A 463,814-nucleotide genomic window follows, 5' to 3' on the forward strand; every position below is an offset into this window, starting at 1 on the left:
ATCTAGAGATTTTAACCGGAAGTATTGGATATGACCGCCATCCTGTTCCTGACTTGGGCAGCCACATCGGACTTGCAGGCTCTTGGAGGTCGCATCCTGTCCTTCCCCCGGCAGGTAGAGTGACTACAAGTCCCGGGATGCACAGCGTTCGGAGTCGGGCAGGGGCCGGGCGGACCTCGACGGTGACGTCACCGTCCCGGGGCGGGCCAGGGGAGGGCGGGGCGGAGGGGCGGGGCGGATGGGCGGGTCGCAAGGCGGCAGAGAGCGCTGGTGCTGATGCAGGATGGCTGAGCGCGCAGGAGCCCGGGAGGTCTGAGCCCGGCGAGTCTCGCTCCCTGCGCATCGCCTCCTCCGCCCGCCGCGTGGTCGCGGGCAGGTGGGCCGGGGGGCGCTGGGCAGGGGCGGGGCAGGGCCAGGGCAGGCCGGTCTGCAACCGGAGGGGCCGGAGCGGAGAGGCTGCCCACCTTCCCGGGCTCGGAGCGGCCGGGGCTGCCCAGCCGGCCGGGCTCGCGATGACCTGCTGAGAATCATCGTCGGAGGCTGCAGGAGGCGGCCTAGCTGTGGGCGGTGCGGCTCGCGGCCTCCTCCCTCGTCGTTCCCGGCCCCGACCCCCCACCCATCCCCGCGCCCCCTCCCTACCGCCGGCCGAGATGGCGGATCCAGCCGAATGCAGCATCAAAGTGATGTGCCGGTTCCGGCCCCTCAACGAAGCGGAGATCCTCCGCGGAGACAAATTCATCCCCAAATTTAAAGGCGATGAGACCGTGGTGATCGGGGTAAGTGGCTGGGGCGTCTGCCTCCCCTACTGCTCCGCGCCGCAGCTCGGCGCCCCGATGCCCCAGACGCAGTGGAGGTGTTGAGGCCGCCCCCTCGGACATTCCCGCGGGGTTGGCCTCTCGGGTGGACCTGACCAGAGACCCCTCGCCCCCCGCCCTATGGTTCCCTCCCGGGCGGGTGGAGAGGCGGCCGGGGGCGGCTGGCCGGGCGGGGGTGGCGGGGGTGGGGGTGGGGGGCGAGGACGGGCTCGGCGCCGCCATTGTTCGCAGGGTGGGGGCCCGGGTGGGCCCATTGTTCCCCACGCTCGCCTCGCCTCGTGGGTAGTGTGTTCGGGTGACCCTCAGACCGCGTGCCCAGGCCCCCTTTAAAGTGTGAGCTCTGCAACCCGCAAATGCTTCTGGGCATCAATCAATTCGATTTACCAAACGCCTTGCCTCTTCTTACGATCTTAACAAAAAAGAAAAAAAAAGGTACAGGAAAATTTCTAGCCGCGTCTCGGAGCTCCCGCGGCAGTGTAGACGCGGCTCCCCGCGGTGTTTCACCTTGCTCCACGCGCGGAAGGCGGAGGGTTGGGGGAGTACTGGTGGCCTCGGTGTCCCCTGGAGGCCTGGTGTGTCTCCCGCTTCCTCTCACGCTTGGCTGCCCTGGATGGGGAGTCCCGACTTGATCCCTCCCCTCTGGGCTGACCTCCCTCCCATGTCTGCAGACCCTTTGGATGCGCCTCACTCTAGGTGGAGAGGAGGCTGTGTCCACATCTGTGGGGCGAGGGGGCTCAGAGCTCAGCCAGATAGACCTCTGTGCCAAGAGCAGAAGTTACTTCGTGCGGCTTGGACCTCCCCCCGCCCCCTCGTCTATCTCCCTTCCCCACCTTTTCTCCCCGACCCCCTCCCCCTACTTAGCTCCCTCTCTGGAGCTGGGGCTGCTGGTGGGGGGAGGGAACACCAGTGAATTTTAGTTCTTAAAGGAATCTGTCAGATGAAATAAACCAGCCCGGTCCCCCGCCCGTTCCCCGCCCGCTGTCCGTAGCGTGTGTGGCTGATGGTACCCCCTTTGTATGCGAGCCGCGTGGGGAGGGACCGAGTTAATGGTAGCCTCGCGGTCCCCGCTGACACGTTCCTGGCAGTCTGCTCCAGGCTGCTGATGCAGCCTTCCTGTCCCCAGCATTGATTAAGTGATGTCATCCTGATCACTGAGCATGCTCCGACGAACCCCCTCCTCCCCTTCCCCCAGTGGCTGGTGTATTTAGGTCAAGTGATTGACAGGTGACAATTTACCAAGGGTATTGCAGGAGTCCGCCTGGCCTTTCTCAAACACTTGAGGCCGACGTTTTCCAGCCCGGGCGGTCCCCAGCATCTTTGCCAAGGTTGTCTGCCGCAGTCCCTGCGAAAGGCCCTGGGGACCAGCAGGTGCCAGCTGTACCCGTAAGGCGGGAGCTCTCCACGCTAAAGGAGCCTAGGCAAGGCTCTGGCCTCAGAGCTTTAACCTGTACCTCGCTTTAAAAGGTTGCTCCCGTTAACGACCTCTTCTCCCCTCCCCATTTTCACAGTCATCAGGAAAGTCTGACCTCCAAACGCTGTGGATGGGTGATCATTCTGCGAGCTGACCTATGAGGGCGGGAAAGCGGGGTTTTCTCTCTGTTTAGTGTTAAACTTACAGAGAAGATATAAGCTACGATTATTGATGAGGAAGGAAATTCTGCAGTTAATGGCAGATGAGTGTTAGTGACATATACATGGGCAGTACCTGGGGCAGATAGTGACTTACTTGGTTTACAGCTGTCAGTCAGGATCTGCCTACAGCCTGATCTGCTACTTTCTGAGCCAGACTGGTTTAGATAGAGTGGGAGTTACTGGGGACATTTAGTCCCTGCCCCTTGACTTGTAACAATTTTTAAACAAATAATTGTGCAGTACTGGAACATGTTCTGGCGACCCTATTTTTTTCCCAGAGGTTTTGAAGAGCCTGAAGAAGTTTTTCTTTTCCCCTCTTCCCTCCTTCCCCATCCCCTTTCCCCTCTCCCCTCTCCCTTCTTCTATCTTCCTCTTCTCCCAGAACCAATGAAGTGAAGTAATAAATCGTCTTCCTTGACCTGTATGCAAGGCAGAGATCCTTAATTTTAGAATTATCTTTCTTTAATATTATGATGTTGTTGAGTATATATTTCCTTATCTAAATATACATATATTAGTGGCTAAATAAAACCAAGTCACCATATTAAATAAGAAGCTTAAATAAAAATCGTGGATGTGAATATACACATTGCTTTTCAAGTATAAATTAATTTTTGCTCATCCTACTATAATCCTTTAATACAACAGTTTTCAGTTTTTCTAAGGTAAACTTTTTATTGAAATGAAGCATTCGTATAGAAAAGTGTTATCATAAGTATACAGCTTGATGACTTTTCATAAAGTAAATGCTCCCTGTAACCACCTCACAGACTAGGAAACAGACATTTCAGGACCTCAGAAATCCCCCTTGTGGCCCTTCCAGTCCCTAACTCCCCCTGCCTCGGGGTAACCACGATTCTGACTTCTGATGCTATTAGTTTTGTTTGTTTCTTTTTAACTGTATATTCTGTAAAACCATAGAGTATGTTCTCTTTTGTGTGTGGTTTCTTGGGATTAAGTGTTATGCTTGTCAAATTCATCCTCATTGTTTTGTAGTATTCCATGATATGAATATTCTATAATTTGTCTGACTGTTGATGGATATTTGGATAGTTTCCAGTTTGGGGCTAATATGGCTAGTGCTGCTATGAACGTTCGTTTACGTATCTTTTGGTGAGTGCATGTACAGAATAGAATACTGCCAGATACTAAAGGGTGTTGGGAGTTGGGTTGGCATGTGCTAGGATCCTTCCCGTTCCTAAGTGATAATGCGGCACTAAAGGAAATGAGGGTTCTGGCAGTCTGTATCATGCCATATACAATGAGTAGAATGGTCCCAAGTCAATTCAATTGGAACCGACTGACATGGCTCAGTTGCAGGTGAAAACTATCTGAGATGTACACAACCTTCCTTAGTTCTAGGGGCACAGGCTGGGGATGACCAAACAAGCCCAGATCATCCAGAAATATGTCACCTTCAAACAGAGACAAGTAAATAATTAATTTTGGTGGCGTTATCTGTTAGTCCAAATGCAGAATCCTAGAAATTCTTTGTGTTTTTGAAACTGGGGTCACTTTTTCCCTTAAAGTTCTGTTTGTTATGGAGATACATTCCAAGAAAGAGACTTGACAAGTGGAGTTTCTAGATTTCTTTTTTATGAAAATGTCCTGTCTGGGAGAAATGTTCTCCATCACTCCTGCAGTTTTTCAGCTTTGTGCAAAGCTATCTTTCCCTGACTACACCAGCCACAATCTCTCCCCACTTTGAACTCCTATAGCATTTGTTCTGCGTATGATCTCCTAAGTTTTTAGCCTTGGATTATTATTAGCTTTGGTCATATGTCTAATGACATTGTAAGTCATGTTTAGAGACAAGAGCGATGCATGTTTTGCTCCTTTATACTTCCCAAGGCTTTGTCCATAGAAGGCACTTAGTAAATATTTATTGATCTCTTTGTGAATTCTGGAAATCTTTACTTTGGTATATTTAACATAGTTTATAGCGTTTTTATTGGCTGTAGGCTGTGGGGAGTAGTTAAAAAATACTTTTAAAGATAAGTGCTGTTTCTCTGAGTGGGCCTGGTAAGATAGTGTATATAATACTTAAAATGATATAAGAAAATTGGGAAAGAACTGCATTCAGCTTTGGCAAAAATTAGAAGAGTTAGAGATACTGATGGTGAGCTAGAAGTGGAGGGTGGGGGTGGGTAAGTGATTAGAAAAGAGGCTCCCTCCCATAACACATTAATTTTTCAGCAAAAATATTGGATTTACAGCATTTCTCAGAGTACTCCATTAATTGCTAAAAATCCTGGTGAGTCATCCATTACTTTGGGCTCTGCCTATTGGTTTTGAAGCAACTGTATTGATGGAAGCTCTCTGACTTGGTGTGTTCTCAGTAAAGTTCTTTGAAATGGACTTTCACACTTCACTTTCCTCTTACTGGGCTTTTCTCTTGTTTGCAGTCCTGAGAAAGCAGGTGTTGTTAAAGATGAGTACTTCCTCCTGAGGGAACATAAGTTATGGCCTAAGAGCCAGAGCAAAACATCAGCCACAAACCCTGAGCTGGAAAGTGGCCCCAGTCTTCAGAAGCTTAGATTCTTTCTTGGCAGTGGATGGATGGGGAAGAGGCCTGGACGGAGACCAAATCCAAGCCTGAGTTAGGATTTTAGAGATTAAGTGAAGAAATATGGCTACACCTTAAAACTTTTCCTTTTTCCACAGTAATGGTCTTCCAAAGCAATAACATTAAAACAATTTTTTTTTTTCAAATTTACACGCAGTAATACCACTTTTTTTTCTTTGAGACTGAGTCTTGCTCTGTCACCCAGGCTGGAGTGCAGTGGTATGATCCTGGCTCATTGCAACCTCTGCCTCCTGGGTTCAAGCAATTCTCCTGCCTCAGCCTCCCAAGTAGCTGGGACTACAGGCACGTGCCACCACACTCAGCTAATTTTTGTATTTTTAGTAGAGATGGGTTTCACCATGTTGGCCAGGCTGGTCTTGAACTCCTGACTTTGAGTGATCCACCTGCCTCAGCCTCCCAAAGTGCTGGGATTATAGGCATGAGCCACTCTGCCCAGCCAGTAATACCACTTTTTTTGGTGTATACTTCTATGCTTTGGGCAAATACATAGAGATTTGTAACTATCTTGTTTTAATTCGTTTTTTGTTGCTGCTGTAACAAGTTACTATAAACATAAAAGGCTTGAAACAACACGTTTATTTTATGTCACAGTTTTTATAGGTCAGAAATCCAGCAGATGGGCTAGGTGGGCTGATGTTTAGAGTCTTATAAAGCTACAATGAAGATATTAGCAGTGCTATGTTTTTTTCTGGAGGGTCTAGGGAAGGATCCATTTCTTTGCTCACCAGATTGGTGGCAGATTTGTTTCCTGTGGTTGTAGGCCTGAGCACCCATCTCCTTGCTAACTGTAGTTGGGGGCTGTTCTCAGCTTCTAGAGGCCACTCTCAGGTCATAGCTACTTGCTCCCCTTCCTCCATCTTCAAAGCCAGCAATGGCGGTTCAAGGTCCTCTCTTTCAGGCATGCATGTCTCTGACTCTTCTTCTTCCTTCCTTGAGCTCCCCACCCCATTATCTGAGATAATCTTCCTCCTTTAAGGTTATCTGATGAGCAACCTTCATTGTATCTGAAATTGCATTTGTAAAGTTCCATTTACCATGTAACACTAATATATTCACAAGTTCCAGGGATTAGGGTATGGATGTCTTTTGGGGCCATTATTCTGCCTACCACACACCACCATTATCAAGATTCAAAACAGTTTTATCACTCCAAAAAATAAATAAAATAAAAGCCCGTATGCTTCTCTTGCAACAACTTATCTGTCTTCCTGTCTGTAATTTTATAGATTTTACAGATTGTATAATTTTACAGATTGTCATAAAATGGAATTATACATTAAGTATCTTTTTCAGTCTTGGTTCTTTCAGTTAAAAATTCTTTGAGATTTATTTATGTATGTGTATCATTAATTCATCTCTTTGTTTGCTTAGTTGTATTCCATAGTTTATTTATCTATTCAGTTGTTGAAGGATATTTGGATTACTTCCAGTTTGGTATGATTATGAATAAAGCTGCTATAAACATTTGCATATAGGTTCTGTGTGAGTATACATTTTTATTTCTCTTGGGTAAATATACAGGAATGGGATTGCTGGGCTGTAAAGTAACCATATGGTTAACTCTATAAGAAACTGCCAAACTGTTTTCTAAAGTGGTTGTACCATTTTGCATTTCCATCTAAAAGCAGTAACATTTTAAACCAAAGTAAGTTGATTTAGTCACTTTGTCTAAGTGCATTCTAATCTAGTGGTGTCAGGATGTATCCGTTCTTCATTCCTCTGTGCCCCAAATTCAGAGATGTTTATATCACCTGAAATGGGTTAGTGGTTTCCTTCACATGTACCCTGTGAAATCATGGACTGAGTGAACATCATAGAGAGCTATAATCTGGCATATGTCACTGAGGCCACTCACTATTCACAGTGGGCACACAGGCAGTGAATGGGGTGGATAGAGGTAGCAGGAAGAGTGAGATAAAACCAAGTATAGATTCACTAGCTCAAAAAAACTCGTTTTTTTAATTTTTTTTATTCAAGTTGCTTAGCTTTCCTGGGCATGAGTTTTCTTGTATTGAAAGTGCATATAATAATTACTTATCTCATAGGGTCATCTGGACAAAATGAAATGAAGTGCTGAGACAGTGTCTGGCACAGAGGGAATGCTCAATAGGTGCTGATTACCTCCTATGTCTCCTATTCCCTTGGTGACCTTCCTCATGTCAACTTAGCTTTGCCTCCACAAATTAGTGCCCTCTTCTGGCTATCCCCTGAAAACCCTTCTTGCATTCCCATTTCTTAGGCATTTGTTCACCCCATTCTCCTGGTTGGAATACCCACTGTTTTCATCTTATTTCTCGTATTTCTAACTATCCTCAAAAGCAAAGCTCGTGTTTCCTTTAGCTCTAAACTATGTTAGCTGTTCCTTTGTGATCATGCATAAGATGTTTGTGTGTGTGTGTGCGTGTGTATATCTTCCCACGTAGCTTTTTCTTTTTCTTTTTTTTATTTAAAATTTTGTCTCCTTTACTGTAGTTGTGTAGTTGCTTAGTAAATGTATCTTGACTGAAGGTTTTCCCCCCATTTCCCTGCCTGAAATCAAGACTCCATAAATGTCAGTTTCTGCATTTCCGTAAATAACTTGCGTATCACTGGAGGCTTCCCTCTGCCCTCACCTGTGCTTGTCTGGCCCCATTCCACTATTAATGATGTTTTCTGTTCTCAGCTCTTCTTCCCATTCACAGTTGGAAACCTCCCCCCACCTTTGATTTCCCTTTAGTCCTTACCTCATGTTTCCCACCTGTGTCTACTTATTTAAAAAAGCAAAAACAAACTGCCTACTCTCTAGTGGTTTCTCTTGAGTTAAAAAAAAATAAGCCCTTGACAGATCCAGTCCCACCTTACTTTCCCCCAGGTTTTTTTTCATAAAGTTCTAATTTTGTGGCTGAGAAAGTTCTCCGCGTAACCCATTTGCTGCACGTCAACCAAGTTCCTTTTAGTAGGAATTGAGTCATTGAGTTTGAGATTGTTTGTAAATATCAGAGAACTCGGGAGAAAACTATTTTAGATTCATCATAGTGTCTTCACAGCACCGAACCTGGATAGCCAGGATGAACTCTGAGCTCTGAGCTCTGCCGCTTCTTAGCTGTGATAACTTGGGCAAATTCCTAAACCACGCTGCGTTCCAGTTTTCTCACCTGTAGAATAGAGATAACAACACTCTCCACTGTCTAGGGCCATTGTGTGCTGAGCCCAGTGGCTAGTCCATGGCAGGCATCCAGATAAGGCCCAGTAGTGCTTAGTTCTCTGCACTGTTGTCTGGCTGATTAATCCTGGGAAGGTGCAGACCCTTCAGAGGTTTCCCTGTGCCCTCAGGTTGGAAACACCAGATGCTTCAGTAGGGGCATTCCAGGCCCTCCATACTGCAGGCCTGCGTACTCTCTAGCCTTACCCCTCACCCCATATTTTATCTGTGCTTTTGTTCCCCCTCAAGAAGATTAGGCTGCTCAATGCCCATCCCTTTTCCCTCAGCTGCTCACATCAACCCACATGCCTGGGGTAACTATCCTCAAAGCTTACCTGCATGGCCTGTGAGTTTGGAAGGGCATCCATTCGCCTTTAGACTCTCAGCCCACAATACCTCCTCTGACACTTTTTCTAATCAGCCACTCTCTCCCCCTCCTGCCAGCCAGGTGGAAGCAGCCCCTTCCCCCTAAGCATCACTGTACTTTGCCCTTCCCCAGTAGTGCATTTCATTTATTTGTAAATCTGTCCTTTCCTCCAATTAGGCTGAAAACCTTGAGGGCAGGAAATTGTGTCCCATTTATTTTCATCTCCAAGGCCTGGAACAGAGTAGTTGCTCAGTATGAGACATCTTTTGAAAAAAATGAAAGGGTGCTGACCCTCCTTGGCTGTCAGAGTTTGGGGTTATTTGCTTGGATTGTCACTTTGACCTCTGTCCAGCTCTGGCAATTTGTCTTTCCTCCTTTAGACATCTTTATGGTTTTGTTATCATTGTCTTAAAATAAATAGCTTCTTTTTGTATATGTGGGGGTCCCAATATGTTGCCTGCTCAGTGAAGACAATTTAGACCATGCAAAAAATCATAAAGAAGGTAAAAGTTACATTTAGGCCAGGCGTGGTGGCTCACGCCTGTAATCCCAGCACTTTGGGGGGCTGAGGCGGGAAGATCACGAGGTCAGGAGATCAAGACCATCCTGGCTAACACAGTGAAACCCTGTCTCTACTAAAAATACAAAAAATTAGCTGGGCGTGGTGGCGGGCACCTGTAGTCCCAGCTACTTGGGAGGCTGAGGCAGGAGAATGGTGTGAACCCGGGAGGTGGAACTTGCAGTGAGCCGAGATCGCACCACTGCACTCCAGCCTGGGCGACAGACAGAGTGAGACTCTGTCTCAAAAGAAAAAAAAAAAAAAAAAAAAATTACATTTAATTTTACTAACCAGAAAACACGACAATTAACATTTTATTGTATATTCCAGTTCTTTTCTATTCTTACAACACACTTTGTTTTAAAACAAAGATATTTTATAAAATCTATTTTAAAACTCTGTTTTACTTAATAGTATAGTATATTAAACTGGATGCTGATGTCTGAAGTCTAATGCACTATACTTTTTCAGCATTTTAAAAGTTGCATATAATTTCATTATATGCCTAATCAATACTTTATTTCCTACTGATGGACCTTTGGGTTTTTCTATTTCTTTGTTTTTTTTTTTTTCCTATTATAAACAAAGGCATGATATAAACAGTAGTCCACATACCTCCTTGTGGACTTGCCCAATTATTTTGTTAGAATACATTCCTAGAATTCAGATTACTGGGTAGAAGTATATACAAAATGATTTTAAGACACCCAGCACAGTTTCTGAGAGGGAGCAATTTAGAAATAGCAAATTATCTATAGTCTCACTTCTCTGCTAACCCCATGGAACTGCTGCCAGTTTATCTCATAAGGCATCCCTTCATATTCGAGCTAAATTAAATTCTTACCGAGGGTATGTGCTTTGTCATGCACTGTTAACCCCCAGATCTGGAACATGGCAATGCCTTCAGACTTTTAATGTAAACCATAGGATTTTGTAGGCTGTCTCTTGTCAGTTTCAATATCCTAAAGGATGTTGTTTGTTGGAGGTGATCAAAAGCTAAATCTCTCTCTGGAGGCAGACAGAGACAGAGGTCAAGATTCTAGTCTTAGAGAAAAACAGGATGGATATACCTTTTCTTCTTGGCGCTCACATTGAATGGCCTGTGATATCTTCCGGGCAATGGTAAGCTAAGAAAGGAAAACATCCAGCCCCCTTAGAGAAGCCTTAGACAGAATTGCTTTTTCTCTCCCCTCTTGATTCTTAGGTACTCTTTTAGAAAACTTACTATATAAAATTTCAAACATACACCAAAGTAGAAAGAATAACAAAATGTATCAACCAGTTTTAACCATGATCAGCAAATGGCCAATCTTATCTTTTGTATACTCTCCTAACCTTTCTCCCCAACCTCACTAGACTGCTTTAAAGCGAATTCTTAACATCTCATATCTTTTGATCCACAAACTTCAATATGTATCTCTTTATTTTTAACATAACCACAATAACACTATCACATGTAAAATATTAACAGTAATTCCTTACTATCAAATACCCAGGCAGTTCTACTTTTCTTATTGCAGTTGGTTTGTTCAAATCAGAAGGCTAGGTACTGTTGATTTCCAGCGAGAAGAAAGAAATGCTCATACATGTTGACCTTGAAACAAAAGGAGCTTTTTGCCGTGATAGACTTGTCTAGTGTAGAGTCAGGTGTGGCGGTAGAAGCACGCACGGGGCCATCAGGGCTAACCAAGATTCCCAGCCTATCCCCCCCTCACAATGGTCATGTCCCAATTTATTTTTATTTTTAATTTTTTTGGAGACGGAGTCTTGCTCTGTCTCCCAGGCTGGACTGCAATGGCACAATCTTGGCTCACTGCAACCTCTGCCTCCCAGGTTCAAGCAATTCTCCTGTCTCAGCCTCCCTAGTAGCTGGGATTACAGGCGCGTGCCATCATGCTTGGCTAATTTTTGGTATTTTAGCAGAGACGGGGTTTCGTCACGTTCCCCGGGCTGGTCTCAAACTCCTGAGCTCAAGCAGTCCACCCGCCTCGGCCTCCCAAAGTGCTAGGATTACAGGAGTAAGCCACCGTGCTCAGCCCGGTCATGTCCCGATTATCCTTTGTAATCCACCAGTGCCAGTGTGTCAGGGTCACCTGGAAAGCTATTTAAAGAGCTTCCCGCTCTATGGCCTTCTCCCTGCTGCTGCTTCACCTTGTCTTAGCTTGTGTAAGCGTCAGGGAAACAGGGAAATGCGTCTCATTTGTCTTCAGTACTCTCTCTTATTAGATTGCCATCAACTACATTCGGAGCAATCCTCTTAAGTGTGTCTAGGTGTATTGCATATTAGCTTTTCCGCCAGTGCATACCCATCCTTGATGTGAACTGAACGCTGGAAAATACGTCCACAGGGCTGAAGAGAAAGCATATATGTGAGAGCAGAATTCAGCACCACACAGTACTTTAAGGAAAAAGGTTTGTAGTTCTCTTTATGTTTCATATTCCTCTTCTCATTAAAGAAAAACTTTTGAAGGGAGATGGAGTTGGAGGAAAAGTGCACATAAAAAACAAACCCTGGTGATTTATGCTTTTAGCATCTTTGGCTGCAGGGTATGTTCTTAAGAGCTGCAGATCACTAATATTATTTTAGAAGTATTTTATTTGAAGGTGTTGGTTACACAATTCTGTATTGACACATGGCGGGGACTCTTCCATTGTCAGGCTTACTCTTTTAGTGGTCTCTCCCATTTCCAGGTCTTATTTTGCCTTATGAGGAAAGGCCAAGCAGTCGGCTTCAATTCTATGAGGAGGTTATATCATAGTTTTTCTCTGAGCGACCTGTCTGGCACCTCACTCCTAAGAGAGTATTGATTTTCACCTGGGAATCTGGGCACATAACAACTGCATCCATATTAGAAACTTTCCATAGTCATGGGGGAAGGGACTTCTGTTCCCCTTTCACAGCCACCTCTTGCCCCATAGACAGGGACAAATGCCAATCTGGTCAGTATCCAGACCTCTCCCAGTTCTGGTTCCTGGTGGGCAGGATCCCGAGTGGGGCTGTCAGTTCCTTCTGGCATCTGCCCTCTGTGACAGGCTGACCACTGTAGGGTCTGGTTTCCTGGGATGGCTGCCAGGGCCGACTTTTCTCTCTCCTCTCTAAATGCTGCTGAGGGGATAAGTTCAGCTGGCTCCACAGATTCAGGCCCAGCTGGGCTGGTCTTAAGGTTTAGAATAGGTTAGGCTGCAGGATGTTGGGTGTGGAGGTAAGGAAATGGGAAGACTCCACATAAGCCTCCTCACCTGGGACTTTGGCCAGGTTCCGTATTGGGATGACAGGTGTGGGTGCCCTACTTAGGTGGTGCTTGGATACCTGGAGTATCACTATTCTTGTGTAGATCAGACTTGCCCACCCAGCAGGGAAGAGGGGGCTGTTAGGGGAGGCTTCTGGCACTGGGTCCCTGGTACTAATGTCATCATGATAGCATCAAATCCTTCTAACTACTAATTGTTTGTTTATATGATATTTGTTGTAAAGTAGACTTTAGAAGGGAAGGAAGTGATTAGCTCTTCCAGAATAATTAATTACTTCACTAAAAACCACAACCTGCTAATTGTCTGCTCAAACAAGTGAGAGAAAAAATACCCAGACTCCCCTAGGATATATCCTGGAGTAACAGCACTTGCTTGCTCATGTGTTTGTTAAAATTTTCTTAATAAATATGGCTCTTGGTAAAGACTGGCTTGAGGATCTATTTGAAACAATATTTTCTGGTCTAGACAATTATCCAAAAGGGTTTGAAAGGGAGAAATTATACACCTGTTTGATAGCTACTTCCTTAGTAACATTGCACTGTCCAAATGGTAGCTGCACGTGACTACTGGGCACCTGTAACGTAGGTAGTCAAATTGGATGAGCAGTAGGTATAAAATAGCCGTCAAATTCCAAAGGCTTAGTACACAAAAAGTAAAATATTTTACTAATATTTAAAAATATTCATTACATGTTGAAATGATAATATTTTGGATATGTTAGGTTAAGTAAGTTACTAAAAATGAATTTCACCTCTTTCTTTGTACTTCTTTTAATGAAGCTGCTAGAAAATTTAAAATTACATGTGTGGTTCACATTTGTGGTTGGCATTGTATTTCTCTTGGACAGCACGGCTCTAACATTTAGATGCGACATTCTGATTTTTTTTTTTTTGCCTTTATTTCAGTTTCACGTTGATATATGGAGAGTCTACTGTGTGCTAAGCTCAGTACTAAGCATCATGGATTTACTATGATAAGTAAGACGAGATCCCTGCTATCAATAACCTAAGTCCAGTTGGGGGAAAGCAAATTAAAAAAAATCGCTTGGTATCAGTGCCCAAAGGCAAATGGAAAGAAGACATGGATGGAGCTAGAGAAAGCACATTCGATTCTGTTCAGGGAAACCTCAGGCAGAGGGACAATTTGATTCTTACTTTGAAGCCGGGGTAGGAATCTGCTTAGAAAATGTAATTTTTTAAAAAATTCAACTTCCATTTTCGATGGAGGGGGTACATGTGCAGGTTTGTTACTTGGGTATCTTGCACCCAGGCAGGGACCATAGTACCCAGTAGGTAGTTTTTCACCCTACGCCCCCTTCCCGCCCTCCCCGCGCTAGTAGTCCGCTTCGGTTACTTTGCACTTCTCCGTAGCTGCTTTACATGTTTGCATTTTGAATGTTGTTGAGGAAAGATGCGAGAAAGAATGTGTGCTGGAGGCTGGCCCCTCCCCACCCCTATCACTACCCCTTCCCCCGCAGCAAGGGCTGCGACCCCGTGGGTCCCCGCTGAGCACCGTAGCAATTAAGTACGTGCAAGCCGTTTGCGACAGCGGGTTTGAGATGCGTTCGTAGTGGGTGACATTGAGAACTCCCAGAGGCGACACGGGCTCCTGGTCTCTGAGAGGTGGCATGCTGCCTGCCGCCTGGTGCCTGGCTCCCCCGGAAGGGGCCCCCAGTCGCCAGCCCGGGGAAGGCGCTCCAGGCTCGCGGCTCCTCGGGGGTCGCCTCTGCCGGCGGCCTGTTTCCAATTTCCAGGCGAGGAGCGACGCGGTGATGCAAATCTGCCACTTACCTTCTGTCACCATTCTGTCGCTAACGCTAGGAATGATGAAACCCCCTGTTCTGGAAATGCATTTCCCTTTAGCACCAGCGCCTTCTAATGAGGTCCCACCGCCCAGCGGGACAAAAGCGCCCATTAGGGGGCCCTGTGGTGGGAGGCGGCCACTCCGCTTGGCGCTGTGAGGGAAACCAAGGAAACCGCCTTTGTCGCTCACAGGTGCCTCTTTTTGTCCTGGCCTCTGCTTGTAGAAGAGGTCGACTTGCAGGTGAAGGCCACACAGCTCTTTGGAGAAGGAGTCTGATTCTGTGCTGAAAAATCTCTCTTCCCACCCCCCACTCAGGTCTCTGTGGTCTGGGTTGGTACAGAATTGATTTTTTTCCTCCTTTGTAAACGGCAAAAACGCTATGATGGTAACATGAAAGCAAGCAACAAACGTAGCCCTAATCTCCCCACCCTACATCTTCCATTTTATTTTTTCTGTCCTCCTTTCTTCTCTTGGTTGGTGCTTAATAATAATAAAAAAAAGTATATCCAACTATTGATACACAGTTCTGCCTTTTTTTCCTTTTTACCTAAATATATTCCATAAACATTTTCCATGTTGTGTAATATCTTCATGTTTCTACTTTTCAGTGATAGCTTAAATGTCCATTGGGCTGATAGATCACAGTTTGCTAACGCATCTCATTGTTGTTCATTGGGATCTCCACTTTCCCTTACTCTAGGTGATGGGCTAATGAGCATCTGCATGCACAGAGCTGTGTTCTTTTGTTGAATTATTATTTCTGGAGGATAAATTCTCCACAAGCCGATTTCCTGGAACCAATGCTGTGAACATTTTAATTTGATCCTATGAAATATTATCCTATTGCTTTCCATTCAGGGTCTACTAATTCCTACAACCATCAGAAATGTATGAGTGGCCCATCTGGTGGTTAATTCATTTTTGAAATAGAGGAAATGAATCATTTGAAAAGATTTGGAGAGCAATGGTCTGGGATTCATGTATCTTAGACATTTTTTCCCTGTCTTTTCCTCTGATATAAATGAATTGTAAACTAATTGTATAACTATTTAGCAAACTATTTTAACTTGGAATATTGTTGCCAGTCAGCACTCGGGGGCCAGACTGGTGGGAGGGGAGTCTCCTGTGCTATATAGAGGGAAGAAGGACTTGGAGGGGTTGCTGTACCCCACTCCCCAACATCCATCAATTGGCAGAGAAATTGGTTGGAGGTGGTGATTTCCACTTGGGGCTAACTCAGGGCTCTTCTCACATGTTCACAGCTGTAATTATTTCTGCTATTGCATTGGATGAGCTTCAGACCTTTGGTATCCCAATAGCAGCACCCATGGGGATCCGTTTCACTTAGATGATCTGGCACTGTGTTTGACTGCTTCTGGTAGGAATCCATCCTTCTGGGAGGTGTGGTGACACCACTTACAAGGCATTACTTCATGCTTTGATGGTATGGTTATGGATACTCAGGGATTCGCATGTCTTTAGTTCTGGAAGAGCTCAGCCACCAGGCACATCATCCTCTGGGCATCACTGGCAAGCCCAGGGCCGGGACAGGAGAACCTGAGTAAGGTAAACAAAAGGAAAAGAAATATAAGGAGGAAATTAGGGTGGAAAAAGAGAGAAAGGGAATGCTGTGGGCCCCCTTTCTGGGTGCGTTTTTTTATCTTACTTTAGAAGACATGACATGTTTCCTTTTCTACAAAGTTTATTTTGAGTACAAAATGCTGTTCTTTATTGCATAGGTTTAGTCACTCAAATACAGAGGTCCTTTTTGGTGCCTTAACTATCACGTTGAGTACTGTTTACTGAAGAAAGTAATTGGTTTGTGAAAAATTTACCTATACTGCTGTTATACATATTTATAACCTATAAATAATAACTTTTAAAAATGTTTAAATAGAGACACTTTTTGTATACAACTTAAAGAACACGCAAGGCATAAACAGAAAAGGAAAGATGGAATAACAGTTTCTACAGGGGAGAGAAGGTATTCAAGATGATCACTGTTCCAGCCTGGGAAACATAGCAAGACCCTGCCTCTACAGAATATTTTTAAAAATTAGCCAGGTATGGTTGTGCGTACCTGTAGTGCCAGCTACTTGGGAGGCTGAAGCAGGAGGATCACGTGAGCCCAGGAGTTGGAGGCTGCAGTTAGCTATAATTGCACCACTGCACTCCAGCCTGGGCAACAGAGCAAGACCCTGACTCTAAACAAAAAAAAGAGCAATGATCACTGTGTGTGAAAGGACAAGGAAACATGTGAGCCACTTTCGAGAGGCCTGAGTATAGAGGAGACAGTAAGGTGGCTAGAAAGGAGGGGATTGGAGGTGGAGGGGCTTGAAAGCGGGCTAGAGGAATTGAAATTTGATTTAGTTGAGTTGGTATTCCACTGTATCCTATAGCTGGATCAGAAATACTCCTATGAGACATTTCTCCTTAAATGTTGTGTCTTTTGACCTCAAATAACCCTTTTCAGGTTCCCATGAGGACGGGTACTGTTGAAGTTTGCATTTCACAGTTTTATGGCTGGTAGCCCAAATGAGTTTCAACTGTTACGTGTTCTTGACTTAGCATCCAAAAGGATAAATATATGAATATCTTATTTATTTAATTAATTAATAGTTGGAGGACGACATTGTTCTGGCTACAATTTTGCATTGGATTGGACCTGCAGGACAGTTTAAAATAAAATCGGTGATACTTAGAATCCTTATCTTGTTCTTGATCTTAAAACAAGGTTTGCTTTGTGTTTTTAGTAGATATTTATTGTCAAGGTAAGAAAGTACAGTCTATACCTAGCTTGTTTTGTTTTTAATCATAAATGGGTCCTGAAGACCTTGACTGGCTCTTGCTTGGATTCCAGTAGTCTTGGAATACAATACCCTGTTTCCTTTCTACTCTTTGGTCTCTTTTGAACACTGTTGCTAAACTCTTCTTTCCGAAGTGCCACTCAGATTATGCCAATTCTCTGCTCAAAAGCATGTAAGGCTTCTCCTTTGCTCACTAAAATAAGTTTGAACTCCCCAACTTGGTTTCTGTGATTCAGCAAACCCCTGCACACTATGTTCCCTTTAGCCTTTTGCCTTGATCACTCTGCTTCGCTTCAGGACTCTGCCTTTCTCAAACCTAACTATCCACTGTGTCCTAAACTCAGTCTGCACGTTCACTCGTCCAAGCCTTTGTTGATTAGGTTCCCTCTTCCTGGAGTGCCATTCCCGTCTATCTGTGGCTCTAAATTTGTTCTCACCCTAGAAACTCACAGTGAGGTATTTCCATTTCTCTTTAGTCCCTTCCTTCTTGGAATTATCCCACTTGGAGTGTGAGCTCCTCTCAGGTCAGGGTTTGCTTGATTTATTTTCATATTCTCAACACATTCCGAATGGGTACGCATAATACATGATGGAATGAATGAATGGACGAATATTTCTTGTGGCACTTACATTCTCATTTTCATGATTATTTTTAGTCTCATTACCTCCCTACCTCCCATTATTGCTTCCACCTGACGACTAAAGAGGCTGCTTACATATTGCTTTTGTGCAATTCGCTGTATTTGGACCAAACTGCAAATGGAGGCATTTCTTAGGGGAGCGCAGTTCATTTATCTTACCTTCAAGCAACTCACTGTTTAGTAGAGGAGACGGATAGAAGAGCACACACACCCCCCCCACCACACACACCCCCCCACACACACACCCTCCACCACACACACCCCCCACCACACACACATACACACACTGGGAATACAGTACCACTGATGAGTGATTGAATCGTACTAAAGGATTATGGAGCATGAAACACCTTTAAGGGTTGGGCAAAGTTTTGCAGTGGTTTCATAGTAGTTTGCAAAGTGGTTTCATTTTCCACAGAATGAAAATAGTTTTGTATTGAATATCCAAACTCCATTATCTTCTATTTAGTTATCCAGTTGGCAGTGCCAAAAGGAAAGAAATTAGAGTGAATCTCTAAGTACAGAAAATGATGGCCTTGAAATGATTTCTCCTTCTACCAAAATGTGGAAGCCACATGTACAAAACACCTTTCTCTTTTTGCAACTTGCTAGTCATAAAATTATTTTAATGTGAACTAAAAGCTGGCATCATAAAGAAAGAAAGGTCCGAGAAATTCTACATTGAGGACATTAATATAAATGGACCACACTTAAAATTCTATTGATAGTCCTCAGCTCTGAAAGGGAAATGTCTGTAATTTACCTAAATTGCCTCGAAATGAAAAGAAATAAGAGTCCTTCTTCCTTGGATGTCTGTTTCCTGGTGTTTTCCTTATAACCAGGCTCTAACCAGTGATTGAATTATTATTACAACCCTGTAGCGATTATTTTCATTTCAAAAGAGGGCAGGTTAATTTCAGCCGAAGTTTACATTTCAAATGTTTAGTGCCATATATATATAGGGTGGGAGGGAAGATTAAATGAAGTATAAAAGTAATCACAAGTATTTAGTAGTTTCTTTTTACTTTTTTTCTTCACTTTTCTTTCATTTTTATTCCAAATATTATATACACATTTTAGGTTGATTTTTTAAAACTTCAGGAAGTTAAGATTTGGAAAGTAGAAATGCTTCTTATCCCATCTCCCCTCCCCAAGAATAAGTATGAACTGATGGGTGTTATTCTAACACCTTACTTTAATAAATTCTATTCTAAAATGCTTAATATGTATAAAACAAAAAAATTATGAGATGCTCCAATGAAATTAACACCCATGAGGCCACCTTCCGCTTAACATCACTTTACCAATACGCAACCCTCCCTTCATCTCAGCTGCTAACACCCTCACTCTGAAACAAGCACTCCCTGGAATTTTGCTTTTTTTGAGATGGAGTCTCTGCCCAGGCTGGAGTGCAATGGAGTAATCTCAGCTCATTGCAACCTCCACCTCCCGGGTTCAAGCGATTCTCATGCCTCAGCCTCCTGAATAGCTGGGATTACAGGTGTGTACCACCATGCCCGGCTAATTTTTGTATTTTTAGTAGAAATGGGGTTTCACCATGTTGGCCAGGCTGGTCTTGAACTCCTGACCTCAAGTGATCCGCCTGCCTCAGCCTCCCGAAGTCCTGGGATTACAGGTGTGAGCCACCATGCCCGGCCCTACTTTTATCATTCTTTATGGTTTTATGGCAAACATTTTTTTGGCCCTAGATGATAGATTGCTTACTTTTTTTTGATCTTGAATCTCCAAAACATTTATAAAAATACTGTATATATTTTTCTGTGACTTCCTCTTTTCTCTTAACATTTGCGTTTCAAATGGATGATCACAAAACATAGCCTATGAAACTCTATTCAATATAACTAGTGTATTAGTTTGCTTGAACTGTCAAAACAAAATACTACAGAGTGGCTTAAGCAACAGAAATTCATTTTCTCAAAGTTCCGGAAGTTGAAAGTCCAAGATCGAGGTGCCAAGGTTGGTTTCTGGTGAGGGCTATCTTCCTGGCATGTAGATGGCTACCTTCTCACCATGCATGTCCTCACATGCCTGCTTTTCTGTGCGACACATACACACACACACACACACACACACACACAGATCTGGTGTCTCTTCCTGTTCTTATAAGGACATATGAATCCTATTGAGTCAGAGCCCTTATCACCTCATTTAACCTTAATTACGCCCCCCTACCCCGCCAAGGCCCTATCCCCAAATACAGTCACACTAGGTGTTACGAATTTTGCTAACCTCTAATGTGGGGCTTCAACAGTTAAATTTTGGGGTGGACCCAGTTCTGTCTGAAACGAGTATTATATACTAAAGCCATTATATACTGCAAGGGGGTTGAGAGATGTGAAAACTCAGACCCATCCTCTGAAGCCAGGAAACCCGTCCTCAGCCCATGAAGGGTTTCCTGGCTTTTTCCAAACAACAAAGTTTAGATTCCCTAGAAAAGCGCTCTCGGCAAGCCGTCCCAGAGAGTGGCTTGTGTGAGCAGTGAACAACACATATCTGAGCTGAGCCTGCAAACAGTGGAGTAGAGGGGCCATGTCAGCGGCATGCCAGCTTTTCCCAGGGAGGCATAGACATTATTGGACCTTGAAGCCTGAGTATTGGAAGATACTTGGATATCCAGCTGCTTCTTTCACAATGGGGTGGATGGCTACATAAAAGGAATTCTACAGCAATCAGACCATTTCATGGACTGCCTCCCCTTTGGAGCATCATGATGCTATTGTGTCTCCTGTTTTATTCAGTGAGAAAAGAGAATCCCAGGCAAATGTTTTGGTAAGGGATTGAGAGTGTGCTGGAACAGAGAATAAAAGGGAGGTATTCTCTTAGCATCATTATGCCTTGTTGGAACTGTCTGGGACAAAAGACAATAGAAACCTAAGAAGTTAAAAATTAGCCTTTCAGAACTGAGTTTTTGGTAACTATCATCATGCGAAAGGCAAGCCTATTCTAGAATTCTGTGATGAGAATATTTTTAGTAGAGCTGCAGTTTTCCACTTTTTTTCACTATGAGATCATGATTCATTTCTCTTTTCTTTCTTTCTCTCTCTCTCCTTCCTTCCTTCCTTCCTTCCTTCCTTCCTTCCTTCCTTCCTTCCTTCCTTCCTTCCTTCCTTCCTTCCCACTCTGTCGCCCAGGCTGGAGTGCAATGGTGCGATCTCTGGGCTCACTGCAGCCTCCACTTCCCAGGTTCAGGCAATTCTCCTGCCTCGGCCTCCTGAATAGCTGGGATTACAGGCCCCCACCACTACATCCAGCTACTTTTTGTATCTTTAGTAGAGATGGGATTTCACCATGTTGGCCAGGCTGGTCTCGAACTCCTGACCTCAGGTGATCTGCCCGTCTTGGCCTCCCAAAGTGCTAGGATTACAGGTGTGAGCCACTGCACCCGGCCAAGATCATGATTCATTTTAACAAGAAATATAAATATATTGCACCTGAGCACACAGACACACATCTGAAATAATAGTTTTATGAAATGACACTGTTAATATATGTGATATTCTCTAATATTTTCTATTCTACTCTATCTCATTTTATTTTTTAAAATGCTGCTTATGATCTAATAAGTTTAATTCATGAACCAGCACATAGTAGACTAAGGTTTCTTGAACTTTTGGGAGTTATTATAGCTTCCTTTCAAAAATTGAATTTTCCTAGCACATTTAAGAGGCTGAAGGACATCAGAATCTTATTTTTCCGCATTCTCTAGTCCTGCTCAGCTCAGTGCTCCACCTCACAGGTATTGTAAAGGTATGTGATATTTATTAATGCAGCAAATATTTTTGAGTCCCAGCTCTGGTCCAAACACTATGCTAGGCACTAGTGAAATACATTTTCCAGATCAGTGGCATGTTTGTTAAGTGTGTATAGAATGCATTTAAAAATCATCCTGTGAGTCAGGTGATGTGGCTCACACCTGTAAGTGCTTTGAGAGGCCAAGGCAGGTGGATCACTTGCAGTCAGGAGTTTGAGACCAGCCTGGCCAACATGGTGAAACCCTGTCTCTACTAAAAATACAAAAATTAGCTGGTTGTAGTGGTGTGCACCTGTGGTCCCCATTACTCATGAGGCTGAGGCATAAGAATCACTTGAACGTGGGAGGCGGAGGTTACAGTGAGCTGAGATCATGCCACTGCACTCCAACTTGGGTGAGAGAGTGAGACTCAGTCTTAAAAAATAAAAAAATAAAATAAAAACATATATATATATAATCCTATGTGCTCCAGGGAGAGGTGTTGCTGGCTAGCAGAGAAAGCTCAGGGTTTGAGTAAGTGGAGAGGAATTGAGCCCTGATTTGCACCCTGTGCCTTCCTCCCATCAAAGACTGGCTCTGAGGCCTTCTGCATGTAGACCACTGTGGGAAGTTCTGTCTCTTTCCTAGCCCTCCTTTCCTGCCAAATGTCCTGTCTAGTCCACGTAGGAATGGAGACCTTCAGGCACCTAGGGAGTGGAGAGTCCTAGATTGAGAAGCTCTCTCCAGTCTGAAAAGGCCAAAGTTGCCAGTTCCCTACAGTAGAATAGGCAGGCTCATGTTGAATGTTACCACCAAACCAGTCATTAAATGTAGAGGCCACAGAGCCCTGAACTGAGTATCTCATGAGACAATTCTCATTTCCTCTGTAGTAGGCAGAATAATGGCCCTGAAAGATTTCCACTTCTTAATCCCAGAACCTCAATATGTTATGTTTCATGACCAGTGGGAATTAAGGTTGCAGATGGAGTTATGGTTGTTAACCATTTGACCTTCAAATAAAGATTGCCCAATGCAATCACAGGGATTCTTAAATGGGGAAGAAGGAAGCAGAAAAGTTGAAACCAAACTGATGGCCTCATGAGACTTGACAGGCCGATGGAGAGGGGTTGTGTAAGGGAATACAGGCGGCCGCTAGAAGCTGGCAAAGGCAGGAAAATGGAATCTCCCCTAGGGCCTCCAGGAAGAAAGCAGCGCTGCAGGCCCCTTGACATCAGCCCAGTGAGACTCGAGTTGGACCTCTGATATCCAGAACTGAAAGATAATAAATTTTTGTTGTCTTAAGCCACTAAATTTCTGTTAATTTTTTATAGCAGCAAAAGGAAACGCCACCCTACTACATAGTATCATTTAATTTTTTTACAAAGCAAACACAAGTTTTTACCAGAAGTGAATATAAGAAAAACAGTAATATTTTGAAGTGTTTATGTTCACATTAATAACCAAACATCTAGTATTCAAAGAAAATTTTATATGAAATGGAGACGTTATGTATACAATCTCTGCTAAAATAAGAATTGTATTAGGTGCTTACTATATAGAATATTAATTAAATAGTATTTTTTTCAGAATTCAGGTTTATTAGCCTATATAGTTCTTTTGCCATAGAACATCTTTTAATCTTTTTTTTAAAGCATCAGTGACAAAGCATATAAAGCCATATCCTACTGTTTCCTTTTAATGTTATTTTTGTTTCAAGACTACTTGCTGCTTTATTGTTAAATACCATTGGCAATGGCAGTTTTTGGATTAACAAAAATGGAACAGGTGAAGTAAAGCAAATTAAAGAGATTTATTTTATTCTCTTAAATGAGAACATCTAGATGTGCTTATGCTTGGCATAAGAAAACAGCTGGGGCCAGGCGTGGTGGCTCATGCCTGTAATCCCAGCACTTTGGGAGGCCGACGACGGCGAATCACCTAAGGTCAGGAGTTCAAGTCCAGCCTGGCCAACATGGTGAAACCCCATCTCTGCTAAAAATACAAAAAATCAGCTGGGTGTGGTGGTGGGCACCTGTAACCCCAGTCTCTTGGGAGGCTGAGGCAGGAGAATCGCTTGAATCCAGAAGGCGGAGGTTGCAGTGAGCCAAGGTCGTGCCACTGAACTTCAGCCCAGGCAACAAGAGTGGAACTCCATCTCAAAAAAACAAAAACAAAAACAAAAAAATCAAAAAAAAATTGGATAATTAATACTCCTCACTTACCAACAGACTCCTTAAAAATGGTTGCAATAGATTTCCTCAGCCAAGTCATGGGTATTTCTTCCTCTGAATTCCATGAAGTTGGGCTTTCCCTTCTCATATTTCTGTGTACGTCTTCCGCGTTCACAGCTGAATGCAGGGTATGCCTGGGCATTAAGGCAGCAGAATGATTTCAGATCTCATGGAAAACAAGTGGGATAACGGCCACTTCATTCTGCCCAACTTTAAGCTCGGCTCGAACCAATGCAGAGACAATTAAGGTTGGTAGCTGCCCCAGAATCGGGCTGCTCGGTCAGCTTTTTGGAACCGTTTTTCTATTCTTCAGGTACCTTGCTTGATTGTTCCTTGGAAAGCTATTCTGCTGATTTTGTGATTTTTTTTTTTCCCATTTGCCTTCTATGTGGCTCGATTTTCAGTATTCCCCAAACACTGTGGGGAATACTTTTGCCCGTGCTTTCTGTTTCTCAGACCTTGAAGCAGATGGTTTTCCTGATAATTTATCTCCCCCTTCATCCTTAAACACATATCATTGTGGACTCTCTTTGTCCAGTAACCCACATTGCCTCACCATTTTCTATTTAAAGCTTACAGTCCAGTGATCTAGTCATGTGGGGAATGCCTATCTGTGATGGTTTTATGCTAAGCCCAAGAAAGGCCTCTGATTTGTTTTCAAAACCTTGGAAATCAAGTCTTAAAACATTCCTCATTTTTTCCTTCCCTGAGCGCAGACAGTCAGCTGACACAGGGGCCTCTCCCTGCCTGCCAACAGAACCCTGGGAATGGCTGTTTCTCATCCCACGCTACCCTCGTTTGCCTCTTTACAATCTTCCTGCCTCCTCTCTGACAGTTACTTTAATTGTAAAATGAAGTTCGCATTTAGTCACTCCCATAGCAACATTGGTCAGAGATTGACACCTTTATTCTCTAATTACAAACTGCCTTTGGGAAAGGGTTTAGCAAATATTTAATCGGTGCTTTGTACTAGGGATGCATTGGGGACAAAGAAATGGAGCTTGGACTTACATACCAGAGGAAGAAAGAGAAAATTTCAGAAGTGATTATGGTTCAGTGTTGGAGGGCAAGTGTAGGGGTGGGGCCACAAGGAGGGTACTTGGTCTAGAAGCGGGCAGGTAGGGTGGGGCAGGGACCTGTGTTGGTGGATTCTCCACAGAGAATAGCTCATGAACATTCATTGCTGCTCTCTAACAGGAACAGATATCTTAATATCATTATAAAATGCAAAAAACCCTAACCCCTACATTGCATTACAGTGACAGAAATAAAAATGGTAGTTGCTGAGATGGGGTTGACCAGAAAGGAACATGATACAAGTGCCCTATTTAGTCTTAAGTGGTTATTGCGAGGTGTTGCCAGGGCATCTAATTGTCAAAATCATCTAGTGGAATACTTCATATCTATACATCATTGTATGTAAATGAAAAATAAAGCAATATGAGAAAGCTTTCCATGTACTGATACATGGAAAAGTCTTCAAGATACATTAAGTGGAAGAAGCAAGGTGGAGGCAGGTATATATAACCTGCCACCTTTTATGGCACAAAGGGGAACAATTAGGGATGTATGGTTGACTGCTTCTGTGTGCACAAAGAAAGAACTCTGGAGAGAGTGGTGAGGCACCAGCAGCAGTGGTGGGGCTGAGAGGTGGTGAGCAGCTGGCAGCTGCAGGAATAGAGGGCAGGGATGTGAGGGAGACGTTTCACTTTTATACCTTATAGCTTTAAAAAATCCTTTATAGTTTTTGGTGTTTGAACTATATGAACATATTTCTCATTCAAGAAAAAGAAAAAAGAAAGCAACATGGAAACCGAACTAAGGAGGTTTTAAATTGAGATATAAGATGCTTTCAATTATTCCTGATGACAGACTATTTATCAATTTAATATTTTTAAGCAACTTCCTCCCATCAGTGCTCTGGGAACCAGCTGAGCAGATGTGGTGCACCCATGTCGGATACTCCAGTGGCAGGCTCCTGTCACTGTCGCACTTGGTCCCTCCATCCCTCCCAGCCTTCCTAGCTCCTTGCTCCTGGAAACCTCCCCCCGTCAATCTCTGACATTTCAGAGGAAGTACTGTTTGTCACCTCTTAAGGAATCTGGAGGATGGCCTATGTGAGATAGGGTGTCAGTTACAGCCTCTTCTTAAAGAGTCGATAGCCCCTGCAGAGGCCAGAACACTGGAACAAATGTAAGGAAGGTATGGTTTTTAAAGAAGATTTTTGACTTGAATTAAACAGGATTGGTTACTTCTTGCCCCTCCCAAGGGTGGACTGTGCATGGAAGAGACCTTTCCACCGGGTTTGCTGCTCTTTCTCGCACTGTGAGTTGGGGTTCTAACAGTCAGGTTTGGTCCATGACAAAACGGAAATCCTTTCTTTTCTTTCCCCTCATGTTAATGCCTCCTTTCTGTGCAGCGGCTGCGCAACCAGCACCTTTTGTGGTCAAATTAGCCAGCAGAAGTGCCATTCGTATTCCTGGATTCTCTCTTCTGTGGTTCCATTTCTTTGAGTCCTGGGTTCTCCCTGTAAATGGCTCAATAGGGGGAAAGGCAGACAGCTTCTTCGTGCCAGGAACATTTTTTTTTTTTTTTTTGAGATGGTGTGTTGCTCTGTTGCCCAGGCTGGAGTGCAGTGGTGCGATCTTGAGTCATTGCAATCTCTGCCTCCCAGGTTCAAGTGATTCTCCTTTCTCAGCCTCCCAAGTAGCTGGGATTACAGGCACACGCCACCACGCCCAGCTAATTTTTGTATTTTTAGAAGAGATGGGGTTTCACCATGTTGGCCAGGCTGGTCTCAAACTCCTGACCTCAAGTGATCCACCTGCCTCAGCCTTGCAAAGTGCTGGGATTACAGGCATGAGCCACCGCCCTCAGCCCAGGAACATCTGTAATAAGTACTTTACCATCTCTGTTGCTTCACATCTCTTCTTTCGAATGAGGATGCTGCTAGTTTTTCTTATGGGAGTCCAAGGAAAATGAGAATATTTTGTAGTGCTTGTGTATTCCGGCAAAGAGCATTTCACATTGGTTATGTTTTATAGCTTGGACCCTTTAAACCTTTTCCCTGCAACACACACAAGATGTATTATGTATTATATTCCTAGCTGTTTTAAATTCAAATGCCTAATCAAGAGAAGCTAAGTAAAATAATTCTCGGCCCCTGCTGAGTTTTAGTCCTGTGCCTCATTCTCTGCTTGCCTGCTTACTCCTCTAATTCCTAAATTCAACAGTTATGCACAGGCAGTGGCTTCATGGAGCACTGGGTTGAGAGGGATTGTAAGGCTGTACTCGGGCTCTGCAGACAAGTGTGCTGTGGCTGAAGAGTGATGTCTGCTTGGGGTTCAAGAAAGATGGGTAGCCTCGGTCTAGGTATTTGCCAAGGCTGCTTTGATAGTCCTACCCTAGATTTCATTGTATTCCATACACCTAGTGCTGTTTACTAAGTGTATGCTCCATAAATAATTGCTCATGTTGCTTTTAAAAACTTTGTCCTTCTGGAAGCGTGATTATCTGTCCTGTTAAATAAACAGGTCTGTGCACAAGAGCATGGCTACTGGCACTGAAGCTCATTCCAGCAGAATGTAAGTCTCATGCTGCAAGGCACTCCGGTCTGTTTCCCGTGCCCTTCTCCCTCCTTGAAAGAACCTCAGCTAAACGTCTTTGCTTTATAGTTTTAGCTCCATGTGGCAGACGTTGGAGACACCCTTTAACTGCTCCTTAGCAGATGTGAACACACCCTTACTGCTGTTTTTAGTGGCCCTGATGAGAACCTGGAAGTATTTCCAAGGCCCGTCATGCAGATGTGGCTCACTGTCTGAAGTGGTAGTATCTGTGGCTAGATGCAGTGATCGAATGCCACGTGCCCAGGTACTGTTTCAAGTGTTTTACACATATTGCTATTTCGTCCTCACAAAATTTTATGAGAGAGCTACTGCAGTATTATTATCATCCTGACCTAAGCTCAGAGAGGTTAGATAACTTGCCCAAGGTCACATAGCTACTAAATTGTGAAGGCAAGTTTTTAGCTTAATCGGTCTGAATTTAACCTGTTTAACCAGTGAAGTGCCTTGAGCACTTAACTAGAAGACAGAGCCCTGTATGTTCTGGGGAAGTTATGTTTTTCCCCTGTTTTCCCATCTATAAAATGAAGATTTGGGCAGGATGGTTTAGATTCCTCTGAGCCCTATCTTATTTGATTCTAAGTTACGTATCAAAGGTATGTATCTTTCAGCCACTCTACTGCTCCTGCCATGAAATGTGATGAATAATGTATGTATGTGCTGGAGGCATACAGATCGAAGTGAAGACTTGAACCTTCTTAGCACACACCAGAATTATAGCTTGTCAAGGGCAAGAGATTTATTCTCCCAAACAATTAGAGGACACCAGTAATTATGTTTAATTACATGTTGAATGGTTTTCCTGTTGTATCAACCCCATTGTCTTAATTGTGCTTAAGAGCAGCAGGCTATTATTTTGAGGTTTGTGAGGTTTAAAATTGCTGTGTGTCTCAGCATTGGGGGAGCAAAAGCATTAAGAGCACAGGCTCTGGAATCAGATGATCTTGCTGCAAATCCTGGATCTGCCACTTACAAGAGATCCTTGGCAAGTTCCTTAACTTCTCTAATGGTTCCTCATACTGGGAATAATAATGGCATCGATCTCACGAGGGTATTGTGAAGATTGAACAGCACATATATGAGGTGCGTGGTGCTGCATTTGGTATGTAAACCTTTCAGATGTTGGCTATCGTATTATTTATTATTATAGATTAGGTGTTGATGGTGGGCAGTCTCTGATACGTTCCAGGCTCCAACCCTGATGGATAGAGCCATCTGGGGTAGATCTGGGCTCCGGCTTGGATGGATTGCTGCTGTTTTGTACTACTTTTGACATTTAGGGTGTTTGTTGTCTATCTTGTTTCTAGTTTATGTCTGTAATCTCATTTTCTAAAAGCATGTGGAAAGTAGCTAAGAAATATGGCAACCATTGAAGAAGTTACTATCTTAAGTCCCCTGAAGAGAGTCACAGAGGAAGGAGAACTAACTCTAGTATTTAGTAGGAAAATTATCTGTGTAGTTGATAATTTTAGGCAGTACACAGCAGACATGGCCTTAGATAACATTGAATCAGGTAGTGGAAAGTTATTTTCATTTTATTCCTCTTTCAGCCCTTCTGAATCTATCGAAGAGAAAGCCTCAGTTTAGTGCTAGTGTTTAATCTCTAATACTTTGGAATTTCCTCTTAATTGAAGGAAAGAACAGGTCCTAGTCTTGGAGTCCTTGACACGCAGTGTTTCTAGCTAGAGCTCATTCATACTGCTTTGTTTTCATTGTATCTCTTTTTATTGCCTTCTGTTTATAGCATGTAATACTGATTTTTCACTTGCAATAGTAATACAAAAGTTTCATTGAAAGTATATTTAAGGAAAAATAAGCTAATTTAAAGAAAAATATTAAATTAAAGGTAGAGTGGATGGTACATGGTTATGACAAAAATTGTGATGATGCCACCCAAATCCCTGAGTTAGGACACATTGGTGTAAGAGGAAAAAAGGACAAAAACTTAATGCTAGGAAAGGCCAATGTTGAAAAAGAAGAGAAATTAAAGAAGTTGGAAGAACACCAAAAAAATGCAGAGTTGGGGGAGAAATCATTGCAGAAGTGGGAGGGGCAGATGCTTGGAGAGGGTGATAAAGGGATGGCAGAGGAGAGGCATTGGTTTGCTGAGGGAACAGCTGTGGGGGCCTTTGCTGCTTCCCATTTAGCAAAAAGACTGGCATGATGAGGAGTGAGAGGAAGGATGCTGGGAGTGTGTGCTACTTATTTCCAAAAAGCTTCATGTGTGGTGATAGCACAGTGAGTTGAGGTAGAAGCAAGGTGGCTGGCAGGTTTTTTGTTTTTAAGGATAGCACACATGTGGTCATGCTTTTAGCTAATGGAGTAAGCATGCGAGAAGGGAAGGATGGAGCCAGGGTCAAGGAGTGGGAGGATGGCATATTAGTCCGTTTTCACACTGCTGAAAAAGACATACCCGAGACTGGGTAATTTATAAAGAAAAAGTGGTTTAATGGACTCACAGTTCCACATGGCTGGGGAGGCCTCACAATCATGGTGGAAGGTGAAAGGCATGTCTTACATGATGGCAGACCAAAAAAGAGAGCTATGCAGGCAAACTCCTCTTTGTAAACCCATCAGATCTCATGAGACTTATTCACTGCCATGAGAACAGCACGGGAAAGACCCACCCCATGATTCAGTTACCTCCCACAGGGTCCCCCCATGACATGTGGGAATTATGGGAGCTACAATTCAAGATGAGGTTTGGGTGGGGCCACAGCCAAACCGTATCGGATGGGTTTACCTAGGAGGGAGGGCAGAGAGAGTGAGACTCCCTTGGGGCCAGAGGGAAAAAGGGGAGGCGGAGGAAAGGGAAGGGAAGCCGCCTCTTCTCTTGCCAGTAAATTCAGCAAGTACATTTTAGCCAATTTGTGATGTCTAAATAATTCAGCAGAAAAAGAGGGTGAAGCACAAGTATGAGTGCCTTGAGGGAACCAGGCTGTGAAAGTGGAGACCGAGGAATCTCAGGAAATACTGACTCATTGATCATAAGGAAGTCCCACGGGAGGGAGATGCCACAGTTGGCATCTAAGTAACTGATGTGCTTTACCGGAGGAAAGGCTTGGAGCTCAGGGCCTGACAGTGCTGGAAAACTGAGAAGGAGGACACAGAGGCTACACCTGTAATCACGGCTAAGGCAGGAGTATTGCTTGAGCCCAGGAGTTTGAGAGCAGCCTGGGCAACATAGTGAGAACCCCATCTCTAAAAATAAAATAAAATAAAAATAATTAAGTCAGGCATGCTGGTGCATGTCTGTAATCCCAGCACTTTGGGAGGCTGAGGTGGGAGGATCGCTTGAGCTCAGGAGCTCGAGACCAGCCTGGGCAACATGGTGAAACCCTGTCTCTACAAAAAATACAAAAATTACCTGGATGTGGTGGTGCATGCCTGTAGTTCCTGCTCCTCAGCAGGGCTGAGGTGGGAGGATCGCTTGAGCTCAGGAGCTCGAGACCAGCCTGGGCAACATGGTGAAACCCTGTCTCTACAAAAAATACAAAAATTACCTGGATGTGGTGGTGCATGCCTGTAGTTCCTGCTCCTCAGCAGGGCTGAGGTGGGAGGATTGCTTGAGCCCAGGGGGTTGAAGCTGCAGAGAGCTGACATCACACCACTACACTCCAGCCTGTGCGACAGAGTGAGACCCTACCTCAAAATAAATAAATAAATACATAAATAAATAAAAATTAAAATAATTAGCTGGGTGTGGTGGCATGTGTCTGTAGTCCTAGCTACTCAGGATGCTGAGGTGGAAGGATCACTTGAGTCCAGAAGTTTGAGACTGCAGTGAACTGTGATCATTCCACTGCACTCCATCCTGGGCGACAGAGCAAGAATCCTGTCTCTAAAAAAAGAAAAGAAAGAAAAAGAAAAAACTGAAAAGGAAAATGAAGGTGGCAGCTGCTTTTCAGACCTAATCCAAGGGATTGATCCAATGTTACCTGTTTTGGTCCCTCTGCTGCTGTCCTGTGAAGCTTCTTTAATTAAGAAAACACTGTAGAGCGAGCCGTCCCCTAACAGTGGCTGACTGGCCATGTCGGGGGAAGTGAAGCCACCTCCATCTGTGTCAAAAGGACCACCTCCTCGAGGATATGGCCTGTGAAGGACAGCCTACAGTTGCTTCAACTCTCCATTGTGAAGGACACAGACTCCAGACGCAGTGGCATTAATGCACCCAGGTGTGGATTTATGGCCATGGAAAGGGCCCAGCTCACTGCATGACCAGCTGCAAGCTTTGCGCATTAACCTAGGAGGCTGAGGTCTCTTCTGATCTAGCTCCCTGTACCCATATGTCCCTTCGGTTTTATTCCTGGGTATATTGGATCATGGAGCATGTGGGAGCAGAGCCATTTGCAACAAATCTAATCTAGGAAGAAAAGGGAAGTCATTTTCAGTGTATGGCTCCAAGCCTAGTGCTTCCTGACCTCAAATCCAGCCTGTGGGCATCAGGGGAAGAGTGGGAAGGAGGAGGTGAGGAGAGAGCATGTCTGAGTAGCTGACGTGGAGTCAGCCTTTGTGGCCAAGGTGGCCCTGAAGGAGGAAGGTGAGGGGCAGGGAGAAGAGAGTACCTACGTGTCCCTGACTCCTGCCTGACTCTGTGGCTCAGGGGCAGTCAAAGTGGTTAGCGACCCGGACATACCTCGACTGGGGCTGCCCAGCAGGCCGTCTAGAGTAAAAGCAATTCCCAGTCATTGGGGTCATCTGGAGATCTATGTTAGAGTCTCCAGACTGGGAGTCCCTGCTGTAGTCCTCTGGCTGTTCCTGTCTCAAATCTGTCCAGCCACTCAGTTGCTTTTGCCACTATTTACCTGAAAAATTTTGGCTAGCCTGGATTTTCTTTTATTTCAGCATTGCCCACAAACACTGATGTGGAATTAATCTGGAAAAGGCATCCTACTCTTTACCAGAGTTGAAAGTAGATCTTTTCAGCTCATATGATTACTTTTAGAAGCACTGTCAACATACATTTTCCAAAGAAATGCATCAGAGACAGACTAAGTAGGTGAGTCCTGCCTCCTTCCCAGCAAGATCCCATAGTCTGCACATTCTTTATCTCTGTCTTCATCTGCCAGGCTGAGGGTGAAGGCCTTTTCTTCTATCATCAGGGATGATGGAGAACAGCTGTCTCCATTTATTTAAAAAATATCCCGAATATGCTTTAATTAATCACCCTCAAAGATTCCTCTCCTCCAGACAAAATAAACCCAGGCTCATCCACTCTGTTTGTTATTTCTAACCCTCTGGTCACCTTAAAGGCCCACCCTTACCTTAGTGTAATAGGAGAGGGGTTATGGACATGGGCTCTTGTTCTATCCCACACTTACTGGGTGGCCTTGTGCAAGTCATGTGGCCACTCTAGCCTGTTTCTCCAGTATTACCTATACCACAGGGTTATCTGAGGATTCAGTGAGACAGTTTCTCTAGCATGCTCCCCATTGTACCTGCTTTTAGCAGCCAGTAAATAGTCTCTGTTACTCTCATTCCCCACTTTGTGCTTAGAATCAGTCATAACTGTTTAGTGAGGTACTGATTAGCACTGCTAATATTCTGAATGCTTGCTTAAAATGGAAAAGGTTACTTTGTATGAGACTTTGCATTTTTTAAAGCTGATTCTTTGTTTTTTAATTAGACATCACTTTTACAGAATAAGAAGATGGAATGAATCTGTGATGTTATCTACATGATGAGGCCAGTATGGCACAAAAGCAGTGAAGTCCCTGAAAATACCAGCCAAATTTCACCAGAGCATATATTATAGAGCTTTAAAGTACCTAGAAGAGAAAAACTGCTTCCTTCCCTGTTTCTTTGCCTCCCCTATTAGACCCTGAACCCTTAGTGCTTGGGCACTGTGTCCTTTCCAGTATTGGCTTCCTAGAATCTCACAGATTGCCTGACACAGGAAGCATTAATAATTATATGTTAAATAAATAAAGGTATTTTCATGTAGAGATTTTTTTTTTTTAAAGTAGGAGAGACTGAAGTCAAAGGGTAGAACTCAGAGTAGTTTTAGGAGTGCGTGTGATCAACTCACGGTCACTCCAGCCGCTGTGAAGTTTGCCCTTGACACAGTGACGTCTCTTTGGATTTCATAGGTGGGGTGCTTGAAGGAGGTTGGGCATTGGAGTGAGGCAGACCTGGGCTTGACTATGGATCTGCCATTTGCCAGTTGAATGACACTGGAGAATTGACATGTTCTCCCTGTCATAGGGGTGGAGAATTGGATAGCACCAATTTCATGGGATTTTTGTGGGGATGAAATGTTGACATGAAACACCCTTGAGTTCTCTCTCTGCCTTGATTTCTGGATTATTTGGACGGCTCCACACTTAGCATGCTCAAACTTGGTGGTCGAAGGAGGAGAGGCAACCTCTGAAGAGTGTTTTGGGAATAAAAGTGAATGGTCCTTCCTGGTCTGCTCAGCATTGATGTTGGGCTGGCTTCAGTGAGTGATATGTGGCCTGTGACTCAACATGGAGGCCAGTGAATCAGACTCATGGACATTTGCAAGAGCTTATTGTATGGATCTTTGTCATCCACGTTTGTTCCATGGACCCACCTCCCAACTCTACTCCAAACCCACCCTATACTTTCCATCTTCATTGCCCACTCCTTCCAGGCTGTCCTATGCCTTTCTCAACTTCTACAATGGCCTCCTCACTGGTGTTCACATTTGTCCTACTTCAGCGTTGCCTCCCAGGCACCACATCTTCACAGAGCAGCCAAAACAGAAACCAGATCAGGCCATTCCTTTGCTTCAAGGTACGTTACAGATGTATGTGCTATAGGGCTTTGCAGCACTGGGCTCTGCCTGGCTCGTCCCTCATCATCTCATCATACCATTCTGCTCCTTGCTCTCTTCAAATACATCAGCCCACTTTTCAACAGACCATGTGCTTCCCAGCTCAAGGTTTCACGCTTTTGGTCACCTCTGCCTGCAGTGCCCTGCCCCTGCTCTTCCCGCAGCTGGCAAGTCTCCAGGCTTCTGCTCTGAGGTCACATCCTCAGAGCCATCCTCCCTGACCCGCATATCACAACACTCAGAGGAGTCATCTTTGTTTTGATTGGTTGTTTATTGCTTGTCTCTCTCCACTCCCTCAGAATGAAAGCTTCATAAAGACAAGGAACCTTGTGTCTCATCCCTGCTGGGTTCCCAGTGTTTTAGAACAGTACCTGGCACATGGAGGATTCTCAGTCAGTGTCTGTTGAATAAAGCAGTAAGAAGAGAAACCCTAAATCTGTAAAACTGTAAGAAAGATGTTTAGTTGTGTGGGGCAGAGGGCTGATTATGCCAGTGTTCATGAGGATGTGGTAATTAATGCTGAGCAGAGTCTGAAAGAGAGTTCTCAGCACTATGGCTATAAAAAGGAAAATGATGTTTCTCTGCTCACAAGAGATGGGAATCACCTCTGTTGCAGAAATGTTAGATTTTGGTGGGTCTAGGTGAGTTGGATATCTGTGGTCAAGAGTCTTTAATGGTGAGAAATCCTGAGCTCTGAAATCAGACCCTCCTGCCTCTCCTACTTACGGCTGTATGACTATTATGTGTTGTCTCTGAACTCTGATTTCTCCATCTGTAAAATGGGTATAATAATGCTAACGTTGGAGCACTGCTGTGGAGATTCACGGTAGTCTGCCTGGCACTTGGACCTGCTCAATAAGTGGCAGCTTTAATTTTGGAGTAAAATTTTTAAAATGCTATTAATTCAAAATGTGACATCAAAAATCCAATTTAATTAAACAGCTATTAATTTAAGCACTCTTAATACTTAGCATAAATGCTGCAGGGAATCCAAAGATGGGTAAGATAGAAAACATGTCCTTAAATAACTAAAAATCTATAAAAGGGTAAGGTAAGTCATAATGTTAATAACGTACATGCAATTTGTAATTTGCAATTTGTAAAGTAATTTTATATGCCTTTTATTATTTGTTCTCACAACTGCCATATGAAGCCAATGTAATATGGGCTTTGTGACCCTCTACAAGCCATGGACATCTCTGAACCTGACCTTGTCACTTGCAAAATGAAGAGTGGCAATTACATTAAAGAATAGTTGTCAGCAATCTATGTTATGCCCCAGGTAAAACATAGGGTCTAGCATACGAAAGTCAGTCGAATATATTAGTCCTCTTTCACCCCAGTCTCTAACTCTGGATCCTGCATTCTTTCCATGACATGGTGCTTCCAGAGGAATGGGTAGTGTTTTGACAGATAACACAGTCAAATCATTTAGATGGCATTCTGGTTAGAGGGAATCGTCAGAGCAGTGAAGTCCAGTAGGGAAGGACGTTCCTTTGGGGATTGGTAGGTCCACTGTTGTGGAAGGTGTCTCACTAGGGGGATCATATAGCACAGGGCATCCTAGAAGCTCTTTTAGTTGCCGGGCCAGAGGTAGATGGATTTGGCAAAGGATGTAGAGCACAATGGAGAAAAGAAAGACATGTGGGCCACCTAGAAGGCCCTTGCACAAGTCTAGGCAAAAAGTAGTAAGAATAGTTGAGACACAAAGTGAGATAGATCAAAGAAATGAATGACCACTCTGTGGCAACTGACTGGGTGACAGTCGTGAGGGACAACTGTGGGAGAGATGGCTCTGAGCTTTTTATCCTGGATGTTTGGGTCTCAGAGTTCAGGATGGACTTTGTTCATCTTCTGCGTACAGCATGTGGCTAAAACTACAGGAATGTTTGTGCCTTTCCATGCAAGACAGTATGGAAACGGAAGGTGCAAGACAGAAGAGAAGAGGCCCAGCGAGAGATCTGGAGACATTCTTACATTTGGAATTGGCAGGAATGAGAAAAATAAAAATTGGCAATGACAGAGAAAAATAAGGGGTCAAAGAGGAAGGAAGCTGAGCCAGAGCACGCAGCATCCAAGGGGACAGTAGAGCAGAGTGTCCACAAGGCTGGGCTGGTGCACGATTCTACACTTGTGAATGTTGAGGATATTGCAGACTATCAAAGTGTCTTAGAATTGAAGATTAAGAGGCCATGAAGCCGTTTAAGAAGGCAGATGAATGAGAGCAAAAATTAGGTGGCTGGATGTGATGGGAGGGATAAGGAAGTAGAGGCATGAGAAGACCAACCTTCTAAATAGTTTGATAGAGAAAGGGGCTAGAGCTGGGGCAGTAGTTTGAGGGAGGACAAAGCGAAAACTGAAGAGAATAAGAAAACATAAGCATGCTTTACGTTAAAAGAAAAGAGCCTGTGAAGCGGGAGATTTTGGGAGGAAACCTTGGATGAATACAGGGCTCCCTTCTTAAGGGAGAGGGTGCCAATAAGTGGCCCTTCAGTACCTGAGCCTGGGTGTATATTAAACAATTATTACCCTAGATTGCTGGGCAAAAGCTGCTTGGGATAGTAGGTTTAAACTTTTATTTGCTGGTCCATCCTAGGCTGGTCGTGAAGGAAATGACATTTGCCTCTGGTGCCATCTCCCTCATCACACTGTTTTTCCCTGCTTGGCTTGGGAAATCCTTCCCTTCCTCCTGCCCCTCCCTCTTTTCTCCCCATCCCCACTTCACTGCTTAGAAATGAACAATTGGTTTATCTTGGTTCTATTAACTAACGAATCTGATAAGCTAATTGCTGCTCCTGGCAGAAGACTAGAGGGCTATTTTTGATAAATTAGCTTTCTGGAATCATAGTCTCCTTTTAAAAGTTATTGAATCCATTACTGGTTCAAATGGTGGAACTTCAAGTCAGGAAGTGGGGCAGGGGGTGGCAGAAGGAAGTATTGGGTGAGTTTGTTCTTCAAATTCCACATGTGTGTGGCCACCTGGCTCTTCCAATAGCTAAGCGTTGAAAAATATGGTGTCCCGTCCTCCAACTAAAATTAGAAATCTTTTAAAAGATGCAATGCTTGTGTGTCAACTACACTTAAAACCACTTTTTAAAGATTTTTGGCTTATAAAATTGTAGCTGAATTCAACAACAAAAAATTTTTAAAGAAAAAATTCTGTGTGTGTATATATGTTGTAGTCAGGGTCTTGCTTTGTGGCCCAGGCCTTACCACAGTGGCATGATCATAGCTCACTGAAGCCTCAAATTCTTGGGCTCACATGATCCTCTCACCACAGCCTGCTGACTAGCTGGGACTAACAGGTGTGCACCACTGCAACTGGCTAATTTTAAAAAATGTTTTGTAGAGATGGGGTCTTGCTATGTTGCCTAGGCTGGTCTCAAACTCCTGGCATCAAATGATCTTCCCACTATGGGCTCTCAAAGTGCTGGGATTACAGGTGTGAGCTACTGCGCCTGGCCTGTATATATATTTTAGTGCTTCAAGTACTTCATCTGCCAATTGGGCCACCCACCATTGCTACTGTGGGTCAAATGTCCCTTCTCCTGTGTGACTACTGAGATGATGTGCCCTGGGATGCATGAGCCTTGTATAGCCCAAGTTCCAGATGGTCCATTTAGGTGTAGTTGACTATTAAAGACCTATTTGGAGTTTGCATCCAGCAGCTCTCATTTATAGTGCTAGTGCACTATGATTGAATGGGAGTGGCATGTTAAATACCCATTGTGATATAGGCATCCTGAACTTAATGACTACTGCTGGTTTTGGTTAATGTAATTATACTCTTTTGTGGGACATTTTCCTTGTAATTTATGGGAGTTATTTTATCCATAATAGGTAGAAGCAAGCCATTGCACTCTAGGTTATATTGCATCATGTTCGAAACCCAAATGTGTGGAATTCTTAGAAAATCTATAGTTGAGGGAACAGTTACAAGATGCAATATGGTGTTATGGGTAGAAGGCTTGGCTGGGAACCAGAAATTCTGGATCCCAGTCTCAGCTCAAAGTTTTGCCTTCCACATGGCCATGGGAAGTTATTCTCCATTCCCAGAAAGTGAAGTTGATATTCTTGTCTCACCCCCAAAATCATGAGGAACAAATGGAACTGAGGGGCCTTAACTTATTATAAAATAAAATTGCTGCTCAATACATGGGATAATTATAATTATGTAAGCTGTTTCTGAAGAGTGAAAAAAAGTTAACAAATGTTCATTCTATTGGCAGTAAATATTTGCAGTGTTTTTCTGAAGCCTCTGTGTGCAACATACTTAGCCAAGTGAAGGCCTAGGGAAAAGCTTTTGTTTTTGATTTTTTAACTAAAGGGAAGAGAACTTTACATGTGTCACCACATGTTCCCGTGTTGGCAGCGCCATCATGAGACTCAGTGTAACTGGGAGAGGTTTGTCGAGCGGCTGTTTGACCTTGGTTGGTACTGCAGTATGCCAGGAAGCCCCACCAGGGTGGTGTGCCCCAGAGAGAAAGCTCAGTGCTATCGTTGTTATCTTCCATTTGGCACAAGAGATCCTCCATTCTACCTTCTGTGAAATGGCTTTTTCACCTCCCATCCAGTGAAGGTTTTTCTTTTCTTTTCTTTTCTTTTCTTTTCTTTTCTTTTCTTTTCTTTTCTTTTCAGACTTGACTTGGCAGAAAACTAGATCTGCTGAAATAACCACGGCAGCAATTTCTGCTCCTTCCTCTGAGTGCAGAGAAGACGGAGCTCTCCCCTGTTTACAGCTTACCTTCTCTCATGCTATAGGTCAAGGCGGAAAGCATTCTGATGGGAAAATCACAGCATTCCTTACTGCTCATTACTGTGATAGCTTGTTAGAGCCAGAACTCTTCAATCTTTCACTTTACAGAGAGGAAGAGGCTTAGAAAATATGGGTAAATTGATCAAGATCTCAAAGCAGCTGAGGGGCCAGTTTCTGGACTAGAACCAGTTGCCTGACTTTTCCTCCTACCCCCTGTAGGTAAGGGTACGCAGCACTCAAAGGCAAAAGAGCTTGGGGATGGGAGAGAAAGGAGTTCATTGTATTTTGATCTGAAATGAAAATCACATACACATAAGAATCTTATTTTTGAGGCACAGGTTCCATTATTCTCTGTAACAGAAGTAACACTTCTGTCTTCATTATGCCTGTTAGCCAGGCAATGATTCTGAATTTCTTCATTATCGCTCGGGCAGTTTGCCTTCTCAGAATGTTCTTTCGTAGCTGTCTGTGATCCTGACAGTGCCTGTGTGTCCACACAGTGGGAATTTTGGCAGAAAGGAAAGAATTCTAGCCTGGTTTCCTGCAGGAAGGCTTACAAGATTCATTCTTGTGTGTTGCCTTTGTTCATTCTTAATACGTGAAGTGGTTGGCATTGCCTTGGCAACTCCATTAGAAGCCAGTGGCTGCTTTGTGGACATTTGTTTCATTGCAGATTCTCCTGGGAGCAGCCTTGGCTTTGGCCGGAACTGGCACCAGCTGCTTTCCTTGGGGCATGGAGCCACTGTGGGGAGGGGGAGGGCAATGTCCAGGGGCAGCTCTGGATTAACATTTATACCCCACTGACAGTGTCACCCCCCTGTAGACTGGGCAGGCAGTGGAGTGGTGAGGAGAATGGGGAGCTGGAGTAGAGGCTTCTGCTGGCTGGAGACATCAGCATGGCCTTAGGGTCTCCCTGTGAGGCTGCCATTGCAAATGAGTAGACCCTGGAGAGGGTATAACGGTGATGGGAAAGAGCTGGTGGTCACTGCCAGGTATGGGATGTTTTGCCCCAATGTGCAAAGTGGGGTTTTTCCTGCCTTGGCAATTTGCAGGTCAGCTTCAGATAAATGGGAAGGTAGGTAATGGGGTAAAGAGGTAAAGGAGTATAGAAAGACAGAGTGACTTCAGGACTGCTAAAATATTGGTGGAAGTAAGAATGGTGGGAAATAAGTGAAGTTTCTGACACACTGGAGAAATACAGTGTGCATCTCCTGTATTGCACACCATTTGAGGGTGGCACCCTCCTCTAGCATCCCTGGGGCCCATCTGGCAGGTATTAGTCATCATTATGATCAACAGACATCTATTGAGCACCTGCCCTGCACCATTAAGGTGCTCTGCTAGGCCAGGGTCTTCAAGAACCTTTGATGCTTCTAGAATTGTGTCAGTAAGGAACTGATAATTTCCTGGGTGGATGTGGCCCTGTGGGACCATTGCTTGGTAAGTGACCAGCAACCACCCTTTTATGAAGAAAAAGGTGTACCCCCTTTCCAGGATAGTGTACCAAAGCCTCAGCTTGTTGGATTTTAGTAAGGATTTGAATTTCCACTCAATCTGTTGGCTGAGCACCAACCAAATGTGATGGCTTCATATTTGACAGTGACTCCACCAGTCCAGATATCTTAAGACCTACTGAACGAAAAACCCTTTGAGAGCAAAAGGTCTTGAATTTTGCCTTACTTGGGGCTCCCCCAGAAGCAGACCCTGAGGCAAGGATGGAAGTGCAGGTTTCCTTGGGAGATGATCCTAGGAAACACTGTTGAAGAGTGAAGCTAGGCAGGGAAGTGAAGGACCCACATAGAGTGCGCCATCAAGTGAGTTCCCACTAGGGGTAACAGGAGCCTCATCCCACTAGGGAAGTCTGCATGCTGGTTTGGAATACATGCCTCAGGGTCACCCCTGCACTACCACCCCTGGGCATGGGAGCTAAAGTATTGACCTCCCCAACTCTTTTTTTTTGTGAGAGGGAATCTCGCTCTGTCGCCCAGGCTGGAGTGCAGTGGTGCGATCTCCGCTCACTGCAAGCTCTGCCTCCCGGGTTCACGCCATTCTCCTGCCTCAGCCTCCCGAGTAGCTGGGACTACAGGCGCCCGCCACCACGCCCGGCTAATTTTTTTGTATTTTCAGTAGAGACGTGGTTTCACTGTGTTAGCCAGGATGGTTTTGATCTCCTGACCTCGTGATCCACCCGCCTCGGCCTCCTAAAGTGCTGGGATTACAGGCGTGAGCCACCGTGCTTGGCTAAGCCCCCCAACTCTTAATAGCCGTTGACTAAGAACTGCTGGGGTTGGTACCCACAAGGTCCTTTCGGCCTGTTGAGGGTGACCAAGAGGGCTCCAGCAGCCAGAAAAGCCTTCAGGCAGAGAGATGCAGGAGCTGACCGTGGAAGGTTAGACTAGCCGGTCAGAGAGATGCAGGAACTGACTGAGGGAGGTTAGACTAGCCTACATGGAAGCGGTGGAGATTGAGAGGTTAGTCAGGCTCCTCACAGCATCTGCTGCAGGTCTGTCATTGGTATTTTCACAGAAGTTTCCAGAGGCTCCAAAGCTGTAACAGTAAAGCCGGTGAGTGTACAAGCACCTGTACCAGACATGGCTCCTCGCCTTTCGTGAATAGACTTTATGATTGAACATTGAAATTTTGTTTATTTTTAAAGAGTGCAGAGGATGGCCTTGAAACAGGGTAAATTTTGCTGGGGCTCCTGGAAATTAAATGGCCCCTATGCTTTGTGGAGCTGAGCTCAGGAGTCACAGGCCTGGGGGCCTGGAGGGGCCCAAGATGTGATTCCGCACTTAGGTGTTGAGAGGGTAGTAGGATGCCAAGTTCCTGAGCTGGTACATTGTGAATGATCGTCACTTTTTCATTTCACTTCATTTAGGGGATAACTGCTTGATAAGTTTAGTGTAATACAAATGCCTGATGTAGGTTGGTCACCAACTTTTTTTTTTTTTTTTTAACAGAATGACACCAACCACATCTTGAGCAACAACTCTTTGTTCATTGGACTAATTAATTTTGTATTTGAAAATAATTTAGAATTAATTGGGAGGAGAGCAGGGGAAAAAAAGAACCAGAAATTCAGGCTTATTGTTTCTTTGATGTTTGGAGAGAGCAAGTGATTTTAAAGTAGAACTTCTAGAGCACTGGATAGGGAGGCAGGAGGTCTGGATGCGAGGCACACATCTGCTGCCTACCTGGCTGGCTGCATGCACGCCATCTACCCTCTCCTGATCTCACTTTATTTATAAAACATGATGATAGGTTGAAATGACCTGGAAAGACCTTTTGGCTCTGAAAAATTGTAGAATTTTAAAAATAACTTCAACTTTCCATAGCAAGCCTTGCATCTGTCTTTCCCTAGCCTCTGATTGGCCTTCGCCCATTTTTAATTCCTTCTGTTGAAAGGAATGCTTGCCATTGCATGCCCTCTGCTTTTTTTCCCCTACACAATCTTGCCTTCTTCCCAGATCTTCAGTTTTTCTTTCCTCAATGGTTTCATGTCAGCAGTACCTTCATGGTTAACACTTTCCTGACTGCCGTAGGCTGCAGTAGGGATCTCTGTCTTTTGTTATCTCATACTCACTTTGCTTCAGTCTCTTAGCATGTTTTGGATGTCTCCTGCTTTTCTGGCAAATCCGAAGCTTTTTAGGAAAACAATACTCCGTAAAGGAAGAACACTTGAAGTAAGGGCCTGGCAGTTATTTCCCCTAAGTGATAGAGCAGATAATATGGCTTGGCCTTAGTTTTCCAGTTTGTGAAATGGGGATAATAATACCTAGCTCATAGAGTTCTTTTTTTTTTTTTTTTTTTTTTTTTTTTTTGAGACAGAGTCTCGCTTTGTCCCCCAGGCTGGAGTGCAGTGGCCAGATCTCAGCTCACTGCAAGCTCCGCCTCTCGGGTTTAAGCCATTCTCCTGCCTCAGCCTCCCGAGTAGCTGGGACTACAGGAACCTGCCACCTTGCCCGGCTAGTTTTTTGTATTTTTTTAGTAGAGACGGGGTTTCACCGGCTCATAGAGTTCTTATGAGAATTAAATGGGCTAGAGTATAAAAGGGCGTGGGTCATCGTGGTTGGTGATGGTGTTGGTGACAGTGTTAAGGTGGCAGCACGGGCTGAAAGAACTTGTCATTTCTGTACTTTCAGGAATGAAGTCATATAAGTGCTTGGAACACAGAGTTAATTATTGTTCTCCATAATCAGTTCCTCTTCTGAATACAGTACTCCTCAGCGTCAGGAGGTAATTCCAGAGAGTGAGTTTAAATCTCTCTGTGGAAATTTTAGCCTTTGTTTGTTCTTTCTTGATAAAGAGAGAAGAAAAACCATTCAAATCATTGGCAACCCTATGCCACAACTCGTCGTCAGTCTTAGAGCTTGTTATTGGATTACTTCTTAATGATCTCTTCTTGGGGATAATTAATTTCACTTTCCTTAACATCCCTCCTGGTGCCCATCTTCGAAACGTTTATGTGAGTCTTTTGTTTTCTGTTGTCTCCCAGAGTAATATTCCTTCCAGGCTGGGAAATAGTTGTTGGGTAATGGGTCAAATGTATTAATAGGCAGGCCATATGGTTCCCAGACACCTTGCACTCAACAACTTGATAGAGTTCTGGTGGTATGATTTTTTAAAATTTTAACTATAAAAGTATAAGAACCATCTGCTGTTATTTTTTTGTATGTGATCCTGGTAAGTTATTAATTTTAGTTATACTGCACCTATGTAATTAGCACTGTTCCACATGCAGGCTTCAAGGCAAAGCTTGTATACTTTATTTTCAGTAGTAATGTGTGTGGAATGTGTATGTCTCATCCAGATTCCCTTCATAAATTGAAGCAGGTTTCCCTACATGGGGTTAGGACTTGGGATTTATATGGCTTCTGTTTTAGCTGGTAAAATGCTATAATTGTAGTGGTTAATTAGATTGATTGATAATTAGTCACATACTAACTACTATGGAGCAAACTAAATAGGGTAATGTAATAGAGAGTGATGCCTGGGTGGGTATGGGGCTCCTAGGATCATGAAAGCCTTCAGGGAAGGAGAAATTTGAATTGAGTTCTAAAGAGTAGTGATAATGAGACAGGTAAATGAGTATCTGCAGTGGGATAATTATAAGGGAAAGGAAGAGTTAAGAGCAAAGGCTCTGAACTGGGGAATAAGCATCATACAGAGAAAAGTTCATGGGGCCACAATGTAGTGAGACAGAGGATAATGCAGGCAGCTGAGGGCAAAGAGGGTCTACTCTAAGAATAATAGGAGGCTGTGGAAGGAATTAGGCAAGGAATTGGTATCTGATTTACAGTTTTAGGAAGCTCATTTTAGCTGCTAAGTGGAAATTTGATAGTTAGGAGCAAGAATTAAGGAAGGGAGATCAGTCAGGAGGTGATAGCTGTTGTGTAGAAGAGACTGATGGAGAAATGATGGACTAAGTGTCTGTGGTATAGATGGTGAGAAGTGATAGGGTTTGGGATATAGTTTGGGACAGTCATATTGAATGGTTCTTAGTTTTCAGTCTGAATAACTAGGTGATTGGTGTTATAGTTCTTACTCAGATACAGAGGGCTTGATGGCTATTTTTTGGTTGGTTAAGTTTGAGATGGCTCATGGACACCCAAATGGAAGTGTCTAGAGGACATCTGAATCTGGATGTTAGAAGAGAGATGAAGGCTGAAATATTGATTTAAATTACATGAAACTCAAAAGTGTAGACAGAAAGGAGGCAGAGGTCTGGGTCTTGAATACACTACCATTTAGAAGTTTGAAAGAAACCCCAACAAAGGACATTGATGGAGGTAGCCAGAGAGGTTGGAGAGAACCATGTGCTGCATAGACACCTGGAAAGGAATCGTGTCTCCAGAAGGAGTGACTGGTGACCTCATCATTAGGTTTCAAGTGTTAGTACCCAGAACCCGCATTAAATGTCATTTGAAAAGTGTATTCTGTAGCTGTAAACTCAGTGATGACTAGAGCAAGTTGGGCCCAGTGCATGCCTGGAGAAACCTTTAGCCATGGTAGAATAAAAAATGGACAATCTTACCTCCTTGGGGGCTATGGGGCAAGAGTCTTTGTTCAAGTCTCAATCAGGATTTGTGAGATTTTCATACCATTACTAAAGCAGCAAAGAGTAATTAGTGGTTTTTTAAAATGGCAATTATATAGACAGCTGGTACAGCTATGCCACAAGTCAGTTCTTTGAAAATATTCAATAACTAAATTCTGATCAATATCTTCCAGACTTTAAGGTTGACCTAAAATAAAAACCTATAACTAACCCAGTGCAAGACAGGACACATAAGAATATTTACATTTTTAACTACATAACGTGTTAATCCTGACAAGATAGGTCTCGTAACAAATCACTTTCTAAATTTTATCTTTTCTTAGTATCAATCACAATGACTTGAAGGCAACTTCTGTTTGGTAGTTAACTTTAGGTTATGAAGAATCGCTGTATTATGTTTGTCATTTGATAAATTACATTATTTAAATGAGGAATAGAGATTTCTTGATCTCTACTTCTCTTAAAGTGAAAACATAATGCATTCTAATAAACATTTTAAACAGAAGGGCAAAACTGAAGAGTCCTTTTTTTTTTTCGTACCATGTGCTACAATTTAATAGGTCATTTTGTCTGCTGTATTAAATGTATTTTCTCTAAAACCCAGAGCAGGATCAAGCTGTAAACAAGATGCTTTATTTTGGTGATTCTCATTGTTTGGATAAATAGTGGATTTGCTTTAAATTAAGCAAAGCTACATTTTTATTCCAGAAAGTTCAATTGATAACAAATACCCAGGCAAACTCTGCAAATATTTATTCTTACCTTTTAACTTACTGACATTTAGTAGAATTTTACAAATAGATAAAGCTTAATAATCATGTAGTAAGCTGATAGTTGGCAATACACTATGGTGAGGAATAGTGTATTGGTTATTCAACCAAATCCTTGATTCACTAACTGAAGGAAACTTACTGCAAACAAAACGTCAGAAAATGTTCTCTTTCTATAACTTTAGCAGAATGACTCTGGTTCTGCTGCTTTGCATCAAAACAAAATTTTATGTAATTGAAAATTCTCCATTTCTCTAAGACCAAGTGGAAGTAGCTCATTTACCTGGTTGGCGCTATCCAGTTTTCAAAGACTAAAGCTTAAGGGCTAGGAATTTACCTCCAGTACAGCTCTACCCAAGTAATAAATGAGTAGAACATTCAGCCATTCTGACAGCTGTGTACTTACTTTGTGTGAAGGTTATAGGATGTAACAAGCCTTGCTCTTGGATCCCTCATGAGCAATTATCTTTTTGAGGAGTCCTACTGTCCTTGGGTGGTTCCTGGTGTCCAGAGCCACATGTAGGAGGGGCACAGGGGGAGAAAAGGAGGCTCTTGGCTCTCCTCTCTCCTCCCTTCTCATCTTCTGCCCTCCCCTCTGCTATGTGGTGAACATGAAGAGGAAGGGCCTCCTGAGTGAGTCCGGCTGTGGAAGAGGGTGAGCATGGTTGCCCCCTGCCTGGGTGGTGGTGGTAGAGAAGAGGTGCCTTCAGGATGGGTTCTTCTAGGGAAGGGGCTGTGTCTGTCCCACACACCACTTCCACAGCACTCAGCACTGTGCCTGGCACCTAAATGCCCAGTAACTCCTTATTGAACATGGAGTGATTAGGCGTCAGGGCTCATATAGTGCACAGTGGAGTTTCTTCTCTTCCCCTCTACTAGTTATTTCCTTGAAACACATACATTTGAGCATCAAACCAAATCCCAAGACCCCACACCTGGGGAAATCTCTTGATTTACTGTACAGAAGGGCCCTCTTTGTCTTGGAAGCCTCAACTCAGTTAAAGCATCACTTATGCATGAGAAAGAAAACACAATAATTCTTTTGGACACAAAGCAATAGTAGCTTTCTAATAAGAGGAGCTCCTTAAATCTGTTTGTCCCATCTTCCCATTGACTAACATTTAAGCACATCACCTTGGCTAACTGTGCGCTGCATGAACTGGCTCCTGATTTGCTTGCCCTCCAATTCCTTGAACACACCAGGCCCTTTGCTGTCTGCTGGGCTCCTGCCTGGGATGTGCTTCTGCAGTTCTTCAGGAGCCTCCATCTTCCTGATTCTGTGAAGATACACTTAAGTGGTCCTTCTTCACCAGGCTTTCCTTGCCCTCTCTAGCATTCCCTCTGTCCTGCCATTTTAAACCTAGGCATTTTGCATTTTCCTCTGTGTTTGCTTTCTTGCTTATTAGCTATCTGCTCAACTTAATTAAATGATTCACAAGAGCAGGATTGTTTTGTGTGGTTTTTTTTTTTTTTTTTTTTTTTTTTTTTCAGCGTCTAGCCCAGTGCCAGGCTCTGTGTAAGTGCTCAGTAAATACTTGGTCGAATGAATGAATAAGTCTCAGCCTACCCTTCATTTAAAAAGTGGTTAAATTTAAATTTTTTAAAATCTCAGATTCTCAACATACAGTGCACATACACGCAATGCATGTGTGGTATATGCTATAAAAATTCCCTACTCTTGGTAATGAACTGCCTTAAAGAATAGGGTTGGTGATTTAGTGCCTATGGCCTAGCTACTAATGTCAGCGCTTTTTTATTCCTAAACGTCTAATGTGTTTTTTTCCCACCCTTTTCTTTCCTTTGTCTTTCTTTTTTAGCAAGGGAAGCCATATGTCTTCGACAGAGTGCTACCTCCCAACACAAGCCAAGAGCAGGTTTACAATGCATGTGCGAAGCAAATTGTCAAAGGTAAGTGCTATTTCTTTATTTCCTCCTGGGCCATTCAGAGTAATTGAAAACATTAAGTGATATTTGCAGCCTAGGAATCAATGTGCCTTGACTGTAAGCAGAGGCCTGCTAATTGGAAACACTGAATTCTATAGCCTCGGTTCTAGCCCTGATTTGCTATGATGTCAGGCAAATTATTTAATCTCTCTATTTCCCCTTTTCAAGGACATTTATTTATTTCTTTTGCCACCTTTTCTATTTTGTCACCCAAAAGTTTAAAGGAAGGTAAGCTGTATTCACACTATTTCTGTAACAATTTTAAAACACTGCTGCAGGTATGAAACCTCCTTTTTCCTTTGAAGGAGAAAATATATATTCCTGATGCTTCAGTTGTACATCTTTGGTTGATTTACTCTGTGCATCTGTCTCCCTTTTACTAATGTCTCTCAGCAAGAAGACTTAAATATGGAAAATTTTTGCCATTTAGAAATTTTCTACAGTGTCATAAAATCACATTACCATGTTGGTTATCGAGCCTGGTCTTGCTATTCAGCATTCCTTAATGATGCTTTCTCCTAACCCATTTTCAACCATCCCACCCAGATCCTGACATTTGTTCCTCCAAACAGGTAGCCTCAAGCCTACATTTACGTCTTAGAGATCAGTCCTTTTCTCTAGGACTGGCATTGGCCCTGGAGGATTCATGTCAAAATAGCAGCAGGGAGATGAAGCAATTTACACATTGCTCTACCTTGTCCTTTCAAATCAGGGGCAGGTTGAAGCTTGCATTGGCAGGCTTGCCATCTGGACAGAGCTGGGGGGCATCTCCTGCTACTTTGCTTTTCATCATCAAATCCTTGCCCTCAAATGTGAATGCTATGGCAATTGTGCTTTCAAATGTCTTGATGCTGCCCCCTTTATAGGCAGCTCTGGATTTAAAAAGCAAGAAGTAAAAACAAAACCAAAATAACCTACCATGTCACTTTGGATCTGCTTGTTTTTAGAAGCTGACTAACCTAAGTATTTGAAATTCATGAAAATCAGCTCTCGGTACATCTGTTCGATTAATTCTGACCCTGGACACCTGTGTGGGAGATGCATGTCAGCATGTAATGTTCCTTGCTGAGGTGGATGGTTATTCACATTCTTGCTGCAGACATCAATTAATTTTGAAGGTCTTCACAGTGAGATTTTTATAGAAACCCAATGAGAAAAAAATATGCCTGAATTTGAGCTCTTTCTGAATTAATAGTATGGACCTATATCGGGTGGTAATTTTCGTCGTCTCTCTACTTTTACTCTTCTGCTTCTCTTTCTATCTAAACATGTTTTCTGTGTTTTCGCAGTATGTCTTTCTTGGTTTGCTCCTACTCAGCCCTGCTCCCTATTATTGGACTCATTCATATATTTTTTATTAAAGTAAGATTAATCACATATGTGCCAGAATTTCTTTTTCTCTCCCCCTTCATTACCACAAACAAATAGTATTTACCACATGCTGTGGTAAACGTGAGGGCCATTTAAATACATCCTGTCCTCTGTAAGCTGACATAATTAGAAATGGATGCACCCTGTTAAAAAAAAAATCCTGTGATTAACAAACTATAGTAATACTCTTTGAGTCCTTATTCACAAAAGAAGTTTGGGCCTCTTTCAATGTTCGGATTTCTCTACAGTATGAAATGTCAGAAACGGGCAGGTCTTGTAAAGATGCGGCCTAACTCTGGATAATTTGAGACCCAGTATATAGTGAGCTATAAAGAAAACCATCTAGTAGAATAAAATCAGGCCCTGACATGATATGACAAAAAGACATTTCTAGGGTATCATAAATATATATGATCATACATACATGCCTTATTCTCCTTTAAAAAGGAATTGATGAAGGTCTGATTGAACTTTCACAAATATCCACTGAGGCTAATGTGAGAAGTGGCCATGTATTTCAGAATCAGTAAGCTAAAGCATAGAGATACAAGAAAGAACTCCTTGGAATAGATGACCAGGTACAGCTGAGGTATCTCTTGCCACGAGGAACCCTATTTAAATCAAGATTGGGAGGTAGTGCTGTGGAGCCCTTTTTTCCTAGAGGCCAATAATTAAATCGGATGGCTTCCTTAGGGTACCACAGTCCCCTTGATTCCTGATAATGGGTGGACTGAGGAGCATTCCTTTCAAGTCCATCTAAACTCTTAATGATTTGGAGCATCTGGGAGGCTCCATTTAACTTGATGGCTTTATTCTCTCTCTGGTTTTTCATTCCCTACCACTTCACTGGGTTAAAAAAATACTTTAAATGTTTGTAGAGCCCTGGCATCTCTCATGCTCCCATCTTTGGTGTTTGTTTTTCAAAATGTTGCTTGAAAACGCATGTAGAATTCTCCTCCATTTCTTCTCAAAGAGGTTGTAGGTTTGTGACTACCAGCACAGTAAATGGGAAGGCTCCTTTGGACACCTAGGAGTCAAACACCATGGTAACTGGATGCTATTATCGAAGTACTATAACTATGTCCCAGCCTACAGGAGCCACACCAATTATTTGCCTTCTAAATTAACTAGATACGGATGATCCAGATGCTAGAGAAGGGGATTTCTTGCTTTCCAGTTCTGGTTCCTTTAAAATTCATTCATTCAGTTGTTTCTTTTAATCATTCATTTGTGTAAGTTGTATTTAGTACTCACCACGGGGTAAGCACTGCTGGGACTGGAGTCGCCATGCTATGTAAGACTGTCTGCAAGGAGCTTTGGGTACAGGGAAAGAGACAGATGTGTACATAATCATCACACACATAGGCATTATGTACTTTAGAAAGGGTGTATGCAAAATGCCACGGGAACACGGAATAATGTCACTTGTATTGATTTTGGTCGGGAGAGGGAGTGGAGAATTAAAGAAGGTTTCTCTGAAAGGTTGGGTCCTGAGGACTATAGAATATAGCAGGGTTGTACAAGCAGAGGGGATTGCAAAAGTAAAAGCATAAAGACACAAATTCTGCTTGGGCAACTTGGAGTGGCAGAGGGTGCAGAGCGGCATTATGGGAGATGAGGCTGGGAAAGTTAGGCTGGAGCAATTTGATGGAAATGGATGGACTTTATCCTGCAGACAATGTGGACCCAATGAAGAATGTTAAACTTAGGATGATATTACCAGATCTGTTTTGTTATTATCTTACATATGACTCTGAAGAAGAAAAAATATTTTTAGCTGTGACTTATCAGGCACTGTCTATATACTTGACATATGTTGTCGCATTTTAAATCAACAACTTTCTGAAGGGAGTTGCATTTTAAATCAACAACTTTCTGAAGGGTGAGCATTATTTTCCTCATTGTACAGAAGAGGAATTTGAGGCTCAGAGAAGTGAAGTAACTTGGCCAGGTTGGTTGGGGGGCCATGGACTGGGACTCAAGCCTGGGCTTGTCGGACTGATTGACTGATGTTCTTCTGCACTCCCCTGCCTCCCTTCCTGGTGAGCACACAGCGAGCATTTGGTGACAATTATTTTATGAGCGGTCCCTGTTCTGTCAGGCCATATGGACTATTAACTAAGCATTGCAAAAGACAGGGCTGGGAATGGTGTGGGAGGAGGGTAGAGAAGAGGGGACAGGGATGGTGGCTCCCACACCTTGTGGTGGCCCTGGTGATCTGCCAGTGATGAGGCATGTTTCCATTCTGAAGACGCAGCATGCCCTTGCCTGGGCACAGTGATTAGCCTTTAGTCTGGCCAGCCGGCACGCAGGCTGGCCTCGGGTGGTCAGCAGGACCGCCTCTTCATCCTCTGGTTGTGGCCTGAGTGGTTTGGTGACTGGTGAGGATGGCCTGTCAGCCACTATCACCAGAAACCCTACAGGCCCCCATTTCCCCTGGAGAGTCAGTAGGAAGCCCCATGCCTCCTTAGGACTACTGATGGGTAGATATGATCAAATCCTCCCCCAATTCTAATCTGGAAATGGCATTAACTCTTTTGCTTTAGCAAGACCTGGATTCAGAACTGGGCAAATGGGAGGCAAGGAGCATTTTAAGTATCTACTGCTATCCTTCCTCCCCTGGGAGATGAGAAGGCTCTGGGCACCTGCGGCGGAAGCTCCTTCTGGGGTTCATGCAGCTGCGGGATGGAAGAGTGCTGTGGCCTGAGGTGCGGCGGGCTGTGCTGTACCAGTGGAGGTCACATCACACCAGGCACCAACACAAAGAAACGTTCTGTCTGCGGAGCGTGGCTGAAATGTGGAAACAGTCATTGTTTCTGCAGAGACTCTAAAACAAATGCACTCCGTGGGCCCAGGAGCGGGCAGTGGACGTGATGAAAGTGCCTTTTGTGGGCGCTTCTGTGGGAATCGGGTCGGGGGCGGCGTGGCCCCCGCAGTGCAGAGCGTGTCCTGGCCTTTCCCGCTGCGGCTCCCCCACTGCCTGTGGTCGCGGTGGCCATAGAAACGCGCTGGGCTCCTGCTCCACTTCCCCTCTGTGCCTCCCCTCACCAGCAAATCAAAACACAGACTGAGCAAACAAACAATAAACAGAAAACAAGCCCCGAAAACCTGGAGTTTCGAAGAAAATAGAGAACACCGGCTTCAAAGAGCCTTTTCGTTTAAATTACCTTCTAGTGCAGCGCGGAGCCGATAGAGGGCGACGTCGGCTCCCTTCAACCTTGAGCGCTGGAGCGAGGTTCTGCAGCAGTGAATGAGCTGTAACCTGATTGTAAATACTTTCAGGGCCGAGTGGAGTTTGTTCTAGTGGGGTTTTACGTGTTCTTCTTTTCTTACAAAAAAAGAAGGGGAAAAAAAATTGTGCTCGGTGACGAAACGGCAGCAAGAAACAGATTCTCCAAGTACAGTCTCGCAGGCTTCTCAGCTCCTTAATCCAAAACAAGTGAAGCCACAGACGAGCTTCTGTTACAGTGATGGACTCAGGGGCGTGCATGAGACCTGGGAGGCCTCTGGTGTGGCCTAATTCAGGAGGAAGCTGAGCTCTGAGCTGAGTTTCCTTGGTGTGGCGGATTGCTCGGTACCACCTCCCCGGGGCCTCCTGCGTGGGAACATCGGCACTTGCAGGGTGGCCAGCAGAGGTCAGGATGGCTGGACCCCTGGCCCTGGCAACTTCGGTGCTGTTCTAACACCTGGGCCAGTGGGTTCCAGAGTGTTTCACACACAGAGGCTTAAGACAAGGAAAGCCCTTTCAGGGGTGTGTGTGTGTGTGTGTGTGTGTGTGTGTGTGTGTAGGGGGATGGTTAATTTATAAAAAATGGTAATTTTGAATAAATGGAAACTGTAATATTGTGATGTAGCCAGCATTCCAATAGGCTGGAGTTGTTCGTGTTATGAATATGGCATTTTTAAAGTTTAACCTAAGGGTGGGACCTTGTTCCTTTGGGTCCCTCAAAGCATATCATATTCATGTTGATGTGGAGGTGCTCTGTCTGCTCTGGCCTGAGGAATCTTTTCTTTGAGTAGTTTGGCATTTTTGTGGAAACTGAAGCTTGAACCTCCAAACCTTACACTGACTACTTCAAGTTTTTGCTTCCCACTGTTACCAGGGGAACCATTAGCCGAAGTCTGATACCTGTGAACGTTCTCTGTCTCTCTCTCTCTCCTCTCTCTCTCTCTCTCCCTCCTCTCTCTCTCCGTCCCTCCTCTCCCCCAACCCCCAGTATAGCTTGATACAAACTCTTGAGGGCTACTAGAATTAAAAAAAAAAAAAAAAAAAAAACCCTGACACTTAATTTTCCTGTTCTTAGATTCCTAAAATAAAATATTGCTTTTCGTTCTTATCCCAGTTCACACTTCAACAACCTCAGATCGGTCAAATGTGTATCAAAATTGTTTTTAAAAACATAACAAATCAGAATTATATAAATTCAAAAAAGCAAACCCATCTAAGCAAAACAGAAACAAACCAGGATCATAAAATTCAGAGGACCCCCTCTACCATGCCCCCAAAAGAAAAACTCTATTTATAGAGCCTGAAGTAAGCCTAGCTTGGTTTTTTACATGACCCCGAGTAGGACACCTCGGTGTGGGCCCTTCTCCCTGCCTCTGCACCTTGTGCAAATGAAGACCTCCTCCCCTTATGCTGAATGGAGGATCAAGGATATTAATGATGCATTGTTCCTCTTCCAGTGATATTTGTGAGGATGAAGGAGGAAAGCAGGAGGGAAATGAGTGCTAAATATATTTTAATCACCTCTGCTGCTTTGAAAGAATTCCCACAGATAATCTTCAGCTCTTCAGCAAAAAGCAGCCTCCACCCTCGAGCCTCCCCTTGTCTCTGTGTGATGTGGCACCGACCTGCAGTGTGGAAGGCTTTGCACAGTGCTCTCATTGTGTAATGAAAAGACGTTTCCTGATGCTGATGGGCCTGGGCTGGCTTGTTAGCACTGTCAGTGCAAACACAGAGACATTAAATTTAAGTGAGGGCCCGGCTAGTTTCTGGGTTGATTGGATTGTCACCGTGAGGCTCTGTTTATAGAGTGGGGCCCTTTTCCTCCCCTGCCTCTGGACTCAAGGAGCTCTGGTAGAGCTTTCAGGAGAAACCTCCCCAAGGAGCTAGCCTGGGCCAGCGTTTAAACTGAGGAAAGAAATTCTATTCTTCATCTCACTCCAGAAACTTAGGGCATAAGAATAGTGTTTTCTTTTTCCCCCAACTAATCTCAATAGATCGACTTCTAGAAGACAACTCAAATATCCTTCTACTAAAAAAAAGTTTTGTGCTCGATGTCTCTGTCTTGATTTTGATGTCATTGGGAGAACGTGTGTCTGCCTCCTTCTTCATTAATATATTCTGTGAAGTATGAGTCCGTTTCTTTCTATTTGTAGAACAACAGAGGCCTGCATTTCTGCTCTTATCTCATAATTCTACTTAAAATTCACAAGGAGTTAAAATATATCATTTGTATGAAAAATGAGATGGGCCATTTGGAAAATGTAATTTTAAAATATGCAACCTACACCAGCATATGATCAAAGTAATGAGTTAATTTTAATTTCTTTTTCTTGTTCACAGATGTCCTTGAAGGTTATAACGGGACGATTTTTGCGTATGGGCAGACTTCATCAGGAAAAACCCACACCATGGAGGTAAGATTACAATGTCTAATGCGAATCTCTGAGATGACTGAATGCAACTGACGTTTCCAGCAAAACTTGAGGTGCATGTGGCTTTCTTTACTGGGAAATAGAGACGGTTATGTTTGGCCAATTAATTATGTCTTTGAGAAGTTTTAAAATAGCAGTGAAAAATAAAGTCTCAGGAATTCAGTATTTTTAAAAGGCCTTTATTGATAACTTTGTGATGGTAAGAATACATTCTATTTGGAACCAATCATTGATTAGCTAAGCAGTAGTGTGAACATCATTCTGGACTTCAGCCTCAATCTAACTGGGAAAGCCTATTGGGAAAATCATTTACCTTGATGAAGGCCCCCGGGGAGGTACATCTCTTAGAATAAATGAAAAATCAGAGATTTTAAAAAGTTGGCTTATGAGCCACATTCAGCCCACAGACGTATTTTTGTTTGGCCTGCCCATTATGTATATTTTTTAAATTGTAAGCAATGTTAAAAATTGGATGATTTCACACCATTCAAATTTTCCATCTTAGGTTGAATATTCTGAAGATCTGGCAGCACTGGGTGAATTTCACCATAATATAAAATTCAGGCTTCTCTGTTCACTTCATTGTCCTGTTCACCTTTTTGTTAACATTTCTAGTGCAGGGAATAGCTGCTGTCACCTAGGAGAAGTTTGGTAAAATATCTGTTAGTATTTGTGAAAATGGTGCCTGTGGTCCTGGCCCTGGCCACCCCACGTATATGGGGCGGGACTCTCCATTGTACTCACACCCAGCCCACTTCATGCACACTGGGGTGAAGATGAACTTATATTCGGCATCCTTCCTTATTAACTTACATACCTGCTCCCTGAAGGCACTTCAGGGTATGACCCCAGCTCCATTTGTTGGCTGTGGAACTTTGTGGCTTCAGTTTGTTTTGCAAACAAGGCAGGTCTGCAGGCAAAATTGAACCCCTTTGCCTCCTCTTTTCCTTTTTTTTAAATCACCAAATCCTATAGGGCCTTCAGGGCCTGATAATTCTTCTAAAGGTGAGACCCACCTGACAGGTGAGGAGAGGTGGTAAGCGTGGTTATTATAAGAAACTGCACAGAGGAAGTTTGGGGAATTCAGCAGCAGGGTAAGATGAATCCTTAATCCTTCCAGCTTAGGGTTTTTCATTTACGATGCCCTCCTGGGAATAGCACTGAGACGGCTGCTGCAGAATCGGTTTAACTTATGAATCATTCCTATTGAAGAGGAGATTTCAAAGGCACGAGGCTAAACTCCTCAGGGCTCTGATGTTCTGCTCATACTGATTTCAAGTGTGGGTACAGTGCCGGGGATCTCATTTCTGTGGTGTTGACTCTCTTTCACCCGTTTTGCTGAAGACAAAGTGGTTCAGAGACTGCACAGATTAAAGGAAGCATGAGGTTTATTTATCACTTCTTTCTGACTAAGCAGGTCTTTCCCTTGACACCTGAGTGGCCTCAGCCCGTCTCCTCCTCTCACACTCTACTGCAGAACGTCTTGGAAACACTGGCCCTGGTATCCCCATGCTCCTGCCCCGACCCCTCGCCTTTCCCTCTCTTACTGGGCCCCCGACTCTTGACCTTGAGACTATACAAAAGTTACAGTTCTACATTTCCTGGGTCCCACCTAGTCCAGTAGCTGTGGACAAAAACTTCCTCATAGGTCAGATGGCACTTGAAAGAGAGATATGGTGTCTAGTGAGGAATTCAATCAGTCCGGAGGTTTTCGTTTTGTTTTTATATTACCAAACTGTATATAATACCAAACAAAAACAAACAAACAAAAGCAACCCGCGTTATTTAAAATCCCCCCAAATCTCTTGGAATGCTTACAAGAGTGACCTTTTAAGCTTTGGGATTAGAAAATATAAGGTATTTGCTAAATGCCAGAAATTTAAACCGTAAGACATCAAGAGAGAGAATGCTCCCCAGTGTAACATCTTATTTCAGGAGAAGAGATGGATATAGGGTGATGGCAAAGAGCTATGCCCTGCCTTTAAACCTAATATGGGAGGCCAGGCGTGGTAGCTTATGCCTGTAATCCCAGCATGTAGGTCAGGAGTTTGAGACTAGCCTGGCTAACATGGTGAAACCCCATCCCTACTAAAAATACAAAAAAAATTAGTCAGGCGTGGTGGCGCACATTTTGTAGTCCCAGCTACCTGGGAGACTGAGGCAGGAGAATCGTTTGAACTAGGGAGGCAAAGGTTGCAGTGAGCCAAGATTACAGCACTGCACTCCAGCCTGAGTGACAGAGCAAGACTCCGTCTTAAGAAATAAATAGATAAAAATAAATAAATAAAATAAAAATCCAAAAAACAAAAACTCGTATAAGAGATATTTTGCTAAACTAGAGGCTCTCAAGCCGTCCGTGTCTTACAGTGTAAACTCCACAATGCCTGCCCAGCGAACACTCATGGGGGACCTGAAAGGAACTGGGTTCCGGACAGGTTTCGCCTCTGGTTGCCTAAATTCTGTCACCTCTTCATCTTTGTCAGTTTTAAAAGGTCGATTGTAATGAGTTGCTTTTCTTTATTGTGACTTTTGCAGATCACATACTTGTGCCTACAGTTAGAAATAGTTGATGTAGATGGGAGTTTTTTCCTAGTGCCACCCACCCCCTCACTTAATCGAGTTCTTTCTGTAGGGTAATTATAGATTGGAGCAAAGGTAAGGGATATTTTCAGAGGAAGACAGAGGGAAGGAGGAGCCTCAAGCTGAAGTCATAGATACTGCAGGAGACCAAGAAATCCAGGATCCTGGAATGCGATTAAGTCAAAAGAGCCCTATACAGGGTCTGCATTCTCTGAAAGGAGGATTTTATGTATTCAAATTACACATTGTGATCTTCCAAAGGCTTTCGGAAGGGGATGTTAACTCCCTGAGTGTCCCTGAGTGGACAGAGCAGTCACATGTTAAAGCTGTTTTTCACTTTAATCCCCCTGGTTTTGGTCTGACCTCCAGTGGTGACTCTATTACCTTGTATTGAGGGGAACAAACAGATAAGCCTACATAAAATTGGAAAGATTAGCTTCTCAAGATGGAGCACTTAAGGTAGGTTTTCAGTAAATATATGACTCACTGGATGGTGTTAATGCTAAGCTTGGTGGACACCAACACACAGAAGGTCCTGGGCTTGTGTTGCCTATACCCAGGGTTGGCGCTGGGGAGGACACAGGGGGTTCCAGCTCCAGCTGAGGAAAAGGGGACGGACTGTTCTTTTTGTTCAGTGTGTGATGCTGGGAAGGGCTTCTCTTGGCCCCATGCCCTACTTTGTGATCCTTTTCTGCACACTGATATAGATGGACGGAGATGCTTTGTGTTTTTTCTTTCTGCCCAAAGAGATGCTTGGAGGTCATCTGAATGGTACAGGCTTCCCGGCCGCCCCGCCAAGCCTGCCAAGTGATTTCGAACAAGGCTATCTGAACGCACAGTGCTCATGTACTGACGGGCTGACATCTTAAGTGTTTCAGGAAACTCTTGCCCTGCTTGGGAGGTCAAGGAGGCAACTGGGGTTGGAACAAAGAGAGTCTTGTTCAGTGGCTGGTGGCCTGGGTCCTGTTTCTTCTTTCACATGTGCTCCTAAAAGATCACATTCCATGGGAAAAGTTTGTGGATAAAATTATACAGGATGCAGTTATAAAGATCTTTCTCCTATGTGCTTTCCGGAGGAAACAAGGTGGTGAAGCAGCGGATTTCTTTGCTCCCCAAGTTCATCTTTGATCCTTCAGCTACAATACACTTTCACTGTTCTTTCTTAGTTCCTGTACCTTGTTCTCCCACTCACCTTCTCTGCCCACATCCTCTCTGCCCATTCCTAAACTTACTCATTCTTCAAGATTTGGTGTCCCTCAAGGAAGCCATCCCATATTACCCATTTATTACTGGAAATCTGGGACATTTCTAGTCTCTGAATTTCTATAGCTCTCAGCTGTTTTCCCACTTCTTACTGCCCGAAGCAACTGTGCATTGTGGGTCTGGACTGCACATCTCATCTGCAAGGGTCAGTGTAGAAGCAGTGAAGACCTCTAAGGAGCACCTGTCATACACACATACACAGACACACCACACACCACACACCACATTGCACCCCCCACATATATCATACACACACACAGACATATGCACACCACACACATATATACACAGACATACCATACACCACATACCGTACACCCCCCACATACATTGTACACACACACAGACATATGCACACCACACACATATATACACAGACACACCATACACCACATACCATACACCCCCACATACATTGTACACACACAGACATATGCACACCACACACATATATACACAAACACACCATACAACACATATCATACATCCCCACATACACTGTACACACACAGACATACGCACACCACACACATATATACACAGACACACCATACACCACATATCATACATCCCCCACATACATTGTACACACACACAGACATACGCACACCACACACATATATACACAGACACGCCATACACCACATATCATACATCCCCCACATACACTGTACACACACACAGACATATGCACACCACACACATATATACACAAACACACCATACACCACATATCATACATCCCCCACATACATTGTACACACACACAGACATACGCACACCACACACATATATACACAGACACATCACACACAGACATATTACACACCACATACCACACCCCACATACATTGTACACATACACAGACATATGCACACCACATACATATACACAGACACATCACACACAGATGCACCACACACCATACCTCCCACATACATCACACACACACACACATACACACACAGACACACCATATACCACATACCCCCCACATACAGGATACACACACAGACATATGCACACCACACACATATACACAGACACACCACATGCATAATATACACACAGACACACCACACACCATATACCACACTGCTTAAATACATCATACACACAAACATATACACATCACACATATACCTACACAGACACACCACACACCACATACCACACACCCCCCACATACATCATACACATACAGACATATACATACCACAGACATACCTCACACCACACAAGACCCTCACATGCATCATAAACACACACAGACGTATATATCACACACATACAGACACACCACACAACACATACTGCACATGCCCCCATACATCATACACACGCAGACATATACACATCACACACTTGCACACACAGACATCACATACCACCCCTCCACATACATCATAGATATACACACAGGTATATGCACACCACACACAAACACAGCACACACTACACACTGTATACCACATGTGACCCCTACATACATCATAAACATACAGAGAGGTACACCTCACACACCTACATATGGACATGCATATGTCACACTATATACCACACCCCCATCATACACACACAGACATACACACATACAGACATACCATATACCCCACACCACACATCGTATAGCATACCCCCCACATACACACACACACAGACACCACATACAGACGCTCCCACATATACATGCACACATACCGACAGACCCCACATATATACACATACAACACACACACATACCCCCATATACACACACACACACACACACACACACCGCATACATCATACAGACACAGACACCACATATCACACATATACAATACACACACACCACAGAATGCCACACGCCACAAGCACTCCCACACTCGCCACACTTCCTACATTCACGCTATAGCACATGCCTGCACACATTCCCTACATCCATCTCACACACATATATGCCCCACATCACACATACATGTTAATACTCCACGTACATCACACGCCCCTACACATGCAGACATAACCCTCACACCCTACACTTGTATCACACACAGACATACACCACACACACATCACACATCCATATGCTCCCCTAACACGACACACACACACAGACACACACACACACACACAGGCACGCTCCACATGCCCTACATCCTCCCCTGCATACGCACACCTGCAGATTGTTTCGGCAGGCCTAGTTTACTGCACACAAAGCCCTTACCGCTCTTGAGCATCTGAGCTGGATCAAGCAGGCCAGCTGCTAGGCCTGCAGTGGATTTGGGTATGCGTCTGTTCCTGTGGGGATGGGAGGCATTATTATGAGAACACTCACTTTTCTTACATTGATTTTAGGGTGAGGACTTCAGAGAGACACAAAGTAGAGAGTGTCCTAGATTCATCTCTGGTTCTGCCTTGGTTCTTGCCCTGACAAAGGCAAACAAAGGGATGTCAGCACTTGTATAAGCCAGGAATCAATGGGGAGATAAATCCATTGAAAGGGAAAGCATATAGGAAAATAGATGTGAGTCAATTATAAATGATTTTTGGATTATCAGTCGTTCTTCTCTGGCTGTGGGCTACTGAGGAGAAGCTAAAGGATTATCATCAATTATTAAAAAGCTCTGGAGGGCTTGGGTAGGGGAGGTCTTTTGATTGGCTGAGTGGAGTCATGACATTTGACAATACGGAAATGATGTTCTCACCATAGGTATTGTTCCTGCCAGTGATCTCCATGCTTCAGAGCATGTGGGGGCCCATTGTCTAATTTGTTACATGTTTATGATGGAATATACAGTTTAAAAGTTATCAAGATCTGAGATTGTCAGTCTGTCATTTGGCACTGTTTTCTTTCCGAAGATATGTATTAATTGTCAGAGATAGAAATGTGTTTCAGACTCTTCAGGTGAAATAAACTCCAACAACTTGTTCGTGAGAACCTCCTATGAGCTGAGTGATATAATACGAACATTTATTTGAGCCCGTCCCATGTCACTAAGCACTTTATATATCCTATTTAACTTAAATTATACAATAATGCTATGTAATAAATACTAAATTTTATAAGCAATGGGGAGAAATATACATGCACTGGCCATCCCTATCTTTAGGAAGTATGCAGTCAAACTAAAAAACAATATCAATACATCAAACTATTTAGATTCTTAATAGATAAGGGCATTCCAGAGGAGTACCCATTTTTCCAGATGAGACAGCTTTGCTGGAAGCCAGACTGCCGGATGAGGTGGCTCATGCCTGTAATCCCAGCACTCTGGGAAGCCAAGGTGGGCAGACACTTTGAGCTCAGGAGTTGGACACCAGCCTTGGTAACATGGCAAAACCTTGTCTCTACAAAAAATACAAAAAATTAGCCGGGTGTGGTGGTGCACACCTGTAGTTCCAGCTACTAGGGAAGCTGAGGTTGGAGGATCACTTGAGCCTGAGAAGTGGAGGTTGCAGTCAGCGCTTCAGCCTGGGCAACAGAGTGAGACCTTGTCTAAAGAAAAAAAAAATCTGGAAAATTCTCTGGGTGTACGGTTGGCACTGATCACTTTAAACCTGCAGACCGTGTGTTTGTTCACTGATGGGTTGTTGAACTCATATGAGAACTTAAATGCTTATTTGATGGTGGGCTTAGGCAAAGGCTCTCTGGAGCTTGTGTGTTGCTTTAAATGCTTCTGGAAGTCTTCATTAGGAGTTGCTGTCAGATCCTATGGCATCTTTTCTAAAATCTTCAGAGGTGGCAAATTCTGGACCTTAGAAGTGGATTTGGTAATATCCAAATAGCAGGATAATTTACCTGTCCCCATCCCCTTAAGTAAAATGAGTAAAGTAGAAAAGGGGGGAAAGAAGAATATAAGACTATCTTAAACGTGGATTTAGGTGTTAGAAACAGCTAAAACTTATTTAGAACAATTCAGCCTGGGGACTACAGATTTTTAAAAGAAATTTATGAAGTGTATTTTCTTGATTGATCTGTTAAATGATACTGAAAGTGTTGCCAGAATAAGGTTCTTAGAAATTTTGAAAAATTTTGGAAATCAGTTCTAAAGGTTATTTCATTAAAGGACATTACCTTACTTGGACCTGGAGGCTCAAGTCAGTTTGTAAATACTCAAAACCCAAACCCATATATTCTCATTCCTTCTCCTGCTCCCTTTCCCTTCTCCTCCTCACCCCACACTAGCCACATAGACACTGATTTGCTGCCTTGAGTGGCCGCTGGAGGCAATACTGTGGGCCTCAGAATTTAACAGCACAAGTGCTCCCCTGCTGGATAAACAGATGAACACATTGAGTTTTTCCACCAACTTCTGGTCTGTTGGCAAGTCAGGTAGATGCCCAAGGGAGCCGGCAGGCACACGTGGGTGCTTCCTGCTCCACCAGGTTCTGTCTAAGGAACCCAGCAATGGTTCCTCCTCTCTCTCCTGTGTCTCCCAGCACCCTTTAACGGCCTGTGTTTGTATTTTCACCCACTAGGGGAAGCTGCACGACCCCCAGCTCATGGGGATCATCCCACGAATTGCTCATGATATCTTTGACCATATCTACTCCATGGATGAGAACCTGGAATTTCACATAAAGGTATGTATTACTGATTGGTCAAGAGAAGACACTGGGCCCCAGATAACGTTTCTTATCCCTCCTCCTTTCAAATAGATATAAAAGATGATCTTACTAATTTAAATTACATTCTTGTGGTAAGCAGAGCCCTCTTCCTTACTGACCTAGGCTAACAGGTATCTGGAGGGTTTGCTTGAAATATCCAGATAATGAAAGCAAAAGCCTTCTTTAGCAGGAAATCATCTTGATTGTTGCCCGAATTCTACCCTTTATCCTCTGGATCTCCGTGGATATGACTGAAATGTGTTTGTGTGTGGGTTAGGGCAGCATTTCTCAAAGTGTGTTCTGTGGAACACAGTGCCTCGTATTATTAATGGTGGGCTTGCAGGGAAAGGGGCTATAAGGCCAAATGAGCTGGGAAAGTGCTTCCTTGAACAGTGTTAAATTTATCACAAGTTTCAACGTGCTCTGCAAAGGGGACGTGTATTAGATTACATTTCCCAGCTTATTTGAATATAGACACATTTCTCCCCCTAAGAGTATCACAGACTTGTGTTTTGAGCAGAGCGTCACAGAGCAGAAGTCTGAGAAATGTTGGGAAGAGGAATTCTCCTCCTTTTTATCTTCCTCTTTGTATTTTGTTTTTGTTTTAAACCAGAACTTGTTATGGACTTCAATTTACATTAAAAGAGAGATTTCTACTCTCTTACTGAGGCTGTTTAATAATAAAATGTGTTATTAGGATATATTCATTGGAACACCTCTTTTGCAAGTGACTGAAAGGCACTTGTTTAAGCAAATTAGAGGATATTGTTATAAGAGACAGAATCTGACAGTAGGCATTTTGTGGAGGATGAAGTGTGGAGGGCAGGAAATCTAAGCCCTGTTTTTCTTTTTTCTTTTTAAACTTTTTTTTTTTTTTTTTTTTTTGAGACGGAGTCTCGCTCTGTCGCCCAGGCTGGAGTGCAGTGGCGCTATCTCGGCTCACTGCAAGCCAGGATGGTCTCGATCTCCTGACCTCGTGATCCGCCCGTCTCGGCCTCCCAAAGTGCTGGGATTACATTCTTTTTAAACTTTTTAAACAATTGAGATATTGTTCACATAACGCAAAATTCACCCTTTAAAAGTGTATAGATTGATGGTTTTTAATATATTCCCAACAGCGTACAATGATGATCCTTATCTAATTCTTGAGCATGTCATCACCTCCAAAAGAAACCCCAAATCCGTTACAGTCCCTGCTTTTCTGCCCTCTTGCTTGACTTCTTTCTCTTGTTCTGGAGCATCTTCTCTCTTTTTGGTGGGAGAAGGGGTTGGCAACATGGCAGCTGCTGCTCCAGCATTCCCTTATTTCCAACCCCAAATTCCCTTGCGAAGGGACTCATTGGCCCAGCCTACATAGGCTCCCCCCTGCCTGATGAGCTGTGTCCAGGATGCACATGCTGTCTGGGGGCCCCCACTGTGGCTGGGGAGGGTGAAGGGGCAGTTCTAAGAAGACTTGCTAAGCAGATCTGCTAAGAGATTTCCCTTCAGGCTGGGATCTTAGTGCACCAGGCCCATCTGTTCAGAGATGAGGAAATGGAAGTTTAAAGATGCATGGTTAGTTAGGCCGGGCGCGGTGACTCACACCTGTAATCCCAGCACTTTGGGAGGTTGAGGCGAGTGGATCGCCTGAGGTCAGGAGTTTGAGACCAGCCTGGCCAACATGGTGAAACCCTGTCTCAACTAAAAAAAGAAAAAAAAAAAATTAGCCAGGCATGGTGGTGTGTGCCTATAATCCCAGCTACTCAGGAGGCTGAGGCACGAGAATCACTTGAACCCAGGAGGCAGAGGTTGCTGTGAGCTGAGATCGCTCCACTGCACTCTAGCTTGGGTGACAGAGAGAGACTCTGTCTGAAAAAAAAAAAAGACGCGGAGTTAGAAGGCCCAACTTAAACAGCAAGTTATTGATAAAGCTAAGAATTGACCCTAGGTCTGACCTAGGTCTAGGCATATGTGATACCTTTTCAATTGTATGAAACTTCTCCCCTTACTACTATATACCTTTCGTAAATGACATAAAAAGAAGGCAACAACTGTTTGCCCAACTCTAAATTACATCTAGCAAATCACTTTTCCTTAGGAGTCCTTTTGTTGGCTAAAGCCTGCTTCTCCTTCTTGCCAAGATTCTTTATATCTAAGGATACAGAAGCTTGTTGCTTTGATGGGATCAAGATTTAGAAGCTTAGTGCTTCTTTAGGGCTGTTTGCATTTAAATAGCTTAAACTACTGCAGGGTTCTTATGTGATAATCCTGGAATAAGATGTTAAACCAATTACTGCCCTCAAAATAGGGTCTTGTGTTAGAATCTTATTAAGATAAAAACAGCCCTAGCATGAAGTTGGGGGAGGAGAGGAATAACACTCTTAGTCTCTAGGGCTGAATTTTATAGTCCAGATTTCTGTGTAGCATTTGTAGTTATGCTTACTTGTTTTATAAATAATAATTATAAGTGGGCAAATTAGTTGCTGACTACTTCGTATTTTGAACTGAGTAGTGAGAGGCTAAATCAAGAAAAAGAGGACTGATTAAGGCAATATTGAAAATCTGCTCCTTAAAATGAGTCCCACAGACGTTTTAAACTTTATTTCCGAACATGCTATTTCTTAATGCCAAACAATGCCTGTTTATTTTTCTTCCGCCTGGTCTCACAAAATATTTGAAATGACAAAACAACAAAATTGCCACCCTCACACACATACCAAAAGCAGAAATTAATAAAATCAGAATCCTGTTTCTACTTACGTTAAATGTGAATATGATTCTAATTGCCAGACTTGCCAGTATCTAGTTTGTGACTTTTTAAAGACATAATTAATTTTCTCTGTAATCGATGGAAATAAGGCCACATGTTTAAGATCTCAAAAATAATAGACAATGGATTGAAAATCAGACAAATCTGAAATAAATAGAATGCACTGAACTAGAATTGAGTTGGCTGCAGGAAGGGCTGGGTTAGAGATATGCAGGATTGGAGGCCAAACAGACCCATAAGGATTTGGGGAGTGTGGCAGCATGAGAGATTAGACAAAGCTGTAGATGTGAGTCTTTGAAATGTCACATAGATGTGTCCGTGAGAGATGGGCCTCAGACTCACGGGGGAGTCTGACAGGTGTTCAAGCAGGCAGATGTTGCTAGGGATACAGGCAGCCAGGAGAGATGCCCAGCAGCGGATTCCAGGGCTCAAGCTAGGACCCCACATCTCAGAGTAACTGGAATGGTTCCAGTCGGGTGGTTCCAGACCGAGGCACATTAAAAATAATGGATCAGGGCTGAGTTGGAACTGGGAGCAGTGCTGGGTTAGAGTCTCCGCTTCCCCATGACTGGTCCAGAGCTGGGATGTAAGGATGAGGTTTCACCTGAGTAGTCACATCCCAGCTTTACAGCTTTACAACTGTTTTCCTTTCTGCCCACTCCCTTGTTTAGATTTCAAAAGAACTTATGAACATAGGGCAGATAAGTTTATTGGGTAGGCAGAAAGCAAATGTAAACAGAGTACAGAATCCTGGAGGGGGATTTTTGACATCGTAAAGCCCTATGGCTTCATGTGACAGATGGGACAATTGAGGCATAGGGTCTTGGTATGTGTAAATTGAGTCCCTAAGACCTCATATTTAGTTAAAGCAGGTCTCAGACATCAGCCAGCATAAGAATCGCCTGGGGAATTGAGAACCAGATTCCTAGGTCCTGTTCTCTGGGATTTGGATTCAGCAGGACTGCAGTAGGGTTCAGGGTTCTGCAGTTCAAACAGGTTCTCAGGCGATGCTGATGAAGGTGGTGCTGCAGCTGAGCCTTGAGACTAATGGGAAGGCCTCCTTTTCTTCTCACAGTCTAACCACCTTTTTTCAAGTCCCATTTTGTTCAGATCTTTCCTGGATGCACCAGAGCTGGCCACCGTTACCAGCTCTTGCCCAGTTACCTTTCTGAGCTCTTGTAGTTCTAAAAACACTGCCCTTGTCCTCTCCCGGCTTCTTGCATGTGAACATTTGGACTAAGTCCCTGCTCCTTCATGATACTGTCAGTATCATGCAATAAGGTGAGGCCTACTGATTGTTTTCTAAGCTTGCTTGGTGCTTGTCTAACATAAAGTCTAGAGTCCTCCTGTAAGTGTCTAGCACACGATGTTAAGAACACCTGAATGACAACCAAAGGGAGCTGTGATGTGTGGGGATGGAGAATGGTCCACACTTAGGGAAGCGTAGAGCTAGCAGGAAGCAGGGGAATCCCAGTAGAGCTGGCCAGATTCTGAGTCTTCACTTTGAACCCCTCTTCTTACTCTTCTTAGCCATGCATGATAAAAGCTTTCATAAGTACTAATAATGGTATTTTTGAAATACACTGTGGCATGTCTATTCCCAACTCAATTTGTTTTTAACTAGGTTTCCTATTTTGAGATCTACTTGGACAAAATAAGGGACTTACTTGATGGTAAGTAACCTCAGTGCTTGTCCTTTATTTGTTCTGTAACAAAAGTCCGGGGAGGTTGAAATGGTTTATCACACTTCTGCTTAAGGAATTAATGAAAAGTTATAGAGATACTCTGTTGCCCTCAGGGTATATGTTCATTCTCAGCCAAGGCTTAAACTTGCGTATTGCAAAGAGATTAGATTTGCCTGTCCTTTGTAACAAACTTCCATTTTTCCTCCAATATAGAGTCTTTAACTTTTATTTTCTTCTTTGCATGCTGTCATTCTCATCTCTGTAGTATCCAAGACCAACTTGGCCGTTCATGAAGATAAAAACAGAGTCCCGTATGTAAAGGTATGAGGAAGATTTGATTGGTGATGCCATTAATTTCTCTGCAGTCTCTGTCATAATAATTATTACATAAGATGCACAGAATATTATCTGTAAAGAGCATATAGGCATTTAATCAGGCTCCTTAAATTTAATATTCATCTGGTTTTAAAAGCTGACATTTATTTTCTTCAATTGTATCTTTCCTTTACGACATTATTATTTAACATTATTCACATTTAAAGAGGCTTTGGTATTGAGTGCAATTGTTTTTACTTTGCAGTTTGAAACGCCTATTATGGCATTATCTGTGGAACATCAAAGTATCTATTATTGGCGGCCATCGTGGTAAATAAATAAAGATAGAAGGCAAAGCAAAACTTCATCCATTTCTTCTCTCATTGATTTTCTTCTTTGATTTTCTGTCTTCTTAAAGTGTTGCTGTTGAGTATGAATATGTACTCAGAAACCTAGGAAAACTTGACAATTCTTTTTTTGGTTTACTTCTGTACCTCCTAGGGCTTGCTCAGACTTCTCTTTAATGTAGAATTCAAGCCCTGGGCAAGGAGGAGAAGTTGTTAGATCGATATTTCAGCTTTTCTATTTATCTGCACCTCTAGAAGATAAACAGGAAAATGTTCCAGCCTTTCAAAATATCGTTGCTTTTCAACTCTTTTAATGTTGAACCTGAACTGATTCTCTTCCAGGGGTGCACTGAGCGGTTTGTGTCGAGCCCTGAGGAAGTCATGGATGTAATAGATGAAGGCAAAGCAAACCGACACGTGGCTGTGACAAGTAAGCATGGTGGGGGTGTTTCCTCCCCTGTAGCTTGGGAGACAGATGTCTGCCTACTAACCGAGGGAGGTGGGGAATGAGGCACAAATGAAAGAATGCATGGGAAGGTGGTTAGAGAGCAGTGCTCGGACACACACGCTAGGGTATGTGTGCTATGAGTGTGTCTAGGCAGTCATGGGAAAGGGTGCCGTCTGCTGTCCACAGGGCTCTGAGGTCTTGGAGATGTTGGATGAGACTTACTGGACCCTGATAACAGCCTAAGCCTGAACGTTAGGAAAATTAAACAACCAGCCAACCAAAGGGAGGGAAAGAGTAAACTCCTCAGTTTGTTTATTTGAATCATGTTATTGTTCAGGTTAAAAAAAATTCCAAGACAACAAATTCTATAATACGTTGCAGTCACACACGTGGAAATAAACCATGTTAGATTTCTGCCCTCTGTAAACAAGAAAAAGAAAGGGAAGAAGGAAGTCAGAAAGCAGAGCCTGGAGCTTTAGGGAAAGCCTTCCGACGTGTTACTAGCAGACACATTCAAATCGGCTCATTGACTCTGCAGTTCCTTCCTCAGTATATTCATTGCGTCTCAGGGAAGCAGTGCAAATGGGATTCGGGCAGCAGAGGGTCCGTGAAAAATGAGAGTTGTCTATGCTATTAAGAGGGATGTGGACAAATGAGAGTGAGGTCACATAAACAGAAGCTGAGAGAACTAAGGGTTTATAGCTTGCGTGAGGGAAAAAATCTAGAGGAGGGTGTGTGGACGATATAATATATCTTACCGTGTTGAAGGTGCTGACACTAAGAAAGAGGGTCAGCTTGTTCTGTTCCATCTCAATGCTTAGAATACCCATGATTGTTGGAGCTCTAGGGTGGCAGATTTCGACCCCTATGAGGAGAACTCTCCAACCATTATAGCTGCCCCAAGTGCAGCCTGCTACCTAGTGAGGTAGTGAGTTCACTGTTATGTTGTAAAAGAGATTCAGGCATTGGTTGGCTGACTGGTCTAGACTCTTTAAGTGTCTTCTACCCAAGACTCTCTGATTCTGTGGTCCAGAACTGTAATTCTCAACATTTTCGCTATCTGAGCAATGTATCAGATGATATTCATATATATAGCAACTTTCATAGGTGAGCCTGGACCTGGATACAGTGTTGTTCAAACTCCACTTCTTTTTCTCTTGCTTAAAACCCACACACACACACAAAAGAATGTAAGACAGATATTCTTACAGTAGTAGCATCTCTCATTTACGTTATTCACTCTGTTTCTGAAGCTGTTTTTAGTTACAAATTATTTATGGCATATCCGATAATGCATTTTGGTGCCTTGGTTTGGAACTGCTAGTCTAAAAAAAAATTGCTATTATTCTTACCATTCTGGTAAGGTTTTTCTTTTATTATTGCAATAAAATATACTTAACATGAAATTTGCCATCTTAACCATTTTAAAGTATGCATTTATGTGACATTAAGTACCTTCACATTGTGTGCAACGGCACCACCTTCCATCTCTAGAACTTTTTTTATCTTCTCCAACCAAAACTCTGAACTCATTAAACACCAACTCTTTATTCTCCTCTTGCTCAGTGTACTTTGTCTCTATGAATTTGACTGCTCTAGGTACCTCATATAAGTGGAATCATAAAGTGTTTGTCCTTCTGTGACTTACTTCACTTAGCATAATGTCTTCAAGTTTCATCCACGTGCTAGCAAATGTCCTTCCTTTTTAAGGCTGAATAATATTCCATTGTATGTATATACAACATTTAAAAAATTCATTTAACCATTAATGGACACTTGGGTAGCTTCTACATTTTGGCGATTGTGAATAATGCTGTTATGAAGAAAGGTGTGCAAACATCTATTTGAGTCCTTGATTTCAATTCTTTTGAGTATATAAGCAGAAGTGGAATTTCTGGATCTTATGGTAATTCTACTTTCAGTTTCTTGAGGAACCGCTCCTATTTGCTATTATTACTATTTTCTACAGCAGCTGTACCATTGTCTATTCCTAACAGCAGAACACCAGAGTTTTCATTTCTCTACATCCTTGCCAACTTGTTATTGTTACTATTTTTTATAATAGCCATCTAAATGGTGTGAAGTACTGTTTCATTGTGGTTTTGATTTGCATTTCTCTAATGATTAGTGATGTTGAGCATCTTTTCATGTGCTTATAGGCCATTTGTATATCTTCTTTGAGGGATGTCTATTCAAGGTCTGTATTTATTTTTTAATCAGGTTGATTTGTTGTTGTTGACTTGTAGGGAGTTCTCTATGTATTCTGGACATCAATCCCTTATTAGATATACGATTTATAAAATTTTCTTCTATTCCATGGATTGCTTTTTTACACTATTGATAGTGTCTTTTGATAGGTAAAAGTTTTTAATTTTGATGAAGTGTCTATTTTTATTTTGTTGCTTGTTCTTTGGGTGTCATATCCAGGAAATTATTGACAAGTCCAATGTCATGAAGCTTTTCTCCTGTGTTTTAGTCTAAGAGTTTTATAGTTTTAGTTTTTATTTGTAGGTATTTGATCCTTTTGGAGTAAATTTTTGCATGTACTCTAAGGTAAGGGCCCAACATTAATATATTTTTTGCATGTAGATATCCAACACTATTTGTTGAAAAGACTGTTCTTTCCACATGAAATGGTCTTGACACTCTTGTTGAAAATCATTTGACCATATATGTGAGGATTTATTTCTGGGCCCTTTATTCTGTTCCATTGATTTATATGTCTGTCTTTATGTCAATACCACACTGTTTTGATTACTGTAACTTTGTGGTAACTTTTATTTTTTATTTTTCCATAGGTTATTGGGGTACAGGTAGTATTTGGTTACATGAGTAAGTTCTTTAGCGCTGATTTGTGAGGTTTTGATACACCTATCACCTCAGCTGTATGCAATGCACCCTATTTGTTGTCTTTTATCCCTCGCCCTACTCCCACCCTTCCCCTCAAGTCCCCAAAGTCCATTATATTGTTGAAGTGTGAGACCTTCAACTCTGTTCTTATTTTTCAAGATTGTTTAGGCTATTTGGGGTCCCTTGAGATTTCATATGAATTTTAGGATGGATTTTTGTACTTCTGCGAAATATGTCATTGAAATTTTGATAGAGATTGCACTGAATTTGTAGATTGCTTTGGGTTATACTGACAGCCTAATGATATTAAGTCTTCTAATCAATCCATTTATTTGTGTCTTCTTTCATATCTTTCAGTCACATTTTGTAGTTTCCAGTGTACAAGTCTTTCTCTTCTCTGGTTAAGTTTATTCCTAAGTAGTTTATTCTTTTTTTTTTTTTTTTTTTTGCTATTATAAATAAGGTTGTTTTCTTAATTTTTTGGGTTGTTCATTGTTAGTACATAGAAATGCAACTGATTTTTTACATGTTGATTTCGTATCCTACAACTTTGCTGAAGTAACTGTTAGTTTGGACAGTTTTTTAAAAATGAATCTTTAGAGCTTTTTACATATAATCTGGTAAGATGGTTTTGAGAACTGATTGCTGATGAAGGCTGAATAGGATGGTCGCTGGGGTCTCTGTCTGCTTGGCAGACAAAGACGAGGTTTTGCAAGCATTTTCATTTCCAGTACCCCATCCTAGTGAAGCATATTTAATTTTTGAAACATTCTTTGCAGTTAGCATAGGTTATAGAAGTGTATGTCTTAATCCTTCCTTAGGAAAGTCTTAATCCTTCCTTAAGAAAGCTTATGATATTACTGATAAGGCAAGGCTTATGCACATGACTAAGATAGCCTACATCATGTATTAATCATGTTAAAGTCTGAGGAATTTAAAGTGAGGCAGGGGAGGAAGTAGTGAATTCTTCAAGGGGAAAGTCATGCTATAGTAGGAATTTAGAGGATGGGGCTTCAGGTAGAGCTAGAAAATCTGATATCTTAGACTGTCGACTAAGATTTTTAGATTAATTTCTTTGCTCCTTGAAGACATTTAAAATCTTGTCTTTCTAGAATGAGCATTGTTTTTCAGAAGAAACAGGGGTCTCAGATAATTTTTAAAAGTGGCTGGACTTACTTCAATGAAATGGAGCTACTAGGCATGACTTGTTATGCTTTTCAGATGAGAGGTTTGCTACCTAAACCTACATGTTCTTTGTAGAGCAGTAAACTATTTTCCTTTTCAGACATGAATGAACACAGCTCTAGAAGTCACAGTATCTTCCTGATAAATATTAAACAAGAGAATGTAGAGACTGAAAAAAAACTCAGTGGGAAACTTTATTTGGTTGATTTGGCTGGGAGCGAAAAGGTAATTGGTTCTTTATTTGTATTATCTATAATTTTCCCCTTTTATTTGCTTCACTGTGCAATGGTATAATTTTTATGCTCTTCTATTTTCCTGCTTTAAAGCACTTTTAAAGGTTCTGAGGCTCTGCCAAGGTGTTATTACATTTAACCCTTTTTCCCTGCTTTCTTTTCTGGTCCTGAGGTCTCTTATTGGTGTCGCAGGCAGGTACTTTGCATGCCAACTCTGATTTATCCCTGATGGGCCCTTATGATGATGTTAGGCAAGAGTTGGTTTGACTTAGCCTGTGGCAGAGGCAGCTGCACACATGTGGGAGGGATATTAACTTCTAAGAAAAGAATAAATCCCATGTTGTACCTGACTCTAATAGGCCAGGAACGAGCTTTGCCATTGGAATGTGGCAGTCCTGCCTCTGCAGGTTTGTTTTGCTGATAGAAGGTCTGGAACCTGGGGCACTCCCCGCATTCCCTGGTTCTCCCAGCAGTAGGCATGGGCTGACGGTATCCCATGTGGGAGTCCTTGGCTGTCTCATGCAGCGCGGCCTGTAATCAGCCTTAGCTGCAAGCCTTTACTGTTCTCTGGTTTTATCTAGACTCTCTTTTGTTGTCTACACCCTGACCCATGCCCTCCCAGGCCCTGGCTGGGGCTGTACTCCAGAGCAATAGGCTTCCCAGAATCTCCAGTCTCACTTCCATAGCACCAAAGACTTCTGCTGCCAAGCCCTGTCTCGAGGCACTGATCTCCCTTGAGCAACATCACAGAGCAAGGCCACGTGCACAATGCCCTCTGGCCTCCATCATCACTGACATCATGCTGATTGTCCCCATGAAGGCCAGCCTTGAAGCTTGGTCAGTCTCCCTAACTGTATGATTGATCACTACTTATTGCACTACACCACTGAGTTCCCATATGCCAAGTTATGGCGACTTACATCCAAGTAAGTAATGGTTACTTGGATTGTCCTCTAGTATGCATTTGTAAAACCGTGAGCGGAAAGTCATCTGTGTATTTCTAGTTGGGAATCTAAAATTTTACTAGTATGGGCTTGTAACTTTAGTTAAACAGATGTGCAACAGAATGGAAATAATGGAGCATTGTTGTTTATTTAGAGCCTAAATACACCTGAAAACTGCTTAATACTGGCAGACTGGAGTGGAGGCTTGCCTCTGCACAGTGTCAGTGGTTATTGCTAATGATATTTATGAGGTGTTTGAAATCATGTCCTTCACATAGTTTCTTTTGCTCACACACACCTGTTTTCCTTTGCCCTAGATGTGTCCATATGACTGTGTCAGTGTGATCTTGTAGAAGAGAACTCTGGGCTTTAGTTCCCATCTCTCCTGAATGGCGTTCTTCCCTTAGGTTGGCAGTCTGATATTTCTGGGGCTCAGTTTCCTGTCTGTCAAAGGAGGGTGATAGATGATACCTGCCTTGTATATTTCATGGAGTTAAGATGCTCAAATAAGAAAGCATCTTAAAATAACACTGCTTAAAATAACATAGACTGTTACTGTTTGTGACCCGTCAGCTACATGATTTCTCTATGTGTAAGTAGGGGAGCCACACAAACAATTCCAAGGGAGTTGAGAATCTATTCTATTTTTGAAATAAACCTCCCCCTGGACATGAATTCATTTCTGTCATCAGGAGTTTCTCCTTTATATGAGATTGGAATTTGCGTAGTTGAACATTGCTTCCTTGCTTCCTTTCTTGAGAGAGCAGCTGCTGCCCCTGCATCATTTGTCCAGTCAGCAGAGACATGAATCATGTTGAGTTCCCTTTTTTTCTAGCATCTGTAGACTGCCCTCTACCTAGAGCAAATGCTGTCAAGATGAAATTACCAGCAATAACACAGCAAAGGAGAAACTGCGTGGTCCCCCTGGCTGCAGAGGAAAAAAAGACAAATTTACAATGCAATATACATTTGACTTTTCATTTCTCTCCCAAGTTTTTTGCTTTTTGGATATTTTTCATTTTTTCCTTGTTGTGAGAATAAGTAGGGAAGGAACAGAGTCTGGATAACTAACCCTACCACATCTAGTCATCTGCCTGAACTTGGAGCTTGTAACTTACATTTTTCCAATATGCCCATTCATTGTGGCTCAGGACAACATTTTCTCTTCATGCTTCCCTCTGGGCTCCCTTCGGCATGGGGACTGCGGCTCAGTCTCCCAGGGCCCGAGCTACCCATGGTGACAGCACTTCTGGAGCCTGGTTTCCCTGGATGGATGGTTGGCCCCTGGGGAAGCATCTGCAGCTCCACCACTTGAGGTATTTCAGCTATTCCACTAAAACCCAATTGAGAGGAAAATGATGGCAGGAGAGACCAAATCCCCAGCCTCATACGCGAAGGATGGTTTTTATCACTGTGGGTCTTCTCTACTTTTATTTTTCCTTGCTTTCCAGGAGGCTGTCCCCCTTTGCCCTTGTGTGAATTTGAAATTTCTACTTTGTGCTTCCGCTGTCCTGTGCTGCTCACTGCTTTCTTTTCTCTCTGGTAGGTCAGCAAAACTGGTGCCGAGGGAGCTGTTCTCGATGAAGCTAAAAATATCAATAAGTCTTTGTCTGCTCTTGGAAATGTGATCTCTGCTTTGGCAGAAGGGACAGTAAGTGATCCTGCCCCCGTCTATTAAATAATATTATGAGAAACCACCTTTTGGGTCCTCGTAGTCCCTTTGCCACACACCGGAGACTGGTTTGTTTTTCTGTTTGGAAAAGGACAGAGGGAATCCTGGCTGTGGATGCCTGCTCCCTGGGAGTTCCCATCTACTGAAAAGTATGAATGATGATGCTAATTTCCTATGACATAGGTCAAAGAATGGGCATTTTAAACTTGGGCAAGATCCAAAGACCCGGCCACAAATTCTTGTTTTACTCAATTTCTAAGCTCAGTGTCTTCATCCCTGACTTGCTTGCCTCTGGTTTTCTCAGAATGGGCTGTCAAAACCAATACTTATTCTTTTCCTTAATAGAAAACACATGTGCCATACCGGGACAGCAAGATGACTCGGATTCTTCAGGACTCTTTGGGTGGGAACTGCAGAACCACCATCGTCATTTGCTGTTCTCCTTCTGTCTTCAATGAGGCTGAGACCAAGTCCACACTGATGTTTGGACAGAGGTATGTGTGGTCTCTCAGGACCCATCCTCTGAGCTAGGTCTTGGGTCTTAAGAGTGAGTGGCAAGGCCAGGCGCAATGACTCACGTCTATAATCCCAGCACTTTGGGAGGCCAAGGCTGGTCTCAAACTCCAAGGTCAGCAGTTTGAGACCAGCCTGGCCCACACGGTGAAACCCTGTCTCTACTAAAAATGCAAAAATTAGCTGGGTGTGGTGGCATGTACCTGTAGTCCCAGCTACTCAGGAGGCTGAGTCAGGAGAATTGCTTAAACTCAAGAGGTGGAGGTTGCAGTGAGCCAAGATCATACCACTGCACTCCAGCCTGGGCGACAGAGCAAGACTGTCTCAAAAAAAGAAAAAAATAATAGTGAGTGGCAAGGGGCTATTGTCAGAGAATCATAAAGTAAGGGACAAACAGCCTTTTACTCAATTACATCTAGCAGGTGATACGTAAACTTGAGGCATCACTTATTGAGGCCAAAGCAATAATTGTATTTTAAAATAATGGGCAAGAACATGCCAGTCAAAGGTATGGTGTTTAAAACAAAACAAAGCAAAACAGCTAAACTTATTTCAGATGTGAATTGGAAATGCGTTGGGGTGTTACTTTTGTTCTTCATGGCACTGGAGTCTACTTTTTAGGTTCATATTATTTCAAGTTTATAAATCTCAAGATTGATAACTGCCTTTAGCTCCGGTATTTGGGATCCATTGCACAGTTGCTGATAAAACACCCAGAAAATTATGTGAATGCAGAATAGAGGTATAAAAAGCAACGAAGGGGAAGGAATCTTTACCAGCACTGGAGGTAGGAGGTCTGGACTGTATGCTGAGAAGAGACGTAGATGACAGCTTCCTACCTTTAAAAATACCCACATGAGACTTCCTAGATCCCTGGGAGGTGTCCATAGGTGGGCAGCAGGTGTGACTCCATAATCGTAAAGCAAGAGTTACATGTGTGGTTTGGTTCATATCTTCCTTTTTTTCTTGTCACTTTCTTTTTTACCTACCCCCTCCCACTGTCCAAGGCCTGACCTCCTTCAGGCATGTTTCCTCAGTTCCAGTGTTTAGGTTCTATCCTTCAGCCCTCGTGCCTCAGTGTTCATTCCCAGAGTGCTTGGGGTGCTGTGGATCGGGCGATCTGAACATCTTCAGTGCTCAGTGAGCTGAGCTTAGGGCTGAGGTTGGATGTGGATTCTGCTGCCATCGGTTCATTTAATTCTGAACAATCATGTGATCTTTAGACAAGTCACCAGTGCTCTGTGGGCTTTAACTAGCTCATTTGTGAATGGATGCACAGAGCACTTCCCTGCCTCCTCCCTGGGAGTGTGTGTTGTGTGGTTATGCCTAAGGAATAGTTTAAGATGAGAGAAAGGACAGATGGGGGTGGGCATTCTGTCTGGGAAATTGTTATGGCTTGTTTAAACTGCATTAAGCCCCAGTCATTTCCTGAGCCCTCAACAGAACATAGAATTATGCAGCCATGGCACCTGTGGGATGTCTAAATAAATAATAATTATATTGAAATGTTGTAGAGCTAATATATCTTTTATACTGGATTTGGGTCCTTTACTTCCTCCCAAATTGCTTCCTTGATTAGTTAAATGCTTAGGCCAAGGGGGTTGCAGTAGGATAACACCTACGTTCCTCAAGGGTCTCAGAAACCCACAAACCAGCATCTGCTTATGGAAAACAAGATCGCACCCTGCCCAGTGTCTTAAACTTGAGCTTTAACAATTTCCTCTGAAGACATGTTTGAGCAAACCAGCTCTAAATGCATTTATAAAGGAAACATCGCTTCAAAAAAAATCCTTACCAGCAAAGCAAAAATATTCTGGCTCTTTTCAAGCCACAGTCACCGTGGGGCATTGGCTATCTTTGCAAGGCCCAGTCACCTTGGGGCATTGCTGTTATCAGGAGGTATTTGCAGCGTCTACAGGAAGCATTTTGAATATCAGTTAGTGTCTAATATATGTCAGGTGTGTCAAAATTATAGCACTTCTGACAGCAATTATCTCACCTTTGTACAGAGTATGAAATCAAGGCTTAGGTGCAAAGCCATTGGATACCATACCTGAGACCACACAGCCAGTAAGTGACTAAACATGTAGGATGTCCTAGGATGCATAGTCTGAGCACAGCCCTTTGGTTCAGTAAGCTCAGTGTTGAAGCTAATTCTGCTGTTGACCCATTCTCTTGTTTACCTCTCCCCTCTAAGCCTCAGTCTTCTCTCTTATAGAGAGAGAGATATAATAATGCCTATTTCAAGAATATTGGGAGGATTATATAGTTGCTTCAGTTTTAACCTAGCACAAGGGCTGGCATGAGTCCAGGTAAAAAAAGTTCATGACCGATGGCCAGCTATCGGTGATTGCAAGTTCTGCTTTTCTTTCGTCTTAAATAATCTCACAGTATTCAGCCTTGAAAAGGTCATAGTAGTAGATGGGACTAGACTGAATGTAATGCACTGTAACGGACAGCACTGTCATATAAGGGAGAGGATTAAATAAAGTAGAATTAGAATTACATTTTGGGAATGAACAAATAAAAAATACTGCAGATAATTTGGGCTTCCAGGAATTAAAAAGTAATGTAAATTATGTTTTCAAATGAAATAGGTCGGTCTACATTCTTTTATCAGAGTCATCTAGATTCTGCTCTCTGTGACAGCAGGGACTGAGTTTGTCACAGACATTAGTTTCTCATCAATGACTCTGCACAACTAGTTCACAGTAGGTGGTCAATAAATAAATGTTTATCAAATGAATGAACAGATGAATCTAAAGCTTATTGTGTAAGCTTATCTAAAGCTTATTTGTGTTGGAAAGTTAAGGCAGTTGCTGAACTTTGATGCCATTACATCCAGAAGTTTGGTTGGGTTTGGATCTGGTTTGCTTTCCAATCTATTATTGGAAATGTGTGAGGTTTCGTTCCTTTCCCTTTATCCCCAAGTTAGTTAATGGATTATTTAAGGATGCTGAACTACAGGGCCAATACCTGCTGTATTGTTAAATATACTCATTGAACCCAATTATACAGCAGACACAAGACTGAACATCAGATTAGACATGGTATGTGGTAGCTAATGAGATTAAACACTTTGAACTCAGAAAAGACTGCCGGGCACATCCTAAATTCATTGTAATGAGTGTTCATTATATTCTTACTGCAGAGGTGGGCAAACCTTAGGGCAGCATGAGGTTCCTCAGTGATTCCTTTGTGGTTCTTTCAAGGACGTGAAGCGAGTACACGTTTGTTGTTCTGCTTGACTGTACTGATGCTCTGAATAACACAATATAGTATTTGTTTCGAAGCAGTTAAATCTGCAGATCCCTGAAAGCACTCTACCAAGAGTCCTGCTAGCATTCTTCAGGATTATAGGTTAGATACTGGAATTTAAAGGGAAAAATTTACCATGTCTATTTCTATTTTTTTTTAAATTATACTTTTAAGTTCTGGGATACATGGGCAGAACGTACAGGTTTGTTACATAGGAATACACGTACCATGGTGATTTGCTGCACCCATCAACAAGTCACCTACATTAGGTATTTCCCTGAATGCTATCCCTCCCCTAGACCCCCACCCCCCGACAAGCCCCAGTGTTTGATGTTCCCCTCCCTGTGTCCATGTGTTCTCATTGTTCAACTCCGACTTATGAGTGAGAACATGCAGTGTTTGGTTTTCTGTTCCTGTGTTAGTTTGCTGAGAATGATGGTTTCCAGCATTCTGGTTCTTCCGTTCAGTCGGGGTTGTTTCCTTTGGTTTCCTGAATGCCCAGCATCGTGCCATTAAAGAAGTAAGTGCTGTCTCCTGCATTCTCAAAGAGCTTTTAATCTAGTTGAGGATGCAGCACGTGAATTCCCAGGCAGTAGAAAGTCAAAAAGCCAGACTCAAATTAGAGCACTTTTATTGATTTTTTCTTCTGGCTTCCAGAATTCTATTTTGTAGTCTTTAATTACTCTTCTAAACTACTTTTACAGCACTATTTGAAAAAGATATTTATGTTTTAGAAGTGTGAACTCAAATCCCCCGATTGTGTTGGAAGCCAATTTTAATGTACCTTGATTTGGGGTGGTAATGAAGGGAAAGAGGCCCTCTGAGGGGACAGACCAATGTGGTTAGGAAGACCTGAATCAGCACATCTTTGGCACCAGGATTTTTGATTGATCCAGCATGAATAATTCAAAGGCTTTATTTGTATGTTGAATGTGGAAGGAGAATTGATATCTTAGGGAAAGTAATATTCTTTCTTCTTTTCCTGATGTGCGCTTAAAAAAGTCATGTCATCATTTTAATTGTGTCATCTGCCAGTTTAGTGGTAGCTAGATTAGGCAGAGCCTGAATAGTGTGCATATGAAATGTACGTCACCAGAACATGAGAACATGTTACCTGTGAGAGTAGAACGAGCATTTTGGCCAAGGCAGATACTTGACTACACTTTGACATGAAAGAAAAAAAGGCTTAAATCATTCCTGTTGGGGGAGCTACTGCTGAAACACCAATAGGGTTAATTTTTGCTCTTGGAGGGAAGAAATACTGTGGGTGACATACATTTAACTAGATGCCCAGTCCTTATCCATGTCATTTCTGAATGTTTCTCAGGTGACTAGAACTTTTTAAAGGCACAAGATTTTAATTTCTCCTTCCCACCCTCCTTCCTTCCCTCACCAGAAGCCGGGAAGGTGCTTTGGAGCAGTGGTCCTTTCAGAAGAAGGCTTGGTGTTATAGATGAGAACTAGGTCTCAGAGTAAATTAGAAGGTTAGTTTTGGATTAGTTTTATGTGTCAACTTGGCTAGGCCGTAGTGCCCAGTTACTTAATCAAATGCAAATCGAGGCATTGCTGTGAAGGTACTTTGTAGATGTGCTTAGCACTTACAATCAGTTGACTTTAAGCAAAGCAGGTTACCCTCAATAATAAGGGCGAGCATCATCCACTCAGTTGAAGGCCTTAAGAGCTAAAATGCAGGTTTCACGGAGAAGACAAAATTGTGCTTCAAGATGGTAACATTAACTCCAGCCACAGTTTCCAGCTGTCAGCCTCCCCTATGGCTTTCAAACTTGCCAGCCCCCGCAGTCATGGGAGTCAATTTCTTAAGTAAATAAAAGAGTGAGATATATAATATATATGTATGTATATATAATAAGATCTTATGTATACAATAGGATATATAATATGTTATCTATATTTATCTATCACCTGTCTCTATCTTCTATTGGTTCTGTTTCTCTGGAGAGCTCTGACTGATAGTGAAGAATGCTATACTTTCTATCCTCTCCTGCTTCCACAGTGGGAAAATCTCTGTTTCTCTCTCACACACACCATTCACGGTGCAGAATCACACATGACAGATTTATTCTATGAGCTGAAGGTGTGAGATTGTCTAGAGCTCCTTATTCAAATGCCAGCACTATCCTGAACACCTGGTGAGAGAAGGAGGATGCTGAAACAAAACATATGAAGGTACCAAGAACAAACATCTTTGTGGTTATTCCAGGGAAGCCAAAGTAATTAGAAGAAACGCCAATGGTAGGCACTCCTCATGTCTTTTAGAACTGACTGTGGCCAGGAAATATGAGTATAGGAAACCATTAGGGAAGCAGGTGGGGATGAGACTCATCAGAATGCAGTGGTTCTAGGTCTTTTCCCCATTCAAGGAGGGCTTTGTTCAAGTGCCAACTTATGAGGATGCCTTCAGTGTCATCACGTATGGGTGTTTAACCTCGGTGGTGAAGATGGGTACCATGAGCAGTCTTGGAAGCTGGCCATGTGCTTCTGAACATGTAAACTGCAAATTCAGTGATGGAAAGATTGAGTGGTGCTGGGAAGGAAATAACAGAATGCTCGAGAATGGGGAGGTAGTTTCCTCTTTCCATTCTTTAGTAGAATATATCTAAGAGAATCTTTTCTGACTTAACTGTCTCTGTAGCAGTATCTAGATGGAAGATGTACTGTGGCCACTGCTCTTTGCCTGCTGGGTTTGGTCTGCCTTTTCTAAGGGTGGTTAACATTCGTAAGCTTTGAGGTCTTTAAAAAATTTGGTCCTAATTCCCTCCCTGTGGGGAGAAGAGATTTTATACCCAGGGCACGCCTAGATCATATATCATTAAAGTAGTGCTTGACTTGCTGAAGCAAGCCAAAACAAGGAAAAGATGTAAAACAGATACCCTGATAATGGCATACTCACAATTTGACTCAGTTTTAAAAGCAGGTCTTGCTGTTAGGGTATAAATTTAGGACTGAATTAAAATTCTTTCCCAGAGTAGCCTTTGGATTCTTTCTCAGAGTAGCCTTTAGGATTTTGCTCAGCGCCTGCTATGGTTGTAACTGGTGGAATAGACATTGGTATCTGTGTACACAGTGGGGGCTCTGATTGAAAACCCTGAGAGTTTTTAGAAATGAAGAACCCACTTTTGTATTTCTTTGTGAATGATCAGGTCACTTTGGATTAATCAAATAGTATCACAGTCAGTTTGACCTTTAAAGGGATGAGTGAGCAGTCAGTAAGTGGCTAGAATAAGGCTTCTGTGGGTCATTGGCTTGTTTCTCTATATCAAAGAGATAATGTCCCAGAACTATAAGGCTGGTTGGTATCACAATTGCTGTATAGCTTCTGCTAGACAAAAATCACAAAACCTGCCTTAAGAGCACTTCTTAATTTCTGCTGTCTTCTTGATTTTGTGTCTCCCTGTAAGCTCCTACCTGAAATTCTTTTTGAAACAAAGCTGAGCAATAAATGCACACGTGTAGGCCTGTGCTCCAGCTCCGGATCATGTTCACCGGCAGCCTCACGCCCTAGATCCAAACCACAAGACAGCAGAACACTGTGTAACCACATCGATGGCAGTTTCTTTTTCTTTTTTTACCTCTGAAATCAGTTAAAGCTAATTAAGGAAAAATGAATTTTGAATGTCCAAACAGAAAGAAGCTAGTGATCATTAGGCTCCTTCATTCTCTAAATTTGCCAAAGTTAATGGTAAAAAGAAAAAGAAATTGTAGACATTCTATATCCTTTTACTCTTACTCTCTTGAGGGAATGAGGGACTGAGACCCTCTTTATTTCACTTTGCAAGATTGTTTTTGACATCCTAGATAGGAGAATATTTGTTCTATTAAAAAAAAACACACACGCAATAAGCCTCGGGGCACAAAAATTCAGTATCTCTCTTAGTAACTCTAGTTTATTCTGCATCTGGAAATTCTTGTGTCTGACTTGATTTCTTTCTACATCAGTTTATTTTTCTTAACTCAATTTTTATTGAATATGATATAGTAAAATGCATAAACTTAAGTGTATGACTGATTTTTTTTTTACAAATATGTATGCACATGTGACCACCACCCAGCATCTTGGAATCCTCTCTCTTGGACCCTCTCAGTCAACACCGAACTCTCAAGGGTAATTGTCACCCTAACTTCCATCAACATAGATTAGTATTGCCTGTCTTCGAACTATATAAAAGTGAAATCATGCAGTACTGTTTTGTATCTGGCTTCTTTCATGCAGCGTTTTATGTGTGAACTTCATCTACATTGTTAGGTGTAGTAGCAGTTTATTTTTCACAGTTATATAGTATTCTGTTGTATTAATATGGCTTATATGTATCCATTCTACTGTTGATGGATATTTGGATTATTTTCATTTTGGGGTGATTATAAATAAAGTTACTATGACATTGGTTGTCATGCCTTTGGGTGAATATATGTCCTCATTTCTGTTAGGTGGGAGCGGGTCATAAGGTGTGAAATATTCTACTTTAGTAGATACTACTAAAGATTTTTCCAGAACGACAGTAATAATTCACAGTCTCTCCAGCAGCAGTTGACTGTTACAGTCATTGCTCATTCTCAGCAACTGTTGGCATTATCGGTTTCAAATTTTTTAGCCATTCTGTTGGGTGTGTTAAGGTATCTCATTGTAGTTTTAATTTAGCCATTATTAGGCTAATAATGTTAAACACCTTTTTAGGAGGTGTTTTATTGGCACTTCTTTTATAAAGTGCCTGTTGCAAGTCTTTGCCCAGTTTTTTCTTATTGATTTAAAAGAGTTATTTTGGGTAAGTCCTTTGTCAGGTATATGTATTTTATATATCTTCTCCCACCTTGTAACTTGCCTTTTAACTCTCTTAATTGTGGCTTCTAATGAAGACAGGTTTTTAATTTTAATGAAGTCACATTTATTTTTTCTTTTATGTTTTATTTAAGAAATCTTTGGCCAGGCACGGTGGCTCATGCCTGCAATCCCAGCGCTTTGGGAGGCTGAGGCAGGTGGATCACCTGAGGTCAGAAGTTTGGGACCATCCTGGCCAACATGGCAAAACCCCATCACTACTAAAAATACAAAAATTAGCCAGGCATGGTGGCATGCATCTGTAATCCCAGCTACTTTGGAGGCTGAGACAGGAGAATCGCTTGAACCCGGGAGGCAGAGATTGCAGTGAGCCGAGATCGTGCCACTGCACTCCAACCTGGGCAACAGAGTGAGACTCTGTCTCAAAAAATAAATAAATAAATAAATAAATTTTTAAAAAAACTTTGCCTACACCAAGGTCTTGAAGATACTGTCCTATATTTTCTCTAGAAGCTTTATTGTTTTACTTTTCACATTTATGTCTGGGATCTCTCTGGAACAGAATTTTTTACATGGTATTGGGGGTGGGGGATAAAGTTCCGCTTCCCCTCAGTACCCAGTATTGAAAGGACTGCCCTTTCCACTCTTCTTTATGGGCACTTTTGTCATAAGTCAGATGACTGTCCTCTGAGTGCCTGTTTCTGGACAGTTTATTCTGTTTTTATTCCAATGTTTCTGACAATTTGATCAGTTTTACTTTATAAGAAAGTGTTGGTATTCAATCCTCTGACTTTGATCTTCAGAACTGACCTTGCTATTCTTGTTTTTGTTTTTCATTTCTATTATAAATTTCAGAGTCAGCTAGCCAATTTGTATAACACATACAGAAGCCCCTTAGGGTTTTCTTGGGGGAAGGTGGGGATTACTTAATTCTCTAGAACAATTTTAGGAGAATTAACATCTTTCTCAGTGTAAGCTGATTTTTTCATATTCTACCTTTAGTGGATGTAAAAGCCCCGCTTGCCCCATTTGGGCTGAATGAAGTCTCGGGCTCCAGCGTGAGCCACGGATTCCCACTGTTATTTGAGTTCCAAAGGGAAGTTGGGTTGCGAATCTTTTTTTTTTTTTTTTTTTTTTTTTTTTTTTTTGAGACAGAGTCTCGCTCTGTCGCCCAGGCTGGAGTGCAGTGGCCGGATCTCGGCTCACTGCAAGCTCCGCCTCCCGGGTTCACGCCATTCTCCTGCCTCAGCCTCCCGAGTAGCTGGGACTACAGGCGCCCGCCACCTCGCCCGGCTAGTTTTTTTGGTAGTTTTTTAGTAGAGACGGGGTTTCACCGTGTTAGCCAGGATAGTCTCGATCTCCTGAGCTCGTGATCCGCCCGTCTCGGCCTCCCAAAGTGCTGGGATTACAGGCTTGAGCCACCGCGCCCGGCCTGGGTTGCGCATCTTTAGCGACTCCTCTGGATCTTTTCTGTGCCATCTCTGCCCTGCTCTGTGACTTAGGAGGGTGACTGGTTTGGGCTCATGCAATGGGCTCCTTTTCCTCTGGCTTCCAGTTATGTTAAGGCAGGCAATCAGAAGGAGAGAAGAGCGTGAGGTTCAGGTATTTATTTCCTGGCTTCCTCCCTGCCAGATCATTTTGGGTTAGCTGTGTCCCTACCAATGGCGGTTACAATTCATACCTACCAGGCAATCTTTTCCTTCTAGCCTTCTCTCTCTGGCTCCCCTTCAGCTTAAGGGTAGTAATGGCTCCCCCAAACCTAATGTGGGTACCACATTAACCCTCGTTATTTCCCAACACCTTTCCAAACCTTTGTTAAGCACTCTCCAAATCATGCAGTTCACGCAGGTCATCTGTTTCCTGCCAGGACCCTGATTACTACAGAAGTGGCGATTTTCTAGGCAATATTAAAAGGTACTTTGAGAATGAGGACCAGTTACACCAATGGTGATAACCTTGCTGAGTCTGCTTACAAAATGTGTCTCTGGCTAAACCTGCCTGAGTACAGCATAGAGGCTTTAGCTTTCTCTTTCTGGTATCGTGTTAAAGTATCAAGGGACTCTTTATGATTTAAAAAGTAAGATTAGTAGCCTTGAAGTGTGCCCTTAAGTGTCCATAAGCATTTTAGCCATGAGTTATTTTTCACTTTTTGCCTTACTAAGTTGATAATAGATGCTTGTGGTGTTTGTGCTTGCATCTGAGAAATATCCACAGCACTGCCTGAGGATGTCAGTAGGAGAGGTGAGAGTGTCAAACAGGAACAGACTTTATGACTTTAAAGTAATAATAAAATTGCTGCTATTTGAAAAATTAGGCTCGAAGCACTTCTAGGGACCTCAGCCTCAAGCTGCAGTGAACAAGAGAGAGTTATTCTAATTCTTAAATGGAGTCTTACATTGAAGTTGTTGAACTCCTCTTTTGACAGTTGGGTTATTTAGTTGTCTGCTTTAGCAATGAATTTTTGGAATGACATCTGTAGTGCTGGTGAGGACTGCTGAATTTCTTGCACTGAAATAGAAATCAGGATGTCATTTGCTGACAACGGTAATTAACCCGAATCACAAATCAGATTGTGCTGGCAAATATGACGGTGTAATAACTGCTAGAGGTTCAAAATGAAAAAGTCAATAGCAAATAAAACAGGATATCACATAGTTTTTAATGAAGCTTTAGCTTCTTAAAAAGCGAGCCTAAGTGGAGTTCCCTTTTCAATTGGACAAGGCTACTTAGGTGTTCGTTTCTGTGCATGCCGAGGTGAGTTGTGGCTTTTGTTTTTGGTATCACCTGGTGCAGCTACTGATTTGCTGTCTACAGTAGCCCCTTTGGTTTACTCTCCAGGTAGCATCCCTGTGGCATCACAACCCCCCAGGCCATGTGCCCCAGGAGACCGCATCATCTCCTGTACTAGAAGTGGCAAAATGGTGGCCATTAGGCATGTTTGTTTGTCCCACATATTACTTTTATAAATAGTTTAAAACTGGGAGACACAAATTAAAGAAAAAACAGTTTCTGATTTTTCTTGGAAAATGGGATGATCTGAATACTGTGGGGCCTCCTCACCACATGGTGATGATGGGCTGTGATGGGGGGGTGGGGCGCATGCTCAGCAGGGAGCCATGGTGTCACCTGGCTGCAGGACCCACCTGACCTACGAGGCATGTGTTGATGTGTTAAATACATCAGGGGTGGTTCTGGGTACCACAGGTGAGGAAGAGAAATAATTGATTCTATTATTTCTGTCTGTGTATCATTGGTATAAGAAACTCCAAGCTCCAAGAGGCCAGAGACCTTGTCCATCTGTCTTGGTATACCCCAAATTCATAAATGTTAATTGAACTGAAAAGAACCTCAACTTAGGAAGGTAAATCTGGTGATGGTATTCAGGGGGCTTAAAGGAGGGTACTGAACATTTGAAAAAGACTATAACCATAAGGATGGCTAAGGACACAGACTAAGACAGTAGCAGAGGGAAGAGGGAAAGAGGAAATCCTGAGACAATTCAAATAAACGTTCATTAGATTTAGAGACCGGTAGGATGTGAAGGAGAAAAGGAAAGGATGATCTTGAAGCCTCAAGGGGTAGTGGTGCCATTAGTCCAGTTAGGAGGATGGTTGGTGAAAGCCACAGGATCCTTTCTGCTTCCCTATCTCCAGTCTTTTGACATGAGGAATCTCGGGCTTAATCATACTGATTTAGCTAATGCTAATAATGAGCTGAATTGTCCCCTTATGTTTTTAATCCCAGAGCTAAGACCATCAAGAATACAGTCTCTGTGAACCTAGAACTGACAGCAGAAGAATGGAAGAAGAAATATGAAAAAGAAAAAGAGAAAAACAAGACTTTGAAGAATGTTATCCAGCATCTGGAGATGGAGCTGAACAGGTGGAGGAATGGTAAGGAAAAGTAAAGAGGAAGAGTGAGGCATGAGTGTGTGCTTTTTATTTTTATTTTTTTTTGAGACGGAGTCTTGCTGTGTCACTCAGGCTGGAGTGCAGTGGTGTGATCTCGGCTCACTGCAACCTCTGCCTCCAGGATTCAAACCATTCTCCTACCTCAGCCTCCCGAGTAGCTGGGATTACAGGCACGAACCACCACACCCGGCTAATTTTTGTAATTTTTTTTTTTTTAGTACAGATGAGGTTTTACCATGTTAGTCAGGCTGGTCTTGAACTCCTGACCTCAAGTGATCCACCCACCTCGGCCTCCCAAAGTGCTGGGATTATAGACGTGAGCCAACATGCGTGGCCGAGTATGTGCTTTCTTCTTCTTGTGACTGTTGGCATCCTGGGAGGCACTTGGGAAAGCTGGGACAATGGTACAGCTTGATTCCTCCTGGCAACAACCTGTATGAACAAGCAGAGATTTTCTTAGTCCCTAACACAGGCACCATCCCCATCCCATCACTTGGCTAGCATGCATTGTTAGTGTGGACCAGTGATTATCTGCAAGACTGCCTTAATCTGCTTCCAGTGAGATGCCCTCTATCCAATATTGTAATAACTTGCTGGTACCCCTATTTGTAGGTTAGAGGAAAGTGCCTGAGACTTAGTGGCTCAGACTGCTTTTGACTTAAATGAAAAATGTCATTCTCTCCTATGTGAGTTTTATCACTGGTTTGGGGTTAAAAGTCTACCTCTGGCAAATACTTGCATTTTTTGACCGAACTCATCTTCATGCCAGAAATATAGGGCTCTTGAAGGAGCCCTGTGCTAAAATGGAGTCTTAAAGGCTTGGTTCGTGACTCGTTTTCCTTCTTCCCCAAAACATTCTCTTTGGTTTGTTCTACAGGGAGAAAATATCTCAGAGAGCTGACATGCAGTGGGTGGGTGGGTTGTGGGTGAGGTGTTAAGAGGGGTTTCCAGATCTAAGTGCAGACAGATTATTTTAGTGATTTTAGCATTGTGACGTAGGTTAGAAGGTAGAAGGCTTTTTAATTTTTTTTTTCTTTTTAACTAAAATAAGGCAGGTTGGTGTGTGTGTAGGGGAATGGCGGATAGTTGGAAGTGGTTCTTCAGGTCCTCTGCTGCTGTACTCAGTACTTTAGGTGCTGCAGCAGTGCCTTAGCTTTGGGTAAGTGTAGGAGCCCGGGGGCTGTTGGGCAGGATCTGGAGGTAACACTGACTGTTGGTAACTGCAGCAGATTGTCTTGTGATTACATGTTTGCCACTGCTTTTTGCTAGTAAGGGTGAGGTGTCAATGAGCTATTGTTTAATAGAAAAACAATTACGTGGCAAACGAGAATTCAAGACAGGTTTCAAAAATGACCTAGTAGCCTAAATAACATGATTCTTTTACTTTTGAAAGATTTTCTAGCAGCACACGTGTTTGGAAAGCTGCTAGAATAATTGAATAATTCAGCACCTGAGGCTGGTGGATGATTCCTTGCAATTTGGCAGGAATGGGAGAGTCGGGAGCAGTAGTTGGCAAGGTGGGGAGTAGCCATATGAAGTTTTATTTCGGGAATCCTCCAGGTCAGTTCTCTGTTGGGTGACCAGGACATTTAGTAAAGGCTTTTGGTAAAGGATTGGAGGTGCTGGCTTTAGAAACATTACAGGGTGGACAATGAACCTTTTTTCTCCCATCCTTTTCCATCTCTTGCCGAACTTTAACCTTGAAGTTCTCTATCCCTCATCAAATGCCATCCTCTGGGATCTGCCCACTGCCCTGTTTGCCTGACTCACCGTCATGCCTAGCATCTTTTGGGCACTCAGTCCTGTTTTTGGCCTCTTTACTTAACCGTCAATCTTCAAACACCTTGCAAATCTCCTTAGAAATGTACTGTTTTCTCCCAGCTCTTTGGGAGGCCAAGGCGGGCAGATCAACTAGGTCGGGAGTTTGAGACCAACCTGGCCAACATGGAGAAACCCTGTCTCTACTAAAAAATACAAAATTAGCCAGGCATGGTGGCAGATGCCTGTAATCCCAGCTACTTGGGAGGCTGAGGCAGGAAAATCGCTTGAACCCCAAAGGCGGAGGTTGCAGTGAGCCGAGATCATGCCATTGTACTCCAGCCTGGGCAAAAAGAGCAAAACTCCATCTCAAAAGAAAAAAAAGAAATGTGCTGTTTTTGGTGCCCTCTTGGATGAGATCCTACACGAGCCCTTAAGTTACATAATTTGGGAAAAATAATGTATGATGATATACTCTGGCACAGAGTAGACCTCCAATAAATGTATGTATAGCAAACATATGCTTAATGCAGGTGCTGGAGATTAAAGGGTGGGCAGTCAGATGTGGTCTCTGCCCTCAGGACGGTCTGAGCTGGGAGGGAGGTAAATGCCAGTCCTCACCAATAAATGTATGATGGTCGTCCATGCTGCATACCAAGAACGGAAAGCACAGGTGTCAAGAGTTATACAACAGGGCGCCCTGACCTTGACTGAGAAGCCAGTGAAGAACGGTTCCTTGAGTATGCAATATGGAGATTAGTATCTGAGAGAAGCAGCAGTTAGCCGGGCAAAATAGGGGACATGAGGTGAGGTGGGGGCTCCGAGAATGGAGGACATAGGCCAGCAGGGAGCAGTGGCCTGAGATGGGCTGGAGGAATAGGCGGAGCTCTCCCGTGTTCAGGATTTTGGTCAAGGGTGTTAAGCTGCAGGTCATACCTTCGAATTTTTGAAGATCCATCGGCTGTATTGGAGAGTGGACTGCAGGTCAGAGAGGAGAGCTGGGAGCTGGGGTGGTCTTCCAGGGATGAGGTGATGGTATTGAAGTGAGAGGGCAGTAGGAAGGGAGAGAAATGGATGAACCTGGGAGGTATTTAGGAGGAGAAATTAGCTGGGTGTGGTGAGGAGTTGGCTATGGGAGAGGGACGTTTCAATAACAGCGGTGAGTTTTCCGGCTTGCCGAGTTGGATGGAGGGTGAGACCATTCCCTAAGACTGGGGATGCTGGAGGAGAACCAGGGGTGAGGGAGGAGCGAGTTTTGGGTTCCCGTGAAACATTCAGGGGAACATTATTCAGATAAGAAGTTAGGTCTGAGGGTCTGGAGCTCAGAGGATCTGCTTGAGTTGGAGTCATCAATCTTTTGGTAGTAATTGAAGGCATAGGTAGGCGTGAGGGCCCTTTGGACTACAGAGAAAGAAGAGAAGACAGAGAGAGTCTGAGAGGCTCCCAACACCCCCATTGCCACGTCATCAATGGTTGTGATGGGAGAAGGGAATTGGAGGGATTCCACAGAGCTCTCCTTTCCTCCCCAGCTAACATTTGTATTTAAAGGTGATTTTTCTGGGGGCAAAATTCTTAAATGTAGAGAACTGACTCTAGTGATGTAAGTTTCAGGCGAGAAGGAGAGTAGTGAGGGGCAGTGAGGAGGTGGGGAGAGGTCCTTTGTCCCATGGAGGGGGCAGATCTACCTCAAAGAGTAACTCTGCAACAGACCAGGCCAGGCTTTTCGTTATGTTCTGAGTCTGGGCATTTAGTCCTCAAGTAGCCAATATGACCATGAATGACAGGCCCAAAAATGTCCCCAAGTGGATCAGTCTCTGGTAAAGCTGCGATCTGAACAGAGTGGGCCTGACTCTAAAGTTCATTCTCTTTCTATTGTCTGCACAGCCTGCTCATCAAGCTGATTTGTGTGCAGGGCCAAGTAGATGGGTGTAATAAATATCATGCCAAAAAAAAAAAGGGGGGCACTGGAAGCCCTTCCATAGTGTCCCCACATGTCCTAATTCTTCAGAGCAGAAGATAATGAGGGCATGGCTGGTGTGTGTAAACGTGAGAGCTGGGCTTTTGAGATGTGGAGTAAAAAAGCATCAGTGCCCTTCACTAAAACCAGAGCAGCAGGATATTGCCAACTTTCCTTTGAAACTCAACACACACATTGGTTCTAAACTTGTAGGAGGTGGCTACTTAGTTCCCCTCAACATTTCCTGGGTATTGATATTTCCACATTGCGGTCTCAACGAGTTAAAGAGGCCTTGTCAATAGTGTGCACTCTCCCCGGGAGAAAGATTTCTTTCTTTGCATGGTATTTATAATTTAAGACTTTGGCTGCTATACTTCAGCTGCTGGAGAGCAAGGAAGGAGTGTGTGTAGCCGAGTGTGTGTGCATGTGTGTGTGTGTGCATGTGCATGCGCATGCTTGTGCTTTTTCCTACTTGCTGTTATATAGAATGAAGTAGCAATACAAAGGAGTAGGAAATCAACTACAGATCAGGTGCAGGCAGATAATGGAGATAAGTGAAAATAGATAAGTTTGATGCAGTTGGCAGTGATGGTACTGTGCCACAGGACAGGGCATGCCCTGCCCTAAATCATTCAAAATTGGTGAAATACTACATTGTCTATTACATGCCTAGGGGTTGGTCTCACCCTCCCCCACACCTCCACCTGTACCAATTTTCAACCCTTTGTAGCTCGATGGGTGCTATAGATTGAATGTTTTGTGTCTACCCAAATTCATATGTTGAAATCTTAACCCCTAAGGTGGTGATAGTAGGAGGTGGGGCCTCTAGGAGGTGATAGGGTTCTGAGGATGGACCCTCAATAATGGGATTAGTGTCCTGTGAGTTCTGAGAGAGCTTCCTTCCCTCTGGTCTCCACTATGTAAGACTATAATGAGATGCCATCTGCAAACCCAGAAGAGGGCCCTCACCAGGAGGGCCCAACCATGCTGGCACTCTGATCTTGGACTTCTAGCCTCCAGAACTGTAAGAAATAAATTCTGTATAAGCCACCCAGTCTATGGTACTTTTCTTATAGCAGCTGCAGCTAAGACAGGGGCCACTTCAGAATGTAGGCCGAGCAGTTTTCTCCTCTGGGCACTGTTGAACCTTGATTCTCAGAAGAAGGCCTGTGACTCATATCACATACACTACACTAAGCTTTAATTCCTTTCTGACATTACCATGGAGGCAGGATAACTCCGGGCTTGTGCATGGGGCTAAGGAGAGCCACCCACTGGCCTGGTTCCGTTCCCCAGGGTGCTAGTTAGGATCCTTGGGTTGCAAGCGACAGGAATTGATACTGCCTGGCTAAAGCCAAAAGAGAATGCGTTAGAAGGACACGAATGATTCGCAGACTCCAAAGGATAGCGGAGGCAACAGGCTGCTTCAGGGATGCAGGCAGCAGGCAGCAGAGACAGGCAGGTCTCTTAAGTGGCCGCACCTGGAATTAACGCTTTTTCCCTTCTCTATGTGATTATGTTGGAGAAGCAGAGGCCCAGGATAGAAGTGGGAATACTGTGCTTGCTGGTGTGCCTTGGCTGGGGAAGAGCAGGGCACTTTGATCAATTGTCTGATGAAGACTGCACACAGTTGAGGGGGCTAATTCCTTAAAAGGAAGTTGAGCTGCTATTTTGTAAGAATGGGTGTCGAGTGGCTGAAAAGCAACAAATGTTCACTACAATCTACTAGTGACATCTTGTGGGCCGTAATCAATGGCTGGTCTTTCTTCGAATCTGGAGGCTCTGTTGGCTCTTTAGCCTCACAGAGATTCGTTCAGCCTGCTTGCTTAAGGAACAGATAGATGGAGTGGGGCAGTTGCCAGAAAATGGAATTTTTTTTGAAAGCTCTATTGCTTTGTTGCTCATATGTGCGGAAAAGACTCGAACAATCCTATATATGGAGATAGAGTTAGATAGTTGGATTCAGAGTGAATTACAGCTCCAACTCATGTTAACCTCCTCCCAATCCATCAAGAAAACTCTTGACAGGAGGACGGGGAGGGAGGGGTGAAGGCTGCGTGCACAGCTCCCTGTTGCTGCCAGGTCAGTCTTCACACGTGCTCTCTTCTGATACTTTGAATTTTACACTTGAAAAATAATTTTTTACAGGGATTTAAGTCAGAAAAAGGAGGACCTGAAAATCCAGGTGTCAGGAGAACAGGGAAATGACTGGCAAATTGGTGTATCTGCAGATTCACTTCTCTTGTATAATTGCCTGTAAGATTAAAAAACAGTGGATGTAGATTTACCTTATCTGCTGAAGTCATGTGAAGAAATAATTTCATCACAGACTGAGGAAGTGTGGAAAAATCGGCAGTCTCTAACGCAGATTTGTTCATCCAGCTCAAAACCCATGAGGCCAGCAGGCATGGTTCAGTAACTAGCTAAATCTGTAGCCTCTAGTCTGATTTGGGGCTTTGTGGAACTTTGGGACTGCCACAATTGGAACACAGTTTGCTTTTTTAGCATTAAATTTTCGAAGATGCTGGCCCCCTTCTCAGATCCATGATTATAATGGACTCTCAGAAATTAACATTTCATTGGAAAGATCTAATTTACTAGGCCCTCTGCTTGCTTTTGAGAACACAACCAAACCCTGTAATAGAAATACCTTAGTCTGTCCACTAAGAGAATGTTGTGGCCTGTTCAGGAGGTCATGAATGTAAGGAGGATGCAGAGTCCCAGGTGACCAGTTTATTAGAAAATCGCTCTGGGAGGCATTAGAGGATGTTTTAAGCTGCTTACAGTATTTTTAGGAATGAGGGTGAAAGATGCTATTTGCATGCAAAATAATCTCATCAAGGAATTTTTTTTTTTTTAACATCACATTTATATAATGACATCTTGTAGCCAGCTGCTCTCACCCATCTGGCAACTTAAAGATTTCCTTTTAGTTTCTTTGATATAGAAATTACCTACCATTAGGTCTGCCACTGGGCCTATTTAATTGGTATTAAAAGAAAGCATCTCGTTTGCCAGATCTGCTGTGGTTTCTGGCGGAAGCTGTGAGTGACCAGCAAATCTGCTCCAGAGTTACTGAGAGAATGCAATTACCTTTCTGTGTTCTCCTGAGGCTTTAGGAACTCAACTTATGAAAAGGATAACTAGCTTGTTGCTATTTCATGTGTGAAATTTTAATGAATTACTGGCAGTCTAATGGTTTTCTTTCTTTTAAAAAAACCCCAAAAACCTATTTTAGAAATTTTAATAGCCCTAATGAGAATTTTTGATTAGTGTGTCATTCTCATCTGTTGCCGTTGATGGATTTCTGTTTTTTGTAGAGATGTTATTTACGCCCTCTGGGAGTTTTTATTTTATAATTAGAATGCTCTGTAAGCCTTACAGGTATGCTTCAGTGAATGCTCCTATGTAAACACAAATCTTTTTAGTCCTTAAAGGTAATTATATCTGACAATGGCAAATGCCAGGATGCTTATTTAAAGAAGGGGAAGGTTTCCAGTGTGTGTGTGGGGGGAGGCCTTTCAGATGCTTTACAATATTATGAGCTCTTTTCCTATAGACAGCAGGTATAAGCCTCAGGGGCTAAACTAAGAGAAATCTGCTTTTAATGCAAAGAGGGAGACTAAAAATAGATGCTAATCTTCCTTTGGTGGTCTTTTTCTCCTTCTCCCACCATCAGAGTTCAGGGCATTATTTCTCTACAGTCTGTTTGCTGCTGTCTTCCTTGTTCGAATCAGTTATTCCATAATCACCATGTGGGGGCTTCTCCAGGGACTCGGTCCACTGCAGTGCAGGGAATATTCTCCATTAGCGTGGTGAGATTGCCATGGAGACAGATAAGCTGGTGTCAGGTCTTGCCTAGTGTTGGGGATTTACAGTCCCCGGACGTGTTTGTGAGCCGGACAGTGTAGTTACCAGGACGCTTCTGGAAGTCATTTTCTCAGCCCTTTGAAGGGCAGTGGTGTTGGAAAACCGGCTCTTGGCTCCTCTCTGGGCAGGAGATGTGCTGCTTTAGTTACTGCGTGTTGTGGCTTTGTTCTTCTCCGTTGAAATGGCTGCTGTAAAAAATAATCCTGACGGCCTGACCTTTAGAATATAAACTGAAAAGAACTGGTTGTTTAGATGTAGCTTTGTAGGAGACATGTTAATGCTTTGATTGAGAGAATTGTTCAAGAGAAACCACAAAGTCTGCTGTAGGTTTCAAATACTGTTTTAATAATAATAAAAATAAACCTGAAAGGGACTTGCATGGCTATACCATGTTTTATTTTTGGAACTGAGCTCCAGCCACAAAGTTATTGTGAAGATCTCAGAAACACAAATCACAGAATAAGTAAAAATAGTAATTTATGTGCCAAGCCTACAAAGTTGCAAATTTGTCAGGGAGAGGAGGGGATAAGAGATGGACTTTAAACAATATTGCCTTTTGTGCTTTTTACATATGCTATCTTCATTTATCTTTAGAACAACCCTGTGATAAAGGCATTGTTATTTCCTCTCCTTTACAGAAAGTAAACCAAGAGAGGAAGCAGGAGATGGGCTTGTGATTAATGAGACCTGTTTAAAGGTACAATGTGGCTTTAGCGTCCTGCCATAGCACTGGAGATGACGGAGTCTCTTGACTACTTTCACAGTGCCTTGTAGCAGCATTGGCTAGCTTGCTGGATTTCTGCCATCTGGAACAACCCTTCCACTTGGTGATGCTGTAATTCCTTAATGGGAGAAGAGGGCAGCTTTAGGGGTAGTCAGGCCTGTGACTTTGGTTAGAACAGGTCACTTGCTGCTAAAGTTATAGAAGTCTATCCCCAGCCCCTGCCCACTCAGCTGAATCAAAACACACACTGGGCAGCTCCTTAGCTCACCCTAGCCTCATGATACCGTTGCCTCTTTGGCCATTTGAAACCAAAGAACACAGGGAATATGTCTCTTCCAGATGTTTTTGTATCTTACCTCTTTACTTGGAGTGAGTTGGCCTGTGGATAATGTGACCATGTTCTGGTTGGTGTTTGGTCTAGTATAGCTAAGAATTTCATCTTTGTCATGCCTAAGCTGGAAGATTAAATTCATACTGTATTGGATTGCCCTGTTCCCAAATTTTAGAAGCTAGAGCTAAAAAATTAGAGATACTGTCACAATCCAAGAAGAGGAAGGATATTTACCAAAGTGTTAGTGGTGAATTTCTCTGGGGAAGGAACAGAATTAGAAGGGAGGGGTGAAGGAGGACTTTCAAGTTTTAGTTGTATATTCCACATTGCTTGAGTTGTTTATGTTAAGAATGTATCCTGAATTATTTGTGTGGTTAGAATATCTATCTATCTATCTATCTATCTATCTATCTATCTATCTATCTCCGTCTATCTATCTATCTCTATCTAATATGTTTAAGAAAAAAAAAAAAAACCACGATACTGCTTTTATAGCCCATGGATTTAGCAGACTGTAGAGAATATAGATCCTTTAATTGGATGAAATCCAGTCTGCACACTAAGGTTGTTGATGGATATTTTAAGCCAGGAATTGGAACTGAATGAAATATTGATTTGGTTCAGGTTCAGTTCAAAGGCTACTCTGATATTCTGGTTTTGTTTCAGGTCAATAATTTTAGAAAAAAGGCTTAAGTATAGCACAGTCTTGTTGGAAAAGGAAAAAGGGTTGGCTCAATTTTATATTCAGCAAAGTAATAGTTTATTCTACGTTTTGCTTCAAGTTGCTGCTTCAAATGGAACTGTGATACAAAAGTGAAAACATTGGGTGTTAATTTTACTTGACATGGAGGCCCCATGTCGTATTTTGTGGTTATTCAGTGAGATAATGGAGTCATAAGCAGCAGAACTAAACTATGACAGTGTTTTGTTTATATTGAGATAAATGTGTACAGCGTTCAGGTGGGTTCCTTGAAGCATGATATATATTGTTAATGAAGCCACAGATTGAGATCTCAGTTACTCTATTATTTATTTATTTATTTATTTATTTTTTGAGACAAGGTCTCGCTCTTGGTGCCCAGGCTGGAGTGCAATGGCACTATCGCGGCTCACTGCAACCTTCGCCTCTCAGGTTCAAGCGATTCTTGTTCCTCAGCCTCCCAAATAGCTAGGATTACAGGTGTGCACCACCGCGCCCAGCTAATTTTTGTATTTTTGTACGAATACTGAATTTTCTATTTTTACTAGAGATGGTATTTCGCCATGTTGGCCAGGCTGATCTTGAATTCTGGCCTCAAGTTTTCTGCCCGTCTTGGCCTGAGCCACTGTGCCCTGCCTTCTGTCATTTATTTTTGAAAAACTCTCTGACTCAACGCAGTTTTCCTGGGGAATTTTCACAAAATGGATTTTGTGGGCTGAGAACTGGGGTGAGGCTTGGAATACTGCAGACACTCTGACTACTGACTGCAGCAAGATGATGGTAAACATTGTGATGGAAAAGTATGTTGGGTTTGGTTTTGCTTTCCAGGAAGATATTTGGGAGACTCAGTGGGGCCAGTAGTTTTCTTAGAATCCTTTTTATGCACTTTATGTCTTTGATGTTCTTGTTGGAGATAGCCACTGGCCAGCTTGTGAGCTGTACCTTTTCCATCAGTTTGATTGTCAAATTTGGCAATTCTTCCTTCGAAGGCCCCAACAAATGCTACTCTGCAGACTGAGAAGTCGTAGGTAGGATCTCTGCAAGATAGTCTAGATTGGCTGCATTTCTTTCCTAAGACTACCTGATATCACAGTAGATTATTCTATTTGAACTTTCCAGCAGAGCCAATTAATTCTGGCTTCTGGGGGAGACAGTGGTATTGAAATGTGAGCTTTTGCAGTGCTAGTCTTGGATCCAGGGCTACCCTGTCTTCTGACCTCAGATTCAGAGATTCTTGAATTCAGAGGATTTGAGCCTTACAGTGTTCTATCGAACAATGCCAGTGTGTTTCTTTACTTGGCTGTTTCCATTAATGAAACAGTGACATAATTAATTCATAATTAGGATGCCTTAGAGGTCTGTTTCCTTTTTAATCAATCACTAGAGAGAATATGACTCTAGTAAAGCCCCAGGATATTCCTCAACTAAAGCAAAATGAATGTAAAGAATTCAGGCATCTCTGCATGTTGGAGTAGCTTGGAACCGGTTTACTTCAGGGATGCATCTTGAGAGGGGAGATTTTACACAGTTCTCTTTTTCCTTAGACTTGTTTTAGCCAATTCACTAAGACCTTTCTTATCAAATAGAAAGAACACAAACTGTAACCACACAACAACCCTTTATTGTGTCCTCTGTGTATTTTTCACCAGGACTGGTTATTTTTAGTACTCTTCCTGGAGGGTTTCATACTCAATTTCTTTAATCCCCAACTCTGCTCGGCTATGTTTTGCAGGAGAAGCTGTGCCTGAGGATGAACAGATCAGTGCCAAGGACCAGAAGAACCTGGAGCCTTGTGATAACACCCCCATCATAGACAATATTGCTCCTGTTGTTGCTGGCATCTCTACAGAGGAGAAAGAGAAGTATGATGAAGAGATCTCCAGTCTCTACAGACAACTGGATGACAAGGTCTGTGGCCAGAGATTTATAGTTCTTACTCCGCTACAAAGATGAAAGAGGGCGGTCCCAGCTCCCCGTGGAGCTGATGTAGGGCTACAGCCCGATCTTTATGTCTGGTTTTCTAATACCTACCCTAGCACTTTAATGGTGCAGACTCAGGGAGCTTGATTCATGTGGATTGGAAATGTTAAAGGGAACTTGACTGAAAGAGCAGTGTGTTGGCCTAGACAGACAGGCAGTTGTTACTTAGAGTCTTGTCTTCTAGAGATTGGACTGGGCTGATTACTGCATGAAAGGCGGGGTGTGTGAGTGTCTGTGATCTTTAAGTCTCCTTTCCTTTCTTCTCTTCACCTCTTGGAAACTCCAGCAGTAGCCTCAGCTAGGGGCAAGGGTGGTGACTCCCAAAATTCAAGCATGTACTTTAATCATATAGCTATAAGGCTCTGGGATGAGAAACAGATAGTAGTGTGGTCTGATGGCTTTACCTAATTGGTGAAGCTCTTTTCACGGGTATATTCTTGAATGAAGTAGTTTGAACATGCTAATTAGGGATGTCCAATTTTATGACAAGCTTTTGGGACTCAAATAGTCATGTAAATGCACAAGTTGGCATAGAGGAAAAGAGGCGTTGGAGAACACTGGGAGAACCAATTAAAGGTTGGGTTAGGAATCCCAGAGGCATAAGAATTAAATTGATGTTTTATATGATCTTGGCATGTTGCCCTTGGAATATTCTAAATCCTTTCAGTTCACTTCATTTCATCAAGGTTGCTGATATTTTTAGTCTAATTTAATCTTTTCTATTGTGGTTCATCTCAGAGTGCTTAGGGACACCTCTGGCTTGTGTGAAACAGCTTTGTTATGTTAACATTGCCATTAATCTTACAGGCCTCTCTCTTTGGGGTAAAGCTCAGAGTCTGGTATAACCTTTGCAAGCCGAATGTGACTGGTTGCCTTAAGGAAGGTAGTTCTGCTTGTTTATGATTCCAAGAGCTTGCACTATAACCACAGCGTTATTCTGGGGTCATCCTACCCTTCTGAAAACACATTTAATAAAATATTCACACCCATGAGATGGGTTACTTGCCCTTTAGGCTCCAAGCATACCGTTATCTTCCATTTCTGTCTATGTATTTTATGCAGAGCTTCAAACAAAGAGAAAAAATAGATCAATAGTAAGTTAACAGTATATGCAATTTCTTGATTTCTCCAAGGAATTGCTATTGTTTAAACAGTAAAGAACATTAGACCATATGCATTTTTTTCTCATTTTAGAACCGATGGGCTCATTTTTAGTAATCGCAGAGAATCCTGGGTGAGAGGGTGAGAAGCTGTTTCTGTGCTCAGTTCTCTATGAATAGACGCCTGCATGGCGGAATCGGGATCATTTACCTCGGCAGCACAAGGAACTTTCATTGATCTGAGAGAGACTTTAGAGTCTCAAATCCAGCATACAAAATGTAGTGATTAGGACAGAGAGATGAAAATGCCATGTCCAAGGCATTCAGTTGGTAGCTGAAGAACTGGCTTGACAGTCTCTGTCTCCTGATGGTCAGCCTAGGCCATTTCGTTATGTCATTTTCCTACAGCATGTGCTTTGAAAATTCTGTAAGACCCACTGTTCGAGGCTAGTATTTGTGGTCCACCGCACAATGATGCTGAGAGATATGGGAGAGGACTGAGCCTAAAAACCTCAGCCTTAGGGGGCACCAGAGCTAATGGTTTGCCCTCAGTGACCCTTCCCATAGACTGCCTGATTATGTCTCACCAGCTGTCATTCTTAGGGGTCCTCCTCTGAAATGTTCTAGGAGGCACTTCCATGCTTCTGTTGACGTAGGTGGTTTGACACTTGAAGAATACATGAGGTGGGATATGGCCCCTTCTTAGTTTACTGAAAGGTAGAACAGGAGGTATTTAGGTCTGGGTGAGGCACTAGCCCAGGGTAGTTATGTGACTTACCCAAGGGTATGTCACACACAGGCAGCAGAGCTAGGATGAGGTTATATAAATCTTCTGACTCCCACCCAGTGCTCTTCCCATTTCACCCTCAGCCCTTTAAATGAGGACCTGGTCCACCTCAGTGAATCTGTTTAGGGTGTGGAGGGAGAAAGACCACACGGTTTCCTCCCAGCTGCCCCTTCTGTCCCTCCGTGCTGCCCCACCAGGGCACCAAGCACAGGTACTCTCCCGAGGCCATGCTGTGTGATGGGCAAGCATGCGCTGTGGAGTCAGACCTATGACAATGGCACTGAGACCCGGGCAGACTTGTGACGATAATGCTGAGTCCTGGCTGATGCCTGGCCCTGCTGAAGGTGCTTTTCTCATCTGTATCGTGGGACTCATATCTGTTACTTCGAAAGGTTGTGGTGAGGGTTAAAAGTTTCCGGTACATTGCACGTGCCCAGTAAATATTAGTTTCCTTCTTTCTCCTGGGCTGGACTGGGCTCTGCTTACTTCTGTGTGTGGTGTGGAAGGGGTGAGGTGCCAAGGGGGCCACCAGCAGAGACACATTGTGAACAAGTTGGCTCTGGCACTCCCTGTCTCTTAGTCCCTGTCCCTCTACACTACTGCTCTGCTCTTGGAGATCCTGACATGAACCAAGCTTAAACAGAAATGAAAGTTGATTATTTTTATGCAGATTACCATTGCAACAAAAACATCTTCATAATTAAAGGTGACCAGTGACCTGTTGACAACCGGGGTTGACCAGTTTCTCATTTATAAGGGTGTGCATGTTATTTTGTTTTATTTATCATTATTATTATTATTTGAGATGGAGTCTCGCTCTGTTGCCCAGGCTGGAGTCCAGTGGCACGATCTTGGTGCACTGCAACCTCCACCTCCCAGGTTCCAGCGATTCTCCTGCCTCAGCCTCCTGAGTAGCTGGGTCTACAGGCGCACAGCAGCACACCCAGCTAATTTTTGTATTTTTAGTAGAGATGGGGCTTCACCATGTTGGCCAGGGTGGTCTTGATTTCCTGACCTCATGATCCAGCTGCCTTGGCCTCCCAAAGTGCTGGGATTACAGCCCTGAGCCACCATGCCCGGCGCATTATTTCTTAATTTTTGAGATGGGGTCTGTTCTGTTGCACAGGCTAGAGTGCAGTGGTGAAATCACAGCTCACTGCAGCTTCAACTTTCCGGGCTCAAGCCATCCACCTGCCTCAACCTCCTGAGTAGCTGGGACTACAGGCACATACCACCACACTCAGCTAATTTTTTTTTTTTTTGTATGTTTTGTAGAGACAGGGATTTGCCATGTTGCTCAGGTTGGTCTCGGACTCCTGGGCTCAAGTGATCAAGCTGCCTTGGCCTCCGAAAGTGCTGGGATTATAGGCGTGAGCCACTGTACCTGGCCTCATGTTATTTCATGTATAAGAAAATTCAAGTATAAAATACTTTCTGAAAAGTACTTTAAAATCTGTTATCCATGGACTAGATCTTTAGAGCCGGCATCAGAGTGAGCATGCTTATGCATGTTCTAAGAGATGCAGTTGAATGTGTAGATATAAGCACAGCTTATTATTCTGGAAGTTTTGAAAGACTTTAAAAAAAAAAATCACAGTGGATCTCATTAATTCCTTAGGTAAGTTGCCTTAATAAAGGGTAAATGTAGTTTGGGAAATGTCTGTGATACAAGTGATTCACATCTTCTGTAATATCATCCTTGTTCTTCATCCTTCCCGGGTGGGGCCAGGGGCCCTTGGTTTTTCACTGTACCTTAAAAATCACTGCATCCCAGCTTGTCACCTGTTGGGAGGAAGCCTGCATCTTCAGGCTTTGAAATGAGCACAGTGTAAGGACAGAGTTTACTCCATTTCTCTCCTTTCATGGTTTATATCACTTGTAGTGCTTGTCCATTTGTCCCAGGAGAAGAGATGGTGGCTCTCCAATGGTAAACTCTTTGAATCCTTTATGCTAAGTTGTTTAATATTTAAGTGCTCAGGAACATAAACACAAAATCGGTCCTGGTAACTGACATGCTACATTTATAAAGTAGAAGAGAAAATATATCTACAGAATAGTCTTCTAGTTGTAGAAGTGCCAGTTTTTGGAGGTTTCATTCTGATATAATTTCCCTAACTCACCTGCCAGAAATATGATTCGTGCAGGAAAATAGAACCGTTAAAGAAACATTGGTGTAAAGAGTTCAGTAGAAACAGGATCTCTCTGAGCAGAAAAGCGAAGCCAAATGATATTCTACATAAAGGACAAGGAGATTCAAATCCTTTATGGCTGATTTTAGAATTTTCTTTCTCCATGGAAAGCATTAGTTTGTGACATTAAATTAACATGATTCAAATGTATGCATAGATACCGCCAAACAGGCTGGGGACTATCCCGTGGAACATTGAGGTTCTGTGACCCAGGCCCTTAAGTGTGGGTTGGATTTCATCTGTGGAAAAGGCAAAAGGCACAGTACAGGGTGCGTTTTTTTGGGCTGCTGATGAAAACACCTAGGCAGGACCTGGCACGAAGAAGTGCCCAAGGATGCTCAATTGAATCTGACGCTGTCTGTTGTTTAGACCCTCGAAGCCAGGTTGTTATCTTCCCAGGCTGTTTTAAATTTTATTTGAAGTCGTGAAAATAATGCAGGGGAGACTGTGTTTTTTATGTAGTTAGCCGTCATCTGTCTGCTGCTTAGCCTGCACTGGGGGTGGACCGAGTCTAAGGGGAGGTGGGGAGAGGTAGGCAGCAAATACCCTTGCTTTTGTGGCAGCAACACCTAGTGGCAGAAAATGAGAGAGAGAAGAGAGAATTTGCCTTTCCCACTTCAGTGGCAGCCGAGAAAGTAAGCATGAATGCTTCTGCCCCTCAGCTGCCCTGAGGTTTTTTTTGTTTTTTGGTTTTTTCGTTTGTTTGTTTGTTTTTAAATTGTTAAGAAAATTAACTTCCAGTCGAGAGGGAGGTCTTCCAGTGCCAAATCTCCAGTTCATGTTTCTCCGGTCTGAGAGGTTTGAAGTGGAAACGTTGGCTCTCCCTACCGATCCGGTGGTAGCACTCCTGCTTACTGATGTGTTTGACAAGACTTGGGACAATAATATATGATAGTGCAGCTAGATAGAAATTCACTCCTTTATTTTTTGAATTAGGAATTTCACTCTTAACATCTTTGAATTAGAAGGGATATCTCTAACGTCCCTTTCAGTTCCCAAACTCTAGATCTCTGATTTCTCAATGAGCAGGAATTGAGTTGAATGTGCAGGATATTACATTTCCAGAATATTCAGCTGTTTCATCTGCTGAGAAAGGTGGGTGAAGAGGTATTTTAAGTGAATGAGATCTCGGAACCTGCCTGCTTTCTGTGCGGCAACGCCACACCATTCCTTCCTTCTTATTAGCAAGCTTATGGTAGTCGCCTGTCATTGGGAGACTGGGATATCAAAAATGACATAACTAACAAAAAAAACCAAACATGATGTTTCGTTTCAGGATGATGAAATTAACCAGCAGAGCCAGCTGGCTGAAAAGCTGAAGCAACAGATGTTGGATCAGGACGAGGTAAAGAATGCAATATATTTTTTTTCCACAAAGTTCTTCTATTACTCTTTGTTGTTGATGTTTATTCAGGAATTTAATTGGCAAAGAAGCTTTTCATAATCACAGAATCATGTGGAAATTTCTTGGTAGATTTCCCTTCACTGCCTCTTACAAGCTGATTATCACTGAATTTAGAAAATACATGTCTGACTTTCAAAAACCCCTGATGTTTTGAGATTGAGTAGCCAGTGGCTACACTTCGTCCTGGAAGGGCAGAGACCTTTGGTTGGGTGATCAGGCAAGGATGATCCTTTCTTATTTTTATTTGTTTTGAGACAGGGTCTCTCTGTTGTCCAGGCTGGAATGCAGTGGTGCAATCATGGCTCACTGCAACCTCCAGGGCTCAAGTGATCTTCCCGCGTAAGACTCTCAAGTAGCTAAGACTGCAAGAGTGTGCCACCATACCTAGCTAGTTTTTTAATATTTTAAGACAGAGTTTCTCTGTGTTGCTAAGGGTGATCTTGAACTCCTGGTCTCAAGCATGCCTCCTGCCTTGGCTCCCAAAGCACTGGGATTACAGGTGTGAGCCACCACACCTGGCCTTGGGCAAGGATGATTCTGCCTCCAAATACCCAGCAATACTGTGTCCTGTTGTTTGAGTCCTACTTCAGTTTTGCAATCAGCTGGCTCAGATCTTTGATATACACCATGTTCTCCTGCTGTCCTGTAGGGATACACAAACAAAAACAAAAATAGAAGGTAGAGGAGGGGAAGGCAAAGAGAACGGGGCCCGAGTACTGCGCCAGCATGTATTTAATACACTAAAAAGGAGGCAAATTGTTTTCAGTCTCTCCCCAAAGGCATTCAGTTCTTCAGTAAGTGTTTTTATTACACTGTGTTTCGCCAAGTATTTTACAAACAAGAACCTAAGCAAAGGATAGCCAGCCAACCTATCAAACATGCACAATTAATAATTCCCTTGCTGAGGACCGTTTAAGTGTTGTTCTCTTTTGTGCTTTAAGCTGCTTTCTGCTTCGTTGCTGAAATGCTATGGATTGAATCCCACTGTGCAATGACAGCAGGTGCCTGGGTTCCTGTCCTCAGTCCCAGGCCTCTGTAGGCATAAAGGACTCTGTAACCATTTCCTTCCTCTTTGTTCCTCTTCATCTCTTTAGGGCAATGATTACCTCCCCTGCCCAAACACTTCCCTTGATAGAGAGACAAGCTACACTTTTATAATCAGGTGAACCATATTTCCTTATTCTCTCTCTCTTAGCTATAGTCGAGGCCTTCCATTTGCTTGAGTTTCCTGCCCTCTACCTCCCATTCTACTCCAGTCTCCCCAACATTGGCACAGCTGCTTGAGATAAACTTTCCTTCTTGTTACTGTTAAAACTCCTTAACATTTTTATTTTTCTATACTATCAAGGCAGTATCTGTTCAATAAAGGAAAACCAATATAGGAACAAAGATAGTGAGAGCATCGGCAAGCCCAGATATTTGCTTTTAACTAATGATAATGTTTGGGGTACATCCTTCTATATCTTCATGATGGTTGTTAAAAAAAGGTGACCGATCACTCTTGTACACTGTTATAGTTGATTGTGAAGTCAACCTGTTTACAATGTGAAATCCTGATAACATGTAAAAACTATGTAAGTGTTATTCGTTGTCATTTCCTTGGAAATGACTCAGATCTTTTGTTTGTTTGTTTGTTTATTTATTATTTAGATGAAGTCTCACTCTGTTGCCCGGGCTGGAGTGCAGTGGCATGATCTCGGCTCCCTACAACCTCTGCCTCCCGGGTTCAAGCGATTCTCCTGCCTCAGCCTCCCGAATAGCTGGGATTATAGGTGTGCACTACCACACCCAGCTATTTTTTTTTTGTATTTTTAGTAGAGATGGGATTTTGCCATGTTGGCCAGGCTGTTCTTGAACTCCTGACCTCAGGTGATCCACCTGCCTTGGCTTCTCAAAGTGCTGAGATTACAGGCATGAGCCACTGCGCCTGGCCCCATCCTTTGCTTAAAATATGGAATAGCTATAAAATGCAGTGATTTTTGATGTGTGATTCATTCTTTGAGTTAAGGGTATACAGCTGTAAACTAACAACAACAACAACAACAAAAACAACATATGAAAAACAACATACAAAACAAAACACATGCGCACAAAGCAGATTTTTGCAATAAGAGCATATCTGCCTTTTTCTTTTATTTTTTTATTGTCTGGACCATACAGTGGGGTTTCCCATCATCCTGAACTTTTCCAACTTGTTTTCTTATATCTGGTTTTTAAATTACTTACTTTTGGATACAGCACAGAACATAAACATTTGAACATTAGATTCACAAGTTCCATGCCATCTCATTTTCCCAGCTTTTAGCTTCCACAAGAAGAGATTATGAGAAGATACAGGAGGAACTGACACGTCTCCAGATTGAAAATGAGGCAGCCAAGGATGAGGTGAAAGAAGTTCTCCAGGCCCTGGAGGAGCTGGCTGTCAATTATGACCAGAAATCACAGGAAGTGGAGGATAAGACCAGGGCCAATGAGCAGCTGACAGATGAGCTGGCCCAGAAAACGGTTGGAGCATTTGTGTCTAGGGGGTGGGACTTCCTTGGCTGCCATTCCTGTACTCATATTGATATTCATTGACAGACATGGTATAAGGAGGCAGTAGCTGAATAGTTATTCAGTGTTAGATGCATTCCCTGAGGTCCCTCCAACAATTGAAATACTTCATGCAAGTGACTTTTGTTCACTCATCCTGGAACTGCACATCATGACTGTTTTATATCCAGAGAGTTGATAACATTAGTGGGGATGCTTTGTGGGAATAGTCACAAGAGTGCAGACTTTGGAGCCAGAAAAATCTTAGTTACAAGTCTGACTTCATAACTCTTAGACCTTAGCTGAGACAGTTAAGCTTCGTGAGTATTCATTCCCTTATCTGTAAAAATGGTGATGATAACATGCTGCTTGCATGGTGTGAGGATTAGTGACAGTCTATGTAAAGCACTTAGTGCACATCTGTGCATATGCTACAGTATCAATACATACATCTCAAAGCATTGCTACTGGCAAGAGTGCGGTCCCGTGGAAGATATGGACTTCACTCTTCTTGCTTATACCCTCCTGAATGAATTCCATTCCCTCCAGTCAGCTTCTTGTCCTGGCTGTTACCTTCAGGAGCCTGGAACTAAGCTGCCCTTGTTTGTTTGTTTGCTGTTCTGTTTTAAGCCAGTGCTTCAGCCTGCACATTCCCTTATTTCCAGATTCTCCAAATGAAAGACGCCATAGGTTCTGCAGTGAGCTAGCGGTAGCAGGAGCAGTGAGTGTTTGGCATGGCGGGGTGGAATATGTCCTTTTCTACCTGGAAAATGGGTGGTGGAGAAGCTGACTGGCTCTAACCTGCTGTCCTTAGTACCTCTGCCCAGTGGCCTGGTGTCCTGGGCTTGTGCCCAGCCTGCTTTGTGGAAAGCATCCAGTTTAAAAAGAAGTAGCAGATGGCGCAGGAGAATGCTGATCTGCCGACTGTGAGGCTGACAGGAAATGCTCCTCACGGCATACATTCAGCTGCATGGAGGAAGACTTTTCTAGCAGCTTCCCAAGATGGGGACTACTGCCTCTGAGGATTTTAAAAACAAGATGACATAAGCAGTTGGCAATACCAAACAAAATAAAACAAACTCATTCCGAAGTGGCTTAGGAAAGGGGGCGACTTAGATTTCCTCTGCTTAGTGTTTTCTATCGGATTATTTTAATTAGTCCTTCATATTACTTGCTTCTTAAAACAATGAAACATTTTTCATAATACAGTTTTTAATTTGTCATGAAACCAAAGTATTACTAGATTGGTGTAGAAGGCTATTAAAATTATACAGATTGTTTAAAAATGCTGTAGCTGCATATGGGAGAATTTTATAAATAGATAACCGTTTTCCTGATGTTGAATGTTAGTTAAGAATACATACCTTTTGGCAAGATACATGAAGGATGAAAAAGAGAAGAGTTTATTAAAGTTTGACAAGAAAATAGAGCTTCTGCTATATAATGAGAAACCAACTATTTGTTGGTTTTTAATAAGTAACCTATTGTTGGTTTGTAATAAGTAACCTAATTTTGAAAAAAGATGAGTGTTTTTAATTCAGCTTCACTCTGAAAATTTGAAGACTTTTTTTTTTGAAGTTGTTTTCTAAACTTATTAAACTACCTCTTGGCCATCTATTCTAGACCCATCTGTCTTTATCAATTTAGGTGGGAATATGGAGGTGGCCCAGGGAGCAGGTTTGTTTAGGAGTGGAGGTGGGGACCCTTGCAGGTAAGTTTAGACCCTGAAATGAAACAGATAGGACTAACATAGAATATCTGGTAAGTAGGAAGATGCAATTACATGTTATAAACTTAAGGACTTCTTTTTTGGCTTTTACTTATTTTTAATAACTTATTTCCCTGACTTGGAATTGTCATCTGATATGTAGACATATAATGTATCAGGCCATGTGATATAACTTGTTGATAAAGAGTTCATCTTCTTATCCAAGAATGCAGTGCTATGCGAGAGTTTGCCTTAAAAGAATTCTTAGGTTGAAGTCATGTAAGTCATGTCAAAGAACTCCATTCTACATGATGGTGTTATGTGTAATGTGGAGTGTATGAAATTGATGGGCAACTCTTTGAATCTGTTGTTGAAATTTGTTTTTCAGACTACATTAACAACCACGCAGAGAGAGCTGAGCCAGCTACAAGAGCTTAGCAACCACCAGAAGAAAAGGGCAACTGAGATTCTGAATTTGCTGTTGAAAGATCTGGGGGAGATTGGTGGAATTATTGGCACCAATGATGTGAAAACTGTAAGCCAGCCCTTCGTTTATCTTCTCTACCTGCTCCTATCAAGTTAGCAGGGTCTGTGCTTGACTCTTTTAAGCATTCAATGCTTAGCACTGTGCTTCGCATCTGCCATGTGCTGGTTAATGTTTGAATGAATGAAAAAAGGGCTAATTGAATGACTGAGTGAATTGTTTGTTGGGGTGAGGAGGAGGAGAAAAAAAATGATCTTTCAGGTCTAGGCAATGTCTTCAAATCTTGGTTGGCTTTGTGTAAATTGGTTTATTTCTCAAACTTATTTCCTAATGTTGCAGAAGTTTGGAATTAAATCGCTTAAGCAACAGTTCTAGTCTCAGAATTGTGTTTTTCCTTTTCTAAAAGAACCCAGTGGAGTGAAAATTCTCCAACAAGTTGACGTGAAAGTATTAGGATTCTAACAGTGGCTTAAGCAATAAAATCATATTTAATTATTCACAATATGAGAAGTCTAAAATCTTGCTACTCAGGGTATGATCTTCCTCGCCTAGGAGCTTATTGGAACTACAGCCTCTCAGGCCCCACTCAGACCTATTGAATCAAAATCTGCACTTTAACAAGATTCTCCAGGTGATTCTTTATGCTTATTAAAGTTTGAGAACCAAATTTTGGTTTGGTGCCATGGCTCAACGATGTCAAATTCTCAGGCTTTTTCTCTATTTCCTTTCTCCTGTCCTCAGCCTGTTTCCTTTTCATAATCCAGATGATTGTGCCTCATGGTAGCAAAATAGCTGCTGTAGTACCGATCATCACATCCTCACTCAACCACATCCAAGGCTTAATCCAGGAGGGAAATGTATCCCAGAAGTCCCCAGGAGACATATCCTTACACTTCATTGGCCAGAATTGGATCACATGACCACTCCACATTTCTGGGAAAGCAAAGGGGAATAGGATTACTATAATTGGCATAAATCAATCATCCAATCATGATGAATCCCTTGGGGTTGTACACATTGTTGTTCTTGTTTTTTGTTTTTTGTTTTTTTGTTTTTTGTTTTTTTTTTTTTAAGACAGTGTTTTGCTTTTGTCGCCCAGGCTGGAGTGCAGTGGCACAATCTCAGCTCACTGCAACCTCTGCCTCCTGGGTTCAAGCAATTCTCATGCCTCAGTCTGCTGAGTAGCTGGGATTACAGGCATGTGCCACCAGGCCCTGCTAATTTTTGTATTATTATTATTTTTTTAAGTAGAGGCGGGGTTTCTCCATGTTGGCCAGGCTGGTCTCAAATTCCTGGCCTCAAGTGTTTTGCTCGCCTCTGCCTCCCAAAGTGCTGGGAATACAGGCGTGAGCCACCACATCTGGCCATTGGTGCTGTTGACAGCAAGAAAGTCAGAGATGTGGGGATAATAGGGGTGGTATAAAGCTGTCCAGAAGCTAGGAATAGAAGGAAGAGATAGAATTAAAAATGGTATCAGCCAAGAACAGGTAACAATTTGCTGGAATATAGAAAGGCCAATTGTTGTCATTAACCAAAAAAAAGGATAGAGACATTTTTAAAACAAAACAAAGCTTTATGGAGGCATAATTTACATAAAGCTGCACATATTTAAAGTATGCAGTCTGAGAAATTTTGACATATGTGTACAGTCATGAAACCATCAGCACCATTAAGATAATGAATGTGTCCATCTCTCCCAAAAGTATGTGGGGGAGGTTTCTGGTCTCTCTATTTTGTTTCATGGATCAAATCTTTCTGCCAATACCACAATGTTTTGATCACCATAGCTTTATAATAATATAGCCTGTTATACAAAGGAGTCATTGACGAATATATGTTGATTTTGTTGAGCTGGGGAATGGTATTACATTGCTTACCTTACATGTCACAATTTCCTGAAACCAAATTCTTTGAATTTAGCCATTTTGTCTTTAAAAGGCTGAACTCTACATCAGTCTGCTTAGTGGGAACACTCAAGTTGTGAGTTGGGATTGTTAAATACTGGAAAATGCTCCCAAGATCAGGCTTCTTTTGTAGACTATTTCTGGGAAATGTTGAAAGCCCTTTTTGGATGGCGTAACAGGTCTCAGCTTAGAGTACATGACCTCTCATAAACGTAACCATTCTTTCATGGAACATTCATTGTAACCGATTATTTCATAAATCCTTGTGAATGAATCTAATTCTAGCACAGACTTCTCAGATACGATAGAGTTAATCTTATTAAGCTTCAGTTTGGTGATTTTGTATTTGAAGATTTAATTTTTTGAACCATACATTGGTGTTGAGCAATAAAATTTGATGTGAGGTGATTAAGTGGCCTCAAAATATGAAGGTGGAGTTGATTTATGGGAAGTTGATGCTTGCTGCTGATAACGATAAAGGAAGAAGGTATTTTTATGCTAAGTTCTAAAATAGAGCTGATGAAAATGCTAATGAAATCAGGAGTGTCTGGGTGCTTCAGTATTGAAAAAAGAGTCTTTACTTTTGGGACTCTGAAGTATGATTGAGATTGAGATTATTTTTAAATAATCAATTGCATGTTTTTGAGATTATTTTTGGATTCCAGACATTGGATGTCCTAGTTAATTTCATTGATAGCCCTCATTTATATCATTCTTGTTTTTTTCGTATAATTATGAGTTCATCATTAGGGTGATGAGAGCCAATGGAGTAGTATGACTTTGGGTGAGTCACTGTGCTTCTTTGGGCTTCATTTTTCTAATTTATAAAATGACAAGATAAGCTCAGACAATATCGAAGATTGTCATCTCAGAAATTACATGACTTCTGCACATTTGTTTTAGATTTATCCTTATAGGTACAGGTACTTTTCTTATTGGTCATAACTGTGAATTGACATGGTAATTCTTTTGATATAGGAGAATGAACAGATCAAGGAAATTTTCTTCACTGGTTTTGTATTTTTGTTCCTAAAATGCCATTTAATTTTCACAAGGTCCTTCCTGGTAGGACTCTGGGATGGGGGGAAAATGTGGCCCTTGGAGCCTTCCCCAGTCCATAGTTCTAGAATATGACAGCTCTGAACAGCCAGAAAACAGAAAAACCCATATATCCTCAGCTCAATCATGTCTTGAAACATTTCCAGAGTCCAGTCATTTTGTCTCATCAACAAAACAAGATGAGTCCAGCGTATAACAAGATGAGCCCAGTGATAGCTTTATCCGAGTTTATGAGTGAGCCTTCTCTTCCTTTCATGTACTGGTGGCACTGAACTGTCAAGAGAAGTATGATGAGGTCCATACATTTGGAAAGGAGAGCTTTATTTTTCATAAAGGGTTGCAGGCTGCAGGATGACCATTCTTACAGGTTGGGAAGTGTAACCTCTGGCCAGAAGCCAGAAATAAGCACTTTGAGGGTGGAAAGAATAAGAAAGGGATTTATGTTTTTCACAGGGTGGCCAAATATACTTATTCAACAGATTACAGGAGGAGTTATGAAGATTCATGAAGGAGTGGCATGTGCATGTATAGTAGGAAAACATGTATGCAACATGGGTCCATGTTCACTTTGGTTTAGAGACTTAACATTTAAATGTATTATAATTAGGCCCTATACATCAAAGGGTAAAGCAGAGGACATGAAGGCTCTCTGTGTGCAGCCTTAGTAGCCTGCCCAGAACCAGAACCGCTTCGTGGTTGGTGGTCTCTTGTTGGGGAAGGAACACTGGTTGGTGGTTGTGTTGAAATTGCAAAAGAGAAGGGCAGGGGCAGGCCGTGGTTGATATCAGCAGTGAAGCAGTGGAGTGAATATTTCAAAAGGGCTGGCTTCTGTTTAAACCTTGGGGAAGAAGGCCTACTGCCGATTGGCGAGGGAGGGGGTGTGACCAGGCGTTTCCAATTTCACAATCTGTCATGGCCTGGAACTCGGTATTTAACATTCCTCTGGGGTCTCCTTGGCCACGAGGGGGTGTGTTCAGTCATTTGGGGGTTTAGGATTTTATTTTTATTTCTTGGGGCCTACCTTACCTCACTACCTTCAAAGGAATCTAGCCAGAAACTGAATAGAAAGTTGAGGTAGAGTAAATGAACTGAATTGGACTCACTGCCTAATTTTCATTTGGCCCACACTGACTTGTAGGCCTTTAGATGTGAACATGCACCTTACTTACCTTGGGTGTGGTCTAGGAATGGCAGTAGTTCATCATCTTGCACAGCCACTCCATGCTTGAGAGACGGGGTAGGGAGGTGGAGAGGTGGGGGCGACTCCCTGTATAGGCAGGTAGAAGCAGCAGGCCACATCTTCCAAACATTTCATGACGGTGCGGTCTTTTCTCCTGGGTTGGTCATTGATACTGGATCCCATGGTCTAGTATGTACCTCTGGGGCATTATCAGACTCTGGGACAGTTATAAATAACATTTCAGCACAAACTGATTATTTTTTTTTTTGAAATAACAGTGTCCTAAAATTACTGGAAACCTTTGAACATGAAACCACTAAATATATGAACTCTGTAGTGGTAAGAAACCTCACAGTTAAAAACCATTTGTTAGGGGTATTGTTTTTATCCATCAGGCACAAACTCAAAATCTCCTTTTAGATCTCCAAGGACAAGAACTGGCTTCAGAAGTTATAGCTCTGGTTTGGAAGAAGAAATGTCTAGCTCTCATTTTGGAGGAAGCCCATCTTTATACATATCTATATTTTTACTCTTCCTCAATTTACATGGGATCTGGGCATAAAAGACAAAGTGTCCTACTTTAACAGACCTGGAAAAGAAGAGGGATTCATTCTCTTCCCAGGGTGCCAGAGCTGCTGGCTTAGCAGCGTTTTCCTACCAGGAGCTGGTATAGGCTGTGAATTCCATGTGGAAGAGATGGATTTTACCTTATCTCTCTGCAGAAACTGGACAAGATGTAAGATACACCTGGTCAGGCTCAGAAAGGTGTTTCTCATCCCTCACCTACACTGGACTAAAGACAATGGCAGAACACACTGAACTTGAAGATTGCATGCTTTGGAATAGAAAAGGAATGTACTGAGGAAGGGTGTTGGTAGGCAGATCTTTGGCAGTCGGAAGTAAAATGGGTTTAACAAGGACCTCCATGAAGGTAGAGTCAGAAATAGATACTTGTCAATTTTCTTGCTGTTGACATACATTCTGCAGTATTATTGACACTGGAGTCACTTGACGTGTACTATCGTTGAATTTTTTTTTAAATTTTTAATTTTGATTTCAATAGATTTTTGGAGGACAGGTGGTGTTTGGTTACATGGATAAGTTCTTTAGTGGTGATTTCTGAGATTTTGGTGCACCCATCACCTAAGCAGTGTACACTGTACCCAATATGTACTCTTTTATCCCTCACCCCACTTCCCACCCTTTCCTCCATGTCCCCAAAGTCCGTTGTATCATTCTTATGCCTTTGTGTCCTCATAGCTAGCTTTCACTTATAAGTGAGAATATATGATGTTTGGTTTCCCGCTCTTGAGTTATTAATACTTCACTTAGAATAATGGTCTCCAATTCCACCTAGGTTGCTGCGAATGCCACTATTTCGTTCCTTTTTATGGCTGAGTAGTATTCCATGATTTTATATGTGTATATATATATATACACATACACACACACACCCCCACATTTTCTTTATCTACTCGTTACTGATGGGCATTTGGGCTGGTTCCATATTTTTGAAATTGCGAATTGTGCTGCCATGAACATGCATGTCTTTTTCATATAATGACATCTTTTCCTCTGGGTAGATACCCAGTAGTAGGATTGCTGGATCGAGTGGCAGATCTACTTTTAGTTCTTTAAAGAATCTCCACATTGTTTTCCATAGTGGTTGTACTAGTTTACATTCCCACCAGCAGTGTAAAAGCATTCCCTTTTCATCACATCCATGCCAACATCTATTATTTTTTAATTTTTTTGATTATGGCCAGTCTTGCAGAAGCAAGGTGGTTTCACATTGTGGTTTTGATTTGCATTTCACTGATAATTAATGATGTTGAGCCTTTTCCATATGTTTGTTGGCCATTTATATTGTTGTTGAATTCTTATGGTAAGGTTGATGCCAAATTACAGGAACTCAGCAGTGTCTAGTGTACTTCATATTTGCTACCAAATTTCAAGGCTGATGCCTGATTCCATTTTTTTAGCCCTTAAATGTTTATTGAACAGATAGTTATATGATGAGTGAATGACAGCAATAACGACATAAGTGGGCACTCGGGAGTGTACTGTGGAACATCAAAAAACCATGGTTGGAGTCATTGTATTTCAACCAATGGAAGCCTCTGTTTCTGCGCCGGATTCTGGACGAGGTTCTTTGTTTTCTCTTAAGGTGCTAGGCTGCCCTCTGGTGGCTAAACAAAATATGCACACAGTTACTTGTTCATTTGGTCAATTGCTCTTAAAGACCCTGTTTGCATTGAGCCAATGGGTTTCTATCCCAAGTATCTTGCTTCAACTTTTGTTTCCAGTAGAGCTTTGAAACTTAGAAACCAAATATAGATCATGCAGGAATTCTGGCTGTCAGAATCTTCTCTTCTAAGGTGGATTTAGACTGTTGTTCTCAGAGGATCTTAAATAATGAGCTAGATTACTGTCTGCTTGAAAGGAGCAGGTGTGAAAAGGCAAAGGAAAATAGACTAGTAGTAGTAATGAAAAGTTATGCTGAGAAACCTTCATCAAGAAGCCCTTTGGTAATTCATAGTACATTCTTATTCATTCGATTTTCTATTTAATTGAGGACTAAACATGGAAACACCTTTTTATTTCGATCCTTGTTTATAGAAACATATTCAAGGCATTATACTACTTCTCTACCTGAATAAGCACACTATGGAGAACATTAATGAAGTTTTGATTTGAGTTTTTATAGGAATTCAGCATCACCTTTAGGAGCATTAGGTCTTGCTGCTGTTACAGAGATATAAGGTGTAAGACATTGAATGGAATACCTTTTTGAAGTTATCTCCTTTTAAAAATCTTCAGTGTTTCTTCTTATGCTGTCATCTCTCTAAAAATTGATGGTAATGAAAAACCTAATTAATTGAGGATTATATTTAGTAGGGGGTTTCAACTGAAAGTTTGACCTGAGGTTTAGGAGAACGTGGGGTTGAATGTTTAGTACTTTCCGCTTGTCCTTTAATTGGGATTCTGAACCAGAAATCCATGGACACCTTGGGGATCTAGGGGCAGGTTTCAGGGGAGTCCGTGAACCTACAGAAATTGTGGGCAACATTTGAGTGTGTCCCCTCCTGTGCTCAGTTGGCAGATGTGAATGGAGTCATTGAGGAGGAGTTTACCATGGCCCGCCTGTACATCAGCAAGATGAAGTCAGAGGTCAAGTCCCTGGTGAACCGCAGCAAACAACTCGAGAGTGCCCAGATGGACTCCAACAGGAAGATGAACGCCAGCGAGCGGGAACTGGCAGCCTGCCAGCTGCTCATCTCCCAGGTGGGCCCTTCCCTTCCCCCTCATTGTCTTGAGATCTGCTGCCTCCATGCCCTTGCTGGTGCTGATGGTGCGCCATAGGCTTAGTTGATGGACTTTGCTTTGTGTAAGCTTGGCCTCCCCAGGCGATGGCAGCCCAGGTCTCTTCTTAGAGCTACATTTTGTTGTGAGAAATACATGACTTCTGATGAGTCGTTTCCCATAGATGGATGGCTAGCTAGCTAATGAATGTAAAAGATTGGGTGGAATCTCTAAAATTCCTATGAGTAAGGCAATATTCCCTCATCTTTTAATCTCTACCATAGGTCCACTTTAATATGGAAAAACAAACTACTACTAGTAGTAGTAGTAGCAAGTGGCATTTTATTGAGCTTTTACTATGTACCATATACCGTGCTAAGTACTTCACATGCATTTTCTCACTTAATCTTAAAAAAATCCTGGTAGGCAGGTTTTATTATTATTCCTCTGTTTCAGACAGGCAGCTGAGATTTAGATTAAATATATGTCCGAACACCTACAGCCAGTGAATGACAGAGCTGGGCTACTCAAAAAATGTGTGTGAACCCAAAGCCCATGTCTTCAGGGGCTGTTCAAGTCCCAGGGCACATTTCACTTGCCTATCGAGTAAGGCTGCTCTTCTTCCTATTGGAGTGGCATTTTCAGTTTAGTAAAGTAGCCTCAGAAAACAGCAACCCAGTTTCTGGGCTACCACTGATATCGGAGCTTGGTATTTGGGTCTGGCGTTTCCAGGAGGGGTCTAATTGTACACTACTTACTGCCTTATGCGAGGCATTAAAATAGGCTGTCATTTGGAGGAAACAGGAAACGGATACCAACATGGATTGGTGTGTCAAATAATACTGAGGCAGACAAAAGCATACTTTGTTCTGGTGTGCTTTTAACCATAATAATGTGTAATCACAGAAACATCTCCAACCTCTCTGTCTAAAATGAATCCACAAGGTTCCATTTTATAACCAACATAATAAGCAGAAATGTATTGAAAAGATTATTCCGCGCTAATGTGTGATAGTAAAATCGATATATTCATACATTGTTGAGAAAAGTATAATTTGGTCAGTCCTTTTGGAAAGCACTGTGGAAATCAGAAACCATAAAAATGTAAGTATAATTTAGTCCAGTAATTTCACTGACAGTATTTTTCATTGTTAATGAAAATGAAAAAAAATTTATTTCATATGGTATTCTCATTTCCTGATTAAAAATATTAAAAGCTTTTATGCAAGGTATTGAAGACAATGTTATTTTGGATTATAATAAAATAAATTGCCCAAATATCCACTGATAGACTAATAAGATAAAGTTACATGGAATAATATTATACAGCTCTTATAAAAAATGTAAAAACCTAGCCATTGGGAAAGTCTAATTATATAAAGTTACGTGAAAATGAAAATGCTGAGTTAGATTTATGTTGTGCTTTGCATTCCTGCAGATAAGACCAGGAATATCAGGGGGAAATAGTCGATACATTGGTTTATGGTTTACACCACTTTTTCTGGATTTGCTTTAGAATTTTATTTTTTATAATTATATAGTTATTACCTATGAAAAGTGAAAATAAAAACGATGTACATAAGGGAACAGTGCACCCCATATGTGATTTCTAGGTCATCTATGATACCAACAGCATGTGCTTTGACCAGCCTGCTTCTAACATTTGGGGGCCAAGGCAAGGGTACTAATAGAGACCCCATGGCCTGCAGCCCACCCTCTTCTCTTTCAGGCTGGACATACCAACTCCATGTCCAAGTCCCTTTTGCACCCGGTGTGAACTGATGGAACTGTTAGATGCCAGCTGCCATTTGTGTAAATGGGTGAGGAAGAGGTAGTGCCAGCCCTGGCCTTCAGACCTGGAGTAGGAAGTTTCTAGGTCCCCAGTACTCTGAGTGTGGTCTAGAGGAGACATAGGTTCAGGTGGACATGCTCCCTTGGCCTGTGAACTCTTTGCTTAGTGGAGTAGGGTGCAGCCAGAGGAGGGCCCAGTGGGGTACTCTGAATCGTCCAGGTCTCAGACTGACACTGACTTTGCTGTATGAGATCAGAGTCAAGAACATTAGGATGTGTTGAGTTTAAAGAGTACCTGTTCTAAAGTTCTCTTTCTACAACAGCAACAAACACAGGTTCCATTAGGTGGTGGTTTACACTCTGCTACAATTCATACATTGCAAAGATTCGACCATTATTTCCTGAAGTTCAAAAGTAACAGAAACCATGGCTCTTTATTTTCTGATGTGATCTAAGGAACCTGGCAGTCTTTCCAGCTGAAATGCTATCTTCTGTGTTTACGTTCATCCTCGTCACCAAAAACTGTGCTTATAAGATGACTGCTCCAACGGAGTTGTGTTTTCTGGAGAAGTGATTTCATTAGATTAGAGCTCAGTCTCCAGGGTCTCCTGCCTAAAGCTGAGCTCCCTAGATCAGGAGAGGGAAGTGTTCTGTACACATTTTCCATCTGCCTAGAAGTTACCACTGTCCCTGTTCAGCCAACAAGCTCTCATTCATTCATTCATTCATTCATTCATTTCACTAGTATTTATTAAGCACCTACCCTCAGGGAGCTAACAACTAAAAAAGACAAGACAAATGATGTAGACATTAGGTGCTGTAAGAAAGTGTTGGGGCCTGAGTGATAAGGAGCTAGCCAGGGCAGTGTGTGTGTGTGTGTGTGGTGTGTGGTGTGTGGTGGGTGGTGATGGTGGGGAGGGAAAGCTTCCAGGGAGAGGAAAATGCAAAGGTCCTGAGATGGGAATTGGTGTGTCTGAAGGACAGAAAAAGGAACCTAATATTTGAATGGTGAAGATGGAATCCAGAGGTGCGTGTTCAATGAATGAGGCCTTCAGCCCCGCACTTTTCCCAGCCTGTTTCTCTCGTGCACGCTTTTCTCTGAGGAGCGAAACCCGCTTGGCCTTCGGCATCTCACGTTAAGTGGATGGTGAGGAGGGGCCTGCCATGAGTGGTGTCTGTGGGGAATGAAGCCAAGAAGCACAGGGAGAAGCAGAGGTCTGTCTTGGTGTGATTCTGAACACCAAGGCAAGGGTGAAATGGGCACCATTTGGTAGTGGCACTCAGAAAAGGGACTCAGGAACCCCTCCTGTCTCTCATTTTCCCACCAGTCAATTCCAGGCCAGCCTGGATGATCACCTGCTAGTCATTCACTCTTCCTTTTTGCTTGTTTAAAGCACGAAGCCAAGATCAAGTCTCTGACAGACTACATGCAGAACATGGAACAGAAGAGGAGGCAGCTAGAAGAGTCCCAGGACTCGCTCAGCGAAGAGCTGGCTAAGCTCCGAGCCCAGGGTAAATATTTGACTAACGCGCAGGTGTCAAACACCTGGCCTAAGGCAGACGGCCTCTGGTTGACTGGAATCATGATGTTTAGTTTTGCTTAGTTGAAGTATTTCTAGGTCTGCTGCAAACAATAGCATAACTGGAAAAAAGGGAGAGATTTCTATTTCTTTTTTTCTTTCTTTTTTTTTTGAGACAAGAGTCTCTCTCTGTTGCCCAGGCTGGAGTGCAGTCTGCGATCTCAGCTCACTGCAACCTCCACCTCCCAGGTTCCAGCGATTCTCCTGCCTCAGCCTCCTGAGTAGCTGGGACTACAGGTGTGCATCACCACACCCAGATAATTTTTGTCTTTTTTAGTAGAGATAGGGTTTCACCATATTGGCCAGGCTGGTCTCCAACTCCTGACCTCATGATCCGACTGCCTCAGCCTCCCAAAAATACAGACATGAGCCACCGCGCCCAGCTTAAAAGGAGAGATTTCTAAGAGACCGTTCCCACCCTGAATCTGCTCATCTTCCCATTTCCCCACAGTCCACCCAGTTATCCAAATCAGAATCCCTCACTCCCCACCTCCTGACTCTAGTTGGTCACCAGAGCCTGTTCATTCCACCTGCCAGAGGCCTCTCTGGTTCACTGTCCAGGTTAACTAAGGACTGTGGCTATATCCATCTACCCATGCCCACCCTCAGTCTGCTCTGGGCCAGCCACTGTGTGGCATCCCAAGGGATGATCCTAAAATTCACATTCTCTCTCTGTCCAAACCGACACTTCTAACCCCTCCATGGCATCCCGTTGCTCTTAATATAAAGTTTGAACTGCCGTGGCTTCGCTGGCACCTCCTTGAACAAGCTCTTCCCTTTGCCAGCCAGCCTTGTGATCTCCTGAGCTTAGGGAAGTGCGTCACACATAGGAAGCATTTCATAAATATGAATGAATAGAAGCTGAGATTCAAGAGAAGGGACTAGAAATGCAGAAACTAGAACAGGATTAAGAATGTATGTGCCATGTAATGTGAAACTAGAACATATATATTATGAGTTGCAATGAAAATTGTTACAATTCTTTCAGAAAGCCATTTGAAAATACATACTAATAATTATAACATTTTTCATACCTTTTGATCATCACATCTCAGATATTCATTGCAGAATTTTAGATCAGCAAAAAAGAGGAAGCCATCTAAGTGTCTAATAGCTAACACACTATGGTGTGTTATTTAATAGAACTTTTTTTTCACATGAAATACGTGAAGGTGTGCTACAATGTTTATGATGCAATGTTAGGTGAAAATCACAATATATCATTGTATCTTTACTATGGTTATAACTATTAAAAATGAATGAATGCGGCTGGGCATGGTGGCTCACGCCTGTAATCCCAGCGCTTTGCAAAGCCGAGGTGGGCAGATCATGAGGTCAGAAGTGGAGACCAGCCTGGCCAACATAGTGAAAACCCGTCTCTACTAAAAATACAAAAATTAGCTGGGCATGGTGGCAGACGCCTGTAATCCCAGCTACTCGGGAGGCTGAGGAAGGAGAATCGCTTGAATCCGGGAGCCGGAGGTTGTAGTGAGCTGAGATCATGCCACTGCACTCCAGCCTGGGTGACAGAACAAGACTCCGTCTAGGGGAAAAAAAAAAAAAAAAGAATGGATGCTTGCGTTCCTAGGAATTCATATTTAAGATAAAAGTGGTTGTGATAGGGTAGTTGGGATGGTGATGCTGTTATCAATTTTTATATCCTTTATTGTTGTTGTACAGTTTGCTCAGTAAATACATTTTGTGTCAGATGCCAAGGCAGATTTAAAAAGAAAGAACATACCCACTCTCTGCTCTAACCTCGTAACATGTTCTTTGTGTGGTAACACGTGCATGTTAGTAGGTGCACCATCAAAAACTGCACATGGAAAATCATGTTTCTCTCTTACATTCAGTGGTTTCTGCAGTGGGGCCACTGAGTTGAAATAAAATAGAGGCAAGAAAACCTGAAGTGGAACAGACCAGAGAGAAATAATGAATTGAATGTCACTGTCGTAAAGCACTCTGCTCCCTGGCACCCCAGCTCCACAGCTGGGGCTGCCCATTGCACCTGGCATTCAGGGAGCGCCAGCGACCAAGCATATGCTGAGACAGGAGTGCCACACTGCAGCCCTGCCCCAAACGTGGGGCCTTCTGATTTAATCTCAAAAGTGTTATGCTATCTTTCCACTTCCCATGTTCCCATCCTTAGAGTATGTTTTCCTGCCCCAGATTCTTGGAGAATAAATGCCTACACATGGGAGGTAAAGTAGGTCTTCCTGGAACTCCCATCATGGCATGGGTCCACAGGCCACCTAACAGTCACAGAGGGCTTTATCATCTGCAAGGCCCATTTATGCACATGACCTCGTGCTGATCACAGAGACCAGGTGGGAAACAAGCCCTCCCAGGTGTGCGGTGACATAAAGCCAGAGTGCAGTCCTAGGAGGACCGCCCCCCGCGAGCATTGTCCCCTACAGTTGCTGCGCTTCCCTGTGGAAGGAATGCCGCAGGAGGGGGCCGCCTTGGCTTTAGCCAGCAGTCCTTGCCTGTTGCTTTATGCCGTGGTTGTAACTGCTGATATAAGCTGATGTTTCACTCGGTTGCCATTTTTCTTGCTTTTTATTTTATTTTTTTTTTTATTTTTGATTTTGGGTGTAAGTCCCACCGGTTAAATCTTAAATCATCATTTAAAATTCAAAACAGAAAAAATGCACGAAGTCAGCTTCCAGGATAAGGAGAAGGAACATCTGACGCGGTTGCAGGATGCTGAGGAAATGAAGGTGCGTGTGACCGCCCCTTCCATTAAGCCCAGTGTGCATTTGATGCATTTGGATTGGAAATGCTTGTTCTAGGAAAATCTGTCACCTTCAGATCTGTGTATGGCAAGGGAGAGGGGAGAGGAGCTGCTGGGCACTCAGAGTCCATCTCAGAGTGTGGTCTGGCTTAGAAATGAGCAAGTCCCGAAACCCCAAGATGTCTGTAGAGAATGGTTAAGTTGTGTTAATACCTTTGTCTTCCCCATTCCTGATGAAGAGGGATAGGGTAGCACCCCCAATCACTGCATGAGCTCTTTTGTCGGAGTTAACTTCTAAGGATTTCTTCCTCCAACCTTTATGAAGAACACACCAAATTTGAGTTTCTATCTCAAACACAGAGATTTTTCTTTTGGTCACATTTTAAAGAGTAAAGGAAAATTGATTGGGGAGTAAGACTTTTAGGTGAATAAAATGAGACAGGAGAAGATGTAGGATTTTGATTAGTTGTAGGCAAACTATGAGCCTCACTGAGTCAAAGTCCACAGTTAAAGTGATGTCCACGGCATGCCCCTACTCCAGCCAGCAGAATAAAATCATGCCTTGTGGGAGTCCCTTTCCTGTCTTCAGAGTGTTTTGGCAGAAAGGTCTCCTTTGGACATCATCATAAATCTGTACAGCGGGCAGGGCAGGGGCTTTTATCTTAATTTTACAGGTGAGGGAGTGCAGCTCACACAGGTTACAGGTTTGTCTGAGGTTACTTGAATAGGGAGAGGTTGGTGCCCTCTGACTGACCTGGCTGGAGAAGCTCAGGGTGGACTGGAGAAGCTCAGGCTGGGCTGTAGAAGGTCAAGGGAACACTTTTAGTTGGTGGACTAATTGGCTCCTAAGGCCCACTTGGTTTTATAACAGATCTTGGGTTTTGTTACCCAATAAAGCAAGGCCGGGTCCTGGGCGCACAAGAGTCAGAAATGCCCCCAGTTTTGGGATCTGACATCTGAGGGACACAGGGGAGGAGGCAGGTCCAGATCCAGGGCTTGTCACAGAGTGGGCTGAGTGCCAAAGAGTGGATGACATGTTTCTCTTGGCCTGGGATGCAGAAGGCGCTGGAGCAGCAGATGGAGAGCCACCGGGAAGCTCACCAGAAGCAGCTGTCTAGACTCCGAGATGAAATTGAGGAGAAGCAGAAAATCATTGATGAGATTCGGGAGTGAGTTGGCCCAGGACTCCAGGGGTGTGGGGGTGGTCATGCCTCGGTCCTCTTGGGGAAGCCCGGAAGGATGTGGCTCTTAGCCAAGCGCCCTGCTCACCTTGCCCTGTGGGCACTGCCCTGGTGACACAGCAGGCTGGGCGGGCTGCTTCCAAGGTCTGTTCTCCCATCTGGAGCTGAGCCTCCTGGAACCCTGGCGTGGCAGGTGGCAGGCGGGCCCAGCTGCCTTTCCCAGTCCCCGAGGGCCAGGGTCACATAGGTGATTCCGTGGATGGACACATGCCCCAGTAGATGGGGGGAGCATCTGTAATGAAAGCACCAAAGAAAAGAAAAAAAAAAGAAAAAAGAAAAAAAACTTGGTCCTGACTGCACAGTTCTAGTAGGTTAATAAACACTCGAGAGAAGACAGCACCACTGCCTCCCCTTCTCCCCCTACACATACACACTCACTGTGCCACCCAGCCACCTGGTTCCATGTGCTCACTTCTTAGGACCCCACACTGTCATGTGTCTGCACAGGCAGAGGTGCCAGCGACCTGTGGCACTGCCACCAGGATGGCATCATTGCAGTTTCTCTCTGGTGACACCCCCTCATGCTGTGCTCCTGCCTTGTCACAGCCTCTGACATGCCCTCTGCTCCTTCAGAATGATGTTTTCAAATGCTCTGCATAAAAGACTTGGGATTACAAAGAAAACCAATTATATTGAAATGCTGATCTCCCCACCCCCACCCCACCCGGGGTCTACACTGTTCTCTTCCCTCCCACTTTCTGTAGATGAAGAAACAGATTTCTATATGGGAAGCAAGGTGAAATGATTTACTTAAGGTCACATTGCTAAATAGGAATCAGATTGGAGTTAGACTTTAATTCTCCAGACTACTGATCCAAGTCCCTTTTCAATGTGTGTGAGCCGCTTGAAAGGTACATTTGCATTTTAAAAGAGAAGAATGGTAACCCAGGCAAAAGTCTAAATGGTGTGACCCAGACTCGGTGCCCAGTCCCTGAAGGAAGGCACTTAGACTCCTCCCTCTTTTTCTCCTCCCGGGCCACCCCCTGCTGTTGCCATGTGCTTTCCCTTTCAGGGATATCTCACGTTTATTATTCTGATTAATCACCCTCACATATTCACCTGGAAGGGAGGGGGAGGTGGGAGGGAAGGAAGGTGAGAAAGAGGGCGGGTTGGTGAGTGAGTTAGGAGGTGGGGAAGCTTCCTCCGTCTCTGCCCTTCAAATGGACTCTGGGCTTTCCTTCTGGTGGTGCATAGCTGTTCCTTTACAGGCGCTTAGGCGTGGCTCTAGGAAAGGTTTTATGAGTCCTAGGCTGATGTAAATGTTGACCAAACACCCTCAACCAGATGGCAAGTTTCTGTTTGCAGCAGAGCCCAGGCTGTCTTTTCTTCATAATTTCTCTCTCCGTGCCCACTCCTTGAGGGCAGAAACTGCCCCGGTATCTGTGAGGCATTTGGACTTGGGAGATGTTTTTAGAACGTCAGACCAGAAAGGAGGGAAGGTGGAAATGGCCAAATCAGGTTCCCCGAGGGAGCGCATGCCGTCGGAGGGGCTGAGGAAGCAGAGTTCTTCTTACATGGGCTCTGTGTTTTAAAATATCAGCCCTTCTCCCATCTCATTATTTTTCCCCTGAAGCTCTTGCCCAAGCAAACTATAAATACATCCTCAAAGCCTTATGTTTCATGACTCTTAGATGCACCCCAGAAATTAGTTTTCACTTGGGCAGGGAGGAAGCTGTGAGGTTGTTCTCTGATCCCTCCAAATCCTGCAGAATTACTGCCTTTATTGTACAGAACTAATAGGGTTGGAACAGAACCACGGTTTTAGCCGGATGACTCAGAATTTCAGACTGATGTGGAATATATTGCTTTTTCCTCTCAATTTCAGTTTGAATCAGAAACTGCAACTGGAACAGGAGAAGCTCAGTTCTGATTATAACAAGCTGAAAATAGAGGACCAAGAGAGAGAAATGAAGCTGGAAAAGCTCTTGTGAGTGCACTCTAAATATTTCCCCTATTTTCTCTCATCCCCATGATATTCTGGTTAGATTGGGCTAATTTAAAAACAGACAATGGCTATTTGTGTGCTTGTTGTTGGTTTTGTTTGATTTATCTGTGGATGCAAATAGTATCTGCTGAAATCTCTGAGTCCCCTATGGTGGTCTATGGTTCCTTTTTGTTTTTCAGATTGCTCAACGATAAAAGGGAACAAGCCAGAGAAGACCTCAAAGGGCTGGAGGAGACAGTGGTATGTCAAGATATTTCCCGATTTATGTTCGTCTCCAAGACCAGATTTGTTTGTGATTTGTCGGATTGTTTATTTCAAAATTTTATCCATGCACACCTTTCTGTGTAATGTTTTAGATAAGACATTCTACGGAAAAGTAGGATTTGTAGAATTGAGTCCTCAACTCTTCACAGAATCAGTCAACCAATCCACCTATCCTGAGAGCAGTAACCTGGAGCCCCTGAGTGAGGATTAAGCTGAATTGCAACTTAGCAATTTTACAGCCCTGTACTCTGTGACATACTTCCACTCAACATTCAACAGATATTTATTGAGCATCTCCTAACGGCTGGCATTCTTCAAGGTGCCTGAATATATCCATAAACAACAGAGATAAGATCTCTGTCCTTATGAAGCTTACCTTTAGCTGCGAGAGATGATAAACAGTAAGGAAACAAATCTTGCACTCTATCAGATGGCTATAGAATGTGCAGAGGTTGTTGACTGGGGGAGGCTCCATGAGGAGGTGACCTTTGAGCAGGGACTCGAAGAAGGAGAAGAAGTGAGCCATAGAGATATGTGGGGGAGAGCATTCCTGGCAGAGGCAACAGCTCATGCCAAGGCCCTGAGATAAGCCCAGGACTCTCATGTTGGGGGCCAGCAGGGAGGTTTGTGTAGCTGCAGCTGAGGGAAGGACAGGGATATAAGGTGAGCACAGAGAGGTAAAGGCCACAGTGATGCAGGCCAGGTAAAACTTTGAGACCTGCAGGGCTTTGGGTGGAGGAGTGATGGGCCCAGCTTCCCTTTGGAAGGGCTCGTTATTTGAAACCCTGGTTGGTTTTCTCTGTCCTGTGTCTGGGTTTGTTGGCATCATCTCCTCTGGTCGGCTTCCATTTCAGCTGCTCTGTGGGATAGCTGCCTGGCTCCATGCCCCACAGCCTGCGCTTCAAGACAGACCATTCTAACATAGCCTCTCCATTTGGTGAAAACACGTTCAGGCATTTCACATGATTCAACGACAGGGAGAAACTGTTGGTTAGATACAGTCATCCATTTTGGCTCCGTTCATGGGTCATGTGGATCTGTGTGGGACTGATCCATCTCCAAGGACCTGGTGACCCCACATTGGTGGCACCTGTTTGCTTGGGTCTGGCCCCGAGATTGTGCTCTGGCCCCTGGACTTATAGTATTTGTTGCACCTCAAAGCCAGGGAGCGGAAATGAGGGCACCAGCCATTGGAGACGGAAGATGCCTGTGTCCAAAGGGAGCCGGGCATTTGGAGCATGGAGGAGGAGCCTGTGAAGGGGGCTGCTGCTGGGGAACCTGAAACGAAGCCACACAATTGCTTCATCTACATCTGTTTTACCAGAGAAGTGATAATCCTAATTATAGATAATTATAGAAATTCAGAAAAATATTGAACATTAAAATTTCACTGTATTTCTACCAGCCAGAGATCAGTGATATCAATGAAATATTTTGGGATCTTCTCTTCCTTTACACCCGTGAGCTCTCAGGCACTCTCACCTCACTGTCCCTAGCCATCCACGCCCTCTTTCGGTCTCACTGACATCTACAACTCAAGCACACGAGCACATCATCACACACTCACACCGGGGCTCACAAGTCCCTTGCAGTCAGCTGCTCACTGTCATGTTCTCATGCCTCTGCTCAGCCACACTCACTCCTGCATGCTCCTCCATACACAAGTACTTACAACACACACTCTTGTTACACACAGGACATGCGCACTTGCATGCACACACACAGCTTGCATTCTCACTAATGATTGTCCACACTTTCTCATTCGCACATTCACACAATCTCGTGCAGTTGCTCACCCTCACTCCCCTTGCTTGCCTTCACTCACACCCACACCCATGTTCACACTCCCTTGTACACTTTGCACAGATGCTGTCTCAGGACACTCCCCCTCACATGCACGCAGGCGCGTTCACACATGTCACCCTCATGCACTCTTTCAGTCACAACCACCTCCGCTGACACGCACACTCATTTCCATGCTCACGGACTCACATGCTTTCTTCTCTCATACGCTCAGGAGTGTGATATTTAAAGAATGGTTTCATCAGCTCTTTTGCCTTTTTTGAAGTTCGAGTGGTCTTTTGCGTCTTTTGAATGACGTATTTTCCTCACTAGCTCCTCTGTCTCCCTGCTCGTCCTCTCTCCCTCCCACGCTGGGCGCGGTTCCACGCGCTCCCTCCCAGGCTGCTCCCCACTCGCACCCTCGCCCAGCCCGTGCACGCGGACAGACCCACTGGCTTCATGGCACCCACATTCTCTCCCTCACTCTCACTTACCACCCACACGCATCGCATGCACGCTTTTAAAATCCAAGATTGGAGCCCTGCAGTGTATGCCGTTTTAGACTCGGATGTTTTCACTCAGCCTTGGAATTCTCCCTGAGCCGTAAATGTTCTTCAGAAATAGACGCGCTGTCCTTGGCTGACTGTTCTGCCGCTCTCCTCAGCGCAGGGCCTGTTCTGCCTCCTGGAGTGTTTGGGTGGGGTGAGTGGGACATGGAGCCTGCTGACCAGGGGGTGAATGCCCGGGAAGCCCGCTGCAGGGCACAGTGGTGGAAAAGGCCGACTGGCCGTCGGGGCATCCCTGGCCCCGGGCAGCTGACTGGCTGGAACAGGACACTGTCTGGGCTTTGGGGTGGGAGCTCTCCTCTGGGTGCGTTGATGAGACTTATATTCCCTCCTTGCTGGTCCCACCCTTGCTGTCCACTGTGACAGGAAGCTGAGCCTTGAGCTTTGGCATGGAGGGTAGCAACCTGTGAAGAGGGACATGTGTGGGGAGGTGGAGGGGTGATAATGAACGTGATAGAGGAAGGAACACTGCCACAGGAGGCCGAATGATAGTTGCCTGAGCACAATGTGTGTAAATAAAAGGGACAAGTGATTTTAAATGATTTATACCCTTCCCAAACTGTTTATTGTTCAATATCCCTAAAAACAAACAAAAATGAGAGAAAGTTCCCAACCTCAGGACTCTATATTTAGTATTTACACCCTAGGAGAATCCTGGCCCTTGGACAAAGCACTGTTCTCATTCCGTCCTCTGTTCCCATTCCCTTTTGGTGTGGTGGTGGTTTTATGAAAAATGTAAACTGTGATTACAGTTCAATCAGTAATGAAACCACTGATGGGAGAGAGAGTGCATGCAGGGTGGGCGCAGGTGTTAAGGAGCAGGGTATCCAGGCTGCGCTCCCTCTGGCAGGGCCTGGGACAATGTGTAACATAGAGAGTACTGCACCCCTGCCCCTGGGCTGAAAGGCGGCACAGCCTCAGACAGGTCCTGTGTGCACATTATTCATAATCACAGATCCATTTGGTTTCCTGCAGAAAGTAATTTACCTCATCTGAGGACATAATTGACTTCAGGTGCTTCTTATTTCAACACAGAATTGGACCCAGTAATAAGACCTTAAATTAACAGAGAACTTTTACTGCAAGAAACTTAGTGTTTGTATAGCTTTATAGTATGTTTTTTTCCTTTTAGATGTGAGCGTGTGTGAGTTGCGTCCCTTGAAATTCTGTGTTAAAGTAGGTCAATTTAGACAAATAAAGTTTGCATGCAGAATTTAGCTCTCTCCTCTTCCTCTATAGGAAAATATTTTACAAGGAACTAATCACATCTCCTATAGTAAACACATGGAGACTTGAACAGACAGAAACATTTGATCTTCTGATCTTGTTAACAAAGATCACCAGATCTGGCTCAGGCTCTTGTCTCAGCAATCTAATTCCTAAGGTTTCATTTGTAGAAAGTAATCCAAAATGAAGGGGAAAAATGTCCCCAAGATTACAGTGAAAGTTTTAACAACAACAATAAAAGGAAGCAATACAAGCCTAATGAAGAAATGGCTTTTATGATATGAAATATGCATCAATAAATTCATACTAGTCACGTTTATTGGGCACTGAATATGTACCAGAAAATGTTCTCAGAACATTATAAGGTTCATCTCATTTAATCTTGACAGCAATGATGAGGCAACTACTGTTTTTATTGTCATGTTAGCAATAAGAAAACGGAGGCACAGAAAGGTTAGATAACTTGCCCAGGGCCACCCAGGAGGAAAGTCCACGAAATGCCTCATCCATAAGCTCAGTGATGTAAAGCAAACAAGTGTGTGGACTTGCGCCTGAAGCAGGTGTGGAGACGTGAAAAATGTGAATCAGTTACGGTGAGATATTGTGGCTAACTTTTCACTTAAGCTTGTTGGTATTACATTGTAACATTTATGTAATAAAAAGAAAAAAGAAAAAAGGAATTCATCCTGATACAACGTAGCCCAGTAGGAATTTTTGTGAGGAAACCTTTTGAATTTTTGTGGGTGAGGAAATGTGTGGTTCCACTGTGAACAGATGAGCAGGCTTTGTTCTAGTTTACAATTTGTGGTTTGGGTTCTCAGGCTCTGCACCTCAAGGTGCTCCAGTAACGACACTAGGTCCAGCAGTGGGCATGGTCAGGGTGGGGGTGTCACAGGGAAGGGGGGCGCACCAGCGGCATCCATGGCTGGCTCGGGAAGTGTCTCGGGGAATGATCTGGTGCCAAATGTGCCATAAATTCAGTGAATTGCTACATTTAAGTGACCTTTAAAAATCTTCTCTTCCAGTCTAGAGAGTTGCAGACACTGCACAACCTTCGGAAACTCTTTGTCCAGGATCTGACCACCCGAGTTAAAAAAGTGAGTTCTCTTTTGTCTGAATGGGACTGAGAAGAAAATCAAAGATGGCAGAGAAGAATCATTTTCAGTTGAAATACCACTTGCTTAAGTCGGAGCTGGTTATGCTTAAAAATTAATTACTTCACACCAGAGAATGTTATTAAAAGAATGTGCTGGAGGCAAAAAATACTTGGTAACATTTTCCCATCTGATTTTTCCTTCTTAGTAAAAGGAAGTCAGAATGCTTTCCCTGGCCTTCATTTCAAATCAACACATATTTTTCTGGCCCCCACTGTGTGAGGGCGACTGCTCTTGACACAGAAACATTTAGAGTAGTCGCTTCAGAAAGCATTGCCCGGAAGCCTGGAGAGGCTGGACCGAGAGAGCCTCTTATTTGTTTGTTAAGAGGCCATTAGGGGCTAGGTTAGAGTTTATGAAGCACGTCAACATCCAGTATTTATTTGCTTTTCCCAGCAACCATGTAAGTGGTGCTTAGTGTTCCTGTTTTTGCGAATGTGGAGATAGGCTCAGATGTTAAATAACTTACCCATATTGCACTGGTGGGAAGAGCCAGAGATGGATCTGGAACCCAGGCCTCCGGGGTCTCTGGATCTGAGCTTCTTCTGTCCTCTTGCTACACCAGCAATCTGGAGACACTCTGTAATGGTGACTCACCCAAACAGCTTGCAGAGGTTTAAGGAAGGAGTAAGAGGTGAAGGCAGCAAGAGGGCTACTCTTTCAAAGTGTTTAAAAGTGATGGACGACACAATGGGCCATGTGTAGAGGGATGGTAGGATTGAAGGAAGGTCTGTTTAAGAAAAGTGTGTGCATGTATGTGTGAATGTGTGTGCATATTTGAATGTGTGAATGTGTGTCAGTGTGAAGGAGCCAAGGGAAAGAGGTCAAATGCCTTATAAAGATAGAGTCGGGTCTGAGAGGGAGAGGATTAATAGTGTAGATGGATGTATTAGCTAGTCTTGGTAAGGAGAAGGGACACACATTCCTAAAGGGGAGGAGTGGAGAAGTCAAGTTGGAAGGATTGGCAGGGAAATACATGAGGGTGGAAAGAAGCCACATTTGATGATTTGGGTCTTCTTGGTTTATGTGTAGGCTCAGTCCTTGGTGGGGAAATAGGGAAAAGAATGGGAAGCCCAAGGAGACTAGACATGGTTCAGGCAGCCGAGGTGGCCGACTATGGAAAAGTAGGATTGCTGAGCAGTGGTGTTGGTGTTGAGTCAGAAGCATGTGGCCCCTGGCAGCATGATTTAAGTGAGTTTAGAATCCTGGAAATTAAAATAAAGAAGGCAGAAAATGATGGGCAATTTCAAGGCATGCATGGCAATGGCTAGGCAATTAGGTAGTTAGTAAGCACGGTCCAAAATACAAATGACCATGGGGGCCTGGACCTGGCAGGAGAGTGAAGCCAGAGCAAAGGTGATGGACAGGGAGACTAGACGGGGAGGGCATCTGGCCAGAGGTTATGACATGGACTGAAAAGGTTCAGTCCGAGGAAGGAGGTGGAAGCCATGACCATACATGGGAGGCTCTGGTCCTAGGGAGGGTTAGGAGCTTGAGATCAGACTTCCGGATTTAATGATAAAAAACTCTCTAGGAAAGCCCTGCTTTTAGACCAGTGGTTTTCTGTGGGTGGTTTTCTGGCCATCAGCCTCAGCATCACCTAGGAAACTGTTTAGATATGCAAATTCTCATACCTGACCCCAGATCCACTGAATCAGAGACTAGGGTTGAAGTGTGGCAATCTAAGTCTCAACAAACCCTCCCCTCGGGAGCCAGGTGCTAAGGCTCAACTTTGGGGAGCTCAGTTTTAGACTGAAGAGCTGCAGGTGTGAGATGCTCATGTAACCATTACCTTTCAGAAAAAGGATGATGATCTCTTCTATAATCAGACCGAGCAAACCTGCTTTTCCACCTTGGAACACCAGGATGTGTTTGCACCTGTACTTTCCAATTTATCTGTGCCACTTGGCTTGCCAGGAGTGCAGCGTTTTGCCAATTTCAAGATTTGATAAATTTCAAGAATTTACCCAGCACCCAGATGCTATGATTAATTTGAGCTTGATTCGTTAATGAATTTTATAGATTTGGAAGCTGAAGGGACAAGCAGAGGCCATTAAGACTTCCCAGTGGGACCACAGACATTTGCTTACAAGTTTGGTGACTTGTTATCCCATCATGATGGCTGAAGTCAAATTTAGGTCCTGGGTTTATGTTTTCACAGTTGTTGTTTCTTAACGAATTTTGGAATGCTTTCTTTTGAAAAGAAGTCTCTATTTACTACACGCAAGGGAGACATATATTTTACTGAAGATAAATCATCTGTAACTTTCAAAAGCAGATTTTGAAGTGTTTTGTTTTGTTTTGTTTTGTTTTAGCTCCCTAAAAAATAGCTCCTCCTTAAATCACTTTTCATACTAATAAGGGAAATTAATTGGGGGATTTGTTGAGTCTAAACTTTTAGAACCTCTCTCTATTTTCACTTTCAGAATACTCTTTGGTGGGAATGGGGATTCTTTTTTTCTATCCACATTATCCTGGGGTGGAGGGTGGGTGGATGACAGCCCGTCCTGCTGACCCCCTGGTGTCAATGCAGAGTGTGGAGTTGGACAGCGATGATGGAGGCGGCAGTGCTGCCCAGAAGCAGAAAATTTCCTTCTTGGAGAATAACCTGGAGCAGCTCACCAAGGTTCACAAGCAGGTAGGAGAGTTCTGCCCACTCTCCTCTGCTTCCCTCCTCTCTCCCGAAAGAAGCCCCACCAGGTTTGGCCATGGTGTGCGGAGAAGGCACTGAGATTGAAGGTAAAAGAACTGTACTCCATCAGAGGACAAGAGGGCTGGAAAGGTCCTTACAAATCCTTTAGTTCTCAGTGACTTCCCATATATATAAAGGACTTTCTTTTCTCAAAGCCAAATATAAAGCATTGGGTTTGAGCTCTCTGGGGTTGGAGAGGGAAGTGTTCAGAGGCCTGTCTTTTCATCCTGCCTCCACCCCTGACTTTGGACACCAACTAGCCTCCGTGTCTCCCATAACACCTCTGAGGTACCTCTGTGGACCTGAAAGCTCCACAGAATGCAAAGTGGACCCCACTGAGCTGGTTCAAGTCCTTTATTTTTACAGATGGGGAAACAGACTGGTGCCTTGCTTCATTGCACCGTGAGAGGACCAGGACTGGAACCAGCACCCTCTCTGCTCAGCTGCCCATTCCTAGCGATCTCAGATGCTCACTCGGGTGCCTGCGATGCGCTGGCATTTGTCTAGAGTGACAGAGAGTGATAACTGTGTCCAAACTCACCAGTGATTTCAGCAGGTCATTTGTCTTGGATACTTTCTTTTTAAATGTTGGTGTGTGCATGGCTGTTTTCCCTCCTTAGGAATTGGGATGTGATGGAAACGTCCCAAGTTTTTGGACCACATGGCCAAGGAGATGTCATTTCTCTTTGACTTGTGAAGACTTTTTCAATATTACTGATGATGGCGTTTTTTCCCCAGAGGGAGGATAATAGATTCTAGAGAGTTGAAGCCACTCAAATTGTCGATGAGAAATACAAAAGCAGGAACTGCCAGGGAGCTTGAAATAGGGCTCTGAGATACATGTTTTACAATTTATTTTTATTTTTATTTATTTATTTTTTGAGCTGGAATCTTGCTCTGTTGCCCAGGCTGGAGTGCAATAGTGCGATCTCTGCTCAGTGCAACCTCTGCCTCCTGAGTTCGAGCGATTCTTCTGCCTCAGTCTCCCGAGTAGCTGGGATTACAGGTGTGCGCCACCATGCCTGGCTAATTTTTTGTATTTTTAGTAGACCCAAGGTTTCACCATGTTAGTCAGGCTGGTCTTGAACCCCTGACCTTGTGATCTACCCATCTCAGCCTCCCAAAGTGCTGGAATTTCAGGCGTGAGCCACTGCACCCAGCTGAGATGCATTATTTTATTCATGGATTGAATGAGCATTTGTTAAAAACGTACTCTCTGCCAGGCACTAGAGCTGGTGCTAGGAGAACAAAGCAGGAGATTCAGCAGTAGCTCACTTTGGTGTAGCACTTTCTGATTTTCAAAACTCCCTCTGTCCACCTGGATCCCCTATTATGTAGTACACTTGTGTTATCGATGAGAAACTTGAGACTTGTGGTGGTCAAATGACTTACGCCAAGTCACATGGCCAGGACATAAAGAGCTGGCCCTTGAACCCACTCCTACCTAGGGCTGGCCTGTTGCTTCTTCAGTCAGCAAAAAGGCGCAGTCTCTTCCTCTTAGCCTCTGGATGTGTTGCAAAGCTGGGTCCAAACCCCATGCCAGTGTAAACAGCGGGTTCTGCATGGAAGGAGGCCCTCTGAGAGCTCAGGAACATGCTTGTTTTTCACTGAGTCCTTTTGAACCGGCTTGAAGTGTCTCAGCTTTCTCATGCTAATTTACTATTCTCATAAAGTGGTTGATTTTCTCACACAATTCCCCTTTCCTCTACACACACCCAAACAAAAGAGGAGGTAAATCTTGCCTCAGATCGAAAGTTTCTTGTGGTGGGAAATAGTTTTTAATTGTATCCCCACCCCACCATTCCTTGCACCCCGTGAATCACGTGTTCACCGGAGTCCACAGTCTGGGTTTTCCTTTCCTTTCTGTGGTTGTGCGGAGTGCGAAGGACGACCTAGCGGGGGTCGCCTGTTCAGCAGCAGGGGCTGCTTCTGGCTGCTCTGGTTTGCACAGTGCAGCCTGCCTGGTAGTAACTCCCCTCCTTTATCCTCCTGCCCCAGCTGGTCCGGGACAACGCAGACCTGCGTTGTGAACTGCCCAAGCTGGAGAAGCGGCTGCGTGCCACGGCGGAGCGCGTCAAGGCGCTGGAGAGCGCGCTGAAGGAGGCCAAGGAGAACGCCATGCGGGACCGCAAGCGCTACCAGCAGGAGGTGGATCGCATCAAGGAGGCCGTGCGGGCCAAGAACATGGCCAGAAGGGCCCATTCAGCCCAGATCGGTACGTGTGTGCACCGTGGCGCCCGGGGTTTGAGAAGCTACTGCGGCCTCCCAGCTAAGATTTGCTAAAAAGGTGAAGACAGCGCCAGCCCACTCTGGAACATCTGAAAGACTGGGATGGAGCCCACAGGCGGCAGCCCTCCCTGCACCCTATGCTCACCCTGGGGGAATGGGAATGTCAGGCGCCCCCGTTATCCTATTCTGAGATACTCCGGCATCCATCGTGGTCTCAGAACTTCTGAGCTGGGCAGAGAGAAGCCAGCCAAGGCCGTAGGCCCAGGTCTTGGGCTATAAATGGGTACACTCTTAGAAATACTGAAATAGGAGGATATTTCTCTGCAAGGTGTGAAGGGCCCCTGTGTTCTGCACCCTGTGGGACCATGAAGGAGCCCGTATGTAGCCAGAGCCCCAGGGAAAGCCTCCAAGTGCAGGTTTGGAAATACCCCGGGAAGAGCCAGGCTGGCATCCGTGACAGGGTGTGGCTACAGGCTGGCACAGAACCTGGGAAGGTCTGGAGTCTCAGCCCCTTCAAGACCTGTATAGATTTGGGCATTTTGCCCATGTAGGAAATGAGGGTGTAGCCAGAGTCCTAGTTCCCAGGATAGAGCCATAGGGATAAAAACAATTTAGGGATATTCTCTAAACAGCTGCTTCTCCTTTTTTTTTTTTTTTTTTTTTAAATTGAAACATCTCCAATAACATGTAATTTATTTCCCATCAGATATTGCTGTGTAGATGTATTGTAAACCAGCAGCTTCATGTTTCTAGTTTTAAACCATACCTTAGATTAGTGGTTCATTGCATGTGTAGGATTTCATACCCTTTGAGAATCTATTAAAAGCTATGGACGCTCTCCCCAGAAAACAGCATCACAGGCAGAATTCTGCATCCAATTTCAGGGGCTACACAGATGCCCTTGAAAGTCATGGGGAACCTATGATCCATTTCAGATAAAACTGAAAATCTTTTTTTCTAACTTTTCTTGGCCCAAATTAGAAATGAGCTAATTGATATTTAAGTTCTTTCTGTCCCCTAAATATGTGGATGCCTTGGATTTGCTAACTATACTGATCGTTTTCCCATTTTCAGAGAGATCTGGTGGTTGATAAGAATAGTACTGTTGATAAGAATTGTGACTTTTAGTTGTCACAGGTGACCTGTAGGTATCAGGATTGTTGTTAAGCCTTTTCTAAATGTCTGTTCTCTCTTCTTTCTGTTGGTTGGATACAGCCAAGCCCATCCGCCCCGGACACTACCCGGCCTCATCTCCAACGGCCGTCCATGCCATTCGAGGGGGAGGAGGCAGCTCTTCAAACGCCACTCACTACCAGAAATAAATACAAAGTGAGTCCCATGTCAAGGGTGGTTTCTCTATCTGGAGGCAGAGGGTTCTTGCCTTTCTAAAACCCCTGCCTGGCAGTGGACCTTCAGTAGAGAGGAGTTCGGCTGTATTCCAGCACACGCCCTGGGGGTTCCAGGTAAACAGAGACCCGACCTACCCTCACTCAGTCTAGAGCCCTGGGGTCTTCTAGCTGAGGCTGCCTGAGGCCCCTGGGACCTGGAGCCAGGCCGGGCCTAATCCCCTCCAGGGGTAGGTGTAGTGAGTGATTCAGCTGAGCTTTGTTTTTTTTTGCCTGTGGGACTCACCTCTGTAGTTGGCATCCCGTAGGGCATTACCCGTTTGTCAACTGCTTTTACCCAGAGTAGACAGAAGTTGGGGGTTGCTTTAAGTCTCAGGAACAGAATATAAAGAAAGAGCCTGATAATAGAAGTGATGTTTTTATGTTTAGTATCTGAACTCAACAAATGGGGATTTTAAGAAGATACCTAGGTGGGTCCAGGGCGCTTTTTTCTTTGAGATGGTGGTCTGCAAGCTTCTCTGCCCACAACCCACATGCCCAACACTTCTCTCCCAGCAAAAAGAAAAGGAACGAGTGATATACTTTACAGAAGCGAAGAAGCAGAGAGCGAAAACTGTCATCCTGTGTGATGGAAACGGAGAAAAGAGGTTACTAGTTGGGCGGGCAGAAAGACTGCTAGGTGACCAGAAAACTTCATTTAGAAAAACTCTGACTTTGAACATGCAGATGGGAAGAGGTGGCTCTGAACATTGTCCTTGGACTCTAAGCCCTTGCTAGGGTAGCTGGCTCCCAAGGCAGGCAAGCATGTAAGGTGTGAAGCCTGGACCCCTCCTCATCCAGTCCTTTCTGCATCAAGGCAAGAAGGCGAGCAGGAGGGGCTGGAGCCATCACTCAGGGTCCTGTCATGGCCCAGGCTTAGGCTAAAACTTCCAAGGGAAATGCTTTGGTGGCTGTCCCCACACAACTTTCACTTGTGCTGCCGCAGGCAGTGCCAAGGAGCAGGCCAGGGGCTGGTCAGAGTAGTGGGAACAGGAGGGAAGGCGGAGGCAGCCCACGGGTGGGCAGTGTGCCTGCCATCATCTGCCGTCTTCTAGACAGGAAAATGGGAAATGGTCTTGGCAGTGGGCCACCCCATTCCTATCTAATCTCTGCTTCCTATCAGAAATGGAATGAAACTGGAAGTTAGAAAGTTGCTTTTGACTACATGTTGTCAGTATCGAGGCTGATACCTGAAGTGAACTCTGAGATCCAGCTGGGCAGCTTAGAACAGAAAAGCCTGAAGCAGTGGTCCTGGAACTTTGGTGGATGTGAGCATCCTTGAGCACCCAGAGGCCCAGGCTCCTTAGAGGAGGGAGGGCCTGGGTTTTGTTTGTCTTTTTAACCAAGTACTCCAGGTGATTCTGATACTCATCGAAGTTTGAAAACTCTCCATGGTTTATATAGGATGGCAGTTTACTTCTGTCTTATGTAAAGGAAATTGGAAGGTGGTACGTCTGTAAAGAATCTCCACAGTGATAACAGAAATCTAGCCTCTTAACTAGGTTAAGCAAGTGCCTGCCTCCCAAACTCAAGGCCAGCTCAAGGTCACCAAATGACTTCAGTTTCAGCCATCATGCCTACATTCCAAGTTTAGCAACCAGAGAGGAAGCAGAGACGAGGCAAAAACAGCCATCCTAAATGAATCTCCTTTAAGTAGCCTTCCTGAAGCCCCATGCAATGCTGATGCCTCCCTTTCCCTGGGCAGCACTGGGCCATGTGGCCACATCTAGCTGGAAAAGGTAGTCTTTTAGCTGGGCACATCACTGCCCCAAAGAAAGGTAATGCTCTTTGAGCAAGGACAGGGAGAGTGGATGTTGGGGTGGGCAGCTGACACACTGTGCCTTATGGACCACCTAATATGCCGCAGCACTGGCCTAGATGCACTACAGGCATCACCTCATTTGATGAAAGCACAGAGACATGTGTATGTGTGTTTCCCAGCAAGACCTTACTAAATATACTGGTCCAGGGATTCTGGGGCCCAGAGATTATGCAGTGGGACAGTCACCTTCTTCATGGGTTCCAACAAAGGTCTGCCAGTCCCATATTTTATGTAGGCTCCAAACAATCAAATGCTGGCCATTCATCACCAGTGTAGCCTCTTCTCATACAGAAGAGTGAAAATCAGTAGGTCTGGGGAGACTTTCAAGACTGTTGGAGTGACAGAACCACCCTCACCCATTATGGCTTTTTTTTTTTTTTTAATTTTACTTAAGTTCTGGGATACATGTGCTGAATGTCCAGGTTTGTCACATAGGTATACACGTGCCATGATGGTTTGCTGCACCCATCAACCCATCATCATCTTTTTGAGATGGAGTTTTGCTCTTGTCGCCCAGGCTGGAGTGCAATGGCATGATCTCGGCTCGTTGCAACTTCTGCCTCCTGGGTTCAAATGCTTCTTCTGCCTTAGCCTCCCGAGTAGCTGGGATTACAGGCATGTGCTACCACGCCCGGCTAGTTTTTGTATTTTTAGTAGAGACAGGGTTTCACCATGTTGGCCAGGCTGGTCTTGAACTCCTGACCTCAAGTGACTCCCCGCACCTCAGCTTCTCAAAGTGCTGGGATTCCAGGCGTGAGCCACTGCACCCAGCTGGCAATTTGTTTCTTTACTCAAAGTTTTAAAAGTGGTTTTGATGGATTTATCTGAATTCAGAGCCTCCTTAACACACCTTCTCCACATAGCTTCTGTAACTAGGTGCTTCTTTCATCAGGTCACAAAATAAACAGGCCCCCTCTTACAGCTCTCAGGATGGCAGTGTAGCTGAGGGGACTGGCATTGGACAAGGGACCTGGGTTCAGGTGTCAGGTCTTCTACTTCCTTCAAGTTACTTAACCTCAGAATCTGTTTCCTCGTCTATGAAATGGGGAAAATCTTTTATTTTGGTCATTGGCATTGACAGAAGGCTTAAATGAGGTCATGCTTCTAAGCACATAACAATTGCTCAATAAAAATGTTAGTTGCTAGTATAGATGAGCACTGCAGAACATCGTAGTTGATACATGTTGGTTTATAGTGTCCTTTAATTCATATAGTTGTTACTAAATGGTTTTTAGTTCCTCTATAGCAGTAAATCCTAGCCACTGGGTAGGGAAGGCTTATTTCGAACTGAGTATCCTAGTTGTTGCTATGAGCTGATATAAGGGCTTTTAAAGATAATATTGGCTGGGCATGGTGGATCATGCCTGTAATCCCAGCACTTTGGGAAGCTGAGGTGGGCAGATCACTTGAGGTCAGGAGTTCAAGACCAGTCTGGCCAACATGGTGAAATCCCTTCCCTACTAAAAATAGAAAAATTAGCTTGGCGTGTACATGCACACCTGTAACCCTAGCTATCTGGGAGATTGAAGTGGAGAATCGCTCGAACCCAGGAGGTGGAGGTTGCAGTGAGCCAAGATCATGCCACTGCACTCCAGCCTAGGTGACAGAGTGAGAGCCTATCTTATTTGTGTGTGTGTGTGTGTGTGTGTGTGTGTGTATAAAATTTACTTATCTACAAGCTATGACTATTTTTAAGAAATGACTGGGCATTTGTCAGTGGAGATTAAAAAGGGGTAGTAATCAACAGATTCAGGAATTGCAAATGAAAAGTAAAGAAATGCTAAATCATTTTTTGAAAAATAATTGGAAATATGGAATTCATTGCTTAGATGAGAGCAAAGCCTTTTTGAGACAGTCTTTCCTGACCTTTGGGATTTTCATTCTGAAGTGTCTCTTCCCTGGGTAGAAATTATCTCAATTGTGTCTTCCCAGCCCTCCTGTGGAGTCAGAGCACATATTCTTACAGCTGGATATCTTTGGAATTTCCTTCTGCTTCATTTCAGGGTTCAAGAATTATAGCCATAATGAGTATTTTGGTTTATCCTCAAGGTTTCAAAGCCAATGAAGATGCCAATGTACAAAAATCAAAAGAACCCAGGATAATGCTGGCTTTGATCTTATCTGGTTCAGATCCACAGGGGGCTGCCACAGGAGGAGATGATCTTTTTCAAACGCTAGAGCTACCTATGGGGCAGTGGAGTGCAACCATGTGACATCGGGCAGGTTGCTTGATTTCTGTCAGCTTCAGTTTTTCTCACCAGCCAAGGGGGTTCAGGCATCGAGAGCCTAGCTCTGGACTTGGTTTCACAGTGAATGAGACAAGAAGGCTCTCTTCTTGTGCAGTGATATGCTTGTTAGGGGAAAATGGACAGAAAATAAACAAGGTAACTTCAAGTAGTGGTAAGTGCTAGAAGAAAACAGAAACAGGCTAATGGAATAGGAACACTGTTTTAGAAGAGGGGGTGACATTTAAGTTGAGACTGAGTGATGAAAAATGCCAGGCACACAGCAACCTGGGAGAGAGTGGTTTGATGATCGCTCAAAGGTAGGAATGAATGAGGGTTATTCGAGGAACGAGGAACGTTAGCAAGGCTGATAAGGCGGTACAAGGCTGATAAGGTGGTACAAGGCTGATAAGGTGGTAGCTCCTGATCTGGGAGAACCCATCTTCATTAGAGTGGATGGGGAGGGAGTTGGGCCCAAGTAAATGAAGGTGTTGAGACTGGGGGCAAGTTAGATTGTGACCTAGTGCGAGGGGTCACCAGGGCTGTGGGCATGGGAGCAGTGGGAGCTGGTTCATGATTAGACAGGCCACTCTGGGCTGGACCCTGGAGAAGGGGTAGGAATGGGGCGACAGTAAGCACTGGGGGTTGTCTAGGGGGTACCCTAGGTGGCCATGGGGAGGGGTCCGGTACCAGACCCAGGTGGTGGCAGCAGGGGAGAAGTGGCTCGAGTCAGTGCCTGCTTAGAGCTGATTCAGCTGTCAGGCTTACTGATGAGCATTGAGAGCAAGAGGACGAGGAAGGAAGGGAATCAAGGTAGTTCCTAGATTTTTGTGGGCCCCAGCAATTAGGAGACATTGGTCCCTTTTTAACCATGCCAGGGGAAATCGGGGGATGAGCAGGTTTTGTGGGAAAGCTTGGTTTCCATCATGTTGCTTATGCGCTGCCTCTCAGACATCCAGCTGAGCCCACCACCCAAGTGGGTGTGTGGAACAGGTGGCTGGATCTGTGGGTCTGGAGCATAGCAGAGAGGCTGGGGCGAGGCCAGGGCTGGAGACTTGTGACCTGTAGATTGTGTTTATGGCCACGGGTCTGAAGGAGGCAACCTAGAGAAAAGGTGGGCCCAGCAGAGAGGAGAGCTGAGGGGTGAGTTGGACCAGGCCCAGGCACTGGCAAATGGGAAGGTCAGAGAAAGGAGGTGGCACCAGCCGAGGGGCCTGAGGAGCATGTGGGGGCACAGAGGTCAAGTGAAGACCTTGACCCTAGAAGGAAGGTGGTCAGCTCCGAGCTTGAGTAAGATGACAACAGAGACTGGGTGGTTGAAGAAGGCCAGATGGCGGTGACCTTAGCATGGACTAGAGAGAGCAGATGAGGAAGGAGAGCCAGCAGCTGAACCCACTTTGGGGGTTTTATTTGAAGGAGATCAGAGAAATGGAGCGACGTGGAGTTAAGGTGGGGCTGTGTTGCTTTTCTGTCATGAGATGGGAGATATTACAGCATAGCTGTGTGCGATGGTGATGGTATAGCCGAGCCGGGCAGAGGAGGAAGCACAGATGCGGGTGGGTGGTAGATGGGGTGCACTGGGAGGCAAGATCCAGCTCACCTTAGTTAGAACTTGTTTTCTCGTGCAGGCAAGAAGCCAGATGATTAGTGAGAAAGAGGGAGGAAGCAGGGTCTCGCTCTTGAGACCAGAGATGGTGTAAAATCGACCTCTCAGGCAGTGCTGAGTCCTTCTTTGCAGCCCCATACTTAATGCAGACACCTGATTAAACGTCTGCCCAGCTCCCTGGTTCTGAGGGCCCTGGAGATCCACTTCCTTTCCAGGCAGTGCTTTGGCAAGCCAGGGGACTTGTTCAAATGTCTCCACCAGATGGCGCCAGTGGGGCATTGCTGAATCCTCAGATGTTTTCTGAAAGACTGAAGGCAGAATGGTCTTTTTTCTTGGTTGTCGTATATTTAGACCATTTTATCTCAAACTTGAGTAGTAAATAGAGTACTTTAAAAGGAATACAATTCTCACAGATCCCCAGAGTTGATTTAAATTATTATATTATAATACTTAAGTATTTGCATATTATAAACAAAAACAAATTTGGAAATTAAATTGAAATAAAACCACAAATAAAAAATCCGAACCACAAAACCCACTTCACATAATTTAATGAAAGAAGGGCTTTTTCTGAAAATAAAGAGCTAAGTGCAATGCAACCCCGGAGTGCGTTGCTTCTTGTAGAGTTTGGGATGCCTGTTTTTTGTGTGTCGTGGTGTGTCTCAATTCTTTCACTTCTGTACTCCCAGCACTCTGAGAGGCTGAGGCTGGAGGATGGCTTGAGCTCAGGAGTTTGAGACCAGCCTGGGCAACTTAGCGAGACCTTGTCTCTACTAAAAATAAAAACATTAGCCAGGTGTGGTGGTGCATGCCTGTAGCTCCAGCGACTTGGAAGGCTGAGCTGGGAGGATCATTTCAGCTGGAGAGTTCGAGGCTGCAGTGAGCTGTGATCATGCCACCACACTCTAGCCTGGGTGACAGAGCGAGAGCCTGGGTGACAGAGCGAGATCCTGCCTCAAAAAGAATAAACAAATAAAACAAATACATGAAGATTAGCCTAGTGCCTGGCACTGAATGAGCACTCTGTGGTGCTCATCTGTGTTGTCCTCATCACCTGATCCCGTCTCCTCATGCTACATCCCAAAGAGGCGGGATGCGCTGTCAAGATCCCACACCTACGAGTGGTAGATCCTGGGCTAAGAGCAATGATCTTCCCTGCAACAGTTCTCAAAGTTCTTGGCCTTAGGACCTTTACTCTTCTTAAAAAGGATCAATGGACTGGGTATGTGGCTCATGCCTACAATTCCAGCACTTTGGGAGGCCAAGGCAGGAGGATCACTTGAGGCCAGGAGTTTGAAACCAGCCTTGGTGAGACTCTGTCTCTACAAAAAATAAATAAAATAAAATAAAATAAAAATTAGCTAGGTATGGTGGCATACACCTGTAGTCCCAACTGCTTTGGAGGCTGAGGTGGGAGATTGATTGAGCCCAGTAATTTGGGGCTGTGATGAGCCATGTTTGTGCCACTGCACTCCAGTCTGGGTGACAGAATGACAATCTTTCTCAAAAAAAGAACCAACAAAAAAGGATCAATGAATTTATATATATTGATATGTATCATACTGGAAATTAAAGCAAAAAAATTAGAATACTGTCAGATTCATTTAAAAAATAGTAATAAGCCCATACATGTTACCATGGAAATGTGATTTGTAATGAAAATAACTGTTTTCAAAACAAAAAATAGCCCAATGGCATTGTTTTACATTTTGCAAATCTCTTTGACACCTGGCTATCTCATAGATGGCAGCTGGATTCCCCCCAGCTGTTTTTGCATTCTGTCTGTTACAGTGTGCTGTTTTGGTTGAAGTGTATAAAGCGAATCCCCCCTTGTCACACCAGACAAGATTCTTGGCCATTGGACAGCTAAGAAAACTGTGGAATGGGGAAGTTGGGATCATAGTGCCCATATCACAGGCTTGTCTGGGATTGAATGAGAGAATGTGAAAGAAGAGAGAAAAACTTCTTAGGAGAGTACCTGGCAAAAATTAGGCCCCTGTGCATGTTAGCTAATGTTAAAGTGGTCATGGGGACAGACCTGAAAAGGCCAGATGAGGTGGAACTGCAGAGAGAGAGGACAGAAATAACTGTAGGTGGATGCTGCTGAGGCAGAGGACTTTGAAACTAGCATTCTCAACCCAAAAGGAAGGAATTGTGGAGCATCTGGAGGCAAGAATTCCTGATTCCGTCTACCGCACAGGAGGCTCCAACACTTCGATACTCCTCAGCTTCATGGTTCTCAGAGTCATAAATTCAGAGCAACTAAAATTATTCCTCCATAGCAGATTGTACCAACGCTCCAATGAGATAAATCCACTTCTATTCAGCAGTGATAAGTAGAGTAAAATTGGTAATTCTTATAATGTGGGGATTGAATTATAAAAAGGCAAAAGAAAAACTAAAATTATGTACTGTTTGGATTAAGCTTAAATCCACTGCAAGCAATTGCAAAAGCCCAAGTTGGGGGTGAAAACGGTCTCTAAATACTTCTTGCAAAACCCTTTTGTAATTAACTTCCTTCATTAGCCTTCCCCACCCCTTCTAAAGAAAGGTGATTTTATTTCCTCCTAAATCTGGTCACACGTTGCCCCTTTGAATTACCATCTCCAGTTTGGCAGAGCGCCAGTTTGGCAGTCCTAGAGCAGGTCAGTTGGTCCAGTCCCCTGCCTCTAAGTGAGTGACTGGCTACTTGGAAGAGAGTCAACAGGACTGGGTTTTAAAGATTCTCCAGATTCCCCAGTCTCTCTGGGATTAGAACAGTCAGAAATGCTGTATCTCATTTACCTTTGAAATTTATATCTATTTTCTCCCATGAATTTATCTAAGGAGATGAAGATCCCGATAGTGGGAAGGATGGATGGGAGCATCCTACTGGAATCCTTGTTTCTTGGGCCTGCTGGAAAGACTTCTCAGCAGACAGGCCTGTAGAGATCCTTAACTGGGGATGAAGAGGAACGCTGCATCCTAGTAAAGAAAGGACCCTTTATTGGCAGAGTTCCTGTGCTTTTCCCTTCAGCAACCTGTCACAATCTCAGTTCTCCTCCCTCACGCTCCTTGAGGTGACTAAACTAAGCAGGTAGGGCCTCCTTTGTGGCCCCGCATTTCTTCCAAACTATCAGCCAAAACCTGCTGAATCTTGCCCAGCGGGGATCGGGGGTTTTGACTGAAGGGCCTTCCAGGGGGAAATCATGTCACTTCATGGTCTGCTGGAGTTACTGAGGCCGCCCCATTGCATTTGTGTCTAGTGCTTGCTGTGTCAACACAGTTTGGCTGCAAACATTGCGTCAGGTCATAATCCCACAATCCAAGGTATGTGCCGGCACCTCCCTGCCTCCAGGCACGCAGGACAGCCATCTCATCCGAGCAAGGGGATCTCATCTGACCAGGGCGATGGCGTGCATGGAGAAACGACCTGGGAGAAAGTGAAATGGCAATTTCAGTGGTGGCATTCAGGCAGCACTCCTATTGGTTTTCAGCTCAAAATGGATTTTAAATAACAACTATGACCGTGCTTTTAGGTTTTTCACTTCTAATACTGACAATAAGCCCAAAATTTCACCAGAAAGGCCATGTTCTTCCCAAAGACATCTTACTCTCTGTGACTTCTAAAAATGACAGGAATATCACCCTCTAGGGTTGTTTAAGCCCTTCTTAGTTTTGTAGCTTTGCCGTTGTGGGAGATTATACCAAATGAGTTCTCTGAATATTTTTTCTTGTCAGTGAAGAGGTGGTTTTGTTTTTGTTTTTGTTTTCATTTTTTTGAGACTGAGTCTCACTCTGTTGCCCAGACTGGAGTGCAGTGGCATGATCTCGGCTCACTGCAACCTCTGCCTCTGAGGTTCAAATGATTCTCCTGCCTCAGCCTCCCAAGTAGCTGGGACTACATGTACATGCCACCATGCCGCACTAATTTTTGTATTTTTAGTAGAGTTGGGGTTTCACCGTGTTGGCTGGGCTGGTTTTGAACTCCTGACTTCAAGTGATCCACGTGCTGTGGCCTCCCAAACCAAAGTGCTGGGATTATAGGCATGAGCCACTGCACTTGACCAAGAGGTGGTATTTTTAAAAAGAATGTGTGTGGTTTTTTTTTTTCTACTCAGTTTCTGTTCTGTATTTCGTCTCCCTTTTTCTCGCTTTGCTTTTTTTCTACTTTTATAACCCCTTTCTAGACAGAGAATTTTTCTATTTATATGTAACTTACATCCTGTTGGTTTATACAAAATATGTGAGGTTGTTTACAATATTATAACATATAAATCAGGAGAGTGAAGAAAAAAAAAAGAGCATGGTAGCGGGAATCTGAGATATTACCACAGTTGGGTACCAAATGTTGATATAAGCCTTCTAGAGGCAAAACAGAAAGTATGTGTCAGGTTACGGAGGGCTTTTTCTTTCTTTTTTTTTTTTTAATCAAAAGAGAATTTGGGCTTTTCTTAGTGGCGGTTGTATTTCCAGTACCAGGTAATTCCATGTTTTCCTCAAGGATAAGGCTCTACCTCCCTCTTTTGTCATCCCTGTCCCCATCCCCTAGAGTACCATAAGCTCTGCACAAAACCCATAGCAGGGTCTCAGAGCTAGGGCCTCCAGCTGGTGACAGGAAGCAGAGCCTTTCAGTGTCTTCTGAAAGTTGAGTTTACTGGTGTTGGGTACAGGCTGACAGAGGCCACTCAGGCTGGTCTAGACGTTCATCCTGGAGATGTGCCCAGCACCAGCCGAACCTCTGGTGGGAAGTGGAATAAAATGGAAGGGGGTGGTCTTTTGGAGAATCTTATTATCCGATGGAGACGAAGCATATCTTTGGGAACTGGGAACCTCTTTCTACAGAAAGCCTGGGTTAGGGCCCTGTTGCACCTGCTTGCTATCCTAAGTGCAGGCAAATGAGAAATGTTTTAATTCCCCCTTAGGAATGAGAAAATACATTATGTTACTTTGAATATCCATAGCCTCAACAGATACTAATTTATGGAAGAGAACGTTGAGACTGTCAGGACTAAATACTTAAAGCAAAATCAGGAAATAGGAGGTTGTGCTGTTATGTGCTGCTATCCACATGTCTTTTGAGCTCTCAAAATGTGGCTAAGTCCAAATTGAGATGGGCTGAAAGTGTAAAATATACACCAGATTGCAAACACTATTGTGTGGAAAAAAAAAATCTCAGTAGTAATATTGTAATGTAAACGATCTCAATATGTATTACCAATTACATGTTGAAATGATACTATTTTGAATATATTAGGCTATATAAAATATATTACAATTAATCTTACCTATGTCTTTTCACTTTTTAATGTAGCCACTAGAAAATTTAAAATTAAATATGTGGCTTGGCCAGGCACGGTGGCACACCCCTGTAATCCCAGCTACTTGGGAGGCTAAGGCAGAAGAATCACTTGAACCCGAGAGGCAGAGGTTGCAGTGAGCCAATATTGCGCCACCGCACTCCAGCCTGGGTGACAAGAGTGAAACTCCGTCTCACAAACAAACAAACAGAAAATATGTGACTTATGTTATATTTGTATCTGACAGCTCTGGTCTAAACATCTAGAATTAAACAAAACTTTTTTGAGAAGTAAATTTCTACTGTGTTCTCTAATTCCTATGTTTTCTCTTTGGTTCTCTTTCAACAGATATGACTCCACATAGCATGTCAAGGACTACATTAATCACCAATTCCTTTATTTTTTTCCCCCCTACAGTTTCCATTTTTTTTTTTTATACTTGCTTACTCCAGCCATCTGCAGTATACCAGTTTCAGGTCTTTTGAGCTGTGTAGAGTTTCTGTGTGTACAGATGTGTGCTCGGACTTTTCTCTTTTTGAGAAATCTGAAGGAGATGGTTGCAGAAGATCCACTTACTACTCAGAACCATTGCCGCTGACTCGGCCTCCGGGGTGTTGGGTGGTTTCTGGGTGGTTCCTGGAGCCTCCTCTGGGCAGTGCACTGTCCCATCTGTACGCCCTAATGTGCCATTCCCTGGAGGGGAACAACCAAGTACCGTGGAGGTGGGAGACCATGCTCTGCCTCAACTGTCTGGTTTCCTGTAAAATAAACACATTATTTTATATTTTTAGGGAACAAAAAGTGCTGCTCTAGGGTTCAAAGTTTTCATTCTGAACACTTTTCCGAAACAAATTACCCCGAAGACACATTTTGAATATCCTGGTCACATCTTTGGATCTGTAAAATATACCTTTTAGTAATGGCACCTGTTAAAATGCAAAGCAAATTTCTTTGGGGCAGAAAAACAATCTGACAGTAGCAGTGTAGAAATTGTTCATTCAGATACATCTGTGTCAATGCAAAAAGTCATAAAATTCACCTCCGAGCTGCTTGCTTTTCAACCTGCAGCAACTAGTCTCGGCTGGCCGGTTTGAACGTCATTCTTTCAGAAGTGCTGAAAATGCTGCAAAGTTTTAAGTGGAAATGTGGCTGCCCCTCTCCTCACTTCTTCCTCCCTGATCGTTCTGGAGCTGGCATTGGGAACGGCTGCTTTCTCTAACCATTTTCAGCTTGAGTGGGTATTGCTGAAGAAATCCAGCATCATTCCAGCAGTTGAAAAAGGAAGCCTTGGGGAGAAAGTACTTGACACAATTTTGTTCTTTGTGCTTGTATATGAATAAGTTGCCATGAATAAGTTATTATTTCAACCCATCATTGCCGACTGTTTATATGAGTTCTTTGGCACCAAATAGGTTTCATCTTCTTAGGCACAATTAGAAAAAATCCATGTAGATGGATATTTTACATCTAGTTATTGCTCTATCCAAATACATGAATCTAAAGCTGAATCAACCCTTGCTTCCAGTTGTACTTATTAAGAAGATCAATTTCCAAGTAGTAAAGTTTTCAGGGAAACTGACAAAGATTCCGTTAAATTGGCCTTGTGTGCTGCTATTTGTTTTGACAAATTTGGGGGTAAGTCAATGACAACCAAACCAATCTCGGTGAAAGCTCCTATCCTATCGTGTTGTGTGCCCAAGATGAGGAGCTGGCACTGTGCCCTGAAGCTTTCACCACTGTAATGAAATATATGCTAGGGGAGATTTCGGGCTTTTCTCATGACTGTGTGAGTCGAAGGTAGTTCAACTGTGTGTGTGTGTGTGTGTGTGTGTGTGTGTGTAGAGTGCTAAGAACTGTGCATTGACATCCAAACATTTCTTGTATAAAATTTCCCGAGCAAAGCAAACCTGCTTTGACTTAATTTATTTGTTAAATGTTGCACTTTGTTTATGTATGTTTTGTTTTTGGGGGGGAATAAGGAGAGGGAGGAGGACAAACTATTGAAGTATTTATTTCGTGAAGATGGCAATTTTGCATTTGTTTAAATTTTTTTCATTCTTTAATTTTGTTATCAGTGCCAGCCCAATATACCTGCTCCATCATTATTTGCAGTCTGATAAAAGGGTCCTTGTGGGGCAGGTTTTGCAAAGTTTATCAGGTAATAACATATGCCACATAACCTTGTTAATATGTTTGCTTCTGATTTGGGCAGCTAAAACATTGGTGTTTGGGATAATTGCCAATTATTAATTGTCATTACCACTACTCTCCATTACTTTTTGTTTGGAAATTGAACAAAGGTCAGTAATGGTGTTTGGCTCTTGTTAATATCCATCATAAAATAGATTGTTTTAGATTCTCTCCAGAGTGATTTTTCCCTGGGTACCCCCTTTCTAGTTCTAAAGAATTGCTTGGCACTTTCATGTTTCAAAGGGAAACATTCACTTGTAGTTCCATTTTGCTTGATCTCTACAAGGGACTGACAACATTCGCTTTACTTTTATTCACAGAGAAAGTTGGCTTTGATGTCTCTTAAAGATAATTCTGCTAGTTGCTGATCAGCCAGTCAGTTCACCTAGCTTCAATCTTTATAGGACTTCTAATCTAATTTTCCTATACTGTGACTAAAAGGAAGGCAAATTATTGGAATGGATTATTCAAATGGATCCTTAAATATTGTTATGTATAGTAAGCCAGTTATTATATCAGGACCATGTTCTCTGTAGGCCACTTTCTAAAAAAGCCACATATGTGCAATTTTCAGGTTTTTAGACTATTGCTCCCTGTACTTTAAGTGTAAAAACCACACTTCTGAACAACTAAGCTCGTGATTATGATTTTGGTTATATGCAGCTTTTGACAAGTGTGTATTGTGTCTTTTTCTCCTCTATGAATAATTTTATATTTCATGCTACTTCTTCAAAGTTTACTCTTTGATGCTCTAAGAGAACAGCCAGATGGTTTATACGAATAATCTTTATCTGCAGGATGGTGGATTGGTAAATTAGGAGAATGTTGTTTGAGATATCAAGATTTATGGTTGGAAACTAAAATACGTAATGCCAAATGTGTTTTTGTCAATTACTAGAGAATTCTGTGCAAACATATCATCTCTTCAAATGCTGCACACTTCACTTTTGTTAAACAGCAGGTAGTAGATAGAAAAATAACAGTTTCACATTAAGACTTTTAAAGGAAATAGAACCATGTGATTAAGAAATCAGAATTTATAGATACACTGGGATAAATGAAGAAATAAAAAGGTTTGCCTAGAATGTAGCATCTAGTGACTTTTTTAAAGCCCTAAAGTTTACATAAAGAAGCTCTAGTTCCTATAGAAATAACTGAAAGCAAATAAAAGTTCTTAACAATCCCCTCTTTTGAAGTGCATTTTTTAAAGCAGGGCAGGAGACATTTGGACTCTAGCTATATGACATATTGGGAAAGGCCGAGGGTGGAGGGAAGATTTCACTTCATTGTCTAGTCCAGAATCTTGAGTAAGCTAAAGAAACCATCGTAATCTAAAATTGCTTCATTTAACACTAACAATTTAGACTTTTTAAACCAAGCATTGAATAATGGCTGGATAACTGCCAAAGGAAGCGCCGCTCCATGAAGTCTGCTTACTTATTTAAAAATTGTGTATCAATTTTAAATACTGTTCATTGTGTGCAGATATAAGGGGAATAGGGCATTCTGTAGAATTATCCATGTCTAGTTTGTAAAGTGCGTCCTGTGTACTGCAGATGTGTGTTCTCTGGGCTTTATGTATCTGTACAGTAGCTTTCACATTTAAAAAATTGTGGACAAACTTGTCTGGGGGGTTTGAGGGGAGAATGGTGGTTTATATCAATAATGATGCTGTACTATAGTCCATGTAACAAAAGATCTGGAAGTCACCCTCCTTTGGCCCGCGGAAAATTTTGGTAATCTTCTAGGTTCTAAAATGAAGATGTATGGGTACTCTGGCAGACTGCATGTTGTATAATTTGAAAAATACTAGAAGTGGAAAATAAAATTCAATTAAACTTTGACTGGTCTGTTTCTGCTTATTTGAGTCATCCTGAAGATATGGTCATTGGAGATGTCAGTGCCTGGGTGAGGATAAGCCATTTTCTGGCCTCAAAAGAGTTCACTTCAAGTAAGCAGGTGCCCCAATATGCAGCATAAGCAAAGTCAACCTTGACCATTTTTGCTTTTACTTTGCTTAAATATCCGCTCTAAACTTTTTTTTTTCATTTCAGAACTAAGAAAACTTGATGTTTGTCACTTCAGTTCTGAAAAGATAGCAACTGATGTAAAAAAAAAAAGTCTTACTAGCTTTTTTTTTTTTTTTTTTTTTTTTTTTGAGACGGAGTCTCGTTCTGTCGCCCAGGCTGGAGTACAGTGGCGCGATCTCGGCTCACTGCAAGCTCTGCCTCCCAGGCCCACACCATTCTCCTGCCTCAGCCTCCCGAGTAGCTGGGACCACAGGTGCCCGCCACTGTGCCCGGCTAATTTTTTGTATTTTTAGTAGAGACGGGGTTTCACCGTGTTAACCAGGATGATCTCGATCTCCTGACCTTCTGATCCACCCGCCTCAGCCTCCCAAAGTGCTGGGATTACAGGCGTGAGCCACCGCGCCCGGCCTTACTAGCTTTTTTAAAAGTAGGAATGACTGAAAGCTCAGCAGAGCAGTGTATTCACTGAATATCTGAATCTCTTCTTGCTTGAGAAGGGCATTAATTCTCCACCAAATGAATTGGAGCCCTATTTGCATATGTTGAAAGATTATCAGCATCTTTTGAGGATTTGGGGTGTTTATATTCCTGTTTAACCTACTGATTCTTAGTGTTAATGTACAGGTCTGAGATCTTGTGAGAGGACACTGGAGCATGAATCCTTTGGAGGCTAACCAGTGCCAGGACACAGGATAATTTTTTTTTCTGCTATCATAACAAGGAGACTTCCCTACCTTGGGTCACTAGAATCGTGTGACCATGCATGACATTGTGTATGTAAAGCATCCTCATTCTTGTGCTTGGTTTGATTAACGGTGCATGAGAGCCAGACAGTAAACCTCTTTCCCTTAATTGATTAAAAATGGAAAGGATACATGTCAAGTGAACGTGTAATTAAGGGCACTGCAAATGGTGTGCTTTTATGCTGTCTTGCCCATCTTTTTCGAAATTGTTATTCTCCCAAGAACTCTGAAGAAGTTTCCAGATACCAGATTGTTAAAAGTGACTTATGTAGTAAACTTCAAACGTGGCAGTTGAATATTCAGCTGATGCCTGTGTGTTATAGATGGGAAAGCAGTTCTCTGAAAGAACCAGATTACAAAGCAAATTTCAGTATCAATGGGAAATGACTCCCACAGATCCCAGAACACAGCGGCTCTGCGATGCAATCGGACTGCATTGATACCAGTGTTCTCTTGGTTCCTGCAAGCCTTTCTTGAGGTTTCTTGTTTCACCAAGCTCTGAACTGGCCTCTGGCTTTGCCTCAGAAGCACAGAGCTGGAGTATCTGTGGGAGAAAGTGGAACTGGAGCAATAATCTGCAAAGGCAATTACTGGTGATGTGTGTATTGGCAGGTTTCATTCTAGCATTTGTGACAGGTCGTGTCTTGTTATTTGTCTTGTGTACATAATACACTGAACAGAGGTAGGAGTCACCTCTTGGATGACACATTAGTTGAAAATGTGGGTTTACTTGACAAAAGGCATCCCAAGCCATGGAGTTTTCACTTTCCTTTTGGTGTTTGGTGGTTCTTTGTCCAATTTGCAAAGAAAACACCAATCTCTCTTGTGGTTAGTTGGGTTCAAAATAATGAAAAAAAAAATCCCATAGGCAACCACTGTTGGTGGTCTTTCTGCCTCCAGTACCCTGGATGGCAAAGGCTGGGATTCTCCACCTGCTTTGCTTCAAGAGCAGTTTGTTCTGGACTTCCAGGAGGCCCTCTTTGCCGTCGAGCAACTTTCAAACCTTCACCCTTCCCCATGCCCAGATCGCAAATGATTATCATACTGTAGCTGTTCAAGATTTACCTACAACAATATTTTATTCCTTCAGAATGTACATGAAATTAAGAGAAATTGACAAACTTGTTCTGGATGAAACGAAACAGCATCAGAATCTCGTAATGCTCAGAAAGCTACAATAAGCAGTCAATTATTTCCAGGGCACTATTCTGGCTGTGTGCCAGATACTGTTTTAAGTGCTTTACAGGTATTAATCCATCTAATCCTCCTAATAACCCCATGAGGAATGCACCATTATCTCTCCTTTACAGGTAAGGAAACAGGCGCAGAGAGGTTAAGTAGCTTGCCCAAAGGTCTCACAGCTGACAACAGGAGGCTCCAGGACTGAAACCCACACAGTCTGGTTCTAAGGTTCATGTTCTCAACAGGTAGTAATACTGCCTCTCTGAATAGTAATTGGGATATACATATATGTATGTGTGTGTGTGTGCCTCTCTCACTCACTCTGTCTCTATAGTGATAAGCAGCAGCCAACCTCAAAAACCCTTTTGTAAAGAATTTATACAAAGCTTTATGCCTTTGCAACTTTTCTGTTCTCTCCTTTCATTGGAATCTGAGACCTCATTGTTATTTGAATTACTTTAAGCAATCAAATGCATCTAGGAAAGAAACAATAATGCAGGAGGATGCCTCATAGCAAGGGTGCCTGATGACACTGAACTCTACAGGAAGGCTGCATTTCAGGAGTGCCCTTGTCAGAATCTTTGTCATACCTAACATACTTAGAAGAAGTGTAGCCATTACTCTGTCAGTTTTCAAATTGTGTGTCATAAGAATTTAACTTATCATCCATGTGGATTTATTTTTCTTTAAGGTACTAATTCTTTCTGTCTGCATTAAAACATGTATAACCTATATTCTTCTGCTTCTTCAGTAAAAAGCTCTCAGTACTCTCTTGCCCCACCTGAAACGGCTCTCAGGAAAGGGTTGAGGGGCACTGGATGGGTTTCCTGTCATTCCCAGGGATGTGTGAGGCCTCAGACGAGGCTGTCCCTTACCTCACCTCTGGCCCCATCATGATGACTAATAGGATCTCGTTTCAGAGCTCTAGGTTTTAGAAAAAAGAAACATGCCAATCATACCATACATGCATGTGCAAGTGCAACCACAGAAGGCTGAAAACAGTGGGGTTCCCTTACGAGCTCCTCCCTTTACCTGTGCTTCTCTTGTCTGAGGGTATTCTGATGGGCTACTGGGGAGCAAGGCTGGTGGCAGATGTATCTAGGTGACACGATGCTGACTCCGTCAGCCAGCGTCCACCTGGCTGCCTGCCTGCAGACGGCAACCTCCAGCCCAGTGTCCTTGCTGCCTCCAGCCCAGTGTCCTTGCTGCCCTGCAGCACCTTTCTGGGACCTACATGGAACAGCAAAATACCTCTGGAGTACTGGTTGGCAGGCGGTAGTACTGCTGAGTAACTCCACATGGAAAGAATGATGTATGCAGGAGCTGGATCCGACTCTCAACTTCCCATCCACCAGCTGGGGGGTTGTGGTCAGTGGTTTAACTATGCAGAGTCTCAGTGAGCTCATCTCCATACCTGAATTTAGCTCACGATGCTCCATTCTTCACAGTGCCTTTCGGGGATCAGAGGAGAAACTGTAGGAAGACATTTTACAACAGTGCTACTCAAAATAAGGGATTGTTATTGTCAAAAACTTCCTAGGAGAAAGTATGTTCATCTTGGACCCCAGCTATTGCCTTCTACCTGGCATCACCAATATTTAGAGTAGAAGAGGAGAGAATATGCGGAGACATTGGGAATTGTCTGATTCTACCCAGTGACATCAAATCTCTTTGTAGCTCTCCATGTAGGGTTCTTTCTTTTCCCACGGTCTTGGTCAGCCGGGGCTGCTATAACAAAATGCCATAGACTGGGAGGCGTATAAACAACACACAGCTAGTTTTCACAGTTCTGGAGACTGGAAGTCCAAGTTCAGGGTGCCAGCCAACACAGTCAAGTTCTGGTGAAGACTTCTTCCTGGTTGCAGATTCCTGACTTCTTGCTGTGTCCACACATGGTGGAAGGGAGGAGAAAGTTCTCTGGGGTCCCTTTTATAAGGGCACTGGACTCATTCATGACTAGTGACTACTAAACTCACCGTGATGACCTAATCACCCCAAAGGGCTCTACCAGCTAATATTGGATTAGGATTCCAGCATATTAATTTTGGGGAGACACAAACATCCAGTTCATTGTACCCACTTCACCCTCTTTCCTCTTGGGGGAAAACACACTCTTAGGGTATTTCATGAGTAGAGAATATGACCTACCCTCTGAAGTGTGGTGTAGGGAATAGGGTTTCAGGCTAGTTTCCACGCTTTATGCCTTGTGGCTTTTCACACCAGAGGGCTCAGGTAAGTGCCCTTCACTCAATGTCCTGGCGCTGGATCATGAATCAAGTCCATTCAGTTTCCCATACATGGAGGCAGAAGCCCAGTAATCACGGTTAATGCTGAGAGCCAAAATCCTGGCAGAATATTTGTAGGAGCTTAACAAGTTCCCCAAAGGGAGATTAGAGATGCTCAAGGAGTCACTTAGCCAAACCAGCACACAAAAGCACACTCGGCTTCTGCCAGCATCTGGAAACAAGGTGTCTGCTTCCCTTCCATAACCCAGGTATTGGAAAGTTCCTGTCCCAGCACACACAGCAGAGGCAGGAACCCACTGTTCAGTACAAGATGACTGTCCACATGCGGGCCTGCTGCTCCTAAACACCAGATGACTGTGATAAGGGCTTCTGCTTTAAATGCTTTGTCTCCAGACTGTCATAAACCCATGAGAACATCAGAATCCAAAGAGTTGAAGTCACGTGTCCAAGACTATTTTGTTAGTTTTGACTGCAGAGCTCAGGTTCCGTCTCTTACAGTCCTCTGCTTGTCCATCTCAGTGATACGGGTTGGAAGCTGCTATAGAATCCCGCCCCCAATCTTCCCTATGAGTTGTTGTCAACAAATAGTGCTTTCCAAATAGCTTTCCCTTTCCTATATTGAACAAATAAATTGGAAAGTTCTTAAAGAAATAAAGAGTATACCACCAGGACTTTGAAGAGAGGACTGTGAGGGACATTGGGTATCATCTGGTTCCACCCAGTGAGGTCAAATGACTTACCTTGCACCTTGCACACCGTCAGGAGAGAGCCCAAGCCCAGCGCACCACCCACCTCCTCACAGGGCTCACGCTGCTGGACCAAGCCTGAGCAGGCAAAGACCAAAGCTAGTCACAAGAATGGCACTAGCAATGCACCTTCCTGACTCCATTAGCCGAAGTATTGACATTAGTTGTGTGGAAATGTTTTGCTACAGTCATCTGTTGAGTGAGTATTGTGTGGCAGGAACTTCGGCAGTGTAGACTGGAGTTCCAGTAGCTCCAACCCTTTCTTTATCAACCAAGTGCCTCAAACAAGTTGTCTAACCTCTCTCAGTATCGCGCCCGGCTCACAGTGCATTCTGGAATGGCTAGTCCTTCATATGCATTCTGGAATCTCTTCCAAGGAATGAGTGAGGGTGGCACTGTTATTCACCCCAAATACAGATGAAAAAACTGAGGTGTGGAGATGTTAAGTGAGTGGCCCAACATCACAAATCAAGGTAGAGGTGGAGCTGGCTCCAGAGTCCACATTCTTAACCAAGAGGCTGAGCTCTCCTGGGGTCACATGGCTGCTGAGGAGTGCAGAGGGACTGGGTTCACATCCTGCCTCACTTCCTGAGCTGAGTTTACTCCCAAATCTAAGCTGCTTCGTATGGAAGCAGCTGAAATCTTCATGTGATGAACTGAAAAAGCCTTTTGTAAAAACGTTAGTGTTCATTCATTATTTCAATAAATATTTGAGCACCTATCTTATACCAAGGATTGTTTTCAGAGCTGGAGAGAGAAGTGAATAAGACAAGATAGAGTCTTCATTTCCTTAGAAGCAAATTATAAACAAACGAACAACACTTTCTAAAATGACTTAGTATATTCAAGTGCTATGAAAAGAATAAACCAGGGTGCTGTGATGGCAAGTAACTCCAGTCTAGTTTTGACTGGGTGGTCAGGGAAGGCCTTAGTGAGTGAGGGAGGCAGCCATGCAGAGACTGGGAGACAGTTGCAAACAGATGAACAGGAGCTGCAAAGTTCCTCAGGAAGGATTGTGCTTGGTGTTTTAGTGGTAATAGAACTCTGGTTTTACACAGATAATGTTCTCCACACTGGCATTTCTTTCCCTCATTTACCTATCAAAAGGACAATGAAGGCTGGGTACAGTGGCTCACACCTATAATCCCAGCACTTTGGGAGGCCAAGGCGGTAGGATCATGTGAGGTCAGGAGTTCGAGACCAGTCTGGCCAACATGGTGAAACTTCGTCTCTACTGAAAACACACAAAAACAATTAGTTGGGCATGGTGGCACACGCCTGTAATCCCAGCTACTTGGGAGGTTGAGGCAGGAGAATCGCTTGAACCCTAGAGGTGGAGGTTGCAGTGAGCTGAGATCGCACCATAGCATTCCAGCCTGGGCAACAGAGTGAGACTCTTTCTCAAAAAAAAAAAAAAAAATGAGTATGTTTGTGTTGCCTTCAGAAGTAAGAAGCAAACTGGAATAATCAACTTCTTCTTTCCTGGAAATACAACGCCAAAGGCATTTGCGCATTTTTGTGGCTAGCAATGTTGTGGGCAGACCCATATATTTGTAGCCCACGCTTCAGTGCCTGCTCTGAAACCCAGGTAAAAGAGGACAATTTCATCCTGGCTGATGTGTTTTAACCAGCCAGGCAAATTCACATGGATCCACAGGCCCCGAGAGTGTAAAAAATAATACTGAGGGATACATATGGAGAAGCTGATTTGCTGCCCAACCTCAGGGTCAAGCATAGGTCTGAGCGGGCCACCTGTATCTTTCTAGAGTCGTCTTGTCAGCGAAATGGAGCTGCTGCTACCTGCTACCTTGGAAAAGCTGCTTGCTGGCCTCGTACGTGAGAGGTATGCCCAACTCACTTCGGGGAGGTTATTTCAACTTTTTGCTACATCAGGACTCTGCTACTGGTGAACATCAAAAACCCAAAGAAACACACACATCCTTGCCTGCCCTTGGTAAGCCTGGAGAGAATTTCACTGGTCAATAAGAGATGATTCTGAATTTTGTCTGATTATTCTGGAGCTGACATTTTTGGGCGTCATATTTAACATGGTCATTTTTGAAGCATAACTTTGATAACCACTCTTGCCGAGGCAGCTGCCTGCCCTGTTCTTGCTTCAGATTCAGTTCCTGCTGAGATCTGCATGGAAAGAAGTATTTCCCACTGTGGGGCTCACACAACTAAATGGCACCACTGAAATCCCCTGTCAAGTCCCCTGGTTGGTGTCTAATTAGTGTGTGGCTTTAGGAAGCGGGACAACACGTTTACATTTTTGCAGGCTATTACCTGAATGTGATCGCTGAATAGCCTCTGCTGTTCAAATAGTAATGCTGCATACAATGAGAAATGTGTGTGTGTGTGTGTGTGTGTGTGTGTAGGAGGACACACCCCTGCTCACTAGCAGAAGTGACATATCTGCAATCCTGTGTCAAGAGGGGGATCTAGGCTTCCTTAAGATTTAAGCAGTGAACACAGAGGTGGCTGCATTGGTTTGTTTTGTTTTTTTTCTGGGGGGTGGGGGGCAGGAATGGAGTCTTGCTCTGTGGCCCAGGCTGGAGTGCAGTGGTGCGATCTCAATTCACTGCAACGTCTGCCTCCTGGGTTCAAGCGCTTCTCCTGCCTCAGTCTCCTGCGTAGCTGGGATTACAGGCACCTGCCACTATGCCCTGCTAATTTTTGTATTTTTAGTAGAGATGGGTTTTTGCCATGTTGCCCAGGCTGGTCTCAAACCCCTGACCTCAAGTGATCTGCCTGTCTCGGCCTCCCAAAGTGCTGGGGTTACAGGTGTGAGCCACTGTGCCTGGCCGGCCGTACTTCTTCTTGTCCTCCTACGAGAAGCCCGATTTTGTTTTCGGAGTGCTCCTTGTGTGAACTGGGGTTGTGGGAAGGAGTGACATTTCCCCTCCTTTGTTCAGGTGAGGTGAAGACTTGACTCAGAGGTGAGGGAGACCCTTGACTGACGTGGGGTGGGAACTGTTTCGAGCTGTCCTCATCTCTGGGCCTGCTTCCTGACCTGTGAAATGAGAAGGTTGGGTGGGATCAGTTTCCCAAGCTTGCCAGTAGTGAGTAGCCCCTGGAGCGCTCATTCAAAACCCGCTCTGCTCTCCCAAATGAGAATGTTTAGGAATGAACTCTGTCATGAGCAGACATCCAAGTGATCCTCCCCTTCAAGGATATTTGGAAATGGTGGTCTGAGCAGTCTCTAACAGATCTTCCAACTCCAAAACTCCTGTCTCGGCTATGTCTGGAATGCAGTGACTCCTAACTATTCCTGAGACCCAAATGGCTTTGCAAGTCTAACGACAGCTGTGGATGCTCTGTTTAGTAAAAATGTATACAGACACAGAATATCAAATTCAGTTGCAGGGTCTGTGGCTCTTGATTAAGAATTCCTACTCTAAGGTTAACCCTTGAAAGAGAATGTAAGCATTCACTTGAGCCAGGCATGAAGCAGCTGCTCACTAAAGGGCAGTTATTATGCTATTTCTGTCTCTCAGCTTTTCTATGAAATTCTAGCATTATTATCTCATTGTATAGATGAGGACACTGAGGCATAGTGAGATTAGCATGCATTGTTAGTTGTGGCTGAATTTAAACTCAGTCTGATTCCAGAGCCAGTGTGAACTTAAAATCTGGGCTACCTGATAAAGTGGTTATCAGTTTTGCCTACTTGAATTCATGGCACTTTCTGCTCCTAATATTTCTGGCCACTTCCCTATACTTCCTTATAGTAGTCATAATTAACTGAGCAGCTACTATGTGCCAGGAATGCTACACACATTGTCTCATTGAAAAAAGTCCTCAGAAAACGATATACAGTTTTTTTTGTTTTTTGTTTTTTTGAGACGGAATTTCACTGTTGTTGTCCAGGCTGGAGTGCAATGGCACAATCTCGGCTCACTGCAACTTCCGTCTCCTGGGTTCAAGCGATTCTCGTGCCTCAGCCTCCCGAGTAGCTGGGATTACAGGTGCCCATCACCATGCCTGGCTAGATATACATTATTAATGTACATGTTGAGTCCTAAGTAAAAACAGGAAAAATTAGGAAGGTAAATGTATCCTAAGACTCAGAAGTTTTTTGGATTGTTGTTTCTTTGGATAATTTATATTTCATTATACTATCAGAGAACTAGAGATAGAGCAGAAACTGAAGATTTTCTAGTTCAAATATCATTCTCCTAGAGACCAGTAGAGAATAGCAATAAATAGTTATTTGCAAGGATTAGTTAATTCATTCTAGAGTCTTACGAAGTCTATCAATGGTTTTGTCCCTATTTCCAGCATTTTAATGTTGATCAGATGTGGGCTGGCTCTCTTTGCACTGCTAGGCAGAGCTACTGTTCACTGAGCAGGTGCTTTGTGCTGGCACTGTGCTCGAGCACTTTACATGGATTATTTCACTTCAGATACCCCTTTTAAGGAAAAAACTTCAAGCAGAGATCTTGTCTGATTTCATGGCTGCACATTTTCCAAGTAGGAGAAATACACAATTGAGGAACACGCCCAACGCTGCTCAGCAAGCCCAGGAGGTGGGGAGGGAGAGATCACACGCAAGCAAGCACTGGGACAGAACCTGTACCCTCCTGATGATTCTTAGGCCTGTCTGGGTGGCATCACTTGGCAGACTGGCCCAGCCAAGATCACACGCACAGCAGGAGGATCCTCAATCACAGGGGATCACATGCTCTACTGACTGAAACCAACACATAAAAAGGTCTAGGCCCATTTCACGTGAGACCCAGAGGGGCTCCTTTGCTCAGCCCTACCTGCTGGTGCAAGTGGCTGTCCCAAAGCGCAGGCCCCACCACAGCCCCACCCTGGGACACCAGACTCCCTGCCTCCATAGAGGGAGTGGCAACAGGTAGGGCACACCTAGGTAGGGCATCCCATATAACTTTTTCTAGGTTGGCCTTGCCCAGTGTGACGTAGCCAGCCAGGCAACACCAGATCTGAAATACCCATCTGTGCAGAACCCACTGAAGGGGTTGGGTGTCTAGACCTTAAGAGTGTTAGGCTTGTTGTCAGTGGAGGGGTGGAGCAGGCTTCTTGGCCCTGACCTCACCTTAATAGAGATCCTCCCATTTTGGCCTCGGAGGTTTAATACATAGTCACAGAAGTGTACTGAAATAGTCATAAGAAGGAACGTTCTCCATATAACTTTAACGTTGTACAGTGCTTTCTGAGTGAAATGAATTTTTTCACGGAATGGATTTTTTTAACGAGTCTTGAAATTAACATGTGAGTAGCAGCATGATACATTACCTCGTGTGTGTGTGTGTGAAGGCCATTTATTAAATGGAACACCTAAAAATACCATTGTTTTTGTTTTTGCAGTTGTCAACGGCCTCAATAAATGCAAGCTGGCTCAGGTGATGCTTGACCTGAGAGGTCTGGAAAGACAGATTAGAAGTCTCAGCAAAGGACCAAACCCAGACCCCGCTTCTGCAGAAGTTCTGTACCCAGGTTTCCCCACTGCAGGCATAACCAGCAGCCCCTGAAAGGCCCCAGAGCAGCCCACTGTCTTCAGAAATGCAGGCCCAGGATCAGCTCTGCTACCAGCCGTGGGATCTTGAGTCAGTGGCCCATACTTTGAGCTGTGTTTCCACAGTGCAAGCCTGGCTGGACAGTGTTATTTCAGAGTTCTCCTGTCTGTGGCATCTTCAGAAGTTAAAGATTTGCTTGACCACTATAAGGTGCCCTGGGAGTGTAGACCTCCCACAACCCAGCTGCCTGGCTGGCAGTAGGTGGGCAGTAAGCAGTAGAGAGAGGACAGGTGGCCTGGAAGCTGACAGCTTGCCTCTGGATTCTCCCTAGTAAGCTTGGAATGACGCTGGAGCAGCTCTGGGCCGAGGGGACCAGCCTAAGGCTGGACGCAAAAGACTGGGCGCCACCTAGTCTGCTCATCAGGTATTAAGTGCCCTGAGTTTTCAAAGCTCCGGTAATTCAGTAGTGGACAAGTAAGGTTCCTGCCTCTCCTGGGGCTTCCCGTCCAGGGGTGGGGAGGACGTCACTATATGAAATTATCTTATTTATAGCTTAATGTCATTATTTAAAGGGGGGACATTAAATAATAATGTCATTATTTAAAGTCCCACCCTGACTTGTTGATGGTTAGGCTTCCTCCAGGATGCCTTACTTGCTGACACCATCACAGAAGCCAAGATTAGGCCTTGCCACTTGAGGGGTGGGCAAGGTGGGGACGGGGTTGGATGGAATGGTCAAAAAAGGTCTTTCAGAGTTTTTCCAATCCTGAACTAACTCACCTGCACCCTTGGCCCAATCATTTTCACTCCCGAGGGTCTGCAATCTTCGTTTCTACATTCTAGGAAGAAAGGGGTTGGACCCTCCCTCTTTAAGCTGGGTGGGGTCCGAATCCCGTGCTTCTTTCACTTCCTGAGCGGGGCTGGCTGGGTGGGAACAGGCTCCTCGCTGCCTCCCAAGCGCTGGCCACTACCACACGGCCGCCCGTCCGGGCCTCCCTTCAACCTCGTGGCAGAGCCCTGCGGTTTCCTAGCGGAGCCGGGCCCGGGACTGCTCCCTCGCGGGCGGGGCTCACCTGTCCCGGCCCGGCCCCCTCCCGCGCCCCAGGTGGCTCAGGGCGGGGAGGAGCCGCGCCCCGCCCCGCGCGGCCGCAGCCAACGCCGGCCCCAGGCGGGCTCGCTGGGAGCCGGTACCGGGAGCCGGGCGAGGGCGCCGAAAGGCCCGGCGGGCGCGGGCGGCGAGGTGAGCGGGGCCAGCGCAGCAGGCGGGGGCGGTGGTGGGTTCCGGACGGCTCACCCCGAGCCGGAGCGAGTGTGGGGCCGCGCGACTGCGGCGGGAGATGCGCTGCGCCCCTGCCGGGCGCGCCGGGGCAGCCGGGAGCTCGCGGGGCCGCGGCGCAGTGGCGGCGTCGGGGTCTCGTCGCTGCCTCGGGGCTAGCAGCTGCCAGCATCTGGACGGGGCGGGAGCAGAGGGCCGGGGCAAGGCTGGAGCGGTGTGGGTCTGTAATCGTCCAGAGCCTTGTGGGGCCAGAGACTTCGGCAGAGCCGAGAGGGGAGGAGAGACTGGGGGCCAAACTGCTGGAGAGAGCGCGGAGCTGGGGCTGGGGTTCAAGGCCGATCGTGGGGCCAAGAGCGAGCGAGCGAGCGAGCTCCAGTGTTTTCCTCTGCGCGCTTCACGCGGGGCCAGCGCGGGTGCTGCCGCTTCCCCTGCCCCGGCTCTTTACTTTTGTTGTTGAATAACCAACCTTACACATTGGTTAGTTACCTGGGGCTTCTCAAAAGCTGGGTCTGGAGGCTGCTGTGACTCCAGGGGGCTTGTGTTGTCAGGCTTCAGGTCTGTATGCCCTGCGGCGTTTGCGGGGAGCTGGTGGGTGGAGGGGTACTGTCCACCTCCCAAAGCCTGGGGATCAGGAGTGGGAAAGTGGGAAAAGTCTAGAATGCTATTTAAATTCCAGTAACTAGCTATATGACCTTGAGCAAGTTACTTAACTGCTCTGAGCCTCAGTTCCCTCAAAGTAAAATAGGTATTATTAATATTATAATCATGACAACAGCCTTAGGTTATATGATGTTCATGGAGTACATAGCATACTGCTTGATTTTTTCCCCTTTGTATTGATGTGGTGGTGTGTGTGTTGTGGGGTGGGGGCATTCTTTCCTTCCCTGACTTGTTCATGGTTAGGCTTCCTCCAGGATGCCTTACTTGAACTGACACTATCCCAGAGGTCAAGATTAGGGCTGCCAGTGCACAGGCCCTGCAGATGGAGGGGGTGTTGTCAGACTGCCCTCATCATTACCCGTCGTATTTGTCAGAATTGTTTTCTTTGGGTTGGGTTTTGGTCACTTGAAAATTGCCTTATACTATGTGGAAACTGATGGGGTCACATAAATGAAAAGGTCGAGGATTTTAGCTTAAAGCTATAGCTAGTTCCAGAGGCTCATATAAGGTTCCAGGGCTAGTTCTCTCTTGTGTATCTCTTAGCTGTTTTTCTCTCTGTGTTGACTGGTTCTTAGTATGGACTATAAATAGGACTTGCACCTTCAGGCTTATCTGCTCCTTCAGAGAGAGAGACAGAGACAGAGAGTGAGAGAGAGAATCCCATCTTCTCTATCCATATAGCAGCCTCTCTGTCTCTCTCTCTCTCTCTGTTTTTTTCTTTTGAGATGGAGTCTCACTTTGTCACCCAGGCTGGAGTGCAGTGGCATGATCTCGGCTCACTGCATGCAACCTCTACCTCCCAGGTCCAAGCGATTATCCTGCCTTAGCCTCCTAAGTAGCTGGAATTATAGGCGTGGGCCACCACGCTGGGCTAATTTTTGTATTTTTAGTAGAGATGGGGTTTCACCATGTTGGCCAGACTGGTCTCGAACTCCTGACCTCAAGTGATCTGCCCGTGTTGGCCTCCCAGAGTGCTGGGATTACAGGCATGAGCCACTGCACGGCCCCTTATAACAATCTTATTGACATACTGGACCAAAGCAGAGCCAAGCCATCTCAGCAGACAGGAAGAGGTTCCCACAACAGGAATGGGCACATGACCCACTGTGATTGATAGACTGGCCCACCTCAGCTGCAAGGGATGTCGGTAGGGGGCGCAATTCCCAATGAGAAGTCTGACAAAATAGGACATGCTCATTGTACTCTCTCTGTCTTTGCTCACCAGCATCTAAAGGTAGTCTGCAGTAGAATGTAGACACCCTGGGGGCCATATTCCGTCAGTCAAGTCTTTAATGCATGGAAGGCATCCTGTGTGTCCCTCCTTTCATTCATTTTTTATTCATTCATTCGACATTTAATAAATGCTCAATATATGCCAGGGCCTCTGCCAAGGGCGAAAATGCGTGCTTTTGAGAAGCTCACAGTCTAGTTGGAAAGACAGATATGTAGATAACATCGTCGAGGACTCATCTGTCTGGGGACATAGTGAAGACTCCCCAAAGAAACTGTAGCTGAGCTTTGAATTGAAGATGAGAAGGACAGGTCTAGGAGAAAAAGTTGAGAGATTTTCTAGGCCATGTGGTAGGATTCTGGAGGGACACTTTTTGTTGTAACATTATTTAGGTTACTCTACTGTCTTGCTTAGAACATCTGAAGGTAGGTCGTTCAAAGTGGCCACAGCTCTTGGGTGGCTTCTAGAAAATTATCTTGGTTTTCCAGGGTGACTAGAGCTCCATCATGCCTTCACATGACAACATCCAAAGCAGAAACAAGAAGGTCAGGGATTGCTGCTTAGTCTTTCCGTAGATAACAAAGAACAAATTTTCCCCGAAGTACCCTGTGTCACTGGCCAAAGTGGTCTCATGCTTACCCTGAAACCAGTCATTGGCAAAGGAGAAGAGGGGCCTATGATTGCTTTGCCCAAGCTATTTTCTGGAGCTGTAGGAGGGGCTCACCTACTCTGAGCATCCATGCCCCATGTCTGAACACAATCAGAATTCTGTTAGCAAGGAGGACAGTGAGACTGCCTGTTGGGCTGTTTATGTGGGCAACCAACTGTGTCTCTCAGAGGCGGGGACAGGTGATGCAAGGTCTGGCATAGATGGGTAATCAGAAGTCCAATACCATGGGAGACGCCTAGGGTGTGGCTGAGGGGAGGAAAGGAGCTGAGGTTGGAAAAGTAAGTAAAGACAGGACTACCCTGTATTAGATTCTGTGGATGTTACTAAGAAGCATAGTAAATCTTGGTCCTATTCCTCTACGAGCTTACACTTGAAACCTGGAAAAGCTTTTCTGTGTTTTCCATACTCCCAATAGTAATAGCATCAGTGGCTCACTTTATGGTGGTAATTCTCAAGGGGTGGATTGGGGTGGAGGAGTTTCAGAGGAGTTTCAAACTCTTTGTAGTTTGAAAAGCCTCACAGATGATTTTTCTGGGCTACCCACTGCCTACCTTCCCTGGTAACTCCCCATCCCTCTGTTGAGAACACTTACTTGCTCTAAATCATGTCTTTGTTTCAGTGTTGCTGTCTTCAAACTAACAGGCTGGGACTTGGTGAAGATGCAATTACTGGTAGATCCTGGACTAGAAAACAATTCTCCTGATGCTAAGTCCAATGAGTGATAGCTTTGATAGTTGCATTTAGTAGGAAACCAGCCTCTACCATGAACTGCTTTGAAATCATTTATCCTATTTTCATCTGAAACATGAAGTGGGTGCTGCACTTTGTTTCTGTTTTATATGGTAGACATTGGTGGACATTGGTGCTGGACTTTTGGAATTAGATTGGGCAACCAGGAATGCCGCTTTTCATCCTCAATATCTAGTTAGCAAAGAAATTGGCAAAAAGACATGGTCAGTAATCCTGGAAGAAAGCAGAAGTGGAGGGCAGCATATTTTCCTATTTTCAGCAACAATACTGCCATGGGCTGGCCAGGATCACTGGAAGAATGTGAGGGAATGAGGTAGAGAGAAATGCCTTGGGCAGTCATTCATTTCACAAATATTTATTGAGCATCTACTGTGTGCCAGACACTGTTCTAGGTGCTGGGGATTGGCGCTTACAGTCTACTGGAAGGAGACATTTATTTATGTTTTGTCTAATAAGTCAGGCAGTGAGAAGTACTGTAATAAAAAATAAAATAGATCCAGACAAGAGTGCAGTCATTAGAAACAAACTGGATATAGTGCTGGAAATCATGGCTTATTCTCTCTTGTTTCCAGCAGAGCAGTATGGTCTAAGCAGGTAGGGTTTTGGGCAAAAAGGACAGGTGTTCACTTGGAAAAAGAGAGTTACATATTAAATAACTCAATTTTATAGGATTTCTTTCATGCAGAATTTCTTTGGTTGTTTGTTACACCTCACAATGTTCCTAAATATGATTTATAATGACTTTCAAAAACATGGTACCAGGTCATGAGAAATAAATGAAGAAATATGAGCAAAGGGAAAATAAGGGTCATTTCTTTCATCATTATGTTCCAGAATTGTTTAGTTTTGGTAGCAGGGAAAGGAGAAAATATGGTGATTACAAATGTGGTGATTCATGCTAAGGGTTCGTTATTTATTTATTTTTATTATTTATTTATTTATTTATTTTGAGGCAGAGTCTCACTCTGTCACCCAGGCTGGAGTGCAGTGGCACGATCTTGGCTCACTGGGAGCTCCACGTCCCGGGTTCACGCCATTCTGCCTCAGCCTCCAAAGTAGGTGGGATTACAGGCACCCGCCACCACGCCCAGCTAATTTTTTGTATTTTTGGTAGAGACGGGGTTTCACCGTATTAACTAGGATATTCTCGATGTCCTGATCTCATGATCCGCCCGCCTAGGCCTCCTCCAGGGGATTTTGAATTTATCTTCTGAATTCAAAGAAAACTAACTTTTTTGGGGGTCAGTATAAAGTACACCAAAAGTTAACAGATCAAAAATCCAATTCCAAAGTTAAATAATGTGCTACAGATACAAATTGATGAGAGGTTATGTTTGGACCCATTACTGCCTGGAAAAAACAGAAATGCAAATAAAATTTTAAAGTGTTGAAGTGTTATGTAGAGGTAATTTTAACTACCTGTTTTTATTGAGTTTTCTTGTTGTTCAGTATAATAATCTGGGTATAAGTCTTGTGTCACAAATGTAGTTTGTAGATTACTTCTCCCAACAACTGCCTTGTCATTTTTATTCCCTTAACAGTGTCTTCTGGGTTAATTTTGATAAACCAATTTATCAATTTTTTAATGCATCCAACTTTTGTTGTTGAATTGAGGAATTCTCTAACAAGAAAGTCTTGAACATTTCTATTTTCTTCTAGAAGTTTCATGTTTTATGTTTCAGTTTTATGTTTAACACTTAAGTCTATGATCCATTTTGCTTTAATTTTTGTATAAGGGATAAAGTATGAGTCAAAAGTCTTTTCTTTTTGGTATGTGGAAGTCCAAATGTTCCAGCACCATTTGTTGAAATGACTGTCTTTTCTTCCCTTGAATTGTCTTAGAACTTTTGTCACTAATCAATTAGCTAAAATGTAGGAGTTTTATTACTAGACTCTCAATTCAGTTCCATTGATCTGTGTGCTCACTTCATGCCAACACTATAGTATCTTGATTACTGTGGCTTTAAAATACATTTTGGAAGCACATAATGTAAGCCCTCCAACTTTATTCTTTTCCAAAATTGCTATGACTCTTTTAGTTCTTTTGCCTTTCCATATGAATTCTAGAATTAATTTGTCAATATCTACAAAAAATTCTGGATTTTGAATGGAATTGCATTGAATCGACTGATTAATTTAGGAAGAATTGACATCTTTACATTATTGAGTCCTCTAGTTCATGAGCAGGATATAACCATCCATTTATTTAAGTCTTTGATTTCTTCCATCAGCACTCTGTAGTTTTCAGGATATAGATCTTGCACATATTTTGTTAGATTTATACTTAAGTATCTCATTTTGGGGATTGCTGTTGTTGCTGGTGTATCGAAATACAATTGATTTTTGTATGTTCGTATTGTATTCTGTGGCCTTGCTAAAGTTACTCATCTGTTCTTAGATTCTTTGGAATTTTCTACATAGACAATCGTATTATCTGTGAATAGAGACAGTTTTATTTTTTCCTTTCTAACCTAAATGACTTGTCTTTCTTTCCTCCCTCTCTCCTTCCCTTCCTCCAACTTATTACACTGGCTAAGAATTGCAGTACAATGTTGCATGGCAGTGATAAGAGAGAACATCCTTGCTTTGTTTCTTATGGAGCAGTCAGCAATAAATCTTTCACTGTTAAGTATGATGTTAGTTGAGTTTCTTGTAGATACAATATGATGTTAAGGAATTTCCCTTGTATTCCTAGTTTATTGACAGTGGTTTTTTTTTTTTTTTTAATTATACTTTAAGTTCTAGGGTACATGTGCACAACGTGCAGGTTTGTTACATATTTATACACGTGCCATGTTGGTGTGCTGCACCCATTAACTCATCATTTACATTAGGTCTATCTCCTATTGCTATCCCTCCCCCCCTCCCCTAGTGACAGTGTTTTTTTAAATTATGAGTGGATTTTGAATTTTATTGAATTCTTTTTTTACCATCAACTGACAGAATCATATGACTTTTCTTAATATTTAATATGGTGAATTGCACTGATTGATTTTCAAATGTTGAACCAGTCATACATTCTCGGGATAAATTCCACTTGATTGTAATGTATTTTTGGAGGGGATTATGTAGGACTGGTATTATTTATTCCTTCAGTGTTGTGTAGAATTCTCTAGTGAAACCATTTGGTCCTAGAGTTTTCTTTGTTGGAAGGTTTTTAGCACAAATTTAATTTTATAAATAGATATAGGACTATTCAGGTTATCTATTTCTTCTTGATAAGTTTTGTTAGTTTGTATCTTTCAAAGATTCAGTCCACTTCACCTAAGTTGTCAAATTCATTGATATAGAATTTTTTGTGGTGTTCTTTTATTAGCCATTTATGTCTGAATGGTCAGTAATAATACTCCCTCTTTTATTCTAGACATTATTAATTTATGTCTTCAGTCTTTTTCTTGCTCAGTCTGTCTAGAGGCTTATCAATTTGTTGATCTCTTCAAAGATCCAGATTTTGGTTTAATTTTGTTTATTATTTTTCTGTTTTCAATTTCATTGATTTCTGCTCTTATTTTATTATTGCTTTCCTTCTCTTTGCTTGGGTTTAATGTACTCTTCTATTTTTTAAGGGATAAGCTTATATTACTGATTTTTGTTTTAATAGAAGTATTTAATGCTATACATTTCCCTCTAATGCTTTAGCTGCATTATACAATTTTGAAATGTATATTTTAATTTTCATTTAGTTTACATATTTTAAACTAAATAAACTAAATAAATGAAATGAAACTAAATAAATAAAATAAATTTTAAACTAATTATTTTAAATAGTTTAACTATTTTAACGTTTCTTTTGAGACTACTTATTGACCCATATGTTATTTTAAAGTATATCATTTAATTTTAAGAGATTTGGGGGTTTTCTAGAAGTTTTTCTGTTAGTTTAAGTCTTTTATTATCCTAGAATATGACTTGCATGATTTCTGTTCTTTTAAATTTGTTCATGTTTGTTTTATGACCCAGAATGTGGTTTATCTTGGTGAGTTTCAATGCACACTTGAAAATATGTGTATTCTGCTATTGATGGGTGGGAAGTTGCAGAAATATCAATTAGGTCAAGTTGCTTGATAGGGTTGTTCAGGTCTTCTGTGTTCTTATTAATTTTCTACTTGTTTTCTCTATAACCAAGATAGGAATGTTAGTGTTTCCAGTTACAATTGTGGATGTTTCTATTTTTCTTTTTAGTCATATCACTTCTTACTTCATGTATTTTGACTCTTTGTTATTAAGTGCATGCACATTCAGGGTTGTGATGTCCTCTTGGAGAACATCTTGATCCCTTTCTTATTATGTAATATCCCACTGTATTTCTGTTAATATTCCTTGTTCTGGAGTCTACTTTGGCTGTTAATAATATAGATACTCCAGCTTTTTTTGATTAATGTTTGCATTGTGTATCTTTTTCTGTTCTTTTACTTTTAACTTATATTTAGGTTATAAAATAACCTGTATACTTAAGGTGGCTTTCTTGTGGCAACATATACTTGAGTCTTACTTTTTCAACTAATCTGGCAATATCTGTCCATTAACTGGTATGTTAGACCATTCACACTTAACTGTGCTATTGATATGGCTTAATTATAATTGACCATCTTGCTAGTTGTTTTCTATTTGTTCTATCTATTCTTTTTTTTCTTGTTTCTTGAGTTTTTTTGTTGTTGTTTTTTGTTTGTTTGTTTGTTTGTTTTGAGACAGGGTCCCACTCTGTCACCCAGGCCAGAGTGCAGTGGCGCAATCTTGGCTTACTGTAGCCTCGACTTCCTGGTCTTGAGCATTTTTTTATATTTTCCTTATCTCCACTATGAACTTCTTATCTATGCCTCTTTAAATTTTTTTAGTGATTGCTCTAGAGTTAATAATATGTATCTTTAATTAACCAGAGTCTACTTTCAAGTAATATTATACTGTTTCATTTGTAGTCTTATAGCAGTATATTCACAGTTCTCTTTTATTTTTTGTGCTATTGTTATTATCATTTTTTATATCAGCTATAAATAAAAGATTTTTTGCTTTAGACCAAGGGTCAACAAACTTTTTCTGTAAAAAAGCCAGAAAGTAAGTATTTTAGGATTTGAGGCCATAGATGGTCTCTGTTGCATAAACTTTTATTCTTAAACAATTCTTTAAAAATGTATTTCAAAAAACATTCTTAGCTCATTGGTTATGCTAAAATAGACCAAGGGCTAGGTTTGGCTTGTAGGTTATAGTTTGTTTACTCCTGCTTTAGATATTCAATTATCTTTCATAGCAATTAAAATTAAGAGAAAAAAGGATTTTGATTTTCATTTATATCATTTCCATCATTCATTTCTTTGTGTAGATCCGAGTTTCGGTCTGGCAACATAGTCCTTTTGCCCGGATAACTTAATTTAACATTTATTGTAGTGTCAGTCTCCGGGCAATGAATTCTAAGTTTTTGTTTGTCTTTGATGTTTATTTTTCCTGCATTTTTGGGAGGTATTTCACTGGGTATAAAATTCTGGGTTGACAATTTTTATACTTGATCTTAGCTAAAAGGCTGAGAAGCAATGGGTTGACATTTTAAAAAAAATTTCAGGACTTTAAAAATGTTGCTTCATTCTCTTCTTGTACGCCTCTGACAAGAAGTCTTCTGTAATTCCTATCTTTCTTCCTTTTTATTGATGTTTCATTTTTCTTTTGCTGCTTTTAAGATTTTATTTTCGTCTTTGGTTTTCAGGTCTTTGAATATGATATGCCTAGAAGTGTGTGTGTGTGTGTGTGTGTGTGTGTGTGTGTGTACACATGTATGCATGCATGCACACTCTTGATATTTATCATACCTGATGTTCTTGAGCTCCTTGGATCTGTGATTTGGTATCTGTTATTAATTTTGGAAAATTCTCAGCAATTATTTTTTCAAATATTCTGCCTATTTTCTTTCTTTTCTCCTGAAATTTCAGTTACACCTAGGTTTGAATTTATGATACTGTCCCACAGCTCCTGGGCACTCCATTATTTTTTGCTTGTTTTATTCATGTTTTTTTCTCTTTTTATTTTAGTTTGGGTAATTTCTACTGATCTATTTTCAAGTTCAATGATTTTTTTCCTTTGCTGTATCAAGTCCACTGAAGAATGCCTGTTGAAAGCATTCTTTATTTGTTACTGTGTTTAGCCTTTCAAATATTCCATTTGATTCTTTCCTGCAGTTTTTCTCTCTGATACATTTTCCATTTAATCTTTCAGGTTGTCTACCCTTTCCACTAAGGACTTTTATAATTAATTTGTTTATTTAAAATTCTTCGTCTGATAGCTTCAGTATCTAGGTCTGGTTCTATTCATTGCAGTGTCTCTTCATGGTATGATCTTTTCTTGCTTTTCTCATGCCCTATAATTTTTTTTTGTTGATAACTAGACATCTTATATAGGACATTAGATATGGAGATAGGATTTATGCATGAGAATGGGCATGCCATTCTCTTTTTACTAGGCCTTTAGTGTGAAGATTGATCAATCTAGTCAGAAGATGAACTGGGTTTGAGGGTTCACATTTCTCTGGTTATTCTCAGTGTACCCCCAGACTTCAAATTCCTCTAGTGATACCTTGTGTTTAGGATTGGAGCTGGCTTGCCAAAGGCCTTTGCCATTCCCATTTTTTGGTCTTCCTGTGGTATTGGGCCCCAGAGTGGTCTGTCTCCATGCTCTTTCAGCTCTCTCAGTGGTAGTCCATTGTTATTTGTGACCTGATGCTTGTTAGTCAGTGTCCAGGTACATGCCTCAAGTGCTCATGTCTTGTCTCTTCCTGCAAATGCCTCTCTAGATTTTGGGCTAATTTGTTCTCCTTTGTCTGAGTTTTCTCATGGATTTGAGAAGATTATGATCTTGTGCTTTACCTGGCTTTTTATTTTTTGCAAGCATGGTAATAATGTTCTTTTCAGTTCTCTACATCCTGAACAAAAATCAAAAGCCCTGATTTCATGTTTTCAAACTCTTTCTTTTGGTGATCTTGTAAATACTGGTGTTGTTTCCCTTCCCCTTATGCTTTATCAAATATAATTTACACATTTGGTACATATAAATCAATGGTTGTCCGCCCTTACTTGGGAAGCTTGAAAAGGAAACACAAATTTTGGGCCCCAGTGTTTCAATTGATATATGTCAGGATTAGGTATGGATATTATTTATAAGCTCCCCAGGTGAGTCTGATGTTCATCTGCATTGAAAACTCCAGGTCTAAGTATCACTTTCAATCTTGCCTTTCACAGAGGTGCTATTCCAATATAAATGGCCAAATGAAATCTCAGCCTGTATACGTCCACCCTGTAGAATCAGTTCTCTCCTAATTGTGCCTTCAGTGGTACACAGTGCCTGTGATCTAAGCTGATAGTCTCATAGAATGGGGAGAAAACTTAAGAGTTCTCCTCATTTAACTTTCAATGACTCTCTCATCATTGAAATGTACCCGTCTTTAATCTGTTTATGTAACTCACTACCTTGCAAACTGTTTTGAAAGAAATTAGTTTGCATGACTCAGTATATGAGCATGCGTGCATGCATGTGCATACATACACATACATGCTCTCATACACGTGACAAGCACTTTATGAAACAGTAGTTACTCTTACAATAAGTCTTTTACCTCTAAATTGATTACATGATCGCCCATGTGTTGCTTCTTACAGTATGAAAAACGCTTGCTCAGTCCATCTTCCAGTGGACAAGCTTTTGAAGGTTTCAAAACAGGTTCCTTAGTACCTGAGAGTGTTCTTGTGTCTGGTGTAAAGCTGATTTCTCCAGCAGTGTTTCCAGCTTCTTCACTACCCTGGCCAATTTTACGCACTAGATACTAGAGCCGGTGCTAGGTGACATGCCCAGGATTTCAGAGCTTATGGCTTGTCTGGGGACACATGACATGCAAAGTGAGTGTCAAAAAGTTAGTTATGTTGTGGGTAAGTGCTCTTAGAGGTCACAGATGAAAGAAAGATTAGACACGTGGTCAGGAAAGACTTCACTGGGGCCTTGAAGGTAAGCATCAGATATGTATGGAGTGGAAGGTATTTGGGGATGGGGAAGATTCAGAGGGAGGAAAGAGCTATGTTAGCAGTCTCCTAACACCTTGGCTGTCTCGAGTGACGTGGATTCACAGTAACTAAGAGAAACTATAGGTTAGATACTAAGGGGAAATCTAATTTGAATTGTTTCTATAGCAGAGGATAGACAAAGTCCACAGAAGGTACTAGACTCAACTCCCCACATTCCCCTTGCCCCCCAAATCAGAGTCTTCAGGGGCTGTGACTCTGACAAATGTAGTTTGTGTGTTGCTCTGGATTCTGTTTCTTGTCATGGTGAGGTTCAGCTTGCAAGGGGTCAGTTCAAGGCTGGTAGATTTAAGACCTGCCTTTTTGTGACTTCCATAAAGTTTTGGAGCAATCACCCATAGTTACTGACCTAGTTTTGTCCACCTTCTCTTCTCGGGGGCCCTTAACCAGCTCTATTACTAAGAAATGTAGTTCTCAAAGTATGCTACACCTACTGCTCTTCATGATCCATTTCACCCTGGAGACAGTCTTCTGAGCGTTCTTGCTCATTGTGAAACCTTGTCACCATCAAAATATTGCACAGAAGCCAGATATTACATCATTGGTGTCGTGTTGAAAACATCTCCTGCATTTTGGGACTATTTCACTAGGGTAAAAAACAGAGAATGAAGTACATTACCAAAAACTAGGCACAGTGTGTTTTATTTGTCTTTTAGTAAGGTGTGGGAACCACAGTTTTTAGGCAACTACAGGAAAGTTAGAACAAAGATGAGGGCCGCAAGTAACCCCCTGCTGTGCCAGCATCATAGAGGTGGCATTAGTGTTACTGAGAAGTGTGCGTTATACATTTCTCCTAGAATTTGGTGCCGGGATGGTAGTTTGTCTCCTGGGAAGAGCCAGTAGATCAAACAGGGGACGCCTCTGTTTTATATTTCTCTTTTTGTCTTGGCACCCAGGAAGTCCAGAGCTAGTTGTAGTGATAATTCTATTTCAAGTTATAAGTTCAAATATTTCCTGTCTTAATATGATTTCACCTTTTTAAAAACAGTAACTTTTTTCTTATTACAAAGATGATATATATTCATTATAAAAGATGTCTAAAATAACATGTTCCCACCCCATCCAGATATTTTCCTACCACATAGAAATAGTCACTGTTTACATTTTAATCTTAACCATTCTAATTTATTCTAAATGTATATGTATATATGTATACATATACATATAACAAAAATGAAATACCTTTCACATTACAACTCATGTTTAAAACATAACATTTATCAACATTTTCTATGTCATTAAATATCCCTGAACAACCTTTTCTTTTTGAGACGGAGTCTCGCTCTCTCGCCCAGGCTGGAGTGCAGTGGCGTGACCTCTGCTCATTGCAAGCTCCACCTCCTGGGTTCATGCCATTCTCCTGCCTCAGCCTCCCGAGTAGCTGGGACTACAGGCGCCCGCCACCATGCCCGGCTAATTTTTTCTATCTTTTAGTAGAGATGGAATTTCACCGTGTTAGCCAGTGTGGTCTCGATCTCCTGACCTCGTGATCCACCTGCCGCAGCCTCCCAAAGTGCTGGGGTTACAGGCGTAAGCCACTGCGCCCGGCCAACAACATTATTATTATTTTTTTTTTTGAGACGGAGTCTGGCTCTGTCGCCCAGGCTGGAGTGCAGTGGCCGGATCTCAGCTCACTGCAAGCTCCGCCTCCCGGGTTTACACCATTCTCCTGCCTCAGCCTCCCGAGTAGCTGGGACTACAGGCGCCCGCCACCTCACCCGGCTAGTTTTTTGTATTTTTTAGTAGAGACGGGGTTTCACCGTGTTAGCCAGGATGGTCTCGATCCGCTGACCTCGTGATTCGCCCGTCTCGGCCTCCCAAAGTGCTGGGATTACAGGCTTGAGCCACCGCGTCCGGCCCAACAACATTATTTTTAATGTATTTTATATTTAATCATGAAAGTATATCTGTTGCTATACTTTCAGCTAGAATTCAGCTTTTTGCTGTTACAAACAGCTGTCATATACATTCTCGTAGCTGAATCTCTGAGCACACCCATGATTATTTTAATAGAACAAGTTTCTAGAAATGACATAATTGAGTAAAGGGCTATATATTATTATTATTATTTATTTTTGAGATGGAGTCTCACTCTGTTGCCCAGGCTGAAGTGCAGTGGTGCAATCTTGGCTCACTACAACCTCCTCCTTCTGGGTTTAAGCAATTCTCCTGCCTCAGCCTCCTGTGTAGCTGGGATTTCAGGCAAGTGCCACCATGCCCTGCTAATTTTTGTATTATTAGTAGAGACAGGGTTTCACCATGTTGGCCAGGCTGGTCTGGAACTTCTGACCTCAGGTAATCTGCCCGCCTAATCCCAGCACTTTGGGCTATATTATTTTTAAGGCTTTGGATATATATTTCCCATGTTGTCCTCCAGAAAGCATGAACTAATTTATTTTATCACCTGGGAGTTTGAGAGTGCCTCTTTTCCTAAGCCTCATACAATACTGGGATTATTATTATTATTTTGAGATGGAGTCTTGCTCTGTCGCCAGGCTGGAGTACAGTGGCGCAATCTCGGCTCACTGCAACCTCAGCCTCCCGGGTTCAAGTGATTCTTCTGCCTCAGCCTCCCGAGTAGCTGGAATTACAGGCACACCTCATCACTCCCAGCTAGTTTTTGTATTTTTAGTAGAGATAGGGTTTCACTTTTTGGCCAGGATGGTCTCGACCTCCTGACCTCGTGATCTGTCCGCCTCAGCCTCCCAAAGTGCTGGGATTACAGGTGTGAACCATGCGCCCGTCCAGGATCATTATTTTCTAATTCTATGTTAGGAGTCAGGACTTCTGGCTTATGGCCAAATGAGGAGGTCGGCAAGTTCTCTCTCCCAGAAAGCTACTATAAATCCGGACAAAATGAACAGAAGCAGCCATTTTATCACTCTAGTAATCTATCAAAGACGTGCAACAATCTGAGAAGATATTTATTTGTGGAAAATTGCTGAACTTCAAGTAAGGACAGTGGGAGTCTGTGGTCTTGTCTGGGGCTGCTCCCCGTACCCCACCACCCACAGCTCGGTGGGTGCAGAGGTGTTGCCTGGGCAAAGGAGATGATGAACACCAACCCTACTGCTGTCCAGATGGAAGGGACTTGCTCAATTTGCAGCACACCAAGTGGGTGACTATCCTGTGAGTGTTTTTTGAGTCCCCTTCTTCCCTGTTTTAGTTTACCTTGACTCTCTAAGAAAATAAAAGAACAGTGCTATTTTATTCTAAACATTTATGTTTATTAAAGAAAAAGGGGAAAATAAACATAAAGAGAAGAAAATGAAAAGCCCCCATAAGCCCATTTGGTGTTCATTCTTCTCTATTGGCTTGTTTCAGTGGAGGCTTCTGCCATGATGGAAATGCTGTCTGCCACCCAATACGGTAGCCACTGTTCTTGGGTGGTTATTGAGCACTTGACATGTGGAAAGTGCAACTGAGGAGTTGAATTTTTTAATTCTGATGAATTCTAATTAATTTATATTTAAATATTCACACGTGGCTACCAGCTATGGTGTTGGACAGAATAGTTTTATGATTTCTATAATATGGGGGTATGATAGATACCTTTCATTCATACATACATACATACATACATATGGAGGTAAGATAGGTACATAGTTAAAAACAAACAAAAATAGGATCATACTGCACATTGTGTTTTTATACTCCCTTGTCTTACTAACAGTATATCATAAACATAATTTTAATGGCTGAATTATATTCTGTTGAAAGAATGTACCATAAATAACTTAACAAAGTCTTAATTGTACCTTTAGTATATTTCCAGTGTTTTGATACTATAAACAACATTGCAGAGAACGTGTTTATAGCTAAAGTTGTAACATTCCTAATTATTTACGGAGGTTAAATTCTTAAATTTGAACTATTGGGTCAAATATAATACCCATTTTCAAACCTCTCGTCCAAGAAGTTCTATCAGTGAACATTTTCACCAGTAGTATTTGAAAATATCTCACTATTATTATTTAATTGAGATATAATACATATACCATAAAATTTACCTCTTTAAAGTATATGATTCAGTGGTTTCTGATATATTTAAAAAGTTGTGCAACCATCATCACTATCTAATTCCAGGAGGGTTTTATCACTCCAAAAAGAAATCTCATACCCATTAACAATTGCTTCCTGTTCCCACCTCCCTCCATTCCCTGGCGACCATTAATCCACTTTCTGTCTCGGTGGATTTGCCTTTGCCTACTCTGGACATTGCATATAAATAGAATCCTATAATATGTGGTCTCTTGTGTCTGGTTTCTTTCACTTGGCGTATGTTTTTGAGGTTTGAGGTTCATAATGGTTTGAAGGTTATAACATAAGCCAATACTTCATTCCTTTTGATGGCTGAATAATATTCCGTTGTACGAATACACCACATTTTGTTTATCCATTCATCAGTTGATGGACGTTTGGGTTGTTTTCACTTTTGACTATTACAAATAATGCTTCTGCAAACATTCATGTATAAGTGTTTGTGTGGAATGTTTTCAGTTCTCTTGCATATACAATTAGGAGTATAATTGTTGGATCATATGGTAACTCTATGTTTAACCTTTCAGAAGTTGCCAAACTATTTCTAAAGCAGCTGTGCCATTTTACATTCCCACAAGCAATGTGTGAGGGTTCCAATTTTTCCATATTCTTGCTGACGATTTTTTTTGGTCAATCTTTTTGCTATAGTCATTCTGGTAGGTGTGAATTAGTATTTCTTTGTGGTTTTAATTTGCATTTTCCTAATAACTAATGAGTTGGGAATTTTTTGATATGCTTACTGGCCATTTGTATATCTTCTTTGGAGAAATATCTGTTTAAATACTTTACCATTTTAAGATTTTTTTTTTTATTCTAAAGTTATAAGCTTGTTTTTACATATTCTGGATAGTAGACCCCCGTCGGATATAAGACTTGCAAATATTTTATTGCATTCTGTAAGCTGTCTTTTCATTCTCTTAGTAGTATCATTTGAAACCTGAAACACGAAAGATTTTAATTTTGACCAGTGCAGTGGCTCACACTTGTAACCTGAACAAGCCAAGGCGGGAGGATCACTTGAGATTAGAAATTCAAGACCAGCCTGGGCAATGCAGCAAGATTCTGTCTCTACAAAAGAGAAAAAATAAAATTAGCTGGGCGTTGTGGCATGCACCTGCAGTTCCAGCTACTCAGGAGGCTGAGGCTGGAGAACCTCTTGAGCCCAGAAGTTTGAGACTGCAGTGAGCCATGATTGCAGCACTGCATTCCAGCCTGAGTGACAGAGTGATAACTCTGTTAAAAAAAAAAAAGTTTTTAGTTTCGATGAAGTCCTATTTATCCATTTCTTTTTCTTTTTTCGCTTGTGCTTTTGTTGTCACATCTAAGAAACCACTGCTTAATCCAGGGTCACGTAGGTTTCTTCTAAGAATTTTATAATTTCAGCTCTTCTATGTAGATATTTGGTCTGTTTTTAGTCAATTCTGTATACAGTGTGAGTTAGGACTCCACATTTATTCTGTGGCATGTGGCTTCCCAGTTGTCCCAGCCCTGTTTGTTGCCAAGAGTGTTCTTTCTGCCATTGAATTGTCTTGGCAACCTTGTCAAAAGTCAACTGACCATAATAAATACATGACTTTATTTCTAGATTCTCAATTCTATTCCATTGATTTGTGCATCTGGCCTTATTGGCAGTACCACAAAATATTGATTATTGTTGCTTTGTGAGAGTTTTGAAATTGAGAAGTGTAAGTGTTCCAACTTTTTTCTTCTTCGCTATTATTTTGGCTATTCTGGGTCCCTTACATTTCCATGGAATAAGCTTGTTAATTTCTACCAAAAAGGCCAGCTGGAATTCTGCTAGAGGTTGCACTGATTTTGTAAATCAATGTGAAGAGTATCGCCATCTTAACAATGTAAGTCTTCCAATCATAAAAACGGGACGCTTTTCCAGTTATTTAGGTCTTCTTTCATTCCTTTCAATGATGTTTTATAATTTTCTATGTAGAAGTTATGCACTTCTCTTGTTAAATTGATTCCTGAGTGCTTTATCTTTTCTGATGCGGGGTAATGACATTGTCAGTTTCATTTTGGGGGTTGTTCATTGGTAGTGCATAGGAATACAGTTAATTCTTGTGTTTCGCTCTTGTATCCTGAAATCATGCTGAACTTGTCGATGAACTCTAACCGTTTGCTGGTGAATGTATTAGGGTTTTCTACATACAAGATCATGTCATCTCTAAATGGAGGTAGTATTACTTCTTTCTTCCAATCTGAATGCCTTTTATTTCTTTTCCTTACTTAATTGCCTTTGCTAGAAAAGACAGCACATAGTGCTGAGAGCAACATCCTTGTCTTGTTCTGTCTGACGTTCCTGATCAGTGAGATGGCCAGTGTGATTTATGCTGTTTTTCTATGATTGCTTTTATACTCTTAAGAATCTGAGTGATAGAGCAGGAGGTACGGGCTGATTTCTCTTAGGGAATATTTCCTTTGTCCTGTGCGTAGGGAGACTTGGTATAACGGCTACTAGAAAAGACGTATTTTAATTGAAGAACATATTCATGTAACATATAGGTGCCAAGGAATTTGACTAACATTATCTAATATGTAAACATTCAATATTTTAAAATAAAATTTAAGTACTAGCTTTCTTTCCTGCCTTTCCACAATTTGGGGTGCCCACTGTATGCCTCAGGTACTGTGCTGGGATCCCAAAGATGAATGAAACACAGGCCATGTCCCCAGGGTGCTCACGGAGTGGAGACACACAGGGATTAGGAAGTTACATATTCTGGCAAGTGGTTTCCATTAAAGAGTAACCACTGTCAGAAGGAAACAGGTGATCGGCATGGGCTTCACCATCAGGATTTTGGGATCTCAATGTGCTGTTGGAAGATTCACTTTCTACCTTGTAGAATCAAAGAATTGTAGAACTGGAGCCTTGGAAATCCTTTTTTCCAATGAGTCCACATTTTTCCAAGAGGAGGAACTGCTTACCTTATTTAACAATTCTTGTTCTCTCTCATCAGTAACTCTTATTTCTCTGAAATGTTTTATCTTACACAACGCATGCACCTACACGCATGCACACACATACATACATCTTCTGTAGGGAGGCAATCTGTGTACAGCCCACTCCTGGCTCCATTTGTTGTATCTGGTTTGGGTAATCTAACACCGGCCGCGGGTTCATCTTCAATATGACTCATCTAGGATTCCTGCTTCTTCTCGCCTGCGAAGACTTCTCAGCATTGTCCATAGATGCTTATGACCGGGAACTGACAAGGAGCGGGACGTTATCCGACTCCAAATCTGAGTTACCTATAAAGCTTTGGGGATCCTTCCTGTTCTTATTAGTTGTATGTTCAACTTTCTTTCTCAAGAGTATACCCCATCTATTTTAAATTTGTCAATTCAGAAGATTAACTAGGATGCCTATAAAGTCAAGCCAAGCCTGTGTGCTTACTGCAAAGTCATCTTTCCAGAAAAGAGTGAAAGTAAAGCAATTGCATAGGTCATACCTTAAAATAGTTTACATAGTTTTTTGGTAAGTCAATTCAGACTTGTATGCTGCATGTGTTTTTGTTTTTACTTTTCTATTTAAAAAGAAACTCTCTATTCTAGTTTTATTATATATTATTTATTATTAGGATGAAAATAACATCAGGTTACTTTTTATCATTCTATTGGTAAAATGGAATGCAAACTTTACGGTCTTAGGCTACAAAACAAAATGAATTGTCTCCACAAACCTTTCAAGTTTAATTAACTTTTAAATAAGTACAAAGTTCTAGTCTCCCACCCTGGCCCTGTCCTGCACTTTTTTTTTTATTACAGTGCATTTTTTCTTTTGATTGTATGGGAGGGTGAGATAAGGATGTAAAAATGCTTTCGGGTTCACATTGTTTACTGCATATGATACAGCAGCCAATTCAATCAGAAGGGAAATAGGAAAATAACTACTCTATTTGTGCCTTGTAAGCGGCTTGTAAAGTCCCCTCCAGTTCCTACGATTAAATATTGGCTTCTCTCTTGCAGCTCTCTAAAAGGAAATTAAAAGTGGAGCAAACAGCATTTTAAAACCAAACACAAATACTGTGTAGGGACGAACCCAGCAAATGGAAGAATTACAGCATTGCAGGCAGTCCTTTAATTCAGTGTTGTAAGAAATGCAACAGAAGAGGAAAGGGGTGGAAAGGGGATCCTGAGAAAGTCGCAGGTCATTGCAAGCCTCTGATGATTTGACCATGTCAGGGGTGAGCTGTGGTGGGGATTGGTGGTCATCGCAGGGCTTTCCCTGGGATGTGTGATGAATGCATCCGTAAGATGTATTGTTACTCAGTTACTGTTTTTCATAGCCTAAGCTCTCGAGTGGCCTGGGACTTGCTAATGGGGACCAAGAAAGCGAAAGTATGGAGGTCCATTCCTAGGAAAGGGGTGGCATTCAACATGTAGAAGAAAGGGCATTTGGACTGGCAGCCAGGAGCCTGAGTTCTGTTCTTGGTCCTTTCGCCTTCTGACCATGTGACCTTGGATGAGTCACCTTGGCCCTCTGAACCATAGTTTTCATAGCTGCAAAATGCAGGTTTGGACTAAAGCCATGATTTTCCAACCAAATTCCCAAGCCTCCATCAAGCCATCTCAGAGGTTGTCCCTGCACTAACAACTGGGGTTCCTGGCCCCTGCACCCCAATGGGAGCAGTCTCAGTTTCCTCTCCTATATTTATGCTTTTGTAAGCTTTTGTTTGAACAAAGTGTTTTTGAAAACTACTAGGTGCCCTGATCGCAAAGATCTCTTCTGATTCTTCTATTCAATTGTCTGTAACTCTGCATTTTGGTCTAAGCTTAATGTAAAAGAGACCAAGAAGCATCCATTATTCTGGGGCTCCCCATCTTTCTCAGGTAACACAAGCAAGGAATGTGTGTTTTCAGCAACAGAAACACTGCTCATTAGTGATTATGAAGCTGTCAGTGGGGACAGGAATTTGTGTTTATAGAGTCTCAGCCTCTGACTCTAGAAACAGTCCATTTCACATTTTATTTTTTATTTTATTTTATTTTATTTTTGAGACGGAGTTTCGCTCTTGTCACGCAGGCTGGACTGCAGTGGTGTCATCTCAGCTCACTATAACCTCTGCCTCCCGGGTTCCAGCGATTCTCCTGCCTCAGCCTCCCTAGTAGCTGGGATTGCAGGCGTCTGCCACCATGCCCAGCTAATTTTTGTATTTTTAGTAGACACGGGGTTTCAGCATGTTGGCCAGGCTGGTCTTGAACTCCTAATCTTAGGCGATCCACCCGCCTTGGCCTCCCAAAGTGCTGGGATTATAGGCATGAGCCACAGTGCCCAGCCAGTCCATTTCACTCTTCTTGGATATAGTTCCCTTTTTGCTCCGTGATTGTGATCTGTCTCTTGTAAGACGCCTGGCGATGTGAGATTTTGAGGGCAGCCATGGTCTCCATCTTGGGCCCTGTTCAGCTCTCTGTCGAGGGAAGTCTGAGGGCACAGCAGTGATAACCACCTGTCAGCTGCACAGGATTCTGAGGGTTGAGCCTCCCCATGAGTCACTTGCTTACTCCTGTTAAATAAGTCTTTTTGACTCCATATCTAGTCCCTACCTATCTGTTCTCTGTCATGGGAATCCTTTCCTTTCACTCCTTAATAATGTGCCTTCCTCTGCCACACACTTTCCTCCATTTCCTTTGGAAGCATGGTACGGGGACTTTTGTGTTGCCAGGAGTGAATGTTTAGGAAGTAGGCCTTCAATTCCTTCTGCGGTTCCAAGCCAATATAGTGCCTTTTGTCACTTGTCCCAAGACACTCTGTTGAACACATCAGCCTGCAAGGAAAGGCTTGGCAGAGGAAACCGTCATGAAAGAAAGATTCCAATTGAAGAATAGATAGCTGAGACCCAGGGGTGTTGAGCAGTTTAATTAACGTTGTTAGAAATGAAGACTTGGTTATTTTAAAATGAAATTTCAAATCTCCTGTCTCCCTATCCATTTCTTCATTACAGCATTGTTCCTTTCACCTGCCTTTTAATATAGCCAGTTTTTACTGCGTTCTCACTATGGGAGCGGGCATCCTGCTGACCCCTGGGCTGAAAGATGAACAGATCTTAGGCCATGCTCTCAAGGGGCTTTCATCCTGCTCAGACATGAGCTAAGCAGACAGCCACAGCCTGGAATCCTTAGTGCTCTGTAGAGAAGTTTCTGGAGCCTGGGAGAACACTCAGAATAAAGCAGCCTGTGCACTTGTCTGGGGACAAGAAATGGTTCCTTCAGAAGTTTTCCCTGGGCCTGTGTCCCAGAAGATGACCTAAAGGTGGTCCAGGCAGAAGGAGTGGCTGGTGCAAAGGTTTGAGGAAGTTGGTGGATTTGGTAAACTGTAGGCTCAGCAGGGTCGGAGCAGGCCTTGAGGGAGGGGTAGGGAAGGAGAAGGAGGAGGAGGAGGGGCAGGAGTCTGGACAGGATAATCAGGCACTGAGCTATGCAGGGCCTTGACTACTGTACTAATTACTAGTGCTGGTCAGGTCAAATGTTATCCAGAGGGCATGGGAACCCACAGCAAAGGGTTAGACAAGGTGGGCTCGGCGCTTTGCAAGGCCATTTAGCCCAGAAGTTATGAGCAAGGGCGCTGGGTCCAGGTGACTGGGGTTTGAATCCTGCCTTGACCACTTTCCAATTGTGGGCAAATTACTTAACTCTCTCTGCTGCCATATCTTTAAAATAGGGATAAAAATCCTATCTGTCTTGTAGGGTTGTTGTGAGCAATAACTAAGTAAATTCACTTAAACCTCTCATAACAACAGCACATACAAAAATCTAGTTATCCTTTTTCTGGGAAGGGGGCATATCATATTTTCTATGAGCAGTCTCCTACACTATGTATTAGTTAACTACTGGCATAATAATACCATGTAAAAATACTGTAAAACACAGTGGCTAAAAACAACAATTCTTTATTATTACTCCTGCAATTGTGAGTTTCCTGGGTTTGGCTGAGACCTGGCTGGGCATACAGTTGGGTCTCATGCCAGGCTGAGGGCAGTGGCATCCTGGGGCAGCTTCCCAAGGCAGTGGTACAGCTGTCAGGGGTAAGAGGAGACTTGCAATCCTCTTAAGGCCTAGGCTTCCACCCAGCAAAGCCCAGGATCAATGGGCAGGACTTTATATTGCTCTCCTATAGTAGGAGGAGCTACAGAGTCACTTGTAAAAGGGTAGGAGCACAGGGAGAGGTGAAGGATCGGGGTCAACAATATGGGGCACAGGCTGCGTTTAATGTCTCCTGATCTGCATCTTTGTAGCTTCCCAGAGGGAACTTCCATGAGGGGCAGTTGACACCCACCTTGAGCATGCTTGGCACCCCAAGGGTCTGGTTTCAATTAGTGACCTTCCTACAGTCATTTCGGACTTAACCTTTGGGCCTAGCAAATGTGTTCTTTCAGAGCCTTTGGGAGAGAAGGGAAAATATGCTGTTGTGGATTTGGATCTAGACTCTGTGGAATGAGATGGGGATGGTGGTATCTCCAGTGATACTTAATGGAAAGCTTAGAGATAAGCAGAGGTGTTTCTGCAGGCATGCTCTGTAGCCTTTCTCAGACTTACCAGTCGGCAGTGCCTTTTTTTTTTTTTTTTTTTTTTTTTTTTTTGAGATAGGGTCTTGCTCTGTCACACAGGATGGAGTGCAGGGGAGCCATGATAGCTCCCTGCAGCCTTGACCTCCTGGGCTCCAGCAATCCTTGCAGTGCATTCTTGAACATGTGAATTGCTATGATAAGAGTTAATGTTTAGATTTAGTAATAAAATATGTGTTTGTTTATATGTGTTTTTAGATGACTCTATCCCAATATAATTGAAGGAGTTGCATTTTTGGTGGACTCCTTGGGGTTCTCTTTCTACTCCCTGGGAGTCCTCTGTGAGGTAAGCCTGACTCTCAAGTTGACATCCTTGGCAAATGCTGGGAGACAGGACAGGGGGAGGTAGCCCGGTTAGTATTTATTGGTGTGTAACTCTACCTCTCAGTGCTCCTGGATTCCCCAGGGCTTGGGAAGATGGGGGCAGAGATGGAAGGAGTCAAATACCATTCTTTTGCCAGCATGTAAAATAATCTCCCTCCTTTTCCCTGGACTCCTTATGCTGTGTGACAAGCATATCCATTCTTCCCAGACAGAAAAGAGAGAAGTGGGGACGGACAAGACATTCTTATAGGGTATACTTTTCTATTTTACATTGGAGAATACAAGTACATTATAAAAGTAAGCATCAAATTTCTTATAATGATAGTTATTTATTAGGTTAAAAAGTTAAACAATATCTGTAAAATTATACCTAATAATTAAGTGCAAGATTAAATTGAGCATGTTTTCAGGGATAGGAAGGAGAAACATCGTAGAATCTTTTGGATAACAAAAAAAGCATTGAAAATCACATGTAAAATATGTAGCAGTGTGATTGGCATCTAGAAGATGCTTAGTAAATTGTAGCATTGATGACGATGGTGACGATGGCAGTGATTTCTCTAGCCCATTTATTGGAGAAAGGGATTAAAAGCAGAGATTACAAAGCTGAGGACTTCATCAACTCTGTTGATCCAGAAGAACCTCTCTCAGGCATTCCTTCCCTACATGGAAAAGCAGCAGGAAAATGAACCCAGAAGAGCTTAAGTTATAAAATCAAGCCAAATGTATACCTGAGAAGTGATGATTTTTTTTCTTAAAGTAGTTGCTTCTGAAAGGCAAAATTCAAAATAACCACGACAAGAATAGACATGCCGAAATCTTAACGGTGCAATGTTATTTTGTTGAGTAAAAAATAGGGCTAGATAATGACGAATCATAGCTATGCAAATGAAAAGAAAGATCATCATGTCCTGTGCTTCAGGGTGTGAATTGATGGCAAAAATCTGTCGGTATTAGTCAGTAGGGGAGATGAATTCAAATGAAAGCTTTCAGTGATACATATTCTCTTTTTTTTGGTTAAGTATCATTTGTGGCCGAAGTCCTGAACTAGTTGTCTAATGGCAGATTTTCCTGAGTGTCCCCTGTAAGCAAGGCTCAGTAAAGAAGGAGCTGCAAGTTTCACCAAGTCCCTCCTTCCCTCTCTCCCTCTCTCTCTCTCTTCCTTCCTTCCCTATTTAAGCACAGCCTTTGCATTTCAGGAACTTATATCTTAATGGGAATGGCAAGATGCAGACATTAGAAACCTAACAAGAAGTGCAAATTTATATGGTACATATCGTGTATGTCAGGTTTCTAATATATCTGGAGGAAAAATCGATAGAGTGAAAATGATGGTGCCAAATCTTGACCAAATTAAACAATGAATTTTACTTCTTTACTTTTATTTTTTTCAGGCCAAAAGGTTTTATTTTCAGTTGTTTCAGGGTTAGAATAACATTGCCACCCAAGAAGTAGCTCCTCCCCATAACACTATTGAATTCAAACAGTAGTTGATGACTCAACTACCATATACTTATTTTTTTTTTTTTTTGAAGCTAGTGCAATCTTTTTTTTTTTTTTTTAATTAATTTATTATTATTATACTTTAAGTTGTAGGGTACATGTGCATAACGTGCAGGTTTGTTACATATGTATACTTGTGCCATGTTGGTGTGCTGCACCCATCAACTCGTCATTTACATCAGGTATAACTCCCAATGCAATCCCTCCCCACTCCCCCCTCCCCATGATAGGCCCCAGTGTGTGATGTTCCCCTTCCTGAGTCCAAGTGATCTCATTGTTCAGTTCCCACCTATGAGTGAGAACATGCGGTGTTTGGTTTTCTGTTCTTGTGATAGTTTGCTAAGAATGATGGTTTCCAGCTGCATCTATGTCCCTACAAAGGACACAAACTCATCCTTTTTTATGGCTGCATAGTATTCCATGGTGTATATGTGCCACATTTTCTTAATCCAATCTGTCACTGATGGACATTTGGGTTGATTCCAAGTCTTTGCTATTGTGAATAGTGCTGCAATAAACATACATGTGCATGTGTCTTTATAGCAGCATAATTTATAATCCTTTGGGTATATACCCAGTAATGGGATGGCTGGGTCATATGGTACATCTAGTTCTAGATCCTTGAGGAATCGCCATACTGTTTTCCATAATGGTTGAACTAGTTTACAATCCCACCAACAGTGTAAAAGCGTTCCTATTTCTCCACATCCTCTCCAGCACCTGTTGTTTCCTGACTTTTTAATGATTGCCATTCTAACTGGTGTGAGATGGTATCTCATTGTGGTTTTGATTTGCATTTCTCTGATGGCCAGTGATGATGAGCATTTTTTCATGTGTCTGTTGGCTGTATGAATGTCTTCTTTTGAGAAATGTCTGTTCATATCCTTTGCCCCACTTTTTGATGGGGTTGTTTTTTTTTTCTTGTAAATTTGTTTGAGTTCTTTGTAGGTTCTGGATATTAGCCCTTTGTCAGATGTGTAGATTGCAAAAATTTTCTCCCATTCTGTAGGTTGCCTGTTCACTCTGATGGTAGTTTCTTTTGCTGTGCAGAAGCTCTTTAGTTTAATGAGATCCCATTTGTCAATTTTGGCTTTTGCTGCCGTTGCTTTTGGTGTTTTAGACATGAAGTCTTTGCCCATGCCTATGTCCTGAATGGTACTACCTAGGTTTTCCTCTAGGATTTTTATGGTATTAGGTCTAACATTTAAGTCTCTAATCCATCTTGAATTAATTTTCGTATAAGGAGTAAGGAAAGGATCCAGTTTCAGCTTTCTACTTATGGCTAGCCAATTTTCCCAGCACCATTTATTAAATAGGGAATCCTTTCCCCATTTCTTGTTTCTCTCAGGTTTGTCAAAGATCAGATGGCTGTAGATGTGTGGTATTATTTCTGAGGACTCTGTTCTGTTCCATTGGTCTATATCTCTGTTTTGGCACCAGTACCATGCTGTTTTGGTTACTGTAGCCTTGTAGTATAGTTTGAAGTCAGGTAGCTTGATGCCTCCAGCTTTGTTCTTTTGACTTAGGATTGTCTTGGAGATGCAGGCTCTTTTTTGGTTCCATATGAACTTTAAAGCAGTTTTTTCCAATTCTGTGAAGAAACTCATTGGTAGCTTGATGGGGATGGCATTGAATCTATAAATTACCTTGGGCAGTATGGCCATTTTCACGATATTGATTCTTCCTATCCATGAGCATGGTATGTTCTTCCATTTGTTTGTGTCCTCTTTTATTTCACTGAGCAGTGGTTTGTAGTTCTCCTTGAAGAGGTCCTTTACACCCCTTGTAAGTTGGATTCCTAGGTATTTTATTCTCTTTGAAGCAATTGTGAATGGAAGTTCATTCCTGATTTGGCTCTCTGTTTGTCTGTTACTGGTGTATAAGAATGCTTGTGATTTTTGCACATTAATTTTGTATCCTGAGACTTTGCTGAAGTTGCTTATCAGCTTAAGGAGATTTTGGGCTGAGACAATGGGGTTTTCTAAATATACAATCATGTCATCTGCAAACAGGAACAATTTGACTTCTTCTTTTCCTAACTGAATACCCTTGATTTCTTTCTCTTGCCTAATTGCCCTAGCCAGAACTTCCAACACTATGTTGAATAGGAGTGGTGAGAGAGGGCATCCCTGTCTTGTGCCGGTTTTCAAAGGGAATGTTTCCAGTTTTTGCCCATTCAGTATGATATTGGCTGTGGGTTTGTCATAAATAGCTCTTATTATTTTGAGGTACGTTCCATCAATACCGAATTTATTGAGAGTTTTTAGCATGAAGGGCTGTTGAATTTTGTCAAAAGCCTTTTCTGCATCTATTGAGATAATCATGTGGTTCTTGTCTTTGGTTCTGTTTATATGCTGGATTATGTTTATTGATTTGTGAATGTTGAACCAGCCTTGCATCCCAGGGATGAAGCCCACTTGATCATGGTGGATAAGCTTTTTGATGTGTTGCTGAATCCGGTTTGCCAGTATTTTATTGAGGATTTTTGCATCGATGTTCATCAGGGATATTGGTCTAAAATTCTCTTTTTTTGTTGTGTCTCTGCCAGGCTTTGGTATCAGGATGATGTTGGCCTCATAAAATGAGTTAGGGAGGATTCCCTCTTTTTCTATTGATTGGAATAATTTCAGAAGGAATGGTACCAACTCCTCCTTGTACCTCTGGTGGAATTCAGCTGTGAATCCATCTGGTCCTGGACTTTTTTTGGTTGGTAGGCTATTAATTATTGCCTCAATTTCAGAGCCTGCTATTGGTCTATTCAGGGATTCAACTTCTTCCTGGTTTAGTCTTGGAAGAGTGTAAGTGTCCAGGAAATTATCCATTTCTTCTAGATTTTCCAGTTTATTTGCGTAGAGGTGTTTATAGTATTCTCTGATGGTAGTTTGTATTTCTGTGGGGTCGGTGGTGATATCCCCTTTATCATTTTTAATTGCGTCGATTTGATTCTTCTCTCTTTTCTTCTTTATTAGTCTTGCTAGTGGTCTGTCAATTTTGTTGATCTTTTCAAAAAACCAACTCCTGGATTCATTGATTTTTTGGAGGGTTTTTTGTGTCTCTATCTCCTTCAGTTCTGCTCTGATCTTGGTTATTTCTTGCCTTCTGCTAGCTTTCGAATGTGTTTGCTCTTGCTTCTCTAGTTCTTTTAATTGCGATGTTAGAGTGTCAATTTTAGATCTTTCCTGCTTTCTCTTGTGGGCGTTTAGTGCTATAAATTTCCCTCTACACACTGCTTTAAATGTGTCCCAGAGATTCTGGTATGTTGTATCTTTGTTCTCATTGGTTTCAAAGAACATCTTTATTTCTGCCTTCATTTCGTTATGTACCCAGTAGTCATTCAGGAGCAGGTTGTTCAGTTTCCATGTAGTTGAGCGGTTTTGATTGAGTTTCTTAGTCCTGAGTTCTAGTTTGATTGCACTGTGGTCTGAGAGACAGTTTGTTATAATTTCTGTTCTTGTACATTTGCTGAGGAGTGCTTTACTTCCAATTACGTGGTCAATTTTGGAGTAAGTACGACGTGGTGCTGAGAAGAATGTATATTCTGTTGATTTGGGGTGGAGAGTTCTATAGATGTCTATTAGGTCTGCTTGCTGCAGAGATGAGTTCAATTCCTGGATATCCTTGTTAACTTTCTGTCTCGTTGATCTGTCTAATGTTGACAGTGGAGTGTTGAAGTCTCCCATTATTATTGTATGGGAGTCTAAGTCTCTTTGTAAGTCTCTAAGGACTTGCTTGATGAATCTGGGTGCTCCTGTATTTGGTGCATATATATTTAGGATAGTTAGCTCTTCCTGTTGAATTGATCCCTTTACCATTATGTAATGGCCTTCTTTGTCTCTTTTGATCTTTGATGGTTTAAAGTCTGTTTTATCAGAGACTAGTATTGCAACCCCCGCTTTTTTTTGTTCTCCATTTGCTTGGTAAATCTTCCTCCATCCCTTTATTTTGAGCCTATGTATGTCTCTGCGTGTGAGATGGGTCTCCTGAATACCGCAGACTGATGGGTCTTGACTCTTTATCCAGTTTGCCAGTCTGTGTCTTTTAATTGGAGCATTTAGTCCATTTACATTTAACGTTAAGATTGTTATGTGTGAACTTGATCCTGCCATTATATTAACTGGTTATTTTGCTCGTTAGTTGATGCAGTTTCTTCCTAGCCTCGATGGTCTTTACATTTTGGCATGTTTTTGCAATGGCTGGTACCAGTTGTTCCTTTCCATGTTTAGTGCTTCCTTCAGGGTCTCTTGTAAGGCAGGCCTAGTGGTGACAAAATCTCTAAGCATTTGCTTATCTGTAAAGGATTGTATTTCTCCTTCACTTATGAAACTTAGTTTGGCTGGATATGAAATTCTGGGTTTAAAATTCTTTTCTTTAAGAATGTTGAATATTGGCCCCCACTCTCTTCTGGCTTGGAGAGTTTCTGCCGAGAGATCTGCTGTTAGTCTGATGGGCTTCCCTTTGTGGGTAACCCGACCTTTCTCTCTGGCTGCCCTTAAGATTTTTTCCTTCATTTCAACTTTGGTGAATCTGGCAATTATGTGTCTTGGAGTTGCTCTTCTCGAGGAGTATCTTTGTGGCGTTCTCTGTATTTCCTGGATTTGAATGTTGGCCTGCCCTACTAGGTTGGGGAAGTTCTCCTGGATGATATCCTGAAGAGTGTTTTCCAACTTGGTTCCATTTTTCCCCTCACTTTCAGGCACCCCAATCAGACGTAGATTTGGTCTTTTTACATAATCCCATACTTCTTGCAGGCTTTGTTCATTTCTTTTTCTTCTTTTTTCTTTTGGTTTCTCTTCTCGCTTCATTTCATTCATTTGATCCTCAATCGCTGATACTCTTTCTTCCAGTTGATCGAGTCGGTTACTGAAGCTTGTGCATTTGTCACGTATTTCTCGTGTCATGGTTTTCATCTCTTTCATTTCGTTTATGACCTTCTCTGCATTAATTACTCTAGCCATCAATTCTTCCACTTTTTTTTCAAGATTTTTAGTTTCTTTACGCTGGGTACGTAATTCCTCCTTTAGCTCTGAGAAATTTGATGGACTGAAGCCTTCTTCTCTCATCTCGTCAAAGTCATTCTCCGTCCAGCTTTGATCCATTGCTAGCGATGCGCTGCGCTCCTTTGCCGGGGGAGATGCACTCTTATTTTTTGAATTTCCAACTTTTCTGCCCTGCTTTTTCCCCATCTTTGTGGTTTTATCTGCCTCTGGTCTTTGATGATGGTGATGTACTGATGGGGTTTTGGTATAGGTGTCCTTCCTGTTTGATAGTTTTCCTTCTAACAGTCAGGACCGTCAGCTGTAGGTCTGCTGGAGATTGCTTGAGGTCCACTCCAGACCCTGTTTGCCTGGGTATCAGCAGCAGAGGCTGCAGAAGATAGAATATTTCTGAACAGCGAGTGTACCTATCTGATTCTTGCTTTGGAAGCTTCCTCTCAGGGGTGTACTCCACCCTGTGAGGTGTGGGGTGTCAGACTGCCCCTAGTGGGGGATGTCTCCCAGTTAGGCTACTCAGGGGTCAGGGACCCACTTGAGCAGGCAGTCTGTCCCTTCTCAGATCTCAACCTCCGTGTTGGGAGATCCACTGCTCTCTTCAAAGCTGTCAGACAGAGTCGTTTGCGTCTGCAGAGGCTTCTGCTGTGTTTGTTATTGTTTACTGTGCCCTGTCCCCAGAGGTGGAGTCTACAGAGACAGGCAGGTTTCCTTGAGCTGCTGTGAGCTCCACCGAGTTCGAGCTTCCCAGCGGCTTTGTTTACCTACTTAAGCTTAAGCAATGGCGGGCGCCCCTCCCCCAGCCTCGCTGCTGCCTTGCCGGTAGATCACAGACTGCTGTGCTAGCAATGAGGGAGGCTCCGTGGGCGTGGGACCCTCCCGGCCAGGTGTGGGATATGATCTCCTGGTGTGCCTGTTTGATTAAAGCGCTGTATTGGGGTGGGAGTTACCCGATTTTCCAGGTGTTGTGTGTCTCAGTTCCCCTGGCTAGGAAAAGGGATTCCCTTCCCCCTTGCGCTTCCCAGGTGAGGCGATGCCTCGCCCTGCTTCAGCTCTCGCTGGTCGGGCTGCAGCAGCTGACCAGCACCGATCGTGCTGCACTCCCCAGTGAGATGAACCCAGTACCTCAGTTGAAAATGCAGAAATCACTGGTCTTCTGTGTGGCTCGCACTGGGAGTTGGAGACTGGAGCTGTTCCTATTCGGCCATCTTGCTCCGCCCTCCCATATACTTATATACCCTACAATTACATTGTTAAAGTCTTCTGCTGAATAGGAAGGACTGATTTTAACAGGAATTCTTAGCTGACTGATGCTCCACTGAGGTAGAAATGGCTTGATGATGATTTGATTTGTTGATAATGTCTTACTGAGATTTCTTAAAAATCTGCCATGTATATTTGAGTTTTTAGTTTGAGTTGTTTATGTCTTATATTTTAAAAGTGAATTAGGATAATTTGCCAACTACATGTAGCTAAAGTTTTCAAAATAAAGTAGTGAGAAAGGATTATTTAATACAGGGGTTTAACATAATAAAGTATCAATTTAGAACCCACCAAACATGCCATATCCCAGAAATAAACTCCAGAGGGTTGAATATTGCAAATCAAATTATAGAAAAAGTAGCAGAAAACATAATATGTATTAAGTTTTTACAGGAGCGACCATTTCTGGCTTTAAAGTAAAAGAAGCAACTAGCAAGGAAAAAATGAACAAGTTTGAATATTTTAATTTAAAACTTCTATATAAAAGACTGGGACAATTCACAGTAAATTTGTGACACATAAATGATTAACAACATGTTATAACTGGAATATATTGCTAACCCAAATGCAGAAGTAAAGGGCCAGGGCCATAGCAGATAACTCTGGAATTTAATAGCTGCCATTTACTGAATATTTTTCCATGCCCATATAGATTTACAAAATCTGATTATACTGATTGTTTTTTATACAAAATGTTTTGTAACCAGCTTTTCTGATATAGCAGCACAGACTGTGTTATTAACTAGTCTTCTAAAACATAGTTTTAGAAGTACAGTCCTATTTTGCCTAACTATGTTTTCAATGCTGGATGTTAAGGTTATGGAAAACTAACTTAGGGTGACTTTTCCAGTATCTTTTCTACTTATGAAGTCATGATTAGAGGTATGGTTATGGACACCCCCTTGAATGGATCAATGATTTACAAAGAAGCACATTCAATACTGCTTTTATCAACAGTTTTATAGGTGGTATTTGCCACTAAAACCTGTTTTAACAAAAGAGAAAATATCGTTTGAGATCCCACACTTTTGACAACATGTCATCAGTTATCTTTAAAGGCCTGAGTAAAAGACACATGTTAATTACAATTCCTGTGAGCGTCTTGAGGATAGCAGTGACTCTAGTATTATATTAGGGCACTTTGTCAAGCATGTCTTTCCCTTATCTTGCTTTTATAGCAGAGGAAATAAAGGCACTAGAGACATATCTTTGAGGTCACACAACAAGTTAACAGCGGATAAACATTAGAACCGGCAGCTCCAGAATTCCCACTGTGTGTAATTAGCTCACTGCAGGCAGGAAATGACAGCACTGGGAATAAATGGCAGATATGGTGTTTGGGGACCTGGAGGCTGGTGGGAATTCTCTGTGCTCATCTGAATGGTTAATTAAGTTAGTTCCTCTCAGGGGCTGTCACTCTCTGGAACGTGGAGGCCTCTCAGCCAGATACCTTCTTCCTTAGGGTGTAAGGAAACATGATGGTCACCCTCTGGTGCTTTGATGGGCTGGCCTGGTGGAGGAGTTTGAGTGGGGCCTGAGTAATTTATTAGGCACTGCATTGTATTACTGAGGTTTTTTGGAGTTTCTGAGTATGATTTTTGGCACTGGCTCCCAGAGGACTGCGATGTGTCTAAGGAGTGCATAGTTGGGAGTAAAAGGACAGGGACTACCTGGACTGTTTTGAAATTCACCCTTCCTCCCGCTTGGGCAGCTCATGAAGTGTGTCTGCCTTCTTTTGTCTCCTTATGAGTGATAGATACTGAATTCATGGACTACCTCCTATTCTTAGACATCCAACAAAATCATTTTTTGGAAATGATGGAAATAGTAGGAAACAATGTGGTGTTTGAAAACTACTGTCAAAATACTTGCTAAGTGTGTGACGAACTCTAGGGAGGGCAGAGGCAGTCTGCCACTGTCCTGGAATCATGATTATCTTAAATTTCATTGACCCCCTAGTAAGGACATGACTAAGCATTTAATCACCAAGGGTTGATTAGAGAGAAATGAATCTGTGCTCCTGCTTTAGAACCTTGAAAGAAGGTGGAATCTTGAGTTCACTTTCTCTTCTGCCCAATCTAGAATAAGCGTGGCATGCTTCCTGGGAGAGAACCCAAGCTAGACGCCAGTCACTTCCTGCTGCATCAAACCTTGTTACTCAAAGTGAGCCCGGTTGATTGGCAGCATCAGTACTACTTGAGAGCTTGTTAAAATGCAGATTATCAGGTTCTATTACCTGTGAGGGTCTTCTGTGTGTGCGTGTTCCAATACAACTTATTTATTTATGTTTGAGGCAAGGTCTCACTCTGTTGCCCAGGTTGGAGTGCAGTGGCACTATCTCTGCTCACTGCAGTCTCCACCTCCCAGGCTCAAGCAATCCTTTTGCCTCAGCCTCCCAAGTAGCTGGGACTACAGGGGCATGCCACTGTGCCTGACCCCTTTTTTTTTTTTTTTGTATTTTTCATAGAGACTAGTTTTCGCTTTGTTACTCAGGCTGGTTTCTAACTCCCGAGCTCAAGAGATCTGCCCACCTTGGCTTCCCAAAGTGTCTGGATTATGGGCCCTCATACAATTTTATTTACAAAAATAGGCTGTTAGTTCATAGGCTAAATAGTTCACTGGCCCATGGTACAGATGGGGCAGTACCGTTTTTGCCTACCCATTTGTGTCTTGTGTCTAGAGACACTATGTTCTATTAGCCATTATTTGTTTCCTTTTTAAAATAATTTCAACTTTTATTTTAGATTTAGGGGGTATATGTGCAAGTTTGTTACATGGGTATGTTGTATGATGCTGAGGTTTGGGGTACAATTGATCTTGTCACCCAGATAGTGAGGATAGTACCCAATAGTTAGCTTTTCAACCTTTGCCCCCCTTCCTTCCACTCCCCTTTAGTAGTCCCATGTCTATTGTAGCTATCTTTACTTCCATGAGTACCCAATGTTTAGGTCTCACTTCTTTCTTTTCTTTTTTTTTTTTTTTGAGACGGAGCCTTGCTCTGTTGCCCAGGCTGGAGTGCAGTGGCGCAATCTCGGCTCACTGCAAGCTCCGCCTCCCGGGTTCACGCCATTCTCCTGCCTCAGACTCCCGAGTAGCTGGGACTACAGGCGCCCGCCACCATGCCTGGCTAATTTTTTGTATTTTTAGTAGAGATGGGGTTTCACCGTGTTAGCCAGGATGGTCTCGATTTCCTGGCCTCGTGATCCGCCCACCTCGGCCTCCAAAAGTACTGGGATTACAGGGGTGAGCCACCGCGCCCGGCCTAGGTCTCTCTTCTAAGAGCGCATGTGTGGTATTTGGTTTCCTATTCCATGTTAATTTGCTTAGAACAATGGCTTCTAGCCACATGTATGTTCCTGCAGAGGACATGATTTCCTTATTTTTTATGGCTGCCTACCATTCCTATCACCTGTATTTCAGCACACTCTCCAGGTGGTTCTTATGCCTGCTTCAGTTTCAGAAGCACTGGTACATAATATGTAAATGATTTATCTGGGAAAGGTGGCATGGTCAGTGGTGAATGCTTTTTCCTGATCATATTTTATATGTATACATTATGACCCTTAATAAACATTTTAATCTTTGAATGTTTTAATAATTTAAACATCCTTTAAAAAGTTGTTTTCCATTATAAATTAATACATACCATGAGAGCTTCAGAAAACACAGAAAAGTAAAAAGTAAAAAGGAATTTACCCCTCTAGTATATTTATTGATAAGATTTGAAATATGTATATATATTTCATATCTTTTCTGTATATAATTTTTTAAAACTTCCTCTTTTTTTTTCCTGATTGTAGACATTATATATTATCCTTGTAGGGTGATAAAGTGGTACTATATAGTCTTTGCTTTTTTCCTTTGGTTTAAGGCAATTCTCTTAGATAATCTTTGTCTTGAAAGAAAAGTTTTTCTCTAATTTTTATTTAAATTTTATATAATTTAGGAAGATTCCTGGTATAATCATTAATGTCTCAAATAGTTATTTTACAGTCTGAATGGAGAATTTATTATCTTCTTTGTGCAACAGAAAAATGTAATTGACTACTCACTGGTAGCATGTATTCTGTATTATATATGAATCTTCTTTGACCAAAACTTTCTAGAGGGTAGAAAAGCTTTTGCTTTGGAAGAAGGCGTGACCACCCTCCTCTCAAACCGGCCTGATAGGAGGGGAGAAGGAGGGAGTGCTCTCAACAGAAAGTCCTGTTTTTCTAAGGTGAGTGGGGAACATCTCATCACTGTGAGGACGGAGGTTTTTGTTTCTTGGCTTCTTTGCTGAGACTGGAAAAATCTTTGCCCAAATCTCTGCTTTGTTAGGCAGTTTGAGAAGACATCAGCATGTAATTTTTAACCTTTGTAGAATAACTGGCTTCTGTGTTTGAGGCAGGGCAGGGGCAATCTGGCCATGACTTTTCCTGTAGCCCCTTTACCATGCTTTGTTTTAGAACACATCATTGCCCTCAATAATGCAGAATGTATTATGTTAAGTGAAAAACTTCGTGCATTTCTTATGTCCACGAGTTAGACTCTTTCTCCAAGTCCAGTTGTTCCTAGAGTAATTGATACGGCTTAGCATTGAGAGGAACACAGTTCCGAAACTAAAGTGGCAAACAAGTATTTCTGAATTTTCAAGCTTTGTTTGCATCTTTCAGAGAACATTAGTAACACTTTTTTTTGTTTGTTAATATTTTATTGTCACCCAGATGGCAGTTGGGTATATAGTCTCTATACTTTATACTTTTTGTAAATAAAAAATTACAAATTTTAAATAGCCAATGGTTGGTTATGTTTTCAGAAAACATGATTAGACTAATTCATTAGTGGTGGCTTCAAGATTTTCCTTATTATTATAGCTCCAGAAAATTCACCTACCTTTTCTCCCTTCTTAAAAAGCTAGGTTGGCGTGCATTTGACTTCATACTCTGAAGCAACATCCTGACAGTCACCCACATCTACTTCAAGGAATATCATGTTAGAATACTTTTCAGAGAGGGAATGAAAGAAAGGCTTGATCGTTTTGCAAGGCCCACACCATGTGGCTGAGAAGTCAACTACTCCAGGTTTATCACTTGCAACCTCCAAGGCTTCCTGAAAAGCAAACTTCTCCTTAATTTGCTTCACCATTTTGGCTGCTGGGGTCTTCTAAGAAATATTTCTAAAAGGTATCTCCTCTGTCTCTTGTTCCACACTGTTCCACTTCTTCTTAAAACTCATTTTTACTTCCCTATCCATACCTTTCTGACGTTTCAACTGCTTTCCCCCAGCCCCCACCCCGAAGTTCTTTATTATGTAGACTTTTTTTTTTTTTTTTTTCAGTTTTGGTATAACTTCTAACCAAGGAGAGCCAGAAAAGTGACCCAGCCACAGGAATTTGTCCATTTTGTGGGTGGGCTGGTGGGGGTGGCCTCGGGAGAACTTGATGGAGGCAGGATTATGACTGGTCATTAATAATCATAACTGTTTTTTATATTTTTAGTTTTTCTTATTACACAAAATATCCATGTAGCATAATAGCTAGTTTTTGTTACACAGGACATGCCTTGTAGTTGTGCTTTTTGCCTTGGGGACATAGACTGTGTATACCTAGGAACAGTGGAATCACTGCAGTGGAATTGTTTATGAATGTTTCGTAATGGAAAACTGTTTATGTGATAAATGAAACTGGGTTGATTACGACTGCATAGAATTGGAAGATAGCAGATCTTAAGGTACCACCCCAAACCCTGCTGTGTCACAGATTTTGGCTGATAGCATCTTATTTATGTTGAGAAGCTGGTTGGGCAGGAAGGATGTGTGGTCTGGATACTGCATGAGCCAGCTTGGCATTTAAATTTGCCAAAGACTTTGAGGCATTGCCACATTAAAAAAAAGTCCCTGTGGTAAATTTCAACATTCCCGTCTCCTATAACTCTGCATGTTATTATTTTTAGCCAGCGTGACATCTTTCCACAGCATCACCGAGTGCCCAGTTGTCCATGGCGCTGAACAGTGTCCACTACTGTGAGGCCTGGTTCCAGTCCTACAAAGGCTTACACTCAAAGCCATGAACAGTTTTCATTTTTATTAATAGAAGCTTAAGAGTTTTCCCCAGGCAAATATGTTGGCTAGCTGTACAACTTTTTTTTTTTTTTTTTTTTTTAAATTGCAAGGGTGGGTGGTGTGTGTGTGTACGTGTGTGTGTGTGTGTGTGTGAATCATTTTCTTGAAATACATAAGTTCTTAGAAAAATAATGGCTGGAGAGTTGTGAGTAAATGAAAATTTGGTAAACAGGTGGCTTTTCTGTGATGAATAAAAATGCATATGTTTTGGAAGCAAGGCCCTATAGGGTCTTGTCCCCTGCTTCTCTTGGGGCCTATTCCTTCCATGTCTCCCAGTGAGCACGAGGCTTCACCACACTGGCTTCCTTAATGTTCCCCAACACGCCAGCCGTGCTCTGCCACAGGACCTTGGCATTTCAATTTCCTCCCCCTGCAAGACTCTTCCCCACTAACCTACAAGGCTGGCTGTCTCACTTTCTTCAAATAGTGGCTTCTCCCTGAGGATGTTTTTGGCTACCCATCTGCAAGTTTATTCCTTCTGCTGGAGCTTCGGGGTTTCATATTCTGCTTCTTAATTTTTCTTCTCTTTAGCACTTATTAATATCTAGCACACTATAAAATTTTAAGCTCTTTATTTTATTGATCTCCTTCCTCCCTCATATAACCTTCCTAATACTATGGTAATTGTAATTTTTGATGGTATTCCCAGTGCCTGGAAGAGTGCCTGGATCATCACAAGTGCTCAATAAATAATGGCTGAATGGAAGGAGGGAAGGAAGAAAGGTTGTGAATGACTCTTGTTGGCTTCTATTCATCATAACTGACCTTCTCCATAATTAGACAACCCATTGTAAGCTAGCAATCAGCTTCTTCACTATGTAGAACAGCCTGTGATTTTGAGGTGAATTTTGAGGTGTTCCAGCAGGCTTCTTGATTGGTAATCATAGGAAGTAAACTTTCATTAGTATCTGCTGTATAGAGGCATGTTCTGTGAAACCAGTAAACACCTCTCTCTCTACATGATTCTACTATTTCATACATTTCCAAGAAGTCAACAGGTAGTAACAGATGCAGCCTGATTGATTTCTGGGAGGGTAATGACAGAGCATATTTGCCGTGGGATAGGTAAATGGAATCCTTGGCACTGAGATTCCATTATCTTTTGTCTACGGATAAAAGGTGTATGACTTACTTATCATTTAATTCCACACCTGGCATTAGCAGGACTGATAGGTGAGGGGCTAGGAAGAGAGGGACTTGTGCGTGGCTCTGTAAATAGCGATAAAGCAGTGGGAATGTAAAACGCAGCTTGGCAGGGTCTGCCTGGGATTTTGCTGAGTCCATAGCAATACTTAATTAACTGTGTAAACATTCTATTCAAGATAAGACTATAACAGTTGCCTTGGGGAAAATTCTTTTAGTCAATATTTGTTTGATCTTTTGTATAGTATTTTGGCTTTGCTGTTCATGCTATAGCAAAGCTCCTGTTATAAATGCCGTTTTCAGGGATTTGCTGTATTTGCATACCAGGTCAGTCCTGGGAGAGGTAAAGGATTGGAATCACTGTTTAAATAGAGGTTCTAAGGGTTTTCAAGCAAATCTTTAAAAGTTGAAATACTTTGTTTCAATCAGTTGTCAAATAATTATTGAAAACCTGGATTAAGTACTCTGGGAAATCTGAAAACATAGGATAAGATCTTTGCCTTCAGTTTGCTTATGCTCTAGCTATAGAAATAAGACTTGAATCAGTAGATATAATAGAAGGTCCATATACTAAATAATAACAATGGCTGTGATTTCCTGGACACTTAACAAGGACTGAGCACCATCCTAGGACTTTTCTAAGCATGAATTAACTCATTTAAGTCCTCCAGTAGCACAAAGAGGCAGACGCTTTTGGTTAGTGTGAAGTTTTGCACAGAATAAACAATGTCATTTGGAGAAAGAGAAGACCAGGGAATCAAAGAGCCACGAAGGAAAACTTCAAGGACAGGGTCTCTCAGTCCAGATGTTAAAGATTGGGAGGCAAATGGCTTTTGCAATGGGAAGAAGAAAAAGGGCAGAATGGCATTGGTTGTTTTGCTGGTAACATTCCTTTTCTCTCTTGAAAGTTGTTTTACCCCCCCTTTTTTTTTGAGCTAGAGTCTTGCTTTGTCACCCAAGCTGGAGTACAGTGGCGCAATCTCATTTCACTACAACCTCTGCCTCCCAGGTTCACATGAGTCTCCTGCCTCAGCCTCCTGAGTAGTTAGGATTACAGGCACACATCACTACACCTGGCTAGTTTTTGTATTTTTGATAGAGACAGAGTTTTGCCATGTTGGCCAGGCTGGTCTTGAACTCCTGATCTCAAGTGATCTGCCCTCCTCAGTCTCCCTATGTTTTACTGTTTCTTGATTTTCAGCACACGTTCCTCTGGTGAAGAGGATAATAAACAAACACATAAGTAAACATACAGGAGGTCAATATAGTAAATGCTATGAAGGATAACACAGGAAAGGGAGAATGCTAGAATGGTGAAGGAGGGGATTTGTTATTTTATTTTATTTTATTTTATTTTTTTGAGACACAGTTTTACTCTGTTGCCCAGGCTGAAGTGCAGTGGCATGATTTCAGCTCACTGTTGCCTCTGCCTCCCCAGTTTAAATGATTCCTGTGCCTCAGCCTCCCGAGTAGCTGGGATTACAGGTGAGCACCACCATGCCTGGCTAATTTTTGTGTTTTTAGTAGAGATGGGGTTTCACCACGTTGGCCAGGCTGGTCTCAAACTCCTGACCTCAAGTGATCTGCCCACCTCGGCCTCCCAAAGGGCTAGGATTACAGGTTTGAGCCACCGTGCCTGGCCTGGATTTGCAATTTTAAGTAGGGTGGTCAGGAAAGCCTGAGACATTTGAGTCAAGATGGAAGGAGGAGAGAGAAAATACTGTAAAGGTACTTATGGGGAGAGCCTTCTAGGCAGAAGGAACAGCAAGTGCAAAGGCCTTGCGATGGGAACTTAACCTCGTTTATTCAAGGAACACCAAGGAGGCCAGAGTGGCTAGAGAATAGTGAGCAGGAAGAATAGTAAAAGGTGATGACTTCATGGGTACTGCATGCCCAGTCACTGCTGGGTTTAATGATGACGATAATGGTGAGGTAGGCGGAGCTGTTGAGAGTTTTTGAGAGAGTGGAATGGCAGGCTAGCAGCTGTCACTGCTTTCTGCAACCCCGTGCAGTTGTAGCTTCCCTTGCTTTTCACTAGCAGGCCCAGCCCAGCATATCTCTTGGTCTCTGAACCATTGTTGATGTGGGCAGAGGCACCCTGACAGCTTCACACCCATTAGCTGGCAGGTAGAAAACCAGCTGAAGCCCTGAGTGAGAGAAGGCATGTGCCCTGAATGACACCCTTGCTTCCACCCTCATGGTGTTTTCTTGATCCGTGTTTCTGAGTTTCTTCTTTGATTTCCTGCTGTTACTGATATGCTGGCTGCGTCCTGGGACCTGCCTTGTTGTTGCCGTCCTCCTGTCCAAGCCCACTGCCATGATGCTGGGAGGCAGTGTTGGTTCTGGGCTGTGTCCTGCAGCTGTTTGGGGCTCTGCTGCGCAGAATGTTAGGAAGATCCGCTGTGCTGCTGCAGCCTCCTTTTCTTCCACTCAGTGCTTTTGCTTATCATCCTGCCACTGCTGTGTCTTCTTGGATGACAGACTTGGGGACCCAAGTGGGCACGGGTGCCTGCACTTCTATAAGTACCTGCTGGACTGTCGCCAAAACTCTGCAAGCAGGGTGATGCTCTCAGGTTCCCTCCAGCCTGGATTTGCCTGTCTCTGATCCTTTCCCTTTAGCCCATGTTGCTGATCCTCTGAGTTACAAGCAGAAGCTAAATGAGAGAGGGAGAGGACAGCAACCTCGGGTGAGGGCGTGGAAACCCAGACCAGGGTGACGGTCGTACGAAAGGAGAAGGAGCGCGGAAGTGATGGGTCTGGGGAAGGAAGCCTTGACAGACCATGCTCCGTTGGCTTATGGAGACTCAATCGAAAATCAGAACCCATACAAGCATCTAAGGATCAGTATTAATCCAGAAGTTTCAAATGCAACGAGTGCTTTCAGAGGATCTTATAGCCAAGACATGACCAAATTACATAAAGAAGGTGTCTGCTGTGGAGCCCTGTGAGTGTCCAGGTGGGGTGGGTCAATATGGGTTCAGGTCAGAGGCTCAAGTGAATGTTTACTCAAAGGGTTGACCACAGGGCCACTTTTGTGATGGCACATGTGCACACACGCATGCATGCATGGATGCGTACATGTGCACACACACACACGTGCTCTCTCACTTATTCTGTCCTTTTGTTTTTGATTTTAGTTGCAATTATTTCTATATAGATCTAAAACATCAACTTTAATGCCGTTAATAGGAATAATTATATCTCATATAGGCCTGATTCTTCAACCTACAGAGTAGAGGTTGTTCTCTGAGGTTTTCTCCCTGCTTCCAGCAACATGAAGCTGACTTCTAAGGGCACGCACAGAGGCTTTTGGCAATCAATTGTCAATCAAGGTGTGCTGATGGGCCCTTCCAGCTTCAGAGAAGAGTAACTGGGGTGAAAAAATGTTATTATAATAAAAATATAATATTGCCATGATCCTAGAAGGTAGCTAAATGAAGGGAGGTTCCCTCTTTGAAGAAAAATGTTAACTAAGTGATCTCTCTGGGCCTACCACTTACTTTCCTGGGAAATTGATTAATTTGAGTTAACATTTATTGAGCTCCCAGAATATCCTATGAAATGCTTTAAAATTTTAAAATACAATTTATTTTCTGAATAGGTAATTTACTCATATTTAACATTTAAAGGCGACAAAAGAATGTACAGTGAGAATCCCCCACCCCATTTTTCCTCTTTTAGACAGCTAGTTTTTTTCCACAAGGCAACCCATATTAGCAGTATCGTACATATTTTGTTAATATACAATACAGTGTGCTCAATCAGTGTTAATAGTCTTAAAGAAAACAAGGTGCCTTTTCTCTTTTTAAGGACTTCGTATTTCATAAAACACAGTGAGCCAATCAGTCATATAGAAATGTATTTTAGAAACTTTTACTATAAATCCAGTGAGTATATAATTCGTAGATGCTCCATAAACTTTATGCTTTTGATTTTTAAATTCAGAAATCTTCCTTCCCCTCTATTTCCCTCCCATTTTATAAATTGTTCTCAAATCTTTGGCACTCGCTGTTGCTTCCTTATGGGGCAGTGCCAGCGCTGATTGGATAAGTAGTAAACAAATATTATAGTAATAGAAAAATGTAGACACAGACAATCAGGTGTAGATTGACTGTGTCTATTTAGATGGGTCTATATGTTTATGGCTGTGGTTTTACATTGTGTTTTGCAGTGTGTATATTTTATTGAACACGTTTCTGACCAATTTAGACTTAATGTGTATGTTTGCATTAAATCTGTTCATGTGATGAAGTTAAATAGTTCATAGGATACTGAAACAAACAACAACCAACAAATCATGCTTTTAAACTGTTTAAAAGTTGTCAAACTTCTCTTGGAGAAAAGAAAAAAGAAAACTCATTTATTTTTTGTAAGTGAAGGAATAGAGGGCAGAAGTTAGACGAACCTGTAACTAATGTGCATAGTTTGAATATGACCTGTGTTTGACTACAGGTTTGTGGAAAATCTTAACAAAAAGGAAAGTATAAAGTTGGTCATATGACAATCCTAGTTTTGTTTTTCTGTGGTACATACCCAATAAATACTGCTGATCACTAAATGTCATATATTCTGAAAAGCAGGTAAGATAACATGTAATCCATATAATTGTAAAAACAATGTTAGCAGAGTACTTTTCTGAGTGTGTTCGGCAGTGTTGGTGGATGAGTGAAAACATGCAGAGACCAAAGCAAAGACAGAAAGCCTTAGAAACTATGGCCAGTGCTACAGGGCTGATGAGGCAGGAGGCTGACGGAGTTTAAGGCCAATCTAGGAGAGAAGGAGAGCCCGGAGAAGAATCCAGAGGAGCCGGAGAATGGGTTTTGAATATAGGAAAGTGAAATGTCAGGATTTAACGCTGGAGTAACTTACTAGCTACCAGAGTAGCACTAGAGTAACTTACTAGCTTTCCTGCAGCCTGGGGAGGTGAGGGCTTTATTTCCTGGCATGCCTTATATAGCAACCTGGACGGAATAGATTAACTTTGCAAATATGATCCCTTTGTATTTGGAAACCTTATTTTTATACATTTTGATTTTTTTTTCTTAAAGAGAATGCAGCATATAATAAGAAGTGATAACTATAGCTTAAAAAAATTTCCCCAGGACTCAGAGAACAGCTCTTGGAAGTTTTCAGCCTAACTCTAGAAATCTATTTCCAAGGGAATGGTTGACACACAGAAAAAGATTTGTCATAAAGATGTTCTTTGAAGTGTAATTCATTATAATGAAAAATTGAAAGTGAGTTATTTGTCTAACAAGAAGGGAATGGATAAGGAAATGGTAGTACTATGTCCATTTTACCAGTAAAATAATATTTAGGGTATGTTTTAAGTTAGGTATGAGGCAGAATAAAATTCTATGAAAAAAAGACAAGAAGGGAATGTTAATGGTGGTTGTGTATATGTGATGAAATTTTAAAAAAAACTGTTCTGGATCTAATATATGGGCTATAATGTGGATATATTACCTTAAAAGGTAGAGGAAAACAATCATCACTAAAAAAGACCAAGAGTTGAAAGTGGATGGAAAACTTGGTTGCCTTAATTCAGTGGAGGTTGTTATGAATATTTTAAACCTCAGATGTTCTGGCATTTTTGTGAATTCCTTGGCTGTGTAGTGCTGAGGTTAAGATGTGCTGGGGTTGGAGTTGGTTCTGTGAGGAGGAGGAGGAAACTCTTAGTAGGGAGAAGTGGAAACATTCCTAACCCAGTAGGTGCAGAGTTTGTAGCCCTGCAGCCCCACATGCACGCCTGGTATTTGTAATTTGCAGTGATGAGAAACTGTGCCTCCGGCCATAGCCGAACTGCTGTCTGTTAGAATGCATGGCCATGGATGACTTGGTGACCAGTGGCCTGTAAAATGCCACAGAATGCCCTGGCAGCTAATTTTTAATTCCCAGGAAGCTGCTTGCAACTTTGCAAAGATAAGGCAAAAGATCAGACTGGGGACATGCCCAGAGCACAGGCCGCCCCCAGTCATGTCTTTGTAGAAAAGTCTGGAGAGCAGTGAAACTTCCTCGCTTTCCTGCAGCCTGGGAAGGTGAGTGCTTTGTTTTCTGGCATACCTGAAATAACTGCCTGGACATGATTGATTAACTCTGCAAATATGATCCTTTTGTATTTGAAAACCTTATTTTTATACATTTCGATTTTTTTCTTAAAGACAATGTGGCACGTAATAAGAAGTGAGAACTATAACTATAGTTTAATTTCTTTTTGTAATTTCCCCAGGACTCTGCTGGAGCAGGACTTCAAAGTGTTTGTTTTCAGCCTGCTTTTAAAGTGATTTGAAGAGAGTGGCTTTGAAGGTTTCCATCCTTACTTTTTCATGTATAGTATCTTGTTTTTTAAAATTGGTGAGCTGAGCACATCCACATAAATACATACAATTATAATTGCCCCAATTTTAAGCTCACTTGTGCCACAGTGAAAACTCAACACCAATTAGCACAGTGAGCCAGCTCTGATCCTCTGAAGTGCTGGGCATCTTTTTAATGGACAAATTGCAAATTTAATAACATAAAAACTGAAGTTAATCACACTGGCATCTATTCTTCCAATTTGTCATTTGGCTAAAAGTGATCTGATGTCATTCAGAAAGAAAGCAAGTTGGAATGGCCTCAAGTCCTAATGGTGTAGCTTTGGGCTAAAGCTGAGTTGCCTCCTTGAAGCAACTGCTGCTGTTTCCTGGAGGGCAGACTTTGTTAAAGTGTCTGTTTCTGAATTGCTCAGAATCTTAGGATTCACTTGAGGAATGTGACAGTCAGCACTGTTAATTCACCTGCTAGGCTGAGGATGTCAGGTCACAGTGCCACATTGTCAGGGCAGGGGTCACAGTGCCACATTGTCAGGCCAGGAGAGGGTTCCTGAATGACTGAGGGAGTTCCACTGTGGCAGCAGAAGGAACGCCACCATCACCTTGCACCCCTGCCTCCCTTCAGAAGGCGCTGTGATCTCTGCACGGAGGCCTGAACATTTTCTGCTATAATGGGGTCTTTATTTGTGTTTGCTTTTGCTTCCCTTCCCATTCATAAAATGTTCTGCACCTATAGCATCTGAGTATTTTGGAGAGCATAATGTCTTCCTATAAACCAGTGGCTTAAAACCTGGGGTTGCCAGCCAGGATAATGAGTAGAGTCTCTAAAGTTACCTGGTCCTTTGGGGGTTAATCAGTGACCTTGGTTTTCTCAAGCTATACCTTTGTCTCCTTCCATGGTTGCCACACAACACAAGGGGGAACACTCTTCCCATACAGTGTACCTACGAGGAACTCATTTCAGAGATAGCTATGGAGGTCTGGCCCGTTTTAAAATTTGAAAGTACAAATAGAAATTTCTAAGATTGTCATCGCTGAATTTTCGCTTTAATGAGACTGACCTTCTCCCTACTGTGCTAATGAGGCACCTAATTTCTACCTTTAAAGACCAACCTGTATAGCCAGCATGGTGGCTCATGCCTGTAGTCCCAGCAGCTTCAGAAGCTGAGGTGGGAGGATTGCTCGAGCCCTGGAGTTTGAGACCAGCCCGGGTAGCATAGCAAGACCCCCATCTCTAAAATATTTATAAAAATCGGCAAGGCATGGTAGCTTGTGTCTGTCGTCCCAGATACTTGGGAGGCTGAGGCAGAGGATCACTTGAGCCCAGGGGTTTGAGGATGCAGTGAGCTATGATCATGCCACTGCACTCCAGCCTGGGGCAACAGAGTGAGATCCGGCCTTTTTTTTTTTTTTTTTTTTTTTAAAGACAGACCTGCAAATATTACCATGGTGTGAGTTACCTCTGAAGTCTAGTTTGTGAGCTCAACTCTAAGCTCTGTGAGGGTGGGGCTGGTGTCTGTTTTGTCCTCCAAGGGTCTAATTTCAGTGCTTGGTGCTTGGACTGGTATCCAGCTTATGGCAGGTACTTAGTTAATGTCTCTCAAATGAGAGCATTTCTGTTTCATAAAATGTAACTCTAGCTGTACTGTTCTAGCTAATACTAAATTGAATCCAGATATTACTATGTTTAATGTAATTTGGACTTTTGCCATAGCTGATCCATAATAACCAGAGATCAATTCATAAAACCCTAACATAAAATCTCACATTGATCACTTTTAGAGGTTCCTTTTTATTTTCTGTGGCTGCATTTGAAATGGACACCGTTGTGCAAGGTTTTTGCTGGACTGCTGTTTTTGGAAGACAGTGTAGATTAATTCTGTATTAAAGTTCAGAAGTGATTCCGAACTACCAGCCTCCCTTGAAGTCTCATTACTTATTAAAATGCCATTTCTATTCATATTCTCTTTTTTTTCTTGCCTCATTTTCAGTAACTACATTCTTTTTAGCAGATTCAGGCGTTTGAAGAGTAATTCGTTCTCGCAGTGGGAATTACAAGTCTATGGGGGAAGGTGTGCTGGTGTTGGCTTAGATTACTAGGGGTAGAAGGCACCTTCCGGGATGTGCTTTAGCCCCCAGAGTTCCCTTTAGACATCAGCATCTTAAACCAACGCACCCAGAAGGGTTAGCAGGCCTCCAGAAAAGGGGAGTGTGTCATTTCTTTCCTGCTCACAACCTTTTGCAACAAAATTTATCTCATTCCTGAATTCTAAACTAGATGGCTTTGTGATCTAGGCAATCTGCTCTATTTCTCTGCACTTCTTTCCCGATCTCTGAGATAAGGATAGCACTGCTTTGTTTATCAACATCGCCAAAGGGGCTATGTAGGTGTGTTTTTGTTCGAGTTGCCATAACAGCGTAACAAACTGGTGGCTTAAGCAACAGAAATTTATCATCTCGCTGTTCTGGATGCTAGACTGAAATCAAGGTGATGGCAAGGCTGGGCTCCCTTGAAGGCATTAGGGAAAGAACTGTTCCAGGTCTCCCTCTCCTGGCTTCTGATACTTCCTATGCTTGTGGCCGTATAACTTTATAACTTGTGTTCTTCCTGTGTGTGTGTTTGTGTCTGAATTTACCCTTCTATGAGGCCACCAGTCGTGTTGGATCAGTGCCCATCCTACTCCAGTATGACCTCATTTTAACTAATTATGTGTGCAATGGACCTGTTTTGAAATTCTGATGAGGTACTGGGGGTTAGAAGTATAACATGTACATTTGGCGGGGGCAACACAATTCAACCTGTAACAATAGGCAAGAAAGTCAGATAGAATTGGGAGGTCTGATGTAGCTTTCTCTCAAGTTCTCTATTCTTTCTCACTTTTAAGAATCCAGTATATTAGCTGGACATGGTGGCTCATGCCTGTATCCCAGCACTTTGGGAGGCCGAGGTGGGCGGATCACCTGAGGTCAGGAGTTTGAGACCAGCCTGGACAACATGGTGAAACCCCGACTCTACTGAAAATACAAAAATTAGCCGGGTGTGGTGGTGTGCACCTGTAGTACCAGCTACTAGGGAGGCTGAGGTAGGAGAATGGCTTGAACCTGGGAGGCGGAGGTTGCAGTGAGACAAGATCACGCCAGTGCACTCCAGCCTGGGTAACAGAGCATGACTCTATCTCAAAAAAAAAAAAAAAAAAAAAAAAAAAAAGAATCCAGTATATTAGGCAATGCCAACTTAGGACACATAGATTTGCTATCTGACCAGGGTCCTGTTTATAAAGAGTAGATGGGAGTTAACTTATATGAAGTCAGTTTAAGTCATGATGTTCTTATGCTAGGACCTTAGTAACCTCTAGGTCCTTTCCTGAATTTAGTTGCTCCTGTGGAAAGGTGACTGGATCTGGGCCTGATGCTGTAAACAGATGCAGACAGGTGGCACTGTCAGAGGACTGCTGGGCCTTGTTTGTTTACTGGCTTCTTGAGATCTCAGATGGAGGACATGATAGAAGATCAAAGGCCTTTGTAATTACTCCCCTAGCAATTGTTGCTAATGCCTGCAGAGTTATTTGTAAGACTGTGGCAGAAGCTGTGTCTAATTTCACTTTACATACAGACTAGATGTTAGCTTCCAATTGCCTTGAGCTCTTCACTTTCTTTAAGTTGATGATTTTAGGTAATGCCACCATTTCTGAGGTTGTTTCAGAAGTAGAAGTCAGAGGTCTCTTGGGGTGGGGACATTAAATTGTTTTCATATTTTGAATTAAACTTTTTATTGACGTATATACATCTGGAAATTTAATCTAGATATTACTGATGTTTAATGTAAAGCTCGTCGGCTGAGCCTTCTTGGGTACAGTCAAAATTCAGGCCTCCTTTACCACCACATTGCCTGTAGGAAACAAGGAACTCAGTGTGTGGAACAGTTTTCTGTGTATAGATAGAGGCATACAGTTTAATGAATTCTCACACAGAACGTACCTGGGTAAGTGGCATCTGGATCAAGAAACAGAACCTGACCAGCAAGCCTCTCTGTCGTGCCCTTCATGATCCTTGCCCCTCCTCACTATTCTGAGGTCTATCAGCATCAAGATTTTTTGCTTGATTTGAATTTTATGTACATATTTTAAAACACATTTAATTTTTGTTAGTTAAAAAATTAAATAAATATCATATAATCCTAGAGTATGTACTTTTTAGTGTCTGACTTCTTTAGCTCAACATTATATGCAGCTTCACCCATGTTGTTGCCTATAGTGAGAGTTCGTTTATTCTAATGGTTGTGTGGTATTCCAGTGAAGACTTCCTGTTTGAGTAATGCAAAATCCTGTCTTCTATGAGGTATTGTGTAGTTAAGTCCTGGAGTCACTTTCCGCATGGTTTTCCACACTTCTTTTTTACACATGTTCATGTTGCTGCTCTCACAGATTCAAATGCCTAACTTCCTCGATGTTTGCAGGTTTCCCCACCCCACTTTATTCTCTCCCCATGGGATATTTGAAGCTTATTTTCTCCCCCTTGATAACTGACTACAGTAACTCTGAGCAGGGAAACATCTGGTTAAGTCTTTTGAACTTTCTGACATTAATGTGAAAAGAGAGAGATGAGCACTGGCAAAATGGCCGATTAGGGAGGCCCCGGGAGGAACAGCTGGATGAGGTCATAGATCTTCACCTCTCTTGCTTTCACTGCCATGATAGACAAAACCCACGTCAGGAAGCAAGCTGTGATTTTGACTGTGATATGTTCTTTCTCACGATAAATGATTATAGATGCCTAGACATGCAAGAATTTGAAGGGGGCTTGTATTAATGGTTTTTAGAAGAGAAATAGTGAAGTTCTTCCCACTCCCAGTACCAATTCCTGCTTTTTCTAGCAAAGATGACTTAGCATTACGAATGTAAATTATATTGCAATTTTTTTTTTGCCTTTGCTGACAGCGTTTTCCATTCAGTACTTGATAGTATTACTTAATGATACGATGGTAAAGATTAACCCCATCTGGAAATCCATGAATTATAGTAAATGTGAGACACTTAGAATGGTGTCTGGCATGTAATGAGTACTGAAGAGCTGTGGTTGGCACTGTTACTATTTGAAATCATTTGGGGCTCCTCTTGTGGCAGTGGAGGGCCCAGGCTGGGTGGACTTCCATTGTGTGGTGAATAATCACCATGTAGTAAGGCAGCTGGAAAAGCTTGTCAGCGTTACCTGGCTGGGTACAGCCATAATTCAGGGCTCCCTTTCTACCCCATTGCCTGTAGGAAATAAGGAACTCAGGGTGTGGAACAGCTTTCTCACTGACTCCCTGGCTGCACCTGGGTGTGCCTCTGGACAGGAAACCTGATACCAGCATGTAGAGCAGATGCTCCTGCTGTCAGATAATGAAGCTAACGCAGAAATCCATGTCTCTGGGCTAAACTCTGGAGAGGTTGAATAAAGTACCCTCGAATGGGAATAAAATGGCACAGGGGGGCGTACCTGCAGAGCAGTTTCTAAAAAAGGAAAGCGCTTCATGCATACCATGCCTGTGTTGCAACAGCATACAGTTAGCATTTTGCTGTGTCTGCTCTTCTGTCTCGCTCTCTCTCTTAAGTTTCAGACATCATAGCATTTCACCCCTAAATACTTGAGATGCATCTCCTGAGAACATTCTCTCTACATTACCATAATGCAATATTGTACCGAAGAACTTAACAATGATTCTGTTTTATTATCTAATAGTATCTAGCACATTTTCAAATTTCCCTGCTTATTTGAAAACATAGCTTTTTTCCAACACGGGGATAAAAATCAAGATGCATGCATTGTATTTGGTTATTCTTCTTTAAGCAGTAGCAGTCTCTACACCTTCCTTTTTAATTTTTTGAAGAGTCTAGCCTAGCTGTCTTAGAGAATGCCCCATATTATGGGTTTCTTGATGGTTTCTTTACATGTCATTTACTTGTTCCTCTATCCTGTGTATTTCCTGTAAACTGGAAGCTAGGTTTACAGGCATGAGTAGATTCAGGTTAAACATTTTTTGCCAAAGCTACTTCATAGGTGATGCTGTGAACTTCGTATGGCACGATGCCCTGCGGTCTCAATATTACTGATGTTGAGCTGATGACTACTAGATCTTTCCACTGTAAAAATACACTTTAGGCCCGGCACAGTGGCTCCTGCCTGTAATCTCAGCTCTTTGGGAGGCCGAGGAGGGCGAACACAAGGTCATCAGATCAAGACCATCCTGGCTAACATGATGAAACCCTGTCTCTACTAAAAAAAAAAAAAAAAAAAAAAAAATTAGCTGGGTGTGGGGGCATACGCCTGTAGTCCCAGCTACTTGGGAGGCTGAGGCAGGAGAATCACTTGAACTGGGAGGCAGAAGTTGCAGTGAGCCGAGATTGCACTGCTGCACTCCAACCTGGTGACAGAGCGAGACTGTGTCTCACAAAAAAAAAAAAAAAAAAAAAATACATTTGTAATTGCAATTAGTAATAGTTTGTGGGGTGATATTTTGCAAAGTGCAAATATGCTGTCAACTTTCCAACCCAGTTTTTAAGTTTCCTTTAAGTCAAGTAGCCTGTATTAGCTACTCCACTAGAGTTGCAAAATTAAGATTTTGTAATTCTTTTACTCCTTCTACCTTGAGTTACTGGCATTCCTCTGTAAAGAAGAGTTTTCTTCACTCACCCTTTTTCTGAGTATCATTATGGAGTCATGATTTTTATTTATTTAATATTTATGATCAGTTAGAGGCATTATTATTTTTGACACTCTACTTGTCCTTCAAATTGAGCCCCTGTGACAAATAGTGCCTTGTTTTCTGGCACCACCAGATGTCCTGGGCTCATCTTACACGTTTCCATCCCAGATACTCCAAGAATCCCTGGGTATATTTTGTGGAGAATGCATTAAGAATCCCTGGGTATATTTTGTGGAGAATGCATTAAGAATCCCTGGGTATATTTTGTGGAGAATGCATTAAGAAACCCAGATGTGGATGCCAGGTGGGCTTGTTGCTAGTGGAAGTCGGTATAGGTTTGTTCAATGGACAGAGGTAGGAAATAGATTTAAAAAAACATGAGTTCATTCATATTTTAAAATCTAAGATGATACAAGGAATGTTCAGATTAATAAGGACATTCTGTTGACCTGTGGTGTTATGTGAGCTGTTCTGCCTGCATCTTCTCCCCTCTTAGGTGACCTTTCCCATAGACTCCTAGCCTTGTCTGCCTTTGAGTTTCTTCTGTTGATTCGTTTTGTCTCAAAGTTAGTTGTGGAATTCTTGGTTCTCAAAGTCAGCCTAACTGTGATTTAGTGTTAGTGACTGGGAAAGAGTAGCCATAGGCAGACATGGATGCCAACTCCAGATGAAGTACAGACTAGATCTCAAGGATATGGGAGGCAACAACAGCAAAAACAACTAAAATTGCTTACCAGTTAGTATGTGCCAACCAGCATCTCACACTCTTTGAGCTGTTTGTGCATTGATCCTCTTGGCCTCTGACACCTCTGTCACAGGTGCTGATGTGTCATAGTCCCCATACTGATGAGAAAGCTGAGCCACCATGAGGTTGTCCATTGCCCAGTTACACATCTCAGACTTGCCAGAACTGGGCTTGCAAACAGGCCATCTGTCTCTGCACTACATGGTCCTAACCCCTACATGTTTGTGCCCCTCAGTATCCCCAGAGAGTGTGCCTTTGTGTGGCCTGCTGTTCATCTCTTTATGTGCCAGGTCCATCTGCTACATGTCCTTTTCACCCTGAGTTGGTGGCAAAGCCCTTGCAGTAGGAACCCAAACCCAAAACTTCAAAGAAATGAAGGGAAGACTTTGGCCCCCTGCCTCAGCTGGAGTGGGAAGGGGTGGCTTAAGAGAATTGTTTATTTTTTTCCAGTTTTGACTTTTCTTTGGGATTTCTTTTGCCTTTGAGGAAGTTGAGTTAGGTAAGTTCTGTTTGCATAAGAGTTGAGTCCTTTAAAGTAGTTTCTTAACTATTGGCAACAAGCTTAAAGACTGGAATGTCCCAGCAATGGGCTGTGGATGTGGAGAGTTAGTTCTCTTTAAGAATCAACATTCTTTGAGCCAGTTATAACATTGTAGAATTTAAGAAAGAATTTGGTGATAAATAAATATTGCTAAAGTGAAGAGGAGACTGAAGAATTCTTCTAGTAACTTGTATGTTAAGATAACTTTTCTTAAGACGTTTTTGTGTGATTTGAAGCATTATCCTTTCTCCAACTTTTCTATCACTGATATGGAAGAAGAATGATCACAGACTAGTGGGAGAGGATGGGAAGGCAGCTCTCTGCTTAGAAGGCTGATCAGTGAGGACTGGGATTACCTGCAAGAGGAAGGTAGGCTATCTATGCCTCAATTACTGCAGGCAACAGAAGAAAGGTCCATTAAAAACAACTCTGTCAAAATCCAGAGCATTGCCAGGTGGAAGGCTCAGCTATTTCAATGCATGGATGCACTTTCGATGAAGTGTTTTGACCAGGATGGAAGATGGCCCATTTTCTTCTTCCAAAATCAAAGGTTTCTAGAATGTACTCCCCCACTGCTATACACATAAACACTTCCCCAATATGCAGTCGTCCCAGTGTAAAACAGCCTACCAGCATTTGTATACATTTCATAATAATAAAATCAAAGGAGGCTACATCTAGAAAATAGAAAGCAGCCATCCATTCTCCCCCTGATCAGAAAGGCAAGGAGAAGAGTGGGCTGGTCTTTGGACTTGTGGATATTGGGTCTGGTTTCATAGCAGCCTTCACCTCCCCAGTCCTCATCTTGCTCTTCCAGACTGAAGAAAGGAGAAGGAGCTGCAGGAAGTTGAACAGCCATGGTCCCATGAGCTTCAAAGTATCACAAAGAGATAATTTTAAATCTGGTGCTACTCTCTCCTTCCTTTTGCTGAGTCTTACTCTGGGGTGTCAACTTTGAGCAAGGCTGGCCTCCCATCAGAGCCAGGACAAAGGGTAAGGGGTCATAGGCTGTCCTAGGGAAGGTATTGGATGAACAAAGACAGCTTCCCTTTTTTCTATGGGGAGATGTATTAGTTTGCTAGAGCTGCCATGCCAAATATCACAGACCCAGTACTCGAAACAATAAAAATGTATTTTCTCCCAATTCTGAGGCTGGGAGTCCAAGATTAAGGTGACGGCAGGGTTGGTTTCCTCTGAGGGCTGTGAGAGAAGGATCTCTTCCAGGCCTCTCTCCCAGGCTGGCTGTCTTTTCTCTGTATTTTCACATCAACTTTTCTCTGAAACGATCTGTGTCCAAATTTTCTTTTTGTTAAATAAAGATATCAGCCATATTGCATTAAAGCCTACTCTAATGACTTTGTTTTAATATAATTACTCCTTTAAAGACCGTATCTCCTCTCAATGAAGTAAGATGGTATTTAAAAAAGGACCCTATCTCCAAATGTTATATTCTCATATGTATTCTCAGTTATATATTTTCATATATATATATTCTCAGTTATATTCTGAGGCACTTGGGTATTAGGACTTCAACATGTGAATTTTGCAGGCACACAATCAGCTCGTAACAGGAGCTAAAGAAACATATCCTATTCTTTGTTTCAAATATTAACAATCATGAATATACTTGTAACCTTACACTGTTAAAAGCAAGTTTCCTAAACAGTGCTCTGGTGTGCCACTTTCCCTTCTCCCTTCCCCTGAAAAAAAAGTATCAGAAATAAGAAGAGCAATCATAAAGTTAAGGAGTGATCTACAATAATTGAGTTTAGTGAGAAAAAAAAAACTTACCTCATGCTCTCCTTTTCTTCTCCATTTTTTTAGATTTTCAGGTATGTAAAGACAGCAGTCATTAAGTATTCTTTAATAGTTGTAATATGGTTGCGTTTGATGGCTCATGCCTGTAATCCCAGTGCTTTGGGAGGCTGAGTCAGGAGGATTGCTTGAACCCAGAAATTCAAGGCTGCAGTGAACTGTAATTATGTCACTGTACTCTACCGTGGGCAACAGAGTGTGACTGTCTCAAAAAAAAATTATACGTCTCCAACAGGCAGACTGTGTATTTGTTGTGCAAATTCTCCATATATGAGGCACTTTGCCAGAATTTTGCCCACCTACTAACAGGTACTCACAATTACTTGGTGCAGCTAGCAGAATTGGGACCTAGTGCCCAAAGGAAATTCTATAGCCTCTCAGCCTAGCCCACCTGCATCAGAATTACATGCAGTGCTCTAAAACATGTTCATCCCTGGGCCCTTTACTGTGCATCTACTGAATCAGAGCCCATGTAAACAGAGCCCAGGAATTTGCATTTTCAACATGTGCCTCAGGAGATTTTAGGCAAATGGAATTTGAAAATTACTGCTTTATTGGCAGGGTTCATAATTCTGGGCCATCACTAGGGGGTAATGCTCATCTCACATCTCTCTTTGCAGTTAAAGAATTTAGTGCTCTGGTTTCTGGTGCCTTTCAACTCCCATCAGCATTCGGCCTCATAAACACAGGATTCATATCTCCTTGCTCCCTCCCCTACAGTAACCTCCTCCTGTTGTCCCTCCCCCACAACTTTATGTCCCCTACTGTCCACCTTTGGAATTGTTATGTTCTCTGTGGGTGTCAAGTATGTCCTAAGCTTCTTCTCTGTGATGGTGAGTGGCTTCTAGAACCTTCTGAGACATCTGGAAAACAGACTAACCTAAAGTCTTTCAGAGGTTTTCTTTGAAATGTTTAGGATTTGGGGATGTTTTCTTAATTGCTTGTGGTCTGTGTTTTCAGTGTAGGCTAGGGTACAACAATCCAGAATATAGTTATGCTGGCAGGGGGAGGAAAATTCAAACAGATACATTCATATCATACATGTTCTTTTGTCCAAGTGTTTTGATTTTCTAGTTTCAAAATTTAGTTATGTGAATGTGTGGTTGTCTTCTTGGTTTGGTTGCTTCTTTCTTCTTTGGACCAAGGATTACATGGAAAGTGCTGTTTTCCAGGAGCAAATCCCAGCCACGCTGTCTTTTCTCCTGCCACTTGCTGATGGTTCCCATTCCACTTTTAACGATGTAGGGACACAATAATTTCTGCGCAGCTCTACCACATGACAATCCTCCTGAAAGTTTATCACAAAGGAATTCTAAGCACGTGCAATAACATTCAATGAAATTTAAGTGCAATAATAAGAGATTTAGTGGTAGGACCATTGTGCAACAACTAAACAAAATGTTGTGGCATTGACAACTTAGGGGATTTTTGCAGTAGTATTTAACTTTGTTAGGGCCAAGAGACACAGGACAAATAGAGTTTGTGAAATTCTCCTGTTAAAGGTTTCATAAAATACACAATTTGAGCCTTTGAGAAGAAAAGGGGAGACAGTACTGAGTGCTGCCTAAAAGCACAGTTTTTGGAATGAAGACTGGACAGAGCTACCACATACTTCCTTTTGAAGAGTTTTCAAAGACTCAGTTTCCTCTTCCTTAAAGTGGTGATAATATTAGTACCCAGTATAATGAGGATGAAAAGATAGAATACATGTAAAGTGTGTAGTATAGTGCCTAGTGTACTATACATGAATTTGTGTGCAAGTTCAGACTTCTGTGATCATTATTTTTCAGTATTGAAAGAGTCATTTGACATGTGGTGGAACCTAAAAGAGTCTTTCAAACATGGATGAACATTCCAGGAAATTAGTTCATCTTCTGTTGTGTAGAAATCTATGGTGAGTCAAAGTTGGTGTTGATTAATCTATTTGATTTCACATTGGAAGGGGCCAGTTGGCATGCTGGGCTGAGGATGGGGAGGCTGCCTCTGGATGCAGTGGGAAGTGCTGGGATTAGCTGGGTCTGCAGGTTCTGGAGGGATGATTGGTAACATACATTCCATGCGTTTGCCAGCCCTCTACTCTAACTCATAGCTAAGCTCTTTAATCTAGTAATGTTTTCTTCCATTCCTTTTTATGCTTAATATGGACAAAAGAATCTGTAAAATAATTAAAATACTCAAATCTGATGCTAATATATTTTCAGGGATGATCAACTCATATTCTGTGTATTTATTGCTTGAAAATATTATGCTTCAATGGATATGGTAGAAAATTTAAGGAAAGCATTCATTTTAAATAAATAGAGAAAGTAAATTTCTGACAGCTTCTTTTGTCTATTAACAATTCCTGGTTTTCTGTGTGCCGGTTGGTTTTAATTGTTGCTGTGCAGTCTTGTTCATCCTGTAGCTGTAAGGCTTTTTAAAGCATTTATTTCAAAATATTTTGATGGTTCACTAAAAAAGCATTAACAAAGTAAATTTATTTAAAAAATCAGAATTGCTTAATTGTGCAGAGGCTGGATGGGTGAGTGTTTGGAGCGTTGTTATTGCAGCCAAATGTTTATTTTTCACAGCTGTGGTAGAAATCTTGGCCCTTTGTGCTCAGATCTTGCCTCACGTTCTTCCTCTATTAAATGCATCTAAGAGTGTGTAATGGGGATGGAGACAACCTGTTCTGGGAACCCAAAATCTATGGCTCTGCCTTGATTTCTGTATTGGAAGGGTCAGTAAATTTTGTAGTTCTCTCTGTGTATCTTTCCATTACTTTAGTGTGGTGAGGATTTTGTGTCATCATAAGATGTTGAATTAATGATAACAGGTGATATCCCTGAAAAAGACTTTGTATTTCAGAAATATGTGAATTCACCTTTTGAAGGGCATAAATCCAGCTTAACCATTAACATAATATAGACTGCATACAATTATATTCCCTTTTTGGCAAATTGACTGATTTTCCAAGAATGGTTCTGACATAATTTTCAACTGAACAGAGGGTCATGGTGATTTACGTGGCAGAATGAAATCAATGTGCACTTAAATAATACAATTGAATCAGCTTTTCTGGATCACTCCGTTCCATTTTAGAATTCTTTTCTTTGGGCTCAAGTGAGAGAGGTCAGAGGTATTCATAGAATGTTAGGAAATGATCTTTATTAATATTGTCAGTACTCTTAGTCCGTTCCTCCAGGATTGTTCATATTAAACCGACTTACCAAAGTTCTGCTTATAAGAATTACATAAATGGAGATATATAATATATTTTAGTTATTTTGAAGGAATGCCACTTTTCTTAAAAATAAATCTCAGACTCTTAGGGATGATAACTCAGGCAGAGGACCCAAATATATTGGTTACATTAAGCAAATAGAAGGGTCTTAAATCTTTAAAAACTTGATATAAGAGCAATAAGCATTTGTCGTTATTCATTTAATTATTTAACAGATTTCTATTAAGCGACAGGCATTGATCATTTTGAAATCACAAGGGTGTAAAACCACAGCATTTGGCAATGTTAGTGTGTTAAGCGTAGAAACAGCTACAACAGTGATTCACATGCACACTTTCCCCATGAGTTTTGTGTGGTTACTTTTTTTTTTTTTTTTGAATTTGTTCTGGTCCATTCAAATTATTCTGAAAACACGTGAGTGCCCTGCATTAAAAACAGTGGTTGAAGTGTGATTATATACAGACTAAAGTAGGTCTCACTTCTTGATGTCTTATGTCTATTAAGATAGAATGCAGTAGCGTTAGCTTTTGGGGAACTCTTGATTTACACTCAACTTTGCAATAAAATGAAACCTTAACAGATATATTTTCATGTGTATAATTCTGTTTATTCTATTTTGTTGCTGCCTCTGTGAAGTCGGGATTTTGGATCTAAGTAAAGGACCTAAATGAAATGAAGGACCTTACTTTTATCCTTATTTTAATATATATAAATTTATATGTAAAGATTATATAAAAGAATACAAAGGTTATGTATAAAGATTGAAAGAGATTATATATAAAGACTATATAGAATACATATATATTTATATATATAAAGAGTAAAGATCTGAACCATTATTCTAGCCTAGTGAGAGCTTTCAGATCTTGCTCTGGAATACCACATTTATTTCACTCTCTTAGTGTCACGTCTTTGGTATTTTTTAATAACCATGCCAACGATGTCCTCATTCATATTTCTGAGTAGGACAAATCCAAGGATAAAGTAATGAACAATACCTCTCACTCCATCCCTTGGGTGTATATTCATCATGATTGGCATTCTTTTTTTAAAATGTAGGTACAAATCTACACATCTACCTAAGTATACTACAGTCCAGTTTCTGTTCTTCTTGTCCTTAATTTACTTATCCATCATTCCACCCATAAACCAATCAACATTTATTAGATGTCTCCTGTGAATCACATACTGTGCCCCTTTTGGAAATAAAATGTAGAGAAGTTACAGGCCTTAGTAGAAGAGAAAGTGGCATAAAAGGATAATTTTAAAATAATGTGACAAATTTAAGCCAGTTTTGAGGACTACTGCTTTAGAAATAATCAATTGAAGATGGAGGTTTGCTGGCAAGGTGGAGTGTGATTCTATGGAAATCTGGGCTGCTGGTGATAGTTCTTGTAAACAACTGTGTTGTCCAGATTGGGCTGTGGGTGGAAGGGTGGGTGGGGGGTGTGGGAAGGAAGGAGAGGGAGAAAGAGAGAGGGAGAGAGTACAAGCCTAATAGACTGGGAAAAATGTAGCTCTCGGAGGAGTAGAGGTCTTGATGTGTGTCAGGGTAGAGATTGAGAAAGCTGGAAGGATAGGAAATTGGGATTGGTGGTTGCGATTGTGGTGATGGGGGTGAATTTAAGATATCAAAGGTGATGACAGGGTTTAATGTGTGGATAGGGGAGACGATGGAAGAGCTGGAGGGGAAGTGGAAGTCTCAGCATTGAGGAAGTAGAATAATTGTGATGCAGGGGTGCTGAGTAGGCTCTGTGAATGTCGTGAGAGTTGCCTTAGACTTGGAATGTCATGAAGACCACAGGCCAGGTATCAATGAGTATGTGGAAGTGACTAGGCGATCTTTATAAACCAAGACAGGCATACAATCTGGAAGTAGCCCAGGGAGTAAGATATTCACATCTGAGACAGAGATTGTGAGTTGACTTTCCATATCTGCTCTTCCTTAAAAATATAAACATAATTTTTAGCTGAGCATATGGCCACCCAGAGCAAGACTACATTTCCCAGACCACCTTGTAACTACTGCGGCCATGTGACTAAATTCTGACTAATAGAGAGTATCAGTGCATGTGGCACATGCACCTGAGTATAAGTGGCTGTGGCACATGCACCTGACACAAAGCCTCCTTAAAGAGAGAAAAAAGAAGCCCTTTGTCTTCTTGCTAACTTCAATATGTTTGTGCTCTCTTGTAAAGTAACAGCCTTCTTGTACCATGAGGCAAAAGGCCCTCCTGAGGATGGTGGGCCAGTAAGATAATAGTAACCTGGGTTCTTCCTGAGTCTGTGAAGCCTACCCCAAGATATTTTTTATTTTTATATGTGAGAGAAATACATTGTCTTATCTTCTAAAGCCATTGCTATCTTGGGGATTCTGTCACTCACAGACAAACTAATCCACATGTCTTGGATTGGGAGGAGGGAATAGTTGGCATCAGCAGGGGAATAGGCAATATCTTCAAGAGGCAGTCAAATTTCAATTTAAGTCAAAAGTTGGAAACAGTATTCTGAGAAGAGCTGTAGATGCTTAAGGACTGTTTGACCTGGAACAAGGCTGTCAGAAGGTACAATGGAAAGGTTTGGAGGGCAGGGAGCAGAGGAAGATGGTTGCCAGGGAGAAAAAGGATGAGGAAGAGAGTTTGGGAATGCATAGGTAGGAATTTACTTTTTTGGCAGAGATCAAAGAAGTGGGGATGTGAGGCATTGGTGGTGGAGGCTGCTTTCCAAGATTCAAGCAGATGTTTGATGTAGTCTGTATCGGTCCAGATGTACATGTGGAGGAAGGGCCTGTTGGTGCTGGAACCAGGGCAGGAATAGGCCCTGGTCTAAAGGGACCTCACAATAAACTGTCAGATGTCCTGCTAGTATTGCCGTTAATAAGACTGGGCACGCTATTCCAAAAGGAAATAAGAGTAGTCTACTGTCCATCATTCTGAGACAATCCATGGTGGTTTCTGATGATCTTTACTTTTCCTCTAAGTGCCCATGGGCCATCTCTTTAAACATCAAATTCAGGAATTTTCCTTTGGATTTGAGATTTTGAGCTGTACCTGTTCACTATCTGGACAGAACTGGGTCTCTTTATTACCTGTTTCTACATGTATGTTCCAGTATCACATTGTCTTCATTACCTGTGATTGTTAACAAACAATTTGTGAATTTCTGTTCCACTTCAAATTTTCTTCTACATTTCTTGCATATATTAAGAATCTGCATTTTATTTTGCTTATTCAGCTCTTGTCTTTGAATAATCTGATTTTTTTTTCCAATTTATGATGGTTACTTTAAATTGTTTTCTCACATTTACATCCAGCTCTTCTACCAGTTTGTTGATGCATTTGCTTCTTCATCTGTAATTCTTAACACTTTGAAACTCCTTTACATCAATTTTGTCTTTATGATTATAATGAAACAAGAGTTTTCTTGACTTTTTCTCCTGGTGTATTCAAATAGAATATGACTTTGATGTTATGGAATGGATAGAAAGTGGTGGAACAAGAAATGGATAAAATAAACATAGTATAATAAATGAGAAGAGTTTCTCCAGCAAATAAGAAAATAATTATCTACTTATTTTTTGGTACTGGTTTAATTATTTTTGATCCCTATGTATGAATGAGTAGACATAATCAATAGTTCATAGAGTAAAACTTTTTTTTCTTTTCTAAATGCTTAAGAAAGGATTCGACTGTCGGCATACAATTTTATAAATAAATGTGAGTGAATGACATAGGAATGATTGGACTCTGGAAAAAATTTGAAAAATTAAATAAAGCCTTATAACTTGACTTCTGGAATGCCAGGGACATGATATAATCTTGGGGAAAATATTGTGTGCATAAAGATCATAATTAGATTTGCTAAACCAAGTATCTAAAGGATTGCCTGAAAAATCTTCCTGAACCCCAGACTGGTGGAAATGAATAGGTCGTCGGGAGACTGCTGCCCTGTGGTTAACCACTTAGGGATTAGGTTCTGGATGTGGTACCTGTTACAGCAGTAGAATAATTATGCATTTCCTGTAAGACTGGGATTCTTGAGAGCACTCATTAGCTCTTAGACAGATTCTTCTTTGTGAAGAAGAATAAACAAAAATAGATTTTACTTTTAAAATATTTAAAACTAAATATTTATAGAAAATATGAACATAAGCACCATTAGCATTCTCAAATTTCATTTCTCGTCCTTGTCAATAGATAGATCTGCCTTGTTACTCAAAACCCCTGCCATATTGTGGCTGCTTTGTTTGCTTGGTGTTGCTTTGCCTCTTATCAAAGGAATTTTAAGGAGGATGAGGCATGTATCGAGTAGCAACTCCAACAGTTGCTATCAAAACAATAAGAAATTATTATTATATCGGCCGGGCGCGGTGGCTCAAGCCTGTAATCCCAGCACTTTGGGAGGCCGAGACGGGCGGATCACGGGGTCAGGAGAGTGAGACCATCCTGGCTAACCCAGTGAAACCCCGTTTCTACTAAAAAATACAAAAAAACTAGCTGGGCAAGGTGGCGGGCGCCTGTAGTCCCAGCTACTCGGGAGGCTGAGGCGGGAGAATGGCGTAAACCGGGGAGGCAGAGCTTGCAGTGAGCTGAGATCCGGCCACTGCACTCCAGTCTGGGCGACAGAGCGAGACTCCGTCTCAAAAAAAAAAAAAAAAGAAAAGAAAAAAATTATTATTATATCATTATTCTGGCTTATCATGGAATTTTTAATGTTTAAGAATTTTTATTTTACAAGATTATGGCATGGAAACCATAGTTAATATATTAAAAGAAAGGTGGCCGGGAGTGGTGGCTCATGCCTGTAATCCCAGCACTTTGGGAGGCTGAGGCGGGTAGATCACCTGAGGTCAGGAGTTCGTGACCAGCCTGGCCAACATGGTGAAACCTCGTCTCTACTAAAAATATAAAAATTAGCTGGGCATGGTGGCAGGTGCCTATAATCTCAGCTACTCGGGAGGCTGAGGTGAGAGAATCGCTTGAACCCGGGAGGTGGAGATTGCAGTCAGCCGAGATTGCATCATTGAACTCCAGCCTGGGCGACAGAGCAAAACTCCATATCTAAAATAAAATAAAATAAAATAAAATAAAATAAGATAAGATAAGATAAGATAAGATAAGATAAGATAAGATAAGATAAGATAAAATAAAATAAAATAGAAGGACTTTTTTGAAAGGGTAGTATGCACTCCATCCATTGTGATACTGTGCTCTCAGATAAATACAGTTGAAGACATTTAATTTTCACAGTGAAAATTAGTAATAGTGTAGCTGTGTATTTCCCCCACATGGGAGTTTGGTTAAGCATAGGAATACTTAGAGATTTGTATGCATTTAGATCAAACAATGAAAATTATTTACTCTTAGCTAATCTAGTTAATTATTGCTTTTTTTTATGTTTGGTGCTGAAGCTGTTGGATTCCTTGGGGCTGGAGAGAGAGGGAGTGAGAGCAAAACCATGAACTAGGCCATGTGAGAGAGCACAGGATGGAGCAAGAGATCTCAAGTAAGTGAAAGGGAGAGGGTGCAGCCGTGATGCAAGGGGGTGAGAGAGTGAGCCAGGGAGGGTGTTAGAATGAGGGAGAGAGAGAAAGAGGCAGGAGACAGAGAGTGGGAGACAGGAGACAGAGAAAGAGATGGGAGACAGAGATAGGAGACAAGAGAGACAGGAGACAGACGAAGAGACCATAGGCAGACAGACAGAGAGACAGGAGACAGAGACACACAGAGGAAGATGCACACACAGACAGAGAGAGGGACAGAGAGAGAAAGAGACACACATAGAGAGGAACAGTGAGAGAGAAAGAGAGACAGGACACACAGACACACACAGAAAGACCCACGTAGAGAGACAGAGGGAAGCACGGCGAGAGACAGAGACACACACAAAGACACACAAAAAGAGCGATGAGAGAGACACAACCAGAAGACAGAGAAGAAGAGAGAATGGCTCACAGGGAGACAAACACAGAAAAAGAGAGACAAAGACAACGAGATACAGAAAGAGACACGGAGAGACTGAGACACAGAGAGAAAAAGAGAGAGAGACACACACGGAAGTAGAGAAGATAGAAAAACAAGCATTAGAACCAGTAGGGAGGGACAGGGAGAGAGAGAGAAATGGGCAGCAGGATGTCAGGTCTGAGGAGGTCATGTGTTCGTGATGGCATGAGGTAACTGAACTCCCTCTTCGTGAGTTATCACGGCACAAATGTAAGTTTGTTGAATGTTAGTTATTGAATGGAAGTAGCAAATTTACACTTGTGGGTTAAATTTCTTTTGTTTCTACTTGGGTCCGAATTGGGTCCTGAGCGACATTAATCATTACTTAATATTAATATGGAAATGAGTTTACTCTGTTGCAAGCCCCAGTTTCAATCAGCAAGTAATTATGAAAATCAGTCTTAAAGATGTTGTGAAAGGGTGTTGCTTTCCAGGCAATAATTAAACCTCTGAATATCCCTGGGTGGTTGATTTTTTTTCTCTTCTTAGTTGTCTTTTTCCTAAACATACTCTCTGCAGGTGGGAAAAGATAGCAAGTTGCTGACTGAGGGATTCATTAGTTGTGGGTAGGTAAAGGTCTCATCAGGAGCAGAAGGGAACAAACAAAATGTTGTAGAGCTCAAGAGGAAGAAAAAGAAAGATCAGCTGCTTTTTCCAGGCCCAAAGGAAATAATTTTTTAAAAGTGTGAATAGAACCTCTAAAACTCCAGTTGTTTTTATAGGAGTATTTTTGAGCCACTTCTCGAAATGTGGAGCTAAATCTCCATTCTCAATGGGAGGCATCTAAACATGCTTGCCAATTTCAGTTTCTGGCCAATAGTAACCAGGTGCTCAAAAATAGCAACACATTATTATTATGCATAAAATGCCCTAGGAGCTGTGCATTGTTAGAGAAGTGAATCCTGAAAGACTTGTGGGCACACTGCTTCCATGGGCACCATGCGCTACTGTCTTCTGCTCCTGCCCTGCGCCACCACCCCCGCAAAGAGAACCTCTCCTACTGGAAGTGCAGGACAAAGCCACTGTGAAAGTCCTTAAAGTATGAGGCCTTCAGGAACAAGATGCAGACAATGGGAATGTTCTTCAACTTTTTATCTGCTTAAATTGCAGTCTTCCCAACAGGATGCTAGGAAGGAATATCCTTTTGTGTACACCATACCTGGAAACACATTGTGGAGGGAAGTAAGGTTGCCAGATAAATGCCAGGACACCCAGTTAAACCCGAATTACAGAACTAATGACTAAAAAGTTATTTGTTGCTTTTCTGAAATTCAGATTTGACTGAGCATCCTGTATTTTTATTTGCTGAACTAGCAACTCAGGGAGAGTTACCTCCGTTGGGGGCTGCTGGGCCCTAGCAGTCTCAGCCGGGTAGGAGTTAAATGTGCCATCCCCAGCCTGTGACACGTTCCTCTGGCCTAGGATCCTTGTGCTTTCTTTTGGAAGATAGAGTAGATGTAACTAGGCATAATTGTAAACAAAAGAAAGCAGAGTTTTTGGATTCCATATTATCAGAGATTTATACAAAGTTACAGAGTAGGCAATAAAAAGTCTTAAATACATTCAATTGCTTTACCAGCTTTGGAAAAAGTCAATGGCTGTTGATCCATCAGTTGGAAATATGAATGTGCTTGAATTTAAACATCAACCGATTTTTATGGCGTATTTTTGTCATTCCATCATGTACTCAAATGGTTTTTAATGCATAGACATACAGTGTATTTAGAGAGGAAATAGAAGGTAATATAATAGAAAAATAATCATTGAGTGAAATCTTACACTTTTTTTATTACTTTGGGCAGTATCTTTTAAAGATCTTGCAAATAAAAATGGTGAATAATTACTTGTTATAACTTTGTCTTTTGTTCACTTTTTGAGGTGGAAAATCCTACGAGATAATAGACCCAGCCCTCATGTGCTCCCTGAGTGATTTCAGCACACCTTTTTGAGCAAGCATCTATGTTTATACATTCTGAGTTCAATTTTGAATCCCTAAGACTTAAATTTTCTTAAGTTTCTGTAACTTTTACATTCTTAGACTGAGTTTGATCCATGTTGTTGAAATCTGCTTTCCTCACATGAGTTGTATAGGATATGACCAAGGAGATTTTTAAAAATGGCTTTGGGCCGAGTGTGGTAGCTCACACCTGTAATCCTAGCACTTTGGGAGGCTGAGGAAGGTGGATCACCTTAGGTCAGGAGGTTGAGACCAGCCTGGGCAACATGGTAAAACCCTGTCTCTACTAAAAATACGAAAAAAATTAGCCAGGCATTGTGGCAGGCGCCTGTAATCCCAGCTACTCTGGAGGCTGAGGCAGGAGAATTGCTTGAACCCAGGAGGCGGAGATTGCAGTGAGCTGAGATCGTGCCATTGAACTCTAGCCTGGGCAACAAGAATGAAACTCTGTCTCAAAAAAAAAAAAAAAAAAAAGAAAAGAAAAGAAAGAAAGAAAAAAATGGCTTTGGTTTCTTGCATTGCTTCTGTAAGTTAAACTTGTCTATTGTATGAGTACCTTGGAACTTTGTTTTGTATATCTACTTATGTATATATACATGTGCTTTTTCTTTTCTTTCTTTCTTTCTTTTCTTTTTTATCATACTGCCTTACAGTGAAAAGTTTAAGACAAATGCATGATGACGGGACTTTGATGCACTGCCACATCCTACACTTTTGCAAGGCTCCCAAATGCCTTTCCCACATATTGAACTGTCACAGTAATGATCAGTGGCTTAGAATGCTTCCTGAATTCCTGACCAGCTGCCAAAACAATTGCTTAAGTAAATGTTTCCTGATGGCCAATGACCATTAACACCCTCCACGTACAACTGTTGATGAACTGAGCTTTTGAAGGTCTACTGCCCATTCTTAGTGAAATCTGCAAAAAACCAAGCTTTGCTGTTGTGGCCCATTGGACTCGGGAGGATAGGTAAATCCCTTCAGAGAGGGACAGAGGCACTTGTCTTAAATCTGTTTCTTCACAGACCAGAGTAGGTCTCTGAACTGCCAGATAAATGCCAGGTCATCCATTTAAACCGGAATTACAGTAAATAACAACTAAAAAAAATATATGTTGTTTATAATTCAGACTTGACTAAGCATCCTGTATTTTTATTTGCTAAACTAGCAACTCAGAGACAGTCACCCCCATTGGGGACTGCCAGGCCCTTACAATCTCAGCTGGGCAGGAGTTAAATGTGTCATCCCCAGGCTGTGACAAGTTCCTTGCACCTAGGATCCTTGGCCCCCTCATGCTAGGGTCACAGCAGGGCCAGCAGGAGGCAATCCGTGTTCTGAGATCCTCATCCCTGGAACTCAGTGGAACGCTAAGACTGTCAAATACCACATTTTCTGTATAATGAAGTGAGTCCTGATAACCAGGAGGTAGCTAGGTCCGTCTTGGGCCTCCAAGAGTTCTCAAAAACTTTGTCCGTGGCACCAGGGCAATGCATGGTCTAGGGCCAAATGCCTTCTTTTCTAGCGGGCTGATATTCATGAATACAAGTTTTAAACCCAGAGACCTTTAAAATCTTGTTTGTCTCAGAACTGAGAATAGAACTTAGCACTTAAGGTGAGACGACATCAGATTGTCTATGATTCGAGTTAGACCATTCGTAAGCTTGTTGACATAGCAGTGTGATATTTAAAAACTAGGCAGCCAGGGGCTTTGGTTAGGAAGTGTTTTCTGGGGTCACACAGGCCTCACAGAGCTGTTCTGGGCAGCCTGAGGGGTCTCATCATTTCAGTGATGCTGTTCTGAATGAGCAGTTTGGCCTCATCATGTTCAGTTTCGTGTTTTTGTTCTAAAGAGAACATTTATACCAACTTATTTCCTCTTAGGAAAAGATTGATTTTTTTGATGCTGGCCAGGGGCGGCTGGAGAGGGATGGGCTGTGGTAGAGTACATGATGATCTAAACTGGGTCATCCTGTATTTTCAAGTTATCATCAAACATAGCCCCTTGTCTTTTGGTCCCAGGTGTAACCCCAGAATCCTTCTTAACTCAGTGTTCAAAGCAATCAGTCCTCATCACTTGGCATTGGCTCATGAACTGATGCCGGTTTGACACTTTTGGTTTAGACGGATTATTTTTTCTCCTTCCTTCTTTCAAAATTAGTATTCAAAAGCAGCCCCTTTTGGATCTTCTAAAAGCGTAAGTTAGGTTGATGTCCTTTGACTTTGGCAGAAAAAAGCCCGGGCTGGAGGCAGAAGGGGTCGTTTGCCTCTGGGTGTGGGGCAATGTTTTGGTAGGGGTTGGCACAGAGGACCTTTGCTTTTATCCTCTGGATCCCCTTGCCCTGTCACCAGTTGGCATGGGTCCTAAGACTGAGCTAGAGGACCTTTTAGATTTACCTTCAAAGAGGGCTAACCAGTCAATGCTCCTGTACTTGGACAGGGTTAGTTCCTTCTCATCAATCCCTCCAACTCCCACTGGTCTTTATGAACTAAGTCTGTCTTATTTATGTGGACTTGTTAAGTTGGTAGCTTTATGTAAGCTATAGTAAAAGGCTAAACAAATTCACCTTTGAACTTATGTTTTAAAATCCTCTTTTAAAAATTATCATGCAGGCTGAGCTGTGAGTGACCTAGAATTCAAAGTGTAAGAAGCAAAACAAATTTTTAAAAATCTGCTTCCTGTCTGTGTTAATATAACCCAGGCCCTCCTGCCGTCAGCTCTCTGCAGCATTTTAAATTCACCTCTTGTTTCTTGAACCAACCCTTGTCAGTGTTCTAATCTTGCAGGTCAGAGCTGTGTCTTCAGACAGTCAGAATGCATTTACTTAAACAATAGACCCTCTTGTTGTCAGTTCTGCTGCTTTCAATAATTTACCTTGACTTGATGTTCACCAGTACGTGCCGTCGGCAAAAGAGGCATACCTCCAAATACAGCTGATTACTCAGCTATTCAATATCAGCAGGACTGAAAGGAACCTAGCCATCTCCATAAGGGGTGCTTCTCCTCCAGAGCCAGCCTCAAATGTAGCAGGTGACAAGGCAAGCAGGAATGAGCCCAAACCAGGGAACATCTGGAACCCTCAAGGGAACTGCGACTGCTTCCTTTTTTTCCAGTAGAATCCCCTTTTGCATCCCCGTATTGAGCAACTGCACATGCCAAAGACAGAAAATAGAGCAGAATTGGGGTGCAGTGGGGAGGGACATCACAAGTAGCCCTAAAAAGTCCTAAAAGACACAGAATTATGAATGTATAGTAACTAGTGAAAATGCTGCAGCTTAAGTAATGCTTGGCAAACCCTCTTGTATAGTTGTGCCTATTGATCACTGCCCAAGGGCACCCAGCCAGGAGCTGAAGGGGGGCCAAGATCCACCTCATGTGCTGTCTGGCAGAAGGCTATGTTGGCCTGGAGCAAGGGAGACCTTTTCAAATACTGCCACAGGCACCGTCCTTTCTCCAAACCTTGAACACAGCAGGGCTCATCTGCCGAGAGTGGGCACTTTTTTCTTTTCTTTTTTTTTTTTTTTTGTATTTTTTAGTAGAGACGGGGTTTCACCGTGTTAGCCAGGATGGTCTCGATCTCCTGAACTCGTGATCCGCCCGTCTCGGCCTCCCAAAGTGCTGGGATTACAGGCTTGCGCCACCGCGCCCGGCCTTTTCATTTGGACAAAGGTGCCATATGGGTTGGTGGGGCACTGACACTTACAACCAGGTCCTCAGAGTAGGTCAGACTTTTATGTGAACTCTGAATGCATCTTGGCCTCAAGGCTCAGAAAGACAGGCTCTCAATGAGATCTCAGAGGCAGGAACTCGGATGGCTTGAGATGATTTCAGGTGGTGCCCACTCAACACATGTAACCAATTACTCTCTTTTTAAAACGCTTTCAGTCCCATTCATTAGTTAAGAAGAAAATAAAGTATCCCTTTGTTAAAAAAGGATGTCAGCAAGTGCTAGAGATGCCTTAATTAGACATACCAGCCACAAAGAGAGAGCTGCATGTAGACCCAGAGGCTTCTGGGAAATTCCGTAGGCATTTACTCACAGCGTTAATGTTCATTGTATTTCTTTTTAGAATTACCTCTACCTTTACCAAGGGCTACTGGCTTCCTACTTAAAGAAGTAAAGGCACATTGAAAAAATAAATTAATATATAAAATGAACGAATCACTTTTAAAAAGTAGTTGGTAAACAATAATATGGGCCATCTTCATTGTTTTAATCAAATCCAAGTTACTACTGGCACAGCTGAATTTAGGAAACTGTGAGTTAGTGTAAAGAGACACAGTGAGATGGAACTATTGAGCGTGAGGAAGAGAGGCCTCCACAATAATACGGGTTTCTGACAACTTCTGCTAAGAAGCAAATAAAAGGAAACATTTGCACTGTTGTTGGAGGGATTTGGGGTTCAGATGCACAAGTATGCCCGTGTATCTGTTGTTTGTATACTTGTTCCATAAGCAAAAGCTGAGGAATCAATTTGGAGATTTTGAATTCCCGAGGGTGGGACCAGAAGATGTAGGAGGGAGGGCAGCTATTTGGAAGTCAAGTGATTGGCCCCATATTTTTTCTCCGAGGAAGGGTTGTTTTGTTTTGTTTTGTGTTTTTTTTTTTTTTTTTTTTTTTGAGATGGAGTGTCTTTCTGTCACCCAGGCTGGAATGTAGTGGTACGATCTCAGCTCACTGCAACCTCCGCCTCCTGGGTTGAAGCGATTCTCCTGTCTCAGCCTCCCAAGTCACTGGGATTACAGGTGCCCACCACCATACCTGGCTAATTTTTGTATTTTTTTGTAGAGATGGGGTTTTGCCATGTTGGCTAGGCTGGTCTCGAACTCCTGACCTCAAATTATCCACCTGCCTTGACCTCCAAAACCCACCGTGCCCAGCCAAGGAAGAAATTTCCAGAAAGGGAACACATCTGTTAATTAATATTTGACTCAGGGTCCTTTTATATGTCCCTCTGTGTCCGTGTCCTTCACCGTCTCTCAGTCTTTCCACACATGAATGTACTCTAGGTACACATACACCACCCAGTCCACCTGTGGTTCAGATCTGCTGTCTCCCTTGAACTGTTTCCTGCAGAAGTCATGCAGTATCGTGACAGGCATGACAAAGGGAACTCAAGGCATTGTTTTCGGTCCTCTTTAGATGAAATAACACATTCAGCAGTTGGCACAAACATGGTGGAGATGAGTACAATGAAAGCGTTGCATGGTATCTAGTGGCAACGTTAACGTATGTTTACATAAAGAAGAAAAGTGTCCTCTGATATAATCTCAGAAAACTGCTGCCACAGGCTTTTGAAACAATTAGTTTAGACGATTTCACAGAGCATTAAGCTTAACAATGTCAGTCTGTTCCTAAATGCTGTTCAAGAAAATTTTTGCAATGAGGCCAAAATTTAGGTTGGCAAAGGGCACCCTCAAGTAGGCAATCTCATCTTATTATTTATAAACAGCTTTTTTGAGATACAATTGACCTACAATACACTGCACATATTTAAAGTGTACAGTTTGCTAAGTTTGGACATATGTAGTATAGATCTGTGAAATTATCACCTCAATCAAGATAATGAACACATTCATCACCCCCAAATGTTTTCTTGTGCCCTTTGGAAATCTCTACCTCCCACCCATCCCTGCCTGCCCAGGCAGGAAAGTACTTTCTGCCAGTATAATTTGCATTTTGTCTGGCTTCTTTCACTCAGCATCATTTTTGTGAGATTCATACACGTTGTGCATATCTTTTTTTTTTTTTTTTGAGATGGAATCTTGCTCTGTTGGCCAGGCTGGAGTGCAGTGGCATGATCTTGGATCACCGCAACCTCTGGCTCCCGGGTTCAAGCGATTCTCCTGCCTCAGCCTCCCAAGTAGCTGGTATTACAGCACACGCTGCCACACTTGGCTAATTTTTTTTATATTTTTGGTAGAGATGGGGTTTCACCATGTTGGCCAGGCTGGTCTCAAATTCCTGACCTCAAGTGATCTGCCCGCTTCGGCCTCCCAAAGTGCTGGGATTACAGGCGTGACCCACTGCGCCCGGCCATGCATATCATTATTTTTACTGCTGAATAACAGTCCATTGTATCGTTATGCCACAATCTGTTTATCTTTTTGCCTGTTGATGAACATTTGGGTTGGCTTTAGCTTTGGGCTATTACAAAAAAAGCTAGTAGAACATTTGTGTACAGATCTTTGTACAGATATATATTTTCTTTTCTGTTGGGTAAACAGCTAGGATTGCAATGGCTGGAACGTTTGTTAGTTGTGTAGACAGTGTTTTTCAAAGACTGATACCATTTTATGTTCCCACAAGCAATGTATGAGAGTTCTTGTTCCTCTGTATCCTCACCAACACCCAGTATGTTAGCTATTTTATCTTCTGGGTTTAAGAGATAAAATGGCTAACATACTGTGTGTTGGTGAGGATGCATCTCCCAAGTGAGTAATGATGTCAAACATTCTTTATGTGCTATTTACAATTTATATACCATTTTCTTTGGTGAGGTGTCTGCCCATTTAAAAATTTGGGTTGTTTTCTCATTATTTGTTTTGAGCATTTTTATGTATTCTGTATGTAAATCCTCTATCAAATATATACTTTGCAAATCTTTTATTATAATCTTTGGCTTGTCTTTTTATTCTCTTAACAATGTCTATCAAAGAACTGAAGAATTAAATATTGATGAAATTTAATTTATCAAAATTTTTACTGGATCTTGCTTTTAGTGTTATATGTAAGAAATCTTTGCCTAACCCAAAGTCATAAAGATTTTCTCCTATATTTTCTTCCATAAGTTTTATAATTTCAGGTTTTACTTTTGGGTCTATGATCCATTTTGAGTTATTGAGTTATTGTTTTTCTTAATTTAAATTTTAATTAAGAAGTTTTAAAATTTATAATTGACACGTGCATATTTATGGGGTACGATGTGATGTTTCAGTGTGTGTATATATAGTGTAAAGATCAAATTGGGATAATTATCATATCCATAATTTTAAACAATTATCATTGCTTTGAATGGTTCAACTTTTTGTGAATATACATCCAATTGCTCCAGCACCATTGCTGAAAAGTCTATCCTTTTCTCCATTGAATGGCCATTGCTAGTCAAGAGTCAGTCATTCATATATTTGTTAATGTATGTCTATTTCTTGACCCTATTCTGTTCCATGGATCAATATACCTCCCTTGTCTTGATTACTGCAGCTATGTGCTAAGTCTTGAAATCAAGTAGTTGATTTGGCTATTCTGGGTCCTTTTGCATTTTGATATGGATTTTGGAATAAGAATCAGCCTGTTGCTTTCTACAAAAAAAAGCTCACTGGGATTTTAATTGTAGGGTGTATATAATGATTAAGGGAGGATTGCAATTTTAATACAATAATATGTGTCTTCCAATCCATGAACAATGCAGTAACTCAGTATTTATTTAAGTTTTCTTTATGCATTTCAGCAATGTTATGTAGTGAATGATTCTTTCAGATTATTGTCAGATTTACCCCTCAGTGTTTCTATTTTTGGTGGTATTTATAAATAATAATGGCTTAAAAAAATTTTAATTCCTGATTGTTGCTGGTATGTAGAAATACAATTGATTTTTGTGTATTTATCTTACTGTATCCTACAGACTTACTAAAGTCATTTAGTAGTACTAGTAGCTTTTTTGATGCTTCCATCAGATTTTCTACATAGATTATCATGGCATGCTCCAATAAAGATAGTTTTACTACTGTCTGGATGCCTTTTGTTTCTTTGTCTTGACTTATTGCTGGCTAGATTCTCCTGTCCTCCTGTGCAATACTGAATGGAGTGGTGAGAGCAGACATCCTTGTTTCTCCTCATAAGGGAAAGCATTCAATCTTTCACTATTAAATAATATATTAATTGTAGGTTTTTCATAGATACTCTACTCTATCAGGTCCAAAAATCCCATTCTATTTGTAGTTTGCTGAGAGTTTTTATTGGGAATGGATGTTGAACTTTGCCAAATTATTTTTCTGTGTCTCTTGAGATAATCATATGGTTTTTCTTTTTAAGTTTGTTAATATGGTAAATTGCATCAACTCTTCTTTTCATGAATTTTAAACCAACCTTGCATTCCTGCAGTAAAACCTATGTGTTCATGATATATTATTTTATGTATTGTTAGATTCAATTTGCAAAAATTTTGTTTTGAATTTTTGCATCTATATTCATGAGGAATATTGGTTTGCAATTTTCTTTTATTATAATGTATTTTTCTGCTTTTGTATTAGAGTAGTGCTGATTTCATGGAATAAGTTGGAGAGTATTTCTCCATTTTAATTTTCTGGAAGTTTGTATATAGTTGATATTATTTCTTCATTACATTTGGTAGAATTCGCCAGTGAAGACATCTTGGTCTGTTGTTTTCTTCATGGGAAGATTTTTAACTACAAATACAATTGCTCTGATAGATATAGGGCTATACAAAGGTTGCCAGTTTTTCTTGAGTGAGCTTTGGTAGATTGTATCTTTTAAGTATTTTTATATTTAATCTGTGTTTTTGAAATTATTGATATAAAGTTGTTTATAATATTCCCTTACTACGTTTCTAATATCTGTAGAATATGTTGTGTTGTCAACTCTTTCCTTCTTCCTTTTTGATACTGATAATTTGTGTTTTTTTCCTTATTTTCCTAATCAATCTGTATAGAAGGTTATGAAATGATTGATCTCAAAGAACCATCTTTTGGTTTTGTTTATTTTCTCTATTGTTTTTCTGCTTTCTATTTTATTTATTTCTGCTTTGTCCTTTTTAATTTCATTTCTTCTGCTTATTTTGGGAGCTAATTCCTCCCTTCTTTTTTTTACTTTCTTAAAGCAGAAGCTGAGGTAATTGATTTGAGAACTGTTTTTTCAGTATCAATGCAGCAGTCCCCACTTATCTGCAGGGGATATGTTCCAAGGCCCCCAGTGGATTCTTGAAACCATGGATAGTGCGGAATCCTATATACACTATTTTTTTATTATACATACACACCTATGATAAAGTTTAAGTTATAATTAGGCACAATAAGAGATTAACAATAATAGATTATTATTAATAGAGATAAACTAATAATAGAACAATTATAACAATATACTATAAAAAAAGTTATGTAAACGTGGTCTTTCTTTCTTAAAGTATCTTATTGTGCTGTACTAACCCTTTTCCTTCTTGTGATGATGTGAGGTGATAAAATGCCTATATGGTGAGATATCATAGTAATCAATCTGATAACTGAGAAGGGTACTAAGTGACTAATGGACAGGTAGTGTACACAGTGTGGATATGTGGGACAAAGGGATGTTTTACCTCCCTGGTGGGATGAAGCTGGACCGTGTGATATTTCATCACTCTACTCAGAACAGCATGCCATTTAAAACTTATGAATTGTTTATTCCTGGAATTTTTCATTTAATATTTTTAGATCACAGTTGACCATGAGTAACTGAAACTGCAGAAAGTGAACCTGAGGATAAGGGGGGACTACTGCATAGATATTTAGTACTATAAAATTCTTCCTAAGTGCTTTAGGAAGATACTTTAGCAATATCCCACAAACTCTGATATGACATGTTTTGATTTTTATTTAATTCAGAACAATTTTAAATTTTATTTTAAACTTCCTCTTTGATGCCTGGTTTATGTAGATGTGTTGCTTCATTTCTAAATATTTGGGGGTTTTCTAACTATCTTTCTGTAACTGATTTCTAGTTTAACTCTATTATATTCAAAGAACATATTTGCATATTTGCTATGACTTGAATGTTTTAAATCTATTTAGACCTGTGTTTTGGCAGAGAATATATTCCATCTTGGTAATTATCCACTTATGTGTAAAAAGAATGTGTATCCTGCTTTGGAAGGGTGGAGGGATCTATAACTGCCAGTTAAATCAAGTTAGTTGATAGTATATCCTTACTTCTTGTTTTTCTACTTGTTCTATCAATTATTGAAAGAGGGGTATTTAAATTTCCAATATAATGGTAGATTTATTTCCATCCCCTTTGTTATTGTTTGGCTGTGTCCCCACCCACATCTCATCTTGAATTCCCATGTGTTGTGAGAGGGACCCTGTGGGAGGTAATTGAATCATGGGGGCAAGTCTTTCCTGTGCTGTTCTCGTGATAGTAAGTCTCACGAGATCTGATGGTTTTATAAAGAAGAGTTCCCCTGCACAACCTCTGTCTCTTTGCCTGCTGCCATCCATGTAAGACGTGACTTGTACCTTCTTGCCTTCCACCATCTTTGTAAGGCTTCCCCAGCCATGTGGAACTGTAAGTCCATAAACCTCTTTCTTTTGTACATTGTCCAGTCTCAGATGTGTCTTTATTAGCAGCATGAAAATGGACAAATACACCCTTGCGGTTCAATGAGTTTTTGTTTCACACATTTTGAAGCTCTGTTTTTAGGTTCATAAAGTTTAGGATTGTTATATCCTCTTTATCTTTATGAAATGGCTATTTTCATCCCTGAAAACCTTTGTTGCCCTCAAATATATACTGCCTAATGTTCATGTTGTCACTCCAGTTTGTTTGTTGACTCGTGACAGAATTGTGAATCTTTTACCATCATTCTATTTTTAACCCTTTTATGTTTACATTTAAAGTATGTTTCCTATAAGCAGCATATAATTGAATCTTTCCTTTTTATTTAGCTGACAACTTTTGACTTTCAGTGGGGGTGTTAGAACACATATTGAATGTTATTTTTGATGTGTTTAAGTTTTTCATCTTGCTATTTATTTTATAATCACCCCTTTTGTTCTTTGTTCCCCTTCCCTTATTTTTCTGGCTTCTTTTGGATTGAGTTTTTAAAGAAAATTCAATTTTAGCTTGTTTATTGGCTGATTAGTTATGCCTGTTTGTTTTATTTTGATGGTTGCTTTAGAGTTTATAGCATACATCTTTAACTTACATTGTTTACCTTAAAGTGATATTATTTCCCTTCACTTAGAGTATGAATTCCTTCTCCCTGCCCCTAGCCTTTATACCATTTTTTGTTATCATATATTTTACTTATACATATGTAAGGGTCCCCACAATACATTATTATTTTTGTTTAAACAGTCAGATATTTGTTAAAAAAAGAGTTAAATAATAAGAAAACATATTATGCATTTATCTATGCAGTTACAATTTCTGGTACTTTTCATTCCTTTATGTAGATTCATCTTTCCACCTGGTGTCAGTTTATTTTAAATTGAAACTTCCTTTGATAGTTCTTGTAGTGCAGATCTTAAAGCTTTTGTATGTCTGAAAGTCTATTTCACTTCGGTTTTTGAAATACATGTTAGGTTGATAGTTTTTCTTTTTTCTTTCAGCACTTTAAAGATATTGTTCCGCCATCTTCTTGCTTACATTGTTTCTGATAAGAAGTTTGTTTCCTCCTGATCTTTGTTCCTCTGTGCATAATTTGCCCTTTTTCTCTGGCTACTTTTTAATTCTTTTTTTAATCACTGGCTTTGATTAGTTTTATTATTGTGTGCCTTGCTGTAGTTTTATTTATGTTTCTTGTGCACAAGGTTTTTACTGTCTCAAATCTGTAAGTTTATAATATTCATCAAATTGGAAACATTTTAACCTATGTATCTTCAAATATTTTTTCTGTTCCCCATTCTCAGTTCTTAAGGTAATTCCAATTACATGTAGTATTTTAGGCTGCTTAAAGTTGTCCTTCAGTTCCCTTTATTTATTATTTATTATTATTATTTTTTGAGATGGAGTCTAGCTTTGTCACCTGGACTATAGTGCAGTGGCATGATCTCGGCTTACTGCAACCTCCGCCTCCCAGGTTCAAGCGATTCTTCTGCCTCAGCCTCCCGAGTAGCTGAGATTACAGGTGCATGCCACCATGCCCAGCTAATTTTTGTATTTTTAGTAGAAATGGGGTCTCACCATATTGGTCAGGCTGGTCTCGAACTCTTGACCTCAAGTTATCCACCCATCTCGGCCTCCCAAAGTGCTGGGATTACAGGCATGAGCTACTGCACCCAGCCATGTTCTCTTCTTTTAAAAAGAGTCTTTTCCTTCTCTGTTTTATTTTGGATAGTTTCTATTGCTATGTTGACAAGTCACCTCATCTTTTGTTCTGCAATATCTAATTAGCCATTAATCCCATCCAATGTATTTTTTCTCTTAGACATTGCAGGGTTTTTTAATTTGCAAATGTTTGATTTGGGGCTGTACATTTATATATATATATATTTCTACTTTTCAAAATATATGGAGTACAGTTATAATAGTTTCAGTGCCTTTGTCTGATAATTCTAACATCTGTGTCTGTTCTGGGTGGTTTTGATTCATTTTCTCTTTTCATTATGGTTGTATTTTTCTGCTTGTTATCATGCCTACTAATTTTTGCGTGGATGCCAGATATTGTGGATTTTACTTTGTTGGGTGCTGGATGTTTTTGCATTCCTGTAAATATTCTTGAACCTTGTTTTAGGATGCAGTTAAATTTCTTGGAAATTTTGACATTCTTTTAATGTTTGCTAGGCAGGACTGTAGCAGCATTTAGTCTAGGGCTAAGTACTCCCCAATATTGAGGGAAGTCCCTTCTGAGTACTGTATTATAAGACCTATGAGTTATGAGGTTTTTCAATCTGACTACTGAATATGGCAACCTTATGTGTTATGTAATTCCATTTTAATGTAAAAATATACATAGATTAGAGATATGTTCCTCTCATTTATTCAATGGCTGTTTTTTGAATACGGACAATGTAAGGGATATCAAATATAGAATAGCAATAAAACAAAATCTTTCCTCTCAAAGAGTTTATATTCTATGTCTGGAAACAGACAATAGTTCTATGTCAGGTAGTAATATGTACTTTGAAGAAAAATAAGGCAGAGTAAAAAGAGAGAACAATGGGGAGTGGAATAGGATACAGATATGTGTCTGGGAAGAACTCTCGAAAAGGCGATATTCAAGCAGAGACTAGAATAAAGTGAAGTAGCGTGGCTGGTAGCTATCTGGCAGAAGGACATTACAGGTAAATGGAATACGAAGTGCTGAGGTAGAATAGTAGGAGGAGAGCATGGTCTTAGCATTCTTGAGGATGGACAAGGAAGCTAGTGTGTTGAGGTGTAGTGAGAAAGTAAGGGAGAGAATAGTAGGAGGTGAGGTCAGAGGGACCCCTAGGAGGATGGGGGATCATGTAAGGCTTTGCTGAAGGTGATTTTATTAAAAGCAGGACAGAAACCATTTAGTGGTTTTGAGAAAGGTAATGGCATGGCCTGACTTACCTTTTTAAAGGGTACCTTTGTTGCTTTGTGGAGAATTGACTGTAGGTAAAGGGTAGAGCAGGGAGACCAGGTTGGAAGTTATTATAATCTTCCAGGCCAAAGGAGTTGGGAGTGGTGAAAGTGATGAGAAATCAGTCTGATTTGGGATATATTTAGAAGTTAGAGCTAGGAGGATTTGCTGATGAATTTGATGGTGGGATGAGGGTTGGGAGAGAGAGCTTAAGAGTGATTTCAAGGTTTTATTATTGTTGTGTGTCTCTTCATCTGACATTTACTGGGATGGAGAAGATTGGGAGTGGAGAATTAGAAGTTCAGTTTTCACATGGTGAGTTTGAGATTTTCTATAAAGTGTTAAGGAGGCAGTTGGATACACACCTCTGAAGTTCAGGGGAAAAGTCTGGCCTAGAGATGTAAATTTGAGTGTCATCAGCATATAGAAGGCATTTAAAGGTTAGGTCTGGATGAGACCACATAGAAAGTAAGTATGGATAGAGAATGAGAGATGACTCAAGATTGGGGTTGTCCAACATTTAAAGGTCAGGAAGATGAGGAAGAGCCTTTAAAGGAAACCAAGAAGAAATGGCCAAACAGGCACGATGAGATCCAAGACAGTGATATCCTAGGAGCCAAGAGAAGAAAGTGTTTCAAGAAAGAGGGTGTGATATACTATGTCAGTTGCAAGATCTTAGAACTAACTTTGGGATTTGACAGTATGGAAGACATTGAGACCTTGACAAGGGCAGTCTGGTTGAAGTGGTAAGAATGAAAGTCTGATTAGAGTGGATTCAAGAGAGAATGGAGGAGAGGAAATGGCAACAGAGAGCATAGGCAACTGTTGAAGTTGTGTTGTAAAGGGAAACACAGAAATGGGTTGTAAGGAGATGGATGTCTGACTGATTTAGGTGTCTTAGAAGAGATATGAAAAGAAGTTCCCTGTAGTTACCTCTGAAAGACAGATTGAGTGGACCTTGGTATGGAGAGGATAGAGGAAAATTGTACTTTGCCCTTTATAACTTTATGTGCTATTTGGTTTTTTTCCCCAATCAAGTTGCAGTGCTCTTGTTCAGATGCAATCCTCACAAGGTTTAATATGTGAAAATACATATAAAGATAGAGTATGGTATACATAGTATGTTTAGGTTAAACAAACAAAAAGCTATGCCGAGAAAAGACAGGAAGAAATGCATAAAGCCTTAAAAATAATATTATATGGTAGAAATAGAATGAGTTTTGGAATCTGGAAATACTTGGGACTAAAATCTGGCTCCCATACACATCCCTTAATGTCTCTCATCCTTGGTTTCCTTTTTTGTAATATGTATATAAAAATACTACCATCATTAATGGTTAGTATGAAGCCTAAATGGAGTGACTTAAATGTTAAGTGCCTGAAAATTAGTAGGTTCTTGGGCCATTATATTATTCCTCGAAACTTTTTGTTCCTTTTAAAAGGGACAGAAGTACTCATATGTTACTAGTGTAATTAATTATTGAAAACAAACTGGAACAACTGTTGCCGAAATGTTAGCAGTGTTTGGTTCTAGGTGATGGGAATATAACTGATGATTATTTTCCATTCAGTATAGTTTCTGTGTTTGTAGAACCAATAAGCCAAAATAAACAAAGAGTTCTTTTAAATAGAAACACCCGGTGATATGTATTTTTTCTTCCCAGTTTACTGACTTGTTGAACAGGAGAAGAAAGCAGATAGAAGGTATAGTAGGAGAGGAATGAAAGTTTACATGGTACCTACCATCGGAAAAATCAGGTGGAGAAAATGGAATGCATCAGAAAAATAAATTAATGAAAATGTGTTTTTATTTATAGATATCCTTCAAGGTTTCTTCTGCATAGACCTTTAGATTTGTAAGGAGGTTGGCTTGTAAAGACAGTCTTAGTTTTTCTATTGCCTTTGTGTCATTATTTACAGAGTTCTCTTTCACTTTCAGAGGGGTCCTAGTTTGGATGTTGAAGTATGTGATCCCCCTACTTTAAAGGATGTGGATCCCTTGAAAGTTTTCAAAGGACCCAATAATGCTCTTGGATGATTTTGCTCAAAGATTTGTGTATTACAGTGCGGAGAAGGATGGAAGGCCAATGAGATTGAAAGGATATCAAGGTCAACTTTTAGGTGTAAAATTCTTAGATGAAGTCAAGAAAGATAAATAGCATTTGAGATGTGAAGAGACTCTACTGCAAAGTTTTCTGTCCTGGCTAAGGGGGCAGTATAAGGTTGAGTTTTTCATATACACCAGGGGGAACAATATTAAGTGAAATACATCGCAATCTGTAAGGCGCTATTCAAATGTAAAGTGCTTTCATGTGTATATGCAGTTCCATTTGAGTCTCACTATAGTCTCTAGTGGGTTTAAAAAAAATAGATATGGAAATTGCTAGTAATTGATTGATCTGGGAATAAAACTCAGATTTCATGCTGTTTTAATTGGAACACTCATCTGGCACCTTCTCCACACTCTCTGGGTAGGGCTTTTTCTGACTACCACAAAAACTGAGTTCAGTTGGCTTCCTGGAGTGAGCTGCATGGTTACTTTTCAGGAGATGAAATTATCTTCACTACATAAAGTGCCTTTGCTATGTAAGGTATTGACAAGATGGTGTAGAGTTTTGGACTGAAAACACTTGTCCATTTCTAAGATGGAATATTAGGTGGTTGACAATTGTTAGATTTGGGTATGTGACATTTATCTTGACATTGGACATTCCATTCCTTCCTCTTTCCCTCTGAAAGCTCAGTAAAGCAAAGGGAAGGGAATCTGTGGACAAAACTTCAAGGGCTTGACCTGATACTTGTTGAGGCTCTTGTTTGGTACTTTACTCACATACCAGCCTCTAGATTAAGGATTCATGTATGGAATTTAAGGATTGAAAAAAAAATAAGAGCTTATAACTAATCACTCTTTCAGCTCTTTCTGAGTACACAACCTTTGGAGAAAAGTCTTATAATTATAAGTAATGCTTTTATCTCAATGCCAAGTGATATTTCATTTTGATCTAGGAATCCAGGATATACATTGCTTTTGGAAAAGTGTTAGCATTTTGTGCTGCTGAATTAAATCACTCATGATAAAGGAAATCCCCAGTGCAGTTCTTCCCTGCTGTCCTAAAACCATATCAAGACCCCACATATCTGAGAAAAGGAAATTGTACCTTAAGGCTTAACACAGAAGTCAGGAAGACTGGTTTCCATTAGAGCTGGGCTGTCAGAAGCCTCCAAATTAAAACTGTTGGGAAGTTGAAATTTAAAGTTCAGTGTTAACGTGAAGGGGGTTCACATACTACTGTTCTAAGGGCTAATCTTTAGTGATAGATGCAGAGACAGGAGATTCAAGTGTTCTTAGGGAAACCAAAGTGTTCTTCCATCCTAAGCGTTTTGGCTTTCATTTTCATGTCAGTCAATGCCAAGACTATGTTTGAAAGGACTAATTCTAGCTATTTCAAAGGGTCTTCTTTTGTCTAATGTTCTTAGAGAATCATGTAGTATTCTATTCTGTGATATATTTTAGATAAACCATGATGACTACAGATATCAGTGATCCTAATTTTTCCCCTAGTTAATGTCAACATGGACTTGTGGGGGAAAAAAAAAAGCTCATAAAGCTGGAAGGCAATCCTCACTATAGTGATTTAAATAATAATAATTATTATTATTTTGAGGTGAAGTCTCGCTCTGTTGCTCAGGCTGGAGTGCAGTGGCATAGTCTCTGCTCACTGCAGCCTCTGCCTCCAGGTTCAATGGATTCCCCTGCCTTAGCCTCCCAAGCATCTGGGATTACAGGCATTCGCCACCACACTCAGCTAATTTTTGTATTTTTAGTAAAGATGGGGTTTCACCATGTTGGCCAGGCTGGTCTTGAGCTCCTGACCTCAAGTGATCCTCTCGCCTTGACCTCCCAAAGTGCTGGGATTACAGATGTGAGCCACCATGCCCAGCCTACAGTGATTTAAATTAAATATTACCACTAATTAGATAAGTTGTTTAATTTTTTTATGCTTCAATGTCCACATCTGTAAATGGAAATTCTAAGCAGCTTTCTATCTACCTTATTGGGATGTTTTCATGGTCAAATGAATGATTAGATGTCAGATCCTTTGAAAAACTAGAATCCTGATTATAGTAGACATTTAGAATGCTCACCCACGTCTAGTTTATCTTCATGGGAAGATTCCTCTTCCCGACTCCCCTTGCAATTGAATAGGTCTTATGATTCTTGCTGGCCATTGAGTTGTGCTTGAACATGAGCCACTTTTGAGCAGATCACTTAATTGCTTATGTGAGACCTGTTAGGACTCTCTTCCTCTGCTGTGGTGATTATGGAATGTTTAGAGTTGGGAATGTTTCACAGTTTAGATCTATCTGGAAGCTAAGGCAACACATAGAAGATGTTTATCCAGGAGAGGTGACTAGACCCATCGTAGACTTTGAGGAAGCAAGAAAGAAACCAGTGTATCAGCCTCCTCTTATCTGTGGTTTCACTTTCTGAGGTTTCAATTACCTACGGTCAGCCTCAGTCTGAAAATATTAAATGGAAAATTCCAGAAATAAACAATTTATAAAATTTAAATTGTAGGCAGTTCTGAATAGTGTGACACAACCTCTCACGGTCACGAGTCATTTCTTTGTCCAGTGTACGCATGCTTTGTATGCGACCTGCCGTAGGCATCTTGGTTGTCAGATCTACTGAGACCGTATTGCAGTGCTTGTGTTCAAGTTAATAGTAGCCTAACATTACATCACAAAGCCTATGTCAAAGTTAATAGTAGCCTAACATTACATCACAAAGCCTATGTCATTTACCTCATTCCATCTCATCGTGTAGGCATTTTGTCATCTCATATCATCACAAGAAGGTTGAGTATAGTACAATAAGATATTTTGAGAGAGAGAGAGACTATATTCACATAACTTTTATTACAGTATATTGTTATACTTGTTATATTTAATTATTGTTTTACATATTTTATTGTGCCTAATTTCTAAATTAAACTTTATCATAGTTATGTATATATAGGACAAAACATAGTATATGTAGGGTTTGGTACTATCTGCAGTTCCAGGCATCCAGTGGGGGTCTTGGAATGTCTCTGACAAAAATAGAGGAGAACTACTGTACTGTGTCAGATCACTGAGATTGAGGGGTTGTTTGTTATGGCAGCAGAACCTAGCCTAACCATACTGTTGTAGGTATAAATAATTCTTAAAATTGTTAATTGTAATTATTAGTGAGATATTTCCTAACCCTCTGCTAATATTTACTACTAATTTGCTGTTGTGCCATTTTCTGACACCTAGTAGATTTGAATCTGACCACTTTGACTCTTTTCTCATGCCCCACACCCAAGAATCTGGAAGTCATGTCCTGGAAGTGACCTGAAGGAACGAACAGTATTAGCAGTCATAACATATTGGCAGTTACAACATAAAAGGATGGAAGCTAAATTCAAGAAGTACTGTGCCTGACATGTAATGGGCACTCAGCAAACATTTATTGACAATAGGAAGAGAAATTGGATGATATGTGGCTATTACCAGTGATTTCATGTGGCAAAATCTAGTAAATGTTTAGTTCTCATCTTCCTTGACCTTGTAAACAGGGTTTGGAGCTTTTCATCACTCTCTCTTTCTCAAAACTCTTTGATCCTAGGCTTCTTGGACATCAGAAGCTTCTAGTTGCCCCCCATCCTGGTAGCCGCTGCTTGGTCTCCTTTGCAGAATCCCCCTCTTCCTAATATCTAAATACTCTAGTGCCCTAGAGCTCAGTCTTTGGGTCCCTTCTTCTTTACTTGAATCTCTCAGTTATATCTGCTGTTTTACTATTGAGTGATTTCCTTTTATTGATTTATACATTCTCTTTTATATGGAGAGTAGTAACCCACAGTCTATCCTACATTGCTGATGATGTTCCTCATTTGTTATTAGATTTTTACTTTATAGTTTTTAATATACTACGTATTTACTATATTTATAGTTTTTCATAGACAATGTACATTTTTATATAATCATATGCCATTTATCTTTTTTTATTATACTTTAAGTTCTAGGGTATATGTGCACAATGTGCAGGCTTGTTACATATGTATACATGTGCCATGTTGGTGTGCTGCACCCATAAACTCATCATTTACATTAGGTATATCTCCTAATGCTATCCCTCCCCCCTCCCCCAACCCCACGACAGGCCCCAGTGTGTGATGTTCCTCGCCTTGTGTCCAAGTGTTCTCATTGTTCAATTCCCACCTATGAGTGAGAGCATGCAGTGTTTGGTTTTTTGTCCTTGCAATAGTTTGCTGAGAATGATGGTTTCCAGCTTCATCCATGTCCCTACAAAGGACATAAACTCATCCTTTTCTATGGCTGCATAGTATTCAGTGGTGTATATGCACCACATTTTCTTAATCCAGTCTATCATTGATGAACATTTGGGTTGGTTCCAAGTCTTTGTTATTGTGAATAGTGCCGCAATAAATGTACGTGTGTCTTAATAGCAGAATGATTTATAATCCTTTGGGTATATAGCCAGTAATGGGATGGCTGGGTCAAATGGTATTTCTAGTTCTAGATCCTGGAGGAATTGCCACACTGTCTTCCACAATGGTTGAACTAGTTTACAGTCCCACCAACAGTGTAAAAGTGTTCCTATTTCTCCACATCCTCTCCAGCAGCTGTTGTTTCCTGACTTTTTAATGATTGCCATTCTAACTGGTATGAGATGGTATCTCATTGTGGTTTTGATTTGCATTTCTCTGATGGCCAGTGAATGATGAACATTTTTTCGTGTGCCTGTTGGCTGCATAAATGTCTTCTTTTAAGAAGTGTCTGTTCATATCCTTTGCTCACTTTTTGATGGGGTTGTTTTTTTCTTGTAAATTTGTGTTCTTTGTAGATTCTGGATATTAGCCCTTTGTCAGATGAGTAGCTTGCAGAAATTTTCTCCCATTCTGTAGGCTGCCTGTTCACTCTGATGGTAGTTTCTTTTGCTGTGCAGAAGCTCTTTAGTTTAATTAGATCCTGTTTGTCAATTTTGGCTTTTGTTGCCATTGCTTTTGGTGTTTTAGACATGAAATCCTTGCCCATGCCTATGTCCTGAACGGTATTGCCTAGGTTTTCTTCTAGGGCTTTTATGGCTTTAGGTCTAACATTTAAGTCTTTAATCCATCTTGAATTAATTTTTGTGTAAGGTGTAAGGAAGGGATCCAGTTTCAGCTTTCTGCATATGGCTAGCCAGTTTTCCCAGCACTATTTATTAAATAGGGAATCCTTTCCCCATTTCTTGTTTTTGTCAGGTTTGTCAAAGATCAGATGGTTGTAGATGTGTGGTATTATTTCTGAGGGCTCTGTTCTGTTCCATTGGTCTATATCCCTGTTTTTGTAGCAGTACCATGCTGTTTTGGTTACTATAGCCTTGTAGTATAGTTTGAAGTCAGGTAGCTTGATGCCTCCAGCTTTGTTCTTTTGACTTAGGATTGTCTTGGCAATGTGGGCTCTTTTTTGGTTCCATATGAACTTTAAAGTAGTTTTTTCCAATTCTGTGAAGAAAAGTCATTGGTAGCTTGATGGGGATGGCATTGAATCTATAAATTACCTGGGCAGTATGGCCATTTTCATGATATCGATTCTTCCTATCCATGAGCATGGAATGTTCTTCCATTTGTTTGTGTCCTCTTTTATTTCATTGAGCAGTGGTTTGTAGTTCTCCTTGAAGAGGTCCTTCACATCCGTTGTAAGTTGGATTCCTAGGTATTTTATTCTCTTTGAAGCAATTGTGAATGGGAGTTCTCTCATGATTTGGCTCTCTGTTTGTCTGTTATTGGTGTATAAGAATACTTTTGATTTTTGCACATTGATTTTGTATCCGGAGACTTTGCTGAAGTTTCTTATCAGCTTAAGGAGATTTTCGGCTGAGACGATGGGGTTTTCTAAATATACAATCATATCATCTGCAAACAGGGACAATTTGACTTTCTCTTTTCCTAATTGAATACCTTTTATTTCTTTCTCCTGCCTGATTGTCCTGGCCAGAACTTCCAACACTATGTTGAATAGGAGTGGTGAGAGAGGGCATCCCTGTCTTGTGCCAGTTTTCAAAGGGAATGCTTTCAGTTTTTGCCCATTCAGTATGATATTGGCTGTGGGTTTGGCATAAATAGCTCTTATTATTTTGAGATACGTCCCATGAATACCGAATTTATTGAGAGTTTTTAGCATGAAGGGCTGTTAAATTTTGTCAAAGGCCTTCTCTGCATCTATTGAGATAATCATGTGGTTTTTGTCTTTGGTTCTGTTTATGTGATGGATTATGTTTGTTGATTTGCGTATATTGAACCAGCCTTGCATCCCAGGGATGAAGCCCACTTTATCATGGTGGATAAGCTTTTTGATGTGCTGCTGGATTCGATTTGCCAGCATGTTATTGAGAATTTTTGCATCGATGTTCATTGGTGATATTGGGCTAAAATTCTGTTTTTTTGTTGTTGTTGTTGTGTCTCTGCCAGGCTTTGGTATCAGGATGATGCTGGCCTTTTAAAATGAGTTAGGGAGGATTCCCTCTTCTTCTATTGATTGGAATAGTTTCAGAAGGAATGGTACCAGCTCCTCTTTGTACCTCTGGTAGAATTCGGCTGTGAATCCATCTGGTCCTGGACTTTTTTTGGTTGGTAGGCTATTACTCTTTTTTTTTTTTTTCTTTTTTTGAGACTTTTTGAGTCTCCCTCTGTTGCCCAGGCAAGAGTGAAGTGGTTCGATCTTGGCTCACTGAAATCTCTGCCTCCTGAGTTCAAGCGATTCTCGTGCCTCAGCCTCCTGAGTAGGTGGGGCTACAGGCAAACACCACCATGCCTTGCTAATTTTTATATTTTTAGTAGAGGTGGGGTTCCGCTATGTTGGCCAGGCTGTTCTCAAACTCTGGATCTCAAGTGATCAGCCCGCCTCAGCCTCCCTAAGTGCTGGGATTACAGGTGTGATTTACTGTGCCTGACCTCATTCCTTTTTTTTTTTTTTTTTTTTAAGGCTTTTCGAATTAGTGTGGCACTTTGGGGATTTGTCAGTATGTGAAGTGGCTATGCTTAATATATGTGCATGTATGTTAAAGCCACTTTCCTTTGTATAGCAGGACTTTGTTGCTTATCTGTCATTTTTGTCCATGCTCTTTGGGTTATGTAGCTACATGGTGAAGGGTCAAGTTGTTCCAATTTAGTCTTGCCAAATTATCCTCGTTATTATAATAATCATCTATTATTATGTAACAAAGTACTCCAAAATTTACTGTTTTAAAGCACCAATAATCATTTATTATCTTTCATGGTTTCTGTGAATTCAGGAATTCCGAAGTGGCTTGGCTGGGCAGTTCTGGGTTAGGGTCTCTCACCAGGTTGTAGTCACATCTAGGCTAGGGCTGCAGTCATCTGAAGGCCGGAGGATATATTTCTAAGCTGGCAGTTGGTGTTAGCGAATTGGTCCTTCTCCATGTGGATCTCTTTACAGAGCTGTTTGAGTATCCGCATGATGTGGTGCTTGGCTTTCCCCAGAGCAAGTAATCCAAGAGACCAAGGCAGAAACTCCAGTGTCTTTTATGACAGCCTCAAAGTTCCACATCTTCATTTCCACCTAATTCTATTGGCTGCATAAGAGACTAGCCAGTCTTCAGTGTGTGTGCTGGGGCTGGGGCTGCTACATAGCTGTGACTACCAGCGGGTGCAGTCTCTGGGGACCACTACCAAGGCTGGGTACCACAGTAACCAGAGAGCACTTTTTATTTGAGAAGTTTTCTTGGGTTTGATATGTACTTTTAAACTGAGAATACGGGAATGCCAACCAATAAATACTGGATTTATACAAAGCACAGTTAACTTTACATTCTGTTAAGCAGAAAGAAAATGGATGAGTTTTTGCAGACTGTTTGCTTGAGTAAGGCCCTCAGGGCAGAGGACACCTGAGATTGCCCTGATGCAGTTCCTTCTGGTACACTTTTTGGTACTAATATTAATATTTCTTGATTTTCCACATCCTCCATCTGTCTCTGAATCCAAATATTTTGAAGAAAACAAATAAGAGGGAGGCAAGAGGCCGGGCGTGGTGGCTCAAGCCTGTAATTCCAGCACTTTGGGAGGCCGAGACGGGCAGATCACAAGGTCAAGAGATCAAGACCATCCTGGCTAACACGGTGAAACCCTGTCTCTACTAAAAAATACAAAAATCTAGCCGGGTGAGGTGGCGGGCACCTGTAGTCCCAGCTACTCGGGAGGCTGAGGCAGGAGAATGGCGTGAACCCGGGAGGCGGAGCTTGCAGTGAGCTGAGATCCAGCCACTGCACTCCAGCCTGGGTGACAGAGCGAGACTCCGTCTCAAAAAAAAAAAAAAAAAAAAAGGAGGCAAGAAAATGTTTAAGACAGAGTAGAAATAGCTGCTAATAACAGCAATAACTACTTTATTTTTTGAGTTCTTGCTATGTGCCAGATATGTCTCAGACCTTTTGCGTGATATCTTATTTAGCTCTTCCACTGACCCCATTTTAACTATGACAAAACTGATGCTCAGAGTAATTTATTCAAGGTCATGTAGTGAATGATTGGGCTGAGATTTGAACCCAGGTCTGTCTGTTTCTAAAGGCTGTGGTTAATCTACTGCCTCTCACTGTATTCCATTGTTATAAACACACAAACACAATGTTTGGGCGTCAGAAAGTTGAAAAGCGGTAGAGTTGTGTATTATCTGGAAGGATCTGTCAAAGGTAAAAAATGCAGGAAACTATAATCCCAGATACAAAAATACTCTGAAACTGAAAAGTGCTTTATAAATGTAAGGTGGCAGTGTTATTAATATTATTCAGCTCAGAGAAGTAAGAAAATGAATCATGTATAATTCCTCTATTTGTTTTCATTCAGATTATCGCAGAACACCTGCCCATTAATCTTGACCCTGTAAAACAATAACTGCCTATCCAAGTAACACATTGGAGTTAATGTGTAATTAAAGAAAATTATTATCACTTGGCTATGAAATGGGAATAGCAATATTTCAAGTTAATATGTATTTTAGACCAATAAATGTTTTAGTTTTAAAAAACTCTGCTAAAATGTACAATTTAGGAAGATATCAAACCATCAGTTTAAAGCATAAGAAGCTTTATGTCTGTAAAACTATTTTGTTGTAATGTCAATATGATATCATATTTGTCTTCCACACGAAGACATTGTCTTTCTGACAACCACTGTTTAAGAAAATAGGCCTTGGGAATGGGGAAAGTACATTTCTCTTGGATTTTCCTGTCTTTTGACATGTACCTTGGTGGCGTGAACACATTAACGATGAACTCAGTTGACGGTCTTGAGGGTGAGGGATGATATGTAGCCTTCATTACATTGCCTTGGCGCTGGGCCCGTAGGCACCAGCAGCAAGAGCTTTGATTTCATTTTAAAGGAGTTAGAAGAATGTGAAGAAGGTCATGGCCATCAATCTGTTATCACTCTGCTAGATAGGATCTCTTTAAGGAGGAGTGTGAGACATATTTTAAAAGCTCCAATGAAGGCCCCCAAATGGCGATGTTCATCCTACCACTTCCTAATGAAAGTGTGCAATCTCTGAAACAGAGCTCACAAGCACTGCACAACAACAAATTGTCTAAGGAAATGCTTTCATTTTAAATTTTCCCAGCTAGAGCCAGCATATATAGACAGTAGTTACAGTGGGGCATATGGATGAAAGCAAAAAAAACATCTTGCAGTCCAGTTAGCTTTATTAAATGCACATTATTGTGAGTGGGTCAGTAGTCATCCTACTGCAGAGAAAAGGAATGGAGACTGAAGTTAAATGTTCTGCTTAAGGCTGCTTATTGATTGGAAGGCAGGGTATATAGTCTTGGGGAGCCCTGAGCTCCCAGAATGCACCTCTGCTGTCACAAGCTATAGCCATGAGGTCTCTGAATATCATGTCCTTTGTTTTATTTCTTTTGTTTCATTTTTAAGGATATTTTAGAAAAGAAATGTATATTACTTAGAATTTTGAGTTCTCCAAATAGGATTTAGTTTTGTGAAATGTCATCTAACTTTTAGGGACATGCATATATATTTTTACATAAATAAAATTCTGATGCATGTCCAAATATCTGTCCTACTCATCATTGTTAGTATAGACATTTTTTGCTACTATGCTACAAAGCCTTTTTTTTTTTTTTTTTTTTTTTGAGACTGGGTCTTGCTCTGTCACACAAGCTGAAGTGGGTGGTGATGTGATCTCGGCTCCCTGCAACCTCTACCTCCTGAGATCAGGTGCTCCTCCTGCCTCAGCTTCCCAAGTAACTGGGACTACGGGTGTGTGCCACCATACCCGGCTAATTTTTGTATTTTTAGTAGAGTCAGGGTTTCACCATGTTAGCCAGGCTGGTCTCAAACACCTAACCTCAAGTGATCCACCTGCTTCAGCTTCCCAAAGTGCTGCAATTACAGGTATGAGCCACCCGCCCATCAAAGTCTTAATAATATTTCAAGATGGCATCATAGTCCAGTAAGTTGATATGTCATAATTAATTCCCATAATTAATTCCCATATAGTTTGTTTCTAAAATTTTCTCTGCTGTAGATGACATGATACTAGTTTTCTTCATGAAGATAGCTTTTTTATTTCCTAAGGTATTGTTTTCTGAAGCTAAATTTTTTCAAGAGTGGATTTAGAGGGTCCAAGTTCACTTTTGTTGTTTATGCAATTATCTTCATGGGTTTGCTTCCCTGAGAGATGGTGAGTGCTTTTTCTACTTTTTTATGTGGTTAATTTTCAAAACTCTAATCTGGATTCAGGAGTTCACATAGTGCTGATTTGACTGACCAAATCTGATGACTGTAGCAGTCCCAGCAGAACACAGAATTCGCCCCATTGGTTCAAATGAAGAGGACGTCCTGAAGGGCTATACTCACAGAAGTGTGTGCAGGGTTAAAGAGCAAACAAGGGACTCCAACAGCGGAAAGTCACGTCCAGCTCTGGGCTGAAGGGATGAGAGAGGGGTATAGTGTTTCCTGAGGGCTCGTGGCCAGCCCTGGGCTGAAGGGGTGGTGGAAGGAAGTAATGTTGTATGAGCACTTAGAGCTGCAGCCATGGAGAAGTAGGACCTGCTGGCCCCGGGGCTGTAGGAGGACAGAGCTTTCACCAGAGATGCTGCAGTGAAGCACCTGAGCAGTGGGAGAGAATTTGAGGCCAACCTCCCATTCCTCTCTCCCTCCAGTCTCATGCTAGTGCCTCCCACTGGCAGGACCCAACCAAAAGTCACCTGGCACGGGACCCTGGGTGGTGCTGCCTTCAGGAGTCACCCTCCTGGAACACAGAGCAGGGCCAGTAATGGATTCAGTGCTGGTGGAGGTGAAGGGGCAAATGGAAAAACCCCCAACGAGAAAGAAACAGACCAAAACAAACTATCACCATAATTGTGGAGGTTTGTTTCAGTAGCAGCACTGGGGAGCCATCTATTGGAATCTCAAGCATGGTTTGTGTTTCACACCCCTCTGGACTGCGAGCTTCCAGAAAGGCCTTAAATAGTGCATCCATTTTACCATGAAAACTGCGTCACAGTGGGAGAGCTGGGGGCTCCCGAAAGAGCACTCAGCACCGCCAAGTTTGTGTCACAAGTCTGTGGACGCCGTGCTCGCTCTGTGGCCATGTTTCTAGTCATCTTGTGTTAGCTCTGGTTTTATTCTTTATAATAGCTGTCTCAGTTCTGCTCCAGCTCCTAACTCAGTGCCTCCAGGTTTTGATGGAAACATGTTTCTCATTTCTTTTTTTCTTTTTTGAAAAATTATTTTTTTTCTTTTTCTTTTTTTTTTTTTTGAGACGGAGTCTTGCTCTGTCGCCCAGGCTGGAGTGCAGTGGCGCGATCTCAGCTCACTGCAAGCTCCGCCTCCCGGGTTCACGCCATTCTCCTGCCTCAGCCTCCCGAGTAGCTGGGACTACAGGCGCCCGCCACCTCGCCCGGCTAGTTTTTTGTATTTTTTAATAGAGACGGGGTTTCACCGTGTTAGCCAGGATGGTCTCGATCTTCTGACCTCGTGATCCGCGTGTCTCGGCCTCCCGAAGTGCTGGGATTACAGGCTTGAGCCACTGCGCCCGGCCTTTTTTTAATACTTTAAGTTCTAGGGTACATGTGAACAACGTGCAGGTTTGTTATATATATATATACATGTGCCATGTTGGTGTGCTGCGCCCATTAACTCGTCATTTACATTAGGTCTATCTCCTAATGCTATCCCTCCCCCCACCAACCCTCCCACAGGCCCTGGTGTGTGATGTTCCCCACCCTGTGTCCAAGTGTTCTCATTGTTCAACTCCCACCTATGAGTGAGAGCACGTTTCTCATTTCAGTACATACTCAGGGCAGCTTGTCTGTGTAACCACGTCGCCAGACAGCATTCCACAGGGCAGTTTCTCACTTTGGGGGCTGAGGGCCTCTGAACATTTATGGACTTCGCGGATTTGTGAGTCCTCTATACAGATTTTCACATATCGCTTTTATTTGGATGGCAACAAGAATTTAAGATAGGCATTTTCTGGATCATTTGGAGGACTACCTTATAACTGAGTACTGTGACATGGTTTCAGTGCCTGCACCTATGTTAGGTTTGTGTTCAAATTAGTGTCAAGCAGGACCACTTTCAATGTGGAGTGTTCTTAAGAAAAAACCATGGTACATTTAATTTGATCCCAAAGCACTGTTTACATTCAGAGAGCAAATGCCCATACAGCAGGCTGATGAAGAAAGGTTTCACAGTAGTTCCAGAAGGGAAGGTGGCAGGAGAATTCAGTCATCACATGGAACAGGAAGTAAATGCTTGCTGAGCTCCGGAGAATCTGTGCCACAGTGATCAGTACCGTACAGCTCCTCATTTGGGCAGCAGTGTGGTTTCAGCAGAACATCATCCAGCATGTTAAATTAATGCTTTTAACTTGAATGCTATTGGCTTTATGGTTTGGGTTGTCTTTATTTATGCATGTTCTGTGGTGTGGGTAGATGAAGGGTAGTATGTCTAAAGATTTTGGACCTGAGTTTATGTTGGTTGTTTTCTAAGTAACACCCTAATAATGATAATTAGAGTTAACATTATGAGACTTCAAGAGAAGATCTTTAAAAAAAGATATGTACATGACTAAAGGTGGACAATTACTGTGTGGAGGAAAGGGCATTAAACTGGTAATCTTGGCCTTTATGTCCTCCTCGTGAGAAAAGGGAAGAAAAGAGAAGGGAGGGAGGGAGAAAAGAACTATTTAAAAATGCTGTACACACCTGTAATCCCAGCACTTTGGGAGGCTGAGGCAGGCAGATCACAAGGTCAAGAGATCGAGAACATCCTGGCCAACATGGTGAAACCCTGTCTCTACTAAAAATACAAAAATTAACTGGGCGTGGTGGCACGCACTCCCAGCTACTCATTCTGGAGGCTGAGGCAGGAGAATTGCTTGAACCCAGGAGGCAGAGGTTGCAGTGAGCTGAGATTGCGCCACTGCACTCCAGCCTGGCCGACAGAGACAGACCTCGTCTCTAAATAAATAAATAAATAAATAAATAAATAATAAATGCTGTAAAAAACCACAATTCTTCACCCCAAGAATTCATGAAGTTTTGGATGATTTAGTAGCACATATTTAGGAAATGTAATACTCACCTGATGTTATCCAAGAAGGCACCACAGGCTCCTTTGCTGTATGCTTTTCTAGTTAAGGACCCACTCCTATGGAATCCAAGGGCCATTCTTCCTGTTTTTACCATAACCAAACAGCATACTGAACTCTCATAAATATTTACTCACTAATTTTTCTGAAGTACTAATTCCCTTTGTTGAAAATATTAAAGAATGTCTTGTCCTTTTAATTCCTCACTGCACTAACCCCTCCAAGAATATGGCTTATGAATACAACACTTCTTGGAGGATGCCAATATATAGTCCTTTTGGGGGCTGAGACCAGCTACCTTGTAATTATCAATGACAGTTTTTCCGCTGGGCAGAGAACATTGTCTCCTCTTTGCGTATAGCAGATAATTGTTATCAATGCTCAGGGCAATTATGTGCATGTGGGAAACCCAGGTAATGGTGTGTTTGGTGGTAAGTGCATGGTCTGTTTTTTGGCAGGGGTTCTGAAACCCATGATGTTAAGTGGGCATCACACGATACCATGAACAAGTGTGCATGTTGGAGTAGCTCAGCATTCTTAACTAGGGTTGTCCTTAGCAACCCACAAGCATAGCATCACTTCTAACAGTTCTGAAGTTGTATTAGCCAGGCTACTATTAGCTGTTATTGCCACTGTTCACTAATTCCTCTAATGGAGTTCATCAGAAATAAAGCCCCATGAAAATATTAGATAGTTCATAAATAATTTGGAAGTGGCACTTAAATGTGTTACACATTTTCTCCCCGGCCAACTGACCTTTCTACTTGCTTGCTTTAGGATTACATAAAAAGGAGCCTGAATTCCACAAGTTAGGGTTCCAATTGCAGTGTTGCTCTTCCCCAACTCTTTTCCCACCTCCTGCTCCCTGTACCAGCCCCACTGTCCAACTTGTCAGGGAACGTGATGAAGAAATGGCCATAAGAAGCTTCTGTAGGTCATTTTCCTAGAGCCCAACCTTTAGGTAGACCCAGGCTCAGCAACCAGGTGACAAAGAAGCCTTTGAAGGATGGTCTTTCTGTGATTTATTATTTTCTAAGAAGAAAGTTCATGTAGGTCGATGTGGTCAGACTGTGTCTAGCAGAAAAATTCCAGGAGGAAATTGGGTTCTCCCAGTGAAACAGAAACTTTTCGTGTTGCCTCATTTCCGCCATCCTAATCCTCTGGATTGGTAAAACCCAGGAACTCAAACACATCTTACCTCCCAGTCAGTGCTGTAACTTCACAAATCACTAATCACCAAGCCTGTTTGCCAAAGTCAAACAACACCTAGCCCGGACAAAGCCCTTCACAAACAAAGCCACACCTGCCCTGCAAGTTAGGATAAGTAGATTACTCTCTAGACACAGCTGAAAGTTTAAGCTGCCAAAACACTCTTTCCTCCTCCTGGAGGATTTTCTTTACTTTAAGCCCCTCTTCCACCCAGGGAAGCCACCCTGCCTCCAGGGCCCATGGGATTCCTCTGGAGAGTTTAATTCTGTCTGGAAACCAGTCAACCTCTTCCCCATCACAAGTGTGGAGGGCAGGCTTGGCTGGGATGGATTAGGTTAGGAGGGAAAGTGGTGAGGAAGTCCTGGCTGGAGGTCTTGGCAGATTAGGGCTGTGATACCACTTTCTCCCACTGTGAATAAAGTTGCTATCCTAACCCCATTTCCAAACAACTCAGACATCTTAGAGTACTTTAACTCCAATCACTCTCTCTTGAATTATATGCTATTGTTGTCCGATATTTTAGTTCTGACTTCTTTTACCACCACAGTATAGATATCTTTTGTTTTACAGAGACAGTTTAAAAATACTCATTTAAAATTACCTACCTATATACCAACTTTTCTGCTCCTTGACATTCCTTATCTCCTCCTTGCTAAAGTAAGGTCTTTAGAAATTCTCGTGAAGTTTTGTTGATAGTAAACTCTCTCTGTTTTTGTTTATCAGAAAATATATTTCTCATTCTTAAAAAATTTATTCATTGGGTGTTCTAGTTAAGACTTATTTTCTCCTACCACTTTGAAGATAACTACTGTCAGTTTATAGGTAAATAAGTACAACTGACCCTTGAACTTGAGAAGAGATGCTTAAACTCTTCATAATTAAACAAATGCAAGTGAAAATGAAAAGAAGATAACTACTATCTTCTGACTTCAGTTGTGGCTGTTGAGAAATTAACTGTCAGTCTAATTGCTGACCTCTTTCTGGCTGCCTTCATAATATTGTGGTTGCTTTTGGTATTCTGTAGTATCATTTCAATGTCTCTAGATGTGGAATATAGCTGACTCTTGGACAATGGTGGGGTTAGGGGTGCTGACCCCTCTGCATGGTTGAAAATCCATGTATAATTTCTGACTCCCCTAAAACTTAACTGCTTAATAGCCTACTGTTGGCCAGAAGCCTTACCAATAAAATAAACAATCAATCCATACTTATTTTGTATATGTATTATATGTTGTATTCTTACAATAAAGTAAGCCAGAGAAAAGAAAAAACTTACAAAAATCATAAGGAAGAAAAAATATATTTACCATTGATTAAGTGAAATATACAGATAAAGGTCCTCATCCTTATCTTTACATTGAATCAGCTGAGGAGGAGAAGAAAGAGGAGGGGTCAGTCTTACATCTCAAGGGTGACAGAGGCAGAAGAAAATCCACGTATAAGTGCATCCATGCAGTTCAAACCTGTGTCGTTCAAGGGTCAACTGTACTTTTGATTTCTTCTGCTTGGGATATAGTGTGTTTCTGCATCCTTGGATTGGTGTCTTTCACCAGTTCTAGAAAAACCCTGGCCATTGTGTCACAAAATTGCCTCTCCTCCATTCTCTATTCTCTCCTTCTAGGACGTCCATTAGGCTTGTGTTCAACCTTCTTCTTCTGTGCTTCATGCCTCTTAATAGCCTTTTAATAATTCCCATCTCTTTATCTTTCTCTCTGTACTGCATTCTGGTTATTTTTTTTCACAAGCCTTGTCAGGTCAGTAATTCTCTATTCAGCTATATAAATCTGTGGTTTAGTCCATCCATTGAGTTTTCAGTTTTAATGATTTTATACTGTTGTTGTTTTGTAATTCTCTTTGGCTAGTTTGCAGATCTTTCTGGTTATTTTCTTAAAGTCTCTTTTTGTTTGTTCATTTTGATATTTCATATTTTATTACATGAAATATTTTTTATATAGTAATATTATTTGTCTGAGAATACTAGTTATTTGGTAATTGAGGGTGTAATTCTGTTGTTTATCATTTATGCCAACTCTCATTTTCATTGTTTTGTTTTCTTGTGTTTTGAGAAATTATTTGTGTGAGCTTATATTTGGTAAAATTTAGTAATATTGAGGGCTCAAACTGAGAACTTTCCTCCAGAGAAGATTTAAATTTCTTGTGTCCTGGAACTTGGGATCAGGACTGATCTGGGACTGCGTTCGTAACCTTTAAGGATCTTGACTTACTGCCCAAGTCTCAGGTTCAGCTGCCCCACCATGTGAGGGTCCCATTGCTCAGTCTCTGGTTCCAGAGGTCTTAGCAGCACGGGCTCCCAGGGCAACCCTGACTTGGTGTATGCTTGCCACTTACTATTTTGATTTTATATTTCCTTCCTTTCCTCCCGTCTTCCTTGTATGTATGTATGTATGTATGTATGTATGTGTATATCTATGTACTTTCTTGGGACATTGTCTTTAATTTTTTGGTGGTCATAAATGTATTATAAGATTGTTATAATTACCCAGGATCCCATTATATTGTATCAGGAAGAACTTGCAGAATATGTGCTAGAAGCAGAAAAATGGATCTCTTATAGAATACCCCCAGTTCCTTGTCTCCTTTCAGTTACAGCTAACTTGGGCCTAAGTGTCAAATGAGACCTGGAAGTACTCTACTCTTGGTTTGTGGGGTACAATGGTGCCCTAATACCCAGCACCATTTCACATTCTACCTAATGATCTTCTTTGTTGGACTGATCACCTTGAGGTCATTGGCCAGAGGTATGTCTTCAAAATATAGTACTGCATAGGTAAATGATGATTTTTTTTAAAAAAAGAAACAAATTGGGCCCCATATTTGGGTATTCAACTCCTTTACAAGATATGTTTTCAGCTAACATATATTACTTACATGATTTCTTAAAAGGAAAAATATAACCTATTGCTTCTAAAATCTTTTTGTTTTTTTTCTTCTTGGATATGATGTTGCCATCATTTGCTTCTTGAAAATCAAGCTTGAGTTTAATATTTCCTTTTGTACCTAGTCATATCTATCATGTAATAAACTTTACTGGAATTGAATTGCATTTTCTAGATGGTTTGACAGAGACCTGGATATGGCATTTAGGGATGTTCCATCAAATAGCATTTTAAATCTCCTGACAGGTCAGTCTTTAATTAGTAGAGCAGATTATTTGGTTCAAATTATAGATCCAAATCATGGGCTTTAGGGATACTTTATGAAAACTGCTTCCTTGCCCTAGTTCTAATCATTGGCACTGCATCTTTTCCACATTATTGTTGAGCAGTTACTGTAATTAGATGAGAGAGTCTCACAGGATGGAAGGTGGAGATAGAACTGGGTTTTATTTGGTGTTAATCAAGGCAGTCTTTATAGTGTTTTTGTCTCACCTGGATAGAGACTATTGAAAGAAATGTGTAAGGCATTAAGCATTTCGCAATGAATAGTGGTAACAGGTCCTTTGAATGTGAACGTTTCCTAAATTTTCTCTCTCAAAAAATAAACTTAACAAAACAAGTCAAAATTTCTTAGGGAAATTACAGAGCTTTTGTATCAACAAAATAGCAACAGGATGCGTTGTAGAAGGTTATGTATCTGTTCATTGCTCAGGTGCATAAGAAATACCAGTAAAGAACATATCACCTGCTTTTTCTTTGCTTTTGAGAGACTGCTCTATTTTTTATCTTGCCTAGTGTTCCGATCCCCTTGGTTGTAACCATAAGAATATCTGATGAGAATTATGTAGGCCATCTGCTCTAACTTCACAAATGAGAGAAAAGGAGACTTTGTCTGGGGAACCTCATCTCTTTTCTGATGAAAAATGATGAGTAATCCGTGGTTGCTTGAAATGTAATGCTGAGTGGGTGAATAGCAAAGGGCATGTGAGATTTGGGGGGTCGATTGCATGCTTTTTAAAACTCAGCATATAGGGCACATCCTTTAAACACAAAAAGGTCCTCTGCTGGTTATCTGCCAGGGATATGCAAGGTAAGAATGACCAAAATCCATATGTTTAGGACAGTTCTTGAAAAAGTCATCTCCGAGATGCTAATAAGAAAGCAAATAAATGTAAGAGCTCTAGCGGGTAAAGTTGCTTAGGGTATAAATGATTTCAACAAGCTTGGGAATGTACAAAATATAGGAAGCAGGATGTTTCCTGAGAGTGTGGCACAAAACACTTTGGACAAGTGCCAGGCCTGGCTACCCTCTGCATATGTGTCCCAACCCATACTTCTTTAGGGAACCCCTCCTCAAACTCTCTATCTGAAAAATCTCATCTTTGGGACGGATGCAGTGAACTCCTTCCTGCTGAAGTATAAGTGACTAATAAGCTTTGTGGGTTTCCTCCTCCTGGTTTATAGCTGGAGATAATCTTTAAGTCAATGGGATGCAGCCTCAGTTGTGTAATAGCCAAGGGTATCTCCTTGGAGGAAGTGGTGAGGAGTTCTAAGTGCTGTTTAGAGTTATAATGCTTTTCCTGTGGTGTATGCAGCATCCCCAGCTGCTGGTGCTATGATGAGGTAGGTGAGACTTATGGTGGACTTTATGCAGACTTCTTGATGGGGCTTTGTAGGCAGAGGAGAGAGCCTGTATAACTCATCTTTGTATTGTTCATTTCTAATTCAATGCCTGGTGCAAGATAGAAACTCTGTAAGTATTGGCTGTTGCATGGAGGTCAGCCTGGGACCTTCCTTCCCAGACACAGGGCCGTGGTGTCTGGGAAGGAAGAAAGAGGAGGTATTCACACAGGTGCCTGGACTTCTGCTTCCTCTTCATCCCAGGTCCTCAACTTTGGTCCAGGAGCCTGGGTACTGCAGGCTTTGTGCTCCAATTAAGTGGGTACACCCCCCTCTTTCCTGTAGGCCCCTGAGAGGCCAACTGGACCACAACTCCAAATGGCAGCTTTTCTCCCTCCAACTCTTAAGTCTGATTTTCCGAGCCTTGGATTGGTCAGGACACAGAGGGAAGATTTGTTCCCCCGTGAGGCTGTTGCTGAGGACAGTTTGTGCCAATCACCTGATGTGTCCCCCAGCCTTTGCTCTCAAAATGGCAAATTTCCAGATGTATGACATTTTTATTATTCTAGGGGAAAAAATTCTTTAAATGCCTTTTGAAGGGGAGGAGAAGAGAAGTCACTAGTTTAATTTGGACAGAGTGGTTTGGCTTGGGTCCTATAGCCATATCATAATGAGTCTTTATTTAGGCACACATCCATGGAGTAATTAATCCAGGAGGGGCAGAAGCTGGTTATTTATCTTAGGTACCTGACAAGTTCTGTTTTATACCTGGTGGTAAAGTTGAAGACGCATGTTCAAAACCAAAAGCTTCTGCATATTACAGAGGGTATCAGGCCTTGTCCCACTAACTTACAACAGAGCTAGATTAAGTGATTTTCTGTGACTGGGGAAAGGAGTATTGACTGCATTCCCCTTCCTAATTCCTGCAGACACTAAAAATGTGTATCCACTCCATCTGTGTCCTGCCAAATATTTCTACCCAAGGACAAGAGGACAGTGTACAAAATCTGGGTCTTTCTTGTACCTGGTTTGTGGTTAGGAAAGGTTATTGAGCCTCAGGACCTCTTGACAATGTGTCCCCAGCCTAAAACCCCCTACTTACTTAAAATCCCTTTATCCCAAATGTCTACAATATCAGTCATAATGATACCTTTTCACGTTCATTTGTTTAGATATGCCACACTTCTGCCTGCTGTTGGCAACCCTCCTGGACTAGGCTGCTCTTGTTAATCACATGGATGTTGTGAGTATTATGTTCACAAGTGGATGTAGAGAAGATACTTTTATTTAACTATAAATCCTCACCACATGACCTACTCATGCTTAGCAAAAATATATTAAACATTTGTGATCTGGAGTTTCATTAATCTCGGGGATTACACTGCTTGTTCATTGGTTAAATAATGTGGTTTCAGTATCTTCCCCTAATCATATTGACTTTTTATGAAAGAACTTTTGACACAAAGCTGTGTCTCAGAATGTTTTGACGTAAAGGTAGCTGCTGATCTTAATTTGCGATTGTGGATTCATTTCATCTTGTATGCTTTTATGTTATAGGTTTCTTAATGTTGCCAACATGAAAGTGCTTCAGATGGCTTTGAGTCCTAATCTTGTGGTTCTGTTCACTGAAGATAAGCTGCAATTTTTTGATTATTTTATTTTCCTATGGATCGCCAATAGGTCTAAATAACCTCCTTAGTTGTACTGGCAGGACTGAGTAAAAAGACAAAGGATAAGAAAGAGGGAAGGAAAGAAAGGAAAGAAAGAGAGAAAGAATGAGCAAATATGAGAAAGAAAAAGAAGAGGGAACGAGGAAAGAGAGAATTGTCTTGGGAAGGTGATATAGGCCACTAATTACTTTAGAGCTGCAAGCCTTCTGCACAATAATTTATTTGTAAGCCCAGAGTTAGAAAGGGCCCATCTTCAGAATCCCAAAAGAAATATATATGTGGGCCTGTATGGTTGGTCAGCACCACTTCTCTCCTCCCTAAGTTTAATGATCAAAGAATGGGAAAGTTGTCAGATCCCTTCCTGGATCTTAAGTCAGTCTCTTGTGTGACTGACTTGAAGAGTCACAATGAAAATCTCCTAACATAAAGCGAAGGACATCTGACCAGCAAAGTCTTTGGGAGCTAAAACAGAATGAGAGGCTAGAAAGAATTGATGATGAAAATACTTCTTTCAAAGAGAGAAACATCTCAGAAAAATCCACAGAACCACAGAATCTTATACAGCACTCTCAGGTGATCATTTTAGTCTTGTCATTTGTGCTTTATTTATGGAGAAACTGAGACCGGGAGAGGGGAAGAGACATGCCAAAGTTAACCCAGTATGGAGCTGAGCAAAGCCATGCATCCTGGGTCCTTTTTTATACTGTCATACTCCCTTTTTTAAAAGAAACAATCATAGGCAAGTCAGGGCTGGTTGCATAGAATTAAATGAAATACGGCAGACAGAATTTATTTCACTGCATGCTTAAAGAAGAGCCGTGCCTAGAATGAAGTTTATTTTTTTGAGGTTTTGAAAATGTAAATTTTCCAGGGCCATGCCAGATTGCCTGTGTGCAGCAGACAGAAGCACCATTCTAGATGGAACCCAGGGAGCCTGGGACAGATTTACAAAGGGTTCATGTGGAAATGGGCTCACCTTTCACGTACCATGATTTGGTTTCGGTTTGGGCTAAAGGAAAGGGACATAGAAAGGCACATAGGTTACTGACAAGTGGAACATGATTGCTTAGGTCCTTTCTCCAGGGAAGGGGTTAGATGCAGCTCGATTTCTCAATCCCTGGCAACTCTAGTGGGTGTGGGGCCAAAGCCCCACATTCTGGCTCCCTCTCCTTTTCCGCAGATGGAAGTGAAATGAACTCATTGGCAGCTACACACCGAGAAGGAGAAAGGCTTTGAAGCCTTTTTAGAGCTACTTAGCAAGGAGTCTTACTGCTGAAGACTGGGGACAACCTATTTCCATTTTACAGATGTGCAGTTTGTTAACTGTGCTTGGCCCTGCCCCATTAAATTAGCCTTCCACTCTTGGTAGCTTGTTGAATGAATTGCTAGGGCTCTGCTTCATTGCTGCTTGGCAGGCAGTTTAGTAGAACACTTTGGTAGCAAGCACCAACACGGAATACTGAGACTTAGAATGTCTCAAAGTCTGTCCAAAGCCTTCAGCTTCTGGGAACTGATGCTATTATTTATTTACTTATTTTAAAAATTTTTTCTATGGTGCATTTCATGGTAGCAACAGACCAAGAACAATTATGGATCAGGAACTGTAGTGCTTATTTAATTATATTTCAGAGTTTTGTTTTTACTAGGTTCTAGATCTCCAGTGAATTATGTGGCCCACAGCCTCTCATTTCTGTGTACCTCTGGGTTGCTTCCTCTTTAGCCAGACTTAAGATTTAAAGGGCCCACAGACTCATATTCAGGAAATTGAATGTCTTTGGCTAGCGCGATTCTAAACTGCAAAGTAATCTTGGGAAACTGGGGCTCTGTGGTCGGTTTAATGAGGTACTAAGACCCAGGAAAGGTACTAAGGCTCTGTGGTCAGTTTAATGAGGTACCAAGATCCAGGAAAGGTACTAAGACCCAGTGGTTATCAATAAAACACTATATTCATTAGTATGGTTTCATTGATAATTAGTGAGTCTTAGTACCTTTCCTTCCTCCCTGTCCTTTGACTTCAGGTGCTGGAAAGGGTGTAGGGTAGCCAGCGTAAATCTGCTTCACTTCAAGATCATAACTAGGCATTGCTATTGATTTCTCCTCCCTTTGGGAATATCTTAGAGAATAGTTTTGGGAACCACGCAGAGTTGGGCATCTTTCAAGAGTATCAGAACCACTAAGTCAAAATACATTCACATGTCAGTCTGTAAAGTAGAATCCTAGATGTATTACTGCAAGATTAGCAGAACTTCTTGGGGCACTTGCTTCAATTGGCTTTGACTTTTTGTAGAGTCCTTTCCTTTGCTAGAATCAGGGAGAAGAGAAGGTTAGAGAATGTTCTTTCTACCTTCATTCAGTGTGCTTCGGTGTCAGTACGGAGATGCACAGAGAGAATGTGTGTGAGCTAAAAGAGTGAAATAAAGAAAATCCATGTAGCAAATATGTATTGAATGCCTACTTGGTGCTAGATGCTGTAGATACAGTAGTGAACAAACCATGGTTCCTGTTCTCTGGGGATATGTTATATTGAGGGGAGAGGAAAGACCAGCAAGCAATATGTTTCTAGTGGTGGCAAATGTTCTGCAAAAGCAAATAAATGAAGGAAGGAAGGGAAGGAAGAAGGAAGGAAGAGTAAGCAAAGCAAGCCAGCAGGGAAGGGGGCTGGGGAATGCTTTAGGTATTATTTTATGAAGTGTGGTTCCGAGAAGGGAACATTGAGCAGAGACCTGAAGAAAGGAGAGAGAGAGAGCCCTGTGTGCTTGAACTGGAGAAGGATCGGGCAGAAGGCTTAATGGGATGGAGTCAGCTTCTCCCTGCGCTCTTCTCTGCAGTCACATCTTACTACCTTGGCTGCTTCTGATTTACAAGTTGGCTATTCTCATTTTAACCGTAGTTTTATGAGGTGGCTGCTATTAAATGAGAATGATGCCTAGATTGTACTTTATTAAGGCAGTTGTTGTTGTTGTTAAGCACCAAATTCATTATATTTCAATTACATGGAATTCTGATTCTTTAGAAAGCCACAAAAAAGACTCTAGCCTACTAAACTCTTTATCGCTTCTAAGGTGTCTGTACGCCTGGAAAACTATTCCTTGGGGGATGGGAATGCTTACATAAATGTAGGGTTGTTTTACTGCCCCTGCAATTCAGATCACTAGAGAATATTCATCTGAAATAAAAGTAGGTTTGCTTAGGATAGATTTGAATCAATGATATAACTTGAAGCTATGCCAACAACCCCATTCTCTCACAGTATATGATGTGGCAGAGGGAAAAGTTGGTATAAGAGGAGGCAGTGGAATGCAAGAGCTTTGCATTAGCCAAATTTGGAAGCAAGCCAAGATCCGTCCTGAGACCACGTAGTCAATCTGGGTTGTCAATCACTCTCTACCAGCCCAGGGCTACTTGATCAAGATCTTTGGAATTGGTGTGCTGGAATAAAGAGTAGCGAGGCATGCAAGGTTAAGAACATACTGTATTCATAAAATAATATTTAAAAACCAAAGTTATTTTAGAATCATGGGAAATATTTACAGGAACCATCTTTGAAGATTACTTGTAGTGCCGGGTGTAGTGGCTTATGCCTGGAATCCCAGCACTTTGGGAGGCTGAGGCAGGTGGATCACTTGAAGTCAGGAGTTCAAGACCAGCCTGGCCAACATGGTGAAACCCCATCTCTACTAAAAATACAAAAATTAGTTGGGTGTGGTGATGCACGCCTGTAATCCTAGCTACTTGGGAGGCTGAGGCAGGAGAATCACTTGAACCTGGGAGACGAAGGTTGCAGTGAACCAAGATTGCGCCACTGCTCTCCAGCCTGGGTGACAGAGCAAGACTCTGTCTCAAACAAACAAAAAAAAAAGATTACTTTTGGTTGTGTCTGATTTTCCCAGGGTCCCTTTGTAATGTCAATTGTCAACTATTTTTTTTGTTAGTTTTGAGAATTCCTTTAGGTTAAAAGGCTATTGTTTAATGAGCTTTGTGTGCATATTTAAATATGTGTATGTATGAATAAAGAAATGGGTATTTTTGGCTGGGCACAGTAACTCACGCTTGTAATCCCAGCACTTTGGAAGGCCAAGGTGGGTGGATCACCTGAGGTCAGGAGTTCAAGACCAGCCTGGCCAACATGGTGAAACCCCATCTCTACTAAAAATACAAAAATTAGCTGGGGGTGGTGGCAGGTGCCTGTAATCCCAGCTACTCAGGAGGCTGAGACAGGAGAATCGCTTGAACCCAGGAGGTGGAGGCAGCTGTGACCCAAGATCGTGCCACTGCACTCCAGCCTGGATAACAAAGTGAGACCCTGTCTCAAAAAACAAAAGTGCCGTTTTTTTCCAAACTATTTCTAGAAGCTTAAAACATTTTTAAAGAAAGAATTAAGAAACCTCATAAATCAAATGAGAGATAATTTACTAAGAACCAGAGCTGATATCTTATGTTACATTAAGGGGATATTTTCCTTGATTCTCCCTGCCATCCCTCCCCACCCCAGGCTGGGAGTCGTACCCTTTCTTTGTGTTCCCAGAGTATCCCATGAATGTCTAATCATAGTCATCGCTACCTGCTAATTCATATCTTTCCATGGCTTTCTGGCGGGCTGACACTGTGTCCTTGAGCTTAAAATTACCAGCAGTTTGCATGGTGGCTGACATGTAATAGGGGCTCCGTGTATGTTTATTGACTACGTAGAAGAATGAATGAGTTATTAAGATTTATATTCAGAACATTCTGGCAACCAGAGCAAAAAGAAAAATATATTAGTTTCACAGTTTCATATGCATGTAAGTCTAAACAGAGCATTACTTCGGAAGTTGCATTTTTCTCCCCTTGGTGCCAAGTGCCTGAAAGTATTTATCTGATGAAACAGTGAGTTTCATAGGAAACATTATTTTCAATATTTCATAAGCTACCAGTGCCCTGGACTAAATGAAAGAATTACCGTGGCTTTTGGTAGAACCTGACAGCCAGAGGCCAACTCTAGCATCCAGAGATTCCAAGTCTTCATTAGCTTCTTAGCAGATTTACTGGTACAACGTCTCACTCGCAGATGGCAGTGGGTCACGAGCCATCTTATTGTATGCCACTGGATTTTATTTTCATGATTGCGAGTATCTAATAGATATTCTGCTGAAAGATTTTTCTGTGCTGAAGCATTAAGTGGAGTGTGTGAATTAAGGAAAAACATCCAATAGAAAACAAATTGTGAGGGTGCTGCCGTCAGTTTAGAAGGGTATGGTTCCTTCAAATTCCGCAGAGGCGTTTGTCCTTGTTGATTTATAAGCTTTGTGAGAAAATAATTATTTTGTGAAAAAAATGTGAATACTGGTGGAAGTAAGCTAATGAATATTGGCCTAGTTAAAAAATGTTTTTAGGCAGCTTATTCTGTGAAGAGGGAACAGTGCTAAGGAGTACAAAGATGTGGTTGCTGAAGGAAAGAAGATTGATTGATTTTTGCTGTGTATATATGGGCCAAGATAGAGAAAGAGGACAGAGAGGAAAATTAAAAATCCTTTGATCCAGCAACAATAATTCTTCATTTAAATGTTTTGGATGGATGCATTTCCTTTTAAGTTGGATAATAACTTAGTAAAGAAAGGCAGTGAGAAGTTGTGTTCTGAATGCCAAGGCAGTCTAAGGAGAGAATGAAGGCAGCAGACATTTATTGAGCATCTGCTGTTTTCTAGGCATTGTGTAAAGGATTTTCGGTATTTTTTTTTTCTTTGAACTCTTATAGTAATCCTGTGAGTCAAGGAGGGGGAACTAGATGAGTGAGGTTAATTAAATTGTTAAGATCATGCAGTTAGTGTATATATCAAAGCCATGAGTGGATCCATTTAAGTGTGTTCCAAAGCTCAGGCTGCTATTATTTTATTTTTAAGATACTCCAGTGGTTTCCCATTTGCAAGTAAGGGACCCACAGGGGCTTCAGAGAGATTGCAGAGGGCACATCTGGCTTATCTATGTTTAAGAAAATATGTATCTCTGAAATATATGTATGTCTCTATTTCAAAAACATGTAGGCATTTCAAAATTTACCAATTAAAATTTTATTCAAAAACTTTTGTCTGGAATATGAATTCAACAAGAGCAGAGATTTTTGTATATTTTATGTGATATAACTCGTGCTTAGAGCCACGCTCAGCATAACATATGCTCAATAAATATTTGTGCATACAAGAGTGAAACAATCATTATAGTTCTTTAAATATGCCAGGGCTTATTTAATCAAATTTTCATTAGTAGACATTTAGATTGTTTTCATTTTTTCTTTCATAAACAACACATCTGTACTATAAATAAATCCCTATACATATATCTTTGTAACTTACAAAGAAATAGTCTATTATTTCATTATAATAGATTACTGGAAGTAAACTTGCTGGGTCAAAGGAATACATATTTTAAATTTTAATACAATCTTTCGGGGGCAATTTGGTATGATGTACCAATGCCATTACCTCTAATGCCATGTAAAATTATCTGTTTTCATGTCAACCCGGCTGACATTAGGAGTTAATCTTTTCACTCTTTATAAAGTATCATTAAATTCCAAAATTCAGAAGGCTAATTGCTTCCTCCAAGTTTCTATTTATCCTGCTTAGAAGATAGAATAATGTCCTGTGGCTTCTTTCCTGCTGAGTTGAAAGAGTTTGTGTGATGACATTATTCATTGAAATTACTTTTTTAAAAAACACAAATTATGTTCTCTTTTCTACTCTCTGAACTCCTGTTTGAATATATGGATTCAGACTCTTGTCATTGATAAATATGAACCTAGGGAGGGAAAGGAAGTCTAGAATTAGTTGCACATTATTAATAGGTAGAATCTGACCACTTGATGAGAAACAATTTATGTATTGCTGAACAGTACTCCATGTGATTTCTTATTCCAGGCCCAAGAGTTTGAATGAGTGTGACTCCATAGTATGTTCATGTTGGCTATTAAAGATGTAGAGAAGAAGCTACTGACTTTTATTTTTGCCACATGAGCAGGTGCAGATGTGGATGGGAAAATCCATGTGTGACCAACAGATCTTTCCATTAGCAAATAAAGAATAAGAGCACTGACCTTTTGCATGGGTTTTCAGCAGAGGAGATTTTCTTTTCTTAAGTAGACACAGGGTCTTGCTCTGTCACCCAGGCTGGAGGGTAGTGGTATGATTATAGCTCACTGTATCATTGAACTCCTGGGCTCAAGCCATCCTGTCACCTCAGGCTCCCAAGTGGCTAAGACTACAGGTATGTGTACCACACTCAGCTCATTTTCAATTTTTTTGTGGAGACGGAGCCTTGCTATATTACCTAGGCTAGTGTTGAACTCCTGAACTCCTGGCCTCAAGCAATCCTCCTATCTTGGCCTCCCGAATTGCTGGTATTACGCAGGTGTGAGCCACTGCCCATGACCATCAGCAGAGGACATTAAGAACTCACAGAAGCGTGTGTTCAACATTCTCCAAAACAATTTTGGCAGTGTTATATTTTCTAAAGTAATGTTCTCTTCTGTCTTATGCACATGAAAACTACGTGAACTGGTATATTCCTCTTGCTGTTTACTAGGAAGTTCAGAACCAAATGTAAATCTTAATAACTCATTAATTCATTTATTCAATAAGGATACATGGAAACGCTATGACATGTAGCACCGTGAAGTGCTGGCAGTCCTGAACTCAAGGCCACAGTGTTAGCCTTCCAGCAAGGTAGTTCAAGTTCCAGCTCGGGAAGGAATGGTTTATTGCCTCCTGGAGCCCCTATGCTTTGGATGCTTGCCCTGGAAGGGGACAGCATAACTTTTCCCATGAAACATAACCCGTTCTCCACTAAGCTTATTAGCACTAGAAAGGGGGCAGCTCATTTTCCTCTCAGGTGTAGTCAAAGGCTACTGTTGTCCAAGGGTGAAGGGCCCTTGGTGGCTTGATTAGCACACAGCCTGGCCTGTACCCATTTTCAGATGGAGACCATCAGATAGAATCTGCCGCTTCATTAGGTTGACACTCTTCCTGCCCCCTCTTGTAATAATGTCACCAGAGCACTTAATAATTTTAGGTAAATGCTGTAAGCATACACTTCAGAGGCAACCCAGGGTCGGCGGTGACAGATGCTGGCAAGGCAAATCTTTTCTCATTCCCTGCACTGTTTAAAATATAACAAGCAAAGAGGTATCATAATGGGGGAAGTTTAAGTATTACAGGAGCAGAACTTACAGCAACGTAACTACTTTAAAAAAAATCTCTTATTCAAATTTGCAGTGTTTCAAGATCAAGGGGGCCATGAAATAAATCAGATTTTTATTACAGACTTAAAGAAGATAACTTGTTTATCTTAGAGAAGAGAAGGCAGAGAGAGGCCCTGAAGTATTTGAAGATAGGTAATACGGATCATAGTTGTGAGCTCCTCTCCATTTCCCATGAAAATTGGAGACATACAAGTCTTACATTGGTTCAAGAAGAAATTAGGTTAGACTATAAGAAGAACTTCCTAGAGACTGGAAAAGCCCGTGGGTAGGAAGAATAGAAGACTCACCTCTTTTTAAAATTTCTTGCTTCCTTCTTTTTTCATTGTTGCATGGGGGTGAATTTTATTTATTTATTTTTTTCTTTGCTGGAACTGAATTCCAGAAGTAGTTTATTGGCCTGACACCAGGCTGTGTATAAATTCACAAATGTATTCACAAATGTATATAACCTGCTTCCAGAGGACCTTGTGCATGTGGGAGGGATTGGAAAGATTTGTTCTCTATTTCCTGGGTGACAGGCTGTGGTGGGAAAAGGCTGGGGACCCTGAGTGTTTGGCTTGTAGCCTACACCTACCACCATCTTTTCTCAGTCAGTGCTGGTGACGCCAAGGCAATGAGCGAGCTTGTGGCTCAGTGCTTTGCATGATGTGGGGCTCCCTTAAAGAACCAAAGTGTGGGGAGTTCTTTCAGGGCAGGGCTGCTGGGAAGTGGCAGGGCGAGAAGGCTTCCTTCTGTCCCAGTGATTCCCTCACATAGGTTAGCGCTAAGTGAGGTCCAGAGAAGGTAAATGGGAGAAGTCTCATAGAGAGTTGAACTTGTAGGAATCGGGGGTGTCTGTTCAGGGCATGGCAGCTGAATCCTTGATCCTTGGGGAGTTAGCTAGATCTGACTCACATCTGCTGGACCATGATAGCCAATGTCCCTCTCACACTCTTAGATTCAAATAATTTCTTTGAACTCATCCTTGCATTTAGAATACCAGTACTTTTGTAGCATTGTTGTTGTATTCCCCACACTGGCTGAAAGAAGGTTTTTTCTTTCACTTTTATGATTGGGTGACCAAGGAAATAAATGCCTAGTGAATTTCCACAAAATCCAGCATCATGGAGTAAATTCTTTCTCTCCATCCTTGAATTTTCTTTCTCCAGAGAAAACTTTTTTCCATTTGTCCTGTCTTTGATCGTTGGTTAGGCATAAAAGGAGAGAGGAAGCTGTAGTTTGCAAAAATAAACAAACACTTTAGAAGGAGTTTGGCCAAAACATAAAACAATGTTTAGATCTCCCATCTGCAAATTTTATGATAGAGGCACATATTTATTTGGTGCCTACTGTGTGCTATAGGTACTGACAGATAACAGTAAAAATGTCCCTGTCCTCATGGAGCTTACCTTCTAATGTGAAAGGCCAACAAAAATCATCAGGTAGTGCTAAGTGATGAAAAAAGCACTAAAACCAGGTAAAGAAATAGAGATCGACAGGGTAGAATTTTTTTTAGATAAACTGGTCAGGGCAGGCTTTTGTGACTAAGTGACATTTGGGCAGAGAGCTGAGTGAATCCAGGGAGTAAGCCATGTGACTGTCCGGGGCAGAGCATTCCAGAAAATAGGAACGATGCATGCAAAGGTCCTGAGGCAGGGCCACAATTGTACTTGGTGCATCCACATGGAGTACAGCTGGGAGAGAAATCAGGGAGGTAGCCAGCGTTCATCACATTGCTTTGCTAGGAAAGTCTTCCATTTGTCTGCACTGTTCTTGCCCTGCAGTTTTTACTGAGTACGTTTGCATGTACCAATCAGGTAATGACCTCCTTGAAAGCCTTGTTGAACGTGTTTGCTGGTTTCATTGCAAAGACAAGTTAGCCCTGACAGTTCATCAATAAGCGAATTTAAAAGGACTGTGCAAAGGAATTTGGAATATCTACAATTAGTTTATTAGGCTTATCACCAGAGACTTCATTTTATTTAGATGTTTCATTTTAAATGAATAAATAAAATGACTAGAGACTTCTGCCTATTTATTATTTAAATAGTAATTCATAAACATGGTAAAAATGCAAATACTACAAAAAGGTATTTAGTGAAAGTAGGTCTATCCTGTCTCCCTGTACTTCTTTTCAGAAGCACCTAATGTTAGCAGGTTCTTGGTTATGTTCTTAAAATGTAAATACTCCTCTCCTTATAAATACTAAGATTGTGACTATATATGTTGCTTTGCACCTTGCAGGTCTTGGAGCTCTTCCAATTAGTGAGCATGGAGCTGCCTAATTCTTATTAATATTTAACTATAAGAGAAAACTGCAGTTTGGTCATTCCCACTTTGATAGCCATTAAGGTTTTTGTATCTTTTGTTATAACAATCAATATTGTGATGACAATCCTCATACATTTGTTAAGTGTATCTATAAGAAAAATTCCTGGAAATGGATTGGAAGCAAAGGGGGAAATGTATATTTTAAATTTTGATAGATACTGCCAAATACTGTCCATATACACTCTGCCATGGCGAAGCATCCCATTTTCTCCTATCCTTGCCAACACAGGGTGTTACTGTTCTTTTGTATTTGCAATATCATTGAAAAATCCAATTTCATTTTAGTTTAATTCGCATTTCTGTCAAAGTTAAGTTGAATTCAGTGATAAAAAATATTGTATTTTGGTCAAGGAGTGTTGTCTGTAGTAACCCTGATTCTTTGAAATTTATTGGGACTTCTTGAAAACCTAGTACATGGTTCATTTTATGAATACTCCATGTACTTAAAAAAAGAGAAAAGAATGTGAATTCTGTTCATAGGGAGTAAAATTTTGAGCATATTTTTAGATTCATCTTGCTGGTCATGTTCACATCATCTGTAGCCCTACTGACTTTCCACTGTGGGATTTTCCATTTCTCCTCAGAGTTGTCAGTTTTTCCTCTAAATTTTTGTAGGCTGTGTTGTTTAGGGACATCTACTTGGTGCATTGTCACTATGAATTGTTGCCTTTTGCCTCTGATATCATATTACCATCTCAGCCTTTTTTTTTTTTTTTATAGTTGTTTGGTGTGTCTTTTCATCTTCTGTATTTTTTATATATTTTCTATCATTTTGTTCTGTTATTCTGGAAATGTCACTAGGAATTACATAGCAATGAATCAGATTTGTAAAGCCATTCAACATTTTGCATTCCAAGTGAATGTAATGTGTCCATAGTTTCTGAATTACTGATACATTGAATTTATTTCTGCCATATTATTTTGTATTTGTTATATGAAATCTTTCTTACTTTCTTTCCTTTTACTATTAAAAAAATTCCAACCTTCTGTTGGATTATGAAGTTTTATCTTATTCTTCTTTTACCCCCCATACCTAATTGGAAGCTGTATTAATTTTAATTTCCTAGGTCAGCTGTAACAAAGTAATACAGTCTGGATGGTTCAGAACAACAGAAATTTATTGTCTCATAGTCCTGGATGTTAGAAGTCTGAAATCAAGGTGTCAGCAAGGCCATGCTTCCTTTAAGATCTATAGAGAAATCTTTCTTCTCCTCTTTCCAGCTTCTGGTGGCTTGCTGGCTTTGGTGCTCCCTGGTTTGCAGCTGCGTAACTCCAGTCTTGTCTGCACAGTGAGTTAGTAGCTGCTGGAGAGACGATAGTAGTAATTTAGAACTCTCATACCTGTACTGTTACAATCGTTAACTGATAACATCGAGACTTAGTATGCTATCACTTACCTTATGGATTCCTGTATAAGAAACCCTGCTGTGTATTAAAAACTTCTGCTCAGCTTTTTAAAAATGCTGGTGTTCTGGCTGACTTCACTTAAGACGAGTTAAATTGGAATCTTGTTTGGCGTGGCTCTGGGCATTGGCGTTTATTGAAAGTTCCCCAGGTGATTTCATCACGCAGCCAGGGTGCAGACCCAGGCCGCGGAGACAATCTGGACAAATGTGTATTGAGTGCCAGCCGGGTGCAGTCAGCACTGCACCGGGCTTGGGAGGTGCCCCTGAGGAAGACCCATGGGGCAGCTGCCTTGCTTTTTTCCAGGAATGGGGTCATGTAGCATTTACTGAGGATCTTACACCAGCACCAGGGGCTCAGTGAATATTTGTTCATTGGTTGATTGAATCGCAGATCACTGATAAGGGGTCTGGGATACGAGTGAAAGAAGTTTTGAATGAGAAGGGAATTGGGGAGTGCCAGCCAAATATTAAAGTAGGGGAACAGGACAGGAGATACTGCATCCTTAAAATACAAACCTTGCTTTTGCCACTTTCTTTTGTGTGTGTTGTGTATAATGCTTATCAACCTCTCCCCCCATAGACAACTTTTTCTTATTTCCTGTCTTTTTTAAAATAAATGTTTTAATTTTAGAGATAGGGTCTCACTATTTTGCCCAGGCTGGCCTTGAACTCCTGGTCTCAAGTGATCCTCCCTTCTTAGCCCCCCGAGCAGCTGGGACTACAAGGGCATGCCACTACACCTGGTTTCCTGACCTCTTGAAATAAATATTTTTTTAAACCTACTTTTTCCTTCTTCATCTGATTACAAGCTACATATCTTAATTGTATTTTTTAGGGAATACCCTTAGTTTTAGAAATTAATAAACTTTTTACTTTAGAATAGTTATAGATGTGTGGAGAAGTTGAAAAGATAGTACGAAGACTTCACATATACCCCACACTCAGTTTCTGCTATTATTCACATCTTACATCAGTATGGTACATTTTTCACAATTAATGAGACAATAATGATATGTTATTATTAGTTAACGTCCATATTTATTCAGATTTCCTTAGATCTTTTCCTTTTGTCCATTATTTCCCCCATGATCCCATCTATGATATTACATGTATGGACTACACTTTTAAAAAGATGCATAAATCCACTTATTTCCCAGGAAAGTTTAATTGGTAGTTTCTATTTGTACAAGATGAGACCATTAGCACACTCGAATTCCCCTTTGTTTTTCCGTCTCAGCTTCTTGGCTCATTGTATGTAAATTTTAGTTCCAACTTTAAGACAATGAGTTTATGATCTGGGCAGGGACCTTTGATGAGAAATGGTGGTTCTTCTTGGTCTTCCTATGCTGAGGATGTGAGAGAAAACTACAGATCTACACCATGTTTTGACTATACCATTTGAAAAGTTTAGAAATTTGTGTTCTAAAATTGTAACATGTGATGCAAAACAACAACAACAACAACAAATCGTCACACCTCCGTCACCCTAAAACAATGACAAGGGAAATTAACTATGGGTGACAATAACTTGTCTTATCAATCTCAGCAGATCTCTCCTTCCAATTGTCTCCTCTGAGGAGCATAAAGACAGAATCATCACGAGATGCAGTAAATAACTCCCACAGAGTTTAATTGTTTTTAAATTGCAATTATAACTAATTAAATGCTAAGATGTGAACAGCTGCACAAGAATATTTAACAGATTTCTTGGCATCATCCCCATTTCGAATATTACTTTTAAAAGGCTAGCTATGGAAATAAGTAGTGAGTGGTTATTTTATGCTTTTCACATCAGAAACTGAAAAAACAACCTGAAAATTGGCAAAGAAAGGATTCTCTGGTTTTTTGTTAAGCCTCTCAAGTCAGTGGACAGCCACAGCACTCCACATAATTGGGTAAGTGTGGTCAGCAGGTCCTGAGAGATGAGATGAGATCAGTTCAAACTGCATGATAAGGGAGGTCTTTGTGGCGGATTCTTTCATCTAACATACATATATTAACCTTCGACTCTGTACTCATCACTATGTTAGAACTGGGGCCCCGGGGCAAAATAAATGATGACTTCTGCCTCAGAGGAGCTTGTAGTATGATGGGGGTGATGGACTGGTTCATCAGTGGCTTCAGCTTAATGCAGAGGATGGCAAACTATGGACTGAAGCCAGCCTCCTGCCAGTTTCTGTATGGCATACAAGCTCAGAATGACTTTTATGAAGAAGAAAGAAAACAAGAATGGGGGTGAGGTCTTTGGACACTGTCTTTTTTGACATTTCTGTCCAAAGTGGAACCTCTATCTGGCCCTTTAGATGAAAGACTAGGTTTTCTTTGTTTTGTTTTGTTTTTTCGTTTTTGTTTTTGTGTGTGTGTGTTTTTTGGTTTTTGGTTTTTGTTTGTTTGTTTGTTTGTTTGTTTGAGACAGAGCCTCCCCCGTCACCCAGGCTGGAGTGCAGTGGCGTGATCTTGGCTCACTGCGCTTTCCACCTCCTGCCTTAGCCTCCCAAGTAGCTGGGATTACAGGCACCCACCACCACACCTGGCTATTTTTTTTAATTTTTAGTAGAGACAAGGTTTCACCATGTTGGCCCCACTGGTTTTGAACTCCTGGGCTCCTGCCTTAGCCTCTCAAGTAGCTGGGATTCTCCTGCCTTAGCCTCCCAAGTAGCTAGGATTACAGGCACCTACCACCACACCTGGCTAATTTTTGTATTTTTAGTAGAGATGAGATTTCACCATGTTGGCCACATTGGTTTTGAACCCCTGGGCTCAAGTGATCCACCTGCCTTGGCTTCCCAAAGTGCTGGGATTACAAGCGTGAGCACGGTGCCCGGCCAAGACTAGTAGTATTTTATAAGTAAGAATTACAGCATACTCATGAGGCTAGGACAGCAAAACCTTTCTGTGGAAATTAGAGAAGTCACCCCCAGAAGAGGAGATACTATAGGAACAAACATTTAATGGCTTTTCCACTTGACATGCCTTCAAATACACAAACTTTCACATCTTCCACCCCTGATTTGTATTGAATTTGTTCTTTCCGCTGTTCCCTATGAAACCTGTTGTCAACTGCTCTACCTGTCACTGCCCATTGATTGTGTTTCCTAATACGAAATCTACGAATGGGGCTTCAGAGGTCCTGAGAACCCCCTGAACTGACAGTGAACAGATGCATATGTGCATTTTTTCTGGGAAGAGGGGTTCATAGCCTCCGTCAGATTCTTTAAGCGGTCCATCATTTGAAAATGTTGAGAAACACAGTTTTAAATTAGACTTCTCAGAATTAAAATCAGTGCTACTGATGGTGGGTTCTGACTAGAGCAGATTCAAGCAGAGCCATTATGAGTTTCCTTCTGTTAGTCCAGGCCAAGTTTCCAATAGCCTCATCCTTTCACAGGATATTTAGAGAGAAGCCCTTCTCAAACTACTGGATTGTGTGCTTGGACGATAAATGCAGTTGTGCTCTTGAGGGGACCTGGGGTATCACAGGATATCTGCCTGGATGCTCAAGAGAGCAGAGTCTGGCCGGGCGCAGTGGCTCAAGCCTGTAATCCCAGCACTTTGGGAGGCCGAGACGGGCGGATCACGAGGTCAGGAGATCGAGACCATCCTGGCTAACACGGTGAAACCCCGTCTCTACTAAAAATACAAAAAAACTAGCCGGGCGAGGTGGCGGGCGCCTGTAGTCCCAGCTACTCGGGAGGCTGAGGCAGGAGAATGGCGTGAACCCGGGAGGTGGAGCTTGCAGTGAGCTGAGATCCGGCCACTGCACTCCAGCCTGGGTGGCAGAGCGAGACTCCGTCTCAAAAAAAAAAAAGAGAGCAGAGTCTGAGAAAAAGATTAAGATGCTAACAATTTATTCGGAAGACACAGCCAAGCGGCGAGAGTGAGGGAAAAGAGAAGTGAGACAGGGGAAGATACAGTGAACGCACTGGGATACTTTATTGTGCTGACTGATGCCTTCCGGCAAGCCTGAAGAACCACATCTGTCTCTTCTGCAACTAATGCAGGAGGATCACAAGGAGGGGCCACATGTTGAAACAGCCCATAGAAGAGAGAAAGAGGGGTGGGTGTATCTGCCAGCCTCCTTCTCTTCTCCCTTTTAACATCAGCAAAATTTTGTCCCATGAGCCGCTAATGCTACTTCACTTGAAGTTGGCATCCTCCACCCCTCAGAGACTTCTCAGGAAGCTCCGTGGTGTGGCATTCTGGTCAATGCAAAACAGAGTGGTGACCCAGTGAAAGTGAAGGTGCCAATCAAAAGAAAGAGAAATAAAGGCAATGCTTTAAGGAATCCAGGAAGGTGCACAAGGTTTGTTCCTCATAGTAGGGGAGGCAGACCTCTGAAGAAAGCAGGTGACAGTTGGGGGAAAGGAACTTCTGGGCAGAGGAAACATATGGCCAGAGGTGAAAACTGGAGAGGATAAGGTATGCAAACTAGGGCAGGGAAGAAGACAGTTCTGCTGAGACGGCGTATTCATGCCTCCATCTGCATGTCCATCTGATATTCATTAAACCTCTTCTGTACCAATGATGATATGAGTGAACAAAAACAGACATGGTCCTATCCTCGCAAAGCTTAATATCCAGTGCAAGGGACAGATATTAATCATGTCATTATACAAGCACATGCAAAATTGCAATGATGTGGCATGCTCATGGGAGAATGAGGAATGGACTGTGCTGTGAGCCTTTATTAGGTGGAGCTAATCTTGGTGAGAGAGGCCAGGTTCTCCAGGCTGAGTGGTGCATACACTGAGATAGAAAGGAAGACTAAGAGTTAAGAGCAAGTGAAAGGGAGGAAGGGGCACCGTAGGGGAGGGGCGGGATGCTGTCTCCAGAGGCTCTGCAGAAGGATGGAGCGTGGCGAATATGAACCTCAGAAAGAAGGCCGTGTGGATGAGGGAGAATGGCAGTGGCAAGATGGGAGGTAGGCAGCAGGGCCGGGCCACACCAGGCTGTGTGAAAGGAGTTTGCATTTGTCTGAGGAGCAGTGGGAGCCTTTGGAGGCATTTTTGTAGATAAGTATTATAATCAGGTTAGGGGTCATTTGGAAGGCCCAGTGAAGAGAACCCCTAGATCTTAAAGACCCTCTCAGTTTAGACAGTCTTGGCTGAATTATGGCTGTTAGAGACCACTCCCCAGAGACTCCAAATATTAACAACCCCAAGGATGTGTGAAGGAAAAGCAACTCCAGGAAAATTCCGATAATAACAAACAATAGGAATTGGAGACTTTAGGGCTGGTAGCTGTGGAATTAGAATACCCTTGTGCTTACCTGCTGGAACATATTTCAAACACTGTAGAATCTTCTATAAATTATTTTTATTTTTTATTTCTTCACAACACTGTCAGGTAGGGCATAAGAAACTCGAGGTGCACACATGGAAAGTTCTAGAATTGTATCACAAATACGGGCACCCTCCTGAGGCCTCATCCCTCCAGTAGGATTGCTGGGGATGGTCAGATGAAGGGCTTCTCCCACACGGTCTGAGACTCCAGGGCAGAGAAGCAGAACCCCGGCTTCTCAGCGGTTCCCGGAGCGTTGACTCAGATTCTCTTTGAGCCTTGCTTTGCCCAAGGCCCTGATGCCTACTCTGCTTCCAGGAGGTTTGGGGGTTGATATGTGACCCCAAACTCTACATGTTCAAAAGAAAACAAAAACAAAACAAAAAATGAAGCAGAAACCCCATAGTGAAGCAATTTGAGGAGGAAGAGCTATTATCAATCCAACTACTAAGTTACCTTAATTTGTGATAAACAGGGTAACCCAAGTCATTCATTAATCCAGGGGAGGGTATCGCTGAAGAACAGGTTTTTCTGCCTCTTGAAAAGCTTTGAGAGGAATTTAAATGAATTCTCATCTGATAGGAATTTATGTATTGTGACTACCTCCAGTCAGATCATACTGTGTGATGCTTTGTTTGAGGGTTTGCTTGTTTGTGTGTGTGTGTGTTTTGTTTTGTTTTGTTTTGTTTTTTTTGGAGACAGGGTCTCTCTCTGTCACCCAGGCTAGAGTGCAATGGCACAGTCTCAGTTCACTGCAGCCTCCACCTTCCAGGTTCAAGTGATTCTCCCCCTGCAGCCTCCAGAGTAGCTGGGATTACAGACGAGCGCCACCACGCCCGGCTAATTTTTGTATTTTTAGTACAGACAGGGTTTCACCATATTGGCCAGGCTGGTCTCAAACTCCTAACCACAGGTGATCCACTCATCTTGGCCTCCCAAAGTGCTGGGTTTACAGGCATGAGCCACCGTGCCCAGCCTTGTGTGATGCTTTGATGTGACTACAAGAAGCTTCAAGATTGAGTAGGGCAGGTTTGGCTGATTGGCTGATTGCAAATTTATGTACATGGGCCTGTGTGTGTGTGTGTGTGTGTGTGTGTGTATAGTCAGAAATGATGGTAGTCATGTGTTCTGAGCTATGGGTAGTTTCCATTCTTCTTCTGTTTTCAGGATATTCAAGATGGCTAATGGAGCAAATCTCTCTTGACCCATTTGCCTGTCAGTTCAGTACACAATCAGGCAAAGGAAATATCTCTCTGCAATATCCCAGTGCCTTCCGTTCTCTGGAATGCCCTGCATTTTCCTTTCTGAATTGAGCAGCTGCATGTGAAAATTGATTTAACATGTCAAATCTTGGATATTTCTTCTAAAAGCTTTTAGGTGAACCCTTGCTTAGTAATTCTAAACTGTGTTACATCTTTCCAGGGGAAAGAAATGCAGGACTTCACAGTTGGATTTGGACAAATTGGAGGCTTTTAGGAAAGAGTCATAAAAGTGATTAAGGGCTGGAGGGAGTGACTGAAAAGAGATTAAAGGAGTGAAATTCGGATCTTTGCCAAACTACAGATGTGGGGCGAGCAGAGGGCAAAACACTTAGAAGATGATAAAATGTTGGGGAAGGAAGAGGGGCTATTTCAAGGCTCTTAATCTCTTTTTGGGTCATGGACCTTTTGCAAATTCATTGTAGCTCTGAACCATCTCCTTAGAGGGATGTCCAGGCTTATATATTTTTGGCCTGTCTCTTTTCTCACTCTAGTTCCAGACATGTGGTGTTATCATGTAAAGCAGAAATGGCCAGCCCTTTTGTTATTTCAATAGAGGTTAGAAATACAGACTTTAGTGTGAATGTTTCCATTTAAAAAACTGTGTTAGCCAAACTAAACACCTCTCTGGGCCATTGTACCCTCTAGATTGCCAGTTTGCCTCCTCTTGTTTAGAGCAGCGCTGAGGAAGCCTGGATGCAATGGCTCACAGGTGTGACAAGAGCCCTTGGCTGACCTGAAAAGAGTAGGATTATGGGACAGTGGATGAACATGTGTTTTACAGACTTCTACAACCTGCAGTCTTATTGAGCAAACAGTAGTTGCAACACCAAATCAAATATGTAATTGGAAATGATGCTAAGTGCTGTGAAGAGGTGGTGAGTGCTGTATATGAGGGAGAGTACCCGGGGAACTAACGAAAGCAGAAGAGGGCGTGGAAAGACCTTTAAGAAAGCAGCTAAACTCAAACCTGAAGGATACATTGACAAGGGGTGGGGGGAGGAGGAACATTCCAGGCATTTGGAGTTACACAAGAATGATCAGAGGTCTATGAGGTTGATGAAAAAGTAATTGCAGTTTTCACCATTAAAAGTAATGGCAAAATTGCAATTACTTTTGCACCAGCCTAATAGAAGGAACTTGAATTATGTGTCTTCACATGTTATTTTCTTCATTTATAGGTAAAAAACAAAGCCCAACCAAGAAACTAAGCTCTCTAGAAAGATTTCCAAGAGTTAATTTTGTGTGTGATTTTTATATTCTATTTTTCTTTCATTCATAGTTTATTGAGCATAAATTAGTCTCCTCCTGTACTGAAATCCTACACACACACACACACACACACACATACACACACACACACACACCCCTATGTCCTGTCTGCATAGTAATTGCTGGCCCTATTAATCTTAAACATTCAACTTACAGTTTTAAAATAACTACTGAATGCAAATTCCTGTAGAAGGTACAAAGGAAGTACCTGCCTTTGAGGAATTCATATTCCAAGCAGCCAGGGAAGACTTCTGCACAAGGAACAAGAATGTATCACATGCACCATAATGTGGGTTCCTTGATTAAATTCTTTTCTCACCCTCCCTAACCCCCTGATTCATTCCCTATGTATAACCAACCTCCCCTACTTCTAATTGTAGAAGAACATCTTCAACTTTCCTTCATATCGTCTACCCTCAGAAAGTATCCATGAATCAATCCTTCCCCTTTATCTCCATACAACCTCTAAAGGGCATATAATGGAAGGCTTGTGATCCACATCCTTTAGTCCTGCTCTGTAGAGACCACCTTCCTTTATTGTTGTAGCTGTTTCTTTTGGTATTGACCTCTGCATTTCTAAATAACATGCATATACCACTCTTCCTTGTCTTATCAGTTTTGGATGTTATCTATGACCTTTTGTTTTATCAAAAGTCTCTAGTTAAATTAGTGGTAACAATTGACATTATAATTCTGCAATTTGTCACTGCTTACCCAACATGTACTGTGATCACCTACTCCCTTTCTTGTATATCTTCTCACTTTACCTAGAATATTATTGACTGAGTATATGTAAACATCATTGCTACAAGCAGCTTGGAGCCCTGAGTCCCCTTGCGTTAATGTGGATGGGTTGCTCTGTATGGTTGGTGTGGAGCTGTTGTATTGCTATTTCCCTTTGTGGTGGTTCTTTGTTACAATATTCTTGTTTTCTGAATCCATCATCCTCTTTATTTGCTTACTCTTTTGTTTTGCTGGTGCACACCCCCTGATTTCTTCCTAGGCATCTTTTAATAGGAGGTCAAATTCTTGACCCTTTGCATATCTAAAAGTATCTTTAATTCTGTATCAGAAAAATTATCTCTCAAGTTCAAGGGCTGAACAAAGAGTGAAATAGTTTGTTGTTTGTTAGTTTGTTTTAAGATTTTGTAGTTACTTTCCATGCTTTTCTATATATGTGGCTATGGAAAAGTCTGATGTCATTTTGGTTTGTGATCATTTATTTGTAATTTTTTCCCCTTCTCCAGAAACTTTTAAGATTTTCTCTGGTTCTGAAATTTCACAATAATGTACATGTATTTTTTTCATTCATTTTGCTGGGCCTTCTCTGAACCCTTTCAAACTGGAGACTCATGTATTTTAGTAGTAGAAAATTAAAAAAATATATTTATTTGATTATTTCTTAGCTTACATTTTTCTTCCCTTTGGTTGTTTCTAGAACTCGTTTGGCTCGTGTACTGATCTTCTGTGCCTTTATCATTTCCCTTCACAAATGTTTCTACTTTCTGAAAGATTTCTTTGACATCATCTTTAACCCTTCTACTGATTTTTTAAAAATTTCTAACTTCTTTTTACTTCTAAGAGTCCTACCCTATTTTCATTATTCCTTTTACAAAGAAATATTGGATGTATAAAACAATAACCAGATGACATTTTTATCTTTTGAGGAAAAAATACATAGTTTTCATATGCCTTATTGTCTCTGAGGTCCATGTATTATTTGTTATTTTTGGACCCACTTTTTCATGTGGGAGGTTTGCCTCCAATGTCTGGTGATCCTGGGCTGTCTTTAAGCTGAAAGTTCAGTATGAGTAGGTGGGGCTCTCCTGTAGGTGCTGTATGGTAGGTATGTATGGTGTCCTCTGGGACCCTGTAGTTTCTCCAGAGAAGAATTATCCAGTCTCCTGGAGGAGAGAGGCCAGGTGGGAAGGAGGACACAGGGAGAAGGCTTGTGTTTCTGCAGCTGTATAGGTGCGGGGTGCTTCAGTGTTCAGACTGTGGCTGAATCTCCCAGTTCTCCATGCCATACTTTATCCACTGCTTCATTTTGCCTGATGCTTTCAAGTCCAGAGAACCCTCTAGTTAAATTTTTCCAAAGGAGGAAGCTCTAATCTTCTATAGGATCAGTGCCGTGCCATATAGGGCTCAGGAGATGCTCTGGAGGTCTAAGTTGTTCTGTCTACTTTTTAAAAATCACCTTGTTTTCAACCTAAGATTCACCCCTGCCTTCTTGCCAATGGATGTCCTTAGGTGCCAAACTCCTCAGGGATTCTATAGAACAAGTTAGCTTGGTTCTTGGTGTCTTGTTGGAGAATGGAGAAGTGTTGTATTGTTATTTGTACTTTTCTGTATGTATTAAGCAATTTGGAAACTCTCCAGGTGATTCTGATGCACATCCCAGCTTGGTTTCTGCGATGCTGTGTAAATGGTCATCTGAAAATGCAGATGTGGCTACATCACACCTCTGCTCCAAAGCCTTCCGTGGCTCCTGTCTCCTGCAGACTCAATTTCAAATTCCTTATTGTGGTATTACAGATGCTGGCCTCACTTTCTGGCCTTGCCTTCCACTACTCACCATTCTGTGCTTTTTGCAGATGCTTTTGGTTCTGTATTTAACTCTTTTCCCTCACTCTCTGACATTTGCTCACCAATATATTGTTTCTCCTTCAAGATCTATTTTAAGTTCTACCTCCTTCATAAAACTCCTTTCTTTTGAAAAGCTTTCTTTTTTGTGCTCCCTACATAATTTCATTTATATTTCTTTTATGATACTTAGAATATTATGGTATAGGTCATTGTTACTCACTTTTATGCTTATCGCATTGTCCCCGGTCCCCAAATGCAAGCTCCTCAAAGGCAGGGGCTGTATTATTCACCTGTTCTATATATCTTTTATTGATCAAATATTTATGAGTGCATGTCATATGCAAGGCCCTGTGCTAGATCATGGGGTATGCATGTAACTAAAGCAGAGTTCTGTTACCCGGGGTCCTGGTTACCCCAGAAAGGGGCTCTTGCCTGTTCATTTTCATGAAGCCAACACACAAAACCAAAAGTGAGTGTCAGGCACCACAGGCTTTGGTCAATGGCTATGGAATTGGACAAGTGGGAGTGTAGCTCACAAATCAACTTCTGGGTTCCTACGAACTGGAAGTTACGGATATGGGGCATCCTTAAGGAAGGGGCTGGGCATTAAGAACAGTGGGAGGCATATTCATGCTTTTTCTTCGAAAGGGATAAAGATTTTCTAGGAATCAAAGAGTTTCCTTTATTTTGTCCTTTTTTCGTCTCATCCAGTCATTGTCATTGTGATTGTCAACCGTCTTAGCACTAGTGGGAGTGTCATTCAGTATGGAAATTGAATTATAATGAAGCTAGAGGTTCTTCAGAGGTTGAGTAAGCTGCCTAAGAAGGAACTTCTGACCCCAGACATCCTGTTCCTAAAAATAAGCAGGGTTAAAGCTCAGTAGGCATTTAGCTATGTTGCATAAACACTGGGCAACAAAAGTGGGGTAGGGGTCCAGCTAAGTCACCTAGGCATTGCAGTGGGTAACAGTTCCATCTATATTCTGCCATGAGGCTTATGGCAAGTGCTCTAAGGAAGCGCTAAGTCCCCTAATGGAGCAGTAAATACCCTAAGGGAGGAGAAAATGAGAATCCCTCGTCTGTCAAGCATGCTGTTAAATTTTAAAAGGAGGAATCCAGTGTGGTTGATAAAAGCTGAACAGGGTCTTTTAGATGAGTTGTTTTGAGCTGGGCTTTTCTGTGTAAGATACTAACAAGGAACACGGGTTGAGATAGGGGCTTCTTCAATTAATGAATAAATCCCAGGCAGAGTCCTCCAAGATTGGAGACTCTATTTAAGGACAGTCAGTCATCTGTTTTGACCAGGGCTTGGACCAAATGGAGGACAGCAGTGGAAAATACGCTTGTAAGAGGGGTTTGGGACCCATTCTAGTGGGCCTGGGTGCTTGGTTATAAATAGATTGGGTTTTATTTGGTTCAATGCCACTGAAAGCTTTTGGACAGTGTCATGGGATGGTCAGTAGTATGTGGTATGATCAGTAAAGGAAACTGGGAGAATAGTTAAGAAGAAGTCTTAGCGGGATGCGATGGCTCATGTCTGTAATCCCAGCACTTTGGGAGGCCGAGGAAGGCAGATCATGAGGTCAGGAGATCGAGACCATCCTGGCCAACATGGTGAAACACCGTCTCTACTAAAATACAAAAAAGTTAGCCAGGTGTGATGGTGCGTTCATGTAGTCCCAGCTACTTGGGAGGCTGAGGCAGGGGAACTGCTTGAACCTGGGAGGCAGAGATTGCAGTGAGCCGAGATTGTGCCACTGCACTCCAACCTGGCGACAGAGCGAGATTCTGTGACAAAAAGAAAAAAAAAAAAAGTCTTGACCTGGTCTAAGACAGGTGATCCCAGCTGGGGCCAGGGTGATTGTGATGGCAGGCATGGAAAAGAGAGGACAGGCATGATCACTTTTGCAGGGCACAGCTGATTCAGTTGTCCTTCATTACTGTGGATTATGGAATTTATTGGCATTGGGGAGCAACAAGGTGAGAGCCCTTGAAGATGACTCAAGAATTCAGCCTGGCTCCTGACTAGGAGGATGATGATTCTAATAATATGAAGAGAATGGGGAAGAAGATGGAGTTTTGTGGTAAAGATGATGTCTTCTTGTTTTGAATATTATAATGGATTTGTATCTCCTCTCCCCGCGCCTCCCCCCTCCCCCGGCAAAAAAAAAAAAAAAAAAAAAAATCCAAGTCCCAACCTCTGGTGTGTTTGCAGATGTGATTAAGAATCTCAGGATGAGCTCATCCTGGATTGAGTATGGACCCTAGGTCCAATGACTGGTGTCCTTTTAAGAGAAATGAGGGGACACACAGACCCAAGGGGAAGGGCATGTGAAGAAAAGGCAGAGATTGGAGTTATGTAGCCAAAGCATGGCAACAATTGTTAGAACTACCAGAAACTAGGAGGAGAGAGGCCTGGAACACATCTTCCTCCGAGCCTCCAGAATGAACCAACCCTGCTAGCACCTTTGACTATGGCCTTCTGGCCCTTCAGAAATGTAAGAATCGATTTCTGTTGTTTTAAGCCACTTTTTTTTTTTTTTTTTTTTGTAATTTGTTATAGCAGACCTAGGAAACTAATTCAGATTATGTTCAGATTTAAACATCGAGCACAAGAATTTACCAACCAGCTCCATCCTGAACTTTGTTATTTTATGTGATCCACTGAAAAGATAGATATTCATTGAGAAGATCCTGTTGCTGATGTTAGCAACATTTGGTGATGTGGATGGGGTGGGGTGGGGAGAGTGGCGGAGTGATGTTATTCAAAAATGAGGCAGGTACAGTAGATTTGCTTCCCTACAGGAAAAACTATTTCAAAAGCAAGAAGCAATCAGTAATAGAGCATTTATTGAGTTTCTATTTTGTGTCCAATGCTATATGCTAGGTACTGAAAGAGATACAAGATAATACGATTCCATATGGATTTCCCAAATACTCACAATCCAACAACTGAAACAAAATCATTTAGCAAAGCTAATACATAACCAATTGGTAAGGGAAGTAAGGAATATTGAACTGCATATGGAAGCTTTGTTTCTTTTTTATTAATTGGATACTTGATTTTTAAAAAAATCTACCATCGAGTTTGAGATTCTGTTACAAAGTCACTCAGTGTCAAGGGTATGTTTCCTGATCCCTTAAAGTAAAATTACCTCTTGGTTTGAGGCGTGATGCATGCTGAATTACCACAAGAGCCCTGGAACTTGCAGGCTGAGAAATCATCCTTTTGCTTCTCACTTCCTTACTAGGAAAATGCTCTGCAGCCTGCAGAATCAGCAGCCGGCAGAAGCACAATCACCCTCTGGTCATGGGAACTGAATGCATTCATGGACTGTCTTATCTAAATGGTTTGACAAGTTCTCTATTCACCTGGCTAATTGCATCAGGCCCTCTCCTTTTCCTTCCACTGCTGCAACTTGGCAGGTGCAAGTGTCAGTATTGCCCTGCGGCTGCAATGTGCCCTGGATGAGAACTCCCAGCCCATCACTGCAGCCTGGAGAGATCCAAGGGCCTTGTTTGCTGCCCCAGGGAGTGCTGGAGGGCATTACTTCTAATACCAAAGGAAATTTTGTATTCATTTGTGGATACTTCTGGGTAAAACTGCGCTCAGCTTGTTTTGGCTTTGTCCAGAGGCTGCGGAGCAAGACCAGGGAGTGTAATGGATCTAGGACATGAGGACAGGTTAAGTGGTCCCTCATTCTACCACTGTCACTTGTGACTTGCCTCCCAGCAGTCCATTTTATTTTATTCCCCCTCTGAATACACTGCAATCTCCTTTGAGCCATAGGATTGGGAGTCGGACCTAATGCCCACCTATGCTATAGGTCAAACATTGTCTGTGGAGGCTGTAGAAATTAACTATGGTGTTCATGGCTCCTAGCACTGACAAAGGACATCAATCACTTCTCCTGTGTGAACTCTTCCAGTGAAGGAAAAAGTGATTACTTATGAATCAAGCCTTGAGGCAACTGGGAGTCTTTTTGTTGCTGATAATGTCTTACTCTGGACTTGCTTCTGTAATGTGCAAGGATTTTTGCCCCTACTCTTCCTTTTCTTTTCAGAAAGAGAGGAAACTATGATTGGTTAAGGCATCTGAGCCAGCCCTGGGTGTCAAGGTAAGAGAAGTGAGGATATGATTTTTGAAAACAGCATCCCAAAGATACTGTTTTGCAGTGGAACCTCTAGTCAGCCCAGAGCATTTGAGAAGGGTGTGGAACAGTCCCATGCTATGGAGATCAGAGGGCACGGGGAAGGCAGTGGTCTCCTGTTTCAGAGTCAGGATCTTCACGATGTTTATGAGGTGTACCTGTCTGTCACTTTCTTTGGATTTAGAGATTACCCTGCTTGGGGATAAGGGAATGAATGACAGTGAGGTCCTTGAGTAGGACATAGAGTGTCCCTGTGACCTTTCCAGACTTTTCCCTGGGAATCCTGGCAATCGGAGGGGAGAGAGAAAGGAAGGTGTATTAGCTCAGGCTTCCACAACAAAGCACCACAGATGATGTGGCTTAAATAAGAGAAATTTATTTTCTCATACTTCTGGAAGCTGAAAGTTCAAAATCAAGGTGTCAGGTCAGCACGGTTGGGTCTTTCTGAGGCCTGTCTCCATAGCCTGTGGCTGGTCTTATCCCTGTGTCTTCATATTTTCTTCCATCAGTATGTCTGTGTCCCTATTTCTATTGGACACCTATTGGATTAGATTAGCGCCCACCCATATGACCTCATTTTAAATTAATTACCTCTTAAAACTCTCCAAATACAGTCACATTCTGAGGTATTGGGGATTAGGACCTCAACATATTAATCTGGTGTGGTAAGGTCGGGGTACGTAATTCAGCCCACAACAGAAGGGAATTGTCATTCTACAAGTTCAAGTTCAATTTCATAACTGATAAACGTTGATTGCCTTATTGGGGTTCTTACCTTTGATAATTGGATTCAGGCCAATGGGACTTTTTTGGGAAGAGTAGGGGTGTGGTTGTACATCAAAAAGGCCTGAATTAACCTAATTACACTTGGAGGGTAGGAATGGTATTCACAGTTAAAAGTTTAGCGCTCAAATTGTGCGTCTTGTCTATCCAGAATACATATTACTGATGTCCTGAGATGGGGTAAGTAATTACTTGGGACAGAGAGCTGAGTGCCTTTTTCATTCGGGGGCTCCTGATTAGGCTAACTTGAGATCCTTTGTGTTAGCATCCTAGTTTCAGCCTGTTGGGGTCCAGCTTCTGCAGCCTGTGGGAATGTCTCCTGTTTTAGAGGCAAAGGACTGCTTGCTTATATACTAAAAAGAACAATCTTAACAGTATTTATTTTGTCTTTAAAAAAAAAAAAAAAAAAAAAAAAACCTGTTGCTCTAGAAGTCAGTCTTTAAAAACACACAGGAGGAATTCCAGACTTAATTCTCTATAATTTTCTGTGACAGCTTTTGTTGTTTAAATGGCATGTTCCCAACTACCTGAACACAAAAGTAGTGAATGAACTTCAACTCAGCCAAGTGCTAACAATCTGGGATGACAGCAGATCCTCCCAGCTGAGAAGTTTATGCTGAACAAAGTGGCCTGAATCCTTTATGGCTATTGATTTTGCTTGCAATTCCCTTGCCAGTGTGCAAAAATGGTTGTTTTTTGTCGAATTCCTCTGGACATCTTTTGATGACTCACACTGTGCCAGTTTTGTGAACTCAGGTGTGCATTGACATGCCTGCTTCATGCCATCTGCTCTTCTATACACGTTGAAAGTGAAGACCAGCAGTAGAGCCTCTCTTCTTTTCTTTCAACTATTAGATTCTCTTGCTGAGAGCTGTGTTCTTCTGAGGACCCATGTTTGCACATAGAAGGCTGGTTACCTTATTTATATACCCTAGAAGTGAAAAACTTTTGGATGATATTTTACCTGCAGGGATAGAAACCAATGCTTCAGGTTACTGCAGTATCTGACTTCTTGACATCAGCTTTTTGACAGAAGCTCATTAACACTGGGTAGGGGGTCAGAAATGACACATTCTAAGCTTTAGGCACATGGTATGAAGAGTTAGGCATAGCAGGGGGTATTGTAGTTTCGCTTCAGCTTTAAATATGAAGAACATGAATTAAGATTGGGGTGGGGAGATTTACCAAACCCTTAGGGAAGAAAAACTATTTAACAGACTTTTGTTTTCTTGCTGCTACTACTGATTCTGAAACTAGGATTTGTATGATTAACTGGTTTCTTGTGGAGTAGCTCTTCTACCTCTTATATGCAGTTCTTAAGAATATAGTTGATATTTTAAAAAGGCTTTTCATATTGTAAGTACTCTATAGTTACTTGGTGAATTAACTATATAAAAATTGATTCCAGGGTAAACAAAATGTGGTATATACTTACAATGGAATATTATGCAGCCCTGAAAAGGAATGATATTCTGATACATACTACCAGATGGATGAAAGTTGAAAACAATGTGTTAAGTAAAATAAGCCAGACACAAGAAAGGACAAATATTATGTGATTCCATTTATATGATGTACCTAAAATAGACAAACTAGAAGAGACAGAAGGTAGAATAGAGGTCACCAGGGGCTGGGGGTAGAGGAAATGGGGAATTAGTGTTTAATGGGTACAAAGTTTCTGTTTGAGATGATGAAAAAGTTATAGGAATGGATAATGGTGATGGTTATACAACATTGTGAATGTACTGAATGCCACTGAATTAGACACTTTAAAAATGGCTGAAATGATAAACTTTTTATTATGCTTGTTTTACCATAATAAAAAGTTTTAAAACATTGATTCCAATGTAGAAAGCGTATTTCAGACTTTGCATTCCTTAGACATATATTACTTGAGCTTAAAAACCTGCCCGAGGGCAGTTTTTCTATGGATTTGCCACGAATCAGCAATAGAGAAAACTTCTTTTTTTTTTTTTTTTGAGGCGGAGTCTTGCTCTGTCACCCAGGCTGGAGTGCAGTGGCCGGATCTCAGCTCACTGCAAGCTCCGCCTCCCGGGTTTACGCCATTCTCCTGCCTCAGCCTCCCGAGTAGCTGGGACTACAGACGCTCACCACCTCACCCGGCTATGTTTTTGTATTTTTTACTAGAGACGGGGTTTCACCGGGTTAGCCAGGATGGTCTCGATCTCCTGACCTTGTGATCCGCCCGTCTCGGCCTCCCAAAGTGCTGGGATTACAGGCTTGAGCCACCGCGCCCGGCCGAGAAAACTGCTACTTCAGGCTGTTGCCAGGACTGTAGTCTCAGACAGTTACAGACCAATTCCTACCCAACTTTTTATTGGAAGAAATAGTAACATTTATGGAAAATATCTCAAAGGATATGGAGTTCATTAGTATTTTCAGAAATTCTAACTTTTATCCCTGGATCAAGCCAGATAATCAGATTTGTATGTGTTTTTTTTCCTTGCCAGATCACTTTAGTGAGTTGTACTTTGGTGTCATATTTCATGTTGTGGGATGCAGTAAGAAGACATTATAGGAGACCCCCTAATGTGTATACTTAGAGACATTGTTAATTAATTACTCTCCTCTTCCTCCCCAAATGTGGATGATAAAGGATCCTTTAATAATTTGCCTGAGGCAGGGACACCTTGGAAGACGTTTCTCAATGACACGAAGCTAACACTCTTGAGGAGTATGTGTATGGTATTTTATATTTTGTTCAATGTGACCATAGTGTGTCTATTTTCTTCTTTGCTTTGGCTACTAGCATGCTCAGAGCCTAATTTATGAACCACATCTAGTAATAATTTAGCACCTTACAACATACATTTCTGTGGACTTTTTCTCGTGTTCTTATAGCCTCTTTTTATGTTGTCTTCTCTACATAGTATATATGTTTTGCAAATGAACTCATTCTTTTTTGAAATTAGATGGCATACTAGCACTAATTAGGGTTCTTCAGAGAACCCTGACCAAGAGAGGGTGTGTGTGCATGTGTGTGTAGAAAGAGAGAGAGTAGGGGCAAGGAGATTTATTTTAAGGAATTTTCTCATACAATTCTGGGGCTTGGCAAGTCTGAGATTCATACGGCAGGCTACCAGGTTGGAGATCCAAGGAAGAGTTACTGTTGCAATCTTGAGTCCAAAGAGAGGCTGGAGGCAAAATTTCTTCTTGGGATTCCTCAGTCTTTTGAAGCCTCAACTGATCAAGTGATGCCCACTCACATTATGAAAGATAATCTGCTTTATTCAAGATCTACTGATTTAAATGCTAATCACATCTAAAAAATACCTTCTTGGCAGCATGGACTGATGTCTGACCAAACAGAGGGGCACCATAGCCTTGCCAAGTTGATGCATAAAATTAACTATCACAGTAGCCAGGTGTGGTGGTACATGCCTGAAGTCCCAACTACTCAAGAGGCTAAGGTGGGAGGATCGCTTGAGCCCAGGAATTTGAGGCTACGGTGAGCTGTGATCATACCATTGTATTCTAGCCTGGGCCAGAGTGAGATCCCATCTCTTACAAAAAAAGGTATAAATATATAATAGAAAAAATTGGGCATAAGTTTTGTCTTTTATATTTGCTCATTTGAATGCATGTATGGAAACATTCCAGTTCCCTCCCACCTCCTCATCTGGGTTCAAGACTCATGTTGTCATTATTTCATCAGCTGGTAGGACTGTCTTCCAAACCAGGTTAAATGGCACAGAGTCTTCATTGTGGATATGTTGAATGTGTGAATGCCACGGCCTGCCAAATACCCTGATATATGCCGGTGTTATAGAGAGTTCTGCCAGCTCTTTGGTAAACAGCCATTTTTGTGGAGGGATGTGATGAGGTGTATGATTTCACCAATTATTACCATTCTTAATTAGATGGGGCCCAGGTGTGTGTTAATAAAACACTAGCTCACACTCTCTGTAATGTTAACGGCCCCACCTTGACTTGATTCCAGGGATTTCATGCATTTGATATTGTTCAATTGACTGTATTGCTGTTCTATTCTGAAACGTCTGCAAACATCCAGAAACCTGCCTTTTGTTAGAAAACATTCCAGTTGTTCAAGAACGTTACTCATCGTCAGCAGTGGCTCTTACCTTATCTTTTTTTAATCTCTGGTAGGCTGATTACTGTGAGTGCAAACCTTTTCACTGTTCCAGAGAGGAGCCTGACAACCACGTTCTCTTTCTTAAGGTAAGAATGGCAGCTGTTACGGCAGCCCCCGGCTTTTCATTTGGGAGCTCTGGTTAGGTTGTTGGGAATGGACTCCCGAAAGTCCTGGGATCGTGTCTTTTTCCCATCTCCTCGGCAGGTTGCCCGGTTTCCCATCCTAAGCCCTCACTGCTCACTGTGATCCTGCGGTTTGGAAGCCTGGCTTGAGCTTAAGTTACAATTCTGGTGAACCAAAAAGGGGAGTCCCCATGCTCAGCGAATGGTTAGTAGACCAAAGACTTCTCTGCTTACCACAGAAGCTAATTTGGTCAATTGAAAGAGAACTTCCTCAGAGTAGTCTTCTCAGTGGTGGATAGGGGGTGTGTTGGGGATGTGGAGCAGTGTTCAAAAGTGTCTGCATTAAATGAAATGCATTGCTAAATACACTTAGAACACATGTGCACTAATTATTGAGCATTTGTAGTTATAGGACCTTTACATGTTAAGCCTTAGAAAATATTTACTGATCTAAAACAGGACAAGAATGTTACCCCAACAAAGAAGAGAGACAGGATAGATGGACTTGGGCACATTGAAAGTTATGTGTTTAATTGATGATTGCTTTTTACTTGATGCATTTTGCCTTTTGGTTTTAGATGTGGTGCTTATTGCACAGGCTGACCAGGTTAGTGTGTCAGGCCTGACTCCATTGTTTTAGGTGAAGACATCAAATCAGAGGTCTGGTTTTTCTGAGGGCAGGTGGCAAATGCCAAGGAATGCCTGTGTGAGGCTTTGGGGACTGGGCCTGGTTGTCTCAGTGGTCTTCTTGGCTATCAAGACTATCAACTACAAGCCAAGAGGCCTTCTGCCTGTCAAACAGGCCTCCCACTTTGCATCTGATGGCTGGAAGAGAAGGAGGAAACATGCAAAGGAAATCATTTAAGATTATGTGCTGATCTGGCCAGGGCCATGTTTATGTTCCTGTTTCTTGCCTAAAGAGCAGATTGAATTGTTAGCCCCCGTGTTTGTTAATTATAATTATATGTTTCAAGTACAAAGCAGCATTCTGTAAAACATCTACTAAGATGCCTTTCTAAATGGATAACATTTTATGACGCTAATAAGGTCCAAGGCAACAAGCAGGAATTTGTATATTATCATCACTCTTTTCCCCAGGGCATATTGGGTGGTATGTGAGCTGTAACTTCCACTTGAGAATCTGCTAGTAAGAAACCCAAAGGACATGAAGATCAGAGGAATGACGGTCTAGTCATAAGACATATGGGAACATTGGGTCATTTTCCAAAGCAAGGAAACGTAATTCATTGTTAGTTACAGTGTTAAACAGTGTCAGGATCATCATCATCATCATCACCACTGTGGTGATAAGATGTAACTCTATTATTAACCATCTCTATCACCACCATCACTACAGGTAACATTTATTCATTCTTACTGTCTACCAGGCAACACCCTAAGCATTTTGTACACATTCGGTCACTCAATCTGCACAGCATTCCTGTAAGGAAGGGTCTATTAATATCCACCTTTTACAGTTGATGAAACTGAGGCTTACCTAAGAGATTAGTAAGTTGCCTAAAGTTAGACAATCAACCCAAAAAGTGGCAGAACTGGGATGTAACCAATTAAACAGCACCGAATGGGGCCAACCAACACGGAGTATTTACGACTGAGCTTTACTCAATGTCCACACTCGCCCCTGGTCACATTCCCTTTTGCCCCAACCACCACCTACTATTGACACTCTAGCTATCTCTTCTGCATGAAGGTAGCCAACAAATTCAAGAGCATTTTAGTAGTTCAAGATCGTTAAAGCATATTTGGCCCATGGAGAACAGCAGAAAGAATTAAGAGTAAAAATCACTCAATTTTAAAAGGTGCCACTTGTAGTCATGAACACTTTAGTGCATTTTGCTGTTGTTTTCCCCTTTGTATTGACTTTCTTCACATAGTATCTATGTACTTAAGTTTTGAACTTTAAATGTAACACAAGTCGTTTCTTGTGCTTTTGCCTATTTTAATGGCTGCTGAGTACTCTATTAAATGTGTGTGGTTAGAGAGCCTTAAGTCTACACCACAAGAAGTTATATCCTTGACTTGCTCCTACATGATAAGTGTGGAGCTTCTGCTCACCGTATATGATAGCTAATTTCTGTTTTCTGGGCAACTGGGTTGGAATTGTGGGGTGCCTGTATCCCCTCACATTGTAAATACCTTGCATCTTGAGAGGGGTCTCTGTGGGGTGGGGCAGGAGTCCTGCTTGCTTGGAGCCCAGATTCAGCTCTGTGCCAAAGCTAGCTGCAAGTTCTTGGGTAAGTTACTTTATTTTATGGCATCTTCATCTGTGAACATCTCATCAGCTCTGTGATTCCACACAGTCAGGAGTTTTCTGAACTCTCTTGATTCATAACCTGAGTAGTTTCAATAGATGCAGCAATTTTGGTTGGGCTGAGTGGAGTTACTCTGAGATGCTGTAAGCAGGGAATTTTGTTTTTCAAGATGATCAGACCTGTAAGCTCTTGGAAGGAGAGGTGTCTTACTTTTATATAATTCTTACCATTCTCACTTCTGCACCCTCAACAAACTTTTTCCTCTGTGCTGACATACCCACAAAATAGCACAAGGTAAGAAATCAACAAACAGATGAATAAACAAGTAATGCACAGACAAAGGCTACCGGGCTTGTGTAAGAACCTTTAGCACCATGGCTGTCCAGCTTATCAAATAATTGAGTAAGATTGTTTTCATTTCAGTGTGGTAGCTTTGTTTATAACAAATGGAGACTTAAGCTTCCAAAGCCTCTCATCACATATTTCAGAGTAATTTCCCTATAAACTTGGGTGTCAGTTCTTCCCTCATGTTACAGGAGAGGGAACATTGATTTATGGAACTTGCTGTTTTTACCCCTGTGCCCTGGAGTGAAGTAACCTTTTGCTTAGGTCACAGTAAAATCAAAGCTTAGAATGTAATCATTCTCTTGTGTTGGGAAGGGAAGACTTTCACTCTAACCTGTGGGGTCGACAACTGGGTCTATGAAATAAACTGACAACAGGCAGATTACCAGGAGAAAAGGTATGCAAATTTATTATATGCATGAGTGCATCATAGGAAAAAAAAAGTCAATATCCAAAGATACAGTCAGATTTAGGAGCTCATATATTCTCTTTGCAGGAGAGAGGGGAGGAGGGATGTAGGCAACTAAGGAAAGAGTAAATGATTTTTTGGGAAGATGAATGGGCCCTCAGAAGAATAGATGGGAGATACGGTAGTTTGTGACAGAGTTTGTCTGGGTGGGTTGTGTGTTCTAGTCTCCTGACCCGTGATAAGAGTTAATCTCCCCTGGTTGATGAAACTTCTGTAGAGGGAATTGATGATAACCTAGTTTCTTTTAGAGTGTCTGTCTGTCTTTAGGCAGATAAGGGGAGCTCAGAGAAAGCCTCTCTCTGCATTTGCTGTTTTTCGAATGCCTTCAGCTCAAAATAATCATACTAATACAGCCTGTTTTGGAGTGGCATATCCTGAAGTCCTTCACTTGCTTTGACCAGCAGAATAAAATGAAGGCATTCAGGGCTTCCTGCATTCTTGGAGCCACATATCTGGACCATGGAAATGACACAATTGGTTCTGACTGGCTCCCCTGATTCTCCCTTAGTGATGCTGACCTTGAATTTTCTGACTCATGCCATGAAGGTATCTACCCACACTGTTGTGCAATATTCAAGACCCAGGAATAACACTGCTTCTAAGGAAGCCAAATTCAGGCATTTCTGGCTTTGTATTCTATTGCAGACTAAAAGGAACAAACAAAATCCTGTATTCCCACAATATCCCTCTACAAGGATCTAACTTGGCACCCTACCTTGGTGCTGAAAGCTTGCCTCCATCTTCCCAAATTTGATCACTAATTGGTCTTCGCTTTTTCCAAGTGAATGTGCTGCCTCACTGGCCCTAGGTCAGTGAGATAAGAGCTTGGAAGCACCATGTGATGGTTGGTAAACCTGCTGGCAAATAACCAAGTGGCCTGGTTTTATGTGTGTGTGTTTGAAATGCTATTGATAATAAAGCCTTATTTGTATCAGTGAGGGCTCTGCATCAGTTATTTATTGCATAACAAACCACCTCAAACATAGTGGCTTAAAACAACAACTGTTTAATTTGCTCATGATTCTGTGGGTCAGCAATTTGGGCACTTTTACTAACATTTCCATTTGGGCTCAGCTGGGTGGTTCTTCTGTTAGTTTCACCTGGGGTCACTCATACCCCTCTGCTCAGCTGGTACCTGGGAGCTAGGTGATCTAGGGGATCTCAGTTGGGATGACTCATTTCTGCCCATCGTCTCCCCCTCCAATAGGCTAGCTCAGCCTCCTTCACATGACAGACTTTCTGGCAAGAGGACAAGAGCAAAAACTGTAAGTTAAACTCAGAAATTACATAGCCTCTCTTCTGCCACATTCTGTTGGTCAAAGAAAGCTACAGGGCCAGCCCAGATTCAAGGGGAGGGGATTGGAAATAGACTCCACCTCTAACTTGGAGTAGCTGCAAAGAATTCATGGCCATTTTAAATTTATTGCAGGCTCTTAACTTTGTTATAAAAGCAATCTGAAATTACTTTATTTTAAAATTATTTTATTTTGTCTTTTAAAAATCCTGGAATAGGGATGGTCTTGTCAGCCCATCTGAGAGAAGTCTGGAAAGTGGAGGTCTTCAGTAATGTACCTAAGAATATAATAAAGTTAATAACAACACAAGCAGGCACTAATATTGTTTTTACTATATACCCAGCACTATTTGAAGTTCTTTACATATCATAACTCATTTGGTCATTACAAAATCTTATGAATAGGTATGATTTTTATCCCTAACTTATAGGTGAGGAAACTGAGGCACAGAGACGTTAAGTGACTTCCCTCAAAGTCATACAGCTAAGTGATAGACCTGGGATTCCACCCCAGGAGGTCAGGCTTCAGAGTCTGCATGTTAACCTAATGCTTCTTGAGTTAATGGAAATTATATCTTCCTGACTCTTAGCAGAGTTCTCTCTTGGACTGTGTGGTTTTTCTAGAGACAGGGGGATTGGCTATTTAGAGATGGTTGCTAGGCCTTTCTGGGTACACCCAAGTGACCAAAAATGGTTATGTCACATTATAGGAGACCCTAATTAGATGTAATAAAGACACTCATTATCCCATGGAACACAGAGTAATTCTCCTGAGCCCAACGGTATTTCCTGGGGATGGGGTGGGGGTAGAGGGTTCTTATTCTTCTCTTTGGTTGACAGGCATTTGAAGAATGAGGATATTTAATAACGTCCTCTATAACCTTTCCGATAGCCTCTTATTTTTTGGCTTCAAGTAATCCGAAAGACTTAGCCCCAAAGAAAAGAATGTTGTGTTTATTTAGCTTTTTGTTTAAGGACCATCCCAAGGAAAGGGTGGGTTAATAGCCTTTTTAATCTACGGTTTGTTGAACTAAATTCAGTCCAGTGTCCAGGTAGAACAGGTGGTTTATCTAAGAAAAATGAAATTTTGCCGACAGTTTTGAGGTCATCCTTGCAGCCATGAATAAAGTGGCTCATAGTACCAATATGAGTTACAATGAGAAGTTACTTAACCTCTCTGTGCCTCAGTTTTCTCATCTATAAATTAGGGACCCTTTCTGTTTGAGGGGCATAGAACACATTTAGGAGCCAGAACTAGACTTGCGTCTCCAGGATGGCCATATCTCACTCTCCATTTAGCTCTGGAGTGAGAGACAGACTGCCAATCTAAGACTTAAGGGAAGTCACTCTGGCTGTCTAGTATCTTATCTCCCTTAAATCCCATCCTTGTCTCTTGACTCTACAACTGGCCTCCTTCTGACACCCTCATCGTCTTATGTGGGCTCAGGTTGGCATCAATGTCTGTTCCATTGCTACCAAGAGTGTTTGCTACAACTTTGCACTCGGGAGGACTTGCATGTTCACCCTAATGTGAACTCCAGCTAGAATCTGACGGGGAAAATGGGCAATCTGGACATGCATGGCCCCACCAGAGAGGAGAGATCACAGATTGGGGACTAGGGAGACCCAGGCTGCAGACTGCCCCGCCCCTCCCATCATCGCTCACCTTCCCACACTGAAAACTCCTCAGAAGGACAGCTTTCTTGCTTGTCGACCACGACATCCTAGGGATATTTTCCCCATACCACTGGAAACTCTGTTACCTTCAAAATCTTTTCCTTCAACTAATCTTGAAGAGTTTACAATCCTCTCCTGCATCAAGTAATTTTTTTTTTCTCTTGTGGATGCTCACTTTCCTCTTTTCTTATTCAAACCAGCTGGGACAGTTTATCCCCTAGCATAGAAATGAAAACCTGACAGGCAGGTCTCTGCAGTAGAGATTGGGATGCTTCTCTCTCCAAACAGTGTTTTACTGTTGGCTGTTGCAGCTGAATAGCTCAGCCTGCCATTATGACAGAATGGCCCAGAACAGACCACAGGCAGGAAGCGTCTTTTGTTTCAGAGGGCTTTGGAGCTGTTTTTACCCTGCCATAAACTTAATTGCTTTCTGTGATGTATCTGGCAAACCTACCAGTGTCCTTTTTGCTGCCTCCTGCTTGGTCAATCAGGACTACCAAAGCCTGCAGCTTTGCTTTTTAGGAGGTTTGGTTGATTAACATGAGTTTGCCTTTGGCTTTTGCTAACATTGCCTATTTTGGGGCACTAGTGGTGCCCAGGAGAAGGATGTGAGTGTGGTATGTGTGTGGTGAGGTATAGATGAGAGACAGCTGGGTCTTCTGGGACAGTAGGGGAGCAGGCATTATTTAGTGGGCTCAGAAAATTGTGGTTTACCACAGGGTCCTCACGTGCATGAGTAAGTCATCGTGCTTTCTGAAAGGGAGGTTTTATTCACCTTGTCCCCATAGAGGATGTTTCAGATGTGGCAATTCCTTTAAATCACTGCAATTCTGACTCACCCTAGGATTTCTGGGTTTAATTGCTCCCCTTTCTTGTTGGTTTTATGACCAGTGTTGCAGGAAAGACAATACTTGAAACTCTGTGGGAGCCCCTTCTTTTGATTTTTTTCTTTGCAGTGATGATGATTGCTTAACAATAATAAACATATAAAGAGGGTTTTTTTTATGTTTGTTTTTTTTTTTTTTTTTAAAGAACTTTGGGCCAGGTGTGGTGGGTCATGCCTGTAATCTTTGGAAGGCCTAGGCAGGTGGGTCACTTGAGGTCAGGAGTTCATGGCAAACATGGCGAAACCCCATCTCTACAAAAAAATACAAAAATTAGCCAGGTGCAGGGGCATTTGCCTGTAGTCTCAGCTACTCAGGAGGCTGAGGCAGGAGAGTCGCTTGAACCAGGGAGGCGGAGTTTGCAGTGAGCCAAGAGATTGCACCACTGCACTGTAGCCTGGACAACAGAGTGAGACTCTGTCTCAAAAAAAAAAAAAAAAAAAAAAAAACCGTGCTCTAGGCTGGTTCTTGGTGATGAAGACAAGCTGGGAATGGTGCTTTGAATGGCTAAAGGCATATTTACACATTTGCACATGCACCCGTCAGATTCCAGTCCACAGTAGCAGCCACTTTAGCAACGTTCTCATAATCCTCAGTAGCACCTTCTTTAAAGCTTGTTATCAATAATCTAACCAAAGCATTGCATTCAAAATTTAACCTTAAGCTGCCCTTGAAATTTTATCCTCAGGAAGTCTTTCTAGAATGGAGATGAAAACCTCTTCTGTGTCTCAACATGGCAAGCCCATGCATGATTTGCCTGTTCTCACCATAGTCATTTCCATATTTAAACTGTGAATATTGAGTTCTGTCAGCTATCAGCTGTGTCTCCCCATGCCTGTTCTCTGAATGTAGGTCCTTGCTAGAAGAAAAAGAGTAAAGGTTGTTACTCCTGGATGGCAGATCTGTGTAATCGCCAGATAGACGATGAATGAATGTGTTTGGACAGTAATGTAACCTGCAGCACACACTCTGATCATAGGGGCCTAACTTCTCTTTTGCATTAAGCCTCAGGTATGCTTTGATCAAGCGTGTGGTCAAGTCTTTTTAGGTTTACTTTGGGGCCTTAGCAGGGTACCCAAACAGATTGTTGCCAAAATCACATATGGTATGAGCCTATTTAGGTATTATCTAACAAAACTCTCATGGGCAACAATTATGTAGACAGTTACTTGTCATCTATTAAATCAGTGTATTTTCTATAGGTTTTTAAATAGTGCTTCATTTGTAATTAAACTGTATTTTAACATATCCCCTCAAAAAAGGTAAATTAGAGTAATGCAGTATGGAAATGGTAAGGAGATTCAGATTAATTAGGAAATGATTAATTCAGATTAATTAGGAAATACCCTAATTCATTCATGGACCTGCTCTTGGAGGTCTAGGTGAGAGACCCAGCTGTCTCTCACCTGTCCATCTTCAACACACATATCACACTCATGTCCTTCTCCTGGGCACCACTGATTCCCCAAAACAGGCAATGTTAGCAAAAACCAAAAGCAAACTCATGTTAATTAACCAAACCTACTAAAAAGCAAAGCTGGCAGGCATTGGTAGTCCTGATTGACCAAACAGGAGGAAGTGGTACTCTGGAAGTCTGATTGGAGCATGACCTTGAAGGGGATAAGGTTCTCAATTGTCAAGTCTTTAAACTGGACTGCCATTTTAGAGGCTTTTACTGTTCCTTGTCAACGTGTGTGTTTGGCTTGTTTCAAAAAGACATTGCATTAGTTGTATACAAGGGATTCCTAAAATAACCAAGGGAGTGACCTAAGAAAGACAACCAGCTAGTGTTCCCATAGGATTTCTCTCCTGAAACTAAAGTTACACATCTCTTCTCTTCCATTTTTCACCTATCTTCAGTCGATCCCTGTTATCACCAGAGGACAAATGGATAGTTCTGGGGATTGTTTTCCTTGAGCTGTGAGCTGAAATGCAGACTTTAAATACAGGGTTTTAAGATGTTAGGGAGGAAAGCGACATTGATTTATTTGTTCTGTTCCCTGCCAGCCTGAGAAACCTGTCCCGTCAGGTAATGAACAACTGTTCTTATCCTAACTAGCAACTTCAGGAGAATGATTACTCATCCCATCATTACCACTCCCCCTGAGTCATCCAGGCTGGTGCATTTTGGTTTCCACTGAATAAAAATCTCCAGGCAATGGGAATCTAGGGCCATGGTTTCTATTTAGTAATGTGAATTATATAAATGTGCCTTGGACATGGAAGCTGTGGCTCCTTCTAGAAAGATATTTCATAGGCCCAGGTCTTCAGCCATGTCTCTATTTGAGAAATTGTATTGGTCAGTATTGCCAAAAGTGGACATCTTAATGGTCAGTACAGAGTGATTATATGAGTGACCAGATGATACAGCTAGTCTGGTTGGTCACAAGGGCAAAGATACAGCTATGAAAATGGATAGCTATTTGCCTGTACCTCTTGCTTGTAATTTCATAGTCATGTTGCATGTTAGCCACTCAGTATTCATGGGGGATTTTAGTAAACCTTTTTTCAGGCCTTGTTCTGTGACAGTGCTGAGAGGGCATTCACACTTGACATGTGCCATCATAGATGAGGAGTATTGAAAGGCAGCTGGAGTCATTTCCATTTTACAAATACCATCTGTCTTCTATCACGTCACTGTTCTCCGTGCTATTCTTAGGCCCTGTTGTGCCTGATTTGGGAGACAAATGTGAGACTGCATTGTCCTGGATTGAATTTGGATGTATGGGTAGTTATAGAAATCATATTGATAGCCATGTGTGTTCAGTTCATTTCAAGGTTCAGTTTATTTCAAAAGTCTTAATATTTATATTTATATTTATTACAGATCTAGAGACACATAGCTTTGTGTAGGGGCTGTATTTTGAAACATCATGGTTTATGGGAGAACCTGGCATGTAGAAAATCAAAAGAAAATACTCAAGGCAGAATGCTGAATGTAAGTTTGTGGGTTAATAGAAAATCCTACCTTTTTTCTACAAATTCTCAACTAATCCTTCCTAGGTTTAAATAAAACCAACAGTCACTGTTATAAGAGCTATCCTATCACCTTTCTCTGTCTTCAGGCACTTGAAATACATCATTAAACAACATCAGAATTAATCCAAGGCCCTTTAGACTTTAGACAGAACTCCTTGGGGCAGGAGCTTTGTCTTCTTCATCTTGAATCCTGAGAACTAAGAAAAATAAATGTTTTATAAGCAGGCATATATGAAATAATTAGTGGCTGTGAAAATGAAACAAATGGTGATCCTGAAGCCCTGGCAGTTTGCCAGCATGTCCTGTTGGATCAGTGTGAGATAGGACCTGGTTGCAGGTGGGAGCCGCCACTCTGGTGCTCTCGGATAAGGCCTGAATGGAAAGGCAATAATGTGTGCCCAGGAGCGGATTGACTTTACCATTGCCTGTGATTCCTGTGTTGAAATAGGAAGGCTCAGCCCAGGCAAATGCTAAGGAAACAACACCAAGTCTTTTATTACTCTCCACAACATTTATAACCAAGTCCTATTCCATGCTCTTGTCCTTGAGGCATTCTGACAGTCATTTTAATGATTTATTTTCTTTTTCATAATCAAAAAACAAATACAATATTTTATTACCTTTTGGGTAAACTTGATGTCTTTCTCCTCATTTCATCACTTTCTGGGTCTACAAAATTCCCCTTCCCTTTCAGTTTTTATAACTCAAGGATAGGAATTCTGTTTTTCTCATTCCTTATGTGAGAGCTTTTTTTTGAAGTCTGATTTTTTTTTTTTGATCCCATATCCCCAGCCTATTTTCTTGTTGTTACTTTATATCTGTGAGTGGGATGGGTGGAGAGGAAAGGAGTATATGGAAAAGAGGACTCAAGAAATGCCACGTGTTTACAATAACATATGGATGGCAGGGAAAGGGTTTGAATAAGAAAAATATTTTTTCAATGCTCTTCTCCATTATTTAAAGATGTAAGAACATTGGCACTATGCTGCTGAAGATGTGTTGGTTTACTGAAATTTGCTCTGTGGTTTCTTTCCCAGGATCTACAATAAAAACTGGTGATCTATGTGAGAGCCCAAGGCATTGTGATTCCCCTCCATCCTGAATTGCACGTCTTCAATTCAAGCACCCTGCTTTATGGCTCCCAGGCCCCTGGTTTCTACCCTCTGCCCTTTTGGCTCATTTCCTCCTCAATTTCCATATGCTTCTGTATTAGTTTGTTCTCATGCTGCTAACAACGATATACTGAGACTGGGTAATTTATGAATGAAAGAGGTTTAATTGACTTATAGTTCAGCATGGCTGGGGAGGCCTCAAGAAACTTACAATCATGGCAGAAGGGGAAGCAAACATGTCCTTCTTCACATGGCGGCAGGAAGGAGAAGAATGAGCAAAAGAGGGAGAAGCCCCTTATAAAATTACTAGACCTTGTGAGAATTCATTCAGTATCACAAGAATAGCAGCATGGGGATAGCCACCCCAATGATTCAATTACCTTCTACTGGGTCTCTCCCATGTCATGTGAGGATTATGGAAACTACAATTCAAGATGAGATTTGGGTGGGGACACAGCCAAACCATATCACCCTCCTTCCATTAAGGTATCAGCAGCAGGATCTCCTTCTTCAGACCAGTCTTCATGGGCTTCAAAACCTACCCGACCACATGCGTGGATTTGTAAGGGCAAAGCTCTTCTTGGAGAGGTGATTTCAGGTCAGAGTTGATACAGCATGTGATTATGCCTTGTTCAGTGGTCCAACCAGGACATCTGTTCTGTGAACCTCCTAATCAGAACTGGATGTAATATTCCAATGGTGATCACACTCATGAAGGTCTGGGGTGCCTAGATAGCTAGTAAAACATTATTTCTGGGTGTGTCTGTGTGTCTAGAAGAGATGAGCTAAACTTTAATTGGTAGATGGCCCTCCTCTATGTAGGTGAGTACTGTCCAATCCATTAAGGGCCTGAACAGAACAAAAAGGCAGAGGAGGATTGAATTAGCTCTCTCTGCCTGACTGCTTGAGCTGAGACATGGATCTTCTGCCTTCAGTGCTCCTGGTTCTCAGGCCTTCAGACTCTGACTAACACCATTAGATCCCAGCTCTCCCGGCTCCAAACTATACCACCAGCTTTCCTGAGTTTCCAGCTTGCAGATGGGGCTTTTTGGCCTTTCTAATATCATGAACCAGTATCTTTTAATTTATATATATATTCTATGGGTTGAATTTCTCTGGAAAACCCTGACTAATACAATTGTGAAGAAGAATTTTGTTTGATTCAGGATGAGGTTCCATTGTGCATTAGTTTCTTTAAGCAGCAGTACTATTACTGTGTTTTGTTTTGTTTTTTAAAAAAGACATGGTGTTTATAATTACTTATAATTCATATAGACGAATTGCTAACTAGCGAGGTCTTGGTTACTCTTTGCCTGTGCTGTTGATTATTTGAACCTAAGTTTATCTTTAACATCTTGTTGATTTCAGCTTGATGCTTTAGTTTGTCAGGCCTTTTTTTTTTTTTTTTTTTTTTTTTTTTTTTGCGTCTTGATTCTGCTATGAAACATAGTAGCTGCTATTCCTGGCTTTGTGCCATCAGTAAGTTTGATAAAATGTCTTATCTTTATTCAAGTAATTGATAAAAATGTTAACTACAATAAATGACAGAGTTCCACAGGATACTATTAACACATTAGGGTTGAGACTCATCTATTAAAAAAAATTATTTGGCAGCTCATAATTTGCTATCATTTCCCTAAGGATAGAATATTCTATTTATTGCTTTGCCAAAATCTAGGTTGTGTATGGAATTCTCCTGATGTGATATCTTATAACCGTGTCCAAAAGAAGGGAGATTTATTCAGCTTGACTTTACATTATGATACACATCCTGGACCTAACTAATCACTTCCTTTTTTTTCTGTTTGCTTATAAACCAGCTACTTATCTGCACATTAATCTGCACCTTTATTTATTGATTCAGAGATTTGTTTATTTGTGAATGTTCAGTGTCATGTCTAGTACTCAATTTACAAGACATGGTTCCTGCTTTCAAAAACCTTATAGGCTCATTTGGTGAAGAATGTCGATGGTAGTTTAATGGGAATAGCATTGAATCTATAAATTGCTTTGGGCAATATAGCCATTTTCATGATATTGATGCCTCCTATCCATGACCATGGAATGTTTTTCCATTTGTTTGTGTCATCTCTGATTTCTTTGAGCAGTGGTTTATAGCTCTCCTTGAAGAGGTCCTTCACTTCCATTATTAGCTGTATTCCTAGATATTTTATTCTTGTTGTAGCAATTGTGAACGGGAGTTCATTCATGATTTGTCTTTCAGCTTGGTGTAAAGGAATACTTGTAATTTGCACATTGATTTTGCATCCTGAGAATTTGCTGAAGTTGCTTACCAGCTTAAGAAGCTTTTGGGCTGAGACAATGTTTTCTAGAAAAAACATGGTGTCATCTGCCAACAAAGATAGTTTGACGTCCTCCCTTCCTATTTGAATATGCTTTATTTCTTTCTCTTGCCTGATTGCCCTGGCCAGAATTTCCAATACTATGTTAAATAGGAGTGGTGAGAGAGGGCATCCTTGTCTTGTGCTAGTTTTCAAGGAGAATGCTTCCAGCTTTTGCCCATTCAGTATGATATTGGCTGTGGGTTTGTCATGTACAGCTCTTATTATTTTGAGGTATGGTCCTTTAATACCTAGTTTATTGAGAGTTTTTAACATGAAGTATGTTGAATTTTATCAAAGGCCTTTTCTGTATCTATTGAGATAACCATGTGGTTTTTGTCTTTAGTTCTGTTTATGTGATGAATCGCATTAATTGATTTGTGTATATTGAACCAACCTTGCATCCTAGGGATGAAGCCTATTAGTTCGTGGTGGATTAGCTTTTTGATGTGCTGCTGGACTCCTGTCAGAGGTTGGGGGGTGGGAGGAGGGAGAGAATCAGGAAGAATGTGGATACTGGGCTTAATACCTGTATGAATGGATGATCTGTGCTGCAGACTGCCATGGCACACGTTTACCTGTGTAACAAACCTGCACATGCTGCACATGTGCCCCTGAACCTAGAATAAGAGTTGGAAATAAAAATATAAAGTTTATAGTCTAGCAAAGGGAAGAGATAAATAATTATAATACTCTGTGCATAATCTCTTTCGTCTCTCTCTCTTTCTCTGTGTGTGTGTGTGTGTGTGTGTGTGTGTGTGTGTAGTCAGGTGTCACTTAATGACAAGAATATGTTCTGAGAAATGCATCATTAAGGAATTTTGTCATTGTACAAACATCATAGAGTGCACTTACACAAACCTAGATGGTATAGCCTACTATACTCTCATGCTATATGGTATAGCCTATTCCTCCTAGGCTACAATTCTATACAGCATGTTACTATACTGAGTACTGCAGAGAGTTGTAACACAATGGGAAGTATTTGGGCATCCAATATATCTAAACATAGAAGAAGTACAATAAAAATACTGTATGAAAGATAAAAAGTGGTACACCTGTATAGGGCATTTACCATGAATAGAACTTGCAGGACTGGAAGTTGCTCTGGGCGGGTGAGTGAGTGAGTGGTGAGTTAAATGTGAAGGCCTGGGACATTATTGTAGACTTTAAAAACACTATACTTAGTGTTTTTATACTTTACAGTGGCTACACTAAATTTATTAAAAATATGTTTTAATAACTAATTTTAGTTTACTGTAATTCTTTATAAACCAAAACATTTTTAATTTTTTGACTGTTAAGTAATAACATTTAGCTTAAAACACATTTTGCAGCTATACAAAAATATTTGTTCTTTATATCCTTATTCTATCAGTCTTTTTTCTTTTTTCAAATTTTTAATTTTTTTTTTTTTTTTTTTTTACTTTTTAAACTTTTGTCATAAAAACTAAGACACAAACACACACATTAGCCTGGGCCTACACAGGGTCAGGATCATCAATATCACTGTCTTCCACCACCACATCTTGTCCCACTGGAAGATCTTCAGGGGCAATAGCATGCATGGAGCTGACATCTCCTATGATAACAATGCTTTCTTCTGGAATACCTCCTGAAGGACCTGCCTGAGGCTGTTCACAGTTAACTTTTTAAAACAAATAAATAAAAGTATACTCTAAGATAATAATAAAATATAGTAAATACATAAGCCAGTAACATAATCGTTTATTATCAGGTATTACGTACTGTACATAATTGTCTGTGCTATAGCTTTAGACAGCAAGCAGCACAGTAAGGTTGTTTACACCAGCATCACCACAAACATGTTAGTAATGCGCTGTGCTATGATGTTATGACTATGACGTCAATAAGGGATGTAAGTTTTTCAGCTCCATTATCATCTTGTAGGACCACTGTTGTATACGCTGTTCATCCTTGACTAAACCATCATTATGCAGCATGTGACTGTATGTGCATGTATGCACACACGTATGTGTTTGTGTTACTTGTATAATAAATATGGAGTTTTATAAACATAAGAGAGTAAATCATACCTAGTAAATATATGTCCAAGAGAGCAGACAACCACCTGGTGAGCTCAGGACAAGGGAAGTAAAATTTGAGCTGGGCCTTACAGAGTAAGGAGTCAATCATTAGTGCGGCAGGGTATTGAAACAAGGGAATAAAACCTCCATTGATGAGCTCTCTGGAGCTGGACTCCAAATGCCTGCAAAGACCCCTCTGCCTGCCCCCCGACGTCCTAACCCCTGACCTGTGGCTTGTACTTAGTCATGTTATCTATTGACTTTCTTGCCCTTTCCTCAACCATTTGATTCACAGACTTCCATACTATGTCTGATGTTTTTCTTTGGTGGGGCATTCGGGCTAAACAGGGGACTACAGGCAGTTGATAAGACCTGCCTGAGGGCCACCTACATGCTAGCATGGCAGCCACCCCAAAGACTACAGAAGGCAGTGGATTTGATTCTAAAAGACGTCCCATGCAGCCATATAGTATGCATACCTGACAAACTTTAAAATTAGAGTAGCACCTGTGCTTTAAACCAGTAATAACTTTGCCAAAAAGTGCCTCTCCCCATACACACACCATCCCCATGTACCTGGTCATCTAAACATCCTCACTTTGAAATGTCTTACCTGCTTTCATCCTCAGTTGAATTGTTTATGAAGATTTGAAGTGGATCAATTCAGCTGTGTTTGCATTCTGTAGGACATGAAAAAATGGTATTTCAGTTATTATTGTTGTGAACTGAGGAACCGAATGCACAGTCTGGGTTTTTAGATTGCAGGTGGAATTGGCAGCATCTGTGGTTAGAGAAATGGCCCCCAAGCACGTGAACTGGGTAAATTTGATTAGCGTTGCATGGAGAGAGTCAGCCTGGAACACCCCAATGCCATTCTTCTTCAAATGCATGTCCAGCTACTCATTTGGTGGGGAAATGCTTTTATTTTTCCATTGTTGGATCTCTGTTCCCATCAAATATGTAGCCATGTGGCTAAGGTGGTAACTCACAAAGCTGGCTGGGATTATGTTTTTAGTATCTTGTCAGTAAAGAGAGATGTTTATTTGGTTACCTTAGCTCTGCTCCCATTTGGCTATTTCCTCCTGTCTCTTATTCCCCTTCACCTTGTTACTTTGGCAGCCAGTAGCATTGCTTTTTGTAAAGAAAATGGATGCAAATTACCAGGGGCAATGAAACAACTCATACATTGATTTTTGGCTTAGAGGCCCGACATTTTGGGAGTCAACAGCAGGATGCTTTGCTGTGGGATCTGCAAGGGATTGGAGTAGATGGCTAATGCTTTGTGAGCAAATCTCATGCCTGCCGGTGCTTCATTATCCATTCTCTGCAATGAGCAGCTTTAGCAGGCGATGTGCAGAGCCTGTTTATAGGACTGATGGTGGTTCACAAAATCTGCTGCCCAAACAACAAGAAAGCTCAAACTGCATCTTCTCCTTACACAACCTGGCACTATATCCCTTCTGCAAGAGTTTTTTTGTTTTTGTTTTTGTTTTTGTTTTGTTTTGTTTTGTTTGTACTATTGAAAGTGAGTAGAACTGGAAGTAAGGTAATGTTTGTTGAGCACTTATTATATGCTAGGCATTGTAAAACACACTTTGCACTTATTAATTTAATTTTCACTGTATTTTTTCACTGCATTTTTTATAATTTACTCTGTACTATATCCCTAACATGTAAGTATTACTGTCCTGATTTATAGATGAGAAAATTGAGACTCCAAGAAGTATTTGTTTTTTTCAGGTTAAACAGTGCCTAATAGTTCTTAAGTTGAGGATCTGAGAAAAATATCCTTGAATCCAATTAAATCTAAAATACACTAAGTCTTAAGAAGAACTCGTGTTCCATTAGGGGCCAGAGGTTTAAATGCTCAGGCTGAGAGGTAATTAGGCTTCCAGCACAATCTTTCCATGTGGATTCAGCATATAGACAGTGTCCATTGTTCTTTCCTCTATCGCCATCCCATAATGTCAGTGTTTTCATATTTAGTTTTCATCTTTTAGAAATCTATTTTAAAATATTATAAAGACAACATCTTGTCCACCACTATGATCTAGAGGTCAGTGCAAAATTAACTAAAAGTCAGTTTCCTATCACTACTTCCCCTACCCCCGTGAGACTAAACAGTGCTACCTGAACGGTCTGTCCTTTCGGCTGACAACAAACAACGAAGTGACTGACGCCATGCAGTGTGTAGTCCCTGTTCACAGAGCAGAGCCTGTCAAAGTCAAGGGACTCTGCATCTCCATCAACTTCAGACACTGGCAGCTAACTCACCTTGCTTTTGAAATTTTGTTTTCCGTTAAACTTGAGAAATGCCTTTAATGCTTTCTTCCTGATACTAATACATTGTAGACATGATCTTCTAGGCCTGACGGCTGTTTTATGAGCTCTTGGAAACCTGTCAGTGGTATATATTCTTCTCTTTCTCAACAGATGATGCATCCCTGTACTTACTCTAGCCAGTGGGTCTTGTCAATAAATCTGTCAAAGGCCAGGCTAGTCTGCACAAACGTGCTCTCCACCTTCCCCGATGGAATGAGAGGCGGCCCTTTAAAGCTTGGTGGAATGGAGATTGCTTTTAAAATCGAACTCAGGAATAAAAGTATATATCCGTTTTCATTTCTGTCTACTACCATGGTCATGAGATTTCTTATTTTTCCTTCATTAGTCAATTTGTAGATTCCCAAGTTTGGGAGTGGGCAAAGAAAGTCGCAGCGGTACACACTGACTTCAGAATCACCAGCTAGCTGCAGGCAGGAGATGAGTGCATGCCGGCTGGCTGGCCCACTGCCACCTCCCACCGTGATGCTGGTCCTTCAGGAAGAACCCAAAGGGAGGCTTGTGTATTGCGTTATCAGGCTGGGGACCTGAGAGCCTCAATTTCTCCTGACATAATGGTGGGTCTTCAACATGAATTAGAAAGCTCTGCAGTTATGCAGATGATTTTCAGAGACAGCACACGCACTGTTTTAACCCTCAAACCGAGTCTACTCATCTCAATAACTCTTAGCAGCTAGCTGGCAGTGCCGATAATGATGATAAAATCTGTAGCTTTTATGTTGGTGAATTACTCATGATGTATAGAGAGCTGTGTGACTTATTTTCAGGAGATTTTATATTCCTAACAGGGGTGATTAGAGAGACAGACTCTATTGCTCAGATCAGCATATGTGCCACAAACGTGTTTTCCACCCAGATTTCTAACTGGGATATTTCTGTTAGCAGTGTTGGTGAGTGCCTGAAAGGTCATTTTGATTTATTATTTTTTAAACCAGGCATTCAGAATATTCAGAAGTTAATCAGTTCATAGAGATGTACTAATTCATAATATACAGTCTCTTGCCACTAATGTCACTGCCAGCAAAGTCAGTCCCCTCAGCATCCTCCATCCTGAAAGGGTGACATGCCGCCCTGCCAGCAGAAAGCTCACCTGGCACTGTTGGTCTGTGTATCATCTACATTCTCCCCAGTTTTTCTAAATTAATAGGAAGCCTAGTTGGTTTAGGAATTCTTTTAGTTAGATTAGATAATTCACAAAACCGGTAGGAAATCAACCTAAGTTAAAACCAAAACAACCATATCTTCAGGAGACATTTTCTACAAAATTCTGTCATTTTTGTTTCTTTATTTTTCCTGACAATAAGAAAAGGAAAGGAAATATCGGAAACGGAAAGTCTGTCCCTTTGTAACTGGAGAGAAACTGGGTTTGGGTTTGCCTAACTTTTCTCCCCGAAGATTTAATCAGTATTTGCTGTCAAAGAAGAGAAATGCTGTAGCGTCTGCGAAGACATTTTGTCTGTCTCGATAAACATAGTTAAGGTGACGGTAGGCCTTATGTGAAGAGGTGTGGGGAATACTTTTTTAGGATTTGAATACAAAAAGACAGATTTACTAGAGGCTCTGCTGGGGTTTTTTTCTCCCTAAACTTCCTGATTCAGCGGGCAGTGCAGGAGCTGGTACAATGTTACATGCTGTTACACGAGTGAAACCAGCCGGATTTAATGATTCCCTGCTTCTGGGTCATAATTCTTTGGTAACTGCGAGAATTCCAAACTTGCAGCTCTTCTTTGTCTTCCCCAGGGCACGACAGCCCTTTTCTTAAGGTGGTTTTTGTTGGTGGTGGTGGAGGTAGATTTTTACTTTGTTTTGGCCTTAGTCTTAGCCCCTCCAAAGGAGACTAAAGTGAGGAAGAAAAGAAATTATCAAGTGTTGAACTATGAATGAGTCAGAGGAAGTGTTAACTAGACCCTCTTTGCTGTTGGAAGCATCCTAAGCTTAATTTGTGGGCAGGAGGCTCAGCCCTGAGACAGGCTCTCGGTCTCACTTCTCGCGATCTGAGGCCCAGCCTGGCTGCTGGTGGCCGGGAGCTGCATCCTGATCCTCCATCCTGGCTGTGTGTGCTGTCCTGGTTAGGACATCTGGGAACCGGCTCTGCCACAGGCACAAAAAGGGCCTGGAACGAATCCTGACCCTGGGGCTTCAAAGTACACGAAATGATTTTTGTTCTTTTAGTCCTCAGTTGCCCAATTTGACGTACTTTAAAAAGGCCTCTCAGTGGGCCTCACCTGCTCTGTGACCTGAGACCAGGCCCTGCACTTCACTGGTTCTGCTTCCCACTCTGTCTGTGGGTGGGGATGGACTAGATTGTTCGCTTTTCAGATGTGTTAAGCTATGGAAGCCTTTACCCAAATAAAATTTTGTGAAAGATCCTAAAAGAAGCAATTTTATAAAATCAAATCTATTCTCATTTAAAGGGGGTGAGGGACCGAGAGTACCTACCCCCCACCCCTCTCGAATCCCCTTCATCCGTTGGAACTCCAGCAGGGCTGTAAGGCCCCCATCCATTCCAGCCTAATAACAGACTGGCTGAGTTCAGGAAGTCACATTAAACGGAGGCCTGAAAATGCAGGTAATTTTACCTTTGTTAATCCTGAATCCTGGAGACAGCGTATCTTGCAGGTTTTAAGGGAACCAACCTAAAATGGCTTAATCCATGTTAAGTTTGTAAACACCAATCATCTCCTGTCCCTTGTAGCCAGAGTCATTCAGCTTTGATGTTGTTCAGTGACATGAAATGACAAAGGCATCTGTGATGAATTCTGCCAGGCATACCCACCTTGATATCTCAGAACTACATCAGGCCCCCAGCCACTTCCTGCTGGATTCCAGAAACCCAGACTCTTTGCCTCCCACCTGCCATCCCTTGAACCCGTCTAGCACAGGAACACCGTATCAACTTCCTTAAACTTTGCATTGATCCTGGCAGTCTCCTTTGCAAAAAAGTCTCATTGCTTGAAAGACTCAAACTCAACTCCTGCCTTTCTGAATCCTCCATGGATAATTCCATTTTCCTATCACAGCCTGTTTTCCTTCTAATACACTTCCTTCTAATACATATCCATTTCACGAAATCATTCTTCTAGTCTCTGCCTCTAAACCTGTGGTCATGCTCTTTGCCCCTCTCACTATTTGCCTTTCCCCATGAAAAATCTTATGTCCTATTTTTCATTCAACAATATCCTTTTCAGTTCACCCTTCAAGTTCTTCTTTCTTCTCCCTCCCACGGCAAGGAAAAGGCAGCGTGATGTGGCAGCAAGATTAGGGAACCAGAAGAGAGCACCATGGCTGCCGTCTGGAATTCTGCCATGTATCTGCAGGTGCTATTGCCTAAGCCCCTTGACCTCTTTGGTTATAGTTTCCTCATCTGTAAGTGGGGTTAATAATATAACATCTGCCTCACCTACCTTACCACGTGGTTATAAGAGTCAAAGAGGTATTGTATGTGAATGCATTTCATCTAATTTAAGCACTTTATATTTTATAATTTTTGTTCTTTAATAGTAAGGTATTTATGAGGTATAATCATAATCATAATCATTTTCTGTACCCTATAGCACTCATTTTAATTCTTTATTATACGCTGCCCTGTGCTTACTCCAGTTATTTAATGCATCATCAGTTTTTTGGGTCGAAGAGTTTTCATATGGTTTAAAACTCCATGGCTCTCACAGCGTCAGCCACACAATACATACTTCATATGGATCTGTTTAATAGAACTTTGATTTCTGATATCCTCCAACACCTACTATTTTTGGTGTGCTGGCAGTAGCAGCCATTTAATCATCAGAGAAATACTTGAAGTTTTGGCAATCCTCCCACAGCAAGATTGAAATTCTAAGGATTTAAAACAGACATGGAACACCTTAAGAAGGAGCAGTAAATAAGTTGCTTGGGTGAGATACTCTCTTGAAAATTAACTCAAGTAGAACTCAGTCCTAGCACTGGTTAGAATGAGTCCAGCTATCAGTCCCTTGAGTCAGCATTGCCTCTCTAAAGCTCTGTGGATGCTCACAACCAACAAGGAGAAAGTCCCCTTCAGTAGGAAAGCATCTCAGACTGTCAGGATATGCTGTTATTTACTGAAGGGGCTGCTGCTTCAGAAATAGCCAAATTGCCCTTCGATAGGGTCAAGGGATTATATATTTTAACAGCCCACATTACTTTGCATTCAACTTTTTCCTAGTCAAATGCTTTCCATGAGAAAAGATTCCTGCATTAAGTTATGTCCATTATAAAAGTGAATGCTCTTAGTGCTTCAGTAAGTGGATGGCAAATACTTCTTCATGTAAGTGGAAATTATTTCATTTTGGATCACAGAGAAATATACCATTTCTTTTAGATAACTAGAATACCTTTAGGAAAATAAGGTGAACCTGTTGTGATAAATTCTTATCAGAGAAGCAGGCATTCTGGGTACCACTTAAGACACTGAAGATTTAATTTGCAAAGGGTAAGTTGGTGATCAGTAAAATTTAATTTTTTTCCCTTTTAAGCTTGATGTATCTACTGTACCTTATGCTTCTGGAAGAAGTAAATTTTGCTGGAAGGGTGAAATTTCTGAACCAGAAATGGAGATAGAAGAGCTATGGAGTTTGCTGGAAATCCTCTAAGTAGGAAATTGCCCAATTCCTAGTTTAGGGTGTGTAGGCTGAGCCTCAGCAAGATACCTGGTCATACTGCAAACCTAAGCACTTGTCTGTACCCATCCATTTATTCTGATGACATCTGCAGAAAATCCCAAACAGTGTGCTTGCTTTCTTTTTTGTTTTTTTTAAGAAAAGAATTTTTTTTTTCCTGAGCCATTTGTTCTACTTGGCCAATCTATAATGTGTGTAGATTTGTTTTCTGCAGATGTGCTTATTTCTGGGAACATCTCTGCATGGTTTCAGCATAAATAATATGCTTCCCTACCTACTATAAGTTACAGAAATTGCTGGCATTTTAGAAAAATTCATGTTGTAGAGTTAGTAATGCTCCATAACTCGTTGTCCCTATAGCAACTGCCACATGTTTGTAGTTTGTACATGGACTGCCTTCATCACTACTTCAAATCACTTTAGGACATGGGCCATGCCTTACTTAAATTTTTATTTCTAGTTCCTCATATAGCACACAGTAAGTGCTCGAGAATGTTTATTCAGTGAATAAAAGAGGAAAATACATATACATATATGTGTATGTATATGTATACATATACATGTATATGCCTGTATTTTCAGTTTTAAAAGTTTATTTGGCCAGGCGCAGTGGCTCACGCCTGTAATCCCAGCACTTTGGGAGGCCGAGGCAGGCAGATCACCTGAGGTTGGGAGTTTGAGACCAGCCTGACTGACATGGAGAAACGCCATCTCTACTAAAAATACAAAATTACCTGGGCATGTTGGCTCATGCCTGTGATCCCAGCTTCTTGGGAGGCCTAGGCAGGAGAATCGCTTGAACCCAAGAGGCGGAGGTTACAGTGAGCTAAGATCGCGCCATTGCACTCCAGCCTGGGCAACAAGAGCGAAACTGTCTCAAAAAAAAAGAAAAAAGTTGATTTTTGATTTGATTAATGCTTTCTCCACTGAGAGAAACTCCAAAGGTAAATTTGGATTGATGATGCCAAAACATGGCTTTTCTAATCCAGTGTGCAACATAATTATCTACATGGAAGGAAGCCAACAACATGGGATACATTCATCAATGTGTGGCCATGGAGCAGCTGTGAACTTTGCCAAGTTTTCTTACATCTGTCCTTCTGCAGGGCCCAGGGAACTCAGCCTCATAAAGAAACTCATGAAACATCTCTCAGTTTTCTCTCATGAGCTACCATTGCCAAAATGTGCAGAAAGTTAAGTAGAAGTATAAGAAGGGATAGCAATTATTTTGATATACCACCACCTAGTAGACCTCATTAAGGTATTATATTCCTGAAGTTCTAGAATTTTCCTCGAAGAATTTTATAACCAAATAAAGCTTGTTAGAATGTTGATTGTAGCTTGGCTGTTGTTTTCCTGATGGAAGCTTGTGATTTGATACCAGCTTGGTACTTCTCTTCTGCACTCCAGCCTCTATCTCTTTCTTTTTCTTTCTCATACAGACTTGCCACCTCTGACTGTTTTGAGTTAATGATGAGAAACCAGATATGCATTGCTGTCAGGTGTGTATGGAGTGGTGGCCACATGGCTTAGAACACTCCTAAGTCTCTGTCTTCTCATTTAAATGTAGTATGTGTTCTCATTTAAATGTAGTATGAGATAGGCATGTTCCCCGTACAAGCATTTTTTTCTTATTAAATCCTTTTTCCCATAAAGTGCCTCTTGAAAGAAAATATGACTTCGCTTTCTCTTCTTTGTTCATTCCAAGATGTTCAGCAAACATTTGGGTCTCTGCTCCATGTCAGGCTCATTTCTAGGGATGAAAGATTACTCCTGCCATCAGGGAGCTCGAATATGGTAAGAAAGGGAGACTGGCATCTCCTCCTATACACGTATTCTTCTTCCTGAAGAATCTGGCACCATGCCCAACTGTTGCATGGGCTTCTGGGGCACTCAGGGATTAAAGGCAAGATTTTTTTCCAGTGGACCAATTAAAGAAATTGAAGAATAATGAGGGTCTGAAGCCCAAAACTAGAACAATCTCACATTAAGCTGGTGAAATAGCAGCAGTGATTGCCATCTGCTGACACACCACCCACCAGTAGAAGCAAGAGTTCTAGGCCAGTCAGGCCTCCTGTGAGCTGGGAACCTATCCCTGATTAGAGTAATTAGAGCGACTCCCTGAGCTCGCTTATAATTTGCTTAATCACACTCATTTCACTGAACTATGGTTTTGGCATAGGTGGTTTTAGTGGGGAAAAATACAAGGTTTGGAGAAAAAGGAAAGAAAGCCATTAGGGAGAAGGAATTCCAATTGATTCTCCTCCCTAGTCAGTTTGGGGCTGGCAGAAAAGGAGGCAAATGACATCAGTGACAACATGTCAGTAGAAGGAGGCTGATTTGGAAAATACTGGCCTACGTGTATTTATTGCATCTGGTTTTATTGCCTTCACAGAGATTGCGTTTTCTGCAAATGGAAGGTTTATGGAAAGGTTTAAGCAAGTCAATCGATGCCATTTTTCCAACAGCATGTGCTCATGTTGTGTCTCTGCATCACATTTTGGTACTTCTCACAATATTTCAAATTTCCTCATTATTATTTGTTTTGTTTTGTTTTGAGACGGAGTCTCGCTCTGTCGCCCAGGCTGGAGTGCAGTGGCGCGATTTCGGCTCACTGCAAGCTCCGCCTCCTGGGTTTACGCCATTCTCCTGCCTCAGCCTCCTGAGTAGCTGGGACTATAGGCGCCCGCCACCGCGCCCGGCTAATTTTTTGTATTTTTAGTAGAGACGGGGTTTCACCGTGGTCTCGATCTCCTGACCTTGTGATCCGCCCGCCTCGGCCTCCCAAAGTGCTGGGATTACAGGCGTGAGCCACCGCGCCCGGCCAAATTTCCTCATTATTATTATACCTGTTATGGTGATCTGCGATTAGCGATCTTTGATGTTACTGTTGTAATTGTTTGGGGGCACCATGAAGTATACCCATCTAAGATGGTGAACTTGATCCATCAATGCTGTGGATGTTCTGACCGTACCAGTGATTGGTCATTCCCTCATCTCTCTTCCCCTCCTTGGGCTTCGCTGTTCCTTGAGACATACAATATTGAAATTAGTTCAGTTAATAACCCTATGGCCTCTAAGTGTTCAAGTGAAAAGAAGAGTCACATACCTCTCACTTTAAATCGGAAGCTAATAATGATTAGTCTTACCTAGGAAGGCATGTCAAAAGCTGAGACAGGCTGAAAGCTTGGCCTCTTGTGCCAAACAGCCAAATTGAGAATACAAGGGAGAAGTTCTTGAAGGAAATTAAAAGTGCTACTCCAGTGAACTCATGAATGATAAGAAAACAAAACAGCTTTATTGCTAATACAGAAAAAGTGTGAGTGGTCTGGATAGAAGACCAAACTAACCACAGCATTCCCTTAAACCAAAGCCTAATCCAGAGCAAGGCCCTAGCTCTCTTCAATTCTGTGAAGGCTGAGAGAGGTGAGGAAGCTGCAGAAGACTTTGAAGCTAGCAGAAGTGGGTTCATGAGGATGAAGGAAAGAAGCCATGTCCATAACATAAAAGTGCAAGGTGAAGCAGGAAGTGCTGATGGACAAGCTGCAGCAAGTGATGCAGAAGATCTAGCTAAGATCATTGACGAAGGTAGCTACACTAAACAACAGTTGTTTGTTTGTTTGTTTAGAAAAAAGTCTCACTCTGTCACTTAGGCTGGAGTGCAGTGGTGTGATCATGGCTCACAGCAGCCTCAACTTTCTGGACTCAAGTGAGCCTCTTGCCTTGGCCTCCTGAGTAGCTAGGATTTAGAATATTTCAGAAACTTAGTTGGTAAAACAGCAGCAGGTTTGAGAGGATTGGCTCCAATTTTGAAAAATGTTCTGCGGGTAAAATACTGTTAACCAGTATGACATGCCACAGAGAAATCTTTGATGCTGGGAAGACTCAATTGATGTAGCAAACTTTATTGTTGACTTAAGAAATTTCCACAGCCACCCCAGCCTTTAGCAACCACCACCCTGATGAGTCAGCAGCCATCCACATTGAGGCAGGACCCTCCACCAGCAAAAAGATCATGACTTGCTGAAGGCTCAGATGATTGGTAGCATTTTAAAGTATTTTAAAATTAAGGTAGGTACAACTTAATAGACTCTAGTATGATGTAAACATAACTTTCGTCTGCACCAGGAAACTAAAACATTTGTGTGACTTGCTGTATTGCAGTACTCTGGAATCAAACCCACAATATCTCTGAGGTATGCCTGTAGGTCCTTTGAGTCTTGTTTTTCGAGAATTACTGAGCTCACGAAAGGAAGCAGCTGGTAATTTCCGGAAACATGTTTGTATAAGCCCAGAATTTGAATAATGCACTAAATGAAGTATATTGCATGTATTTAAATATTTATGCCCAAATGGCTATCATTTCTTAGCCTGCTCTGTCATGGTCTCATGATGTGATACAATTGTTATAAGATTATAATTTTCTAGATGTGAAAGGCATTGTACAGAAGAAGAGGAGAATCACAGTAAACCAAACAAAGGAAATGCAGAAGACACATTTTCAGCAGAATATTGCAAAGTCAGATTCCCTGAGAGCAGGAACTCAGGCAACGTCAATGAACAAAATGACGCCTGACACATCGTGGGTGCCCCGTAAATATTGGTTGAGTAACTGAATAAACGTATTTAGTTACTTAAAGCAGGCTTGTCCAGTCTTTTGGATTCTGTGGGCCACATTGGAAGAAGAGCTATCTTGGGCCACACATAAAATACACTAACACTAACGATAGCTGATAAACTGCAAAAAAAATTGCCAAAGAAAATCTCAAAATGTTTTAAGAAAGTTTACAAATTTGTGTTTGGCCACATTCAAAGCCGTCCTGGGCTACATGCGACCTGTGGGCCATGGGTTGGACAAGCTTGCCTTAGAGGGTATAAACTGGATTATTTTATGAAATTAATTAAAATGTGGCTTTTTGGTGAGGAAAGTGTAAGGAAAGAAAGAAATGGGTGAAGATTTTGAATGTGGCAAAGTATATTTTTCAAACTTTTAGCTGGGAAAACATTAGTTATTCTTCTCATTTCCCATCAGGGACACAGTTTGGTTCCATTTTCTTCCCTATGATTCAATGACTGGGGGAGCATTTTTGTAAAATTGTCTTTTCCTGGGTACAGCATTCCTAGTTTCTTTTGCTCACCTGTTTGGATGTTGTGAAGAGACAGTATAGGAGAGAGACAAGTGCACATTTAAACTACTGATTATAAACATTATTTTCTCTCATTTACTTCTAGATCATGAATTTAATATCCCCCCTGTGATGCAAAGTAGAGACTCAGCAGTGTCAGATTCTGGAGGCAAATTGGAGGCCTTGTTTTTCCACTTATAAATAGGCCCTACCTTGGATCTCTTCTAAACTCTCTTGTCAAGCCATGGGCTGGTTGGTTCTGACTTTATCTGAATGTGATGTCTTCCTCTGCTCCCATGTTCTAAGCCCTTGCACCGAGGGTGGGAAAAAGGATTGACATTCTTCACCTAACCCCAGCCCAGAGTCATTACTCAGACAAGATGTGATGAATAAATATTGCCTTTGGAGGAAGACATACAAATTTGCCAAAGAAAGGAATGCAGTTCTGGGACCTCCTAGCTACAGTGTTACGTAAATCACTCAACACCCAGTAAAGTTGAGGTTGTGAAAGTCAATCATTTTCCATTTGTATTATGGCTAATTAGTCTAAGGAAAATGGTGACAGAGGACATATTCCTAACATCTCAGGAGGTCACCTGGCTCCAGAGAGGTAGTTTTAAACATACTTACCTCTAAGATGTCTCATGTGGGTAGCTAGTATTTATGGAGTTCTTTCTCTCTTCCTGCCGTTAGTCTAAGTGCCTTGAGACAAATTAACTCACTTACTTGAGGTCATTGTTTTCTATTATTCTGTCATTTTTGCAATGAGGAAACTGAGGCACTGGGAGATTCAGTAACTTGCCCAATGTTATACTCTAACTTTTAAGACTGATTCTACCTGTAAGGAAACTGAAATGCTGAGAAATAGCCCAGGTGTGGCAAAATATTTAGCTTTTTCACTAAGCTAAATAACAGGAATTTCCCCCTTCATATATATGTACAAGAAACTATTGCTTCCTTTCCTATTGGAGTGGATGGTAGCCCCTCTTCCTATGTAGACTTCATACCAGGGGCTAAAGAGTGAGAATTGTCAGGCCTCCTTCTCTTGCCTACTCAGCAGCCTGAAATCTGGGGTCCCAGAACCTCAAATGTAGTCGTGGGAGATGAAGCTATTTTTAATATTTCACAAAGCATAAAATAAATTGTCTATTCAAGGGCAATAAAACAATATGAGCTAATGAGTGTATAAAAACAATTTTTTGATTTGTCCAACATTATATATATCTCATGTATATATGTATATATCATGTTAAATAGTAATTATCTCATGTGGATCACTTTTTATGGCAATTATGTGCTTTTAATCTTAAAAATGGATAATGAATTATCTTCTACGTAGAGTTTAGATAAATCCTTCTAAACATGGAATCTGAAGTTAGGGATAGGGGCAAGGTAGAAATAGATCTGGGGGACAGAAAAGTTGATGCCTGTTGGTCTATAGAGTAAGGGAGAAGTGCTGCTAATAGCCAGCACATCACAACACTGTATACATACATGGAAATAAACCTATTGGGGAAGCAAGGCAGTGCTTCCTGGCTGTTGATCTTCCTTACCTTCATTCTTAATTGGCTTTTATTTCAGACAACTGTGAATGTGTTCTTACCAGGATCTCAGGGGACATTATCAGTGCAATTTGCAAAATGTAATTAGGATGGTGAATTGTCAGGTACCCCTACACCCACCTCCAAATGATGCATTTCAAAGCCAAACAAAAATGCTATTTTGTACCATCTGCTGTTTGAATTTTCCAAGTCATTGGTCCATTAGAAAGAACTATTGAGCTTTAACCATAAACTATGGAGCCAATTGAATTGTTTTGTTTTAATTTAATTTTTGAATAAGTCATGCATTCACATGGATTATAAATCAAAACAATGAAATGAGTTATACTCTGAGAAGTCCTTTTCTCACTTCTGTTCCCTTGTACTATATTTGTTTTATCCCTGGCTCTCCACTTGTAGGCCATCACTTTTATTAGTTTCCTAAGTATTCTTACGAGTATATTTATCCATATATGAGTAAACACATATAGTGTTTTTCATACTATTCCCTCTCTAACACAATAGGTAACATATGAAGTAACATTGGTAACACAATAGGTAATGTGTGTGTGTGTGTGCGCGCGCGCACATATCTGTATTCCTTTTAATGGACACTTGGGTTGTTTTCAGACATTTACTATTACACACAGTGCTACAATGATATGATGCCAATACATTGTTGTACATGTATGCAAGTCTACCTGTAGAATAAAACTAGAGTAGGATTTTTGGGGTAAAGGGTAAGTACCTCTGAAATTTCAGTAGTGTTGCCAAATTGCTCCACAGGGTTTGTATTCCCCCAAGCAATATATTAAAATGTGATTTCCCGTAGTCTTCTCAAAAGGAGAGTGTTAAGCAAACATGTTCATCTATCAGCTTGGCCAAAATCTAGAAGTTATAAAGTATAATTTTAATTTTCATTTCTCCTATTCAAAAAGATGCTCAACTGTTCTCATGATGTTTAAGGGCCATTTGATGGATTTTTCTATGAAATGTGTATTAATTTTCTTTGCCAATTTTTCTATTGGATTTCTGATAATTTTCTTATGATTTCTAGTAGCTATTTCCATACTAGTGAGATTATCTATTATTTTAAATATGATCGGAGTTGAAAATATTTTCTCCAAGTTGTTATTTGTTTCTAACTTTGCTTATGATTTTTTTGTTATACATACAGAAGTTGTCTAATATAGTTGAATGTATCAAACTTTAATTTTATACTTTCGGTGTTTTGAATCATAGTTAGAAGGACCTTTCCCCACTCCAAGGAAGTCACTTATATTTTCTTCTGGCACTAAAAAGAACACATTTTATCATGAACAATTTTAAACATACACAAATAGAGAAAATAGTATCATAGACCCCAGCTATCCATGATTCAGCCTCAACAATTAGGAATATTTTGCCAATCTTATTTTGTCTATTTTCTCACCTATTTTGAGAATGTTTAGAGCAAACTCCAGATATATTATTTTCTTCATAACTGCATCTATATATGTAATAACATGTAAGGATGGACTTTTTAGAATATACCCTCTAAACCGTTAAGATAACAATTCCTTAAAAACTTAATTAAATAATGTAAAATGACTTAATAAAATTATTCTGTGTTCAAATATTCTTTTTGGAAATGTTTATGGCTTTGTTTTTGTGTGTACAGTATGAGGTATGTATCCAACCTTATTTTTTTCCTGGTCACTCAGTTGTCCCAACTCAACTTCTTTAAGTGTATATCCCTACTTTACTAGTTTATGTTTGTGACACAACAAATTTTTATATGTATTTGAGTCTATGTCTGGACCTTCTATTCTGTTTCATTTGTCTGTCTGATCATATGCTAGTCCTGTCTATACTGTTTTAATTATTGGCACATTATAGAGTTTCACTATTAGGACTAGTTATTCTCCAAACGAAATAGTAAATTACCTACTCCAACTCATACTATATAAAAATTGAAGAAAATTATAATTTACAATGCAGCCTTTTCAGGTCAGGGAGAGGCCTGGTGATTTAGAAACCGGCAGTAGAGAAAGGGGAGTCAAATGTGTGACAGTGAATGTGGTCCCTAATGAAAGTACTAGTAATAGCATCCTCCTATTATATCGTTATATATTAGTTATATCCCAATATACCATGAGAAAGTAAATAGTAATAACATAAAAGCCTGAAGCTTGGGGCAGGCGGGAGGAAGAAGAGGAGCCAGCAAAGGAAAAAGGATACGGTTTTGGTGGTTGAATTGGAAATCACCAATCCTGGTTCTTCTTCATCAAAGTGAGAAAGGTCTAGGATAGAGATGGCTGAAATATTTGCTTTATGCCATTCTCTGGGGAGCTGCTGAGAGACACGCTGCAGAGAAACAAGGCCTGGGTAAAGTGTGTTAAGGAGGGCTGTGCTATCATCCTGCTCCGGGCAGATCACAGGTCTGGACAGGCAGCAACCCTGAACCTCAAGGCTGCCAGTGGGCTGGCTTGTGCCTCTGAAGACGTTAGAGTGAACCTCACTGTGTGCTTCCCAGGAAGACAGATGAAGATGTGTTTTTCTCAACCTTCTTTCTGGGAGACAGTATTAAATTTACCTAACGACATATTTTTATTGAGAATAAGCTAAGAGAAGTGGCTTTTTTTTTTTTTTCTTGGATACCTTCTTTGATATTAGCAAAGAAGTGACTTGTAATACCAACTTATTGTAGGAAAGACATCTCAAGTGTTTAGCAGGGGCAAGTCTTTTTTTTTTTCTCCAAAATGCTCATGTCTCCTGGACTCTGTCTATGTCTTCACCAAAACCCAGAGAATGTTCAGTCGGTCAAAGCATGGTGAAAGGTGGAGGAATGGCCTGGGATTGGTATATCATGACTTAATTCCCCTGCAGACACCCTTAATTACCCTTGGCACAGCTTGTAACCTCCTCATCCCCAATTTCCTTATACCCTGGAGATGATCACACCACTCTTACCTCACAGGGATGTGGAGAGGATTAATTAGTTTCGGATGGGAAAGTTCTTTAAAGATGAATCATGTGGTATAGGGAATGTGTTCATTTGAGGCCTCTCAGCCCTCAATTAGGAATAACTGCCCACTGTCCAAACACAGACACTAAAGGGTAAATGGAAATTGATCTGCCTTAGAGCCAGGGGAGTGGGGTTTGCAAACTGAAGAGAATGGTGAAGTCAACCTCAATCAAGCATTTATTCAATGATTATGTTCCAAGTGTCTATCCTGTACAAATTGTAATGGGCAATCTTTGGGGGACTTTGGGGGAGTGTTAAGTGGGGGAGTGATGAGCTGTGCTCACTGCTGGAGTGATTATTACCTACAGCAGAAGACAGTTGCCAGACTTGTGAGTCTGTGGACTAGAAGTCGTCTTTGCCGTCAGTGGATGTGAGCTGGGCATTGGGTACAGTGGGTTCCACATCCCATACACTGTGAACAATTAGGGTCATCGGTGCTTCCCCGGTCCTCTCACCTTCCAGATGGCTGCCTCACCACGTACTTTGGCCAGTCTCTCTTAGGCACTTTTAGTGAGAAGAATCTCTGCATTAATAAAAAAAGGAATAAAAACGAGATGAATCCTTTTTCTTGGCCTCTTTCAGTTCTGTTGTTATATGCAACTCCTTTTAAAGGTACATCCAAGGTGTGCTTTTTTCAAAACACAAGCTAAAAGGGGCTATTTTAGGCATTATCAAAGAACACTTTCTCTAGGAGTTTTATGGTCTGGAAATCAGTGCAGAATACGAATGAGATCTCAGTGTGCGTTTCCAGCTTAACTTCTTTTTTAAACGTTTTTTTTCTCTTTGAGGTGACCTTGAGTGAGGGTAGCAGGGCGAAGAAGAGGGTGAAGAGGAAATAAAATTGATTAAGAAAGGGGGTACGAGTAAATTTGGAAGGTGCAGGAAAGGGCTTTCCTGGACACGTGAGGCTCCTGAGAACATTATCGCAGTGAAAAGGTCTGGGACTGTGGAAGATGAGAGGCCGCCAGAATAATAAGCAGACAGCAGTTCAAGAGTAGTTTCTTAATTTAAGTGAGAAGCCTTTTGTCAAGTAGGAATCTAGTGTTATTTCTTGAAATACTCGATCTTAGAAAGGAAACTATAGGGCCAAACATCATCACACAAATAGAGGATTCCAGTTTTCAGTGAATTTATTATATTCAAATAAACTTACATCTCTGTAGATATTGATAGGTATAATAATGCAGTAAAAGGGTACAGCCCAGAATATAGTATGGCCTCAGTGGGCTTCAACGCTATGTCCATACCAACATGTGCCCATCTTTCTGAGCCCTTTTATTAAAGTTTGAGAATCTTGCCCATCTCTCTCTGCTTATTTAACGATGTGCTTTAGTGATGGTAGAAGCAGAAAAAGCTAAATTTTTGAGAGGGTGGTGATATTTGTATGAAATTATAAAATATTCTTCAGCTAGATTTATCTTCTGGTATACTGCTCATTAATATTCTCGTTTTCTTACTAATGTCTTCCTTCTTACCCTGATTGGTTTGTAGCATAAATCTAGTTGTTGGTTTCCTACAACTTAATAGATCATAACAATTGCCCTTACACTTCATAGTAAAGAGGCTACCCTTTATTCATTGCAACATTGCCTGTAATACCTCTGCTAAAACAAGTCGTAATGCTTTGGTCCAGAGTGGCTCTTTTCCTGGTGTTTCTAGCCAAGATTCAAGGCTCAGTCAGGGTCATGGCAGAAACCACCTGGTATAAACAACCTGGCGTTATTTAAGAGAGTTAATAGAGGGACTGTTTACAATGATGTGGGCCAGATTTAGGGGTAGTAACAGATTCCAGAGTTAGCAACAGAGAAAATCATTTCCACTGTATTGTTTTATAGGCCTAGAAGACAGGAGAAAACAGTTGCCAGAATCCAGGAGATGGGAGCTGCAGAGTTGGCCCCCTGCTAGGATCTGTGGGACATGATGATAACCTGATGGGGAGGGAGTCAGGGGAATAAATGCCCAATCTCACTGTCTTTCCATCTTCCAATCTAGCAGCACCTGCTATTGGCAAAACCAAACCAGCAGCCAGTGGAAGGGGAACCGTGTGAGCGTTCTTTAGCTCAGCTTCCCAGAGCACAGTGTAGGGTGGAGAGGGATAGAGGGTGTTTCTGGAGAAGCAAAGAGAGAAGCCAAGCAGAGTTCATTTCCCTTTCACCGACTGGGATAGCTTGGGAAGGTGGTGTGGTTGTAGTGTATTTCAGGCCCCACACAGTGTGTGTTGAATCACAGGCGAATGTACTAGACCATTGTTGAACAGACCTTCAGTTGCTGAAAATGGAGTTCTCATAATCTCCACGTGGGTAACTGAAAAGAGTGTTGTTAAAAGAGTGTCACAAAACTTAAAAGATTATTCACTTAAATAAACAATCAAAATAGAAATGGCAATTATGATGGTAAAAACGTGAAAAGTCATTTTTTAAAAATTCGCAATATTTGCAAGTGTATGAGGTCTGTGTTCACTTAGAGACCTTCAGCCCGTCTCCAAACATGGACTGGGCCTTCTCTGCCCAACCCATTGCTAAGCAAGGAAGGACAGTCTGTGTCCACAAGCAAACTCCAAGCTTTCTTCAGGCTAGAGAGTACCTCATGGGCTGGAGTCGGCATGGAAAGATTTGGTGAATGAAAAGTATTTGAACTGGACCTTCAAAGCAGGGTGGGGAGTGTGACACACACTTGAGGCAATAAAACAATGATACGAGTGAAAGCACAGAGTCTGTTGCTTTTTAAAACAAATGCTATTACAACTACTGCATGTTATTTATGAGTATAGGCAAATCATATAGATTTACTAGAAGGCTGATAAATGGAAACACTCCAGTGAGGCCTAAATATTGCTCTCACATGTATGCTAGAGTAGTTTTCTTAAAATTGGTCTTCAGAGGAATTTTACATTCTGCTGTCATATGTGCTCAGATAATCATAGAATTTGAGAGCTGAAAATATGTATATTGAATTTCAGTCTTAAATCTTGTCCGCTATCGTATGGCCTTAATAATATTGGCCTGTAATAGGAACACTTTTACACTGTTGATGGGATTGTAAACTAGTTCAACCATTATGGAAAACAGTATGGCGATTTCTCAAGGATCTAGAACTAGATGTACCATATGACCCAGCCATCCCATTACTGGGTATATACCCAAAGGATTATAAATCATGCTGCTATAAAGACACATGCACACGTATGTTTATTGCGGCACTATTCACAATAGCAAAGACTTGGAATCAACCCAAATGTCCATCAGTGACAGACTGGTTTAAGAAAATGTGGCACATATACACCATGGAATACTATGCAGCCATAAAAAAGGATGAGTTTGTGTCCTTTGTAGGGACATGGATGCAGCTGGAAACCATCATTCTTAGCAAACTATCACAAGAACAGAAAACCAAACACCACATGTTCTCACTCATAGGTGAGAACTGAACAATGAGATCACTTGGACTCGGGAAGGGGAACATCACACACTGGGGCCTATCATGGGGAGGGGGGAGGGGGGAGGGGGGAGGGATTGCATTGGGAGTTATACCTGATGTAAATGACGAGTTGATGGGTGCTGACGAGTTGATGGCTGCAGCACACCAACATGGCACAAGTATACATATGTAACAAACCTGCACATTATGCACATGTACCCTAGAACTCAAAGTATAATAATAAAAAAAAAAGAAAAAAAATACAATTAAAAATAATAATAATAATAATATTTGCCTGTATGATCATCCATAGAGGAACAATAAATCTCTGCATTAAGCTTTCTAATTGATTTAATAATTTGACAAAAATGGAAATAGGTAGGGGCTTATTTTTTATTCTCCTTTAATTTCCACAAAACTCTCTGTAATATAGTTATGTGATATCTCCATTTTACTGATAGGGAAACAGACTCAGCACAATCCAGTGATCACCTAGAGGCAGTAGATCCTGGACAGAGCTAGAATTTGCCCCCAGGCCTGAGCGCCTCCAAAGGCCGGTTTCTCCCCATTATACTAGTCAGCATTTACACTTGACTTTACCCTTGTGGGACCATGAACCATATCATGAACCATTTAATGTAGTTTTTCATGTTGCAATTAAAACACTATTTAATGTACATAATTTTTCAGTTTCCTCTGGGAATATGAAATTATGCACATATATATCTTTATCTATGTACAGTTCCTTCTGCTCCAAGTGGTAATAGTGGCAATTTATGGAGCAAGTGACACGCTGTAAACTTTGTTATATATGCAGAATGCAGAAATTTTTTATTAGGATTGCTTTTATAAGCTTGTCAGCTTCCAGAGAGTTCTTTGAATAATCTGTTCTGGATTTTGTGACTATGCAAAAGTCAGCATGATATTCTTTTGCCGTAGCATGCAGTTTATTGTTCATTTTTAAATGCCCTCCTGTTTCAAAATGATAGATATCAAAAAACATGTTCTTTACTTGGTTAATATATTTCTAGATGTAGATTCAAGAATGAAGTTGAGTGAGTGGGGGCTTTATAAACAATGGTCAGTGACATAAAACCCTGGGACGGAAGTAAAAAGACGGGACAGATGCCTAGTAACAATTCTGCATTGTGCAGCTCTCCCATTTAACCATGTGGGTGCTGAAGGCAGCTGAGATGATAGGGAATACTGTCCCTTAAACAGAGTTCTAGGGACAATTTTGCAATCTGGCACATAGTTCGTGCTTAAGCAATGAATACATTCAATAAAATATATGTATGTATGTATGTGTGTATGCACATATACACCTATCCAAACACACATATACAGAGAAATTTCTCAAGTGAGAAACACATCTGTATGAAAACTTTATTTTTACAATCATTTTTCTATGTCAGCTGAGGCTAAATGAAGTAAAAAAGCACTAGCCGTCACCTTACACACTGAGTGACGATGAATGCTAAATTTCCTCAACTGAGTGTCACGTATTAGACTGCATTTGTGGCATGATACACTCCTCTACTCAACCAGTGTCAAGTAATGGTCCTTTAGCCAGCTGCTGGACATTTCAGCCTCGATTTCTCTTAGGAGAGCTTTGATTGGTTATTAAAAGAAATGAATTTAGTAAAGAGAGCAGCTCTCCTGCAGAACTTCTGTCCAGCTATATCTTTCTCTCAAGTATAAAGACACTCCTCTTCCATAGAAAAGAAAAACAAATCTTTCATTTGTATACCTGATAGCAGAAGTAACTGTATAGAATTACCTTTCAATGTTATGTCCTTGGCTTTTTCAAAGAAATGGCCAGGCTGGGCACGGTGGCTCACACCTGTAATCCCAGCACTCTGGGAGGCCGAGGCAGGCAGATCACAAGGTCAAGAGATCGAGAACATCCTGGCCAACATGGTGAAACCCCTTCTTTACTAAAAATACAAAAATTAGCTGAGCATGGTGGCGTACACCTGTAGACCCAGCTACTCAGGAGGCTGAGGCAGGAGAATCGCTTGAACCCGGGAGGTGGAGGTTGCAGTGAGCCGAGATCGCACCACTACACTCAAGCCTGACGACAGAGTGAGACTCCGTCTCAAGAAAAATAAATAAATAACTAAATAGCCAAATGACAAAGGCATCTGGAGGTCCTCAAAACAAATTTCAGACATTATTCATATGTTGTTTGGTGCCCCCTATATTGTAATGGTATGACTCATTAATTAGAGAATTAAGTATCAGGAAGAATTATCTTTTCTCAAATAATGAGAATCAGTGTGTCCCATGTCTCCCCTGGCTTCTAGGAAGTGCAGAGGAAAGGGAAACCCACAGCTGAGTGCTTTGTTCCTAGAAGGGATTAGGATCTTTACTATCCTCTCATCCAATATGACTTTTATTCAGTATTGTAAGAGCTTTAATGCATACATGACTGGGCATAAGCCTTCCAAAAATCATTTATGGAAGCAAACAGGGTAAAAATTATTCCACCCGTGTGAAGGAGACTCTCAAATTTCATCAACGCATTCTTACTAGGTTCCTACCATTTGTCCAAATAGTTGCATAAAATATGACAAGCCAGTCTTGACTCTTTTTAAGGGAGTTTCTAATTCCTAAACATCTAAGTTTTTGTTTGTTTGTTTGTTTGTTTATTTATTTTTTTCTTGAGACAGAGTCTCACTCTGTCACCCAGCCTAGAGTGCAGTGGCATGACCTCGGCTCACTGCAACCTCCACTTCCCAGGTTCAAGTGATTCTCCTGTCTCAGCCTGCTGAGTAGCTGGGATTATAGGCACGTGCCACCACGCCAAGCTAATTTTTGTATTTTTTTAGTAAAGACGGGGTTTTACCATATTGGTCAGGCTGGTTTTGAACTCTTGACCTTGTGATTTGCCCACCTCGGCCTCCCAAAGTGCTGGGATTACAGGCATGAGCCACCATGCCTGGCTGCTCTTAAATTTTATCTATGTGGACCTCTTACCATGTTGCCTTTCTAATGTCATGAAAGGCTTCTCCAAAAAGGTATAAAATCCTGTCTGTGACGGAAATGTAGCTGAAGAGCTGTTACCTTAGAAGAGTCTTTTAGCTTTTTCTTAAAATTTGAATCACATTTAAAAAGATGTCTTTAAAATTGATTAGACTGTTTCTCCACCCAAATTATACACTTATGGGCCATGGATTAATTCATGATTAGATTTAAAATTGATTTGCATAATGAAATTATTTTAACATCGGTGCTGCTTTAGACATTCTCTTTGATCAGGTTGCATGTAGTAGAAAAAGCTCTGTTTTTGGCATTGCAAAATGTACACCTTTAAACTTAAAAAATGAGTTACTTGTTTCTCTGAGTTTATGATCCTGTGCTTGATGAGATTTTTTGTAAGTTTAGATTATTTAAAGCAGTACAGCAGGAATCTGAAATGTGATGGGACTGCTATATTACATTTATGACTGTATGGAATAACTAGAATTCTTCATTAATCTCTTTCCATAAAAAGTATAGAATATTAAAAGTGGAAGGGACCTTGGCAGTCATTCATTCCAACTTTCCCTTGGTTGCAATAGAGAGAATTTCTAAATCTTCTTAAGAAATCAGTGCACAGAACTCAATCCTATTGACCAGGTTTACTCCAGCCAGTATGCAATGAAGCTGAACATTTATGCCACTTGATCTGATTTCTATTATGCTGCTAATAATGTCTAAAGCAAGGGTGAAGGAGGGAGAAATGGGGGAAGCAAGCACCTAAGATTTCTTGAACCCCACCTAAGTGAAATGTATTTTACTTATGTAATTGTGCTCAATCCACACCACAACTTAGAAGTTTCCTGCGTGACTCTAAGACTCACTTTTCTTACTGGCAAATGGGCACAATATTTCTTAACTCTTTGGTCACCTGGTTGGTAAATGTAGAACCAGAATTTTCTTCTAGGTATTTCTGAACCTAAAGCTCATTGTTATTCCTCCTCTCAAAGATGATTGTATTAATTCTCGTCAGTCACATCTTACCAGTGGCTCATATTGACTTTGGTCCCAATAATTTTTGAGTACACAGGGACAGTGTGCTCAGTACAGTACCTGGTACAAATGCATGACTTTTAATTGCACTACTTTCAAGATCCAGACAAGCTATAATGATGGCTAAGCCTGAATCATGATTTTATTTTTCCCTATTGAATGTTGTTATCCAAGAGTAAAGTTTTGTGCTCGATAGAGAGCTAATATCGTCAGATTGAGATGATGGGGTTGATTGTAAGCTCAACTTCTCTCTCCTGTTCTGCTTCAGGCACATAGAATGCTAGATTAAATATATTAAAATTAAAATAATTCATATTTAAACTTGTGGGGGAAAACAACCCTCCATGTACCAGAAATAGAGAACGTATTGGCAAAGAGAAATTGAAGCTGTAGGAACTAGGTTCCCAATGCCCAGGGAAGGTTAGGAACTGAAGCCTCAGTTCCCCTGCAAGGAAGGGAGTGAGCACCTGGTCTTGACTAAGCCCCACCAGTGTTCTTCCTAAATTTAATGGAAAACAGCATGTCTCCAGTTGCCAACCTGGCCTAACAGCCAGAGGCAAGTAGCACAACCCTTGTTGTAAATGGTAAACTTTTCTGGCTAATTTCCCTTTGGAAGAAGAGTCTTTTTGTCTATTCCACTCTTTCTGAGTAAAATTTCAGCTTTCAGTTTGAATTTCCACTTTGCCTTCTATTCTTTTTACAAGGGAAGCCAGGCCTGTTAAAGATTGTCATTAAAGTGTCTTACTGTGAGATAAGTGGTGCTTGCAGGGAAGGTGTGAATGTGAGTGTTGATAGGCATGTTGGACTTAGTAGAGCTGTTCCCCTTACATTATCTATTTCATTTATTTTATTGGCAGCTGAAGTTGGCCTTGTGCTTGCTGACTCATTTTTAGCAATTGTGCAAGAAATGCCAGCATTTGCCACCTTTGTTTAGTCTCTTCTTTTTCAAATCACCTTTCATCATTTCTTTATCATCTTTGGACACCCTGCCAATTCTAAACAGCCCACCACTTTTGTCTAGCTTAGTAACTAAGGCAGTCTTTATAGGTCATAGCTAATGAGGTTGGCTCTATTCCATAAAGTATTTGCTGAGTATCTAGCATGCACTGAGCATGGCCTGGGGAATATAACAAAAAAATGTGGGTCATTTTCCTACCTCAAAAGAGTTTATGATGTCAAAGATGTGCTGCTTCCTGAAGACCCGATCAACTTTCTGTCTTTTCCCTGGAAGTGTAAAATGCCACGTGTTGGATGAGATGATTATCCAGGCTCAAACTTGGGAAATAGTCATGCTTCTGGACCAAGTGCCAGGTAAGTCCTTGATTCTGGTCAGTAATAGGCCAAAGTCTCAGGTGGGGCTTCCTAAATTTACAAATCTGGCTACCTGCAATTCTCTGGAAGCCTGAGAGTCACCCATCCCTGCTGTATCCCTGTATATATGCCTTGCAGAAATCCCTTCCTTCTGGCAAGGAAGCACTCTGCATTCCGGAGCAAGTATTAATGTATCTTTCAAAGGGAGGACTCATAAAGCACAGGAAAGATCAGTACCATCGGTGAGGGATTTCTGACCAGGCCTACTATGTGGGAAAGATGGATGAAGGTAATAAGCTCTGTGTTGGGAAAAATGTTTTGAGCTACCCTTGAGTTCACGAAGTGGACCAGATACCTAATATATATGTGGAACTTTCTCTCTCAGTGTCAAAATATGAAAATGTCTAAGTCACAGGAAGCCAAATTATTATAGCCATATTCTGAAACAGCAAGAAGTTGCTCTTAACCATTATGTGGGTCTCTACAATCAGTTATGTGGATTCCTTTGAGATACTCCACCCAGAGGGAAAACATGTCTAGACACATAGTTTTGCAAATAACCTGAAGACGCTCATAGGCCACCTCTCTTCGCGTATGAAGAAGTAACACTGCTCTATGTGATGGCTTTGGAGAAAATAACCTGAATGACTTAATCTAATCCATATGAAAGATTTCTCCGCCTCTGGAGCAAAATATAAGCTCTCTTGTGACCTTGTTCTGCCACAAAGGCTGCAATGAAAGCCTACTCAGCAAAGTCTCAGCAGATAATTTTTAGTTCAGAGTCTTTGTGAAATGATTCTAAATGTAAAACAACTGTCAGCTACTAGAGTTAGTCATTTACTTTTTCATTATCCTAATGTGTTTGAGTTGTGAAAAATAAAACAGTCATGTTAACACAAACCTACACACTGAAGAATAGATAGAGATAGATATAAGTCCTCAGGAAGAAGCAGTAGATGGTAAGAGATTAGAAAACATGCTCTGGAAATAGAAGACATTTTTATTTAGTACTTTCCTCACTTGACAGGCAAAACTTTGGCAGTTTTGCAGAATTTTGATAGAATAAGTCTATGCTGTTTTAGTTAAAAATGGAAATGAAAATACATTTTGTCTATATGGAAGCAATTTTTTTTGGTATACTTCTCATTAGCTTTCAAGTTTAGCAGGCTAGGCTGTGCTATGTGGAAGTGTTTTGAGAGGATACTATGTTCTGAGAAGTGTGTTGGGATCATTACATATGTTGCCGCCAAACCACAGTTTCCTCACTTGTACAATGATAATGAAGCTAGGGTTCCTACGGTGCTATTTCGAAGGATAGAAAAACCAGAAAGAAGCCTAATCCTTGTGTTTGTTTTCAATCAGTTGTTTTTAAGTTGTCTGTCATTTATTCTTAGAGAGACTTTTGCAGTGTATCTGAATTCCATATTCCTCTATGTTCACTATCGTTTGTATCGCTTTGTTTCAGGAACTAGAGATAAGGCTAGGAATCTGGGACTAATTACTTGATAGAGAAAAAGCATTGTTGGCATTGTTCACGATTAGATGGTCTAAATTAAACAACTTCTTGATTTTGCTGGACTCAAAATTCTTGCCGTGGCAAGTAAGCATCTGTGTGATCTGGCCCTGCCGACTCCCTGACTGTCCAGTCCCCTACTTCTTCATGTTCCAGCCACACTGGCTGCTTTTTTTGAGTTCCCCCCATGAGGCAAGCTTCCTCCCATCTTAGGACCTTCGTTACTTTTCCCTTGATTCTTTACTTGGCTGATTCTTTCCCATCATTTAATTTACCTGTTCGAATGTCACCTACTCAGAGAGACACACTGGGTCCATTGTCTGTGTAAAGTAGCACCTTCTCTTCACTATCGTCTCGCCTTATTGTGTTTCTTTCATGAAACTTATGACTATCTGAAATTATGTTTTGCCCACATGTATTGCCTGTCTTCTCCCTCTAAAATGCAATTTGCATTAGAGTCAAGACCTTGTTGGGGAGTCAGTGATAACAATAACTTGTTATTTATTAGGTATCAATAACAACATGTTGAATGAATGAGTGGGCTTTTGTCTCACACTGAGATTACATGAGGAAAACCAAACTTTTTACTTGTGATACCAAACTGGGGATTTGTTCATAATAGTAAGTGCTTACTTAGTAAAAATTAGTAAAATTCCACGCATGTAACTAAGTACTTTACAGGCATTAATTTAATTCCCACAACCCTATGAAGTGGGTATTATTACTCCCATTTTATAGATGCAAAATTTTTGGTACAGGGAAGTTAAGGAGCTTGCACCAAATAGCAGTTTTGATTGCAGGTATTCGAGCCAATGCTCTTTACTGTTGAGTAGAAAGTGCTCAATAAATAGAGCTTTAACCATGCACTCAGCACATGTGCTCAGCTCAATGACTCAGTGCATGCGAACTATGTGCTTCGCTTCCTATGCACTGGGTCGTTCAGTCCTCGGTTCAAAACTATGAGGTAAGTACTATCCTATGCTTGTTCTAGAGATGAGGAAGCCAAGTCTTGGAAATTCAGCAACTTGTCCAAGGTCCCATAGTTGCTTAGTGGTGAAAAAGAGATTTGAATATAGACAACACGACACTGAAACCTATATCTTAGGCCTTCTCTCCATATTATAAGAACACTTGAGGATTGCTACTGGAACAGTCATTCTGAGACTGTGAAAAAGGGATTAATTAGTTTCCCCCACTCAAAGGGTCTCCACTGGTATAAAGAAGGGTACAATAATGACTATGGAATAGACCAATTCAGAGAAATAAATAGGAGAATCAGAATCTGTATCGGTACAACCACTTGACTGTAAGGGATAATATTTTTTGCTAACTGTCCATTTCTTCAGAAAGAGCATAAGAATAGAATTTAGAAATCCAATAACTGAAAGGCCAATCTTGGTTTCTAAAATGAACCAGGAAAGATTTATATATATTTTTATATATCACTAGGTATGATTATGTACATGAGCTAAAATGCAGGTAGAAAGTCTCGCTATTGTTTTTTGAAACATACTCACACAAGTTGTTGTTGTTGTTGTTTTATAACTCTGAGTACTTTCTTAGCAACTCAGTTCTATTAGTGGCAAACGCCATCAATAGGGATGATAGGATGTTATGGCTACATATTGTCTAATAACTTAGTTCCATCCCCATAGGCAGGCCTTATTAGCGACACATGCAAAATCAGTATACCCACAATAAGAGAAGAAAATTCCTAGAATCTGTGCATTATTGCTCTGGCTTCAAACAAAATGTGCATGTGAAGGATTATGCTTGTATATGCAGAGATCAAACTTTTTCCTTTGAAAAATTCCCTAAACCCATTGAAACTGGTTGATTCAGCAAGAAGGAGTTCAGCCAATATTATTGAACTCTAGTATTCCAGTATTTTCACAGAACTTTTATGATGAGTTCTTTTATGTACACAATCCTATGTGATCCCTTCTGAACCTACATTTGATGCTCACATTTACCTACATATGTGGGCAGTGTAGGTATTATTAAGCCACTTCACAGATGAGGAAATTAAGGTTAATAGAGTTTAAAGAGCTTGCCCAAGGTCAGGCAGCTAATAAATAGCAGAGCCAGCACCTGAACCAAAGTCTTTGTGTTCCCAGTTAACATACTTTTTCTGCTGCCCACAGCTCCCCCTTGTCAAAGGAAATCTGTCAGTGGTGACATTATAAATATTCTTGCTACCAGGTCTGCCTCTGGGGGAGCAGAGCCAGGGGGCTTAAGATGTCATAGCTTTTACTCAGTGCTATGTACATGTCTGTCATTTTGTTGGGATTTTCCCCTGCCTACTTAAAGTCTATAAACACGGTGAGTAGTATTTGTGGACCAGGACTAACATTATATGGTTGTCAGTTTTTCAGACAACTTTTATTCTGTTTCCTCTAGAACCTCCTGGCAGCTTCTTGTGCCCAGGGTGACAGAAACAGGAGGGGCTGGCAGTTCACAGCGACTCTTGTCTCTCTTCTTACTATCAGTGTGCTCTGAGATCTAGCAGAGATTTTATTTCTCAGACTCCTTGTCCTTTCCCCTGCCGTCCTTCTCACTGCTCCCACTTTTATTGTTTCTTCCAGGTTTTGAAAGACTTGCAAAATTTATCAAATGTAAATGTTGACTCAAGGAATAGAACTGACAGATAGGTGGTCCAGTGACTTTGGCTCAACATGCCTCAGAACCACGGTTGATTTAAGAAATCCGGTGATTCAGCACAGAGGAAACCAGCTAGCCGCAGGCACTGATGGAATGGGGTGCAGCCAGGCCAGCTCTGCCTGCTTGTCCTTTCTGAACTCAAAAGGCCATCGTGTGTGCTGCTAAAGCCTACCTGGCTAGTGCAGTGGCCTGACCAGTAGAAGGAGGTCATTACTCACCTTTCATCTGATCAAAAACAATGCAATTTACTCACAGGTCCTGGCCCTACAGAACAGGTTAGATGGTTGGATATATTTGAATAATGGAGCTTTCCAAACAGAAGCAAAACAAACACCCACTGATGTGTAAAATATAAAGAAACTGAACCAGTGTGTCTTTTCACCGTAGATAGAAGAGTTTGGACCGCCCAGCACACAAGGTCAGCATGCTGCTCCTCTGTCACGCTCTCGCTATAGCTGTTGTCCAGATCATTATCTTCTCAGAAAGCTGGGCATTTGCCAAGAACATCAACTTCTATAATGTGAGGCCTCCTCTCGACCGTAAGTAGTGGTGGTTGCCATCCTAGTTCGTGGCTGTGGGGTCAGAGTGTTCATATGAAGCCCCCTTTTCCATTTATTGTAACTTCGTCTTTCCCAGAACATTTGGTTTATCCCTAGAATAAAACAGAAAGTCTCCATTACTTCTATGGGTAAGCGTATGGTAAGTGAAAGTTTCTCCATTTCTTAAAATGGTCTGGCTTCCTGCTGAGGTTTTAATAGCATTCTTGTTTTAAAAAACACTTTTGGGGCCAGGCGCAGTGGCTGACGCCTGTAATCCCAGCACTTTGGGAGGCCAAGGCAGGCGGGTCACGAGGTCAGGAGATCAAAACCATCCTGGCTAACACGGTGAAACCCTGTCTCTACTGAAAAATACAAAAAATTAGCCGGGCATCGTGGCGGGCGCCTGTAGTCCCAGCTACTCGGGAGGCTGAGGCAGGAGAATGGCGTGAACCCGGGAGGCGGAGCTTGCAGTGAGCCGAGATCCGGCCACTGCACTCCAGCCTGGGTGACAGAGCGAGACTGCGTCTCAAAAAAAAAAAAAAAAAGAACTCGCACACACACACACTTCTGAAACACCATTCCTAATCATGGCCTAGTAGAGGAAATTCATTGTTCTTTGTGTCTTCCCTGGAGAAGGAAATTGGCTATTGAATGTTTCTGCATAAATGATCTATTAATCTTTTCAAATGGCCATTAAGGATTTTGAAAACAGATTTATTTGTTTGAAATTTGGAAGAAAATATCACCTGGATTTTCATTACTACCACGCATAATCACCATTAGCAAAGGTTACATAAGACTCAACTTTCCCACTAATAGTTTAAAAATAGGCAAATATTAGTGTATATCATCTACAGGACATATATGTTAATACATTTTACATACATATGTATAGATACGTGTTTGTATACATATGTCATTAACCCTCCTTTCTTTTTAGACAAGTAAAACTTCTTTGATGTACTTTATTAAAGAGTGATTCTTATAAATAAAAAATTATTTGGTATACATGTGAGTGCCTGTAGTTCCCACGCCTGGAAGAGTATCAGAATCATTATGAAAGGATTTTGAACTGCATATCCCTAATCACTTCTCCAGAGATTTAATAGTCAAGAGGGTGAGATGCAGAATATATTTATTTCTTTTTTTCCCTGCTTTTCTTTTTTAAGAAGCTCTCCTGATACTGTTGATACATGGTCAGGTGTGAGAACCCCCTCTTCTTATACTACTCCTAAATGAGATCTATATCATTACTGTTCTTTACTTTGTGTTTTATTATTTGGGATGGTTATCTCTGTGTGTGTGCATATATACACATGTATACTATACATACATGTACATATACATACATATACTACACATATACACCTTGAACTACCGTTATACATTCCTAAATTGGTAATAATTATATACTGATAACTGAAAGACATGGCACAGACATCATTTTCATAGACCCTAACTTCTCTACAAATTTTGAAATTTTTAAGCTTAGTACAATTTTATGATGAGAAAAAAAAATAATTTTAAAAAAGAAAAAAAGTAATACATGTTCATTATAGAAAATTGCAGAGACAGAAAACATATAGAAGAAAATAAAATTTATTCATACAAGATTCAAAGGAGTTTCTCTTTTGGAATATTTTCCTTCCAGTGTTTTTTCTATGTATGTGTATTTACATATGTGATATACTGAGATGGTACAAATTTAGTTTTACACAGTTTTTCCTCTCTTTATACATATTTTGAATATTTCCCAATGTCTTTGAAGATAGTTTAATGTCTTCTACATTAAAAAAAAATCATAAGGCTGGTCTGTAGCTTATTTCACTATTCCCCCACACTTTATATCAGAAAGAAAAATAAATCACAAGCAACCTAAATGTTAAATAATTCTTCACTGATTATCTTTTTAAATGCACTTTCTCTTCAGTTGGCTAATGACCTTAGAATAGATTTCCTGGAATTGGAATTACTAAATCAAAAAGGTTGTGCCAATTTATACTTTAACCATTTAGCTACCAGCATTGAATATTAGTATTTTTTAACTGTACTGATTTAATTGGTGAAAATGGATGTCATTATTTATTTATTTACCTAATACACTTTCAAACATAGGCAAAACCGAAATATATCCTCAGTATTTAACTTCTTGTCCTCCAAACTTTAGCTTTTGATATTTTGTTCTTGTTTTATGCTACCATACATATCCTCCCCTTTATCTGAAATTCCCACTGCTTTCTGATTTTCACCCCAACTTCTAGTTATATTACTAGGATGGTTACCGTCTTACTAATAGAACAAAGAGGATGAAACAGTGTCTTTGTCTTACAAAAATGGGAGAATTGAAAGTTGTACACAGGGTCCTATACCTTGTCTATACAGAAATGTCAAATTATTTTAGTTTTTTCTTCTTGTTCACTAAAGTTACAAGATACAAGAAGGCAAAAAAAAAAAAAAAAAAGGTGTAAAGACAAGTTGCTCTCAGTCCAGACTGCCAGCAACTCAGAAATCCTTCTTTCCATAACAAACTAGTCTAATGATAAGGGCTTAAGAATTACTATCATCCTCATATTAAATGTTATATTCCTGGCCAAGGTCTAATGTTGTGATAATTGGCATATTATCAGATGAGATTACTTGTTTGAGGTTAAATGTAGCTGTATTGGAAGTGCATATGGACAGAAACCAGCATGATCTGATGTGCTAGAGACTACAAGGTATTTGCTTGCAACCCCCCATTTAATCATTATACTTCTGCAAGTCATGAGCATCTTCATTATTAATATAAATATTATTATAGCTTAGAATTTTAAAAATCACACAACTAATCCGTGGGAAGAACAGAATTCAAACTCAGGTTAATCTGACTCCAGTTCTTTTCAGGGATGACACATGTGTTCCAATACCTCTCCCACCCTCATTCACCCCCTCAGCCCCTACTTATTCCCAAATTATAAATGATAATAGAACAATATTATGCATCTTTCAAAGTAGCTGTGGGACCACTTTCATTACTCTATAGTGGCAATTCTTAGAAGACATTTAAACAAAAGGGAATAAAGAAAAGTCCCCAAAAGCCTGATGGGTAAATCTAGCTCTCTAGAAACAGAAATTTTAAGGATGAAAGCTTGTAAGTTTTGTTTCATCTGTTAAAGTTGCTAATTTTGTGCCATATTTGATGTTTGAAATTTTTGTCTTCTGTAACTTACTGTTTCACTTTGCTTTTTTCTTTAAAGCTACACCATTTCCAAATAGCTTCAAGTGCTTTACTTGTGAAAATGCAGGGGATAATTATAACTGCAATAGATGGGCAGAAGACAAATGGTGTCCACAAAGTAAGTGTACTGAGTTTGGAAGACTTCTGTGATCTCATTTCTTTTGAATCTCTCCCGATTTGATGATGTTCTTTAGGAATCAGATGTATTTTTTTCTGAGACTATCCGAACATCAGACTATATTGAGAGTTCTTGGAAACCGGTGTCAAAGCCTCAAATTGAAGTTGAGTACCTTAAGAAAGAATTTCTTAAATGTTATTTACCAGGGAGAACACATAGACCACAATATTGATTAAGTCATTCTCAGAATTTCAGAAATACCTGATTATACGTCTAGAAAAGTCATACTTACCATCTCAAAACAAAGGATGATTTCTGTACTCTTTAGATACATTGATATTTGGGAAACTCATTCATTCATTTAACAAACTTTCAAGTATCTTTTTAGTTTGTTTAGTTTACTGATATATCCCAGTGCCTAATCCAGTGCCTGGCCCATGTTTTCTCAGTAAATATTTGCTGACAGAATGAATGAAAGTCTCTGAATAGATAGTCAGGGAAATCTTCTCTGAGAACTGTACCTTAGAACTAAGACCTGAGTGACCACAGCAAGCTGCCATGTGGAGATCTGTAGGAAGAACATACCGGGAAGAGGGAATCGCAAATGCAGAGTTTTCAAGGTTGATAGTTGGCCTCTTCAATGAACAGGAAGGAGACTGGCTGCAGAGGCTTAGTGGGAGATGGAGGAAGGATCTGAGAGGGAAGCAAGGGCCAGGACATGCAAGAGCTTCTTTTTTCTGATAGTTTGGATTTTATTGTAAAGGTGATGAGAAGGCGGTAGGGAGTTTTAAGCTAGGGAGTACACAGCAGTTGTGTTCCAAAATATTGCTCTGGCTGCTGTGTGGAGAATGGAGGGTTGGGGACAAGAGTAGAAGGGACCACCAAATGACGACTCTTGTCTTCAGACAGAAGATGAGAATTTGGACTAGGTTGGTAGGAGCAGAGGAGGTGGGGAGGTGAATGATTGAATGCATATGAACTTGGAAGTAAAGCAGACAGAATGTGCTGATGGATGAATTGAAATGCTAAAACCCTACTTATGAGGAGATTGGGTTGTTCAGATTTTAGAATGTACTGTGTTTTAGGTTTTTCAGATATAAAAGGCCAAGAAAAACAAACTCCTGTGGAATTGGAGATAACTAGTTTTGGTCTCCTGTTACCAGGAATCTTTTGGAAATTCCAATACCACATTATTTATAGCAGTGGCATAGCCTTATCTCTTCCAGTTAAAACCAATGTGTGGAGTCAATAAATACTACACACTGGAGACGTCTACTATGCCTGAGAATCTTATGCCATAAATTAGCACAAATGGCTGTGACATCCATATGGACAGTGTTTTTTGTTATTTATTTTCAAGAATAATTAATTACCAAAATATGTTTTTCTTGGGGTTCTTTTACATTTCTGTCAAGGGACCGTCCTTAAGTTGTGTGTGTGCTTATGAGTGTATGTGCATGCGTGATTATATATATTTGGGGATTTATTTCTACATTTTCAACAGAAATTTATCTTTATTTCAAAGTTTTCAAGGTTTGTTGATGCTTCTCTTTACTACTTTGTTTCAGAGAGTATCATCCTTTAACAATTTGCTTTAAGTTGCCTTGAAAACTGCGCAGCAAGGGTTAGAACAGTAGTAAACTGCGGCACTGATGACCAGCCTATTAGGCCTTATCTTCATAGATCATGCTATTGTTTTGAATTGTACCAAACCACTGTTCCTACTAAGTCTGTGCATAATGCTCCAATTTGTCATTAGTTAACCAAAGCCATTTTAGCATGCAGGCAAAGATTGTGTGGCTGTTTCTGGGTTTTAGGATTTCTTCTCTGTTGAAACATGGCTGAACCAAAGGAGAAGCTGCAGCTTTCCATCACCAAGAAAACATCAGAGATGGGAAGGGTGGAAGAGAGTCAGCTCTGCTGCATCCACCTGAGAGGCTGACTCTTAATGGGCTCAATACGGAATGGCCCTGCATTCCAGCATGGCACGACAGGACCATTCTTGACTATAGGCAGGCAGGTCCCAAAGACACTAACCACCTGGAATTCTAATTGAGGGTGTAACTTCTTACTTTTCACTCTGTCATTTCAGGGAGTGATAGTCAACCATTTCTGGGGGCAAATAGGCCTACAGCTATTGTTCTTTGTCATCTCAGGTTTCCTTTTCACTTTACAGTTTCATTTCTGTGGTCTGTCGGGGTTGTTAAAAGAAGTTCTCTGTGTAACAGGATATGACAAGAATGACATTTCTTGTTTTATTTACCCTGGCTTTTATGCTGACTTTTTAGGGCTGCCTTAGCATATGTGCCATTCTGTATGAACACATGCAGCTACCAGTTTTCGATTCTTCTTTGTTTGGAATAGAAATTGAAATGTCTTCTCCAGAACTTTTAGCGGCTCCCTTTCCTTTTGAATCTGGAAGTCAGCTACTCTTGTAGGGCACTCTACATTATATCACTGTATTAGTCTGTTCTTGCATTGCTATAAAGAAACACCTGAGACTGGGTCATTTATAAAGAAAAGAGCTTTAATTGGCTTACGGTTCCATAGGCTGTACAGGAAGCCTGATGCTGGCATCTTCTTGGCTTCTGGGGAGGGCTCAGGAAACTTACAATCATGGCAGAAAGCAAAGGGGGAATGAGGCATCTCACATGGTGGTTGTAGGAGCAAGAAAGAGAGCGGGGAGCTGCTACACAGTTTTAGACAAGCAGATCTCATGAGAACTCACTATCACAAGAACAGCACTAAGGGGATGGCACTAAAACATTGATGAAGGATCCGCCCCCATGATTTAATCACCTCCCTTCTCCAACACTGGGGCTCACAGTTTGATATGAAGTTTGGATGGGGACACAGATTCAAACCATATCAATTGCCACGTGGTTTAATATTAAGTATACTGAGGAGTAGAATAATGTTCTGGTTAAGAGTGCAAGCCCTAGAAAACCTCCTGGGTTAGAATCCTACTCTTCACCATTTTCTTTCTATGTGACCATAAGCAAGAAATTGTCCTCAATTTACTGTAAAATGAGGCTGTTAATGTGACTTACCTTAAGGCTTATGGTAAGGATTGAATGCTTGAACACAAGTTAGAGGAGTACCTGGCTGATGGTGCACACTCAATATGGGCTTGCTACTGTTCGTATTATGTAAAGCTTACCACCACTCTATCAAAGCACCAAGACACTTATTATCTATCATCATTTTCCTAAAACCAAAAAAAAAAAAAAAATGAGCTCAGAAGATCTAACATGACTTGCTCACCTATGACAGAGGCAGTTCCATAAGCCCAATCTTCTCAACTTTAGTCCAGTTTTTTCCCATTCTATGGCATTGCTGTTGTAGTCTCTGATCAATAAACTAAGAAGCATTTCATTGGCCTCCGGTATAAAAGAGACACAGAACCAAAGAATAATGTCCTAGGATATTGAATGAAACTTCTCGAAAGAACCCTAAGTAATAAAATGTGAGTGGCATAAAACCTTAAGGATAATTCTGGGTAGAAATGAGGTACTGTAGCTATACTAAGCAGGAGGTGGTGAGTGGGAAACAGGGAAAGTAAGAGTTAATTAAAGAGGAGGAGAGAAATGGAAATACATTGATGAGAAAAGTCTAACATATTGGTAGGATTAAAACCAGAATAGAAATTATTAGGTTGGTACAAAATTAATTGCAGTGTTTGCAATTAACAGATGAGTGAAAAAGGTGATCGTGATGTGTAATTCAAAGCACCTGCTTTTCACCCCAGCTCACCACATGGCCTATTAATATATAAGAGAAAAATGATGAATAATGAAACAAGTGTTCTGCCCCATTGCATTTTACCTTCACAATTTTCATTTTATTTTAGATTTCGAGAACGTGCTTCAGAGGGAGAGAAAAAGAAAGGGCCAGAGACATAAATATTTTCATATCAAATGAGCAGACCCATGGTTTGATAAAATAAATGCTTTCAGTTTTTCCTCAGCTCTAACCGAAACCACAGGATGAGTGCCCGTTTACATTCATTTTCAAAACACGCACATGCTTCAGAAGCTGGTGTCTTGAAAAATATCTCCTAGAAACTTCAGAGTTCACTGCTATGAAATGTCTTGCCTAGAAACCCCAGGACTGGCCTGAATTTGAGTCCTTTCTGCATTAATTGTTGAGTGATCTCTTTTGTAATGTGGATAATGAAATTACCTTGTTTCTCGGTTTTGTTTTTTGTTTCCTCTTGCCTAGACACACAGTACTGTTTGACAGTTCATCACTTTACCAGCCATGGAAGAAGCACATCCATCACTAAAAAGTGCGCCTCCAGAAGTGAATGTCATTTTGTCGGTTGCCACCACAGCCGAGATTCTGAACATACGGTAAGGATTGTGTGTGTGTGTTATTGTCTAAACTTTCATGCTAGTAACGTAAGTCGTAGATCAAAGGAGAGGCAGGAAGGATAGTAAAATGTTGACCATGTTTGCATTTTGAGGAAAGACTCCATACAAAGATAAAATACAGACCAAAGAGCAGTTGGACTTTCTGTCCTTCAAAAAGAAATAATGTTACTATAAACAAGCGGCATTCCCCAGACTCCAGAGCTAGACCCTAGACCTCAGACTGTGGGTGAATGATGTAAGGCCAACTCTGGTGACCTGAGAGCAAACTATCCACAAGAAAATGGCAACGCCTGCTCTGCTCTTTTGATGGCCAGGAGTCCCCAAGAACACTGCAAAGGGACACTGGAAGGTGACAAGAGGACTATGGTGACAGTTTTTATGAAGGAAACCTTGTCTTATCCGCTGCTTCTGCTTAGATGAGGAAGGGAGTCTGAAGGATTAGCCTCAGTTTAATATGATGAACTGTAGGTACCTTTTAGATCAATTGATCACTGTAACGTTCTCATTCTATCATTCTAAATGAGCATTTCACTCCTTTATATGCCTGGAATTCTGAAATGCTTAAGAAAGAATTACTTGAAAGTATGTTCATTTCATGAGGTTTTAGAATTTGATTTACCCTGTAAGTACAGAAAATGATTCTTAAATCAGTGGCTTTTAGCTCTAGCTACACAAGAATCACCTGGGTAGCTTTTACACGCTCTGCTTGTTGTTGAGGGATGTGGGCCGGCAGGCTTTCCACACCAGTTGAAATGGAACCTCAGAGTAGGGTCCTGGGTGTCAGGATCTTTTTAAAAAGTTCCCCAAGGTGATTCTGATGTGCAGCCAGGGTTGAGAACGACTGATATGGATGCCTAAAATTGATGCCTTTATCATACCTAGTCATCCTGGAAGCCTCTATGAATGGCTGGGTTTATCAGGTTGAGGCATTGTACCTGGCAAGGTTTACCTGAAAACATCCCCTGAAAACACCTGTTAGGGACAAGCCTTTTTTTTTTTTTTTTCTTACACCACTCAGCAACCATAATTAGCAAACCATTGTTGCTGTAATGATAAGAATCAGGTGTTAGCATAGACAATACAGAGTCATTATTATCCCCTAACAAGTAGCACTAGGAAAGAAAATCAATGACTAATCCCAAAGGTTCCTAGCTTTCATTTTTGTCTGAGTGTTTTCCCTTACAAACCTTTAGAAGATTTGTGGATTCAATCAAGCACTCTTATTCAGTTTCTCTTCCTCTTTGCCTTGCTAACGCTTGGGTTGGGTTTGATGCAGATAAATCACAGTTAGGATAAAAGACTTTCAGCATGGTTTTTCCCTTCCATTCCATTGGCATTCGTGGGGGAAGGGTACCCAAGAGCCTAGATGATACAAAATTGGATAACCAACTCCAATTGTCTGTCTTCAGATAGAGCTGAAGAAGCCTTTCTTTTATCTTTCTTTCTTTTTCTTTCTTTTGCCTCTTCCCTCTTCTTCCTATTATTCACTGTCCTTTCCTCTCCTTTTTGTAACAGGAGTGTAGGTCTTGCTGTGAAGGAATGATCTGCAATGTAGAATTACCCACCAATCACAGTAATGCAGTGTTTGCCATAATGCACGCTCAGAGAACATCCGGCAGCAGTGCCCCCACACCCTACCTACCAGTGCTCGCCTGGGTCTTTGTGCTTCCATTACTGTGATGCCACCATTCCTAGGAGAGGCAGAGACCAGCCTCTAAAGCACAAGCCAAAAACTGTGTGAACAGCGAACTTTGGAGTGAAGATCAATCTTGCACTTGGTGAAGAGTGCACATTGGACCCCAAGGCGAAAGCCAGTGGTTTGCTTTGATAAAATGTTCCCACATGAGGCCACAGGACTGAGAATGGGAATTTGGCAGGGCCTGAGAAGATGGTCTGACTTCCAGGCTTCCTGGTCAAAGAGAGCTACGTTTGGTCAGTTCTGCAGAGTGGATCCTGGCAACTAGTCCCACCTGATTAGGCCTTTAGCTGAAAGAATTTCTTGACCTCCTTGACTGCCTCAGAGGCTGCCAGGTCAAACCCTCTTGTTTATATGATTAGCTCAGAGCGTCTCTATGAAATCTAGCCCTTCCCCTCACGAGAAAGCAGTTTTCCCCACCAACAGACTAGTGCATGAGAAAGGCAACTGCCACGAAGAAAACTTCCAGTTGAACTAACATGAAATCTATTTGCTAATTGTGGGGGGAAATAAAGCTTTTAAATTATACAATGTAAATGCATGCTTGTGTGTTTCTTGACTGATGTGGAGACCTCTGGCGAAACAGTTACCAGGACCATAAAATAGGTCACTGACATTTGTGTCCATGCACCGTTGGTGATATGTGTTAAACTATAAAATTCTATGCTAAAGCTACTTAGCTTTTATCTTTTGGGGGAGAGATGCATTTTAGGATGCTAATACAAACTCAGTGACCTGAGAATATCTGGGAAACCTCCCTGATAAAGGAAGATGACACCTTGTCATATGATGCACCCTCAGCAGTAGTAGCTTCAAAAGTTCTAGTCAGAGAAAATGGCAAGGAGGGTCCCTTTTCCTCCTTCAGTCATATTCTTTATGCATGCCATGTCTACCAAGAGAACTTCTGTAAATACATGCTAAAATATTTGGTCCCATTCTCTTCTCTTTCCACTTATAATGCAATCTCTGAATTTCAAATGAGCATCTTCTTCCTGTTTCTAGAATTCTGATTTCCTGCCTTCAGTCACACTTTGGGATGACCTTTAAACACTCTGTCCTCGTATTTCTAGTGATGAGTTAATGGAATGGGTTTTTTCCCCTAATTAAATATCCATCATTAGAATGCTGGGTGCCCTGTAGACTCTATTAATGATGCTATCCTTGCCGCATGGGCTCACCTATGACACGAGTTGGCAAATTATGGCCCACAGGCCAAATACATTCCACCATCCATTTTTGTGGATAAGTCTTTATTGAAACACAGCCATGGCCACTTGTTTATGTATTGTGTGTGTCTCCTGTTGTGCGATAATGGCAGGGTTGCCGAGATGCAGCAGAGACTGTATAGTCTGCAAAGGCTAAAAGCTTTACTATCTTGCCCTTTTCAGGAAAAATTTGCTGACCCCTAATCTATGGGATGTCAAGACTGCTTAAGGAGAAAGAAGCTTTCTTTGCAGGGACCATGGTGCTAATGGTGGTTACTCAGCCTGAGCAATGGTTGGCCAAATCACTTCCCTTGTTTTCTCTGTCTTCTGAGTCAGTGAATTTGTCTTCTGTTTTGATTGTTTCATGTATTTGATTCCGTTATGTACTAATGTCAGGGGCTGAGCTGTATTTATGTTTCTTCTCATCGTTGATGCACCGGGAGCATTTCGTCTTAAGGCTCCTTAGCGTCCTATCAAACAGGGAGGGAGCAGACATCATTATCTCCCTGTCTGTGGCCCAAACTTAGACTCACCTGGTAGCATCAGTTTTGAAGCCTAATGTAGATTTATCCCATCTTTCACTCAGCACCTTGAAGTATTTGGGTTTTCATAGCTTATACTTGTTTGAAATTAATTATGTGGGGCTTCGCTTGGAAATTTTAATAGCATCTTTGGCATCTTTTTCTTCCCCAGGGTTTCTTTAGACTGTGTAATTGACAAATTGTCTGGTTAAAAAAAAAAAAAAAAAAAAAAAAACCATTAGCAGACAGCACTTTTTTTTTTTTCCTGATTTTGTTTCTGCTGTATAGATTAATGAAGTTTCTTTTGTGTGTGTTTTTTTCTTTCCTGAGGAAATATCTTAATTTCTCTTCTTTACCCTGAACATCAAGTTCGTATGGATTTCACGTCTCACCTCCATTCCCTTAAGCATTTAAAATCAGGGTATGTTGAGCAAAGGAAGGAGTGCAGAGGAAACGAGCTTCTGGTAAAGGCAGCTGAGTGAACAGGGAATTACAAATAAAAATATGGGATGCCGCATCAAATTTGAATTTCAGATAAAAAAATAATTTTTTGTGTAAGTTATTCATGAACTCACAAGACTGGCTCATCTAAGGAAATGGTTTCAAATCCTTGTAATAAAATCTTCTGAGTAACTTCAAAACAAAACAAGTCCCCAGGGCATTCTGGAGCTGTTGATTCAGTAGCTCTGGGATGAAGCTGAAGCCCACCCCCAATAGCTGAAAGTTAAATTTAAACAAACGGAAAAAAGGGCTCAGGTGATTATAATGCTCATCCAGGTGTTACCTCTGATGTAAGAGGATCATTCCTTTTTCTGAAGCCTGGTCCTTGGGCACATAATAGGTATGCTGATGAGTAATAAACACAGACACAAGCAACCTCGGTTACAGGCATGGCTCTAAAAGTGTGGCCCAACAGCATCACCTGGAAACTTGTTAGAAATGCAAATCTCAGACTCCATCTCAGACCTATTAAATCAGAAACTCTGCGGGTTCAACCTGTGATTTAACAAGGCCTCCAGGTGCTTCTGATGCATGTGCAAGTTTAAGAACCCCTGTACCAGATAGAAGTGCTCCCTAAAAGTCTTCAGTAAATGTGTCCCTGGTATCTGCCTGATTGCTTGGGGGATATTGTAAAAAAACAAATCTGGGCCTCAGCTTCACAAAGTCAGATTCGCTGTGTTGAGTCAAAAAATGTGTAGTTAAAAAAAATTCCTCAAATGATTCTGAAACACAGCCACTTTGGGAGCCACCAAAGGAAAGAATAAAAGATGGAAGTCATGTTGGTGATCAGAAGGCCCAGACTCCAACACCTGACCTTTGAGTTCTAATCTGAAAGCCCTATGTACTTTAAGTTGACTCTGTGGTATCTTCAATGTAATTTAAAAACTAGAATGCAAAAAATAAATTCAATCATTAGAGTTCACTGCATAGATATTTAAAGTCCATTGCATAGGGACCTGGAATGGACAAGCATCCCAGGCCTCAGATTAATTTAATTTGCCCCTTGTGGGTAAGAAAATGAGAAATACTTTAGTGTCAAAATGTCCAATGAGAATCCTAGTAGTGGAGTGAGGAAAGATGGGGAACATGTAGATTTGTTAGTATAAAAGAGACAAGGGGATTAGCTATGAATATGAGGAAGATCTGAGGGAATGGCCTGTCAAAGGTCCACTTTCAATAGATCTACATTCTAGAATAAACTTTGAATTCCATCCATCAATCATTCCTTGAAAAAAAAAAGTCACCTAACACCTTTTCCCCACCCATGTGTAAATGCTGTCCCTAAATTCAATTCTGAGTAAAAGCAGTCAGAAATTATCGGCATTACTTTCTATACAATCTGCATTCTGTCATGTCAATCACTGGGTAAAATATATTTCATAAGAGAAAGGAAGAAGGCGAAGGTGGGTTGGTTTCTCTTTCTCACTGGAAAGGAACTTATGAAGCCACGCAAAGCATGAAATGAACAATGAGGACACGCATGGACATGGGAGGTGAGGTGTGGCATGAAATTGGGAAACTATGTTTTACATTCGTGAAATGATCCTTAGGCAAAACTTTCGTGACATGTAGCTCACCAGTTACAAAGTTTGCTATGACCTTTGGATCCTCGACATTTTATTTTATTTTATTTTTGCCTCATTATGTGTTGTCAACTATAGGATTTGTGGAGGGTGACATGGTGATGCTGGTTGTGTCTGGGTGCAAATCATGCCAGAAGACAAAGGCTAACAAATGCACAAAGGTGAAAGTCCAAGAAACTGAAAAACAGTTGTGATTTGAGTCTGCCTTTAGGCACAGTTCCTCTCCTGTGTATCTGAAACAGTGCAGCATCTTTCTATGACTCTTCCCACTCCCCTTTCATCTTCACAATTCTGTCTCCTGCCCAGCCCCCCTCACTCCTTGCCTTGGCTTCTCTTTCATCAGATGCTGAGACTAGAAGCTGAAGTGTCTTTAGGGTGACCCAGAGTTGAGATCATTCTGGTTGGGGCTGTGAAAAATAGGGCTTCTGCAGCTCAGTGCCAGAAATGCTATTTAGCAGGTCTGAGAATCTTCATTTTTAACAAGCATCGGATTCTGATATTGGTGATTCTCACCCTGGGAGTCTTAGGGCATCATTTTTTAGAAAAAAAATAACCCAGGCCCTCAACATAAGGCTGTAGAGCTCTGTGTTGAGAGCTCACAGTCTCCTAAGCCACTACACAAGGAATTTTTTAGTTCATGAAAAGTGGTTCCAGCTAAGGGTCTGGAAGCACGTGGAGGACATTGTGGATTGGCAGAGCTGACACATTGAGAATGGCCCTGAGTTGCCTAGGACAAGTGGGAGCTCCAGGAATGGATTCTGGGGCCCCTTCCAGGCAAGCAGGATGTCAAGGGTTCTGAGCACTGACTTGCATCCCTGGGCATCATAGCTGAGTGCGGCAGTAAGAAGCCATGGAAAGCAATGCGCAAGGTGAGCCCATCCACAGGACCTAAGCACAGACTCAAAATCAGTTCCAATGCAAATATTTTCCAAATATTTGGAGGACAGGCAACATGGGGCAAGCGGGTCTTGAAGATAAACTCTGATTCAATTTTTGAGTATCCTCAGTCAGGGAAGGCATCTTTTATAGAATGCTGTAGCCATCAGATAGCTTCAGCTGCAAATAACAGAGAGTCCCAAATTGGCATACATGAATTTCTTGGCTTACATTACTGGAGGTTCAGAGAGAGGGGGGGGGGCTTCAAAGTGGACTTAGTCCAGTGGTTCCAGCCCCATTCTGTGCTGTTCTTTTGATTCTCCCTTCCCTCATATCCTTTGGTAACTAGATGGCTATAGCTGTGGCATACTGCCTACCCAGTGTCCAGGGAAACAGGCAGGGGGATGCCTCTGGAAGCTCTCCAAGCAAAGGCCTTTGCCCAGCTTTCCAGCAAATCACAAGCCAGAAAGCTGTGGTCACCCTTGGCTTACTTCAGCTAAAGGAAGCTCAGTGTCCCCGAGGCATGTGTGGTGCACGAGGCAAGTGTGGTACACGGTGGAGGCTAGATATGTGAACAAAGCAGGAATGAGAAAGGAGGCAGGAAAACATGCATCTAGATAAGCAACCAGAACTGTCTGCTACAGATTCCCACAATGTGAGGCTGTGTGGTGAGGCCATTGTTAAGGTGGCTGAGGCAATGCTATCATGTCAGAGATAAGAGAGGGAGCCTTTGTCTTTAAGAGCTGCATGGACTTGCCCGAAGCACACAGCTAGCGAGAAGCAGACACAGATAAAGAAGCTCCCATGCCTACTGTAATTCCCATTGTGCTCCATTGTGATTAATGTACATTGTAAATCTGCAAGGGCGGGGAAAGAGCACGCAGTGCTTCCCAAACTATTCCATGAGAGAAACATTGTTTCACCGAGCATCTGGTTTCCACAGAATACACTTTTGTGTACACAGCCTTACAAATGTAGACAGGTATGAGGGGAAACCTGCAAAACCTGGGGGTGGGTAAGACATTGACTCCTAAAACACATGGTATATCCTAGGTACTTAATAAATGCATGCTGAATGAATAAACCTTAAACATTCAGAAACACTCACTTCTCCAAGATCATAGGCTCCTACCTGTACAGACCTGTTGCCATCATCCTCAGGTGAGCGGAAGCAGAAAATGTAAAAACTGCCTTAAAAAGGGGAAGCTTCAAATACTTTTTCTTTGGTTTTGTCCTTATGTTTGTTCATTGTTCAGTGTCTAGAATGGATATTAATCCCACTCATGCCCACCACTCCTTAGGGCTCAACTGTAAATCAATCAAAAAGTCAATGGTTCCTGAAGATTGTATGTTCTTGTTTCCTCTCTTTGCATATGTCTTCTGAAGAATTCTCTGAAGTTGTCAGTCATTTGTTATGTCTGTATATTACTAGATTTACTATGAAATCAATCTTGAGTCAGAGATGAGTCCTGAATATTAAGATTTATCCTCATTTTAACTAATAAATTTAAACCAAAATTCATTCATGGACTGAGAGAATGCCTCCCTTCTGGACAGATCTTCAAGGAAAGTCCTTTTATATCTTATCCGACAAAGGAAATGAATACATAATTAAGTGGAAATGTAAAATAAGGATTAATGCAGTATTTTAACTAACATAGGTAAACCCACTGATATGATTTGGTTTGGCTCTGTGTCCCCACCCAAATCTCATCTCGAATTGTAATCCCCACTTGTGGCGGGAGGGACCTGTAATTCCCAGGTGTCGAGGGAGGGAGGTGACTGGATTGTGAGGGTGGTTTCCCCCATGCTGTTCTCATGATAGCAAGTGAGTTCTCACGAGATCTGATGGCTTTAAAAGCGGCAGTTTCCCCTGCTCTTTGCTCTCTTGCTGCCTTGAGAAGAAGGTGCCTGCTTTCCCTTCCGCCATGATTGTAAGTTTTCTGAGGCCTCCCCAGCCATGCCGAACTGTGAGCCAACTAAACCTCTTTCCTTTATGAATTACTCAGTCTCGGATATTTCTTTGTAGTAGTGTGAAAACGGACGAATATGCCCACATTTGTTTTGGTGGTATTTTTTCTTATAATTAATCCTAAATTGAATGTCCAACATTGATTTTGGAGGATGTTTTTTTCAGCAGTATTTAGGATCTGAGCATTTTTCTACTCACCTGGCCTTAAGAATTCAGGAATTGAAGAAAGACAAGAGAAAGATTTTGATTATAATTGTAACAATGTCTCATTTTTAACTATGTAAGGATAGGGAATTATTATTTGACTGATAGAATAGTGGAATAATTCTACAAGACTTCTGTATTTTTCTTTTTAATGTAAAGTTTCAAAATGAAAAGTGAGTTTAATTAAGTGGAAAGATAATCCATGATTAAATAAGATAATAAAGCAGATATTGCAAACAAATGAACATGGTTAAAAACTTAGAGCTCATGATTAGAGAGAAAACAGTCAAATAGTTTAAGGCAAAACTTTGACGGATTATTGAAGGGAAAAAAAGCAAAAATGCTCGATTTTTATCTACTTTTTGAGTGAGGCAAGGGATAAGGCTAAATCTTCCCTGTTTCATTATCAGCTGCTCTGGAAATGCAATTACCTGAAGTGGTTTGATGTCCCTTGTCAGACGTGGGTAAGTGTTTGTGCTAACGATGCAAGGACAGCACCGTGGTATGTGGGATGCAGTTCCCAGGGTGCACGTGCAGAATCCTAATAAGCATTTAATTCTTTTACTGAGAGAAGCCCGCAGTGCCTTGAGGCAAAGTGTAATCGGAGATTTGCACAGATGAGAAAGAAAACCACACAGACGGAGGGGCTTGGCCATGCTTGCTCTCTTGAGATCTCTGCTAGTGTTCAGCAGTGCCTTAAATCTAGGGACAAGCCTGGCCCAATAGTTTACCCTTAGGGAGCGAGCTTTGGCTCTTGCAGCTCTGTTCTGAGAGTTTGTAAGTAGCTAGAGTTTAAATGACTTATGCCCTAACGTACTAGATGCTTGGATCAGAGTAGGTGTTCGGGATCAAGTAGTTGAATGAGAATAGCTTACTGCTTGCGGTTTTCTTGAATGGAGGAAGGGTGGATGGTGTTGTGTAGGTCAATAGGTGTGAAGGTGAGTAATTTATAAGATGTGACTAGGAAATGGTTTTGCAATCTCATATATTATCCCATTTGAGAGGCAGGTTCTTCCCGCTCCCAGTTTTGCCCCATGTAACTTAAGTTCTGCCTTTTTATGATACATTTCTAAGACTCTGTAATTTTAGCCAACTTTTGATATATTCATCCTTTGTAGTTAGCAGTTAGAAACCAAACTCTGTGGAATCCTTAATAAAGATGAACAGGCAGACGAACAGGAAGAACAGAGAAAGAAGCCCAGAGTCTAACAGTCATGAAATCCTGTAACTCAGTCCTGGAAGAAGTGAACATGGCTTGGGCATGTGATGAGATATGATTATAAACAAAACACTGGGCACAGAGGGTCTTCAACTCCCTGTTCCTACCACCTCCCACCATGCCCAGCACTGATTCCTGTACTAAGCCAACAGGTAAACCATGGCTTTGCCCAACAATAAATATCTGTTTGAATTGAATCCATTAAATATTTTTCACAAGGTACTTAACTCATCAGCATTTGGTTTCCCAATTGTACTTATTATTTATTCTCCATCTCCCTCCTAGGCATTGCAGGAGGATCCAGTAATGACTATTTGAAGTATTTGGTAGTCAGCAAGTGCTGCAAAACAACTACAGACTTAAATTATTTCCATTTCATTTTAGATCGGTTATATTTTATTCACTACCTTTTATATTTTCTGTGGTTTTGATGTCACTAAGATGCCCCTTCCACACTCCATTAAATTGACTTCATTTTCTTGACAATGAGATTTCCATTTAGTTTTCATCAACTGCTTAGATTTCCTCATCTTCAAATGCCTCATTTTCAAAAACAATAGGAAGTCTGTATGCTTCATACTATATAATGTGCAAGGCTTCCATTTAATGCATTGTTTGGCTAATTTTTTTAGGCAAATAAGCACATTAATTTGTACAAGCTATTAATACCAATTATTAATGCTTTTCATTTTGTTGGTTTCAGCAATCTCTGCATGACACATAGTGCAACAAAATGGAAATTGATTTCACCAAGTTTGGCAACTCTGCAGTGTTTTGTAACCTTTGCAATGCTGCTTATTTGAAAGGCTGGGTTTAATTATCCTTCTTTTGCCTGCTTCTCAAGATGTTGATGGGTAACAGTTCTATTGCACTTGACAGTTAAAAGTAAATTCATCTGGAGTGTTCCTATGCTGTCCTTGATGCTTGTTACATAAGGAGACTTTAATATGCCCACCAGAAAAGCATTAGCCCAGCTTATCTGAGGCTTAGTTTTTCTATGTGGGGAAAAAAGAAAGCGAGTCTCTCAGCTACAAGGCAATGTAGAAACCAGGACTCCTGGGCAGAACAGAATGTGGTTCAGACAGTTCTCTCTGAGACTGGAACTAAAGGCCCACTGGGAATCAAGACCCTTATAAAGCAGAAGAGCTTGGATCTTCTCTCTACTGCAATACCTTTAATGTGACTTTCCAATTATACTTCCTTTTGGTGTCTTCTCATTTTAGCCCTCCTCCCAGGAACTGGCTCCCTGACCCTCTCTCTACGATGTAGCTTCTGCTTATTCAGATGTTCAAATCCCTCATAACTCTGGCTCTTTTGGCCTTTGTCGCTTTTTTACCTTACACCCTTTCTGCATTTGCTCCTACTGCATAATTTGAATTGCTCAGCGCTTTCTTGTTTTGGAAGTCATTTCCACTCTAGGCTCCCACAGAGGACCCTGTCCAGCCTAGAAGCTGGCTGCCTCTGCTCCAGGAAACTGTGGTCCAATAGTGGGGATAATAGCATGGCTTACAGACAAGGGGGTATGGGTGCCTGGTGTTGCCCATAGCAGCTAGGTGGGCAATTTCCTTTAAAAGTGGATGTGGGTGGGTTAGGTACTGTGATTGGCCAGCACCCCAAATAATATGTGGGGACACACCTTTGAGGTACTTTTTAAAGCTAAATGTGGCAATGTGGGGATACTTTTCTCTCTTGGTCTCTCTTCTCACTTCCATACTCAAACCTTTCCGATCTTTAAATTTATTCTATCTGCATTTGAATTTCAAGTAATAAGACCATGACTTGCTAGCTATCAGATTTTCACTGACTTGAAACTTTGAAGATAAGTACTGGTGGGGAATGCTCTTTGTTCCACTGTTTTGGCCTGTGGGGGTTATGTTTATACAAGGGTAAAATCCAGAGACACAAAGGAGGAGGTCAGAGAGGTAACAGCCCAGAATGCTTGCTTTTCCGTGGGACCGACCCCTTTTATTAGTTGCTCTTAGTTTTCACATCAACACCTAGTCATGAAATGGAGCAAGAGGCTGCAATCCAGGGGTACCCTGCCTGGGATAGAGATTTAGAATATGTGAGATTAGTTATATGTACAGTGACTAATTAACTCTTAAGGAAGTACAGTCCGTCTTGGATGCATTCAAGTTGTAACTCACTGCATATTTGCTGGTGTTTCTGTTATGCTGATGTAATATTCGTCGGTCTTTCCAAGCCTTCATTGAACCAGCAGACAGATGTGGTTCCAGTTTTGGAGACTTATGATCTAAATATCTTAATGCAGCATTTCCAATTTCCTGCTGATCTTGCTGGAAGATCTAATGAAAAACTGACTAGATTGCTTAAATTTGCTTTAAGAAAGAATATGAAAGTAAGGAATAAACAAGATAGCTTTTATGTGGTCAATATTCAATTAGATCTTTTGGTCTTTATCCTGAATTTTTGGATGGTAAGGTTGTATTTCTTTAATATTCAGGTAGAATTTTTGTATCCTAGGGGCAAATTTCTGAGAAATGTTTGAGACTGCAAGATAACCACATTTTTTAAAACCTCAAGCCACAGGGGTAAAGGTATTTAGTAAAATGATAGAAATAATAAAAGCCAAAACCTGATTTAAAATGCAAGTATGCTTTAGTGGAGCTTCGGGACAAGGTCCCGAGGAACAGCCTGGATTCTCACAGCCAAGTTTGCACTGGAAACGTCAGCATTTCTCATTTCTGAGGGCACGTTCTCTTTCTGCCCCCTACCATGATATTACAAGGTCTCCATGTCGTTAAACACTGGGCATGCCTGGCTGGGTTCCCTCATTCTCCCTGGCCCTGCTCTCCATTGTAATAGATGAGGGTCCTCCCTGCCCTTTGAATTTGCCAATGGGTATGGGGGAGCTGGCAGTTCAAGTGGAGGTCTCACATAATCCTGGTTTTCTGGATCATTTGATTTATTTAAGTACCTATGATGCCAAGGTCCCTGGGCATTCTTCCAACCAACCGCTTATGTTGCCATAAATAATGTCAGCTCTGGGACTCAACTGAATTAGGCCAAGGGCTGGCTACAGGGTTGTCTCTCATGTTTCTTGAAGGTCAAGATATTTGGACTATCGGTGTATAAGAGCTTCTTCGGAAATGTGCCCTAATATAAAAATTTCAGAAACATAGTCTTATTCAATATTCAATTTTTAATGCATTTCAATATTCTACATGTAGGTTTTGTTTTGGTTGGTGTAGAGAAAGGGACCCTAGAAATCGATGTGGAGGAGAACTAGAATTTAACACCCATGGATTAACCCTAATGGATTTACATTAAAAGGCAAAGTCCAACAGGCTGATGTCCAAGTGGCAGAAAAGAATTCAGAGACTGATGAATTACATTTTGAAATGCCACGATCAAGGAGAAAATTCAAATTCCATTAAATTTGCTCCTGGACCCTAATGATTAATGTAAACACACCAGTCTAGTTAAAATGAACAAATCATTAACCTTGGTCATTGCAATAAATAGCACTGTAATCAATAAGTGATATTTATTCTTTCCTGCCAAATAGTTGGGAGATGAAAAATGTCTGGGCAATATTTGCAATGGACTCTCAAGAGAAGGAGAGGTCACTTCTGGCTAGCCTGCTACCACGGGAGTCTCTCGAGGAATCTGGTGTCATCATCATCACACAGAACAAACAGATTCCCGCTGCACATAACTGAAGTTAAAAGGGCCTGGGGGCTAACAATCAAAAAGTGATTCTTGTCATTTGTAAAAGCTGTCCTGAGTGCTGTTTTCTGTAGAAACTGGTTCCCTGGGTCTTTTTGCTCTGTTTTCTCCATTATTTAAACACACTGTTCTGTTCTCCTGCTGTTTGCTCCTGTTAACACCACTCAGGACTTAGAGAGCAGGGCATGGCCTCCCCTACATTAATCCTCTCTCTTAACCTCTGCTAGCTAAGACTGCACTGCAAGGTTTGAACACAACTTTACTGAAGGTTAGGTCATCTTGAAGAAGTAGAGCACAAAATAACTGACCACTGATTCATAAAGTGGTTGCACAGGGTCACTCTACAAAGCCCTGACACCCCCGGCCTGCCTCCCTGTGCCAGCAGCCAGCGAACAATTCCTCCCCATTTGCCACTACTCCTCCCTTTAGGCTAGATTAACTTTAGCCTAAAACTGCCTCTTTACCTATTGTAAAGGTTTCTTCATATGTAGTGAATATAACCTAACTGGATATGTAAACAGACTATACTCTGGTGCCAATCACTGAGTTTCGGCCAATCACAAGTGGCCGAAATCATGTTCAAGTAAGGCAAAGGCTGATTAGGCTAATCTGGCTGTTTCTGTACTTCACTTCCATTTTCTGAATATTGCTTTCCTTTTCCTATGCATACATCTTCTTCGACCACGCAGCGGGGCTGATCTCTCTGAACTTGGTTTGGGAGTTCAACTCACAAATTGTTCTTACTCAGTTAGACTCTGTTAAATTTAATTTGTCTAATTTTTTTTTTCACCCCTAACCACCAGGAATTTATTGAATATTTTAATGCTTTATTTGAAGTCCCATCTGTATCTGACACAGAAAATAAAAGGAGTTTCTTCCCCTTTGGGTTCCTAGCCTGTCTCCCAGCCCTCTGTTCCTACTCTAGAAGCTGCCTCATCTCAGTATGACTGCACTGGAATATCTACTTCATCCAAGAAACCCATAACGTACCATCCCACCCCGATGGTACGTTATGGCTTCTTTACCTCAAAAATGATTAAACAAAAAATAAGACTGAAAAACATACTAATGTCAGACCATACTTTGTCCTATTAGAGATGTAGTTAATTTGGGGTAGTGGTAGAAAAAGATACAAAAGTTAGCAGAAGAAGTAAGGGACAGAAATACATTTGGAGTTACTGTCTTTCAATACGGGGTCTCAGATATTTTTCCATTCTGACAGCAGCTAGTTGGTTCTCTAAGTTTGTTTCACCAGTCTGGATGGACTCTGTCAAATGTTTGTGTGTGGAATGAAAAGGCATTTTGCCTGAGCTGTGTTGTTTCCCTCCCTGACATGCATAGTATTGGTGTTGCCTTGCTGGGAGAAGTCGTGTGTGTGTGTGTGTGTGTATGGGTATGCAAGCGTGGTTGCATGTATGTGCATGTGTGTGAGTGTGTATGTGTCCTTGTGTGTGTGGTGGATAATTCTTCAGTGAATTCTTGGTAGGCCTAGCAAAAGATGCCCATTTTGCACTTAGCATAGTGGGTTCATCTTTGCTTCTCACTATGCTAAAAGCAAAAATGGACATTTTTTTTTAGAAGTAGCTATAATAGTTGTCACCAATTTGCTTTTACCCAATAAACTGAACACATTACTTATAGGATAGAAAATGCGGTAGCTTACATGGACTTTTTCAGGTATCTCATTCATTTGCTTGATAAATATTTAAAGACCTAATAAAGTCTTTTTAATTTTAAAATATCAGGATGTGATAGATGCAAAGAATACTGAGTCCTTTTCTCCAAAGAGTTGAGTCTAGTAGGAAGCCAGATGTGCAAATAGATTAAACAGAAGTGTCCCTCTTCATAGTGTAGGCTTGTTTCAGTTTTGTTTCCCCCAAAGCAAACCCTGAGGCAAGCATTTGGGTACAAGTTAGTTTTTTTTCCCATCTCTGTCTCTCTTTGTTTGAGGGGAAAAAAGTTGTAGGCAGTACCGTGAGAGAGTGAAGAAGCAAGATAGGGTAGGGAAGGAAGGAGATGGCAAATGAGTAGGTTACTGCCATGGGCACCTGAGGCTCAATCTTCCTGGGGCCTTTTGAGATACTGTGGACCACAACTACGAACTGTCTCCTTGAAAAGCAAGAAAGTTGAGACATTTATCCATGAATTCCCAAAGGGCTGAGGGTTGCTTCTGGGTTGTTAACTCCCAGTTTTTCTGGGCTGCTGTTCACTGGCTGAACATGCTCCTATGGCTCCTTCTAGAGAAAGAGAGAGAGAAAGAAAGAGAGAGAGAAAGAAAGAGAGAGAGAAAGAAAGAGAGAGAGATAAAGGGGATTGGGGGGAGAGACAGGAAGAGCTGCAGGCACTTTGGTGTGTGCTGGAATTGTCTGCATGTGACCTCTGGGTTGGCTAGGGGCAAAAATTGCTTCAGCTCAGGGCATAGAACAGCAGCTCGTTACTTTTAATATTCACATTAAATGTCATGGAGTCCCATTCTGTCTATCACACATAATATCATTCTTCCCTCCTTGATATTCTCCTTCTTGGAATTTTTCTAAGAACTCCAGCAGTGTCCACACCATCTTAGGATCTAGGCCTAATTTGATACCATCTTTTACTGACAGAAATCCAGGAAACCTTCTCAGTCAGCTAATAGTCCTCTTATTTTTTGGTAGTTGCTGCCTTTATGCTGCTGAAACATTGATTTTAGGTAATCAGGTGCCATGCCAGCCTGTGGCTAGAAGCCCTGCAGTGATTTGACTCTGAAATACAGTAGCCTGGCAGCTTGGGGTGACATATACTCACTAAAGAAGAAAATGTGGGTGATCTAGAATCACTGACCATATCAGTGGTCCTGGGTTTAAGGTGAAAGTCTTTATCTTCAATTATTTTGCTCATTTAAACTCATTTCAAGCTTTCCCAGAACTGGACTTCCAAAGTTACTAACTACTTTAGATCTTAAATACAAACATTTCTCCAGGCATTTCTATGCTGTGATAGCAGATAGATGAGTCTGAGGGGTTTCTAATCTTGGCTACAAACTACATCTGGAAAGAGCCCTTCTTCTACCTCTTTGTCTAAGCTCTTGAGGTCAAATTTGGTCCCTGGCTCTCTAGTCTCAACACCTGACATTGTTTTCTTGCCCCAGGTAAATGGCACAACTTTCAAGGTAAACCATAATCTTCTCACAACTTTCTGTGTCTCACAGAGATGCACCAAAAAAGAAGTACAATGAAGTTAACTACATACCCTCCAAGACCAATTCTTACTATTCCTTCTGCATGGAAGGTTTTTCCCTTTACCCAAGAAAGTTCCAAGACTATGAGAGAGCCTGGAAGTTAAGAGTGAGGGTGGGAATGGGGGAGTAAATGAGGAGACATATAAAGAGACATATAAATTAATATAACTCCTTCAGAGACTAAATAAAGAGAAAGTTAAAAAGAGCTGGAGAGAGAGAGGCAGAAAGAAAGGCAGAGACACAGAAGAAAAGGAAAGAAGTAAATAGCATATTCTTTTGTAAATCTTTACTGTAATGACAAAAACAGAACTCAGATGTGAAAAATCTTAATGTTCACAAAGGAAATACATAAACCAGTGCAAAGTACTATGGCTGCACAGGGCCATGCAGGGAATAGTTCAGGGATCACAGGTATGTGGTAGGGCATAAGAAGTGTATTTCCATTGCTACTATTTGGGCAGATTAATTATATCATTTTTGGAGACAAAGTCTGGGTGTTTTCCTTTAAGAGGGCATGTGCAGGGGAACTTCCCTTTGTAAAACCATCAGATATCCTGAAATTTATTCACTGTCATGAGGCCAACACAGGAAAAACCTGCCCCCATGATTCAGTTGCCTCCCACCAGATCCTTCCCACAACAAGTGGGGATGATGGGAGTTACAATTCAAGATGAGATTTGGGTGGGGACACAGTCAAACCATATCAGTGTATGAGATTATTATCTTATTGTGTTACCTTTGTGAATGAAGGGATTTTTCTTTAAAAATGATTCCACAGTTTGCTTGTTTAGCTTACAAGCATGAAGGAGGCTGGGATAATTTCCTAAGGAGCTGTGCTGGACATGTTGAGTTCAAGTTCTAACATCCATGTTCCTCTTCAGTACTACTTCATTTGATCCAAAATCTGGAGAGTGTTGAAATTTCTCCAGACTACATTTGTAAACCACACCTGAGTGTAATAATCCCATTGTAAAAAGTACATGTTTCTACTTTGTTCATGATCAAACTCAGATGCATGCTGATTGATAAAAAGAGTTCTAACATTAATTTCTTCTGTAAATTGAAAAATAATCTCCGTCTATACATTTATACAAGTTATTATGTTGAGTTGATTTAGGTATAGTTGGTGAATACCAAAGCTAGATAGAAATATGACATGAATTTTGCAAAAAATATTTGGGCAGAGGAGCAAGAGTAGATATTGCTATTGAGGTAGAGTTTATCATCAGCCTATCCACGCCTGTGTCAGAGACTTTTGGGAGAATAGCATATGGTTGGTGCAAATCATTTTACTGCCAGAATGCTTTGAGCTGAAAGAAGTTAAATATGCAATCCATTATTCTAGAACTATATTCTTACTCTCCAAGGAAGCTTCAAAATTTCTACATGTTTCATTCATGTTTATTTCTGTTCTTCTAATAGTCCCACTCTTTATTCCAGGTAGCCATCATCACCTGGACTATTTTCTGCATTGATTGGTACATCTCCTATTCTCTCTCCCTGCTCCAAAGTTCTTCCTTTGGTATAAACCAAAGGAAGTTTATCTTTGGATTCATAGACTTTCTCACCTTTCTGAACTCTACTGATGCCCTAACATCTCAGTTCCTTGACTGTCTCAGCCACAAACTTCTCCCACAGTTCTAGCCAAAAGGAAAAACTGCCAAATTAAAACTCTCGGTTTTTAACATCATACCCTTTGATAACTCTCAACTCTATAGAAAGCTCATTGGAACTAAAGGGTACAATAACTGACATTAAAAATTCACTAGGTGGACTAAACAGCAGATTGGAGATAGCAGGATAGTCAGTGAAATTGAAGACAGATTAACAAAAAGTATTCAATCTAGAGAAAAGAGAGAAAAAAGATTGAAGAAAAATGTATAGATCCTTGGGTGCCTATAGAAAATATAAAATGATCTAATATATGTATAATTGGTGTCTAAGGAGAAGACAATATATAACAGAAAAAAATTTGAAAAAGTAAATTGTCTAAATTTCTCAAATTTGATTAAAAACCTCAAATTAGACGTTAAAGAAACTTAGTGATCCCCCAAGTAAAAAACAAAAACAAAAACAAAAACAAAAAACAAAGAAAATCACACCCAGGCGTATGTGGTGAAACTGCTAAAATTCAAAGATAAGAGATAATTTTGAAAGCAAACAGAGAAAAATGTCACATTATGTAGAGAATGAAGATATGAATTATGGCTGGACACTCCATCAAAAACAATGGAGACCAAAAGACAATGTAATAATATTTCGAAAATGCTGAGACAGACCGTCTGAAGGAAAAGGACTGACACCCCAAATACTGTGAGTACCCAGCTATGGAAGAGGGAAAGGGAGACCCTCCTCTCCCGAACACACATCCCCACGGAAAATCTGAAGGTCTGTTTGTGGGAGAAGTTTCTGACTTTACCTGGAGCTGAGTCAATTTAGAAAGCCTAGTGGAATACATGGGTAGGAAAAGCAGCAGAAAGGCACTGGGAGCTCGCTGTATCCCCTAGCAGACCATTCCTGCCTTGCACCACAGGGATCCATCAGGAGGGTGACCAGAGGAGCAGGGGGTAAAACTCCACAGGGAGAAGGAAATCTCTAGCTGAATTTTGTGACAATTTGAACAGGGCGAGAAGGCTCCTGGCCAGAACTCAGCAGAAGGTGCAAATCAGGTATGCAGACTCTGCAGGTAGGGGAAGAACCAAGCCCTTTTCTTTTGCAGCTCAAAGGTGTGTAGCCCAGGGCAAGTTTTCAAGCCTTCACCTGGAAACAGACCTCAGGGATGTTGTGGTGGGGGGGCGCAGTGACTCTCTATCCTGCTGTGTCCAATCTGCTGGCCCTTCGGTTTGCATGGGAGCTGGGTGAGGCCTGTGACTGCTGGCTTTCCCTACTTCCCTGACAACCTAAACGACTCAGCAAAAGCAGCCATAATCCTCCTAGGTACAAAACTCCAGTAACCTGGGAATCTCACCCCCATTCCCCACAGCAGCCACAGCAAGACCCACCCAAGGAGAGTCTGAGCTCAGACACACCTAGCCCCACCCCCACCTGATGGTCCTTCCCTATGGGCCCTGGTAGCAGAAGACAAAAAGCATATAATCTTGGGAGTTCTAGGGTCCCACTCCCCACCAGTCCCTCTTCACACTACTAAAGCTAATGCTTTCTGGAAAGTGCCACCTCCAGGCAGGAGGCCAACCAGCACAAAAATAGAGCATTAAGCCACCAAAGCTAAGGACCCTCATGGAGTCCATTGTACCCTCCGCCACCTCCAATGGAACAGGAGCAGGTATTCATGGCTGAGAGACCCATAGATGATTCATATCACAGAACTCTGTGCAGACAGCCCCCAGTACCAGCCTGGAGCTGGATAGACTTGCTGGGTAGCTAGACTCAGAAGAGAGACAATAATCACTGCAGTTCAGCTCACAGGAAACCACATTCATAGGAAAAAAAGGAGGGTACTACATCAAGGGAACACCCCATGGGACAAAAGAAATTGAACAACAGCCTTCAACCCTAGACCTTCCCTGTGATAGAACCTACCCAAATGAGAAGAAAGCAGACAACCAACCTGGTAATATAAAAAAACAAAGCTCTTCAACACCCTCAAGAAATCATACTAGTTCACCAGCAATGGATCCAAACCAAGAGGAAATCCCTGATTTACATGAAAAAGAATTCAGGAGGTTAGTTATTAAGCTGATTAGGGAGGGGCCAGAGAAAGATGAAGCCCAATTAAAGGAAATCCAAAAAATAATACAAGAAGTGAAGGGAGGAATATTCAAGGAAATAAATAGCTTAAAGAAAACAATACAAAATTCTGGAAACTTTGGACACACTTTTAGAAATGTGAAATGTTCTGGAAAGTCTCAGCAATAGAATTGAACAAGTAGATAAAAGAAATTCTGAGCTCAAAGACAAGGTCTTTGAATTAACCCAATCCAAAAAGACAAAGAAAAAAGAATAAGAAAATATGAACAAGCCTCCAAGAAGTCTGGGATTATGTTAAATGACCAAACCTAAGAAAAATTGATGTTCCTGAGGAAGAAGAGAATTCTAAAAGCTTGGAAAACATATTTGGGGGAATAATTGAGGAAAACTTCCCAGTCTTTCTAGAGACCTAGACATCCAAATACAGGAAGCACAAAGAACACCTGGAAAATTCATCACAAAAAAGGTCTTCACCTAGGCACATTGTCATCAGGCTATCCAAAGTTAAGACGAAGGAAAGAATCTTGAGAGCTGTGAGACAAAAACACTAGGTGAACTATAAAGGAAAACCTATCAGATTAACAGCAGATTTCTCAGCAGAAACCCCTACAATCTAGAAGGGATTGGGGCCCTATCTTCAGTCTCCTCAAACAAAACAATTATCAGCCAAGAATTTTGTATTGAGCAAAACTAAGCATCATATATGAAGGAAAGATACAGTTGTTTACAGACAAAAAAATGCTGAGAGAATTTGCCATTACCAAGCTACCACTACAAGAACTGGTAAAAGGAGCTCTAAATCTTGAAATAAATCCTAGAAACACATCAAAACAGAACCTCTTTAAAGCACAAATCACACAGGACCTATAAAACAAAAATACATGTTAAAAAGCAAAAATGAAAAACAAAAAAAACAAAGTTCACAGGCAACAAAGAGCACAATGAATGCAATGGCACCTAACATTTCCATACTAACATTGAATGTAAATGGCCTAAATGCTCCACTTAAAAAGAGATAGTGCTACAAAATGGATAAGAACTCACCAAACAACTATCTGCTGCCCTCAGGAGACTCACCTAACATATAAGGACCCATATAAAATTAACATAAAGGGGTGGAAAAAGGTATTTCATGCAAATGGACACCAAAAGTGAGCAGAGGTAGCTATTCTTATATCAGACAAAACAAGTTTTAAAGCAACAGCAGTTAAAAGAGACAAAGAAGGACATTATATAATGGTAAAAGGCCTTGTCCAACAGGAAAATATCACATTTCTAAATAGATACGCACCTAACACTACAGCTCCCAAATGTATAAATTAATTACTAATAGACCTAAGAAACGACATAGACAGCAGCACAATTAGAGTGGGGGACTGCAGTACTCCACTGACACCACTAGACAGGTCATCAAGACAGAAAGTCAACAAAGAAACAATGGATTTAAACTATACCTTGGAACAAATGGATTTAACAGATATATACAAAACATTTCATCCAACAAACACAAAATACATATTTTATTCAACAGCACATGGAACTTTCTCCAAGATAGATGATATGATAGGCCATAAAAGGAGCCTCAATAAATTTAAGAAAATTGAAATTATATCAAGTCCTGTTTCAGACCACAGTAGAATAAAACTGGAAATCAACTGCAAAAGGAATCTTCAGAATAATGCAAATACATGGAAATTAAATAACCTACTCCTGAATGAGCATTGGGTAAAAAACAAAATCAAGATGAAAATTTAAAAAAGATTCGAACTGAATGACAATAATGACACAACCTGTCAAAACCTCTGGGATACAGCAAAGGCAGTGCTAAGAGGGAAGTTCATAAACACCTACATCAAAGAGACTAAAAGTGCACAAACTGACATTCTAAGGTCACACCTCAAGGAACTAGAGAAACAAGAACAAAACCAAACTCAAACCCAGCAGAAGAAAGGAAATTACCAAGATCAGAGCAGAACTAAATGAAATTGAAACAAAAAAATACAAAAGATAAATGAAACAAAAAGTTGTTTCTTTGAAAAGACAAATAAAATTGACAGTTCATTAGCAAGATTAACCGAGACAAAAATCCAAATAACAACTGATACCACTGAAATACAAAGGATCATTCAAAGCTACTATGAATACCTTTATGCACGTAAACAAGAAAACCTAGAAGAGATGGATAAATTCCTCAAAAATACAACCCTCTAGCTTAATTCAGGAAGAATTAGATACCCTGAACAGACCAATAATAAGTAGTTAGATTGAAATAGTAATTTAAAAATTACAAACAAAAAAAATGTCCAGGACCAGGTGGATTCACAGCAGAATTCTACTAGACATTCAAAGTAGAATTGGTAGCAATCCTTTTGACACTATTCCACAAGACAGGGAAAGAAGGAACCCTCCCTAATTCATTTTATGAAACCAGCATCACCCTAATACCAAAACCAGGAGAGGACATAACCAAAAAAGAAAACTACAGACATATCTTTGATGAACATAATGCTAAAATCCTTAACAAAACACTAGCCAACTGAATCCAACAACATATCAAAAAGATAATCCACCATGATCAAGTGGGTTTCATACCAGGGAGGCAGAGATGGTTTAACATATGCAAGTCAATAAGTATGATACTCTGAATAAACAGAATTTTTAAAAATCGCATGATCATCTCAATAGATGAAGAAAAAGCATTTGACAAAATCCAGCATCAGTTTTTGATTAAAACTCTCAGCAAAATCAGCATACAAGAGACATACCTCAATGTAATAACAGCCATCTGTGATAAAACCACAGCCAACATAATACTGAATGGGGAAAAGTTAAACACATTCCCTCTGAGAACTGAAACAAGACAAGGGTGCCCACTCTCACCACTCCTCTTCAACATAGTACTGGAAGTCCTAGCCAGAGGAATCAGACAAGAGAAAGAAATAAAGGGCACCCAAATCAGTAAAGAGGAAGTCAAACTGTCACTGCTGACGGTCTGATCATTTACCTTGAAAACCCTAAGAACTCCTCCTCCAGAAAGCTCCTAGAACTGATCGAAGAATTCAGCAAAGTTTCCAGATACAAGATTAATGTACACACATCAGTAGCTCTTTTATACACTAACAGCAACCAAGTGGAGAATCAAATCAAGAACTTAACCCTTTTATAATAGCTACAAAAAATAATAATAATACTTAGAAATGCACCTAACCAAGGAGTGGAAAGACCTCTACAAGGAAAACTACAAAACACTGCTGAAAGAAATCATAGATGACATAAACAAATGGAAACACAGCCCGTTCTCAGGGATGGGTAAAATCAATATTGTGAAAATGACCATACTGCCCAAAGCAATCTACAAATTCAATGCAATCCCCATCAAAATACCACCATCATTCTTCACAGAATTAGAAAAAATGCTTCTAAAATTCATATGGAACTAAAAAAGAGCCCGCATAGCCAAAGCAAGTCTAAGTGAAAAGAACAAATCTGGAGGCATCACATTACCTGATTTCAAACTATACATAAGTCCATAGTCACCAAAACAGCATGGTACTGGTTAAAAATAGGCACATAGACCAATGGTACAGAATAGAGAACCCAGAAATAAACCCAAATACTTACAGCCAACTGATCTTTGACAAAGCAAACAAAAACATGAAGTGTGGAAAGGACACCCTTTTCAACAAATGGTGCTGGGATAATTGGCTAGCCACATGTAGGAGAATGAAACTGGATCCTCATCTCTCACCTTATACAAAAAATCAACTCAAGATGGATTGAAGACTTAAATCTAAGACCTGAAACTATAAAATTTCTAAAAGTTAACGTTGGAAAAACCCTTCTAGACATTGGCTTAGGCAAGGATTTCATGACCAAGATCCCAAAAGCAAATGCAATAAAAACAAAGATAAATAGCTGGGACCTAATAAAACTAAAGAGCTTCTGCATGGCAAAAGGAACAGTCAGCAAAGTAAACAGACAACCCACAGAGAGGGAGAAAATCTTCACAATCTGTACATCTGATGAAGAACTAATATCCAGAATCTACAACAAACTTAAATTAGTAAGAAAAAAGCAATCTCATCAAAAAGTGGGCTAAGGACAAAGAAGATACACAAATGGCTAACAAACATGAAAAAAATGCTCCACATCACTAGGGATCGGGGAAATCAAATCAAAACCACAATGTGATACCACCGTATTCCTGCAAGAATGGCCATAATAAAGAAAATGTGGTATATACACACCATGGAATGCTACTTAGTCACAAAAATGAATGAAATGTCTTTTGCAGCAACTTGGATGGAGCTAGAAGCCATTATTCTAAGTGAAGTAACTCACACATGGAAAACAAAAAATCATATGTTCTCACTTATAAGTGGGAGCTAAGCTATGAGGACACAAGGGCATAGGAATGATACACTGGACTTGGGGGCCTTGACGGGGAAGGTCGGGAGTTAAGGGATAAAATACTACATATTGGGTACAGTGTACACTGACTCGGTGACAGGTGCATCAAAATCTCAGAAATCACCACTAAAGAACTTTTCCATGTAACCAAGAACCACCTGTTTCCCCAAAAATGATTGAAATTAAAAAACTAAAAAAAAAAAAAAAAAATCTTGCTGAGATTTTGATAGAAATTACAATAAATCTGAATATCAAACTGGAGGGAAAAACAAAAAAATTAAACATTCTAGTGTTTCTGGATCAAAAACAAGTAATGTTGAGGTTTTGAAGAATATGTTTCCTATACAATTTTCTAAATATATGTGGATTCTGTTGTAACTGAGATAATATTATAGATTTTATTCTGTAACCTTTTCTCAATTACTATAATAGGAAAGGATTATATTCAATATCACTGACTTTACTTACACAATGAGTTTAGTTGCTGTATAGTATTTTGTTCTATGGTTATTGAAAAATGTACATAATCTATCACCTAAACAAAAGAATATGGTTTTCCCTTCTAATTTTCTTAAAAGACATCTGACTATTTAAAAGCAAAAACAGGCTGGGTACAAAAGCTCACACCTGTGATCCCAGAACTTTGAGAGGCTGAGATGGGTGGATCACTTGAGGTCAGGAGTTCGAGACCAGTCTGGCCAACATGGTGAAACCCTGTTTCTACTAAAAATACAAAAATAAATTAGCTGAGTGTGGTGGTGAGCACCTGTAATCCCAGCTACTCTGGAGGCTGAGGCAGGAGAATCACTTGAACCCGGGAGGTGGAGGTTGCAGTGAGCCGAGATCACGCCACTGCACTCCAGCAAGACTCTGTCTCAAAAGTAAATAAATAAATTAACTAAAAGCAAAAAAGTAACATTTTAAGGTGGAGTTTATAATGAATATAGAAGGAAAAGAGATGACAACAATGGCACAGAGGATGAACGGGAAGGCCAATAGAATTACACTGTGGTAAACTTTTCCATTTGTGAATGGGAAACAGGAAGCGTGAAGTGAGGAGTGTGAGGAAGGAAATACCACGTAAGGAGTGTGAAGTGTCGGAGGTGAAGTGTAAAGGGATACAATATAAACTCTAATGAGCAGCCAGTGTTGAAAACCTGCTCTCTCCTAGGTAGTTGGATCTACTTCCAAGGCTTTACAAGTTATCTCTATGTTGCTATGCTTTTAAATACATCATTTTAAAAGCAAATGCACACTTTTAAAGCAAATTAATGATTAGGCTGAGCTCACATGGAATAATGTCATATCCTTCTCTTCCTTGGCACGGCATTTTCCCTCTATTACAATCTCCTCTTCTAGCCTCTGAGACCATGAGAACATCCTAAAACAAATACCCTTGAAGTTTCCCCTAAAAACAAAACAAAAGAAGGTGACATGGAAACCAAACCCAAATACAGTAGTGGAGAAAGGTAGATGATGATTCTCTTAGGAATGCCTCTCAGATTTTTATTTCTTTGGGATTTATGAATTTGTAATTATTTCCATGATTGCACAAAGGCTTATAGTTACAACCATTGAATCCAATTAACAGTTGAGACTATTTAGAATATCAGATATATATTTTTAAGTTTAACCATAAGAAACTCTTACTAAAATTTCACTATGTAGAACCCGGCTTCTAGGTTTTCCCTTTAAGCTTCCAAGATAATAAATGTGGTAATGGTTTATTCATTCAATAAATATTTATTGAATGCTTACTATATTCCAGGCAGTGCTCTCAGGTGCTGAGCTTACAGCGATGAACAAGTCAAAGTCCTTGCTTTATGGAATTTATCTTCTAGTACAGGGAGACAGTAAGCAAGCAGACAATTCAGGAAGAAATATTGCCAGAAAGAAAAAGCAATATGAGGGGAATGAAGAGGAGGGAAGTGTGTGTGAGTGATCAAGGGGACCTGTTTTAGAGAGGGGTTCAGCAAAGGCCTCTTTGAGGATGTGACGTTCGATCAGAGGCCATTAAGGTATTTTGCCTTGAAGTCTACTTTGTCTTATATTTTATTTCCCAGCAGTCATAGATTGGATTTTCTGGAAGCAGAAGCTGAAACAGACTTTGAGGTGCACAGTGTTAACTAAGGATCAATTCCTGTGAGAGGAAGGGCAGGGGGAGCAGGATTGGGTAGAGGGAGATGTTGAAGTGTCATGCCTTGGCTAATCTGTGTCGGTCACACAGGTCTGATTTAAAAAACATTTTCCTGGTAATAGCCTTGTTCATCTAAAAGTTCAAATAATCAATTATACTGTTAAGTAAGTTTGAATAAATACTTGATAAGTGTTAACTATATACTAAGCACTCTGATAAGAACTGGGCAGGAAGGAGAAGGAGAAATTCTGTCCTCATGGAGCCCTCATGTCCAGAGTGATAAGGTGTATGTGAATAATTTCAATTCAATGTGGAAACTGTATTTAAAAGGGCTCGCTGTGCATGCTTAAATGATTTACCTGGAAGTACATTTGTAGCTAACTGACCTGGCAGGCTCATTGGTATGCAGTCTTCCTCAAAAATCAAGTATTCCACTGGCACAATCTTAAGGTTATATTTGGAAGCAGCAGAAGGTTGATAGACCTTACTCTCAGAATAGCCCAGATCGAGGACATCTCTTCCACACTTTATCAGTCAGGACTCTGGGACTTCAGCTGATGGGTTTTGGGAACATTTGAACAGATAATGGATAAATAAAACTTTCTTTCAAGTAAGAGAATAGGCCCGTATTACTTTTCCACTTAAGGCCTCATAGTTACAGCTGTACACAATGCATAGAAAAATAATTTCCCTACCTTCAAGAGATTTTTCTGTAAAGGAGCAATACATAGATACTTGGAAGATATTTATATGTTACAACACAGTATATATAACTTATTTGTATTCAACTAATGTCTAAACATTCTGTTAAAGAGGATCAAAGAGAGAACCCTTTCCAATGTAAGATAAAAGAAAACTGGAAATTCTAATGAAATGAAAAAAAGTAAAGACAAAAGTTGAATAGGAAATAAACCTCCTGAAGAGAACTGCATAAAATTTTCATTTAGAAAAATACAGATACTTTACTTCAGAATGAGAATATATCAACAATTATTGTGACTATTAGTTTTTATGCATTTATTTTTCTTTATGCAAATAACATACTTGTTGAAGAACCCTAGGAATAGTTGAAAAGGAGAAAGAAATAGTACTACCCACAGTACTAATATTCACACCTCAAGAATAACTATTTTAACTATATTTCTGTGTATCGTATTTTTTTCATTTAACTTTTATAACTTAACTTCTTTTCATATCACTACATAATATTGGGTGAAAGGGGATCTCAAGTTCTAGGACAGAAGAATCACATAGAAGCAGAGAAGCTTTATTTCAATAGCTTTGAGTGTGAAGGATGACTTTGCTATGAAATTCTTAAATGTTAGTGTTGCTAGCTCAGAGCACCCCAATCTATAGGAGAGACTTATTTTATATACAAAAGAGGATAGAGTGAACTTGTATACTGAGAACAAGTTTACTTATTTAGGGAATTATTTCTTGTTATTGGAGTTATTTTACTTTCCAATCCTTTTCCCTCGAATGCTGACTTAGGTGTGCCTTTCCTGAGAATCACCATTGAGGCCTGGGAAGCATGGGCCAAATCATCCATTGTTTGATGGAGTTTGTCCTCTGACTAAAATTATCTGCCCATTTGCTAAGTAATGTACAATTTTAGGCTGCATAAATGAGGCATGTTAAAAGCAAAGAAGCAAAACATGTCCCTGTGGCTTTTTGAGGCCATCTCTGAATAAGAAAATTTTTACCTGCGTCTGTTTGACTGTTTGTCAACCCTCTAATACACTTGGACAGGCTCCTGACTGCATTTCACTTTGGTGCTCTTCCTGGGATGATATGTTTGACGTGTGATCTCTGCATGAGGAACTGCAAAGCAAAGAAATCAGCTAAGCCTTCCAAGGTAGAAGGTGGACTTTGTGATGCTTGTAGGGTTCAAACTGAGATCTTAGTAGGAGACTGTACAAATTCACTTTGCAATGTACTGAAGGAAAATTCTTTTGTCTGACAGGTACAAAACAGCCCCTTTCCTTTCCCCTCCAATCACTGGCAATAATTTAAATTCAGAAAGCTGCTATTCCTGAAAACACTTCTTTATTTAACATCTTCTTCATTGCATCATTTCTTGTTGTTGCATGAAAAAAAAAAAAAAAGAGCCATGAAGGAGACCACTACTAAGGTAGCATTGCTCTTTTGTTTAATTCATGAGAAATATAATGTTTTTCTGTTTTTAACTAATTCAACATGGCTGAAAATAATAGTGAAATACTAGTGATCATGTAAAAAAAATGAACTAGACTGATTAGGAGAGAATATACACAGCCATTGGGAAGCATGTTAATGAGAATACCAATTTTCCTTGGTAAATGCCCACAGAAGCCAAAGTAGAGTTGGGGCTCTCTCTTTTCTTGGGCACATTATACATTTATGGAAAGAGAGATGCTGACCAGGTGCAGCGGCTCCTTCTGGTAATCCCAGCACATTGGAGGCTGAGGCAGGAGGATCACATGGGTCAGAAGTTTGAGACCAGCCTGGGCAACATAATGAGATCCCATCTCTACAAAAAATACAAAAATTAGCTGGGTATGGTAGCACATGCCTGTAGTCCCAGCTACTTGGGAGACTGAGGCAGGAGGATCCCTTTAGCCCAGGAGTTCGAGTTTGCAGTGAGTCATGATCGTGCCACTGCACTCCAGTCTGGGTGACAGAGCGAGACCCAATCTATCTCAAAAAAATAAAAATGAATAAGAAAGAATGGTGCCTCTTTACCACACACTAAAAACTAAGTAGAAGTTATCAGTTTAGAATGATGGGGTTATAATTATTTTAAAAATGGAGAATCTTACCTGGTTTCTATTGCCTTCCACTTAATTAGAAGTTTTCTGTATTTCACAAGCTGAGAGGATCAGTAGTCGACATATAGGTTAACTTCCTGTTTTCAGGGATCTTGGAACTGATGCTCTTAGAGGTGTGGCGATTAAGTCAGAGTTCTTCCTGAGTGACCAGCATCATCCTGGAACATGTACGCATGCAAGCACATGCATCCTACAGCATTCTCTTCATGACCATTTGCTCTAGCCAATGGTCTTCATAATCTCAACTTGCCTTCTTATGTCAGGTGTCAGAGTTAAGCAAATGTAAAAATGTTTCTCTTCATTTCTACTTTTCATTGCCAATTATTCCAGATAGAAATGAAGATTGAATAATAGAAATCTAAGGGTTAATAGTATTATTTTCATCCTGAATATAAAAGCCTTGGCTTTTGGAGCTTAACCATCATACTTTATAAATGTGAAGGGAAGTCAAGATCTGACAGCAAGTATTTCCCCTTTGGTTGTGAACATATTGAACTTGAATTGGTTCAGTGCTCTCAGCATTTAGTTTTTAAGGCATGTTATATACGTGTTCACACCATAAGAAACAAAGTCTTAGAACAGAATGTTGATTTTGTGTTTTCGGATGGTTCAGGTGCCATCAGAAAAGGACAACAAAGATGTTAATTGCACATCTGTTTGACTGCTTCCAACCTTTTCAATAACCTTTCAGGACTTCGATGCTTTTTGGTTTAAAGTTGCATCAAATGATTTTTTTTTTAAATAGGATGGTTAGAGGTTATATAAGAGGCAATATTTTATTATTATGACTTGGAGAATGACACTAGAATAAAATCTTAAAATATTTATTCTGTAATTCTCAACTTTGAGAATATAAATGCCATTCAACCTGACAGTGAGAGTGAGATGTGTCTCTGCTTGCCTGCATGTGCATTCATGTGCTTTGGGCTAGGGAATGAATGTCCACTTGGAACAGGAATTAAAAGAAATTAAAGAATGTGTAAGCAAAAACTCAGTTGTATGTAAGAAAACCCAATTCCCCCTGAAGAAGAGAAAGAGCTGGAGTCCTTTAAAATTAACTGCCTGTTTTTCTGTGGCTAGTGAGCCTTATCTCTCCCTTTCCCAGGCATTGTGAAGACTCTGTTTCTCTGGCTGTGCAGCTGCAAGGTCACTAGACAGATAATCTCAAGTCATAAAACATGTTCCTTAAAAAGTAAGAAATAATGCAACGCATGTCTTAATTGAATAACTGTCTTTGTTTCTCGTTTCTGTAATATGCTCCCCCCTGCACAAATCTCCCCCCACTCCAAAAAATGCTTAAAAGGTAGCCTGAGTCTTTGTTCGGGGCTCAGTCCTTTGGATGTTAATCCAACTGGGTCAGTGCACCTAAATAATTAAATAATTCCTCCTCAACCCCTCGGTCTCTCTGATTCCATAATTATCCCACTGCACACTCACTGAAAAGCCAAGTGCAGGCATTGCCAAGGATAGGGTACTGCTCTTCACACCACGAGAATACTAACTCAAATAGGACAGTGGAGGGTTTTGTGTCTAATAATGGGATTTGTGAGGATTTAAGCCAGGAGGAAGAATGGTTACCACCATTAAATATCTATCTCTTCCTCCTACAGCTTTGTTCTCAGAAAAGCAGGCAACCTTTTTTATTTCTAGGACTTGAAGAGCAAATTCAGTTTATTATCATAGACCTGGACTGAGGGCTGGGATTATGGTGTATACAGTTTGTTGCCTACTCAACAGCAACTCCATCTTCTTCCTTGCTAACAGAAGCGTATATAGGTGACAAAGTGCTCAGAGAAGGAGAGCCCCCTTCAAACTCCCAGGGATTCTGGGAAATGCTTTTGTCTCTAATAAGTAGGGTGAGCATATATCCCAATTTTCCTGAGATGGCACTGGTTTATGTGTATTGTTCTTGTATAATTATGAGTAGTGCTTCATTCACTTTTAAATATATTCTAGTTTGTGTTGGTGTGGATGTGATGAAAAGGGAACATTTTTACACTGCTGTTAGAAATGTAAACAACCACTATGAAAAACAGTAGGGAGATTCCTTAAAGAACTGAAAGTAGAACTACCATTCAATCCAGCAATCCCACTACTGGGTATCTACCCTAAGGAAAAGAAGTCATTATGTGAAAAAGACACATGCAAATGCATATTTATAGCAGTAAAATTCATAATTGCAAGATATGAAACCAATGTAGGTGTCCATCAACCAATGAGTGGATAAAGAAAATGTGGTATATACACACCATGGAATGCTACTTAGCCACAAAAAGGAATGAAATAATGTGTTTTGCAGCAACTTGGATGGAGCTGGAGTCCATTATTCTAAGTGAAGTAAATCAGGAATGGAAAACCAAACATGGTGTGTTCTCACTTATAAGTGGAAGCTAAGCTATGAGGATATAAGAATGCATAAGAATGATATAATGGACTTTGTGGACTCAGGGGGGAAGGTTGGGAGTAAGGGATAAAAGACTACATATTGGGTACGATGTACACTGCCTGGGTGAGGAGTGCACTAAAATCTCAGAAATCACCACTAAAGAATTTATCCAAGTAACCAAAACCCACCTGTACCCCAAAAACTATTGAAATGAAAAATCAAAGAGATAAAATAAAAGTAGTCTAGTTTGAATGATAAATCATATGATTTTCTCTGCCTCCAGTAATGTAAAGTGATTGTATGATGATTGGAGCTCAATCGTTGAACTATTTTATGACTATGAAGGTAAGTGCCAATAAAGAATCAGATCTAGAGCCAACTGATTCTGGAAGTTCAGTGGCTCTGGATTTGATGGTGAAAGTGAAGGCTTGTTTTTCTCATTTACTTTCAGAAAAACATTCTGTTACTTGTAGGAAGGGTAGGAAGGAAAGGAGGAACAGGCATATGGCCTTTCCATGAACTTTCCATGAACTTCCATGAACTTGTCTACTACTCAGCAGTAAACAAACCATGGTTCTTCTATTTTTTACCATTCCCATTCAACCAAATGTAATTTCCAGAATTCCTCAAGAGGAAACATGGAGAAAAATAATAAAAAATATAACTCAGAAATCTTACCCAAAGTGATTCAAAATCTGCCATTACTCCTGCAGAGTGATGAGTCAGTATCATCCTCCCCGCCCCCGTTGTCATCAGATGGGTCTGGGCACTCAATAATTTGACTTTTACATCACTGAAGTGGCTAGGTTCAAAATTGACATTTTCTTTATAGATATGACATTGCTGGTGTACTATTTTAGTGGTGGATATTTTATTTAAAAACTCTGAAAATTATTCTTGATTCTCTTTAAATTATATTGAAAAGAGAATACATTTCCATTTACTTACTTGCAATCACTTTAGAAAAAAGATGAGTGAAACAGAAAATTTCCAGATGGTTTTTATTGAAAAAATGACTTGTTATCTAACTAATCTATGTTCAGCCAAAGCAAATGAAAATCCATTTAAGATTGTTTTAGTATTGATACCAAACACCAAATTGTTCATATCTCTTCCGTATATATATAGATAAAAATCGATTATAACTTATGAAACATACCTACTGTCTTTCAAGAGAGAAACATACACAGGGAGAGGATCACACATAATTCCTAGCACATTATTCAGTGAGGCACTTTCTTTTGACTTTCTTCATTGCACTGTTATTAGATAATGACGTAGTTCTATGGGGTTTTGGTTTGATAGGAACTGGACACTTACAGGGTAGTTTTATTTCCATTGCCTTAGATAGTGCATCTTTTCTGGCTTTGTCTCTTTAAAAAAAAATGTTATTTTTCTTGCTCCTTCTCCAAAAGTCCATATGTACTTATGGCCAATTGAAGAGTGGTAGATCAGTCCTTGGGTCATTGATTTGTCTGAATTAGTTCAATGCCCTTATATATCTGTAGTAATCTGCATCAGGGAAAGAATTAGTCTTCCAAGCACAACTTCTTCTCTTCCTTCTGTTGGATCCTATGACCATCTTGGGTTTGCCTCTGTGGCAGAAGCATGGATATTGTAGTTGACAGCTCTACGAAGACTACGTGGTGTGAAGAGAAAACTTAACACCTGACACTCCTACTAGCATCATATAAAAGTGCTCATCTCCCTGTACACTTGTGAAAGTGATTATTGCTTTTTTGCATCCCAATGGCAAAGATTTTAAAAAATTGGTATAGCCGGGCGCGGTGGCTCACGCCTGTAATCCCAGCACTTTGGGAGGCCGAGGCGGGCGGATCACAAGGTCAGGAGATCGAGACCACGGTGAAAGCCCGTCTCTACTAAAAATACAAAAAATTAGCCGGGCGCGGTTGTGGGCGCCTGTAGTCCCAGCTACTCAGGAGGCTGAGGCAGGAGAATGGCGTGAACCCGGAAGGCGGAGCTTGCAGTGAGCCGAGATCGCGCCGCCACTGCACTCCAGCCTGGGCGACAGAGCGAGACTCCGTCTCAAAAAAAAAAAAAAAAAAAAAAAAAAAAAAAAAAAAAATTGGTATCTCATTTCTGTTTTAATTTTTTTTCTTCAATGCAGAGGGTGTATTTTTTTGTTATTTCTCTTCTTTTTAAAAAATGGTCCATTCCTATCTTTTCCCTTTCCACCAGAGTGTATTTTTTTTAGCTTGAATTTCTTGCAACAAAAACGTGTGTCTGTGTGTGTATGTGCATAAGACAGTGGTCCTAAATTGGGCTTGGGGTTGAGGAAGTAATGTCAGAATCATCTTACCTCCATGTAAATATGGCTGGATGAGGAAAAGGAAGCCGGATATTAATATTTCGACAAAACAAGATATTCTGGTACCCTAGCTAATTAGTTAACTCATCAATTCACTCATTTGTGCAGTCATTTCACAAATATTTATTGAGTGCCTACTGTTTTAGGCACTGTTCTAGGACCTGGAGCCACAGCTGCAGTGAGACAACACCCCTGCCTGCATGGAGCTTGCATTGCAGTGGAGAAAATGTATGACAACCAGCACATGACAATGAGCACTGTGAAAAGAATAAAACAGAGTAAAAGAATAAAATGTGCGGCCGGGCGCGGTGGCTCAAGCCTGTAATCCCAGCACTTTGGGAGGCCGAGACGGGCGGATCACGAGGTCAGGAGATCGAGACCATCCTGGCTAACACGGTGAAACCCCGTCTCTACTAAAAAATACAAAAAACTAGCTGGGCGAGGTGGCGGGCGCCTGTGTTCCCAGCTACTTGGGAGGCTGAGGCAGGAGAATGGTGTAAACCTGGGAGGCGGAGCTTGCAGTGAGCTGAGATCCGGCCACTGCACTCCAGCCCGGGCGACAGAGCGAGACTCCGTCTCAAAAAAAAAAAAAAAAAAAAAAGAATAAAATGTGATAGCGGTGGGATATTTAAATACCACAGTCTTAGCCTCACCGTAAATGTTAGATAGCCTTTTGGACAAAGAAGGAAGAGTTATCCTTTGGCAACCTTTCCCTCCCTCCCTTCTTCTTTTCCTCCCTCCCTTCTGCTTTTCCCTCCTTCCCTCTTTCTTCCTTTTGCAACTGCAGTTAGGACAAGTAAGGCAGATGCAGTGAAAAGATCTAAGGTTTTTTTTTTTTTCTTTTTCTTTTTCTTCATGGAAAAGCCTATTCCTGGTGAATATTTTATCATCCCCTCCAAGGAGACAATTCAACCTTGGTGAAATTGGCTTGTACTTGAGATGAATAGATGTCTTTTAGGTCCCATCAGCTCTCTTTCTTCATTGCCCAATTCCCAAAGGTGACTGAGGTATGCACAGAGTATTCCATGACCTCAGAACTTTCGCATTAACACGCTTGGCTAACGAGCTTTTTCTTGGCCTGTATATGTTGGCTTATCTCCATTTTTGAATAGAGGAGTAATTAATTTTCAAGCGTTCTTCTTGATTCAGTCAGAGAGCTAATGATGTTGAGCATAAAAATACTTCTTCTAAAATGAAATTTATGCCAGTTCACTTCTGTCCAGCAGTTCTTCACTCTCAAGCTTCTTTTTTCAGCTTGTTTCAAATTAAGCCTTTTAAAATCTCCTTGTCCTCATTTGAGCCTGTTTCAGAGGAGCAGTCTTAGAGGAACATTGTCACAGTGACCCTCACTTATCTTACCAGTTCAGTTCACAGCTTCTAATTTAGTGGACTCTGTTTATGAGTATTTGTATACATTAGCATAATGTTCTCAGTGACTCCTTGGCCTTTAACTTTTCCTCTGAAAATTTAAGTACCTCTTTCTTGAGATTTCTGTAGACCAGTATCTGGGCATTTGTAATGGTCCTTTAAAATTAAAGTACAATTCATATATTAACATTAAATAAGTGGCTGGCACACTAATCCCATTGTCTCCTTACTGGAGAAGAGAGAACAATAGTGAAACAATAAAGTAGCAAATATAAAGACATCGAATATGCCTGCCTACATATTTGCTTGCTAGCAATATCTCCAGTGCAATGGAATCACATTCGCATGCAGCAGGGAAGTGGGACAAAAGGAGAGATTCCTTCTGTTCCTTTCTTTGTACCAAAACTTTAGGTCAAATGTTTTTTCCAATTACTCTTTTAATTGTTACTATTTACATTCAGATGTGGATTACCAATGCTAAGAGTGGCAGATTATTTAGGAGTGTTCCTAATCCAAAATTGACTTCAATTTAGCTTTGAAATGCACTTTGGTGCTTTAATTTTAAGATGGGATCATGAAGATTCATAATATTTCACACAACGTGTGGTATCTAGTTCAATTATTTAAGGAAGTAAGTAAGCTGAAAAGGGGGTAGTAATGTGTTCAGAGTGTGGACAGCATCAGACATGCCAGAATTCTCATCAAGACTATGCTGTTGGAGAAAAAGGTGACCTCAGAAATGGTGACAGTACTTATCTCATCAGATATTTGAAAGGATTAAAAGAGAGAAACGCACGTAATCACTTAGCGGGGGGCTTAGTACGCGATAAGCTTCCAATGTGAATTATTATTATTGTCACTATTTGAATGCGTCAACTACTGGATGTATGTATTGGATTTTGAAATGTCAGACAAGGTTTCATGTGAAAATCTTTTAAAAATGTATTATCATAGGCTTTGGAAAATATGTTATCAAGGATAAGAAACCAGACGAATGCCAGCAAATGTAAACTAAGAACTACATAAGTACTTCTCTGGATCAGCAAGGCCAAATGTGAGGTCGTGTAGGAGCTGGTGCTGGGCCTATACATTTTTATGTCTTTTATAATTGTTTTGAAGGCAGGAGAACAGAAGTTGCCAACTTTGCAAAATTACTCAAACTCTAGGAATGTCTAGTAGCTATTTTTTTTTTTAGAAAGCTAACAGAAGGATCTGTTCTGGAGTGTTTCAAAATGAGGCAGATAAGCTTCAATGTGGCAAATATACAAATAATGCATTTTTTTATAACATGTATGAAAGGTGAGCTAACAGCTTTGGTCCCGGCCAACCAGACCAGTTGCTGTCTTCCTTAAAGCTGCCACGAAGGCCCAGGACAGGCTGGGCAAGAGATGGAGGGAGGCTCCTCACTGCAGAGCTTCCCCACCTCCTATGTAATCACTGCACATTGTGAACTTAGGAAAAACATAATGAATGTGGACCCAGTCCAAAGAAGGCAACAAAAATGATCAGGAAGCCAGAAGGACATGTATAAAAAGAAACTCAACACTGGCGTTTCATCAGCAGCTTCTGAAACCTTAGAAATGTTGAAGCTGGGAATATTCAGAGAGAATATACCAAACATGTTAACACAATTATGAAAAAGGAAAATGAATTTGTTGATTAAATTTTGGCCTATTAAGATAGGTGGGATACTCCTCAAGGTTTAAAAGAGACTGTTAGTACATATGAAAAAATAGTTTCAGAGCAATAATGAATATCTGAAACTTATCAGATCAAATAAAAATAATGAAACTTAAAGATGGTAATAATGAATTATTAGATTAGAGCTTCAGATCAGGTTATTTGGACAAAAGAAGGAAGTTTGACTTAATGATGATGCCCCGGTTGGCAACTTCAACACATGGTTTCATTTTCTTGGTTTCATTATAAGAAAATTAGATTGAATTGTTCATCAGTCCTGTACAGTAAGGCAATATCTCCTTTTTTTAAGATGTTCGTCAATTTCATAAATGTGTTGTATTCTTTTATGAGATGGTCAGTTGGGTGTGGCCATAAGAAGAGATATAGCAGAGGTTCAGGAAAACAAAGTCTGTTATGCTTACAGATCCTAAAGACAAGAGGAAGTCATGCCACACCTCACAGGGCCACATGAGAAAGACACCAGGTGGTCAGAAGGAAGAAGAGTTTAGGTCACTGACTTTATTGTGGTTCCCCAGAAAAAGGCAGGGCAGGGCCAGGTAAATAGTTTTGGACTGGTTAGCTTGAATAATTTCCACAGGCTTTGGACTTAGGTGTGGTGTCTAGTTATCTGGCACCTGGCCTGGGGAGGATTAAACAAAAAAATATTACCCCCTGGGGTGTATGGCCAGATAGAGGAGGTGTGGCTCTGGATTGGTTAGTTCACATATAGGTGTGACCCAGGCTGGGCCCTTTGCTACCTGTAAGAATTGACCAGCCCCAAGAAGGGCAGCTTCTCCCTAGTCAGAAAGATTTTTTAAGACACCAAATATAAAATACAGAAAATTTTAAAAATTACAATAAAGTAAAAATCTATTTTGGTAAGAATTTTAATTGAAATATAATATGCATATAGAGAAATGCACAAATCAAAGTGTTTGATGAATTAGCACAAAGTTAACACACTCATTTATTACCATCTAGATCAGGAAATTGAACCTTCCCAGCATCCCAAAACCTCACTGACACTTTCCCAATCCCTATGCCCTTCTTCCCCCTGCCCTTTCCCCAGCCAAAGGGGACCACTGTCATAACCTCCAATACCATAGATTAAGCTGCCCTATTTTTGAGCTTTTTACAAAAGCAATTATATGGTATATATTCTTTATTTGTCTGACTTCTTTATTCAAAATTATGTTTAGGAGATTCATTTATATTGTGTACTGTGGTAGTTTATTCATTTTTGTTGCTGGTTATTATTCCTTCATATGAATACACCATAATTTATTTATCCATTCCAATTGTGGACGTTTGGGTTGTTTCCACCTTGGGGCCATTAGGAACGAAGCTACCATTGGTCTCTTGTACATGTGTTTTGGTGCACATTTAAAGCCTGTCTGTTGAGTATATACCTATGAGTTGGATTCTGAGACAGGGTATGCCTGTAATGAACAAATTTTGGAAAAAAGAGAAAAATTCCACAACTTCCCTTCTCTACATCAACTCCTCAATGTTTTCTGCATGTTGGAAACTATCTTTTCTGCCACATGAAGCAAGGAGATGACCTTTACTTCTGGGTCAATACTAAAAGGAGAAACATGCATTCTGAAGCTGCTGGGTGTCATGGCTTATTGGGCAGTTTCAGACCCTTAGAATTTAGTAACTCTGTGAGTCTCCATGAAAGGTGCTGCTTTCATGGCACCTGCCTTCCTCAGGCCACAGAATTCGCTTTCACATGTGGATAGAGCTTCTTCGCATTAACAACTCTGTAACATCTGGAAGTGGACTTTGATATTTTCCTTTGGTAATAGATACTGCTATCTAATGAAGGGTGAATTGCAACCTGACGTTTTCTGAGACTTCAGGTAGGGCTGCCTGGTACATTGCTTTATTAATGTTAGATAATTGGAATTTTTGGATCTGCACCTAGGGGACAGTCAAGGCTTTAGAGTAGAAGGTATGGGTGCTATCCTTTCACTGACTGTTTGAATGCAAACGAAGTGCTGCTTTTGTAAAATATTTAATATCCCTAAGAAAGGATTCAGTCAGCACCCCTTCGGTGAGTATGTCGATTCCCACAAGATTGATACGACTTGCATATTCTGCAGAGACCTCATTTAGCCTTTACGTTGTATTTGGTTATGTATAGAAACATAGTGCCAAACTTAATTTCATATCTGCAGTTTTTGAGCACTTGCTAAGTGTTTTATGTGTATGACCTCATTTGTTTTCCAAACAACCCTATGAGTAAGATGCTACTATTATCTCTTCTTATAAATGGAACAATGAAGACTTATAAAAGTGAAGTACCAATGGTAAGTAAGTGGCCCTCACTGGAGGCAGATTCAGAACTCAAACTCAAGTTTTCATGAATTCCACTACTGAAATTGTGGGCCACTTTGTACACAGTCACCTTGCTCCCTACCAGACTCTTTTGGTCTTTGACTTGTGATCAATCTAGTCTTGTTTCTTGGTTAGTAAGTTGGCAGGCTTCAGGTCTCTGTCCTGTAGGAGTATTTTCATCATTACTGTCTTCCTTCAGTTATTGCCTCAGAATTCTTTCAGCCAAGGAGGTAGGTACTGCCTCTGCTCCCAACCCCATCAGATTATATTCTGGCACTTTTGTACAAGGCTATATCCAGCACATAGATTTTCCTCTAAAGCTTTCTGTTTATTGGTTGATATTTGAATACTAATGCTCATTCAGGAACCGTGCTGCAAACTATGGCATGTTGATGGTTTGCAATGCCATAGTTATTCGACATGGCATGTTAATACCTGAGAATGGTGTATAATGTTAAATGGAAAAGACAGAATATAAAGTGGCATGCAACAGCTAATTATAATTAGAGATTTGTGCCTGTACATTAATAAAGTTTGGAAGATAGTTTTCATAAGGCTGGTATTAATCACTTATTATAGTCTTCATTGTGTGCTAAGTTGCTTAAAAGAACTAATAAATAATAGATTGATTTGGAAAAGTGATGTAAAAATAATTGAAAGAGAACATAAACCAAGGATCGTAAGTGGAAATTATACTAATACCTTCTTTGAAATTACATTTACAGTTTATAAAGTATATGCACATATATTTTCTTATTGGAGGCTCCTAACAGTGAAATAAGGGAACAGGTATTATCTGCCTTATTTCATAGAAGAAGGATTTGAGACTTAGAGAAGCTCTTTGATTTGCCCTGGGTCACAAGGGGTAGGACAAGGATTTAGCCCAGATTTTTTTGTGTGTTTTTGAGATGAAGTCTCACTCTGTCACCCAGGCTGGAGTGCAATGGTACGATCTCGGCTCACCACAACCTCTGCCTCCCAGGTTCAAGCGATTCTCCTGCCTCTGCCTCCCAAGTAGCTGGGATTACAGGCATGTGCCACCAAGCCTGGAAAATTTTTGTATTTTTAGTAGAGACGGAGTTTCACCATGTGGCCAGGCTGGTTTTGAACCCGTGACCTCAGGTAATCCTCCCACCTCTGCCTCCCAAAGTGCTGGGATTATAGGCATGAGCCACCGCACCCAGGCTGGCCTGGATTTGACTCTAGGTTTAATGTTCCTTTTATCATATCATGTTTTATCATATCATGTTGCTTTCTTTTTTACCAGAGGACAGAGCTACTAGCATTGGCTGCATAGCAGTAAACTTACATGCTATATGATATCCATTAAAATTTAAAACCAAATCAGCATTTGCAAACTACATCTTCAAAGCCATCTTCATCGAGAAACTCTGGCCAGTTACACACCTCTAACCAAACCTCAATCCAATAAATTACTTAAGCTGTGAAGAAGAAAAAATATAATGTGACCTAAATCCAATCTTCCTTAATCCATTCTTTTGGGCTATAAAATAGATTCTCAAGTATATGGTAGGTTTTATTTTCTTCCTTTTAAAAACTTAAAAAAATTTTTTTAAATTGTGGTAAAATCCAAGTAACTAAAAATTTTCCTTCTTACCAATTTTTAAGTGTATGATCTAATGATACATTAAGTGCATTCACATTGTTGTGTGACCAATGGCTAGAACTCTCTTCATCTTGTGAAATAGGAAGTTGGTACCCATTAAATCACTACTGCCCATTTGTTTTCCCTTCCCTGCAGGTCCTTGCAACCACCATTCTTTCTGTCTCTATGACTTTGACTACCCTAGGTGCCTCATATAAGTGAAATCATGTGCTATTTGTCTTTTGTGACTAGCTTGTTTCATTTGGCATAATGTCCTCATGTTTCATCCATTGTATCATGTATCAGGATTGCCTTCCTTTTTAAGGCTACACAATATTCCATTATATGCATATACCATATTTTGTTTATTCATTCATCTGTTGATGGACATTTGCGTTGTTTCCACCTTTTGGGCATTGTGACTAATGCTGCTATGAACATGAATATACAAAGATCGTTTGAGACCCTGCTTTCAACTCTTTTGGATGTATATGCAGAAGTGCAATTGCTGGATCATGTGGTCATTCTATTTTCAGTTTTTGGAGGAACTGCTATATATACGGTTTTTCATAGTGCCTGCACCATTTCCACCAACAGGAAATGAGGCTTCCAATTTTTTCTTATCCTTGCCAACATTTGTTATTTTGTATATTTTTGTAGCGAACATCCTATGGCTACAAGGTGACATTTCATTTGGTTTTGATTTGCATTTTTGTAATGATTAGTTATATTTTTTTGCAAGTGGTAAAACTATTTGAAATCTTTTTCTTTTTCTTTTTTATCATACTTTAAGTTCTGGGATACGTGTGAAGAACGTGCAGGTTTGTTCTGTAGGTATACATGTGCCGTGGTGGTTTGCTGCACCCATCAACCCATCATCTACATTAGGTATTTCTCCTAATGCCATCGCTCCCCTTGCCTCCCACCCCCTGACAGGCCCCAGTGTGTGATGTTCCCCTCCCTGTGCCCATATGTTCTCATTGTTCAACTCCCACTTATGAGTGAGAACATGCAGTGTTTGGTTTTCTGTTCTTGTGGTAGTTTGCTGAGAATGATGGTTTCCAGCTTCATCCATGTCCTTGCAAAGGACATGAACCCATTGTTTTTTATGGCTGCATAATATTCCATGGTGGATATGTGCCACATTTTCTTTATCCAGTCTAACATTGATGGGCATTTGGATTGGTTCCAAGTCTTTGCTATTGTGAACAGTGCTGCAATAAACATACTTGTGCATGTGTTTTTGTAGTAGAATGATTTTTATAATCCTTTGGTTATATACCCAGTAATGGGATTACTGGGTCAAATGTTTTTTCTAGTTCTAGATCCTTGAGGAATCGCCACACTGTCTTCCATAAGGGTTGAAGTAATTTACACTCCCACCAACATTGTAAAAGTGTTCCTATTTCTCCACTTTCTCTCTAGCATCTGTTGTTTCCTGACTTTTTAATGATGGCCAGTCAAACTAGTGTGAGATGGTATCTCAATGTGGTTTGATTTGCATTTCTCTAATGACCAGTGATGATGAGCTTTTTGCCATATGTTTGTTGGCCACATAAATGTCTTCTTTTGAGACGTGTCTGTTCATATCCTTTGCCCACTTTTTGATAAGGTTGTTTGTTTTTTCTTGTAAATTTGTTTAAGTTCTTTGTAGATTCTGGATATTAACCCTTTGTCAGATGGATAGATTGCAAAATTTTTCTCCCTTTCTGGAGGTTGCCTGTTCACTCTGATGATAGTTTCTTTTCCTGTGCAGAAGTTCTTTAGTTTAATTAGATCCCATTTGTCAATTTTGGCTTTTGTTGCCATTGCTTTTGGTGTTTCAGTCATGAAGTCTTTGCCTGTGCCTATGTCCTGAGTAGTATTGCCTAGGTTTTCTTCTAGGGCTTTTATGGTTTTAGGTCTTACCGTTAAATCTTTAATCCATGTTGAGTTAAATTTTGTATAAGGTTTAAGGAAGGGGTCCAGTTTCAGTTTTCTGCATATGGCTAGCCAGTTTTCCCAATACCATTTATTAAATAGGGAGTACTTTCCCCGTTGCTTGTTTTCATCAGGTTTGTCAAAGATCAAGTGGTTGTAGATGTGTGGTGTTATTTCTGAGGGTTCTGTTCTGTTCCATTGATCTATATACTTGTTTTGGTATCAGTACCATTCTGTTTTGGTTATTGTAGCCTGGTAGTGTAGTTTGAAGTCAGGTAGCATGATGCCTCCAGCTTTGTTCTTTTTGCTTAGGATTGTCTTGGCTATATGGGCTCTTTTTTGGTTATATATGAAATTTAAAGTAGTTTTTATCTAATTTTGTGAAGAAGGTCAATGGTGGCTTGATGGGAATAGCATTGAATCTATAAATTACTTTGGGCAGTATGGCCATTTTCATGGTATTGATTCTTTCTATCCATGGCATGGAATGTTTTTCCATTTGTTTGCATCCCCTTATTTCCTTGAGCAGTGGTTTGTAGTTCTCCTTGAAGAGGTCCTTCACATCCCTTGTAAGTTGTATTCCTAGGTATTTTATTCTCTTTGTAGCAATTGTGAATGGGAGTTTGCTCATGATTTGGCTCTCTGTCTATTATTGGAGTATGCAAACACTTGTGATTTTTGAACATTGATTTTGTATCCTGAGACTTTGCTCAAGTTGCTTACCAGCTTAAGGAGTTTTTGGGCTAAGACGATGGGGTTTTCTAAATATACAGTCATGTTATCTGCAAACACAGATAATTTGACTTCTTCTCTTCCTATGTGAATATGCTTTATTTCCTTCTCTTGCCTGATTGCCCTGGCCAGAACTTCCACTACTATGTTGAATAGGAGTGGTGAGAGAGGGCATCCTTGTCTTGTGCCGGTTTTCAAAGGGAATGCTTCCAGGTTTTGCCCATTCAGTGTGACATTGGTTATGGGTTTGTCATAAATAGTTCTTGTTATTTTGAGATATGTTCCATCAATGTCTAGTTTATTGAGTGTTTTTAGCATGAAGGGGTGTTGAATTTTATGAAAGGCCTTTTCTGTGTCTATTGAGATAATCATGTGGTTTTTGTCATTGGTTCTGTTTATGTGATGGATTATGTTTATTGATTTGCATATGTTGAACCAGCCTTGCATCCCAGAGATGAAGCCGACTTGATGGTGGTGGATAAGCTTTTGAATGTGCTGCTAGATTTGGTTTGCCAGACTTTTATTGAGGATTTTTGCATCGATGTCCATCAGGGATATTGGCCTGAAATTTTCTTTTTTTTTGCTGTGTCTTTGCCAGGCTTTGGTATCAGGATGATGCTGGCCTCATAAAATGAGTTAGGGAGGAGTCCCTCTTTTTCTTTTGTTTGGAATAGTTTCAGAAGGAATGGTACCAGCTCCTGTTTGTACCTCTGGTAGAAGTCGGCTGTGAATTCGTCTGGTCCTGGGCTTTTTTTGGTTGGTAGGCTATTAATTACTGCCTCGATTTCAGAACTTGTTATTGGTCTATTCAGGGGTTCGACTTCTTCCTGGTTTAGTCTTGGGAGGGTGTATGTGTCCAGGAATTTGTCCATTTCTTCTAGATTTTCTAGTTTGTTTGCATAGAGGTGTTTATAGTATTCTCTGATGGTAGTTTGTATTTCTGTGGGATCAGTTGTGATATCCACTTTATCATTTTTTATTGTGCTATTTGATTCTTCTCTCTTTTCTTCTTTATTAGTCTGGTTAGCAGTCCATCTATTTTGTTAATCTTTAAAAAAAACAGCTCCTGGATTCATTGATTTTGTGAAGGGTTTTTCATGTCTTTATCTCCTTCAGTTCTGCTCTGATCTTACTTATTTCTTGTCTTCTGCTAGCTGTTGAATTTGTTTGCTCTTGCTTCTCTGGTTCTTTTAATTGTGATGTTAGGGTGTCAATTTTAGATCTTTCCCACTTTCTGATGTGGGTATTTAGTGCTATAAATTTCCCTCTACACACTGCTTTAGCTGTGTCCCAGAGATTCTGGTACGTTGCATCTTTGTTCTTATTGGTTTCAAAGAACTTATTTATTTCTGTCTTAATTTCGTTATTTACCCCAGTAGTCATGTAGAAGCAGGTTACTCAGTTTCCATGTAGTTATGTGGTTTTGAGTGATTTTCTTAATCCTGAGTTCTAATTTTATTGCACTGTGGTTTGGGAGATTGTTTCTTATGATTTCCTTTTTTTTTTTTTTTTTCCCCTTTTTTTGCCTTGCTGAGGAGTGTTTTACTTCCAACAGTATGGTTGATTTTAGAATAAGTGCTATGTCATGCTGAGAACAACGTGTATTCTGTTGATTTGGGGTGGAGAGTTCTGTAGATGTCTATTAAGTCCACTTGGTCCACAGCTGAGTTCACGTCCTGGATATCCTTGTGAATTTTCTGTCTTGTTGATCTGTCTAATATTGACAGTGGGGTGTTAAAGTCTCCCACTGTTATTGTGTGGAAATATAAGTCTCTTTGTAGGTCTCTAAGAACTTGCTTTATGAATCTGGGTGTTCCTGTATTGGGTATATATATTTAGGATAGTTAGCTCTTCTTGTTGCAATAATCCCTTTACCATTATGTAATGCCCTTCTTTGTCTGTTTTGATCTTTGTTGGTTTTAAGTCTGTTTTATCAGAGACTAGGATTGCAACCCAGTTTTTTGTTTTGTTGTTGTTGTTTTATATTTGCTTTCCATTTGCTTGGTAAATCTTCCTCCATCCCTTTATTTTGAGTCTATGTGTGTCTTTGCACCTGAGATAGGTCTCCTGAACACAGCACACTGATGGGTCTTGACTCTTTATCCAATTTGTTGGTATTTGCCTTTTAATTGGGGCATTTAGCCCATTTACATTTAAGGTTAATATTGTTATATGTGAATTTGATCCTGTCATTATGATGCTAGTTGGTTATTTTGCCCATTAGTTGTTGCAGTTTCTTCATCATGTTGAAGGTCTTTACATTTTGATTTGTTTTTGCAGTGGCTGGTACCAGTTTTTCCCTTCCATATTTAGTGCTTCCTTCAGGAATTTTTGTAAGGCAGGCCTGATGGTCACAAAATCCTTCAGCATTTGCTTTTCTGGAAAGGATTTTATTTCTCCTTCACTTATGAAGCTTAGTTTGGCTGGATATGAAATTCCAGATTGAAAATTCTTTTCTTTAAGAATGTTGAATACTGGCCCCCACTCTCTTCTTGTTTGTAGGGTTTCTGCAGAGAGGTCCACTGTTGGTCTGATGGGTTTCCCTTTGTGGGTAAACTGACCTTTCTATCTGGTTGCCCTTAACATTTTTTCCTTCATTTCAACCTTGGTGAATCTGACGATTATGTGTCTTGGGGTTGCTCTTCTTGAGGAGTATCTTTGTGGTGTTCTGTGTAGTTGCGAATTTGAATGTTGGCCTGTCTTTCTAGGTTGGAGAAATTCTCCTGGATAATATCCTGAAGTGTGTTTTCCAACTTGCTTCCATTCTCCCTGTCATTTTCAGCTACATCAATCAAACGTAAGTTTGGTCTTTTCACATAGTCACGTATTTCTTGGAGGCTTTGTTTGTTTCTTTTCATTCTTTTTTCTCTAATTTTGTATTCATGCTTTATTTCATTAATTTAATCTTCAATTTCTGATATCCTTTCTTCTGCTTGATCAATTTGGCTACTGATACTTGTGTATACTCCACAAGGTTCTCGTGCTGTGTTTCTCAGCTCCATCAGGTCACGTATGTTCTTCTCCAAACTGGTTATTCAAATTAGCAATTCCTCTAACCTTTTATCAAGGTTCTTAGCTTCCTTGCATTGGGTTAGAACATGCTCCTTTAGCTCAGAGGAGTTTGTTATTACCCACCTTCTGAAGCCTACTTCTGTCAATTCATCAAACTCATTCTCTGTACAGTTTTGTTCCCTTGCTGGCGAGGAGTTGTGATCCTTTGGAGGAGAAGAGGCATTTTGGTTTTTGGAATTTTCAGCCTTTTTGTGCCTTTTCTTTTTCCACCTTCGTGGATTTATCTACCTTTGATCTTTGCTGTTGGTGACCTTTGCGTTGAGTTTTTGTGTGGACATCCTTTTTGCTAATGTTGATGCTATTGCTTTCTGTTTGTTTGTTTTTCTTCTAACTGTTAGGCCCATCTTTTGCAGATCTGTTGAAGTTTTCTGGAGATCCACTCCAGACTCTATTTGCCTGGGTATCACCAGCGGGGGCTGCAGAACAACAAAGATTGCTGCCTGCTCCTTCCTCTGGAAGATTCATACCAGAGGGGCACTGACCAGATGCCAGTCAGAGCTCTCCTGTATGAGGTGTCTGTTGACCTCTGCTGGGAGGTGTCTCCCAGTCAGGAGGCATGGGGGTCAGGGACCCACTTGAGGAGGCGGTCTGTCCCTTAGCAGAGCTTGAGTGCTGTGCTGGGCGATCTACTGCTCTCTTCAGAGCTGGGAGGCAGGAATATTTAAGTCTGCTGATGCTGTGCCCACAGCCACCCCTTCCCCCAACTGCTCTGTCTCAGGGAGATGGGAGTTTTATCTATTAGCCCCTGACTGCTGCTTTTCTTTCAGAGATGCCTTGCCCAGAGAGGAGGAATCTAGAGAAGTAGTCTGGTTACAGGGGCTTTAAGGGGCTGCGGTGGACTCCGCGCAGTCTGAATTTCCAGGAGGCTTTTGTTTACACTGTGAGGGGAAAACCACGTACTCAAGTCTCAGTAATGGTGGACGCCCCTCCCACCACAAAGCTCGAGAGTCCCAGGTCGACTTCAGACTCCTGTGCTGGCAGCGAAAATTTCAAGCCAGTGGATCTTAGCTTGCTAGGCTTTGTGGGGGTGGGATCTGCTGAGCAAGACCACTTGGCTCCCTGACTTCAGCCCCCTTTCCAGGGAAGTGAACGGTTCTGTTTCACTGGCATTCCAGGCACCACTGGTGCACACACACACACACAAAAAAAACCCTGCAGCTAGGTTGGTGTCTGCCTGAACAGCCACCTCATTTGGTGCTTGAAACCCAGGAACCTGGTGGTGTAGGCACCTGATGGAATCTCCTGGTCTGTGGGTTGCGAAGGCCATGGGAAAGGTGTAATATCTGGGCAAGACAGCACTGTCCCTATGGCACAGTCCTTCATGGCTTCCCTTGGCTAGGGGAGGGAGTTCCTCAACTTCTTGTGCTTCCTGGATGAGGTGATGCCCCACCCTGCTTCTGCTCTCTCTCCATGGGCTGTACTCAGTGTCTAACCAGTCCCAATGAGATGAACTGGGTACTTAAGTTGGAAATGCAGAAATCACCTGCCTTCTTCATTGCTCTTGCTAGGAGCTGCAGACCAGAGCTGTTCCTATTTGGCCATCTTGCCCAGGAATGGTTAGTGATGTTAAGCATCTTTTCATGTGCTTGTTGGTCATTTGTATATGTTTTTGGAAAAACATCTATTCATGTTCTTTGCTCATTTTTTAGTCTAGTTGGGTTTTTTGTTACTGAGTTATAGGAGTTCTTTATATATTCTGGGTGTGAATCCCTTATCAGAACACACAATTTGCAAGTATTTTCTCCCATTTCATAAGTTGCCTTTTCACTTTGTTGATTGTGTCCTTTGATGCTCTGAAGTTTTAAGTTTTGATGTGGTTACATTTTTCTTCACTAGTTTTTGGCTTACGTTCCCTTTGAGAAATCAATAAAATAAATAGACCATCTCCCAATAAAAATAAAAGATACATTTGAATGAAATCTCACATGCTAGCTCATGAGGTTTTCTGATTCCCTGGCATCTATCCAGGGGGCTCTAGGGAAGTTTTTGTCATTTGTCTGCTGAGTTTACAATGACTTGGCTGGGGTTAGGCACAGATGCTGGGTGCTGGAGAGACAACACCTATTCTTCTGTGTTCTGAATCCAGACCTGCTTGATTCCAGACCCTGGCCTTGTATTTCCTCTAGTGGAGAAAAGGTAGGTCTGCAGTTCTTGTAATGACAGGAATTGAACTAGAATGACAAAAAGGAAGGTGTGGATTTGTGTAGGTAGTGGCTGAGTATGTGTGTGGGTGTGGAGTGGGAGTGTTAGAGGAGTGGAGGTAGGCAAGAATGGTGTTGCCTGTTAGGAAAGTGGCTGTTCTTAAGGAGTAGTATTAAGGTCAAGGTCCAACTAGAATAATGGAAACCACTGTGAGCACTTAAAACAGAGGGAATTTGATTCAGGGGATTGATTTCACAAAAGATGGAAGAGGCTAAAAAATCAACCAGGGAGTGGATTGCCAAGCCAGAGTTCTGTATAAAGCAGAAGAGTAGCGGGGAAAGAGTCCAAAGCAGATAGGAAACGGGAGAAACGTACTGGCATCTCCTTCCTCCAGACAGTGTCTTCTATTGGCCAACCCAGCCAGAAACCAACTGACCTGAGAACCAGGGAAACAGAACAGAGTGGGGAAAGGGCAAGGAATCAATCTAAGGCAAACAGAACCAGGATGGCAAAGTGTACTCAGTACCGCTGTGCTATGGGTTACCAACAATCCTCTCCTGCTTTATTTGGAAGATCCTACCTGTTTTTATGCATGCCATCTGCTGGCCTTGGCAGTAGCTCTTGAAATCTGCTGACTAAGCTTTATGGCTTAGGCTGGTATCAGTTGGAAGGGATATGACTGTCCTCCTTAGGTTCCACCGAGGCTGTGAAAATTTGGAGGATAGATAGTGCAGCTGGAAGATAAAGGAGGGGTAAGCAGCCCAATGGCCAAACTCATGACGTTGGCTGAACAATGCAATTAAATTATTTATGGGAATAAGTCTGGCCAGTTGGTTTGGGAAGGTTAAGAACAGGGTGACTTTCGTAATGCACCCAAGGAAGCCAAGGTGGGGAATCTTCAAACTAGTAATTTTGAAATGATGCCTTCCTCTTTTGCACACAATGAAAACAAAGGCTTATTTTTCACTTTACTTTCTTTTGTGTATATCTTTTTACATATAGCCCTTAAGTGGAGTGAGCCACAATGACTTACAAAAAACACTTAAAAAATAAATGCACTTTAGTACATTTTAGAGAATGGAGAGAAGTGATAAGACGGGAAATGGAAGAGAAAGGGAAAACAGCCAAGAAAAGGAGCAAAGAGAGAAATGTAAAAGTATATTTTTTTTTAAAGGAAAGAGGTAATGGGAGAGTCAAGGTATTAAATGGAAGATAAATAATGGAGAAAAATGAGAGACAATTGAGAGAAAGGTAGAGATGGGTTATAGAGAAGCAGAGGCGTTTTGAAGGAATCTTTAGTTGTGGTTCACTATCAGGTACATTAAACAAGGCATTTAAAGTTTTGATTCTATGGATATTCAAATTTCACAAGTCTAGTTCTCTTCTGTCATCTGTGAGCCACTTGCTTCTTAGATTCAGCCAGGATGAAGTGGTATAGTTGTAGCAGCTGTTGTAATATTGAGTTTGCAGATGGTCTCAGCCCAGAGGTACACCTGCCCACCCAGCCCTTTTTGCTCCTGATGTCTCAGCCCCTTCTCAGGAACCAAACTCCTCACTGTCAATGACCAAAGGGTTAAACTCTGGACCAGCAGAGAGTCTTCAGATCCCTGCTTCAGAGATCCATGATGGTTGGTTGGCAAACACTTTGAATGTCACCCCTGTATTAATGGGGTTGTTACTACACCCAGCACTGAAGGGTTATTCTCTGGGTTTCAGCTGTACTGATAAAAATTTTGTCATCCGGTAGGCTGGAAGAAATGAGGACAAGGATTAGATGTGGTTTGAAGGCCAGCCTTCCTGACTCTAGCTTAAATGAAAGAGAAAAATTGAGTCAATGATATAGATATTTCCCAGATATCAGCATAACTGTAGGATTAGATTGCTATGCTTAACTGGGGCACCCTGCCTAGTAAGGAGCTAAGGTGAAGAATAATACTTCAGCTGAGCATAGAACTTTGGCAGTGTTGTATCTAAACACACCTTGACCCCATGTTATCTGATGATTTGATCTCTTTAAAAGATTCAAGCTATTGATCAAACCTCTTTTTTTTTTTTTTTTTTTCTGAGACGGAGTCTCACTCTGTCACCCAGGCTGGAGTGCAGTGGCATGATCTCAGCTCACTGCAAACTACGCCTCCCGGGTTCAAGCCATTCCTCCTGCCTCAGCATCCCGAGTAGCTGGGACTATAGGTGCCCACCACCACGCCCGGCTAATTTTTTTGTATTTTAGTAGGGACAGGGTTTCACTGTGTTAGCCAGGATGGTCTTGATCTCCTGACCTCATGATCTGCCCGCCTTGGCCTCCCAAAGAGCTGGGATTACAGGCGTGAGCCACCACACCCGGCCTGATCAAACCTCTTAAACAGAAACTTGCTCAACAGAGTTCCAAATCTGGGATAAGCATACATTAAGAGTTACAGTACAGGTTGGCCGTATGCTTCGAAAACCCCATACCAAATTCAGGTATCACTTAGTGTGTAGGGGGTGGGCAGGGGGTGAGGGGATGCTTGGCCACCAGTTACCTTTTATCTCTGCTTCTAGCTGTGTATTATGAGTAAAAACTTACAGTTATTAGTATTTCAGTAGTCTCAAACCCCAGCACTTTCATATAGTCACACCTCCCTAGTACTAGGATGTTTGAGATCTTAAATTTACACTCTTAGTTTTTTGTTTATGTATTTTTTTCCCCAGAAGTTATCACTCTTTTTACTTGCTGTCCCAAAGTTACTTTAAGTATAAGAATTTAATTTCTAGTTTTGCTAAGATATTTTCTCCTTTCTCTGAGAAGTGCCTGGGGTTATTTATTTCCTTACTGCTTTCTTTTTCTTCAATGAAATCTTTTTTCTCTAGTCAAGTAGTTCTGTTTTCTGTCCATGCTGTGATCATGGGAGAGAAACCTTGCACTATGTTCTCTTAAACAGAAGTGACTTTCTTCTGGGATGTGAGCTGAAGTTGGCCTTTTCCCCGCAGCATTGGAGCACAAGCCTTAGGACAGCTTTCTCTGGGTGTTCAATATCCTTTCTAGGCAATCCTGGCAGCAGCAGCAACAGCTGTAGTTTGGGGATATTTCCCAACCACTACTGAGTAGCTTATATTAGCACCAATCAAAAGGAAATTCCAAGAGCACAACCGGATCACATTACACCATTTCTTTGTTATTTACTTGACGGCCTTCTCTCTCAATTCTATTGGCCAATCTTCATGAATATTTGCCCAGCCTTCCCTTAGAGCGAAAAGTCACCTTGTTCTACTCTCCTGGAAGGGGATTTTTGGGAAGATAAAAATTAGGGACACTAAACTTCAAACTTAGCCTCTTTACAACCTGAGCCGGACACCTGCCTCGTGCACTGTTCTTTCTGGCAGGAAATTGGGAAGGCTGTGGTAGCCTGAAAATGACGAGACACTGAGAGACACTGGGAGATCTCACTGTGGAAATGGCTCTGACTGTGTGTTTAGCTGTGCAGGTCACAGATTACCAGGTTGCAGTCGTTTCTAGGAGGCCTGGGCTTTCTGCAGAGGAGGCCCTGCTGAGAGAACAGCTGAAGTTTGCCCCCAAGATCAGAGAGCAAACTTGTTTAGGTTAAGGCTTCAAAGTACCAGCTTTTATTACATTTTAATGATCACAGTCATATTTTATTCATAGGGCTCAAGCTGAGCACCCCGGAGTTAGTAAAGCACAAAGTTTCTATTTCACACTCAGGCCAGTCTACGAAAAAGTTTGAAATAGAAGGAAGCTTGGGGATTGGGCCTCATTATTAAATAATGAACATAAAGGATTTGCTGAACACTGACAATAAAATATCTAGGATAACAGACTTATTATTTAGCTTTCCATGGTTTATGTTGAAGATGTAAATAAGTCACATCTCGTTTGGTAGAGAACTAACCTCTTGTTAATTTGTATTTCCACACCTTCACAATACACCTCTAGCAGAAATGCAACTCTCCTTCGAATTCCTCTCCAACTATGAAAATGTGAGAACATTCTCTGTGTTTTACCTTTTGCTTTCTGAAAAAGAAAAAGAAAAGAAAAGAGAGAAGAATTGGGTTATGCTCCATTTCTACATATAATGTGGAGAAGATTGAGTGAGGTTCTAATTCATTTTGTAGGAGAGAATGAAGAAGAATTTAATTTCCTTTTTACCCTGCTGCTAGATGCGAGTAATGATAGAGGGTGATTAACTTTTATGTTGCTGGAGCATTTTCACATGAAAGTCATTTTCAAAGAAACAGCAAGTAAGCCTAGTAATTGAGAGAGAGTTTAAGGCACTTTCAAAGTGACCTCTGTATTTTGGGGGATATTAGGACGACACCAATGGTGTATGAGACTCAGCGGTATAATTGGAATCAGTTGTGAAAGATTTATCAGTAAATCCGCCTTCAACCCTCTGACCAAAAGATAAAGCCCTAATTGTGGCCAATGTTGACTTTTCTCTTTCTTTTTCACTTTTTGCAGCTGTATTTGCAGATCAAAGGATACTTCTAGAAGAAACTTCAGGTTAATCATGATAACAGTTGTTCAACATCAATTCAGCATCGTCAGTTTTCCGTGATCTGCCTTAATTCAGGGTCATATTCCTGCATATTTGGCAGGTTCCCTATAATTATGAAATGAATATGTAAATGCGTAAAGAGAAGGCAACATGAGCAAAATAATTCCTAATAGCAGATAATCCAAAAGCCATTTTTCTTGGGCACTGCAAAACATTATACGGTTTTCTTTTTTTCTGGTGTAGATTTACTTCCTTAATTACATTTTGTTTGGGTTAATACTAAAGTTCATGTTTTTATTTTTGCACTTTCACACTAATTACGTAAATTTACAAATGTCGAGGGTGCTGAATAGCAAGAAGACATCAAGAGTAGAGTAAAACTGTCCCAGTAAGAATTCTTAAGGGGGTAATCCAGTTAATTTTTCTAAATGACAACTATGTTATTTACATATTTTACCAACCCCTGGTTCCCCGAAAAATTGGGGCTTCAACTGTAAGAGCTATTTCATATGCATATTATCAATACTTTGCCTAAAAAAAGGTACATTTAGTTTCAATGCTTTCAAGCTGTTTTTTTGTAGACTTCTTGATTCTTGAAACACTGCAGTGTTGGAGATTCTTCTATTTAGATGACAATAGATCCCATTCTTAAGTTTGAGGTTTCTTAAAAATTATTTTTATGGGTACATAGTAGGTCTATATATATTTTGGGAGTAGGTGAGATATTTTGATACAGGCATACGATGTGCAGTAATCACATCAGGGTAAATGAGGTATTCATCACGAATCATTCATCATTTCTTTGTGTTATGGACATTCCAGCTGTATTTCAAGTTTCAGTTTTCTTATTTGTGAAATGGAAATACTAAAGAGGTTGTTATGAGGATTAAAGGAGGTAATCTACACAAGATATTGAGACAGTTGTGGCCTCACTATAAGTGGTCAACACTATTGGGTATTTTCATTATTACTATTGCTATGTGCTCTGCATTGCAAATTAGCATCAACTTCTGCTTTCTTTTTTTTTTTTTTTTTTTTTTTTTTTTGAGGCGGAGTCTCGCTCTGTCGCCCAGGCTGGAGTGCAGTGGCGCGATCTCGGCTCACTGCAAGCTCCGCCTCCCGGGTTCCCGCCATTCTCCTGCCTCAGCCTCCCGAGTAGCTGGGACTACAGCGCCGCCACCACGCCCGGCTAATTTTTTGTATTTTTAGTGGAGACGGGGTTTCATTGTGTTAGCCAGGATGGTCTCGATCTCCTGACCTCGTGATCCGCCCGTCTTGGCCTCCCAAAGTGCTGGGATTACAGGCTTGAGCCACCGCGCCCGGCCAACTTCTGCTTTCTTATAAAACCGTTAGTGGCTGGGATATCTTCATCAATGCTAAGCACACAGGCTAATGGTTCACAAACATGTTACCACTAAAGAGCTTTCCATATCTCATAGCACAATAAATGAGCTCCTTTTATTAATTTTGAAACATTAATCAAAGATGTTTAACTGCTAATTGGAGCTTCTGATTGATGTGACGTAGTCAGTATTATAACAGATTGATATAATTCCTGCTGTTTGGCAAACCAATAAATATTTTCTTTTAGGCTTTAAACACTCCGACTTATAGCTCGAAGACCTAATTATTACCTACTGTAGATATAACCATATTTAAAGACCCTGATTTATCTGTTCTTTTGCATTTCTCCAGGGCATAACATTGGACCGAAAAGCATATATAGCAATAAATAGTTCAACAACTTTAACAGATGGGGACGCTGAGGCCCAAAATGGTTATGTGGTTAGGCAGAGTTGAGACTAGGATGAGATCTCCTGATCCCAAGTACTACACTTTTCCCAAGATGCCATGTAAATGTCCACATAAAGACAACCTAAATCATCCTGTGATATCTTAGCATGTTTTTTATTCAGAAGGTAGAGAATTAAGGTTCTTTGCCCATAACAAGGATAATAGCCAATAGTTGAGCAGTTCCTATGTTATCAGTCAATTGTGCTAAGGGCTTTATAAACATGATCTCATTAAATGTTCATAGGAAATTTAGAAGGTAGTTAATAATATTATCCCTATATTACAGTTGGGAAGGTAAGGCTCAGAGCTCAGATTGTGAGATTAAGAGCTCAGATTGCAAATTGTGAGCCAGGATTCAAAACGAGGTAACCATGACTCTAGAATAGTGTAGGCCCTGTAGTTTAACCACTCCACTGAACTGCCTCCACACCCTTGTCTCTGCACCAGTGACATGGAAGACAACGTTTGGTGTCTGTCTATGGCTGTTTGTCTTAGTGAGTTTGGGCTGCTATAACAAATTATCACAGACTGGGTGACTTAAACTGCAGACATTTATTTCTCATCATTCTGGAGGCTGGACGTCTGAGACCAGGGTGCCAGCATGGCCAGGTTCTAGTGAGGGCTTGCTTCTTGGATTGCAAATTGCCATCTTCTTGTGTCCTTACAGAGTGGAAAGAAGACCAGACAGAGCTCTGACATCCCTTTTAAAAGGATGCACATTCCATCATGAAGGCTCCATCCTCATAACTTAATTACCTCCCAAGAGCCCTTACTCCTAGTACCATAACATTGGGGGTTATGATTTCAACATAAAAATTGTATGTAAACACATTCAGTCCATAGCACTGTTTATTTTAAGGAACGTAGGCCAGTTACATAAATGAGGACAAAGCCATAGATTCTAGGCTGTAAACACAAAGGAACTTTTATCTACTCCATGTTCATGATCTGCATTCTTAGCCTAAGCTACTTGTCTTATAAGTGTAGTCTTGGATTAATGGAAACCCAGTGAAAATGCTGCTTCATCAATAAAAATCCTTCTCTACTTCTATACTTTTAACTGGCAAATTTAACCATTCAGGGACCAAGAAGGGGGCTAGGAAGACCAAAACATTACCCAGATAGTAGTCATAAATCCCGGGTCCACGTGCCTCTTTATTTAGGAGAGTCTCTCTAATACTTACTCTTGGCAGACATATTTCCTTCATGCATTGCCTTTGCCTGTTCTTTCTCTATTTTTCATTTGGGTGATTTTTATATTGAATTTTTGAACATACTAAACTCATTAATCCTTAGGCTGCCATAAATGTATAGCTATTTTTCTATCTGTTTATTGCCTTATAATTGTATTCATTCTACACAGATAAAATTGTTACAGTTTTATGTTGTAAATCAATTATCTTTTTCTTTATTTCCGCCTTGAGTATGATAGAAAGTACACCTTCATCCCAAGAATATCTTAATAGTCACCTATATTGTTCTATTATTTTTATGGTGTCTTTTTTGTACCTTTAAAACTTTAATCAACTTGGAATTCATTTTGAAATAAATAGGGAGACATCTTTATTTTTCCTAAATTATTAGTCTTTTAACCCTACCTATGTAATAAATAATCCACCCCCTTTTCATTTATTTAAAATATTTAAAATTCTTATATATGCATTTTCTTCTTCAATTTCTATGCTGTATTAATGAATACATTTCTGCATCAATATTATACTAGTTTCAATTATTGTTGAATATGCACTTAATTTACACAATGCTTGACTGGGTTTCTAGTTTCCTGGCCCTTAGCAAATTATAGGAAGTAACCCCAAGGGTCTTGGAAGCATGAATATATCAAGAAATGATTTTGTGGAATATTATTCAGCCTTAGAATAAAACAAGGAAACCCTGCCATTTGTGGCAACATAGATGTACATGGAAGACGTTATGCCAAGTGAAATAAGCTTGACACAGAAAGACAAATATCTGAAGATCTCACTTACGTGTGGAATTTAAAAATGTCAAACTTGTAGAATCAAGAGAGTAAGAGGAGGGTTACCAGGTTCTGGGGGTGAAAGGAACAGGGAGATATTGGTCAAGGGGGACAAAATTTCAGTTATGCAAGATAATTAAGTTGTAGAGATCCAATGTACGGAATGGTAATTATAGTTAACAACACTGTACTACATGTTTGAAATTTGCTAAGAGGGTAGATCTTAAATGTTCTCTATAAACATACAAAAGGTAACTATGTGAGGTGATGAAATGTTAATTAATGAGGTAATCATGTCAAAATGTATACACCTACTAAAACATCATGTACATTCTAAATATATACAATTTTTATTTACCAATTATATCTTGATAAAGCTGGAAAAATAGAAATAATTGTGATTAGCTTGACTACAAGGTGAGAGACAGAAACACTACAAAGTAGTATTGGAAATTCAATAAAAATTATTTGGGATTACTAAATAAAAGTCAAACTTCTTTAAAGATCTCCAAAACCTCTGAGACTTTCACTAAATGATTGATATTCATAAAGAATTCAGTCTATAAAAAATAAGCATTCACATATTCTTAGAATCAGAGCCTGTCTCTCAGACTGAACTGGGTTATTGTGAAGAATGGAGAATACCCAGACCCTGTTCTACCAGCTGGATGTTATGTAGTAAATTTCAGCCCTTATTTGTGATCTGTTCAAAATATAGAAGAACTAAAAAGGAATACAAATTTAAATCAGCTCACAAAATAACTGAGCCAATTACTTAGCAAGTGTGCGTTCTTCTCTTTGGAAAATTGCTCGTGGAACATGCAAATTTTGTAATATTGTTCTGCAACATGCATAACTACCTAAATCAGGATATTTTTAACCTTCGGTACAACTGAGAAAGGTAAAATCTTGGAAGAAATAGCTCTGACATATCTATAAACACGAATTCTGCCTTTTCTATAAATTCTTCCCTCTCACCCCCAACATCTCAAGATCTAAGAAGAAGTAACAGTACCTAAGAGGGCTTAGGAGGCTCACACTCTGCTTGTGGGTTCCCTTGATTTCTTTGAGGAGAATCTTGTGATAACATGGGAAAACAGGGAGGAAAACTGCTTATGTGGAAGACAGGGAGGATGACTTTGACCAGCTGTACAGAGCAAATTTATTTTAAAATCAAGATTACTTTTTATTCAATAAGACATAACAGAACTCAAACAGCTTGATGAGTTGTAATAAGTGAGTATACCCATATAACTAACACCCAAACCAAGAGAGAGAACGTTTCTGTAACCTCAAAAAATTCTCTCATGTTATTTCTGGTCAACCCTATCTAATTAAAGAGGTAATAATCACTGTTCTGGTTTTCTAACATTATAGGTTAGATTTCTCTGTCTTTATAATTCATACGAATGGAATATTATTATAGTATGTACTTTTTTTGGCCTGACTTCTTTCAGTCAGCAAAATGATTTTGATATGCATCCATATTGTTATGAGTCAATAATTGTTTGCTTTTTATTGGTGAATATAATTTCATTGTATGAATATTTCACACTTGTTTTATCCATGCACGTGTTCATGCACATTTGGGTTATTTCTAGAGTTTGGCATCTTTCCTAAAATTTGTTATTAACAGCCAACATTTAATTTTAGCTATACTATGAAGGACACAAACCATATGTTTATTTCAATTGATGCTGAAAAAGCATTTGATAAAATTCAACATCCTTTCATGATAAAATCCCTTAACAAACTGGGTATAAAAGGAACATACCTCAACACAATAAAAGCCATATACAACTGACCCACACCTAGTATCATACTGAATGAGGAAAAACTGAAAGCCTTTTATCTAAGATCTGGAAAAAAGACAAGGATGCCCACGTTTACCACTATTATTCAACATAGTACTAGAATTCCTAGCTAGAGCAATCAGACAAGAGAAAGATATAAAGGGCATCCCAATTAGAAAGGAAGAAGTCAAATAATTTTTGTTTGCAGGTGATATAATCTTATATTTGGAAAAAACTCAATACTTCACTGAAAAACTATTACAACAGATAAACAAATTCAGTGAAGTTGCAGGTATAAAATCAACATACAAAAATCAGTAGCATTTCTATCTGCAAGAAGTGAACAATCTGAAAAAGGAACAAGATGGCCAGGTGCAATGGCTCATGCCTATAATCCCAGCATTTTGGGAGGCCGAGGTGGGCAGATCACTTGAGGTCAAGAGTTCAAGACCAGCCTGACCAACATGGTGAAACCCCATCTCTACTAAAAATACAAAAATTAGCTGGATGTGATGGCATGTGCCTGTGGTCTCAGCTACTCAGGAGGCTGAGGCAAGAGAATCACCTGAACCTGGGAGGCAGAGGCTGCAGTGAGCCAAGATTGTGCCACTGCACTTCAGCCTGGGCAACAGAATGAGACTCCATCTCAGAAAGAAAGAGAAAGAAAGAAAGAAAGAGAGAGAGAGAGAGAGAGAGAGAGAGAGAGAGAGAGAGAGAGAAAGAAAGAAAGAAAGAAAGAAAGAAAGAAAGAAAGAAAGAAAGAAAGAAAGAGGGAGGGAGGGAGGGAGGGAGGGAGGGAGGGAAGGAAGGAAGGAAGGAAGGAAGGAAGGAAGGAAGGAAGGAAAGGAAGGAAAGAAAGAAAGGGGAAGGGAAGGGAAGGGAAGGAAGGAAAGGGAAGGAAAGGAAAAAGAAAGAAAGAAATTCCACTTACAATAGCTACAAATAAAATAAAATACCTAGGAATAAATGTAACCAAATAAGTGAAAGATTTCTACAATGAAAACTGTAAAACATTAATACAATAAATTGAGGATGACAGAAAAATGGAAAGATATCCCATGTTCATGGATTGGAAGAATCAATATTGTTAAAATGTCCATACTACTAAAAGCAGTCTACAGATTCAATGCAATCTCTATCAAAATACCAATGATATTCTTAATAAAAATAGAAAAAATAATCTTGAAATTTATATGGAATTACAAAAGACCCAAAATAGCCGAAGCCATCCCAAGCAAAAATAACAAAATTGGAGGAACTACATTATCTGACCTCAAATTATATTACAGAGCTACAGTAACCAAAACAGCATGGTAATGGCATAAAAGTAGACACGTACACCAATGGAAAAGAAACAGGAACCCAGAAATAAATCCATATACCTACAGTAAACTAATTTTCAACAAAGTTGCCAAGAATATACATTGGAGAAAGGACAATCTCTTCAATAAATAGTGCTGAGAAAACTGGATATCCATATGCAGAAAAATAAAGCTAGATCTCTATCATATATAAAATTAAATCAAAATGGGTTAAAGACTTTAATCTAAGAGCTGAAACTATGAAACTACTAAAAGAAAACATCAGGGAAGCTATCCAAGATATTGGTTTTAGCAAACATTTTAGAGTAATACCCCAAAAGCACAGGCAACCAATGCAAAAATGAACAGATAGGATTACAGGTTAACAAGTTTCTGCACAGCAAAGGAAGCAATCATCAAAGTGAAGAGACAACTCACAGAATGGGAGAAAATATTTGCTAACTATCCATCTGACAATGAATTAATAACCAGAACATATAAGGACCTCAAACAACTCAATAGGAAAAAATCTAAAAACCCAATTAAAAAATAGGCAAAAGATCTGAATAGATATTTCTCAAAAGAAGACACGCAAATGTTGAAAAGCTATATGAAAAGATGCTGAACATTATTGCCCATCAGAGAAATGTAAATCAAAACTACAATGAGTATCATCTCACCCCAGTAAAAATGTCTTTTATCCAAAAAATAGGCAATAACAAATACTGGCAAGGATGTGGAGAAAATAGAACCCTCATACATTGTTGGTGGGAATGACAATTAGTACAACTACTATGGAGAACAGGATGGAGGTTCTTCAAAACACTAAAAATTGAACTACCATATGATCCAGCAACCCCACTGGATATATCCAAAACAAAATAAATCAGTGTATCAAAGTGATATCTGCACTCACTCCCACATTTATTATTTATTCCCACTGGATATACCCAAAAGAAACAAAATGAGTATATTGAAGTGATATCTGCACTCCCACATTTATTGCAGCACGATTAGGAATAGCCAAGATTTGAAATCAACCTAAGCATCCATCAACAGACAAATGGATAAAGAAAATGTGGTACATATACACAATTGAGTATTACTCAGCCATAAAAAAGAATCAGACCTTGTCATTTCCAACAACATAAGTGGAACTGGAGGAGATTATGTTAAGTGAGATAAGCCAGGCACAGGAAGACAAACTTGGCATGTTCTAACTCATGGAAGCTCAAACTTAAAACAATTGAACTCATGGAGAAAGAGAGTAAAATGATGGTTACCAGAGTCTAGGAAGAGTAGTTGGGAGTGGGAGATGGGGATGTCTAATGGGCACAAAAATATAGTCAGATACAGTAAACAAGATCTAGTATTTGATAGCACAACAGTGTGACTACAGTCAGCAAAAATTTGTTGTACATTTTAGAATAACTGGGAGTACAATTGGAATGTTTGTAACACAAAGAAATGATGAATGCTTGAGGTGATGGATGCCCCATTTACCTTGATGTGATTATTTACACATTGTATGCCTATATCAAGATATCTTATATACACTATGTACTCATAAATGTTAAAAATTATTTTTTTAAAAAAAGTTTGATTATAGCTAATCTAATAGGTTTGAAGTAGTAACTCTTGGGTGTTATAATTACACTTTCTTGATGACTAATGATGCTGAGCATGCTTATTGATTATTTTTGTATGTTTTTAAATGAAGTGACTATTCAAGAGTTCTGTATAAAAATGTGGTTGTTATTTTATTATTGATTTCTAAGAGATCTCTGTATATTTTGGAGGCATGCTATTTATCAGATATATTGAAAATATTTTGTCATTCTGAGACTTAATTTTTAGAAGAAGATTAAAATTCTGATGAAGTTTGAGTTATGAATTTTCCACATTACACTTGGTGTTTCTTTTGGTGTCCGGTCTAATAAATCTACCTACTTCAGGGTGGTGCAGATATTCTCCCAAGTTTCTTCTAAAAGTTTTTAGTCTTTTACAATTAGATGTATAATCCATTTCAGATTAATGTATAGGTATGGTGTTAGGTAGGAACCCAAGTTTACTTTTTTCTATGTAAATACCTACTTCCTGCAGAAACTATTGAAAATATCATTTCCCTATTTAATTATTTTAATGATTTGTTATTGGTTATTAATGTGAGGGGTTGTTTCTGGATTTTTCTGCAAAATTCCAGACTCATATTCAAATGCCCTACTTGACATTGTCTATTGTGTCTAATAGACATCTCAAGTTAAACATATTCCCGGACTGTGCTCCTTCCTCCCCTTCAAATTTCTTCTACATGTAGTCTTCTCCATCTCAATTTATCATATTTCCATTCCTCCAATCATTCAGGCTAAAAATCTTGGCATCATTGTGGATACTCTTTCTTGCATCCTACACCAATTCCATCAGCAATTTTACTTTCAAAATACATCGAGAATGTAATCACTTCCCTGGCCACACCATCTCCCACCCAAATGACTATACTGATCTCTGTCCCCACCCTTTTCCCCAGAGTCTATTTTCAGCAGCTGGAGTTTCAAGACCTTTTGAAAACTTAAGTCAAATTATTTATCTGCTCAAAACACTGGAGGGACTTTCCCTTGGTTTGGAGAAAAGGCCAAGGTCCTGAAAATAACCTTCATATCCTGCAAACCTTTTCTGACCTCATTTCCTACCACTCCCTTCTGTCTTATTCATCACAATCCCCTTCCCTGCTGCTGTTCCTTGATGGCAGGTGCAGGTGAGGTTCTACCTACCTCAGGGCCTTTATGGCACTGTTTCCTCTGCTGGAATGCACTTTCTCCATTATTCTATATTCCTCCTCCTGCATTTCCTTCATGTCTTTGATTGCTGTGATCTTTTCTAATTGGGTCTTGAGATCTCTCTCTTGAGAGTAGCCATAAGCCCAGATAGTCACTCTCCAGGAGAGACTGTTGGGGTAGGAACTAGGTTCCCGTGTGTGTGTGTGTGTGTGTGTGTGTGTGTGTGTGTGTGTGAGGTGAAATGCAATGAGGTGATGAAACCAAAAGACTTTCATGAAACAGAATAAATTTATTATGCATATGACCCAGAGAGGTTAGGGGTGCTGATGTGAGGAATCCAGTGGTGGCAGGGAGTGCAACGGGTGTGAAAGAGAGAGAGAACCTGTGGAACTATGCCTTTCTTAATGTCCATGGTATTATCCCCTAGGCTTTCCTTCACATGTTGTGGATTGGTTAGTTTAAGGAAAACATGCACAAGGCGGGAACTTATTGACATGACTCTAGCATTGGCCATTAGGTTTTTATCACGATCAGCAGCTGTGGGGAGTGTTGAGTTTGGGGTCAGTGAGATGAGGAATAAGCGGGCTATCCAAAAACAACCACACAGGGAGGGGACATTTTAACCAGGGCAAAGGTGACAGGGTACACCTGGATTTCAACAATTTATATCAGGCCTAAAATTGGATACCCAGGCAACAACTATATTAAACAAATGTATGACATTAATCAAACATCACTTTACCAGCGAGGGTTTGCCTGACTGCTTACTGAAAAGTATACCCCCTACCAACCTACCCAGTACTTATTACCTTTTAATATCTTACATAAAGCATTTTGTTTGTTTATCTGAATAAACAGGGATGTTTTTCCTGTTTTACGTCCTGCTATTTACTCCGCATCTAGAACAATTCCTGGCACAAAGTAGGCACCCAATAGATATTTGTTAGATAAACAAGCTAATTCCTTCCCTTCAGGGCTTGAGAGGTGTTTGGGGAGGATGAAAATAAAGACTAAGTTTGAAACAAATTTGTTATTAGTCTTGAAATTCTTAGTCCTTGTCAGCATCATCTTGGGGTCTAATTTTTTTAAAACATACAACAACTGAAAATCCAGGAGGTACCATATCCTTCCACAAAGCCCCCACTGCCCTTTTCCTAGATTGAACCTTACTTATGTTATGTAATTAAGAAGAATACAAATGTATGAAACACATTTTAGAAATACTTTCAACTAAAAAAAAATGGACATCTTAAAGTTTTAATACAGAATTAGGCTTGAGTCACTTATAAAATACATTGTATTTCCAAACAATGAGCAAAAAAGGGGCTATTGTATGCACTATCAATAAAGTTAGGTAACTTCTCATAATAAAACACTTACCATGTCCCAGAGGATGTGCTCAGGTTTTTGCATGTATGATGTCATTTAATTCCCACAACAATATTATTAGACCAGAGTACTATAATTATACATATTTTATTGTTGAGGAATCTGGGACTTAAAGAGTTTAAGTAATTTGACAGAGCTCACCAGCTATGCCTATACATTTCCTCAAGAGCATCACACTAGAAAATAAACCTTTTGCTGAATTCCCAATGTTGACTGCAAAATTAAGAAGCTCTTTAAAACTCCTGTCCCAAGTTAGAATACAGCCAGTCCTAGACTGGTTAAGGCTATTGTTAGAGATTTAGTATTTGTGGACAAACTTCTGGACCCCACTTTCCCTTACCAGAGAAGATGTTGGGTAATAATACAAATAGCAAATTTAGGGTTATTTTGTTGCCATCCAACTACTCCAAAATGAAATCCCCCTTGGCACTTTGAAGCTCTAGGAAGATTAATTTCTACCCACAGATCTCCAGATTCATATATAGTTGAATAAAAAGATTCATGAGTTTCAAGAGGGAAAAAAAATTCAAAGACCTGGTTTTGGCCTAGCTCTGCCAGCTTTAGGATTTGTATTAAAGACCATTCCCCTGCAATCACACACTTACATAAGCGAAAACGTAAGTTTCACGTAAGCTTAGAAACAGTTCTGGTGTTACAGGGAAGATGCTGAGCATTGTAAGACTGAGGAAACGTGCCCTCTGTGAAAGGGGGAATTAGTCTCATATCATGGTCCTCTTTAAAGCTGCTGAATCGCCCTTGGGAATTTCAATGCTGTAATGCTCTACTTGGTACCCTGATATGATCATTTTCTGATCTTTGAAGCCTTGAGTCACCTTGCCCACAGGTATGGGTAAGTCTGTCTTGAGAATCTAAACTCTCTGCTTCTACACAAGGAGAATAGAAACTTTTCCAGTTAGTTCATTGACATCTGGTGATCTCCCATTAGTTCCTAAAGTCCAGAAATGACTCATGCTTTATTTCTTCAAGACCCTTGTTCCAGTAAGGGTAACACTGGTTTAACCCCTTTTCCATAAGTTTCCTCCCTTCTTTCCACTTCTTTCTACTCCTCATCCCTCTCAGGTCCATTACTGGTGCTCAGTTTCCCTGGCAGGACAGCTCCCTTTACCTTCTCCAGGCTACCTGGTGTCTTTGATCTTCAGGCTCTGGCTGTCTACCAGCAGTTCATTCCATCATATGCACATCCAGTTATATAACAGGAGTAGGATGTGGAGAAGGCTTTAAATCAAGGCAGCCACATGACATTGGCTCAGATCTGGGACTTAGGCTATATAGCAAAGACTCATATGGAAACCAAAGAAAGAACTAGCCTAATCAGAGTGAAGGTTTTGTGCTGAGGAACAGTGAGAAAGGAGTGTGATGGGAGCAGGGCATGATTTCTGAGAGCTCAGCAGTTAGAGGAATTTCATATTTGATGAAACAGGTAGAAATTGGAAATGCTTGTTCAAGGGGGTAAAAGCAAAGCTTTAAGAAGATTACAATGGTTATTATGGTATGTCGGATGAATTAGAGGCAGAGAGAGGAAGGTTTTACAGCAATAAAAGAACAAAAATCCATGGACCAAGTTTATGGGAATGGACTGAAGGAGGCAAAACCAAAAAAAAAAAGAGAAAATTCTATAAAGGAAGAACAAATAAGAGATAATGACAGGCAGAATTTATATGCTTAACAGCTGGGAGAAAATGAAGACATGTAGTCGAAAATCCAGATGCTTTCAAATACATATTCAATTATTAAATGTTAGATGAATCATAGAGATAAATTTTAAAAGTTTTTTTAAATTTTCTAATGGTCAATGCTTATTTTGTAGACACAAATATGCTATATATACTCAGAATCAACAATGTTTAAGAACAAGCTAATAATTTTTGGCTTAGTTCAAGGAGCTAGGTGTTGGTGATACTAAATTATAAGAATAGTATGAATAGAGATCTAAATAAACTTTAGGAATTAAAGGTAACAAATGATTTTATAAGACGTTTTTCTAGCATGAACACTTATGGAATGCCTTGCTTGCCCCAGCTCGCCTGGGAATAATATATGGTGAACCATTACAAAAAATGTGAATTGTATTTATTTATTATTCTGACTTGGGGAGAAGGTTGGTTGGTAGGTCTTGTTCTTCTGTTTCTTGAAAGGTAGAATTGGTTTAGAGACAGAATGATATATTGTAGACAAAGCAGCTATTCTGAAGTCAGGCTAGCGTGGGCACTAATTCCATCTGCTATTTAGCAGGTATGTAATTTGTGCAAAGTCGCTTCACCTGTGAGGTGGTCGATTTCCTATTTGCAAAATAGGAATAATAGTACATAATTCATGAGTCTGTTTGCAATAATTAAACGAGTTAATGTGGTATAATGACAGATGCAGGGAAGGCACACAGTAAATGCTAGTTTCCTTCACTGGAAAACATCAAGAAAGGTTCATTTGCTCAGCCAAGAACTAGAAAGGTTATCTTGATTAAACCTTAGGGAACTAGTGTAGAATTTATTGGGTGAGAGAAAAATGTGTGTGTAACCAGTGCTACCTGACTTTTGTCAAATTACTGTAAGGTGTTGACTCTAGTAGACAAGCAAGGACAAAGAGATGATGTGAAATATCCACTACTCTTAAAGAAAAGTAAGAAACTAATCAAGGAAGTCAACTGAAAGAATAAATTATAATTCCATCCCAAGTTTGGGCAGATTTATTTCCATTTTTGAAGAAAAGTAATTGTATCAGTGAATAGATGGAAGGGTCAACAATACAAAGATGAAGAAGGGACCAAATCATAGTAATGGGGCAATAAATCCAGAGTGTCTGAGAAAGCCAGAAACAAAACTATAAAAATCAACAAAAGTCGTACGTCTGACTTTGTTTTTGGAAGCAGATGTTATTGTGGATAGATGGCAAATCATCAGCACAATGTGAATAGTTGTGTCTTTTGCTGCATAGGAAATGCTGATTTAGTATTTGGGAGGTTTTTATTAAGAAATTTAATCTAAGTTTGGTGGAAAACAAGGACAAGTGATTAATAATCAAACTGAAGGATGAAAAAAGGGACAAAGCAAGTTTAAATAAAGGAAGAAAAATGAAGCAGAAACTTATTTAAGGAATCCAGGCTAAATTATGACCTTCAAGCTTGCATAAATAGCTCTAAACAAGAATAGCAATTAGTGAGGTAATGGCCTAGTATTTAGAAAACCAATAACTTTTCTTCTGTGTGTATGCTGGGGGTATACATACCAGCACAATGATATAAAATAATTAGTTGTTAAAACTGAATGAGTTTTACCTTAAAGCGAGGACAAAAATAAGCCAAACAGCTCATGCATGTATGTATAGTTTGTGTCATTTAATTTGTACATGAATTCAGCTTAGAAAAGAAAAAGGAACAATACTAAATGACTAGAGGAAGTTTGTAGGAAATTAGAGAAGCAGAACATAATAGAAATGGTGAAGACAGTAAAGAAATTTAAGAAGGAACAATTCCTGGAAGACATTTTAAGTCTGAGATGAGATCCCTGATGTTGTATACATTAAGGGAGGAAGTCAGTGTTACCCCTTGAGAAAGGCAGATGAGGGCCAAGAAACAGAAGATAATGATTTGTGAAGATTTTATGGAAAATAGTACAATTGAATGTTCTTTGAGAGCAGAGATCATGAACAGTATGTGGTTGGTGTCTCGTTTGGTGTTTTTTAAGTAATCCTAATCCTAGGAATTAAAACTGAAAGGAGATGGTACAGAGTAGGAAAAAAACTGTAGTTCTCTATTATTTAAATAATTTTTTTTTGATGCCACCTATATGTTTAAACCAAGTCTTGGGAACTCAACTGTCTGATATTTCCAGATCCTTGCTTTATGCTATTGGTATGTTTCTTTTTCTACTTTTTGTCCACATGAGACTGAAAAATTGATTAAGAGAATCACTGTTTAGACAAATACTTGTGGAGTTGTGCACAAATGTGGTGCCACGACTGTGACAAGGTTTTTTTTTTTGTTTTTTTAAAGAATTTAAGCATGCAATTAGTAAGGGAAGAATATGGAAGGTGCTGAGGAGTTAATAATAAATGGGCTTAGTGAACACCAAATGAGTGGCTGTCAATATCTGCCTTCGTCATGCCATGTGAAGGACATTGAGCTACAGGCACTTACACCAATCTCTGGTACCTTGACATTCTCCTCCCCCCACCATCTAGTCTTTTAACGTTTCATGCACTGACCCACAGGCAGGGTAAGAAGTCATGGGGAGCCACAGGTAAACCCCTCTCAGGTAACAGAATATTGACTTTAGCAATCAGAGTCAACTATTAGCTCACAAAGTTGATGGATATTAACCTAGTTCAAGACCAAAGCCTCAAAAGAACTTAGTTGAAACCACCTCATACAACTTTTAAGAGAAGCTGGGAAAAGCCAGGTCTGAAGAGCTTTCATGATGGATGATAAAACAGTGCCTTGCATGGCCCTAAGGAAAACAAGTGAAAGATCTGGCATGAGAACCATCACTGTGTGCACTTAAAAGGGAGCAATGAAAATCACCCCACAAACTTCAGGAGACGTGGTTGTGGTTTAATGGCTTGTTTATGATGTTACACGGTCAGTCACGTTGACTCTGCCCACAGTTATCGTCATTATACAGAGAAACTCAGCAAATGAATTCTTCCCAGTGGAGAAACAAACTCTTTTGCCAAGTGGGGTAGTAGTTTATCTGTCATCGAGTTGCTGAAACCAATCATTATTTTTAGGACTGCTGAAATTATTTAGGAATTCCTTGTTCCTGGGTAGACAGACCTGAAGCTTTCAGCTGACCTTCACCACTTCTACCATTAGGACCATAAATCTCCCCCGAAGGCAGACAGCACTTGGGTAATTTCAGAGAGGGCAAAGGAACAGAATTATAGGTTGTCTGGGAAGGGTTGAAAGATTAGACCTCTGGAGAAAAAAATAAAATGAATCATGTTGAAGAGTAACTATTTCTTAGGGTCAAAGTTTAAATGTCTGTAATCAGTGTTTTAGTTTGACTTGCTGCTAAGATAACTAATGCTCTCAGGTCTTGGATTAATTGAAAATAAAGCATTACGTTCAGAACAGATGATATTTATTTCAAAAAACAAAGAGAACACTCATTAAAAAAAATTTAAAAACCCTGCCTATGAGTCATTAAAAACATGAAGACAAAAATGACCTAACTTTACTTTTCTGAAATGAGTAATTTTCCTTTTCTTTAATTAATTATAAAAGCACGCAATAGATTTCTTTAAAACAAGAATGATAGATTAATATTAGGGTGGCTCCTCAACTTCTTTTTTTTTAATGCCTCTTTCTGCATGTAGCTTAATTTGTATTCTGTCTAAAGCTTTCATTTAAAGAGCCATAGAAGATTTTGGAAGAAATTATAGGCTTCTGATCCTACTGTCTAGGGAGGTAGTTGTAGGCCCTGTGCTTAAGGCAACTTTGAAGGAATGTATGTCATGTGTGATCTTGTATACACATGACTTAATCAACCGAGTGGCATGTTAAAATTGCTTTTGTACTCAGCAGCAAGTACGCCAGCATTGCATGTTTAACAATTCACTTAAATATTAAATATTTATGATTTTTTAAAAAATTAACACAATGTGCAATAATTGGAGAGAAAGCATGTGGAATATTTTGTTATATCAGAAATTCTTGTTATATACAGATGTTTCTGTAGTCTGCCTACAATATGAGTATTTGAATCCTAGTTTTCTCTATTCATCTGATTCAGTTATACTGGGAAGAAGATAGCATGAACATTAGTGCTTGGGAATGGGAAACTTTAAAAATTCAAATCTTCCAGATATCACATCTAGAATTCTGTAAGGACTTGTAAGCAATTTGATATTGCATATAAAAAAAAGCATAAGGTGGAAATGTAGTAGAAATCCATGACAAAGGAAGATACTGGTGAATCAGAGAGAGACACAAAAACATGACTATTTTCAGGTGCTTGCTGAGAGTCAGTTTCACTGAAGAACAGCGGGCGTCTTTGTGGCCGGCTCATCCCACTTATACTGACAAGCAGGCTCTACTGCACCTGGGCGAGGTGGCTCTGTTTCTCTGATAGAGAAATAGTTCTTCAACTGGCAAGCAATTCTTCAACTTTGACTCAGTTTCCTCATTATTCAACTTCTCAGAGCAATTGTGCCTTTCAAATGTCATGTGGGAAAGTGCAGTGTAAATAAAATCTCTCATTCTTACTGTTGGTCTCTAAAGTGCTGTTATCACTCCTTCTAAGCCAGGAAAGCTTAGGGAATGGTGGCCTTGATCTGAATCAAGTTAGCTGCTCCTGTAACAACCCTGGTTTTGTTTTTTTTTCTTTTGTTGTTGTTGTTGTTGTTTGTTCGTTTGTTTTTGAGATGGAATCTCGCTCTATCATCCAGGCAGGAATGCAGTGGCATGATCTTGGCTCACTGCAACCTTTGCCTCCCAGGTTCAAGAGATTCTCCTGCTTTAGCCTCAAGAGTAGTTGGGATTATAGGCACGTGCCACCATGCCTGGCTAATTTTTGGTATTTTTAGTAGAGACGGGGTTTCACCATGTTGGCCAGGCTGGTCTTGAACTCCTGACTTCAGGTAATCAGCCCGCCTCAGCCTCCCAAAAGTGCTGGGATTACAGGCATGAGCCACCGCGCGCAGCCCAACCTTGGGTTCTAACGAGATCTTTCAGGACCCTAAGAAGGGCCCCGACGTCTAGTGTATCACCACCAAGGCCAGGCAGATCAGAAGCAATTATGTGGATAAAGCTAAAACACAACCCAAAACAGCAAACCAAAACAAAAACACACTACATTCCAAACAAAAAACAAAAACAAAAACCTTAATTTCTGCTCATTTTATCAGCTATCTTGAAAGAAACAATCTTTTTTCCATTATTGTTATATTACTTGGGTTCTTTGCCTTGCTTATGTTTACATTTTTCTCAAAAATGAGCCCTCTGACATCTTCATTTTAAGGAGTAGTGGCCAAAGTAGAAGTTTTGGGAGGCCCCAGAGCAGAGCTATTTCCTTGTGTGAAGACACACCTCTGCGGAAAGACTGCTCACAGAGTGACCCAAACCCAGCCATAATGAATAGCCAGATGACTGCAATGATCTCAGCCTATCCACAGGTTTAAATTGTTGCTTGAATGTGTTCACGTGGCAGAACTGGTAGTAGGGTTTGGTTGGCTGGGCTCGTCATGTGTTTCTTGTTCTATTCTAACTCTTACTTCATCGTGTTATTATAATAATCTTCCAAATAGTATTGTACTTCCAAGAATCTAGGTTAGATCTCTGGCTCTGAGTGACTCGATCAACATGCAAGTTCTGTTTGTTTGAAAATTGCAGAGTTAAGCTCTCTGTGCTTGTTAGAGCCAATTGTACATGCATACCTTTTTTTTTTTTTTTTTTTTTTTTTTTGAGACAGAGTCTCACTCTGTCACCCAGGCTGGAGTGCAGTGGCACAATCTCAGCTCACTGCAACCTCTGCCTCCTGGGTTCAAGCTCCTGCCTCAGCCTCCCGATAGCTGGGACTACAGGTGTCGCACCACCGCGCCCAGCTAATTTTTGTATTTTTTAGTAGAGACAGGGTTTCACCACGTTGGCCAGACTGGTCGCAAACTCCTGACCTCAGGTGATCTGCCCACCTTGGCCTCCCAAAGTGCTAGGATTACAGGCATGAGCCACTGTGCCTGGCCTATGGATACTTTTTGTGTGTGGTGCCTGAAGCGGGGGATGATATTTAAATCCTTTGGTAGCATGATTACTGAAGATCTAAAAGTAATGAAAAAGACTGCCCATGACTATCAGTTCATTGACAACACTGAAGGAAGCTTGCTTTCTTAAAGGCATAGAACCATATGGCAAGAACTCACAGCTACTGATGTTTAGAGATCTGCTGGAATGGGTAAACTGTCTCCCCTCCCAGAGCAGCGGATAATGTCATTTGTCTGCCTGCAGGTCTTTAATTATGGTGAGGCTGCTCAGTGCACCCCAATGACCTTACTGCCTGCTCTTTCCCATTAATTTTGAAGTTGTAACCCAAGTCAAGGGATGTTTCAGTGTGACCCTGAGGTTACTTTAGTTTCCCATTTGTGTTTAAGTAAATAACTGTGATCAGTAATTTCCCTCTGGAACTGTAAGAGTATGGCAATTACATGAAATTTGCTTGGCTGTTTTCATGCATGCCTAGAGTTAGAAGTAAGTGCATAAGGCACTTGGAATGATAATTTTTAAGATACGCATGAGACCCTCAATAGTTCTGTGTTCTCTCTCTGGCTCATCAACAGTCCCATTGTCACTTTTAACTGCACAGACTCAAGAAGATACTGTACATGGAGGGTATATTCTTTTAACCCACAGAGAAGAAATGGTTTCTATTTTCTCCTACCAAGTTGAAACCATATATTTTCTCTGTATATAAAGGCTAACACTTGGGCAATATTTTCTTACTTGAATTTTTTTTTTCTGAAACAATATTTTGATATTTCTAAACTAAACTATGTTGTAGTTGGCTAGGAGACTGGCTGAATTTTGGAAATGAATTAAATAAAGTGTTATGTCTGTGTAGCCATTTAGAAAAGTATTCACATTCTCAACAGCTCTTAAGAAGGCAATACATAATCAATAATGATGTACTGTTTGGTTCTTCTGAAAACCAAACCCTCTGTGTAGGGAATGCACTGTTTTCTAAGAAATCAATGGACATTAATTTTATAGAACCACAAGTCAAATTTATAACAAGTGGAGAGAAATAAAAATTTGACACATCAACTTCCTAGAAATAGGATAAATGTTTAATTATGCAGTCTGTTTTGTTATGCCATAGAAATTCTAGAAGGTCCTGTGTTCTAGAATACAAATAGTACTACAGAGTTTTATGATGACTAAATGATACACTGATGTTGTAAGGTCTAACAATTTAAGAAATGATAAAATATGACAAAGTAGATAAAATAGGCAATAAAGTAGAAAGCCTCAAAATTTGCTAATAAAAAACCTGTCAAATTTTCACTATGCAACTTAATCACTATTAGACATTGACCAAGTCCCTTAATATTCCTGAACTTCAGTTTCTTCATTTATAAAATAGAGATTCCAATACTTTACTCCAGGCACACGGTTACTGGGAGGATGAATAAAATATTTATGATAGTGTATTATAAATCATAATATGCAATGCAAATGCTTATATACGCTAACAATATTTAATATGTGGCAAAGATTCTTTAAAGATTGTAACCTTTGCTATCACTTTAAAGAGTTTGCTGGTCTTGGAAGCTCACATTTTAAATTTTCTTCATAGATATTTATGTCTATAATTTGCATCAATGGTCAACAGAAGAATCATGACAAATGATCTAAACAGCTTAGCTTCTCATAAATGTGGATAATAGCTTCTCATAGGTGTGGAGAACAGCTAGTTCAATAAGCTTTTCTGCACATATATTCTTTTTGAAGATAAATCAAAATGGAAAACTATTAAATGAGCAAATGTGTTAGATCTCCATGGGGCAAATGGAAAGACCAGTGAGCACAGTATAAAGAGGCTGATGGTGTCCTTCATGTCCTGGCATTACCTTGCTGGGTGACTTTTTCCAAATCTCTTCTGATTCCAGTTTCCTGTGGAGCCTGATGAAAACAGGGGACCACAACTATGGAAAGGCTATTTGGGAAGAATTTATGAGGGAAGGAGTGAAGGGGAAAGAGTCAGCAAGGATGTGGCCCAGGAAAAGTGGAGGCTTGGCCTGATTCACTGGCACCTCTGTCATAAAACACTCAAGAGCACTTGCCCCTTAGAAGAGGGGAAGGCAGAGGAGGCTGGAGAAGAGGCAGCTGTGAACTCTTAGGAGGCAATAGCAAGCAATACTCACAGCTGGGGTGGCATGCACAGGCCCAGTAAAGAGAATGGAGGTGGGGCACCAAATCACATCTATGACAAACAAGCCATACATTTTCCTGTGAAGACCTTTCTAACGAAAAGTCATGTACATGTGTGTTATGAACAAATGACCCCAGACAGTTGCTTTCTCCATCTTTGTTGAACCCCTGTGGACTTTACTTTAAAACCTGGAAGTAGGTTTACCTTCTTCATGCACATCCACCCTAATGCTAACTTTAGTAACAATATCACCTTGCTTTATAGGATGGACTCCAAGGAAAAGTCTACATTGCAAGAAAAATGCTAAGTTGATTTAAATGGCTTTGACAACTAAGATTCTTCTTTTTTGTGTTCTCCTTTTTTTGCCTCTCCTTTTTTGTGTTATCTTCCCATTCCCCATTTTCTGTAAATATCAGATTTGCTCTTTGATTGACTGTGTAGGGCCAGCAGGGTGAAAAGCTGTTATCAAAAACTAGATATCCAGCATTTAATCATGTAAATTTCAGACCAAAATATATAACCAATAGTTGATAAAAACTTAGAGTGGTCTTTCTCAAAGAGAGTCTTTCACCTTCCAAAAGATTTCCAGAAGCAAAGATTTATGAAGCTAAATAATGTATGAGATATGCTGCACATTTCATTCCCATTGGGAGCTTCATCAGACACTTTGTAATTAATTAGTTTTTGGTTTACTGCTTATTGTCTGTGCTCCACTTGTTTGTGAGTCCTGCAAGTGTGGGTATCTGTCCTATTCATTGTATCACGAGCCAGGCCCAGAACCTGGCTCATCATAACTCTCAATAATTATTGTTAAAAAATTATGTACATAGTAGAGCTTTGAAAAGTCCTTGAGTAAAGATTTCTGTTTAGTGTGAGTTTAATGTGTTAATCCAGTGTTTCCCAAATGAATGTATGCACAAGAAATTCTCCTCTCCCCAAATCCCCCCAACACAGAGCGCCCATCTGGAATATATTTGGGGAAATACTATCTTAGAGCAAGAAAAGACACTTCAATAGAGGGTGGCATTTTGTGTTAGTCTAGATGGTGATTGTGTTGGTCATTCACCTTTTGCCCTTCCTCAGATCCATTCTCTACCTCCTCTATCCTGACCTCCACAGGCTCCATCATCTGGGTTCCATTGCCCTCTGGTTTCCGGTTGGACTTGGCCAGTGGGAAGCAATGCAAGAGATGGAAGAGCAGGAAGAGAGAGGTCAGAGTATGTCTTCCCCACTCCCTTTGCTTGGAACTGCAGCCGTAGGGGTAGATGCATCCCTCCCTGATGATCTTGCCTCCCCAGCAAACCCCCTTACTCTCTTTCAGCTCTCCCAGGATCCAATGACATGTATCTTCCCTCACTCTGTCAGGGCTCAGGTCTCAGGGTGGTACTGACTTGCCCTGGTACTATCCTTGGAATCCTCAGCTTTGCCTATAGATTTCCTTGATCACACCCAAACCTCTGCAAAAAAGTCTTTCATTACAATCTCTTCAGAAACCCCATCAGAGCATGCCTTCTATTTTCTGTGGGTCCCAACGAATACAGGGATAGCTTCCTCAGTCTGAAATGAAATACCAAGAGGAAACTGAACAACTTCCTGGCAGAGACAGAGCTTCACATAGTGGTTTTGTTATTTTGATTAAAGTTTTATGAATTCTCAAAATCTATCCACACCTCTACAAGTTAGTAAAGAAATAAACTCCAGAATCAGATATAGTACTCTTATGAGTTATCCATCTTATTAGTTCACAATTGGGAAGTAAACTATGTATGAGATAGTTTTAATCTATTCCTCACACAGATTTTGAGCTTCAAAGAAAATAGGAACTTACTCCACAGAGCCATCAATCACCATTTTTAATATAGTTCAGGACACTGTGGGCACTCATTCCATGTTAATTCAATTCTTATATTCATTTAGATGATGGTCACAGCTGCTGAGAGTAGACCAAGTAGAGGCACATCCATTAGCATCAGACGAAAGTATAACATTTGGCAGCACTGTGAACAAAGGCAAAAAGGGACACATTTGTGAAAAGAAGTGACCAGTTCACAGGTGTAATGTTTAGCATTTTTTAATGTGATATGAAGCCTGAACTAATGTACTTACTTTTTATTATTATAAACTTGGCAATAATTAAGATCTATCCAGTGGTGGTAGAATAATACCTAATATTACCTAATAATACCTAAGAGCATAGTCCCTATAGATAGGGGTGGTTTTGTAACTGCATGAAGTGTTGGTTTTCTAATGAGCTTTAGTAGGTTTATTTGCCTTAGAAATCAATGGAGATGGGACACTGAAAATCAAATGATGTCATAAAACAAAATTCCTTAAGAGGCATGGAGAGAAAATTCTACATTCTGATGACGGGGTTGTAGAAATCCAATGCCTTGCACAGGCCCCTGATGGATCCCATGAGCAGTAGGAGGGGGTTATTACTAGAGAAGATGCAGACAAAGGCCTGTCCCTGCAAGTTAGTTCCCTGAGCTGGTCAGTAATAACCTACTATAACCTCAAAGAGCCTCCAGCAGCATCACTATAAATACTTGACTGTCCATGAAGAGTTGGTCTTTTCCATCAAAGGTTTTGAGAGGAGTAAAGTCAGTGTAACTACTGCCTTTTTTTTTCTGAGCTCTTTTGCTCATTCCTCTATCCTTGACCTTAGTCCATTTCTTCTTGGCATAGTTTCTATCATCTTGGAAATTATTTTGTAGGATGAAACAGTTGCTTTTTAGTTGTGTGGGTCTTTGATAAGGGTTGTGTGTTTCCCTTCTGTGGAACTGGTTCATAGGATTGCAGGCTAAACCTGCTTGGGCAGCTAAACTTGTGATGAAAATAATGATAACTCAGTTCTGGTTTTTTTTTCTTATAATTATTTATTTTAATAATCACTGCTCATATGCTTATCTTCTTCTCAAAGTATTATGTCCTTGGAAACCTGTCTATAATCTCTATCTTGTCCTAGGAGCTGACTCTTCCCAGGATGACTGAGAGTGGAAACAACCAGTCCCTCAGGGAAGGCCCAACCCTGACTTTTTATCTCCACCGAGAAATGATATCAGAATACGCAAGTGTGGCCAGGTGCTCATGTCTGTAATCCCAGCACTTTGGGAGGCTGAGGCGGGTGGATTGCTTTGAGCCAAGACAACATGCCGAAACCCCATCTCTGCAAACAATACAAAACTTAGCTGGGCCTGGTGGCCTGCACCTGTAGTCCCAGGTACTAGGGGGGTGGGGGGTTGCTCAGGCAGCGGGAGAATCACCTGAGCTCGGGGAAGTTAAGGCTGCAGTGAGCCCTGATCTCATCACGACACTGCACTCCAGCCTGGGCGACAAGCGAGACCCTGTCTAAAAACAAAACAAAACAAAACAAAAAACACAAGTGTATTTCCCTATGTCTGACTTATTCAGTCTAAATACCATGTGTAGGATATACAGTCAAGGTTAAGCTTTATCCAGCCTGGTCCAGAAGTGACCACAGCTACTTCTCATGAATAAGTTTAGGACCTAGGCTTACACCACCATTCTTGCTTCCTACTTTGAGGTCCCAGCCCCTTACCTTGCCAGTTTTTGCTGCTTCTCACATAGGTAACTTTTCAACCATTTGACAATGTATAGCCAGAGCATTTCACAACCCTTATATTTCTAGTAATGGTATCTATCATTTACGTAAATCAATGGTTGATTCTTGTAGTTTTCTCAGATCAAACCATCTAAGTGGATCCAAGTCTCCAACTCTTCCCTGTTGAAAGCAGCTGTGTTTTTCATTCCTAGTATCTCCATTAAGATGTCAAAGATTCTGTAGACAAGCTTCAGAGTATAAGCCCAAGGTACTGCATTTAATATGCCAACCTAGCCCTTGAAAAAAATCCAGGTAGATCATGGCAAATTATGGTTGACCACTGTAAGCTTAATCAAATAGTAGCCTCAATCACAGCAGCTATGCTGGATGCAGTGTCGTATCAGTGTTGACATGTTCTAGAACATATCTACATAGCGTCTCACACTTGGGCACTTGGTATGTGGACTATTTATTTGGCATATATACCCTTCAGGTTGCATCAGGAATTAGGATCAAAAGCAGCTTCCAGTCACCTGGGATGAACAGCTGTACTCAATCAGAGCCTTACCCCAGGGTGGTGGTTACTGCTTTTTGACAGAATATAATCCAAAGGATCTTGGTTATCTTGACATTCCACAGAACATCATACGAATCCACTGCTGCCTAGGCATTTTGGTGCCTCCTGCCAGTGGTCTAGCAGGCAGAGAAAGGGGTTCTTAAAGTCACTTGCTGACACTGACATTTTGAGGGGTTAGGGTGACTGCTACAGCATGGGAGCTGGAAAGAGGCCATCTGACATATAAGAGGCTCCCTGGGGAAACTTTTAGTACTTCCCTACAATAAGACACCATGGAAGGATGCCCCTCCCATGCTCCTAGGACCTCAATATGTCCTTACATTTCCACAGCTTTCTATTGCAAGACCTGCAAGACTTTCTTCTGGCTGAATGTTTTTGTTTTTTTTTTTCTTGCAGTGGGTTGGGGGGGGTGGGGCACCAGTTGATGGGGGACTGAAATCATTCTTGGTCAATTCATGGGACAGGCCAACATGCCAGGGAGCCAATGCTCCCAGAAGCAGCTCTCAACCTGTGCTACATGGGAGTTAGTGGGCAAATACCCCAACTTCTTCTCCCTTGGACTGGAACCAAATGGTGCTATGGAGAAGCAACTGCTACAGAAGGTTAGAGAGGGAATAATCACAATGGCTGAATAGGAAAGGCTTCACAGAAGAGGTGAAACTTTATCTTTTTTTAAAAAGACCATATTTTGACAGGCAGCTAAGAGAATGGAGTACATTACATAAAAGGGAAGATACAGGCAAAGGTCTAGGAGTATAATAGCTTTATTTTATCCCAAGCAGAATAAACTAATATTTCTTATTCTCCCCTCTATGTACCAAGCACTGTCTAGGTCATTTACCTACTTTTTTAGGGGGAAAGAAGATCAATTCAACTGAGGCAGAGGCATTTGAGTAGAGGAGCATTCAAAATGTATTAGAAATGTGGCCTGCAAGAGTTTGAAAGAATATTGGTGGGATTTGAGTAGCGGAAGTGAAATATACAACTCTTAGAGGTTAATTCGACAGCATGAGTAGCAAAGACTGGAGTAAAAAGATATTGGGGGCTGGGAAACTAATTGGGAGACCTTTGCAATAAACCAGATAAGGTATAACATGATGAGGGGCTCACTAGGACAAAGGCCATGTGGGATGGATAAGAGACTGTCAAAATATGTGAAGGGAAGAGGGAGAAATTAAGGATGTCCTGCTTGATGGTGGAGGGTGGGTGGAGGGAGAGACATTAAATGAAAGAGAAAGAATCAGTAGTCTGGAAGGTGGAAGAAATTATTAACTCACTTCACCACACCTCTCTTCCTTTTGCTGTAAACCCTTGCAGCTAGGAGCTTGTGAAACCTAATGCCAAAATCAGTGTTTGTGTACTGGATTCACCAGGGGAGAAAATGTTGAACCAGATTCTCAACCTGTCTGAGCCTCCTGCCTTTTGTATGCTTTATGTATTGTAATATTTAATAAAAGGGAAACTGTACTCTTTAATTCTCATTCCAATTTGCTCTTCTTGTGGAGAATCTTATTTTCACAACACTAGGGATTGTAGACATCCTAAATTTGGAATTTCCCAACTCTCATCAGGATAAGTCACATCTTTAGTGGTTCTTAAGTGCAGTGTTTGGGAATTTAATTATATTATGCAAAATTAGTAAACAGCTATTTCAAGACAGGGCTGATTAAAATGAATCTGCAAGGTATGGTATTTATTAGTATATTTTCAAAACTAAGCGATATAATGTCTTAGCTCTTGAAGTTGAAAGATGAGTGGCGCCTACAAAACAATATAACAGGGATGATGGCTGGTGTTTAAGTTTCAATGGAACAGTTGTTTTGACAATTTCATATGGAACCGATTAGCCCCCTTGAGGGGCTGGCTGAGATAGGCAGCTGCACTCTACCTTTCCCCTGCATCACTTACATAGCCCTCTGCATTTTTCTCACCTATTCTGTACTTTTTGTTCCTTTTCACATTGTTAGATGTCTTGTCCACTGAAAGAGATTCCCAGCACTATGAGGATGGCTATGGGCAAAGGACTGGGGCACTGTGAAGGAAAGATGATAACCAGAAATGCTAAAAATCAGAGGCATCTTTCTGCTGGTCCTTTGGCTAAAGCCATGGGGATCATCCCTCTGTGATGAGGTCACTATGTGCTAAAGGAGGCCCTTGGCTACTGTGTGCCTTATGGAGTTCCATACATTCCTCTCTTAAGTTTCTTTGTTTGTGAAAGTAAGGTGCTAGGTGCAATATATTCCCCAATCCTTTTCTCATTCTCCCTCTGTTTGTATGTTGTCCCTATCTATATGCCCTTTCCTATTTTTAAGGAATTCTGAAGTGAAGTCACTTACATACTTAATACCAGATCATGTATAGCCTATGAAATCTGCCTTGCTCTCTGAGATTGATTTTTAACAGGATTCCACAGTCAGGCTGCTGTTCCAGAGACTGACTGGCTGAGATATCAGTTGGGCCTGATCACAAACTTTTGGAGTCAGATGGCATCTCAAGATCATCATCAACACGCAGTTTCTTTCTCTCTGTCTTTGGCCACCCTGAATATTACACGCAAACACTCATGTCACTTTGATCATATGTAGATCCCCTGGTATTCTGCTTTAGGGAAAGTAGTTGCTGTTAGCTCAGAACTCGTTCAAATATTTAAAAATACGGATCCTCTGCCTAGAAATTTAATTTAGAAGAAATAATAGAGGACAAACCTAACATCTGTGATTGTTTTTTATGGACACCTTTTCCCCCTTGCATCTTAAATTCCAATCTGTGACCAGTCTTTGTTTCTCCCTTGGTACTGAAGGGAATGACATCGTCTCAGGTTGTATCTCTCTGGGCTTCAGCTCTAGGAATCATTTCTGTATCTTCCAGAAACCATGGACACTCCTATTATTTGTGGTATATTTTCAATTGTGTGCCAGCTCCTCGGTTATTTTGGAATCAACACATTTTAACCTTTTTTCTGCTTCTTGTCATCCCTTTTTTTCTTTTAATAAGGGACATATGCTTCTTTTTTGTCAGTTCAACATGATTTTCTTTCAGGACCTACCTGCCTGGAGGGGCTGTCTAATTGCATTATCTCCCCTCCTCTGGTACCCAGCTCAGGTTGGCCCCATCCTGTTAGCCTGAACCCTGATTGGTTCAGGTGGGGATATGTGACCTAAACCAAGTCACTCCTAAAGCCTCTCTGGGATTTTTGTGGGAGCTTTTAGGAAAGTGACCCTTTCTTATACTTCATCTGGAATTGCTATCTGTAAAGAGAGTAAAACTTAGGATTTGCAAGGACCATTTTTGCCACAACATGGGAGAATCTGCCTAAGAAAGAAGCTAGCACAAAGAATAGCAAAGCCAGGAGAGAGGGGTGGGGGAGCTTCATGGAGTGCTTGAGACATTTGAGCCCCAGGCTTCTAGCCTTTCTAGGCCATTGGGTCAAAAAATTCCCATTCCTGCGTAAGCTAGTTAAGTTGGATTTCTGCCGCAGCATCTTAAGGGTTTTTGACAAAAAATACAAACACAAAATGCCAGTTATAGTAAAAAATGTCACCTTAAACAAGAAAAGTTCTCACTAGCCTGTAACCAGAAATATAATTCCACAGATATTAAGTAATGAATGAATGAGAGAGGCTAGATTCTTGTTATATCCAGAAGTTGGGGGTCAAGAAACCAAAGTATCTCCAATTTCTAGTTTCTCCAGTCTAAGGCCCACCTCCCCAAACATTACTTCCTTTTCTAGAAGCAACCTATTTCCAAGACAGTGAACAGTGGAAATGGCTTCTCCTGTGGAGGAAGCCCACCCCATCCACAAGAACAAGGTGTTGCTCACCGGTCCCAGCAGGCTGATGGCTCAGCACATACTGGTTAATAATGCATTCAGCCTTTAACAACATCTTGTGTAGGACAGTGCCCCACCAGTCCAGTCCAGTTGAGTTGTTTTTGTTAGTGTCTCTCTTCCAGCACATGGTGAAGGTCACTCCTTAACCTATGACATTCCTTAACTTATGGCACTTAATGCTGCCTAGTTAACATACCCCTTAGCAGTGCCCAGAATTCAGCTGAATGTCTGGCTCTGCTGCTAAGCAGCTATTTGATTGCTGCAAAAGTAGCTATTGGGTGGGTGCCATTACTTTTAATTTCAAAAACTGTAGTTACTTTTGTACCAACCTAATAAATCACAGTTTAGGAGTAACTCAGCCACAAGAGCGAGACTCTATCTGAAAAAAAAAAAAAAAAAAAAAAAAAAAAGAGTAGCTCGGCCACTCTGAGTCTTGTTTTATTCAAATATAAAATGGGGCAAAGAGACTACTTACCTCAAAGACATGTCAAAAAATAAACTGAGACAATATCTACCAGGTTCTTAGCCTAGTGCCTGACTTGTAGTAAGTTCTCTATATAATAGAACTAGATAATAGCCTCGCTATTGACTTTCTACAGTCCTCATTGCCTCAGTGAGCTTCTGTTTACAAAAGAATGTACCCAGGCCTTTTGAAGAACAAGAGATAATTGCAGGCAAAGTGCAATATACCACCAACCTGATAAAACACTTGTGCCCTAACCCATAAAAAGGGGTGAGGAATATTTTTTGCAAAGACATCCCTCTGCTTTAATTATTCTTAATGGTTCAGATTGCCTGGAGCACTTAGCATCCAGACTAAAGTATGTATGGTTTAGCTCAATGAGGACTTCAAAGTTTTCCCAAACAAAATTTGGTAAGAACCTGATTTACTTATGTGAAAGTAGAGGTCCTCTTCTAATAGTTCTCCCAAATTGAGAAAACTGCCTTCCCCAAGATTAAAACAACCTACTACCCCTTGAGAAACAGAGCACTTTTTGCAATCGTTAAGACATTTTCTTTAGCTTCTATCCATCCCAGTTTCAAAAGCCTTTGCTAGGGCACTCTGTCCCATGATATTTAAATCATTATCCGTGTAAAAACACAAAGATAAGCAATATGTTGTTGTTATTTTTGTTGTTGTAAGGATGGAGATAGTTGGATGGGTGAGCTTGTTTATTATTCATTGGCACAGCAGGAGGTACCAGATTTACATTTTATTTGGGAATAAAGAAGGTACCATCTCTGTACTCATGAAGCTTACGGTCTAGTGGGTGGGTAAGTAAGCAAATATGTACATATGAAGTGCTGGGAAGTAAACAGGGTACAGTGATAGAGAGTAAAGGGAATGGGGGACAGTATTGAAATATGGTGGTCAAGACAGGGTTCCCTAAGGAGGAGACATTTAAGTTGGTCCCTGAAGGATTAGAAGGAGTGGGGAAGAGAAAACAGCATGTTTCTGGACATAGAAAAGACTCAGCATTTTCAAGGAAGTGAAGGGAAGTAAGGTATAGAGGGAGAACAGGAGAGTAGCAAGAGGCAAGAGTCAAATATACATACACTTGCAGATGCTTGAATTTTATTCTAAATACAATTAGAAGACATTGGAGTCTTCTTTTACAGAGCCATTTACACAGTTCAGGTACTTTTAATCAGAGTTATGATTTTAAAAGACTACTTAGGATTTCATATGAGAGGAGATTGGAGGACGCAAAATTGTAAAGAAGGGAGAACAGAGGAGAGGCTTTTGTAGTGTTTCAAGTGAAAGGTGGTGGTGACTTGGTCGGGTGGTAAAATGTAGAGCCCAAGAGATGTAGACTATTTGAGACGTGTCTTGAAGGTAAAATAGTTCTTAGTGGTTGATACATTGTAGGGTGTGAGGGAGAGAGGGATGAAGAATAACTCCTAAGTCTCTGCCTTATGCCACTGGCGGGCCAGTGTGCCCTCTATTGAGATAGAGAAGACTGGGGGAGGAAAAGGTTTTGAGAGACGGGAGTGGGAAATAAAGTGAGTTCAGTTTTAAACATGACAACTTTGAGATGTTAACAAGATATTCATATAGAACTTGTCACATAGCAGGTGAATATTCCAGTAAGGAATTCAGAGCTTAGAGATAGACATTTGAGAAACATAAGCAGATTGGTATTTAAAGGCCTGTAGCTGGATGAGATCACCTGGGGAGAAGGTAGAGAAGAATCAAGGATCAAGCCTTGTGAACCCTCATAATTAATGGAGAGGTAAAGGAAGAGAAGTTGGCAAAAGAGACTGCAGAGGAGCCACCAACGAGGAAGGAAGAAAACCTGGAAAATGCAGGCTCATAAAGGGCAAGGAAAGAATATATACAGAAGAAGAAGTACTCAGCTGTGAGAGATCTGGAAGAAAAAGCTCAAAGAAGGGAGGGTTTTGCTATGTAGGGGAGAATAAGTAATATATTTTCTCCACCCATCACTAGGTTCGTGGCTAAGACCCCTATAATAAAAGACAGATTAATAAGAGGAAAGCATACACATTTATTTAAGATAAGTTTTACACAACATGGGATCCTTCAGAAATGAAGACTCAAAGAAACAGGGAAATTGTGTATTTTTAATGCTTCAGTTTGATGAAGAGTGCACAGTCAAGTAGATGAATGATTGGACCAAAGGGGTATGATCTAATGGTACTAAACTGGAAGAACCTGGCAAGGCCTGTTTCCTCAGATTCTTCTGTGTTCTCATGTCTTCCTTCATGAATAAAAATGTTAATAAAAGGTCTTAAGACCTACTTTGTGGGAGAAGGGAGAGAGAAGGTCAGAGAGTGACCTTCCTGCTCTGTGATTTTCTCAGTGTCCTTCAGCTTCAAATATTCAGTATACCCAGGCACCACAATTTGGGGTAGCATGTTCTGAGCCCTGTTAACTACATGAAGATGAGAAATGACCTGGACAAGGTTGTTTTTGTAGAGTAGAGGGGACAGATAGCAGGTTGAGTTATGAGTGAGTGGGAAATGAGAAAGTAGAAACAGAACACTCAGAAAATATCTCAGGGACCTGGTAAAGGGTGTTAGGGAGACAGAGTAGTCATTGGAAAGGAGTGTTTGGTTTTCTTAGATATAAAAATTCAGACACTATTAGTTTACTGATAGGAATCAACTATTGTATTACCAGGGGAAAAGCAAATAATGACTTAGAAGAATGAGGATTATCAAAGGCATGAAGTTCTTAAGAGAAGGAATAAAGTCAAGAGTAGTGCTCTCAAGTGTTTGTGTACATAAACACAGAAAACCCCTGGAGAGGTTGTTAAATGGCAGACCGTGAGGCTGTAGGTGTATGATGGGGCCTGAGAGTCTGCATTTCTTACATTTACCCAGGTGATGGTGATGCTGGTGCTGCCGGTCCACAGACCACTTTGAGTAGCAAGGGTAGTACATAAAGGGTTATGCCTTTAATTGAAGAAATGACGTTTCTTCAGTTGCAAGAGGAGGGAAGCCAGAGAAGATGGGTAGCTGCGGAGGTGGCAGGGACGGGGGCAGTTACCTGATAGTTTCTAGTTGTTAAGTAAACTCTGAGAGTGAGGGAGGGGGAAGTTGAATAAGACATTTGAGAAGATAAAGGCATAAAAACTATCTTAGAGAGTAGAAATGTAAGCCCTAAAGAAACATAACTAGGTTTGGGGGCAGAGTTGTGGACCCATCTGAGGTTTTCAACTATGACTTGACATGAAACCAATCTACAGTATTTAGCAGCTTGGGTGCCTACAAGAAGAGGATGGTTGGATCTCACTATTATTGAGATTTTACCAATTGATTGTGAAAGAGGGAGTGAGGGGTTAAAGAGGGGAAGGTCTTTTCAAAAATTATTATAACAATGACCATGGAATCTAAACTTAACTAGAATGGAAGTGCGCTTATTGTTCTTGCCAAATGCGTGTCAGTTGAGATAGGAACATTAATTTCTGTGTAGAGATATGTCAAGGTATTCTGGAAAAAAATACTGGCTCATTATACAAGACATGCTATTATCTTAAAAACAAAAGCACTAATTCTAATTGAGAAATGAGAGGTATCAAATATCTTTGGTTTTTCTGTTATTCCTGTGTATTTGTTAAGAATATATTTAGGTATAAGAGCAGATTGCTCAACAAATATTAGCCTCAAAGAATCTAACATAACAAAAAATCTGGAAACATTGCTGTTGTTCTTTTAAATGTTTAGTAATGCCATGCTGGATCCAATCTCTTTGTGTACTTTTCGTCCTCCTAGTCATTACCTCCTGCTTACAAGATGGCTGCTGCTGCTCCAGACAGCCCTCCCATGCTCAAGTCAAAATGAAAGGAGGAGAGGATAATGCTAACTATGACTGTCTCTTTTTATCAGAGCTATAAAAGTTTTTCCAGAAATCCCTAGCAGATTTCCACTTACATTTCATTGGCTGGTCATCATTATGCAAGGGAGGTGTGTAAAATGAATATTTAACTTTTCTACTCTCTATGATAGAGGCTGACAGGGGAAAAATGTTGTGAATGGGTGTGAATCAGCCCACCTACAATATCTGTTTCATTCAGGGCTGGCCGGAGAGTTTAAGTATCTCTGTTTTAGAGCAATCACTCCACTAATACTATCCTATTATATTAACTATACTGTGCTTAATAATAAGTAAAGAACTGCCTTCTCCTCCACTTGGCTCTTCTGCTCTCAGCTAGCAAGAAGGTCTGTATTTGAGAAGGAATATGGAATATACTGAGAACTTTTATTCTCTGGGCTTGCAATGACTCTCTCATCTGACTCACCTTTCCTAGATAATTCCGTGCTGGTTTAGGAGAAAAATAAAAAGTGAAGAACAACGATGTTGAATTCTAGGGAAACACTCAATTCTGGATCATCTACCAGAACATGATTTGTTTAAGGATTATACATATTGGAAGGGGAAAGCTACTACCTTCAACCAAATCCTGTGTTCTCATTCCTAAGAGTAATTCACAGGGGTTCTTGGCAGAAAATAGAGGAGTTCTATTACGTCTCAACCAGGTTATTTGAAAGCTGTGTTCTATAATTCACAGGCAGAGAAATGCCTTTAATCCAATGCCATGATAATAGAAGATTTTAAGGAATTTTGAGGATTTGTGAGGAAATCACCAGAAAAGTCAAATACATGAACACCAGTTGTATTAGCAGAGTCTCTGGGACAAAGCCTCTCACACATAGCACACCAGGCTCCATGCGACCTGGCCCCTGGCATCCTCTTCAGCTACATCTCTTGCTTCTGCTTCTTGAGCTCTGCCTACAGCCAGTGAACTAATACTAGCTCCCTAACTGAGCAGTGTCATTTCATATCTCCTTTACATATACTATTATACTCAGAGTGCTATATCATGCAGGGTCCCAACAGGGAACAGGTGATGCATCCAGAAAGGTAATGGAAGGTAGTAAAGTAAAGGGATTCTCTGTAGAGATGTGGGCAGGATTAGTGAAGCCAGTAAGGGAAGGTGCCTACCCTGGGGCCAGCAACAGCAGGCAGCTGCCAACCTTGGTCCCTTCTAGTAACTGTTTCCTTCTCTTGCTAGAACTTGGGAGGGAGTCCTTGTCAGATGGAAGAACAAAGCTACTATCAAACTGGATGGAGAGGGAGGTGGAGGAATAAATATCTCTCTTTCCTCTTGCTGGCACCTCCCCTCAGAAATGCAAACCTGAAAGGCAGGGAACAAGAGGGAACGCAGTCCATAGAAGTCAAACTCGCAGCATACTAAGAAGGGAGAAGCCTGGAGATTATGCTGGGCATTCTCCATTTACCCTTACAGATCCAAATGCCCTGCCTCCCATCTGTTGTCCTAGCAAATTCATTGTCACCTATTATGCCCTGTGTAGCTCACCCACTATGCCACGTTCTGCAACTTCTCACCAGCCCCTTCTTTGCTTCTCCCTACACATGGCCGTACCTCTCTGTGACACTGACCACTTCACATCCCATCATTGCTTAATAGATTAGTGCCCTGCTAACCTGTAAGATTGTTGAGATCAGAGACTACAACATCTTTATTTTGATGTATGTATTTTTATATTCTCAACCCCTGGCCTACTGTCAGACATATAATAGATGTTCAATAAATGTTTGATAAATTAAGAAACATGGAAGCATATGAACTAAAGAGGCCCCCAAAGACATATCTACTGAAACATAACTCTGTCAGCACTCCTTTACAAATAACGAAGACTGCATTTATTGGGACTAAGATTGAAGTGTTACATATGGGCCAGGCAAGGTGGTTCATGCCTGTGATCCCAGCACACTGGGAGGCTGAGGCGGAGGTCAGGAGTTCGAGACTAGGCTGGCCAACACGGAAAAACCCCGTCTCTACTAAAAGTACAAAAATTAGTCGGGCATGGTGGCAGGCGCCTGTAATCTCAGCTACTCAGGAGACTGAGGCAGGAGAATTGCTTGAAGCCGGGAGGCGGAGGTTGCAGTGAGCCAAGATCACGCCACTGCACTCCAGCCTGGGTGACAGAGCAAGACTCTGTCTCAAAAACAAAACAAACAAACAAAAAACCCCAAATGTTATATATGTAGCTTGTTAAGTCCCGGACTTCATACAGTGAGAGTGTCACATTTATAGTAATAGCTGGAATCTCAATGCTTCAAAGCCCCTGTCTGCCTAATTGATAATAAGTCATCTCCTCTCCCCAAAGACAGTGGAGAGTCCCCAAGTGTGCCTACAGGTGTATTCTGAATGATTCTAGCTTTCTCCTTACTCTTCCTCTAGGATTTAGGGTTTCGGCATGGAGTTAGTCCCCCTCCAGGAGCCCCAGGTTAGGGTATCATCTCCCAGTGGATCCAGTTTTGCAGAACTTTCACCTTTCTGCTGCCACTTAGCCGCCCACTGGACACTGCCCTTGCTGCTACCCATATTACCGTCAGTTTTCCTCTAGACTAGTGTCTGCACCACCACAGGAAACTGATCAAGCTTGAGCCTGCTGACTATACCGCTGATCATACCTGGCCTGCCCTAGAAACCACTGGTCTCCATGCTGTCAACAGGTTCCTGTTGCACAGCTCCCAACTTCCTCTAATTCACCAATTGCCAATGCTGCTCTTCCCCATAATTTACTAGGGAAGTACTTTCTCGTTGACTGACCAGATTTTTCAGAAGGGCCTCCTATAGCAGAACTGTAGGGCCTCTAAAGACAAAGTTCTCTATTCCTCATTCCTCTCTTTTGCAGAGCCCCCAGGCATTCTGGGGTTGGGGTTATATCTGGGTGGGTACGTGAGGGCCTTAATCCCCACTCAGAACTAAAGTGTTAGCCCTTCTTGCTTAGTTAGCCTCCCTGACAGGTTTCCTTTCAAGATGATTTTTCTCCAGGGGTCCAGGTTCCATTTCTTATAGCTTGCTTCTCTTTGAAAATACTTAGTTCATCCAATGGGTCTGTAATGTCTGAAGCCGCATTATACAGAGGATGCAAGTTATTTGACATAGGTCTCCAAGTTTCCATAAAATTCAAGTAAAATTAGTGGGGATCTGTTTTAAATATCTTCAGGTACTCTGAGTTAATTTAAAAATTCAGTAAATATCTACAACAGGGGGCTTTCTGCTTAGAAAACCAAAGAGACTTTTAGGAAGTTGTATTGTTTAACCTCACACTCTACACAGACAGTCTCACACCCAGCCCAGACAAGATACCCAACGGTATCTGGCAGGGACAGCACTTTTTTATTCGACACATAAAACATTAGTGATTTTATTTGTCAGTAGGCCACGGCCAGGCCTGCTACAAACCCAGTGATGCAGTAAGTGATAGAACTTAGAAGCGGAGTGGTGCTGCAAGAAATTCCTAATCATTTTTTTAAAAAATTAACTGATCATGATGGCATACACTAGTAGCTATACTCCTATACACGGGATAGCTGTATACTCCTATACACGGGATAGCTGTATACTCCTATACACGGGATAGCTGTATACTCCTATACACGGGATAGCTGTATACTCCTATACAGCTATACACAGGAGGCTGATGCAGGAGGATTGCTTAAGCCCAGGAGTTTGAGGCTGCAGTGAGATATGACTGTGCCATAATAGATGGCACTTGTATGGGTATTTGACCCAGTCCAGGGCACTCCTGAATAATAAATCTATAAACCCACGGGTCTATGTCTTCCAACACAGCAGAATCCTCACTCCAGTGGAACACTGAATTTTACAGAAGGAACTGGAGAATGACAGCTATTTGCTTTCCTCTTTAATCTTGTTTTTTTTCTTTTTTAAATTTTTGTATCAGAAACAGGGTCTTGCTCTGTCATCCAAGCTGGAGTGCAGTGAGCTATGATTATGTCACTTGAACTCTAGGGCTCAAGTGATCCTTCTGCCTCAGCGTCCCAAGTAGTTGTGCCTGTGGCACATGCCATCATGGTGGCTAATTTTTAGAAATATTTGCAGAGATGGGGTCTTGCTATGCTGTCCAGGCTGATTTCCAACTCCTGGCCTCAAGCAATCCTCCCACATTGGCCCCTTTAAACACTAGGATTACAGGCATGAGCCACCACACCCGGCTAATCTTATACATGTTATGCTCCAACTCCTGGCCTCAAGCGATCCTCCCACATTGGCCCCTCTAAACACTAGGATTACAGGCATGAGCCACCACACCCGGCTAATCTTATATATGTTATGTGCACTGCTTATTTGCTGGTTTGGTAGGCAAGAGAAATGAGAATCAACTTAAACTGAGGCAGATTCATCATTCTTGCCTTGATTTATTCATCTATAAACTGGAAATGATAATCATGTCTTTCCTAGAGTGTCATTTACATGATTGAGTGATTTAACATATATAAGTAGCTTAGAACAGTGTTTGGAAGTTAATACTATCTACATATTTGCTATTATTTTTACCATTATTACTGTTACTGCTACTACTATTATACTTATTTGTAACTTTCAACAACAAGATAGTGCCTTAGACCTAAAAGAGGGATTCAATAAACATCTGTTGAAATGTTTTACGAAGGAAGGAAGATGAGGGCAGTTAGCTGGTAGGTGATAAGACTTGTGATCTCTATTTAAAAATGATGCTAATTTTTAGCCCAATAAACCAGAGTCAATGAGTAAACTGTATGTCAATACATTAGAGAGAAACAGAGACTATCTTCTTGTTCCCTAATTTAGATGGTAGTCATTTGTATTCAGATAAATTAAGTCCTGGTGCTGTCACTTGATGGATCACCCAAAATCCTCTAGAGTGGTGACTTTTGCGCCTCCAATCCTGCAGTTACTTGAAGACTCATATGGGCTACTCCTGTGGGGAGGGGAAGTACAACTAGTGAGACCCCTAACTCAGCCACTGTCACTCTACTTTCAGCTGCTTTATATATAGTGGTTTCACTGCTTTAAAAATGTTCTCCATAATCACTGTACTAGATGAATCAAGAAAAGAAAGCATGCACCCACCTTTAAGGATTTCTAGTTCAGCCAACCCAGACCTGTCACATCATGCTATTTTCCGGTAGGTCTGAGTGGAGTGATGTGTGAATTGTCCCCCGAGTTAAAAGCCAAGAAAACAACATGCTTTTCTAAAGACCTTTCTTTCTGCCTTCTCCCCACTTTTTATTTCTTGCCATCTTTTTGTGCACCAGTTATGCTATATATTTTCTTTTTATGCTTTTATGGCTGCTAGGGTTACTTTTGGAGGGATACCATAAGACAGCGAAGAAATTAATGCATCAGGGGACTTCAAGCAGAAAAATCCATCTGACCTGGTGACAGTTGGTAAGCATTAGAGAAAATCTCATTTACTTGAGAACCATAACTTTGGCAATTTCATTTCGGCTTACTTCACTGCCCTTCCCAAAGCTCTGGTACAATCAAAGAGGAGGAAAAAGCAACTTTGCTGAACTTGGTCACAGAGAGAACTTTGAAGCCCACTGCAAGACTGTCCAGGAGAAAGGAACTGTAAGAAAAATATCTCATGGTTGTTGGTCTAAATCTGACTTCCTGATGCTCTGTTCCATTTTAATGAAAATTTTAAGCCGTGTCCCAGATTTTCCTTTTTAGCTGATGGATGGGGAGTATTGCTCCATAAGAAGGCACAAATTCTTTCTGCCTTTTTCTGCTTTCAGTTGCTTTATTGGGTGCTTTATCTCAACCACTTACGATTGTTTTATGATGAAGGCTATCTTCCAGTTCATCTTGAAATGGAATGTGCTATTATAATGGGTTGGGCCGAGGAAGAATGTCTTTCTCAAGAGAGGAAAAGTGGAATTTGTCAGTGATGCAAACCAGACAGGAAAGGAAGGAAGGAAACTCCAGTTATTCACAAAAGGGTACCAGGATGATGAAAAGTGAGCCCGACAGATTCCATCAGTGAGTGGGGTCATCAGCTCACAATTCAGTGATCTTGTCAACTAATCACAGGGCAGATACATCTTGGGGCCTGCTCTGGGCTGTGTACTGTTCTGTGCTTTGAAGATAGTGACAGGCAGTAAGGGTTTCATCAGGCAGAGTCGTGAAGCCTCTCTCTGGGGAAGACCTTTGACCTGGCTCCTGTTTTTGTATCCTTAGTTTTCTGCCTACTCCAAATTTGACTCTTCCGAACATGCCTGAGGAATGGTTCCATCCTTCTTAATCTAATTAGTTCAAACAAAGGTGCAAATTGGAAACTAAAATAATTCCCTAAGAGAAAGTTCATTTTATCCTCACTCTCCTATGATGTCCCTATGTCTCTGGGGTGTTGCATTTTTCTGACTAGCTTACTAAGAGTGACTTTAAAAAAAAATGGATTTTATAACCAAAAAGTCTAATATTTTGTAGTGCCTCTGAGGGAACATCTAATTCAGAAGGAAAGAAACTAAGAAATAATCCAATTTTGTTTTATTTTTGATGTGTGATTTAAACCTGAGAGTCAACCAATTATTGATCATTTAATTAGGTATTTATGCCTATGTTAGTCATTATAGCATGCCAAAGAGTTTCAATACTCTTTGTTCACAAGAAGTTTAAAATTTAGTTGGGGAAACAAAATAATCTCAAATAGCAATTAGTGAGAAGACAATGTGATAATTAACTATATTTTATATTGACAAAACAAAGTGCTAAAGAATCAAGTCCAGAGAACAAAGTGGGGTAGAATGAGGTGTTAATTGCATAGTATAGATTAGAAATGAAGAAGCAGTTGCAGAGAGATGATTAGGGCACAGCTTTGTTAGGTAACTATGGAGGAGGCAGCTCTTAGGCAGCATTTTAAAAATCTTGTTCTTGGTTGTATTGCATTGTTCTGGGACCACTTCATGATTGTTGATATCAGATCCTATTAGTTACTCTAGTGTCAGGGAAGAAAAAGAATATACCAATACAGCTATGATGTGTTAGGCTGAATTTGAGGGCGATGGGGAAGGGTTACCATGGGGAAAGGGGTGCTAATTTAAGCTTTTACCTGGTAGCTTTTATCCCACTGACTAAACTCATTCTTCTCTCCTAAAAATGTTTTCTAACTTTTCCTAAAATGTCTAACAATGTTCTTGGAGACTAATGACGGAGCTTTTAAAGACAGTAGATTCCATTACATGATTTCATTTACCATCAATCCTGTTACTATTTTATGTGGCATAGTGGTGGGGTCTTCACGTCACGCACTCTAAACCCTGAGGTGTGTTAGCATTTTCTTGCAATGAAGATCCTGCTTCAGCTGCGTTGCATTCTTTTTATTGGGGAAGCTGAAGGAGATGACAAGATGAGTGATACTGTGTGAGGAGACCTCTTGTGCTCTTCTGCAGAGGTCACATTGGTTAATGCCTAACGCTACCTACAAAACACCAAGGGCTTATCTCCTATACTAGTCCTTTCTTACACTATCTCATCTTATTCCTGTGGGCATCTATTCCAGCAGAGCCTTCCTGGTAAGCTTGGGTTTATTACAAAGGATCCAATGGGTTTTCTGTAAAAGTCATAATTAATCCTACATTTCCAATTTGTGAACTGGTTGGAAACAAAGTCGCTTACTTGCTTTTATTTATCTGAAACTGTTGAAACACATGCAGCTGATTTGATGAGCTGCCAGGGACCACCAGTGTTCTTTGGACCACACTATAAAAAACACTGCTTTAGGACCATTGAGAGAATGGGCTGCATTGTCTGAAAAGAGAACAAGATGGGGACTTGGTGCTGTTTAGGTGGAAGAGGAAAGGGGCCTAAATAGGAAAAACAAACTGTTTTTATCTACTTTCACAACACTTCTGATACCAAATGTGGGGACAGGGCATTCCCACACCAACCAGTACTCCAACTCTCCAGGCACCAATTGTGCCCTACAATTTAATTATGACACTAAACTACCTGGAGTTAGTGCAGACCCCACAGGTTAAGTGGTCACTTTCACAAGACTGTCCCCCAGCTTGGATGCGAATTACAAGTAGTGAGTCCCAGGTTACCCACACTTCTCTCCAACTTGGCTACAAACTGAGGGTTTTCATGACTGCCTCCTCAGGTTTGATCATTTGCTATAATGGCTTCGAATTCAGGGAAACATTTACTTGCATTTACTGATTTATTATAAAGAATATAACCAAGGATACAAGTGAACAGCCAGATGAAGAGATACAGAGAGTGAGATCTGGAAGGGTCCCAAGCCCGGGAGCTTCTGTCCTGTGAAATTGGGATGCATCACCCTTCCTGCACATGGGCACGTTCATCAACCTGGAAGCTCTCTGAATGCCACACTTTATGGAATTTTAGAGAGGCATAACTGACCATTACCTCAATCTCTAGCCCCTTTTCCCTTCCTGAAGAATGGGGAGTAGGACTGAAAGTTCCAAGCTCTAACCATGGCTATGGGGGGTACCAGTTCCCATCCTGAAGCTAGCCAGAAGCCTATCCAAAGTTGCCTCATTAGAACACAAGATACTTTTATCCTCCCCAGGAAATTCTAAGGGATTTAGGCCACTCTGTGTCAGGAACCAGGATCAAAGACCACATTATACAAAAGATGTTTCTAAAACTTCTAGCACTTAGGAAATTACAAGGGTTTTAGGAGCTCTATGGCAGGAACCAGGGGCAGAGACCAAATATATTAGATTTTATTATGTTACAGGGTCTGACCCTAGAGTATGGTAGTTTTCTTGCAACTGGGCAAAGCGATGAGGTCACTGCATTACAATATTCTAGAGATGGTAGAATATCAGATAGAAATGACTCTGTGAAACTGGCAGCCAAGCAGCATAGACTTGGAGGTCCCAGCAAAGAGTTCCTTAGCTGAGCTTAGTGGGAGTGTGGAAGAGTGTTGGAGGGACTGTATGCAATGCTAGTTGTTGTTATACCCTTAAAGGCCTGAGAAATAAGAGAAAATAGCTCCACCTCAACTCGGTTATCTTCCATTTTTCATGGCAATGTAAGATTGAGGTTCCTGTCAGATTAAGAGTGTCAACTACGCCCTGATAGTCAATCTTGCCATCAACCTTGGTAAAGGGGTGTAGGAAGCAGATTTCTTTTATTTACAAAAATTAAGACATGCAAATGTCATTGCATTCCAGAAGCTATGGGGCAATTCAGATCTGTTAAGTCTTCGGGGTTCCCGGAGGCTGTGGCGGCAGTGCAGGCCCAGAGCTAGGGAGGGACAGGCCCTGTGGAGGCCCCTTGGCCGTTAGTCCACCTCAGGCCCATTGGCTGCCCCTCCCCTCCCTGCTCCCAGTCCCCAGCCGTGGCAGCCCACTGGGAGTCCTGCTAAGAGAAGCTGAGAAAGGGGGTCCTGGGGAAGCATTCCCGGTGCTCCTGAGGAAAGCCGTGACAAGATGGCGGCTCCCAGTGGGAAATGGAGGCTGCGTCTCTCTGCTCTCAGGAGGCCAGGCCACTGTTTTTCTAATCCAATCATCTGGCTCTCAGCCCTCACCATCATGGCCACTGTCACCAGGCCTGCTGCCCACACAGACTGTGGTGTTCCAGGGAGCTGGATCCTGGCAGTCCCAGTGGCCTGTCTTTTTGGAAAGAGCAGGGCGGAGGGCGGGAGTACTTTCTTAGTGCATCTGTAAGGGATTCCGCAGCAGGTGCTCATCCCAGCAGCTTCAGGCTTTCGGTTGTTGTTTTTACATCTGTGACAAATGACATGGCCAGACACAGGGTAATGTCTGAAGAAACCTCTGTGGAAGAGCAGGATGCATGGGGCATGCTGCAGCTCACACAGCAGCTGCCAAGCACATGGGAGCCTGCACCCACCCAATTTGGCCAAAGAAGCCCCCATACTCTCCGTGAAAAAGGTTTCCAGAAGCTGTTGTGTCAAAGTATCGAAATACACAAACTCACAGAAAAAACAAACAAACAAAAAACACCAACACTAAAGGTCATTCTTGAGTCTGATTTGAAAACTAGGGTCAAATTCTGCAGAAACATTCACTTGGCAAGCAAACCTCGTAATAGCCACATCTGTAGGTCCTATCCATCATGCCAGGGAAAATGCCCCATTCACAAGTCCTCAGCTTCTGCTTCTAATTTCAGGGTTTGCTCTATAGTTAAAGGTAGAAGGTATGTTACCCACTTATTCTTATTCACAGATCTGAATATAGAGGTCAAGAGGGGAAAGTGACATGTCATACGTCAGAGTAGAGTCAACAAGAAAATAAGACAAAAATAACTGAGCCCCTAGTGTATACTGGGCATTGGTGAGCTGCTGGAGAAAACATAGTTCCTTCTTCAAGGAGCTCCATCCCCTTTGCAGGCAGGACCAGGCTTCCCTGCAGCAGAAGGAAGCTTGAAATTAGGGTAATGAGGTTGAGCAGGGAGGGGCCACCATACTGCCCTGAGAGGATCTTGTATGGACACAGAGCTGTGGCATGGCCCCGCTTTGACTCTCTAGCTGTGTTGTGGGGCCAGGTAGGGGCTGGAGTGGCCTCCTGCTTAAGATGAAATAACAAGGAGCAGATTTACCCTCCCACCTGAAACAACTAAAATCTTGAACAAAATATGTGAAGCAAACATGTTCAGGACATTGGACATCAGGCAATGAAGACCAGTGATATCTGAGAGACAGGAAACAAATGAGGTGAGCCCTATAAGTGCCCCCAACTTATTGCCTAGAAACAGTTTCCAAGGGTGGTCCAGGGAGGGTAATTTCCAAGTATTTGAAAAATAAGTGACACACCTATACATTATCTATGGATCAAAACAGAATTTGAAATGGGAATTAAAAAGTATTTTGAAGTGAAAGAAAATGAAAATATAAGGTATCAGTATTTGTGGGATTCCATTAAAGCAGTGCATAGGAGGAAGGTTACAGCACTAATCCCCTATATTAGAAAAAGGTCTCAAATCAATTACTTGTTTCCACCCGAGAAACTAGACAAACAGGAGAGAATTAAACCCAAAATGAGCATTAAAAAAAGGGTTGGGCTTTATTATAACAACAACTAACGGTGTGACCTGGGCAAGTATTGTTCTCTCTGGTTCTGCCTGATTTCATCACTTGAAAAATGAGGATTATAAACAGTATTAGTGTTTTCCAAGTTATGGGCCTGCTGCACAAGAATCATAAGGGAATTTGTCAGAAATGCTAATTTCTAAGCCCTGCCCCAGATCTGGGGAATCAAAATTTCTGAGTAGGGCCTGAGAACCTTTCTCTCTCCCCTTCACACACACACACACACACACACACACACACACACACACACACTATATATATATGTTATATATATGGATATATATCTGATATATATAAAATATATATTGGAGACAGGGTCTCACTCTGAGGCCCAGGCTGGAGTGCAGTGGCAAAAACATGGCTCACCACAGCCTCAACCTCCTGGGCTTAAACAATCCTCCTGCCTTGGTCACCCCACGTAGCTGGGACCACAGGTACTGGGTACTGGCAACCTCCCTTGGTTAATTTTTTTTTTTTTTTTTTTGGTTAGAGATGGGATCTCTCCATGTTACCCAAGCTAGTCTCAAATATCTGGGCTCAAGTAATCTTCCCACCTTGGCCTCACAAAGTGCTGAATTTACAGGCATTAAGCCACCAAGCCCAGCCTGAGAAGGTATATATTTAAATACAGTAGTAATGGAATATTCTAAGAGAGAAAGTGTCCTCCTTCTTGGTGGCTTTCTGTTCAGAGACATGACTTCTGAGGAGATGCAAGGTAGGAAGTCTCAGCTCTGAACAGGAGGGGTCTCAGCTTCAGTATAACCTCTGCCCACCTGTAACTCAAGCAGCTCAGTCATCATGGAAGACCGTAAGAGCCTAGACATGAGGATTGTAACAGTGACCAGGACGGACTAACCATAGGGATCATTCACTCATCTTATAATGTTAGGTAAGCCTCATAGATTTATCGTTCCTTCCGAGGTAGGGGAAGGAGTCTGATTATTACATAGGCTGGTTGCCAGCTCTTCCAACAATGTAGGAACTGATGATGTGATTTAATATTTCATTTCTGCCTATTTATGTTCCATAATTTATTTCTTTAATGTAAAAATACCTTTATTATGTCTTTGAACCACCTCAACAAATTTATTCTGGCCTATTTTCAGGCTATTCTCTAAAATAAATTTTATCTGGGTGAATTACTCTTTCTGAATTATACTACCAAGTCTTGTTCCTTGGCTGTCCTTTGAGAAATTAGACTTCTTCATGTGTTTTGGAACTTTGGTTTGCAGGCTTATTTTGAGCATCCCTTTCAAACTTTTCCCTCCCTAAGAATTTGGTGGTTTTCTTTACCTAGGCCAGCCCTTTTACTCCTAAACCAGAATCAGGTTTACAATCCAGCTTGGGATGTACTGCCCCTAGGGGACATTGTGGAGTATAGCAGATCCATTACCGAGTCTGCCTGGTGCTGGCTCAGTTCCTGGGAGTCACACTTGGTCTTCGCCCTTTGTCTCTTCAGGCTTGCAGCTTCATCTGAAGCCATAGTCATAATAGAGCAGCGAGCCTTGTTCGCCTCTGGCATCACATAGGAAGCCTGGCTCTGCTCCAGGTCTCACTCACATTTAAAACTCCTTTTCCCGTAGGGACCAAACTCTCAGTCACCAGTGTCTACTTCCAGAGCCCAGACAACCCACGATTTATGGGATTTTTTTTTGTTTCTGGTCCACAGAGATGTTTATCTTGAACCAGAGCCTAGTTAGATTTTCCTGCTTTTTAAAAATATTTCATCTGTCATTGCTATGTGTTCACAGAAGAAAGGTGAATTCACTGGCTTTTGATCATTATAAAAATCTGAGTTAATTCATTTGAAAATGGTAAATAAATGACATTTCTTTCAAGCACAAGTCTCTGGAGTGAGATCCACATCCTCTACAATAACATGAGAAATCCTTGTGGAAGACACCTCTGATTAACTCCTATTTATTCCTCCACTTGACAGAGCCTGAGCATTGATATCTTCTATTAATACTGTGGTATGTTGTACAAGTTGGTACTTGTTGATTTGCTAGAAATGTTATGTGTGTGCATGCACCATTTCCAAATAATCTGCCAACTGCTTAAAAGCAGGGACCATGACTTGTCATTAAAGTATTCCCTAAATGACATATTTTCTGGTAGCCACACACGGTAAGCTTCAATATAAATATCAATTATCCAATTGATTTACTCCAGGTATCCCAAATTTTCTTAATTACTTAATCAAGTGTACCATAATGATTAAAAAAATATATCCAAAGGTAATGTTGAAATAAAAAAATGGACAACTATATACAACATACAAATGTGTACACATATTTGACACTTTCATGGGGGGATTTCCTTGCTACGTGCTTCGAGAGTTAGTGCCTATTGACCTTCAACTTGGAAAACATAATACAGTTCTCTACAATCCATTTTGCATTTATATGGAGAGAGAAAATTTCCCCATGAAAGGGGCCTCCAGCCTTGCCTATCAGGAAGTCAGCTACCTGTGACCAGATAGCCTGAGTACATTTTTTCTGGGAGCAGGTGTTAACCCACCCCCACGAGTTAAGAGCCTGCAGGGCCCTTACCTTTGGGAGATAAAGAGGCAGTCTGTGTGGGGTCCCTTCTCCTCCACAGAGCCATTTGTTCTTGGGGTTACACCCCCTGCAGGAATCTTTCAATGCTCTTTAAATCGTGGGCAGGCACAATGCACCTGACCTTGTTCAAAGACAGGGGCTGCACTGCCCCAGGCAAACACTGAAGAAATCCAACAAAATACATCTTACCCGGCTTTCTCTACTCTGTTGCATGGAAAGGCTCCTGTGTCTGCTGACCAAAATACTTACTAGTTTTCCCTTTTTTCTTTTCACTCCAATAACTTAATTAATGCACACCATCAGTTGTTCATAATTCAGCAATAAGAATCTTTCCTTTGATAAGATGCAGCCAGTGGGAAAAACACAAAACTTTGTATCCTCTGTATTTTAGATCATTTATTTCCTTCTAAAAAGAATGTTTTTTTGGCGTGTGTGCCCATCATGGAATCAGGAATGGACTTTGCGCAAAGCATGTTTTATCCTGTAGAAAGAATAAAACACTTTGGAGGGTGGCATTTACTCAAAGGGAACAGATGCCTGCAGGGTGTTCTCACAGTGGGGGTGGCTGGTGACAAGGTGTGACATCTGCAGAAGAAATACAGGCAAGCACTTTAGCCCCCAAGTACTTCCCAGCAGAGAGTGGGCTTACTCACAACACAATAGTCGAAATCTGGCTCATGCTTGATAAGCAATTCACTCAGAACTTTACCCACCCAATGGTACCTGCATTTTAACTATAGGAAAAAGGACTTGAAATCTGTGGGAGGTTACCACTTCCACCACATACTCATGCACACACGTGCAGTTCCTTGCTGAGAGTAGCAAAGACGATACAGGAATTCACTGTAAGAGGTGTGTCCATGTATCTGTATGAGATTATGAGGGATACTTAACAAAAATGGAATTTGTGACCAGATGTGGTGGCTCATGCCTGTAATCCCAGCACTTTGGGAGGCCAAGGCGGAGGGATCACGAGGTCAGGCAATCGAGACCATCCTGGCTAACATGGTGAAACCCCATCTCTACTAAAAATACAAACAAATTAGCTGGGTATGGTGGCAGGCGCCTGTAGTCCCAGCTACTCAGGAGGCTGAGGCAGGAGAATGGTGTGAACCCAGGAGGCGCAGCTTGCAGTGACCTGAGATGGCGCCACTGTACTCCAGCCTGGGTGACAGAGCAAGACTCCATCTCAAAAAACAAACAAACAAACAAAAACAAAAACAAAAAAACTGGAATTTGCTAAGTGATTGAAAGGTTATCCTTATACTCCAGGTTTCTTTTCAAGTTTCAGCTTAGGCTTACAAAGACAAACTAGATAGTTCCTGAATTCCTAAAACCCTGTGAAATGGACTGGTTGGAATGGGCAGTTTATAACATGATACTTTTAGATTGGAAGGCCCAGTAAGGTGAGGATCTTGAAGTACTCACACCATGAGAAGCTGTTATTCTCAAAATGAAAACAGTTTAAATAGGTGCACAGGAGCAGGTATTTATGGAGCAAAGAGGTAGGCTAATTTTTGCTTGTTCTCAATCATATTTAACATAGGGAGAGAAAAGTATGCCTGATCCCAGAAATGGCTAGCACAATACAGGGGAATTCTATTGGTTTCAATTCTTGGGATTGGGAGGGACCTCAGGAAGATGGCATAATAGCATTCTCCAGGTCCATCTCCCTGCAGAAACATCAATTTGAACAAGTATCTATGCATGAAAATACCCTCACAAGAGCTAAGGAAACCAGGTGAGAAAATACAGTACCTGGGCATAGTGATTACTGGGACTCATGAGGAAAAAATCATTTTAAAGTTTATTCCTGATTTTTTCTTTCTTTGTCCAACTTAGATAACATGGTCAGTCACTTGAATAATGATCTTACTATCATAAACACTTCCTTAACTACTGTCCTGTTGTACTAGCCCCCAGAGTGCTAAACATGCAGTAATTCTAAACCACAGTTACTTTTGCACCAACCTAATACAACTTGTAATGAAGATTGTTTTTCATATCTGATTCCAACTATCTGTTGGTGGTGGCTTTGATCACCAGTGTACAGAGAAACAAGCTGGACTCAGAAGAAACAAGTGCATGAGTGGCTCACCCTGTCTATTATGGATAGAAGTGGAGAGTAGTGAGAGGTTCAACTTTATACTTAAGTCTCAAATGTCTATCTCTGTTGTCACTATTGAACTTTGGACCTGCATATTCAACTGCCCACTGGGTAATCTTATCTGGATACCCCAACTACCTCAATCTGCACATGCCTAAAATTAAAATAAAAGTGGGTTAACTGATCCATCAAATTGGCCTCATGATCCCTATGAGCACTGTGTCCTAGGCAGCCATTACGACATTTCAGATTAGTACTCAATTCAGAATAAACCCTCTTTGCCATCTGACTAAGGAAATTTGCTCTGATGGCAGAATTATAGGCATCTGCAATGGGGGAAAAGGAAAAAGTTGATGGGATGGTGGAAACACAGTGTCTTAAAATCTTACCCATTTCACGTTTCCTGGCTCTGAGTACAGAAATAAGATCACAGGGAAAAATTCAAACTATACTCGATCTCAAATGCAATGATAGAAACTGGAAAAAATAAAGGTAATAAAACTTTTAGACTTTCTTTACAATATCCTATTTAGCTTATATATATCTGCCCATCTCCCTTAACTTCCTCACCTTAACCCCCAATATTTTTATTATCAGATGGTCATTAGGACAAAAGCTTATTTAGCTGAAGAATTACAGTGTCAATCCCATGTAGGATGGTCTATGTGTTTACGCAAAAGTGCTCTGTGACAGAAACAAGGTATAAAACTGATTGATGTCTTAAAGCAACTAAGGGGTCTCTACTGGTAGCCAGGATTACTATTTCCTAGTATAAAAACTGGTAGAGAAAATTGAGTTCTTATAATAAATTCCATAACAGCAGCTTAGCTGTAAATGATTTTTTAAAAGTCACTTGACTGTGCAAACTGGTTAGAGCGGAAATATTGTAATGATATTTCAAGAGCTTAATGTCAACCATCAGTGTCCAATAAATGAAAATTACTTTTAGTGATACATCTGGAAATATGATGGTTTTTTGAGCCAAAGTCTCTCAAGCTTTGCATAGAATCTGAATTTTTATTTTTACTCTGTGCCTGTTATATAAACTTCTTATATTTGTTAGAGAAAAAAGAAGATAAATTAGACACTACTTGGGATATTGAAAAATGAATAAAATGTTAAGACATGTTAAATTTATTGTTGGCTCATTGAGAGAAATAACAAAAGTCAATAATTTATTTAAGAAAAACAATTTTACTTAAATAAAGGGCAATATTTTAATAAGCAGAAATAGGAGAGGGAATATATTTTCAAATGAAAGCAGCATCACTGGAATGAAAAATGTAATGTGCCAAAGTCACTACTTTGAAGGGGAACATGCTCATCTGAATGTAAAATTTTGTTATATTCCTATAAAACCCTAACTTTATTTTCATTGTTATCTGTTTAATCATTTAACTAATATTTATCGAATACCCACTCTGTGTAATGGTGTTGTGGGAGGAAATTGTGATATTTGTGAATAAGATAGTCACAGTTTCTCTTTTCACAAAGCCTACATTTAGTGGAATTTTCATTAATGGACTACTTCACACACTCATTATATTAGGTAAGATAAGGTATAGCTGTGTGTGGCATGAAATCTGAAATGACAATAATTTAAACAATTGCCTAATGCAAATATAGATCTTTAGAACTCAAAGAGTGGCTCCATCATTATGAAAAACCTTGAGTCCTTTTATCTTGCTGCTCTGCCATTCTTAATCAGTGTATGTATTTAGTCTTTGAAGTCTATTTCCTTTCACCTAGCGTAATGCATCTGAGATATGTAATGTTATTTATATCAATAGTCCATTCTTTTTATGATTGGGTAGTATTTCATTCTATGCATGTACTGCAGTTTGCTGATGTATTCTCCAGCTAAGAGAATTTTGGTTTCAAAATTTTGGTGATAAAATTGCTATAAGTATTTGTTTACAGTTTTTTTGTGTGTGAACATAGGCCTTTTATTCCACTTGGGTAAATACATATATACCTTGGAGATATTGTGGGTTTGGTTCTAGACCACCTCAATAAATCAAATATCACAATAAAGCAAGTCACACAAATTTTTTGGTTTCCCAGTACATATAAAAGTTATGTTTACACTATATGGTAGTTTATTAAGTGTGCAATAGCATTATGTCTAAAAAAGGACATACTTTAATTTAAAAATACTTTATTGCTAAAAATTGCTAACAATCATCTGAGCCTTCAGCAAGATGTAATCTTTTTGCTGGTGGAGGGTCTTGTGTCAATGTTGATGGCTACTGACTGATCAGGGTGGTTGTTGCTGAAGGTTGGGGTGGCTGTGGCAATTTCTTAAGACAACAATGAAGTTTGTCAAATGGATTGAGTCTTCCCTTCACAAAAGATTTCTTGGTAGCACATGATGATATTTGATAGCATTTTACTCACAGTCAGTCCTCTAAAACTCTACTGCTGCTTTATCTACTACGTTTCTGAACTATTCTAATTCTTTGTTGTCAGTTCAACAATGTTCGTAGAATCTTCACCAGGAGTAGATTCCATCTCACAAAACCACTTTCTTTGCTCATGCATAAGAAGTAGCTCCTTATATGTAAAAGTTTTATCATGACATTGCAGCAATTTAGTCACATCTTCAGGCTGCACTTCTAATTCTCTTGCTATTTTCACCACATCAGCAGTTACTTCCTCCACTAAAGTCCTGAACCCCTCAAAGTCATACATGAGGGTTGGAATAACTTCCAAACTGCTGTTAATGTTGCTATTTTGACCTCCTCCCATGAATCACAAATATTCTTCATGGCATCTAGAATGGTGAATCCTTTCAGAAGACTTTCAATTGACTTTGCCCAGATCCATCAGAGGAACACTATCAAAGGCAGCTAGAGCCTTACAAAATGTATTACTTGAATAATAAGACTTGAAAGTCAAAATGATTTGTTGGGAGAAAAGCTGAGTGTTGGGAGAGAAGCTGAGGTGGAGCTTGCATGTCTGCTAGACTTGCTGGCTCCTTGCTTCTAGCACTCCCATTATCTCAAGGAGCCATATGTTTTTCATTCACTTGATACACTGTTTCCTTTCAACCCCCACATCCTCACCACCTGTTTGTTTGTCTGAGCACCAATAAATAGCATGGGCTCCCAGAGCTCGGGGCCTTTGCAGCCTCCACACTCGCCATGGCCCCCTGGTCCCACTTTCTCTCTCAAACTGTCTTTTTCTCATTCCTTTGACTCCTCTGGACTTCTTCGCCCCCATGACCTGGTGTTGGGTCTGATCACCCCAACATTCCTGGCTGCCCAACATGGGGTGACAAAGATCGCAGTGAAGGAATGCCAGAGCGTGTGAAAGTGAAGGATACATCATCAAAGGATACCTGAGGATGTCTGAAAAAAGCTCCGTGGGAAAGCTGAGCACTCAGAAGAGCCAGGGTAACAGTGGGACAAAGTGAAAGCAGACATTCTGCTTACTTAAGTTTTTTTAAAGTGTTTGTTATGAAGTTGGGGAGTAAAAGTTAGTACTCAGAGTTTGTTATCACTTTTTAGTACAGTAAAGCAGTTTAGCCCATGATTCCTGGAATAGGGGACTATGGAGTTGGATGAATGGGAGAGAATTGGAAGAGACTTTTTAAAAAAGGTGTATAAAGACCAAGCAATGACAGGTACCATGGAGGGTGCTGCTGAGGCGATGATGGCAGAGGGACCCAAGGAAGCCAGAGGCTGCCCTCTCGGGGCACCACGAGGGCATAGGGGACCACGAGCCCTTCCCTTCCCTGAGTGGTTCTCCTGCCGCCGCCATCCCATGCCCCTGCAGCAGCCCCCAGGGCCACAACTGCTAACAGGTCAGAGCCACCTGGCAGGCTCAGAAGGAGCCAGGAGGCGACCTCTAGCTCCTGTGCGGGGCTGAAGGAGCAGGTGGGGTGTGAAGCATCCAAAGCCATGGTGCTGCAGGAGAGCCAGAGCAGCTGAGCACCTGTGGGTGCTCCCGGCAAGAGGACGAGTGGCTGCAGCAGTCCTGTTGTGGCTACCTCACCTGGCACAGTGGCCCGGCCACCTTCCCCACCTGCTGCAGCCCCCAAACCCCACAGAGCTTCCCTTCATGTGGCGCTGCTGTCCCCTAGGCCATGGTGCCGCCATTCCCGTGGCTGGGCTATTGCAATCCCTTCTACTTCCTGAGCCCTGGGCTGTGGGGCCTGACCCCGGGGCAGCTGCTGGCATCAGCACCCCTGCTCCAGTCGTGGGCCTGGGACCCCGGGATCCTCATGTACAGGCATAAGTCTGGGCCACTCCATTGAGGAAGGTAGGATCTGCAGCCCCTTCATGAAGCCCAAGTGAGACTGGGCAACAGGCAGGCAAAGAATATGTTATTCCATCATTGGGCCACAGATTTATGGCAAGGATGGTGGATTTCTTTATTCTCTTCTTTGTAAAAGCAACCATTGTCTTCAGCATTATGCATCACAGTGGGATAAAGGATAGCTCTAAGTTTGCTATGCACCATATAATGGAAGAAATAGATGAAGAGACATCAATGGAAGACTTTCAGAAAATGATGGTTATGGCTCTTATATACAGATTATTAGTTTGTTTTTATGAGATAATTTGCATTTGGGGAGCAGGTGGAGCTACCCCAGAGAAGTTCCTCGTGGGGCTTCGAGTTGTGACATGTGATACATTAGTGCTTATTGCACTAAGTTGGGTTTTAGTGATTCCTTTCTCAAATGTTATCATTACAATGTCCACTATACAAGCTTTGATCGAGATTTTTTTTGATTGCTTGTTTTTTCCCTGCTTTCATCACACTGCTGTTTTTCCAACTTAATCAAACAGTCTATGACAATGTAGCAGGAACCATTGTGGTAAAAAGAAATGGGGTTAGATGTTTCCCCCGCAAAGATCTGATTTCCACACACTATGATGACAAGACTAAATTATGTATCAAGGCCGTCAGTATCCCTGGGTTACACTAATTGATGATTTAGAAATTAAAGCAGTCATTCCAGTGTGATGCAGCTGACTATTCCAAAAGTATTGATTTTACCTGAATGCCAAAGAACTTTTCCAGAAGAAAAACCTATTAAATTCAAGTATTAAAATTTTTAGATCAGAAAGTAAATTATTTTATAAACAATGGACAATACATACTTTCTTAAGATCCAAAGCACTTTCTTAAGATCTAAGAATTTGCTGAAAGCATTTTCAGTTTTGAAATCTCCAAATGAAACTTTAAAGTTTATTTTGGTTTATCCCAAAACAATGAAAAATGTCCAGTTGTGTTTTGTAAACATCTATGTAACTCATCTTTTAGTTCACACTTCCTGGGGAGCCACCAAAGAAGCTCCCCATGGGAGTTAGGGGACCTTTACCCTCAGAAACAGTCAGTCTACTACTTGGAAGGTCTAGTCTAAATTTAACAGGTGTTACTGTACATACGGGAATAATTGACTCTGATTCTACTGGAGAGATTCAATTAATTATTAGTTCCCTGACTCCGTGGTCTGCCTCCCCAGGAAAAAGATTGCTCAGTTGTTGCTGTTACCTTACATAAAATTAGGAAGCAGCACAGTGAAAAGAACAGGAGGCTTTTGTAATACTAATCCAGCATGAAAGGCTGTGTATTGGGTTAATCAAGTATCTGACAAAAGACCTATTTGCACAGTAACTATTCAGGGAAAAGATTTTGAAGGAGTAGTAGATACTGGAGCCGATGTCTCTATTATTGCTATAAATCAATGGCCCCAGCACTGGCCTAAGCAAAAGGCATCCATTGGTATTGTTGGAATAGGAGCTACCTCGGAAATTTTTCAGAGTTCTTTGATTTTACCATGTCAAGGGCTGGATGGTCGGGACTGGACAATTCAGCCTATCATTACATCTATTCCTGTCAATTTATGGGGTAGAGACTTACTGCAACAATGGGATGCTGAAATATCTATTCCTATGGATAAATATAGTAATCATAGTAGACAAGTGATGAAAAATATGGGATATTGCCTCGGAAAAGGACTAGGAAAAGATAAAAATGGCCAATCAGAACCTTTAGAATTAAAAGGGCAAACAGATCGGACCAGACTGGGGTGTCATTTTTAGGAGCGGCTGTTGTTGAGCCTCGGGCTCCCATTCCTCTTGTTTGGCTAACTGCCAAACCGGTTTGGGTGGAGCAATGGCCACTGAAACAGGAGAAACTGGAGGCTTTAAAAGAACTGGTGCAGGAACAATTGCAAAAAGGACATATAGAACCTACTTTCTCCCCTTGGAATTCTACTGTATTTGTCATTAAGAAAAAATCAGGGAAATGGAGAATGTTAACAGATTTAAGGGCTCTTATTGCTGTGATTCAACCCATGGGCATGATACAACCAGGGCTGCCCTCCCCAGCAATGATCCCAAAATACTGGCCTCTCATAGTGATAGATCTAAAGGATTACTTTTTTTCTTACCATTCCTTTAGCTGCCCAAGATTATGAAAAATTTGCTTTTACTGTTCCTGCCATAAAATTAAGAACCAGCAGACACATACCATTGGAAAGTACTACCACAAGGCATGCTAAATAGTCTGATTATTTGTCACACTTACGTTGGGAAAGCTATTAAGCCAGTTAAAGAACAGTTTAAAAAATGTTATGTCATCCATTCCATGGATGATATTCTGTCTGCAGCTGAAACTAGGGAAGAACTGATGTTGTACTACAAACAGTTAGAAAAGGCTGTAAATACAGCAGGGTTAATTATAGCCTCCAATCAAATCCAAACTTCTACTACCTTTCAATAAAGCCAAGGCTACATTTTTTTCAACAATGGAATATTACCCATACTATGGGTATTCCATATGACTCACAAGGACAAGCAATAGTGCAAAGAGCTAATAGTACTTTAAAAACTCAAATACAAAAGCAAAAGGGAGGGGACCAGGAATATAAGACACTGCATATACAATTGTGTTTAACTTTATTAATATTAAATTTTTTAAACTTACAAAAAGATCAACCCATCACTGCAGCTGAACAACACCTGACAGGACAAAAGAAGAATAAAAAGGCTGGACAAGATATATGGTGGAGGGATGCACATACAAAGAACTAGGAAAAAGGAAAGATAATTTTATGGGGAAGAGGATTTATGTCTCTCCAGGTGACAATAAATGGGCCTGTGTGGGTGCCCACCCAACATCTGAAGATCTATCATGAGCCACAGCATCTAGCACCTGTACAGTGCAAATTGAAGGTTGAGGGATTGCTTTTAAGCCTTAATTTGCTTACTCTGTGCCTTCTGTTATAAGGGACCTGCTTCTTGTTATCAATAGTAAGTTTTACCCTGGTAATTAACTAAAGAGGCAGAAACTGAGTTACAAATGCTTCAGCAATGGCATGCCTCCCAGCTACAGCCACAAAAGTTTTTGCTTCTGTTTCAGTAGACTTACTAACGTGGGGGTGAGGGTATGCTTGTCTTTTTGCAGGAGATAAACAACCATGTAGATACCCTCAAGATGTGTACCACCATGGAACAGGAGACTGGAAGGACCCATGGATCCCAACCATGGACTGGGTTCCCCCAGTACGAGCCATGTTGAGAAACTGCTGGAACACCAAGGTTTTACCTATAGTTGCTTAACGGACCAATGCTTTCTGACTGAACTCCTCTCTACCCTGAATACAAGAGACCCTAATAGGTAGGCAGGAGTATCATCATCCTTATTCAGCATGAAGAAGTACAGAAGATGGACCTTCATCCTTATGCAACCCCTAGGATTAAGGGTCTTCTTGTAAAAGGGAAAGGGGAGATATGTGGGAAGCATTTGAACCACAGCAACTCCATTTTGAATAAGTGCTAAGAAAAATGAAGCTGGATCACCAACTGGCAATTAAGGGCTATACAGCCTGCAATTGCCTTGCTCAATTAATTAAAAAAGAGGCCACCTTATGCTAGTAACAATGATAGCTGTGGTGGTTTTTACAAAAAAGAGAAGAGGGGCATGTTGGGAGAAAAGCTCAGTGTTGGGAGAGAAGCTGAGGCAGGGCTTGCATGTCTGCTAGACTTGCTGGCTCCTTGCTTCTAGCACTCCCATTATCTCAAGCAGCCATATATTTTTTTCATTCACTTGATACACTGTTTCCTTTCAACCCCCACATCCTCACCACCTGTTTGTTTGAGCACCAATAAATAGTGTGGGCTCCCAGAGCTCAGGGCCTTTGCAACCTCTGCACTCTCTATGGCCCCCTGGTCCCACTTTCTCTCTCAAACTGTCTTTTTCTCATTCCTTTGACTCCGTTGGACTTCTTCGCCCCCACGACCTGGTGTTGGGTCTGATCACCCCAACAATGACTCCCTGCTCTATGAGCTGCAGAATTGATGTTGTGTTATCAGGCAAGGAAACACATGAATCTCCTTGTACATTTTCATCAGAGCTCTGAGATAAGTAAGTGAATTGTCAATGAGTAGTAGTCGTTTTGAAATAAATCTTTTTTTTTTTCTAAGCAGTAGGTCTCAACAATGAGCTTACAATATTCAGCAAACCATGCTGTAAACAGATGTGTTGTCATATAGACTTCGTTATTCTATTTAAAGAGCATAAACAGAGTAGATTTAGTATAATTTTGAAGGGCCCTAGGATTTTTGGAATGGTAAATAGGGTAGCTTCACTAGCTGCATCAGCCCCTAAAAAGAGAGTTGGTCTGCTTTGTGAAGCTTTAAAGTCAGGCATTGACTTCTCTATAGCTATGAAATTACTAGATGGCATCTTCTTCCTATGGAAGGCTGCCTTGTCTATATTGAAAATCCGCTGTTTAGTGTAGCCACTTTCATCAATGATCTTAGCTAGATATTCTGGATAACTTGCTGCAGCTTCTCCATCAGCACTTGCTGTTTCACCTTGTGCTTTCATGTTAGGGGCATGGCTTCTTTCCTTCAACTTCATAAACCAACCTCTAGTAACTTTTTTTTTTTCCTGCAGCTTTTTCACCTCTCTCAGCCTTCATAGAAGTCAAGAGAGTTAGGGCCTTGCTCTGGATTAGGCTTCTGCTTAGGGGAATGTTTTAGCTATCTTTAATCTGAACCACTGAAACTTTCTTCATATCAGCAACAAGACTGTTTTGCTTTCTTATCATTCTTGTATTCACTGGAGTAGCATTTTTAATTTCCTTCCAGGACTTTTCCATTTATAATCTGGCTAACTGGCACAAGAGGCCTAGCTTTGGCCTATCTCAGCTTTCGATACCTTCCTCACTAAGCTTAATCATTTTTAGCTTTTGATTTAAAGTGGGAAACATACAACTTTTCCCTTCACTGGAACACTTAGGGGGAATTGTAGGGTTATTAATGGCCTATTTTCAATACTGTTGCACCTCAGGGAATGGGGAGGCTGGAGGAAAGAGAGATGGAGAATGGCTTGTTGGTGTGTAACAGTCAGAACACACACATTTATCAATTAAGCTTGCTGTCTTATTTGGGCATGGTCCACGGCCCCTCAAGACAACTACAATAGTAACAACCAAGATCACTGATCACAGGTCACCATAATGAATACAATAATAATGAAAAAGTTTGAAATATTGTGAGATTTACTAAAATGTGACACAGAAACACAAAGTGAGCACATGTTGGGAAAATGGCACTGATAGACCTGTTCAATGCAGAGGTACTTCAAACCTTCAATTTGTAAAAAAAAAAAAAAAAAAAGCAGTATCTTTGAAATGCAATGAAGTGAAATAAAACAATATATGTCTGTATGTAGGAATAGGATTATTGGGTTATATGGTTAGGTGTATATTGAATTTTATAAAAGTGGCAAAACTATTTTTAGTGCAGACATACCATTTTGCACCACCCTCACCAGTGCTGTATGAGAGTTTCAGTTGCTCTGCAGCCTCATCAACACTTGGTATTGTCAGGTGTTTTTTTTTGTTTTTTGTTTTTTGACATTCTAATAAGTGTCTAGAAGTTATCATTGCAGTTTTAATTAGCATTTCACTAAAGACTAATGATATTGAGCATCATTTCATGTGCTATTTGTCACCCATATATCTTCTTGGGTAAAGTCTCTGTTCAAATCTTTTGGCCATTTAAAAAAATTTGGTTGGTTTCTTATTGTTGAGTTTTGAGAGTTCTTTGTATGTATTAGCTACAAGCCCTTTGTCAGGTGTATGAT

The 463,814-nt window shown here is 41.2% G+C and overlaps 2 protein-coding genes and 2 pseudogenes across 8 annotated transcripts; 3 read left to right on the forward strand and 1 right to left on the reverse strand.

Moving 5' to 3' along the window:
* Positions 1-259: 259 nt before the first annotated feature.
* KIF5C (kinesin family member 5C) lies at positions 260-152,474 on the forward strand. Its single transcript, XM_028830683.2, has 26 exons — positions 260-776; positions 47,447-47,537; positions 54,514-54,587; positions 62,914-63,018; positions 67,416-67,464; positions 67,742-67,797; positions 68,481-68,568; positions 72,722-72,846; positions 75,345-75,449; positions 75,816-75,964; positions 87,781-87,929; positions 99,020-99,195; positions 104,620-104,688; positions 107,047-107,253; positions 109,377-109,523; positions 116,712-116,900; positions 120,104-120,221; positions 122,933-123,009; positions 124,083-124,192; positions 126,090-126,191; positions 126,389-126,449; positions 131,074-131,145; positions 133,736-133,840; positions 135,893-136,109; positions 137,339-137,452; positions 148,789-152,474. The coding sequence occupies exons 1-25, from the start codon at positions 651-653 to the stop codon at positions 137,443-137,445; spliced, it is 2,874 nt and encodes a 957-aa protein (XP_028686516.1). The 5' UTR covers positions 260-650; the 3' UTR covers positions 137,446-137,452; positions 148,789-152,474.
* An 11,696-nt stretch (positions 152,475-164,170) lies between these two features.
* Positions 164,171-353,217, forward strand: LYPD6B (LY6/PLAUR domain containing 6B). Of its 7 annotated transcripts, XM_077956547.1 has the most exons (8): positions 164,240-164,300; positions 187,515-187,602; positions 265,734-265,804; positions 297,640-297,711; positions 343,125-343,276; positions 346,513-346,611; positions 350,833-350,963; positions 352,500-353,217. In XM_077956547.1, exons 5-8 carry the CDS (start codon positions 343,162-343,164, stop codon positions 352,662-352,664), a joined length of 510 nt encoding a protein of 169 aa, XP_077812673.1. In that variant the 5' UTR covers positions 164,240-164,300; positions 187,515-187,602; positions 265,734-265,804; positions 297,640-297,711; positions 343,125-343,161; the 3' UTR covers positions 352,665-353,217. The 7 variants fall into 7 exon arrangements, with proteins under 7 accessions (XP_014965563.3, XP_028686517.2, XP_028686518.2 ...); XM_028830684.2 differs by lacking the exons at positions 187,515-187,602; positions 265,734-265,804 and adding an exon at positions 227,373-227,467 and having other exon boundaries at positions 164,186-164,300; XM_015110076.3 differs by lacking the exon at positions 187,515-187,602 and having other exon boundaries at positions 164,198-164,300.
* On the reverse strand, positions 200,186-200,521 carry LOC100428678 (thioredoxin pseudogene; annotated as a pseudogene).
* A 104,144-nt stretch (positions 353,218-457,361) lies between the features above and the next one.
* Positions 457,362-458,640, forward strand: LOC100428776 (protein FAM8A1 pseudogene; annotated as a pseudogene).
* The last annotated feature ends 5,174 nt before the right edge of the window (positions 458,641-463,814 follow it).

This window comes from Macaca mulatta, chromosome 12 (assembly GCF_049350105.2).
Source record: "Macaca mulatta isolate MMU2019108-1 chromosome 12, T2T-MMU8v2.0, whole genome shotgun sequence".
NCBI lineage: Eukaryota > Metazoa > Chordata > Mammalia > Primates > Cercopithecidae > Macaca > Macaca mulatta.

What these genes read in the sequence shown, in the direction of transcription:
- LYPD6B (XM_015110077.3), top strand. Translation starts at nt 343,162, where the DNA reads ATGCTGCTCCTCTGTCACGCTCTCGCTATAGCTGTTGTCCAGATCATT. An exon ending in AGACAAATGGTGTCCACAAA is followed by an intron (nt 346,612 to 350,832) that starts GTAAGTGTACTG and finishes CCTCTTGCCTAG; the next exon opens with ACACACAGTACTGTTTGACA. An exon ending in GCCGAGATTCTGAACATACG is followed by an intron (nt 350,964 to 352,499) that starts GTAAGGATTGTG and finishes TTTTTGTAACAG; the next exon opens with GAGTGTAGGTCTTGCTGTGA.
- KIF5C (XM_028830683.2), top strand. Translation starts at nt 651, where the DNA reads ATGGCGGATCCAGCCGAATGCAGCATCAAAGTGATGTGCCGGTTCCGG. An exon ending in CTGCTTTGGCAGAAGGGACA is followed by an intron (nt 75,450 to 75,815) that starts GTAAGTGATCCT and finishes TTTCCTTAATAG; the next exon opens with AAAACACATGTGCCATACCG. An exon ending in GCACCAATGATGTGAAAACT is followed by an intron (nt 109,524 to 116,711) that starts GTAAGCCAGCCC and finishes TCCTGTGCTCAG; the next exon opens with TTGGCAGATGTGAATGGAGT.